Source organism: Zonotrichia leucophrys, chromosome 1, assembly GCF_028769735.1.
Source record: "Zonotrichia leucophrys gambelii isolate GWCS_2022_RI chromosome 1, RI_Zleu_2.0, whole genome shotgun sequence".
Lineage (NCBI taxonomy): Eukaryota > Metazoa > Chordata > Aves > Passeriformes > Passerellidae > Zonotrichia > Zonotrichia leucophrys.
In genome coordinates, this window is record NC_088169.1 from 9,679,609 (window position 1) to 10,256,324 (window position 576,716).

General features: G+C 37.5%; 2 protein-coding genes and 3 long non-coding RNA genes across 6 annotated transcripts; all 5 read left to right on the forward strand.

Annotated features, from left to right (window-relative positions):
• Positions 1 to 30,213: 30,213 nt before the first annotated feature.
• On the forward strand, positions 30,214 to 290,120 carry CFAP47 (cilia and flagella associated protein 47). The gene is made up of 65 exons (XM_064710667.1): positions 30,214 to 30,378; positions 32,944 to 33,095; positions 35,122 to 35,237; positions 37,279 to 37,417; positions 38,575 to 38,803; positions 39,319 to 39,473; positions 40,208 to 40,341; positions 40,919 to 41,154; positions 41,837 to 42,029; positions 43,994 to 44,207; positions 44,583 to 44,735; positions 45,391 to 45,580; positions 45,685 to 45,781; positions 47,009 to 47,225; positions 47,904 to 48,148; positions 49,092 to 49,222; positions 50,334 to 50,456; positions 51,834 to 51,965; positions 53,210 to 53,287; positions 53,840 to 53,984; positions 55,532 to 55,626; positions 63,101 to 63,251; positions 64,929 to 65,029; positions 66,129 to 66,288; positions 70,810 to 71,002; positions 72,351 to 72,560; positions 75,397 to 75,469; positions 75,616 to 75,702; positions 82,405 to 82,477; positions 85,639 to 85,888; positions 86,661 to 86,867; positions 87,557 to 87,650; positions 88,191 to 88,331; positions 90,818 to 91,013; positions 105,065 to 105,162; positions 105,982 to 106,098; positions 109,777 to 109,911; positions 110,397 to 110,509; positions 113,316 to 113,466; positions 114,132 to 114,220; positions 115,524 to 115,607; positions 121,268 to 121,335; positions 122,439 to 122,584; positions 127,363 to 127,465; positions 128,372 to 128,598; positions 134,737 to 134,917; positions 144,103 to 144,299; positions 147,794 to 147,937; positions 149,449 to 149,622; positions 159,033 to 159,144; positions 167,886 to 168,014; positions 186,214 to 186,311; positions 206,272 to 206,447; positions 208,789 to 208,896; positions 212,409 to 212,520; positions 219,819 to 219,923; positions 221,495 to 221,651; positions 228,493 to 228,588; positions 252,374 to 252,533; positions 253,155 to 253,246; positions 257,230 to 257,382; positions 268,817 to 268,988; positions 270,484 to 270,645; positions 280,218 to 280,386; positions 289,696 to 290,120. The coding sequence occupies exons 1-65, from the start codon at positions 30,217 to 30,219 to the stop codon at positions 289,915 to 289,917; spliced, it is 9,522 nt and encodes a 3,173-aa protein (XP_064566737.1). The 5' UTR covers positions 30,214 to 30,216; the 3' UTR covers positions 289,918 to 290,120.
• Positions 290,121 to 369,747: 79,627 nt separating this feature from the next.
• LOC135444181 (uncharacterized) lies at positions 369,748 to 373,297 on the forward strand. The gene is made up of 3 exons (XR_010439179.1): positions 369,748 to 369,879; positions 371,605 to 371,695; positions 371,975 to 373,297. It is a non-coding gene; the product is annotated as an uncharacterized LOC135444181 (long non-coding RNA).
• Positions 373,298 to 410,528: 37,231 nt separating this feature from the next.
• LOC135444213 (uncharacterized) lies at positions 410,529 to 416,895 on the forward strand. The gene is made up of 3 exons (XR_010439181.1): positions 410,529 to 410,595; positions 414,827 to 415,058; positions 416,396 to 416,895. It is a non-coding gene; the product is annotated as an uncharacterized LOC135444213 (long non-coding RNA).
• A 65,559-nt stretch (positions 416,896 to 482,454) lies between these two features.
• LOC135444250 (uncharacterized) lies at positions 482,455 to 500,163 on the forward strand. 2 transcript variants are annotated; one of them, XR_010439193.1, is made up of 3 exons: positions 482,455 to 482,724; positions 485,388 to 485,502; positions 499,244 to 500,163. It is a non-coding gene; the product is annotated as an uncharacterized LOC135444250 (long non-coding RNA). The 2 variants fall into 2 exon arrangements; XR_010439197.1 differs by lacking the exon at positions 499,244 to 500,163 and adding an exon at positions 487,375 to 487,840 and having other exon boundaries at positions 482,478 to 482,724.
• A 42,267-nt stretch (positions 500,164 to 542,430) lies between these two features.
• On the forward strand, positions 542,431 to 565,900 carry TMEM47 (transmembrane protein 47). Its single transcript, XM_064706851.1, has 3 exons — positions 542,431 to 542,933; positions 556,454 to 556,594; positions 562,363 to 565,900. Exons 1-3 carry the CDS (start codon positions 542,708 to 542,710, stop codon positions 562,539 to 562,541), a joined length of 546 nt encoding a protein of 181 aa, XP_064562921.1. The 5' UTR covers positions 542,431 to 542,707; the 3' UTR covers positions 562,542 to 565,900.
• The last annotated feature ends 10,816 nt before the right edge of the window (positions 565,901 to 576,716 follow it).

Here is a 576,716-nt window from a genome sequence, read left to right on the forward strand (position 1 = left end):
GCTCCCAGGGCAGTGCTCACAGCACCAGCCTGGTAGAGCTCAGGGGCTTTTGGGCCAATGCTCTCAGGCACATGGTGTGACTCTTGGGGCTGTTCTATGCAGGGCCAGGAGCTGGACTTGATTGTACTTGTGGGTTCCTTCCAACTCAGGATATTTTATGATTCTGTGAGGTATCCCTAATAAGACTGCTTACCTGATAGAAGAAAGGGCTCCCAGAGTGATTGAAAAAAAACCCCCAGCACTCTCTTTAATGCCACTGCATTGTGTAATGAGGTGTTCAGAGCAGGATGGGGAAAAAACAGATCTGTTATAAAGCCATGTAGTGTTTTGTCTTTAGCTGTTTTTTTTGTGCAGTCCCAATGAATTAGATACCAAATAAACTTTATGAACAGCTTCTGCTTCTGTTTTCTCTTTGGGGGCTCTGAGATTTCCTGCACAGCTTCCTGCCAAGAAATGGACTTTGTGGACCTGGAGCAATTCCACTGGCGGCATTCAAAGGGAGCAGCTGCATTTCCCAAGCCTTTGCTGTTGCACATCATTCCCCCAGTGCAACTTTGGTGGTTTACTGTAGCACTCTTCTTATCTGTTGTGGTGCCAAGGGAAACAAGTTTTTATAAACACGCAGGGACGATTTTGTCCAAACACATTTTATTTTGCTTTCCAGCCCTCCAGCAGTATGTGTGTTGTCAAATGTTACATTTCAGCTGAGGTGGCCCTTGCCAGCTCAGGGCTAGTAAAATATCAAAATTTTTTCATGAAAAGAGAAGTGTTTTCATGGTCTTAATAGTTAGTAACAGTACTTTATCAAACATATTTGATAAGTGATAACATTTCTTGTTTCTCGAAGGAAAATTGTCACAAATCTTGTACTGTTATACATTCCGTAACTCAATAGTTAATAACTAAGGAGATTTTACCAAATTCACTACATCAAAAAAAAGATCACATTTTAATCCTAATTTTTGCTAACAGAATGCTCAGAATATGTGAAAATCTAATTTGAAATAGTGAATGAACAATAAAATGCATAGCACCTTTCATATTTAGAATTTGTTTTGAAAGTCTGAAGACAGCCCAAGTAAGCAGGAATCTGAATATTTCCATAGTTGCCTTTATATCACATTATAGCCAATTTGTCAGCAATAATGCAATGCAGGGGCACAAATTCATATTTGGCTTGGAAAGAAACGGATTTGCATTGTTGTCTGAAATGGTGTATTTTGTATGTCCATTAAGCAAGCCACAATTGTAAAAAAAATTCAATTTCTTGCTTTCATATTCAATTTTCATGTTAAAAATGGTTTGTATTACTATTGTGTTGTGTTGCTTTCCATCATATGCTAATTATTAAATGAAATATTTAAAATATGCAAACAGGAAGTAATTTATTTGGCTGTTGAATACTAATTCAAAGTCAATGAATTTTTCCTTAGGTTTGACTCTTTTGAAATTCATAAGAATGTTTGTATTACCTGTTTTAGATTATATAAAACATCTTTGATTTCTTCTGGGAGCTCTTTATGAATTTATACTAGCTGCATTTGACTAATGATTTCAGTTCAAGTCATGCAAATCATGAGTGCTGAAAACTATCAGATTAAAATTCATATTGTTCAAGAAAAAGATTTATTTGTTTCAGAAGGCTTCTGAAGTTATTGTAATGGAAGATGTTAACTAAATCTCTTTCCATTATTTATCCCTATGTTCACTTTTGCCACACAATATGAATGTCAATATCTACAAAATGATCTGTTTCTTCTCAGCTGTCTTTGGGTTTTACGCACATACAGACAGAAAGTTGTTTGGTTTAATTAACTTTTGATATGCACCACCTCAGGACCTCACCCATCCTGGCAGCAGTGAATTTTTAGGGACTCACCTTGTGGAAATGAACTCTGTGCATTGGCATCAATAGGTTTAGCAGACATAGAAGTGACAAAGGATTTGGGAGTATTTTGTCTCTAATAACACAGAAATTACTTAAACTTAGAGGTTAGATGTGCTACTGACAGAAGGCACTGAGTTCTGAGAAAGCACAGAATTGTGGTTTTCTGCACATCATAGAAAATCCTCCTGCATCCCTGGTTTGTCACTTAGAGTTACACCATGGAAGCTTCAGATAAATAAATAATGCTAATCTATGTCCAGCACTGACTAATGAAATTCATTTCAGCAGAAACATTTCTACACTCCATCAGCCTTCGTGGATAGTTTTCTGTGACACAAAGACGGCAAATTCAGTACAGAATTTAATAAATGGGGAAGAGCTGTTACAAGGGTTTGTTCTCCCTGTTATAACATCCCTGGCAACTGAAGTCAGGACAAATTTGATTGCAACAAGAAACTCTTAATGAGTTTGCCAAGATGCTATCCCCAGCATGTCTTGCTAATGAGGCTGAGAGGCTGTGATTGAGGGAGGTGTTATATTTATTCTGCACACACAGAAACATTAATAACCCTTCGCAAAGATTAAGTTCCTTCCTAGCAGTACTAATGAATGCAAAATGAGGATTTTTACTTCCCAAAGAAAACAAATTAAGAAACAAACACATGAACGTTTGGCTCAAATCAGCACTATCAGTTTTTCCATCCACTTGGCATTGTTTTATTCTTTCATTATTTAAAACCTTTTTTTTTTTTTTTCTGTTAAACTGATGGTCTGATAAAACACTTTATTCAAATCAAGAAAGTTTTCCAGTGGAGACCAGTGAGATTGTGGCACCACTGGAGTAGGGACTGGCACCTTGGGACTAGGCTGAAATGGGACTTCTGAGCCATGGGTGGGGTTGAGGGAGGCCCTGAGGGTGCTGGGCAGGGCCAGGAAGGCTTTTTAATGCTTTTATTAATAGGTTTGGACTTTTCTTTGATGGTCAGTAGGCATCTTTTCACAGTTGTGTTAGCTGGGTTGAGCACAGCCCAAGATTTCATCATGGTTTTTAATATGGGAATAATTTTTACATGGGAATACTTTTTTCCTTACTTATTTTAGACTTTCAGGAAATCAGTGGCATGGCAAAACATCTGCAACTTGTAGAGTAGTTGTTTACAGATAAAGTGTTAGTTGATATTTTCTGTATTGCATTGAATACAAAATGCAAATGTGGAAGATGAGCAAAATCTCTGAAGTCACAAAGTTGGCATGAGTGAGTCTGTCATAAAGTAAGCACATTACAGACCTTGCAAGAGGGAGGAAATAACAATAGGTGATGAATTGAGAATTTGGTTTTTCAAGACTGTAGTGGATCAGCAGTAACAGATGCTGGAAAAGGGATTTTTTTGACATAGCAAAGCTCCATGAGCTGAGGTAATGCATCACTCAATTCCATTGCACTTGTAACTAAACAAAGATTAAAAAGAACAACATTATTAAGAAGAAAAAAATTGCTTTAATGGATTTTATAATCTTAAACTTTGTGACTGATCACACACAGTAGTCATTAGCAGGTAAATGTGCTCAGTAGTAAGAATGCATTACCTACACAGCAGCAGATGGGGGAACACAACTGAGATCAGTGCCAAGGGCCCAGAAGTGAGGGAAGCAGAAGTGAGTTTGACTCATACTTGTATTATAATGTTATTAAATATTTAGTTACATCACCATCCCATGCAATTTACAGAATAAGCAAGACTTATCTAAAGTGTGTTTCTTCTTGCTTTTCCATAGCTATTTACAAGTTAGGCATCTAGCCTAATTGATTTGTAGGTTATCTTTCTAGTCATTGGAGAAAAGTAGCAGTGCCCAGAGGGTATTCAGAAAGTTAAAATTTTCAGCAGTGTCTTCATACATTGAATTTTGCTGGGTTTTTTTTTGCATTTTCTTGTTTGTTTGTTTGTGTTTTTTTTGTTGGGTTTTTTTTTTTTGTTTTGTTTTGGTTTGGTTTTTTGGTAGCCTAGAACTCTAAGATTTAAATCACTAAAATTAGATGAGGTCAATTCCCTCTGAAGTGCAGAGGAGAGTTTCCTTCACTGTATTGCAGTCCCTGGCTGCACACCAAATCCAGAGGAACAGAAGGTACAAAATCTTTCTGAAATACAACCTCCCATAGATAGCATAGATGTGTGATTTGGTCAGTCTGAGGAGCTCTACAGCAATTAAGAAATGTTAGGTTCTTTATGGGCTGTAATTAGTTTTATAATGAGGCTTTACAAGTATGTGAAATCTGAGATATCTTTTTGTCCTCACTGGATAGTTGAACAGATTTTCATGAAGTTGCAAAAGACTTCTCCCTGACAAAAATATTAATCCACAAATAAAAGTTGAGCTCCTGCTCTAAAACCTGGAGAAAAACCAACATCCAATGAAAAGGATGACAGGACTGTTTTATAACTCAGGCAAATTAATGTGATTCCCTAGGTGTGTTTTCACATATGTGTGACTAATCAGTGCTGAAATTTTTGCAAATAAATAGCATTATGAAAGCACCAGAAATGGGAAAATTTCCTCATAAAAACTGAAGTTTCCATACTCTTAAAATAAAAAAACCAAAGTTTTTTAATAGCATATATAGCCCAGTCTGTAATAAAATATATTCCAGCTGCTTGTATTGTAGTGAATCCCTAAATATGCAAAGCATTATCCCAGTAATAATGGCAGACCTCCTAATTTTCATTATGTCCTAAGTACTCAAAGTGTATTGAGAAAGTTTCAGTTTTCCTGTTATCCAGAGTTTTAAACACCTGTCAGTCTTTTAGAGGCGGATGCAAACCCATTTTCATCACACTCCAAGTCAGCTGGGAGCTGTGCTGCTGTTTCAGCACGCTGTGGAGCCCAGGCTGCTGCACCCTCCCAGGTTTATGAGCTTTGCAGAGCTGCTGCTGGGACATGGCTTGTCTCCAGCCTCCCTGACCACGTCTGCCTGCAGGATCTGGGCAGAGGCACCCTTGGGAAAGAAGTTTAAGAAGTGCTGCCTGTCTTGTACTCAGGGGAGGCTGCTGAGATGGTGCTTGTAATGAGAACAGTAAACTTGCTCACAGCTGTGAGATTTGTCTTTGGCAGCTCTGAGGGAGCTGGCTGCAATCAGAAGTGCACACTGTGTGAATTCTGCTGTATTAACTCATTCTAATGGTTTCCATTTTTTTACTACCAGGCACAGTTATGCACAGTGCACAGAAAGCAGATTATCAGGAAGAGTGAAAACTCGTCATGGGACAGCTGTGTCCCTTTAAATCCGACAAACCAAACAACTTAAAATGGCTTTCAGAGCATGTATTATTTATTATCAGTCATATAGTCTTCCTCAGCTGTTATTCAGATTTGACCTGCACTGCAGAGTTTTGCCAGCAGTTATTTCAGCTGCAAGTGTGAAAATAATGGTGCTCCCTTGCTGATAGAACTGTGCTGCAGGAGAGACCATTTGTTGGCTTGATTAACGTTGCAGGGGAAAATAAAACAACAACCAAGTTGACAGATACCCCCTCTTGAAGGAATTCACACTGCATCTTCACCAGGCTGCTGTGCCAGAATAGCTGTGCTCAAACTGGGGTGTCTGTCGGATCTCAAGATCTCAGTCCTGAGATGCTGAGCCTCCGAGACCCTTGGGGGTCTCGGGACTCCTGGAATGTTCCAGAAGTGTCTAGTAGCTGGACTTTAACCCTACACAGGAGACGACAAGGATGAGGACTTCACCGGGGTGAATGGTGAAGGGATTAGCTAATTAGAGGGTGAGACACAAGGTTTAGGATTTCTGTACAGGGGGGTTTAGAGGAGTAAGATGGAGGAATTGGGGCGTGTCCTGTCCTCCTCCTTCTTCCTCCTCTCCTCCATCTTCTTTGGCCACGGTGGCACCTTTCTATTGGTTATTACTAAGAGTACACCGAGTTATAACAATAGATGGTATTGGGGAAAAATGATAAATATTGTACACGTAGCAAAGGGTATAAAGATACGTGGCTGCCCGGAGGGCAGAGACAGTGTGCCCATGGCTGACTGCTGAGCAGATCTCTGCTGGCTGAAAGAACATCTTTTAGATAAACAATTAATAAACATAAAACCAGAAAGAAGAACTGAAGCCTCTTCTCGTCCTTCGATACGCGGGCTGCCCCAAGGTCACCCAGGGCCTTTCCAGGCCCCTCAAACAGCCGAGATAAACCGGACAGGTGTCCACAGAGGTTCTGTAGGAGACCTGAGCTGTCAGAGATAAACAATCTTAAAAAGAGAGTCAAAATATAAATTAATGTAAAAGAAGGAATAATGGTTTTTCTCATTAGGCATCATAGAGAGGATTATACATTCTGTGAAACCCTGAATATGCTGAATTCAGTAGCAAAGGCCTTGTTCTTGTAGGCACAGAATTAACTGCAGAAATTTATTCTTTGGCTCAGGCAGGCCCAACAGAACTAACCTGTTTATCTCTTCCCATTACATCCTTCTTGTTTTCCAAAAGAATCCCAGTATTTAGCTTTTAATATATTGAACTGTGATAGTTATTCTTCATTTCTGTTTATTGGAATGCCAATATTCTCTCTTTCCTTATTGTTGCTTTATTAATGCATTGTTTTATCAAGACAATGGAAATCGTTAGCACAATATCCATGGAGAACTGGGAGCTTGTAGGCATTTATCATCTTCCTTATCCTCTGAGAGTTTGCTTTTAATTCAGGGAAATCTCTTAAGGTTAATGGACTGAGGGAATGGGCTGAGAGTTAGATGAAGGCAGAAGAGTAAAAACATTCCAAGAAGAACATTGCTGTGCAGAGCAAACGCAAAGAACAGAGCAGAAGTGTGGAATGCTCTGCAGAGAACTTCCCCTGAGCCCTGTCTGCAGCTCATTGCAGTGCACTGCAGTGCTCATTAAAGCTGATTTCCTGAGCTCTAGAAAGTGTGCTTGTCTCCCTGCTGGTGCAACAGGGAAAGGTTCCCTTTCTCAGTGGTTTCTGTGCACGTGTCAAGTCAGTGTTTAATGCCTTCACAAAGTCCCAGGGTACTCCTCGTGTTGCTTGAGGGCCTCAGAGCCAAACCTTTAAAGTGATTAAAAAATCAAGACCAAACTCTATTAAAGGCTGAATTTCAGTCAATTAGCTACAAAGCCAGCTGGTCTCTCAGGGTGATGCAGCTCACAAATCAGAAGATAAAGCACACAGAGCTGGGAGATTGAACCCCCTCAGGGCCACACAAAGTTTTTCTTTCTTTCTGAGGAAGCCTCTTCACCTGCCAACCCCAGTCCTCAATATTGTAGTCTAAATAATAGTGAAGAAAATACACTATTCAAAGGGTAGATACATGTACTGAAACCTGAGGGAAATTGGGTATTTCAAAACACCCATTAAGGGTCCTTATTGCTGGAAGTCTGGGTTCCAGGTAGAAGTTGGTTAGCTATGACAGTGATGTAGGGTTGGATTTTAATCCCCAAATAACTCCACATTAGTTTGGAATAATGATAATAATATTTTGCCACTTTTACTGTGTTTATATGAAGTAGGAGTGGTACAATGATAATAGCTTGTGTTTTTGTCTGTTAGATTCATAATGGTATCATACAGGTAAATACATGTAGCTCACTGGGTGAGTGATATATTTTATATTTCAGAGTGGTAGAGAATAACTAAGATTGAATACAGAAGAAGTCTCAATTTTGAACACTGGCCTTTCATGAGGAACCATAAAAGGTCATTTATTTACTTCACTATACTTTATCTGTCATCTGTCATTTGAATAATAACCATTTGAATTGTACTCTTTAAACTTTTACATACCTATTGCCAAGGATCACTGACTAGGAAAAAAAATAAACTTTTTATCTGTACAAGAGTTCATTAGAGAAAATCATTCAAAATTTAATACTTACAGCAATTTATTCCTAGAGATGCTAAAAGCCTGTTGTTTTAAGAGTGAGATACTACTATTTGGATATGAACTGAGATGTGAGAAAAACGAGGAAATGCTATTTATATACTCACACATTAGTCAAATGCAAAGGATGCCATCTAATACACCAATTCTGTACTCAAAATCAAATAATAAAAAAAATAATAAAAACTATAATTGCTTTCTGTCCAACAAATTTTTCCTGGAAACTACAGAAGCATAATTAAGCTAACCTAGCTGTACTAATCCAACTGTCTATATAAATGCATGTTCCAGCATGAGATTGGCTTTCTCTGCTCCAGCTGAATCAGTTCTAAAGGAATGAAGCCAAAACTGGGAAAAAAAGGCCTCTCATAATTAGATGAAAGTGTCCACATATGAATTTGTATTAATGCCTTGTAGCACTTTAGAATCACAGCTTACCTTTTATTACCATAATTTTCCATGTGAACAATCTGTAATCTTCTGTCAAATGCCAGTAGCATCAACACATTCTGAGTTCAGTCTTGCATGAGGGTCCTATTCCAAAATAAACTCAGCTGTGTGTCAAGCTGTTCTCTGCATTTCCATTCTTTTTTTCTGGTTCTGGGAAACTATGCTGAAAGCTGACTAGTCACATTTTTTGACTCACACTGCTGACAAGTAAGTTCTTTTAGAATTTATGGTATTTTTTTACTCTCTACTACAGAGTTTCATTCTTCCCCAAGTGAAAATGTGTATTTACACAGCTTGTCTAAAATGGTCTTGCCAATTGAGTAAATACTGCTCTGTATTTAGAAGAATCTTAAGCTGCTTAAACAAATATAAAAGGGTCTGAGTTGATCAAGGAAAAAAACATTTGTGATTCTAGTGTCATGTTGCCTCCTCTGTGTTGGTGAGGACACATACTGGTTCAAGTAAGTGAACCTGAATGTGCATTTTAGCAATGATATGACTCCATAATATCCCTGGTTTATTTCTGGGAAGACCCATAGCATGGGTGTGTCAGGTATGATTGTGGAGTAAATGTCAACCCATTCTTGCAAGAGGTACTGACACAGCTGTTGATGCAGAGGTTGTGTTCTTCACATCTCCAGGACATCAAGCAGGAGGCAGCAGTGGTGCCTCCCAAGGGACACACTCAATTCCTCCCTTCTCCACACTTCCTGAGCAGCCATGGTATTTCTGCATGTGGTGCTTCATCAGCTGTGTGCTGGTAACAGGAGGGCCATCATAGAAGAGATCTCTGCATCTTTTCTATCCCAGCAGAGTCAGTGCATGTGGATCACAGTAATGACCTCTTCACTCTTGGGAAGAAGGAGGAATTTCAGTTTCAGCCGTTTCAGCTGCTTTGTTGAGTTCCAAGCCCCTCAAGGATCTTGGGAATCCCGTTAGACTCTGGACTCTGTCACCTTAAAATAGATAGAAGATGACTTTTCCTTCATGTTCCTGACAGTTGATTTTCCTTCATGTTCCTGTAAGTTGCTTTTCCAGATGTCTGGCAGCCTTGAAGGCTGATGCAGGACCATCAGCTGCTGCACTGATGCTCTGCAGCTGCTCTGCAAAGGTGTGCACAGGAGCCTGCACTGACTCAGGGACATGACAGCAGCACACACACACCAGCAGTGAAACCACAGCAGCCCCAGCATTGCTCAGGGCCTCACAATTCCCTCTGCCAGCCTCCAGCAGGATCTCTCTGCTCTAATCAAAGGCAAATTGCCTTTGGACTGGTAGTTCCAGGTGCTTCTCTGTGCACTTCAGGGATTTGTGTACCCATCCATGCAGCTCTGCTGTGGCTGAGGATGTGATGCACAGCCTCAGGAGGGATGTGGGCACAGTCTGGCTGGGGCAGGTATTGCTGACACCACTCACGGGCTCCCTCAGCCTGCCAGGGTTGCCACCCCGTTGCACAGCAGGCTGATGTGAGAGCCCTTTAGCTCCATCCCCCAGCAGCCTCGTGCTGTGGCTCAGACCCATCTTTGTTGATGGCTTAAGGATTTGCTCTGGAGGAGTTGAAGTATGTGCACATACTGTAGTCTGCCAACCCTTCTCTGAGGAAAATAGCCTCTGGCAGAAAAGAAGAGAGTTTTGAGACATGTTATTGTAAAGTGTGTTGGCAGGACTGCCTGCAGCTCTTCTGTGAAACCCTCTGTGGTACTGATGTGGAGGAGTCCTGCAAACTTTTGTAGGAAGGAGAATAAAGTCCCATTTTATGTACAATGACAATGCATCTTTCTGATGTAGAACCCACATTCTGTGTGCTCTGGGAAAACAGTCATTGTGGACACCAGGTTTTCAGTGTTACTTCTCTCTTATTATTTCATTATTTATTATTCTGTAAATTATAAAAGCCATATTTAGGACTCTAGGAAAAAAGAGATAACCTTCCTTATTTACAAGGATGTTATTATTTATTTAAAGAATGTTTCTGTATAATGCCTCAGAGAAATGAGCATTCCTTTGGTCCTTTCATAGATTCAAATAATTTATTCTTTCTTAATTATGTAATTTGCTATAACTTATAATGAAGTGGTACAGCTAATTTTATTTTTTACTGACAGAGTGGAAGAGGCAAATGTAATTTCCAGTTACTGCAGCAAAGCAGCAGGATCTATTTAGAGAAATAAATTGATTTAGATGCCATAAAAAGTGGCAGCACAAAGTCAAAACATTACTCATACTGCTAAATAATTTAGCTAGTGACTTCTGTCTCATTTGAGTATATCTGACTTTGGGATTTATATTTGTAGGCCTTTGATCTCTCTGAGATGCCTTTTATATCCTCCCCACAAAACACAAAGGAACACCTTTGGAATGAAGGTTATGCTCAAAACACTTGTTTGTTTTTCCTGTTCACTCCAGACCCAAAGGCACACGGCCAGTGAGGAGTGGGAAGCACTTTTTCACTGACCATGGTATTATCCTGGGCAGCTTTTCTTGGTCCTGCAAGTAAGGCAGCCGCTCCTCTGGGTGAGATTTCCTTCACTTTGGGGGAAGTCTCACAGCAATTGTGGTGTCCTGCAGTCAGTCTGTCTGAGAAAGCTTCACCTGGCTGTGGTGGAAGGGGCTGATCCCCCCCTACCTGCTGCCTCTTTACAGGCAGTAACTAATTTTAGCTGTGGTCTAAGTAGTGAAATCCAGTATCTGATCCAATTTCCTCAGGGTGAGTTACCTAATTTCTTAATCACAGCTCTATTTTGAACTCTTGTTGCACTTAAAAGTAAATTAAAATCTCTGGGCTTTAAGCTGATGGTTACCTTGGGACCAGCAGGGTTATACTAATCATTGGTAGTTTTATTCTGCATTATATATTCAGTGTATATATTTATATAGGCTTCAAATAGCAAATTGATTTCCAAAGTAGAGACACTTTCTGAAATAAACTAGGTTAAGACAAAAAATAGCCCTGAAATTTGTGAAATAAACCCATTACCAGATTGATGTCACAGTCAAGTAAGAAGTTAAGTAAGTGTTTGGTAGTTAATTTTTGTTCAGGAGTTAGTGAAGGAAGAAATTAAAGAAAAATTTGAGAAAGAAATTAAAAGAAGGAAAAAAACCTTAAAATGCCAGTGTGAGTATGAATTACCAACAATAACAAAAAAAAGGAATGTCAATAAGGAGAGATAAAGATAGAACAAAAGAGACTGGAAGTTCTGAAGACAAAAATAACACCTTCTCAAGGGTATTAAGGAGAATATAAAATGTAACTGGTATCTGTTGCCACAAGGAGATGGAAATTTTTGAGGAGTAACAGGAATAACTGTTCATTCAATAAATGGTTTTGTCTTTCATTTGCAAAGAAACAGAGAAAACCAGTCATAGCACATGAGGATGGAAAAGTGCTTTCCAGTGTATTTGAGTGCAAGGAATCCCACTAACCCCAGTCTGAGTCCAGTGATCCCAGTTCTGCTGGTCAGCTGCACCTTATCCCTCCCTCAACCACCCAAAAGAAGGCTGCAGCAAGGTCGGGGTTGATCTTTTCTCCCAGGAAAACAAGTCCTAGGGAAAATTTCTTTACTGAAAGAGTGGTCAGACATGGGAATAGGCTGCCCTGGGAAGTGGTGGAGTCACCATCCCTGGAAGTGTTGAACCAGTGCATGGCTGTGGCACCTGGGGATATGGTTCAGTGGTGATTACCAGCTGGAATCGATCTTAGAGGTCTTTTCCAACCTGAAGGATCCTGTGATTCTCTTTAGTTAAGGGCAGGTAGTTCAGAGGGGAGTTTATTCCACTCTGTGTGGGGGACTGCAGCATCCAAATGACCACCAGGCTCATGAGGAACCAGGCCAGCTGTGTATGTTAAGTTACATTTTAATATTAATGACAATAAAATTCCACACACAGCTGGTAGCCCTTGATGCCATCTTTGGCAGCTCCACCCCAGCAGCTGGTCAGGGACAGCTCCAACAGGTTCTGTTCATGGCTAAATTCATGATCCTCACCCACAGGAGGAATGATTTGGCCTTGCACTGAAGGTGGCCTTTTTTTAGCAGCTGTCAAGATAAGAGTGTGTGACAGCACAACCATTGTCCATTCAGGCAGAGCTTATCATTCTTTAAAATATTCTGGCAGTTTTCCAGGTGTGGCTTTGTGGTAGCCTCAGCACTTATTCCAGGGACAGTGACGAGAACACATTCTTGTTTTAGGATTCCTGAAAACTCCCTGTGCACAACACTTTTCTCAAGAATGTAGGCATATTTTATATTTATCTATATATGCTTTGTCACCCATGTGTTATTAATATCTGTGTGCTTACAGCAAAGCTACTGGCATGTGCTCTAATTTTTTTGCTTCTCTTTGGACTACAATAATTCTCTCCTTTGTGATGACCTGTTCAAATCACAATTTCCCTAAAAGTGCAGCTGGTCAGACTCTTCAGTTCCCAGTCATATCACTGGCCTTCTGAGGAATTTGGGGGTTGCTTCATAATGTATTGGTTTTTCAGGGCTTTTTTGAAAATAACCTTGAGAAAACACATGCAATGAATTACCACTGTACCACGTAGTACCACAAACTGCACTGGGTGAAATAAGACACATAACAAACTAGATTTTTTAGGGCTGTAGAACAGCCAGTCCCACTGAGGCTTAGTAAATCTCTTAATCTCTGATGCCCATGTTGTAATTTCTTGCTGTTTATATTCAGTTTTCTCCTTGGTTTGTTGAGACACTGTCACTGGTTGGTTTACAATGGATTCATAATAAAAACTCTTTCTTCCACAACTTTTTACATTCAGCTTCTGTTTTTCCTGTTACAAGAGTACCTGTCATGCCCTGAGGAGGGGTTGTTTTCAGTCATTCTGATTGGAGAATGATGTTTGGCTGTACATCTAAAACCTGGTAAGTAATGACCACAATGTCATTGCAAAATGTGGGTTTCAATTTTAAAATAATGCAGGCTTACTCTGAAGACACCATGATAAATGATTTTAGCTTTGGGTCCTACAATTTGGACCAGATTCATTCTTTATGGCAAGTATTTCTTTCCATATCTCTACAGCAAGAATGCATCCTTAAAAATTCCTGAAACTACACAGGCAGCTTCTTCTTGGGGAATGCTGGGTTTCCAGTAGGGATGGAGTTTAGCAGTTCCAAGGGTCATCAGTTTGGATGTGGTCCTTTCGTGTGTGGTCCTTTCACAGCTCCATGGAGGAACAAAATAAAGCTACTCCTTTACAGTCTTCTAACTCATGGTTAAGATGGTGGACTTTTCTACACCTAATTAGGTCGACTTTCCTATTAATCTCTGCAGTGAGAGTATATTTTAATGTCAGTAAACCACATGGACCTGATAATATTGCAATCAGATTAATCTGCAATTATTCTAGCATTTGAAGCTAATGAGAACACAGCTTTTTCAAGGAGCAATAATCCACTCTGGTTATGTACTGAAAACTGTAGGAAGGCCTTAATTACATCATTGCACATCAGTGGTAATTTATCCCAACTGGATTCAAGGTCTACAGTATTCAGTGTTCCATTCACTACACCTAAATTTCCTAATAAAGTACTTAAAATGCTACATCTCCCTTTCACTTTCACATATTTCTCAATCCAATGCTTAAACAGGCTTTGCTCAGCATACATTCCAGTTGAATAATTAGGAAGTTTAATGGAACAGTTACTTGAGTTAATTTGAACCATATGTAACTCTATTCCATATTTAAAAGACCTTCTGACTTTCCATATTGCCTTTGGAAAGTTGAGCTTCTGGGAACTTCGATTCCAACAGTAGCTGGCATTTCCCCAACAAAAGGAAACAAGGTGAGCAGATGGAAACGGTCTGTGAGCATGGGCAGGTCCAGCAGTGGCACAGAGAAATCTGACCTGATCTTTCATGAAGAAGTTTATTCTGGGAAAGCTAAACATTAGATGGAGTTAGCACTGTGTGATGCTGGCTGATCACAGGAAGGATTCCAGGCTGTGGAGTCTCCCTCTCTGCTGACATTCCAGCCCCTCCTGGATGTGTTCCTGTGTCTCTGCTCCAGGTGACCCAGGCTTGGCAGGGAGGTTGGACTGGGTGACCCTCAGAGGTTCCTCCCAACGCTAACAAGTCTGTGATCCTGTGATTGATTCTGTGATCCTGTGATTGATTCTGTGATCCTGTGATTCTGTGATTGGTTCTGTGATCCTGTGATTGATTCTGTGATTCTGTGATGCAGAGCAGTGGCTGCACAGCTGGCTGGCAGGACAAGCTGTGAATAATCTAATACCCAAATGCAGCTGCAATGTGTGGGAGGGTTTTGGGCCAGGATACAGAACCCACAGATCTCCACAGAACCCCTGCAGATCCCCACTCTTGGGAACCAGCACTATTTAGTCGTTTTTCACCCGTTTACAAAGTGGATGGAATCTGTCACACAGTGACAGAACTGTGTGCATTTATTTAGTATGGCACTTTATTGATGAAGAATTCCCAAGGAAAGAGTGCCAAGAGCAAAAAGCAAGAATCAAGACAACAAGACAATCAAAAAACAAGAATTTGCTTATGAATCAAGCAAAAATGAATCTCACACAGCAGGACAATCTCAAAATTCTGAACAAGACAAATATTCCTGCAGGACAAGCACAGAAATTTAGAAAATTGTTAAAAGGCAGTGATAAAGATTGTGACAAAGAGCTGTCTCTTGACTCATGGTCAGAACAGCTCTTTGCAGTTTGGTTGGTATCTGTTTCTTGAGACTTTGGTTTGCAGAGAATGTGAACAGCACAACACTGTTAGCTGTAAGGAGAATGGTTTGTTGAATGGCAGTCTGAGCTGAAACCTTGAAAAATTTCAACCTAACTAACAAACTCTAAATGGTTTGTTTCCAAGTTTGAAGAACAAAATTTTACCACATAGATATACTTTTGTTTATGTGATTTCCAATCAAGGTACCCATGGAAATATCTTTAAGTTTTTGAAAGCTAAAAGAAGTGGCCTAACGGTACTAATATTAACAAAGGTATCATACAAAATCCAATTAATTTTAAATGTTAAAGGCAAGACCCAGATGGTCAATAATCATGGGTATGGACTCATTAACACCACATTAGTCTTCCTACTGAGGTCCTTAATTCCTTTGCTACTGTGGTAAACTTAGCACCATCTATTTCTGCTTTGATCATGCTTTGCACCATGTCTGTTATTACAGCTAATATATATATTTTTTTTTATATCCCTTTTTATTTCACAATCTAATCCAAACAGCACCCCGGTTCTCACAGAACTCTTGGCTTTACTCACTCCCTTTTCTGGGAAGTGTTCACTGTGTTCCATATTGTCCTTTTCCTGGAAACTCCTTAACATAACTGCTGTCCTTAATCTTTCTGTGATTCTATCACATTCCAAACTGCTCTTGGGCTTTGATCCTGGTTTCTGCTTGCTTCCTAAACAAGCAATGCCCAAACTGCTCATCCAATAAGCTCTGTGGATACCCTTTACTTGGTTCTCATTAATATCCATGCCTTCAGAAATATGTTTTGCATTTCCTAATTGTCCATGGAAAGCACTCTTTGCCTTTTGATTGGAACCCCACTGTCTGCTTTTCTTTAGCAGGCATCAAGATAATGGTCCCTAAAGGCATGAACAATGTTTTTTGGTCACAAACACATTCCCATTTTAGAGTTCCTGAAAATTCCCTTCATGTGGAACAGTATGCAAGAATATAAATGTGCATTTTAGCCTAGTGCTATTAATATCTGTGTATTTACAGCAATGTAACTGATACATGTTTAAATTTATTTGATTCTCTTCAGGATAATTGGAATCAAATGGCTGTATGGGAATCTTATTTTTCTTTCTTTATTGTGGGAATCCCAGATAACTCAGCTAATTTTACACACATTTAGGTGAGATTAATCACCCTATTAGTGGCCAATGTGGATGTTAAATGAACGTATGAGCAGAAGAATATTTCACATTGGCAATCCTGACACCAGAACTCCTAAAAGCAATGAGTTTTCAGATTGCCTCCTGAAAATGTCAGTTTTGAATAAGTATTTGCATGTGGGTGATTTTGAAGACCAAAAACATAACCATATTTTATGAGTATTCAAAGTGTTCACGGGGAAGAGAAGGTAAAAGGAGACTTGCTAGATAACATCAGTTCCTGGCAAAATCCTGGAAAAAATTATAAAGATTCTGTTGGTAAAAAGTTAGAAGAGAATGGTTTATAATTAAGCTTAGTAAATGTATGAAAAAAATGCTTTGTCAAATATATTTGATTTCTTTCTTACAATTACAGTTGATAGAAGTAAGTACATAATGGACTTCTGTAAAACATTTGATTTATTATAAATGACATGTTGATAAGAAAATTAGGACTTTGCAATATCAATAAAGTACATCTTAAATGGATTAAGAACTGGTTCACAGGACTGAAAGAGTAGCTGTCAGCAGGGAGTTATTACTGATTATGACATTTTTAGGAAAGTTCTGTAGTGATTACTCCAAATGAGCTTTATTTTCATCAGCCCTGTGTTCTTCATAATTTTCAGTCAATTGGCAGAAATAAGTGAAAAATAAAATCAGTGGTGTTAGCCTTGTGAACAGTCCAAAGTTGTGAAGGATGTGAAAAACAAGTCACCCAAACAGAGTGTTCTGGATTACAAGGGAGAAAGTTGAGCTCCATGAAGCACATTTGACTTTACCATGAACTGCTGGGAGGACACAGGGTGAGGAATAAAATCTTACTGAGGAGCACAGAGGCTGTCTCCTGGGAAACACTGAGAGGTTTAGCAGGGAGGTAGTGTAGTCTCCCTCTTTAAAGTGCTGTAATGAAGGGTTCATGGTGCATAAACCCCAGAACTGTAAGCAGGGAATATGGACGTGATTTCACCTCTCCACATAAAACTCCTCAGGTATGCAGCTGTGATAGCAACACTTTAAAAAATATGACTGAAAGAACAGAGGGGGATAGAGAAGAATGACAACAATTACTCCAAGGTTAAGGAAAATGGTTTTATGCAGCAGATATTTTTGTTGCATATTTAATGCATCAAGGCCCCTAAAACCCACTCCTTCAATAGTTCTGGCAGTTTTTTGGTACCCTCAAAAGAGCTCTCTGCATATTTATATAAACTCTTAAGATTTTATAATGGTGCCCTCAAATGAGATATATATAGACACACACACACACACACACACACACACCCCCACAAACATACACACGTATATATATTTATATATTTATGTGTATTATATATTCTTGACCTATCCAGGATGAAGGCCAGATATTTTGCTTTGCTGCTCTCACATGTTTCAGGAACATATTAACTACTGTGACACCTCTGTGTTTGCCTGGAGACAATAAGAGATTGTCTTACCTTACAGCAACACAAAGGACATGAAGAGCATGTCCAGAAGCCCTTGTGCATTAAACCACTGAGCTGAGCAGTGAATAAAGACACACAACACTTGACAGAGTTTTACAGCCTGATTGTGAACTTGTGGACAGTGTTAAATAAATGCTGTTCATCAGAAATTGCTCATCCAATAGCCCAATGCACCCTGAGACGCTGAAAAAGTTGAAATTTTTAAACTTATTAAATAGAAGGCAGATTTATAAGAAGTTATGAACACTTTTAAATGAAAAATATAATAAATAATAAAGGCTTCTCTGTGGAACCAGGCAGAACAAAAATCTGGGCTTCGTTATTAAAGCCTCAAATGTTCAAAATACATATTGACACATTTTTTATTTTGTTCCTTATCAAAAGCAAAGCTGATCAACAACAACAACAACAACAAAGTCCCAAAAGGTTGTGGTTTCCACTGCTAATATTATAAAATCAGTGGATTTTATAAAACTAAGGATATCTTGGCAATCAGGATAGAAACTGTCATTAGGAGCTACTGGCCTCTACAAAAGTGCCATGTAAAGTTTAATAGCCTGTGCTATAAGGGAAATCAGACTACAGGATCTAACACTGGCCCCAAAGGCAACATCTATGAATGAACTGTAGTAAAAGTATTACATGGGAAATTGGATTTGAAAGCACCATTCAATTATCTTGTAAATCAGACCAATGGCTGTGATCCTTTAGTGAAATTTTGGAACAGAATATTCTTTTCATTTCCTACTGCTAAGGCTTAAATATTCAAGCTTGAGTTGCCATGAAACATGTTTCAGTCTCACATATATAGTGCCATATATCATGGTGATGGAAAGCTGAACTCAGTGCTGTAGGATGGGATTGTTAGAGCTGGAAGAAAGCCTACTAAGATCAAAGAAGTTGAGTAGCGCAGAAAAAGAGGATATCTATCCTTTTTAAATGATACTTGCAATACAGAGAAACCATGCAGAGTTAATATTCTTGGTTCTAGGACCCTTGAGATTAAAGCTGAATTACTCTAAAGTCACACAGTAGTTACTCTTGCAATATTTTGAAATTAACCAGTATTTACTTAAAGGATGAAAGATAGCTCCAAAACTGAAAGTAAAAAGGATTGCTTTGCAAACTGCAGTGATATTGACTTACTAATTAATTTAAAGTGGTGATTTCATGATTACTGGTTGCCATTAAATTGCCTCCTGCAGGATCATGCAGTGTGTTTGTTTGAAACAGCTACAACAATTTTCCATATAATTGCAGGATCTAAGTGGAATGCAGTTGAAACAAAGTGCAGGAGACACATTACAAGAGTTGTATCTTCCAGATACAACAGAACAATTTGTTTTGTTGATTCCTAATTGCTGGCAAGTCAGTGGAATGAAATGTGCTTTCAGAAGCTACATTGCTGACATCTTGCTGACATCATCTCAATCAGCACAGAAACTGCCTCTATGTATTCATGCCCTTTGAAAGTTCCAGTAGCTGATGCTGAACAAACAAAAAATAGCTACAAACACAATAAAAGCACAAAGTATGGGAGACACAGGCTGAGTCATGGAGGGGAAAGAGAAGAGAAGAGAAGATTTCAAATAAATGGGAAATGAATGAATAAAAAAAGTTTCTCTGTGTAGGCTGGGATATGAAATAAATCACCAAATGAAAAAGAAAAGTGATAAAATAATGACAATCAGAAAGAATTATAATAGGTGAACACAGAACAGAAAACCAGACAAATACTAAATCTTACAACAAGAAAAAAATCTAAAAGAAGAAACAACATACAGAGTAACTTAGGGAGAAAGAAAGTCAACTTGAAAAAGGTAAATTTAGAAAGTGACTCAGAGAGATCTAAATGGAGGGAGTTGGTCAAAGAGAGATAAGAGGGTCCTACCTAACAAAGAGGGCCATGACTAACAAAGACAATTTTCAAATGGTCATGTTGAGAATAAAATAATAAATTTTGTTAGGTAACAAATAGAAAGAATCAGGACAAACAGAAGGAAGAATAATTGTTCTCTGAGCTTTCATATCTGTGAAAGCTCAGTGTGTGCTGCAGTTCCTGATTCCTGTGTAGCTAATGACAGGATGGCCTGGAAAAGTAGAGAGACTTTAAAATTTGTTTCATGTAAGTCCATGCCTTTCTGAAATTGTTTTTCTCATTTGTAGAAGAGTAAGTTGAGATATCTGAGGGTTCTTTGTTTGCCTTTTGTTTGTAACATTCCCCTTCTAAGGAGTTACAAAAGAGCCTTTTGAAGTATGGGTTGTGTTTATTCCTTCAGTTTTAAAATACAAACTCATGCTTTTAAGAAATAATGCCAATTCTAGGACTCCCTCTTAGAATCTAGATGGGAAAGATGTCACCCTGTGTTTTTTTAACTCACTGGAAAACCTTTAGTGTTACTAAATGACCATGATGGGTTAGTCAGATCTACTGATCTAACAGGATATAGCTGACATGAAAGAACTGCTGACCCCAGAGCTTGTTGTCAAATAATGTGCTTGATCTCCCCTTCTAAAAATGACTCAGAGAGAGCAAAGGCACTGAACAGCTATAGAAAATTGCCCTTATTCAGAGACTAAATGCTGTGTACAGCCCCTGCATATTTTCAACATAAAAGCAAAACTATAGTTCTAGGTTGTATTCCTCAGTCTCTTTTAGCTGAATGTGGCAGCACTTCTGCAATTTTACCCTTTTTATTGTTTTACAATTTATTTGCTTGAGTTGGGGTTCCTCTAAAATCTGTTTAGGATCTACAAGCAGAGGCTCAGCATAATACAAGATCAGTACCTGGCTGTCTATCCATGCCTTTTTGAACCCCTTTCCTTTCTCCTGCTGCCTCTCAGGTGTCCCTGGAGCAGCCAGAGCCCTGGAGCAGGATGCTCCACTGCCTCCAGCACTAACAAGCTGTGCTGTAAAGGGTTTGCTCACAAACAGCTGCGAATTGTCACTGGCCAGCAAGGTTTTGACCAGAATACACCACCATCCTTCATGTTTTCACCATTAAAAAAACACACATGATAATCTGGAAAAAACCAATTCACTAATTATTTTGTTCTAGTAATGTGCAAAATGTTTTCTAGTTGTTTCACAGTCTTAAGACTTCCTTCAGATACTTCAAGAACTATGTGCCAAAACTTATATCAAACTTCATTAATATGCTCACTTGAAACAAGCCTGAGCAGTGCTCAATTTGTGATCTTCATAGTGTGAGAGTGGGAAAAACAGTTATGCATACAGATACTCTTGCTACTCTTTTTTTTACATTCACATTTATATTCATTTATCTTTCATCCATCCATAGAATTTAAATGCTTCAGAAATAACAAAGACCTTACATTTCTATCCTTAAAGATTTTAAGATTTTTTTCCTGTTCTTCATATCTGGAATAGGTGTTTATTTTATCTATATGTTAATATACTATTTCTATGGCTCTCTAAATGGAGACTGAATATAACTAAGATGAGGCTAATCAGAGATTTCTGTAATGGCAGTAATGTATTTTAAATGCCAGAACAACAGTCTGCTATTCAAAGTGTCAATAAAACTTCTCCTGGTGTCCTTGATTACTTCTGCAGATGTGAGAGAATCTTTATTTTCAGCCACAGATGTTGGGTTTGGAGACATAGTGAGTTCATCCATAGATGATGGCTGCAGATCTATGACAGTACAGAGAATAAAGAGAAGGATAATTAGCAATTGGAACCAATCAAAGAATACAAGTACATCAGAACTGAAGATTTTTATACCAAAATATCTGAAGGATAAGTTTTAGCACAATTCCAGCTGCTGGAATTAAAAAAACCCTAACAATTAGATCTTGGTAAATCACGAGGCATTTAAATTGCTGAAAGTCTGATTAGATGATCACAGGACCTTTTTCATCTTAAATGTTATAAAAAGTCACTGACAACTATGAAAGCCCAAATTGGCCACTGCCAGGAAATGCTTCACAATCTCTAGCAAGATGTAGCAAGAGACGTATTAAATACTGTGGTCAGCTGGACCCTGAAGCTATAAAGGAGGATGGAGGAGTGCTGCCCTCATGATGTTACCAAAAAGAATCATGTCCTTGGCTAGAAACTTGGAAAACTTTGTAAGCTGGCTTAAAACTCTGTGGGGAAATTTTCCAGTGGTTGCTGAAAGCCAAATTTGAATTAAATTATGCTACTGTGAAATGTAAGCAGCTATATAAGAAATATAAGGAATTTAAAATCAGCATTAAAATGTTGTTATACTTCCTCAACAAATAATGGCCTTAGGCAGATGAATTTATTTTCAGAGTTTGGTCAAAAATATAAAAATACTGAGATAATAGAATCCTGCTGTGCTATGTCTGACCACTCTTTTGGCAACAGAGGGAAGAAGAGCACTGCCATAAATACAGTAGCTTGCCTCATGTGTGCAGCTCAGTGCACAGCTGCTCTCAGCACTGGAGACCTGCAAGGGAACACAAGTGAGAGCTAAATCATGCAGACAGATCCCCAGTGCATCACCATCCCTGTGGATGATGGGCTCAGCTGAGAGGCTCCTTCTCCACCAAACTGGCACATGGGCTCAGCCTGCTCATGTGCCTTAAAGATTTCCCTCTTGGAGAAGATCCAGTCTTCCTGGACTCCTCAGGACTTTGTCCCCAGGCACTCCACCAGGCTCCTTATGAGGGCATTGCCTGCCCTGTGGGTATCAAGGCACAGTTTTCCTGACCCCCTTCCTTCTCCATGAATAAATATGATTTTCTGATGGCTGTGCCCAAGACTGTCTCTGATCATCACATCACCCACCTGTCCCTCCCTCTCCACAAACAACAGCTCCAGTGGGTCACTCTCCTTTGCTCCCTCACCAGCTGTGTCTGGCATTTACCCTCCAGACTCTCCAGGAACCTCCCAGATTGTTTTTCTCTGCTCTATTCTATTTCCAGCAGACATCTGGTAATTCAAAGTCCCCCATGAGAACATGGGCTAATAATTGTAATTTCAGGAATGTGGATTCCTCTTCAGTTAATAGAAAGTAATAAGTACTGAAGAAATGAGATTCAGCTCTCAATAGTTTCCCAAACTAATAGCTCTTTGAGAATAGCTTTGCTAATACTGGTGACCCCTATTCCCACTGGATAATTGCTTTTATTATGCATTTCTATTTTCTGTTCTTGTCTTACAGCACTGATGGATGTAATTCAGTTGTATACTATATAGGTGCCTAACAAAATTGCCGAAAGAAAGTTCATTGCCAAGCTAAAAAAAATTACATCAGCTCTTGAGTCTCAGTAAGGGTCTTACCTTCAAACCTGCCTTTTTTTCCCCCAAGTACATTAAATATTTTTCACTACGGTTAGAAATATTAGGAAGGGCAAAAAGCATGTCATAGGTAGCCTAAATTCAGATGTGCCTCACTCTACCATAATGAACAGACATGCTGTATCTGTAGCTGATAAATTAGGCCACAGGATGGCAGGTGAAATGTAGATAAAGTGAGAGGACTGTATGATGAAAGGAGGAAATGAAGACCTGTGTTATGTTGATATGACCAGTCAGAAAGAAAAATGTGTGTCAGCGAGGAGAAATCAATTTAATTTCTGCATTATACAAAACATCAATACAGACACAACATTAAACTGCATTAGGAGATGTATCTATAGGTAGATTTACAGGTGAACTGCATAATTTGAAAATACCAGGGGACTAGAAAAGGGAAAACAGCATGGAGAAATTGTCAAGTGAAAAAAAAAATTAACACAGAACTTGGTTAAACAAGAAATATTAGAAAGGAGAAATATTAAATGGTGAATGAAATAGTGAAGGTCAATTGAATGCCCATATTTATTCCTAGTGTGGGACAAAATATTAAAATAGTAATCTGAAAAAATTAGTGCAAGTTTCACAAGAGAAAGCACATGTTGACACAATGCATCATTAACCCACCGAGTAGCATAAATTCCCCAGAGTCTGTATGTTCTATACTCTGCAAGATATGTTCTATCCTAATTACCATTTAATGCAATTCTGAAACTTCTCTATTGATCTTCAAGGCCACCACTGGATAAGGGCCCAGCTAAATTAGGTAATATCCTTTCATCTGGAACTTATGAAGACAGATGAGCTCTCCCAGTGCAATGCAAGAAGCTCTGATGGCATTCATCAGGAGCAGAGACAGTGTAGGAGGCAAAGTGGATTGATGCAGAGCTACAAGAAGACTGGAAAGAGACTTTTTGGTGGCATTAAACTGAAGAGGGTGGTGGAGAGGGTGTACTGAACTACAGCCTGAGAGCATTTAGAGTAAATAGACACATCTCTCTGGTAATGGCTTCCAAGTGTAATTGAAATCAAGGAGGTAAAAATGTCAAGCAGCTCAGAAAGATCAGTACCTAAAAAACTGAAAACCAGGGAGTGATCCAATACTCTAGATGGTCTGAATGCAAATTTAATTTGTCTTGCTAAGCACTTGGATTCTAAGGAAGTCAGATAAATTTCATTAAAACTGATATATATATATGTATATCAGATATATGTAAAATAAAACTACATATAATTCTACCACATGATGATTAGACAGTAATTTTTGGCAAAAAAATCAAGAGTAATAAATGAACATGCTTTTCAATAATCTTATCATTTCTGCCTAAAAAAAAGATTCTTGAAATTGTCTAAGTACCTAGATACTCAGAGACCCACACAAAGCCAATGTGATACATGAAACTCTATTTCAAATACCTGTGTAAGGGTACACCAATACCTGCGTAAGGGGAGGAGAATTATCATCCTCTGGAGGTATTTATCTCACTCCTAACCATAGTGAAAGCTTGGACTGGACATTGATTTTCAATCAGTGAAGTGTGGTAAGATGAATCTCACCATTAGTAACTATAGAAAATCACATCTTAGTTGTGTATAGTTGAAATTTATTATTGATTCATTGATCCCAATAGCTGTTGACATCTTGATACCTGGAAAATCTACTGTTCTAGTTCAGCATGATAAAATTGAGATTTTATGGGAGTATTTGCAAACCACAGGGAGCTGTAAAATAAGCACTAATGTATATGTGAGATTTTCAGAACCATTCTTTACCTGAATTTCCTATTATCTACATTTATGCAGTTTCTCCATAGCTGTGTTCTGTTCTGATCAGAGATGATCTGCCCAGCACAAAAAGATAGATCTTAATAATATTTCTCATTGTGGTTCAAGGGTTTTTCTTTCAACCCTGCAATTTTTGTATTTGTCTAATACATGAAATCTGTGAGTGGATATGGATGCTTTTAGAGTTGCTAAATTTTTCATATACAAGGATGTTTCCACAAATTGTGACTAAAAATGATGCCAGATGCAGAAAGCATTTCCAGTGCTGCAGACTGCAGGAAACAAAGGGCACATTTGTACTTTGGTGCTGAAATCTTTGGATTAACTGCTGTGAGCTCATAAGATCAAAACATTCAGCTCAGCACTGAGTGCTGGGAGGAGCCCTGATCCCCAGATCAGTATTGCCATGTTCCAGCTGTACTGTGGCTCACCTCCTGTTTAGCTAAACCAACTGATTTTGCTGATAAAACCACTCTGATTCTGCTCCACGACAAATACAGTAACTCAGTGTGTGGCTCAGGGGGCCCTAAGCTATATTGTCAAATAATGGTGGCAGTTTGTGTTTATGATCCAGGTTTTTCCTTCACCAATTCCTACAGAGTCACTCTAAAGAGGGAAGGCATTTGGGATTGCCTTGTCTAACTAAGAAACTCTCTGTTGCTCACTTTTTAAAAAATTTTGGTCACGCTCCTTTCAGCCTGGTCTGAGATGGAGGCACACCTCAGAGATTGGCAATTCTTACATGTTTTGTGAAGACTGATGGTTTCATTCAGCAAAAAAGACCCAATAAAATCTTCATTAGTTTTGCCTCTCACAAAATGCTTTGCTGAGTGAAGAGACCTTTAGAGAGAATTAGAGCTCTAATCTGTCATTTTGAACATCCTCGTTTTCCATTAAACAGAGCAATTTGCAAGATTAAATGAAAAGGAATATCTTATTAGTCCTCATTATTTGGACTTTATCTGTTTCTGATTCCTAAAACCTTATATAAAAGTATACACCCTTTGTTTTTTTAACCAGTAAGTGGTTGTATTTTCTTCTTCTATATTCTAAAAATATTTATTCCTCCCAAAGTAGAATAAATAGGTCAACATTCACAGTTCAAATCACAGTTCCTCTGGATTCAGATTTCAGCAAGGAAGGGCAGTATGAGTGGCAGTTTCTTCAAATTGCTTTAATTATTTCACATATCACTGTCATTTCTTCTTGCTGAATTGTCAAACAAACCATCCTTGTGATCAATTTAGCTGCCCCTTTTTATCCTTTGGAATACTTTCTGAAGGAATTTCTCTGTGTTTTTAGAGATTCCTGGATAAGTGAGAACTACTTCTGATCTAACAGAAGACTCAGATGCTCTCCAGCCATCTTTGACCTGTGTTTAGAACATGGACAGGTAGGACCAGAGTCTCAGATCTTGATTTTACAAACACATATTTTCTAATAAATCTTTCTCCTGTGCAGCTGGAGAAAACAGATTGGGGATGGCTTTCTGATTCTGCATCTTGTTTTACACTGGCCCCAGCACTGATCTGAACAAGCTAGGAGCTATTTAATGTTAAATATATTGACCTTTTTTATTAAATGGAAAAAACTAAGGATGATATTCCAGTGTTTTGCCTGAAAGCTGGGAGGATAGTCACATCAGTGGATAGTCAAGGAACCTTCAGATCTGAAAGTCCGGAAAAGTTGGAAGTGATTCTGATATTGAGATGTGGTGGGGATTTATATAAGACAGTACACTTCTCTCTGATGACTATAATACAGTAGTGAGAAGTTTGCTGTGAAGCTTTTTTATTCATCATCTGATACTGCTAAGGCAAATGCAGTGTGAATTGTACAGATTACTGTACAATTTCTGTACTGTAAAATTTCTGATTACTGTAAAATTTCTGTGGAACTAAAATCACTCTTAATGTGTTCAGATGATAAAGAGAATGACAATACATAATCTACACCCTAGAATTAGGTATAAAGGATTCTGTCATTCTTTATCATCAAAGAATTCAACAAAGTAGACCTGTTCCTTTACAATAGTCTTCACTTTGGGGATGATTATTAGTTGACCAAGAAAAAAGCTCTCATGAATCCAGACTAAGCTGATAAAAGGAAGGAGAAGAGTCCATTATCTAATGGTATTTCATAATGAGCTATCATAGTGGTGGAATAATAAGCATTAGGATAGAATAGTCTGCAGAAGAGGAAGAGAGCCTAGCCAAACTATTTCAGCAAGTTCATGATTCTTTTAATGTCGAACTTGACTCCTCTATACACAAGCTAAATCTCAGTTTAAATTTGTTTTTTAAAGATTTAGTTAAGTTGATACAAATTTTGTATGGACATATGTCAAATCAAGGGAAAACAGATCAGTGTTCTTTGATACTAATTCTCTTGTGGAGTGGTAACTTTGTCAGTGGGGGATGGAGCAAGCAGCAGAGACAGAAATCTTTAAAAATCAATTCTGCCTTGGAAGAATTAGCATCAAAGGACCAGAGAAACTATGTAGGAGTGTTCTCCACTCTGTATTGAAAAAGAAGAGAGAATTTAATTATTTGATAAGATAATATTCTCTTTTAATTTTTTACTTTTTTTTCTTTTTTGGTGTGTTTTTTCATTAAGTACAACCACATTATCATAAAATAGATAATATTCCCAAAGAAAGCCTTCCAGATGCTTTTACTCAGAGTGCTTGCAATGCCATGTTCTAGCACATTCCTTAGTGATCTACAGATGGGTAGCTATAATTTGAATCTTTTAAGAGGGACAAAAAGACCTGTGAGTATCCTTCCCCAGCAACAGAAACAAAGCTTTTCACTCTCCTTTTTCCCCTCTAGGTTTCTTGACCTATTAAAAAGAAGGGTTTTTTTTCTTTTTGTACATTGTACATCTTATCTGTGCAATCCATGTTTGCAGCTCCTCATAACTGCCTTTTAAAACATAAATAATTTCAGTCCTTATGCACTTACAAGAGAAGTAATCCAAGGCAAAGCATTTTGAGTTAATCTGAACTGATGTCTGAGGTTCTGTGCACCTGCTGTGTGTGCTGCTCTCCCTCCTTTATTCTCCTACTTTGAAGGCAAGAACTGGGTGGCTGTCCTGGTTTAGGGCAAATTTTGGGAGTGGCCCATAACACTCCAAGTCTAAGTGCTGGAATATTGTCAACCTCATTTTACCACTTAAATTAGAGCACAGGAAGGATCAGATCAGGAATACATCTTCCACCACTCAGTAAAATGTGCCATGAATTATTAGTGTGGTCGCTGGCAGCTCTCAGCAGCACTCAGCAGTGTGAGTGCCTGTGAAAAACACCAATCACTTGTTTTTAAAATTTTAAAAGTTTAATAGTAATAAAATTGTTACAAAAATAGTAATACAATTAGAGTAATAATAATTTGGACAATTTGGATTAGGACAATATGACACAATAGAAACAAAGAGTTACAGACAGTCCGGGTACCTTTTCTGGGCAGCATAAGCCTGAAAAAAAGGACACCCATTAACAGAGGATTAACCCTTAAAAACAATAACCTATTGCATATTCATACATCTCATACATGTTGAATAAATTCCAATCAAATACAGGATTTTGTCTGGTCAGTGTCAGCTTCTTCCTCTTCATCCTAATGGCATCATCCTTCCCGAGTGAGGTGGGAAGAAGTTTGTTTCTCCTGATAATGGAGCAATAAATTCTCTTTCTCTGAAAGATTTAGGTGTCCTGTGGCTGCTATCTCAGTGCAAGTCCTTTCTCTAGAAAAAAAAGTATCCTACATAGCATAGTTTCTATTTTAACATTTTGTTATAACCTAAAACTATATTTAACACACTACTTAAGAAAATTAATACAGCGTTACTAACACAACACATATAATATTCATTTTAATATTTGCAAAAAGCTAATCATAAAATATGCATTTTTCACAGTACCTGCTGTAGTTCTGTGTAGGCCCTGTCTGTGATCCACATGGAGGCCCAGAAGAGTGACCAGGCTGTTTTTATTTCAGTGCACTCCATCTTTACTTTAAGGAACCCAGGGCACCCCTGTCCGTATCACCCATCACTGTCCCAGGGTGCTGTTGGGGTGGCACCCATGGCAGGGAACACCTGGAGTGACAGAGGGGATGAGCTGGATAGCCCCCAGCCTGAGCCCCAAGGCGGGCATTGCTCAGGTGTGAAAAATGCGTGATTGGCTTTTTGCAAATATTAAAATGAATATGATATGTGTTATGTTAGAAAGTAATGCTGTATTAATTCTCTTAAGTAGTGTGGTAAATATAGTTTTAGGTTATAACATAAGGTTAAAATAAAAACTATGCTATGTTGGATACTGTTTTTAGAGAAAGGACTTGCAGCAAAATAGCAGCCACAGGACACCTAAATCTTTCAGAGAAAAAGAATTTATTGCCCTCTTATCAGAAGAAACGAACTTCTTCCTGCCTCGAAGGCGCTGTTAGGGTTCAGAAGTTGAGGATGACCAGACAGAATCCTGTATTTGAATGGAATTTATGCATCATGTATGAGATGTATGAATATGCAACAGATTATTGTTTTTAAGGGTTAATCCTCTGTTAACGTGTGTCCTTTTCCCGGCTTATGCTTCCCAGAAAAAGGTACTTGAAGTCCGTAACTCTTTGTTTCTATTGTCTCATATTGTCCTAATGCAAATTGTCCATATTATTATTACTCTAATTGTTATTACTATTTTTATAACCATTTTATTACCATTAAACTTTAATTTTTTTTTTTTTTTAAACCCAAGTGATTGATGTTTTTCACATCAGGTATCTCCTTAGTGGTAAATCCCGCCCTGGGCTGTGCTGGGAGGAGTGTGGCCAGCACATGGAGGGAGGGCATCCTCCTCTACTTGGCCCTGGTGACACATCTGTAGTGTCCAGATCTGGGCTCCTCAGAGCAGGAAAGACAAGGAGCTCTTGGAGAGGGCCCAGTGGATGCCACAAAGATCATGAGGGATCTGGAGCATCTCTTATGAGGAGAGATGGCAGGAGCTGGGCCTGGTCAGTCTGGAGAGGAGAAGACTTAGAGCAGATCTCATTTATGCACACAAATATCTCAAAGAGGGTGCCAAGAGGGCGGTCACAGACTATTCAGTGCTACACAGCGACAGAACGAGGAGCAACGGCCATAACAAACACAAAAGAAGTTCCACCTCAACATGACGGAGAACTTTATGTTGAAAGTGCCAGAGCACTGGAACTGCTGCTCAGGGAGGGCAAGAAGTCCTCCGGTCTGGAGACACTGAGACTCCACCTGAACACGCTCCTGTGTCACCGAGCCCAGCCGGGCCGGGCCGAGTCGAGCCGAGAGGAGTTGGACAGAGCCGAGCCGGGCCGGGCCGAGCCCATCCCTGCCCGGCCGGACCGAGCCGAACCCAGCCGGACAAAGCCGAGATGAGCCGAGCCGAGTCCATCCTTGCCCGGCCGAACAGAGCCGAACCCAGCCGAGTTAACCCGAGCCCTCCTGCTGCCATTGGTTGTTTTTTCCGCGTCCGTTGCTAGGCGGCCGTTGCTAAGCGGCCGGCCGGGCAGGCCATGGCGGAGCGATGGCGGGACGTGTGCGGGGTGCGCGTCGCCCCGGGCGTGCTGCGCTTCACCGACGCGGTTCCGGGGAGCTCCTACCGCGCCGCGCTCACCGTGCAGAACCTGCGGGCGGGCGCCTGCCACCTGCGGCTGCTGCCGCCACAGGAGCCCCAGGTGAGGGCCGGCCGCGAGGGAGGCGGCGGAGCGTGCCCGCGGCCGCCCCTCTGCGAGCAGCGGCCTCGCACCGCTCCAGCCTGCGGGAACAGCGGGGGCAGAACGAAGAGAACTCTGAGCTTCATGGTTCTCTGTTCTACTGAGGCTGTGAGCAGTTTAGAGAGAGCTTCCTTCTTTCTTAAATCCGTAGTTTCACTACAAATGAATAGGCTTTCCTTACTACATCAGCCATTAACAGTTGGACTTGATGATGCTGGAGGTCCTTTCCAGCCCGAGTGATTCTGTGATCAAGTCCCAAATCCGGCTTTGTGCTCTCCAGAATTCATACTGCAAGAAGCCCACGAGTTCCTTGTAATTTCAGGAACATTCTGTTAAAATTGGTCACTTTGCTGTGATGTGAACACCAAATCTGGGAAGTGACAGCTCTCTTGCTTCATTTCTAAGTTGTATACTTTTGAGGTTTTTTTTGACTGGAATAGTCCCCTTGGGGTGCTTGCTTGCTGAGAGCTTTCTCAGAAAAGAGGAGGTTTAAGCTTTCTCAGAAAAGAGGAGGTTTAAGCTTTCTCAGAAAAGAGAATATTTGCAATCTTTTCTCAAGATAGTATGATTGCTATTAATAACATCTGATAAATTCTGGAAAAGTCATTGCGTGTCCAGGCCTTTAAAAGGCAAATTCATCTCTACAATTCTAACCAGTTGAGCCCTTGTAACCCATGTGGCTCCAGCAAAAGCCTGCTGTGGTTATTGGTTTATTGTTTGTAAATTATGCCAAAAATCAGATAAAAAGATTGGGTTGAATTGGCATCAGGGGTTGAACAGAAGCTGATGTTGCCTTTTGTTCACAGCAGCTTGAACAATGAATTATTCAGGACAGTCATCAATCTGATTTTCAGACAATTGAAATACCTTGGGTAATTTCCCTATCTGAGTAGTGAGCCTTTCTTTCTGAGGGCAAGAGTGGCAGCTTGATTCTTGTTAAACTGTAGCTGAAGACTACAGTTTAATAAGAATGAGCTGGAAACTGTTGAGAGTGCTTGATTTGGTGGGGCAGTGCTTGTTCTGTTTTGTTACTTTTCATCGGCCTTAGCAATTCTTCATGTGCTCCAGAAGCAGAAAGACAGAGTCAGGTTTAGGAAAGAGAAAAGGATACTGAATCACAGTTTTGTGGTGTTTCCCTCTGATTAACTCTTGCCTTTTGCTGTGTATTTTTATGGCACTGTACATAAGATTTACCAAGATGACAGCTAGGGGACAAGATTCCACTTCCCACCCTCAGCTCCAGAAAGGTCTGTTGTGTTGCCCCTTCTCATTCCCAGAGCTCGTGTTGCTGTCTGTGATTACAGGGATCTGAAGTGTAGGACTCCTCTGAAATCCATTCTGGTGCTTTCCATGCACAGAGTGCATGCACTGAAAAATGACCTTTCTTCAGCTGTCGTAGTGCATGGCCAAGAAATAAAGCTCACAAGCCTTCCAAGGAATAAAGCTCACAAGCAGTTTTCCATAGGCTTCATTGAATGTTCCTACTACCAAATACTAATTTTGCCTTGTATAAAATGAGTATGTTTGGATGTTTAAGTCTTTGTAGAGAACAGAGATTCTACACACCTCAGAATTAATACATGGCTGCTCTTTCTATATCAAGCCCATAATCATGATGTGCATGACATAAATCTCCTTTAGCTGAGTATTTATACTGCTATGAGGATTCTAAAGGAATTGAAGGAGATGCTCGGGCAACAGAAACAGCAAGTAGTAAATTATGTTTGCATATTTAAAACATAAACTAGAACAGGAAACTTAGAGAATACTGGGAAAACTGTCTTTCAAAAATAAAACATTTTAACTCAACAGAAGCCCACTGTGCATGGGGTAATGTGAATTTTAAGTAGACTGAGCCACCAGAGAAGCTCTAGATTTACTTTGAGGCTTTCCTAAGAATGTGGGAAATGCTGGATTTCCCTCTATGTGCTAGTGGGTTACTTGTTTCTTCTGCTCAAGGAAAGATGTGGGAGGTGTTTTATTTAAACAGATGCTTGCTGACAACAAGCCCAGTATAATTTTTTTGAGAGAGGAAAGAGTGCTTTCCATCCTTCTGGATTTTTTCTCTTTCATTTGACTCCCAGCACTGGAGGTGCCTTGGGCTGTTCAAGCAGATTTTCAATGAGCAGTGAGATTTTCTGTTGATGTCAATCAGACCTAGAGGAAACCCTTACCTTCTCCTCTTTTGTTGCTGCTTTGAACTGAGACTTAAACCTCACTATTTTCTCAGGCACTAAAAATATTCTTCACTGAGTAATAGCTGATTTAATTTTGTGTTGCTTCAGAAGGCTTTTTTTCCAGCTCTCTTGGAAGGACTAGAAAATTTGGCTAATTCATTCTGTCTTTCTCTTTTCCTGTAAAAAGTCTGAACAATAAATAGGGAGGTGAAATTATAAAATCCTGTATATAAGTTCATGGCAAGTTTTAAATCAATCTTTGTGTTCTTCTGAAAATAAACTACATGCATATTCTTCTTAATCTAGAAATGTGTAACAATTAAAAACACTTTTTTTTTTTTAATTGCAGTTTAAATTGATTGTGGAAAATCCAGAAAAACTCCTTGCATCTGGACTTCAAGTTAAAGCTGTTGTGGAATATACTCCCAAGTGTGCAGAAAATCATCAGGATAAACTGACTCTTTTAATAGATGATGACATAGTTCATATCCCTGTGCTTGGGTATGATATTTAAAAGTTTATGAGCTGCTGTTAATATTTGCAGTTTAACGTTGTGAAAAGTTTCTTCTGCATGTCAGTTATGGCTTTCTAATTAGTCTGTCAATTGCATAGAAAACAGTTAATTTTCTTAGAAAAGTAAGATTTTTTTTTCAGAGCAGTCCAAGAATAAGAAATTCATTGGGGTGATATCCCTGTAAAATCATAGAGAGTCTGGATTTTTAGTTTTGCCTTCTTCTAACTTTGTTATGATAATGTTGATAATTTTGAGCCCTGTATTATTAGACATGCCAACAACTACTCTTAATGTTTTCTGTGCACACTGAATCACTGATATAGAAGACTTTATGGTAATTGTCCATAACAGTTGAAAATCTGGATTATAGGGAAACAAATCTTGCCTAATTCTAAAAATACAGGGCATGTTTTAGAGCAATGTCACTTGTTCAAGGATTTTTGAAAATTTTTATCAGGCTAGTATTGTGCAGGTAAAGCCACTTAGAATGATAATGCTACTGGTGACTCCTTTCTGGAAAGGACTTGCAATAAATTAAAACATTTCACATCTTCATGTTTAAGTGTCTTTTTCAGGGGAAACATTGACAGGCTTTTATAATTAATTTTTATGTGTTTGGAAAAACAAGTTTACTTTATGATTTTTTTAATCAGTATTTTCCAAATGTATTTTGTGTCATGCAAAAGCAGTAAATTCCAGCTTCATGGAAAAACCCCAACCAGCAAACCAAAGCAAACATATAAACCTCACACTGTATTAAAACAGTAACCCCAAACCTTTTAACTTGACTACCTCCTTTTTGCAGGTCTATTAGAAAATCTCATTGTTTTTAGAATATATCCTTATTTCTGTCCACTTGGGAAAGGAGACACTTGTATCTTGAAAGGAGAAATGCTTCTTTTTCATTCTTCCAATAAAGCTTCTTGTAAGAATGTCTGGATATTTGGAAAGTAAAATTTTTACAATTGTTTTGATTGTACTCTAGCTTTGATAGCTAATTCCTATAATTTTTTGCTATATTTTTGCCACATCCTGCTGGTCTTCACGTCTTTCAAGAATTTTACATTACAGTTAATTGACAAAGAAAATTAAAAAGTGTATTGAAACTCCTGAAAGCAAATTCTATGGTGGCATTTCTTGATTAATTTTTTTCTCTGCCCCTTCCTTCCCCCTCCCCTTCCCTTTATGCAGTAGAATGTTTGGGCAGAGTCTACATGGCTTGACCTATTATATTTATTTTTCTTCTCTCTTATTTCTTCTGTACTGTATGGGACACAGATCAGGAGATGGAATTGTTCCTGCAGGTTCCTATTTGTGGCTAAGAGGAGATAGACTGTTGTGCTGATGTAAAATTCCAATTGATTTGAAACACAGTTTATGATGAGATCACAGGTGTCATTATATTACAAATTGGAGTGTTTAAAATACAAGTTTCCTGAGGCATGGTCTTTCCATTATGGCTAAAAAGTACCCAGTACAGTGATGTCATTTGTTTAAGAACCTCACTGGCTGAGGTTCCTAAATAAATAATAGAAGTAGCTCATGGCTTGTGTCATTGCCAACTTCTGTCTGTTGTTGGAGTCACATAAAGTATGTATCAAACACAAAACTGTAAACTGGAATTACTTCTCTGCTTTTAGTTCAGGCAGCTCATAATGAATTGTGGTGAATTATTTGGTCTTGTGATGCAACTAACTCAGGATAGTTTTACTTAAAATACTGTAATGAAGTATTTAAGATGAAATAGAAACGTGTGCATTGAATTTTGACGAATCATTTATAGCTATATTGTTTTAAAGTTAGACTACTGAGTCATGAAACAGGCTGATAGATAATTACTTCTCTCTTAGATCTTCCCTGTAGAGCTGAAGTGAGTTGCCAAAACCTTGATAGGAGAACTAGAACTAGTACAAAAAGAGAACTCTCTTCCACTGGAGTGCTTAATCAAATTTCTTTTAAAATGCAAAGATATTTTCAAGTTTTGGGAAATAATATGTTGTCTTTTCTCTGCAGATTGATTCCATACTGTGATCTGGAAATACAGTCAGAGGTTAATTTTGGTGAAATGATTGCAAACAGTAAACTAGTTACTAAACAGATTAGTATTTCTAACCGTGGAACAATTGCAGGTAAATATTTAGTATGCATTAAACCATACAAATATTTTACTTTACTGAAAAAAGTAATTTTATGCAAGTCAATACTTCAGTGACCAAGTAGCAATTAACTGGGATTTTGGGTTATGCAGATTATGGGTATTGTAGCTGCAGGTGTTGTACATGGCTCACTGTTTATGTAGCCAGTACTATATATCCATTTAGGAAAGAAAAAAATACTTTAGAACTTTGAAAATTTTATGAGTTCTCTACTTTTGAGTCCCATTTGGAAGATGTAAAAGTAATAGTTGCTCATTGCCTTAGTGTGCCCAGCATAGACAGCAGCAAATCACATCTGCTCTTGCTTTGTGCTGCTGTGATCCCCAGACCTGTCTCTTGAATAAACAACTGCAAGTCCCTGAACTTTCTGAGCTGAAATCCTCTGTGATGGGAATTGAATTGTATTTGTTGCTAGAAGATAATGAGAGGCCTTTTATCTTGCTGCCACAGCTTTTGAAATCCTGCAGCTTTACAACAGGCACATCCTTAAATTTCTGTCAGCAGCTATTCCAAGGAGAGTAAGAAACATGGACAAAGGAGTTTAAGAATGCTTATATGATCCAAATAACCTGTTTGGCTGCCTTTTGCACTGGAGAGAGTTGCAGATACCTTTCTCCAGAGGCAGGGTTGCAACTTGTTGCTGAGTTTCAAACAAAAAATTTAAGGCAATTAATTACTTTTGTTCCTCATTTGTACAGCTGCTTGTTACATTAAAGACTATCTTTTTCTTTGCTTTAGGCCAAAGTTGTGGGAAAATTTCTCCCCTAGGTTTTCATATGAAATATTGTACCAAGAGAAAATACATGATTACAGAAACACAGAGTTGCAATATTAAAAGAAAAAAAAGGCAAAATAAAAAAAAAAAGCAAATTTCTGTCTAGATGAAAAAGAATCTTTTCAGAAGCAAATATTTTATTTATTTTTTTTCCATTAAGTAAATGGAGAAATCATTGTGGGTGTTTTTCCTAGCCAGTTCATCTTAAAGATGAAGTATGTTGTTTATATAATCAGGTCTTTCTCATATATGCTAACTGAATGCTTTGAGCAATTATGATAAGGTAAAGAAAATGAGATAACCTACAGTGTGCATGCATATATATATATATATATATATATATATACACCTACAACTAAGTTGTATGATAATTTTTTTTTCATATTGTGTAGGGAACTGTTTCTAGTTGTAAACTCTGTTTCATGGTACATGCAGGCTGCATGATGGAGTTTTATAGGATTGAATGAAAATTAGAAAGAAGGTGATGGTTGGTAAAGGATGTCTTGGGGACAGACAAGGGAAGAGCAGCTGAATCTGTGTTTCTGCAGGCTCTGTAAATGATAACACAGCAGGTCACAGTAACAGGCAGCACATAAACTCTGAGCAGGAGGTGCTCTGTGCTGGCCTGAGACTCAAGGATTGCATTTCACCCTTCTTTCCATGCACTGAAGGAGTCCTTTGGTCCTGCTTCTGATCTCATATCAGAGATTATCTTTTATATTAAATCAAAGAGTGAACTTTTCGTACATTTGAAACAATTTATTTTTATATGATATAATGTCAGATAATATATAACCTAGAAATATTTACTGTTCTCTTCTGCAGTAACTTGTCTTGGGTGTGGACCAAATAATAGGAACTGTTGTTACCCTGCAGTATGCACTTAACTTTTTGGCACCTGTAGCTTCTTAGAGCTTTGTGTAACTTGCAGATGTTATTTACAGCTACTTCATGATATAGTCACTTTTCTTTGGAATGTTAGTACGTTTCCTGTTACAATCACAGCTTAAAAAATGGAATTGGACATGTGGGTGTAATAATTAAAGAAATCCTGAAAATTTTGATCTACTCTTGCTTAGAAACACCTTGTAAAAAGATTAAGTCTATGTTTCCTGTTTTCATAGGAAACATGTGAACATTTGCATTATGTGTTTTGTAATTTTAAGTGTGTAATAGAAGCGTGTAAATCTACAGCTTTATATTGTATAGCATTCTGTTGATTGCTCTGGGTTTTTTTAGGTATATTTAAAATATCATATGATGGGGTGGTTCTGCTTAACATAAAACCTCTCAGAGGAGTCGTAAAGCCAAAATCTACAAGGAAAATTCGAGTGGATGTCTGCACAGATGTACCTGGAGTCATCAAAGAAATGATGAAGTGAGTGTATGACTGAAGAAATACAGCTCTGTAAATTCTGTTTTTGTCTGTTACTAATTCTAATCTTTACTGTGAATGTTTATCTAAAAAATTAAGTTCCTAAGTGTCAGTTGCTCTCTTTAGTATTTAGTTTTATTAAATTAATTTAATTGTTACAGTATCTCCACAGAAAAGTGATGATGCATAAATTGTATACCTGGCTGCGTTAATAAAATTTTTTTCATAATTTGTAATGATCTGGGATGTTTGCACATTTCTCAAAATAAAAATAACTAGGAGCTTTTGTATCTTTTACCTTTCTGCACATCCTGTGATCCTTAATTTTCTTACCTTCTGTAACTGCATGTTTTCTTTTAACTCTATGTGTTTTAGGAATCTTAGACACATTCTGGTGTTATTTGGAGTATCTTATTTTCACTGGAGGGAATGTATTTGCACCACTGGAGTAGATTACTTTTAAATGCATATCTTCTAGAATCCTAGAATCCCAGCATGGTTTGGCTTGGAAGAGACTTTAAAATCTTGTATTTCCAACCCCTCTGCCATGGGCAGGGACTTTCCTCCAGACCAGGTTGCTCAGAGCCCCATCCAGTCTGTCCCTGAACACTTCCAGGGGTGAGGAGTCCACAACCTCTCTGGGCAGTGGAGTGGTTGATTTATTGGATGTTTTGTTTTGGTGATTTTTGGATTCATCAAGATCAAGCTTCCAGTCAAGAATAACTGCAGTTATTTCCTGCTTATTCAGATGAACTTCTAGCTCCTGTTCCCTACAAGAAAATTAGGTATTATATGCTAAAATTGGAATTTAGATACAAAGACTCTGAGGGATAAGAGAAGTGTATGTTGTCTGTGGACACCTCCTGATTCTTTGTAGTTGTTACTTCTGTCATTTCAAACATTTAAAAAAAGTCAAAACCAAATAAAACCCAAAACTCCATCATGTAATGTGTGATTTTTCCTGATTGGTGATATTCTTGTTAGGGCATTGTCAAGGACATGCTCACTGGCCCTGCTCTCCCACTTAGTTTATCTATGGAAATGGATTGGGTAATTTTTTTCTTTTTGGCACAGATTGTAATACAAAACAAACTAAGCAAACTGATTATTTCTAACTCTTCTCTACATTACCTCTTGCTGCTTGCTGCTCTTGCTGGCAGAGTGGAGTTGGAAAGTCGTGGCTGCACTGAAGTATGGGTCAGAGGTGTTGTGGTTGAACAAGTTCTTAAAGTTCTTGGAGTGAATTGTGGAAAAGTACTGAAGTGCATTAACTTTGGACCTCTTTACTTTGGGACTTCAAAGACAGAACAAATATATTTATACAATGAAAGTCCTGAGTGTATGGATTGGGTAGCAGTACTGGAAGACAATGCCATTGGAGGGGAGATGGTAAGAAACTGGTTTTTATTTTAGTTGAAAACATGTTTTCATTTCTGCTTTTGCATTTTTTATTTCTCAACACGCATCTTCTAGATTGTTTGCTGTGTTATACTATTTCCTGGTCAATAGGCTTTCTGAACATCTGTCCAGCCAACACGTTTTTTATTTCAATTTAACCCTAGAACTGAAGTTTTTAGTTATTATTTACTAGGAGTTATCAAAATAAAATTTGAGTTCTAAGATACTAATAATCTGTGATTTCACTTGTTTTTCTCAGATGGTGAAATAATCTAAGAATCATATTTAAAAAAGAAAATTCAAGACATTGACATGAAATTGATTTAAAAATTGGTTAATTTAGTTACATTTAGTAACAGCCATGTGCTGTGTAACTATGTGATTGCCATTTCCTGTGTTATGTCTTTCTATTTGTTATATGTGAAAATGTATGTGTAGGAATAAAAACAAACGCAAAAAGGAAAGCAGAACAAGCTGAACTATTCAATATTTTGATTTTTTTTTAGGGGACAGATCTTCAGGGGAGTACAGATGCTGTTTTGTATGACTTAAGCCTGAAAACTAAAGATGTAGATGTTTCCACCTTGATCTTGTGTGCTCCCAATCAAGGAACCTTGGAGCCTTATGAAAAATCTTTGATTACAGTCTGCTTTAGTCCAAAGTGAGTGAGTGATACCAATTGAATGCACACACATACACAAGCTGGTTGGTCTACACTGTTCTGCAAGAACTGTGTTAGAGAAAATTTTGAATTAATATGTCTGCAGATTATTTCTGAGTGGCTTCTTATGTATTTATGTGTGTTAAAAGAAGTTTCTTGTTGTGATTCTGCAAATAAGAAAGCAAAGCCTGAAGCATTTCTATGATTTTATGTTTTATAATACCCTAAGGGTATATTTGAACCAAGAATTGGTTAAGATGGTTTTATGAGAATAAGAATTTTATTTGATTTTGCTGCATATTAAGGATCAAGAGAGTGAAACATTTCGGAGAGCTGTCATCTCATAAAAAAATCAAACCCAAAGCAAAAGTCAAAACTAAACATAAAGAAACATTTGTTTTTAGATGAGGAAAGAAAAAGCAAATGCTCTTTTGCCATTTTCCCCTACTTAAATTCAATACAGGTAATTATTATGCATGTGATATTAGTTTAGAAAACTGTTGAAGACTGGAAAAGCTATCAAATTACCAATATAATAAGCACACAAATATTGATGAGCTTAAATGTTATTTGCATTTTCTGAAAGGAAGCATAAAGTTAATTTGTTCAAGCTGTTACTCACAACAAAGAAGACAGTCTGGAAGTTCAAAAATATGGCTTGATTTTTTTGTGGGTTGGGTTTGGAGGTTTATTTTTTTTTACCATCTTTTAATTTGAGATTGTGGCTCTTCCAGGAAATTTGAAAGAGACTTTGAAGTGAATGATGCATCACCAGTTCAAGATTATGTCGTGTTTCTGAGATTTGAAACTGCTGGGAAGAGAGGTGGCTCTCTGCAGAACCTCAGTGGTGGTGCCACAGCAACCACAAGTATGTTAGAAATGGATAGTCACCATCAGAAATGTACATGAGGATGATAAAACTGTATCTTGACTTTTTAAGCTTAAAAAAAGAATCTTGGTTGTCTTAATAGTTTTATGGTAAACCTGTTTTGTTTGTTTATATCAACACAAATAAATGGATCTTGAATGCTTCAGCACTAAAAACTCTTTGAATAGTGAGTAGAGAGGAAAGATTTATGTGTGCCGTTAATAAACACCTATCACTTTACTATAAATTATAATAATTATAAATGCAAATATTTGAAGGAAATAAAATGCTCCCAGTCATTTGCAAGTCACTAACACTTTTGTAATACCAGTTTTGTGCATTTTCAAGTCCATGTTTGTTCATCCTCAACTTTCTTACTGAGGGAATGCATTATCTAACAGCTATTAGAAGTAAAAATCTCTGTTAGGTTTATAAAAACTGCATTATAAAACATACTGCTTTGTAGCATTATTTTGTTTTTGTGACTGTACAACTACAGGATGACTTTCCTGTTAGTGAGATATGGATGTGAGAGGGATTTTGTTTGTTTGCTTGTTTTTGTGTTTGTCTAATGCAGGCAGTGATTCTCGCTATGTGGACTTAGCTTTGATGGGTTCTGGCTTTCCTGTGATATTAACTTTTAAGCCAGGAACAGAAATTAATTTTGAGGACTGTTATTTGGGTGAAAAAACACAAGTTGCATGCACAATGAAAAATGAATCCGAGTTCCTTCCAGTAACGTTCAGATTCCGCAAGACTGCTCACTTCAGTGTTTCTCCTGCTGGAGGAAGTATTGAAACAAAATCTGAAAAGGTAACTCCCTTTTTCTCTTTGGCTGTGTAACTGTGCAGATTATTTTACAGTGGTTAGCAGTGGAATTTCTTGCAAGTAAACCAGAGGAATTTCATTTCAGTAGCAATAGCTTTTAATATCAGCCATAAATACATTGTTTTTATAGTCCCCTAATTTTCTTTCCCTACTCCAGGAAGCAACAAATATTGTTTTAATTTAGGAAAAAAGATTGTAGTACTAAGGCAACTTTACAGAGTTTTTTCTATCTGTAATTTTTTATTTTACTGATTTGAGAAGATTGATTTATATGCAAATATTTTTGAAGAATACTTTTAATTTGTTTCAGTAAATCACAAATACTCAAGAAAGATTTTTTTTTAATGGAAGAAACTTGGCAAACTTGGCAAACAGTAAGTCAAATATGTAAACATTTACAATTTCCCCAACCAGTAAGTCAGGGCACAAGATTTCTCTCAGAAGTGAAAAAATGAGACTTTGTTGTGTTTTATGTGTCACATTTTTATGTTTCCTTATATTGCTAATTTTAATGTGCCTCTTGGCATATTCTGCAAGCCCTGTTTTGAATACCTGCCTTAGAGGTAAGTGTGGAGAGAAGTGACTCAGAGACTCAATCATATAGAGAATTACACAAAACTTCACTCTTTATTGTTTCATATGTCTCATAATGAGTTTTCTTTTCCAGGAAGTGATGATTTCATTTTCTCCACATCAAATAGGAAAATTTGAGATGAAGCAAATTATTGATATCATTGGTACAGGAGTAGATAAAAAAAAAGTAGATGTTTTGAAGACAAAACCTTTTCATCAAATATATTTGACCTTACATGCTGTGTGCAAATCTAAACGAACAAGCATTGTATTCACAATTAATCCTGGTAAGATGCTAAAAATGTAAGTGACAAGTGATAAAATGTTTTAAAAGCACATTTGTAGCCTTTTAAAAGTGATTTTAAAATTATTTTTAGTTTGCTTGTGAAAAGTAATATCTCATTGGGACTGGAGGGAACACTCAGTTTTATGACATAGGTCCAATAAGACTGCAAAACAAAAGCTAAAATAATGGTACACCCTTCCATAATTCTATGAAAAATTGAACTATTAAAGCATAAGTTTTCATCACATGATTACCTGACATTTATAAGGTTCAGTTTTTGCAAGCAATGGCACGCCACAGTGTTAAGATGTTTCAGGAGTGAACGGAGAGATATGTAAAGCACAGGAAATACTAGGAAAAATGACAGAGTATTCTTCATTGATTCAAAGTTACTGCTGCCAGATGAACTTGCCAGTTCATACAGCCTGCTATAGCTCCTGTGTCCACTGATTCTTCCCATCCAGTGAAGCCTGTGCCAGCATGAAGAGTCTTTCAGGATATCCAATAGTTAGTCCTTGATTTGTTCTTCCTCTCCCAAATTTTTTCCACAAACAGCACTTTGCAATAGATTTGACTAAGCTGTCACTGGATTATAAACCTCTCCTGGCAAACATTATTTTTTTCTAACATCAAATGTGCTGCAGCCTCTGCAGCACCAGTGCAATCTCCCAGCTTGTGCACTGGTGCATGTGGTGGCTGTGTGTAGATCAGGAGAGGAACTTGAATTCTCTTTAGCTGCTGCCAACTTGAGATGTAGTCCCTAAGGAGAAACATTTTTTTTCCATTGTGGGGAAGTAAAAAGTGAAAGTTACTGAAAATCATGGTAAAATGCTGTTCTGCCTACAACTACTGGAAAAAAACAGTGGGCATTCCTGCTACTTTCAGGAAGGTATTTCCAATCCATGGCTGTCTACCATGGTTTGATGAGAAACTGAAGTTTGGCAATTTGTTTTAGTTTTGAAATCCAGAGCTCCTTTAGTTTTCCTGCTTCAGAAACCCAATTAGAATAAGTGGGTTTTTTTGGATCAAAGATTTAATGTAGTATTCAAGTTTTTCAGGCTTTCTACATGCTCTTATCTACCATTTGCTCTATTAATGTCTTGTTCTGGTCCCATTTGCAGGTTTATAAAAACTTACTAAAGGTATCTACGTTTTGCTTTTTGGCTTCATTGAAGTGTGGAGAAAAAATGATTTTGTTTTTAAATCCTTTTCTAGATGGTTCTATATCTTCCTGTTACCTTCTCCCAGTGTCTGTGAATGAGTATGTGTAGTTGTGTCTCTGTATTCAGGTGAAGGCAGGGGAGAGACAGGAATGAATCTTCTTGCACACTGTGCCTTTCTGGCCAGTGAAAGTTTTAATAACTCCTATGAATTAGAAGATGGAAAGTAGGTTTTGATTTTTTGTTGGTGGATTAAAGTAAGGCTAAAGTGGGTTAAAAAAAATATGTTTCATGATAATTTTTTTTTTTTACAGGTGAGGGAGGAAAGGGCAGTTGAAGTTTGACCTCATTTCTGCCATAGTTTTCTCTTTAATGTTCATTTATATGTGCTTTTTTAAAACTATATAGAAAGAAGTCTGAGCTGTCTTTTTAGTAGTTCTAGCTTGGGAGGTTTTGTCAAAATTCATGCCTCTGTTTACAGCCCTTAAGACAAGCTTTGGGACACTGTAATTGGTGTTGTGACAGGCAGCTCTGAGTGTCTGATGATGTGTCTGTGCAAGACATAGCATCACAGCTGGACACAGCTGGTTTGAGCTCTGGTTTTTGTTTCTGTGATCCAGGCCAAGGGAAGCAGTTGGCTCTTGCCATGATGTGAATGGCTTCTTTCCTCTTGTCTGAGAAAAATACTATGGGATGGGTCACTGTTGTGCTGCTGGGTAGACCATTGTAAATTAGATATATTTTCTAAGACTTTGAATTTTGTTTAGAAAATAATAGTTCAAGTTTGTTTTATTTGAATTTTAAGGCCTAACACCCCTGATTTCCAATGAAACTGGACAGTTTGTAGTTCGTGGCAGACGACAGCTCAGTGAGGCAGCACCTGTGGCAATCCTTAAATCAATTCAAACACAAATCCATACTCACCGCAAAAACAGGAATCGTGAGGATGGCGCACTTATAGCCTTTCCCAATGACCGTGCAGCCAGCCTTAGGCCTAGTGATTGGAATAAAAAGTACAGGTAAAAATTATGTGAATCTAATATTTAAACCCACACATTTATATATATCATACAGCAGATCAAGATTGGTTACTCATTTGACAGTTCACTGGGTTTTTTCAGGCTGAAAGTACTTTAAAATTCATTGCATTATTGAGTCTCTTGCTCATAAATTTATTGAGTTTTCTTATGTGAAGCTATAAATGTAGCTATTACACTTGCAATATTTCATTTTTATGGTTGCCTTTACAAAGTCAAATATTAATAATCAGCTGGGATAAAAAGAATGTTTGAAATGAAATATATATATATCAAAATCAATTATGTTTTCATTCTAGCAAGACCCAGTATCGTTATGCATGTGTAATGAAACTACAATTCTCTTGAAATATTTAGGACTATTTTCACAAAGACTGAGAGATATAATTATGTAGACCCAGAATTTGCTCTTACTGACTCTGAACGACTGTTAAAAGAAGAAAATAAGAAACACTATCTACGCTTCATTTCCCATTTGAGACAGCGTCGTTTAGAGAGGGAGGCTGCCAGGTAAGACTTGGGTTAAAGGGTAAATAAATACTTTAGGCTCATTCATACACAAAATATGTGAATATATGTGCAGATTTAACTTGATGGCACTGATCATATGCCTAAATTTGTCCTATGCCAATATGCTTATGATCTTGGGACTTTCATTTATAATTCATTCAAGACCTGTTTTTTTCAAGTATTTAGACACATAGAGATCACTTCCTGGGTGAAATGCAGGGATAGAGGCAAGGCACTTGAAATTAAGCTTAAAGTGAATGTAAATTAAAGTGTCAAGTTTTGGGAATGCTTGGTTATGGTTAATAGGAAAAAACATAACATTGATTGTTTTGGATTCCCTTTATATAATAAATATGTATTTTCAACTAGCATTTGTAGCTCACTCCAAGTGACAGATTCAATATGTGAATTATTATTTATTGTGTGCACTGAAGCAGATGGAATCCTTTAATCTGACTGGTCCTCTAGACTTATCATACAGTAAAATCAAAAATAATAGAAGTATTTTCAAGGTATTTTCTGTGCTTGAGGGTTTTTTAACTAATGAAATATTCCTACTTAAAATATTAATTGTTTTGTTTAAAATATTAAATAATTTAATGTGTAGATGATGGAATGCTCAGACTTCTAGATTCTGTTTTTTCCTACCCTGTAGGCATTTTTATTTTTATAACAATCCTGTGAGTTTAGGCATTAAACCAGCTGAAGGTCTTAAGTCACCAGACATCTCAGTCACAGATTTTCCCATGGAGAAGCCACAGCCTGAAACACTTCCTTCAGATGATAATTGCATGTTAACTAGTCGAAAACTGGCAGAAATTGTTTCTAAATCTACAAACAAAGGAGTAAGTTAAATTCTTGAGTAGTATGTGAGCATAAGGTGCTTTCCATATAAGAAATCATAAGAATTTTGATCCTGCTCTGAGGAAGTGTCTTGTGCCTTTCACAGGTTTGGAGCTGGCTTAGTCCTATGCCAACTTCTCCCCAGGAGAAGGAAGATTGTAGTCTAACTTTGACACACAAACAGCTTCATCAAATATTCATTGGTAAGATTTTTAATTTTGTTTCTAAATGCATATAGTTGTTATAAAAGCACTTATGTATAGTAACACATTTAATGATTATAGTTGTTCACCCTAAACAGAAAACAGCTTAATTTGGTTGGCAGCTTATATCCTACAGTAGTATTTCACTAAAGCTTTGCAATTCTCAGCAAATAGTGAGATATGATTAGATATCAACATGGAAAAGAAGAGTTTCCTTAGAAGCCTGCTCATATCAGAACCTCTTATAGAGAAATCACCACAGCATAGCGTGAGAGCTGCTCATCCCCTTAGGCCTTGTTAGTGGGTAGTACCTGGACCTGCATTAATATCAGCAAGATTCATGGAAGTGCTCTGAATATTTCTGGTAATTAACAGTGAAGATTGATGCACCCAAAAACTAAAACTTCAGGATTCTCCATCAAAATAATTTCAGGACAATATTCTATGATGGGGAGTAACATCATCTAAAATTTCTTAGTGACTTATTAACAACATCTGTTACTGCTACAGGTCTATTTTTAAGTCAGCTTTTCTTCACTAAAATTTTTTTGCAGCAAAAAGAATTTTCAGTACTTCCTGGCCTTTTTAAAGGTTTCAATCAAACCAGGACTTGAACAGTGTAGCTGTGTAAACTGATACACTTGGGGAAAGGAAGAACAAGATAAACATCATAATACAAAAAGTACTGAGAGTTTTGTAAGAGGTTTTATTAGTGCCATGAGCACTGAAGTTAATATACAGCCTAAAAACTGGCGATAGCAGTAAACTAGGTAGTGAAGTAATTCCATCACATGACATGAATTACCAAACCAAATGGTTGCACATCAGGGAGCAAACCAACAGGTTGCATACATAAACTTTCAGTGAATTGGTGACAATTTGTACTTTTAAATATCTGCTTAACAAAAAGAAGTATCTATGGTTATATTAATAGTCCTGCTAGTAGTGAGCACATTGATTTCCTCTTTTACCAGTTGACTAAAACAAGCACAATTAAAAAATAAATGTTACTGGCTTTTGGCTTGTACTGCTGAAAACACTCGCAGAACATGGATGATATTTACTTCCACATTTTAGTGATAATTTGTTCCACCACAGGATTTTTGTAGCTGACTAAGTTTGTAATTTGAAGAACTATAATATTTGGTCATAGTATTTAGTATTTATATTTCCTTACATAAGCTTTTACCTTTTAATGTTGAAGATCTTATTTCTTATATAATTCAGGTCCTTCTACTATAGATTTTGGTGATGTTTGTGTGTATTCTACAACAACCAAAGAGTTGCACATCATCAATAATTTGTCAGTTCATATTTGGATACAAGTTGAGATTGAAGTGGCAGAGTTGCAGGAGACATCTCCATTGTCTCAGGTGGTGCCTCCTCTTACAAAAACCCATATTCCAGTTGTGTTTGAGACAATCAATGCTGGAATGTTTAAAAAGTAAGGCTTTTTATATTTGTCTTGATTTACATTGATTTACATATTTTCTTGGCAATGGTAAATTTTTTTTTTTAAATCACCTGGCTGATTTTAAAGTGTAGTCATGATAATTCTTAGTTGTGTACACTCATCTATGGTGACGTTGCAATAATCAATGCAGTTTTATGTTGCAAAGTTTTCCTAGTACAATACTGTTTATTGTTTTTGATTTTACAGAACAAACAAAAATCTGTCCTGTGAAAAACCTTATATAGGTAGAGGTGCATCAGGGGAAAAAAGTTGGTTATTATGGTGTGTTTGCTAAGAGAAATTTTTATGAAAAATACTGTTCTATTTCCAGCCTAGAATTCCATCACTTGCCTCCATGCTCATGTCTTTTGATGCAGATCATGGGAAAATGTATAAAAAAACCTGTTCTCTAGTCTGCTGGTATGAGCTCTATGTTTTCTAAGTTTAAAATGACTGTGTGAGACTGATCATCCTTTAGGATGATCTTCACTTCTGGCATGATTTAAGTAGTATGCAAAACAGCTGCAAACTTTTCTCTTGTCAGTCTTGTGTCCACACTCAATTGCTAAGTATTTTCTTGCTAGTGGTTATATTTCAGGTAAATTTTACTCTGAATGTAACAGAGCAAATGCATAAAAATATTGAGAGATAAATATTTTTGTGTTACAGCTCTTTCAGTTACAAAATAAACAACAAACACATTGGACATGTGCTGGTAATTGCACATGCAAAGCCTATTGAACTTCAGCTGTCTAGAAGAGAAGTGATTTTGAGTCCTGTTTCTGGCTGCCTAGCAGGGACAGAGTTTAGAAGAACTGTGAGGGTATGCAATCCCAGAAACCAACCTGCTGGCTTTATTTGGAAACCTGTAGATGAAGATACAAAATCTGCATTTACCATACAGCCAGCCAGAGGTATGCTATGCAAATACAGTGTGTGTATGTATCTTATGTGTCAACAGTATTAAATAAGACTAACATTTAGCTGATGCTACAAACGATATTTTTAGATTTCTGTCAATATCAGTGTGTCCCAAAAGCAGTATCAGGTCACAGCTCAGCACCACAGCAGCATTCTCTGTGTAAACCCTGCCCTGAATGCACGCTCAGTCCAGCTCCCTGCCTCCACGCCCAGCCGGCAGTGCTTGTGTAAACATTTTTCTCAGCACAGATTGCTGACATTTCAAGAGTGGGGCAGCAGCATCATACATCTCATCAGGATAGGAAATTTTCCAAAAGCACTGAATGAAGCTGCTAAAAAGTTGATGAAGTCGGAGTAACATAAATGGCATTCAGTCTGGAATTAGTCTGTATTTACATCATGCATCCGTATCTGTTAGATGTGCGTATAGCTTTTACCTTCTTCTCTTTGAAAAATAATATTTTGCAGGGATATGTTGGAGCTCCATTATTATAGAACAAACTGCCAACTGTATTGGAATTAGTGTGCTCTGATTCTTGAGAAAAGATATTTCTGCTAATACAAATTCAGACTCAGTTGCAAGCAAAAAAGTGCATATGGTCTTTCCCCAAGTTGCTATTCTGCAAGAAAGATAGTCTGTTCTTTTATTTTTCTTTTCAGTCTTGAATATTAGAGTAATTAATGGCTAAAAATACCAGTAAACTTTGAGTGTTTTACTGCAGATTACTAATAAATAGATTATGTAATGCTAATGAGAATCCAAGACCTAATTTTACTTAATTCATCAGACTATTCAACACCTAAGAGATGCATGCTTACATTCAGTAATGGAAGGTCATTTCACTTTTATGTGCCTATTTTATTTCTAATTCTGCAATGTAATTTGACAGTTGTCCATGTGTGTGCTATAACATCTAAATTATGTAATATATTTAGGGTTTGTGGAGCCCTATAGTGAAGTGGAGTGTGAAGTTGTTTGGCATCCAGGGTTCAGCACTCCAGAAACAGGACAATTCACCTTGAGTGTGCGCAAAGGAAATTCAGTTAACTTGAAATGTTCTGTAAAGGTAACAATTCATGGGACAGCTTTAGAGAAGAAAAATGTGTGGATTTCTTTAAACAAGTAATACCTTAAAATATCTCTATTATAATCTATTTTTTATTAGACTATTTTAATTTCATATAGCTTTTACTTAACATGTTTAACTAAAGAGTATGCTCCAAAGACATGATGGAAAAGGCAAGGCAAAGACAATTTACCTTTTCTTTGCTTTTGATGATATTCTACCTTTGGCATCACAGCTTGGTGGTCCTTATAGATTATGTCTAGTTATTTTGCTTTCCTAGTATAACTAAACAAATGCTGAGAGGTGATACAGCAGTTTTTTAATATATATATTTTTTATTAGAGGAGTAAAAATCTAGGTGTGTGTAGGAAGGTATTTTTCAGAGTTTCAAGGTAACAACAGACTCCTAATTTAATTTTGTGTTGTTATTTGAAGATGATATTTGAGAAGCAATGTTCTGGGTAGTCTTCTAAACAGTGACATTCAGCTTTGGTTAGTTATTTGTTCTCTTACATTGCATACCAGGGAGTATGAAGAAGAAAGAGTTTTTCTTTTTTTTTTTCCACTCTACTACTGGCTACATATTCTAGAACTTTTACTGGGAGCCAAGAAAACTTTTCCCTTTCTTTTGATGAGCCCATTTTAGTTTTTGGTTGTTTTTCCTCAGTAGCTATTTTTCTTTTCTTCCTTTTCTTTTGACATCTTGGAAGTTTGCCATGTGTAAACCAGGATGTGTGTAAATTAGAATATTTAAAATTCTACTGCTATTAATATCTCTGAAATATCTGGTCCTGATCACACATTTGGAGTTAATGAAGTTTGTGCTGTTAAATTAAAATATTTTTATTGGTCTTGAAATTAGTCCAGAAATATCTGTAGAGTTGAGTCTGTTCAATTTGAATATATATAAGTTTAATACATTAAGTAAAACTTCTCTCACACTTAAGCTGTATTTTCCTATTTGAATACTTCCAATTTATGTGTTTGCACAACTATATTAGCTTATTATGTGATAAAAAAAATAGGCTGAATTATTTATTTGTACCTAGGAATATGTTACATGGTTTGCTTGTTTTATCTGTCTCCTTTTTTTTTTTTTTTTTTTTAACAGTTTGGTACCACTAGAGTTCAGTTTGTGGCTCAAAGTGTCTCCTTGGCTCACAGTCCAATTGGTTTCACTACTTGTAAGACTGCCACTATTCTAAACACAGGATACCAGCATGCATACTTCCAGGTGAGAAAAAATTATTTCTAGCACATTTAATTCCTTGGGTTGAGGAGCAGAAGGGAGTTAATTTTACCAGATCATGTTATGATTTTTGTGTTTTCAGTTATTGAATATGAACCTATTAAGGTTTTTGTGACATTTTCTGGAGAAACAAGATTGATGTAAATAGGAATTTTGTTCTTCTGTCAAATTTGCACTGATGGGTAGATGGGACAAAAGACAAGCAAAGTGGTGATGGCCTAAATGATTGTGGCAGTTTCCTGAGAGCCAGGGGTGAGTGCAGAGCCCCATACTGGGGTACCCTATGGAAAAGCATTTATTGGATGTTTTCCTGCGTTGAGAGACAGAGCAAACTGGCTGCTCATCCCACCCTTGCTGGCCAGTCAGGGCATGCAGGGACCCAGAGCAGCCACAGCTCATGGGGTGACTGTTAAACCAACATCCACGGGCAAGAGGGGCTCTGCAAAGAATTGAAGAAGGGATTAGATGGATGCCAGAGTGGGTAAAGACATAATACACCAATTAGTAGGAAACCTAACCTCACTTAGTTTTGCTGGTCACAGAATAATTGCTGCGTTTAGTGAAGGAAAATAATTTTCATTAAAATCCTTAGAGCTTTTGTTACTGCATTATTACAGTACTGAGAAACATGTTTAATTTATTTTGATTTGTACCAGATTTCTCTTTTATCAGCTGAGCATTAAATAACAAGTAGTACCATAGTTTTGGAGGCTGGGCCTGAAAGAATAAAATCAGCACAGCCAGTAACACAATCAAACATACCCAGCCTTTTTAGCTTCCAGAATTACTCTTAAGCCAAGACATAGCTGGTTGATCCTGGTCACTATCACTTGTGTAGCTATGCTTCAAAAATCTACCTGTTAGGAGTGTATTAGAAGAGAAGAAATTCCTTTGTGTCTTTTCTAACTGTGGGTAAACTGAGTATTTACTTCTAATATTATCACTGAGCTATACAGAATTGGGGTTCTGTGTCCTGTGAATGTCAGAAAAGAAGTGGTGAATTTATTTGTCACTGAAAAAAATATTTAGTAAAATATTTGGAAGACTTGCTAGGTAGCAAATCTTAATTTTGATAACTTAGTGAAAACAACCCAAAACTCAGAACTCCAAGTTTCCAGTTGGTGGAAAGAATTATTTTTTATAGTATAAACTGACATTTATGTTAAGAAATCTGTTACTTTGTTTGCTTGCATTTTCTCCCAAACTTCTATGTCCAAGTTAGCATTCTATGCTATGAAGGTTCTCCTTGTAAGAATATAAAAGCTTTATGATAGATACATTGGTATAAATAAAACAACAACAACCAAACCAAATGAATGCAAACACCTTTTTTGTGTATGTTTCTTGTTTGTGTTTGTGAAGGTTCTTGACTCCAACCCACTGCCTGGAATGAAAATCACACCCTCTGAAGGAGTGATTCCTGTGGGAGGCTTTGTTGATTTAAAAATCTCTTTCACTCCAAAGGCACACATGAGTTTTGATAGAAAAGTGGAGGTATTTCAAAATGGGAAGAGCTTTGGCTTTTGAGTGTTATCCTGTGTGTTCATGGGTATATGTTCATGGATCTTTTGGATTTTATTTCCAGTGTCCTAATGCTTTTTACGAATAAGGTTTTCTTGCAGCGGATCATTACTGCTGTAACTTCTTCTGGTTTTGGTTTTTTGGTTTTCTTTTTTTTCTCAGTCCTGCTCAGAAGTATCAAAGCATCCTCTCAGTTTCAGCTAATTCATATTATGCCACTGACAAGCTGTTGGAAGTAATGGGTGATTGTTCTTTATGAGATAATGTAGACATATCTGCAGTTTCTGTAATCTATATAGAGGCAGGATTGGAATACTCAAATGTTTTTAATTTCTTGACTTCTTTTTGTGGTTTTCTCAGAGATGGCTCTACTAGTGGCTTTACTTTTATTGTAGATGTGCAAAAAACATGTAACATATTTTGTTTTCTGCATGCCTTCTTCCCTAGATAAGTGGAATTGGGAAAGAAAGATGCTATCAAGGGCCGCAATTTTGCTACCATTTCTCACTGATCCTGGATTCACCATCTTCTGGGGCTGCCTATATTATGCTTGTTAAATCTAGTATTCATTTTTTTTTTTCCATTTTTACAACAGATTTAATATTCCCCAGAACAACAGTGTGTACCTTGTACCAGCACCTCTGTTAAGCAATGTGTGTTGTGATACACATTCCAATCCTCACAGCTGCTGAAGACAGATTTTTCCTGTTGAAAAAAAATACTCATTCTACTGACACAACCTCCTGTGATATTATTTTTGTCTGCAGAATTGGGGAAGACTGGTCTTTCTTAAAACTTTGGGTTGTGTTTTTTATGTTTCTTATTTTCTTTTTTTTTTTTTTTTTTTTTTGGTTCTGGATTTTTAATTAACAACTGTATCTATATAGCTATATCTTTCCTAGATGTGATATGCCACAAAGGCATGATTTGAAGCCACATGTCACTGGAATGTATATACATATATATATATATATGTTCTAGAAAATGAAGGCATTTACTCTATCATCTCTTAATATTTCTGCAGCAAAAATGCATTATATTATAAGGGCAGAGTTATTTTCAGTGCAATTTATAGTGACTCTCTCCACTCTGATCTGTGGGGTAGGGTTGGGTTGGTTTTTTTTGTTAAATTTTTTTTCATGTGATTATGAGAGGTTTGGTGAGGTTTTTATGTTAAGATGACTTTTCCACAGTCCCAGTGTTATCCCTTCACTTAGGTAGCAGTGAGGAATGCAGCAGAACTCACACTTAGGATCAGTGGATTTTCAGAGATCACTGAAATAGGCATTGATGTGGTAAGTGTGAAGAAATTGTAGCAATTGGTAAGACTGTTTAAGTATTTTGCATTATCTAGATGTCAAAGTGGCTCCTCTCTACTTCATATTTTTCATTTCTTCCTAAACTAACATCCCAAGAACATGATGAAAGAGTTGAACTTAGGAAGAGATATTAAAACCCAAATTTACATATAACAATTACACTAAATGATAGCTGACAGCTTTGGTTTTTGAATTTGGCAATCTGGAATAAGTATGTTAAAAGGGAGAGTATTTCTTAAGGTGGTTATAGCAAAAAATGCAATAAAGGGAAAAGTAAGTCACTGATCTGTTTACTGAATGAATAAAACTTCTGATGGTGTAACTGGACTTGATATTATGTTCTAAACTCTTCTAGTTTGTGTCCTGGAAAGATTTTAAAGATAAGAGTTATGTGAGACTATTGATTAACTAACACTGTTATTGTGTTATAAATTGTGAATCTTGCACAATTATATTTTTTCACATTCTATTCAGTTATAAACTTGACTTCACAGTGCTTTTACCCATTTTTCTTCTTTAAACTTACAGGGAATATTTGAATATCAAGGTGTTTATGTTGGCTCTACAAAATCAATTCCATTTTTGCTGCAGAACAAAGGACAATCTTGTACAAAAGTGCAGTTTGATTTTATTGACCATAAGGATTTTAAATTGTATGCTGAAGACAATTCAGGTATTTGCTTTTGCTATAGCAGAATTTTCATTACATATAGGAATGAATAATGCTCAGAGAAAATCTGTCAGACCATTTCTAGTAGCCAAATTTTCTGATATAAGAAAACCTAAAGCAATTATTTTAGAAGTGTTGCTTAATATAAATTAAGAGGAGACATTTTGGTTTGCCTATAAGATGAAATTTGACAAAAAAAATTTTGCAAAATGTCAGGTTGCCTGTAGATCATTTTTCTGCAATTTTTGCTCCCCAGAGTTGGTAAGGTATAATAAAAAAAATTATTTAATTAATTAATTAACTCTCACCAGTTAAAATAAAGTATTAAGAAACCCAAACAAATAAAGCCAAACAATTGTATTAATTTCCTATTCATGGAATCATACCTGCTTTTTGGACAATATTTACCCTTTGATCATTTCATCACCAGTAGAAGGGTTTTTTCTTTTTCCCAAAGGGACAGGGTGTCTGGAGGTTAATGTTAGGGCCTCTGTCCTGCATGAATGCTCAGCTCAGGAAGTTATTGGGGCAGGAGTAGAATTGAATTCTTTTTTGTTTGGTAGAACAAGTGCAGATTTTTATCCTGCACATTGTTGCTCATGGTTTTCCTACTTCAGTCATGGCATCTCCTTGGATGTTTCCATCATTATTCACAAGAGAATTTTACAGAGACAAGAGACCTTACAAGCAAAGCTGCAAACTCAGGAAGTTAAAACTCATTCTTTTGCAAGACAGTATTATAAAATTTAGTTGTGTCTTATGTTGAATGATGCATTTGTGGATGATGCAAAAAAAGATCTTCCAAAATTAGAGGTGTTTTCTTACCATGTGGTGCACTTAAAAGGGAAGAGAAGGTGAGGGCTCCTGGTCAGTCATCTTAACTTCCAAAAGAATTGTAAGGCTTTTTACAGCAGGCAAGCAGCCAGCATGGGATCAGACTCATTGCACATGATCTCTGGATCAGAGTTTGTGCTTGAAACCACTCCTGTGACATCCAGTCAGATTCAGTACTCAGATGGTGGATACTGGATGAATACTCCTGGTGTTCCATGGTGGATACTGATCTTGGAGGAATATTACCTTTGCTGGAAACCTGTGCTTCTGCCAGTGCCTTAAAATTGAACATGGAAGTCTGAAAAAGGAAGCAAGCCTTATTGGAAATGTAGATTATGCCTATAAGTAATTAGAAAAGAAAAAACCAAACCCATTTCAGCCAACTATTTCTATCCCTCTGGTATTAGTTTATTATGTAATTAAGTATTTTAGATTAACACTTGTATTCAAAGGTAAAGGCAAATGTTTTCTTTTTTTTTCCTGAAATATTGTGTTTTCCCAAATGAATAACTTCCATGAAAATTGCTGGTAATTAATACTGCCCAGAAATACTTTCAGAATCCTTATGAGAGATACTACATTCTATTGTAACTTTGTGAAAAATGCAAATATGTAGATACTTGACACTGGAAATCCCTTTGAAATCCTGCAGCTATTATAAAGTTGGTATTTCATGCAGTAACATCTGTAATTTGATTCTGAATTTTGTTTGGCAGCAATTGACCGTTCTCGTTCAAAGCCTTATCTCTATACAGTTTACTTAAAGGAAGAGTCATCTTTGCAATGCTTCCTGGCCTTCACACCAAAAAAGGTAGGTTTACAGAATGGTGGGGATTCAGTTAATTAAAATCATGCTCTGTGAAATTTCTGTGGTGGGAGAATAGAGATTTTAGATGAACATTTTAGTCTGTGCAATAGTTTTATATTAGTAATGCAATTCTTAAGAAAACAAGTTCTTAAATAACCTTTTTATAACTTTAAGTGTTTGCATACACAAAGAAAAAACACTTCCTCAGTGGATTAAAAATGGTGTAAGCTAACCCTGAAATGTCATGCCACACATTCATGAAATCATTCAACAAACTAGCAGCCACCTTCTTTAGCAGCTGTTCTTGCCTGTATTCCCAGATGACCCAAGAAACTGCAAATGTACATAAGTTTTATGTGTCATAAAGATTGGAAAAGCTGCTTTCTGGTTGAGCTATTTGAGTGTAAAAAATTGAAGATATGAGACTATAAGTTACTTTTACATCTGAAAATTAGCATTTTATTGGCAGTAACTGTCAATAGAGAGTACTCAAGTGAATTTTAAATCCAACCCCATAGAAAAATGCTTTGGAAATTGGAGGTTTGGGGTTTCCACATATTTGGAGAACGATGAACTGCAAAAACTTTTTGTATGATATCATAAACCAGCTTCAGAACAAGCAGCTGGGGATCACTTCTACAGCATATAAATCCATTGCATTATTTGCACTTTTACCTTAAAAATGAGTAACAGATATTATGCATCTTGAAAGGGTCAGGAGTATTCTTTTTCCACCACCACCCACCTCCCACTCCTGCCTTCCCAGCAGTGTAAAATGGAATTCTTTTGTTCAAAGCATCATTCAAATAATATTTGTATATTACAGGCTGTGTCTGATAATGTTTTGATTTTCTTCTGTATGCACATGGAAGCTATTGCCTTGAGTTTATGGCCCATACACTACCCTGAAATAATTTTTCCTGACAGAATATGAGTCAATAGATTTATAAAAAAATTCCTTCTGTAGTACGGCAGACCCTGAATTAAGGGAAAATAAATACTTGTCATATGTTTTTAAGTGTCAGGAAAGTATGTAATTGTTTGCAAAATGGTACCTACAGAATATCATGAGTGACCTATAATCAAACTGGAGAAACTCAGCAAAGGAAAATGCTGGTATTTTCCTTTGAGTATGAAGGGCAAGTAATGGGAATACAGGAGTAGATAATACTCTTGGGATAATCTATGTGTATGGCATTGCAGGCCATAAGCTAAACAAGAATTAAGAGCAGAGACTTACCATCCCAATAGGAATATTTTTATTAATAAAGCAAGTAAAATAGTTATTCTAATCAGGGCTGATAGCACTTCAGCTGCACACTTTTCCCTTGTGGGATGCCATGTTTAAAGAAAGAAGTGGGACAATTCCACTTGGAAAGAAAGTCCAAAAGAAATCAATGGAAAAGAGAAAAACTCTGTTTCCCATTCTGACATTTCAGCTCTATTTCCTTTCCTTGTTAAGTTGCAGGATAGAATAAAAGTAGAAGTGTTGCTACTGACACTGCTGTAAAGTAATATTTCTGAAGAATGCTGAAACAGTAAATTGCTCTCTATGTTTAATTTAGCTTGTTCCTGAGCATGATGTTCAGGATTGCTGTTCATTATTGATGAGCCATGTCCAACTGTCATTTGTCCTGGTGTACATTGGCTTAAGTGAAGATAAGGTTATGCCAGTTGGAAGTCTGCTTTAGTTGTGGTATAAATTTGGAAAAAACAATTTTTATGTTTGATGGGATCAGTTTTGTGACTGTTCTTGCTAAAAAAACCCCAACCAAACAAACAACCCCTAAAAACAGAACAAACAAAAAAAGGCTGTATATTATTGCACCTATTGATTACAGATTTTATTTTTCATTTTTCAAACTCTGGGTCTAAGTGTTTTTCAAGTCTTAAGAATAATTTTTTGGCAAACCTAAATAACTTCCATTTTTTTTGGAACAAAAGGCAAACAAAAATAACAGAAATAAGGAAATAAAAACTACAAAAAGGAAATTTTCCCTGGGCCCCTCATAGCCAACTAATAAGTGCTGCTTTAATTACATGTTTTTACTTCAGTTTCCCTTCTCCTGGTGTGCTCAGAGTCCTTGTGTCTCCCTTTGCCCTTGGTGAGCACCTCTGAGCTGCTGCAGCACCATCACAGCTGGCCCCTGAGCACTGACTGATGTAAAATGGAGTTACCCAGGGTGGCACATGACTACAGGCAGCATCTGGAAGTATATGTAGCCCCCAGGATGCTGTAGCTTTCCTTTCATTTAACTCCTGCAATGCACAATACTAATTAAAGACATAGTTCTGTTAAAAAAGCGGTTGAGGTACCAGTATCTCTTACTGTGATCAGAAACTCTCAGTGGTTACTGTTTCTTAAACCATTAGTTTCTATTTTATCCCCATTTCTTTCCTGATTTTCCACTTTTGAATAAAACCCCTAATCTCTAATCTCTGTGTGTCGAGCTCTTCTATTCAGGTTTCACAGTTGCAAGTGCTATTTCCTGCCTCTGTGCACTGCAACAGCTGTTTCTGATCTCATCTCAGTTTTTTTGATAACTGCTCTTCCCCAGCTTACCTCCCAGCTGCTGCAAACCTTCTGTATCCCATCAGGTCACATTCTTTTCTATCTGCCTTCTGGTTTTACTAGAACTTCCTGCTGTTGTGGTCATTACTGACAACACTACCCTGCAAACCAACAAACCCCCACTATACTGATGTTTTCTTTAACAAAGTGGATAATAGAGCTAAGGAATAGTTGAAATAATTCAGGAGCACTGCTAAAAACATAAAAAAACCCTTGAAATTGTTTTAATATACTTAAAAATTTATTAAAGTTACCTGAATTATTAATGTAAGGTTGCAAGTAATTTAATCTTGAATGCAGTCTTGAATTCTGCTAAAAAACCCTTCAGATCAACAAATGTAGTACATGTATAGGAACTCTGAAGAGCTGCTACAGCTCTCACTAAAATATAATATGTATTAATACATGGGACATCAAAAGGCGCTCTTAGAGATGGAGTGTCTTGGCATGCTTAAAAAATAAACCTTAAAAAATGTTGAGGCATTTCCTTCAGTGTTCCAAGTGAGAAAATGGAGTCCATGCATTATGGATAAGGCTGGGATGTTGCTCAGACACAGTGTGGCTGTGCCTTGCTGTTATTCCTGTGTCTTTGAGGGTGTTGGGGGTGACAGGGCTCTGCACCTCACTGCAGAGAGTTTAACCTTAGTATTTGGTGTTTGGTGGCTGTGGAAGTCAGAGCTGTCAATGAAAGCAGTATTGACATCATCTATATCTTTATAATCTATATCTGTATCTATATTATCTATGTCTGTCTGTCTGTCTGTGTTTGTCCCCTGCTCACAGAGGTCCTCCAGGGTCTGCTGGGGAAAGCATGCAAACCAAAGTGCAGGAGTGTAGTGATTCAAAATGAGGGTTTTTTAAATATTTTTTAAAACCTGCTGGAAAATAACCAATTCCAGCATCTTGGAAAAAGGACAAAATACACAGCTGGGTAATAATGAAGCCTTGGAGTGCCTTTGATTGAGATAAATAGAACAAGTCACACCTGTCAGAGCTTATTGCATAAGCTTGTTGTAGGGAGGTGACAGGTGTTTTGGTGGGGTTTTTGTCCAGTTAAATGACTTTTTTTTCCTTTTTCTAATGAAGGAACAGATTTGTCATGTAAGAAGTGAATTCTATGGAAAATCTGCAGCTGTGGAATTACAGGGTATTGTTGCTGCATCACCTCTGACCATAAACAAAGGAAAGATTTAATTTTATTGCAGTGCTTTGAATGATGGCTTTGAACAGCAGTTCCATTATTCATTGTGGAAGCTGCTTTTCTGTGATATAAAACAGGGGGAATTAAAGATTTCAGTATATCTTAAGGAAAAGCTCATTTAAATTTGAGGAAAGGCTGGGAGTGTCTATTGGATTCAATTGCAGGATATAAACCCTTGGCTTTGCAGTTAGGTTTAAATTTGAATCAAACTGATTTTTTTTTTAATGTACATTGCATTTTGTCTCCTTGTATCCCTGCTGAATTTGTGTATTAGAGCTACAAATAAAGAAAATTTAAGGTCAGCCTTTTCACAAATGCTTCAAGATACTTGAACAATCTGCATGGTATTATATGATAAATACAAGAGTATTATTATCTTTTACAGGTGTTTTAATGTAATCCTAAGTACTAAATTAGCTTACTGATTTATGTGAAATTCTCTTGGAAGTTGTACTGTGAAAGGAAACTCTGTAATTTTAGAGAGATGTCACATATTCTTTGTGCTAAACAAGCTATATGATTTCTAAATTAGCAAAATTTTTATTCAACCTTGAGAATACATGCTCTATTAGAATAGTAATTAGAGAAATAGATTTTATTCTTTCTAAGATGTACTATTACCTTGGAATACTTAGAAAAGATAGAGATTAAGTAACTGCTTTGAAAGTGTTTTTTGAAAATAAGAATGCTTTTTTTCTACTCTCAGATTGCCACCTGACAGCTGTGCTTCAGTTTATTTTTGATCCATGAATTTTATGTAAAATACTGTTTTATTTGTAATATTTGATGGGGTGGCTTTTCCCCCTTTTATTTCTTGTCCTATACCAGATATTTAGGGCCAAGGCAGGAAGCCATTCAGCCATGCTGGATCCCCAGTTTTGAGCTCAGAGATACTAAACTGTTCATATCAAAACTATTTCATAAATTCAAATGAGTTTTGGTAGCAGAGATTTCATAATCTCACAGATTCCTGATGACCAACAGCTTCTATTTGTTTATGAATTCTAGTGAAAAAAATAATTGGAAAGTTTTTTCAGATGCCATCTGAATAAAAGTTTCCAAGAATGTTGTTTTTATTTGAAGAGCTAACTTCTGGTGGCAGCCTGACCAGCCTCCTTCTTCTGGCATGCTTTGGAGGTGTTCCATGTGAACACACAACAAAAAGCCTCTTTTGTCTCACCTTTTTAAAGCTTTTGAAGTATTTTGATTCTAAAACTCTGACTTTGTTGATGATTCCTCCTTTCCAACCTACATGCATAATCAGTGTACATCAGGACAGGAAAAATTATTTTTATAATGATATTAACAAACAGGAATGTTTGTGAACGAACTCTCTCTAGGCTGCTTCCTTCCTGCCCTTCCCATGTTCTCTGGTGTGTGAAGTTAAATGCAGCTTCAGGAAAATATCTCAATAGATAAGTAGCTAAAAAGTATTCATAAATTATCTAAAAAGTAATGATAAGTCCAGTAATAGCCTAAACATTTATTTTTTTAAGTATTCTAATTACTTTGTAAAGTATGTAATCTTGCAAAAGAGGGAATTTTCTATTCTGGAGTTTGAAAAATGAAAAATTAATCATCAAGAGTTTTTTTAATATTTATAGAAAGAAACCTAATGATTCTACTTGCAAAGGGAAGTCCTAATAACTGAAATGAATTTTTAATTCTGTTTCAGCAATATGTGTATGTATTATAATCTGATTTCTACTTACACAGAATTTTTAAAGGCTTTTTCATTTGTAATGTAGTTTGCATAATGGGCAGTTAATTTATGAATAAAATAAAAGATCTATGATTTTTTCTCAATTATATAAATACATTTCTATGAGTTATCTTGGCCTTGAATTTGTACCATTGTACTTCATAGCAAAAGTAGTTTTCAGTGAACATCATGATCTTTGTGTAGTGAATTGAGTCTTTCACATATTTGCTTATGTTTGCCAGTTCTTAGAAAATAACCCTTTTGTTGAATAGTAAGAAGAAACCATTTTTTTCTTGTTAGTTGGGATGAAAACAGGTTTTGATTTGCTACTTTAGGAGAAAGAAAAAGGGATTCCATGTTTTGCAGTCTGGCCTAAAGATACCAGCACTGATGAAGAGCAATTGCTGTGCTAGACTGCACTCCTTTGCACAGCCTGTGCTGTGAAATCTGTAATAGGCTAAACATTTTAATCTCACCAAATTTAAACAAAATTAGCTTTGTTACAAGAACGTATTTTGAAGATGTAACTTGATGAAGTGTTTTATGTGGGTGACTTGAGATATTAAAAGTAGAAGAGTATATAATTCAAAGCAGGAGATTTTTACTCAATCTTTTTGACATATCTTGAGTTTTAGTTACTAAAAATATTAAATGTCAATTTTGAAAAGGCAGTATATTATAAAATCTAATCATGATTAGATTTGAAGTATCAATATAAACCAAGGGACTGTGGTAATCTTGCTGCAAAACTTGTCCTCATTCAACGCTTTCCTTGTGAGCTGAGCACAGAAAGACAAAACATTGCACAAGGCTCAGCACACACCTCACTGTCCAGAAGTGTGTAATTATGTGTCACAGACCCTGCTGGAACTCCACACACTCCCAGTGCTGTGTGCTTGCTTCTCAGTAAGAGTTACAGATGGATTTGTGCCTCATGCCTTGACTTAGGACACTTTTGGTTTTCTTTCCTATCATTTATATATTTTTCTTGCTATCAGAGATGTGAAAGTGAAGAATGATGCACTATTTTCTGCAGGTTTTGAAAGCTTTTAAATGATTCATAGCATCTTTATATAGCTGGTTTTACTGCTTTTTCTAAGCAGCATGAAGATTTTATAGGTTTAATTCCTTTCTAAGATTTCTGTGGCCTTCAAGGTGAAAACAGGATTTGAAGGACTATAACTGTGGTTTTAGTGCAGAAGTTTTGGGGTTTTTTCCATTACCTTTATTAAGGTTATCCATACCTTTTTTCTGGAGAACATACTATCTTAGTGTGTTGGTCCTTGAAAAGACAGAGCAAGAGGCAAGAAATCTCTTTAAATGTGCTTTCTGAAATAAATTTGGCCTTTCTGATGCCCAGTCTGTAAAAAAAGAAGATTCTGTACAAAACACACCATTTCTTATGTTTGAAATTCCACTTGGGGATGTGATAGCACAGATAAAATGAGCATCAAAAGCACTGGAATTTAGACTTCTAGAATTCAGTGGCATTTCATGACAAAAGTTTTAAGACTTTTTTTCCCCAAGGTTTCTCAGTTTTAACTGATACTTCACCTTTGATCTCAGAGCCCATTTTGTTTATGCTGGGTGTACTGTAATGGTTGACCTTTGCTCTACAGCCTTTGAGAAGGGCTTCCATAACTGATGTAGCTTTGTTTTCCCTCCTCTTTGCTCACATGAGCTTCTGCATTTGGGCCATGGCTCCAATCTTTTTCTATTCATGAGGGTGGCAGGAGTGGAACATGACACTGTGACTTATCAGAAGCCTTGTCTGTAGCTCTGCTGATAAACCTGATACTTTTGATCATAGAGCTTTTCCTTAATGGGGAAAAAAATACCTGGGCACTGCTTACTTAGAGAACTGATTCTGAGTTTGAATAAATGAAAATACTGTTAATCCAGAATTGCAATAATTCTGCCAAAACACCAAACCACTCAGATAGTTCAGGAGGTACCTATGATTTTTTTGGGAAAATGACCACGATATTTTCTTTCCCTTTAGGTGGCAGCATATGACTTCATTCTCCCAATTGCCGTTCCTCGGGCCACGTACCCAGCTCCAGCTCCTGCGGTGCCTCTGAAACGCGGGGCCCCCGCGCCCCTGCCTCCCCCGGAGAGCCCAGCCCTGCCCGTCTGCAGAGTCAGGGCCAATGGTGGGTGAGCCCGGCCTCCTTTACACACCTGCTGGATACAGAGACCTGGAGTGATGGTTTTGCTTTGCAGAGAATGGATGCTTAATTGGAATTTGTGTAATTTGTACATTTCTTGGAAACTTGCAAAATTTTCAAGTTTTGATTCGTGTTTTTAGAATATGCTCGAAGCTGAACTTTCTATACCTAATCATGATGGGGAGAAAATATTTTTTTGTATTTGTCTAATATAAAAATAGTTTACCAAAGCTCTTTTTTGTGTCTGTCAATTTATTAGTATTTCTAGACTACGTCATGCAAATCCCAGTAATTAAAACAGTTCCTCTGGGAAGTGTAGAAAGGTAGAATAGTCATACTCTTTTGTAGAATTCTCCTGTCAAAACTAGGATCTCTAACTGTATCTAAAACTCTTTCAAAATGCCTCTGAATGTCCCTCATCCCATCTGGCTTGTCAGAGGTTGTTAATAGCCAAAGATGCAGGCCATTTGCCTGCAGCAAAGAAATTGATATCTTATATAATTCTCGTCTGATTTTCTTAGAAATAATTTCTGGTTCTCTTAATCTTCTGTCTTATTCTTACTGTCATGTAGATCTATAAATTGTGAATATTTGAATACACTGGCTTTCCTAATCTCAGTTTTTAATTTATAACCACTTTTTATTTGAGATAGGAGTGAAGTACAGAGTGTCTTCCTAGAATGATGTTTGTGTAATGTTTAAATCTCTTGGGAGCACTTAAGAAGGCTTGGCCAATTAAATATGTAAAGTGGGGTAAAAGCAATTCAAATTTATTAGGATTTGTCTATATTTGATTTTTTTTCCCCTTCATTTTTCTCTTAAGTCTTTTGAAATCTTTTGAAATTTCAAAGAAATCTGAGAGACCTTCTCAGGTATTGTCTTGAAAGGAAATTCACATTAAATGCTTCTAAAATACATGTAATTGGAAAACATATAGAATGAAGGTGAGTGTACATATGTCTTTGAGATTATTAGGAAAAACATCACTAAATGAAAATATGAATTCAAGTCACAAATGTATAGTGCATGTTTATGTGCCTATGATTTAGAGAAATACAGATAATATTGTTGTTTACATAATGTGATACATGTGATTAGGAAATTCTTTGGGTTTTTTAGAGGGACAAGAGAATTGCTCACTGCTGAGAATGGAGCAGACATGCAGATTTTAATAAAAGGATTCTCTGTGCTGGCTAGGTTCATTTGGTTCATTTCCAGGGCTGTTTCCAAGAAGTAAGATGAGGCTGTGGGAACACATATCTCTGTTTTTCTAAACTCCCATTTTAAAAATTCATACATTGTGATGATTTTTTGTTGAAGCTCTATGAAATTAGGAGAAATGCTGTTTTATATAAAATCTTCCAAGTCTTGGTTACTATCAGAAATGTAAGTGCATACATCTGCAGAAGGAAGATCATATGGCTCTTGTGATATGGAAAGGTGCTATAACTCTGGTAGATATAAAATTTAAATAATTTTAATGTCACTAAATAGTCATAATAAGTTAAATCATAGTAATAATGTATATAGTATAGGAGGATCAAAAAGGGGAGAAACGTTTTCCCTAAACATGTACAGAAACAATAATTTTATAGAGGTACTTTGAGAAAATATTTGTCAAATGATGCTGTGTAAACATTTAAAATTGTTTTTCTCTAATAGGACTTCAACCACTGATGGAGTTCTCCTCAATGGAATTTAAATTTGAAGAACATTTGAGTGACATGCGTTCCAGTACTGCTGATAGGAGTGTGAGTTCTCAGGTAATGACATTGGCATTGTCATTTTGTTCAGTTTTTGATTTCGTGTTTGTCTTTTAATCACTGTAATTTTTTTCCAAAATTTAAAATTGGGCTTGTGCTAACTCTGACAATATGAAAATGTGGGCACTATGAGAAATTGAACATAAATTGTGTAAGAAATAGAATAGTATAATTAATAAAGAATATGAATAGTATAATTCTGAATATTTTCTGCATCTGCCTATACCAGTAAATGAGACAGTGATGGGGCCAGGATGCAACTGATTTGTGCCTTGTGCCAAACAGTGAAACTGCTGTCCCAGTGCTTTTATGGTAGGGACTGTGCCAACTGACACTCTCCCAAAAAATTCCTTGTCATGACTTAGGGCTTAATAGGGGCAAAAGGACACTAAATTTAATATTTGCAACACAGATAATATGTATGAATGCAAAACATATCATAACATAATTTATTGTCTTTAATACCTGAGGACTTCAGTTAGAAATTAGGAAAAAAATATTTTTGGCAATGATGAAAACACTTGAAATGCTTTTTCAAATGCATTCAGAAATCAATGATAGTACAAAGTCAAGGCATTTTTCTAGCTAGGCGTGTTTCAAAAGCTGAGAGAGTAACTCTGAAATGAAGAAATTTAATTATATTTTTTTTGTTTCCTCTGTCATCTTACTGAATTGAAAGAATGGGTTTTGAAAATCTATTCTGAAATTCTTCCATTTTCAACATCTCCACCTGTAAGTCTATATGTGAGCCATGGGTTTAGTGCTTACTGTGCTTCATTTTTATCAGGAATAAGTCCTCATTCTGTTTGTTTGAGCACTCCCGCTGTGATGCTTGATCTATTTACCTCACTTAAATGAGGTTTTTCCTTTCTGGAAAGACAGTATTCTCTTGGTGAATGTGGTGAATGTGGGAAGATGTAGTCTGTGCAGACAGACATGCTCACCTTTGCACCCCACAGATGTAATAAACTGAGTTGTTCTTGCTTTCCCTCTGGTGTGTCTGCACAAAGAATGCTTAGGAGAAAGCAATGTGAAAAGTGTCGCAGTGTTTGCTGCTTTCCCTCTCTCAATATCTGTCCTTTTCTGAAAATATTTACAGAACCTTATCCTGAAGTGTCTCGCAAGAGAGGATGTAATGTGGAAATTGAATTTTGATGATGTAGACAAAAATATAGAAGATGGTGTTTTCAGATTTAGTCAGAAGCATGGACGTGTTTGTAAAAAACAAGAAGTCAGCATTGCTGTGTCCTTCTGGCCTCGTAAGTAATGCCATTAATTCTTCTACAGATTGGCCGTTTGCACAGGGATGTTTAAGTGGGATTTTGTGATGAATCAATAGTAGTACTTATTTTGATCAACTGAAGATTTTTTTTTTTGGTTCTGAGAAAATAGGACAGCTGCAGACCTAACAAAAAGCATAGAATCACTGTCTTTGAAATTGCATTATTTGAAAAGTCTGCTTTGCACATAGAAAGCATCAGGTTTTTCGCACATAAAGCATCAAGAACTGGTATAGGTGTATCATCTTCAGTGCTGCTACTTCAGGTGCATTTAGGTTGGCTGACTTGGGTAGTAAAGCTTTTCATAGTACTTGGTATGCTTTTAAACTTTACTCTAAATAGCCATAATTTAGATAAGAATAGAAATTTCCTGCTTCATTATGATTTAAAATAATTCGTCTGTGGTATTTTTTGGAGTAGGCTGGTCAGGCAACCAGTCCCTAAATAAAATTTGTAAAATAGATTTCTAACAAAACTTGGAAGAATAAGGGAAGATGATAATCAACCACATAACTCCAGAAAAGGAATAGAAGAATTGGAAAATTAAGATTCTACTTTTTCCCTACCAAGGGTTTAAAGTAGACAGTGATATCCAAGATCTATAGGGTGTAACACTGTACTTGAGCTGTTAAATCTCACCAGCAAATGCAGCTGATACCCACAGAACCCCACCCTCCTGGCAGTTTCAGTGCAGTGCTTTTGGGGCTACAGCATTGTCAAGGGGAAGGAAAGTTGTTGTGTTAGTTAGATCTGGTGCTGAGTCAGCAAGTGAGCATCCCTGTCCTAAAGAAAGAGGTTGCTGTTATTCTTCATCATAGCGCTGAAATCTCCAACCTCAGTTAAGAACTGGAAACAATTTAATAAAAATAAAGAAAAATAGCTCTTGCCATGACTCTATGATAAATTGAGAAAAGTGCATTAAGTATGGTTCTGTAAATGTTGTGAGTATGCAAGAGCAGTGTTTAATTGCACATGTTGCTTGGAGTTGCTTGTTGTAGAATGTGAAGCAGAGAACAGCATAAAAAAAAGCCAATATTTTGAATTACTGGATAAATTGTGTAAATGCAGATGTGTATATATATATATATATATATATATATGACTGATAAATTACTGTAATTTGAAGATATCTGTATTTTTGCTGTGTTCCCATATCTTTTGTTTACAGAAAGTCATAAATAACTGTAAAGATCAATTACCCTTAATTCAATGTTCTACGTATTTTCCTATGATTTATATCCTATTTATGCTGTACCTTCAGTGCATATCATTATTCTTTTGTAAGAGAGCATTAGATACATGCAAACCCACACAGGACACCTGGTTAATGAACATGGGCTGCTAATCACTTCCAAAGGCTTGTGCTGTAAAATTGTAGTATGTGGGGGGGTGAACAAACTGTAAAATGAACTTTGAGTGTGCATTAGGGTAATTTATTTAAATATGCTGCAGCAGTTATGATAGAGTACAAAATGCTATAATAAAATGCAATGTTTCATTAAATGAAAGAGTTTAAGTTGGTGGTATAATCATGCTACCTATTAAAAACTATTCTAAAACCAGAGATTTTCAAGAATTGAAGATGTATTAATATGATCCTCTTCTGCTGTTTCATAGTATAATGCATAAACAGTCTAAAAACATTTTTCACTATGTCTAATTTTCATATGAAAAAACTTATCTGCAGCAAAGGAAGTTACATGGAATTTGTGCTCTTGGGTTCCCTTACGATGTGATAATTGTGTAATAGGAACAAATGACAACTTTGATACTTTGATTGTGTGGTATTTTGTTTTTTAAATTTTTTTCTGCAACATCAAGATATTAAATTCTGTGAAGAAGCTGTTATTTTACTTCTGAGCTTTTTTTTTTTTATTTTTTTTGTAGGATACCTGTAAGTTGTAGCTGTCTTTGGCTTTTCTGCTTTGAAGTCTGTATTTCACTGTATGCAAATTGTTCAGTGGTACCTATTAATGTTGAAGGGATATAATGCAATAGCACCTGAATTATCATAAGGTCCAACTAAACTGAAAATGTGCTTTTGGGAGACAAATGTAGGAACTGCATAACCGTATAATACAAACTTAAGAGGGGGAGAAGAGCAGAGCATGTTTTTCCTTTCTTCTCATAAACTCTGAAAATATAGAGTTAATATTCCTGGAGAAAATATTTCCCATATAATTCTACAGATTTTTTTAGCCCTTGGCAGATTTAGATTGACAAATTTTTAAGTACCATCAAAAATCCCTAAGGAAAATGTTCACATCTGCTGGACTAGAAATTAATGGTGGTATCTCAGAATGGTAGCAGCAGCCCAGGCTTTGACAGCAGTCATGAAAGGTGTGAGGAGTAGAACAAATTCTTGACTTCAGCTGTCAGTTCAGGACATAATTTTCATTAATTTATATGTAATTTATTTAACATGAAATATCCTGAAATCACTGGTCCTAGATATTCCAAACTAACGAACAAATCTTAATAAATATCAGAATTCATGGTTTTTTTTGTCTTTGTATCTGTTTAGAATGATCATGGTATTGCATTATCCTGATGTTTCTGACATAAGCAATAATCTATTGGTTTGGATACTATACTGAATTTTGGTGTTAGTAAATGTGTGGATCCACACACAGAATGATCAGTGATGCAGGATGGGCACTGTCTGTTCTGCTCTCTGGGTGAGCCAGGGTTTCTCTGGCATGGAAAGTATAGATGGAAAGTTTTTATGAGAAAAACTTAACACTACTACTGCCTAACTTTGAAACTGTGGTTAATACAAATATTTTAAAATGTGAGTTAGTGAAAAATGCACATTCTTTGGTTCCTGTACTTTTCTTCTTTCCCTGTGTTCCATCCCTATGGTATTTATTGGTTATGTCCTTTCATTTCACCTTGTCACACACGTGGATGAAGAGAGGACACCAGAAATATGGTTTAGGTACAGCTCAGCTGTGGTACATGGGAGGAGCTTGTACAGAACATCCTTTCTTACAAGCTTGTAAGAAATACCCTGTTTGGCTCTTCATCCATCTCCAGGATTTTTTTTCTGATGCTTTCTCAGCAGATTCCCCTTAGAGCTGGTTTTCAGTTTGCATTTTCATGTTTGTTGGTTTGAATGAAGGGATCCACAGGTCATGTTCTGGTGACATAACAGCATCCATGATGCTCTTCTCTTGTCATCTCCATTAGGAAATTAGCTCTTACAGGAAGGGAAAAAGACAAAGGACTTTGAAGACACTAGATTTTCTTCTTTTTGTATGTAAACATTGACAGCTCTTTCTCAGGCTGTGAAAGTAATGATCTGAGATAATCTCAGAAGACTCCATTGTGTATTTTGTTCTGTGACATGTAGATGATCATGCAGACACATAAAATACAAAATTTCTTTTTGCTATCTTTATTATTAGGTGAAAGTGTTTCCAGACTGATCTAATTGAGGGTAATCAAAGGAAAAGGTGTTTTTCTCAAAAATTTAATGAAAATTTTTGGGTTGTTTTCCAACACATTATTGCAGATTTATTTCTAAATCCAGGAGTTTTTATTAGTTTGCCCTCAAAATTGCTGATTTTGCTAGCTCTTCAGCAGGAGAGAATGACAGAGAGTTGGGTAGATGATGGCACTGCATGGTTTGGAATGTCACTTTCATAGTTTAACAGCTGTGGAAGGAAGTACTTTGTTCCCTGTATCAGTGAAAAAAAAAAAAAAGTGTTTTTCCATCCTAGAGAGAACTGCCTTGCAGCAGGGAGCGAGGTGCCTGAGAAGGGGCAGAACACAAGGAAATCTATCCCTGCTGTTGTCATGCCCAGCTGTGCTGTAGAGAGCACGTGGAGAAAAATATTTGGCCATCCCTTCCCTTTTTTTTTTTTGGTGGACTTGACAATATGAGGGTTGCAGTTGGATTTGATGACCTTTAAGATTTTCTCCAAGCTGAATGATTCTGTGAAATGGGAGATGCTCTGAGTGCAGGGTGGAACCTCCTGCTGCCTTGTGTGAGACTGCTTGGCTACTCTGTAGGTTTTGGAGGCATCTTTGAAGTGGTGTAATTGCACTCTTAAAAGGTACCAACTTTTCCTTGTCTTGGCAGATGATTCCAATAGTTACTCCTTTATAAAATATGCATTCACTGTGTTAATTAGTGTAATTCAAAGTATGACTGCAATTCTTAAAATTCTGCTGTTGTATTGGTATTATATATAATGGGATATTAATGCAATAAACTAATTTATTCAAGTTAGAAAAATTCTGGCAAGTTAAAAAAAAAGTGATTTTCTGGTTTGCTAAAGGCAAGTGTTCTGAGCTTTCTTAATAAACACTCTTCTCCTACAATATTTATGTTATGTTAAACTACATTTTGAGAAAGAAAGCAGTACTAAATTTAAAAAAAAAAAAAAGCAAACAAAAATTCCGACCCCAAATCTCTCACTATACTCCTTTATTATACATTTATACATTCCTGTTTTTGTGGTAACTTATATGTATATTTTTAAACCTTTTCAACAGCTTGTCCTGGGACATATACATCTGAAATAATCTTGCATCTAAATAATAATCCAGCACGATACATACTAACATTGTCTGGCACACTGAGGTCACCAAAAATGGATTTCCATCCCCCCTTTTTAATACTGATGCCAGTTCCTCTGGGTGTGGAAACTGAAGCAGACGTCACCATCATTCCGCAGGATTTTTTAAGGTAAAAATCTCAAAGTATATTTATTACAGAAATCATGAATAATTGTTTGTTTCATTCATTTCTGAGAAAGTGAATTATTATTTATTTGTGAATGTTAGTATTAGTTTTATGCTCAGCAGAAGAATCTGTATATTTAAGAGAAAATTAATTAATACTGTTAAATCTTCAACCAGCCCATGTTTTTTCCTCAAACATACCTGCTTTGTGAAGTGTAAATTCTGATATCTTCACTCTATGAATTTATACCAGAAATAGAATATTACTATGGATAACAAAAATATTCAAAGAAGAGACTTACCAGGATTTTTGTTGTTTTTAGCCAGATACTAAGGTTTTAAATATTATTTCTAATTTTTCACATTGTGGTAACATGAAATCTTTCTGTCATTTTATTTTTTCTACTCAACTGGTTTGAGGTTTAGTTAATTGAACAGTTGGTGGGGTTGTAGTTCTTTGTGGTTTTTTCCTTCCTTCTTTTCAGGTGAGGTTTTATTGAAAAGGACAGCAGAAATGTTTTAATCCTGCCCCTTGTTTCAATAAGAAATCCATATATTTTTTATTTGTCTGTGGATCACTCACTCCATCCTGGTACTTGAATCTAAAACAGACTTTTTGTAATTTTTATATAATGTGGTATAACTTAGCATTGCAACTATTCAAATTTCCAAGATTTAGCTTTGCTGTTTGTAATTAGTAAAGAGTGCTGATATTTGTTTGCTATGTTTTTCAATACTAGAATTACAGCAAAAATTTCCTTTTGTTATAAATTAATGAAATTACCTTCAAATTATTACTGTCTTGTCTTGTTTGAGTTGTGCTGATTTATCAAGTGATTTGTCTGTTGTCAGTAGCTCAGTGGTTGGAACTGAAGGGATTTCACATGGGTCTGGAGTGACTGCTGTTCTTATTTCAGAGCTGAAACCTGGAACTACATAACTACATAATGAAGTGTCTTCAGCATCTTCACAAATTTACCCTTAATATTTCTGTTTTATAACTTTATAACTTAATTGTGCAATAGTATAATTTAATAAACATTAGTGAAAGCTTTAAGTTTCAGAAAACTCATTATGCCTTTTGTAGTACAGTTAAGTAGAAATTTCATTGGGATGTTCAGATATTGCGGGCCAGCATAAAATGTTCAGATACATACAAAGAAAAGAAACTAGCATCTAAATGATGGAAGAATTTAATTTTTTAAATTAGTTTCATTTGATTTGCACTTGAGAACTAAAGTTGTTATTCTGTATTCAGCTGTGAAAGAGTTTTGTGAATGTGAAAATCTATGAATTAACTTGATTACTGCAATCCTGTGACCACAAGCACCTACTATTTATGTTTAACACAGGGATTCACAAATTAGAGTTAAACTTCCTGAGCTTGAACTTGCAGATGGTACCAGGACTTGCCCTTTTTTTGTGGAGTTCCCAGAGGGAGAAAATGTTGTTCTTTCATCAGATGGCACAGCTAATGAAATGACCTGCCGCATCAGCTTCAGCTCATCAAAGCCAATGTCATTCTTAGGGGAAATCTTATTTATTGACCAAGAAGATAACAGGTAAAGTGTGCAATTCAGATTCACCTGGGGGAAGGTTCCAGACTGGCCAAGCTGGATATAAAACACAGAACTCACAGGAGTTGGGTCAAGGAACACAAGAATCTATTGTTATCACTGCTTTTAATGAAGAATTGGGACCACAGTTGGGCTAAGAATGATTTATTGCTCAGGTAAACCTCAGTCTCAAAGGCTGTGAGATTTCAAAGGAGCAGCCAATCAGCCATAGCTCAAAGTAGTCACAAGTGCTTCATTCTAAGACAATATAGAACTTTCTAATCTGATGGACAGTTGCCACAAAGTTTATTTTGCTTTTCTAACCTATCACCTTTACCTAATTCTGCTGCACTGCAGATACTTTTATCCAGTGGTCTGCTATTACATGTTCACAAATATGCTTCTATTGTAACTTCTAAACTCTTAGCTTACTCTGTACAATAACACCCCTGCATTATAAACCCTTCACCATCTTATTAATACAATTTTTTACTTAAGGCATACTCTTACTTACAACTATAGAAACATAAGTTTATGATTTTTCTACTTAATGTCTGTGTACTTTATTTTTACATCAATCCAAGCTTCTTCCAAGGCTGCAGATCAAACTCTTCAGTGTCTGTGGAAGTTTCTAACTTTCCATTTTCCACAAGAATCCTGTGAAAAAAAATGAAAATGAAAGATAGACATTTATTTATTTTTTTCAACTGAATTACATTCAAGACTAAAAAATTCAGCTTAGGTCTCTTAGGTAAAATCCATCTAAGTGTCCTTCTTAAGGTCTTGTTTCAAGATCTCATTCATATCTACTGGTAACTCATCTCTTCAGCTCTGTCAGGGATGGAATTAGAGGGTGAATGCAAGATTAAGAAAGATGGGCATTGTTTGTATTAAAGTCCTGTACTTAGTTTTTTTTTGACTAAAGCAACTATTTTGAGAGATAAATAATTTCATCTGCAGCTTAAAATGGGCTTTTAAACAAATATAAAACTAAATTTTATATTATTTTGATGCAAGGGTTATGGATATTCAGGTTATTGCTGCTCTCTGGGTTAATATTTCATATTTTTCTGTATACATTGTCAGCAAAGAATCTATTTGTCATTAATTTTATTTATTTATAGGATTTAATCATTGTGTGGGATGTGGTTCATAAATGTGCTAAAGCTTGCTGTAATTACAAGAAAAGAACAATTTAAGCTTATGATCAAATCTGAAATGTAGCTTCTGAGCAGGCACAATATTTAGTTTTAATAACTTTTTATATGATGCACTAGCAGCTTCTCAGATCTTGTTATAGAGAAATAAAAATTACTCCTGTGTAATAAAATCTTTTCTATATCTGCCATTAAAAGGAAATAAAGAATATGACCCTCAATTTAAAGGCAAACTGAATGTGTTTCTTAAAAAAAGATAGCAAATAAAAGTCATCTAAATAACCTTAACAGCCATTCCTGCTCATGAGGGTGAAAAAATTCATTCTCTGGAATGCCAAATAATTTCAGAATTGTTGCTGGATTTTAAAATGTAGAACTAAAGTATCTGTTAAAGGACAGAACTCATAACAGCAGTTACTAATGTGTATGGGATTTCCTGACAGGCAGTTGAGTTGTGGGTGGCTTTAGGAGCAGGTGAAAACCTGAGCAAAACAGCATCAGAAATGAAATAATTATGGGTGTGTCTTTGGTCAGTGTGGGAATATTATTTGTATTGGCTTTCAGGTGAAATTATTTTTATTGTAACCAGAAATAATTCTTTTCTTCACTTAGAAATGTCTCAGTTACTGAGACTGACTGTTTCCTTCTTCTTCTAATAATCTCCATGATAATTCTATGATAAATCCAAATCTGGATAACACTGCTGGTACTATATGTGCTTTGATATTGCACTCTGTAATACCATGGAGCTGGAATTTCTTGTTCTCTGCATATCTTCTCCTCATTCCTGCCAGCCCCCATGGGAGCCCTGTGCAACGTGTTCAAACCTGATTCAACCAATTATCTGAGCATTTGAACAATTTGGTTCAAACCGTGTATCTAATGAATTTAAACTGCTTTGTTAATTTGAGTATTTTAGAAAGACAAGATTTCAGGGTCTTCTTGATCTTTAGTAATAAAACAATGAAACCTATAACCTTTTATAACACCTATAAAGGCAAACTGGTCTTGAAAAAGTTCCTGGACTGTTTAATAGGCCGTGAAATCTCACAGTATCAGTTGCTGAAGATGTATTAATTTTTCAGGTGTTCTCTCTTTATATTTCCATTTTCAAAGTGATAATGTGTACTTTAAAATGATTTGAACTAAACTTTTGAACTTCAACTCCTATTCTGTATTCTGGGATATTCTTATTAAAATAAGCAAGTCAAGATTTTCAGAGGTTGGTAAAATATTGTATTCTACAATATTCTTTTTCAATTTTCTCAGAAAAAAAGCCTTAACTGCTAAGCAGAACTAGTTCTAGGCATATTTCAAAGCAGGAGATAAACACTCCACAGGGGTTGACCCTGGCTGGATGTCAGGCACCCACCAAAGCCTCTCTGTCACTCCCCTCTGCCACTGGAAAGTGGAGAGAAAATATAATAAAATGTTCATGAGTTGAGATAAAAATAGAAGGGAGATCACTCATCAAATACCCTCATGGGCAAAACAGACTCAAATTAGAGATATTAAATTTATTACTAAAAAATCAAAGCAAGATAATGAGAGGTAAAATACAACTTTAAAAACACCTTCCCTTCACCCCTCTCTCCTTCCTAGCTCTACCTCTTCCCCAGCAGTGGAGGGAAATGGGGTATGGAGGTTGTGGTCAATTCATCTCACAATTCATTGCTTCTGCTTAGGGAAAGGAGTCCTTCCCTTGCTCCACCATGGGCTCCCTTCCATGGGAGACAGTTCTCCATGAACTTCTCCAATGTGAGTCCATCCCATGGGCAGCAGTCCTCCCCAGCCTGCTGTGTCCTCTGCCATGGGGTGCAGTCCTTCAAGGACAGCCTGGGTCCCCCAAGGGGTCACAAGTCCTGCCAGGAAACCTGCTCCAGGGTGGGCTTCTCTCTCCACAGGTCTGCAGGTCTCAGCCAGGAGCCTGCTCCACCACAGGCATCCCATGGGTTCACAGCCTCCTCTCAGCATCCCGGTGCCCATTTTGGGTCTCCTCCATGGGCTGAGGTGATCTCTGCACCCCTGTGCCCCATTCTGGGCTGAGGTGATCTCTGCATCCCTGTGCCCCATTCTGGGCTGAGGTGATCTCTGCACCCCTGTGCCCCATTCTGGGCTGAGGTGATCTCTGCATCCCTGTGCCCCATTCTGCGCTGAGGTGATCTCTGCACCCCTGTGCCCCATTCTGGGCTGAGGTAATCTCTGCACCCCTGTGCCCTTCCCGGGCTGCCTCACCAGGATCTCACCAAGGGCTGCAAGGGAATCCCAGCTCTGGTACCTCAAGCACCTCCTGCTCCTCCTTCTGCACTGACCTTGGTCTGCAGGGCTGACCAAGATTCTCACTGATTCTCACTCTCCTCTTCTCTGCCTGCATTATATCTGTGCCATAACTTAAAGAAAAAATCTTAAGTATGGTATCACAGAGATTTTGCCACCATTTCTACTTGGCCCAGATTTGTCCAGTGGCAAATCAGTCTTTGGGCTGGCTGCTGTTGGCTCTGATGGAGGTGGAGGAAGCCTCCAGCAGCTTCTCAAAGCCACCCCTGTAGCTCCCCTCACTACCAAAACCTGGCCATACAAACCCAATGCACTTAGGCTCTGTAGTATTTTACATTTCTAAATTCAGGTCTAAAATGTCAGTAGGATTGATTCACATAGCCCATACTTAGTCCTAAATAAGAATGAATTTTTTTGCTTTAAAACAGAGTGAACATTGGCTAGAGAATAGATAATGTTGGATTTGGCTGCTTTACGGAAAACATTTGAAAGATGACAGGCAATCATTTTTTATACTAAATCAATATTAAATGTAACTGTAAAAGAAAACTGAAGAGATATATGATTGTCATTTATGAAATAATTTACTGTGTGCACAGATTCCCTTAAATGGAACATATGAAAGTGCATTAATTTCTAATAAATGCATAAGTACATAATTCTGATATTACTTTAAATCTTTCTTTTTGCTCCCTTGAATCCAAAGCAGAAGAAATTACTCATCCTTACATAGGACTGATAGGAATTCAGAAGTAAAAGTTAACATGAAATCTAAGACTGTCTTGAGCAAGTATTTAATAAATGGGAGAAATATTTAGCTATGACACATACTTTGCAAAACAAAAAAACCCTCTGCAAACATGGCATGTTTATATATTTGTTCTCTGATTATTGTTATTATATATTTTAATTTGATGATTATACAAAGAGTTTAGCAGAAAATAAATTTTTCTGCCATCTTGATTGAAATGACTTTTAACTTACTATTTCTGAGAATAAGTAGTATAAGTAGTAAACAGGCAATCAACGAAAATGGTGCTCTGGGCAGAAAAATATACTAAAATCCCCACATGTGGTGTAAATAGGTTGGTGTGTCATTGGTGACACAAGTGTGCTGAGGTGTTTTCCTCCAATGTTCTACAGTTCTCCCTTCCCTCTTCCTCTACCACTGGGAAGCCATGGAAACTCCTGAAAATTCTGAATTTATTCACATTATTCATGGCTGGAACTTCAGGAAGAGAGAATGTCAGGGAATGTAGCCTGTAATAACAATATGATAGCAGTGAGACACAGTCACTAACCCAATTATGGATTGGTTCCAGTTGTTTTGATAGTCCATCAGATCTCAGTGTCTCACAGGGGAAAACATTCCCTTTGCTTTTGGGAAGCATGCCCAAAGCATCCAGCTCTTTAATAGGCTCTGCTGGCAAATGTCAAATCCATGGATTCTGTTGGCATGCCTGGGAGAGCAGGAGCTGTCAATTTCTTTCAATATCATTCACATTTCATGAGAAAGCAGGGAGCTAGGAAACACTGGAGTTCTTGATATTTGCATGCTGCTCTGCAGCATTCATCTGACCTAGGAATATGTTGGCATTTTACTTCAGATAGTTGGGAGTGCTTTTGAAAACCAGGATGGTCCAAGCCCATTAATCACTCTGTTCTTTTCTGTGCTTGTGCCTTTCTGCCATTGTGATGGTCCCTGACAGCTGAAGCATCTCTTATTCAGGAATTAAGTGTTAACGTCACTGCTGCTACTAGGAAAAAATGTGACTGCTTTCCCAGCTATAAGTGTCACATATAGCATGAAATTATGTGTCAGCCACTATTCACTGTTGTATTATATTGGTTGCTGGGGAAGCCTGAGCTCCTGCTACAAAGGATAAGGATCCTTCAATGTTGGGGAACTGCTTATTTGTGAATAATGGCAGAGCTGGCATGGGTCATCTTTTCCTCTTCCAGTTCCATCATCTCTGTATTTGTTCTAGGATTTTTGAGGGGAGGGAGGAGGGCAGGTCTTTATTAATATTTAAATTGCAACTTCCCAGCATCTAACATTGTGAATAAAGAACATTGTTCTTTATTCCTAAAGATCTGTAAAATGCCACTCTCTTAGGTAAGGTTTTCTTTCGTCACTAATCACTTCTGCAAGCAATTTGTTTTGTTTCCTAAACTGGTAGTGTGAGTTTTTCTTAAATATTTTTTCTTAGTTTACACAAATGAGGTTGCTACAGGAACTTTTTAGATGCTGATGGATTTGGATCTTTTTCTCATTAGAAATTTAGTGATGTTCTGCATCTCTTAATGAATACTATTGAAGAAGGGTTATTTAACTATGCCTACATATTTAGAACATTTGGGGTACTTGGATACAAAAAAATGACTTGTTTGTACTTAGGAAATACCTGAAATTCCATAGAGCAGATTGAAATAGATAAATATATTTTGATTTGGGTTCTTTTGTCTTTCCACAAACATTAAAACAAACAAATTAATGAAAAAAAAAACCAGAGTTAATTTAGAAGAAGTGAAAGCCCTTCTATATAAGCTTTGTTTTACAGGGTTGAATGGTATTTTTTTGTCATCACAGTTGGAGCTTTGCTTCTGGTGCTCAGCAGGTTTCAGATGTTGGTAAACACAATATATTTAGTGGCCATTCTTGTTTTCTGTGTTCTTTGGAAATATGCATTAGGGAATAAACACTGGAGTAGCAGTGGCAATGATGGTTCATGCAGATAACAAATTTTTTACTTGCATTAGTAAACATTATAAAACCAAATACACTGAATAATTTAATGTATTTAGTGACTTCACATTTGCTAACAGCACAAATACCTTTCATTCCAATAGAATAATATAGACTTTTCTAATATTTCATTAAACTCTGCTACAAATACAAAATAAATATGTTGTACAAGACTTCTAGTTTTGTAACATTATTTCATTAATGATGTTGTAAGTAAAGGTCAGTGGTAGAAGATGCTTTTACATGTACAGAATGCACATGTCTTTGTAATCTCTCATCTGTATTTGTATGCTGGTGTGCATGCTTCTCTGTCTGGTGCCCTCTGACTCAGTTCCTCAAAGGCATATGATAAATAGTTAGCTCCTAGCACCTTCACTTTTCTGCCATGTGTCCTTGTGAATGGAGGGGTGTTATTTGAATCTCAGATGAAAATTTTAGGTACAGACTCATTCTTGAATTTTGTTTCAAATAGCACTTCTGGGAAAATGCTGCAATAAAGTACATACTGGGTTATAAAGTACTTACTGGATAATACAGTGCTTACTGATAAGTGGACAGATGGCCAATAGGTGAGTTGAAGTTTATTATCTCATAATGCCTAAGTTTGGAAAGAACTTCCAGAGATCATCTCAGCCCCTCTTCAAGGAATCAACTCTATTGCCCAGTTGATTTTTTTAGTATCTTTAAGGATGAGACTCCATAACTTCTCTGGGCAGACTTTTCCAGTGTTTAGCCACTCTCATGGTTTTAGTGGTTTTTTTGTTTTTTTTTTCTCTTATGATGAGATAGAATTTCCTGTATTTAAATTTGTACTCTCTGTATTTTTGAGGTCTCACTAAGCATTACTGAGAAGAGTTTCCATTTCCTTACTCCCTCCCATCTGATACTTGCACATAGACAAGGTCTCCTTGAGCCTTCTTACAGCTGAACACCCCCCACAACAGCTTCTTCAGTCCCTTCTACATCCTTCAGTCCTGACCTCCACCATCTCCTGCGCACTGCAGCCACAGTCATGGAAGTTTAATCCTTATGATCAATATCAGCTGCAGAATCAGTTGTTGACTTGCAGGATCCATCTCCCTCTCCTCAATATGTGCATTGTTTGCTGTTGGCTGGGTGTGTTCGTGTCTCTTACTGTGTTACCACAGCAGCCACCAAGGCACATCCAGGAAACGGTGCAGCAGCACCATGAGCTCTGAGGGGTTTATCTGTACACAGGTGTTCTGTTGTGGGGCTGTTTTTATATTGTACATTGTGCAGTTCCTTCCTTTGCTCTGAGTAGTTTCACTCATGGAATTTGTGTGAGTGGTTCAGATGTACTGCAGTTCCCAAGCACACTTTTCTGTGTTACATTACTGTGCAAATCTGAGTACGAGTAAAGATTTCCCTGAATCCCAGCTTGGCATTTCTTGGGTCGGCTGTCTGTCTCTGCCCTGAGATGCGTGGGATGGTTCTGAGGCAGCCCGTGCTTTTGAAAAATGAGTCTGGACTCTTCACTTTTTCGGTCTTCAGGTTGTTTATTATTTCTTATCTACAAAATTTTCTTTTTACCCAGTTGAGATCTGCTCAGCAAGGCAGCCACAGGCACTCTGACCGCCCCTGAGGCGGTGTTGTGCTTTTATACTACAAACTACATATAACATATTTACTTTTAATTCCCAATACCTATCACCCATGTTAAACAGTGGCCTTCTACTCTAAACCAATCCCCAAGTGCCAACATCACAGCAGAAAATGGAGAACAAGAAGAAGAAAGAAGAAGGACTAGACACACCCTTATTCCTCCTTTTTGTCCCCATACCAAAAAATCCTAAAACCTACATTTTCACCCTGTGAACACCTTGTTTTTACACCATTTAAACCTATGTGGCTTTCACATCCCCATGCCAAGCTGGCAATTCCTTGGAAGGATCAAAATCAAGCCACCAGGTGTTCCGGGCAGCATGCCAGGGTCTCCGAGCCCCTCAATGGGGTTCTCGGCAACTCTGGAAATCAAATCCAGAGGAATGTGCTGAGTTCCCACAGGCATTTAGGATGGAAATAGCTGAGGTGCTTACCTCAAACTGAGAAGTCAGGAAGTTGACTGAGTCTGATAAGTTACATGAAAGTAACTCAGATGTCTGCATTGAGAGCTATCTCTCATTAATTTCTGTACAGCTTCCTGCCCCTCACTCTGTTGTCTGAAGTTCACCTGAGTGCCTGCAGAATACTGACAGTTGCCATTTATCACAGTAAAGTCGTGAGTTGGAAGCTGCAAACCTTTCTGTGTTGTAGTTATTGATCCTGTGTGTCTTTCAATGGCTTGGTAAAGGTAGAACGAACGAGCCCTGACACTTGTTTTGAGCATGTACAGTTGTACATTTTGTGCACACAGGTAGGTGTGGATGTGACTCTCACAGCCATCTGTCCTGCTGGTGCTCTGCTGCTGAGATTATTTGCTGAATAAAAGCTGAAAGAAAGATGTTTGCTGCAAGAAATATTATTCTGCACAGTGCAAGTAGCCAGAGTCCTTGCCTTACCTTCAGCCAAGTTCCAGTAGGATTAACATTTCCTAAGAGCAAACCAAAGCATTGCAGAGCTGGATTATCTACTTAAATGTTTGTAAGATATCAAATTGGAATCTCAATGGGAATATTTACCTGTAAGAAAGTTGGCTATGGATTTTGTTGGAACCTTGCTCTGTTTATTAAAGTTGCCTTGAAAGTGATGTCCAAGAATATTGTGTTTGGAGAGTGGAGTATGAAGGAGGAAACAAAGCTATCTTCTGATACTTTTAAAGCACTTATTTTTTCCTTGATTATCTTATTCCACAAAAAAACCCCAGTAAAATCTAATTATCTCATACTATGTATAAATTAATCTGAGAGGTCTTGTCATATCTTTTAATATCAATCTAAATTTGCAATAAATATAAATTTATTTTTGGTTGTTTCAAGGAAACAGAAAATATATTAATTTCTTCTGTGCAAGGTATATTTTCAATATGCATAATTCTCAATGTATTAAAGCAAGATGGATATCAGCATGCTGTTTGAATAATTAAAACACATTTTTCTTTTTACTTTTGGCAGTTTAGTCAAAACAATTAATTAAAATTAATGTTTTTTAATAAATAAATAAGGACTACAAACTCAGCTATTTAATAACATAGGACTAAGCTCAGTTTAATTACCTGTCATTTGCAATGAGCTAAGAACATAAATACAGATGGCTCCCAGCATTGCATTGATGGCAATAATTTGCTTGTTGACTACACACTGAGAGACTGGGGTGAAGTACAAAAAGAGGGTTAAAAGGTGGATTGCTGCACATCAATAAAGTTGCTGCAGGTAGAGCAGACACTCCAGTGAACATCAGAGCATGGACATCAATTTCTGTTATATTCCAGCAACTGCAGTCAATATCTTATTGTTTTTAAATTGAATCTATTTATTTTTAAATATTTATTTTGACATTTCTGTAAAGTCTTGCAGAATAAATGCTGCATCAAAACAGAAGTTGCTTTTCAAGAAAAATTCCTTTGTCAATAGTTGTAGGACAAATTATTTAGCAAGTTAGCAGGCTTCTTTAAGAGACTTATTAATGTCAGTTGTAATTTTAGTAGTTTTTATTTTTCATTTTAGAAATACAGAGTTATTTTATTTCATTAAATCTTTGCTGACTCTTTCAGACTGATGGTACACTCAGGCTCATAGTAAAACTAGGAAGTGGAAATACTATACCAAACTTCAGCATTTTGGCGGGTTCAGTCCCACCTGCGTAATCTGTTCAACCACTAGAGAAGAATGAAGGAGTTCTGAGATCTTCACTCTGTCTTCTGTTCTTGTGCTGAAAAATATCTTGATTACCATTGGCAAATAGAAAATGGTAACTTCTGTTTTGTTTTCAACAGGTTCTCATTTCAGGTTGCTGGAACAGCAGACAATTGTCTTCTCACCTTATACCCATTCTTGGCATTGCACTCCTCTGATCAAAAAATTATCTGGAGAAGCAGTAAGCAGTCAAAACTCTACCTCTGAAATTATATGATGTCCATTAGTATTAGAAAACCAGTGTTTTCAGGGTGATAACAAGAATATGATTATCAAGACAGCATTTTCCCTCATTTATTGCAGGGGAAAACCACAATTAAACTTTTTAATAGCTTCAGTTTTCTTGTTGAAAAGGAGGACCACTTATATAATTGATCAGATCAGAATTACTGAAAAATATTGCACAAACTGAAATCTTACAGAATGTTTGTGAAATTTTAAAAATATGAATAGGGAAAACAGCCAAAACATTAGAAAATAAGTTAATTTGAATTGATAGACAGTGATCATATGTTTTGAAGAAAGCAAAAGAGAAACCACATGATGTTATTTTAAAATGTGATCATTATTTGCCTGTTGGGAATAGTTTTCAGGGTTTTATAACTCCTGTCCTTGAAGGGATAAAGGCACAGCTAACTTTTAGGGTCTAATAAAAACCTGTGGTCAGGAGCAGAAATATTTTTATCTGCATTATGTCTCCCTGCCTGCCCCTGTCTGTAAATCTCTGCCTGTGTCCCCCCTGCTGGAGCCATCTCTGCTGCCTCAGTGATCTGTGATCTCTGTGTGTGGCTGTCATTGTATAATCCAGGCTGGGAGGGATCCCTGGGGCCATCTAGTCCTGCTTAAAGCAGGTTCAGTGTGGGGTAAATGATGACTTTTTTTTTTTTTTTTAATAGCTGTATATGTGATCTGATGTATTTTGATGAAATAGAGAAGTTTTTTAGGTAAGCAAGTTCTTAGATCTGAGACAGATTTAGCATCAAAGTCTGAATTCTAAGACTGCATCAACTTAAAGTAAGTGTGTCACTCAGAGTATTCAAGAGAAAAGAGAACTGATACTTGGGAAATTGAGAAAGGGATTAGCAAGAAGACAGGTCATGTTTTGGTTTTTTCATCCAAATGTAAGAAGATAGGTATAAGTACCACATCATTCAGGGATCATAGCACAATTAAATGACAGTAGGAAGAGGAAAAATATTATTTATTATTAATGTGTAATTTTTTGATAATTTTCTTTATTTTTTTGTGACCAATATACCATTTTTGCAAGCTTGTTTTTAAAGATGCTTTGTCGATTTCCATTAAGGATTAAGCCAAAAATGAAGTGATGGTTTTATAATAAATGATCTCCCATTAATATTGGGATATTTCTGTCCTGCACTGATTGCTTATTGGTTTGTTTACACATCAGTTTGTGTTAGTTTTGAAGCAAGCCATTACTGCTAAATGCCTTGAGTATTTTTATGTGATTTTGTATAGACTCTGTTGGTGTTGAATGCTGTTTAATGGGTGACCAAACCTTATCTATACAACACAGTGTCTGAAAGGTATCCCGGAAGGCTTTGCCTCCACTCTGACACTGTGCTTTTGTTTTACTTCCTACAGATGGTAAAAATAACAGTGCCAGCAATCAAAAGTTAAAAGATAATCATAGAGAGTTCTTGCTTCTCTTAGTGGTGTGTTTGCTTCTCTGGAAACTTCACTTGGTGCCTCTTGTTTTGAACTGACAACAGAGGATCCTTTAATCCCATCTTAGGCCAACATGAGAATATCAGAACATCTGTCACTTCAGAACTGATGGATTGATAAAGTTTACTTCTGAGTTTTGTTTGTAAAATATGTGTTGTCAAGTCTGAAAGAGCTTGATAATGATGAGAGACTCATTACACAGCTGTGAACAACAAGTCTTAAGAGTATTTTGTCATGACACAGAATTCTTGAACTAGCATTGTTCTGATAGGGACTTTTCAGCAAGCAGGAAGATGCAGCCTGTAAAATACACAGTCAATGGGGAAAAAACCCCAAAAATGCATGAATTTTTTTCTGGACCCGGTCAAATGACCAAAGTAAGATTTTTATGAGTCAAATAAGAACTGTTACTTGATTAATTGAAGCATGAAGTAGAAAAATATAGAAGTAGATATTTATAATGTGTTAGAGCACAGACAGTAAAATGTGTTTTCTCAGCTGCAACTTGAATCTTTTTTTACAGACAATAAAGATTTCAGCACTGGAGAAGTTGTTCTACAGCCATGCTTTACACCAGCATCACCTTCACATACCCATTCCACAAGTTCCTTAGGTGCAAATAGTGGCTCCAGCTGTGAAGATTCTCAATCAGGTATAGTACAGCACATAAAGTCAATGATCTTATAAAGAATTAGACTCTTCACATTGTATTGGTTTTTGTTCTTAAATCCCAGTAATATTTTTTTTTAATTCACAAGGGTATAAATTAATTTTATTTTTGCATAATTTAGTGAAACTGCAGCAGTGGTATTACAATACACCTTCAAGGATGGAGATTGACCTAAGTTAGTTGTGCTGTAAGGAAAACTATTGTTTGTTTTCTTAGTTACCTTTTTGTGCAATGACATTGTTGTTGATGTGAACAACTAATAGTTTTTAAAATATATTAGTTATGAACAGATCAGAATTTAGGAGTGAGAAAACCTAGCAGAAGGGAGAAAAGTCCAAAGGCTTATAGATGTAGCGGGAGTTATACCTGTACAATAACTGTTAAAGTGAACTTGCAGTGACTGACAGGCAAAGCTGGGTCTGTTGGAACTGTGTGTGAGACTGTTCCTTTTAAGATTCTGGCTATAGTTTTGTAAGCCATGCTTGAATTTTTTTTTTTTGTTGGTTGGGTAATGCTTTTTATGAAAGTGAAATTAAATTCCAATATATCACTTTCTTTATTCCTAAGATGTGTAAATGTAATTTAAATTGTTTTTTTCTAAAGTAAATTGATCATTTGTTGTCTGGCAGTTTTTGTTCTTTGTTAACAATTCTGTGTTGAATATTTTTGTACTAGACAAAATAGGGGAAATAGGAAATCTTCCTGGATGTTTTATTTTGTGTGTATCCTTCAGAGACTACCACTGATGAAGGTGAGAGTGATGAATATGAAAGTGAAGAGAATGAAGAAGGAAGTGAAGAGAGTAAAACTGACAGTGGAACTGATGAGAAAGGAGATAAGTGTGAATTATCATTTTTTCCTGATGAAGATGAGGAGGACTACATGTTCTTTCAAAAGACACTAAATGCTGTCCAGAGTTGGTTCACACTCTTTGGCTGGTCTAAGGGACAGAATCCCATTTCCATACCTTATTCACTGAGAAGGTAATTGATGCCTAACTCCTGTCTGTCTCATAACAGGATAACAGATCTACTCATGGGGTTTGGGTATGATCTAAGGAATAGAAACACACTCCAATGCACAGTTTTCTATCAAAATTGTAGCTTCTATATGGTGCTTATATGAAAATATCATCCAGGCGTTAGTTTTTACTTTCTAAGATACTGTGTATCATAATGCAGTGTGTGTTAAATATGCAGTTCAAACTGTATGTCATCTTCCTAACTGGAACTGATTCTCCTCTGAGACTGAAACAGTTCTAGCCTTTGTCCCTTTTTTGGTGGCATAAGCAGGTTCTTTAAAATGTCTTTTCCCCCCACATAATCTAAAGATCAAGAAACAAATGAGAAATAATATTTTATAATTGAGTCTTGCAAGCACTCTGGAAATAACATCAGTTGTGATGGCCTCACTGATTTGATTTTATCTATCTTGGTGCTAAATAGTGAAGAAGCTACTTTGCTGGGAAAGACTCACATAGACATTTATAAACATGATAAAAATCCAAATTATATTTGGCAGAAAGCATTTATTTATGAAGGTATAAATATTCCATGCAGTTCAAAATCCTTACTTTATTATGAAAGTTCTGTAAAGATGAAAAAATGCTGTACTTTTCAACCCTCCTTGCTGCTGTTTTTAATTCATGGTTCCTTAAATTAGCCTTGTGATACATGTAATTGTAGCTCATTTTGTGCATATAGAAGAATAATATCAAATTATATCAATATAATATCAAAACATTTTCTCTCCTAGTGATGTGTGTATAGTCCAGCTAACTGTTGCACAAGAAAAGAATTTTAAACGAAGGGTTGACAAAGATAAGGGTTTTTATGAAATGTTAGTGCATCTGAATGGACAATCAATACCAGGCATTGCAGCAAGCCAGTCATTGTCCACTGATCCAGTAGAAAGAATGCTCCAACTCCACTGGCAGCACACTGAATTGCTTTCCTTCCTTAAGTAAGTTCAATTATGATTAAATATTTCTGTGTGTCTCTTTTCCTTCAAATTTTTAAAATTAGCCTTCCTCAAGCCTAGTTCTAACTGGATGGTATACAGTGAATTTAGGGTTTCCTTTATCATTTTTGTAAGATAAGATGTATGTGTTATAACCTTTCATTTATTTTTACCAAGGTTATCTGTGCAGTTTGCAGTAATCAAAATGTCCTCTGGTAGGGTTATATCCAGCGCAGGAATTCCACAGGAACTCTGCTGCCTTAATTGCAAAAGATGACTTGCAGCCTTTCTTCTTAGTCAGGCTCAGTGGACAGTCAGATCAAGTTTTTCATTCATAATTTCACCATTCCACTGATGCTCTTGGTGGAACCTGATGACTCCTTTGGCTTTCATGTGGAAATGGATAGTATTTGTTTTGATGTTTCATGTTATATTAAATCCTTCCTGGAGGAGCAATGCTCAAAAAGAAGCCAATCTATCCAGAGCTGTATGTTCTTTAAGTGTGTAATTGTAGCCATAGGAATTGAACATGAGTTTCTATCCATGAAGATTATCTAAGCATTTAAAGGAGCTGGATCACTACTCCAGAGGCTATTCAGATTGAGGAGATTACACAAAGATAAAATAACTTGAAAAAATTTGATTTTTCTTAATTCTGTTTCCTATTAACTTCTCCTGCTTTGTGATTTCAGAAGGAAAGGAGCATATCTTCCTCATATTATGCCAGAATTTCTGCTTTCACCAGAAGATTATGAGTTATGGACTGAAGTGAATACTGGAGTGAGGGTAGGTAGGTTTGGTGTTTTTTCTTCTTTTAACAAAGCCCATGTGCTCAGTTTCAGTCCTTTGGATTCTAGTGGAAATTCTTGGTGGTCCATGAGTGTTCTTACTGTGGTGACTGTTTTGGATTGCATAACTCTAAGCACATGTGTGAGAGTAAGTAGGAATTTAAGCTGACTCCAAAATTTGCATTGGTCTCCCTGTTTTTTTCCAATTTCTTCTGATACTGTCAATATCTGATATTTATGTCCAACAAATATGTTTTAAAGTAGAGATCTGATTATCATACAGATTTTACCATCTTTAAGTATTTTGTGTGTTTTCCCTGTTTTCTGATTGCTGTTTTCACTCCTGTTGATTCCTTTTTATGGTGCTTATTCCTGAGACAGCAGCAAACTGCAGATGTTTGTAAATGTTGGTCACTATTGCACTATAGTAGATGTTATCACCTATTTATGTCACGGATTAATTATTGTCCTCTTGTGAATTTCCTGTCCAAACTGATGAAATGAATATTGAAAAAATATTCCCATCTTGTATCTGAAGTGTTTTGTACCTGAGGCGAAGAGGGGAACCATGAGAAGCCCAGGCAAGTTAAGTGGCAGGCGTATTTTTGTTCTGGAGAGCAGAACCTTTGAGACAATGAGCAAACGAGCTTGGACAGATGTGCTGCTGCAGATGTACAAGGTAAATTGCAGATGTATTTGCTACCAGATTCTGGGGAACTGATGGCTAAAAGCTTTATTTTGAAATAAATATAAATAAATTGAAAATTTATTTATATTTATTATAAAATAAATGATATTTGTTTTATATCCTGTGGTATACTGGAGGTTTATTTTTTTTTTGCAAACACATCTTTAAAACTAAATGCTTGTAAGTATTTTGTTTCTCTCTTTCAGAGAAAGAAAAAAGAGAGAGTGAGAATATTTTAATTGTCTTTAAAACCTTATAAGTGTGTTAATATGTTCCAACTAGGAAATATTATATTATAACAGTCTGCATTTTGTAGAATTAAATATTATAGAAATATTAGTGCAAGTAAAGAAAACTCTTTCATGCTTTTGTGTTACCTTGCTTAGAACCCTTTTTCACTGGACATAATTGCCTATATGTGTAACTGTAGCAATCATTACCTTATATTCAAATGGAATTCTTAAACAGCTAAGCATTTTTTATAATAACTATTCATTTTAAAATATGATCATCTTGGTCAGTATAGACTTCTCAGATTTTGTTCAATTTTTTTTTATTGGTGAGAAAGAAAAATCTTGGATGCCATGTTTTCCAAAGTAAAGCTTATGTGCTCTTCATGAGTGCATTTATGTGTCTAAGAGAAAAATTTATTTATTTCTATTCCAAGGGATGGAAAAGATATTAAAAATACAGCTAATATTTGGTCTTCCCAGTAAAAGTCAGACATGGATGTACTGGGGTGTGACTTCAGTGAAGGATCCACAGATGATTTAAGAGACTGGAGCATCTGTCCTTTAGGGAGAGACTGAAGGAGCTGAGACTGTTCAGCCAGAAGAGAGGGCTTGGGTGGAGGGGAGTATCTAAAATGAGTTTCATCTGAGGGGAGCTTGGTTGTAAGGAGGACAGTGCCAGACTCCTCAGTTGTGCCTCGTGACAGGGTAAGAGGCACCAGGCATGAGCTGAGGTGCAGGAAATGCCTTTGAAGTCAAAAAAGCTTTTTTCCTGTTAGAGTTACACACTAGAATGGATACCCTGAGGGGTTTGTGGAGTTACTGTCCTTGGAAATATCCAAAGCCCAGTGGGATGCAGTCCTGGAAAAGCACTCTGATTGTTCTTGGAGCAGGAAGTTTGGACCAGGCAATCTCTGGAGCCACCTTCCAACCTCAACTATTCTCTGACTATGTGATTAATGATTGGGAAAGCACAATAAAAAATAGAGATGAAACAGCATGTGTACTTGGGCTGAGACAGATGACTTAAGGACTCATGGGAACATGGGTTTAGAAAAACGCAATCATAGTTACCAGAAAGCAAGTCACTTTGCTGTTCTTTCAATTTGCTGTAGTATTCATAGGTACATGACAGACTAGCACAGAGCAAAACCCCACCAAAATTAATAGTATATGTGTGTTTTGTTGTTTGGATTTTGATTTTTTTTCCTGATGAGTTGAAATCCTGAAAAAAAGGTAGCTTGAAATGCCTTTATTCAATCAGATTTTATATTAGTCATGTTGAGGAAATCTCCAGTATCAATCCAGGACGGAGGATGAACAGATCATGAGCAGTTCTGCCAAAAAGGACTTGGAGGTGCTGGTGAATGAGAGGCTGGACATGAGCTCCCCATGTGCACCTGCAGCCCAGGAAATCAGTTCTGCCCTGAATTTTATTTTAGACCTTTAATGAGAATTTTTCAGGAGAAACAATCAGTGTAGTATGGACTTAAATAAGCAACTGGATCATGAAAGATGCAATCTGAATGTTTCTATAGATTGTGCTGGACATCAGTGTAAGTAGTTCAGCACTTAGAACTTTGGGTAGAACCTGCAGAGTTATCCATGGAATACAGGATAATTTCACAGGGTTCATCAAAACTTGATGAGTTGGAGAAAAGTTGAAAACAAAAATTATTTAGACTCAGAGAATATCTCAAATTGGAAGAGACCCATAAGGAGCATTGATTCCAACTCCCAGCTCCTCACAGGACTACCTAAGCTAAACCATATGACTAAGAGCATTCTCCAGATGCTCCCTGAACTCTGACTGAGTTGGTGCCATGACCACTTCCCAGGTCCAGTGACCAACCACCAACTGAGTGCAGAACATTTTCCTAAGATCTAAACTTGCCCTGTTGCAGCTTCATTCAATTTCCTTATGTCCATATTGCTGATCATCAGAGAGAGAAGATAAGCACCTTCATCTCCTGTCCTCCTCCTTGAGGAATTTGTAGATTGTGGTGAGGCCACTCTTCAGCCTTCTCCAAGCTGAACAAACCAAGTGATCTCAGCAGCTTCTTGTTTGTCTTGCCCTTGAGATCTTTCACCATCCTGTGTAGTGGTTATGTGGGTGCTAATGTACAATCTCCTAAATCTTCCCTAAATTAGAAAACCTTTTGAGTTTGAAGTGTTGTTTTTTTCTTTATCTGTCAGCTTGAAATTCTTTTTACAGTTCACACTTGAAAACATTTTTTTTCATTTCAGGTGTTTGTTCTTCCACGTGTTTCTTCCCGTATTGTTCCTGACCCCTCGAGCTTGGAATGCTTGCAGAACATGCCAGGAATAAAATCAGAACCTTTATGCAGTAATATATATTCTCGATATGAGCGAACCATCCTCATCTGGTTGAATAAAAATTATGAGAAAAATCGAAAAATTGTGTGGAAAGACAATGAAAGAGGTGAGATAACTCTTTCAGTGCACTCTTTCTTCTAATACTCTTTTTGTAGATTTTTGCAATTGTTAATGATAGAGATATTGTGACAACTTGCCGCTGAAAGTATTTTTTGATATGTTATTGCCTACCCATGTGTATTTCCTTTCCTTGTGTTTCAGTGTTTCAAGATCAGTGCCCTTTGATTAGCACTGTTCATGATATGATGTGTCTTACAGTTTTTAACTAGGCATAAAGGATGATGTAAGCCTTCTCACTTTCTTCTTTCCATTAATGTTGTCAGGAAGTGCTAGCAGTAATTGTTTTGTCTTCATATTCCTGTTTATAGTCAGACACAGTTGTTACTATGTGTGCTTACAGTTTGAGAGCTAGATTTTCAGGGTTTCTAGAATATTTTTTATGTCCGTTATTCAATGACATTTGGGAAAGCAGTAGAGACCAAGGTTCCAGATTACAAATCCTGTCCTGCTTGCAAGAGCAGGTTGACTCTCATGGTTGCTTGAGTAAGCCTAGATAAAATTACCCTTTCCATTTAAAACTGATCTAGGCAGATCTGGTTTTCAAATCTCATAAAACTGTTCAACCACTGTAATTATTATTTCTATTTTCTTTCATAAATTTTTACTTTTGCTTTTTGACCCTGACTTAATTTCCTTTTTCAGCAGTAATTTTGGGTGTGTGGTGAACAATAAGAAAGGCCAGTCTGATGATAAGCAGGGATGACTTCCAGAATGGCTCCTAAGCCACATGTGGAAAAAATTTTCTAGTGTCATTTTATGCCTCAAGAAATTTCTGACCTCTTGCAATTATGGATAATCTATTTGGATGTCATCTTCCATTAGCCTCATTTGGGCAGAATCTTTATTTTGCATATGCTTTGATTATCCCTTTGCTTTTCTCATTTTACTGTATAGAAGCAAATTGTAATGGCTATTCTTAAAGATGTTGAGTAATTCTGCTGGTAAGATTGAAATGTTAGTCTATACCTGCTGCATCCAACAGAAACTGGCTCTTTTTTATTGTCTGAGCCTGGTCTTATGATTAACTCAGGGAGCTCCCCAGCTAAATAACATGCCCTGGGTGTATTTGCAATATATTATTTTTTATTATCTGTGCCTGCTTTAGTGGGGCTTTCTTACAGCTGCCAGCACTGCTCTGCTGGGCTTTTCTGAGCCTCTGTGTGTAGATAACAACTTGCAGAGAGAATGGCTGTGCCTGGCCAGGCTTGTGCCTCACTATAAATGCTGCATGGATAAATTCTCTTGATTGCAAGGCTCCAGTAATACCTGGGTGTTGAGGTGTGGCTGGCCTGGTTCTGGTCTGTGGGAGAGAATCTGAGTGCCAAAATACATGTTATTTAAGATTAAACTTTTAATTGAGCTTTAGTCTCTAGGGAGTGAATTCTAAAATGCAGATCTAGTGGATATTACCAGATAAAAAAGCTGCAGATGTCCAAGTGGAATATGTACTAAGGATGCATTGGAGGAGCCAATTATTGAAAGTGTTACTTTAGTTGCCTAAGAGTAGGTAATGAATTATAATATAAAAATGAGGGACCTGTTTTTAATAAGCCATCATATAATTATCAGCAATTGTAAAGTAGAGGGTTTTTTTACAATTATTTAGTTCTAAAGGCTCCCCAAAATTGGCACCAAAGAAGAACACTTTAATTACAATATTGGTGTTCTCAGAAAATAATAATAACTTCTGCTAAATCATGCTGTCAGTACAGATAACTCATTAGGTTGATATATTAATTAGTGCAAATCTGACTGTAGCTTTGACTCTGGGTCACAGGTGAGGATGAATTCTGTGGTTACTGCCAGGAGACATTTATCTGCATTACAGTTCCCACCTACAATTTCACTTAATTACACTTTTCTGCTTTCAGAAAGGTGCAAGATTGGAATGAAAAGGCAGATTTTATATATATATATAAACTTCCCATATACTTCCTGCATATGGAAGTTACATATACTGCCTTGTTATATCAATTTCTTTATAGGTTTTTTGATTAATGAGTTCTGTATTCTCTTTTCTGTAGAGCACACAAAAATAACTTGATGTATGCACATAAGCATGCCCTTTTATTTTGCTTCTGTTTCCATTTCTCTCCCCAAATGGCCTAAATGATCATTGGGAAAGCTCTAATAATCCAAAATAAAGAGAGAAGATTCTGAAAAATCATGAAATTCATACTCTTACTGTTTTGCCTTTGCATTATGAAAGCATCTAGTTGTGCAATCTGATAGTGTTTTGTTCCAGAGATGACGTGCCTCAAAATATCTTTGAATTCTCTGTTTAACCTTCACTTTCCTCCAGTTTGTTTTGCTTTTGCTGCTTCAGAATGACTAGGTTTCTGCTGCTGTGCTGTTCTTTCTTCCAAATGAGGTAAAGAATCTGAAGGCAAAGAGCACAAAAAAGACTTGAGGGACTCAATGCCTTCTCTTTTACCTTGGTCTCTGCTGTTTAAGATTGAGCACTGAGCAATCCCAGGCCCTTGAGATGGATGGAAAAGTCTGGAACAAGGAAGATTTAGCCTTGGTGGAGCAGGATCAGACTGGGAGCCCCTGGACAAACACAAGCCCAGGGGACCCAGTGGGATTTACCAAGTGCTGAGGGGCCAATGTCATTATAGGGTCACATTCAACAGCCTTGGAAAGGTCAGGACAATCGGGGGGGGGAGGTTTGGGAGAGATGTCATTCCCACATGGAAAGAGAATCCAGGAAGCTTCAAAGCCAGTCACCCTCAGCTCGTCTCTTGGGATGCTGATGGATTAAATAATCTGTGCAAGCATTACCATGCATGCAGAGTAGAGGAACATTTTTGTGAGTAGCTGCCATGAATTTCCAAAGGGAAAATCATGCTGGATGAACCTGATTGCCTTCCATGATGACATGGCCAGCTCAGTGGATGGAGGAGAGCATGGATGTTGTTCATCTCAGCTTGGGCAAGGCTTTCAACAGCCTCCTGCGACATCCTCAAAACCAAACTGGTGAAAAACAGGCCAGTTAAGAGCCCTGTGAGGTGGACTGAAATGAGGCTGAACTGCCAGGCTCAAAGGGTTGTGGTCAGTGGCACAGTCTGGTGATCAGTAATGTCCCCCAGGGGTCATTAGTCTGAATTTCTTTCTTAAGATCATGCACTGGGGAAGAGTTTATATACTTTGGCAGATTTAATAATCTGATATACTTTTGATCCTTTAAGTTTTATGATGTTAAGATCAGTCTTTAAATTTATACTCAGATATTTTGACATTTTAATTTATGTTAGCTTTAAACTAAGCGTTTAAGCAGGCTTTTCCAGAGGAAATTAGGTGTCATAAGGAAAAATGTCAGAGTATATTAACTGTATCTCAGCTGAAAGTCTCAAATATCCTGTTTTGAATTTTGGTTGTTCTTATTTGCTAATTTTAAGAGAAGGATTAGTTGGGGTTTTGGTGTTTTTTCCCCCAAATCTTAATACAGTGCAGATCAGAGAGCACTTTTTTCTTAACATTTATGTTTCTGAATATTACCATCCAAAACTCTGCTTTGAATACCTATCCCTGACTAGCAAAATGTATTGAGCTGCTGTATTCAGCTCAAAACAGTCTGTTGGGTGATCAATTTCCATGAAATAAATGAAGATATTTCCAGGACACATTTCTCAGTCTTTCCTTTGATACCTAAGCTCCTTAAAGTGAAATGTGACAGTGAGAAAAGCCCAAGCTACTGCAGTGCAGAGAGGTTTCAAATACTCATCTTTATTACACTCTTCTGAAGCTGGAGATAACTATGCCATTCATCACAACTCTCCTCTTGCAAGAATTAAGATCTTAATAGCTTAGAGAGAACATTAGTGAGGAGATTAGTGTCTCCACATCTTCTCTCCTTACTGCTACTGAAAAATAGATGTTTTAAAAGCATCTTGGCATGTGTTTTGGAAGGGCAGGCATTGTACCACCTCTTATTGACCACAAACTGGAAAACAAGGCTGAAACTTGAGTCGAAATGCCATAAAACTGTGAAATGCAGCTATGCCTGTTATGCTGAGACTATAATTAGGCATGAAATATAAGATACAGTACCCACTTAAGGCATCATATGAACAATAATAATGATAACAGAAGAATAATTAATTCCTTTAATTATTTGAGTGTAATAATTTTTCAGTTTACCTTCTGGTGTTCCTTATCTTCATGTTTCTTTTCAACATTTTTCTCTGAAAGACTAACTGCTAATAACATGAAAAGTAACAGTCAGGAAAAACCCTTGAAGAGTTGTTAGAGTAAAGGATATTGTAATTCAAATCCTGTAGTCCCTAAATGGTAGAAAATCTTGCAGATTGGTGAATTAAATTGTCTCCTGAGGAGCTCTATGTCTCTTCCTTATTAATTATGATTTTTATCGAGGTAAAAAAGATAAATTATGTTTTTAGAAATAGGGAATTTTCTTCAGTGTGTTCCAGGAAGATTTTGAATAGAATAGATAATTCTATATTTAATATAAAATTGTTAGAGAAGATGACAACCAGTAAATATCAGCAATACCTGAAGAGTAAATCGATGTCTGAGATTAATGAGCTGTCCCCAGAGCAGATACATCTTCACTTAACTGGGAAAATCTGCTAAAGAGGGAAGAGAAATTCTAATCCATTGCCAACATAGATGAGTCTGGCAATCTTAGGCATAGGTGGCAATTTGTAAGATTCTTACTTCCAATTAGGAAAATTTTGGGTTTTATGCATTTTATTCACTTCACTGTTCATGAGCTTGTGAGTTTTGTGGTTTAAATTTTTATATTTTCTAATTTTGATATCAATTCAATATATTGAACGCATCTGAGTTAAAATGTTAGGGGAGGAAATATTTTAGTGTGTGATTACAGATCTTCAGAAAATTCTACGAGAGTTAAGTAGAATTCTTGTTTTAAAACTGATTTTGTAGAACTTTTATTTAGGGTTGTTTCTGACATAGGAATTCAGTACTATATTTTTTTTTCTTTCTTAAGTTTTAATGACTTTTTCTTTGTCCTTTGTCCTCTGTCCTCCTTTCTTTCCCCAGTTTTAGGAAGGATTTTTAGGAAGTCCATTGATTTTTTGCTTCTCAATTTAATAGTTCTCAGAGAAAAATGAGAAACTAGAGTTAAAGAATGCTTCCACCCTTAGCAGGGTGGAAAGGAAGAATCTTGTTTAATTTAATGTAATTTTTTTTTTTCATTTAGAATCACTGCAAAACAGTATGTTCCAAAATATTGACTCTTGCTTTTTACACACTTAATAAAAGGCTGAATTAAAGAAGAAGAAAAGACTATCTAATAAACTGCTATCATGATTATAAAAAGTCTGACTTAAAGAAAAAAAGAGGGCATTGTTCTTGAGTGATAAATCCTGGAAAATGTTTCCTGAAATATAAATTGCAAAGTTTTAAACCATTTTCCAGCATTATATTTCTTGATCTGCACAGCAGAACATAAGAATGAAAGATAAGATGTAAATGGGGAATTCAATAAATAGGCTTTTCAGTCCTGCTTGGCTTTTTTTGTTGATTTGAGCAGTCCATGTTTGTTTCCTATACCTGAAAAACCCACAAGATAATATCAGATTTTTATTTAACAAAAAAGAGAAAAATAACTATTTTCTGAGTTTGAAGTCCACATGCCATTGAGAAGTAAGCAGAACTTCATGTTTCATTTAACTTTTTAGATTTTTGTGAGGTATAAAATTATTTTGAACTATTTATACTGTCTGGCATTATGCAGCTTCAGGTAAATAAAAGTACGAAGAAGGGAAATCCTTGGAATTGTATATTGAAAACAGTCAAAGGGTTCATATTTCAAAACCTGTCAAAAAGATCTTAAAAAAAGAAAGTAAAGCCTAAACTCTTAGGCCTATGTATATTTTGTACTTGTTTTGTGTACATATATGCATACATGTACATACCTATGTGTGTTTGTAGACATGTATGCTTATATGAAAAAATGCATATATATATATAAATATATGCTGGTCCTCAAAACCATCACTTTCTAATGAGAAATAATCAGGCAAATGCTGAAAAAGAAATTTTACTTACTTGCAATACACTGTGAGATGCCTAAACAGCAATTCTGCTTTTAGCCAAACAGGGAACTTTGTTGTATGTTAATTGGAATAAATATGCATTTGATTATTTGTATAACTAATGCCACTTCTGCAATGCACGGGAAATATATATATTGAGTGTGGTGTAACTGAGGATTTAGTAATACAACATCAGATATTTTTTGAGGAGGAAACATATTTCAGCCTGTGAAGTTTGAGAAAGATTCTTTTAATTCATTTTAAGTATCAAATAATAAATTTCATTGAGAGCAATATTTAACTTTTGTTTTTCTAAATGACAAAACACAGATATTATAGTAATCATTGTGAAGCCAGTCTGGAAGCCAGAAAAGCTGTAAAGAATTGCTGTGATTTGTAGCATTTTAAATCTAAATGATGTCTAAGTGAAATGCCATGGTGTGAGGTGCAACCCTTAAGGAGAAAAGAGCACCCAAGATTCAGAAATACTCATGATTGAAAGGAATGAAAGAAGTCAGGGTCTGCAAAAACTCATAAAGTTTTAGTATAAATCACACAACTGTTGTGGAAGTGGATTTGTTATTCCCTGATCTACTCTGTAAGGATGTGGCAGTGGGTTTTGGATAAAGAGGTGAGATAAAAAGAGAGAAAAAAAAAGAATGAATGAGTCACCAGCCCTGATTCCAGCAGTGGTGCAGCTGTTGGGATGTTCAGGGTCCTGGGGGGTCCTTGGTGGGGCTTCCTTACCCTGGTGGGGGAAGATTTCTGTTGAAGGCCAAAGAAATGGAGACTGATAAAAATAATGCTGCTCTTACATGATACATAAAACCCTCAGAAATTCGTCAGTTGAAGATATTGTTTAGGATAAGAATCAGTGAAAATAAACCAAAACTGCATAGAAAGACTATAGGAAATTATTTTTAGGAGCAGAAAGATGAATGTGCATGCCTCAGGGTGAAAGTGTTCTGCAACAGATGGGAATAAATGAGACATATCCCCAGTGTCTCTGTTTTTCTGTTATTGCCCCATGTGGTGCTTCTTTGAACTTTTCTACTTAGAATTGTGAATTGACAGGGGTATTAATTTGATCTGTCAGTGATATTTCAAACATTCTTAGATGAATAATTATCAGTTTTGATGAGCAATAGTTGTATCCTGCATCCTGCCTGAAGTAGGAATTGTAATTTTTCTTTCATCTCTAATAAGATAAAATTAACTTGTTTGCCATGTTAAGATAAATGTAGCTACACATACTATATGTTCTGAAGGCAGAAAAGTTATCATTCTCTTAATCATTAATTTTAAGTAATAAATAATACCCTTTTCAAGAATTATTCAAAGGCATATTTCATTTTATCTTTCTTATGCTCTGGATTGTGTACTTCAGTACTATAATTTCAAAACTTGTTCTGGTTCTAATCTTAGCATGTACAGAAAAGGTTATTGCTGCATATTTCTTCTGTAAATGTTTGTATTATTCAGTGCCAGGTTTAAGCTACTGAAACAGGTCTATTGGTATTATTATAGCTATAGATGAGTTCCACCTCCGGAGATTTTCAGATTCCAGAGGAAGAATTTGCTGTATAATAATGTGAACCATTATTATTGCACTAGTTTACATTGAACGGATGTACTGTGATATATTAAAGGTCAATGTAGCTCAGTATTCTACCTTCAACAGAAGTTGCTTAGAGATGAGTAACACTGCAAATGTACAGAAATGCTTTATGCATGCTCTGAGACTTCCTGCTTTGAAATTCAGGACTCCTTCAGGTGGAGGTGACACTCCTGTAATGCTGTACTAGATTTCCATTCTGTGAATTTAATTGTATTTTCAGCCTATGCAGACTTGCAGTATCACAGTATTCTGAAGCAGTAAGTAAATGTAAAATCCCTATTCTGTGTAAAATACTTTGTTTTGGGTTTGCTGCTTAATAGTGTGACTAGGTTCTTGTTTTGCTGACAAATTTGTGTATCCCACTAAGCTATTTAACAACATCTAGTTCCTACTCTTGGTATCCCTGCCTACTTATACAGACTGCTGTCATAGCACCATTCCATTGGTACTCTTAGTAACGTAGTCTAATTTATTACTTTCTTATCAAGCCCTATTTCATGCCTTTAATCACAAAAGGCCATCAGTTTCAAGAATTTAATGAGAATTTATTTGGTTTCTTTGAAAATTTTTATATAAGAGTAGCCTAGCTCTGTGGATTTTTTCCTCTATTTTTCAGTAACTCAGAATTTGAAAATTTTGCTTGTGGCTATGTAACAAAAGATTTATCATTGGTATTTCTTGTGCCTCTTTAGATAGAAAGATTTTTCAAGTGATGGCAAGAATTTAAATTTTTTATTATTTGTGAAAACAGCAGAACAAGCGTCACAAGAAATACAGTACTTTATTTAAAGATTTATTGTATTTCTTACTTTTTTATATAAAATAGTTTTGATACTTAGTAGATTCAACAAAAATGAGATCCTTTAAGTATTTTAATACTTGATATAAAGCCAGTTTTTACACTGTGCATTGTCACAGGGGTGACACTGTTTATTCTTATCCAGATAATTCTAATACATCACATTTCTGCTTATCCAGGTGATGGATCAGTTAAAAAAAGTGAAACTTAAAAAGAACCCACAGTAAGTCCCATAAATGGAGAATGAGATCAGAAATAATCTGCTTTATTCTCATGTACAAAGACTAATCTGAATATACCTTTAGTATACTAAACAGGTATTTGCTGTTATAAAAATCTCTGAAAAAGGAGATTCCACAATCCACTTAAGGAAACATCTGCCAGAATTTCCCACTCATTTCCATATGAAAGAGCTTCCTGTTGTCTAACATGAACTCTAGCAGGGCAAATTTTGGGTTAAGTCCATTCTTCCTCTTTTAAAATCTGTAATGAATCTTTGCTTTTCTATTAACTTCATACAGTTGCAGATTGTTACCTTCTCCTTCAGTTTCTCTCTTTCCACCTTGCTGGCAAAACATTTCCATTCTTTCAAACCCTCAGCTCAGGGTTTTTTGTTGTAAACCCTTTTAGTTGCTCCTTCTCCTGAAGTTTGGTGCCATTGGTGGTTTCTGTACCAGGTGAGACTTTACTGGGAACAAACACAAGTGAAAAGATCAGTCTGTGTGCCTGAGATGCAGCTCTCCTGTAAAGGCATGCTAGCACAGTATTTGCTTTTCCTGCCACAGTATTGGATTCACTGTTTTTCTCCAGATTCTTTTCTGCAGAAGTTCTCTCTATCCAGTTTTCCATCTAGAACTTGCATAATGAATTATTCTTAATTAATTGTAGTCTGCTGGAAGCATCATTATTGGATTTCATCCCATTTGTTTCAGATCATTACTCCAGTTGTTCAAGAGCTGAAATTATAGTCCTTTCCTCATGAAGACTTGCAAACAATTTTTCTTCCCAAAGCCGATTCTTTAATCTGTTTTATATTATCTCCAGATGGGAGTAAGGTAATTTTGTGCAATTTTTAAAAATTGCATATGAAAATATTGGAAAGTACACAATCTAGGATTTTTGTTGTGGAAAGCTGATAGCAGTTAGGGTTACTGTTTTTCAGTAGAAGTTTTTGCTTCACTTTATAGGACCTTTTTCCTAGAATACATTTTCATTGCTTTTCTGTGACAAAGAATGTAATCAAAATTTTACTGAAGTTAAAATGTGTAGTATTTTTCCTTGGTCTGTTGTATCATTTACATATCAAAGAAATAAATAAAAAGACCTAGAGGAGTTTATGGTAACAGCTGCTTGGTATTCTGACAACAAATAAGCAGTTTGTTATTTTTGTGTAGAATTGCTGTAGGTATTCCCTTGAGTATCTCAGTATGGAAAATAGTTTTCAGATCCCACAAAAAATGTTGAAGCTTCAAATATAATAATGAATACAAATAAATATTTAATTTTGGTAGGTGTGGGGGTTTGTTTGGTTTGGTTTTGTTTTGTTTTGTTTTGGGTTTTTTTTGGCGAAAAATAGAATATGGGCAAAAACATTGGAAAACCTTGTAGAATTTCTATTGATTTATCAGGGTAAGAGCATGAAGTTTTAAAAAACTTAATGAATCTGGACTTTGAATGAAATTTTTAAAAAGTGGTGAATAATTAGAGTGGCATGGCAAAACTCTGCTGCTTCTATGTAGAAATGCTTCATGAGCAAGCAGTGTGTCTTCAGGAGTTCGCTCAGCCTGTCACAACAAAGATGGAGACAATGCTGTAATGCTTGGTTGCTACATGCATGTAACATGATACCAGTGCATGTTAAAAAACAGCCCCAACAAATCTATTAAAAGTAAATGCACTCAAGAGTTAAATTGGTCCCAAATGACTGAATTAACTGCATGCTATTTCCTCGAGTGCTGAGTGGAATTAAGTGAAACAGAGCCACTCTCATTTCAGGTCCTTTGCAGAGCCTTTTGCAGTATATTTTTATGTTTCTATATCCATAACAAGTGTTTGCCTGCACTCCAAGCTAACCCTGCTTAGTTATTTTCTTTTACCAAGTATTTTCACCTCTTGTCATGGGCTAGGCAGAGTACAAAACACCCTGTGGTGGGTCAGGGTCATGGGTTTGTTGCAGAACCAGCTCTTGCCCTGTTTGATAATTTCACAGAAAACAATCTGTTTTCTCTGTTCACATTCCCTCAGTGCCAGGGAGGCCACTGGAACAACAGGGAAAAGTCAATTCCTGCTGTGCTGCTGCTCAGAGACGCCAATCCCATGTCCATCCAAAGTCCCTGGACATCCACTGGCATTTGTCTCTATGCATCTCTCTGATATTCAGAATCTTCCCCATTTCCAAAATCTTTCCTCCAATTATGAATTTTTTTCACCTTCTTTCCAGTCCCCTGTTGTCTCATCAAGACCATGGATTATTTTTGGAGATGTTTCTTTTTTGCCTCTTGTTTTCATAACTCCAAGTCCTCAGTTTTCCCAATCTCATTAGTCTATATGCAGAGCACAGTTCATTATCTGCCTAATTGGGGCTTCTGTCTCACTCCTGTTCATTAATGGGAGATTTAGAATGTGCCATTTCAGTCTTGGTGTTATCAAAATTTGCAGCCAGCCCTTTTGGGATGCAGCTAGCAAGTAGCAGGAATCTCTCTCAATTCAGAAGTCAAAGTTTGGACAATTTTCTCTCCCCCTGCCCCCAGTCACACAGAGCTGTTTGCTACCCATTACCATTTATCTTTGAAACTATTTTTGGCCAGGTTTATATCATTACATTGGATGAAAATCTTTATCATAAAGCTCTACTTGTTTTTTTTTTTTTATTGCAAGAAATGCCAGTACAAATGAAATTCAATATATTTACATGCATAGAGGTGTCCTGAGTAATAATTCTGATTTCTATTGTTTATTTCTGCTAAAATTGACTAATTCTATTTAAAAACTTAATTACTGTAGAGTGGTTAGCTGGCAGATGTTCTGCTAGATTTGATGTAATTAGGAAAAATACATTATGCTTTCTGACTAATTTATTCACAAGGCTTTGAGTTAATAGGTTGATTGATAGCAGAAGGATTAACTGAAAAACAACAAAAATGCTTATAGAAGTATTTAATTAGCTAAGATGGGAAAATATTTTACTTAATTTTTTTTTTCCTTTATGCACCCATTTACACAACTATAAAGCTACAGTTCAATAAATGGTGTTTTAGAAAATAGTCCCACCATGTTTCATTTCCACTGGCACATTTATGTGGCTGCATGGCAAAACTGGATTGGGTGATCCAGATTAAACAGTAAATGAATTTTTTGCTCTTTCTTCTTAAGCCAGCTTTGTTCCCCAGCTACTTTTCTGGCACACAGACAATTCTACCAGCATGAAAGCAGGGATTAGTGAGAACACAGCAAAGTACAAAAGTGCTGTTTGTGGTGTTCCTGGCCATGGCAGGGGTTTGGAGCCTGACAATCTTTAATGTTCCTTCCAACCCAAACCATTCTGTGATTATGCTTAAGTGTGCTCAAGTAATAGTCCCACCAGAAGACTAAAACCAGCAAATAGTATATTTAAAGTAAAATATAAAGTAGGATAAAAAATTAAGTTGCTTAATTTGCTTAAAGCATAAGTTTAATGGGTTTCCATAATCACGCTCTGCAAATCAATCTAGATTACTAACCAGAAGAATAATTCAATATTGGACTTACTAAAGCAGAAATAGTTAATCTTAAAAAGTTAAAAATAAAAATTTGAAAATATTGATTTTTTAAAAAAATGCTGATATTATGTGCTGAGAGTCTGAACTCTATTAATAAAAAAAGAAGACAGTTTATTGATTTTTATAGGTCCCCACTATGATCAATAAAGTGATGAATTTATGCTAGAAAGACTAACATTTTAGGAAGAAATTATGCTTTGAAAAATGGATCTTGCTATTTTTAAAGCATTTGTTTTTGCAGTGACTACATTAAATGTTTTTTAAATAACTGCAAGCAAGTTACCAAGAAGATGGGATAAAACAAATGTCTCTTATTGTAGATATTTGTTAAATGGATGTTTGACTTGAGTTAAAATTAATACAATTTAGATATTGAGGCCTATATTACTATAATCTCTTCCTGTCATAAATAACAGGTAGATATTGTATATCCAGTCAGTTATATATCCTCCGTCTTTGGTACCTTCCAATATGGAGTTTTCAAGACTTGAAAGTTGAGTTTTCTGCTTGAAAAAGTTCTTTTAGGTAAAAAATAAGGAAAAATTGTTTTTGTCGCAGTGAGATAATTGCAAGTCTTAATTCTGTTTTGAAAACTTAAAGAAAATGAAATATTCATGCAAATACTCTTTTAAAAAATGTTGGTTGTTTTTAAAATGTATTTAATGAATATTTAGAATAGTATTACCAAAATTGATTCACAGCATGAATAGAAAAAAATAAAGGATTTTGGGCCAAGCCTAAACATCACCACACTGAAACAGTGGCAAACTAAAATCATTACTGATGTCATAGAGTTAAGCTCAGATGGATTTTAAGACTTGGTTTTTAAGTTTGTGCAGCATCTGCTCCTGTTTTTTCTTACTAAAGCTGTATTAGTATGCTGAAGCATCTGCAAGTTGATGTGAAGTGACAGATATTTAAGTTTTTTTGATGATACCTCAACTGTAGTTGATAAATGTTTGCCCACTTTCTGCATAATGACAGATTTTGCTTAGGATCTGGTACAGGGGTTTATTGTGGGTTGAACTATTTTAGGTGTAATAGTAAAATGAAACCTGTATGATTTGTCCCATATGAGAAATCTTGATCCCAGTCTATATGAAAACCTTGCCATTGGCTGAAATCCAAAATATTTCCTAAATTTGGGAGCTTGGACCTGAGACAGTAAAGCTGTGTAAATGCTGTGTTAAATATTTTAAGATATGGATGCTTCAAATAAGCAATTATAAATAAACTACATTTAATGTTTTAAAAATTAGTTTTATTTTGATAAAAAACATTAGAAATATAAAAAAAACCCCACCCTTCTGAGGCATTGGGGTTTACAACAGTTGTAGAAGTGGTGATTTGTGTTGTAACAATTGAGCTGTTAGCTCTCATTTATATTGCATTTATGCCAAATAATTCAATATGACCTTAAAGAAAATCAATAGATTTTCCTTTTTGTGTCTTAAGCATTTCAGCTTTCAAGGATTTCTGCATATTTGCATGAGGTTCAGAACAACTATTAATGTTAGGCCTATAGTAATAAAAAGTTTACATATTTAGGCTCCTAATCTGTGAGGTTAAGTTTAGATTATTAGTTTTCCATTCTGCTATGATGAATACTCTTACATGCTGCAGCAGAGTGAATAAGTTACAATATTCTAGGTGAGGTTTTTCAAGTTTTCAAGCAACAGCTCTGAAATAGAAATATGCCAGTGGAATTCTGCATGTGAATGGATTCTTCCTTCTTATGTTATTTCCTCTATTCAGTGATTTCAAATAGTTATATCTAGACAGAACAAAATAGATATCTTGGGGAGAAGAAAGTCTTATGAATCTTTGTCTTTTAATCAGGTGGAATACCGCCCATGAGATGGATAGTGAATTTTGACCAAGATCTTCTGGATGGTCTGGTGTTGGCAGCACAGATGGCAGGTTATTGTCCATATTTGGTAAGAAGGTTTTTTAATATTGTGCAAGTTTTATGCAGTTTATTGATGTCAGTTGTTTGTTTTGCAATGCTGAGGAGTGCATTGAGGGCTGGCATTGGGGTGTGGATGTGGTGGGAGCCCAAAAGAGAGAGACCTGGCACTGTCCCTTTGCCTAAGGAAGGTCTGGGGACCTGGGGCACAGCCAGGTGACCAGAGGGACACAGCAGGAGTGAGGGTCCAGCAGGAACACCCCGGACTTGGACACACTGAGGCTGAGATGTGGAAAAGCCCAGGGTGTCCTTGGTGTGGGATCCCTCCTCAGAGGCACCAGCTCGAGGTGTTCTTCTGTTTTTGCACCAAGACTAAATTTAAGGATCCAGATGGCTGAGACTCTGCTGTGGGAAACCTGGGATCAAGAGAGTGAGGAAACCCTGTCTGAGAGTGTCAGGGTGGGGTGTCAAGCAGGGCATCCATCACTCACTGCAGCCCTGCACCCATCCCACTGCCCCTGCATCCATCCTTCAGCCCCTGCTCCGGTGGCGGCCAGTGGCTCCTGGGTGCTTGGACAGGGCACTTTCCCCAACAGCAGTTCTTGGTCTGTGGGATCTTTAAAAAGAACAAACAAAACCCCACCCCAACATTCAGCAAGTCATGGGGGATTATTTCAGTATTAGGTATTAGTTTGTTTTTTTTTTTTTTGCTTTTTTTTTTACTGGTTTTATTCTTTGCATGGAATTTCAGTTCAAAATTTCAATCCTATTGATTGCTGAATGAGCAAAAGTACAAAATCAGTAATTTTGCCTAGTGGAAGGTTGAGTTTGATTTCTCTGTCTTGTCTAGATTCCCACTCACTTTGTAAAGATGTATACTAATCCAATAACTCATGAACAGTTTATGCACAATGCCTTGATAATTGTGAAGGCTCTGCATACTATCAATATGGATTTGGACATAAAGGTAGGTGATTTTATAGTAGCACCTCTTTTATATATATATTATTATTTTTATTTTGATTTTTGTACAGTAGTGTTGGACATCCAGTTAAGGTGAGATTGTAGTGAGACAGTTTTGTTTCAGGATGTGTTACTATATGATGGAATCCAGAATACTGTTTCATATTAATAGACTTAATTAGAAGTAATTTCCATAATTCCTTGCTTTGTAGAATCATGCATGCACAACTAGCTGAATGTAAATTAATTCAGTTCAGATTTTAGCATCCTAAATAACACAGTGAAAACTCAAATGGAATTCATTATTTCTATTGGAAGGCAATTTAGAAAAATATGTTTAAGAACAAACATCATGCACTTAACCATAAAAATAAATGGTGAAAAAAGCATATGAATGTCTAGTGACAGTCACATGCATCTAACCATGAAGGCCCATGAGAGTTCTGTCCCGGGTTTGGTGCATGCAGAATCAGCAGCTTTGGATGCTGGTGGGAGTAGCACTCACTTGAAACCAGCAGCTTCTGGTGACCTGTTTTTGGGGAGGAATACAATGTTGATAGTTATTGATAATTTTTTCAATCAAGGATCTGCTTGAGATCTCTTTTATTTGTTTAGTAAACATGCTTTACATCTTCATGGTTTTATTGACCTATGGCTCCAAGTTTTCTATATATATGGTGACCTTACATAGGTTAGATATTGTTCCTCTGTTCTTTTTGTTGTCCCTAACCCCAGTTTTCTCCTGTTCCCAGTCTGCATTTCTTTAACTGTCCCTTTGTGAGTTATTTACATCTCTGGGAGCACTTGGAAGAGCAGAAGGTGCAGTAGAATAGACACAGTATTTGAAAGTGTAGGAGGAAATTTCCCAAAGGAATTAATGGCATTAGGAATCAGAGGTAGAGCTTATTTGTGTGAACAAAGTAGTATAAAAATATGCTCAATTATAACCTTTTTTTTCCCCTTTCCACTTGTGTTATGATTACAGGGAAAAATTAACCCTGCTATTTCCATTTGTATCAGCTGCTGTCTTGCTGTTGTTTCCTGATACAGATTACTCTGTTAGAAATGACTTTGCCATAACAGGCTAAACAAAGAAAATCTACTGCTTCCCATACTTGTGACTGGCAGGAAGCAAAAAAGTAATGTTGATATAACCCTCAAACAAAGGTATATTCTGCCTCAGCTTTCATTAAGAAAAACAGGCAGTTCAGCACATGAAGGTAGAGGCTTGATGCCAGTATGAAAAGTGTGTTGAACACTTCAGATGTGGAAGCAGAATTCTAGAATATTCTCACTAATGTACCTGTTTAAAGACTGAATTGTCTACAATAAATCCACTTCTGTACAGACGAAAAATTTAAACAAAGGTACACAGTACCAGAAAAAAGAACAGATCTTGGATCTTCAAGGTCTGTATTTTATTTCAAAGTACATTTTTCATAGATTTATTGTAATTCATATGTACTTTTCTAAGGCTACTATGGAAACTCCTGAAGGATCTTGTTTTGCAGCAATGAAAGTCACAAAATACATGAACCCTTTTGCTGAAATCTCTTAATTCGGGAATTTTCTGGTAATATTGTCTAAAATTTAGCAGGCTAAAATGTTCCAATAGCATTGGCAAAGTTCTTGACTCCAGCAGTCACTGCTTTTGAACTCTCAGGACATTTGCATTAATTACCAGCACAAGCTGAGATGTGTTAGGTCTGGAAAAGCTGGTATTTTCAATTTAAAAATCTAAATATCTATAATAATAAAGAAGTTCAACTGTCTGCTAGTCTTCAGCTTCAGGTTTAAATACACTTTTAATGGAGTTCAAGGCTTTGAAATCCCTTTAGGGATTAAGGCGTAGATTTAAGATGGAGTACTTTGGGCAGGAAATGGTTTCCACTTTCTAATCATGATTTACAATTCAACCCTAGAGTATTAGTGTTGGCTTTCTATGTATTTTTCATTTGTGTTTGATATTTTTAAGTTTTAAAATGCTTTGATTTGAACAAGATTCAGCTGAAAGCCTAAAATCATTAGAAGATAAGATGGTGGATAGCAGCAACATGGAGGGAATGTGTGTGACAAAGAGATTAGGATAGAAGGTACAGTGACTGGGAATATCCATTAAAGGAAATTTGTGCCAGACTTGATTATTTAATATTGTTATTAATTTATAATTATTGCTATTGTTTGTTAGCATCTATTTTTAAAGCAAATAATATTTACTAACTGTGAATTTTCTGATGAATCTTGTTAAGAAATACCTTTTTTTTAAATGTGGCTCTTAGAGAAGTAGATAAATGACACAAATGGAGTTTTATGAATTCATCACAGGATAGAATTGTATTTTCTGAGGGAATAAATTCTGATCTAAGTGGAAATGGGTAGAAGGAAGTAGGTGGCAGGAGAAAGTCTTCAGCAGGTAATGTACTCTGGTGTCTTTTCTATCTTAAATGAAAATGCAGGAAGAGTGAAAATAGGGGTGTAAAACCACAACCATATTGGAATAATGGTTAACATTCAATAGCCATTAATGAGATAAATGAATGGAAAATTCAGAATACTTTTCAGAATTCAGGTTTAAAGCTTTTGGCACAGAAGAAGCTTTTTTACTTTGCATAGTGAATGCATCCTGAAGTTTGAATCTTCAACCAGTGGTGATGGAATTAAATAGAAATACGAGATGAGATGTATGATTACATCAGTGCATGAAGAGTATAGGAAATTAATATTAGGAATTACAAGGACAAACATTATCTAGGAAGCCATGGAGAGTTGCAGGGGAACTTGAGATCAGTGCCCAGTCATGAACTCACTCTCTTGAAAGGTTGGAGGAGGAGCTGTGTGAGAACTGCTGGGAGGAGGATGAGCTGCTTGGCTGGGCACAGGGCAAGAGAAAACTTACCTTGAAAACTTTAAATAAACTTTAACTTGAAAGTAAAAATTAACTTAGTTAATATGATAAATATGTCTGTACATTTCTCTTGCGACACTAAAGACAGTCCAGAAGAGTAAATATTTTTTTCTCTTTTTCATACTCTGTGGCAAATAATTTTACCACTCTCCTCAGTGACTTACCCAATTGCTGAGAACTAGTTTGACATGTTTTGATGTTGCTGCTCAAACTAATTTCTGTAAATCAAATATTTAACCTGAAAGAATAATTTCTACCTTTTATAAATCAATCTTAAAAAGTATATAGAATGCAATAGAAACAACTATATTGTTGTTATTTGGAAGGTGAAATTATCTCCTACTGGCTGTAGGAGTATTTGGATGGTATTTTACATAAAATCAAAACATTAATTTTTTTTTTACCATAGTAAAGATGTATATTTTTTCAGACAGTAAAATTTCCATGCTTTTTTTGTTATGCTGCATTTAATAAAATTAGCATTTGTTTCTGCTGAACCTTTGGGAAAAAAAGTTGAGCTTAGTTTTTACCCTAGGTTTATCACCAGAGCATGGCAGTGGTTTTCATTATTAATTATAGATTTTTTTTGTGCAGTGAGAAGATGCATATTCATATTAGCCATGAGAATAATCCAGTTATTACAGGTTAGATTAAAAATATTTGTGTAGTAAGAATCAACTTAAAATTTCTTTTTCTTCTTCTTCTTATGTTTAGACTATACAGGCAAAATTTTAACTGAACATCTGTGGTTTTTTTTTGTTTTGTTTTCAATCTTAGGCCATTGATATCTGTGATCCAAATCCTGTCATGATGCTTATTTTGTGTGTCCACCTGTATGACATTCTCCCTCACTACTTACCCAAGAACACTATAGAATTTTCAGGTGCTCTCCATGCAACTATTGTGAAGCAGGTATTGATACTATTGATGAGATTCATAGTAATGCAAGGTTAGAACAATGTTTGTATATATGTGTTTATGTTATGTATTACAAAGAAATAATAGCTTTCTTGTCATTTGGCTAGTAAATGTAGAAGATGGAAGTGTGCATTTTCTGGTTTTATTCTCTTCAGTGTTGGGATTTCACTTCTGTTTTTTCCCTATGCTTGAAAGCACGTGAAAAAATCTACAAATTTGACAAATCTGAGATGAAAGAGAGGAATGAGAGATTCACAGGCATAGGAGTGTAGTGTACACTGTGCTCTCAAAAATGAAGTTTGGATTGTCCATGGGAAATCTACACTCCTTTGGAAGGATAATTATCTACCCAGTTATTTGAAGTACTTTTTAATTTTGTGATACCCTTGCTTTGTATTTTGGAATTTACCTGCAGAGCACACCTTTTATAGTGTAAAATGAGTAAAAATAGGCTGATCTTGCTGCTTTTGTTGTGGTAGGTGCTCCTGAAGAACCCGAGCAATTACGCTTTGGCCTACAACGTGATTCTTGTGGGAAGAGATGCTCATGATTTCTCTTTACCTAAAGGAAACACTGTTACCATTCCTGATGGGTAAGTAATGAAATGTTTGTGTTATTTTTGGGAGCATTACAGAAATAGAAACTTCCTAATTTAGGAGTGGTGGAACACTGGAAATGTGTTCAACTACAAGCAGGGAAAAATTAACCGGTGTAAGGGTCAGGTTTTTCTCCTTAACCTGGAACAAATCTAGAGTAATATTTCAGTGGCACTCTTGCAGTTGGGCTCAGTAGAGCTTTAAGAGCAATATATAAGCTTTCAGATCATTATAAGAATCCTCTGTCTCCAATATATATATTTTTTCCTATATATCAAAACTTGATTCACATTTTATACATCAATGCATTGTAGAAGCATGAGCAGGTAGATTTCTTTTCTTCTGAAGTTGCAGATTTTGGCTCCTAATTTAAGCATGACTGGGAATTAAAGACACCATGACACAGGTTTGAGTAGTATTACACTGCATCTTCTTGCCCCATCTTTCCTCCCCACCAAGATGGATGTGATGTAATTACTTGTTCACCTTCCATGTCTGAGAGACACCTAGGGATTTGAGAGATTTAATTTTGGGAAAGCATTAGGTTATAATTTCTGCTAGCAGAAATACTCATGGTATATCACCATCTCATTTCACCAAGTGTTTTTTCACTAAGTACATTTTGCTCTTTCTGTGCTGTGCAGCTTTATGAATTAATACAGGAATTTCCTTAATCCCTGTTTAACTTGTGAAGACAAGAGCGATGGAATAGTGACTCTGGCCGTCAGTTAAGAGCTTTTAAGTTTATCTGCAAGATATCCATTTACAGATAAAATGGATTAGAGACTTTAAAAAGGAAAAATAAAGGTCAAGACTTGTATGAAGATAAACCATGAAAGAGAAAAAAAATTCAAATATAGATGGTCAAATTCAAGAAGACTCAACAAAAATACAGTGCCCTTTAAGGACCATCAATATGTCAGTATTAAATTACATGCCTATTATAAATATATGCAAAGGGAACCACAAATAATTCTATGTTTTCAGCAAACTGTGAGGCTGATTTGATTCCATTTTCTTTGCAATTACTTCAAATATGAGTTATCATATAAATGTAATCCTTGAAAATACCATGTGTTTCTATGAAAGGTCAATACAATGGCTGTTTTCACTTCACCTTTAAAATTAAACACCCAGAACAAACCACAAAGCAAAATCAAGACAGAAAAAAAAGTGCAAAACCTTGATGTTGAGCTGCTTGGCATTGCATATAGAAACAAATATTAGAAAAATTGCATAGAACTAAAAACCTGTGGAAATGCCAGTCATGCACAGTAACCTCTGCAAAGTTTATCATAATGTCATGATCATGAAATGAAAAATAGGTTCTTTGAAATTAACAGCTTTCTTAATATTCTGGTGCAAGTGTTTAAAAAACTCCAAGAATTGATGAGACATATGGAAGTCTTGCATGTTCTTTATGTTATATCATAATGTTGTAGGTGGGTTTGGAAATTATAGTAATGTGAATAACATTCTTAGTGAAGCTTAGTGCCTTATGTTGCATATGGCATCATTAATTCTTGATCTGAGATTCCCACTCTCCAATGTGCTACACCGGGCTGTGTAGACTTGCAGTAGATAACAGGAATAACATAAACCCCCAGTGTTATGGAACAATTCCATGAGATGAATTTGCCCTAACTTTACATTGACCACAACACGGATTAATAGAGATAAAAATGAAGCAACTTTGTGGTTTTTTCCACAGAAGGCAAAAATTCAGATTCAAATTCTCATTTGTTGCAAGAGTTAGAGGGTAAAGATCAGGCAGAAAGTGCTGTACACTGCTGTTGCTCTGTGACCAGAGCAGACTTCTTAAAACTTGATCCTTAAAGTGGCTTTGGGAGTGCATGTCTCAGGCAGTTTATTCCTCTGGGTGCCTGCACCACAGCATTATTTTTTCAGAACATTTTGAACGGTGAGGTGACCTAGGAGCCTCAGACTCTGGGAGACTGGGCAACTCTTCAGTGTCATAAATGGAATTGTCTGGGGGGCTCTGCAGCAGGAACTTGAAAGCTGTAAGAGCCATGTTTACAGAACTTCCAGGATTTCATCATCAATATTCAGAATTGACAATTGCAGACTTACTGCCTTCTTAAAACTAATCTCAAAATCAGAGAGACATTTGGAGAGCTTTAAAGTAAGACCCTCAGGCATTGAAGTTTTCTTATTCTTGCTTTATTGAAGGGCTGATGCAGATAAAGTTAAATGTGTACCTAGTCTGAACTCTCATTCTGTGTGGTCTTCTCCAGTTTTCTCATTAGAGAGAAGCTGTTGCTTGTACAAGAGGACTTTGTTTTTTCTCCCTCTTAGTTGCTCAGCTTTACTAATTGTTCTGAAGAGTTTTTAAACTAATTTCTTTCTCACTCTTCATCAATAATTTGATTAAGATCAAATTATCTATCTAGATCTGCCCTACAAAATGCATTACAGGCTGTCTGACTGCTTAACTCAGAAAAACCTATTCAGAGAGGAGAATAAATTGGATCAGTTGTTAACTTAGGTTGGTACTCTAATGAAAGAGAACTTCCTTTGTGTGATTGAAGAAAAATTAAGCTATGTGCTGATATAAAAAGCAATAAGGATTTAGTATTGTTCTTTATCTAGCTAGTTCTTTAATTGAATGTTTTAAGATATACTTAGGCAGAAGATTATACTACAACAAGTATTTCAGAGGAAACAAATTGCTTTTTTTTCTAGGACCCTTCCCTTTTCTTGGACCCTTCCCTTACAAAGACTCTGAAATGTGCTCCTGAAATTACATTTCTGAGCCCTGGTTTTGTGCTTTTTTTTCCAAAGGAGGCAAGGCTTTGTAAATGTGGAATTCACAATTCGTTTCCTGCACCCTGCTGAGGCAGTATTGCTGCTGACCTCAAATAAAGTTGATGGAATAGATGGTGCCACAATGGCATTCTCTCTGAAAGCTGAAGTTAAGAGTATTGAGCCTCTTGTAAGTTTATATGTGTATGATTAATATTGTCACAAAAAATATTGGTATCCTGCACATTATATCAAACAATAGGGGGCTGAGATAAGAATGAAAATGTGAGTAACCATTAGCATTCACCTTTGACCTGTGAATTTTCATATTTCCAACGTTAGACTATGTACATGTAGCAAAAACCCCAGGAGAATATGTAAGATTCCTAAGGACATAAATCACATTTGGATCCTGAATAAACTGTAAAAATTTGCAATGATTGCTCTGAAAATAAATCTGGAGCCCTTTCAGCCCTTTTCAGTTATTGGAAGTTCTGTTGTGGGGGTGTTGATGTGCTTCAGCCTAATGATTTCTGGTGTCATATGTAGAGGGACCACAAGCTCTTATTGGATGTTTCTGTATTTATTTGTACTTTTTAACCACAGAGACTCTGTCAGGTATGTCCCAGTCAGGGCAGGTAGGCCTGTGTTTGTAATCCACATTCATCAAGCACATCTGGAAAGACTTCTGAACCTAGATGGTGTTTATGTGATTCTCTCATTTTTTTAGTCCCCCTAAATGTGTTAGGGTAAGAGAAGGTTGGGGCAAGAGAAAAAATAGAGGATATGTGAAAATAAGAAGGAAAAAACAATGATAACTTGATCATTGGTCTTATGGTTTTTGTTCTCTTTTAGGCTATAATAAGATGCAGATCCCCATGTTATGAGCTGAAGAAATTTAACATAAATGTCACTAATCCCTTCAAAACTGATGGCTTATTCAGGTAGACAGTGATATAAAGACCATTCTTTAATGATCATCCTGTCTTATCCACTCTTTTCCATAATTTTCTTCTTCTTCTTAAAAATGTAAAACCTGGAGGTTAAATGATAGGGATTTACATTCCCAAAATTGTTACAAGCACTATGAAGTGGAAGCTATCATAATGAATAAAGAAGATAAATAAGCCTTAATTGAAATCTGTCTCAGTGTAAGCAGAAAAGCTGGAGCTTTAATCAAGCAGAGTTCATGAACCTTGCTTGTATTTTTGTGTTTGGCTGAGGTCCAGCAGAATTACAAAGAGAAACAAGCCATGTTAATTAATAGTTGGTTATTTTTCCCCAATCTGCTTTATTCTGCTGTTTAAGTTATTAAGCATGCAAAAGAAAAAAAAATGCTTTTGCCTTGGGGCTTGCATCATTATCAGTTAGTCTAATTTTTAATTTGTATTCATCATAGCTGCAACAACTGCAGAGCTATAAATGTTGCTTTCCTCAGTACAAAGGAAATAGATTGTTGTACCCATTTTAAATCTATTTATGTGATCAGACTCCATATTTTGTCTTTTGTCTTTAGAACTAAGCATTGGTTCATCTCATTCATTTATTTGGAAGAACCATCTTTCACAACATTTTTAACTTGTTTTTTTATGCAACATGAATATACATGTTGCAGAAGCTGCAAATTAAATTTTTCTTTCCTCCACAGAATGGGATTGGTGTATACAAATAGTAGTAATACAGCAACAACAACAACAATCCTGTAGCAGGACTATTTTCACTGCTCCAAGCCTTCTGTGTCGGAACCATATGACTTTAATTAGCTTCTGTCTTTTAAGTTATTGAGGTGGTCAGTAAGGCTGAATTAGTCTTAGGATTTGGATAACTCCCTTGGAAATTTTTAATGAAGTGATGAAGTAATTTAGATTTGTGTATTTTAGTTTTATATAATTCAAAAGCTACTTGACAATTACATTAAGTCATTATCAATTTGGGCAACATTTGAACCAGTAATCTAAAGTAAAAATGCTTTGTATCAGGCTTACAATGTTTAGAGCAATCTAGTGTTTCATCAGGGGGTAAGTTATTTACTTGCAAGTAACACTAGGAAATGCTAGTTTGATACCAAGGGAGGAGATCTCTTACAGAAAAACTGGGGTTAAACCACAACAAGTACATTTAAAGTATCTTTAATTGAAAATAATAAACTTCTTTATTGAGCCTGTATTTAAAAGTTAGAATAAATTGAGTTTCATTGTCATTCTGCAAGTTAAAAATGCAGTCATATGTGTGCTTGTCATACTCCAGGGTACTCTTGCTGGAATCCACACATTTAATCCACCCAGAGAAAGTGTATCAAGTCAGGCAAGTAAAGCAAGAGCAAAAGTTTAGGTAAGTTCCAGATAACAATTGCTAACTGGAGTATATTGGATCATCCATTTCTATTAGTATTACCTGTTTGTGCATGCTGTGTGCTGCCTGTTGTGAAGAATTGCAGGTCAGGCCATGGAAATGTCACAGGAGATGCCCAAGCAGTCCCTGAGCAGTGGGGCCCCCCTGGCCAGCTCTGCCTGGGTTCCATGCTGAGCCTGATGCTCTGTGATGTCCCTTTGGCCCTTCCTGATGCTCTGTGATGTCCCTTTGGCCCCTCCGATGCTCTGTGATGTCCCTTTGGCCCCTCCAGCTCCGCCACCCTGGCCATGTTCCTCACAGGCTCTTGTGACTCTGCTCCCTGGCAGAGCATGGGAAATGAAAATTCCTTGACTTGCAGTAAGCACTGCTCAGCAGCAGCTACAATATCAGTGTTATCAACATTATTCTCATCCTATTCTAAAACAGAGCACACAGAAAAGAATGAATTCTACCCAGCTGAAGCCAGGACAGTACTACAGAAAATTATAAACAGATTTTTAAAAAATATATTCTTCAGTCATTCTATAATCCTTTATTTAATAATTTAAAATATTTTCCGTAACTGGTTGTCATTTTTAAAGCTCATGCAAATATTCAAAATCCTGATACACTTATTCAAGTATTATTGGGAAATATCATAAACTACTACCTCTTAATACTGTAGGTTGAATTGTAATTATAGGGATGTTCCACAGTCATGTCATGAAATGCTGACTGTATCTCAAATTCTTTTTTAAAAAATTAAGAAAAAAGAAAAATAAAAAATTTAAAAGCAGAAAAAAATTGAGCATTTTATTATTAAGAAAAAATATACACATATTTTAAATGGAATAGTTTTCTAAGGTGTAATTCATACTACACTTTCTACTAAATTAAAAAAGTGTATAATAATTGCTGATATAGAAAAGGATTTTTTAATCATCTTGCATATTTCAGCTTAATTTATCCCCAGACAACCATTCTAAATAGTGTAATTTTCACCACACATCCAGATCTCATTCTTACAGAAATTTATTTCAGGGCATCTTAGGTCTTTAGAAATTTCCAGTACTGATTTGCTCTATGTTTAGATATTTCTGTCATCTATGATAAGTGAAGACTCTTAAATGCCTCCTTTCAGAGGATCTTTTTCTTGAATGGAACAAACTTCTGAAATTTGTGTTAAAAGATAGTGTGTGAACATTTCATGACTGATCTGTAAGGAGATTTTGTCCTCAATCTTTTTTATTCTTTTGGTAAATCCATGAAATTCTGTGTACAAATTGAGGCCAATTTCTCTAAGCTCTCTGTCAGCATAAAACTGCCATGGAGTCAGTGCTTGCCCTTTGGGTATTTGTGTCTGTGGCACTGATGGCAGTGCCAAGGCTTGCACAGGACAACTCCATCATCCCAGCACAACCAGCTGGGCTCAGAGTTCCTCCTGCATCCTCATCCTGTGCCTCCAGATCTGCCACATCCACTTGAAACCTCCCTGCAGGACGCTTTGCCTGGCAGGTGACCCTTTTACCTCCCATCTTTCCCCTCTGGCAGTGTCACAGGCATCCAAAGTGGGGTCACTGAGGCTGGAGAGGAGACCAGCCCTTCTGTCACTGTGGTGTGGGTCTGTCACAGTGTGACTGAGCAATCCCAGGCTGGAGCTGGAGCTGAGGAATTGCTATGTCCTTGCTGGGACACAGCACTAAGCCCAAAACTCCAACCGTAGTCCATATCCTTCAGTACTGCAGGCAAAACTTCTTTATTCATGCAGGACTGGATGGTGTTTGGTGAGAAGCACACTGCTTTTTTTTTTTTTTTTTTTTTTTTTTTTTTTTTTTTTTTTTTAATCCACTTGACATAGTTTTAAGTATACTGGGACAAGACTTTTCCAAGTTATCCACTTCTCTGTGCTTTTCCAAGCCCTTGACACTTCAATTATTATCCTTGGTCTGCATCTGTGTGCCAGCATGGTCTGCTCCCTGTGGGAGAAGGAAGACCAGGTGGAGAGAAGCACACCACATGGCCCAGAAATTCTGTTTGATGAAAAATTACTCATAGCTTTCAAGCATGTTGGTATTTTTAAATTATGTCCATTAGGAAAAAATGTATCAAATGACTGTAAAAGTTCAAGGTTACATTTAATAGGTAACTTTTCCTTCATAAATTTCCTACTGTAAAACTAGAAAGTAGTAAAGATATATCAATGTTTCACTAATAGTCCTATTCTAAGACCATGACTAAGCAGATTATCAGATGCAGTAGTGTCCATAAGGCTGGATCTGGATCTGTGCAAAAGCACAGATTGATTCGCAAAACATGCTGTGAATTTTGATAGATATTTTTACATTAAAAAATGTATTTAAACCAAAAAATGGAAAAAAATTAATGAGTAAATTTCAAATCAAGCTCTTCATTGTGTATAGTTTCTTACTGTTAAATTAATTACTCATTTTTTTTAAACTGGAGATGTTGTCAGGAATTCCAAACAATTTCAATTTTCTGAATTTTATTCTTACACTTTCTCTTCTGCTTCTAAGCTGTTTCATGTGCCAAGGAGAGAATTATGTTATGCAGAATACCTGTATTTACTTACTGGAAGAATAACGAAAGAGTTAGGATCTAAAAATGGTTTCCCTCTGTAATTTAAAATACAGTTTATGAATATGTTTTCAAGAGTCATTACAATTCAGGGTAATATTTGATATCAAAGAAATCCAGCTACTCTAAACCTTAGTACCTATTTTGGGCAGCTCCTGTTTTAGTTTCTATCCTACTCTTTGTTCTGAGATCACAAACTGTTCCACAGAGTGTAGAAACTGGTGAATATTTTAGATGTGAATTTTGTATTCAAATGTTTCAGTATTTTCAATGCATTTCTAAGCAGTTTGTTGTATCCCTTCTCTCTAATAAAATCTTTGCTTGCTAAACATCCTAAAGTTCATTGATTAAGATGTTGCTCTGTGAATTTAAGACTTTCTTATGGTGTCTGGCACTTCTTTTTTACCTCCTTGATAATACATAGAATCTGGAGCTATAAGCTAGTGAATTCTTCTCCAAATACATATAGGAAAGTTTGGGGTTTTTTTTTTTTTTTTTTTTGTCTGTTTGTTTGTTTGTTTCCTGAGCATTTTTTGGATGGAAAACATGTTTCCTGAGCATTTTTTGAATGGAGTTATTGCTTGTTTGGAGTCTAGCATGGAGAGTAAATCACACCATGACCAATGGATAGCTCATATGCCATGATGATGTATGCACACTCCCTGTGTTAACTGCAGAGATGATTTTCCTTTTGATCTGGGTTTTTGGCACACTGATAACATGGCAAGCCCAGTGTGGTGTTATCTTGGAACTGGTATCTGATAACTCAGGTAGCAGATACTAGACTCTTTTATTGGTGCAGAAGTATGGAAGTAGGTTGAAATTAGATGATCTTCAAGGTCCCTTCCTATCCAGTCTGTGATTTTAATCTGAACTGGTGAGAATAACCACAGCAAGAATGAATTGTAAGTATTCACACCTCAACCAGGCAACTGAAAGGTGCCCTCATTAACCCATCCTCACCTGTAACATAATCTTGAGCTTCTTTTTCATTTAATGATCAGTAAAATTGTCTTACTCTGTCATCCCCAAACCAAATGAATGTTTGAGAATGTTGGAGAAGCTACTTGGTCTCTCTCTCTTTCTTATGAGCTGCTCTTGTTTCCCCCCCAGTCGCCAGCTCCCTCTTCCCTGGCCTTAAATATTGAAAGACCACAGTGAGGTTTTCCTGGAGCCTTTTCTCCTCCAGGATATCTTCATGGGAGAAGTGCTCCAGCCCTCTGATCACTTCTGTGTCCCTCCTGTAGCACCTTCTGCCTTTTTTGTGCTGGGGACCCCAGGGCTGGGGCAGCCCTGCAGTGGGGTGTCACCAGAGCAGAGCAGAGTCCCCTCCCTGCCCTGCTGCCCTCGGGGCTCTGATGCAGCCCAGGACACCTTTGGCTCCCTGGGCTGAGAGTGGACATCACCAGCTCATCTGTAATCTTTGTTTTACCAATATGCCCAAATCCTCCTCCACAGGGCTGCTTTTGAGCCCTTCATTCCACATTCTCTGCTGATCTCAGGGATTTGCCTGACTCAGGTGCTGTGAACAGGCTGTGTAGATTTTTTTTATGGCAGCTTTAAGCTGTTCTCCCTAATCCTTTTCCTTATTTCTCTGTGTATTGAAAGAGGATGTATTGAACCAGACTTTGAACATAACCAAGCTTCTTATACCTTCTGAGCTTTATTCCTTTCAGTTTTATTATTGAGCAAGATGCTATTTCTTTTTGTTATGGAAGAATGAGACACAATGTTCATGTCTTCCACAACACAGGTTTGTTTTCTTTTCCCATCACTTACCTGCAAGTGCTTTGTTCACTGAAGTAAGAAAAAAAATTGATACTGAGAGAAGTTCAATACCGTGTTAAATCAGTCTAATGAGTTTCTCAGTTGTTAAGATTTGAAAATAGGGCTTATTCAATGTATAATTCTCACCAGTGAAAAAATGTAATGTATTTTGTTTGCTGTTACTATTTTTTCATACAGCTGTTGAGCTATTTGTTACTTTTACAGTGATTCTTCTGCTGTAGTCTCTGTTTTTGCAAGCATGACTTGGCATTCTCATTCAAAGATAAAGCATTGAGAGAAATGATGTTTTATATAAAATTAGTGTTATTAAATGTGAGATACTTTTTTGTAAAGTACAATATAAATAGTATGTTGTATGCATATACTCAGAGATCATTTTCCTTTCTGTAAAATGGTTTTAAGTACAGATATTAAAACAAATCTCCAGGGTAACATATTCTGAGAGTTTTGCACATCCATTTGTTTAAGGTTGTGATTTTTTTTTTAGCCCAGCAAGATTAACTATTTATTTTAGGAGAGACCCAACATCAAACATTGTATGTAGTAATGGTTTGCTGTATGCTGGTTCATCACATTTTACTGCTGGGGGGAATAACTTTTATGTGTGGATAATTTAAAATCAGAGTTTTGAGCTGAAACTCACAGTATTTTTTGAAACATTACAGTATTGTTTTCAGCATCTTGGAGCTCTGTGCATGTCATAAATTAAGCAGAATTTTCCTTCCATAAATGTAACTGCACAATCTTAACCCCTGTCAACAATGGTGGGAGTTACTTGTGAAGAAGAATAGAAACGTACATAGAGTCACATTAAGAAAATAAGATGGTCAGGAGCACAGTTTGCTTTGGGAGGCTGGAAGTTCAATGGAGATTTTGTTTGAAACTGTTTTTATGAGTATATCTGTTTTTTTTTTTTTTTTTAAATACACTTGAAAAGCAATATTGTTGTGAGCAGAGTTCAGGTGATTAGGTTAAGATTATCCCTTTCACCTTTCTTAGACAAAGCCTTGATTACATTAGGTTTCTTTTGAATTATTAACTGCAATGTTATTTAATATAGATCATTCCTGTAGCCACCTCAAGTGGATAGAATGATTTTTAATATTATTTGTTGGAAAATTATTCCAAAATGTAGTGGTCTATTTTGGTGGGTTTTTTTTGCGTTGATAACGTTTGCTTTTCTGCTGTTTATTCATAAAAAGGGGAACTAAGCTACCTATTGGTAATAAAAATGTCCAGCTTTAGAATATTGTTTTAATTTTTTTTTTTCCTTTTAGTTTTGAAAGTAGCATATTAAATTCAAAAAACAGTGTACTGTCTGAAGATTCAAAGAAAGAGACTTTCTGTAAGTACCTATGCAATACCTCATGCCTTACTGCAGTAAAAATTAGATTATCTACTGAAGCAAGATTTTGTCATCTAAGTATGTTCAATAAATATTATATATGGATATGCTCAGTAAATATTATTTTTAGTTTTCATAAAATGTTGGCCTCAAATTGCGCATCTCAGTCAAAAATTCAGCCTGGAGAAGAGAAGGTTCCAGGGTGATCTTATTATGGCTTTCCAGTACCTGGAGGAGTTACAAGAGAGCTGGAGAGGGACTTTTTACAAGGGAATGTAGGGACTGAACAAGAGGTGATGTCTTTAAACTGAAGGAAGGCAGGTTTAGATTAGATATGAGGAAGAAATTCTTACTGTGAGGGTGGTGAGGCCCTGGGGCAGGTTACTCAGAGAACCTGTGGGTTGTCTCATCCTTGTTCTGTCTATTTGGCCAGAGTTTGGCATTATTTTTCTATGTCATCTCACTCGTTGCTGTTTTCACTTTCACATTTATTCTCAGGTTTGCTGTCCTGCCTAGAAGGCCAGCCAGGAAAGCTTGGCAGGAAAGCAGTGTCAAATTGTGCTTAGCAGATGAAAAACACACAGTGAGAAAGTCAGAGCCTGGCAGACTCAACCCTAAGATTCTTTCCCAGCCTAATGCTTTCGTGAAAAGCAGTGAAAGAAAGCCAGTGTTGCCAGTATTTAGGTTTTGCCTATTCTAGAAGATGTCAGGCATAGTTGCTGCTCTGAGAGTGAGATTCTTTGTTCAAATAGCAATAAATTATACTTTTCCTTCTGATGAGAATAGGCTTTTTTTTGAGGCTGTGCCTCCTTAAGGAATTTTTAATGCTGAGAACTGTCTATTTTCCCCAGTTTTGTTTCAGTGCACAGAATAGGAACATAGGTAATTAGCAAAATGTATTTAAATAATACAGCATGCAATATTGCAGCACATCTACACAAGTGTAACTGTAATTACTGTTTATTAATTACAGGTGTGCCTTAAATACTGATTGCTACAGGAGGCTCTATACAGTATATATCTTTTTTTTAAACTCATGCAGCTAGTTTATTTTACAGCCTGTGCTGTTGTGTCTAAGCATCAACTTAAACTTATTTTAACAGCTGATCAATCCAGCCTCCTGCATGAGTTCTTCAGTCCAATGGAAAACCTGTTCTTGAGAGGGAAAGATTCTGCATCCTTAGATATTCACTTCCTCCCCTTTAATCAGGAGAAGCGTTACTGCACTCTTATTCTGATTAATGAAAAGGTAAGAATAAAGTGTGTGTTCTGTGTTTATCATGTCAGGTAAGAATCAGGGCTTTGGCCAATTGTGCATGAATAGGGTAAATGAGAGCAGTGCTGTGAAAAGGGACTTGGGGGTCCTGATCAAGGGCAACTATTTACTGTCCTTTTACACATAATTAGAATTATATGAAATGCTGCAGGCAACCTTTCACTTTAAAACCACTAAGTAATAAAAAGTAATACTGGAGGAAATGGTATTTTGGTGGCTTTTCTAGGCATCTGAGCTTCAGAAAAGAAAAGAAAGGAAATTTAAATAATTTGTCTTGACGTGGGTGCAAGAACAATGCACAGGCAGGGAATGGATAAAGACTTTACTGTTCTGTACTTCTCCATGTATTCATCCCTGTATTTAGGGTATGCTGTCAAAGTAGAATAATAATTTTCCTTGCTGTCTCTTTTTAAATTTTTCACTCAATCAGAGTTCCATTCAGAAAAGACTATACATGAATACTGACTCCAACAACCTTTCAGTCTCTCTTGACTCATGTAGTCTGGATTTTGCCCTATATCCTTAATTGAAATTCAGTCAAATCACCAAGATCTGATTTTGATCATATTTCAGAATTTCAAACCTTGCAGTCCAGCTTTTTGATGTTTCTGTAATCCTTTATCTCAGTGGTCACAATCTTATTTCTGTGTCTCTAGTCCATCTTTTCACCTCTTTAACCTGGCTGCTGTGTTTTGTCTCTGGCTGTCAATGTTTTTCACAACCCTGTTGTTTCTATAATCAGCTTCCCCTCTGTCCAGTTATGAGCCTCTGCCTTTCTCTCTGCCACTGTTTTGATGATTTGTAACAATGCATCTAAACCCAAATTACTTTTCCTCCTGCACATTTTCAGCTTCCATATTTTTACCTTCTATAGAACATAGAACTTCTTCTAGTGTCTGATGTTTGTGTGTTTGATGGGATTTTTTATTGCTTAAACATGACTTTGGCTATGCCACATGGCCAGCTTGATTTTTTTATCTTGTTAATAAAGGAAAATAGGGCTGATACAATGCTGCCCAATTCTGTCTTTTTGACTCCGACCAGTATTTGAAAATAGAGGCTATTTTTAAAGAAAACAAACTATATGACTGGGTGTCTTAAAAAGTGTACAGTTCTCTTGATTTTCTTGAAAACTAGCTGAGATAGAAGATGGATTTCTGTTGAATACACATTGAAATAGTGAGCTCACACCTTATTGACAGCAGGGAATCACCCACAAAGAGTCCCCATGCCAGAGGTTAGCAATCTTTGTGGATGGTTCAGTGGAAAATCAATCCAGTGCTCAGCATCATTCAATGAGAGAAAGTTTTAGGGAAGAAATACACATCAACAGCTGTGCATTCATAGAGGAATTTTAGGTCCATCAGTTTAATTCAATAAAATATCTGGATGCAGTCTCTAGACAAGGAAAATCCTGGCCTACAGCTCTCTGGGAGTAAATCTGAGAAGAATTTCCTTTTACCTGTTATTATTTAATACCCTTTAAATCTCAGCTATTGACAATTTACCTGTTTGTTGTATCTTTATTAGAAGCAGAAGTTCACACCCTGGCTGAGAAGAGTAGGCTCATGGTACACAAGGAACAGAGCCTGAAAGCTGAATAATATAGTGAAGAGAAGGGAAATTGAGACATGTTAAGGAAAGAGTGTTAATCTAAGAGATGGGGGCAGAGCTATAGGATGGTCATACCTCAGGTGGAAAGGGAAAAGTACATTTCTGACAGCCCCAGTGTTGCCTCCAGTGGTGATGTAGATGTAAATTAGATACCCAGCTACTAGTCACTGTTCTTAGCAAAGGTTTAGGTGACCTTTTCACAGCAGGAAGCATTAATGCCTCAGAGAAGCTGCTGTTAAGTCCTGTATGGTAACTTTTTCTGGATCACCTGGTCCTTCCAGCTTAGCTGAGTAGGTGTGGTGCATTTAAAGGCTCCTCAAAATGCAAAATTTTTGATATACAAAACCTCAGGTTAGAAAAATTAAGCTCCATCTACTTAATTGAATCATTTGTGAGGAATTGTATTAAATCTCTTAGGGAAAGATAAAACTGCAAGATAGCTAACATGATTTTAGGGCTGTACAGTAATGGCACAGGAAAAATTTGGCTTTCTTAAATATTTTGTATATGGCTGCAATATTTCAGCCATGCCATTATCTAACTGACAAAGTGCAGCCAGCATGTTGTGTGATGATCAAATGACTTGACACAATGAAGAGTCTTGTATCATTCAAATATGGACTTGTGCTAAATATAAAATCTAATAAATAATTTAATTTAGCATTGCTGTGATTTTTTTCCTGCCTACCTTTCCTACCCTTTTTGACAAATAGACCAAAACAGGTATCAGAGTAGGTCTGCTCCTTCATTACAATCAATGAAATATTGAGATTTAAATCACTATAATTGAATCTGATTGGGAATCCTATCCATCACTGCAGCAGCTATATAGCTGTAATAACAGCAAGAGGATACACTGATTCAAGGCTTCTGGCCTCAAGGATGTTCCTTACTTTGCAATAATATATTTATGTTAACTTTCCTAAGGTTTGAAATGGCAGCACAAGCCATTTAGCATATTTCTCAAGACTTTGTTTCAGTATTTCATTGTTCTTTAAGAAAAATTGAAACAGAAACTTTCAGTTTTTTAGCATAGATCTTTTCATAGTTGATATTGAATATTGTTAAACATAACCCTGTTGGTTTTTAAAAAATATGTCTTTGTTTCCAGGACGTAATTTAAATGTGAACAATGTGGAATTTTTGATGAAAATAATTTATTAAATCATAGTTTAAGAGTGTCAATCCAGACTTTTACAGCTAAGTAGTATGAAAGTAAATTGTTTATTGAAAGAACACTTTGCTATCTGTTGCTCTTACTGGCTTGCACAGGCAACTACAAACTCCTAGCAGCCCTCCATTCTTTTGAAACATCAGATAGCAATGGATTGGATAGAATGCTCAACAGCTCTTTTATTAGCTGTTTTCATTAACAGTAAACCTTGCACAATGCTGATGCTGTCCTGTTTGCAGCTGATGGAAAATGGAAATATAAATCATTAGAACCATGGGCATAAAAACTAAACTCTCCAAGTTCAGTGAAATTCCCATTCTGGTCCAAAGCATCAGGAAAAAAGCTCAGTGGAAAGAAAACAAGATATGCATTCTGTGGAGATCAAAACCCCAGAATTCTTTGAAGCAAAGAGGAAATTGGTGAATTTTGTTCCTTCCTATAAGCATTTTGATTTCAGCAAGGACAGGAAAAGCAGCTGATAGCAGAATGGCATCCCAGCAACCAGCACCTTCCTAAAATCAGTTGTGTGTGCTGTGAGCTTGTTAAGGGCCCTTATGGAGCCAAATCACTGTGTCAAACAGGAATAATTCCTGTTTAAATTGGTTCCCAGGAGTGGCTGTTTGTGTGTGAGAATCCAATTTTGCAGGAGGTTTTTTTAATCCTTCTCAAGGAAGATTTGTGTGAGCTCTTGAATCAAGAAGAGGAGAAAATACCATCAAAGTTGAATAGTTTTCCTTCTGCTGGGTCAGAAATATAATTGCAGTGTTTTCAGCCTTAACATAAATATCTGATGAAACTGTAAATGAAGGCAAAGGAAAAAAACAGGGTTTTCTTATGCGATTGAGCAGTATTAAAAGGAAAACATTGTGTTGGTTGGCAAATGCACTAAATTATAGAAATAAATTATTTCCTTCATGTCTGGAATGAAGAATAAAAGACAGAATACATGTTTTTAGGGCAGATTATTACAGAATATGGTTTATGGAAATAAAGAGAGACTGAATGTGCAAACTGTATCAGTTGTTGAAGAGGCATTTAATTTTTCATCTTGCAATCAGGAGAAGCTAAAATTGTCTGAAAAAAATTTGTGGTAAACACAATGAAATTATCAAAGCAATATATGCAGTATATATGTTAAATCTCCTGCCTAGTTCAGATAGGTGTATGGTACCTAGTTTAGATAGCTTTTTAGTTTTGGCCAACTTGTTTGTGGGCTTTATTCTGGAGCACTTTCAGAGAGTTTTCTTCAAAAATATTTTCTGTCTTTGATTTGTGCCTTATTTTTTTCATTCCATCTATAATTCAAACTGTTATTTTTTGGCTAGTTAAGTTATTCTTTCTTTTACGAAAACTAAATGTCTTTCTTTGTTCTAGGTCATGTTTATATTTACTTTCAAGCTTCTGTAGATTTTCCATTTCTTAATGAAATAATTAAGATTTACTAAATGTATTATTTAAAGGAGAATTTGCACATGACGCTAACCTGCCTTGACTTTAATTTTTTTTTTTTTTTCTTTCTAGAGAAATGTTTCTGGCTCAAAACTATTGTAAACATTTTTATTAAAAAACCCAAATGGTGAAGAGCCATGAAGGTTGCTCATGAGCATGTTTAATTATATGTAACTGTAGTAGATAGTTGGAATTCAATTTTTTCCTGTATTTAAGAGTACCCTTATTCAGTTAACTTATATGATGAGTTAGAAAGGATTCTGCTTTTTGAAATTTTTTGACTTTTCAGATTTAATATTAACAATAAAAGTTACTTTATTATCACAGAATGGCTTGAAATAATAACTTTCTTATATTTAGGCATAGTTTAAAAAAACCAGTTCTCCTGAGTATGTAAATTATTGCTCAGGTCAGATCTTAGATGTTACTAGGATATCTTTGCTGTTGGTTGTAATACTTTGCCTTCTGTTCTGCATGAGTTGCACTCTGAAGGATGTGTGTCCTTGTGTTTCAGATTGGAGAATTTGTCTACCTGATTGAGGGATCAGGGGATTTACCTCTGACTTCAGAATTGCCTACCTTGGATAGTCCAAATGTTTTGCATGCTACCTCAGAAGGTACAGTGAATAGAAGGGAGAAGAGTAAAATGCAGCAAATAATTTCTTAAAAATATTCTTTTATTTCTATGGATTTTTCTTAAAATTATTAAATACATGTGGTAAAAAAAAAGAAGTTGTTTATACTGAAGTGTAAAAAATACATTATAATGAATATATGCGATATTTCTTCTAATGTTTTCCAGTCCATTCTCTTCAGAGCATCAGCTGGTTGTTGGTGATCTTTAGCTTGTATTGCTTTTAACATAGTCTACATAAATACTTTTTCATAATTTTTCTTATTTTCTTCTTCTAAATATAGGTTGCTAGCCATATGAAGCAGGACAAGTCATCTTTATCTAGAATTTTTCTAGCTTTAGAACATGAGTTTTGTGTGCAGTGATGTGATATTCCAATGCTTTTGTCTTTAAACAGTGAGGGATAAACTGTCAGTCCTATTTCAGAAACAGTGTAGGACTTGAAACTTGAAATCATTAACAACTGCTACTTGAAATAATTTCTGGTGGTTTCTTTTAGGGGAGATGAAAGATCATCTAGAGGGGTGAAAGCATGGCTGTGTTGTGTAGGTAGCAGAAAGACTTTGGTGAACTGTCATAATGGTAGTAACAGTAAAGTCTGAGATTTTTTATTAGCTAAGTTATTAGCTATTTCTTAGCCCTATTAGCTAAATTTTGGGTTGCATTTCAGTTTGCTAATTTTTGCTTCACTATTATGTTGAAAAATAAAGTATTACAGGTAATAAATGTCATGTACTAGCTAATAGCATGGAACTAAACTTTGAAGGAATTTTGTATTCTTATTTTCTTTAGAGATTAGTAATTTTAAATACTCTCTGCAGTTCCACCAGCTGATAAACGTGGTGTGTGGTTTTGTTTTGCTCTTTCATTTCTTTGGGTTTTCTAACAGATGAATGCACAGCACATCCAGTTTTATATTTGAAATGTGTGCTTGGTCAGACTCTGGAGGAGAATCTGAAGATCCCATTGATCAATGAGCCAAGGGAGAGGGCCCTGGCTCTGGCTGCTCAGCAGCAGATGTCAGCTGTGGAGTATGAGAGGAGATTGATGACTGGGACTCTGCAGAGCAGCAGCGTTCGAGTTGCAACAGCATTGTTGGGGCTGTCCGGAGTAGAGGTGAGAAACACAATCATCTGGTGCTGCAATTGAATTTAGTTGTCCTTGATTTGTAGGACTGAATTGTTTTCATGTTTCAGGTAATAGTGTGAAGTTATATTTTTTCACACATCTGTAATCTGACAGTTACTGATCCCAATTCCCCCTCAGCCACTGCAATATTTTACATGTTCATTCTGAAGCCACTTTGTCACCCCATTGCTATTATAGTGTCCTTCCTTTAAAAAACTTGACTGCAGTTGAGAAAAGTACTAACAATTTACTTTTGAAAAATACCCGTTGATTAAAAAAGCTTTCATATTCCATGTAAAATGTACCTGTATTAGTAAACTTCATTATGCCTATTTTTGTAAAAAATGGATTTTTTTCCCAAAACAATAAACCTTGAGAATAAATTAAGGAGACTTCTTTTTGTCTTGCAATCAATGAAAAATAGTTCTGAAAAGCCACAAGATTTTGTAATAAGATGTAGCTCCCCTCGTATAGATCATTCCAACCTATACATATTTTCCTAAGATTTCAACATCTAGAAACAAAAGTTTCTCCCAAGGTCCATTAAACAATCAGTTATTACTTGTGAATAAATTTATAATAATGATATTGCCAAATAAACAAGGCTTTTCCTCATGAAGAATTGCAGTATAGCCTTCTGAGGATGACAGGCTCACTCTGGGTTTTAATTTCCCTTGTGCCCTAATGGTGCTTGGCCTCAGACCAATTGCTGGGCAGCCATGTTATTCCAGCTTTCCAGTTAGACAGTTCCTCAAGTAAGAGGAAAAGAATTTTTCCTTGTGATTTGATGTCCCTCAATTTATGCCTTTTGTTTGAAAAGTAATAGAAAGCAAACAAAATCAGGGAAAATGACATTGTAACTTTAATCTGTTGTGTATTTGGAGTAGGACAACAATTGTAATTGTGTCATCTAGAGTCAAATAGTCTCCTTTGGGATTATGGTTAATCCACTGTTCTGCTAACATTTTATTGAGTTTTCGTAATTCAAGTCCCTTAATATCACAGTAACTTAGCAAATACTTGATGAAAAGTCAAACTGCTCTGATGTTGTGGATACGATCACAACTGAACATGACAGGAACACTCCTTGGACCACTCGGCATGCTAAAATGCAATATGAGTTCTAAAACCACATGCATTGTGTAAGACTGGAGGATAATTAGCTTAATTACCTCATAAAACACATAATGGTGGATATTGGCACTGAATGAATTATCATGTGAAAAATGCAACAACGTGCAGAAAGAAGTATTTTGTTCCATATATACAAAGTCTTATACTTGCTTATGACAAACACAGGGGAGAAGTTCTGCTACTGGCATTGAAAAGAGTTTATACATTAAAAAAATCTCAGTATCTACTATGCAGGCTAAAATATGAAACATATTCTTAAAAACTTTTTGTAATAAATTCTTGCCAATTATCTGTTTAATGGTGATAACATAGAAATTCTGGTTGCAGTAACTGGAGAAAACCTTTTTGGGAGGGCTTGGTGTTCTGCAGTGAAAATTGGAGTTGAATTATGGTTTTAGGTGCTCTAAATTTTCCCCTTTCCCCACCAAGAAGAAAAAACAAACACCAAAAAGGCAAAAAAGAAAAAAAGCCAATCCACAGCACCCACGGTTCAATAAATTATTTAGGCTTATGAGATCCTTTGAGGCAGGTGTTGTAGGTTAGAGATAAATCCAGAATCTTTGGAAATCTGTTGTTTTCTTTTGGATTTCTGTTCCACCTTTCTACCTGCTTCCTACAGGTAGAATCATGTTAGGCAACAGATGGACAGAAGGGAAAATACCCTACCCTTAGTACTACTTGGTCCATTTTTTACCTGTCAAGTTAAAGGATAAATAACGAAATAATTGCATGATTTCCAGTCTGTCTGAACTGTAGATTTTAGTCGTGTTTACTTAAGTCACATAGAAAACAGTAGTAAAGATGGGCTGTGTTTTTGGAGTCAAACTGGATATCCATGATCAGTAACTAGAGGTATAATTTTTTATTTGACCCATCTATACACAGCAAAAGTCCTAGCTACTTCTTTACTATGTTTTTACTTTTTTTGTTGCCATAAGGAACAAATGTCTATTTTGATTGTTTGAATTATTAGAATTATTAACAAATAATGATTTTAAATTTTTTCCCCATAAAATTGTGTTACATTCTTACCTCCTGAGTGTTTCTTTACTTTAATTCCTCCTAAAATAATTTTGGGTAGTAGTAAAGATGGTATAGGATAATATAGGAGCTCTCAGACACTAAAGCTGGATTTGGCATTATAGTGAATAATTAGCAAAGGCTGTTTTGTGAATAATTAGTAATGATGAATAAGAGGAAGCTGAAAGGGGGATGTTTAGGTGAATATAAATAACAAGGGAAGGAAGAGGGTATTGGAAAAAAGATAAGAGACTATGGGAGAAGAACATGTTTAGACTGAAGTTGCTAAATGTAATAAATAGAGGAAAGTGAATTAAAAAGAAGTAATAATATGAGAATTCATTTATTTGGGACTGTGAAGGAGAGGATGCTGCAGTCAGTGAAGTGAGACACAAAATGACATGCCTAGTTTTAGACCCAATTGCTGGATACAGGACTTTTTCTTCAAAGATGCCAATAATCTCCTTGTATAACCAGACATTATGATAGGAAAAGTCCCGTTGGAAAAGAATCCCAGAGCTAAAGCTTTAACTTTCTGCTGTGTCCAGTGTGCCCTCATTGTTAAACTGGAAAAAGTATTTACTTAGGCCCTGTTCTGCTTCCTTTTGAACATGTCCCATCTGAGTGTGGACACCACATTTGCCATATTCCAGATATTAGGATATTGTGTATTTCCTTTCTATCCTGCTGTCCATGGGACTGAGCAACATGGAATATTTTTATCTTGGTACACATGGAGTGTTTTTATCTTAGCACACCATAGCAGTGTTGGTGAGTTTGAGTTTTGATCAAGGAAAAATGAATGGAGACCTTGTGCACTTGGGGCTGTGGCTGCTGCTCTTCAGCTGACGTTGCAAAGTCTCTTCTCCACCTGTCCAGCTTGGATATTCAGAGTTTGTGCTCTTCATGGGCACCCAGAGATCAAGAAGGATTTTTTGTGTTCTCCTGTATGATTGTGGAAATTTGTAAGCTCAGTGTAAAGAATCTGCTTCTTTTTAAAACTGGTGTGGGTTTTTTTTTTGAAGGAAGAATCATGGTGTCCTTGAGAAGGAACTGGAAATAAAAAATTGCATTAGACACATTTGAGTGGGGATGAACTTTTCAGAAAAGGACCTGTGGTCAGATTTCAATTTGCTGAATTTACAAGTGAGACCAATATCTTCTATATTACATCACTTATCTTTTGATATGGGATTAAGGGAGGTGGCAAACATGATTTATCACAGGGGTTCTGAGAGACCAAGATAATAAATTTCTTTATTAATGAGAAACAGTTTTAGAAGTTAATCTCTGGAAGGAAGAAATGGTGCTAAATTAGGAATTGAAGAACAGTAATATGCAAGGAAGGAGAGAGGTGCCTCAGAACCCTGTAACAGAATCTGCCACCCTTCACACACAGAAAGTGCAGGTGGCACATCCGAGAAAATACCTTGGAAAATAAAAAAAGTTCTTGAAACTTTCAAGATCAAGTTTAATTCTGATGCTTTATATACCCTCCAATCATTTTTCAAAAAATTATTCTAAGTAAATAAATAATCCTGGGAAACGAATGGAAATACTATTAGTTGGTAATAAGACTTCCACACTTGGAATATCATGAACCATCAGGTTGATGAAGTAAAAGTACTTAAAATCTGTCTTTTTTTTGCAGTAGAGAGGCCTTAGATCTGCACTGATCATGAGAGTTAAAAAATATTAAATTCTATTTAACTCTCACTGCCCACAAAGATGTTAAAAATTGGAGCAGTTGCAACATTCATCTGAATTGTGTTGACATTTTCTCTTGGAAATGTTAGCCTGTGAGGCAGCAAAGTTTAGTCTTGTGTATGGTTGCAGAATTTTCTTTTTCCACTAAGCCTCTCATTAAAAATGTTTTCATTCTTTAATTGTTTACAAGGTGCCAGGAAATATTTGAAATGTTCATAGATTATGTAATACTAACCAACTGGGTTTTTTCCTAACCAATATTTAAAAATGAGATAACATGAACAAGTACCTTTAAAAAAAGTCTTTCAGTGAGTTTTTAAATAATAGGACATTTCTTCAAGGTAATTATAATTCAAATGTGTTCAGTGCTCCAGGAAAGGTCATCTTACAATTATATTGTCAATTAAAATTTAACAAAACTGTGTATTCATGTTGGATTTTCATTTCAGTGTTGGAAAATAATCTAGTTATGAAAATCATTTGTAGGTATAAATTTATATTTGATTATGCAGAAGATCAAGTCAAATTTAAACTGGTAAATGTATATAGTTCTTGTGGTTAGGAACCTCCCATTACAAGTTAGAATGATTTTTTTTTCCACTGCAAAGTGTTCTGGCATTTCATTCCTATCAGAGAGAAGTGGAACTTGCAATTAATATGGCAATTGAATTATTTGTACTTATTGATTTTTTAATCAATTTTGTGTGCATTTGAGGGGGAGTAATGTCAGAGTGCAGTCCTGTATGATAGGAATGAGTGAATAGTGAGCTCAGATTCTCAACTCACATAACAATTTTTCCTGCTCCTTCTGTAAATTATGTTTGCACAAGATTGTGCAAATACAGCAGTACAAAACTATCCTAAGAATTTGGTTTGATGTGAAATTTTTAGTCGAATACATCTGTCCAGTTTCTCTTCATATAGCAAGAATTTTGAAGAATTATCTGTTTCTATATTTATTGCGCCAAGAAACCTGTATTAAAGATAATCTTAACAGATTCCCAGAGTCCATATGTACTTTTTGTTTAACACTGTATTGACACTATGGAAGGGTAGATTAATGACCAAAACAAAGCAATGTCAGAGTGTGGATCTGCTTTCTAAAACCAGCAAGAGAATGTGAGATTTGTATTAAAACAGAGGGAAAAAAGACAAACCAAAAAACCCTCACTACCAACCCAATGCAGAACCCAAGTCTAGTTGATTTAAACAGTAATTTGACTATCTTACACCTAATGGCTGTCTTTAAGAACAATTGTTTTTCCTTTTAAATTGAGTTTTTGAATTTCCTCAATGGATTTGCATTCCTTGGCCTACTGAAATATATCCTCTGATACCTGCAGTCCTGGCAGGGTTTTACAGCAAAAGACTTTGAAAAGAAACCAGTTTTCTTACCAAAAGATGAATATTTCCATATTTATATCTGCCCTAGATTTGCTTCAAGATAATTCACAGCAGTCATTAATTCAAAGCCTTGTCTGTAAAAAAGAAATTACTCAGTTTAAAATTTGTTCAGCTTACACTTACTCTTGAGCATTGCAATTGTAGTGTGTTATTGGATTGAAAATTACAATTTTGAGCAAGTAGTGTATTAAATCATTGCAATATTTTTGTAATGTTATCCTACAGGAGTCAAATTAAGTTCATTAAGAGGTTCAGATGCCTGTATTGAGCTTGCCTTAATATACTGTGCTAATCCTTTACTAATATGTTTCATGCTGTTGATTAGCAATGCTTTTTACCAAGAGGAGCTAACTTATCTCTGGAATTGATTCTAAATGCCCATATTTCTAAAATACATTTTCAACATTAAAATATAATTTAGCTAATAGTTATCCCTTGCCAAAAAGCAAAATAACTTTTCTCTTTCATGCTTCTTATTACTCAGAAAACTTTATGAAGTAGGAGAAAAAGCACCTTGCTACCACTGATACAAAATATTTTTCATGGGTTTTTTTTCTCCTTTTCTTGGTTATCCTGCATATGCATGAAGGCTAGCAGAGATTATTTCTGGGTAGGCTATGGTTTTACTGTAAATTTCAAAATGCATTAATTTTAAGCAAATGTTTCAGATACATCATGTCTAAAAATACCTTACAAGTCAGTTTTTATTTGGAAGGATCACTCAAAATTGCTATGTAAGTTTCTTAATTCCCAATTTAATTTTAGAACTAAGCTAAATTCTTAAAAAATTAGAAAATGTGGCATTTCTCAACCTGAAAATGTGTGATTGCTCAGCTGTGTACATTATTGCTTCACTTGCAGAGACGTGCCCTTCTGAAGCCTCGCCGGCACCCCTCCGAGATGAAGCACGTGGATTACAGTGTAGAACTGAGCATCAAACACGTCTTTGAGGTTCCTAAAAAGTTCTCTATTCCAGTGTTATCTTCAGCCAGAGTTATTTTGGACCCTTCATCAGCCAAATACCCTACATCTCAGAAAACAGGTAAGAGTCTTAAAGGTGATGAATTTGACTGTATTCTTTTGCAAATATAATTTTTTTTTTAAGGTTTTCCTGAGTGGATCCAGAAAATTATCTTTCTTTCCTTTCTACTATTGATCAAATTTGCCTTTCTTGTCACTACCCAGGTTCTAAATATTAGCTCAAACCAGTGCTTTCCACTTGCCATTGGTTTATTGGTTTTCTCAAAAGCACACAAGCACAGGAGACTTGCTCTAAAGGACAAATTAATTAGGTCTGTTTATCTGTCAGATCCTGAATCTGTGCTCCCTTCCCATTTCTTCCTTCCACATCTCATCCAGCACTGATCTATGTTCAGATTGTGCCACTCATATCACATCTCTTTTCTTGTTTGCCCTGCTCAATCAGCCAGAGCGAGATTTCAGCTAATGGTGAATGAACAGGTCTGCATTACCTTTCAGAGTGATCTTGCCATCTTTGGTCAGTCTGTTGTCTCTAATTTTTCTAGTGTCTTAAATTTTATAGAGAAATATTGTTGATTTTTAAAAAATGCTTCATTTAAACATATAAAGCACTCTAGGTTGCATTTCTTAAAACTCACAAACAACCTGAGCCATTGAGAGAGCTGGAGTCTGGAGAGTCTCAGGAGGGAACTTCATGCAAATTTGTAGAAACTTGAATTATATACAGTCCATATCTAGTTTTGTTTCACCAGTTCTTAATCAGTGGAGTCCTTCTGCATATTTTTGCAGTTCACTTTTCCAAGTGTCACTGGAATCAGTTCTGTGTTCATTGTTTTTGTTTTGACACTCAATGTGTACCTTGGGTTTTTTTTTTCTATTCTGGAATAATAAAAAGAATCTCTATTTTTTTCTGAGGAGTCTTTACTACAGATATTTTAATTGAAATAGAATTTACCTCCTATAAAAAATTAGGGTGTGTTTTTTGGAAGATGGCAGCAATAGTTACGGCAGTATTGGAAGCAGGATTGGTGAGGGACTATAGGGTGAGCAGTCAGAAATTGTAGAATTGATGTGACGCTGGAGGCTGGAACATGTCATGTGTGGCAAGATATTTAAATCCTAGTAGAAACTCTTTCATTGTCAAGTTAATAACAACGTGTTTGTGTCATAATTACTGTAGAAGTGAACTAAAAATAGTTAATGGCTTTGTTGAGTGTTTTAGGAGATTCTTTGTATTACACTGTAGAAGAGCAGAATCACAGCTGGGGGAAAGAGAGCCAGCTCTGTACACTCAGATGTGGTGTCCTGACTGGATCTCCATCATGGTCTCACAACAAAGGTTCTTAACTGTCCAGTTGAGAGATCACTGCTCCTTAGCAACAGCTCAAGTTATTTTAAAAGTTGAAATGTGAATGAATATACCTGAAAAATTTAGACTATTAATTGCATTGTATTCACTAAAAAATGTAGTGAATAAATGACATCATAGTAAAGAATGTAGTAAATTGATGATTACTATAATATAGTGTATAATAAATTATATACTATAATAAATTATAGTAAGGAAGTAGTTGTTTTACTCTTAGTTCATGCTGCTTCTTTATTCATCAAAGGATATTAAAGAAATGTTTGAAAGAGGAGAGTAATCAATGTAAAGTCAGAAATTAGATAATACTGCAGTGTACATAATCTTTTTGAGATGTATTTTTTCTTTCTTGGATGGGTAATAGTTACATGAGGAAGTAGAAATGTCAAGATGATGCAGAAATAAATGGGGCTTTTGTAGTGAATTCAGAGAGGTGATGAGGTAAAGAACATCCACAAAGGGAAGCTGAGATAACCAGCTGAATAGCATGAAAACAAATATGTGTTGAGTAGGAAGACAGAGCCAACTGATTCAGTGTATTTATTTCACTAGTGAGGAGACAGGATGATTTACAGGCTCTCAGAAAACCTAATACTGTGACAGAAGTCCTCAACTGGTGGTCCTGGTTAAACCATTGGTCTCATCTGAAAATTTTGACGTCATTGTCTGAGAAAGCAGGAATATTTTAGCCATGGTGGTGGCTTTCCTCAGGGTGGGAGTTGCTGGTTCTCTGAAGAAATGACAGTGCTTATATTTGTGAAGATAAACAAAGGTGGAAGCAAGCTGACTAAAATCAATCTTGGGATCAGAATTTCTTAGATTGCAGTAGCAGGAAGTGTGCACCAGTGTTTTAAGAACTCTGCCAACAGGGAATTAGAAGGTAAAAAAAATCAATGCCACTCAAAACATTTTCTTGTAAAATAGATCTTGTTAAATGACCTTATTACATTTTGGCACTGTTTACAGATCAAATAGATAAAAAGAGTACAATATGCTTACCTTACTTAAAGTGTGATCTCTTGATCAAAACTAATACTGCATACTTGCATAGATCTAAAATAATACATTTCCAAGATTAAAAACCTTTAGCAAATATTAATTCTTCATTGGAGACTCATCAGAAAGGGAGTCCTTAGGAACCAGTAGTTATTGCACAATGTTAGCTACATTTCACTAATTGGGAAGATAATACAAAGACTTTGTTGAGTGAGGAATGACACAGATTTTGTGAAAGAAGTTAGTTGGAGCTCTTACATAGTTATAAGCTATGAATTTTAGTGCAAGCAAATATGTAATTATATATTTGGAAAAGAGTCTGCATGCTAAATCATTTGGTATGATTTAACCACACCATGGTTGTTGCTCACCTTTGTCTCAAATGGAATCTTTAGGAGCTTTAGTTTCCCTCTAGAATCAGAAATAACCTGGGAAATAATTCAGTTCCCATATATAGCTCAGAAGAATGGTAATTAATTGACAGTAAAACTGCAATGCTTTACAGACTTAAGAATGGTAGATTGAACATTCAGAAATAATGTTAGACATAATTGAAATATGTTGCAACATGGAAATATGTTGCCTTTTTCTTAGAGGGATGCTGTGAAAGAATAAAAAGGACAAAATGTCAAGAGGAATTAAAATAATCAGTCCAAATTTTAGCAACAGAGAATTAGCATCCAAAACCAGCTCCATGTTTCACCAAACTAACAATTTCCTTCTAAAGGTGAAAGCACAAGAAACTTTGGATAGAGTGGTTTTATAGCTCAGAGTTGTAACTTGAGTTGTAGCTTTACTTGCCAGTGTCACTGATTTTTAATGCATATATATGTTTATAATCTCTATAATTCTTTAAGATTTCCTGCCATGCAGTCTTATTTCACAAAACTGTGCCTGTGTAAGCGAGCATGCTCTTCCTGCAGGTAAGGACCATGTTTGCTAAGTCAGAGCTGTTATATTATCTCTGAATATATTTTGTAAGTGTTTTTTCTGCTGAATATTTGCTGGTCCTGCCCAGCAGCAAAACACTCACTGTGGTTATGAAAGAAGGAAATATCTGTGGATTTTCAAGCAGAACTGTGAAAACCAGTGGAAAAGTCAGTGCTATTTGTCTTTTCAGCAAACAATCAGCTCAAAATCAGCTTCAACTAAGTTTTAACTAAGCAGAACAACTTCTTAGGCATTTGAGTTTCTTTGAAAAACATGGTTTTTATGCTAAATAATGTTACTTATCAAAGACGAAATAACATAGGTAGAAAGGAGAGGATGGGCTTTGTTTTGCAGTCTTGCAAAACATTTTGATGTCTCCCAAAATGTTTGAGAAATCTGCAAAGCAGCAGAGTACCTATCTCACAGTGTGAACCAAAGCTGTCAGCCTTGCTTCCCACTCAGTTTTTCTGACATCAGCTCCATTGTTCTTTCATCAAAGGATTTCTTGTAAAATTTTGAAAAACAAGGGTCCTTGAATGCATAACTTAAAAAATAGAGTGCAGGTATAGAAAAGTGCTGTTATTGTATTATGAAGGAGAACATAATACTGGAACAGCACATCCAGTTCTTGTTCCATACTTTAGACAGAAGGTTGCAAATGAGGAAGGGCTCAGCCAAGTTTAATGTAATTTTTAAGGTCTTGAAAGATTGAATACCTTGATGACTCCATGATCTCTGAGGGAAAGAGGTTCCTTTCAGGTTACCTGTAATTATTTAAAAAGGGAAAATATGTCTGATTGTGAAGACTGTTAAGTGCTCTATGCAGAAAGTACAGCACTTTCTACCTAAGATAAAGATTTGTAATAAAACAATTTATGATTCCTGTAAAATTATGTGAATGAGAGGTTTATCAAATATGAACAAACTCAAGAGAAACAAAAATCTTTCTACCACTCAATCTTTTAAAAAAGAAAGTGGAATCTTTCCTAAGATGCACACTTTTGCTCCAATTGTCAGATTAGGGCTTAATATAAGAATTAGTTGGTGAAATTCTAATGCTAAGAGGAACGTCCAATAATATGTGATTTGGTATTAAATAAGGATTTATCCCAGAATCAGGAAAATTTGGAATTTTCTGGAATACACTATGCCTTTACACATTGTAACATGACACTGACAATTGCTTTGAGTAATGGAAACATAAAAGTTCCTGAGACAGAGCAGCTCACAAAGCTGCCTGTGACAGTTCATCAATACTGAACCATCCAAGTACTTTATAAGAAGGGCTTCCTGTTAATTTGATTTTCTTTTTTTTCAGACTTTTTTTTTTGTTTGCAATCTTCTGCCTTGAAATTACTTTACATTGCCACTTGTGCTATTAGCAGAGAACCTGATAGCAATGCCCTTGGACTAGACAATTTTTAAAGGAATGAAAATATATGGGAGTGAATGGTTGATGGCAATTGCTGTTCTAAACATTGCAGCAGCACATGTCAGTACCTGCATATCAATGCCTTATTTTATTCCTTTTAATAATAACCAAATTCCAACATGGCATGATAAATACACAAATATATTCCATCAGTAATGATAGATTTGTGCAGTTCTATGAGGTAATGGTAGATTTTAATTTTCAAATGGATATGCACCCAAGCCAGTGTGCCCTGATAAGCAATTTCTGTATTTTACATGTGCCTTATTGAACTTTTCTAAGGCAAGCATGCACTGGGAATTCTTTTTGTCATTCCATATGGTTTAGGGTTTTTCCTATGTTTATAAAAGTAAATATGGAAAACCTAGGTATGAATATAAAACCAAAACCTTTTTCTGATGGATGAGTTGTACTATTTCACATCAAAATTGCCCATATGAATAAATAAAGCTTACAATTAATTTTAAATGAAAAAAGTGTTGTTCCACCTTGCTATCTAATTTAGATTCAGTATCACAAGCTAATATTAGAGTTCTGTTGCCTCTTCCTACAGGATTTGACAGTGTTGGCTCCCTGCTGTTACACTTAAAAAGAATATCCAAGATGTGTTCTCTTGTTTTTCTTTTTTCCCCCTTTCTACCCAGTGAATGATGAAAAATCTTTCTCTACAGAACTATCAGGAATTGTTAGGTATTTTCTACTTTCTCAATAATTTTTCCTATAGTTAATTTATTCAGATTGTTCTGACTTCTTTGTGGCTTCTGGTAAAGCTACTAGTGACTTGATTTTCTCTCTTTAAAAAAAAAAAAGAAAATATTTCTTCAGAGAAATCTAGATTGCAAAAAGAAAGGAACTGCACCATAGAAGTCTCTAGCTAGCCCTTATTATATCTTTTCACTATAAACCTTCATTACTAATTGTGCCTTAACTTACCATTTTGCAGTAAGTGATATAAAAGACTTGGTTTTGACCCTCTCTCCTTGTAAAATTTCCTTATGCATTCAGTGCAGTCTTTGTAAAGTTCTGAGCCCTCTTCCTTGTTTGTAGGAAAATTTGTTTAGTCTTCCAGTCACAAAAAATCAGTTTTGAATTTTTTTTTGTAAATTTTGCGTGTGTGTTTTAGAGAGAACTTATCTCTTTGTTGTGCTTTTAGATCAAGAGTTTTTGAATTATTACTCTATTTTATTAGTGTAATTCCTTATAATTTGGCTGATCCCTTTCAGCAGGAGCTCTTCATCAAATGGCTCAAGAAAACACCTTCATGTCATGGTTCTTAAAGCTATATTAAGTAAACTTGGCAGCATTGCTCACTGGAGTAGTGACTGCTTGTTTCTAGAGTGCCTGTGAGTATTTTTCATAAATATTAGGCTCAATGATTATTAAAAAACAGCTCCCTACAACTGCTTTATGTAGTGCCACACAGCTCCTCACTGGCTCCTGAATGATACATAAACACTGATGATGAATATTCGTAACAAGACATTGGAAAAAGCATTTTTATTTTTAGGTCAATTAAGGGAAAACTTCTTTCATTCTTTTTTCCCCAGTTGATCTTCATTTTCTGATTAAGTGTATTTAACTTTTTGTTTAGGTATCTGATGGTATACTGTATGCTATCTAAGCAGAAAAAGGAAAAAAAGTAACCAGTTAGTAGGTTTTTTAGAAACCTTTCTACAAATCTGTTTGATTAAGATAAAGTCAAAGGAAATCATAAATAAACATACACAGTGGTAGCAAAAAATTTCATAACTTTTAAGCACTCAATAAGGGATATGAAAAAGTAGTTGCTTTTTCAAGACTACCAAGTTGAGAGATGCTCTAATTCAGATGAGCTCATGTGAAGACCTAATATATAAGCAGAAGTCAGAAGAGTCTGGATTCTTAATTATGGTTGCTTATTTATCCTTCTAGGACTCCATACCTGCAAATTCAGTGTTGAAGTTAAGTTAATTTAACCAGTTGTTTGTGACACATGCACAGTGTCAGAGACTGAGATAAATTCAGTGAGAAACTTAGCTTTGAAATTCTGAATAGATAGAATCACCATTGCTGAACAAAAGCTAATCTAATGTGCAATTATTTGATGAACTATTGAAGGCCCATACTTTCCTTCCTTCACAAATTATGACAACAGGTTGTGGTGTGGAAGAGCAGCATTTCTATTTTTACTCATTTCATCCTCCCACAATATGTTATAATCCTAAACAATGATTACTAAGGGCCACTATTACTACCTTACAGAATATGTTTTTTTCTTACATTTAATGTCAAAACAACTGGCATTACTTTTCCTTGAAAGGTACTGTTTGTACGCTAATGCAGCTAGAGGACTTAATTTCAATTCAGGCAGATCTAAAATGATGAGTTTTAAGATTTTTAAGAATCAGAGGACACGAACTTTGGTGTTTTTTTTAGTTTTGGTGATCAGATTGAGTTATGCATTAAATAAATGGCACAAAAGTCCAGGCAGTTGTCTGGGGACATGGCCAGTGCCTGTGTGCTGTGATTTAGTTCTCCAAAAATGCATGTTGAAATTGCACACTGCAACTTTAGTTTTTGCAAATACCCCTGTTTTGGCAACTGTCTCACAACAAAACCCGATATGATCAAGTAAATGTTTCCTGTAGGCATTTGTCAGACATAAATCTGGAAAATAAAACTGTCAGCTTATTTCACATGGAATGCTTCCCTGTGAAACAATAAAAATCCTGAGTAGGATGGAAGCTGGAACAAACCCCTGTATTGCTCTGCCTGGCTTTTCACTGTTAAAGAAATGTTGCAGCCTCATTCTTTTTGATGGATGCAGGCTCTGCTTCCTGCTACATGAGAATCAAATAGATGATGCCCATGGCTTACTGTTGACACTTTTCTCAGAAATTGTTGGGTAAGCCAGTTGTGGCCCCATGGATTATATTAATTAAATCTTTGAATATATCCCTAAATTAATCTTCATTCAATGTCTTATGAGACTGAGAGAACAAAACATGTTAAGCTGAGACATTTTTAAGCTCAGTTTATTTTACTGAATTTAAAAAAGATTTTGAAGGGAAACAAGTCAATCTTCACTTATAATTTGAAGACAAATGATTTCTGTAGTTACTTTGATTTGGAGGAACAATGTATTACTGCAGAAGATACTTACCCTGTTGAATAAATAGAACCAATTTACTTGTTTTCCTTTTGATTCATTGTAATTGAGCATAATATTTAAGTTGTTCAACTGATTTATTCTAAAATATATTTTCCAAATGCACAAGAATCAATTTTTTTTTGCTAAAGTAATACCTTACTAAATATTTATAATTATGGAATGTACTTTTTACGGTTTTTCTTTTTAAAATTTTCTATAGGAAGCATTTCTGTTTGAAACTGTGCCTTTAAATATGGGTCCAACTCAGGCAAAAATAACCCTAGTTGTTAGTCATTAAAATTTCCATTTAGTGCAAGAAAGTAAAATTCATGCAGAAATATATTGGATCTTTCAGTACACTGTACTATCTTACTTCAACCTTGTCTCTGACTTTCCTTACCTTCTTTTTCCAGCTTTAGGCATGGGTTTCTAACCTTGGAAAGCTGAAGAAAATCAGTGTTTGTTACATGTAAAACTACAGATTTTACACCTGCAGTCCTCATGTGGTTTTTCAGGTTTCTTGGAGACTCTGGGACTGGGGAACCCTTTGTGGCCATCACTGGAGTTCCTCATGTACCTTCTTTTCTCCTTTGGAATGTGTCCTAAAGGGCTGCTTAAAATCCTGTGCAGGAGTCTGATCTTTTCTGTGAGCAAGCACAGAGGAGGAAATCTTTGCATCAGACTTGTTAGACCTGGCTCTGTGCAGAGATGGCAGTTTTTCATTTGTTTTGCTTCTTCCTTGCTCTGGAGATTACAGTGGGGAGTTTTCCTCTGTGCTGCAGATTGGGAAAGTGGGACTTTGCATGATTCTGTTTCAGCTTGGAAACCCCTGTCAATTTTGGAAACTCAGAATTTCAATACAAAATGAGACATAGGAACAGGTCTAATGAGTTGTCATGAGAGCTACTACATTAAACAGAATTTCAGTAATTGTTGGGGATACTCAGCCAAATATTCTGTACTATCACTGATATCTCTGATGGCAGCGGTTGACAAAAGTGTAGTAGCTTGTATAGTTTTAAAAATATTTACATAAATTCATATATGTTAAATTCTTCTACTAGATTTAAGAGATATTTTAAAATATCTTTATCCTCACTAAATATCTTAAAATATCTTTATGTGCACTGCTAAAATAAGTAGAAAATATTGTTTGCATGTTTCAATATACCATTTTTAGGAAACTAAATTACAGGGTAACACTCCTAAAATTCTGTTGCTTCTTGGAAATTTTTGCATGTACTGCTGGGAAGACACTCCTACTGTTTATTGGAAACCTCTTCAGATTCTGCTTGTGAATTCAGTGTTCCTGAAAAGCTTTCCAACACTTTTTTTTGTTTTGTTTTGTTTTGTTTTGTTAGGATTTTTTGTTTTTTCTTTTATTTTTTTTAGGTGGAATTGATGCAGTTGAGTTTCCTATAAAATTCACTCCTAAGAAACCTGGTTGCTACCACTGTCAGATTATTCTGAAGTCATCCTATGATATTCGTGTCTATGAGATTGAGTGTGTGGTGAATGCAGACCAGGCTGATGCACAGCTTGAATTTCTAATTCCAGCTTACCAGACAGTGACTCAGGAAATTCCAATTGTAAGTTCACTCCTCTACTGCTAACTAAACTAAGATTCAGGATTTTAAAAAAGTGGATTTCAGATCAATACTATAAAAATTTCCAGTCCTGAAATGCAGAAATGCATAATGACTTGAGGATTATTTCTCAAAGTCCATGTTGTAGATAATGTAAAACCTGTTGGGAAAAATAATTTACTTCAAGTTAATTATTAGTTTGATGGACTAAATTTTGATGTTTTTCTTCTCAAAATTTTTAGTCTGTTATTTACTAATGTTATCACAATGAAAGTGAATAAAGTAGTTATTTAATCTAGGGAATAAATATACTATTTCTGAAGGAAAAAAATGAGACATGCTGAAGGATAAAATAGAAGAAGTAGATTATATACAGTTAAAAAAACATGGTAAGCATAGCCAGTATATTGTGTATAGTTTTCTCATATCTACTTTGTGTATGAAACCCTTGGCACATGAGAAGTAAGATCAGAGAGAGATGGATGAAATATCATCTCTCTCAGAAAATTATTAGTCAAATTTTAGAGAACTTTAAAAAAAACAAAAAAACCCCACAAAAAATAGAGGGAAGGAACTTAAGCTGTGAGAAAAGGAATAAAGATTCTATAACAGATAGAAGCAGTAAAAGATTTCCTGAGATCTGAACTAGAGTTTGGTTTATGTCCTTTTGATAGTAGAGCCACTAAGAAATAGTAGTGAGCTAATGTATAGAGAAATTATTTTGAGATTTTGTAGTCAAAAGGGTGGGGGAAGATTCAAGCAAGAAGACTGAATATCTGGGGAAAGACCATACTGAATGCTCTGTCAAATATTGAGAGTATACAAGGAACTAGTACATCAGAAAGGAAAAATGAAAATTAAAGGAAACCATATTATTCTATCTCTTCTTTCAAGAGTTTTAAGATATTAATAATTTATGTATTAAACACTGATTTTTTGAATGCTACATTAGCCTAAAAACAACTGATACATAACACAGAAAGGTAAAAGGATTTTCTACTTTGTTTAAACAGACGCTTTCTAAACAGATTTGCATTATTGTTCTGATGATTTATTTTTCACTTCAGAGTGTTCACTTTTTAGGAGTTAGATTCTTTACATTTCTATATACACTCCTATTTGGAGCTTCTCCATCTACCAGAACGTTTCCCGTATATTTATATTTTCATTAGCAGTATTGTATTTGTCATTTAAATTTTATTAAATATTTAGTGGAAAAAGATATGCTCATTGTGGAACTGAAGATGGAGTTATTCAATCTGCTAAAATTAGTTTCTTCAACCAATTATTTAGTGCTCAAAGCACTTTTTACAGACACAATCAAACTAACAGTCATGTGTGTTTGGTGGAACACTTGGTAAATGGAGCAGATTAAATGATCAGCTGGTCAGCTTAAAGCCCCACAGTGAATTAGAGACAGAAACAGAATAAGAACCCAGCTGAATCTCAGATCTGTGATTAGTTTCTTTTGGAGTTTCCATGATTTTCTCAAGCATGAGATGAATGTAACTCTTCCATCTCTGCCTTTCAGCCTCTCCAGGTACAGGTCCAATACAATTATTGGGTACCTTGGGTTGAACCACCTTCAATCCTGTGAGGAGATTCTGATTCCCTTACCATTAATTGTGTTTAAATGAATTCACTTGACAAGCTTTGGATGAGATTTTACATTAAGCAGAGATCCTGTAGGAATTAGATGATTAATTAATTAAAGCCATTAATGAACAAGTATAAGGGAATAGAAGTTAACAAATATTTTCCTTTCATTTTCTAATATTTATTGTTATCCTTAATATCTTTAGAAGACACTTCCAGACAATTTCCTGCTGTGTTAGAAGGATTTGTTACAGAAGAATTTCCCAGTGACCATGTTTGTCAACTACATTTCTCCAGATGACAAGATTTTGTGTTACAGATTAAGAAGAAATATTTGTGTTACATATTGATGTAATCATCACTACTGTGGATAAAGGAAACATCTGATACCAATTGTACTAGAAATAACTGAAAATAAAACAATTTAAGCGCCCAAAATTTCATGGCCCTCCTCTAGAACCTAGACCAATCCAGATGATGTTTTTCCTCAATCCCAAATTTTAAAATGTTAGATTAGCAGAGAGTGATGACCTGCCAATTATACACCTGGACAGCTGGTTTTCAAAGGGATAAAGCTTTTCCTGATATTGTGGAGATAAAAAAAGCATGATGGGAAAATAAAAAAAACCTTTTGTTGTCTTTTTTTCCTTTTTATTTTATCCTTGGCACAAGGGCATGATACTTTTTTCTTTTGTACTTTCTACCAGAGATGATGTCATTGTTATTACAGAATTGGAGACATGGTGATGCAAGTTTTTGGTACAACTGAGACACTGCACCAACCTCAACATTCCATGCAGGCATATGTGCTCAGCTACTGGGAAATTGGACACCTAACACTGAAGCATTAATCATACATATTGATGAAACCTTAGATATATTGCAGATGTGGGTGGCTCTGGGTTAGCTCTGATGAGCACAGGTTCTTTGTTCCTGAGACTTTCATAGGCAGAAACAAAAGCTAAAATATCATCTCTATTCCCTGAAGTCCATTCTTTATTACTGATGTTTGTATACAATTTTCCATGGATGAAAACCATTATCGGTCAAAAGATTACCTCCTTTTTTTCATAGATCAGATGAGATTAATCCTCTCTATTTGACAAGGCATGAGTTAGCTCATGAGTGACAGTTTATTTTATCTTTCAGATGAGTGTGATTTTTTTTTTTTCTTCAGACTGGATGTTTGGTTCTTTCGAATAGTAGGAGGCTGAATAACTTTATTTTAGTTTTACTGCTTTTAGGCAGCCTCTAAGCATGTATTGTGAAATATCCCACTTTTTACCATAACCAACATAACATAAAAATGTTTCTTAAATAGGCTCATATTGCTCAGGGTAGGCATTCTTTAAAGTAGTTTACTCTTGAAAGACCAGAATCTGAGAACACAGGACTGTAAATTCTCCTTTGGAGATGGAATTTTCAATTCATAAGACTGATCCTGTAGCATTGTAAGTGGCCAAATCAGGCAATATATGGCAGCACACCACATCAGCACTTAAAAGGGGTACACCAAGATTTTTTACAGATGACATAGGAACAGAATTTTGCCAAGCATTAACCAACATCATAAAGATACTTGTAAATGTTTATAATGATACTTACAAATTCCATCTTGACCATTTGCTAGATCATGCTCATGTTTTCTAATGAATATTCCTGCTGACAGTATTGCTCCTGAAAGTAGGGGTTCTGTACCTCTGGCTGCCAGGAATAACAGATTTATTATTAGCTTATTTAATTTTTAAAATACACTGCTTTAATTTTTCCCAAAGGCACTCTGAGCCAGTACTTGGAGCAAATGAGTATTGATGCAGTGGTAGCTGCAAGTGAAAGCTGAAATGCACATTAAAAAATTTAAATGCATAATCTAATTTACAACTTTGATTTACATCTTTCAGAGTAACTTATCCAGTGAGGACTGGAGGTTTGAAGCAATTTTGGAAGGACAGGGTTTTCATGGCCCTCCTGCAATAAATGTGCCTGTAGGTGGAACAGTTCCATATCCACTCACATTCAAGCCCATTGCTGAGAATGTAATAATGGTAAGAGAAATCAGTTTCAACATTTGAAAAGGATGCTCTCACCAATACTGCTTATCACCAGTATCCAAATTATGAAAGTGTTTAGACAGTTGCTAATATTAAAGCCTCTGCTTGAGAGAAGGAAAGGATAAGATTTACTGTTATGTGAAGTAAAAACACAAATGAACCAACTTTATAAAGGTTAAGATTAGGTATGAAAGATTTCCCCAATGCATATTTTCACACCTTCTTTATTTAATTTTCCATTATATTCTTCCATTAGTTTCTATGAAATCCTTTAGTCCTACAGTTATTCCATAAAAATTCAGAACTTAACACAAAAATATATGTTGTTATTCTGAATTCAAATAATAATATTAAATTGTATTTCATTACCTAAATAGTTAGGTATTATTTCTCATTGCATGCCTACATCACAAAATAATTTATGTGATGAGTACTTTATTTACAAGTTAAGCCACCATTTCACAGCTGCTTTTGCCATCCAAGCAATCACTATTCCAAATGCTAAAATGACAAGCAGAGCAAAGCCTATCACACCTTTAGCAAGAAGATATATTTGTGGCTTTGTCTGTGTCCCAGTTGAGAGATTTTGACTGCAAGTTGCTGTTGAAATATGTGAAATGCCAAAGATGAAAAAAAATGTTCTTTGAAGCATGACTAACCCTTCTACATGTGTTACCAACCAAATATAATGCAGTTTAGGCGCCCAGTATTGTAAAATTATTAAAAGCCAAAAGCCCTGAATCCTTTGATGACAAATGATTATGGAGAACATTTTAAGTGAAGCACAAAATCATCCAGGTTGGAAAAGACCTCTAGTCCAGCTGTCAGCCCAACACCCCCATGGTTACCCCTAAACCATGTCCCAAGTGCCACATCCAGATGCCTCTTGGGATGGTGACTCCACCACTTTCCCTGGGAATTTATTTCAATGCCTAACCACACTTTCAGTAAAAATCTCTTTCTAATGTCTAATCTGAAGCTCCCCAGGCACAAATGAAGGTCATTTCCTTTCAACCTTTCACTTGAGACATAAAGAAGAGACCCATCCCCACCTCACTACAGGCTCCTTTTAGGTGTTTGTAGAGAGCAATGCAGTTCCCTTGGGTCTCCCTTTCTCCAGGCTCAACCCTGTGCTCATAGGACAGGTGGAAATAATCAATGATCAAAGTTATAATATTATATGAGAGACAAAGAGGCATGAGATCATTTTTTCTTGGAGATGTTTGTTTTTCAAGAAGAAGCCAAGAAGTAGAAAACCTAGAAATGTGAAAACTTTATGTTGTTGAATTTCATGGTTTAGAAAAAAATAAAAGATTTTGTTTCTCTGGTTTACTTTTCTGTTTAGCAATAGTTTTATTAAAGAACTAGGAAAGTCAATAGGAACCCTTTCTTGTTAGCACTCTGAGTCACCTAGATTTGAGATAAATAAATTAAAGTACAAGGGAAGCCAAAGGGGACTTGTACAGTAATGAAAAAACTTCTTTTTTCTCCTTTCTTTGTCACAGGGAAGGCTTATTCTGAGAAATGTTACAGCTGGAACTCAGAACATCTTCAGTCTTAAGGGAATAGGGAAGAAACCTCTGCCTCAGGACTGCATTGTGATAGAGTGCCAAGTGGGAAAGGTGGCTCATAAAATCCTATGGGTGCACAATTATACCAAGAAGATGCTAAAATACAAGGTAATTGTTTTGCAATAATATGAAAATATTTTTCTGAATAGGACTGATACATTATGTACTACAGTAGCAACAATTACTACAATTGCAGATCCGCTAATAAAATTCATGTGTCCGTGAGAAAATTTTCTATAGTTCATAGTATATGGATTTGCTTATAGTCAGAAAATCTATGAGATAATGTATGATTTTACTGTGTGCTTGATGGGGAAAAAAAGATTTCTTCATGTTTCAGTCTGAGGGAACAACACTTCTACAGTTGTTCTCTGTTCATTTGCTAATTTTTCCTTCTCCAACAATTTGAAACCTGTGGCCAAGTCCATCAGTTTTGAAATCAGACAAGGGGCCTGAGAATTACTGGGTTCCTAAAATCTTCATAAAATATTGAATATTACATGAAAAGGACAAAAATTATTGTCCTCCTAAGGGAAGGATTGCAGCATGAGCTCACTATACATGAATTTCTCATGGCCCAGTGGCCTGGCCCAGTTGCTGTCTATTGCCCAGCTGTTGTTTCAGGAATGCTGGAGGAAGTTGGGAATGCTTTGTGTCTTTGCTGATAAAAGAGAAAATTCAGTGGTAATCAGTGGAGTTGTTGAAAGGCAATGGTTACTGAGGAGGTTGATAAAAATTCTTAAGAAATAGAGTTTTATTGATTTCCTTGCTCAAGAACATACTTTTATTAATTAATATAATAATTATTTTTCATGCTTTCCATTAGCTATATTTTATAACTCTGTTTAGACAAACACACTTTCCTATTTAAAAGCACTGTTTTAGTACTGAAATAGCATAATTTTTCTAATATTTTTCTTGTCTGTATGTTTAATATGGAAGTGATAAAACTATTTCTGTAGCATTCCTCACCTTCTGCACCAACGTATTGGACACTATGACCTATGCCAGCAGAGGCAGAAGATAAATTAGGGCAACAAAGATGAAATTCTGCTTTTCCTCTCAGCTGCAGAGAAATTCCTGAGCAGGAACATCTTGGATCTTGCTCATGAAAATCCATATTTGTGACTCTATCATGGCATTTAAATCTAAAGTAGATAGCATCCAGATATTATGGCCATACAGTGTTTGCCAGGATGGCTTCATCTATTGAAGCAATGCAGGGGAGTGCCAGCTAACAATTGTCAGCATCTGCAAATATATATATTTAGTTTTTCTTCTGTGAAAGGGTTGAGAATGGGACAATTACATGCCGAAGATAAAATCTGACTAGCTTTGTAACAAAATGAGTCATTTTGTTCTCTGTCTTGGTGCCAGTAGGTCCAAATGCTGCTTTATTCAAATTGAAAGGTAATGATTTGAACATAAGATATAAAGAGAGATCATGTATATACCAGCAGCAGTGTTCTATAAAGTAATGATAATTCATGCCAATGTGAAAATCCTTCCTTGGATGTCTTTTTGCTGGTCTCCAGTTTTCCAGGTTTCCACTTTTACAGGTCAATCTACATTTAGTAAACTTTGTACATCACAGAAAGGTCCAGGTTCATATTCCTATTTTTTGACTCATTATCATCCCCAAAACAAAGTAAGAAATGAATTTTTTGGCCATAACCAGCTTTGACATTTTTATTTTCAACAGTTTAGTTTTTCAGATGTGAATGCATTTGCATTTCTGATATATTTGTACTTTTATCTCTGGAAGAAGTGAATGTTTTTGGCAACAGAACTGTTTTTTCTGCTTTCCTCTTTTGTGTGAACTCAATTTTTTTTTGTGCCAACGTAAGTGAAAGGTACAGAAATAACCAACTTCAAAATGAATACATTAAAATTATTAATTGTATGTATTTTTCAGAAATATTGCATTAAATGAATTTATGATAGTTGTAACTACTCCAAGGTGAGCTCTGTGTGACTGGACTTTGATCTCCTTGAGGGTGTCCTCTGGGCCCTGAAATTTGGTTTTGTAATGTGGAGGGGTTTTGTGCTTTTTTCATCTCTGTGAAATACTGCTTGACAATCCAACTGTGTGTGCTCTTTTAGCTCTGGGACCTTTAGGAGAGAAACAGTAAGGTCAGCTGTTTCATGCATGTGTGCATATAATAAATTACTCAGTGTGAATAATGCATTTCTCTATGTAAGGTTCTTAGCCAGGAGCAGTTGCAGAACACTTGGAGCAGGGTGGGCTGGAATTGCTGGAGAAGACATGGGGTTACAAAGCCTGCTGGAGTCTGGAAGCTGTCCCCTCCACAAAGCAAACAATATTAATCACTTCCAGCACTCTCCAGCAGATGTCATGTAGTGTCTTGTGCTATTGGAGTGAGCAAAGTTCATTTGCTTGCTTTTATTTCCAAAACAGTCTGCCTGTAAATTAGGATTTAATCACTAAATCCAGAACATGATCACAGGTATCTGTAGTTATTAGAGGACCTCCTCTAAGAGGGAACTGTGACCCACAGCCTTGTTGGAAATGCCAAATAAGCTTTATTTACTCAGATGTATGTAGCACAAAGGGCAACAGGAAAATGAAGTTATTCTAATTTTGTTGCTGTTGTTCATTCCATGCTGCCTGGTTACTGTAATGTCTGGGTAGTCTGTGGTGAAGCAGAGCACTGGTTTTGCTTTGTTTGTGTTTCCCCTGGCAGCCCAATAACTCCTCCTGTTTAATCCAGCATCTTTGACAGTTTTCTGTGTTGTGCTGTAGCTAAGTTGGTGATTAGGTAGAGGACATATTGTCAGTCTTGGCAGACAGTGCAAAGATAATACAAGAAGTAATCATTTTGGATGTTTTTTTCATGGGATCTTTTGTAATTTTGTTGGCTAATGAATATCTTCATTATTGGATTGGTTGGTTGATGTGCCCCATACACCCGGCATTGCTGGAGTATCTCCACCATATGGAGTAATTTCTCAGAGATTAACTGGGATGCACATGATATTAAAAAAAAAAAAACTACAACAATTTCATTTACTGAAGTAATAAATCTCAACCTTTATCAAGAATGGTATGAGATGTGCCAGTAGCTGACAAACATAATAATTTACAGGCATGTCCATAAACAATTTACTGCATGATGATACTTAGCAACAAGTAATTTAGCTGAACTAATACTTGGTTAATTTTGCCTTGGAGGTCTAAATTTAGCTCCACTATTTCATTTTAATAACTGAATATATTAAACTGTAAGCTTAACAAAAAACCTCATTTCATTAAAAAAATAATGTTGTATATATGCTACTCTGTTTGTCATATTTGCTGTGTTTTTCTAATAGCCTGAGCCAAAATGAGGCTACTACTGCAAAAGTGACTATTTAAAATGAAATTTAAGTCTGGAAGGAAGAAGGAAATAATCCTTGCCTTTATTGCAGAAAAACAGTCCTCTTCCAGCTGAATAATTTTTTTTCCTTTTTAATCATATACAGTGGGTTTGTGTCTGGGGCAGCAATAATTTTTATATCTGTGGTTTGATTGTCTGTGTAACCATTAGTGTGGCTCTAGAGCTGGGGAGGGAAGAAGTGCCTTTGCAGTTCAGGGGAGGTCATGTGCATGGCTCCATCAGTCTACATTTAAAACTTCTAAGCAAAACACTTTGAGTGCTCACAAAGCTTTCCGTGATTAAAAAGACAATTTCCATAAATTCCCTTGAAAGATATGAATGGTTTTATGAATTCTTTTCTACTGATTGATGTGTAGTTCCTTAGGGAAGTGCTGCCACTGTGCTCTTCGTGGTTGGTTCTAGGGGATCTTACAACAAATAATCTTCCTTATGATTAACTTACTCCTGCATATGGAAAAAAAAAATCACAACAGAATTCATAAAGAATTTGTGCATATATAACATCAGCCAGAGAGCACATCTTTCTCTGATGATGAATTAATAGAAGGTAAGTGACTGCAGTGTAAATGGATTTTTGAGTCTGTAAAATTACATTTAAATCCTTCGAGAAGAGGAGGAAGTGTAAAGCATTTTTATGAAAATCCAATCTCTCAGTCTCATGACAAAATCTTAAATGCAATTTTCTTGTTTATTTATATAAATCTTTGTCAACTGGATATAAATAATTGTCTGATGTGTTGGTGGCTCCTTCTAATGATACGTTTGATAGAAACTTTAGCTATAAATTCTTTAAAAACTTTAAAAAAATTTATAGCTTTTAAAAGCTATGAATTCTGATAAAAACTTTAGCTATAAAGATGCCTAATTCTTTCAAGGCATGGTTTTGCAATAAAAATACAAAACTGTGCAACCGTTTTTCTCATTGCTATTCAAAATAATGTTATTAAAGTAAACTCTCCAGAGGAATCTCAGGATCCAGTTAAATTACCTTTCAGGCATTAGGTTATACAAACTACTTATATTTTACAAAATTGTAGAATAAGTACATAATGAAAAAAATTAAGTCCACAGCTTTTCAGTCTGTTTATGTCTATTCTCTATGTATCCATTTTGGGTTTTTACAATGTGACCAATACAATGTTATGAAGGTTAGGTATTTGTGAAAAATGCTTCACATTAATAAAATTATGTACCATAAACCTTTAATGAGGGGCTTCCCTGTTCAGCCTAACTCTTGTTTGGTAATGTATCTGAGATTTTCTGAGAATAAATTCTGTGCAAGTGCAGTAACCTGGTTGTTCAAGGTTAAGTTTATATTCTTTAACAACAAGTGGATCTGTGTATTCCATAATGCTTCAATTTTTATCTGTCCTTTCAATTTCAATTCCTTTGGCTTCCACTGTATCTACTAGAATTTCTGCAACAGGATTCTTTTCACTAAAGAAAAGGCAATCTTCTTAACAATAATGAATGGTTCAAAGGCCTACAGAATTTAAGAATAACTGTAGTTGTTGCCAGGTGTTCTTTGATAGCTTGTTGTGAAATTTCTAGATCAATTGTGAGGTCTTATGTCAAATTTGTTTCTTGAAATTGAGTTAGTGGTCTTGACAGGTGGCCTGGTTTAGGAACAAGTCTGGATTATGTAGCATTTTTCATTATGTAGAACTCCAGATTGCTGCTCAACAGGCAGGAATTATTTGGGGAATATCCTCAGTGCAATGCAAAGATGTTTCACTTCAGTGTGATAACATGCTGGTGGCAAAATAAGAGTGATTGCAAGAATTAAATGAGTTCCTAGTGACTCAGAAATTTGGAAAGTTTGCACTGAAAGGTGGATGAGGGAAAGCAATGGGGACTTGTTTTGGAAAACTGCCATTCTTGAGAGTTTTGTGAAGAGTCTGGTTGTCAGATTGATCAGAGACTCCTACAGATTGGGTTCTGGCCTAGGGTCAAAGAGCATTAACTTTTTGCTAAGTAGAGCCTCTCAATATTGTTGAACAGACCTGAGGAACAATTTTCAAATGGAAACCTTGAATATATTACTGTCTAACTTTGTTACACTAAGACAAAATGGAGTTTAAATATATTTAATTATGGTCTTACATCCATTCATCACTTTGCCTTGAAGTTTTTGGAGCTATACTTCTTTGGTTATTCAGCTCTGGAAAAAGTTAGTGTAATTATGAAGTTTGGTTTTCCATTTCTGTTTATGTTAAATAGCCATATTACAGTTCTGCAGAATGAGTTTTCAAACCAGTGGCTGATAAATTAGTTTTAAATTGCAGCATTTTATACATTTATACTTTCATGCTGTGCGTAAATAATGACTTGATATATAAGAAAATGGAGAATACTATAATTTAAAAAGCAAATCCTTGGGTGTGGATTGATTTGAGCAAATCTTGTGCAGGGTCACAATGATTACTTTAATAATAATTTACATTTTGGCTCCATTGAGTTATTTGCACTTCTAGTTTCCTGAGTGATAATGATGTAACATATTTTAAGAAACTATTTATTATTTATGCAATTATTTATGCCTGATAAATTTTGTGTGTTCCTCAGTGTTTATCTGCAGATGTGCCCGTTTCTGTCAGTACAGATACTGTGTGTAAGTACATATCTCTGCAGCCCCACCCTTGGTGTGGGTTCTGGTTAATCTGCCTGTAATTGTTCATCGTTCTCTGGTTGCACATCAGGGCAGAAACTGACAAACTGCCTCTCCCACTAATTGGAAGAAGTAATTCCATATCTTGACTAATTTTAAATAGCTTGTACATCAATATTATTTATGTTGTTGATAAAAGCACCCCAATTTATGCCCCATTTTCTTCTTCCAAAATGTATTTGCCTAACAGTAGTGATCCATAGAAGATTTTGTTAGGCATATTAAGGTACCTTCAGGAACACAGTGTTGTAGATTATTATAGGATATAAGGTTATTTAATGCTACATCTGTGACTAAAACTGTGTCCTGTTCTTGCATATAATCCTCATAAAAATGTATTTTAATAAGAAATAGCTCTCTCTCTCTGATATTCAGAATGAAGTTAAATTAAAGCTTATTCTCTATAAATTCTTCCATTGCTTCACTCAAAGCTTCCCTCTAAACTTAGAAAATCTCTGCATCTACTTATTGTTCTAGAAATCTGCTATTTCTGGACTTTCCCCTAATTGTACTTTTAAATTCTCCAACTTTTTCACTTTCTGAGTATTCCTGGATGTATTGTTATTCTGTAATAAACCTGCAGTTAGCAGAGACATGTTATGCAACATTCTGCCATATTAGAATCCCAAATGTCTGTGAACAAATGAGAATGAGTCTCGGTATGAATTCTGATATTAGGATAAATTGCCTGTGTGCATGGGCAAGCTTGGGCATGCACTTTTAGTATCCATTTGTCATTTGAAGTTGATAATTTAATAAGTGTCAGTAACAGAGCTGATAAATCACGTGGCCATTGGAGCAAGACAAAGCTCTGTTTATGGAACACATGAGAGGTACCTGGTGAGTGAGGTACGGTTTGTGACAACCATAAACCTTCTCAGGAGGTTGGAAGCAGGAGACTGAATTGCTGTGACCACTGCTTGGAGATTGGCTGAGGTGTGAGTAACTTAAATAACGGAGACAAATAGGGTTGGTAAATGAATGGGGGTGATTCCTCAATCAGATGGTGAATATTTGTGTTATAGCTCTGGAATAGTGAGCAGCTTGAGGAATATGAGTTTAATGACTGCAGCTGGAAAGGTGACAGCAGACTGAGGTCAGCATCAGTTATGTACAAGTTTTAGTGAGCATCTGATTCTAAAAGGTTTAATCTGATGCAGGACAGGGAAGGGAGAATTTTTTCATTTCTCTTGGTACAGAATCTGGATTCAAGCACTGAAACAGAGGCCATGTGTGTACTGACATAATTTCATTGCTTATACACAACCTTTTCCTATTTGGTTATACAGTTGCTTTCTTAAGATTAAAAATTTCATTTTAAAATTAGCTTCTGTTAGTTCACTACTCTGAAAAAGTGTCCAGAATTTCTCATGAATGACTGAAAATCAAACTTCTGGTCCATATTTACTAATCAGCAATCCAGAGGCATTTCATGTTTATTATAGTCAGCCATACCAGTAGTGTTCCTTTTACTTTGAAATCTTTTGGTAGAAACTTATTTGGTATGTCCAGTCTTTGATAAAAACTGAATTACTCTACCCTTCTGCTTTTTATCCAATTTAAATGAATCACATTTATCCTACTTCTGTTTCTGTCTCCATGTTGCTTTTTCCTTAAATAGAAATCTCATTTTAACTAATCTTATTTCTATCCCTAGTAATTTGCTGTCATTATTATTATCCTAGTTGTATTTTTAGGTACTTATCCTCCACTCTTGTGTACATTCATTGTAAACTGAAATGGAAAAGTCCATAAATGTAGAAGTGTGACTAATTTATTGTTTATATGTTAATAAATAAATCTTCCCCCTCTTCAGTGTGTAACAGCCCCACCTCTTCTGTGTTTGCTCTTTGTTGACAACTTAAAGATTTTTTTTCCAGTTATTTTTCTCCAAGTGCCAATTCAACAAGTCTTTTCATCTGTCTGTTTTTTAGCCTTTTTTTTCCTCTTGCCAAGTAGTCTCTTCCTATTCTTTCTGGTTGCTGGACTTTTATTATCCAGTTTGAAATGTAAATTTATTGGGGAAGAGGAAGGCTGTTGCTTTACAGGCTTTTTTAATCTGTTACTTGGAATAGAAATTCTGGATTTAGAAGAACCAGCACCTGATAAAAGAATTACAGTAACATAAATACCACAGAGAGGGAATGTGTTTTAGGCAATGATTGTCTGTATCAGAAGAAAAGATGATTTAGGAATATGCTTCTTTTCTACAGAAAATAATAAGAAAAAATATTTACTTTAAGAATGAATGTGCATCTAATGCTATTAGTGGTGCAAAAGAAATCTTTGCAGAATTCAGGTTTCCACTTGGATGCTGGCAGGCCAGCTCTGCCCAGGGATGCCTCAGACCTGAACACCTTTTTCATTGTTGCCTTTTCCTGGCTTACCTAAAAACAGAGGCCAGGCAGGATTAAGAGAATAAAAGCAGATATGTTTAATGAAGGGCCTTCAGGTGCATTAAGGGCAGACAAAGCCTCCCCAAGGGGCTACACCCAAAATGAGCCATGGTCATGAGCTCCTCAGACAGATACAAGTTTGGTCCATTTACACACCAGGGGTTAACCCTCCCATTACAGCCTCAGGTAATCAATCATATTCCCCCAGTTTGTCCCCCTCCAATTCCCTTTTTTTCTACTTTTCAAGGCCTGAGGGAGTAGGGGGTCCTTGATTTTCAGGCCTAGAAGGATTGTTTTGTCTGACCAAAAGTGAAGACAGTTAACTAACACTATATAGAGTTTAGAGTCATATACTAATGCAGTACAGGATTTGAAAAATATAAAAGCTAAAATCCTAAGGCATCACCATGAGCAGCTGCTCAGAGAATTCCTCTGTAGCAACTCTGTACAAGAGAGAAGGAAATGAGATGCAATTAAAAAATACTCACCCTATATTCTCCCAATGAGCTTTACAGTTTGCAAAATCAAAATTTCTGCATGTGAAAATTCTATTGGTCTCTCCATTGCCCTGAGAGTTACCATGCATGCCATGTGTATTTGTCATTTACAAAATGTGACATATCAAAAAGCACAGTTCAATATCACTTGAGGTCTAGCAAATGATGTTAGAATGACACTTCAGATTTTCCTTTGTTCTGTCTATTTAGATGGATCAGTACTGCTGAATCTCTTTGTTATTTTTCAAACAAAAATGTATGTAAAATATTAAGGGCCTAACTGTGCAAATCTCTGCATATGTAAGCAGTTCTGTGGTCTAAGCAATATATTTTTGATCATGTTGAGCAATGACTTCAAAATCTGTGCTTGATATCATCTGGATACACCAACATTTCTCTTATAGTGTTATTCTTTCATTTGCATAAAATTTAGGACTTCTGATACCACATTTTCTATTCTACTCTCCAAAGCAGGTAGAATGGATATTGTCTCTATGGTGTTCTTGCAATAGTTCCTTGCTTTTGATGAGTTTTCCTCTCTGTGATTTGTCCTCCCCAGGTGTATTCCAATCTCTCAATGCTGAGTGGTGCCCCTGATGTGGCTGTCAACCCAGAGGACACTGCTGCTTACACCTTGAGTATATCTCCCTGCAGACGAGGAGTCTTTCAAGGTACTATTTAGAGCTTAAATATATAAAATATCCCTATAAATTACCAGGTTAAATCTCCTTACACCTAATGCTTGCATCTTTTCTGCATAACCTGTCTTCTGGAAGTAAGGTTGTCATTACTGGTGATTCAGGTTTTTAAGCTGGCTCATATTTTTATTTTTAAAGGTATCTTACTGCTAAATGTGTGGTCAGGTTCTTCAAAAATGCCAGCATATGAACAACTTTATGTATTTAATTGGTCTCATGAAAATTGACTAAATAGGAAGTAATGGTTTTTGAATTATCACCAGGTTCGTAAATCTAAATTTAATTTTCCAAAACCTGTTTAATCCCTTTAGATATTTCAGCACTACTACAACCAAAGATGTAAAGGCAGAGACCAGAATTTGATTTTTCCCTTAATTAATGTTCAGTCTGTTGACCACAAGGCAAGAGCACATAAATAGAATTCAGTGAACTTGGTTCTCTCTTTGACATATGTGGAGGCTAGGGAGATCTAAAATTAATTGTTCATAATTTGCATCCATCCATGTTTATAACGGTATTTTTATGATACAATAGCAAAACTCTGGATATTTTTAACCAATGTCAGCATCCCATCATTAATGTTTTTCCCGATTTTCTTTTTTAATAACAATTCAGATTTCATAATTTTTATATGTTTGGTAATGGTTCTAAAATTCCATGGTGCTCATTATTTAGCTCATAATGTGAAAAGCATGGATTTGAGAATGAAACTGTACAATCAATCTTTGCCTTCCCTGTAGGGTAACTACTGTAGTAACTCTCAGCAGAGAAAAGTACAAAGGTGTTTGGGAGGGAATTATGGAAACAGAGGAGACCATCCTGAAGGAACTGAGTAGCACTCAGGGAAAGATTTGAACTTCCCAATAATGGATAAATCTCTCAATAGAAAATGCTTAGTGTGTGTGGTTTCAAATTTGTGGGTTCCTAACTCCAAGCACTTGATTCTGCTCCATTCTTGGACAATTGAGATTAATGACAGCTGTTTTCTTAGCATTAAAAGGCTATTAAATCTTGTCTCTGAGGATGTCAAACTACTTTGCTCCTTTGCCCATTTTGTTTGCAGTACCTGATATGTAAAACCTAACTAATAATGCCATCTCAATTCACAAGTGACTTGTGCAAAGAAATTAATACCTGTAAAAAGGCTTGGTCTAGTGCCATAGGAAGATTTCAGTGCCCTGATCTGTAGGCCTGTAAAAAAATCATGCTTCATGAAAAGGAATCAGCTTTCAATGAAATTGTAACCATCAAAAATGTGCACCAGGAAATATTGAGGATGTACTATATTTAAACATGGCTTTTTTTAAAGCATTAAAGATTTAGGAATAGTCTCTTCTTCTGACTTAGAAAATCCCCAGTTCTTTTATATATAATGAAAGTTTTAGTAGAAGAGGCTCCAAGGGATCTATCAGAGAGCAAATTAATACCAGGTGATAAAAGCCATGCCTTCAAAGGGACATAGATGGCATGTTCAGATCTACATCTCCAATGTTCTCTCCTTCCCTTGACTTCTATCACAGTGGTTTCCATTATGTTTTGAAGTATTATATGTTCACTGAATGAAAAAAGAGAGAACAGTCAGTTTCTCTAACCCAACAAAAAGTTGCTGGTTCAAATGCTGGGAAGCCACATCTGCCCTTCTTATCAGAAAATTTCATTTATTTTACACTTTAAAATAACTTGATAGAAGGGTAAAGTTATCCTTTGAAAAGGACAGGGCCCAGTTATCTGCAATCCACCCCCTGGCTCAGGGCTTGCTTTAATCACCACCTCAGGAAATCATGTTCATTCTTCCCCTGGAACAGAGACAGGTTTGGCTCTCTCACAGAAATCCGTGCTCACTCTCTAATCATTCAGCTGCTGTAGCAGGAGAGGGGTGGAGGGAAGAGAGGCCCTGTCACAGGTGTGAAAAGCAGCAGCTGATTTTGTGTCTGATGTTAGGTTTGATGTAAACCTCACTACCAAGTGTCCTACCTAAGGTAACGTGTTAGAAGTGCTTTTTTGTGCTTCAAGGAGAATGGGAGTCTCTCTGCATCAGACTCTGCAAGGCTGGCAAGTCATATTTGTTCTCCAGAGCAGAGTTTCCAGGCCCTGAGAAACTTCAATTTCAAAGATTTAAAAAAATAATATGTATATGTATATGTATATGTATATGTATATGTATATGTATATGTATATGTATGTATATGTATATGTATATGTATATGTATATGTATATGTATATGTGTGTGTATAAATATATATGTGTAATATATATATATATATATATATATATATATATATATAAAATATATATGAATGCATTTTTGGATTTTTGGCTTTCAGGATATTTCAACAGCCAGCCTGAATCTTGAGAGTCACATATTAGATGTAGGTGATTCAAGTAGGAATTAGGCAATACTCAGGAATCTTAATCCTTTCCAGGTTCAAGACACTACAAGAAAAGTATAATTTAAACACTTCTCCATGCCCCACCTCCCCCCTTATAAAAAGGTATTCTTTATTCAGTCTGGTGAATTTGTTTAGAAGGAGGAAAATAATCCATGGGGTGAACAGTTGGAATAACAAAATAAAAAGCAGTGCTCCAAAGCTATCTGCAGAGGGAGTCAATTTTATCCTGCAAGGAAAAAAGAACAACTATTTTGATGCCTAGCTGAGGACTCTGTCCTAGATGAATAATTTCAAGTCCAGAACTTCCTTACTTGTGATTGTAAAACTTTGTAATCTTGATGTTCCAATACTGTTTTTTCATATTAAAATAAATTCTAATGAAAGAACTTTTGCCATGTAAGTTGTACTGAGCAAATGGTTTGCATTTTTCATTTACTTTTAAAGTCCTTTTATTTCCAAAATTATATAGCTGCAAAATTATGCTGCTTTTGCTTTCTGTCTTGCTGTTTTATGGTTGCTAAGCTAAAAATGGGCCCAGTTATTTTCTAAAGCCCATTTGGAAGCATTCCAATAGAGTGCTAATATTACATGCTTCAGCTAGTTTTTAGGTGTGTGACAGCTTTAACACAGAAATAATAGCAAATAAACACCTCAAACAAGATTCTGTCACTACATAAAATTCTTCAGCAGTCTGTTTTCTGAGTAATTGAGCAATTTTCTTCAGGTTTGAGAAAGCATCTTCTACAGATTGCTTTATATTTTATCAAATTTTTATTTCTGCTTTCCACAGAATAGACCAGAATTTTTCCAGAATACAGGAAAACTCATAATACTTGAATATTTCTTGTGCAAAAAACCCACAAACCTTTCATAGTCAGCGCCCTTTTATTCATAAAACCTCCTAGCATTTGGAAAGGAGCTTTCTAACTTCATGTCTCACCTTTCACCAATTTTTTAACTGAATCTATGTGTAGTAGGCAGTGCTTTTCCATACTGCTTAGAAACTTAAATTGAGGAAAAACAGGCAGCATGTTCCAGGCCTTTAAATAATATTATTTTTAATAATTAATATTTAATATTATTTCCAGGCCTGTCAGATGCAGCTGTAGGACAGTTTTGAGGTGGTGAAGGTGATGCCAATACATTCTGGCCTGTAAATGAGTTGATTGAATTTGTTTATCATTATTATCTCTTTGACACTGGCATTAAGAAAAAAAAAGAATTCTTTTCTGGAATTCTGCATATTGATGTACTGATCACTATAATTTCAATGGAATCATAAACACCCATGAGGGAGAAAGATGATCTTTGTAGTTTCTTGTAGCCTAAGCTGTATTTCCAGCATCTGCCTGTTCACCTTGAGCACTTCCTCTTCACCCACATCACCCTGACAAACTGAGTTTAATTCAGTGGGGGCAAAGACAAAGCTTGGAGCTCTTCTGGTTGCTTGATTATTGTGAATGGCTCTGCTGGATCACAATATTTTTTCCATCCATCCATCCATCCATCCATCCATCCATCCATCCATCCATCCATCCATCCATCCATCCATCCATCCACCCACCCACCCATCCAGTAGGAGCTGCAGGCTCCTGTGCCCTTCCATATTCTGGATTTATTGTCACATCAAGAAAAGGCAGTGAGCATTATAAACAAAACAATTCACCTCTTTATTAAATGCTACAAAGCAAAATATCATTGATAGTTGATAGCAGGATTTGCCACTTGCTCATTTCTCCTTGGTATGAGTCTTAAAGCTTATTCTCATTTTTTGTTGTAGGGAGAAATTCATTTAATCATAATATACCAACAAGTAGGATTTACAGAAACTCCTTAGGATTTATATGTCTTATCACAGAAATTTCCCTAGGAAAATAAAGATTATAAAGTTTTGTACTAATCTACAGTAAATATCCTTTTTTTTTTTTTTTTGTCAATAGAAAAACTACAAGAACAAAAAATTGGCCAAATAGCTACATAAATTACACTCATCTTATTAATTTATCTTATCTCTTTTGTGGAACTTTTCTGTGGAAGCAACTGTACATAGATTTCATCGGCCAGAAAAAAAACTAGGAAAAATAAAAACCCCTCTTCCCACTCCCGAGACCTTATTAAGTTCATGTTGGTATATTTAAACCACAAGCCAAATGTTTCTATATCTTTTCAGATTTGTGTGATGAATTCTGTGGCCATATAGCCTTCTGGGGTGTTTTTCCAGTTAAAATATTGGGATATTGTGGAGTTTTATCTCTTTGCAGCAGAAAGTAATCATGCACACTATGTATCTTTCAAATATCCTATTTAAGTTATACAGAGGAAAGCATTGAGCACTTCTTGCTTTCATAATTGTATTCATGGATACAAGGGGTGTGTAGAATATAGCCAATGAGTCAGTCTAACATTGGGTGTTGTAATCACAATTTCATTGAGAAATAAAACAGCCTGCCTCCTTTTAAAGGGATGCATCTTCTCTGAAGCAATAGAAAGCAAGCCTTTGGTATTAATATTTGGACTGTAGTTGTATAAAATGTTCCAACATTGGCTAGTAAACCTAGAAAATGTGCAATGATGTTTTGACCAAGAAAGCTTTTAAATCAGTGATGTGTCAGCAAAAATATAACACTCAATTTGTGTAAATTTTAATTCTTAATTTTCAGTAGAATTACAGAAATACTTGTATCATTGCTTTTACAATTTTAGGATCATATATGCAAATTTAGTATCTTATATATATGCAAAAGGACAGCTAAGGAGTCTTGTTTTCTAAACCAGATGATGATAGCAGAATTCTGTGGCCAGTTGAATTGGTGGGAATTGTATCTGGGAAGGAGGTGAAATCTGGTTTGGTCTTGAATGTATGCTTTAAAAACTGTCAGCCATGATATTTTGGCAAGTTACACTGTTGTGTAATGTGTGACAGAGAAGTCAGAACTGAGCAATTGGATATAAAAAAAACTCCAAAACAAAAAAATCCAAACATTGAGGACTGTTGTGCATGAAAAGATTATAATTTATCAGTTGTTTTGTAGCACCAATATTGAAAAGTGAGATGCACTGATAAGTAAAAGTTCTGTAAGATGACTCTGCATTCACAGGCAGAAGGCCAGAACTTTCTGTGTCAAAGCTCTTTAAAAGCAGAGGAGCCAAGCTCAGCAGAACCACATGAAAAATGTAAAATTGCTTTTTGTATTTATTTGAAATCTGTCATTTTTAAAGCAGCATTTTTGCACATTTCCAATGTATTATTTATGACTTCATAGAGCACAAAGTACTTTTTATTACTCTTCATTGTATAAAATTCTTTTCCCTATCCTGCAAAATATCTCTTGACAGGAATATTTTTGTAGCCCATAATTTAAATAAATTAATATATTTATGTATCATCTGCTATCTTAGGATCCAATAAGGGTCAGTGGATTGCACCATTTACTCCCAAACCAGGAGAGCATTCTAATTAGAAATTCTTCCTAGGAAAATGTTCTGCCTTAATTTATAGGCACAAGTCATGCAGATCATACTTTTTACTGTCTTCACTGATAAGGATTCTGCATTTTAGATTTGACATGAAATTAATACACTTTTTTCTGTTGTTATTTGCAGTTCTTTCCAGCAATGATTTCTTTTTATTTTCCCCTAATTAATAAATAAAATATTCAAATAGCTTTGAGCCCGTAGTAGATACTTTGGTGCCTGTGAAAATTACAAAAGACAATTTATGAATATTTTAAGATTAAGCAGATAAACTGAGTTACAAATTGTATACCATCTGCAGTAAAACTCATTATTTTTTCTGGAAATACTTTGACAGATTTAATTGAGAGCCTTGCAGAGATCTGTATTCACCACATTAATTCACCTTTATTGATCGAGATTATAACCTCATTGTTATAAACTCTGTTTGTTTGAGCTCTGGTTTTCATGAAGTAGGAAAATGGAGTATCAGCACTTATTCTGCAATTCTCCACTGATTTTTTGATCACGCAATTGGTGGATTATCAGCACAGTGGTTTAGCAATTCAAGTGGTTTTCAGTTACCATAGTTCCTCTCATAGCTCTTGAAATATTCTTGAGTAATTTATTCTTTTGGAACTTTTCAAGCATTCCAATATTTGCTGCAAACAAAAATTAATTATTGAAGTGCTTAAGCAAATTATTTTGATGCTTTTGAGGCCACATTTTGTGCAGAGAACAAAACCCAGTCTTTGTTTTACAATCTCATTACTTAAATTGCTCCTGTTCTGTCCCTCTTTCTCCCACGCTCACATATGGATAATTTGTGATTCTGAAATACAGAAAATTGGTAAAGAAAATCCTGCATGGTCACTGGAAGGAATGGCTATAAGGAAAAATTACTAAAATTTTAAAATTAAGTGTAAGAAAATATTCTTTACTGTAAGAATTTGATAGAATTTATGAATGTATTGATTAGCATTTAGCCAAGACTTTTTGATCAACTTCAAAGGTATAATTTTGCATATTTTTATGAATTTTATTCTAATTGTTGATAACTTTTAAGCATATTGATGGCAAGGATTGGTATTTAAAATTAATGAATTCTCTCTCACACTTTGCTTCTCCCTAATATTGTGATTCAATAGACCAAAATAATACTAGGATTTTATATTGATACATAAAATCAGATTAATTAGTCAGAATTCTATGTTCATTAATCATTAATTAGTCATTTATTCTATGATCCATTACCATTAGTGCCATTCCATGTGTTCCCTTACATCAAAATTTATATAGCTTGAGCATTTTCTTCTGTCTTCTTTATCCTTTTCATAATGGTTTTATTTTTTTATTCTTCTTGCACATCTATCTTGTCTTTAAGATTAAAAAAAAAACAAAAAAAGGGTAATTTCCTGAAATTGCAGTCACTCCTCTTCCTCTTTGGAGCCAAATTCTGACTTAATTACTGTGAGTAATTTTAGTAGTTTTTAAAAATTTTTAATTTGAAATTATTTAGGTTTGTTTTAATTTAGTTGAGTTTATTTGTATTTAAGTAGAGTTTTCTTAATGAAAGAAAATTTGGGATTCTAATTTTTTTTTTTTTAAGTTTGAAGTTATATATTGTATTTTTCCTCTGGATTGAAACCTATTTCCATTTTGTTTATTTTGTTTTTAACTTCACTGTTTTATACCTGTGCTTCTCAGTTGCTGTCTCTCAAAGAAAAAGACATTCTTCCTTATAATTGTTTAAAATAATCCTTCTTAGTAGGGATAGTTTGTCAGTGTTTTTCATGTCACACCTCTACCTCACTCAAAGCTGCAGAAACAAAGGATTCCATTAGATGTAGGTATTTTCAAAGCAAGTTGTCTTGGATTCTCATAAGAATTCCCCATTTCAAATTTTACAAGTTCCATTAATAATAGTTTTCTCAAGTCCTTGGTAAGACACAATGAACAAAATCACCTTTGGATATGTGTCACAAAAATTCTAATAATCACAAATGAGAACTTCTCTTACTATATAATAGCATAAAATGTCACCTCCTCAGATTTTATATGGAGCAACAATTAAACATGTAAAATGTATTTATTTTGGCTTAGAAACTCTCCACAATGTATTCAAATATTGAAGGAAAATAATTTAGATGCAGGTAGAATGCTATTTGGTATTTCCAAAAGTTTTTGTAGATCTAAAATTCTTAGACAGAGGCAAGAAATGGAAGAAATGAAAATATGCTAATGGAAGCCAGTATATAAAATCTTCCAGAATAACATTAATGTTATTTAAAGGCACTCTGTACATACTAGATTTTATGTTATTAAATAGAGATCTGGCAACTTATAAATACAGGGTTTATAGTCTCTGTATTTTATCTTCTTGTCATGTTTGATTACAATTTAACATGCAATACAAAAATGTATCACAGGAATAATTTAACTATTATTCTCTTATGTCACTAGAATGAGACACTGCGATTTAAAAAGAAATAACAGAAACAATCAAGATTGTGCACAGAAAATTGAGCTGGGAAAAAGATACAATTAGTGATCACCAGATTTTGTAACTTTAATGAAGTCCTTGTTTGTATTGTGTTTCCTACTACTGATCTTTTTCAGGTGCCCATTATGGATCTCTTCAGGCAAGTAGAAGAGCTCTTTGGGGACAAAAATTGGTTAATTTCCTTGCACTTACTCAAGAGATATTTTTTAATATCATAAATTCTAATTGGATGGCTGACACCTGGAATGGAAGCTTTACTTCATTTTGTATTTGTTTTGAACAGAGGAAATACTTGTGCATGTCTGGCAGTCTGTTTTTGTGAAACTAATTCCTGGCTAATACAACACCTGGTACCTATTTGTTTTAGGTGTAATTTCATTTGTTGCTGAAGATGAGGACCAGCAGCAGCCTCAAGGCAGCAGCTCAGCACAGAGGACAGATGGCAAAGGGGCCCTTCAGAAGCTGCCAGCCAGGACTCCTGATGCAGATGACGTTGGTATGTTTGTTATTATGGAGGCATTTGTTGTCAATTTTCATAAAATTACGTCATAATGTGGTTTAAAATTAAATGAATACTTAGTATGCACAGCCTACAAAAAGTGTGTGAAATCCTTTTGTGCTTTCTGAAATATTTTAATGAATTGTTAAGCTCAGTTTTTTCTTTTCCTTCCCCCCCCCTCTTTTTACAACATCAGTGACTGTTGTTTGTTGTTGGAGAAGGACAGAATGTTTTTAATGGTTTCTTTGTAACTCTCCAATAATGCTGTTAGTGCTGATGTCAGAGCAGGCCTTTTCTGAAATTCATATTGCTTCACTTCTTTCCACTGTGGAAAAAACTTTCTTATAACAGTCAGACATAGATACTCCTTTGATACAATAAAATTGAAAAGAAAAGATTCCAGAACACCTATTTACTTTCATATTGTCACCACCTGCTTTATTCTAAGCAGTATCTGCATTACTTTTGAGATTGCAAGTGTTCCACAAGAACACTTTTGTGGATACACCAAATAGACAAAGCCAGGGTTTTTGTTTGTTTTGAGATTAATTTCTCCACTTTCCTATTTATATTTGCAAGCATAATTTGGCCTATAGAACCATGTTCTTTATGCTTTTAACATCTAATTTGGTATATATTTAAATTATCAAGCATTTTTTAAATTGATTAAAGAGTATTTCTTGCAAGGAAAGCTATCAAGGAAAGTTTTAAACTAAAAAAGTTGATTTAGTCAATATTGAGTTTTTAGGAAATTAAGAAGGGCTTGCAGATTGGAGATCTCTGTCTTTATAACTGTATTTTCTAGACAAATTAAAACTGGAATTTATCAAGCTCTAAAAAGAATTAGAAGCTAATTTTGTCAATAAATTAGAAATAACTTGAGTGAAGTCAATGTGAATATCAGAAAGTCTGTTCTTTTATAGTCTATTAATAATCTGTACAGCAACAAGGAAGTTGGTTGACATTAAAACTCATGCAACACCTCATTGGAACTTTACAGAAGAAGAATTTTAAGAAGGATCAAATTAAGATGATATATGCAGATAACATACTAGAGACAAGAATTATAAATTTTCCAGATATTAAGTGGAATTAATAATAAAAACAATATAAAGGGTGATGCCAGGTAAATGGGAGATAATATTCAAATCTCTACTCAAAGCCTGAGAATATTAATGAATTTTGTTAAGCTTTAATTTCCCAAATGAAACATTTTTCTTATGAGATATTTGCAAATTGAGGAATTATCACTCCAAAGCTAGTAAAGGCTGTAACTTAAAGTAACTAAACATAGAAGGTTAAGCAAGAAAATAGTTTAGGAGAATGGATGTCTCAGTACTGACCCTGTCACTGATATGAATGGAGGGTGTTGTTCTTAGGTAGAAAATCCAATGTAACTTCATGGTTTGCTATTATCATTACTGTAACAGTTTTGCTAAATGTGATTCCCTAGTGGCTGTGTGAGACTGATTGGTCTATTTATGCATTTAAATTTTCAAACATGTTTGACACATTAAAAGACAATAAATAATACCGTAAAATATCAGTCTAATAACTTGCTGAGAGGAGCCAGGCAATCAGCCCCGAATCAGCTCTTTTGTTGCCACTAATTTACATGGAAATAATCATTCCCACACAGAAAATCCCATTGGTCATTGGAGCAGTCTGCACACCTTTTTTTCTGTATGGCTGCCTCAAGTTACTTCATCTTCTCTTTCAGTTGCCATTTTTTGCTATTTCTGTGCAACTCTAGTGTTTTATCTTTGTCTTATTGCGACCTACATGTTTCTAGTAAACTACTGACTCAAGCTGCAGGAGTGCTGGCAATGTTTAGGGCATCATTAGGATTATCCCCCTCTCCTCTTCAGCATCCCTCCCACTCTGTCCAGCAGCAGGACTCAGCACAGAGCTGGCACTTCAGCCCCAGCTCTCAGTGTCCTGCCAGCAGTGATGTCCCTCAGTGTTTGTTTGTACAAGACTGGGGAATTTTGCATGGGCTGTTGTCCTGTGGTGGCTGCCCTAAGCATTGCCTTTATCTAAAGATTTTACTTCCCACTTTGTTTGCCTTATGTAATGCATTTAGGTTTTTATGTCATTGCCAAGTTTTTGAATTTCCTTGTACTTGAAAGGCTAAACATCAGAAAGACACTGCTTGTAAATAGGCCATGATGAAAAGGGGGAGCCAAGTCAGACATTAATTTTGGCAAAGCCTGGTTTAATTGTCTTCTTAAAGCTAATTTATGCTCCAACCAGGCTTTCAATGGCAGGCAATTTTTTCTAGCCTAAGTTGTCATTGTAGTTCTTATGAAATGTCTCTGAATTGAGTGTCTTCCCTGTTGAGTTTAAAAACTGCTTCTGAATGATTCTTCGAGCACCTGATGCCTTTGGAAGGTAAAGGTGCTTGCACATGTGATTCTCCTGGACTTCCAGGCTTGAAATCAATCCCTTGAGGGCTGAACATCTATAGGAACACTATGGGGTATTCATATAGGAAGATGTCTTTATATGAGGATAATATCTTTGTTCTAGGAACTGTTGAAGTGATTAAGAGGTAAACAACACTCAGGATGTCAAAAATATAAAAAAGGTTAGCATTTGTTCATTATAATTCTTTTAAAAGATCATAAGACCTGTGGATGCAATGGTAAATGATAGGATTTATTCAGTATTAATGCAATAAGATGTTTCACATACCTTTAATATATTAAAATATAATTGATACATCTCTCATGCATATTTATTTCTGGAATTAATGTCTTTTTAAGAGGACTGTTTTATAAAATCAATTTAAGTTACCAGCCCATAAATTTTGATTGGGTACTTAAGCTATTTTTCAGTCCAATCTACATTCTGTATGTTCATACATGGTGTGCTCCAGTTTCAGATTAGTTCAAGTTTCCCTCTTCAGGGAAGAAATGAAGACCTATGCAGAGAAAATAATCCTATGTAAATTGCATGCACATTTGCAAATTTAAAATACTAACCACAACTTGGTTTGTTTGTGAGTTGTTTTGTTTGTTTTATTTTTGTTTTGGTTTTTTGTTTGTTTGTTTTTCTATGATTTTTTAATAGCATTTTCACATTTGCAGCTATACTTATGCCAAGGCATACAAGCTCTGGGGAATGGTATAACATATGTAGAACATTAAGTATTAGACTGTTTTATGCCTTCTTCCTTTGTCAAAAACATTGTTCAATTACTGCTAGCTTTCTCAGTAGGTGCCCCTTCTGCAGTACTGCAGTCTGCTGGATGTTATGAATTTTCCTGTGCCCTTCTGAGACTCAGAACAGCTTGATCCTCCCAGTAAAATAACATGTTGTTTTGAAACAATTCAGAAATAGAAATGCTTAAAGGACCTCTGGCCCACATGGAATTTTGTGGGGCATGGTACTGTGTGCAATTAAAAATCTGTGCAAACAATGCATGGTAGCCCATTTAAAATTAATAAAGAGAGCAATCTGTAATTGCTCACAGAGTGAGGCTGCTGATGAGCTTCAGGTTGCATCACCCTCCTGCAGGAGGTGTTGGAATATTGTTGTGCTGAGAAGGCAGGTAATGCTGCATCTGCACTAACCACAAATTAGTCACTCCTCTTGTCAACCTGTACATCTGCATATTTTTGGATATCATAGCATGTAGGATTGCATCTGCATATAAAGAGATTAAATTTTATTACCCAATTTAAGTGTCTGTGATGTGCATTATGCTTGTTTTGAAATTCTGTATAGGCTGCAAACTGCATTTCTGAGAAATATATCATTCTGTTATGTCTGGCAGACCTCAAATGTCTATGTATGGAATTTTGTCAATTATTAGCCCATTTAATAGAAAAAAATGTTCTGAAATACAAAATCCTTAGCAGAAATAATGAGTGGGGCTCACATGACAGGTCCAGGTGTAAGCCCTTACTTGTTGTCTGTGACAGAAAACATTCAGAGTGATATAAAAAAAAAAAAAAAGACATTTTTGAAACTTAAGAGGAAATGAGCAACAGAGCAGCAGTCTCCCTGCAGCCAGTGCCCTTGTTGTTATGCTGGAGTGTTTGACATGCTCTTTCTAGGTCATCATTTTGCCTTTCCTACCTTGTCATGCTTACAAACAATTATTATTTTACCCTTTAGCAAGTAATGAATTATAAACACACAGAGTACATAATGGTAATGAAAAGGAGCACTAATATTTACCAGCTCCTCACAGTCCTGTAAGCATGGCTGGGGCTGGAGATAATGAGGTGAGGAGAGAATAGAGGGAAGGTCCCCATCAGTCTCCTCTATCATCCTGTTTCAATGGCTGTGACCTGTGAAAGTGTTCACTGAGCCAGAAAACAGGAAAAAGTCAAACTTTATGGCCTAATAGATGGGGCAGTTCATAGGAAGTGGAGTTCAAATCAAATATGGGATTTTTAAAAAAAGTCTTAGAGTGTGGAGTTTTTCTAGCTGAATAATGGCTTGAATATTTTACATTAATCTAAATGTTATGAAACATTCAAATTAATCTTTCACAAAAAAATATGAAATTCTCCCCAAGATATTTGACATTCAAATTAATGCAACATCAACAGTATTGTCTAAGGGTGAGAACAGCTTCCTCCAAGGTTTATGTTCAGTCCCTCAAGCAGAGGAAATAATTGAGTAAACATTCTCAGGGCCTGTTTGGAAAATCCAACAGTTAAGCTAATTTATAAAAAGATTTACAAATCCAGAGTAAAGTTTATATATATATTAATAATAATATACGTATTTATTTCTTTCAAGTTTCTGAAAAATATGCAATTCAGAAATATCAATTAAAGCATTAGATTGAGTCCAAATTATGTTTTTAAGATGTCAGGGAGTATAATTTCCAACAGGAGAAGAAAAGAAAGCACATTTCTCCTTCCAATCTAATTTTTTCTTCTTTTTCCTATTGCTGTTATTATTAATATTATTAGACATAGTGCTGGACTTTGGTAACTAGACGAGCTTGCACCATGTACTGCTGTCACTGCCTCTGAAGCTAGAAATAGGTTATTCCTAAAGAATGTTTGTGGTTAGGGCATTATAATTGTGCAAGTAATTATTTTGTTAGTAAAAAAGTTTCAGTTAATGTTTTCTCATGGATTTGTTTCATGTCCATCTCCTGTCCCCTCAGTAGCCTGCTGCTGGCATTTGCTGAGGATTTTTATTTCTGTAGCATCTGCAAAATAAATTTCCCATTCAGAATTCTGGCTTTTAGTTTATCCAGACACTGGGCACTCCTGCATTCTCACACATTCAGTTATGGGGTAGCTTTGCTGAACTAACCAGCAAAGGACCACTCTTATTTTTACAGAGCAGGCAATAGATATTTTTTGTCCAGTGCAGTGCTTTGTTTGTTATGGTCTGGATTGTCTCTCTCAAAATGTTTCTTTTGCTTTCTCTGTGGGTAGAGTCCTAATAGTTCTTGGCACAACTATGAAATTTTAAGTATTAGGGAACTACAGTTTCCCAGTGTGTCAAAAGACAGGTAATATTTTATACACTATCATCAGAGAGTGAGTGTATGTGTGTGCAAGAAGTTTTGTGAAATTTAGAATTAATTGTAAAAATGTGATTAGTATTTCTGGTAATATACAAAAGTTTATTTGTGATATTTAGGAAGAATTTATCTTTCATAATGTGATATATACATTTACTATTATTGAATGTTTGAAAGAATTTCAGGATTGCTTTCACTAACTTCTCTGGATTCATTGCTTGTCTCCACCTTATTTGCCCAGCAATATATTGAGAAATTAGTAAGAACAACCTTATAAAGTTCATCTACTGTAAATATGGCAGACAATATCCATTAAATTAATGAAGTGTTGATTTTATTAACATGGAATTACATAAGCATAAAGATCTTCTGCTTGAAAATTAATGGAATTTTACTTCATAGTTTCTTTTTATTATTGAAGACATAAATTGCTCACACAACTCCACAATATGTTTTCTGCAATCTAATGAAAATCTGCCCACTTCATCATTGTGCTCAGGATGCTATTTCATAGAAGTGGTTTTGTACTTTATGGATGTATAGAGAAATAAATGTCATTTTCCTAAAATGGCCTGGTTGCTCAGCAGAAATCCTTAATACCTCTTTCAGGGAAGACATATTTTTTATTCCAGAAAAAATGTTGCCTTTTCTGTGTGCGATGTTGCTTTGTGTTGCCTTTTTGCCTTTCCTTAGGGGAATAAGATGAAATGCCTGCTCTGTGACAGAGTTTAGAATGGAAAGTTACCCAAATCCCAATGAACTTGAAAGGTTCATTTTAAAGTAAAAGGGTTATACTGAAAAATAGACATTTGTCAGTTTTAATGCCTTTGCCTAGCTATGTTTCCCATGAAACACCACAGTAAGACTGTATTAGAGTTAATAAAATGCTTTTGGTCACTTTGATATTTTTAGCAAACCCCCAGTACTTTGAAAAAAAATAATTTTGATCTGTAAATACAGAATAATTTTTTTCCTAATAATGGCGGTTAGGAATCACTCATTGGGGTATAAAATTCGTAATTCTGGGCTATCTTCATGTAGCAAATAGGCATTCTTAGCTTCAATATTTAGCATGTTTTTAAGAGGAAACTGCCTACACTGAGCCTGCCTGAGTATGGTAGAGAATTTAAAAGTGAACCCTGTTGGGAAGTGAGCTGGCTTCTCACTGAAGTCTCATGTAGGTTCATATCATAAAATCAAATTTAATTCACATTAAAGGATCAGTTAAAAATTCATGTATATTCAAGGAAATGTTTTCAATTTAGTTTCCTGGTAGTTAGTAGGGGTAAAATCTTTGAATACTAATTACATTCTGTAATAGAAATGAAGATATGTTGTACTCAGCATTTCTGGGGTCCTCTTGGTGTTTTTATTTTCTGTTTTGAAAATGCTGAATTGCAAGCTGGGGATATAAAACTTCTAGGGAAATAGTGCAATTGATCTTACAGTTGCAAGGGAGATTCTATAATTCAGTCGATTGAATGGTATTTGGCTGTCAGGTGAAAGGCTTGTGCTCCTTGTATGTGCTGCAACTCATAACAACAGTTATTTGCTTTTGTGACACAGCACTAGCAAAAACTGAGTTCACTTTGTCCTCAGTGAGCTTTTTTTTAATTTGTTGTATTGTCAAAAATAAAATAAAACTTGGAATTTCACAATAAAGACAATGAAGTATATTTCACCACAGCATGATACACCTGGAGGATTGTTAAGGACCTTTAACAGGTCTTTGCTGCTAAGACTTAAAATTAAAAAGCCTTTGCAGTAACTAAGTGCCATATTTTGAGCAGACTTCTGCAACTGGAGAATTTCTGCTGCTTTTCTGCTGTCTTTTTGTATTTTTTTAATTGCTAGCTTTGTCACAGGTCATTGTGTTTAACTAATTTACTCTTAATGTAATCTATGTTTCATCAATGTAAAATCATATTTAATTCAATAACTTGTGTACAACTGAAACAACAGTTGAAAACAAGAATTAATTACACATTGTTATGGTTATTTTTTTCAGTAGAAGACTTTTACCAGTTCTAAAGTCATATTAATTTAATATTTGGTTTTAACTGGTTACAGTTTTTTGATGTCAAATGTTCTATTTTAAAGAGTTCTTGACAGCCAAAAAGTTAAGTTTATGAAGGTATTTTATGTAGTAAAACACCATGTATTAAAAAAAAAAAAGAAATAACCCAAAAAAAAAAGAAAAAACCCCAAACAAAATTATGTTTTCTCTGAAGAAATAAAATATTAAATGCATACATTTATGAGCTCTTTTGCATATTTTGTTTTCATTCTGACATGAACAGGAAAACACTTTGGTATCATTTTAAGGAATTTCCTGACTGAAAATCATCTGAATATAACTTGACCTACTGTGCCAAGAGTATATCAGCTGTGACTGTGTGTACATGACTTCTGAGCTGGCTTTTGCCTTTTCAGACATGTTGAAATATTTGTGTGACACAGCTGCCCAAGCTTTTCACCTGGCAAGTGAATTCCTCACATAAGTCACAGTTTACACGCTCTTAAAATGTTCAGCTCTATGCAAAACCTGGCCAGTGAATGCTGTTTCTGCCAAGAGGCAGATAAAAAGTTCTAGGTTATTTTACCATATACTTTTTAAATTTTTCTCAAGCAATTGGTATTGGTGGCTCTTCTGACACAAGGTGTCTTTCCCTTCTGTTCTCTTTCTCGTTATTTTCCTCGTTACATGTTTTATATTGGGTTTGTGCCCATCCTTCAATATTACTGATGATTTTCCTAACCTTCCAGAGAGCCTACAGGGAACTTTAAGATCCCTTTGTCCATGATCACCCTTAGCTTTATATGCCAGCATAACAGGAATGAGCAATATTTTTTCTGTTTCTTATCTGAGACCTTAAAATTTGATAACCAGGAACAAGGTTACCTTTGTATCTTTTTGTTACCTTTAGATTTTTCCTAAGTTAAGACATAGGTAGACAAAGATAGAAAAATGGTGTCAGTAGAAATAAAGACATATATGGCAAATGGAGAAAAAACAGTAGTCCTTTGGGAGAAAGCAGTAGTCCTTTGGGAAAAATAACCTCTTAATTTAATTAATTTAAAAGTTGTATGAAGTAAGAGGAAGCAGAGAGGGTTAGTACATAATTTGGGGTCATTAGTTTAACACAGTCCTGACTCTGTGTTTCTTAACAAATTTTCACAATTCAATTTATGTGAGCTAAAGATTATGCCTGGGAATGAGGGTGTTTTGAGACATTTTGTGGAATAAGAGAGTATGTTAGTTAGGTAAAACTTAGTAGAAGTAACATGTTTCTTGTGCATTTTGACAACCATTCCTGTAGGATATTCTACAAAGTTATTTACTAATAAAAACTGCATGGCCTAGGTAATCTGTCCTGGTTCTTCTCCACCCTCACCACTGCAAAGTTCCACTGATACATTTTCTAAAGTCCACTGCATTTTCTAAAGTCCATCATTTGTTACTCTCTCCATCAGAGAGGTCACTCCTAGTAGCAATCTTTTGTGCATATGAAAATTGTAAGCATTATCTTTCCTCAAAAATCTTCTCTAAGGAAAATAAAATAATTTATTAAACAATAGTTGCTTTCTGAACTTCAAATTCTTATTGGTTGTACAAGTTTTTCTGTGGTTTTGTGTCTTTCCATAGTTGCCTAACAATCAGCTACTTTGTGGATTTTTTTTACTTTACTTCTTGAGTTATTCTTGTCTCTTTGCCCTTTGGAATTATTTCCTTATTCAATTCTTAGACTAGATTATTCTAAGTATCTTCTCCACTTAACCTCAGCTTCTTTCTTTGCCCGATCTTTGAATGAAGGTAATTATAATAACCAAATAACTGTGAGTCTTAAAGCAAATACCACTTATCTTCACATTAGAAGTTAAACAGTACTTTAAAAGTGTTAGTATTCTAAACAATCACTTCACTATATAATCTCCAATTATAGAAATTTATGCTGAGTGAAAAGTTCTAGTTCTTCTTCCTTGCTATTCAAACTTCTAAAACCATAGTGCAGTAGCTGAAATGGTATCATCTTCCTGTAAATTACCATGCAGATTCTGCCTGTGATGGCAATCTGATTTTGAGGTACCTACATGAGACATATTAATCATCTCTAAGAATAGAGAGAATTAGTAGAGCCAGGCAATAAAAGACAAAAGAATGCCTTAAAGGGAGAGTTTTGAGAACTCAATGTGACATAATAGGTATGAGGTACAGGTTGTTCCTGACACACAGACCATTGCGCTTGAAACCTACCAACTTTATTTTCAATGGTGTATTCATGGCAGATTCCTTATGTAGCATATTGTTAAATGTCCCTGCCATTCCACCTCTTCAGTGAGTATTCAGTTATGAAAGTCTGGAGTTCTTCTTAGTGTGGTCTTAGAAATGTAATTGACACGCTGGACCTACATTGGTAAGGTTTGTGACAATCCTTTGAATTCATTTCCCCAGAATTTATTCCTCAAACTCTTACTAAGGCAGAATATTTCCTTCCCTGTCTCCCTACCCTACTTCCCCCCACTTCCTCCCAAAACCACCAAAACTGAAGTTTTGACTCTTTTATTGCTAAAATTTGCTGGATTTCTTTTCAGTATTTGAAATTTTCTTACTCTTTGCATACTTTGTGTTTGCATATGTCATACTGTCTGCAGAGCTCAAAAAGGTGAGGGGAAATGAATTCTAATGAGAAATATATTGCCTGTGTTCTTGTTGATTTTTTATCTCATATTTTAGATCTGTATTTACTAATGTCACAAGTGCATGGATGACATACTGTCATGTGCCCTGGATTTCTTCCCATGCCACAATTTAATCAGAGAGAATTTAACATGTTTATAACATCAGATCCTGATTTCTGTCTCAGTGAGCACCAGCAGATAGATATTCTGTCACCAGTAGACAGGCTAGGCTAAATGTCATGTAGGATACATATCCTGGATAAGTGTAGGACAAAACCCAAATGGAGAGTTAAGAAAGAGCCTATACAAGGTGAATAACCATATTTGCCATATTTACATTTTCATCACTCATCTGCAAGGGAGAAGGGAGAGCTGTGACATCATCATTTAAAGTACTGAGAGTTTATGAAGGACATCAAGAATATTCTGAGGTAACGAGATATTTTCCATCTTCCACATCCCACAGACATAGCAGATCTGCTGGGTAATTTTTTTGAAGTTGTTACCTGGGAGATGGAGATGAGAAAGTGTCTATGGAGTAAAGGTGTCTAACTGAAAAATGGTGTTAGAACATCCTGCTGTGGTGGTATTAATAGCATGGAAGACTGAGCTTCAAAAATGGAAGACACCAACAGTGTTAGTCATCCATTTTCTTGAAATAAGCTGTCTAGTGTTAAAATTCTCTCTTCTTGTCACAGTTTGGAAGAAGTTTAGGGAAAAGGAATGTCTTTCATGGGCTAGTGGTATCTCAATTTCCACCATAAGGTGGTGATGTTCATTTGAAAAGATGGATTTGAAGCCAGAATTTAAAAAAGAGAGATTCTGGATTCCTGCCTTTTAATAGGTCACACACTTTTTCAGGGCTTTGTATTTTATTATTCACAGATAATTCCAAAACAAGGTTTAGATTTTTCATTAAAAAAAAAAAAAGTTCTAATTTCCATTTCCAAATTTTCCTGAGTGGAAAAGGCTCTGAAGATACAGTCCTTGCCTGGTTTGGGACAAGTCCTGAAGAAAAGGAACCTTAATCTACCTTGCAGATTTTCCTTTTGCAGAATGCCCCTCTTCACCAGGCCTGCCTATAGGTACTATATTAACTTGAAAATTCTGAATTAATTTAATATTAAGTACATATTGACATGTGAAAGTATCATAATTTAATTTTAAATTGCAGCATTTCAAAGGGATCTCTTTCATCCATCAGTTCCAATTTACATGTGCCAACTAATGCAATCTTCCATTCTCAGTAACTTTAAGGACTGTCCCTCTGCGTGACTTAGGCAGGGTACAGAATGTAAGGCACACTCTTAATTTATGGAAGTTGCTCTTGGAGAATTACAGCATCATATCCTTTAAGAACAAGATTAATGATTGATGAATATTAAAATATTTTTCCAAGTAGTGTTATACGGAATACATGACATGAATATTCATTTAAATGTTCAGGTTTCTTAGATACGTTCATGTACGTAAAATGGCAGTTGAGAAAAAAGTTTATCTTGCCATGTTATGCAAAAACATTTTAAAAGCTGTACAAATTGATTACTTTTGTTGAAAAAGTATAACCCTTAGGTGAGAAAACCCATGAGCTCAAGCCTAAAGGTGAAATCCCTAAACTAATAACTTCCCTGGAAGAGGAAAGTGTAGAAGTGTTGCCTTTTCAAGGATAAGTTAATTCTTATGTAGTAAAAGTCAATATAAATGTCTGACTTTTTGCATTATTTTGAACTCTTAATTTAATAGGGTTGCAATATTTTATTAATGAGTTAATGTTTTACAGCTTTCCCCCCTAAATCAAGTGCAGATTTTGTATACTTGGAAACTAAAAGTGAAGAGAGGTATCTAGAGCCAGTTAAAACAAGATTTAACTTCTTTTTCAGTGGAGTAATGGGTCTACCTATATAGAAAAAATTGCAGGTTTGTCCTTCAGCATGTGAACCAATCAGATTTATCGAGTGATACTGTCAAAAAAATCCAAATCCTTTTTCTAAAACATTTACATGTTTTAGGACTGATTAATGCAATTAGATTTGTATCTGGAATGAATTTGGAGGTTTATGGTGAGTCTGAAGTAATTCCCTAAAACTTTGTAATTTTTTTTTCTTTTAATGTAGCATGGTAGGGATACTAAAATTATCACTAAAAGTTAGCAAAAGAAAGGTCAGGTCTTTTAATATTAATTCTTAGATGATTAAGGTAAGTCCAGTTAGAAAAATAAGGAATGTAAATAATCATGGGTTTTACAGCTAGTCTGTTTCACATAATTTATATGAAAATGATTTATTCTAAATCAAAAAGGTTTAAATTTTGTTTTTTTTTCCTGCATGAGCTCTTTACATATTAAAAGCAGTTACATTTTTATATATTGTAGGAAACTAGGCAAAATGCAATTTTTAATTTATGTCTTACATTCTGTAAATGAGGACAACATTAGGGATGCTCACTCAGTGAGAATGTTCATAACTTCCAGCCTAGGAAGTTTTCTTGAGAATTAAGATATCATGCTGTGTTATTTCTCTGCCCACTATTACAAAATAAACCCAAACCCTTAAGCATCCTTATCTAAGAGTGTTTTGTTTGAAAATGGAATTGAATGTACTTTATTAATTTTTATTACTATATAAACTCTGAAAACATTAGGTAAAAATGCTGTAGAAAGAACTCAATTAAATTTGAAAATATCACTTAAATTCAGCTTTTTCCTTAAATAATCATATTTCTGATGCAAATATAAAATGTGAGTAAAAATTGGATATAGTATTTGAAATAAATCAATGTATTTAGCAGTACAATTCAAGTTTCCCCATTGTGTCCATATCACACATACACCCTCCTCCCAAAGAACCTGGGATTTTACACAAGGCCAATCTTCCTTCATCATCAGTGATGTGTCATTCAGAGCTGATGGACAGCTCTGTCTCCATCAGGAGAGAAGGATCTTTTCTTTTTATAACTGACAGCACATTTAATGGCTGGTGTTGCAGACAGAGGATGGATGAAAAGTAAATTTAAGGAAAGGGGACAGAGAGATGAGAAATTTCAGCTTGTGGCTGATATGGTAATAAGGGATTCTCATGCCAGTGATAGAGAGGAGCATCTTGAGAGCAGAAGGAAGAGGATTTAAGAATTGATGACTCTTCAGGATGTGATACAAAATAGAAGATTAAATGTGTAGGGCTTAAAACACTGATATGCTAGGGAAGATTTTATGACATTTTTTAAAATTGCACAATCAATGAAGAGATCAGGCCAAGAAGAAACAGTTTATTTGTATCACTGAAGAGAAGTAGGACAAGGCACCAGACTGATTTGATTATAAAAGGATATTCAGCTCAGTAAGAAAAACCAATAGTTTTGTTATATCATACAAGCTGGAATGAGGTTTAGAAGGGAAGTTTGAGATTTTAATCTGAAATGTTTGTTGAAGGTTCAAGTTTAATTTTCATGTAAATTGTAATTTTGTAATCCTGTGTTTTAAATACAGAACTGTCTGTTCACAAATGCCATTACTGTGGATAAATACTAGTTGAAGAAATTGACTTGTTATTAAGGAATGGATACAGAAATAATTCCAAAAATTTTCGATTTTGTTGTTCCCCCAGCTCAGGGTAACTACATGAAACAGGAATTACACACCTTTCTATGTTTCCAATGATTCCATAATAAAATCAAAAACTACAAAAAAAAAATGGGGAAAGTTCTAAAACCTTAAAATTAGGGACCTATTTTACAGTGGTGCTAACTGAATATGCAGCAGCTGACACATGGAGGTGCTGGTTTGCACTAACCATTAGTGACAGATGCTTGACCCTGGCTAGGCAGGGTGAAAGCCTGCTGACCAAAGGAGACACTAAAAGAGAAGGTGGTGGAGATTAAATATTGAAGTAGCTGCATTTTTATCTTCAGAAGATTTGTGCTCGCTCCTCTCTAGAGGTGATTTCCATCTGACTGCAATTTGTTTTGTTTATTCCATGAGATCTGACAAGATCATGACCTGGTGGTTGCATAAAGCAGGCTGAGGATTTTTATTTGTCATCGAGGGCCCGGAGTGAGGAGATAAGAGACCAAGCCTAAAGTCAAATGAAGTTTATCTCACAAGAAATCAAAGTGCAGTGCTCAGGCCCTAAGAAAAGACTTAAAATGCATTAAAAATGTCAATGGAGGTTTAGAAAAGTAGAGGGAAAAGGAAGAGTGCATACTTTTTTTTTTTTTACCTGCTTTTGAAATGTGTGCAGAAAACAGAAACAGAAATATAACCTTGTTCTGTGTCTTGAGAGGGAGCTATCTATGAGTTTCAGCCTGAGTATATTGAGTTTATCTCCATTGCCCCTGATCATTGAGCCTTTCCCAGCAGCTACTCTCTGGCAAAGTAAAACTCTTTGAAAAACTCTAACAAAAAATAATGAAAAAAATCCCCAAACTCCTGACCTTATGGTCTGTACTTTGAAAAATGAATTTCTAATACTACACTTCAGCCATGTAAGTTGTTTTTTTAGGTTTGAATGCTGAGATAGAACTAAAGGAAATTCTAAAAGCATTTGCTGTTATTCTGTTATTTTGATCTGTTTATAGTATTTTTTTTCCAGGGAGCTTAAGCTTTATAGCTTTGGAAGTGACTTCTAAGTATTCTTGAGAGGAAGAACTAGTTTCTGACTTTTGGGTTGCCTTAGGAAGAGAATAAATTTGGAGCAAAATTAGTCTATAATTACTTGGGGATGAGGAGATACTTGCAATAAATTGGCCTTGATGTAGCCTGTTCAAATAGATTACATGGATAAGGACATGAGCAGGGACTCACCTTTAAAGTCACTATTTGATACCAGATTTTCAGCTAAGTGAGGATAAATCCCTGTGTTTTATGTTTTTAACAGTGCAAGAAGGCAGCAAACAACGATTCAGCTTTGTTTTCACTGAGTAAAAGTTGACAGAACATCAAAGTTTGTACAACTTCAAGGCTTAATACTGAGCAAAAATTGCCGAAACTTTCAGTCAAGGGTTCAGCTGCAAAAACAAAAATATGCTTCTTCAGCAGAGAATTGCCAGGGTCATACCATGCATTAAGAAAACAGTTTCCATGAAAGTATTTTAAAATATTTAGGGACATATCAAGTGTTATGCAAATAATATTATCATTGAAAATATCTAACTACATGTTAGATATTTTCAATGATAATAACATTTTTTTTGTATGTATTTTTCAATGATAACTACATATCATTGAAAACTATATACAAGGTATTCCCTCCCAAACATGATAGCTGTTTTCCAGAAAGGAATTCTGTAAGTACTGAAGTTTATTTAGGGTCTCCAGAAAAAAGATTTGATTTTTCAAAATGGACAAAAATTTAACGAGAAATGAATCTAAACATTCAAATGCATAAAAAATAGAAAAAAGAAATCAAGAATTTCTAACATAGAAAATATTTTAATAGCTCAAAACTAATAAGAAAGTAACTTGACCTGAAAGCTTTGCTTTTGAGAAAGATCAGAAATTTTAGAGTAGTTTTTAAACAAAGTGAACAGAATAAATGACTTTGTATATTAAAGGGAGAAGAGAGAAGGGAAGTAGACAATAAGTTTTATATTACTGCAGTTATGAAGAACAGAAATGTTATTCAGGAAAGTTATGAATACTGAGGAGAAATGTGTGGTCAGAGAGAAAATGAAAGCTCTAAGTGTATATGGAAAAGTAACTTGGTTGCAGGATATATGAATTGCTGGAAGGTCTAATATTGTGACAAGTATGCAGGGTACTGTGTAAACCACATTTCCCTTATTCACACAGCTGCTGATTTTGTCAAAGAATTCAAATAGTTTTGTATGTTGTGGCTTCCCTCCCTTATTGTGATGCTTAATGATTTTCTTTGGAATATATAAACAAACTTCTGTAATTTCAGAATTTATGCAGGAGACCTGTCTAAAAATTGGCAACACATTCTCTGCCTTTTCATTTCTTCATATCCCAAGCTGATTTAAGCAAGGAGTCACATGCTGGTTTGCACCACCACAATTTAATACATGAGATCCTTTGGAATTCACAGACTTGCAGAATCCTAGAGTGGTTTGGGTTAGAAGGGACCTTAAAGGTTGTCCACAACTCCCCTGCCATGGATAGGGACACTTTTCATTTTAAACCACAATTTTTGGGCAGACATTCTCTTGCAAAGGTGATATGTTACTTTCTCTTTTATCAGTCTGCTCAGAAACCTTTTCTGCTGAAGCCTCAATTTGGAAGAGTCTCCCTGACCATTCCCCTCAAAACAAGTTCTGGAGTTTAGAAAGTCCCCGAACTCCACTGTAATGAGCACTCCTGCAAAGAGTTAATTTAGATTTTCTGCTGCAGCTTTATCTGCCTTGAGCATTCCTTTTCCCTCCTGATCATCTCTCAGCCCTTCTGTGTTTGTCAAGGTACCAGCTTCAGATGAGTTTGAAAAGGTTGTGATACTGCTTTTTTAAATCATTAGCAAGTTGTCATTTGAGGGTGGAACATTTTTGGTATGAGTGTTCTTGGAGGTTTGAGGAGAGGGTGGCAGCATTGTTAATTTTTTGTTTAAATAGCAGCTTATGCTCTTTTCTGTTTTCCTTAACCTTACTTTCATTCGTGAATGTGTTGCTGTACTTTAATGAATCCCTTTGTCCTGCAGTTTAATCACATATCCTTGCTAAATGGAACGTTGCTGTTCATGCTTTCCTCTTTTGTTTCCTACCTGAATTTCACAGCTTTTCTTACAGTTTGACTGCATTCTTGAAGAATGTGATGTCCTAAGCCATGAGTACTCTTTAATTTTCTTTCAGTCTTTTAATTAAGAACTTTTATTTCAGTTTCCAAGGCTGTATGTTCTGTTTTGGTGTTCTGTAAGATGATCCTCCCTTTTTGCACAAGTTACCTCTCTTCTCTGTATTGTTTTTTTACCTTTTGTAATTGATGAAACTCAGGGTCCTGTACATGCCACAATCCTTTAATGGACATTCAGAAGATCTTTTTAGCTCAATGATGCTAATTTTTATAGATTGTAAGACACTGAGGCTATTCCAGACAGGTTAAGCCTGGAATTTTGGTATTAAACCCCTGTAAATTGTATGCATATCAAATTCGCCCAAAGAAAATGGGTAAGTTAGTACAGAATGTACATGGTGGAATTTGTAAGAAAATAATGCAAATAAATCCTGTCAGAAAGAGTTTTATTGGAAACAGTGTTTGGAAATAAAGTCATATATGTGAATAAGGAACTGTAATAAGGACAGTGGTGACTGTGATGAGCTGGGGTCACAGCACAAGAGAAATCCAGTAGGAGCTCCCAAGGCTAATGCTGTGGTGGAACAGGAGTGCTGATGGAGATCCCTAGTGTATAATTCAGGAAAGTGTGAGTAGGAAGATCAAGGCTATTTTCCTCTCATACAATACACTGACAAACAGGAATAGTGCAAGTAGTTCTTGGGTTGGCATTATTAAAATTTTTTCATATTTATATATGAAAAAATCCTACCACATGAAATATTTGCGCTGTGAAAATCAGGCCTTATGGTAGAGATTTCAGGCTTAGTTTGTTTCATCTACCTGAATGAGATTGATGAGATAATTTTATTAACATTCACAACTATGTTCTAAAACCAGGAAAATGCTAGATACAAAAACAATTGTGTGAGAGGAACTAATTTTGATTTCCTGATATAAAATTGCAAAAGTACTGTCAGTTTGCTCTGAAGTTTTAGTTACAAATCAGTGATATTTAAAACTCGGAGACAATGTGGTAGTCTAGGAAGCTAATTTGCCAAAGTGCTATTTCCATTCCATTTTTTGTATATATTAATTTTGTTACTACTTTGAATCCTGACAAGAAGGGATTAGAAAATAGAGTGTGTTGACACTGATTAAATCAGTTCAGGATTTGCTTTGTCTCATTATGAACAGTGACTGGCATTCCTGCTAAAAGTTCAAAGTTCTCATTGATTTGAAGGCTGCTAGGATTGATCAGCTCATTGGGTAAGTTTTAAGGCATTTTGGTTTTTCTAACACAGGAGGAAGTTCTACAAACTGCAAAGTGTGGTTCTCCTTGAAGATTTTCAGTGCACCTGCAGCAGCAGAAAGGACAATAGATGTGGACTGCAAAGCTCTGGTAAGATTACTCTAAATGTCTAATTTTGTCCTACTGCATTAGAAGAAAAATTTAATTTTTATTGTTGTTCTGGCTGCTATCACAGAGGATTAATCAATTTTATTAAGTGACCACACAATCATTTTTTGAGTAAAAAACTCAATACTTATTAAGATCTCATTTAAACTCAGTGATATGAACTAAAATAAATGCTTGAATAAAAGTATCTTCTTTATCCTGTTGGAAAAATTGCACTTTTATTCTTTGGATCTCAACTAAGCCTGAAGTCTAAAAAAAAATTCAGTGTATCTGTTGTCCACAACAGAATTTGTCTCTTTTGGTACTTTATTCATTCATGCATGCCAAATTATTATTGCCATTTAAATTTCTTTAATAATTGAGATATATTTAATTGTTTATATTACTAAATGAATACATACTGTCACTCTTAAAAAATAAATTATATTAGTCATACTACAAGAACAATTGCATCATATTAAACAAGTATGCTTTAAGTCTCTTAACTATGTAAAGATACAATAATTTTTAGTATGTTTGCTTAATAAATAGTGTTTTTGTTTCCCACTGATTTGTAATTTCATTTGTCTTTGAATTATCATTTGTAAGGTGTTTGTTTTCAGAGCTAATATTTTTCCTATCTTCTGTAAATGGATTTTTGCTTTATTGTCTATACTGCTTTCTACAGGCATTGTAATACCAGGTGCTGGTAACAGGTTTTATGAGTAGAAATTATCGGTAGGGTTTTTTCCTGCAGGAGCATTTTTGCAAATAAAAATATGTGATTGAGGTGCTAGGGGAATATCTCTTCCAGTCACAGATTGTGGGGAAGGGAAAAGAGTCTCCTCAGTTGATTTTAGATGTGTTCAAATGGGGGGTAAAAATCCAAACCAGTAAACACATCTTAAAATATTTAAATTTCATTGTCCATATATGACTTCACATTTGCTCCTTTCCTTGAAATTCAGCGTCCTGGCTGTGAACTTGTGTAGGGAAGAGAAACAGATACTGATCTTTTCAAAGCCTTGGTGTTGGATGAGTATGCTGGGAGGTGTTGCTGCTAGTGAGGAGCATTAAAGCTGAACTAAAAGAGTTTGTGATTTGAGACCTTGAAAAGAGCAGTGCAGATTTTTGTCCCACAGGATCATGCATTGCCTTGTATCATTTTCTGATCTGAAAATTCTCTGAAGTGGTAAAAGGGAAAGCTAGATTTGAAGTACACTATTGACTCCTATTGTATGAGAAATTCTCAAGGTGCATTTGAACTATTCCTATAAATTTTAATCAAATTCAATGTGAAAGCTTGAGAAAAACAATATTAAAGTACAAAATACTTCTGCAGTGTTCAGGGCACTGAAATGACTGGCCTTAAAATTTGGATAATTCCTTTAAAGGAAGATGAAGGAGGGAAAGAAGTAGCTATGTCTCTTCTTCAGATCTCTATGGAAAATGTAATAAATTTTTTCTTATTGATGAGTTTGGAAGATGACATGAATATTTCTGACTAGCAAATAAAAACACATGGTTGCTGTTATGGAATTGTGATTGCTGAATTTACTGGTTACATGCCAGGCACTCAATTTTGGAGTGTGGGAGCTTTCTGTCTCTAATGTAAGGCAATGGGATTATCCTATTAATTTCTCAGTAGAACTGTCAGTGTGACACCAGGAAAGAGAACCAGTGCAGTCCTTGACTGCTGCAGAATGGTCAGACATGAACAGAAAGCAAATCATGCTGCTGGTACTGCTATTAGAATGTGCACATGTCTGGTTCTTGAAGGTTAAAAATGATTTTGAAATACTGGAAGAAAATCAAAGAAATCTCCTAGAAGCATGGGGGACTGGAACAGCAAGTCTTGTCATATGAATGTTAAATAGCTCTATCAACTTGGTTTGGCAAAGAAAAAATGGAGAAGAAATGTGATCATTTGCTAAAGAATATTTAGTGGTGATGTCTCAGTTTTGCTGACCAACATGCATCAAGAACAAATGGCCAAAAATTTACATCTGAGATTTATTTAATCTTGCGTGGATTGTCCCAGTAATGAAAACAATAAAACATTGGAAGATCTTACTAGTGAAAACCATAGACAGAGTCTTGTGAAGGTGAGAACTTGAAATTGCTTCAAAATCTGATAAATATTTAAAAAGCGTAGACACCTGGTACATCTGCTACATCAGTGAGTCAGATTTAATGAATACATTGATCTCTTTTTGACCTTAGAGTCTTCTTCCTTCCTGGCCCTTGGAATGAAGAGGATTAGCAACATTTAATGTGAAATATTAATAACGCTGCTTTTGTATGGTAGTTATAGCTGAATCTCATCATCAAATGCAATACACATTTATCCTGAGCATGTCAAAAGTCCTGTTCTGTCTTACACAAGTGATCAGACTTCTGAAACATCCAAAATTGGCTGCAGCAGAGGTAAAGCTGGCAGGATGGAGGTGTTAAATGAGCCAGGTGTAGCAATGAGGCAGGTGTAGCATCCTGCTCTTCTTGATGGTGACCACAGTGACACCAGCCTGCAGTGAGGGAGGGCCCAGGGAGCTGAGGGCTGTGGGTAAACTGGGAACTGTGGACAGTGTAAGGTCATCTTGGCACGTGTCATATGATAGTTGATCAATATATTTGCTTGCAGATTCCAGTTTTGTGTCAGAGGTTTGGAAATTCTTTAGGTTAACTCAGCCTTTTGCACTTCATACATGGGCGTCTGTCTGAAGTGCAGTGCCTGTGGCAGGGTGACAGCTCCCACCACATAGAAAGGGGAGGTGAGAGGTGTCAGGATTCAGGCCAAATTTCTGACTGTGCAAGTTCTGACCCTGATGGATGGCCTGAGGGACTGGCCATCACCTGATGCTGCTCCTCTGTTGAAGAGGGCAGAGAACTCTGAAGAAACAAGAAGTTGTATGGCAGCACCCTGCAGTTGTCTGTAGCTCGCGTCTTGGTGTCAGCACAGAGTTGTTCTCTTCTGTTTTCAGTGCATAAAATGAGCTAAAAAGAAATACCTGCCTAAATGTTAGGTCTGTACTGCCCCCACCCCAAACTCATGCATTGTGTCCCCATCCTCGTTTAATTTGCTCAGAATTTTCTGTGGTAAGTATTATTGCATGTGCTTCCACCTATCTTTTGCATAATGCTTAATTCTGATTAGATCAATGATCTTGAATTGAAACAACACAGGATTTTCCAGTTACATTTACCTTTAGTTTGCTTTGTTGTTTCCATGTCTTGACATCCTTAAGGTGAAAAATTTCAATATCAAAGCCTACCTGCAGATATGTATCTGAAAGACTTAGAGATAATTTGGTTTAACTCAAGTTTTTAATAAAATATTTTAAGTTTGCATTTCTACATTGTTGAGACCCATCTCACTACATATTGTTTCTGGATGTGTTTTGTCTCTCAACCTAAAATTCAACGTGAGATTGATTACTTAATTGAATCAAGCCAAGTTTTATACTGCCCAAGTTTTCTTAAAATTCTTTTGGCCTGTTATAGCTGAAATCATTTAAGCTTGTACTTTGATATTAACCAGATTATGATTAAAGTGTTTATGGAAATAAAAATATTGAGTAAGTCAATATTTAAAGCCATTAGCCATATTGAAAAAGTCATTCATTTTAAGCTCTAGTCCAATTTCAATTATTTTAATCACTGTATATCAGTAAAAGAAATACCCTTGTTTGAGTAGAAGAAGTTATCTAACTGGAGATTTGGAGTAAAATCCTATTGTAGTCCTTACTCCTGAGTAGACAGTGTGGGTTTCTGGTTGGGCACTGGAACAGCTCCCCAGGGCAGTGCTCACAGCACCAGCCTGGCAGAGCTCAGGAAGTGTTGGGACAATGCTTTCAGGGACATGGGGTGACCCCTGGGGTGTCCTGTGCAGGGCCAGGAGTTAAACTCTATGTTCCCTTCCAACTCAGCATATCCTGTGATCCAATGAAATGGATTTTAAATTAAAATGTAATAGTTTCTTCCTAATTTTTACATAGAAGCACAGTAGTTCCCCCAGTTTGAGACACATCTGTCTCTAAATTGAATAAGATTTAATTGTTTTGGTCCATGTGGTCAATAGAATGCCCACCACAAGTTGTTTGGTATAATACAATGCTTTAAAGGTCAATACAGTGCTTGAAAGAGAAAAATATTGTAATATCATTTTCTGTGTGTAGAAAAGAGATTACACATATACTGTGTGTATAGTAAAAAAGGAAAAAATGCCACAAACTTAGCTTTTAATGGTGCTAGTACTGTTTAATATTTTTATGTTTAAAAGGTTTAGGATAGAGACCTGGTCATTAGTACTCATGGTGTCTCCTGTGTTGGATAAATGCTTGGTGCCATTACATTGCAAATAGTTGAATAAAATATTGATTTTAACTCTCTTAATGATAATTCCCCATGCTTCTATTTCCAAGTAAGGAATGGATGACAGTCTGTTTCTCAGTGTTCAGTTAAACTTCTTGAAGATAGATTTATTTCTTATTTTGTTCCCCAGGTTTTGGGGTTTGTGTTTTTGTCTTGTTTTTGTTGTTGTGGTTTGTTTGGTGCTGGTGGTTTGTTTTTTTGGATTAAAGAGGGTAAGGCTGGGTGTTCTCATATTTGGCTGAGTGGTTTTTTTTCCAACCTGGACAGATTGGTAGATGATTTCTGACTTTCATTTAAAATTAATGATTTTTTTAAAGCCTATAGCCTGCTGATCCAGATATTTTTTTCTAATCCAAGCCCTGAATGCTCTGAAATCTACTGCTCAACCATTGCAGAAATCAGAATAACCCTACTGAAATGGAGGAGAGTATCCAGCTGCAGATTTTCTTTCTAGGTTCTATGTATATTAAGAGAAAAGAGATAATTAGTGAAGCCTGGAAAGGTTGTAAGGATGCATTCCATCTGTGAAGGATTGCTAAAGCTTAGTAAACAGGGGCACCCTTACAAGTGTGACAAGGATAAACCTGTATTTCAGAGGAGGGATATTATCAAGTGTTGGTAATACTGAAATAACCCAGTCAGTCCTAGTGCTGCTCATAATGAACACCTCCAACTTTACCTTACAAATTCATCAGTCACTGCCCAGATTCGACCTCCTTTTTTTTTGCCAGCTGTCATAATGAAAGAAATCAATCTAAATTCTAAGAATTTTTGTCTTTTTTTCGTGCCCTCTGTCTTTCAGTCTACCTGGATAACCATTTTGGGCAGTTGGAACTGCTGGCCTGTAGAGAACATTTCTCCACAGTCATTAAATACTCCATTAGTTTTGCTACAAGTAGAAACATTTCCATAGCACTGTCCTGGAATTAATTCCAGTAAAGAAATTTCAGATTTGTGAGCTGTCATTTCTATTCTATCATCTTAGAAAATCATTCTGTTTTGAACTGCATGATGTAAGGGAGAGTGATGTTGGAGACTTCTCAGCTTTGGCTTTCTTTCCACCAATGCAAATTTCAGGTTTCATTTCACCCTGACAAAGATCATCAACTCTATTAGAAGAAATCAGCTGAAAAGTAGTTCAGGGAAAAAGGGAGAAAGTATGCTCTGTGATAACAGTCTGCTCAGGAATTTATTAATTTTTCTCTTATGAAAGTATTAACATATTTTTATTTAATTTTGTCTTGTCTAGACCAGCCTGTGGCAGTTTAATAAATCTCAAAAGCAAAGGAAGAAACTTGTGAGAGTGCAGGTGGTATAGGATGCAGAAGTGTATTTTCAAATGTATATTTTACTTTTAAAAAATCCTGAAGTATATTTGAGTTGTTCTCGGGGTTTTACTCTGTTAGTGACATCTAGATAGCACAAGCTAGATCAGACTGTTGTTCATTAGTAGCTGACAGCTTTTCAAATTCATGATGAATTCTAAGAATTGCCTGCACAGACCTCATTAAGTTCAAAAGGCCAAGAGCAAGGCCCTGCATTCAGGGCACTGCCAAGCACAAATACAGGTTGGGCAGATCATGGATTGAGAGCAGTTCTGGGGAGAAGACTCGGGGGTGTTGATGCATCAGACCCAGTAGTGAGCATTTGAGCATTTGCGGCCCACAAAGCCAAGCCTGTCCTGGGGTGCATCAAGAGCAGCATGGGCAGCAGGTGAGGGAGGGGATTCAGCTCCTCTACTCTGGTGAGGCCCCACCTGCAGGGCTGGGTCCAGCTCCGGGGTCCCAAAATAGGAAGGATATGAACCTGTTGGAAAGAGGCCACAGAAGGCCATGAAGATCATCCAAGGCTGGGGCACCTCCTCTGTGAGGACAGAGAGAGCTGGGGCAGCTTTCCAGTACCTAAAGGAGATACCAGAGAGCTGGAGAGGGACTTGTGACAAGGGCATGTAGTGGTTAGTCAAGGGGTAATGACTGCAAACTGGGAGAGATTTGGTTTAGATCAGATGTAAGGAAAAAATTCTTTCCTGTGAAGGTGGTGAGGCCCTGGCACACGTTGCCCAGAGAAGCTGTGGCTGCCCCATCCTAGGAATTGTCCAAGGCCAGGCTGGATGGGATTTTGAGCAACCTGGCCTGGTGGAAGGTGTCCTTGCCCATGGCAGGGAGGTTGGAATGAGATGGTCTTTAATACTTTGTCCAACCCAAACAATTCTGTGATACTCCTCAAATTCTTCTCATACAGAAATAATTTTGCCTTCTAATGGATTTGTAAGTTGTAGATCAGAAGCATCACCCTTGCCAAGTCGGTGATTCTTCTCATAGGATTTATTGCTCAAGGAATAGTTCCCCACAAAAGCTTTGGAAGATCTTTAGAACCTGGGAATCATGCTCTGGGGCCTGCAGAAGTAAACTCCATCAGTGGGAGATGGCATTCTGTTTTAAACCTATAGTTGTTTTACAGAGAAGCACAACAGTAAGAAATCTCAGAAAATATGTGTAATTTTCCCCAGCCTGTGCCTCTTTCCAGCATATTTTCTTTTTCTGTTTAGTTACTTGAAGGAAACTCACAAGAAATATGCATTGGTGTTAAACTCTCACTACACAGAAATAATGTGGTTTTAGGCTGTCTCCTGATTGCCCCCACTTACCACTCCTTCATTTGTATCACACAGCAGTCCTGGAATGGATGAAATCCACCTATTTTGGGTGTAATTTAACTGGGGAATATCTTCCACATGCTCATTTAATGTTCTTCAACCACTGACGGAAGTTTAACTTCATGGGAGTGCAACAACCACTGATAACCAAAACACTGATGGCATTACAGAGCGTGGAGGTTGAGCCCTCACCCTGCTCTGCTCTGTCTCCTCCTTCTGTGTCTCACTGCCAGCTGATATAGACAGATCACAGAACCAATCTTTGTAACCCATCCTGTCAAAAAACACTGCAGTGTGGTTGTTGTAGCAGGAGTTTGTATTTGGTGGTAAATGTATTATGTCAATTCACAGGTATAATGCAGAGATGTTGTTACAAGTGTCACTGGTGTCAGAGCAAAACCAACTTAGAATCTAAATTATGTGTCAGTGTCTCCCTTGTTAAATTTTTCATTATTTATTTAAAAGAAAAAACCACATAATTAAGATTGTTTTGTAATTATGTAACTTGGCAGTTGAAGACAGTAACACGCTGTTTTCATAACTGTGGTACATTAATTTTTCATAAATCCTAAGCAAAACTGTAGTCTGAATATTGTCATATATGGCTGAACCTTGGATCACATTCTCAGAAACTGAGTAAGCTGAAGTTAGAATCATGCCTCAAGATTTTTTAATTTCTATCATATGCTTTCATGACAGTTGGTAGTATAAAAAGAACCATGGCAACAGGGTTGGTGGAAGGGAAAACAAATTTGAGAAGGTAGTAATTATTAATCACTCTAACTAAAAGCAGTTAGGTAAATAACTCAGACCAGAGCATATTTGTGTAGCTCATAAAAAATAAATAAAAAAACAAAGGATAGTTATTAGAAGTATAAAAATGTGAGTGATTTTTTTGATAAATAGCAGGTGCCAACCCCCTCCTCTTGTCCCTACAGATGAATAATCAGTTCTCTGATATAAGAGCAGGGAGCTAATGTAGATCACAAAATGACATCTGAGCTGTCACTAACTGCCATGGAACAAAAATGTGGGGTTAGATCTAAACCAAATAATTAGAGGGGATGTTTCATCTGGACAAGTGGTCATATCTATGAAAAATAACTGTTATGTGAAGGAAGAGAATGGCCCTGAGTAAGGAAACTAGCAATTCCCTTAGTCCACACCTGCTGCTGCTCCCCTGGGGCTTAGCAATCAAAACAAAAGTGTTTTTTCTCAACCATTACACACAGCAAGTCCATGGAAAAAGTTCTTTTTAAGAAAAATTTGCTCACTGATGGCCTGGAGTGCAGATTGAACTAGGTAGTAAAGTAACATTATTGAAAGGAAAATGTAATATTTGAACTCTGTTCCCTGTCATTCTGTCAAGGCTAGGAACTTATGCTAGGTTTTTGGCTCAAGACAAAACATGGTTGTATGTACACTCTTAGAGCTGGGTGTGGTTTTATTTTTTATATTTCTGTTTGAGTTTACTTTTTGATGGTTTTTTTTTGGTGTTTTTTTTTTTTTTTTTTAATAAATAAAAGTGAGAGAAACATGAAAGAGAACAGTGGGGATTCGTCTAAAATATATCATTAAGTGTAAGTTTTCCAGCTATGCTTGGAGGCTCTTAAAAGTGACCTTCTGTGATTTTTTCTGCAGAAGTCTGACCTTTAAACCTGTCCTGCCATTTTTCAGAGCTGCTAAGAAAATTGGTGCTACTGCACTGTTTCCCCCCCTCAGTGATTAATGTGACTTGATGAGAAATCTCTGTTTTCCTTGTGTAAGATGAAGGAAGAGGAGGAAGAGATCTTTATTATTTGTTCAATTCCTATGAAGGTTGTCCATCTGTATAACAGAAAGCTCTATGCTTAAGTGTGTTTTGGCAGGGGTACTACTGCTCCCAAAAAATGTACAAATGTCCCTGCTTCTCTAAAATAGTATTGCTGTGTTCCCATGATCAGAATACCATTTAAAAATTCTTTAGTGAAAGTCAAATAAAATTTTATAATAGCAAATATATAAAATATTTTTTAATTCAAATCAAATAACATTTTTTCAAATAAATTTTTTCTGCATTTCTAGAACATGGGTAAAGCAGCTAGTTGTTCTTTTGTGCTGGATTTCTATGGAGAGCATGCCCAGCTTCTGAAACAGCCAGTGATAATTAAATTAGATCATTGCAATGAGCAACAAGTTAATGCACACATACAAATATTCATAACATCTGAATCAGAAACTTCAAGTCGGTACATAGAGCTAGTTGAGTAAGGATTTGATTTGTAAACAGGTGCTGTGTTGAAGTTTGAAAAATGCCATTAACTCAGGAATTACTTGATTTTAGCTATGAAGTTTTACTGGATGTTTTGACTTTAGGCTATAGCTCTCCCTGTTTTAGATGGTTTGGCCTACTGAAAAAGTAATTGAGGTTTTTCCTCTTCAATTTAAATCAGCATAAGGAGTGACTGTTTAAATGTGACAATCTCTGACACTTGCTCAAATCATCACCCTCAGTAGGATGGAGGGCCCAGTGTCTGTTACTGTCTGAAGACTTTTCTCCAGCCTTGTAAAAATGAATTTGCTGCTTGATTTGAATTCCTGGTAAAGGGAGATGAAAATCATTCTAACTGAAATCTTAGAAGAATAAAGAAAAGCTAAAGTCTCAGTGATCATGGAGATTACCTCAGTTGAATCTGAAGACCTATTTGTATAAAATTAACTAACCTGAAGGCTATAAAATTGATTCCCTGCAGCAAATATTTCTACTAAAAAAATCCCAGCTAAAGGTGTTTGAGAGAAATGGGGAGTAAAAATTAACACTACTCATTTTACATGGAAGGAGGTAGTGAGTATTTACTCAGTAATAATTTATATATTTCTCTGGGATTTAGAAAGGATAATTTATAAAGAATTTTAACTGTTCAAAGAAACCATCTGTGAAGCAGGAAGTTTTGAGTCAAATTAAAATTATTTCATGTTCATTATTCATTAATTAAATAACAGTTTCAGTTATTATGATTCATTTGTACATTGGCACATATTTTTAGTCCTAAATGCAGAGAAAACAATCATATTTATAATTTTAATTTTATAAATTTTATAAATTTATAATTATTTGTATCATCAACCATTTAAAAATTTTACCAATTTACAATTAAAACTTTTTTTACTGTATTTTACTTTGCTGTTTACTTTTATTTCCTAAATTGTAACAGTATTACGGAGGTGTAACTTAGGTTGATAAATTTAGGTCCATTATCTCAAATTGTTTAGAAAATGAACTGCAATAGTTACTTTGCCTTGCAAATATTCTAATGGATTTATTCAGCTTGAATGTAGAGATCAAGACAGAAGGTGATTCTTAAATTCTGATGTAAAGAGTCTAAAAGGCTGTTATTGCTTTAAGCACTTACTCATTAGCAGTTGTCTATTTCATGGAGAAAATTCTAAGTCTACCTCTCTGGTTCACTATGTCAAGAGACTTTTTAATCCATTCATGTACTTGAAAAGTAGTATTTTCTGTCTGGAGAGGAAATATCTAATAAGTGAGCTCCAAGCAGGATCTGTACAGCGGAAGGTAAGCCAGAGGGGAAGGTCTGTTTCGAACAGTCAATTATTAGTTTCTGCTTTAATAAAACCAAAGCCTGCATGGGATTGAGTTTGGTTTCCTCATAAGTGTGGAGACAATAGTTTTGTCTTTGCCAAATCTGTTTTTTTTTCTCTCTCTCAAGTTCTTTAGAACCACGAATACCCCAAATTTGGTAATGTATCTCTGAATGATGTTGCCCACCCACACTTCCACAAGAATTGTTTTTGTGAGTTGAAACTTGTGCTGCTGTTGCTGTTTGTGAAGGCTCCCAGACCACTCACGCACTGCTTCTGAGCCCTTTGTGGTGCTCTTTAAAAGTCACTGGCACAGTGTTGCTGTTTATATGCAGATCTAAGCAGAGACAGGGTATTCCCATTACTGGTTTCAACCTCCAAAACTTCTTGGTTATGACAGTGTAGAAAAATGAATGCAGCAGATCTGTTCTGTGTGAGCCCTACACAGCAGAATGCGACTTTAGGATGAATAGAAAGATTGAAAAGCACTTCATTCATACTTTCATGTTTTGAAGCTGCAGCCTCAGGAGATAGTTTTTACTGTAGAAAAGTTAAAGGATGAAATAATGCCTCATGTCCAAATATGTGGATATGCCAAAAAAAAAAAAAAAAAAAAGCCAGGTGATTGTAGCAGCAATTCTTTCCCTCACAAACTGATCTACCAGGTGGTCAAAACTGAGCAGACAGAAATTTGGTGAAATCTGTATTTCAAGGGCTTTATAGTCTCACTCCATGATTCATGGATTCACAATTATCTAATAAACACTTTCAACATCTTCCCCATAGAGAGGAAGAGGCTTTTTCTGATTGACAGCAGAAATAAACTGCACAGATCCAGGGAAATTCAAGTGTAGGCCTTGTTTCAGACTGCTCTAATTTTTGCTTTTTAAGAGGTTCTAGTAAAAGATGTGATGGTGTTCACAGAGGTCTCAGGTTGAGGGAAGAGACGAGAATTTGACTCCATGTTTCAGAAGGCTTGATTTATTATTTTATCATATATATTGCATTAAAACTAGACTAAAAGAATAGAAGAAAGGATTTCCTCAGAAGGCTAGCTAAGAATAGAATAAGAAAGAATGATAACAAAGGTTTGTGGCTCGGACTCTGTCTGAGCCAGCTGGACTGTGATTGGCCATTAATTAGAAACAACCACATGAGATCAATCACAGATGCACCTGTTGCATTCCACAGCAGCAGATAACCATTGTTCACATTTTGTTCCTGAGGTCTCTCAGCTTCTCAGGAGGAAAAATCCTAAGGAAAGGATTTTTCATAAAAGATGTCTGTGACAAACAGATACCATCAATAAGAAAATAGATATAGATGTTAATGTTATTAATAAGCATTGCTTGTGATATACTGAGTTTGCATTACTTTAGTAGAGTGACTGCTAAGGGAATGTGTGGGACAGACTGCAAATACCTTTAGCATTGAAGTAAATATTTATATGCAGCATTTATTGTTTCATGTGAGACAGTAATCTATGAGCAAATCTCAAGGGTTTAAAAGTTAACTTTTCCTGGAGCAACAACTAGCAATGAGGCTGTTCTCAAAGTTTATCTGATCTTACGGGTCATAGTAAGGAACAGAAAAAGAGATAACTCTTATGGATATTGTTCCCTTTGATTTATATATAATTCTTTTTTCAGAAAAACTATGAACATTTAAGAAGTTCTCTTCCTATTATAACACATTCTGGCTCCTGAGACTGCAGAGATATGCCAAAAATAAAAGTAGGATTTAAAAAAAACAAGTGGCTAGAATCTAGGAGAGAAAGATTTTTATCAGAGCAATTTTACTTCTAGAAAATTCAGGAGAAAATGTTTTTCTCAGCAGAAACCATGACAATTTCAGCTTTCTGTTAAAATTATCTGTACATGTTTTGTCCAAGTGATAATTATGGTATCAGTCTTTTAAATTGTGAAGAAATGCTTCCTTAAAAATCTGTCTTTAGACCTACAGAATGAGAGAGTCACAGTAGGTGCAAGATCTAAGACAGTCAAATTAATTAACATTTACCTCCACTGATTGATTAACTTGATGGTAGGTGGTGTAGCTGAGATGTAAATTACCTCATTAGTATGGTGATAAAAATTCAGTAAAATTAGATATTATTGGAGTTAGTTACTACTTTTAAGGTAAAGAATTACTTTTAGTTAGCTCATAACAGCATGAGCTGTGAGTAGAGGCACACAGTAGAATATTTTCTTCCACATTTTGCAGGAGTCTTTAAAGTTGGTGGAAATAGTGCAATAGTTCTTCTACTATTCTAGCTTTGGGTTCTGATAAGTTTGTAAGTTTATTTTTACCAAGTGTTTCTGTAGGTCTTTGAAGCACTGGAACATGGGCAATGCTGGTTATTGCCTTTTCCTGGTCAGTTCTGAGTGAGCTGATATTCAGCATTTCACTGGTACAGACTTTGTTGTGTTTGTATTTGCATGTCAGAGATTTCCAGCTTCATCACATCAAATTTTTCATCACATGAATTTAGATCCAGGACAGCTGGATCTAAATATTAATCCAGTATTAAACTAATAGACTAATTAAATTAGAGTAAATTCCTGGAAGCAATTCTGTGGTTTCAGTTACTGACTTCTTTATAAATATGCAGAAATCATCAGCACTCACCATGCCTTCCGAAGTATGTTCTAGTCTATTGGATTTGTGAATTTATGGCATTATTGTGACTTTATGTGGCCCTTGAAAACAAATCAGTGAGACCAGCAGAAAATAATTACAGCTAGGTGTTGTAGCATTATATGGGCAGGTACAATTAGTTCAGGAACTAAACCTTGAAGTGCTGTACACAGCAGAGTCCAGGGATGATAGTGCAGTTCTGTGGTAAATAAGGGACACAGATTTACTTAAACATTTAACCTGAATTACACTGAAAGATCTCTGAGAGTAAGATTTAGTCTAGATCTAAGAGAAATGATTGAAAAAGACAGGTTTTGGAAACTGTCTACCTGATATATCCAAAGCTATTTGGAAATTGAAAGTACCCTAAATTTTGCATCTCCTTAACTTCTCTGAAAGGAAGAGTCACAAATGCTGATTTTCACCATTTTGAGGCTGATTTTGGGCAGGTATCTCAGTGTGATGGCATGCTTGCAAAAGATTTTGCATATTACAACTCCATGAGACATTACTCACTTTGAAAATGCACTAGTCACTGATATCTCTCTTGACTTCATTCTCTAAGAACAGTACATTTCTCACTTGCAAATGTTGCACTTTTCAGTGATTTTTATTGAATGATACTGACCTTAATTATTTTGTTCTGCTGTTGTGGATATGACAGTCTCTGAAGAAGAAAGAATTATCTGAAAAAAAAGAGAAATGTCTGTTTTTGAGAAATGCAGCCTGGATTTACATCACACAAAATATTTCTATCACCCAAGAGGTGTAAATACATCTATTGATTTGATTCAAACTGTTTTCTATCATTGGCACCTCATATATTGTGTGCATGCATCTGCACAGCAAAGTGACCCATAAAAATGATGAATAGGAGCTGTATGGAAATCTGTCACTTGCTGAGTCACGCTTTCCAAAAATGTTGATGACAAAGTAGGTGTAAATGATTTTCCTGTAAAATCCTCTGAAGATTAATTTGGTCCTTTGTTACATTAATTCAGTGTCAGATATCAGAAGCAGCCCATCTTTCTGCAGTCAAACTCAGTCAATTTCAGAATGCCAAATGTGTTCTTGGATGCATCAGCAGCAGCGTGGGCAGCAGGTGAGGGAGGGGATTCTGTTCCTCTGCTCTGCTCTGCTCTGGTGAGACCCCACCTGCAGAGCTGAGTCCAGCTCGGGGGTTCCCAGCACAGGAAGGACAGGGACCTCTGGGAAAAAGCCAGGAAAAGGTCAGGGACTTCTGGAAAAAAAGCCCAGAAGAGGCTACCAGGATGATTAGAGGGAGCATCTCTCCTATGAGGAAAAGGAGAGAATTGAGATTGTTCAGCCTGGAGAAGAGCAGGTTGCAGGGTGACCTAATTGTGGCCTTCCAATGCCTGAAAGGAGCCTCCAGGGAAGACAGAGAGAAACTTTCTACAAGAACATGCAGTGCTCAAACTGACAGAGAGTAGATTTAGATTGGAAATTAGGGGAAGTTTCTTATTGTGGGGGTGGTGAGGCCCTGGCACAGGTTCCCTGGAGAAGTTGTGGATGCCCCATCCCTGGAAGTGCTCAAGGCCAGGATGAATGGAGCTCTGAGCAACCTGCTTCAGTGGAAGGTGTCTCTGCCCATGGAATGAGATGATCTTTAAGGTCTCTTCCAACCCAAACAGTTCTATGATTCTGTGATCTCCTTCTCCATTGATTCTGCTAATGGAAAAGATTGACTTTACATTTTTATTAGGGCTGTCAAACCCAACTGAGCTTTGATGAGCCAGCTTACTGTATGAGATGATTTAGGCAACTGAGCTGATCACTGGAAGTGCCCATCTTCAGTATAGACATTGGGAAAAAATAGCTGTAATTGGTAATTTCTTCTAACACTGCTGAATCTGAGAAGGAAATCTTTTCCTCAGGATGGAGAGTTATTGAGCTTCGGTCTCCATGGATGCAGAGGTGCCCTTGATTTCAAATTCAAAAAGTATTCATTAAAATGTGAGCATAGTTATTACTTTCTCAGTTGTGGGAATTTGGGATGTTAATTTTACTTTGACTCAGTCTGTATCCCCCTGTCAGGTATATTTCTTTTAATTATCTTAAAATAGCGTTTTGCTTAGTATTCCACTCATCTTTGATGAGTTTTGAAAACTCAGCTTTTTCTATCTATATTTACATGTAAATCCAAATATGTGCATATTATTTAGTTCATTAGTTTTCCTTTATGTATGTATAAATTATTGCAATGTATAAATTATTGCAGTATCAGTTTGGTATGGGTTGTGGCATCTCTTGGTGGAGCTAAGGACAACATAGATTGATTCAGTCATTAAATGTAATGCTTTTTCAGTCTATTGCTTTCCTTCCATTTCAGAAAAATAATTTTTGTAATCACCTCTTGCAAAACATTGTTTTCCCAGTTTGTTTGCTTGGTGCAATATGTAGGCCCCATTAAGAGGTTAAGACTGTTGTAATTTTTAGTCAGGGAACTTAGAATTATTGTAATAACTTATGAGCTAATTGTTGCTGTATTCTGTTTCAGGGCATTATTACTTAGACACTAATGCATATTTCAGCTAAAAGAAATTCAATTCGGTGTGATTTTCCTATGTAAATTTATATGTAAATTTAAACCTGAAACTTACTGCCCTTTTAGCTTCTGATATTAAATGTTCTGTGCAAATTTTTCCCTTCTAGTTAATTTCCTGTACTGCAATAAGAATGGATTCCTTGCTAAGCAGGTTTTACAAATATATAATTTGCTTAAGGTGTTTAGTCCTAAATTTCAAGCAGTTCAATCTGCTGTTCTGATAGACTTCACTGCTGATGAACAGTTGGTGCCTTTTTGAGAGCTGATGTTTTATAAGGCAAAATATGCCAAGTAAAATGGAAAAAAAACAGTATCAAGAGAATAGCAATGCTGTGGTTTTCTAGCCTCATAACCCTGTGTGGAAAGGAGAGGATTATCTTGGAAATTCATTTACATCTCAGAAAAAAAAAAAGCAAAAAAAAGGAGCTTAGGTAGCTTGTACAGTGAGGGGGATGGTTCACTCCACAAAGATCTTCTCCATTTACTTAGGAGTGAATAGGGAGCCTGAAGGACACAGTGCCCCAGGACAGGGGAGTTCCATGTGTGAATGATGAGTGCCAGAAAGGCCCAGCTGAGTGTGGGCATGGGTGTCTGCGTTGGGGTGTGTGGGGAAAAGGATGGTGAGCTGTGACCTGGGGACACTTTGCATCAAGCACTTCAAGAGCCAGAACTGATTTCTAGAAGTAGTTTGACCAAACTGGGCTGAGCTGTATTGAATGTGGCCCTCTTCTCAAACTGTTCTCAACTGCTGCTGCTGAACTCAGTGGAGCCTCTTTTGTTCCAAGAAACAGAAATGAGTTAATAATGAGACTACAGCAGGAGACTCTAACTCCTGCTACTGACATGTAGACACTGATGGGGATGTTGAAAGGTTTGGTCATTTTGAGCCTATGGAACAGAGAAGCCAGGATCTGTTTTTTCAACAAATATTGAAAAATATTGTTGCCACCATTCCAGGTTCAGTCCTTGTGTGAGCAACATTCCTGCTTGTCAGGTGCAGCGCAGAGAAAGAAGGCACTTGTTACTTGTCCATCTTGAGGAACCATGATTTGGACAAGAACTCACAAAGGGAAGATTTTCTGCTGCATTATCTCACTAGGCACATAAAAATAACTTTCCTGCTGCTTACTCAACTTAAAAATTTGCTTCTGTAGCCACAGCCTGGCAAACTCGGGAGCAAATCCAAATGCTTTCACCTCAAGGTCCATGGATTAAAAAAGCTTCAAACAATGTGTAATGAATGCATTCTCCTTAATGAAATTGGATTTTAATTTAAAACAGTTCTTCTAAAGAATAAGAATTGTAGTCAGTCTCTTAGACACCTTGGCCAGGCAGGGTTTTTATTGACACATGCTGGTGAGAACAGGGTTATTATTGAAGATGGAACACAGAGAATTGTTATGCACAGTAACTGTAGAATGTGTCCATCTTCCTGCAAATTACCTTGTTGAACTTAGAAGAGGATTAGTTGATAGTTCAGTGCAGTGTATACATTAATAAAAGTAAAATTGTGTATTATGGACTTAAATAAATTAGATCCAATTGCTCAAAGAAGGAAATAGAGAAAGGAATGATCAGAAAGTCTTTGGGAAAAAATATGTCAGGAAAATATTTCAGCGCACAAGTATAATATCACAAATGATCAATTGAGGATGGTGAGCATCTTTTGAAACAAGAGTGTGGTTTACAAAGTATCAAACCTATGCATAGACAGGCTATTAATGAAGGATTGAGTGTTAGAAGTCCATTGTTTTTTTCAATTTCCACAGAGAATAAATGTTATCTCATATTTACATTTTGTTTTATTTAATTTTAACTCTGGTGAGATTATTGTAAATAACCTGAACTGTACAAGAATTGGGTAATTGAAAGTTCTGAAGGAATAATAGCATGACATATTGCACAAAAGGGGCTCTATTTTGGTGACTGGCAGCCTTGATATAAGAAATGTTTGAGGAAAGAGATTAATTTCCTTCTTTTTTCAACTTTTACATTTCTCCTCTATCAAAATGTTTATAAAATACTCAGCACTGAAATGTGGAACTAAATTAATGACTATAAATGTGTTAGGAAATTGCCTGTGATGTTCTTCTTTTACATTCAGTCTGATAAAATGGCACTTTCAAGAAAAATAAGAAAAATAGAACTCTTAGCAATTGCATGGGCATTTTATGGGCATTTTGTTATTTATCCTAGTTCTATGCCTCCATAACAATCCAATAAGACCTAGAAACACAAAAAAAGTTACATATATATATAGAAAGAGAGAGAGGGAGAGAGAGAGATAGTATGTATATATATTTTTTTTTTTGCTGATAAATATACATCTGCTCTTATTACCATCTATGAATTAGCAGATCATTGAAATGTGTATGGCAATTCCAGGCAATTTTCCTGGGAAATTCCAGGGAAATACATCACCTTAAGCATTCATTTTATACTGGCAAGAGAAAATTGTTTTATGATAATACTGGCAATGTAAAATTTCCTTTGTGTACAAGATTAAAAAGATTTCTTTCATAGTTGTTGCTTTTTTCCAAATCAGCTGTCCCATATTTCCTTTTTACTGTAAAAGTATTTTTTTAACACAGCATGTAGATGCTTTACAATAAAATTGTTATGAAGCCTTTGGCAATAAAATGGTAGATAGATTTAGAAACTTGTTTACACCAGTAAAAACTATTAATCTGAGCTTTAAAATATTTTATGGCAAATTTAAATGCCATTTTACTGATGCAAGGCACTTAAATGATTTAAATTGTTGGTGTAATCTTGCCATCTGTAGAACATTAAATGTGTTTTATGTATATTCCAGTAGTCATTGTCTATAAATGGAAATATATAGAAATTTACCAAATCATAGGCAGGCTGAAATCAGTGGGAGGCAGCTCTGTGTGGGGTCATAAAAGTATTTCATATTCATTTTTAGTGTGTTATTAATTTTAATAGGCATTTTATATTTTTCTCCTTTCATATTGTAACTTGAATTATTTACTTTAAAAAAAACAACTATGTGGAATAATTTTGCTGTGAGAAGCAAATCACTACATGTTAAAAAAAGCCAAACCAACGTGGATTTTGAAATAAACTGCTTGGTTAGAGCAAAGAAAAGAGAACAAAAAAGAATAGACACAAATATAGGTACAGAGAAATAAATACATATTCTTATTTTTTGATTTTGTGTATTTTCTATGGATAAATATATATAAATAGAACATATATATTTTAAACTGCAGATGTGCCTCCTGGATTATCACAGTGTGCTGCCTTTATTAGTAAATTCCTTCTAGTCTATTCAAAGTGCTTTATTTCATGAATTGTATTGACATTGATGCACACAGGGCACACAGGATGGATTTACACCATTTCTAACTTACAGCAAAAGGAACTATGCTGAAATGTAGCAGCTGTGCAGAGTGAGCTCTCTCTGCCCAATTCCTGCTCATCCTAAAGGTGTAAAATATGCAGATTTATCTAATGAGACCATATTTTGGCTCTGTTTTATTACAGTAACTGGAGTTTTTTATGCACTTTTAACTGTACCAATGTTTTCCAGGTGGTCAAGGAAAGATGGTCCTTCCCCTGGACTTTAAACAAAGATACAGAGATTACTAGTGAGGGAAATGGCCTAAAGGAGTAAGAGAGGGAACATTTATTGTGGTGGTGTTGTTTTAATGTCAAGTATTATGTTGTAACTTATAAATTAAGGGACCAGATCCAGCAGAATTCAGCCTAATCATTTGCCAGTTTGCAAAGCAGTTATTTGTGGAATTTTCCAATTGCTTGGCTGTTGGGAGACAGTTTGGAGATTTTACCTGCTTGGCATTACAGCAGATGGGCTTAGGAGGTGTATTTTGGCAAGCCTTGGTCATATCTTGGAAGGTGAAGTGAGCTGTTTAAATGCAGACCAACCATGAAGATTTGAACTTTTCTGTATTTATGGAATTAAAAAGTGTTTACAATTTGAAGGTTATCTGAAATGTTTCTAGCTGTAATTTGGCTTTTTATGGGTAGTTCACACATCAAACAAAGGTGCAGCCTCAGTTTGCATAAGTGTAAATAATGAGTAAGTACCTTACACTTTTTTGAGAAATGTCTTTTAAGTGTAATTGCTCATAATTAATTTTGTGATTTTGGATTTTTTTTTCTAGGATACTGTTGGAATTAATATTCCCATCACTAATCCTACCAATAAAGTTCTCAAGATGAGTGTGCTGCTGGACCATCCATCCCTATTTGGGGAAAACTCTTTCATTCTCAAGCCCAAACAAACATTTTCATATCACCTGACGTTTTCTGCAGCTGCTGTTGGTGCTTTTGCTGGAAGGTATGGGGTAGAGTTTTGGTACTTGTAATTGTGGCTGTTTTACTAATAAATTGACTACTTTCATTGAAACCTAAGTTCCTTGATGAAAATATTGCCCTAAAAACTACCACAGAAGTTATTAAATGGAATTAAGAAAATTTCCAGCTTTAAAAGTATTGTGTCCCTAACAGTAGCTTTCCTCTCAGGGAAAAAGCATTATTGACAGGCAATAGAATAACTCCTACAATAGAATAATTGCAGTGAACTCTAGTTCATTACAATTTAGGGAACAATGTTTTTAGAAACTTACTTAATGTTAGAAGCCCCCCTTGAAAACTTCTGAACAGTTGTTTTATTTTAATTTTTAAGTTCTGTAAAGGGAATAGCACAATTTCATTTTCTTCTGGGAAGAAATGAAATTGTAAAAAACAAACTAAAACATGTGGAGAACCCTTTAACTCTCTTCACTTAAATCCATTTACCTTCATGATCTTCTGTTACTTAACCATGATCCACTACATGAATATGGGGAGGTTTTAAATTAAATTTTTTTCATTACATTGGAAATCCCAGTGAAAACCTGCAGATATCTTAATTAGCAATAAAAAGACAGATGACCTCTTGGTCTTAGTTTCAACTAAAACAGTTCAGCAAGTAATTGAACAGTGTAGAATTGCAAAGCTTACTTTCTGGAATTTGGTTACCAAAGCATTATTTAGTCTAAAGGCTAATTGAAAAACAATTCTCTGTTTTTCAGTTATCTCAACTGACTGGCAAAAATATGGGGATGGGGTGGAGGCTGGGGTGGGCATTTAAGAGGAGGGCAGAGACATCTGACCAGTTTTGAAAGAATATTTTCAAAGTCAAAATCCATTCAGAGATTTATTCAATTTGCTTGTATTGATTTTTCCAAAGACCAGAATAATGTCATATACCATTGAGTGATACAGATTCAAATAATACTGTTTTATAAAAATGAGTACTTTCATAACTCTAGTAAGTATCTTTATTTTGTAGAAATTATGCTATCTTAAACTGAAGATGAGCATAGAGCTCATCTTTTGTTTTTCGTACCAGATAATATTTCTGGTATTAAAATATTTTTCAATATTTTTCAAGTGCAGAATTTCCAAATAAAAGATAAATGTTTATTTTAACAGGAAAAAATTTTGGGCTCAGCTTTGGTGGGCTGGGGCTTAGGGGATATATGCAGAGGTGAAGTAAAGCACATGTGGACATTCTCCAAATGGTTTTGCAGTTTTGCTTCAGAAGTGGGCAATAGCTCTTTTAAATTGCAGTAGCTCCCACAGGCTGCAGTTACAGCTGGGCAGAGGTACTTGCACATTACATCCACACTATTAACTTCTTTTTCTGAAACCATGCTCTGTTTCCTTTGCTATGTTAGCAGCTGGGAAGAGCTGTTGGAAAAAGGGAATGTGGCAGGTGTACCTTTTCAAATGGTTGATTCTTTCCTAGAGCTGTTTTATGCTCACTTTAAAAGCTCTGTTGGCACAGGGCATGGTCTGGAACCATAAAGTCATGGAATAGACATAGTTATCTATAATTTAGAAAAAGAACTCATCCTTAGAGGGTCATGGGTTTGTACAGTGCATTTCTTCTGAGTTTTTATATGCTTCCAGTGCTTTGGTTTAATATTATTATGACTCAGCTACTCAAAAATCCTCAAGAAATAGAAAAGAAATTCTGCAATAGGAAAGGACTGTATTAGAGTGTCTGTAACTGAAATATATTTCTGTACATATCTCACCCAGCAGGACGCAATTTTCAGTCATGACAATCCTTGATTGTATATCAATGCAATATATTGAATATTCCTTGAGGTGTATCTCTTTGCCATGCTTATAGGGATGTGTCTATATCTATTTCTCACTTTACCACTAGATTTGAAAAAAATTTCCTTTTTAAAATTATTGTATAGTATTTCTGTTACTTTGCCCTTCAAAATGACTAAAAAGAAAATACTGTGATAGTGAAATGAAATTAAAGCTTTCTCTTATAAGCTGAAATATGTTTGGGTTGTATTTTTGATAAAAGCAACCAGCTTTAGCTAACAAAAAAAAAATTGAATTTTATTTTTAATGAATTATTTTTATAATGAATTTTATTGGTTGAGTTTAAGAAAGATGAAGAAGAGATTTTGTTGCATCGGGAATTCTAAATATTATTACACTTGGTGGCTGAATTCAAATACCAGTGAAAACTGTTAGAAGAAAAATATGATCTAATTAAAGAAATCACTGTGCTGAAATCATTAGGTTTCTCCTCAATTTTAATCTGTTTGGGTTTTTTTTTAAATATCTGAAAAAAAGCTGTCATGTTAAGCTTCTGCATCTGTTTTTAGTGTCATGTTCCGGTCAGATGTGGTTGGAGAGTTTTGGTATGCCCTGAAGTTCAATGTGGAGAAGCCATCACCAGCTGCCCTGCCTGATATAGGATGTGAGCTTGGAAAGTGAGTAGTTCATGGTGCTGGACTGGGTCTCTGCTTTTAGGTATCATGGAAAACATATGAAGAGTTTAAACTCAGAATAGTGCTCTATGTCTGCTGTAGTAGATTGCAGAATATTTTTTTAGATATATTTGCAGGTAGGTGAAATATTCCTTACAGAAAAATAATTGAAATGAAATTTTAGCCTCTATGTAAACTTCCTCTGAATCATTTTTGTAGAAATAATTTTAACAGTACTGCAGAATGTAAGTACCCAGATCCATTGTACAGAGCTCTGTAGATTTGCTTTATTTTCTGTTTCTTTCCTTCTCTCTGAACTAGGAATTTACTGAAAATCCTGCTTTTTAAATGCTTGTATACCAGTAAGGAGTATCTTTTTACCTCTCAAGATATAAAATAGTGCAACTTCTGTCCTGCTGGTCCTGGGGACAGACATGGTGGAAACACTGCAAATGTTAAGAAAATGGACACCTTAGAGAAATTAACCCAATTATTACCATCCTTCAACAAAATTTCAATGTGCATTTTAACAGCATAATGTTGAGTTCAGTTCTGACTTTCAAGACATAAACTAAAAATTTGAGGATAAGACTTTGAAGAATGTCAAAACTTCAGCAGTGCTTTTCCACATATTACCTCCACTTCCTAATAGTTTCTGTGGACACACTGCTCTTCTGCATGCTAAATTCCCCCTCATTGTATCTTTGGCTAAATCTGTAGTTAACAGGCATTACAGACTGAGCAGAAATGTTGTTAGAGAGCACAACATGAAATTTTACCTGATTAAATTTTTGTGAGTGAATATATTCTGCTGCTCAAATATGATGCACAGACTGAAGATAACTGACAATGCCTTTCTTATTATGTTCTAAAGAAAAAAAGTTGTGCTATTTCCTGGCTTTTACTTTAAAATTCTGGGCTGACTGGAGTAAAAAACCATAATTTTTCTCTACTATGTAGACTCTTGCTAGGAATTAGGAATTACTTAAAACCTTTCTATTCTGGCACTCATAATTTTCTCTGACATACACTGCCTGAAAACTACATGCACAAATGGTCTAGTGGAAAATGGCAAGTCATCCTTTCCTACTGCAAGTAAAATGGATGTGGGAAAAGATTAGCTCCATTAACTGCAACTCTTCCTGTTAAAACTCTTATCTAAAACTCCTCAAAGCCTATGCTTTATTTTCTTCAAATGAGATTTCTTTTCCCTTTACAAGTACATGCATGCTGTATTTCCTATGCATTTGTAAATATGTGGAGGAACACTGTGTCCAGTTCTGGGCTCCGTGGTACAAGAAAGTCAAGGAGCTACTGGAGAGGGTCCAGCAGAGGCCACAGGAATGAGGAGGGGTCTGGAGCATCTCTCTTGTGAGGAGAGTCTGTGAGAGCTGTTCCTCTTTAGTCTGGGGAGGAGAAGGCTGGGAGGGCATCTCATCAATACATATAAATAGCACAAAGTGGGTGCCAAGAGAATGGTGCCAGGCTCTTGTTGGTGGTGCCCAGCAGTGCCAGCATAATGTCATCAGCACTCTTGTTGAAGTGCAAAGTGTTGGACAATGGCAGTCAATGATGCCATTGAGGTTACTGGGGATTTCTCTGCCTCATGAAAAGAGGAGGCAGTCCAAATAAATTGGCTGCATTAATGTATGTTGAATATATAAAGGCAGTGCAGGTAGACATCTGTGTATTGTCTAAAAAAGATATCAGTTTGGGAATTTTTTGAATGGATGTAATTCTTTGCTATGTATCCAGAGATGTGAACTGTAAACATCATCAAATGTTTGAAGCATTTCTGGTTGGTGAAGATTTGTAATTTTTAACAGATTTACTTTCATTCTACTCCCTTTTCCCTGAATGCAGAAGACACATTAGCATATGAATATAAGAATAATGTTTTTCATTGTGTCCTCACTATATTCTTTTTTCTATTGATCTGAAAAAATTGGGTATTTGTGTCCTTAAAACATTACCTAGAATTGGATTAGGGCCAAGATCCCACTGATAACTTAGAATCAATTAAATAATTATTGAAAGAGGAAAAAAAAAACGCAGTTTAGTCCTTCTTCATATTCCCTGAAGTTCTGGGGCTATCACAGTCAGATTTGCTTTTTGTTTGTGCCAAGGTAGATTTAACACATCCCTTAGCATATGTCTCTAGGGAGGGAAACCTTCTCCTTGATATTTTTCATCTTTCCTTATACATCCTGTTATGGGCTCCACAGTGGAGTCATTGAAGATGAGTCAGTTGAATGATGCTCACAGTGATCTGGAATTTACTGCCACATGCAACAATTTGTCCAGCATAACCATCATAGTCAATCTGTGTGGGGTGGCAGGATTTTGATGACTTGAAGAACCTCTAACAGTCGAGTAATTCCTGAAATTTCAGATATTCCAACTTAGTTTTCTCTTTGACAAAGTATTACATATGAAGGAGACCAGGCCAAAAAAAAAAAAAAAAATAGTAGAGAGGATAAATGTGAAAAATGAGAATTATCAAGTGAGTCTGAAGTTCATGTGTGAAAGTTTCCTAATATTTCTTTACTCTCAGGTTTTGAGACTCAATGATACAATGCTCTGACAGTGTTAGTCAGAATCAATTCTGGTGCTCACTGCTGGGGATTTTTGCCACTGCATGGGTAGGAAGGAATCCACCTGTTAACAGGTTTTAGGGTCTGAAGTTACAGTCATAAAGCTGGACTGAAATATCTACTGAATGTTGCTTTTTATATTTTCTTTTTCCTTACTGATTTAGCTATGATTAACGGACTAATTTTTTCCAGATGATAAATATGTGCAGCAATCTGGCAGTTGACCTGCCACAGCTTTGACTACAGGGAATATCCATTAGGAGATAAATTACAGCAAAACCAATATATGTATCTCATTTTTCAAACTTTTCTTATTTACTGTTTTCACTTATTCACCTTGAACCTCTTCTCTGTGTCCCTTGGTATTACAACAAGAATGTGATTTATGGCCATATAACTTCACTGAAAACAAAAAATGTGATATTTTGACTAGAATAGAGGAAATTTTGGGAGTCTTATGAATTATTTTTAAAATTTTCTCCATATTGAAATTATCTCATGAATATTCTTTAATAAATAAAGAAGGAAAGTCTGTAAAATAGAGGGCCAACTGATTTAAGCAATCAGCATACTCCTATCTTTGTTCTGGGAGGGTCACTATTCTCATTAGAAAATATAATCTACATATGGAACATAATGATTCTATGATTATGCTGTAACAAAAAACTCAACAAATGAACAAAATGAAACATTGAATGAATTCAGAATTTATTATTATTAATAATGATTATTAATAATAATTTAAGTTACTAAATAAGTTTCCACACTAGTGGGGAAATGCCAATGCAATAAAACTTATTTATTATGTTGAAAATAAAAAAAAATCCAGAACTTTTCAGGAAATAATGTCATTATGCATAATGACATATAATGGAAGGAGCTTTGTAATAAATCATCGTTGTGTATATGATTTTTTTCCAGATGGACTCTTACACACCTACCTCTTACTAATCCTACTAATGACACTCTGGTGCTACAAGTGGTTAACAGCGACCCCTGCCATTTTGCAGTTGAGACTGACCCAACACAACTTGTAAGTAAGATTTCTGTGTTTTCACAAAAAGGAGAGAAGATAGCCTTCTTTTAAAAACAAATTGAATTATGTATTGTACTGTGTGTTCAGAATATACACTCTTTTAGACATTTTAAGTACATATTTTAGAGGTTTTATAGCCTGAGGAAGAAAACAATTAAACTTGAAAAGCAACTCAAGCTGAAGTTCAGATGTTTTTTTCTTTCCTGGAATGGTTTTGAGCAGGACTGCAGTGTAGGTTGTAAATAATTCAGGAGATATTAGAAGGAGAAGTTGTAAACAAAGCAGCTGGGTAGAAGATTTATAAGTATCTAATAATCAACAGAATAACTAGGTAAATATTTAGGTTAGTAGATAAACTATTAATGGAAGAATACAAGAATATCTAATATTATAAGCAACTTGCAAGGAATATGAATAATAATTGATCAGTGTAGTTGCAAAGAAGCTTCAAGCAAATACCTAGAATCATTTTATTCTGCAAATTCAGTTACCTTGAGAGTGATTTCTCTTAACCCTCTTATTGTCATGTACTCAACTTTTTCCTCCTCCATCACAGAAGCCCTTCCATCTTGCTGCCTAACATTTATGTCCTTTCTAGGAATAACAATGGTGTAGGTTGGCTCAGCTTTTGTATGTTCATTGAGAGTTCCTAGAGTTCTAGGCGGTCAGGGTTCAGAAAAATATTTCTTTTTGACCACTGAATACTAGTTAATAATACAGGCCCCATGAGCAATTCTTTGGGTATTATTAAGGTGATTCTATGAAATATGTGACCTTTTCATGATGGGGAGATGAGAAAAGGGGAAGGAAGATGCATAGATGCATGTAAACTCTGCGTCTGAATGAGTGGCATTGAGCGCCTCCATCACAGCCTCTCAGGATATGAATTCAGAACCTTTACCACCAAAAAAAAAACCAACAACAACAAAACCAACACCAACAAAACACAAAAACAAACAAACAAAAAATAAACCAAACAAACAAAGAAACAAAAAAAAAAAAAAAAGAAGAAATAAATGTGTGCTGGACAACAAAGAAATAGTGAAATGGTGCCTTTTCTAGATATGAATAAGGTAATCCAGGGAAGATACCAAAGTTGGTTGGTCCCTTCCAAAGCAAACTATTCCACAATTTTATGATTCTATTCCTGCAAAATGTTTTAAAAGTCAGGGAGAGAAATATTGTAATAAAATAGAAGATACAAAGGACCATATGGGGAAAATAGAGGAATGATACATAGTCATTATCGGTTCAGTTTTCAGAAACTGAACAGTTTTCAGCCTTAAATGTAGCAGTACAGCCAGACCAAATGTTCCGAAATGTGGTTCTGATGGTAACAGCTAAAGGAGATCAAACTTATTTACTCAGCTTCCCTAAATATTGCTATGTAGGATTCCATTAAATTAAAAGTATAAAACATTAAGTTTTTTCTAGTCTGTCTTTTCTGTCATGCACAATAACACGTCTTTATACACTAGGGTAAACCCTAACAAGTGCTATTACTAATTATTTAATGAATTGGTATTTGATTAGGGGCTTAGAAACAAAATGGATGCAAACTATATTAATTGTCTGGGATCATTATAAATGTATTATGTTTGGGTCATTGCCACAGAAGTGGGTTAGATTTAACTATAGTGGCTTTTGGCTGCTGCAGATTGCATATTACCTTGTGCAGGAAATTAACAAGAAAAAAAATATCTCTGCTCCCATAATTTATCATCAGAGATTCACACATCAACAATAGCTACATTACTTTGTGTTGGAAAAGACACGTTCAACACTAAATGCAGTAATTTTCTCTCTCCTTTTTATTATAATCCTCAGTCCTGTATATCATTATGGATTGAATTCTGAAATGTTCCTAGTTAATTGTAGTAGTTCTTCCAGTTACAGGATGGCTTTGCTTGCTAAATGCAAGTACTTAATATTTACTTCATGTAGCTGTCCCTTTTTCAACCTGTTTCTTTCATTACAGACCCGTGTTTGGAGAGGTTATGTAAATTCCTTCAGTTTTGGTGAGAAAGTCAGAGGGTGGCATTTATCACAGAATGACAATGATTGGGGTGGAGATCATCTAATCCAACACCCTTGGTGAAGCAGGTTCAGCCAGAGGAGGTTGCACAGTATCACCTCCAGGCAGGTTTTGAATATTTCCAGAGATGAAGATTCCACAGCTTCTCTGGGCAGCCTGCTCAGTCACCCTCACATGAAAGAAGTTTTTATACATATTGAGGTGGAACTTCCTGTCACTGGGCAACACTGGAAGGAGTTTGGCATTGTTTTATCATTTACTAGGAACTAATATTTAAATCCTATTTTATGCATTAATTTTCTTTTATCTTGACATTTTTAATTTTTTTTATTAAATAATTAAACCATATATCCCTACATCATCCAAATCACTTATCATCAATACATTTTCAATTAACCTTCCTCTATATTTCCTAGTATCAAAAACAATAACCAACAGTCATCATCATTTCATGACCACCCCAAAACAAACACAGAACCAACCCCAGAACTAATCCCCCGCAAAAAACCAAACAAAACTACAAACCATGATCATAAATCATCAACCAATCACCCACCAAATTTTACATTCTTCTTCTTCAATATACACATTGACGAGGTCCCCTCTCAGTTGTCTCTTCTCCAGACTGAACAGGCCCAGCTCCTGCTGTCTCTCCTCATTAGAGATGCTCCAGACCTCCAGTCACTTTTGTGGGCTCTGCTGGACCCTCTCCAGTAATTCCTTGTCTTTCTTGGACTGGGGAGCCCAGAACTGGACACAGCACTCCACATGTTCTTACTTCTCCTGAATATTTTGCATCCTAGGCTTAGTACCTCCACACAACACTGCATTCAAATTCCAGAAGATTACTGCTTATAAACCATGCTCAGTGCTTCAGGTATTGGTTTATATTAATACCCATTTCAAAGCCTTTGCTGTGTGTGAAAAAGGTTCCCATCTTAATCATTCAAGTTTCTGTTCTCTTTAAAGCAAATAATACTTTCTTGTTAGCAGAAAGATTACGATTTGTGCAACCCTCAGATAAAAGAGAAAATTATTTTAACAATAGATCGAAGATGGGATTGGGCAATGAAAATACATTATATTTGAAGACAGTTAGTAAAGTCAGATCAATAACTTTGATATTTCATGTAAATTTCCATATTTGTTTTTATGTCATCTAAGATGTAGGACTTTTGAATGTACTGGGCTGTTGATCAGAAAATATCTCAAATTGATTTCTTCAGTCCCTGAGTTATGTTAGATAAATCAGATTAAACAGTGGCATCAAAGAAATTTTTTTCTTCTCTTAAGATATTTTCCTAAAATTAATAACGAAATTTTTGACTAATATTTCAGAGTTTAAAAAAAATTCAATATTATTATCATACTTCCATGTGAGTGGAAGTTTGTTTTTCCAGTTTCAGTTTGAAACAAAGGGCATTACTGAAATATCACAAAGGATTATTTTCTATAGAGCTGATTCAACTTCAAGTATGGACATCATTAATAACATGCTTTCCTGAGGTCCAGTTGGATTAGGCTCAAGTATTCCTGAACTTCAGTGTGCATAATGAAGTCTAAATGAAATTCAAAGGCTTTAAATCCTTTGTCAGCTTCATGTCAATTAGAAGCAGCTCTGTTACCCTTTGTAAACTGATAAAAATGAGAAAAGACTGCATATCTTACTGGTGGCTTTGCAATTGTAGCCTAAATCAGTTTAAATGGAATATAACATCTTGGATTTCTTTCAAAAATTTGATAAAAGATTTCAAGGATACCCTTTAAAGGGGTTTGGAATTTTTTTTTTTTTAACAAGCTAGGTTTAATTTTTGTTTCCCTTCTTGTAAACCTTTAACTAACTTAATAACTTTAGAAATGCTGCCAAATTATCTAAAAGCCAGAATGAAAGTGAATTTTCATAAGTTTACTGTAAAATTCCTTCTTGTTTTTCATTAGTATATTGGGTATTAGGGGTGTCTGGGAAAAAAGTCATTGGGATGTTGAGTTTGGTGTTTCTGTCCTGACTGCAGCTTTCTTTGTCTTTAGCAGAAAGGGATTCAGGTTCAGCATTTAACAGCTGAAAATTTTCAATCATCAATAATGTGTCCCCCAGTTTACTGTTTTTTCTTTATATAAATACATTGATATATTTCACATATTTGTGTATTATATTGACATACACATATATTTACTATGTACAAAAAAGTCTTACAAACAGGATCATCTCCATGGCCTAAAAGAAACATGCTTTCACTGTAACTCTTCAATTTGCTCTTCTCCTGGTTTAAAGTAGCCTGAACCTTTTCCATTAAGCTGAGTTCTTTCCTGATTGGCTTTGAAACCCAACTTTTATTTAGGACAAATAACTTAATAGGAAAGGGCTGGCAGAGAGGAGTGCAATCTCTGTGTGCAAGCTTTAAGGATTTTCTTAATGACCATGGGTATTGTTTTGTACAGAGTAGAGAACAAGCTTTTAGATTTAATAAAATTTCTTCTCCTTTCTTCATTTTGTAACAGAAATAATGTATTTATAGTTAACTCCAGACTCAATTTCTATACTGGAACTGTTATATCTGAGATCTTATGGAGAGCAATGATAACAGTTCCTTTTCACATGACTATTGTGGAAGGCATTTTTTTATGTTAACAAAATGAAAGGCAGGAGATGTGTTAGCGTCAGCATATTTAATTCAATGATTCCATTACCTTCTTAAAATATATTTTTTGCATTATTTTCAATTCTAGTTTTAGAACAATTTATGTTTTTTGGATTTCAGTAGAAGGTACATAAGGTTTTTTTGCTTAGCTTATCTCAAAACAAATTACCTTTTGGATTCACAGAACAACAAACTGTAAAATTAAAAATGAAATTTTAAAACCAAATCTATAGTGTAAAAATTAAAAATCCTTTCTGCTTTCAGAGCAGGCAGTCTGCTGGATTATCATAGCTCCATGTTGATTATTTTGATTCATTGTGGCAGTGGATTTTCTGAGTAATGATAATATGTCAAGTAATACTTATTGGAAATCAAACTCCTGTCTGTTTGCATCTCTGTGGAAGAGTTATTATTCTAAGTAATGTGAATGTCTTACACTGAAATTACTCAATATTTAAAAATCTTAGTGTTAATTTAATGATGTAGTCATAGTCTCTGCCATCCTGTTTTTACCTAGTTTTTCATTTTAATAAAGAGTATTTTGGGAGGGGATGTTTTCTGATGAGGTTCTTTCTCCATTTGTAGGTCTTCATTTGATAAATGGGTCTGACTAGTAGGTGGGAACTGGACTGCAAATGAAAGTTTAATTAACTGTTATGGCAGTAGCCTGATGAATTACTTAAAAACTTTCTCTCCCAAAAAAGAAAATAACATTTTAAGTTTGGTGTGTTACTTAAACACACCTGAGCTCTGTCCTCTCTTCTGCATAACTTACCTCCCACTGCCATCAGTAGGAATATCTGTGGTTCAAGGCACACCAACATCCCTGTCCCTCATTGAGCTGGTACTGCTGACTAAAGATTTTTAGCTTTTTATATATTTTCCTATATTTGTGGCTTTGGAGACTGCTAATACATGCTTGTTGCTTCTAGTACTTTTTCTATCCTTTTATCCCTACATTTTAGAACAATAAACTAACCTTCTAACACATTCCTGAAATACTCTTCAAGAAGAGAACCTACAACAAGGACGTTTTGTTTTCCAACCAGAAAGACTTGTGTCTCTCTTGTGTCTGAGAAGACACAAGAAATGGGTCAAAGAAGCCCCTGGACTAATTCCAATGGGGCAGTACCTGGGGTAAAATTACCTAAGCAATTGCTCTTCTAATTGGACAATATTTGATAGCTATACTAATCAAATAACCTTATAAAATTGTAGAACTACTGTATTATATGTGCATATTTCCATATGGTGCAACCTGAAGGCCTTTCCATTAAGGATTTGCTTTTATATGTTATCATTTTAACAGTGTTTGGAAGGATGGGTGTTTTATTCCAGGAAACTCTCTATAAATACACCCAGGGGATGACTGGCAGGACCAGGAACAGTATGGCTCCTGCCTGGGCCCAGCTCTGGGATGACAGCAAAAGCCCAGGGCAGTGAGAAAGAGCAGCAAAGGCTTGGATGATGGATGGGATTCATCCATTCCAACAGAGACTGGATGAGATCAATGTCCCAGGACAGTGTCCCTATGAGGGGGCTGGGGATGGGCCAGGCCTTGCTTAGTGGGGCTACAGTGACCCCAGACCCCCCAGCCTGGCTGAGCTGTCAATCAATCAATCAATCAATCAATCACACACTGGTGTGGTGCTCACCCAGCCTCTGACTGGCAGTTATCCATCAATCACACACTGGGATGGTGCTAATTGGATCCTGATTGGCCAAGTGACTGGAAGGCCCACCTGGGGGCGGGCCAGTGAAAGCCATGGAGCTTAAAAGATGTGCTTTTTGCTGGAGTTTCTAGAGTTGGTAGTTTTATTTGTGTTTTGTCAGTTCCAGCTGTTGTAGGGTGTTGCCTTGACTTTCATTTGTTGCAAATTATATTCATTTTATGAAACACAGGTTAACTGCTCATGATATCAATCACCTTTTTATCTCTTCTTACGCGCAAGTGTTATTTATACATATATAATAAAAAACTAATACCTGGTTTTTTTTAAAGAAATAGTCGTAGTGATTGTGTATTCAGTGATTCTGGCTGATCACACTCTAAAAGCATTGGCATTTTTCTTTTTCATAATTCAATTCATTTCCTACTTATCTGCTTCTTGAAAACAGATGTTAATCCGTTGGTAGTCAGCTCCTCTGCTTTTGCCTATGCAATTGAGTCTTAAGTAGAATACTTGAGGTGAAGAGAAAACCTGCAACATTATTTAGTGTTGGTTTTGCTAAAGGTAAGCAGAAGAGAGACAAAGCACTGGTTTATTGAAACCTGGCATGTATTTCCTTTCTGAGGCAGTTTGCGTCCGTGGGGGTCACTGTGATAACCCTTCAGTGCCATCACACCACAGTGCTGTTGGAATGGCGTTTGAGAGCTGCTGCCTGTGTCCTTGGAGCAGTTGTAGCCCCAGCCCTGGAGCTGCAGGGCAGTGGATGTGCAGGGACTGCCCCTGGCATTGTTTGCTGCAGTAACTCACTGGCTGAGAGGGGGGAATGTGTGGAACACATTAATCACATACGCATCAGCACTGTTGGTACAAAGCACAAAACAGAGACTCAAAAAAATTGATTTCCTCTCCCTTACCCCTCCTTTCTTTTGCTTCTTTCTTGTGTTTGTACAGCTGGCTATCCCTCCTCATTCCACCAGTCAGCTGCCTGTGAGATTCTGTCCCTCTGCCCTTGGAAGGCGCAACCACAAGGCAACAATAACCTTAAAATGCCCACAGGTATGATAATGTGCTTGTCCCACAACACTTGGGATTCAGATAAGGTGCTATTTGTGATAGGCAAGAAAGTAAAAGACTCATCCTGTAGGTCAAGATGAGGTTTAGTGACTGGATGCATAATGAAAGAGCAAACGTGAAGATGGTAAAAACTTATAATTTGTTTTATCCTTAGTTTTACACAGAAATTGTTCTGTTTACAGTATTAAAATGTGGCATAATGGCCTAAGAGCTAGAACAGGTAATGAATAATTTCAGTTTGCTCAGTAGTGAGTTCTGCTAGTTTTAACACTTGAAGACTGGCACTTCTTAGGAATGTCACCTCTAAAATTAAATTTCTTGGTGTTTTTCCCAACCTCGCCAAAATTAAATTGTTTCATTTTTTTATCCAATCTGAATTTTAGAAAATCACATACTTGATAAAGTGAATTCTTCCTTTCATTTTATCTGAAAATGTTTTTTACTTTGAACACCCTAGAATTGTTGACTTCTTTTTTTTCTGTGAATTTTCCTGAAGTTGAATGAGAAACTAGTAAATACAGAGACATGAGTCATCAACATGACCTACTAAGTGTTATTAAACTACAGCTGGAATAAAAAAGAAAAACTGATACTATAATGTAAATGGTAATATTTTATCATGCAAGATGTGGTTAAATGAAGCCTTTGCTTTCTGTGCAATTTCCTCTCTGTATTTTTTTTTTGAGTTTCAGATATCCTAAAACACTGCTGACCTGTGAATTATTCCAGTTGAGTGCTACCAGCAGTTTTCAGTAGTGTTTTAAGCAATACTAAAAAGCAAATATTCTTTTATATGTAGAGAACAAATACTGAAGGAAGTCATGTGGCAATTTTTTGTCTTGAAAGAGTATGTTGAAAAGACAGGTTATTTGCAGGTGGTGTTGGCACAGCATTTATTTTCAGAATCTCTCTTAAATATTTAGTAAGGATTAAAAACAAGGAGACAGCAATTCTAATATGAATAGTATATATCCAAGGTCAGTTCAAGAGGACACAATGTCCTTCTCTGAAACTTGATGGTCCACAGAAATTTTAGATCTACTGTTTCTTTCCAATATCCTTGATTTTTTGTGTCTAAAGGTTAATGTTCATTATTGTCCTTGGAGTAACATTTTTAGCTTGTTGTGTGATTCTACTGCTGTCCCATCAAAGAATTATTTTCTTTCTTCCTTTGTCTTCTGGAGAGAACTTCTCACTTTGTCTGCTTTCAGGTTTTAATATATGTGCTTTGCATTCTGCTTTTGCAGCTACCTACATCTTTCCGTTCCCTAGACTGAAAGCTCTGAGCAGCTGGATGGAAGTTAAATATGTGTGCTTGAAGTAGTACAGAAATTAAACACAAAAAGGAGATATGAACATATCCCAGAATGAAAGTATTGATTTCCAGATAGCAATACTTAGAGTAACAACAGCTTGAAGAAAGAAAAATAAAAGCAAAAATTTACGTTCACTTATAGCAGAGACACAGAACAGTGGAAAGAAGTAGGCAAAATACTTTAAAACATCCAGCTCTGATTCATCAAATAATAAACAATGGCACGTTCCATTCACAGTTTGGAGAGAGGATATTTCACCTGACGGGGTCTGGAGTTCCTCCTGAGCGCATGGAAACCACCACCACCAGTGCCTGCATTGGAGAGTACTCCTCTGCCATCATATCCTTCAGAAATCCCACAGCTGAGAATGTGGTGGTAGATATCGTGCTGGCAGGTACAGGGATTTGGAATCTTTTTTTTTAATTTTATTATTTTTTGAGATAAGAAATTTAAACTCCTTGGGTTCGTGAAAGGGATGTGATTAAATTTTACTAATTTTATTTTTTAGCAATAGACTTCTTGTGTATTGTCCACACCCACCCTGAAAACTCTGTAGAGTGTGCTGTGGGAGATAGGGAAGGACACAAACCTGTAACAGCTGTGCACAAAAGACTTCTTAGGTCATGCAGCCTCATGTGGATGTGCAGCTGCTGGCTGGGTGTTCTGCACTGCAGCACTTTGGCAACAGGAAATTCTGGGATGTGTTTTGGTAGCTGTGCCTAAGCCACATAACTAATGCTTGGCTTTTGTTCCTCAATTAACTTTAAATATTTTATATTACTTGATCAGATTCTGCATAACTGAAGGAGTTAGTAAGATAACAAGGGCAAAACATTTTTAAGGTTTTCTTTGGTATTTTTTGTGTTTTTTTCCTGATGATCTTCCAAGCATGTTTCATCAATATTTTCAAACCTGCTTTAAATTATAATATGAGATCCAGAATTATCAGAGATTGACAAGTAACTGTCCATACTGGGATTTCACAAATGCTGTAGGAACTCAGGCTCTAAATCCCACATTCTCACTGATGAGTAAAATTTACTCAGTCAAAGAGGAAAATTCACTTCAAGTGCATCAGAAGGCTTTAAAAGGTTCTCTGAATCTCTGCCTACTCGAACGTAACATGTAGGTACCATCAGAAAACAGGTGCCAAAGCATGTCTTGACATCTACAAATAACAAAAATTGAAGATAAACCTTCCAGTTTTATTTTCATAAATAAATAAATGTAAGACAAATAGCAACCAAACCATAAGAGAATAGTAAAATCAAGCCTGTTCAAAGGTAAGTTTTAAGCCATGGTTACACACTCAAGCTGGGATTTAGGGTTTGAGACACATAGAATAAGTGAAGAAATGTGAGTTTAAAAAACTGTGGATTTATGTTTCTGGTTGGATTAAACTCACACTTTTTAATCCTACTTTCTGAGTATGAATTAGAAATAAAGAAATACAGCTTTGTCCACATACACAGTTTATATATGGGGGATCTTGGAAATATGTTTACCTAAGAGGTCAGGAGCATCTTGGTCTCATGACTGAACACTCTGTACTTTTGCTGACCAGGATTTTTTGTCAAACCTCAGTGCAGTTTCTTCTGTTTAACTGCTGAAATATTTCCATTTATGACTGGCACAAAAGAGAGGACCATTTGTAAGTGACCAGATCTCTTGTGAATTTGAGTTGAAGTTCTCTTCTGGAAAACATTGAAACAAGCAGCAGCATGCAAAATATTCAGTGCTTACAGGCCAAGTGAATCATGGCCAGGATCTTGGGGACTTTACCAGAGTTCAGGTGCTGAGCAGGATAGCTGGCAGAGAAGTGGGGTGCCTGGAATTGAGAGACAGAATCTTGTCCAGATTCCTACTTATCTGGCATCTGGGTGTCCTTAAGTGACAGGGAGCACCGCACACTGGCTCTGCACACGGAGACAGGGCAGCTGCTGCAGAAGGTGGCATTCAGTGCATGTACACAAGGCTCCAAAGTGCTTCTCAGAGTCAGAAAGGGTAAATTTTGACTGCACACCACAGGAGCTGCTTTTGGGCACTCATTCTGATTGTGCAGCCATTGCTTGTGTAATCCAGATGGAAGCTGGGAGGGTGGAAGCTGCAGCTCTGGTCTGAGGCAGTCAGGAGTTGCAGGGGCATCTCCCTGGCACTGCAGTGTGAATGGCAGGAATCTCACCAGGTGGATGAATGCTGTGGTGATGAGCTTCCTGTTTGGAGAGGGAAATGGGCAGCCTGTAGCGAGTGACAGGCTGTGGACTTAGAGCAGCTGGAGGTATTCAGATCCACAAATACAGGTGAAATTCACAATGTAATAAAACATTTGGCCAATATGATTGTGAGACTGTTGTTTTTTATGAAAGTTCATGTTGATCAGGAGATTTTTCTGTTGACTGGGAAAAGGCTTTGTTGTTTCTTCCTTTGAAAAGGAAGACTGGAGGAGCAGTAGGATGATCAGCCTCACCTGAGCCCCTGGTTGGGTCATTGGACACTACTTTTGCAGTGTAGCCCATGATTTGCACATTTCTCTTACAGTCCATGTGCAAGCCCATGAAGGTCGAGAAGGTAATCAGGAGTAGTCAAATGGATTTCTTAAGTGCAAATCATGATTGACAAATGTGATTGCCTTCTGTATGGAAATGAGTGATTATGCAAATAAAGGAGGAGCAGTGAATGTAATATACTATGATTTAGTAAGACTTTGTCATTGTGTCCTGTAACGTACCTGTTTGGAAGCAGAGGAAGTCTAGGCCTGATTAACAGACTGCTGAGTAGATTGGAAGCTTGGCTGAACTGTTGGTCTCAGATGATGGTGATCAACATCTTGGCATTCAGCTGCTGGCTGTTAGTGATCATTGCACCCCAGGGGTCAGCCTTGGGGCCCATTTATTCAAGACCTTTATTAAAGACGTGGATGATGATAGAGATTGCAATGTAAATTAGGGATGGGAACTGACATGATGGATGATAGAGCTTCAGTGCAGAGGTACCTTGATAAATTGTTGGTGTACCTCAGTTTTGAATTGCTTTGTTCATCAGCACATCATTCCTGGAACAGCTGAAGACAAAGTGAACTTTTGCATTATTAGTAATGCAATTTTCATGCTAAAATGTTAACCCTCTGTAGTTTTCCCTCACTCCATCTACCCTGTGTGCTTATCTTAGCCCACACTGAGTGAAATACAAGTGCTGTGAATTATTAGCTGTGTAATCCACCCTATTTGACCAGGAAATAACTGATTATATGAACTTTTGAAGTGTAGGAGTGTATTTAATCTGTGGTATAAAGATTCCTATTGCATCTCATAATTGCAGGATGCTTTATTCTAGTGGAAAGTGCAAGCTGGGATTCTGATTTGTAGAACAACAAGAGCAATTCAGAGATGCAAACTGCTTGTCTTATTGAGAATAAATCTAGTGCCAGACAGCTCAGTTAAGTATTCCATTACTTTGAGGTATAATTTGTAAGAATACTAATCCAGTGTGCTGTTCACAAAATAGTGGAGAAGAATAATAAACTTACCTGTGATGCAACTTAATCAGAAAAAATATTTACAGAGCTTAAATATTGTAACTAAAGTGTAGTAGATTGTGAAATTCTGAGAAGCAAGAGAAACTGCATTGTTTAATTGTTTTAGTGATAACAGTAATCCCTCTAGCTGTTGAGCATGAACTTGTCCCAGGAAGTTGTTCAGAAATAGTGACAGAGACAGAAGTATCTGGCTTAGACAGCGAAGGACTAGTGTTTATTTTTATGCATCAGAAGTTTTCAGTCTTCATTCTTCTTTACCCATCAGTAAACCTGACATCATGATGATCTGATGTTTCTGTGATCTTTGGAATTACAAAAGGTTGTCTTTGAAAAAATAAATTATATACTGCAGTCTTTATGAAAGGATAATTATACCTGTCCTTTAAAGTCTGTCCTGAATTTTTTAATCAGATTATTGTAATGTTAATTTTCTAATTCAGTTGTTCTTGGTGACCTGTACGTAAAGTTTGCTTTGTTTTAATTACAACAATATAGTTGATTTATGCACTCAAGATGTATTTAGATATTGTTCATTCTATGATTTGCTTTGTATAGGAATACTTAACCAGAATTCTTATTTCCTTCTTTCCAGAGGAAGAGAAATCTAGTCTTATAAGCAAACTTTTGGATGCACAAGTTCAGTTTAGCATTCCTGGCCTTTACATATCCTGAGAACTGTGTCAGGGTAACTGCTGGTGTTAGTGGAGGTCAGAAAGAGGGTGGAATGGGGAAATCAACAGAAGGCAGCAACTCAGAAATCAGAGTGACATTCCTGACTGGTTGTGATCTTTAGAAATTGTCTTTTAGACCATGTGCCCCTTTTTATGAGAATTCAGCATGTCAACATTGAAAATAGGGCATCTTGATTAAGGTGTAACAGCAATAGGCATCAACATTTATAGATTTACTTCACGCTTTAAAGAAAATTACACAAGTTATCACTCTTATTTTCAAGTAACATTCCACAGGCAGTTTCTGCCCTATATAGATGTGAAATTATGTTTAGAACTGCAGAGTTCAGGAATTAAAATAGACGTTAATTGGGAATTGTCCTATCTGGACCATTTCTGAAGCTTTCATTTGCATTTCTGAGGCTTTGTCAAACCCAAGAGCATTATTCCTCAGAAATGTTTCTTTCTGTGGATTTTGACTGCTGTTGTAGCACAAACAGTCCTCTAGTTGGGATAATTATAGAGCAAGTAAAACTACTAATACTGCCACCCTGGACCTCTTTAAACTAGGTATTTTCTTACTGAATTTAATACCAATAAGTTTTCTTCCCAGGATTTAGACCCTTCAGTGCTTAAATGTGCAGCTCTATTTCACATTGGCATTCACAGCTACATTAAGAGTAGTCATGTAAGTAATGTTTATGTAACAGCAGGTGATTTTCCCCAAAATGAGCCTGTGACCAGAACTACAGAGTATGCAAACTCTTCTCTCAGATGGTTTAGCAACCTGCACTAGTTCAGCTCTTTCAGGTTGAATGATATTGTTTTTCTCTAAATACCACTGTATAGTTTTTCTACTAAGAGGTTTTTTGGAAGCAACAAAACCAATATAAATAATTGAAATTACTAAAATCTCCAGTGTAAACCAAAGCCCATGGAGTTAACCTGTATAAGAATTATCCTTAAGTATTTGTTAATACCTTAATGCTTTATTTCAGTCAGTGTGGACAATTTATTTCATATTTTCCATGGTCACAATGTATAGTTCAAGAAAAAAATTGCAACAGATTTTATAGAGGATATTCATTTCAGAGTTTGAAGGGCTCAAAGAAAAGATTAAAGCTACAGCACTAATTAGGAATTGGATAAGGGAGGTGAATTGGTTCCTCTGGAATCTAGTGCTACCTGCTGTAGTAAAACTGATATCTGTGGCAGTGTATAAGATTGCTTATTAAAACTTTTCCTATGTCCAAGATAAGGCTGCATTCACAGTGAGTTGGCTGTGTCATTTCCCATTTAAAGATTTCCAAACTGGAATTGCAACTTTTTAAATGTATTTGCAAAATATTTTCAGACTACTTTCTGGGACTTGATGCAATTGAACTAAATCAAAGACAAGTCGGCTACTTGGTCATTTTTCCTTCAGACAAAATATATTAGACTAAGTATTACTGCATATATATATATATATATATATGGTGGAGTGAAATACTAAAGGTGTGAAGAAATAATATTTTTAGTCATCTAGTCAATTTAGAATACAAGTGCTAACATCACTTTGTGCTGATTCTGACATAATTCAAATCATTATTTTAGCTGCCAATTAAAAAAGATAGCGTGCAATGTATAAACGCAGCTCTGAACTGATAAATGCAATTTTGAAGCATTATGAAGAATAACCTAGTGCTTTTAATTTCATACAGTAAAACTATATATTTGAGATAAAAAAAAGATCTTGAGATTAGTTAGCTAATTGTGTGAAAATTACTTTTTAGCTGAATGTGTAGGAGGATATAAAATAAAAAAAACCCCCGTATCTTTTAAAGCTTGCAAAAATCTTCTAGTAGGGGAAATTTAGAGTATTCAGCTTATTAACATCCTGTAAAAAAGGATAGAAAATGATTCTTACAGAATAATAAGCATTAGAGAGGAAGATTTCACTATAGCCATGTTTTTGCCACTGCAGTATCTCAGGTCAGGAAAGAAGATGATACAGTTGTTTTATTAATATGCTGAAATTAGTGTGTTGGCTTTTCTTATGCACCCATCATTTAATATTTGGCAAGCGCCTTTCAATTCTTTTTTTTTTATTTCCTCACAGTTTGCAAATCTTACTTTGAACCTCTAAGCTGGTTTCTGAAACCTGAAACCTTGTTCTTGAGATGAAATAATTTTGGGGTTGTTCCTCTTCTTCCAAGAGCCAAGAATGATAGTCCCAAGAGAGCTATTCTCTGCCTTCCTGAATGTCTTTGATTGTTATTCTGCTTCTTAAAGCTATTTTAACTTTGTTCCATAACCCCAACAGTGTTCCTTGGCTGTTGGATGAGTCCTGTGTATCCCATTTTCCTTTCAGAAGTTCATAATTTAGTTTTACCACACTTTAATATGACATGTTATACAGATATGGTCAATCTGTTGGTCTGAGGTTTTTGGAGTTAGCTGCTGGACATGTTTCCTGCAAGGAATTGCCTTTGATTCCAATACCTGTTTATAAAATTGGACTTCAAACTAGTTTTTCTTATCTCATTTTATCTCAGCATTGTCATGGATCAGAGAAACCATCTAAATAGCCTAAATCCTGTGTCTTTATGAAGGAATCCAGTAACTTGTCATCAAGAAAGTAATTCTTATCTGCAGCTGTATCTGCACTGCTGGTCCTGAACTTGTGTCTCTTATATTTCGTGTCACCATTGCCTTCCATTTCTACTTCATTTTTTAATTTAGAAAACAGTTTATTTTGTAATCTCTAATTGTTATTTAACTGAAAACATTTTAAACTTTGTGTTTGTTGATGCTGTTTTATTTAATTTTAATTTTATTTAAAAAGATATCCATATTGTATCTATACATCACAATGAGGAAAATACTGAGAGAAACTTTAAGCAGAGCAGGAAAAAAGGGGTCATATGCTCCCATTCAAGGATGTATTTTATAAAACCTATAGGTGAAGCTGTTTTACTGGGGAAATTGTTCCATCAATTTTGAATTCTGAATGGGTTTCCACAAATAATCTTTTAATTTTCTTTTAGATCAGGGGTTGTTGAATGAGCATCTGAGTGCATCTGTCCTGTCTCAGGCCACCTGTGAAGAATCTGTTTTTCATCTTCTGGTTAAACAACCACAAGGTATGGAGCTTCTTAACCCTTAATATATATTTAAACTATTATTTTTTCTTATTTTATCAACTTGACCTGCAACAAGTCACAGTTTCATAGAACATGAAGTACCAGAGTGGAAAAACATGTAATTTCTAAGAAAATTATTTTGAAAATAAAATTTTTGTAGTTTGAAGCATCGGTTAAGAAAAAGAAGAGGAAATAAAATCCAAAAATCAGAGTTGGATGATTGTAACTGCTTTTAATGTTTACCAAATAAACAGAAAGCAAAAAATAAAATTATTTAATTCTAAATGCACTTACGTTTCTCTTCAGCCTTTTCAGTCCCTTTAACTCATTTGTGTTTTGTTCAGGGGAATTGTGTATTGATTTTTGGTTTTTTTTGTTTGTTATTTTCTGAGAGTTTTTTAAGATAATTCTGGTCTATAGTTTCTGGGAAAATTTTCATGGGAAAAACAGTACTTTTCAATTAAAAAGCTATCTGGAAAGAATAAAATTCTTTGTTCATTATCATGAATGAAATTTTAAGTGTCACTTCTGGTCATATAGGATCTGAGATATGAAAGAAACAAATTGCCTTTAGTGCTGTAATGGTACCAAAATTTATTTTTGACTTGTGTATGATAATTGATTTATTTGATTTATCTGATGTTATTATAAGGCTTGGTTTATAACAGAAATTGCATACTGCAATGATTTAAAATTATTCATTGCTGAAGTGCAGAAGATAAGTAGATTTCTGTAGCTATTTTAAATATCTTTCCTAGTAATTATTTCTATTCATTACTTATCACATATGCTTTCTAATTTCAGAACACACAGGTAAATTATTCATATCTTCAATTGTTTACAAAAAAAAAATTCTCATATCCCCCACAAATGTGTGAGCATCTGTTTTATGTTAATATAGATATCAGAAAAAGCCATACCATTTCTTGAAGAAAAAGTGTCTATCTCACATTAAAGACCTTGTTTAGAAATATGAAATGAGGATCACTTGTTTACAATTTCATTCAAAAAAATTTGCCATATGCTATGATTTTCCTGTAGATGTACTTGACAGATCTTTATTTTGTAAAGGATATTGCAGACATTACTTTTCCCAGCAAAGAACTATTTTTGTTTTCCCTTCTGGAAGCTTGCTATGCCTCAAAACATTTCTAGGGATTATAGAAAGAAGGATTTGGAAGAACAAGAGGTGTAAGAATTGATCTGCATGTCATATCATTTTTATATATATACATTGCTTGTTGTTTCAGCAGCCAAGCCCCAGGCAGCCACTCACTCACTCACTCCCCCACCAGAAGGATCAGGGAGAGAACTGGAAGGGTAAAAGGTGGAAAACTCGTGGGCTGAGATAAAAACAGTTTGATATGGAAATTAAAAGCCGCACAAGCAAAGCAAAGGAAACCAAGGAATTAATTCACTGCTTCCCAAGGGCAGGCAGGGGTTCTGCCACCTCCAGGACCCCATCACAGCTAACAGTGACTTGGGCAGACAAACCCCATCACTCCAAACATCCCCCCTTGCTCCTCCTTTCAGTGACTTCACACTCTGATCCATGATGTCCCAGGGTTTGAATATCCCTTTGGTCACTTTGGGTCACCTGTCCTGGCTGTGTCTCCTCCCAGCCTCCCATGCACACCAGGCTCCTCACAAGTGTGGCAGCAGGAAAAGCAGAAAGGCCATGGATCTGTGTAAACCCTGCTCAGCAGTAACAAAAACATCCCTATATTATCATCACTGTGTTCAGCACAAATCCAAAACACTGCCCCATACCAGTCACTCTGAGAAGAAAATTAACCCTATCCCAGCCAGAACCAGCACATTTTACACAGACAAATAAAAAAGATGTAACTTTTGCCATGTTCTTACATATATTTTTCTCCACAGAAGCAGTGAGGAACTGTCCAAAACAATCTAGTTCATGTACACAGTAAAACTGGAAGTGTAATCCCTTCACAAATATAAGAAATATAAGAGCAGTGAAGCAATCTTTAAAAGTTGTACTTTTTCCTCATCCTCATTTCCTTTATGTCTGAAATATCTTAATGATGTGATCAGTAGATGAAGATCAGATTAGGTGCAGGTGTTACTGCTTACCATTATTTCCTATAAAAAAGAAACAATACTTTGAAAATGTGTTGTTGAAAATATTCTTAATGGATTTGCTGGAATATGACTGCTAGATCATTTTATGAGCAAAATTCATGCTTATGGAAAAACTGTGCTTGTTACTAATTAATTACTTGTTTTTCCCTCGCTCCCTCTAAAAGCTGGGTGTAGAAATTCAGAGATACTGAGATAGTCTGAGATCTAGGAGACATTTTTTCATCCAGAAATTTCACAAGAAATCCAAAATGCTAGCCCTGCTTTAAAATTGGTACTCAGAGCAGAGTATCCTTTTTCCCTGCCCTGCCTTCCCAGTGACACAAACTCTGTCACTTCACCCAGAGTGAAGGTTTGATCTCATTTTGCATTCAACCTCCAGTCATCACATTTTGTGGCTTGGCTGCTGCTCTTGGTGATCAATAAGCTTCTCTGTTGTAACCACTTGGTGCAGCACCAAACAGGAGCAGTGAACAGGACAATTGGCTGAACATGGTTTTTACATATCTCTCTCCATATTTCAGCACAAATTCTGTATTTAAAACTTCTATAATTTAAGCTGCCATGTCACCTGTATCATGTTAATCTCTTTCGCCATGGAGAACTCCTTCATTTTTTCTTCTAACTTTGGTTTTGTGTAAAATATATGTATTTGTTAACTTTGCCAACCACTTAGGAAGGAAAGATGAAATATATTTGATAAATGTATTTAATGTGAGACATTTTCCAAAAAGCTGCCTGCAGAGTAAAACCAGTTGATGGCAATCAAATTTGAGATACTAAAATTCTGTGTATGCTCTTTGGAAGCATGTTACTATTACAGTTTCATATTTTATTCAATAGTCTTTGAGAAAACATTTTAGCATACTTTTAATGTCATGTACAGTCCACTGTCATTACAGATAATTTGGCTTTTAAACTACTTTCACCTAAGAAATGGCATAAATTTTGTTCAGGTCCTCAGGCCATTTCTCTAAAAATACTAGATTTCAAGATTTTCTTCTTGAATCCTATACTTATTTGCATCTGCTTTTTCCTTCCAGTGATTTTGCATGCACAGTCTGTTTTTTCTTATTATTGCTTTCAAAGACTGAAAAAACAACAAAACTAACATACTTGGTTGTCCTGGTTGTCCTTAGTTCCTCTCTGTTTCTTTTATAATGCCTTCATTATCTCAAAATGACTTGAAGAGCCAGAGAAAATGAAAAAAAGATAAAGAGCTGTGAGAAATATTTCTTCATTCTACCAGACTATTTTGAAAACACGTTGAGAAATACAGTTTGCTTTCCTCTTCTATATTTTAACTGCATTTTGTGACCAAGGTTTGGTCCCTCACCACAAGCAGAAGTAATTTTACACTTTATAAGTTCCATCACAGGTTCTGTTGAAGGCCACCATCAGTGGCTCCATCTGATGGTGTTCCTCCACCTGTGGGTATATTCAGTTCTGAGGACTGCAGATCATCTTTTCTTTCTAATCTACTGTCTGTAATTTTTGGAAAAGTTCATAGTTTGCTAGATCAGGCTGCCATTAACATCTCAATTTTTTCTCATACCTTACTAGTACTTTTCAAAATGCTGCTGCCTTGGTGGTGTCAGGGCTGGTTTTGTGGGAGGCTCCAGGATTAACTCCAGGGTCAATTCTGTGCACAAAGTCAGGCTTAACTTCAGTTCTATTATTTTACTGAGTATTGAACAGAGGCTGGCTGGTTGCAGACTGCATCTAGATGGGGAATCACTGGCTGTTGGATTAGTATAAAATTTATGGTCCGTGTGTCCTCAGTCTGTCAGAAAAAGGTTTACTGACAGGCTGTATCCTGTTTTGGATTGGTGATTGTCCCTCCCTGGTGGTTGGACGTGCCATGGAATTGGTGGTCACTTAACCAGGAGTTTCCTGAGAATATTTTAATGCTGTCTTCACTGGATTTGTCCTCTGAGTGAGATACCTACCTGTCCTCTTCCTTAGAGTATGAGATTCCTTCCTCCTGGGATCACTTTTGGTGTGAACATCTTTTGCAAGCAGGATTTGTGTTATTTCAGAATATACAGGTTTGTTTTATGGTGTGCTACATGCAGTAGACAACCAGGACTGACACACTGCTAGGGTAGGTATTACCATGGTCAATATTCCCAGTGAGACATGGGATGTATCTTTGCTGCCCAGGTTGTCATTAGTCAGTTGAGGCCAGGTCAGCCTTTGTCTTGCAGTGGGTTCATCCATGATGTTGCTGGGTTGCCATCTTCTGATTCTTTGGGTTTTTTACCGTAGATTTTTTATAGCTTTTCACTTCAGAACTTTTTTACTGAATCCTTGAGTTATTTCTTAGCTATTTTCTCACACCTTATGTCTTTTCTCAGTAGAATCAATCCAAAGTAGTGGTGCTCTGCTGTACTCAGTTAGACTCTGTGTCACTGACAGCTGAACTGCTACTCAGACTATTGCATGTGCTTTTGAAGAAATTGCTGTTTATGCTCCCCACAAAATAGCTTTCTTGAAGCTATTTTATTGTGTCTGTGCAAGACACAATGATTTCCCTTCCTGGCCCCATTTGGGTGTCTGTCTGAATGTCTGTTCCTTGTTTAAACCTCCAGCTGGCATTTTCCCTCGTTCATTTTTCTCTGATGTACTATCATGGTACCTGGAAGCTTCTACAGATGTAGATTTGCTTTGTGAAGTTTCCAGCAGAAAGGAAGGTGTGAGATCCCTGCCTAATCCATGCACATGAATTTTCCTGATTGCTGAATCAGCCTGGCTTGCCTCTCCCCTGTGAAACCATTCTGAAAGAGCAGTGTCCCATGTTACAGCTGACAGAGAAACAGGGTGTCATTCCTCAGTCCTGGGATGTGACAGCACAAATGATGTGGTCCAAGCCACATTATCTCTAGAGAGATGTGTGATAAAATCAATGAGGTGAAGCTGGTGGTGTTCCTGAGTGCTGATTGTCTCTGCTGTGAGCAAGGAAAACCTTAGAGAGCTCTCTAAAGCCACAGCACACCTGAGGCTGTCCTCACATAGGGAAAATTAGTAAGGAAATGTTTGTGCCATGTTTTAAGGCACTCATGCCTTCTAGTATAAAGAAGGACAAAGCTTAAAGATTTTTCTTTGTACTTCTCTGCAATCTCTTCAGGCCATACATACTTTATACGTATTTTTTTGGCCTTTTATATGCCCTCTTTTTACCTTTGAATTTCACTTTCTTTATGGATTATATGCTGTAGACAAATCTTTATATTTGTTTGCCAGGAATCCATTCTAGTGAAATAAGTTAAGGAAGTGAAAGGCAGCATAGTAACAATAAGTAAAAATTCTCAGTTACTGTTCTCTTAAAAACAATCCTGTGAGTTGAAGGAGTAGAACAACACATTCCCTTGACTGGGTAAGGAAATGATTTCTCTATTTCAGCATGCTCTTCTGATGTTGCAAAAGAAGAGAAAAAAGATATTCAGGATACAAATAAAAGAAGGGAAGACTTCAGAAAGCCAGATTTTGCATAGTCTCACGTAGATGCATGGAAGACTTCCCATGTGGATTTATCATGAAAAACAGATTTTCAGGCTATAATTGCCTCACAGATTTTAGCTAGGCCATGCAGTAGTTTTCCTTCAGAATATCATGATTTGTTACTGAACATCCAGAGTACAGTACTTCAGAGCATTTAAACTATGCAAATCACCCCAGGGGAGGCTGTTATTTCACATTATCTTGGCCTATTTCTCTATTTAAAAATATCTGCTCTGTTGTATAACTTGATAAGAAGTTATCTTCTTCAATTTCAATAGAACTAGAAAATGAAAAGATGATTAATTTTGACTTTGAATAGCATATTGCTGGTAATCTATTTGATAACAGCTGTTGATGGACAAGATGGAGTCAGGGTGTGCCCTTGAATAAGACAGAACTGCTTAATTCCTCCCCTCTTCCTGATTCTTGATTCTAGCCTTCACCTGTTTAGGTCATAAACCCTGGGAAAACTCCAGAGATACAGATTTGTTTCAATCTGTAAATTACTCAGTAAATCTATGTCTAGCTCTAAATTTGCTATAAAAAATTATCTGCACCAATCTTTTGTTTCCAGCAGCACATGCACAGTGGGGAAGTTACCAGCAGTATCGATCAGTTGTTTCTTGAGGGAATTAAGAGTTTGATTTTCTGGAAATCTGTTTTATTTCCATTTTCCCAATTCTCCTCTGCTCTGGGAACAATGACATCTCTGTCTCTCATTAATTCATCTGTGCAAGATGCTTTCACATCCATGCTGGACCCCAAACATTCAGTGAGGAGCAGGTTTCCCTCCTGCCCTAAACCATCTATTTTGCTGACTGAGACCTAAAATTGTTGATTTTTCTGTAGCTTTTCTTCATTTCTTCATTTGTGTTTCTAAGTTGACTTTGCTTGTTTATCCAGCTGTTGAGTTCTGAGAAATGTTGAAGGTATGTTGGAAATGCTTGTCTAACCTTGCTGAGAGAGGATAAAAGACTAAAAATGAAAGAAACAACAAAAAAACTCACCCCATCCTACTGGCATTGGTACTAATAGAAAAAATGTATGGAAATTTTGAAAATTACAGATTTTTTTTTCTTATAGAGGTTGAGAACAATTACAGAATTCTTGAAGATACTCCCTTAACATTTTAAAATGAGGAGGTGGGGTATCTGTGGGAAAGAAATTGAACCTTTTCTGTAAGAACATTTGGAGATGGAAGATCATGATAAAATTTTAAGTTTCTCAAAAGTAGGTCTGAGGGTTTGAGAGAAAGAAGAGCTACTTGGCTTTTTTATCTGTTTGTTTAATTACTGTACACTTTCCATGAGAGAAGCCAATTTAAACTTACCTTATTAAGTAACTGTCCAAGGCACAGGTTTTATTTTAAAACATAAATGCTAGAAGGCATTATTGACATTGACCTTTCAACTTTGAAGTTTTATGCCTTAAAAGTGTTTTGTAATTACACTGTTGAACTAATGTTCTTTTTTCATATACTGTTTTTCTAGAACATTTTTTGTCAAATGTTTTCATTGATTATTTTTTTCTTTTGATCAGTGAAGAATGGGTGTCAAGTATAAGACAGAAGCTAAGAGAAAGTAAAATTATATATATTACATATATATATATATGTAGTATGCATTCAGTAGTTAAGCAACAATTTTTTATCCACAGTGGTAAGAAAATTCTCAATATAGTGACACACACTTTAAAGTCACGAAACCATTAAGGTTTTTCTTAATCAGAATTTGGTTTGCAGAACATTGTGTACTTCAGCTTGATTTTAAAGGTCTTATTTCCCAAGTGTTAAGCTTTTTACATATCTATGATAGTCCCTGTCCTGACCCTCTTTTTCTCATTCCAAGTAGCTGGAGATGCTTTTAGATATCCAGGCTCCAGTGCAGTGTGAGGAGTCACTGGGCACAGGTATTTGGAACATGTTTTTGCAAACCCTTGGTACTCTCTCTAAGTCCTGTGAACAACAGGATGTGCTTGGAATCTCTTTTGGAATTCTGTGCAATGAAGCATAGACTCAAGTGTGTTACACAAGAGTGTCTCTTTTTTTATCTCATATTTCTGTAAAACCCAGTCACACAAGTCAAATTTATACAATCAGGTCATTCCATAATTGTCCTGCCAAACAATTAACTTGCTTCTACACATTTTCCACAGCTCTATAAATTGTTGTGTCTTCCTTCTTTACTCAGAGTTCTACAACTCTTCAATAGATACATATTTCTGTTGCTGTCTGAAGATGTTTTGAGTTATAATTATGTGAAATCTCAATCTGAATTGCAGTCAGGAACAAACTGAAAAGAAAGAAGAAGGTGGTTTTTTTAACATTATTTTTATTCATAATTTTAGTCTCAAAGTTGTCAGGACTACTTGACTTACTTAGGAAAGCTGTCAGAGTGTTCTAGGCATGCAGATGTGCATTTTCTCCTTCTTGGTGAAGTCAGTGTTGTCTGAGCTTTAGTTTTGCACTGTATTTGATAGCCAGATCCAACATTTTTTACAAGCAGCAGAAAAGGTCCTGTTGAATAATGAGATTGAACATTTAACAGGGTCTGTGTTCTCTTCCCTAACATCCCATAATAAATTTTATACACTTTTAAAAAAATATGTTTGGTTTTGTGGTAGGGTCTGTGATTAATTGAAATAAGAGCTGCTAGCAGTTGGATTCACAAGTCAGATTATTCATTATAAGGAAAGATGCATTTGGGTTGTTCAGTCTCAGCTCAGTGGCATATTTGAATCTGATGAATTTCAGGTAGGTAAGACAATCCCCAGACAGCAAAGAATTTAAATTTAAACATCTGCCTCACTTGCACTGTAATTACAGGGAATGTAAATGTGTATTTCAGGCATCTATTCTAACTGCTCTGTTGTGAATAGCGGTAGGATTATTTGTGTGGCTAATTGTTTTGATAAATAATTTGGTATGCCCATAATCTGTATGTTCACCTCAAAATTATATATTTCTCCTTGCTTATAAGATATAACCAGGATCAATAATGCTGTGGCTCATTTTCTTGCCAAATGGGGTCTTTAAAGCTGTTCTCTGAAGGGGAGGAATAATTTAATTAAAATGAACATCATATTCTTTGTACTTTGCTGCTTTCATTCTTCCCTAGATATTTTGCCATACTATTACTAAGATTAACAAATTATTCAAAATATTTTTTATGGGAAAGATAATAAATTATTCACAATCTCATTAAAATTGATATCTTTCAGTTACCAGGGGGAATTTGGATTCCCTGATTTACTTTTCTGTCACAAAGCCTGAATGATTAGGCAGGGCCTGTTTTGTTATGATAAAGCATATTGAGTGTATTTGCAAAAAGAATGCATCTCACTAGTACCACTTCTCTCTTCATATAAGTCTCAGCAAAAATTTATATTTCTCTTTCCTGCCTTTTATGATGCATGCAGGATTCAACTTTCAGCTTTTACATTATTTATGTGAAATCCTTCTTGTTTACCTGAAGATCAGGTTGATACCTTCAGTCATCAACATTACTAACAATCTTGCATCTTACAATAATATTTAGGTTTAAACAATATTTATTTCTTTAAATGCATTGCTGATACCAAGTTCAAAAACTCATGCAAGCCTCAAACAAGCAAGGGAAAAAGGAAATTTGGGCACTTGTGCTGTGTTTGGTGTGTGTGAAAGGCCCGGGTGGGCTGTAACTCTAACTCAGACTTGGCCTTTATTTCAATGTGATGCTTTTTCTGCCCGTAAGCCATAGTAAGTCAGTCTACAGAGGGGATTTTGGTATTAAGTACTGAACATCATTTGTGTGTTTTTGGAGAAATACAGAATCAAGACTTACATTGCAAATAGCTGAAAAGTGTTTGAATTGTGACCTTTACTGTATGAAGGAGTAATACCTCACAACCACTGAAGCATGCAGCACAAAATTCTTCATTGAACATCAAAGTTTATCTTTACTATGTACATAAGTGTAATACTTTATTACACTCATAGTCTAGTATCACATATTTGGTCTAGAATCATCTGTTGAGTGGAGGGAAATTAAGCTAACTTCTTTGCACAGTAATCCAAAGGGTCATGAGAGCATTGAAAGAGGGTTTTATTTTCTCAAACTCCCCTTGCTAGAACATTGTTTTTACCATGCAGTAGTTTATGTTCAAGGATTTTACTCTTTTTACTGTTAATATACTACATTAGGTAAAATCTGTGTTTGCAAAAATATTCAAAATCTCTGAAATTTATATGGGTAATGAATGAAAGTGGACTGAACCTTAAGTACTTTCTGCATTCACATCTTGTTACGGTACTTAATTTTATTTTCACGGATCTTCTTTTACTTCAGCAAAGGAATCTAGAATTTTACTCATTTTAAACCAGGGAAACAGTGCTATAGGTATAATAAAGGTTTTCCCCTACTAAAGCTGTAGTTATTTCAAAATAAAATCCAGAGCCTTGAAATGTAAGAAGAATCTCTTTCTCATAATCATTTGGTGAAGCATTGGGAAAACAAATTTTCATACAAAGTCCAAAATGAGACATAGAATTGAAAATTATCCCATATAACTATCAAGAGGTCTGTGAAACTTTATGATGTGACTGTTTCTTTTATCTCTAAATTTGAGCTATTAACTGCCTCTTTAAGGTACTAAATTCAATGTAGTTAACTTGAGAGATTTTTTTGTAATAGATGAACTTAAAGAATGCAGATCATGTTTTTTGATTGCCTTCTTTGCCTGCTTGTGTTATAAGAATGTTTTTACACTGAGGGGAAAACTATAGCATTGCACCAATTTCTGGTGTTGAATTGTCTTTTATCTGATTTCTTCACAAGCACTGAAAATCCCTTATAAATTAAGTAATTTTCTCCTTCAGAAAGATACTAAGATAAAACAAAGATTATATGCCCATAAAGATTGATATCTATTAATTACAGGTAGCATTGCCTTTTTCACAATAGGTGCCAGTAATTTCAGCTAATCCCTGAGGTTTGTAACCCTTTTTATTACCTCTGCTACATACTACCAGCAGAACCCAAAACTTGAATTGCATGCTGTCCTCTTAGGGGCTGTTCCAATTTCTTTTTTTCTAGCCATGTATACAATTTTCTCTTTTCCATTAAATAGGAAAATAAGAATTTGATTGCTGAAAAGAACTGGTTTTCAGACCTGTGTCAACAATGTGTTTTCTACATGCACAAACAAGCAAATCAGCTTTATCACACATAATAGCACATGACACTAGACAGTATAATAGCTTGTCAGTAGCTGTTGAGGAAATTTTGGATAATCCTTATCTCTCCAGCTTACTTTACATCCTTTCAAATGAAAAATCACAAGCTGTATCCTGTTAATCTTTTCTTCTTACTGATTTATCCCTTTTCCAAATCAAGAATTAATTTTTGTGTTATTTTACTTTCTTTGATCTATAGATTTACCCAATTCTCCCAACTCTGAATTAAGTGGAAATGCCTTTTTTTTCTGCTTTCTCCTACCTCTGCTTTTTAATGCCAATCTCATTGATTGAAGAAATGCAGGGATTTTCCAACTTCTTGAAGCCTATTTACTTCTAGGAACCCTCTATTTGATATACAATGTTAATTAGCCTGGGTTGCCTTTTGCAGTTGTTGTTTGTTCATCTTTGCAATAAAAGCATGTTTAAATGATTCAAGATAAGAGGGAGAGATTCAGTGGTCCCTAATTACTTAACTGACCAAAGAGAATTTTGGCGGCCAATTTGTTTGTCCTGTCTCTCTAAAAAGCAGAATGTTGGTGATGAAGCATTCAGTGTCACAGACAAAAGCAGGGACTGAAAACAAGTGTGTGTTATTCAGTAGACAAATTAAAAGTGAAACCTGTTTTTAACAATGAACTTAATTAACTCTCAGCACAATTCTCAATGAAACGTGGAGGATTCACTATTGCTGACAAGTTCTAAATCAAGTGACTGTGGTTTTTTCCTAATTAAATTCACTTGTTCAAGAAGAGTTATTGAGACTGAACCTTGATTTTTTCAAATGAGTTCTTTCTATGTATTGAACTCAAGTTAGGTGATTGTAATGACTGAAGTGTTTAGCTGTGAAGAAACAAAAAAAGATCTCTCCAGACTTCTGCATAATCAAATATGCTTTAAACATGCTTTAATAATACAATCCAAAAAGGGAGAAAGGTTCTTTGAAGTTTCTGAATTAAAATTTTCAGCATTTCCATTATATTATTTTCTATTTGTTTACTACATCAGGATGAAAACAGGGTCAAGAAGTCAAGCACCGTCAATAGATACAAACTGTACAAGCTTTCTTTTCTTTGCTATTGTAACCTATTGCCTCTAAAGAATCAGCATTGTAAGTGTTTTGGTCATTAGTCTATATAGAAAAGGAATATATCTAAAAATTAAATTAAATTTTGAGACCCAATATATTCAACCAGAAAAAGCTATGGATTGTAGGAAAATGAACTGCTGTTTTTCTAACTCTTTTTTCTACTCTTCTCCAACTCCTTGCTGCCATGTATCAGAAAATAAACTTTTTTTTTCCTTTAGATTGGTACCAAATGACAGCTTGTAAAGATCTGTTCCTTGTCGTCTTTACACACAGGGTTTTTTTCCTCTGCCTTTTCTTCACTTCACACCTATGACAAACAGCTGTTGGGAAACGCATTTGTCCCTACATTTGTTCAGTGTTTGGCTGCAAATCACTTGTGCCTTGAGCTGCTTTAGAGACTAAACCATATGGAGAGAAAAAATGGCTTAGATTTGAAGGCTGACAGCTTCTTGTTTTGACAGATTTAAAATGTGTTATCTCGATTAAGTTCCTTGCATGAAAATTTTCATTCCCAGTTATCTCGCCACAAGTTGTTGTCAGAGGAGGTTACAGCTACTGACCTAAAATGTCTCCTTTCTATTCCAGAAAAGTATTGTAGTACTCTGGCTATATTTTAACTAAGTTATAGAAAAGAATCAGAAATTATCAGTTTTCTTCCTTCCTGCATCAAAAGAAAACTGGTCTCTTACTGGGAACTCAAACAGTTAGTGGAAAAAAAAATAGTAAAAGCTAAATTTTAGATTTTGTTTTGTATTTTGTGTGAAAATGAAGTAGTAATCTTGCCTTCTGAATTGTGGCTGATAGTGTATCATTTGGTTTCCATGGGAAATCAAATGGTTTCCATTTCTGGATTCACAGAGAGGTTCAGGATCTGCAGCAGCTGCCCCTCCTCAGAAACACTGCAGCTCCCATTGAGTCATCCAAAGCCTGTCTTCTCTATGATTCACAATCATCCTGACACTGTCACCTAATTTTAGTCCTTGATCCCTTCCAGAATATCTTAATATTAATTCCCACTTTTAGGCTTAATTTTATTTGCTTTTTTAATCTAGTTCATTTCCTACATGCTCGCTTCTAAACATTTTTTTCTTTTTCATGAGGCACTCAAGTATATCCCTTTATATTAATCTCTGAATTTCAGGGGTCAGCACCTCATATATTTATTGGATATTTGATTACTATTTGCTCTAAATTACAACTGCAGGGGTGATTTTAACCTTGTTCACACAACAGGAATCGATGCACATTCCCCAGCCATGAACTGCTAATTGTCCTTATGGCTGGAAACTCATACAGCATTTCAACTGCCCCTCAGGGGACCAGAAGAATTGTAATAATTATCATATTAACCACAGAAATTCAAGGGATAAACTATTTTGTTACTTGAATGAAGACTTAATGAAATTTAAATATGATCTGTAGCTATACCTGAATCTGACAAGTGAGCAGCCATGTGTCATATTCACTGATCCAGCATCTCCCAGATCTTTGTAGCAGGGTTAAAATATTTCTGGATATTTCTAAACTGATGTGTCCTAACATGGTGTAATGACTGAGTAGCAGGAATGTACATAACCAGCATGTGAGATTGCACTGACAATAAAAGATGATATTGTGTAGACATGAGAATTTTCAGAGTTTGGAACAATGGATTTTGTCAGAAATCATTACTTGTTAAAAAAAGAACAAGTCAATGTGAGTTACTAGTTTGTCCATAAAAATCAAAAATATCACTGAAGTAGAAAGGCACTTGACAGCTCAACAGACTTTCTTGCTAGAGAATATTGCTAATGGTTTTTTTCTGTACTTTCTCTAGGGACAAATTATTGTTCTGTGATGGTCTTGATAAACTCTGGAGCAGGTTTTGCATGTCAATGAGAGCAGTCAGAACATAAGATGTTGTCTATAAATTGTCATCCTAGAGGTATGATTGCTGGCCTCTGTATGAGGCCACTGCAGTCAAGTCAGTACTCATTCCTAAAAATAAGATAAAATCCAACAGCAGTGACATCCCAGGCTATTTTTTGACTGCATTTTCTCCTGACCGAGGAAGTAATCAAAATGACACCCTAGTAAATAGAAAAAAAAAAAAAAAATGAAGGGTTTTCTTCTGTTCTCAGGCATTTTCTATTCCTACACAAAGTTGTATGAATTGAGTCCTGCAACCTTGTTTTCAGAGCCCATGATTTTTATCTTTTCCTTTTCACTTCCATAGAGCACAAGAAACGTCTCTTGAGGATGTAACTGGCATTAGGAAGAGAAGAATGCTTGATTTAAGTACCAGGTTGTCTGTGGCTGTTGTTAGTGACTTAGGCTCTTTTTGGGTGAAGTTCACATTCTCTGAAGACATCAGCTCCTAGCTAAACCCTAAATGCTTCAGTTACATTGAAGCAATATCCTGGCTGACCTTTGAATATTTTTCCTGTAAGGACAAGGACAAAGAACTCTAGCTGAAAAACTGTGAATAGGAGAAATGTTTCATTTAAGGGGCCATCTTTTAGAATAGTTGAAGACTAAAGCTGAAGCTCTAAAACTGGTGCTCTGCCTAGAGATTTTTAATGAAATAAAATAATTTTCATTTGTATTTTATTTGCCCTTTTTCTTTGTAAATAAGAACTTGGTATATATTCTCATTTAAGGCAAATTTATTTTCAGATTGAATAATAAATGTAAATAATTTCTTCAGAATTTTGGAATCTGGAGATTACCTGCTGACCAGTGGCATGGTTTAGCATTGAGTCTGGCATTGCCACATGTTTGATTTTAGCATGTTGCACATGAAGTAGAGTGGGTCAAAAGGATACAAAAGTAGAGCAATAAAAATATTTGTCTAATTTGATAGGCTAAGAAGAAGTTACTGTTAGTCCACTTACAACAATACTGCTGTTCATAGCTATGAAATACGTGTACCATATTGTGGGCTCTGTCATTCACTCAGCTACTGTTTTAAGACACAAGTCAAATTAATGGGAAAACATTACTTTTAAAGAGGGATTCCTCTTACCATCTTAATCTATTTTCTTGAGTGTGAAAAGACCAAAAAAAGGCAGAAATCAATTTTGCCTTACTACAGAGACCTGTAAAACCTCAAATGATGAAGAGCGTACTTACCAGAATTATGAAAAGGAGTAACAAAATAGTAACACTATCTCTCTCATATATATATATGACTCACAGTCACACTGTTTCCAGTTACTGTCTGCCGTATGAAGTGTGATAAATCTTCTGAATACTTGTATCAAGCAGTACAATTTTTGGTTTTGGTTGCATGTAAGAAGTAGAAGGATGTAACAGCAGTTGGTGTCATTAGGGATTTCACAACACTTTGCAGATTTTGATTAAAATCTGCCATAGCTTCAGAATTTGACTGTGCTTTCAGAGATCAGATTAAGACACATATATCCATGAAGTTTAAAGTGAAAGTAAAAACACATCTGTCAAAAGTAATCAGATATTTGACATATGTCAGAAATTCAATTACATCTGAACTGAAGCAATTACAGTTTCCTTTCAGGCATGAACTCAAGACACTTTTGTGTACGTTTCAATCTAGAAAAAGATTAAGAAATAGCAAAGTTGTCATAGTCCTAATTTACTTGCTAGTACTTTATCTTAGGGCAACATGAACTTTTCTTAAGGGAGAAAGGACAAGGTTTGGTGGTGTTTTTAGTGGCTGGGCACTAAATTGAAAGTCACACTTTTTTAAGAAGCATATGCCATTGCTTGTGTGGCTCTTGCATTTTCAAAATATTAATGTGGTGATTGTCTACTTTGAGATTGTAGGCAGGTTGTGCTTGTAGAGTGTTTTTTTGTACACAGAACACAGCTAACACAATAGCAGAGGGGCAAGAGAGGTTGAGTAGATTTTCTGTTAATGAAGTAGAGAATATAAGATCCTATTGTTATTGGCCATCTTACCTCTCCACTCAGCTCAGCACTCTCCATCCACACTGAGTTTATGGTCTTTCTTCTATATAGCTACTTATCAATTAATCTCTCCTGAGAATGTCAGGTATATTTACCTGTGTGCAGAACTAAAATGAATATTTAGCTTAGGAAAGGAAAATTGACCTAACATAACTGAGTTTTTACTTTTCTGTTGTTTAGTCTGTCACAAATAGAATCACTCAGAGAAGAGGTATAGTATTGCATCTTTTACAGTGCTGATTTGGAAGAGGTTTTGCATCTTTTTCTTCAACTTTGAAGTTTGTCTCCTGCTTTCAGTGACTCTGGATCTAAGACATTACTATGTTGCAGACATTTAGATCTTGGATGCCAGAAGGATCTACAGAGTTTTATCAATGTAAAATTGTCATCAGGAAAACGAGGATGATAAACTATTTTTAAATAGATGAACTGGTCAAAGGAGGACAGGGTAGATCTACCAACTCTCAGATTATTGGAGGAATAAAATAGATTTGTAAGGAGAAAGCAAGAGAAACACTCATTACACCATGAAGTTTTAAAACAAGTATTGGACTTGTTCCAATACTTCTTTTATCCATAGGATAAAAAGAAAAGTTACTACTTTCATTCTTGATTATTCTTCACTCCTTACTCTTATCTCTTTGGCATTGCCTCTGCCAAAAAACTTTAATATAATAGTCTGGCCTTCTCCACACATTCTGCTCTGTGTTTGCTGTGGCTTCATTTTGCAAGTTACTGTCTATGCCTGTTGCCCTTTTGCTGATTCCTCCTGTGCTTTGTTTGTTCATTTTTCCATCCCTGCTGCTGAACTATTCCTTGGCTTTTCAATGATTTTCCTTCTCTGACATTTGCCTTGTGTTGCTCTGTACTGCTCAGTTCAGCCTTGCTTCCTTACCCCTCTCATGTCCTTCATTTGGATGTGGCTTTCCTGATGTGCTGCCCAACTGGATTTCTGTCAAATGAACCCCAAGCCCATCATCCCAGCATCCCTGAAGGAAAATTGCAAGGATACCCCATGGTGTCAAGACAAGGGCATAAATTAACAGCAGAGATGTAAAATATAAAGAAATGTGGCACCTATATGAATGTGGGTCCATTTTCTGCTTGATTTTTAGACAGGTCTGTAATAACTACCCAGAGTCAGAGCTTCAGGTATCAGAGTTCAGAGATAAGAGGGGTGATCTATGATAAATCAGTTTAGGTTTTTACATGATTTGTGTATTAATGCAGAAGGTTATTACATCAAAATTTACATTCAGATGTGACTGGGAAGTGATGGAGACTTTGTTGTGAAATGTATTAAGTGACAATTTTATATTGGGGTTTAAAAAACTTTTAAATGTAGTCCCATAATAAGAGAATGTGACTTTCATGATCTCTGTTACATGTATTTTTTTAAGTTTTCTTGGAATTAAAGATCTTAAGAATTATTTTGCTTGTTTTGGTTGTCAGCAGAGAAGTTAATTACTCTACTTGGCAACATTTTTTTCCTCAGTGTATTTAACCATTGAAAGCATAGTTGTTACTGCACTTCAACAATAAATAAATATAATAGGTCAAATATAATATTTGTCAAAATAATTGTTTTGATCTTTACTGAAACTGCAATATAAGCTATTAGTTAGAGAAGGAGAATTTTATAAATGGAAGGAAAACTTTATACTTGGCCTTTCAGACATGCTTCATTTAAAAACAAAATAAATTGCATTAAATGAAACAACATATTTAATTACTGAGCCCTATTCTCAAACCATTTATTTTAATCTAAAGAGCAAGTGTTTAACTTGAATCTATTATTTTGTACCAGAAAGAAATTATTCTAAATGAAAAATCTTAATTAAATAATTCAGAAAATCTCTGGCAGAAGTATGCAAAATTGTATTAATACAAGATCCATAAAATGGTGAACAAATCTTATAAACATGCTCTAATACATTTTACTGTGTGCTTATGGTAGTGGTGTTGTGAAGCCTTTATTTGTGCCATGTCTTTCTTAAAGCAACTTATAAAGTTTTAACCAGTCATTTGTGAAATTGTTTATTAGCATCTGAGCTGCATATTCATGACTTAAATTTTACAACTAAGTAATTCATCAGCTCAGAGGGATTTTATTATTCTGTATAAGTACCAGAAGGGAGGGTGCAAAAAGGATTGAAAAAGGAATTTTTCAGTGGTGCCCAATGACAGGCAACAAGAAATTCTTATCTAAGCAAAGGGAATGCTTTTTAGTGTGAGGAAGATTGAGCGCTGGAATGGTTGCCCAAAAGAAATTATGGAGTTTCCATCCATGGAGACGTCCAAAGCCTTTTTGGATGTGGTCCAGGTAGACTCTGCTGGGAGAGAGGCATTGGACCATTTGTCTGTCAGAGGTCCACTCCAGCTCCAGGTATTTGGGATTTTGTGAAACCGCCAGAGGAAAGGGAAAACACAACTCTGCCTCTTGGTGTAAGTATCCATAATTCATGAAGCAGAGAGTCTCCCAGAAAGACAATCATTGTGGACTATCTGTGAAAGAAACCTCTCTTGAACTCCGCTTACCTAACTTACTGAACTTTACTGAAGGAAGGAAGGAAAATGATAATGTAAATGTTAAAATGTGGGATGCAGCAAATTTAATTTTTGGCATTTTGCATGGTTATTTTATTAGATCTTTTACTTACCTATTTGTAAGGGACTTGAAATACCTTGAAGTGCATTGTGTTCCATTTTTGTTGACCCAGAGAAGATGCAATTTGAAGTATCCTGCTTCTTTGCCTTTAATTGCACCCAAATCTAATTGTTATGTAAGGGTGATCTCTTGTTCTTGCCTTTGTGCTTTCCCTTTGTAGGGTGCACTGTTTTTCATATCACCTGCAATTCACTGAGAAAAGTATCTGTGTCTGGTTTTGCAAACAAGGATGCATTTTATGTGAATTCTTAAAAACAGAAACAAGACAAAGCCTGTTGATCTGTCATGACCTCAGAATTCCAGAAGCACAGAACTGTTTAGGTGGTAAAGAACCTGTTGAGATCCTCTTGTTCATCCAAACCCTCTGTGGCTCAGGCAGGGTCATCTCCATCAGGTGGTCCAGGACCATGTCCAGTCAAATTTTGAATATCTACACAGATGGAGGCTGTTGGCTCTTGTATGATGACTGTCAATTCAGAAAATTTTATTTATATTTACTCATTGAGACTGAATAATTATAATACTGATGTAGCAAAACTAACAGGCTGCTACTCTCACAGTTTTTTAATTAGAATCCATAACAAGGGATTGTGATTGTGTTTTAATGAGAGGGAATAAAAAATTCAAACAGCTTCATTGGAAGTACTAAAAAAAAAGAAGATGCAAACAAAAATGGACCCACCCTTAATAAGAGTCAAGGTGGAAATGCTGTCCGTTCTTTATTAGACTCTTGGGATTTAGCAATGAAACTCTTCTGGGAGAGGTGCTATAAAATATCTTAGTTTTCATATGTAAACCAGGATTTTATCTCTTCCAGCAGATGAAAAGAAATTAATGCCTAGGTCTGACTTTTTCAATGCATTTTGGATACTAGTATGCTGGCAATAGCTCACTCTTTGCTATCTGATATCAATTCTTTTCTGGATGAGCTCCTTGAGAAGAAATTAGCAATAATTCCCCAGCAGCAGCTGCTGTGTATGAATATTTTGGAGGTTGCCCTTTCCAGATTCTGAGGATAATAGGAGAAAACAGACCTAATTATAGTGAGTTGACATTTACATGGCCAGTGCTAATTTTAGCAAAGCTGTCTGTGGGTTTAATCAAAATGCTGCTATAGTAATTTTAATGGAGAAACTATCAAGAAAACAAACAAATAAAAGTACCCTCTCCTAAATTATTTTCCATGAGACTTCAGCAAGATATTCTGAGCTCTGTCTCATGTCTCAGTTAAAGGAGGCTGAACTGAGTGCTCTTCTTCTGGGTAAAATCAATGGGAGGCACTCAGATGCTACAGAATTAGGAGGAGTGAATCAGGGAGATGCACTTCAATATCTAGAAAATCTACCTGCAAAGCACCTTACTAATATGAAAAATACATGGCTTTAGGTTAACGTTAAATGGGAGGATGACTTATTGCAAAATATTTTGTTCCTTGCCATCACTGTTTTATTACCATGATGCTGCCTGGTATGCCTGCTCTTAACATTTTTCCTAATCTACTCTAGAGGCAAAAAATGCATTTTTACCCATCTGTATTCCTTCCTAATAACATCCCAGCTATTGGCATCCACTGCTGCTTGAATTTTAGCACTCACAGTGCTTTGCTTTCTAGGGCTGACACAAAAGTTACACAGAACCCAACCACAGCTCAGTGTCCCAAAGAATTGTAGCCAGGAATTTGAAATATACTAATTTTGATTTATTATCTAATCCAGTTCTGAATTCTAGGCTCAGTGCCTGAGGAGTCTTTTACAGAATCAGTGTTTTCCAGCAGCCTCTGGGGAGGCTAGAGGCAAGGCTTAACAAAAGGTTACCTAAAAATGAAATGAGGGATCATGCAGAGCTCCACACACTCCTTTGTAAGGCAGTTGACTCAAATTGCAGCCCTTGGTTTGAGTCAGATGCCTTCAGTCTTTAATGGGTCAGTGAGCTTACTCTGCTAAATTTAACTCTTTCCTAATGGGCTATAGGACAGTGAAAGAGGAGTGAGGTATTATCAAAATCTGGCCCAAAGCTTTTTATCAAATGTCCTGTACCTGTGTTCAGAAAAGGGACTTGCTGTGGTTTTCTTACACAGAATTTGTGGATATTCATTGCAGTAAAATAATTACATGAAGGCAAGGGATCAGCCATTGGTATCAGATTTTTGGCAGATTACTTGAGGTCCCCAGACAAGTAGGAGCAGGTAAAACTGATTTTTATTAAAGCTGTACACAGAGCTTTTTTTGTGTGCTAGCCTGCATTCTCTAAATGGGAAAGAAGAAATAAAAGCAAATTATATTTGCCATTCTGCCTATTTTATCTATCTTATTAACTAGCCAAAATCATAATGAAATAAATCTGTATTAGCAGTTAATGATCAGTTGGTTAGTTGACAGCTGCAGGCAAGCCTGGTGATGTAAAAATTACCTTTATTATTAGCATCTTCTAATAGGAAGATTTTTTTATTAAAAATGTGAATACAATCTGTTTCAATAGCAATATTGTAAAATTTGTCTTTTCATGGTCTTTAATAACCAATTTTCTGCCAGAATGACCCAGAATGCTATCATATGGATTCTGCATTAAAATCTATTTTTAAAAAACGAAGGGGCTCTGTCCTGTAAGCTACATCATTAAGCTACAATTCAAAATATGTAATGTGATGTATATAACTGGTTATGAGTTTACAGTCTGTTCTATTTGCCATCTGTTAAAAGCTTTGCAAATGAACCTTAAGGATGCACTGTAATGGTGTTACAAAGTGTTTACATTATTTTGGTATCCATGTATGTGTGGATTCAAGGCAATCCAATTGCAAATATATCCTGAAGTGTACCCTTCTGTTTCAAAGCTATCACATGCCTTTGTCTTAACTGGACCAGAGTGAGCCCAAAGTGGGCAAATCCCAGCAGAGAGCTGACTCTTCTCTCACTGAGGGAGAACAGCGTGTCAGTGCTGTGATGGGTTTCTGATCCAGAGGGGTGCATCCCAGTTCAGATGTCTTCAGGACTGTTGTAATTATGCCTGATATAAAAATATTTATTTCAGATATTGGATGAAAAATGAGTTGCTAATTGTAAAAAATTTTCACTTTGACCATGTAGTTGCCAACAACACATGTATATGTAGTATATCTTTTAAATTTGGGTATGGGCTTGATAGATAATGCCTCAAAGATCCAAAGAAAAATCTTTAATTTTTATCAAAATTGGAAAAAATATATCATTTTTTTCATTTAGATATTAACATTTTAATGGATTTTTAATTAGGATATTTTCAAGCTTTCATGATACAAAACTTTTCAAGTAATTATTTCCAAGGCAAATTGCTCTTGCCATGATGAACTCCTACAAATACACAAGATTTAAGCAATCACAAATGCAAAGCAGCTGGTTAATTTTCATAATTAGTATATGATAAAACTCTTACACACAGAAATTCAGATATGTTTAGGTAAGACCTTCCTATGGCTTTTCTCATTCATAATAAAGTGAGGCAGTGTCGCAGTCGAGGCGGTCACGACATAAAGCAGAGACCACAAGTAGTCTCAGTTGGTAACACTTGGCAACAGTTTATTAATGAAAATGGCTGATCTTTTATACACTTTCCAGTTGTTTACCCTTCTTCTACCTTAGCTATTGGCCACAATAATTCAATATCATGCCATTGGTGAAAAGTTACTCTGACTCCACCTAACTTTCTAAAATCGCTTCGTCCAGCTGCAGAATGCTCTTATCTTCCTTCTCTCGATCTCCTTGGTTACGGCCTTGGAGAAAGCTCCTTATCAGCTTCTTCTTCTTCTTACTTCTTGCTCCTTTAGCTAACAGGCCCGCTGCTAGCCCCTTCCACAAGGCAGTGGTCTGTATTTGATGTCCTGAGGTCTTTTTAACTGGGAGAGGTAGAAAACCTGCAGAGCTGTGTGGTTTTAAATATTCAAAACTTGCCTAATTTAAAATTGATTTTCCCATCTTAATTTGGTTAGTTAGTTAATTTATTTTAATTTAAGAGTGTTTCTAGCCAAAAGCTTATCACCAATAGAATTTATCATTAAATGCTGATAGGAAGTTAGTGCAGATGAGGAGTCCAGACTGGTGTTCTGTGTTTTGGAGAGCTGTTTTTCAAACCCTTCTCTCCTTCCCTGATGTGACTTGAATTTTTTTTGTCTTTCTGGCCATTCCTGTATTCCTGACATCATTTTACTTCGTCTCCCAGCACTTCCACCTTCATTCCCAAACTTCTGTGCATACTCCTTTTTTTCCCAAGACTGCATTACAATTTCCCTACCACCCACTCTTCTACAACTCCCAACCCTGAGGTCTTCACCTTGAGGAATTTTGGCTGGAGGAAGGTGACCATTTGGAGCACCAGGTGAAGTTTCCCTGCTGGCAGTTTTTGAGCATGAAACCACCTGTGGTGATCAAAGAAGTGATCTCCAGGAGGATGCTGCATGTCCAGTCATGCTCAGGGAGTGGTACCCACATGCCTGTATCAGCTTCTGTTCATTGTAGAAAGTGTGAAATATTATCACAAAAACTGATTCAAAGCCTAATGTAGAAGCAGCTACTCATAACTAAGAGGATTTTCTGCAGATAGAATTAAAGCTGAAACCCTAACCCTGAGGTGTCATTTCCTGCAAATTCCAGGAACACTTTTCAAACAAAGAGCTTTGTAGTTAAAACACTGATTTACCTGTTCTACTCTGTGTAATCTTTCGATTATTTCTGAAATAGCTGAAGTAGAGGTTCTGAAATGTGGCAGACTGACAAGTCATTGGAAAAAGGCCCTTAAAGATTGAAAATACCAGGCTACCTTCATTACAGATAACATAAGTTTAGTTTGTTTTGTTTTTGGTTTTTTTTTAAACAGCAAAATCAATCAGAAAAAAAGTCATATGGAAAAAGCATGGTTTGTATAATAACAGTAATGAAGGTTCTTTTAAAGATATTATAGTTGTCTTGAATGTGAGCATTTGTTTTTGAATTGATCTTTTTAATGCAGTGTTACTCATAGATGTAACCATAGCTGAAAAAAAATTACTTAGAACCTACAAAATCATGGGATTCACACGTATATGCTACACATGATCTCTGAATATTAAATGTAGGACATTCATTTAATTGTGGTTTTGTTTTGGGTTTTTTTGTAGCAAAAATGGGGTAAAATGGAATTTTTTACAGGGACAGCCACATAATATGATAAAAGGTTAAACAGTGATTAAAAAAGAAAAAGGGAAAGATATGAGTAAAATTATAGAAAATATTTTGAAAACTTCCAAAATACCACAACAATCTGTTTCATCTTGCAGGAATCCGATTAGCTCCAAAAGAAAAACTGGAAATCCCTGTATTATTCATGCCAGCTGAAATGAAAATTTATAAAGCAGTGGTGGTAATTCATGTAAAGAGGGAAAACGGTGAGAACTGGCCTTATGAGGTTACTGGTGAATCAAATACAGACTTAAACAGGTAATTTATTCTAATAGGAAAGGAAAAAGTGGTTCAGATGCTCAGTCCTATCACCATTTATCCCATTGACTATTCATATGTAGCTCCCAAGGGCAGTCCAGTGTCTGATTTTGAGGGCAGTGGATATCCATCAAAAGCTTTTAATGTACTCTGCAAAGTATGCAGATTCAGGGGGAGATATCTGTCTGTTTTAATACCTATCCTTGCTTTAAATGAAGAAAATGTAAAGTACTGGCTGCTGGTGCAGTTATGAATATTGGGCAAATGAAAGCTCTGTTTGTTTCAATATATTTGGGATAATAATCATTTACATCCTGATATTTTTATGTCATTCATAAACTGCAAAAATCTTATCTCAATGTAAACATAACCTGACAAAATGCAGATCAGACCAAATGTTTGCAGATCTATAATGTTTGAATACACTAAGTGGATCTAAGTTGTAGCTGATATAATTTATAGCTGATATATTTAGCTGGATTTTATTTCATATTTTTCTTAGATATGGTTAGCATTACAGCATACAATAGGATAGAGTCTAACCTTTCCAACAACTCTTAAGTCTAGATTACTTTGGAAACGGAATTTTTAGCAGTCTAATTGATACTTGTATTTTTCTAGAAATGTTATTGTAGCAGAGAACGGCGAAACTCAGGGAATACTCTGGATCTATCCCATTAATGGAACACCTGAAGCACCACAGCAGAAATCAGGTAGATAATGCTTGAAAAAAGCTTGAGCAATATATCTAAGAATATGTAAGAAAATCAAATAGTCACTTATATTCTCACCTGCTTGATCACAAGAATTTGCAGCAGTACCTTAAAAAAAGATAACATCACATATTAAAAATAAAATCTTCTCCCACTTCCAAAGCAAATCTAGATCATGACTTTATTCTTATTGTGGATAAAAGGAATTAGAGGCAGTTGTAAATCTTAAGGGCTGTGCCCTTCAGTATCCCAATTAATCCTGAGTGTGAGAACTGAAGGTAAGCTGAGCAAAGGACTGGTTCAAGGGTAGACTTCTTGCATATCCAGTAAGTTCTCCCCTTGCTCTTTAGAAGTAAACTTGCATTAAAAGATGAGTGACATTCTTGGAGGTTTCTTGCTTATTTGAGCATAGTAAATGCTTATATATTTGACCATCTGTAGTTTTAAGGTGTGATATAATTCCAGAGCTATGAAACAGAAAGTTGTGAACAGCTTTTTAAATCTATAACCCTGAAACAACAGCTCAATGTGTAAATGTGGGACCAATTCTATACCAGCTTGTCCTTTCAGCTCACTTTTTGTGGATTGAATCAGTGAATATAATACCTTTCTACATTAAATGTATTAAGATACAGGGACAATTTCTGAAAAAACATAGATATTTGTACTGCCATTAATTTATATTGCTTAAGAACTCTTTACTTGTAGACAAATGCCAATGATGTGGTATTAATTAGAGCTTTCATCTCATTAATTTGTACTTTAATACCTTAAGGAATGAAGCAGAATATTATCATGTAATCAACTGTTGCCCAAAATGATGGCTTTAATGAGTCTCATTAGCATTAGAACCATGTATATTAATGTGGGTGTTTGTTGTGTAATTCAGTGGCACTCCTCAAGATAAATCTCCCTTTTATTGGGCTGTTGCTTTCATTGAAATCACAGAATCATTAAGGTTGAAAAGACCTCTAAGATCATTGAGTCCAACCATTAACTCTGTGTAACCACTAAATCGTGTCCCTAACTATCACATCTCTGTGGTTTCTGAATATTTTTAGGTGTGATGATCCCCCCAGTTCTCTGGGCACCTTGTTCCATCACCTGGCCACCCTTTTCACGAAGAAATTTTTCTCAATATCCAATTTAAACCTCCCTTGGCACAACTTGAGGCCATTTCCTCTTGTCTGTCACTTGTACTTGGGAGGAGAGATTAACTCCCACCTGGCTACACCTTCCTTCCAGATGGTTCTGGAGATGGAGGTGGTCTCTCCTGAACCTTTTTTTCTCCAAGCTAGACACCCCAGCTCCCCCAGTCACCCTCCTAATCTAGAGACTCTTCCCCAGCTCCACTGTCCTTCTCTGGGCTCCCTCCAGCCCCTCAATGTCTCTCCTGAACTGAGGGGCCCAGAACTGGACACAGCTCTCAAGGTGTGGCCTCACCAGTGCCCAGTACAGGGGGACAGTCACTGTCCTGGTCCTGCTGGCTGCACTGTTACCTGTTCCTGATCCAGGCCAGGCTCCTGTTCCTGATCCAGGCCAGGCTCCTGTTCCTGATCCAGGCCAGGTCCCTGTTCTGATCCAGGCCAGGCTCCATTGGCCTTCTTGGTTACCTTGGCACATCTGAGCTCATGTTCAGCCTATTTTTCATCAACATCCCCAGATCCTCCCCTGGGCAGCTTTCCAGCCATTCTTGCCCAAGCCTGGGGCATTGCCTGGGGTGGTTGTGCCCCAAGTGCAGGACCCAATGCTTTCTGTATAAGTTATGAATTAAAATGTTTAGCATTCATGAATTGCTTAGGTGACATCACTTCTGTGTATGATCAGAAGCTCACATACTATCAACCCTTAGGTAATTTCAAATTCCTAAATGCTTTTTTAAAACAACAGAACCAAATTGTAGCATATTTATACCTGTTATCCATTAGTTTATGTTCAATAAATGTTTGTAATACATAAAAATGCATTGCATTAATTTAGTTCTTTGGCCATCAGTATGTTATGTTGGGCTAATATTTTTTCCCAAGGAAAATTTAGGTCTTTGAAGAATGTCCCAGAAAACAGAAATAGGTGGTTTTAAGTGTGTTTATGTAATTTTCCATTCCACCTTGATTCTGAAAGCCTATGGTTTTCAGTTATAATTGGGCATTTAGAAAACTTGCATTGAAATATATAAATCCAAAGCAGATAATAAAAAGAAATATACTTAAAAAAAAAAAAAAAGATAATGATCAAGAGTATTGTCCTCTCTCTAAATGCAGACATTTGTTAGAATTGCCTGGAGGCTACAAGTTTCTGTGTCAAAAACCCAAGCTGCTTTGCTGGTGTATTAAGAGTTCATCTTTGGGTCATTCTTATTTGCATCTTAATATACTTAAATTTCTAGAAGTCACTTGGCTTTCTATCTCATGAGACCAATTAAAATGATCAGTGGTCACAACCCATGTAGTACATGTTAAGTAGGTGATATTCTGGCTATCTTATAGAATTGATTACAAATGGAGGGTCATCCAGAATATTCTTTTAATTCTTGTAGAGTGTAGAGTCAAAGAAGCATACAGCAATTTTAATTGGAGGGGCCCACTGGGGCTCCTCTAATCCAAGCACCTGCTCAAGGGCAGCTTGCTCAGGGACTTGTCCAGTCAAATCTTAGATATCTATGAATTTTATTCATAAATATTATTCAGCCATTTTGGAAAAAAGAAAATGTAAAATCAATTTTTGTAGTAAGATGAACTGTAGAACAGAAAATGGCACAATGTGCGCACAGTAATCTGAAACATTTGGTAAACTAGTGGAATACAGGGAATGTAATCTATTTTTAAATATAGATTTAAAACTATATTTATATAAGGTCATACATTTAAACAAAAAGATCTGTGTTTAACCTATTTCAGTAACTCTCCCTCATGGAAATTCTAAGAGATCTCTAGAAATTACTTACACTCTGTTAAACAGGGAAAGACCAAGAGAGAAAGGAAATTACCTGAACTTATGTAGTTATCTATTTTGCAGAGTAAACAAAGTGCCAGAACTGAAAGTTGAAGCTAAATAAAAATGATATAAAAAAGGGGTTTCGTTCTTCTTTTTTTAAACACTGCATATTTATTCACCACAATATGGTTCCAAATTATTGATCATTAATTCCTTATGTTAACTTCAGAGTTAATTTTTGAAGAAACATTGGGTCAAACTCTGATGAAAATGACTTAGAGATCTTGAAACTAAAAAGTATGGGGTCAGCTGTTCTTTTTCATGTTGATTCCCAGAGCTCTAGGAAGTTCTAGGTCTTTGGGAAAACATTTTTTTTTCAGCACTGTTATGTAATTTCCTTCTTTTTCTGTGCTATTAAATAAGAAAAGGCAAAAAAGAACAAAAAAACCCCTATTGAAAAAAACTTTATAAAAACTAGTGTAAAAGCTAAAACCTAACAACTTTGTAATGAAAAAGACATACTTTGGAAGCAGTAAATTAAAATTACTTACTGAACTGAAAGAAGTTCTATGATTCTTCAAACAGAAACTCATGCAAGAATGCTTTTTGTTCTGGAATATTTCTATTAAAGTTGAAGTTTTAACAACAGTATTCTTAAACTAAGAAAGCAAAGAGTAACTTAATAGTATTTCATTTAACCATAAAATCTTTATTTTTTGGTTTTGTTTCAGTCTTCCTTTCTTACTGACATATTTCAAACTATGCCATAATTCCTATTAGCAGTTGAACTAAAATGAAGATAAATTTAATGATTAAAGATAAGAGAGAAATTTGCAAGTTCTGTTGGGATTTTTGTTTGCTTAGCAATATTTTCTACTACTTCACCACAATAGAACAATAGAAAGTGGAGGTTGGGAGAAGCTTTTAGTTGTCTTGCTCCTTACTGGAATTCTGTCTTTATCTGAGCACATTTAGCTTCTATGTTTAATTTCTTTGCTAAAATCCAGATGCCAGCTCTTTGCAAATAAGATGTTTTTGCTTTTGTGTAGTTGTGATCCGCTGCCAGGCCAGGCAGAGGCTGGAGCAGAGGGTGGAGCTGCTGCTGATTGGGGTCATGCCTGGTGCCACTGACCTGCCTGATGCGGGGAGCTCTGCCTTGGTGGACACAGAAGAGTTGTCCAGCACCCCAGAAGTCACTGATGGTGAGAGTAGTTTTGATGTTATGCTGTTTTATAAAAATTTCAAATAACTGCTTCACCAGATGTGCAGCTCTGCCATGACAATGAGTGAGGTTTAGGCAAATGGTCCCTGTTCATATTTCTATCATTTGTTTAACTTTTTGTCTACAGCTATGGGCACTTATAAACCTGAACCTTCCATTTTTTAAAATTTGTCCTGGCTGTGAGGCTTGCATGCACACAATCTTTCCTTTAAAAGAGAGCTTGCACAAAGTCTTCAGTTAGAAAAAATACATCTGTGTAAGCATTGCCAGGAGACATTTATCTGCAGGTTTATAAGATGCATTCCCATCAGCAGGTCAATATTGGTATCAGAATGGATTGAAGAAGGAGGACTTTTTGAAAGAAGTGATAAAGCTTTGTAAAAGGATAGCTTCCACTTACTGTTAATCTGCTGAGAACACAGTGAAAATCAATTTATTCAGATACTGCAGCTGTTCAAAATATACCTCTCCTTCAAACAGAATGGCACAAGAAATAAGTAGTAAGAAAAGAGTACTTCCTACTGCTGTATCATCAGTATTTCTGTTATCAGTCATAGTCACAAAAATTTTTAAAATTGTGCACCTTGGAAACTTAACATTCCATTTTGGGTTCAAAGTCATCATCCTTTATAAGGAAAATGTTATTTAAAAATTATGATGCATAACATGAGACAGACTAATGTGTGTTTAACTTAGCTGTAGATGAGGGAAGGGACTTCACCTGCACTCTGACTCTGTTCAAAGTGGTAAAAGATGAGTTTACAGATGTTGCTGAATTGCAGTCTATCAGGTAATCAGTTGGAAGGGCAGGCAAACTTGGCTTTTGTGTCCCTTTTCTGCCATTTACAGTCTGTTCCAACAGAGGCTGTGCAGGAATACCATGTTACAGAAAATGTCCCGCCAAATAACAGAAAAAGTGAATAGCTGTAAAAGGTAAATCAAGATGCATTACATCCTTCCTATGAGGCCAATTTTCATGCAAACATGCACATTGATCAATGTAATCTCCTATCAACAATTACTGTCTTTAAATAGATTTTATTTCTGAAAGCTTTTAAAATAGAAGATCTGAAGTTGAACTGTTTAATAGAGTTTGCAGAGCATATGCTTACTGATTGGCTGATATTCATAATTGCTTTTCTAAATTTTTTATTTACTCATATTGCAGTGTCAAAGATAAATTATTTCCTGGGCATATTATCATCTTACATACCCATATTACACAGTGATAGTGATAAATCCAGTAAAGCAAAAATATGTGAAGTTGTCAGTGTACATTCTTTCATCTTTGGAGAACTGTAAATGCTATTATGAAAATGTATTCAGCCTTTTGAGGACAGCTGTCCATCAAGATAAAAAAGCACTTTTTTAAAACTTATTTTTATCATAGAGTAACAGATTTAGCTCATTATTGGCTGGTCATGTATGAGTGGGCTGTCTTAAACACACCTGGGCTATTTCCCTCCAAATGTTGGCCTGTGAATTGACAAGAAAAACATGCAGTGAGCAAGCTGAGGCAGCATTTTGAAAGTCTTGCAGATTCATGATGTCTAGTTCTTGTTTTATTCATAGGAATAATTTATTCACACTGGCTGCTGCACATGGTGTACAAGACATTGATTTGGGGCGTTGCATCTTTTTAAGTAAGAAGTCTGATAATGAAATGCTTTGCACCCTCGGTAGTAAAATCATTTTTAACACAGTGCTTTTCATCCTTTTCAATGACATTTTAATGCCATTATTGATAGATGAATTTGAGGCCTGTTGGGAAGCAAATTAAATGGTACTATCTGAGCTTTTCTGCAGTCTACCAGTAATAACATAAATAAAAGCCTAAACCTTTAAGATAACAGTCTGGCACACTGTTCTTCATTTTTTTCTCTTCTGAAAGAGTGATTCATCAGAGTGCCTGTGTGAAGAGTAGTAAGCAGTTTTTACACCCAAGGATAAATGATGATAATTACTGGCAGATCAGATTTAAACAGCTAATACTGTGCTTCAGTATTTAAATTATTTGGACAAGTATAAATTCTTTTGAAGTGAAAAATCTTCAAACAGGTCTTTTACATAAAAAATTCAATTTCATCCAATATGGAGGAGTGCACTTGACACAGAAAGCTACTACAATTTCTTAAGAAAGAGGGTGCAATCTAAAAGTTTTCTAGCTCCAATGACATAATTTCTTGTTCAGAAGCCAGCAAAGTTTCAGGGATCAAATAATGAAAGCTTAATATTTTAGACATAACAAGTAGCAAATAGTGCATGGTCCTTTTTAAAAATAATTTTCAGTGACATGACGTGCATATTTTCACCCTAAATGTATTTTTCAGCTGTATTCTTACATATGGCTCTAAAGATGTCTTTTTCACTAAAGGAAATTTAAGAGCTGAGATTCATCCAAACAAGGGTAGTTTGCTGTTTTTTAGGTTAAGTATTCAGTGGGGAATACAAACACATTTAATTTTCCACAGTCTTCTGAAAAAAGAAAATCAAACATTCACGAATCAGTTCTGGAAGTTTGACTGACATTTAACATTCAGAACATTGTGTGTTTGTAGTGGTCCTTTGTAACCTTTCCCTTTCAATTGCTTCAGTTTATCTCATAAGCCAGCCATGAGGGCTGAGTGTTTCTCATTAACTTCTCTCATCTTTATTAATTCATTGCTCTCCTCACAGCCCAGCAGCTGGTCTTAGCTCCTTGCTCTGAATTCTTATTTCTGGGAAGGTTTCATGACATTTTCCTTGAGGGGAACAGTGCTGCCCAGCTTCTGTAGGGTAGCACAGGTACAAGGTTGGTTTATGTTGTGACCAGGGTTTAGAGCCATTCTGAACTCAGACAAAACAGATGGAGAGTTCAACTGCACCTGAGAGGGAAATAACATTTTCCAGATGTGCTAATCCATAATGTACATTGGCATCATTATACAAAGTGTATCTGTACCCTTTGTTTGACTGTTAATAATAACTTTATAGCAACTACCTAATATTCCTGAAACTCATCAGAATATTCAAAAGGCTCTATTTTCTTTCATTTCTTTAAAGCAGCTCTTTGAAACCAGCAAAGAATAAAAACATATTCAAACACACATTAAAAAGCTATTTTCCATCCCCAGCAGGATTTTCTGTTAGCCAGTGCTATGGATTACACTAAATTCCCATTTAATGTGATGGATCTGGATCAGGAGGCTCACCTTTAAGATATAAGGTCAATAAGATTGGGTATGACCAAAGAAATCTTTGGAGACAAATAGACTTGATCACTCATCCAGAGGTGTTAATATGATTGCTGATAAAGTGTAGCAGATTAATATTGGAAGCAGTATGAAGAGGGTAATAATGATGAAGATGGCCCTATATCCTACTTAAGCCATTTCTGTATTGTCAGAATTACTGTGGCTTTATTTTTGAAATTATCCTTGAGGATGAAAAAATTATACCTATATAAATTAGATTTTCTTCCTATGCAATAAAAGAAAGGATAACAAAGTGTTTGTTTTGGATTAAGAGTTGATGAAAGCAGTGATCAATGACAAAATGAACTTGTTAACAAGGGGGTGAACCAAGAATTGAGACACTTTGTTATGGGTTATTGGTTTTTTTTGTTAGGGGGTGAGAGCTCCTGGTGGAAGAGACTAGTAGAAGTCAAAGTATAAAGCATCAGAGGAGAACTGAAAGTCTTAAATGGATTATTTTGTCATCTGCATAATTTTTGTTTACATCTGCCTGTTTGTTTTTTTATTTATGAGTGAAGCATGGGAGAGATTTGATGTATTGTTTATTTCCATTATTGAGCTGAAATAATGCCAGGCATTTTAATGAAGAAGGTCAAATATTCGTGTTGATATACAAGGATATGACTGGGTCCATTAAAAAAGAGAAAAAATACAGTACAATTTTTATCTCATAAATAAACTCTCCTACTGCCATTTCTTAATATAATTAGGACAGTAACAGAAAATTCTGGCAAAAAAAAAGAAGAATTTGTGAATTGTGAGCAGGCAGTTGGGAACTGCTTTTATTTCTGTTTACGGTCATCACTCAATTCTGTTTCCTTGCCATTTTATAAAATGTTAAAATCTGTAAGCCTTAGGAATGAGAATCATCATTATGTTAATTAAAATGACATTCTGATACTTATGCAAAATCATGCTCACTTTAAATATTCAGCACTTAAAGGGAACCAGATCTATTATAAACTAATCTGAAGTTATTTTTTCAGCTTCATAAAATTGCAAAAACAATAAATAATACAAAACCAGAAATAATTAAATTCTTCCAGGTGCTACTCTTCAGTATGATATAGAACCAGGAAACATGAGAGGTCCAAAAGAACTGATTGACTAACTCAAATAATGTCTGAAACAGGAACACACAAATAGATTTCCCTTAAAATTATTTGAGCTAGTGGATAAGAAAAACATAGGCAATATAATTAGCTGGAGGAGTGTATTAATGACTTTAATTGCTCTATTTTTGTGATTGCTGTTTCTCCCCTTTCTTGCACACAGAATTTCCTGTAATCTCTTTGGTTGGATGGTAAGGAAGTATTGCTTCCAATAGAAACAGAACCACTGCACTCTTGTTTTGTAAAGATATTTTGGGGAAGCTTCTGTAAATCAGAGCCGTGGCCAACACAGCTCTATATAACCTTAATTGTTCTTGTGGAATATCATAATACCTAACAATGATCTGTCTGCATTAATTTCCTCTTTTTTTCTGAATTTTTTGCTCATTATTTATGGGACACCAACAAAGCATTGCTGATCAAACCCCTTAAGATGCAAACTTTGGTTTTTCTGAGACAGTGGCCCTTTGTCTCTCAGCAGTGTTTGAATGCTATTTGTCATAGAAAAGCAGAGGATTTATGCACCTAAATTTGCCTCAGAAAATTTATCAGACAATCACTGTAGTAAAATACTACATGCATGCAACAAGCCTATCCCAAATGCTCTTCCATTTCCAGGTTATTACATCCTATTTTCAATTCTGTGATAAAATTCTTTATCCTTGTGTTCTGCTTCTGAAGTTACATTGTTCAAGTTTTGTTGTTCTTACAGAAAATGAAGTTATTATCTCTAGATCTCCTTCATCTCTCTCACACTACATGTTGTATCAAGTTTCAAGGAGAACTTGATACAAAAATTCCCCAACAAACTTCCCCTGTTGTTTTGTAGAATGTATAAAACTTTGTTTTATAAATTACTGCATCAGGCCTGTTGTTTTGACAGTTTAAGAACAATTTCATCTGAAGCTTTGGAGATACAGGAAGATATTAAAACTATAAGACAAATAAATAGAAGTTACACAGAATCACCACAGAACTTTGAATGAAGTGATAACCTTGAACCATCCCTTTTCTTCAAGCCAGCTGAGGAAGACAAGAGTGAAACCTCAGAAATTTACTACACAAAAATGTTATTAATTCTGAAACCTGATTTGTATCCAAAAAATAACACAAGTTGATACCTCCCATGAGATGAAATGTCTTATAGTAGAGAATTTACACTAGCCTGTGTGATAGATGTTCTGTCTTATGTGTAACTGAATGCAGTCTGTTGGGTAAGGAAAAGGAAGCAAATGAGTGTGACCCTGGTGATCAGGGGCTGTGTTCCACTCTCTGTGACTCAGTTTTCTATATTAAAAAAGCCAGAAGATAAAATGTGTATGCTTTTGTAATAGACCATAGTATAGTGTAAAATTGTCAAGAACCATTGAAAAAATGGTGATGTGGGTTTCCAATTTAGCCTCTGTTGTGTTCCAGTTCAAACAGAACGGTCAGGTTAAAAGTCAACTTGAGTTGTTACTGATTTCTGTGAGCAACATTGAAAGTGAGGCAAATGACTCTGGATGCCATGGAAAAAATAATGTCTGTGTGAATTAGGACTAAATCATGAGATATGTTCCTGAAGAAGCTGCTTTGATGTTTCTATGCCAAGGTACAAATGTGATCTTTATCTGCCAGAGGTTCTGGCTAAATGAAGACACGGCTGAATAAAAGCAGGAACTTGTTGAAAAAGGATTATAATGGTTATGAAGAAATAAATTTTAATTGTTTCCTTTATAGCAGGAATTTACAGGGTAACATAGAAATCTGAGTAGAATGCCAGATCAAAGGCAAATAATGTGAGATCATTTGGGCTGAAGAGAATCCTTTTGATTTTTCTGAGGTTTTTGTTTCAACTCTCTAATATGAGAGTAAAGAAAGCATTGAAAGGGATGTATGGAGGCAGAGTAAGAAGATAATTAGTGAAAAAGGGATTCAGGGAGAGAGAATATATGGAAACAAGCTGCAAGGAACAATACTAGATGCACACCATGTGTTTCATATACATAAAATGGATTCACAAGCTTCTATTTCATTTATTTCATTCACTAAACTGTGCAGTGTTTTGAAGAAACACATTCTCAAAACAAAAAAAAAAAAGGTGGGGGCAATGCTTTTTGCCTTTTGCTGCTTCTTTACAGCAGAAACTTGATTTAGAAGTAGATACCTCTTTCAAACAAATGTTTTGAAAGAGAAAAATTGAAAGTAAGGGAAAATTTAAGAAAGAAGCATTCCAATTAGTTGCTAAGGAAATAGGCAGTGGGATGCAGGGTAAAAGATGTGGATAAGAGTGGAATTTTGTAGGGCCTTGAAGATATGGATGAAAGTTTTTGGCTGGATATGGAAAGAGAAAAATTTGCAGAGAAGAGATACAAAGATATTTATGCAGAACTATATTGAGTCCTTGAATTCCTATAAGGATCAATATTTTATTATGAACAGAAGAAGATCAGTTTTTATATCCATTATTTTCTGTGATTTTAGGGTTTTAGTTATGTTGTCTTTGCTTATATTTCTAATGCTCCACATACAGCTCTTTTGTACATGTATGAAGAAATCTGGTGAAAGGCACATTTAACTACAGCCAGGTCTTTGGGGGTTTTATACAATTTGCTTATTCTGCTGTTATTGTCCCATAGTTGTGACATTCTACAATGAGAAACAGATACATAATTTTCAGATGAGATTTCATGTCTTACTACCCACATGATGTCTACTTAAGTGTTAGGATGTTCTTGACCACTAAAGTTCTTTTTTTTTTTTTCTTTTATTACTCTTGCAATTCACTTTTTGTTGTTTATTTGAATATGTGCCTGAAAACAGTATTATAATTATTTGATCTGCTGTGCAGTAATGTGTTCTGCCTGCCTCTACTTTTGCTGGAAAGGCAGAGCTGCATATTTAGTGTTCATTCCCCACTGCCTGCTGAGTTCCTGCAGTGTCTGTGGAAAACTCTTGGAAGACAATGGAGAAGCAGGAAAAGGACAGCTGTCAGATGAGACCTGAAAGGGACTATGTAGGGAGATATTTCAAAATATTTGGAAGGTGAAGATTAGATGCCAGATACCTGGTAGAAATGAGTAGTTAACATCTGGTTTTGTAGTTTCTGTGTTAGCAGTTTGGGGACTATTAGATCAAGAGGGGAAGAAATCTTTGTTAAGTGTCAGGGCCACAGTGGACACAGCCTTGGAAAATTGTCAGAACCAGTGGAAAAAATCAGTGTGAGTGCACTGTGTTTCATTCAGCACCAAGTGAAAATAATTAATCTGGTTTATGCAAAGCATGAAACCGCAAATTTATGAATGCCTTGGCTTTAATTACATGTTTATATTTGGTGATTTTGCTTCCCTCCTTTATGAAATGACTACAAATAAGAGCAGCTAAGTGAATTCACTTGCATCTCTGTTTTACTGCATCCATCCAAGGAAAAGCCTCTGAAATGAGCACAAGCACTTTTGCAGTCTGAACATGTTTCCATCACAGTTTTAATTTCCATCTGTCTCACTGGAAATGGGAAAGAGTGTGAAAGTAAAGGGGGTCCCTTAGGGAGGTGCTCCCCTTTGCCACATTTTGTCACCCAGTGTGCCACAGTTAAAGTGATGTTTTTGGAGGGCTCAGACAGCCACATCTCCCCTGGGTGTCCACAGGGCACTGCAGCCTCCTGGGTCAGTGGCCATGAGATTTTTATCATCAGGAAATGCAGAGGATAATGAGCAGGTCCTCAGTGAAATCAAACACTCACTTTTCAGAAACAGGGGGGAGGTGCAAATGCTTCTCTCCTGACACTGTGAAACTCTGAGGTCAGGAATATCCAATGGGCCTTTCACTGCCTTCTGTAGGCAATAGGCCTTTCTACAAATGTCTTTGTTAATAATTCTTTTGAACCTTGAATACAGGTTCTTTTCCACTAAAATATTATTTAAATGTCTAAGAGTACTATTTTGTGAATCTGTTGGAATAGTTCTTTAAATTTTAGATGCATTAATTTTAGATGCATTTATCTATTAATTAGCTTTACAGTAAATCTAGCAGTCACAAAAATTCACATTTCTCCAATTTGTATGCCCAGACTGTAAAATCCTTGGAGTTTTAATGCTGTAAGTCTTATGAGTCATAAAATATTTTTTTAAGTGATCTATATCCTTTCATCTTCTTCGAGGCTATTTAAACAAACCCCAACACTTTTATTCCAGTGTCCTTCCTACCATTTCTAAATGACAGCCAAATCATAGTACTGTATAGCTGAAAAGCCTGGTTGGTTTTTCAACATAGGTGCTTCAGCAGCTCTGTATACACAAGTGTTGTTTAAATGCATCCTATCTTTTTAGAAATCTTTATTTACACAAATGAAAATGCTTGATGACTAAGATTAATTGCCTTTCAAAAGAAGAAATGTTTAATGATTAAAAAAATTGTTTTGGAATAATTACCTCAGAATATATTTTCTCTTCTTAAATAAGGCAAAATATTATTCAGAAAATAGGAAGAAGCAATAATTTTTATAATCAGAATTTCTGTTCCCTAGATTTAACTAGCTGTATATAAATAGCATGCTTATATCTTCCCAGTGTTTAGATTGATAAATATCTCTATATTGAGTCAGATGTGGCTAAAGCTCTCCCTGCTGCTCTCTATTTACAGAACGAGTGGATTAATTGGGGTATGCTTTTGCATTTGCATGTGTATTTTATGTCTTGCATTAGACAGAAGAAGAATTTTACCTGGATTAAAACTGGTCATTTAGAAAACTGAACTGAAATGAAGATAAAACTGAATGAAAGCATACAAATAGCATGGTCTAAAGGGTCAAGGCCTATTTGAACAGCATGTTCTATTGTATTTGACTTTGCTTTAAAGAAAGTGTTGGTGCTATCTCCATTTTAATTGAAACTAGGAATTCTAAGAGTCAAGGGAACTTTGAATATTTGACAAATTGGACAATTTCCTAGCTGATTCATAACTTTTTTCTTCTAGGTTCTGCCAGTTTGTTTAGGCAGTGTGTTACAGGATTGCTAGAATCAAATATTAACATTCCACAGAGAATTCCCACAGCATGATAATATAGGAGTCTTCAGGGCAGCTGTGATGAAAAATATAACTGTTTTACATTTTTTAGTAGTGCTAAACTAGATCAGCAGTCTAAATCAAAATGTGCTGAAGGGACCAGTATAGCAAGGTTCCAAATATTGGCATTCATAAATGCATCATTTTTTTCCTTAAGTGTTGGGAGTATAAAATATTTTTACTAATTACTTAATATAAGCATAGAACAGGCTGCAAAACAGCCTGGAACAGAAAAAAAATATATTTAATTGCTTCTGACTGAAAAGTAGTACATATATATATATATATGTATATATATGTATATCAAACCAAACCCAAATGTTTGGATATTAAAATCCAGCATGCAGTTCCCAACATTGTCTTCCTAGCACCTGAACTATAAAATAAGCTTTTCCTGAGTAGCATTGTGTGATATAACTGCTGAAAGAGGCATCTGCTCAACAGCTGCAATTTTTTTTCACTGTGAAATGCTCCAGATTGTCTCATCCTTTAACTGCCAATCCTTTCTCTCCTATTGATTGTCAGCATCTGATGATTGTCAGCATCTGAATCTTCATGTTCTAGCATTTGTCAAGGGTGACTCCTAAAAGCCTTGGGCTGTGTTAGAATATGAATGCATGACATAAACATTACATTTTTCAAATGTAATGGATGAAAAAACGTAGGATGGTCCTAAGTTTTATAAACTGTAGGAAAAAAAAATTCATGTTGGTTTTCATTTTGAAAAATTACATTTATTGTAATGAAGTCCCTGCCTATATGGATCAATACATGGAAATCCTGTATTTTGATACTCAGTGTGTATCTTTGATTGATAACCCCTGGTCATGATACTTTGTTTACATCTGTGTGACTCTCATCTGGTATATATTGTACAGAGGTCTGTGAACAGTCTATTTTAAAGAATTACAAATGGTTGAGTATAAGCTGCTACATTTCTTAATCTTTGTGTTATAAAAATGAAGAAACAAAAGGTCACACCTCCTGTGAGCTGCTGAGGTGGGAAGAGGAAATTGTGCATTTTAGAGAAGGACAAAGGACTAAAAAGTGTGGGAAGGCATTTCCATACTCACTTAAATTTGGGTGGTTTTACAGATTGGCAGTACCAAAGTAAGCTTTTCTCCAACATTGTCACTTGGACTTTTTATCTAAACAAATCTGTCATCTATATTTTAGAATTCTGAGTCAGAAGGCCTTGGGAATTAACTCTGCAGCTGCCTGACACTATGCAGCCAGGATAAGTGTACAGGGATGCACACACAGCAGTTCTGTACATTCGTACCCAGCTGTGCAAATTCAAAATGTGCCCTGTGATAGGTGGTCATAGTACAATGAAATCTCCTGTAGGAGTTAGTGGTTGTGTTAAAACATGTCTCATCCAGAAAATGTGTAAAACTTTTTAATGGATTAACAGCTTGAGATTCTTTTCCTCATGGAAATGTTCCCTTCTGTGCACAAATTGCTATTGTATACTGAATATTTCAGTTTCCTTTATTACAGCTGGAGGAGACATTTGATTCAAGAAGCTCAGCTGTTTATTTTTATGTCATTACTACTTGGCCTTTTCATAGCTGCTTCAGGGGATGAGAGAAGAGGCTGCTGGTGACATCTTCACTATTTCTCTGTATTCTGTGTATTGGGCTTGCAGCCATCAATGGCATTGATGTCCTTAATGATGTTTTTTTTTTCAATTGTCCCAATGGCATTACTCAAAAAGAGTATTATGAGATTTTCATTTGGCAGATGAACTAGAAATATTCCACCAGGCAGAGCAATATTGCTATTACCATTCACATATCCCGAGTAAGTTTTCCAGCTTCTATTTTGCTAGAAACTATATAGCCTGTCATATGAAATGGGAAGATTTTGTTATGCAGTCAGAAGGAAATCACTTAAGTTTTAGATAATTGCTAGTTTTACTCATTTGTCATTTTTAGTAATAAAGGGAAGAATTGTAACTCTGAGCCAACCAACTGTGTGAAATTATAGTGCACGCAGGCTGATATTTTTCTTTTGTATCATTTAGGTTCCTCTGCAACACTGGAGTTTCTGTATGAATTGCAATATCAATCAGATGAAATTAGATATCAGCTTGAATCTTTGGTTGGAATGGAGCTGGTTGAAAAAGAATGGGATACAGAATCCAGAATTGTAACACTGATCTTTAATGTAGTGTTTGCACCTAGCAAACCAATGAGGTAAGGTCCTGTTCCAATACTATCAAAAAAACATGTAATGAAATCCATGTAATGGTCATTCTTACTTAGATAATCATTTCCCTGCATTCTTTTCCTCATTTTGTTTTCACCTCTGAGATCTATTGGTTTAGATTTTCTCCCTTGCTGCTTCTCAGTATGCTATCTTTGGTGTTAAAACTGACAGTGTTTCTTTTTAGTGCCTGTGAGATGATTCTTTTGAATTACTTCCATAGTCTGTGTGCACATCGTTTTACTTCTAAACACTGGAGTATTGAAAGACTTCCAATGAAAATTATTTGTTCTCATAATTCTTAAAAAAATACAAACAAGATGTTCTCTCAGTCTTGGAAATCTTTTCCTAGACAAGCATGTGTACATATTCTTTGACTGGGTGGGATAGCAGAATTTGAAATTAGTTTCTACTGCACCAGTAACAATGATCAATGATCAGGAAATTATTCTCCTTTTTTATAATTGTGATGTGACAAATTATCTATATGCTTTGATTTACAAAAGAGCATCTCCCTTCTTTAAAAAGAAACTGTTGAAGGGAGATCCTGTTGGAGATAGGGAAGTTGTCCCTTCCTTTGGGTACAGTCAGATGTGGGTAAGGAGGAGGCTGAAATGAAGCTTTTGGGACCTGCAGGCACAAAGTAAATCAGAGTCCCAACTTTACAAGGAGTGTTAGGGAACAGTCACTGCTGAGTATCATGGGTTGCATGAAAAGAGTTATCTTTAGGAGGCAGGGGGTTGCTCTTTATTTGCAGTAGTCCAGAAGATTAATGAAATAAACAAAGAGCAAACCTTTAGGAAGAATGATCCACCCACCTGATTCAGTGTCATTGTGTCAGAGGGAGGTGAATTTACAAAGCCTTTTCATTTCTACTCTCTCATTTTTATTCTGTTATTTTTTAATTTGGTTTGGATTTTTAATCTTCGTGTACTTTAGGCTTCCTGCAGAGGACTCAATGACAGCAATTAATTAGTTTTGTTATCTTCAGAATCTACAGCACCAACTCTCTTAGACAATCTGAAGGCATCAGAATCTGGCATTTTCCTTAAGTACATAGACCTTTGTCAGATCTATTTGATCTTACTATGAACTGCTAATATGTTCTAGACAAAATTCTCCTCTAACATCACAGTAAATATAGAATAATGAGTAAAATAAATTTAGTGTTTTTTTAATTTAAAAAAGAGCAAGCAGAAGAAGAATAACATCTCATGGCTGTGCCAGGAATGTTACTTCCATATTAAGTTCTTTCTTGTAATTTGCTGTAAATATCTAGCATTATTTAATCTACATTCCAGTCAAGTTTAGCTGATAAATACTATACCATGCAAAATTAGGGATGTATTCCAGTTTAAAGTAATTTGTATTTTCATTTTACTGCAGTTTACTTCTACACACTCAAAGATTTTTTTTTGTATATTAATCAGTTCATGTTTTATAATGTTTTTCTATGTATTGACTGTTGTTATCTGAAATTTTAAGGAGTGAGGCAACTCTTGTAATTCAGTGTACTGCAGGAGGCCTTTGGAAGTTTCCATTGGTGTTCATTGCCACAGAGCCAGAAGTGGATGATGTGATCAACATTGAAGCAGTTGGCCTTAATAAGGAATCCATAGTTGGCTTTAAGCTCACAAGCCAGACAAGGTAAAAACACTTTCATTCAAGAATTTATGCACTTTTCTGAGGGTACAACTCCTACTCAAACACATTGGTTAGAATAAATTTGGGCAACACACACATAACTGGGATGCAACTATTTCATCCTTATTTTCAAGAGCTGCATTGTTTAAGTAACAAGTGTGATTTTGAAGCTTTGTTATAGAAAACAGAAACATTCTACCTTTAGGCTTTGGCTTGAGAGAAAATCTGTGGAATAGATCCACATGTTTATGTTATGATTTTTTTTTTCGTCCTAAAAGGTTTAGGAAGATGTTAAAATGTGTAATACAATGTTAAGGAATGATAATAATTTTCTGCTATTAAAGGCTCACTAGTAAGACTTTAAAAACTAGTGCTTTTACTAATAGATTTTTTCAATGTACTTTATGCTTACACCAAGTTAAAAACATTCCCTCACCTTGTGCTTTAAAGAATTTTAAATTTGCCATTCTTTTTAAAGTACTCTCATTGTATTATATGTGTGCTATGAATTCATCTCTGCTTCCACTTGCTAAAATAATGGTGTAATTCTTCAGTATTTTGTTACTCTCCTTTTTTAAAAGCCCTGCAGAAACCCCTGTTAATATATAATTTTTGCATATTTCAGTTATTTCCCCAGAGTTTTACAATGTTACAGTAAACTTACAATGCCATTTGTATACAGCAGGTAGTCAAGGAATAAATTGTGTGTGTGATAATGATAGATATGTTTAAAATATTAAACAGGGAATCTGAATGAATCACAATGTTTTCAATCTATGTACCTTATAGAAGTTTTAAATTTTCTTTTATTTTCTTTTAAATTAAAAATTTTTACTATATTTCTAGAAGGTGTACCAGATATGCAGATTGACACTTTCATGGTGGATACATCCTTTGGTTTCATCCTCATCAGGAAATGTATTTGGTTACAACTGATATTTTTTTAGGCTTATTTCCAAAAGCTGTGTCTCTGAGAGGGACAGTTGTTCCAGGTTGTAGATGTCTGTCAGTGATGTTAATTGAGGACTCTGACAAAGGCTTCTATCACAGTGTTCAAGTTAACAGCTTCAATAGAATGGCTGTTTCAGGAACAAAAGCAAAGCAAGTGCTCTGGCAATACTGTAATCTCCTGGTAGGTGTTTGATAGCAGTGAAGATACCTGATGTTCTCCAGAAAGGTGTTATAAAACCTGACTCATTATAGTTATATGGAGAAAGAGCAGTGATGGAAGATAGATTCTCTTTTGCCCTTAAACAAATTTCAACTTTATTTTATATAGCAAGTGTTCCTCCCATACATTTCAAATGCAAAATGTAATGCTTGCATGTATTAAAAAAGCTCTGTGTTATAAACAGTACCAGGAACTCTGCTCATGAGGGTGCCTTGGGAAGAGCACTGCCAGGGAGGGGATCCTGCTCCTCAGCCCTGTGAGGATCACCTGGAGTGCTGCGTCCTGTTCTGGGCTCCTCAGGACAGGACAGACATGGAAATCCTGGAGCTGATCCAGTGGAGGGTGACAAAGATGATGGAGGGACTGGAGCATCTCACTGAGGACAGGCTGAGGGAGCTGGGCCTGTCCAGCCCCGAGAAGAGAGGGCAGAGGGGCCCTGATCCCTGTCAGTGTCTGCAGGGAGGCTCAGGGCATGGACCAGGCTCTGCTCCCTGGTTCCAGCAATGGGACAGGAGGAACAAACAGAAACTGATGCACAGAAGTTCCACCTGAACATTAGGAATAATTTCTTTCCTTTTTAAAACCCAAATACTGGATCAGATTGTCCAGAGAGGGTGTAGAGTCTCTCAGTGGAGATATCCAAGAACTGGCTGGACACAGTCCTGTGCTGGGGGCACTGGGATGGCCCCACCTGGGCAGGGAGGCTGGAACTGGTGACCCACTGTGATCCCTTCCAGCCTGACCCACTCTGTGATTCTGTGAACTGCTCGATAAGTTATATATTGCTTTATCTTACCTGTGATTTGCTTAGGAGATATTTATGGTGGAGGTATTGTATAGAAATAGAACACTCAGCCAACCAACACATAGTATAGAGGACCTGCAGATTAAAAGCAATTACATAAGAAAAGCATATATTACAGGTGTAATTTAATGCTTGAATAACTCAAATTATTTAGATTAAAAATAAAATAATGACATAATAATACAGGGTTTAAAATTTTTGGATAGGATACAAAGTGCCATCCTATAGATCTTCCCTGAAAAAACAGATGATCAGCCCTTTGGAATTTTCTTGGTTATCAATTAGCAGGACAATCCATAGAGAAGCAGTTCTGTGACTTTAAGAGAGATGAGGTATTTTTCTCCTTGCCTGTATAGATACTTGATGTCTTCTTTTTTTATGCTGGACAGTAGCTCATGGCACTGCTGCTTGGGGAGAACTGTGGGGGAAACAGGTGTATTTATGAGTAACCTGCTAGGGAAGGACTCTGCAGATGTGTCTTTTTCTCCTGCTACTGCCAGGAAAGAGGGGTTGCACAGCATCACTGAGGACACCTCTGCATCTTTTTGAGCTACCGGGGTGCATAGTGGTGCAACAAAGAGTATATGAGAGCCACAGGCCCTAAAAAAGGCTCAGGATCTTACTAAGAACAGATTAGGATTTATATATATAGGAATATATATATATATAGAGGAATATATATATATATATATATATATACACACACACACACACCACATTGAATGAGGATTTTTCAGTGCTCCACAATAAATCTATGAGATCAATAGATTTAGCTTTCTTTTTCTTTACAGCTAGTGCAACTCAAATGTGGCCTTCCTCCTTAAATTTCACATTCCTCCCCTCCCTCCCCCAAAATCCTGTGTGTGTACAGGATATCTCAGAATGAATTAATGATTTTGGAAGGATGATCAGTTAAAAATGGGAGGTCATTGCTACACTCTTCACAATGATCTGCAGTTCATGAAAATATGTAATGCACCCTTTCAATACATTTAAATTTCAACAATGAGAAATAGCCCAATATATGCTCCAGGAAATAATGAAAGATACTGAAAATGCAGCTAAACAGTTTTATTGCATGAAGAAAACAGATGTATTTTTAAAAACTATATGCACCTCTGTCAATTGGAATAGAGTAGACCAATATTTTACTTTCAGCTTTAAAAATTCCTAAGAGACATGTTGTTGAAGGGTTTTTTGTATTGGCATTAAGCTTGATTAGAGTCAAATAAGCAGATTTCACTTCCTAAATAAGAAAAATCTACCACTTAGCATTCATGGATGACCTTTTTTGGGTTTTATCATAAATGCAGGAGTAATTCAACACTAACTGAAATCATTGGCAGCATTTCCACTGGAGTAATTTGTTTTAGTATAAACCTCTAATGTTTGAGATAATATTAGTGCTTGTTTTAATACCAAATGCATTATTGAATGCCAATGGTTTACAGAATGACAGCAGTTTAAACCAAAAAGGATAGGATATTATCCTTGGAAAAAAAACTTACAGAAATTTATTTGATTGATATCTATCTTAAATTATTGGTCTATTATTTTATGTTGAAATCTGCAACTGAACATAAAATAAAAACTCTCAAAGTGATACTTTGCTTAAGAAAACTAGCCATTTCTATATTTGACACACTGAAGATAGATTAATGTATTTTTAATCAACTAAGTTTGGGATCAGGACATTTGCATTAATACAGATGTGGGCTTTGGAGCTTATTTACTGCTCTATCTTCCTGTACAGAGTTATTTTGATGGTTGGACTTATTTCTTCACATTAAGATACTGATGTCCACCTACAGCAGAATGTTACCTTATGTTTTCCAGGGCAAATACTTCAGTAGCCAACGTGAGATGTGTGGGATAGATAGATAGATAGATAGATAGATAGATAGATAGATAGATAGATAGATAGATAGATAGACAGACAGATAGATAGATATTTGTTAACACTATATTCACTTGGAAATCTTCTGTAAACTACACTACATTTGAAGGTTTAGTCAAGCTGGGGGATAATTCTCCCCTGTTCTGTCTGCTTTTTTCTCATGCAGAGTTTCCTTTCACCAATTTAGTTCTGCCTTCCCACGTATCTGTTAGTGATTGTTACAATCATGTATGGCTTCCCATATGCAGTAGAATTTTTCCATCTTTCCATCCTGCCCTGTCACTCCAATCCTGTGTTTATCACAAGCAGGATATTTGTTACATTAAGGAAACTTCTTGGATAAACTCAAACTGCCCCTCTGAAAAACATGGCACCTGTTATCACAGCCTCAAAAAAAAGCAAACAGCCTCATGTTGATGTGATCTCCCCAGAGGGCAATCTGCAAAATCCAGGGCTCCACCTGATTTTGGACACAGAGCTAGAATAAGAAGGAAGAAAAGCCCCAAACTGGTGGACTGGGGAGATGAGAATAAAGATGAAATTAGGCTTTAAAATGACTGCACATGCAGATTTATTTCTCTTAACCTACTTTTCATTGGAGATTTTCCTTATTTCTTCTATGTACATTTCCTACTGCATAGAATAAATCTTCAATTAAGAACATTGCTTGGTCACACAAAATTAATTTTAATTCTGAGGAATTAGTGGGCAACCCATTTTGTTTCTGTACCCACCCTTATTTTGAAGGGAAAACAACAAAAAATGTTTACAATTACAATTTTAAGAATCATTTCTATCTTACTCTGATTACTGCTACGTTTCATTAGAAATACCATGAGCCAGGATTAAGTGTGCTGCAAGAAAATGCATTTTTTACATTCTCAGTTCATCCATCCTCTCCTTCACTCTCTCACACATTGTTGTGTATGATACAGGCCTGGATTCCTCTGCCAATCTCTTTGTTAACAGTTCTGCAAAATTCTACCACCAATCTAAGGATGTAATTAGAATACTTCCTCTTAGTACTTCCCACACAGCAGCAGCTGCAAAACACAAATGTTGAATGGGCTCCATTTTTTGGAGCCTGAATGGAGACTAGGGGAAAATATTGATGATGGTAACATTCAGCAGACCTTTTACAAAGTTGTGATCACCCTTGCTAACAATGCAATCCTTGACATGTCGCACATTTAGCCAGGACCTGTTTGCAGTCATCACTCAATCTGCAAACAGCACCCCTGGGTAAAACAGGAATGAGACAGAAATGAGCTTGTGCAGATAGAACCTCTAACTCCTGCTCTGGTTTTACAGCATGCACACACAAAAAAAGGCATCTCAGGGTTGATAAAGCATTCCCTGACAGGCATTTGTCATGCAGCGCTTGCTCATATTTTTTGAAAGTCCTTTAATTCTACAGCAGCCTTTCCAAAGAAGTGATAGCCGGAGTTTTAAAGCTTTTCTGATGTTCAGAGTTCAGGATTTAGAGTGGTCAATTAAACCAGAGTTAGTTTGGGTATGAAACATAACCAATTTTTTATAAATAATGATGAGTTTCTAATTTGTTTTTCCATTGCATTTTTTTTGTTGATAAGACATTATCTAAATCATACCAAGTATCACTAATGATTCTATAGAATTTGACAACAGCATACAATTAATATGTTTTAAAGACTTGACTGTGTAATAACTGAAATTTCTTGTGTCATCCAACAGATGTTAACTACAAATTAAAATAAAAACGTTTAGTTATGATTAACTATTTTTTGAACTACTTGAACTATTGTAACATTTTAATATCCCTTATTTATTGAAGCAGTTATCTACTTTACAGACTAAGACATTTTGTTACTCTTCTTTTATTAGCAAAAAATACCCAAGTATTTGGCCAAAAAGACTAGGTGGTGGTATTTTTATGCATGGCTTTTCAAAATGCTGAGTTTTGTAAAGGAATACATTTCTACAGGAATAATTTACTGCTTTAGTAGTTTTGGGAAGAGAAACATTAAACCTATTTTGAGCCATAATTTAATAAAATTTAATAAATAGTTTCAGTTTTATGAGTGTTTTATAAGATTTGGTGTGTGATCTCTACAGGATTATAAATTTTAAGTTCTTCTTTCATTGAAGATTTATTGTTGCTGCTTTTGTTTTTTAGTTTAATAATTTGAAAATTGTGTAGCATGAGAACATTGATAAGCAGAGACTTCTATATAAGGACAAGGTTGAAAGATTAATTATAAAAATGTCCATGTAAGACAAGAAAACCTCTTTTCCAGGCTGTCATGATTTGATTGTACAATTGTTATTTAAATTCAAGTTAGTGTTTACTCTTGTTCATTATTTGAGTGAGGACAGAGTTTGTGTTGTCTGATGGCATTATCAAACCATTATGAGAGGAATTAAGGAAAGACAGATGGGAAAACACATTTATTGTCTTTGTTTTATAAGGCTTCTGCCCTTACACTTTCTAATTCATTTGTGCTTGGTTTATATGTGTTTTCAAAACTCTACACATGATTAAGCTTTATAAAGTGTGTTCATATCTGCCACCCTTCTTGAAAAAGTGCAGACTGCCTCACAACTGACCTTCATGGCTGAGAAATGACAAGCCAAACATTCATTCCAGAGCTGTTTCACCTGAAGGATTAATCAAAAAGGAGGAATTAAATTTTAATAAGTTTAAGAAACAGAATTATTAATTTTTAATTATACACTAAATATACAGACACAGAAAATGATAATGTCTGAAATTCAGGTGCTATTCTGGGAATTTCATCTCCAGATTTCCCTTTATTATAAAAGATAAGAAAGTTAAAGCAATTTACTTGTGCTAGTGAGGTCCCCAACATTCCAGTTCATCTCCCTAATGTGAACAGCAGTGAAAGCCCTGCTTGTTTTGTCTCAGGGAGAATTTTTAGATTTATTTTTAAAACAATGCAAGATTTATCAGTGAAAGGTTTCTGTTTCAGATTTTGTATAATTTTTTTCATTGCTGGTTTTTGTACCATCTTCATCACAATCCCTGCTTGCCTATCATTTTATGGCTAAACATTTAACTTGTCAGGATTTCTATTTTCCTTACATGGACATAGTTTCTACTCTAAGAAACATTTATAGTTTCTACTCTGAGAAACATTTTGCATCCAGTAGACACCCTGACTTTTTTGTTTAAACTGACAGGCTTTGGGAACAAGAATGTTTTAGCTGTGATTATATGTGTTCATGCAAGTTCATATGCCTTTATGTATTTTACTCAAAAATTATAGCTGCCTCTAGTAGCTTGTTATAATGCTGTCAAGAAGCATGCAGATTTTATTTAAAGCTTTTTTTTTTTTTTCTTTCCATTTTTAAAATCTGACAAGGGTGATGTAATAACATTATTTTTCTCTGACTTGGTAAATATCTTGTGCATAATTATAGGTGAGTTTTTTGACAGTTTCACTTTAAACTGTCTGATCCCCTTGTCTGGACAAAAACTGTGTTTTTTTCTGCTCTGTGTTTTCTGGCTGTTTTGATGGCTCTTAAAAATTCTGAAGCAAGCTACTGTTGCATATCTCCCTGCTAAGAGGCAATATCTGCAGGAATGAAATCTGTATTTTCCTGTGTCTGCTGTGTAAGCAGCCTGTCCCCTGCCTCATCTCCCCCAGCACTTCATCATCACATCTGTGGTCCAAGTCATGCTCTTGGATGTCTTACAAAAACACCAAGCACTTACTGGGAGTTCTCATCCCTAACTATTCACTGGAAAACAGACTGAGCATGGGAGACACTGAAAATGCTGCCTTGAAATGTTCCTGAAGCCAGTCAATAGAGCAGTGATGCTGGAAATGAAAACCTGTGTCCAGGTCTGTTTTGAGCATGAAAATATTTATTTCAGGCATTTTTGATGAGTGCTCTGCTCGGCTGCTTAGTCAAGATCTGTCACTTATTTTTGATCCCATTGCTGCTGTCTGTGTGTAGTAGGTGTGCTCTAGGCATTCGCAGCTGAGCACTTCTTTTGGGAAACAAAGCTGTGAAAATTCCAGGCTTATCTGGCACATGGATGGGAGCTCAGGCCCAGCAGGATTATAGCCCAGCAGGGCTATAAACTCAGTGGCACAACTTTAGGCACCACAAAAAGAGGTTGTTAGCATAAGTTTGATGTCAAGACTAGAAGTCTGGAAATGTAATTTCAGACATTCAGGACTTTTGCCCACCTTGCTGCCACTTAAAGGAAAAGCCAGGCTAAATCTGCTGATGCATCCAAAAGCAATGCTTAGTGTCAGTTAATTTTTTGCAGGCAACAGAAGCTTTTTGGTTTCTGTTTTCTGCACTCTCACTGTTTGTTTCTATAAACTGGCAGTGTGACCTTTTTTTCAGGAGAGCATTTTGAATATAGAGCAACCTTTCATGAGAACAGATTCCAAGAGAGGGCTATTTTTAAACAAAATTACAGAGGCCCAGCGTGCCACCCACAGCATAGCGCTTGCCCAGGAAATGTGGAACATTTCCACAGAGATATGACTTGCCATAAAATATTAAATTTCATTCCTTTGTGGGTATTTTCTTTGAAAAGTGTTATTTCTGGTGTGACAGTCCATAAATAAACAGATTTCAACAGCTTTTCTTTGAGATGCTGTTAGCTTTCCATTCTTCAGGTTTTATCAATACAGGAAAATGTATTCCCTCTAAGTGTGCACCATACTTGCCCTGCTGTACAGTGCCAGGCTGTTGTGGATTAATTTTTGACCATCCCATTGTATTTCTACTTTCAATTTCCTGTGTTCTCCTTCTGTTCAGAGAGTGATAGACTTGTCCTCAGCAACACACATAAAGACTAAAAGGAGAATGCCTCACCAGAAAATACAAAAATGTACATTCTTTTCATGCTGAGAATGTTTATGGCAGGGAGTCCCTGAGGTATTGTGATGGACCGGCTTTAGTTTGGGATTGGCTTAAGATTGTTTTATAGTGCTCAGTCACTGTCTTCACCAGTACTAGGGGTTTTCTTTGGGTCCAACAGCACTGCTGTGAACCAAGGCATTGGACAAGATCTGCAGTACCTGTGACAGAAATTCTTTGAGATAAGAGATACACAGTATTATCAATTCAGGAACTTAATTATGTTAGTGTAAAAATCTTAAAATGTTCAGTCTATGGGATATGAAAAATGTGAAAACAGTGATAAAAATTATTACTTTCCATATCTCCATTTCAAGGCTTTAAGAACTCCCTCCTAGTCTAGTAACACTCTGCCAGAATGCAAATTCAGTTCTAGTCATAAACCCTAATAAAATGGGCGGCTTGTCAGTTTTATTTGATTAGAGATTGGAAAAGGGAGTACTTTTAATAGGAAAAATGGATTGTCACTCTGATATGGAATTTACTTCTATCACTGTTATGATATTTTTACAAGTCAAATGATTCTTTTTTTTTTTTTCCTAGTGGCAAATGCTATCATTATTCCATAGTTAATATAATATTTATAATAGCATGTAAATGTGTTTGAAATTGAATATCAGTATGCAGGTCCCTGTGTATAAATAAAGAACCACTACAAAATAATTACTCTGTAAGAAAGAATGCTGTTAATATTCCATATTCATTCCATGCCATGTTTCCCGAGTCATGCCACATGGTGGCCTAAGTGTTAGATTGCAGATAAATCCTGTGAAGGTGCTGTAAAAGGCACAAGAGTGTCCTGTTTTTGTGCTTTTCTGCAGGTACCCAGAGCCATTCACTGCACACTTCCTGGCAGGCAGTGATCCCGATTTCCTTGTGATGCCACAAGCTGGAGAGCTTCTCCCAGAGGGCACTGGGGGAACCCATATAACAGTGGGGTACAAGCCAAGGATGTACGGCAGGAAGCACACAGCAACCCTGGTCATTGAGGTAAGCCTTCCAATCACAAATCCTCCTGCAGGAGTGCAGCAGGAAGAGAATCCTGCACCAAGGAGCAGCACTGGAACACACCCAGTGCATGCGCTGGGATGGCTTTGCTGCTCCTCACAATGGACAAGAATAAAACTAAATTTGGAGAATTGACTGATGAAACTGGAAAAATATACTGTATTTTAGACTTTATTATAATTTCTACATTATCCTTTTTCCATCAGCACCAGAGGCAGATGCTTCATCTTGATACGTTTGCCCCAACTCCACAGACAACATGATTTTCACAGAGAAATCAATATAATCCTGTAAAGAACTGGTGGAGAATATAAAAGTAGTTGAATATGTGAAGCCCAAGTTATTGATTTTAATTGTAATATACATCTTATATGATCAAAGGCTCCAAGAAGGCAGGTGCCCAACTGCAGAGGAGAGAATTTCAGAGCACAAAGCCAGGAATAGCTCTTTTGAAGCAAGATGCAAAATAAACAAAAATTATTTGCAACCAAGTAGCCTGTGTAAGTGTGAAGGTCAGGAAACATTTGAAGACGTGTATTCCTTCAACTGTTAAAATGCTCTCAGAAACCAATTTTCATGTTTTAAGTTATTCTTTAGAAGGAATGTATTGAAAACAAACAGCAGGGGAAAAACCCCACATTCTCTATAAATCATGGTTTGTACTTTCACTCTATTCACTGCATGCTGGTAGTGTTCTCAGCCTACTATATTAAGTGGAACAGCAATATTGATTTCAGAAATAAGATGGTCAGAATAAAGTTGATAAAAAGATGCATGGCAACTCACTGTAGTGTTTTATGTCTAGAAGTGACAACTAGTATGACAGTGAATAAGAAATTCAAATCCTGGAAAAAACAAGGTCCTTCAACCCCTCCTAGTTGTTTTCTTTTACTGTATTAGATGTCTGATTCATGCAATCTCTTTACATAAACAGCAAAGATGCTTATCTCTCTTCCATTTGAAAAATAAGATGGCTTACTGAATATATTTTGTCCCATTTTGTGTTTAAAAAGTAGTGTAGGACACAGCTATAGAGCTCAGACACTTGAAGTTTTGGAGCTGAACTGCTGTTTTTTGGCATGGCACATACAAATGCAGTACCTGTGCTTGTCCTTGGCTTAGCTTTCATCACTAACAAGGAGATTTTACCATAAATCTGTCTGGAATGGGACAAACACAATGATCAAAGGCTATTATTAGCTCTTTAAAAACTCAGGCAGTAATTCAGAATTTCCTTTTAGGAATTTATCAGTATAGATGGCCTGTGTCTAATTGGATTTTTAAGCTACATGCACTCACACCTCAGTCTGTGGTTATGATCTAGGCAGACAGCTTTTCTCATCTCCACCTTTGGTACTGTGTGTGGCTGCAGTAAGTCAGTCATTCATACATATTACATATATGTATATATATCTATATATGTATATATGTCAGATCATATCTTTTTGTATCTATTCCTAGATATTTAAAAATGCATCAAGGATTCTTGATTCTCACAAGCACAACTCCATCACAGTCTGTTAGAGCTGTTTCTAACATTCTCACTCAAATTGCAGAATTAAGTGGTTTCAGTAATGTTTTTTGATGAGGCCTTTGTTCTCTTTTTTTGGTAGCCCTTTTCTGTACTCCAGACTTCTCCCTTTGTGCTCCCCACAAGCTTTAATTCCTGCAGTTGTGATGGAACGTAGAGCATCTGTGGCTGTGTGTGATTCAGCTGCTGTGCTCTCAGCCCTGACCTGCTGTAAGATTTTATGAGATGTTCAGAATACCTGATACTTATTTCTGCCTTTTGTGTTTGTTGAAATAATTTCCATTAATAAACTGAGGGAGACAGACTTAGTAAGATATATTAAATAAAAGCTGTATTAAATCATTCTTATTTGGGGAATAACAGTGGAGGTGGTGAAATGCAATTAGTGTTTGACCTAACACTGAAGAACCTTTCTTGCTTGTATCCTCTCTAGCCAATATATTGGCTGAGGCTCTGGGCTATTTTTAGAAATGTTGAAGAAGCTTCTTTTCTTTTGCAGTGCCTCTCTTCTGCTGCTGCTGTAATAAAGGATTACAGTGCTCTTGCTTTAAAATGTCTTTTGCATTTTCAAGGGTAAACTCATACTCCAAACACTAACGTATTTTTATTATTAAATTCTTTGAGTATCAGATTTGTAATTTTTGTGTGTTTCAATGAACAGTGATAATTAAGCTGTAAAGTAGCAGAGATAGCAGAGTGAGTTCTTTTGTTTATGTTCATCATTACAATTGTGTTGTAAAGGAAAATGGGAGGTTAGGATTATGGAGGAAGATCCTACAGTCATCTTTTCCTCATTTGTTTTTAAATTTTAAACACAAATATTGTATATACAATTTTTTGTTTTATTATCCTGCTGAAAACCCAATGCTGAGAAGCTAATTAGCATTAACATATATGTAACAGTCTGTCTCTACCAGAACTTAGTGTGTACATTTTACTAACTGAATGCATATATATATATATATGCATATTGAAATACTGTTGTCTAGTTTATATTTCTGCACACAAATCAAGTTCTTTGTGAGATATAGTATGAATTCTTTGAGAATTCAATTAATTCTTTAATATTCATGAATACTTACAATGGATTTTATTAATGGCAGGAAACCTTAATTACTTTGCTGAACCAGTTAAAGCTCTTTAACCATCATTAAAACTTCTGTTCTCAGTCAACTACATCTCAAAACAATTGAAGTTAGATAATAATTTAAATAGCTGCTAGGATCTTTAATTTTGCAGAAGTGACATAGAAAATTACTTTAAAATTTTATGTAGATCAAAGAATTACAAAAAGGCAGTAAGTAAAATAATCATCCTTGTTTCTTTGAAAAAGCTTGTAGCTTTGAATGAGGACATCAAATCTTAATTGAGCTACAGGTGAGAAACAGTGAAACTGTGCCTAAACAGCATTTTTAAATAGCTATTTTTCTATAATCAAACTTCTAAATTTAGAATTGCCTTCATAAACAGCGCAGTTCTGAATGGAAAAAAATAAAAATATTATCGCTAATGATAAGTAAGTGAAGAGAGCACACCAGCACTCTACTTAGATGGGCTGTAAAGTGCTGTGAGGACAAAGGGACTTCCTGAGCCCCAGTGACATCCCAGAGCTGTGTGTGCCAGTGAGGCTGAACAGAACTGACAGAGCTGAGGGATGTCCAGGTGCAGCTGGGGCTGGAATCACTGCCAGGCACAAGGTGGGGCAGCCAGGAGGATGGGACTCCTAGCTAAGGGAATGTTCTTGTAGGCTTGCAGTTAATTTCCTTTCACCGTGCTGAATTCAGCTGGAGACCAGAGCAATTGCTTTGTAATTCATGTGTGAGACTTCTGAGATATTCTAAAGCAGGAGGCACACACAATAAGTCTTAAATGATCAAATAGGTGTCAGAGTGAACCAGATTGCAGGTAACATTATCAAGCCCTCCAGAAGTCAGGCTTGTGCACCTTTATTACTGAATAATCACTAACTTAGCCTATGGAAGATAGCATATCAAAACCATTTGTCATGCTGTTCTGCAAATAAATGATGCAGTGTGCCAGGCACAGTACCCAGGTGTGGCTTCTCTAAACCTGTCTATGCAAACTTGCATATCTTAACAGCAAACAGTTCTGTTACATATTCAGCAGCTTGCTGAAGCTGCCTTGTTCCTGGTGGATTTCTTAATTACCATAGTTCAATGTTATTTTAAGTTTTATCTCTTGAAAAGAATGAGCAAGGAAAAATGTAACTAACTTACTAGAATAATTGAAGTAGTTTCCCATTAAATAAGATACATGTTGGTGCTGGCTTGAGTTGTAACGTTAGAAACAGAGTGCAGAATCAGAACTCAACATTTTGGATTCACAAGCATGAGGAAAGGTTACTTTGCTTATTGAGACTTACAGTTCTGATAATGGAAAAAGGTGATAATAATGTGGGAACCATTGCTGTAAAAGAACACTGTCAGTTTTGGAGGATTTTGATTATATAATGTCTGAGCAATGTTGAGAAACAACTAATATTTGAAGTGCAGAAACCAATTACATAAATTTTAATTATATCTGGAAGTATTCTTTAAGCTAAGAAAATTTTTCTTATTCATCTTCTTTATTAGAAATTGATCAGAGCCTGAATGGGCATTTGTCGGCTTGTGGGAGGTGGTTTTTACTGCTTTGGGTTTTTTCCCCTTCTTTCCTTCACTTATCGAGCTATCATTGTCTTGATCCATGGATTTTCTTGCCTTGGCTCTTCCCTTACAAAGTTCACATAAAGGTTTGCTTTAATTTCATTCTGTATACACTGATGGTAATTGGTAATTTTTTTTTTTGTTTGTATAACAAAACCTTGCAGTATAAATCAATGGCCAGGAAACATTTGGTGTGATACCTGTAATTTCCTCTGGTTTTACTTTTTTATGAAGGCTTGTGAATTGTGTTTAGATTTTTTTGAGTTAACAGTATTTGGAAGCTAGCAGGAATACAATATTCCTTGAAATTCCTGATCCTTGCTCCCAGTCCACTTTCCTAACAGGTTGCTTTGGCAATTATTTACCATGTACTTCAATAGCACTTCCAGCCTACAGGGAACACCCATGGATAATATGTGGTTTGCAAATTATCCCTATGAATCATGATCCATCAGTAAAAATGGGTTGGATACCAAACAAATAGACTTTTATATAAATTATTTGGTGACTGTTACCAGTATTGGCTGAATAATTTGCTTCATGAACATTACTCAGTCAGCCATCAAGATGATTGAATGACTTAACTTGAATAACTTACATTATGTGATAGGAAGTGGCAGTTTATGTCTCATTTTTAATTGTTAAAAACATTTTTCAGAGAGATTTAGCTCAGTACATGGCCATTACTCCAGTCAGGTGAGCCAAATTGTTATTCTCTTCACATTTTGATTCAGGAATACTGAGGTTTTGAAAAAAGAAAGTCATTCATTTCAACAAGAAATCCTCCCTCAGATTGTCAAGGACATTCAGAATATGCTCTGGTCTTTCTTCTTAAATTGTGTGTGAAATAGGCCTAGATATGCATCACAGGGAGCCTGGATTCTTAACTACTTATGTTTATATCAGATATATCTTCTTAACAGAGATTCTCTTCTAATTTTGTTCTAGTCAGTACAGATTGCAGTGGATTTGATACTTTCATCTTTAGACTTTGTTACTACCAGAGCTAGAGTTGGAATTATTCCAAATTTGATATAATAAACTGCATTGCCTTAAAAATAGGAAGAAGTGTTCCTCTGATTTGGGAAATTTTGGCCTGCTTTTGAGGCAAGTAAATGCTGCTTGTAAATCAAATATTCCATCATAATTCTACTGTCATATGTGGATGGCCTTTGAAAGTCTCTCTTCTTCCTCTCCACCATTCCAGGAAAGTCTGAAGCTGTGATCTGTGTTTTCCTTTGCTGTGATGTGTCTGGCCTGGAAACCCAAAGCAGCGGCTTTGAGGCACTTGCATGAATTTTGAAGATAGATTTGCTCTTGCTGCAGTTTTCATATTGGTTAGAATAATTACTTGAGTTAAGCTTTACAGATTATCCCCCCAAAAAATTACTTACAGCTTGAGCAACTAATATTGTACTCTTGAAAATTAAGTATTGTAGTAAAAGAGACATTTATGGTTGCCTAAAGTTTACTGAAAAATACTTAAATCTAGGTTGCCTTGAAAATGACTAAATTCTGGGTGGTTCTAATGCTAAACAAAGAACCCCAAATTATGCTGACAATTACAGTAACTTTTCCATGTGTGTGACACTTGTTTTCCTTTAGCAGAAAATGCTGAGCTTACCTTACACAACATTAGTTTTTTCATTTAATGTGTAGATAAATTTTTCCTCAATGTTTGTTTCTAGTAGTCTTAGATGATGGCACATGATTTACAATAGGTGAATTGCCATAGTTCAAGATGAGATATTAGGGTGGAGTTGCAATGTCTTTTACTATATAACACCTGACATAGCAACAGAATAGGCGGCTTTTTTCAACAAGTCAAGCCATAACCCCCTTTTTTTTTTCCCACTGGACACACAATCCAGGATATTTCTATGGCAAACAGGAAATTAACATAAGGTTATTACTACCAGGAAGTCTGTATCTATTGTTTGATGCTGATGATAAGTGAAGTTGAGAGATAGAATAGTCCACCATTTTTGTTTAAATCACGCTAATTCTATGGACTAATTCTAATTACTAATTCCATGGACAGTCAAGTCACAATATGTGGGGATTTAATGAACAAAAATAGTTTTTAGTAACTTGCTACTAGGTTTAAATCATTGGCTGAAACACCTTTCGTATCTTTTTCTCTGACCTTGAAATAATCCATGAGACTTTCACACGGTGAGTATGACACTGAGGTTAAATTACCTTTAAACTAAATTGTTCATCTACTTTATTAAAGAAAGATAAACTGTTTAATTTTTTACTGAAGTTAATGAATGAATGAGCTCATTTTGGAGAGCCACTTCTCTTAAATGACAGCTTTACCTTTGGACATGAAGCTGGTTCATGTCACACCTGCTTTTGCTGGCTGTTACCTTTACAAACAGTAGAGTTACTAGTTCATTTCACACTATTATATAAGGTTGAGAATAAAGATGAGGTGGTCTTCCTGTTTTATGCAGAATAATATTCAATTTAAATTTAAATTTTGCTTTTAGTAGGATAGTAGTAAAAATCTAAGCACGCATGGTGAAATATCTACTGAGTTCTCATTTACTAATCTTACTGGAATAAGGCAAGTCATTCAGCAGACAGCATGTAAAATCAGTACTGCCCATTTTCAAGTAGAGGTTTCTTTAAAAATACACAGCAAAAAACCCCATAGTTATTATTTCAACATTGGTGCAGAAAAGTATAATTCAGTACCCAGAATGCTGGTTAAAACTACAATTAGAGATTGATATGATGATGGCATTTGGGACCTGTAAGTGTATGCACTATTTCTGTGAAATAATGTAAATGCTCTATAAGTGCACAGCAGAGAGCAAAGCCTGAGCCAAAGAGTTTATGGTTTAATGTTCTGAAACTTTTTGTTGTTGAGTATCTGTATTATAAATTCAAAACTGCTTGCAATGATACTCCTTAAATATAATATAAATTATCACTGAACAGGGTAGCAATAGGAATGGTAGGAAGAAGCATATGAAACATAACAAAGATAAGCATAATAGATTCAGACTTTTTCAGTGGCAAGTACAAAACTGATGTAACAAAACTTAGTAAAGTCAAGAAAAAATTTATCATGTTATTTTTTCCTCTTCTGTACGTTGTTGTAAATCTGGGATGCCTCCACAAAAGGTTGGAGGTAGAGAAGATTCACTGCTCATCTCTGTAGCTTTTGTAGTGCTTTACCTAGACCATAATTAAATGACAAAATGCAAAGAATAACAAGACAAATATACACACTGTGCTTTGGAGATGGTTGATAGCATTTATGGTGTGTGAAAATCAGTCACAATTTCTGTGGGTATTGTGGCACCTCTCTACAGGCCAGATCTGGCTGGGGTACTGCCATGCCCAGCAGCAGAGCAGGAACACAGAGCTCACACTGGAATGAACAAATTGGTCACAAATCCAGCCATGTGGGAAGGTGGACTGCCAGCTGAGGGAAAGACTCATGAGCTTTGAGGGTTGACTGTAGAACTGTTTTCTAGAGCAATTTGAAACAATATTAGCCTTTCTGATCTTTTGTTTCCTTAGAGGAAGAATGACACTGTTAGGTGTAATGTTTCTATCTACAATGGATTGTCCTAAGGATTAAGTTTTAAATGGGTGATGACTTCCATGAAGTACAACTCCTCCTGTAATGATAAAACTGGAAGCAACAGAGAAAAGTGACCCTATGAGCTGTGCCCCTGTTGTTCAGCACAGCAGAGAGCACCAAAAACCTGCTCTGGAACCACAGCCAGCACAGCTGTGTGACTGCACTGCTGTGTCTTGGGAAAGGCAGACCTTGGGAATTTGGAAATACCACTCATTTCATGTGACTTCCCTGCCCTGAGACTGCAAAGTCAGAGTCTGCTATGTTCTGTGTAAATGCCAAATTTCACTTGTATGAATATATTTTCATAGACTTATAAATGCCATATTTTTACTCAGTCTTCCTCTATTGGTTTTATCTCAGAAGGAGAAAGAAAAGCCCCAAATGTAAAACCTGAGATTTTCAGTCACTAGGTGTGAGGGAATTGATGACAGTCCATGCCTAAAGTGGGCATGCAATGATTTGTGCTTTTGCACAGTACAAAGCTGGGCATAATGACACATAATTTGAGATTCTATACTATCTTTCAGGTTTGTAATATTTCTGTTGTTAGTTTGTAGTTTTGGAATTTGTTTTAAAGAAAAGGATAATAGAAAACTAAAACCCAGGAATATACCTTTTTCCAGATGTAAAAACAGGAAGGTACTAGAAATTTAGAATAAAGACCTGCTTTCAAAATTAAAGTGATCTGTTATGAAAGGAAAAGTATTGGAAGATCTGCAAAAATTACACATGAGTTTCTAACAATCAAATTTTAGTTTCAGGACAGTAATGAAGCATGGGAGGTAGACAGCAGTATACCCTAATATTCATAGAAATAAAAGTTCTTAAGCATGGATAGATGGGATTTGTAGTAAGAATAAGGACCATGTACTCAGGAAGAATCAAGTATTCAAGCATTACAAGACTTGACATGGAAACATATGTTCCATTCCTAGAGACGAGTTATAAACACAGAACAAATGAAGAGTGTCATTTTCAATCCACAGAAATATGCCTCAAACCAGAGATTCCAACATGAAGCTTCAATTCTCTTGTGCATACTCTGAATCCTTTTGTCTTAGTTTTGTTCATTGCTTTAATGTGAAAATCCCACAATTTGATATTACCAATTGTTACAGATAGCAGAGCTGCAAGTGAATCCTGTGGTACAAACTTGATGCATTTATGTTGTAGTAAGGAACAGTCACCTTTGAAAAGCATACAGAGCTCTTTGAAAAACATATAGACTTCTGGGATTTTTAAATAAAAAAGGAATTTTAGATCAGCCAGGGAAGGTAAATTTCTCATCTTTGTTGTGCCTGTTCCTGAATAAAGCTGAATGTGATTTCAGTTCTTTGTTCCAGGAGTGCAATTCTCATTCTGTGTTATTCCAGTGCATTACATAGGAAAGGACAAATATCTTTTGAAATCTGTGTTGCATCTAAAATCACTGATGAATTTACAAGGTATTTGACAATTGATTTTTTTTTTTTTGGTCTGTTCATTATTTTCAGACACAATCAATGCAGTGGACATACATAATCAATGGACTTCCTCCACAGACTGAACCACCCACAGTGGCAGCAAAAGTGGTTTGCACCAGCAGCTACAGAGGATCGTTCACAGTCCGGCAGCGCAACTTTGTACGTGAAAACCTGAAACTTATAACCACTGGGGCATCCTCACCTATCAAAGGAGCCCCTTTGGTCCTTAGGAATAGACTGAAAAAGTTATAATCTGTTAATTTTTGGTAAGAGAACAAATAAATTCTGCAGATAAAAAAACCATGCAGTTTGTTAATTTTTTTTAAACAGATGTGGAATGCATTGATTGTATGTTCTGTATGGAAGATTCAGAGCACTGGAGCCCTAGTAATAGTCCTGTTTTTCTATAAGGGATTTTGGATGCCTAACAATTTATTTATGTCATGCAGATGTCATCAAGTTCAGAGGAAAAGCTTTAAGTTTAAAAAAATTATATCCGAAGATTGGGCAACTCAAACTAATGCTTTGCTTTCTGAAGGATGTTGGTTTAATAAGACTGTAATAGGAAGTTTCAGTGAACATTCTGTGTGATGTTCAGCACATCACATCCATGCAAACCAAGCAAGAAAAAAAAATCTCTGTTCTCCTCCACAAGAAAATTCTTACCTTTTCTTGGTTTGGAAAAGTTAAATAATTAGGATATCTTTGCTGTGTATAAAATAACAATCTTGTTTTATTCATCCCATAACATTTCAAATCTTTGATCATTAAAGATAGCACAGAAATGAAATAAAATGTCCTGCTGCAATAATTTTATGTCAGGTATATTTTATAGAGTGCTTTAGAATATTAACATATAGAAGGCTATGAGAATTCAGTGAAGAATGAAGACAGATTTTCCATTTTTTCCTAGAATAATCAAATCAGAGGTGCCATTCCTAGTGTCTTTCTATTTCCATTCTTTAGATGGGAGTTCAGGCTTTCTCTGCTCATGATATAATGTGGAAAATTAGATCTATGCAGACATGCTTTGTAAGACCATTGGATGGATAACTCCTTACTCCTTTCTTCATTGATATAATTTTTCCTGATTTTACTAACAGAACATAAATTGTATTTTGTGCCTTTATTTTGATGGCAAAATATGCTTTGACAAAAAGATGGCTTGGCACAGACTAAGTAAGTGCCTTCTTGGCTCCAATACAGAACGAGCATCAGTGCTCAGGAATGGGGAGCCTGAGAACAGCCTATGTAGGTCAGTGCAGATGAGCACCCATAAAACCCTTTTACCGCAATGTGCTTGAGGATTTTGTTTATGCCACACGTTTTTAGGGAAGTTGTTACAGAAAATGTTGGGAGCACATAAAACAGCAATGGTGCTGTTTAATACCTTTTTTAAATGCAGGGTGCCCCATTTTGGTCAGAAACCAGGTAATCTGAAGTGAGAATAAAATCAGCTTTATAAATTCAGTGGACAGCACTGGAAAGATGCTGTCCATACTGATATCTCTAGAAGACATTGAGAAAGAAGCTGTTGTAATATTTATCTTAAATGCTGTTGAGACCACAAATGCAGCTGGGTTTCATAGAAAGGCTCTACTGCATATATAAATGAAGTAAGTGTTTATCTGACCGTAAGAAATCAGAATTCATGGACCAGCAATGGTTTCACATCTAATGATTCGTGTTCAGGGAATATTTCATTGACTGCATGTTTTTGTAAAAGCGTTTTGATCCTTGTTTCACTCATTTAAAGTTATGCTTTCCTATTTCAAATGGCACTTTTTTGCAAGATGTGCAAAATTTTCTAATTCTCCCAGAAATGGATTAGCAGGTGGTGTAGAGGTGAATCACTTAAAAATTACATGGTGCTCACTCCAGAAATGTTATGCCTGATTTACTTGCCTGCACTTGCTGCTATATGTATTAGATTTCAAATTCTGTCATACATCTAAACATTTTAAACATCCATGGGAAAATGTGCAATAAAATAGTACCAGAGGGGTGTTTTCAAAGGAACCATTTATATTATCTATTTTAAAAGGGATGAATGCATAATCTGTGCTTGCAGGACAAAATTATGGGGTTTTATTCAATGTGTACAAAGTCACTTCTGAGCTATGCAAGATATGCCATTGTCAATTGAATTTGGACCTAATAGTAAAAATGTATTTTTCTAATTTTTTACAGTTTAAACAGAACTAAGGATATTTCTTACGATATGAATACACTTGCAAAGATGATTTAAAGAAAGACCATTTTTAGTTGTGTGGTTGTAACATACAAGGTGTTTTACATACTATCTGCATGCATTTATGGTTTACAGTGACTATATAAACTGTTAAAAATAAATTCATTTTTGCTACTTAGCTTGATAATTTGCACTTCCATTGCTGAGGTGACTGTATTATTTGTAAAGCAAGGACTAATTCCAAGTATATCTCTTAAAAACAGTTTCTAAGCAGCAGCACTGGAAGATTTCCAGAATGATAACTTCCATTCATTACTTGCTTCCTCTTTTTTAATAGAATTACTGAGCCATTTTTAAAATATTAGTGTTTCAACTCCTGGAAGGAAAGGTCTCACATGGGAAAAGATTACAAAATGCTGGGTTTTCTTTGTTTTTACTTACAGATTTCACTTCAAAGCTTTTGGACTCACCATTAAATGTGGGCTTCAGAAGAGCTGGGCAAGCTCACCATCCCTCTACACCCTAAAAATGTAATCTGCAGAGGAATTCAGCTCTTGTAGATAGAGCTAAACACAATTGCTGCAGTCAGGGCTGGAATTGTTGGAAAAAAGCAGCCCAAATCGTTTAGCTTTGAATTAATTCTAAATTACTATTCATTATCATAATCTTAAAGGGCAGTGGGAGAGAATGAACACAGCCTCAAGTTGTGGCTTTTGAAGATGCTCTCACAATGATTTCTGTTCCCTCATGCCGCATCAGAACAGCCACTATCAGAAACTGGTAGGAAAAAAACCCTAAACTTTGTTTCTCCACACTAGAATACCCATCAGGATCCTTTTGAAAAGGATGAAAACAGGAGTTATTCCCTTCACATTAATCTGTGTAGGCACAGCAGAATCTCAGGGAAATGAGGAGGTACTGCTTATTACTGTAATTAATAGCTAATTTCTCAATTGAAAATTACTTCTACTGACCCCATTTATATGTTTTGATTTATAGAAATGCCTAATTCATAAAGCACAATAAGTTTTTCAAAGTCAATATGGCATTTACGGCCAAATATTTTAATCATAGTCTTACATGCCACACATGAGTCAGCTGTGCATCTCTTGTGTGGCTTGGCAGAAATGCTGATTGTCCAACCAGTGTAGTCACCATGTGTTATTTATATTTCTTCCTCCCTTCTCTCTCTATGCCTCACTATAATGATCCATCTATCAGAGTAATTAAAACAAGGACTAAAACCTTACGAGGCAACATCATTGTGTAGCATAGAACTTGTTACTTTGGGAATGAGGTCTACATTTAAATTGGTTAAAATGCAGTGGAGCTTTTGCAGCTGTTGAGCTTCTGGTTTTATGTGACATGTCCAGTAGTGGGGACAATCTGTCCTGGGGGGTTGCAGGATTGTACAGTCAGAGCAATGGCTTCAAAGCAGTACAGAGCAATCGACCTTCTAATTGTTTGATGTTTGGCTGAGCTTTATTTGGCACATTGCACACAGGAGAATGACACCAGGGTAATGTGGAGATGTGTTTAGGATGGCTGCCATTAGCAGCTCAGCTTGGAGAGGGTTTAGCACGCATTTCAGTAATGCTTGTTCTACTCATGTCTGGCTCACCATGGTATCAATGACACTCCAGGGCTGCTTTATACCTGATCTCTCTCACAAAAGAGAAAAAGGTTTGGGAGTATCAAAACTGCCCATCAAAAATAATAGGAGCCAAACATTAATTTCTGTGCCAGAGCAGGTTTTGTGTGAGTCAGGAGGGTGGGGAGATAAAGGCTGCTTTGAGCACAGGGGTAATGATGATCAGATAAAGAGCCCATGGGGGCACAGTGCCCTCCTATCCATTCCTGCTGCAAGGAAAGGGATTCGTTCCATGCAGCTCTTTGGGAATGAAGCCAGGTTGGCAGAGGACAAAATGCTGACCCAACAATGCTCTTTGGTGAAATACCCATGGCAGCAGCCAAATCTGAGCAAGCACTTTTTCCTCTATGATCACAAACTCAAACTAGCAGAAGATATAGAAAGTTCTGACTCACCCTGCACATAGCAAACGCTGGGAAAAGAATTGCTGTATATTAATAGATATTCCTAGGAAGAAGGCTTAATATTTAGAATAAGAGAGAAAATCCCTGGCTTTGCCTTACTATTTATTTGCTTGTGAAGCGTTTCATAATTTTATTTCTCCCTGCAGTGACTGCTCATTCTAAAATAAATGACTGAACAGTGCTTTACTGCTGACACAGATCACAGTTTGTTGCTAATGGAATGTTAACTGCTTTTTAAGTAACTCTGAATAAACCTACTGATCCATAGAAGATTCATCTGAAAAGGAATCCAATTCATCTACCAGCTTTTCTGCTGCCACTGTCATGAAACATATTTTTCTACGGTTTACTTTACGGCAGTTATTGTACTATTGGTAGTGTCAGATTTCCTGTAGAAGAATATTTTACATTTTGAGACTATGGCATGATGCCAGCGTGGTGAAGTCATGGCAGGAATTGATGCCAAGGTCACTGCACAGAAATGTGTCTAAAAATCACTGCTTGGTGGCTGGGGAACTAAAGACATGGGGCAAGGACATTCTTTGACCTTTTATTTCCCTCATTATTCAATTATTAACTTCCTTTCTGCAAAGTGCCCAGCTTCTCCTGGTAAAAAATTAAATAAAGCTTTCAGTGGAAAGCCTGGCAACTCACTGCTCATCCCACCATAGTAGGCCACAGCAGATGCCGACAAACCAGTCTGGCGCAAGTCTTAAGTGACAAAATAAAATCAGAGGTATCAAGAAGGGTGAGGCAACAAAGCAAAATCCTTCCACTTATTAAATGGATAGTGCTGATACTCATCAGATGAGATCCAGTTTACCAATCTATACAAGAATTGAAGGCCCAGTTTTCCCTTTCACTGGAACAGATATCCAGGGGACCTTTGCTGTAGCCCCCATTGGCCTGATATTGGCAGTGTGAGATGGGAAGGATGGCCGTCTCCTTCAGTCTTCAGTGTTTTCATCTATATAATACTGAAGTGCAAAATATACATTGCAAATCAATAAAACCTGCAATTGTAATTACAAATAAAAAGGAAAAAAAACCCCAACAAAAACCAAAACAAACAAAGCATAAGAAACAATTTCCTCCACCCACACGATTCTCTAAAAGAAGCATCTCAGACAACAGGTTATAAATTTGAAGAAACTAGACTATGAAAAGAAAGATTCCTGATCATCTACTCCTGACAAACAGACTTCAGGGTAAGGTGTGAAACTTCCACATTTTTTGATGAGTATAGAATGCATGTTTCTAATATTGTTTAGGTTTAATTATCACAGAATCACAGAACAGTTTGGGTTGGAAGGGACATTTAAAGGTCATCTGATCCCCTTTGATGAACAGGGACATCTTCAACCAGATCACTTTGCTCACAGCCCCATTTAACCTGGCCTTGAATGTTTCCAGATACAGACATCTGCCACCCCTCTGGACAGCCTGTTCTGGTGTTTCAGCACCCTTTTTGTAAAAGATTTCTTCCCTTTATCTAGTCTAAATCTCTTTTAGTTCAAAACCATTACCCTTTGTCCTACTGCAACAGGTCCTATTAAAACGTCTGTCTCCATCTTTCATCTAAGTGCCCTTAAGTACTGGAAGGCTTCAGTAAGGTCTCCCTAGAGCTTTTTCCATGTGGAACAACCCCAGATCCTCAGCCTTTCTGTACCTGAGAAATGTTTCATTCCTCTGATCATTTCTGTGCCCTTCTCCAGACTCACACTGCAGGGCTGTCTCTCCTGAGAACTCCAGAGCTGGACAATTGATCTATTCCCCCATAAATATCCTGACCGATGCCAGGATACAGCATTTAGTGTACTGGGGACTCCTGTCAGCAATCTGCAACATTTTTGACTGTTAAACATCCATGGAGAAAACAAATCCAAATCCATCATGTTAACAAATTTCACTGCCAGCACATTAACTCCATTTAGGAATAGCTCTCTGCAGTGTGTGGTGTATTACAGAGTTAACAAATATACATATAAAGAACAAAATAGTGATTATTTTTATTCCTTGATATGTAAAATAAATGTGTATTTGAGTAACTGCACTTGGAAAGTCAACCTGAATGTGCAGGCAGTCAGGTGTGTGCTTCTGAGTTCAGAGCATACCTGTGAGTATTGGGTTAAATACACGGTAAATATGTGAACAGCACTGACTCAGCAGCCTTGCATTGCTCCTGGCATGAAGTGTTGCATTTAAATGTAAAACTTTTGACTTTAAAATGCTTTTCTGAGCCATGCAGCCACGTGGCTAGCATTAATTGGTACTTTCATTCCATTTATTGTTGCCTTATTTCTGCCTTAATATTTGCTATTTAAAAAATAAGTAAACAAACAATAATAAAAGGAAAAAAAAGAAAGGCAACATCAAACCAAAACAAGGCTACCCTGCCTAGGTGTGAGCTCTCTTGTGCTCAGCTACCAGTTATTCATTTTGAAGCTGCTCCTATTGAACCTGAATTTAAATTACACAGAGGCGATAGTGTGAAGGGGATACAGAAAGAAGCAAGCTCACAGCTACAAAATTAAATCCTCATGGTAAAGAAATGTTATTGTATAGAAATATTTCCTGAGGAATTTCCTTTCCTTTAGAGAACCATATCTAGACAGAGGGGCTGTGATCACTGCCATATGAGGAATTAATTGCTAGATTACATGTCCCTGTACTGAAACACAAATCAGCTGCAGAAACATTGGATTAGTTCATTAAAAAATGTCATTAATTAGAGGTTCAACATCTGTGAGAGCTCTTTGGTCATTTGCAGGTCACAGAAGTCAAAGTGCCTGAGTTCTGTGGTGGGTGGTGGCTGGAATTGGGATCCCTCCATGCTCCTCCCTTGAACCATGGAGGACAAAAAGATGCTCTGGAGCTGCCTGCAGTTCCCTCCCCCTTGTGCTGTGAGGATTCAGCTGCCGAGATCAGTGTTGAAGCCAGAGCTCTGCTGCTGAAAATGAGAGGGAACAGCTGGGGGATATTGCCACTGGGGTCCCATGGCTTTAAATATAATCAGTTCATGGTCTGATATAATCCTTATCTTAACTTTCAGAGCAGGCTGCAAATTATCTCTGCACCTTTCCCCAGGTTTGTATTAAAAGGAATAAATTACAAAGAGGAAATTTGCATTTAGCTTACTTAGCTTGCTCATGATAGCTGATAGTGAATTGTGATGTTGCTCTTGGAAGATTTTACCCATCATCTGATGCATTGAGAATGATGGTTGGGTGCAGTTCCTATCACTTTTCAAAATGTAAAAGAAAATAAATTACTTGATTATTAACAGAGGATAAACAACTGAATCAGATAGGTAGATTATCAGTGTCTGAATTAATGAATTAAAAGCAGCGTGAAGAAGAAAAAGCATGAATGCAAGGGCCTCACTAGAATTATTTGGGAAGAAAAGAAGATTGTAAATGAGGAATAGTTCCACCTTAAAGAAAGTAGGACAAGTCAACTGGCACAGAAAGCAGATGAGGTTATGGGGGATTATTTAAATCAGAAACAGGAGGAAAAAATTCAGCAGGTATTGAGGAACACTTGAGCCAGTCACAGACATCTGCCAGGACTGTCAACCCTATGACAAGTGTCTCTGCAACAATGTGAGAAATATGAAAAATTATGGTAAAACTAGGGAAAGAAACAGTGTCCCAGCAGTCCATCAATGAAAATCAGCCAAAGAAATCGTCCAACAATAAAAAGAAATAAATACCAAACATTTCAAATAGAACTGATAGAAACAGAATAAAAACTGTATCACCAAGGAACAGTACCTTGAGAGGAGCGTTGTACTCCTGGCTGTAAAGCAGAGAATACAGAATATTCCTTAACTGCAGTGCAATGCCATGGCAGTTCCATAAAAATAGATTGAGAGAGTGTTTGGTGGGGAGGACAGCCAGGAAGGATGAAGGGGCAAGAACCAATGGCTCCCAAGAGGGAAAGCTCATTAACAGTGTCACACCACCAGCTGCTGGCCCGAAAGAAACCACACTGCATTCACAGTGTTGAAGAGATGCAATTAAAAGAACAAATGCTCTCCTCCCCATTAAATCAAACACACCTGTATCTGATAAACTTCTATCAATGTCTTTGATGGACTGTTGACAGTCAGGGTGTTAATAAGAAATCAGTTCCTCAGCAAAATTCCACTACATTTGGTTAATTTGCAGTAAGTATACAACATAATTAAAGCCCATATCACCATAAATTTAGCAGGCCATATCTAGCACACAATATAACTATGTCTATGAAAAGTAGTTCAAGATGAGTGAAAATGTGCCATTCTTGATATAGTCTGAAGTAACATTAAAAAAAAAAAAACAAACCTGGTGTTGAACTCATGAGCAGATAATGATCATCATTTAAATAAGTGAAAAAACAGAAATCTCCATTCTGCAATGTTCAGTAGAACCTGAAGAAGCCACAGAGCTTTCTCCCCAGAAAGCCATCACAGCACTGACACAAATACCTCCTTCCATCCCTCCCTGTTCTCCTTTATAAATATCACATGGATCTAAATATTAGCATTTAAATACACCAACTCTGACATATTGCTTTGCTTCTTCCCAAGGCAGAAACATCTCTTTGAGGAAGAAGCACAAGGAAATGGAAGGTTAACCAATAGTTTCCAATCTCACCCAAGTCCAACCAGCAGTGATGGTGTGGGGCTGGTGAGGTGATACAGCCCCAGCCTTGGGCTGGAAGAACACAAGGAGCTGCTCTGACTGGATGATGAAGAGTTTGGCCTTCCCTGGGAAAAACATTCAGGGTTATAAATTTGGGAACCCAGTAGCTGTTGCAATCCAAAATGAAACAACTCAAAAACATCTGGCATTGATTATGTGGCTTCCAGTTAATTACTCCAGTAACTAATTAATGTGCCCAGTGGAGATGATCATCAGCTGTGGGTGCTGGAGATGTCAGCATGCCTGGAGTTATCTTGTAGTAGTTTCTGCTTGGGGGAAGTGTGCAGATCACAGGTATGGTTTCACACTAGAGGAAAGAAATGAAACCACCCTGGAGTTTGTCAGAATTCAGTACCCCAATTTCTGTAGGATTTGATGAGTGATTCACTTTTCAGTGTCACGTAAGAATAAATAACACCATATCCTCAGATAATTTAATTAAAAAATAAATTTTCCTGAATAGCAGGTAGAGAACTACTGACACTAAGATTAGAGACACCCCTTTTGCAAGTGGTTTCATCTTCTCTTACCAACAGGTGCTTAATATTTTGACTGTTATCTCCAAATAATGCAATGTTTACTAACACATTTATTCTCATTAGAAGGTCAAACGATGCCAAAGAAGCATTTCAGCTTTGGAAAAGTGATAATTACATTTTGCTTGTTGGTAAAACCTTTGGTGACACAGCCTATTGTGTTTTAAGAAGGGACCTGAGCAACACCTGCTTTTTGCTGCTGGGGAAAGCATTGGGTCACATGTAGAGCCATGATGATCAGCTCTTCTGGCATACTAGATATGTTTCCAAGCATCTAAAATACAATTGTTCAGCTTGAAAATGAACCAGCAACACAGAAAAAAGACAGGTCTGAGCTGGGAGACTTAACAGGTATCTGCCCACTTTCCCCCTCACAATCCCTGAACGATTTCCATTTTGCAAGGACTGAAACTTTCAATTAAGAAAGCAAACCCAAACTAGGCTTCTGAAAAAAGTGTGAAAAAAAGTGAAGAGTTTTGAGAATAGGGAGGCAGAAAAGGGTTGTTCATATGTGGTTCCCTCCTACAAAACCCCAGTGAGGCAATATAGGCTCCTGTGGAGTAATTTAGTTATGTACAAGCTGGGCTGAAACTGCTGAGCTCAAATGACTGGCCAACCCCTGACTGCAAATGTGAAACCTGTTAAACCTGGAGCTCAGGGGACAGGAAGAACCAGTATCCTTAACTCATGAAGTAACTGTAAAAAATCTTTATTTTATGCAGTGTCATCATTACTCTATGTAGAGGGGTTTCACACTAAAGGCTGAGAAGAGCCCATAAACCATGGAGAATTACAGAAGGATTTAGGTTGGAATCATTAACCCAACACTGCCAAGTCCATCACTAAACCTTGTCTGTGAGTACCACACCCACAGGTCTCTGAAACACCTCTGGGCCGGGTAAATCAACTGCCCAGGGGCAGCCTGCTGGGATAATTTATTATCCTTTTTGGTGAAGAAATTTTCCCAGATATCTAATCTGAGCCTTCCTTGACACAACTCAGGAAGTGAAAAGCGTGACATGGCAAATGCTGAAATGAGAGTTTGGTTGGCTGGGCAATGTGGAGTGAGTCCTTGGGGGTGGGAGTTTTGCTGAAACAGGGAGTGAGTACCTGATATCCTCTCTCCTGTTGTCTTCAGGAAAATTGGATTTCCTGTCACAGATGCCCTTTTCATCATCAATTTCTCCTTATCAGAAAAAAACCTGCAAGCCCCTGTGTTTCAGTTAACTGCCTGATTGTGAAGGAGATAAATTGGGTAGAGCTGGAAGCTCTTCCTCTTCAGTCCCTGTTAAGTGGCACCTACAAGTGAAGCAGAGGAGGAATTGCTGTGAGGATCCCTTTGGGTGTCAAGGCAGACATGTGGGAAGCTGGTAAAAATGACACAGCTCTTATGACTTAACAACATGTCTGACTTATGGCCCCACACTTGTTTATTGCCTACAGACTGAGAGTCCTGGGCAGCGCAAGATCAGTCTTGTTTTTTCTCCAAGAAGTGGCCTGACAGCTACAGGCTGAGATTAGGCTCTGGAGGAACCAACATGTAAACACTGGGAAATTAATGATCAATGAATTATGGCCATATGGACAGGACAGATTTTTTTTTTTTTTTTGTGATTGAAATCCTGTGGACATGTGTGAGAGGAAGCAGCCACCAAGAGTTTGTCACTTTGCACCATGCAGCTGCATTTCAGTGGCAGATGGGGCAATCTGCACTGGTAATTTACCACCAGCTGAGACCCTCATCTTTCTGGCACATCTTTGCATGAGTCTTTATTCAGAGTTGAACAAGGATCATGGACACTGTGGCTTTGAAAGTTCAAGGCAAAGATGTGCTCTGAAATGCACCCAAAACTCCTAGATTTGAAGCCATGGTGGCCACACCAATTTTAATAGCTGAGCAGCCCCTCCATACATACCCTAGGTGTAACAGGTAATGTTATAGATAAGTGTTCATGGGGGCAGCTGATCCTAATACGTTGGTGATGAGAGATTTCTAACAGGCCAAGTGTGTCACTGAGATAATTGGGTGTCTGGGACCATTCCCTTCCCAGGGAAGCCACAAGGAGTCATCTCTAAGCTCTGAGCAAGGCATCTTTTCTCTGCATTTGGTACTTCTCCTACTTAATAAGAAAGAGAAATAGCTCAAGTTTCACCTTATAGGTCTTCCATGAGGACGACTGAGAGACAGGAAGAACTCTTTTTTGAGATTATTGCAACAAATCAGTGAATAAAATTGTGATTTATGCTTAGTTATTGAAATGCTTAACACTTAAATCTCTCTAGTTTTTGTACACAGGCCATGAATACACAAATGTAGTGAGCACTCCCTGCAGTGCTGCAAGGATTTTGGGTGTCAGGGCTCAATGTTTTGGGATAAATTGGCCACTGGCTGCTGTCTGCTGCAGGCTGTTCCCTACCAAGCACAGAAGACACCCCATCAGTAGATGAGCTCTCCTGAGAAGGCAGCTGGGCACAGCCAGGAAGGGAGAGATTTTGGTGCTTCACTCTGACAGCCAACCTAAGGCAAGCTCTCCACACCTCTGGACTGGATCCCTGAACAGCAAAGGCATCTGCATTCAAATAATGGCCACTTGGCCCAGCTCTTAAATAGCCATGGAATGCAATTATGAGGAGAAGTGAGTGCTGCTTTGATCTCTGGACTAGAGAAATGTGCTCCCCTGCTCTGTGCTGTGAGGTTTCTGAAGGGTGGAGGCCGTTGCCTTGCCAGCCTCTTGCTTGGCCACAGTGTCTCAGGTGTTTTGGGTGAGATGGATTTTGTTATTACAGATATCTCTGAAAAGCTGCCCATCTTCACAGCCCAGCAATGGTCTGCTTTTGCTTCTGCCTTTTAAACAGAGGAAATTAACCCATCTCCCAAAGGAGGAGGATAGATGGGTTTGAGTGGATGGAGGAGATCCCTGCTAAGCCTGTCCCCACCTCCTGGCTGGCAGAACTCCTGGGCAGAGCAGAGCTGCTGCCAGAGCTGTGGTACCAGGGGAGCTGTCCCAAGCCAGGAGCAGAGCTGTGCTCATGGAGCTGAGCATGCCCTGCCTGCAGGCTGAGCTGTGATACTGGGGATGGTGCTGCTGTCCTTGTGAGCCCAGCCCTCAGCACTGTGCAGGATTGTGGTGGTGTTCACAGGGGCCCGAGGATGAGAGAAGAGATGAGGATCTGACTCCATGTTTCAGAAGGCTTGATTTATTATTTTATGATATATATTATATTAAAACTTTACTAAAAGAATAGAAGACAAGATTTCATCAGAAGGCTGGCTAAGAATAGAATAAGAAAGAATGATAACAAAGGCTTGTGGCTCAGACTCTCTGTCTGAGCCAGCTGGCTGTGACTGGCCATTAATTAGAAACAACCAACATGGGCCAATCACAGATGCACCTGTTGCATTCCACAGCAGCAGATAACCATTGTTTACATTTTGTTCCTGAGGCCTCTCATCTTCTCAGGAGGAAAAATCCTAAGGAAAGGATTTTTCAGAAAATATCATGGCTACACAGGCTATCTGTCAGCACTAGGACAGTTGTTTTCCTGGGATTCACAGTGTCAGGCCCACCCTGCCCAATAGGTCAGGGCCTCTTTTCTGAGCCATTTCTGCCTGCAGAGCAGGGGATTGCCATGCCCAGCTCTCACCTGTGCATGCTGTGCTGTGGTGGGTACCCACATTCCCAACCCCAAAGCCAGCGTTGGTGCCAGGCTGGCTCTGCTCCAGAGGGATGGGAGGGGATGGGGCTTTAGAGAAGCTGGTGCAGAGCCAGTGTGCCCAAACTGCTGCACAGTGAATTAGCAGAGCTGAGCCTCAAAGGCAGTGCCTGTGCAGAGCTGCAGGCTTAGGATGTGACCTGCCCACTCCATCCCTGCATCCTGATCTGAAATTACAAACCTGAGCTCCACAACAACCACAGCTGTACCTTTCTCTCTGAACAGGCACAGGCTGACTTTTTCACCTCAGGCAGTTCAAGAACAGTGAAAGTGAAAAGATATAGATAAAATACTATTAAAAATACAGAATAGCTGCTCCTGGCATTTTTATAGCACTTTTTATCCAAGAATGTATGCAGCACAATTAAGATCACAGGTTCAAACACCCCAGTTCACAGCAGCTGCAATTGGAGTCAATCACAGATGACACCCTAGTTGCTAATACCAAGCTTTTTCTGCTGAGCCTGGCTACTGTCTCTGCTGAAGGCTGGTTTGAGCCACACTTCAAGATATTTATGTTATTCTTACTGTGTAAATAAACAGCTTGAGACTCGCTGCAAAACCCTTCACTAGCATTGGCATTCATGAAAGAACAAACAAAACACAGACACAGCTCCATCCTTGGCCCATCAGCATGCTGAGCAGGCCATCCATCAGGTGTGCCTGTGCACTGCAGTCATTACTCAAGGAGCAAAAGCATTTACAGAAAAATCCATGGCACCCACCCTATGGCACTGACAGTACCCCAGGGGGTTTAGCACCTCCCGTGCTGCACCTCTCATTTGGAAGTGATGAGTTTCAGTGGCTGTGGCAGGGCAGTGGAGGGTGACATCCCTGCTCCTTGGGGTGGACAGGCTGTGCTCCTGAGGGCACTTCAGAAACCTGCAAGTGTCCCTTCTAAGGAAGTGCATAAAATAACTGTGGCTGTCTCAGTGATAAAAGGGTCCCATTCACAGAAATATTCAGTTTGAAGTTGTGATACTCCAGAATTGTATCTGAGTGTAGAATTCCAGCCCCAGCCTGCTCCACTCCTGCTCACAGCAGAGCTGCCTCCCCTTCCCCACACAGCATTCCTGACTCGGCTTCTCCGAAAGCCTCCTGCTGTTTTCCCACTCATGCCCAACACTGGCAGATTAATTGACAGCCTGCTGCTATTTTTACCCTGTAGCTTCTTTACTCAGCTGTCTCAATCAGCTGCTCCTTAGATTTTCCTCTCTCTATCTGCAGACCAGCAGGCTGGAGCCTTTCACCTCTTGCTCCTGTTCCCCCTCTTCTTCAAGACTAAGATCCACATTAAATTCAGTCTCTTCTTTCTCCATTGTCGCAGACATCTTTCCATGAAAATCCTTTCTTTAGGATTTTTTTCTCCTGAGAAGCCTCAGGAACAAAATATAAACAATGGTTATCTGCAGCTGTGGAATGCAACAGGTTTTTCATTGGCCCATCTTGAATGTTTATAATCAATGGCCAATCACAGCCCAGCTGGCTCGGACAGCGACTGAGACAGCTGCCTTTTGTTATCATTCTTTCTTTTTTATCCTTAGCTTAGCTAGCCTTCTGAGGAGAACCTTTCTTCTATTCTTTTAGTACAGTTTTAATGTAATATATATAATAAAATAATAAATCAAGCCTTCTGAATATGGTGTCAACTTTCTCGTCTCTTCCCTCACCTGAAAACCCTGTGAACACTGTCACACTCCATCCCAAACTTCCAGCAACCAAGGCTTGACACCTTTGTCTTCTTCTATCTCTCTTCCATTCTGCCTGTGACAGAAAATGCCAGTTTGTAATCCCCGCTCACACCCCAAGCCAAGACACAGAGAGGAGCAAGCTCTCCTTTCTGAAGATGCCAGCTAAGAACCTTAAATATCCAAGGGAAGGGAATGATTCAGCAGTCACAGCAGGTCTCAGTAACAGATGGCAGAGCAGACAAGCTCTCTCATGTTTACTTGCACAGCAAGGCCTTTTGTGGCAGTCCTTGGAGGGGCTGCTTCTCCTGAACAGTGATTTTATGGCTGGCAGGACAACACTGCAACAAGAGCAGGTCCTTTGTGCGTAGATCTTTACAACACCCACAGCTGCCTGCAAGTGGTTTTCACACTTCTAGCTTATTTTGAGTGGGTAAACATGCTTTTGATGAAAATTCTTCCTGTCAAGAAAATGTAATTTAGTTGTTCCCACCATTGTGCTCCATAATATTTAATTGCTAAGGCTCTTTTCTCAGGCCACACTTAAAATCAAGCTGTTTCAAAACAAAATGTTTGTTTGCAGATACGTATTTTAAACAATGGTTTAATGTCCTCCGTCAGACAAGCCATTAATGGAACTGAGAAGTCAGCGGTGTCTCCTTTTCTTCTTTAAAGAAACAAAAGAAACAGAAAATTAGTTTGCAGAGGCTCTAGGCAACAATAAAAATAGCTTTTGGAAGCAGAGCAATGACACACAAGTTGTGTGACTGGGAGTAAGGTGTAGGATTAGTGGTTTTCTTGTAAGGTTGTGACTGCTAGATTACCATAGATCCCCATTGTATCACCTAGACTAGTAAGCAAGAATTAAATACTTCAGTACCTCTGAAAATAATGGTTTCTTTCAGGCACACAGCTGGTGCTAACTCTGACCTTTGTCCTGCCCAAAGATCTCTGTTCCAGTTTCACTCCTTCCCCCCTGTGCAAACACCACTGCCCTTAATTCTGCAGCACTGACAGCACACAAGGTGACCTTGTACATATAAAACTCCTTACAGACTCTCATTGCAAATCTCATCCTCCACCAGTGTCTAAAAATGAAAGTTCCTTTAATAACTGATATCTCACCCACAGGATAATGTTCCAGGCTTCCCCTTCCACATGCCATTGCAGTGATGCTGCAGGCATATCCACAGGCTAAACACTTCCAACCTGAAACCAGGCAGGTCATTTTCTTCTAATCTGGGATGCTAAAGGTTGTTTCTGTCTCATTGTGGTTACACACCTGCTGCTACAATCTTGTGAAAGATTTGATAAATGCCAGACTGCTCTGTAACGTGGAATTCCTCTTGGGCCATGTTACAGAAAGAGAGGTTTGAGTTGCTCCAGCTCCATGTTGCAGAGCTCTAATCTTCCTGACTTGTTCTAATGATATTTTTTGCCCATATTGATCTATGTTAGCTGAATTTTTAAGAACAAATATTCTCAGGCAAATTTGAATTTATGGTTCCTATTTAAAATTATACATGGCTTTCTTCTATGCATAAGGAATGTACATTTTCTAAGTGACACAACTTCGCTGCTTTACTAACAAGCATTTTTTTAGGATTGTCTGAAGGGCTTACTGGTCAATGACCCATGAATATAAAGGAAAGGTCAGTTTGAAATGTCTGGCCACTTTTAAAAATACCCTAGCTTTGGAGGCAAGGAAAAAAAACAGATCAGAAGATGATATTAGGAAGTCCTTGAAGACTTTATTAATCATCTGATGTACAGTTTTAGGGAGAAGGATTCATTGAAATACATTGATTATAAATATCTAACTTTGATAGGTTGACTTTGTCAACAAAACATAAGCCACTCTTTACATCTGTGTAGAGCAGAACAAATTCAGTTTGTAAGAGTGACAGATGCCTCTTTTGGAGGACAGAGGAGCAATGAGACCACGTGTTAGCGTTAGGTTTTAGGGCTGAGATGAAAAGGACATGACCCTTGCCACATTGCCTTGACCCAGCCCTGCATGCATCCCACTCAAGGTAGGATTTGGATGACATTCCAAGATACAGAAAGGCATAATTTTAGTGGTGAACACTTTCACCTTTCTAATTTCCCTTGAAATGAGCAGTTCACCACTGTGAACGTCTTAGGGCAGTACACAGGAGTCACAGGCAGAGTTTTGTGCAAGCAATTATGTGTGTAAACACTTGGATCAGTTTACATGCACAAAAGAGTGTTGTAACCTTCCCTAGGGTCTTTTCCTTGGGAAAAATATCTTAATGGGGTGCTGTTCTGTTCCAGACACTCACTCCTGTGTGCATAGACCAAACATGGAAAATCTGACTACTAAAACGAGTCTGTGCCAGAAAATTAGGAGTCTGTGAAAACAGGGAGCTGCAATTCTCAGTAGTTTGCAGTGTTTACTACAGCAATTGCAGTGGATGACAGCTGCAATGTTTAAGAAATACAACCTGACAAAAATTACTGCATTTTCCAGGGGTGACATGAGACATAAAACTGATAAATAATCCTGTAGGAATCTACTGCCTGTAGTGTTTTACTGCTACTATGAAACAATATTATTCAATAAAATTAAAAGACAGGGCTATTAATTTAGAAGGTAGTGAGTTGATATAGCTTACATTGATAATAATCAACCCAAAAATCTGTGTTCAAAACCATTTGAATGAACCTTTGTAATTAGTCACTTACCATGACTATCTCTCACCTGGGTGCTGCTAGGTTAACCAATGTATTTAGGTGACCTCTTCTATTAAAAGCTTTCCAACAAAGCAATAGACTTTCAGAGGCAACCAAAGAGTTTAGAAGCAAAGACAATTCTTTCACAACACAAGAATTGTTCATATTAGTGCATGAAATCAAAATTGGAAAAAAAAAACTTTGCATAGCCATGAACATAAAAGAATAATAAATCTCTATTTGAACAGCCACCAGAGGCTGCTAGAGACCTAACCTTACACCCATTGCCCTCCCCTTTAATTTGAGTCTTTGGTCTCCCTTGCAGTGTTACTTGTCTTCACCAGCCAGCAGGTTTGTAGTGTCCCTTTTTCCTATGTGACAACTGGATTCAGAGTTAACTAGCCACGCCTTCCTGCAATAGCCCTTAAACTTTCCCAGAAATGAATGTGAAATGTGGATTAAATTCTGCTTTGAACAATGCCAGTTAAAACTTAGCAGGTCTAAGTGTGTGCAGCAAAGAAGACCCTGAAGTCCTTTGGCTATATCATTATTTTTAAATCATATGTTAAAGTGTGCATGATATTTTACCAAGGAGATAAAATTTCTACCCCAAAGACCTTGCAGTCTGACAAGATCTAAAAGGACAGAGGTACAGTGGCTACAGGCTAAAGGACTTATTTGTTGAAGGTGCATGATAATGCTAGAAAATGTAACATATTATTAAATTTTCTCCAGTCCTCTGCTGTGACTCTGAAACCCTCTGGCATTTGAGGCTGTGGAGCTACAAATGCTTTTCTGACTGGGAGGGGTATTGGGGATTATGGCTATAGCAGGGTTGCCTTTTGTCCTCTTTCCCTCTATTCTTGCTCACATTCCTAAATCCCATATTCAAATGGATGAAGCATCCTCTCAGGTTAATGTGAAGACACCCATATTTCAGATAAAAAGGTCTGAGACCTTGGTCTGTCATGGCAGCAGCACAAACAAGCTCTTCTTGGTTTGGGCAAGATTTACTGTAGCTTTAGGGCTTCCAAGAAAACTAATCTGAGGAATGCAAGCAAAGGGTGGATGGCCTCTGTGCTCTTGCTGTGATGTAGAAAGAGCAATAGAGAGGAGGCTGAATGGGGGATTCTCAAACCAGAAATGCTACTTTTGAGCTTAGATTGGTATTAGCGATGCAGGGAGGTGCTGGTTTCTGAGAATTATCACTTTGAGCCATATGCTGCTGACTGTTGTTTATCTAAGAAATTATATAGCTGCTAGATTTTAAGCTTCTGGTAACCATCTCCATTTTTTATTCCTCTGGATACAAGTAGATATATGCAATGATACCTCAGAGCAGTATTTTTAATGGTACTTTAGAGCTTTCTTCTAAGCTTTCGAATAATTTCTGCATGTGTGTTACAGTAAAATAATGTAACTAAATAACAGCATTGAAAGTGGCATAGTCTAGGAAAGGTTGTTAGCATAGCTTTTAAGTTCTTCACTGTTGCTGTAAATGTCATGTTTTTCTTCTGAACAGTTTTCTTCCAGATCAATGCAGAATTACTAAATTTGATTTTAATCAAACAGTGGCAGCACTTCCTGTTAGTGTAAACAATAAATGACAATAACAACAGTAAAGCATTGTCTGGCAGGATGTGGTACAGGTTATGTTCATATACCACCAATGACTGTGCATCAGCATAAAACTGTCTGCTCTCCTGCTCCACTTCATAAAAGCTTAAGAAGAATTAAGTCTACCAAGTGGATTTTTATTAGCTTGGCTATTGAAGTCAGAAAGCAATAAGTGTTATTTATCTTAAGAACGGAAGAACCCAAAGAACTTGATTTAAGCAGTTGAATAAATATGAGTCAGGAAAAGGAGAGACACAAAAAGAGCTAATGCAGAGTTTTAACGAGTAAAATCCTGTCTGGAGAGACTCATCCTGAATAAAAGCAATGGCAAGTTGCAATGTTGGCATCTCCTGCTCTGTTGCCCATCCCTGCGCAGAGCAGGGGCTCCAGGCAGGGAGCACAGAGCAGGTTTATCCCCAGGAAGGGCCAGGTGGGATCAGAGGTTGTTAGCAGTCCCTCTGGGCCTGCCCAAAGCCACAGACCCTCCTGCTGCCCAAGGAAAATCAGCAATGCCTCTGTTGCTCCTGGCAGGATGCTGTCCCCCCAATGCTTTAAAGGAGTTTCCACAACTTTCTCAAGCAACTGGTGCCAACTTTCACCCTTAGAAACCTTCCTGGGTGCTGCCTGGACCATATCCTCTTTCACTTAGGAACACATCCTCATGCCCTTTAAGCTCATTGCTTTACCTTCCCTGTCTGACTATGGAGGTGATTCCCCGCTCCTCTGAAGTTGCCTTTTACACTATAAAGGCTTCTGTCCTTTGTGTGATTTTTCTTCTTTCCTCAGAGCAAACCTTCTTTAACTCTCTGGTTAATCTCTGCTGTAATCTTGGATAAGTGCTCAGAAATGTGGAGCTGAAAACCTGAAATACCTGAGCTGTGGCTGTCACAGTACCAGGAGACTCATTTCACTGGACATGCCAGCTTGACATTTTCCTCTGCATCCCAGTCAGCTATTGCACCAACCTGAGATTGCATATCAGACAGAATTTGAGTCAAAAATCACCAAATCCTACCATTTTGCAATTCACTTATGTGTATTTATGTATCTATTTTCTCAAAATGTAAGACCCTGAATCATATTTTTTCATATAAGAATCTCAAGAATGTTTTAATCTCTAAATCTTGCATCCAGGAGAGTGGCTGGTCCCCATTTAGTCCCATTAATCCCTTATTTTTGGTATTGTCTGCAAATTTAATTTGAATACCCTGTCGAGACATCTAGAACAGTAAAGAAAATATTAAGTATTTCCAGACTCCAAAGAGTCTGCTCGAGACACTTTCCTTTTGGCAATGGCTCATGAATAACTGTGGTTTGATTACACTCCTCCAGCTATCTTTGCTCTCAGCCTCTGGTGGCTCCCAGCTGGATGATGAACATGTCATTCCAAACTCTGCTAGAAGCCAAGATCTGACATCTTTGCTTCCCTTCCACCAATGAGTTTCCATGTCACATGAGGCAATTAGGATTGGCAAAAGAAAGACTTCTCAGACTAATCCATGTTTCCTTTAGATTTTTTCTTTCCCCCTCTCTAATTCTGGGTGCCTAAAAATAGTTGGCTTACTGTTTTCTTAACCTATGATTTTTCTGAAATTGAAACTAAGCTGACACCTTTGCAACCCTCTCTTTCCCCTTCCTTTCTGAAGTATGGGCGCTGCATTTTCCTTCTTTAAGGGCCTGGCATTCATCCATATTTTGCAAATTCAACATGATAATTACTGATGACTTGTGAGGTTCCTACCAGCCAGCTTTGGAAGCAAACCAAGGGTGAAGTTCATCATAATAAGCAGAGATTAAATATAATTCTTATCCAACCATGTCACCTGAGGGCTGAAATCCTGCCTCTTTTTCCAGCCATATCCAATACTCATATTAGAGTCAGTTTGGGAATCAAAGGTTTTTTTCCCCAGTCCATGATATTGATTTTAAATGTATTTACAAAGAAAGAATAGGCAAAAAGAATCACGTCTTGTGTTTTATAATGATGAAGGAGAACTAAATGAGATGGCTGCTGCATTGTCACCTCAAAACAGAGGAGAAATTGTAATGGCAGTCACTCTTTTGTCTTTCATTGTGCATCCTGTTCAGTGCACAGGGGTCAGGCTCACTCCATTAGAAGAGAAGGAGGCACCACTGAATGAGCCAATCTCTTCTCTCACAGTGAGCTGCTCACACCCTTACTGTGCAGTGAAGCTGGTTGGTTGTCAGCCTCACTAAAGCTGCCTTTATTTAATGAGTATTGTTAAAATTTCATCTATCCCTTCTCATTGTTAATCATTCAAAACCTGATTTTAAGCCTTCTCCCTGTTTCAGCTGTGACAATTTCTCACTGGAAAGCCCAAGTATCTTTCTGCATGGGGTTTATCTCCCTGAAAAATTTCTCTTTGTATATATAGTTACTGGAGAATTTTTCAGAAAAAATGGTTTCTAAGAAGGAATGTATTAAAAAAAGATGTTACTCATGCACAAACCCCATATACAAACACACACACACACATATATATATGAAAAAAAAGCCCTCTATGAAACAGTTTCATCCTGAAAGGATGCTGCAAAGAATGAAACAGACACTGTTAAAAGGGCAACTTCAGCTCTGGCAACAGCATTTATTCAAATACATCATAACACTTCAAATTCCCTTTCAGCCCTGAGGACCCAAAGACCTAAACAAATGCTCATTTTAACAGTGTCCTTGCTCCAAAGATTTCCTTTAATAGTTTAATAACTGCAGAGAAGAATGCTGGAGGAATGCAGATACATAGGAAAACCTCCCCCAAGCTTGCTGGCTGTTCCAAGTGCTTCACTCTATTGTTTATTCCTCTTTTTTCCACACACACCTTGGGATATAGTTGGTCTAGATCCAGCAGAGTTCTAAAAAATATCTGAAAACACTTTCAGAATATTATTTTTCTCCTGCATTGAGCATGGGTGGTGTCTAGGTTCACATTGTCCTTGATGTGAGCACAAACAGACCCAGAATTGCCCACTGAAATGTGGGTGTAGCATGCAGTGTCCATGCAATAACCCTCACCATGTCTGAGGTGGGCTCCCACCAGTTAAAAAAGTGTTAGAAACACTCCTGCATGCAGCCACAGGCTATCCTGAAAAGCTTACACTGCTTTCTAAAAAAACAACGTTGAAAAATTTAAAAACTGGAACACCCTTCGCCTCTCCAAATGGTGAGATTAGCACTGAAGTGGTGACCAGCAGTCTCAGCAGGGGCTGGTGGCCATTGTGTGAAATTCTACATGTGTGTGTGCAAATTTAAACACATACTTGCATACATACACACAAATGTGTGTATATATATATATATATATATATATATATATATATGTGACCATGTTCACAGGGGTCTGAGGATGAGGGAAGAGACAAGGATCTGACTCCATGTTTCAGAAGGCTTGATTTATTATTTTATTATATATATTATATTAAAACTATACTAAAAGAATAGAAGAAAGGATTTCACCAGAAAGCTAGCTAAGAATAGCATCAGAAAGAATGATAACAAAGGTTTGTGTCTTGGACAGAGAGTCTGAGCCAGCTGACTGTGATTGGCCATTCATTGGAAACAATTACTTGAGACCAATCACAGATGCACCTGTTGCATTCCACAGCAGCAGATAATCATTGTTTACATTTTGTTCCTGAGGCCTCTCAGCTTCTCAGGAGAAAAAATCCTAAGGAAAGGATTTTTCAGAAAATATCATGGCTACACATATATATGCACAGTTATCTCAGCTCTTACAGTGAATGGCACAGAAAGGCAAACAGCAGAAGGGGGCACACAGAGCTGAGCTCTGCCTGTGAGAGCTGACCAGGTGGGTACCAGAAATAGAAATATAACTGCATTTTTACATCATAGTGTGTTGCTCCAGTTTTAATGTGTCTCCTCTCCTGTGCCTGCAGAGGAGAAGTTTGCCACATCTCTCCATATTGTCATTTGATAAAAGGTAAAGTGTTAGGTGGGAAAAGATGGGAATGTAAGGAGGACAGGTGTAGACCTCTCCCCACACCTTGGCTTGACTAGAGAGACACACAAACCAGTAAGACAGTAAGCCCTCCCAAGACCAGCAATTTTCCTTCCAATCTTTCCTTTCCCAGAGTTTTCCTCATCTTTACAGAATCCATCCCACTTGGTGCTGGAAGATTTCCCAGTGTTGCTGTCCAGGTTAATGTTCCAGGATATATCAGACAGAGAAAGCAGGAAATTTCTCAGATCTGATTGTGCTCTAAATGTGTCTGCAAATGCAGCATTACTGAGACATTGCTGGGACCTTCCCACTGCCAACTCTGCCATTCCCAGAAACACAAGCACCATTCAGGAGTGAATGTGTGAGCTATGTGTGCTCAAAATCTCAGCAATTAAAAAAGTTTGTTAAAGCTGGATTTGGTTAACTGGGTACCCTTATCCCTCCTGCCACTATAAATCAGTTTTGTATGAAATCAGGAAAAAATAAAGCATTTGCAGTTAATACTGAGAGATAACTTGGTCCAGAACTTCATCAGCTGTGAAAGTAACCATCCCATTTTCTATGAAAGCAACCTTGGTGCTGTGCTATGAGGTGCAAGAATAGTGTGTGTTTTTCAGGGACAGCAAAAGAGGAGCCAAGAAAGGCCCAGCACTAAAGGAAAGCACATTTGTACATAATATGGTGGAGACATTCAGGAGCAGCTCAGGATGATATAGTGGCAGGTCCTGTCGTGTTGCCAAGGACAGAGTAAGTTGTTTTTCTCTTAGGCTGGGGCTGACATAGACCAGTATTTCTCACAAGTAAATAACTTTATTTTGTAGCATAGGAAAAAAAACCACAACAGCATAAAGCCACCGCTAGATGTGGGCTAGACATTGCCATTTTGTAAGTCTTCTAAACAAGATGGGGAGCTAAAAAATAGGCCTTTAATTTATGTTTCTCTTACATGCATTTTTCTCTGCTCATCATGAGGTCGTTTCAGTCTGCTGGAAGGAGCCTTTAGAAAGTTGCCTTTTCTGGCTTCCACAGAGTGCTAATAGGCAATGTTATAAAAACAGAACTAATAAATCTCTACTGCTTTTAGTTCAAAGACTGTAATAAAATATATAGCTGCACAGGAGTGGGGAAACTAGCTCAAAATAAAGTATATTCAAAGTTCCACAACAATTTCTGTGCAGAACTTTATGTTACATGGAAACTTACATCTGCTGCTGTATTTTAAAGGTATTTAAGCTGTTTCAGAACCACTAGATTGATATGTCAGCTAAATATGGGTGAATGGGGTGCTCATTTTTAAAAGCTGTTCAAAATTTAGTGGCATTTTTTCAGCCAAATCTTATTTATTAACAAATATACCTCTGTATACAGCTCTCATGTCTGGTTCACATAGTCAGAGAAATTAAAATATTTGGCCTAATTAAATATCTACAATCTTCAATCATTGTATGAGTAATACAATGAACACCATTAAAAAAAAAAATCACAAGATTGAGAAATGAACCTCATCTATACAGATGCAAATTTGGGGCAATGACTTTGGAATCACAAGTAATGTCACTTGTGAGTATCACCCTTTTTTATTTGCTATTTTTGGATGGTATTAAGATGAATGTTTTAGCTTTCCACTCAGTTTCATTACTGAACAATCCTGCCTTATATTACTTCCCTAAATCATGGGAGAAAGAAGCACCACAGCACTTTTCTCCAGAACAGAGATAATGTGGCTATAGACCTCCAGATTTTAAGACCGGAGTGAAACTCTAACCTGAGCCTGTGTGATCAGCCTCTGTAGGGCACTTTCAGAATAAGCAGAGTTATTTATGTCTTGCTAAAGAAACAAGGGAATAGTAGAAGATACAGTAAAATTGCTGTGAAACAACTTATTGACTCCTGAGAAAATAACAGGAAGTAAGAAAGGTGAGAAGATATGAGATTATGGAGGGAGGGAACAGGAGGTGGACATAATTTTAAGTTATGTACGCAATAGTTTCCTGGACTGTGTAATTGTCTGGAGGGAGAGAGAATTGCACTGGACCTGATTCATGCCTAGTAGCCTTTTTTGTGCTTTAGACTTGGCCTAAACAGTGATTTGAACACAAAAATATTAAGGTGGCTTAAAAAAATATTAATGTCTCTTGAGCATTTACAAGTAGCATGGTTTTGGCAAAATACAGGAGCTGCCTTCAGTCCAGCACAACTAGAGATGTATGTTGCATTTATGGTTTGAAGCTCTGGCGTGAGGATTTTTTACATTGCGGCAGCATCAGTTCCTGTGTAAGCTCATTTGACTTAAATACCTGGAGGCAGAATCCAGCTAGTTGCCTTTGTGGTGATTATAGAATTATCTTTCTGAAAAATTGCTGGTGGATGGATTGATTTGCTTGAAAATTAAATAAAATACTCATCTTTTTAATTAATTCAGCACCTACTGTCAGTTGCCTTGTTCACTTGAACTATGTAGACAATTAAAAGGAGGTATGGATGGTTCCAAATTACTTAGAGATTAGCCCCACATATTTTTGTGGCTGCTACTACACCTGAGTGCACTTTTGTCCTTATTCTGTAAACATGAGACTCTTGACTTAAAGGTAGGTACCATTTCTCTGTGTGGATTTGCAGTTGCACTCAGAACGGCTGCTGTAGGCTTTTGCTCTGAGTAAATAATGGGATTTTGGTGTTTGCTTTTTTGAGCCAGTAGGATCCTTGATAAGAGTGCCAAGGAAGAAAAGTAGCCCTAAGAATGGGTGTTTTGGCCAAAAGCAGGGAATGCAAAACCATCTTTTGCTTTTGGGGAGGTAGGATGGGAGCCTGCAGATGGAAAAGATGAAGGAAAAGGAGGATGGCATTGGGAAGGCTGTGCAGACCCTGCACCCACAGTGGGTGGCCAAGACCCTGCCAAAACCTGCTTTGATACCACCTGGAAGATTTTAGATGCATTAACAAAGGCCATGTAGAAATGGAAAGCTTTGGCACATGGTTTTTGAGTTGGAGTGGATTTGGCCAGCAAGAGTCAGTTTTGGGTTCTCTGCCTTTTCTTGAGAGAATATCAGTTCCCTTATCTTTTGTCCACTGCATTCCCTCATTCCCTGGTTCTCTGGCTCTGCTTGAGAAATCAGTTCCTCAGGAGTTTACAACAAAACCAGCAATTTTGCTTGCGCATTTAAGAGAGTTTTTCAAGTTTTCCTGCTATGCTTTCTCTCCTTGATGAGTAAAATTGTTTGGTATTTGGGGAGCAGAAATATGGTGACAAATTCATATGAAGAACTGCTTTCATCATCACCCTAGGAAATGGGTTGGTTAATGGAGAGAAGAAGGAGATTTTTGAGTTCTGTAATGAGACAATGCTCTGTTTTTGCAGCAGATTGATAGAATATATTTTTTTTTTTTTACACTGCAATGGGTTGGAATTGTGATTGAAAATAGTTCATTATGCTGAAATGGACAAAATGAATGAAAGGCTCTGCTGTAGAGAATGGAGAAAGGAAATGCTGTATTTTGCTGCTAGTCTTTGCTTTGTCTCTGTGCAATCCAGTTATCACATCAAGTTATTCACATCAGTCAAGTTATTCACATTTGTGCAATTCTGTAGTCCACTCGACTTGTTTGTCAGAAGTCACCAAGCTATCCATCACCATTTATTTTGGGGAAATTTTAGCTAGAAATCTGATGTCCCATGCCTAGGCCAGATTTCCTTAACAGTACTGTTTTCCTGTCCCCTAAGATAATTTGGGCAGCAGGTATGTAAATTCTGTTTAAATATTTTTATCTCTGAAAAATCTTTCAGGAGAAAGATAAGTTATTATTTTACAATAGTTCCTTTGTCAGAGATAATTATTTCAATATTCATATGATCAGGATGTGGTCATATCATGATCAGTAGCTGATCATACATCAGTTTCCTGATCAGTACATGCTGATGTGTATGTACTGATCAGGAAATTCACATGGAACATATATTTTTAGAGAAATTCCAACCAGCTTTTTCATAGCAAGCAGGAACTACTTTTAGTTAAAAATCACTGTATTTGCATTTTAAAAACTACTTAATTGCAATACAGAAGAAGGACTAAAATACATGAGTGGAGTTTCTTTCTTGATGTTTAAATTTTCCTTTCTTGATTTTTTTTCCTATTTCATTTCTTAATGGAATTGACTTGCCACTGCTGTGTTCCACAAGGAGCCTTGGTCAGTTCCTCAGGCTGTGCACAAAGGCATTAACACAGCAGGCAAAAGTTTAAGTAGTGCTAAGCATTTGAAGGTTTGCAATCAGTAAAATCAAAGTCAGTCAATGAGTCCAGAAATAGCAGATTGCTTTGAAGTACAGTAATTAATTCTGTTCAATCTCACTTTTTCCATTTCTATCAAAGCTTAAGAAGTGTCTGTGTCTTCTCAGGAGTGTGTTATCTTCTGCTGAAAGTGTGGACTGAGAATTGGATCTTGATTTACTCTCCTGATAAGACTTTCACTCTCTAAAGATGAAATGCACAAAATTGTGAGTGTAAACTGACTCAAGCTGAAATGATCTGCCAATATAATTCCAATGATATTCCACATTATATTTTTTAAGGAAAAAAATCATAAATTTGGCACAGCTTCTCTTGTGGTCCCTTTGTAAGCAGAAGAAATATAAGCATTCTTATTCTGAGTCCAAGGTGAGCAGTGAGGAAACACCTTTATCAGGGAAAGATATGGAATGTATTTATGATAAATGTAAAGATCAATAAACAGCCCAAGGCAGGTATTCTAAGTTATCACATTTTAGATAATTACATTATCACATAAAATATTTGGACATTGTAATATAGAAACTTCAGCCTTATTCTTTATAATTTTAAAGTAATTTAGGGTAGAAAAGACATTTTACATCATCAGGTCCAACAGTTTGCTTAATAATGCCTAGCTCATCACCAATCTGTGTCCCTAAGTACCACAAGTACACATCTTTGAAATACTTTGGGGATGGTGACTCAACCACTTCCCTGGGCAGCCTGTGCACGCTTGACAACACTTTTCTTGAAAGAAATTTTTAGTAATATCTGATCTAAACTTCCCTTGGTGCAATTTGAGGCCATTTCCCCTTGTCAGTGTTGATTGAGAAAGTAGGCCAATCCCCACCCTGCTACACCCTAATTTCAGGGAGTTGTGGAGAGCAGTGAGGTCTCCCCTGAGTCTGTCTCCAGAATAAACTCAGTCACTCAGAATAACCCTCAGCTCCCTCAGTCACTGCTCACAGAGCAGCTGAGCCCTGGGAACACCCTTGGTGTCCACCCCCAGCTGGATGTGTCTCCATTCCCCACCCTCTCTGGGCCTGGACATGCAGACAGTTCTTCACTCAGTAAACCACACCTGTCCGAGCCATGAACAGTTGGATTCTCCAGAAGAATGCTGTGGGAAATGGTGTCAGAGGCTTTATTAAGATCTCTGTATATGACATCTACAGCCTTTTCCTTTTCCAGCAACCAGTTCAGGCTGGCTAAGCAGGACCTGCCCTTCCCAAATCCACACTGGCTGGGCCTGATCCCCTGGTTTCCCATACTTGTTTGATGCTGTCATCTTATTTCAAAAGGTCCCATACCTCCTCAGTGATTTCTCACAGGCAGCTCCTCACAGCACTGACTACTTCACCTTCTTTATAGCACAGCCAACAAACCCCAACTCTTCACAGCACAAGCAGGAAACTCCAACTCTTTTATAGCGCTCATCCTTACTAGTCACAGCTGTGGCCTATTGAGGGCAGGCCTGTTCCTAATCTTTGGTAGTTAGTACAGCTGCAGCTCCTCAGGGGCGAGATTACCTTCTGCACTATATTTTCCTACATTTTATCCCCCTACAGTTTGAGATGACACTCAAGATTATCTGCTCCACAACCTTCACAGGCACCAAGGTCAGACAGACAGGGCTTCATTCCCTGGATCTTCCTTCCAACCTTTGTTGATGGGCATCCTGTTGAATTCCTGTCACCTGGGGCCTCCCTGGCCAGCCAGGACTGCTGATAAATGATGGGAAGTGGCTCAGTGAGCTCTCCTGCCACATCCCTTTGGGAGGATCCCATCTGGCCCCACAGACTTGTGTGTGTCTAAGTAGTTGCTAAAAGGTAACAGCAGGTTGCTGACCACTTCCCCTGGGTTATGGAGGCTTCATTCCACTCCCCATCCCTGTCTTGCAGGTCGGAGTGGCTGGGCACCCAGAGAACAAGTGCTTTTACTGTTGAATAGTGAGGGAAAGACATTAAGTACCTCATCCTCACCTTTTATCACTATGTTTTCTACCTCATCCAGTAAAGGATGGAGATTTATAATGATGATGACCTTTCTCTTACATGAATCAGGGATTTGTATCTTTGCTCTGTGGCAAAAGATTTTGTTTATCTTCATGTGCCAGTATGAATGGAATGGTTTCTGTTGATTCTCTAATAGAAATTTTTCTCATTTGTAATGACATTCTAACAGTCTTCCATGTTAGGTTTGGTAGACTGACATGTGTCATCATTTATCAGGGTCTGACTAAAGGCAACTTTGCATTTAAAAAGTATTGATGCATGAAAATCTTTATGCTGCAGTATATTTAAATACCCTGTATGTATATATCAGACAACACAGAAACTTAAATTCAGTTGACATTACTCACTGCCAGAAGTAGAACATTAACTTATAAGGAAGATAAATACTGTGCTGCATTTTCACTTGTTGTTGTGTCTCTATAGCTTCCTGCCACAGGCTAATTTCCATGTCTTCCAGCTGAGCCATTCAGTTTCAGAACTGTGATAGCAGAAATTAAAAATCAGCTTCCACTGCCTTTTTTGTTTACTTAGACCAACAGGCAAAACATTAAAACAAAAAGCGATTTTCCTCTTCCCAGCAAAGCACTTGAGTGCAAGCTTGCTTTACATTGACCTCAATGAGACAGAAATTCTTAAGAGCTTTGATGTGGGGCCTCTCTTCCTAATCCTTGTTGAATGCAAATTTCTTATTGACTGAAGTAGGGTAGGAGACAACTCCTAATCGCTTATGAAAATATTACAGAAATAGCTTGAAACACTGCAGAAAGCTACTCTGTGCTTATGCAGCTATATAATCTTGGGCCATTCTTTTAAAATATGACAACATTTTGTTTTTATAGTGGAAGCTACAGAAGCAGCTCGGCCTGTTACTCATATAAATGGAAAATAGTTGTGAGCAGTATTGTGTCTTTGTTCTGCTGCTTCCCTGGATTATTACCTCTACTTTCAGGCTAAAAACCTTGAGAACTATTCCAAATTAACATACTTCTTGATAATTCTCTTTTCTTTGTTAACCTGATCTTTTGCATAAATACTTTTTAAAACGTATTTCAGATATTGCTGCAACACTATAACCATGACTTTGTCATGCCTAGATCAAAAATCCAATGCTGTCAATGAAAACCTCCTCTAACAGAGAGAATACACACGTCCTAGGATCTTACTGAATGTAGGAACATATTATGGCATGAACCTGCAGGATCTGAAGCGTGCGTCATCAGCACTAGTGCAGAATTACGAGCAGAGGCATTATTCAATTCTTAAACCTGGAACATATTCAGGCAGATGTCATGCTAGGCAGATGAACACCTCACTGAATCCACATTTTCCTTTGAAGTGGCATTTCAGTTTCAAGTCAAGTTCCTTGACTATCCCACATTCCTGCCTTGCCCTCTTGGTGTCTGGGAATGAGCCTCTTCAGAGGAAACTAAATAAATCCTGTCTCATGTGTGCATCCCACTGCACTTCTAGTTCTCTTTTAGATGTAAAGGTTCCAACCACTGCTACTTTGGACTGCTTGACTGGTGCATGGGGAAAAGACATTCAGTCCTGATGGCCAAACTAGGCCTAGTTTGAAGTAAACCTTGAAGATTGTGTATAGTGATGATGTAATATTCTCAACACCAACATCTTCTGTTTGCTAATCCATTCCTATGAGGTCGATGACTTCCTAATATCAGCATAGCCATGATAAGGCTTTAGTTTTATTAAAAATGTTTCTTTTGCGAGTCTTAACCAAATATCTGTACACTTTGTAAAAAAATGAAGAAAAAAATGACCTGAAATGAAGCAGTAGATACCTGAAGTGAACAACTTCATTGACAAAACAAATTAAATGGAACACAGTGAGGAAGTAACAGAATATAAGTTTCTAATGGATATGTTCATGGCATTTGCCATTGTCATGTTCTTCTGTTCAAAAAATCCCAAATCAGGCCTTGTACTAAACACATTACAATGCTCAGCAAGTCACTGAAAGTAATTACAGATAATGAATGAATATGGCATCTCAGTTTGCATCTTGACCTAGTTCCTAATATAAAAGCAGTCTCTTGCAGTGTTGTTCTCTGAGAAGAGAGGTCTGTGGGCCTTTGGCATGTCTTATCCCACTTATGAAGAGATTCAGAAAATAGAATAATAAAATGTATTCTGTATAATCAACAGATCTGAATTTCTTAAAGGAACTTATAAATCTCCTTTACAATAACTTAGAAATATGCAGATTAAATGAATTGGAAGCTTAGCTTCTGATATAGATAATACCATTTCTTAAGTTTGATAATTTCCTCATATTCTCTTTGCATTGAAATATACGATAATATGAATCAAAATTTAAGTGTGAAGTTTTTTGAAGTAAGTGATATGGGAGTTGTCTGCTCTGGCTTGGATGACAAGCACTGCAGGCTTTATGCAATCCTTCCCTCTGGCTTTGCATATGCTTCCAGTTCTCCCTGCTATTTTGTGCTCTCACCCTCTTGGATGCATTTTGTTGAAATAGCAATTAAAAGAGGAGTTAAGCCCAGATTCTCAAACACATTCAGGGCCTAAATCACTGGAAGTTAATCCCTTAAGTAGTTGCAAGTCTGGTGACATTGCCTGCATTCCTGTTGTTTCACATTGACTTTTTTCCCCTAGAAAACATGGTGAATATAAAGTGATCAAATGGCCCAGATTCAGAGACAATCTATTTTCATTGTGATGTCTTCACATCCCAGAGAATTCATCAAGACATCATTTATATGCCTCTTTTGTTATGATCTTGAATACAAACAGCCCAAACTCGGCTCTAAAAAATCATTTTCATCAATCTGCCTGCTAATAAAGCTTGCAAGTTACTGTATTTATAAAATCAATATCTAATGATGATGTGCAATAGGACATTAAATATGGCACAGCTTTGACTGTACAGCACAATATAAATACACTGTTGCTGTCTTGTGTAATACCTTGTTTAATCTCTGGTGTCATTAGGAATGCCCTAAGGGTTGTGCAGTTCCACAAACTGAATCTCAGAAATGTGCAGCTGTGTTAGAAATTGTGCAGGTGTATGGAACATATGTAAGCATCATTGAAATCTAATGGACAGTGCACTGGAACCTAAACTAGCAATGCTAATAAACCAATTATTGCTCTTTGCCTTGTTTTCCCCTTCCCAGCTTCTGCACAAAGGGCTCCCTCTTCCTGTGTGAGTGTCAGGGCTCAGCTGGAGAATTTGGGCTTTATATGAGCATTGGTACTATGTACATCTTCCAGTATGCAGAGAAGAAAAAGCCTTTAAGTACAAGAAAAAGGAGCACATTAGATAAGCTGAGAAATGTTAGATAAATCAGTGGTGCAGTCTTTGTTCATGCATTCGCTGCTGCTTTTCCACCTGGAAAATAATATAGCAGAATTGGAGTACATTTGTGCATGTCAAAGAAAATGAAAAATGAGTCAATGAAAACAGCCAGAGAGGAGTTTTAGATTAGGATTGATTACTTGGAAAAAAACCCAATAACAAGCCTGAAAAAATACATATAAAATGACAAATGACATGGTGAAAGGAAAGCAGGGGCTTTGCTTCTTCTGCTTTTGCTATGCAAAGAAAAGGTGAAAGACTGTTAGATGAGAAGCAGGAAATTTCAGCATGATAAAGCAAACTCATCTCCATACAGTATGCAACCAGAGTAGGGAACCATTACCACAGGAAATTAAGGCCACAGGCTCTCCTGAAGCAATCAGTAAAGGTATATAGGTATCAAGGGTATGATGATAGCATTTTGAAAAAGGATATTAATCCTCTTCTATCAGGACATAAGACACTAGAGTGGTACCTAATAAGATTCCCACACCATTTCTGCTGCATATTTCTTCTAATTCCTTACTCAGAGTGAACCCTAGAGAATCTAAAGCCCCCTCTTTGGTGGTGTGACAGAAAGTCAGACTTCTGCAATGTGTGCATTTTATTATTCTATCATTTGGGATTTATTGCTCATGCAAATGCCTCTCATTGCAGAGGTGCAGCACAGACAGCTGCCTTTCATGTTGGGGTTGATTCAGCAGCACTTTGCTGAGAAGTTGTGCTGCTCCTGTTTAACCTGCATGCTGCAAACTGGAGAAGCCTTGCAAGATGTGACTCTGCTGCTCAAAACTCATTTCAGCTGATTGTATTGAAGCCATATGCCCAAGGCTGTACATAAATGTGAATTCAGGATTTGTTCTGAGCATCCAAAAAAATAATCACCTGTGTTTAAATTTCTTCTTGCTTGTTCCTGCCTGTATTTTGTACATTTTTCAGAAGATGGTGGCTTGCATTCTGTGCACTATGCCCTGAAAGTAGTGAGGAAGAGAATGCACAAGATTTTGGTGTTAATGACTTTGTAGTTTCTACAAGCAGAAAAATATTATTTACCCAACAGAAAAGAATATGCTCCCTTTGCTATGTGAGGGTCATAAGCTTGACTCCATAACTGAAGAGTTATTCACAATTTTTCTGAAGTCTGTCACTGATTTAAATTTTGTGCAGTTTAACTATTTAGTATTTAAATTTAGTATTTTGTATTTAGTATTATACAAAACTGAATTATTACATGAAGGGCACATGCAAATTCCTTCAGAAGAAAATTGTATTTTTCCTTTGTTTCATTCTGCTATCTGTGAGCTGCTGCTTTACTGTCTTGGTCTGATGCCTGTATAGACAATTTGAAATTTATATAAATAAAGTAAGTAAATTTCAGTGCACTTTGTCCCAATTTTTCTCTTAAATATAAGGTTTAGTTGAAAAATTATTTAGGATCTGAGTTTGTTGCATGCAAGCAGAATGGGGAAAAATTACTGTCCTTGGTGGCACAGTAAGGTCAACAACACCTGGTATAATAGAAAGGGTTGTTTCTAGCAAACTGTGCAAGTTTCCTAGAATATCACAGAAATGCTATTTATTATTAAAAATTACTGCAGTAATGTGTATTTGCATTCTGCAAACTTCCTGTGGGTAATCTTCTGATATTCTCTGTCCCTTCAATGTTCTTATCCCTCATTGCGCATAACCTGAAAAGTCTGCTGCAGGAGAAGAATAACATAACCATCAAGCAGGAGAAAAATAACATAACCATCAAGCTCCCACTTCCCAATGAGCATTGCTGGTGTATTGTGCAGTTCTGTCACTACTTCTGGTTGCTGAGGCTTTCTCTAATTTCAGTTATAGCAGAAATATCAGGGTCTGGGTTTTTCTCCAAAGATTGATTGCCAAGAAGAACTCTCAATGGCTGCACAGCATACCAGCTGACAGGTATTGCAATGCAAAAGAAGCACACACAATGGCACCAGAGCTGTGGAGTGGTGGCAATAACCTGGCCATAACAACATATTGGACAGATTTTTATTTGTAAGACTTCTGCCAGTGCAAGGTCAGAAACAAAATACCAACAAGAAGCCCATAGGAAAGATGGCTACAGCTTAAAAAATTTCTGATGAAGTGGAGTGCAATTCAATATGTGATCTGTACAATGCAGCCAATTGTTCTCCAGCAGGCTCTTTTGCTATAAGTGGAGCAGAAAATATTAGATAGAATAAGGCCATAAAAAACTTAAAAAACCATACCTATGTAGTAACAATTTAAGATGACAATGAAAAATAATGTTTCCCAGTGTAAAAAAACCTCCTTGTCATACACAAAAAGTAAAATGCTATATTGTAATAGATAAAGTCAAAGGGCAGAAATATAGACATTGGCAGGTTATCTGGTGTCCACTTTTGTTGTTCTTTCTTTTTCAATTGGTCCTGACATGATTTTTTTTTTTCAGATATTTCAGTGGTAAGAAAACTTTCTGGAATTGGAAAAACAGATGAAATAGAAAAAACCTTGTGCTGAAAAAGCAGAGTATAAAGAATAGCTTAGAAGCCAAGCTTTTAAAACAGACTCGTTGTAAATAAATGTATTTTTCAGCATTTTCTGACAATTACAAAACAGAGAGGTGAAGTCAAATTCTTCATCTGGAAAACAAAGGAATGGCTCTTTTTACCTCAGAATGTACGTGATGTTCTTATTTTCTTATCAACTGTGAGGAACAATCATCTTCAGTGTCCCTTAAAAAATTCACATCTAGTTGAGTGCATATCTAGCACTTTTGTTCCTGTAGTAAGAGCGCTGATCTGGAAACAAGCTGCTGATCTCATCCTTCTAATAATATCCTTCAAATACTAAATTATGTATCATTTCCCTCTGATTATGAATTTGAAAGCATATGTTGTATTTGTGCTTATTGTGTTACATTCCCCTGGGTACTTTGCAAGCAAGATATAAAGTCAACTATTAATTATTAGTATTGCAATTAGAGTAATCACAATGAAACTGAATATTATGGAGAGTGTAATGAGTATCAAAAAAGCTGATAGTGAGTATAGACCCAAGTTCTTATAGAGGTATGTGTTCCTAAGCTGCCTGAAAATGTGTTTTCTGAAAAACAACTTCTTTTTGGTGACTGGCTGCCACTTTCAATGATTCTTGCAAATCAAGGGAGTTTATAAATCAGAATGAGGGCAGTTTGGTTGTTAAAGAATAAGCAGAACACATAATGTTTTTTCTATCCCAATATTTTGCTCTTCTAATCTCTCCTGCTCCCATCTCCTCTCATAAATGTGCAACTGACAATGTCTGTAATATGTTCAGGATCAAAGGTTTCAATTGCTGCATCCATATAATGTTTGGGTTTTGTCTCAGTCCTTGCCTTCCTATGCTAAACTAAAATAATTCCTCGTTCTGTATGCTGTAAGATGGGAAGAGTCTTCTCTTTCAGAACATAACATAACTGGAAAGGGGCACATGTTAATTTTACAAATGCCAAAGCTACAGTTGCTGTAAAGCACACTGCTTTCAGAGGATAAAGTTATTAAATATTAAAAAAAAAAAAAGAAATTGCAAAAACAAACAACCAAATAGCACAAGTTACTCTGGAAAATCCCAAACTCATCTAAAATTACCAAAGAAAATACTTTTTAGTTTGTGTCTGGTAGTCAAGTCTCTATGTATTGTCTTAGTATCTTGCCTTACAAAGCTTTTTGAGATCTTTGCAGAACAGTCTGGAATTCTTTGGTATTCTGGGGGAATATTTGTCTAAATATTTTATTATTTGAAAATTAAAATACAATTCCAAATTAAGTACTTTCAGAAGGCAAATATAGCCTATGAGTGCTTACTTATTTTATTAATAGCTTTCCATTAAAAATAAAAAAGGCTGATTTGACATTCCAAAAGCAGTACCTTTGGCATGTATGTTCCTGCCTTCTCAAAGGTTCAACTTAGTACCTCTTTCTTGCAATGCAGTGACTTCTGGATCATTTTGTAGCTCAGAACTCAGAGGAAAATGTGAGTTTATGCCAAAGGCAAGATACTGCTGAGTGTGGCACCTGCCTCTGGGGTCACACATGCTAACCCTGGGAGTAGAAAGTGAGGGACATTGAAGGGGATGGGTATATAGGGGTGTGTGAAGGAAAGGAGTTGAGCCCTGGATTAATGGTAAGCACAATTTCCTACAACCAAGAAAATGCTTTTGTTGTGTCTGTAATTTCTGAAGCACCTGAAATCTAGCAGCTGAGAAGCTGTGCTTGAGAATGCTGAGTGTGGATTCCCCGCAATGCAGGGAGAGATCTGTGTCTGACCAGGTGTGACAGCCTCGGGTGCTTGCCCCAGAAAAGGAGCATTTTCTGCGTCCCTCGCTTCTGCCACTGAAAATTTTGTCCTGAGGAGGACAATTTTCAACTTTTTTTTCCTTGTTCATTCTATGCCTGTGCTGCATCCCTGTGGGATGTGTGGAGAGCCCCTGTGGGAGCACTGGGGACACAGCCCCGAGTAGGGACCGGTGCTGGGGGGCAGACACTGTGTGGCTTCTGAAGGGGACAGAGGAGGAATGACGAGGTCTGTGGTGTCAAGCTGACCCCGAGGTGTTTGAAAGTCTGTTTTTCCCAGCCCTGAGACTGAAGAAGAAGATGAGATTCCTTGGCTCTCATTCTCAAGGTTGTTTATTTTGTTATCTATAATATTCTTTCTCTGACCTGCAGAGGTCTGTCTGGCACGTCGGTTCACGACACACTGACCACCTTGGGGTGGTGTTATCTTTTTATACTAAAAACTATGTGTACTTAATTTACAATAATTTTCCAATACCTATCACCTATGTTAGACAATCTGTCTCTACCCTAAACCAATCCAAAAGTGTCACCATCTCAGCAGAAGATGGAGGCTAAGAAGAAGAAGAAGGAAAATAACTGGACATACCCAGATTCCTCCATCTTGGCCTCTTGAACCCCCATTCTAAATCCCCAAAATTCTACATTTTCACCCTTTGATAAATTCACTATCATTCTATTTGAACTCTTGTGGCTTGTAAATATTTGCACAAAGTTGGTAATTGTTTCCATGGATTAAAATCAAAGGCAGGGGTGTTTTTGACTCTGTGCCAAGGTCTCTGAGCCCCCTGCCAGGGTCTTGAGCCCTCCAGGGCAGCCAGAGCAATGTCCGGGGCTCTAACAGAAGAACATCACTGAGTATGGGGGAGAAGGATCCCAAAGCTTTGTACTCTGAGGTGCCAAAGTGTTTGGGAGCTTCAAGACCTGTTTGAAGTGGTTCCAGTGTGGAGAAAGAATCAATATAGTGTAGGAGCAACCATTTCTGTATGTTTGTGAGGGCAGCAATAGAAGTGTGATTATGTCTGAATTTCATATATGTATTATTATTCATAATTTCTATTGACAAGGCAAGTAAGGAACCATGGCAACCAAGGGCAGCTTATTGAAAGCTATTTTTGCCTGTGTTGTGATTTCCCCATCTCTTCCTTTTATTTTATTCCTCAATACATACATAACCTTTTCCAGCAAAATTGATTCCTCTGAATCAATGATTCCTCCTCATATCTGACAGTGCTTTGGTAACCTGATCAGCCAAGAGAAACTTTTCCTGCATTTTCTGCATCATAACTTGTCAGTGCTCCTAGATCATCTTCTGTGAGACACAAAAGATGAAACAAATATGAAAGGATGTTAATCTTCTGAAGATTTTTGTACAGAAAAAGTGTTTTCATAGTTGCATAATACGGTTGTCTATGCTTGTGGAGTTATTTATGAGCAGCCTGGAGAGTTTTACTTCGATGTGTGAGAGTATTTCGGCCTGTGAAATCTTCTGAAGTGGAGTGGACACGAGAGTGTTAATGAAATAACTTACATTAGGAAGGAAACATGAATGTGGAATGTGATCTAGTTTGCTTCTTAACTCTGTGTAAGTGATGAGAAGAAATGTCCATGCTACCTTGAGCCTGATAAGAAATGGAGTGATAAGTGTCAGCTGGGCTCCAGCTCAGTGGGTTTGAGCAGAGAGGGGAAAGAGGGAGGCACAGATGAGGACAGTCCAGCAAATAAAACCTTTCAGAGATCTTTGCTTACAAACACAACAGTCCAGGTAAGGAGGAGGCAATAACACATTTCCTTGACTTTGGCCCTGATTAAAATGTTCTGCCAGAATGTAAGGTTTAGATTAAACTGGAGAAGAGGCACGTGTGCAGCTGTGCAGAGCTGCACGAGTGCCTGTGCCTGAGCAATCCCTCTTCCTGCAGACACCCACCTGGACAGGGCACTGCCCAGGGCTCGGGCTGTGTGCTCTGCCCATGTGTGAGCTGCAGATCTGCTCCAGAGTGCTTGAGAACCCCTCTGGGTGGTGAGCACAAGATAAATTGTATTTCTATTGATGTTTTCTTCCCCTAAGCCAAAGGAGTGCTTATAAGGTACTGTCTAGGCTGGATATGAAAAGTTTCAAGTTTCCACATTATCAGTCAATAGACAAAATCTTTGCTCAGTAAGAAAAGCTAAACCAGGGCTGAAATTGTATTTGAAGGACAAGATAGTACAGAAAGAAGTTTCCATCAAGCAAAACAGCTTAATTTTGTCTATTTGGCCTCTCTGCTTTTGAAATGGGGTATTTCTATTATTTTTCACAGATTTTAATGCATAAATATTATCTGATGATGGGGAAAGGAAATTGCTTTTGGTAGAGCAAGTGGATGGAAAGGGGTAGAGGACTACCAACAATATAGAGGCAAAGAGGCTTTGCTGTGAACATGCAGGAAGAAATTCTCCTCCAAAAGAAACAGAAGAGATCTATCTACAGGCTCCTGTGCCACTGGAACAGGGCACACAAAATGAGGCTGCTGGGACAAACTGGACCTGTGTTCAGCCAGAAAATACTGGTGAAAGCAGCATTCAGACAATACATGCTGCTGCATTTCAGAATATATCAAAGGGTCAAAAGTTGTATAGGCATGCTGCATGGATTCAGTGGAAAGGTCAGATGAAAGATCAATTCTTAGAAATTCTAAAAAATGAGAAATAAAAATTATATGAGGCTGGGACTGGAAAGTGATGGAAAATGAGTTCAAAAATAAAGGGAGACTGGGAGCAGACATAAAAGCTGTGTTGTGAGTAACGAACTGGGAGAGAAGAAAGCACACAAATCAAAGTTTATATTTGGGCATATGTAACAATGCTACTATTTCCATGAGGTACTTAGAGGTCCAGGATGCAAACAATTGGCATTCAGTAATCAGTAAAGTAAACCAAAAATTAAAACCTGCGGTACTTCAGTCACTGCTGGCCTCCTTATCCTGTTTTGATTTGCATATGTTGGACCACCAGGGCACAGAATGTGACTCCCTGTGCTGATCAGGTATCACACACAGCATTGTTTTTGCTGCTGGCCATCATGCTATAGGCCATTCCATCCCTGTGGGCCCCAGTGCCAGAGAACATTCCATGGTACTTTCACATGAATATAGGCACAGTGCCAATGGTGCAGACAGCTTAAAGCACAGTAATTTTTTTGTTGTTTTTGGTGATGCTCACTTAGCTGTTACATTAAGACAGTTTATTTAGCTTGCTGCAAATTACTTCCATAAGAGTGCTGGGAAAGGCAGAAAAGTTTACTGCTTTGTTGATGCTGTGAAGGTTAAGAAATATTGACTTAAAATACAACAGAGGGTTAGAGTAACTATGAAGAAAATATTTCTCAAGGTAAGCAGATCAAGTAGATCATATTAGAAATGTCTCAGGAGAGCCCTTCACCAGGGATTTTTTGAATACATTGGATATCTATCTGTCAAGGATAGCTAATCCTGCCCTTAAATAGAGACAGATGACTTCCAGATGTCTATTCCACTCTGTGGACAGCAAGTCCATACCTGAATATTAAATAGGAAAGGCAAGGATGTGTCCCCACCTATCCCCATTGCACCAAGCAATGGGGGAGGATGAAGGGAAGGGGGCTGGAGGGTGACCAGGCTCACAGCTTTCCTTCTGCTGCTTTTCTTCTGCTGCTTTTCTCACCAGCTCTCAGTGTGCCCAAGGCTTGGCGTGACTCACTGCTCCTCTGACCCAGGAGAGTTCTTTTTTGTGCATTCTATCATTATGTTGAAAAAGCATACTTGGCTTCTGGAGAAGGTATGGATAAAGTGGAAGAGAAAAACATTGTGTGATCATATGAATAAATGCCATTTAATCATTTACAAGCTGGATATACGAGGTATCATCTGAATGCTTGACTTAGCCATAGGATTGTTTTTGAGCCTGTACTTTAAAATTATTTCCTAAACTTATCCATTATTTCACCTCACACAAGAAATCCTTCAAATTCTGTAAATTCTGTTGTCTTATCCAGCTGTGATAATTAGTTTAATGATACAAAGTTGTTAATTTACAATATAATCTAAGTGGATTTTGTGGACTCATCATAATCACCACTGGAGGCATGCAGAGTTAGCCTTTGGGCTCCATGCCTGCTTGCTGAGCATGGCAAGAGAAAGACCTGGAACTCAGTTTGTAACTGTGATTTAAAGCCATTCAGTGTTTACACATTACTGTGCTTCTGCTGAGATCCTGTCTTGCATCTGGTTGCTGCTTTTCTTCTCTTGTCCATCTTCTTAGCTCTGACTTACTAAGTTCTCATTATTTCAGCTCCCTCTGCCTCCTTGTTTTGTCTTTCTCTCATTATATCACTGCTACATTGTTTTCTTATTAATTCTTATTCCCCATGTGATTTTTCCTGCTCCCTTTACCACTTATGCTCTTTTACCCTTTGAATTTCCACTTTGTTCATGTGGGGGATATCTGCAAAGCCTGTTTTCCTCCTCTTTGTCCATTCATGGGCAAAATGTGTTTTTGTGGCCCTTCCTAGGACTGCTGGTATGATCTACATAAAGAGGTTTGTGTATCAGCTGGTACTTTGCAAGCAGCTGAAAATGGGATACTGGGTTGGCTGCTTTGTATATGGAAATATCATTCTTCTAGACCAAAACTTGATATAGTACTAGAGAAAGTACTCTAGCTAAAGTCTAGAATCTCCAAACTGGTGTTCAACAGCAGAACAGACATCTTCCACCAATGTGAGCTACTGTCAGTCTAATCCAGGAATTGATTTATTGTCTAAGAAAGGATGGGTCAAAAGGGCAAAGCCCTCTACAATGGCAGTGTTAATATCAGATGTCTTTATGATCATGGAGTTGTAGCTGTGCACTTCCCTCACAATTCTATCAAGAATAACTTTCATTTGCCTCAGGTTTGGATGAATATTTTCCTTCAAAAGACTACAGACAAAGCATGTCACTTGTGATCACAGTGTGCATCAGGCCTCTAGTCTGGAAAGGGGATGAAGGCACCCCTAAAAGCAGGCAAGTGAGCAGAGGGATCAGACTCTATGGCAAAAGTTAGCTGATGCTCATCAAAGCAGCTCGCTGGGTTGAGCCAGCACCTCATTTCACAAGTGTCAGGGAATGAGCATCAGTTTTGTAGAGAAACTTGAGCCCTGATTCTGTGTGATGTTTCAAAAAGTGACTCAGAGATGAGTTCTTCTCTGCCTCATTAATGGTCTTGGTCCTGGGAGGAATCTTTCATTTTTTCTTGCGTTCTGTCATAGCACAAAGGCAACACTTGAAGGGAATCCTTGGGGGAAGCAGTCTACTCTTATTTCTTGAAGATTTGTGCATTCAAACAGAAGGTGGAAAACAAGCACAAGCAATTTTAGTCTGTCATTTTAGATATTATGTCAAATGTTTATGGTCACATTTCTCAAACGCCTTAATATCATAAGGAAACAGAGTTGAGCCAGACTCTGAGAGACAGACTAAGCTCACCTGACAGCTATCATCTGGCCTCTAACTCTGCCTTTTGCCATCTAATGCAACATAGTAAAAGAATGTACGCTGCAATTCTAAAAGAGCTTTCACCAGCAACAAAGTTTTAAAGAAAAATACACCTATTTGTAAGCTAAACTTATTTCTCCCCCATGTTTTTCATCTTATTGGGGCCTGGTCCCCTTCTCCTATGAAACTTTGTCCACCACACCTTACAGTTTTTAAAATACGAGTGCTCATCTTTGAACATCTGGACTGTGGAAAAAAAATACCTTTCCTCTCTTTTGAAATGGTTAACAGAACTAAAAATAATTAGCTAGACTTCTTCCTTCAAAAGAAACTAGCAATTTCTTGGAAAAGTCAACCTTTGGGTTTTTTAAAATGCAATTCAAGGAAATTTTGTTGTAAAACTTTCTGATGATGGAATTCTGCTCTGTCCGGATTTCTTTATCAATGTCCTTTGCAGATTACCTGTGAAGATTGTCCCTTCATAAGAAACAATGCAAAAATTAAGCTTTCTGATTCAGATGTAGCTTGTCCCTGATTGCAGTGACATAGATCATCCTTTTTCATTGATTGTTTATTTGACTCATTGGACTTGCCAAGCTAGCATTGATTAGAGAGACTGGACTTGACTTTTTTCTTACATGTCATTGCCAATATTATTTATGCAGTTCAGTGAGCTCATTCAGGTAAGACTGTAGAGGTGTAACAGCATAGTCTAGTATCAAGAAAACAACTGTGATTATATTTCAGACTTGAGAGTGCTTTATCACTATCTGGGGAAAGAAAAAGCATAAGCAAATATTTGAGACCCAAACTGAAAGTTGTGGTTGAAATTTCTCTCCTTCCACCACCTCCTGCATATATGGAAATCTTTGTAACAGTGGGGGAGCATGTGAAATGCTATAATTATATTGGTAATGAAAATAGAAACATAAATGTTGAGAAAAGGTGTTGTCAAACAAGTGCAGGTTCTCAAACTTCTCTGCATTATTTACAATTTGTGTTTTTCTTCTCTAAGTGAGGACTTTGTGTGCAGAGGTCTCCTACATATCTGTCCACATCTTGAATAGTGAACATAGAGCTTAAGAGGTATTTTAATGTGGGGTCTTCTAAGTAGTGGAACAATGGAGGAAGGGCAAATGACTTAGAAACAGCCTCAGGTATCCTATAAACAAAGATGTGTTTAGAATGGGATTTTTTTTGCTATTGTCTTATATCAGACCTCTTCAAAATAATTCATGCAGTCTCTTAAGCTGTTACCAGTCTCAAAAGCAGTTTGAAGAGACCAAACAATCCATGCCTTAAATCTGGCTAGCACTGTTGAAGAGCAGTTCACTGTGATTACAGCATTTGAAATGTGTTAGGAAAGTCACATTGTGCTTTTATCCAGAGAACCCAATGTTAATGCAAATAACAGCATTAATGGCCAATAAATTAATTATGCTCAGTAGTGAATTAATAATGTAATGAAGAATTAATTCCATTTTTTAGTGAAGAACATCTTAAATGTTTCATTCCTCCTCTCATTTTGTTTCAGTATTCCCCACTGTGATCAAGACTTCATTTGCAGGCACCTGAATGACTAGACAGCTCCATACCCTGAGCACAGGTTTGAAGATTTAGATAAGATCTTAATCTAAGAAAATGTTAGCTCTTCTTTCTTAAGCGTATTCCACATTGCAAGGCTCATAAAAGAGATTTGTATTGTACATTTTAATGATATCTGGTGGGAATACTTCACAGTAGACAAGTTTTCCCTCAGGTTTTCCATCCATGTTTAGTCTACGTTTTCCCTGATATGTTGCTTATTTTGTTGTGTGCAGCACATTGGTCTATTCTATCTGCAGAGCAAAGACAAACTGCTTGTGAATTACCCAAAAGGAAAACAAACAGAAAAAAAAATCCCTTTATGTAATGAAAAAAGGAATTTAAAACCAAGGCGAGACCAAGGCATGAAATCTGAGAGGAAATACTCTCCTCTCCAGTTTGGCTGTTAATTCCTAGCCTTTGGTAGTTTATGAAGCTTCTTGTGTGAATCTCTGCACCTCAGTAATGCTCCCCTGCATCCCTTCGACTTGGGATTCTTGTAAAGGCTGAAAAAACAAAAGAATCAACAACATTTGAGCATAATAAAGACCTTCTGAATTGCAGAAACAGATGTCTAATGTCTTGCTTTTGAAGTTCCAGCCTACTAAATCAGGTTTATTTGAACCCCAAGGCTCAGGTTACGGTAGCATTTGTAAACAGAGAAGAAAATGCAATTCTTGCCATCAGTAGAAAGCCTGACTTATAAATTACCAGGATGGACAGGTAATTCTGAAAGTGGCTTCCATTTATGTGTGGCTAGATGGACTTCTTTTCAGAGACATCAGTGCTCTCACAATGACTGTGTTGTTAGGAATGCCAGTCCCATCCATTACCCCCTGCACTCAGTGGCAAGATGTCACACTGCTAACGTGTCATTACCTTATGGGACAAGTTATAGATGCTTTTTCTTCCTTCAAAGACCAAAAGAACCCTGAAGTATTCAAAATTTCTGAATTACTTGACTTCCATGACAGCTGCTGGAATTGTAAACGTTAATAGCCAATGCTAAGTAATCAATCTGTCACCTTTTGGTGAAGTAAATTACAGGAAATCAGAAGTCAGCGGCCACTATAACGTGTTTTTCCAGAGGAGCAAGATTCTAACATTGTGGATAAGTTGCTGGTTGTCACCCATAAACAAGGAGAGCTGCTTTGTTCCTTCAGCAGCAGCAGTGCACCTCCTTCATCATCTCAAACCCACAGCACACAGGCAGGATGCTCTGTTGTTTATGGCAAACAGCATGTGCCCCTGAAGGCAGAGTCCATCATCCCTCTCCAATTCCCCTGGGGGAAAAAAGTAGAATTCTGCCTTACACTCCTTTTAGATTCTTGACATAGTCAAGCACCTCACCCCACTGCAAATGTTTGACAAATTCTGTCTGCTGAAGAAAAACAGATAATCTATGGAAAATAATGGTGTGAGCCTGTACTAAACCTTAATAGCCTGCCCTTAAATAGTAATTTTTAAAAGTCTTATCCTTTGTGTCATTTTGATTTTATGTTTGATTTGCTGAATGAAAAATTTGGCCCTGCAGGCCAAATGTTTTAGAGAAAATAATAATTTTTTAGCAGATAGTTGTGAGAGAAATAAGAATGGATGGCTTTTTGAACTTCTTTCTCTTGTCTAATTCAGCCTGTTAGATGTAAAAGTCTTGTACCTTACAAATCTTCATATCTTCTTCATAGAAACCTTCTCAGCTGCATTTTTGTGACTCACCTCTCTTGCTGTCAGCAGCACTAATCTTCATTTCCTGACACCCTGTGTGTTTGGGAACTCAATCTCCTCACCTCTACCTTTCCTGATAATATTGCAATAGCACATTTATATAGGGTAAAAACCCTGGGGAAAGCTATTTAAGTATTTAATAATTGCTCAGTTCTTTTAAAATTTCTTTCTAAACCATCATTCTGGGTGTTGGTGCTATCCATAACCCTCTCCTGCCAGGAAGGTGGAGAGAAGCTCCCTTTCCTTCAGGACAGGTTCAAACTCTCATGGTGTTCCCAATGGCACTTCAGTGGATGGCCTTGAGGAGAAACCTCTGCATTGGTGAGCTGCCAGCTTCCCTCTTGGAGTAAACCAACTCTTATGTGATTGCACTCCATCTTCACAAAGAATGGGGCCAAAGCCCCTACCAAAATGCATTTTCCTTCTGATTCACTGCCATTCATTCTGTAGATAGGGTAAATCATTGTGGCTGGTGTCACCAGCTTGACAGGAGCCAATTCAGACACAAGGAGTTACTCCAGGTGTGCGTGCAGCCCTTGTCTTCTCACAGCAGGAAGGGATCATTTTGCAGGGGATCATCTACAGGGTTAATTTTGCACAGAATTAATTTAGGCAGTTCAGCTAAAGCATTTTCCACCTGTCAGCTGAGCCAGCCTTGCCCTCAACTTCCCCCAGCTGGTGTCAATGCTCAATATCTCTGCATGCAGAATTCAGCCTTTCTTACTTCTTTGACATGAGGATGTGTGTCTCTGTGCCTCAGTGAAAAGAGAACAGCTGAAATGAAAGAAAGCAAGGAATATCCACTTGGAAAAGAAGATAACAATGATTTAATGTAACCTGTGTCCTTTGCTCAAGGATCCTCTCATTATCCCTGTCTCTTTAGCGTTGGTGTTGGAGACAGAGCACTGTGTTTAATTATTTACTGGTTGCTATAGTGTTGTTAAATGAACCTTTGAGACTGCCATGTGCTGGGTAGAGCTGTCCCTTCACAAATATTAAAGCAGATCTGCAGCAATGTAAATTCCCGTAGATTGAAGAAACTCCTTATTCCCATTTCCAGAAAGCAGAAAAGAAGGAAAAAAATAGAAATCAAACTCTGAAGTCTGCATTTAACGATTCAAGAAGCTCTCAGAACTTCATTTCTTTCTCTTAGAACTGTGACCCATTGTTCTTTTTCTGCTCGTTGCCATTTCCCATTACTTCAGTGTATAAAAATGAGTTTGCAGGCTTTCAGATGCTGAGGCTGTTAACTTACCAAAACTCTCCATATTCAGACAAGTTCAATCTGTATAAAGAACACAATGATGCATAAACCAGATACATTGCATTATGCAGCAGTCTAATTTATTTCATGAAATATATAACAAATGAGCAAATATATTTTGATGCCACAGCCATGAACATTGTAGGCTTACAGCAATTCAGCATGACCAATGGACCTGAAAACCATTATTCATGAAGTGTGAGTTGATGAGTTAGAAAAGTAAGACATTTTGGGCGTCCAGATGAGTATTTTTATGGAATAATGCAAAAATTATTGAAGGAGAAAATAGATGACCAAAACAAAAGAATGAAAACATGTATGCAAAACTGAAATATTCTGTGGGGAAAAGCCAAGACTGGTTTCCACCTAAGTTTGTAGAATGTGTCAAGAAGCAACAAATGGATTTAATTTAGTATTTCATTGTCATTCATAAAACTTGCCACTCTGCATAGCTTATACAAAAGTAGTTCAATAAAACATTTGCTTACAACACTTTTTCTAAGTATTGCCATGTGCTATCTGAAGAACTTGTCTAGATAAAAAAAATATCAAGAATCTGGACTCACTTTCCATCCCTTTCGGAGAATATTGTTACTTTTGTGGGAGGGGGGGAATAAGAAAACCAAAAATATAAAAGATCCATAGATGTGAGACTAAAAATATGGTACTCATTCAAAAATATTGCTTGACAGTCAGTTGTGGAGGCAACAAGGAGACATGGCTGTTTACTGAAAACAGCAGAGAGATTTTCCTAGGAGATGCACTTTTACTATTCCATTCTGAGTGTTATAAGTTCCAATTACATCTGTGCAAGTTTTGTAAAAGCAAAATAGGATCTTTGTGACTGAAGATGAAGATAGAATAATCATAAAGGATGTAATTAAAGAGTGACAAGTTGACAGGCACAATCCAGAGACAGATGTACAGGCAAGCAGTGAAGCAGGTCTACACCAGGATACAGCACTTGGGCACTGGGGACCTGTCCCAGATCCACTGCAGCTATTAAATGCAGGGCTGGGAAGATGGGGAGAGCCCAGTGCTACTGACCTAAGGAAAAATGCATTCATGTTCTGAAATATTTTCCCTTGACAAAAATTTTCATATATGCTGTGGAGAAAAAAAAAAATTCCAGCAGCTTGTCCAGTCGCTGGAGTGCTGATTTTATTTATGAGTGCCCTAATAGGTCTTATTTGCTTCTGCTTCAGTGAATAAAGCTCTATAGGAGCAAGCAATTGGAAGAGAAGCAGTGGCTAGGTATTTCCAAATAGCTGATGGGCAGCACCTGACATTTCCCACTCAGTTTTTGTGCAGATCTTGATGTGCTGTGCTGGTAACATGAGCACGCAAAAAACCCCCTGAGTCAAAATCCATGCTGCATAACATGCTCAGTGCAATTACAGCAGTGAATTATTGAATAAACAATATCCTTAACTCACCCTGTTGGGATGAGCTGGAGCTTCTGTAGAATGGGGCATGGTTTGCATTTCTTCAGCATCCAGAGGGTTTGCCTGTGTCAGCAGCCTTGCATATCACAGGATGAATCAACTCATTACTTCTGTTGGGACCTTCATCTTGTAGATCAACAAATATGAAAACCTGAAATTTACTGGAATGAACCTAATGATAGTTTTAAAGAAATTTAAATCAGTTTTTCATAGGAAAACTTCAAAGGCTTTAATAACTGTGAGCTCAGGCAAATGGAAACAAAAAGAAAAACTATTAAAGAAATGTCTGAAATTTTTCTGCTTCCAAAGTCTCAACGTTGTCTCTGTGTGTAAACTACACGAATTACAATAATGAATTCTGCTTTAGGAAACAATTTAATTACTTTTCACAGGTTACAAAAGCAACTTATACTTTTTCTGCAAATATAAAATTTCTCACATTATGTAAGCATAGATTTTTTAAATATGTGGGCTTCCTTTCAAGTAAAACATATAACTATCAGAAAGGAATGAATATTGAGTCAATTACAGATTTATGGTATATAAATTTCTTCTACATTCACAGATTTAAAATCCCTTAGGAGACATTTCACAATCTAACTGATGACATTTGTGGTCATGTCTCAGAATCAGCTAAATCATTTCAGCACCATTCCTTTATCCAGCAGTGACCTTATATTTTCAAAATACAGAATATGCTGAATAACTCTTGTAAATGATCTGTGGATAGAAGGGACCGTCTTGCTTCCCTAAAATTTTTGCAATATATTTGGCTCATTAAAGAAACTGTAAGGAACACCAAAATATTGTATGTCTTATTTCAGTTTCAATGATAGTGAGACAATTTAAAAATTATAGAAGCCCAAAATAGTATAAAGTAATTTAGAAACAAACAATGTTTTGGTACAAAATCTAAAGTTTATATCAAACTTTCTTACATCTGCAGGAAATTAAAAAAAAAATTTGCAAGAGAAATCTTTTACTATGCTTTTTTTCCCTTGACTTGTTTCTCTTAGAGTCAGGTTACTTTAAATTTCATTTATTGTATTGTTGCAAATAATCAATAGATTTGATTAAGACAGTCAAGCTGGCTTTCTACAAAGAGCAGAGGCTCTCTCAAGGAGAGTGGATTGCAGCACTGGAGCCTCCTCAGGAGAACAAATGTGTAAGCAATCTAATCACTGTCATCATTTATCAGGCACCACTGCATTAGCTGGTATTTTTGCATTACAGGTGAGTAAAGCAAGACTTTTGAATGAAGGATTAGACTCTGTATGGCATAGGAAAATCAAGCTTTTTTCAGCACAAATCCCCCAAATGCAGCTCTTCTCAAAGACATATTTACGGGGATTGACTCACCAGCCTCCTGTGGATCCCTTTTCCCCGGGCAGAATTGCAAGTGTAAAACGCTGCTGCTCCTCTCTGCTCACAGCTTGAGCAGAGGGAGCCTCCAGCCCTGGTCTCTGGCCCCTTGAGCAGCACACTGAGGATAATGAATTGCTCCTTGTATCACATTAGTGGAGGTGTCCTCATATTGAACACTTTATGGTGAAGCTGTTATTGCTGTCATATTCTGCCAACACACCCACAGATTCCTGGAGAGCAGAGAAGTTTTGGACATGGCTAACAGTGCCCAATGTCACTTTGGTGCTCTGGGACTGTGGCACTGCTCACCCTAAATATTGTTTGGCTGGATCCAGCTGTTGTGCTGGGGCAAAAAAAAAGAAGACAAGTGTTTATAAAAACTGCCAAAAAAGAGTAACTTCCCTAATTTCCCAATATTGGCCCCTGCAGTGATGCTGTGGTCGTGTGGCAGGGTCCTGGACGGGTGGCTGTGCTGTCATGGCTGTTCAGATAGTCAGAGCAGGGTGAGTGGGGACACACGGGCAGGGTCAGGGCTGTGAGATGTCCTTGTGTGGTTTGATGCACTGGTGTGGTGGCAGGAATGCACTTCACCACATCCCAGGGACTTGCAGTGATTTCACTGAGAGGCAAAACCACCTGAGCTAGGGCCAGGCTGGCAGACACCTCCAGCTGCCTTGGGAATACCACTAAAAGAACTCAAAGTGCAGACTTTGAGCATTAGCTCAAAAATTAACAGGCAGGCTCCCGTCCTCCCTTGCTGTGATGTAGTATGGCTCTTGCGGAATGACAAGATTGGGTTTTGGGCAACTTTTCTTTGTTATTTCTGAAATAGAGGAAGGTTGTGCCCTCAGAAGTCTTTCAAGGAGAAAAGCCAGTTAAGAGAGGGATTGTACAGTCTGTCTTAAATAATTTAATTTATAGTTTGACTTCTTTCATAAGTATTCACTCACGGTTCCTTATTTTCTTACTTTATTTTTTATGGCTGATCTGGGTCCAAACTTAAGTGCATCCATGGTGTGCAAATATGGATATATTTCCCTTTGAAAGCACAGAAAGATAACAAATGCCACCATACCCAGAGCTTTCTTGATATATCCCTTAGTGAAGTGCTAGGATTTCTCTGGCTGGTAAATTACTTCATGAATGAGAAGCCTGCTTTTTCCAAAATGTGGGGTTTTTTGCTTAGTCTAAACAATGTCAGCATTCTTAGGGTGATGAAATGATGAAACCACATGTCCTCCCCTCACAGCAGCCAGAAGTTTCAGCAGGGCAATATCCTGACAATTGCCACTGACAATGTCCATTGCCACAACCTCAGTGCTGTGACAGAGTTCCTGTGTTTGTTTGAGTTCTGTGGGGTCCTAATGAGTTCATACAAAAGACTTTGCTTTCTTTTGCTGTTTTGTGCACTGAGGCAGGGCAGAGATATTGGTGTGGCTGTCCTGCCACAGATGAGAGGAACAACTCCAAGGGGTAGAGGAGGGCAAAACTATGGGTTCTTCTTCTCTGTATGGCTCAGAGAAGAAAGAAAACTCAGTGGAGTTACAGAGAAAGTAGTGTGTCCTTTCAAAAGCTACTGGAAGCGATTTAATTTCTGTTTTGGAGGCATAAAGTCTCCTCCATTTTTTATAGCTGGCCTGTTTCTTTAGCTTGCACAGCATGAGGAGGTAGCAGCCTCCACACTGTTTGCTCTCTTTGAGTACAGTAGAAAAGCACCTGCCTTTGGAAGTCCATTGGCTTTAACATAACACACCTATCAGTGAAGTTTCCCAAAAGCAAAATATTGAGGAGGATGGAGAAATTTCTCAGTCTTCAAGTTCTGCAGAAAATTGTATTTCTTCAGACTTTAGTTTTGTTTTGCTTGTTTATTTTGGTTGGTGATGAGGACTTCTTACTTTTTTTATTTTTAATATAAAGGAAATACAACAATGATTTCACTGGGAATGATTCTTTTCCCCAGGACTACATGATAACTTTTCATGTATTTACTGTGTTCTAAGATGAAGATATTTCTTCCAAAGTCAAGAAAATTAGACTTTGGATTTTGGAATGATTTGACATTTTAGATTCACCTGTTTCCCTTTTAGTATCCTCATTATAAGCACTGTGGGGCCAAGAGGTTTCTAGAAGTAGCCTTTTGTGAAAGTGCTCATAACAGAAATGACTTCTAACCACAGATGTTGTGAAAAGACCTGCACCTAATAGATAATAATTAATAGATACATCTATGCATCTTTTCCTGAAAGTTCTTTTTGCAGGCTAGGTACTGTAGTCTTCCCTGCTCTGGATAAAGCAGAAGTAGAGATTTATTCAGTCAGAGCACTGGGCTGTGAGACTGTAAATCTAAGGTCTATTCCCAGCTCTGCCTCAGAGCCTGACTTTGATACCTAAGGCAAGTCATAGAGACACTGTTCCCCAATGCTAACATGAAAAATGGCAGTGATGACTTGTGCAATTTTCCACAGCCATGCTGAGGTTAAATTATACGAGATTTTAGGATAAATTTTAGATTTTTCATTAATGGGTGGGTAAATGGAATTAACAGGGATATCACTTTTAATATATACAAACATGGGGAAAGTCCTTTATGCATCTCCAGTGAATATACAAAGTAAAAATATTATAAATGGTTTCCCTCTCTGGTGTATGAATAGACCCACATGAGATACTTGCGAATTTATTTTAACTGCTTTTGAGTAAAAATTAGTGAAAATACATAGATGCTGGTGAATACATGACTATAGGAGTGAGTTGTTGAAATGATCATGTTATAATAAGTACTACCCAATTCACATGTAAAATATGTTGAAAAGATGTTATTAAGGGGAAACAGGAGCAGGATAAATCTTGTCCTAACATCAGCTAAAATGATAAGTTAACAAGAGCAAAATGGTACAGTTGCTACAGGCAGAATAAGGCCACTGTACTGACCATTCAAGTGTATGGTAAAGTGATTTAATTTGGCTGTGTTCAGCCTGCCAGTGCTCTTATTCTGCATCATGCAGGCAGGTTTAGAAGAGACTTGTTTGCTAATTAGTGTTATGATTTCAGATGCACAGCTGTAATGAAGCATGAAATGGCAGCCACCAGTGATATTCCTGCAGCCCTGGTACGTCAGCCTGATGAGATGGCTGCACATTGTCAATACCAGCAGGCAGAAAGTCCCAGAAGAAAAATACCAGCTCAAGTGAGAAGGGGTTATTTAGTGGAGGGCAATTAAAGAGACTGATAGTCCTAATTACACATGCAAGTGAAGAAACTAGGTAGGCTTTTAGTGCAGTGGTGACGAGTTACAGTCTATTAGGTTCTGACTCTTAAGGATGCTGCAGAGGAAATGTGTTAATTCAGAGCATCAAAGAGCATTAGAGAAACCCCACCAGATAACAGACCAGTGGTGAGAGCCTCCCCAATCAGATCTGCTACTGTTTGGTGAACTACTGTGTGGAAAGGACTGGTGTGAGCTCATGAAAAACTGGGAGGCCACAGCTTCATGAACACAACAAAGTGACATACAGCACACAGGTAGTTTGGGGCATCAATGAGGCATCCAAGACAGCTGGCTGTTGTATGGGTATTTTGTCATCATATTCTATTTCAGATATGAAATTTCAAGGAATTTTGGGAATAAGATTGGACAGGATATATTCTGTTTGTGAAAGTGTAAAAAATTCCAGAGAGTACAAACAAGTAATTTCCACTGTGTGCATAAAACAGCCAAAGAGTGCTCTGTGATGCTCTTACTGCTGTCCCTGTGTAGTGAGAGTCCTATGTATTGGATAAGTGGGTCCTAGTTACTCTAAATGAGCTACAGCTGCAAAGTCCTTAGTTGGGCAGCAGCTGTGGCTCGTGAAGATAACTGGAATAAAAAGAGGTGGGTCGAGAACTCAGGAGGAGTTTCTGTGAAGCCATGAAGAACTGCATAACAGGAAAGAGCAGCTTGGTAGAAAACCAGCTGGAAGGTATGGACTTTAAGAATATAATAACAACAGTATGGGACTCTAGAAATATGATAATAACAATAAGAATGCAACATCCTTGGCCACCTCATACCTTCATATCAGGCAAGACTTGGCACATACTGGCTCCTCTGCACTCTGTTCCACTCATGTTTCCGTGCTAAGGGAACAGGATGTGTTCCACATGAGAGCCCACTCTGCCCATGTGCTGGTTTTGATGGACAAGAGTACAAAATCTGGGGACATTTTATCACAATAATTGGGAGATTTAGTGAAAAACTTTATTTCAGTGCTGCTTCCTTTAGAGAGAGTACAGCAAAACAGCATGAAAGGCAGCCTGTGGTCAGGTTACCTTGAAATGTGTCTACATCTGTACATTTCCATTGCTTCATAGAAGTGTGTTTTGAAATCAGTCTTGCTCATCAAACATATTTAACTGCTTTGATGGAAAGAATCTCTAAATTTTCTACCATTACTTTATGCATACATGTCATAAGAAGTGCAAGATCCTGGCAATCTGAGCCATGAGGAAGGTCATGCTGTGCAGTGAAATTATTGTTTCTGACTTAGACTTCATGTTCCTTTAAAATTATTCTAAAATACTCCCCCTTTTCATGTCTTTCTCCAGCTTTTGGGATGCCTTTATCAATTCTGATCTCTGACATACCAGTTATTCCTCCTGCCTTTCATTTTATCCAATTTTGCCTGATATTATCACTGATAAACTTGCCCACCCTGAGACCCACCTGCAGCTGAAAGCTATGTCAGAACAGTTTATTCAGTTCATTAAAAGCCATCCCTGTTTTTTTCCTTTCTCCATTCCTTCAGTAATGGATGATTTTACAGTCCCTTTCAAAGATAGTGTTTCGTTAGTACATTTTATCATATAAGGGGTTCTGTTAAACTTGCTGTAATCACACATGATACATGGCATGTTTGACTTTCTGTATGTGATCTGCATCTGGAAATAACAGGAGAAATATCACTGTGTTCATATTTTGTTAAAAATCAGTAGGGTGGCATCGATCAAAAGATACCTAAACGTTTTACATATCAGGAAAACATTTTAAAATTATTGATTAAAATTTACCAATTACCATTGGAAATCACTACAGTGGTTTAGGGGGTATTCTTGCCCTCACCATGTCCCTTCTACTGATCCTGAACTTGTTGGACTGCTTCTGTCCAGGGCAAATTGCAGTACCCAGCTATATTTTAATCACAGTATATTATAACATATGTTTCTTACATCCTATCTTTTATTTTGCTTAAAATACCTGAGATCAAAAAAAATCAAACTATTACTTTCATGTTTTTCTAATGCAGTTCTTAAATCTGTGCAAATTCAAACTTAATTCTATTTTTTTTATTGTTTACTTTTAAATTATGTATGGAGCACTTGATTTTTGATCGTAACTACAAAGAAGAAAAGGATGCAAGACTTGGCAATTCCCTATGCTCAGCTTTGTGAGATCTGTGCTGGCCCATGTTTTCTGCCTGTGAGAGGGTTTTTCTATGGCAGGACACTCATGTGCTCTGTCAAGCACCCTGCCCGATTTTGTGCTGTCTGAAGAACTACTGAGGGTGAATGCTGCCCTACCAGAGAATCATAGAATCACATGAAAGGGAAAAATAGATTGGGATATTGACAAGGAAAGATGCCATAATGTAGATCCAAACTTCAGTGGAAGTTTGGATCTACTTTATGGCCTTGGCAGAAATTTTTCCAAGGCTCTTTGTGTAGACTTCAGCTGTTTCCATTACTGAGCTGGCTCAAAGCTGTGGTGCTGCTTAGAAATTAAAACCTTTTTGTCATAGCATCCTTGGTTTCCACCAAGATTTTTATGGTTTTTATGCCAGAAGTCAGTTCATTTTGGAAGAAAATCAACAGCAGCTCTTTTCAAAAGGTCCCCAATGCTGAGAGAGGAACTTTGGACCCAAACCATGGATGGGGTTTTTGCTCTGATTTAGGCCTCTGGTGTGGGCCACTGCTTCTTTCTTTCAGTTTTCCATCACAAACTGTTTCCCTTGGAGGAAGAAATCCAATTGGAAATAAACTGCCAGTGCCCCAGTAGTGGGAGAGAGTGCTCAGCACGTACTGCTTTGATCTATTGATCCACACATTTGCACCAAATTGCTGAATTCAGCCTACCTGTTGTGGAAATTATAAACAAATCACAGTAATATAAGGAAGCCAGAGACTTAGGCTGGGACTTAATAGAGATGAAATGAAGCCTGGGGAAGATGTGCTCTATTCCAATGCTCAGCTCAAGACCAAGAAATAATGAAGGAACTTGCAAAAATTTAAGGGAGATTTATCAGTTTGCCAGCCTTTGATTGATGTTTTGCAGAATTTTTAGAAACAAGTTGATAAAAGCCACCAGCCTCATTCCATTTTCCCAGTCAAAATAGAGAAATATTTTATTTAAAGATATGTATCTTTGATTTGTGTGAAATAAGAGAAATTATAGTCAATATAAATAATAGCAGAACTGGGGATAATGCCTGGAAATCAAAACTGTATTTATAGACTTTCTAGTTTACTTTTTTTTTGTTCTAGATATACAGCATGGAGGGTTTGTACACTATTCTTTGTGTAGTAAAGGTGGAATTCGGTGATGCATCACTGGTGGCCAAAATCCAATAATGAATAAAGTTTTATGCATGGAAATTATTCACAAATCCAAACATTGATCTATAATCATCTGGAGAAGCAAGAAGACTGAGGGGGAGTGCCAGTGGAGCTGCAAGTCATGGAGATTGACTCCCTGTGACATTAGAAATGTTTTTCTTCCTATATACTCATTCCTTCTACTATAAAAAATCTATGAAATACTAATCTTTGGAGAAAAAGAAAATTATTAAATTTTATTTCAATAGTTTAAAAATAGACTATATTACCTTAACATGTAATTCCACACATTTGATACCAAGCATGCTTTCTCAATAACCTTCATTCTAACATGAGTATGTAAAATATATATTAATTGCTTTTGATATTGGTAGTGACAATATTATTACTACATATAGCTCAAATAAATGGTTTGAAAGATTTAAAAAACCCATAAATATAAAATAGAAGTGATCATTGAGTTGCCTAGGTGAGAAGATCCTGCAACCAAGCCCATTCAGGAATGTTTCCTCAACCCTTACTCAGTAGTTTAATTTCTCTAGCATTAAGAGTCATTCCATCCTGCTCTGCATTCTATGCTGCTGTTCTTTCTAGATGGAATTCTGCCCAAACCCCTAATTTCCTTAGAAAATTAGAAACTACAATTTTCAAGCCTATCCATTTCAATATCTTCATGCAGGATAATAAGACTCTTATGATAGTTAATATGTACCTGATAAAACTTCTTGAGATGTAATGGCATTTTGCACTATTTTTATATGTGCTGCAAAGTCAGTGATACTAAAAAGTGTCTCTTTATTTCTCTATTTACTATAATTTTAATTTTCTTTTTTGGTGTACCATATTACACTATACTTTCTAATTTGAAGCAACAATGGATGTAACTTCTGTATAATTTTCTGCCCAAACCATTGACATAATGCTGGGTTTTTTTGTTGAAATTATTTTTGTTCATATTACTAAAGGCAGAAAAATGTGTGAAATTTTTTTAAATTATCAATTAATTTTGTTTCCTGAAAAAAATAAAACAAACCCAACAATATTGAAATTATTTGATCCCATATACAAAAACAGTAGTCCCAGTGTCTTAGGGCAGAATCTCAGTTACCATTGCTAATTATACCACCCTGCATTTTTTCCTTTCCTGAATGCTATCAAATGAACTTTTTCAACATCAACACAGCTGTCTTACATTATTTCCACTCCAATATTTTTCAAACCTATCATCCTCAATCTCACTTGTACCTTGTTGCTGGCACCATCCTATGTTCTATATGGCCTTTGCAGAGTGATTGCATGTTTTGAATTGTTTTATCCCCTCTCCCTTAACTAAAATACATCTGAAAAGTCATTTATTTAATGACAGTTAAGGAAATCAGTTAAATTTATTGTCAATTTAATTTAAAATATAAATGAAAGATGGGATAAAAACAGGGAAGACTTTAAAAGTGAACATGGAAATTGCTACAGGAAAAAGAGGGATATATAAGAAACAGCTTAATATACAGAAACCTATGTGAGGAACAGAAGTGAATTTAATGCATTGCAGATGTTGATATTTGCATCAGTGTGTGTTGGTAATTAAGAACAAAGATTCAGGGAGCATCTGTGGGTGCCAGAACAGGATTCCTACCCTGGGACAGGCAAAGGTATTGTCCTGTCTTGCCAAAACATCAGTAACCATGAGGTGGGAGATACAAGTAGTGTTAATTTGCATTTCACCTTGCAGTCACTCTAGATAGCTGATTGTGAAATGGGCTGTGGGTTTGGAATGTTAATCACTCTTATTTTCCCTGTCCATATACCTGTGAAAATCTTCCTGCCTTCTCCCTCTGCCTTCAAATCTCATAGATTACCCTTTTTCACTCTTGTTATTTTGCTCAAGTTCTGGCTCATTTTATTTTCAATTAGAAATTGAAACTAAAGAAGTAGAATAAAGGAAAGAACTGGAGGATTTTGAGGGGTTTTTTGGTTTTTTTTTTTTTTTGTTTTGTTTTGTTTTTTTAATCAGTTTGGTTTCATATTTTATTCAGTTTTTCTCTTTTTAAAGGCCCCCATTCCTAGGAGCAGAGATGCTGCTCTTCACACCCATCACTGATTTCAGGTTACACCACAAAATGGAGGTGTTCTGCCTGTAACTCTCTTAGCAGTTTCCCTTCTGCCTTAGTTTTCTATTCTAAAATATCATTTCAAAGTGTTTCAGTTCTGTTAAAAAGCTGTTATGCTCTATTACACAAGTGCCTGTGTTTGTGACTAAGGGATCCATACATATATGTGTATATGAGCATGTGTATGTGTAAATCCATAGTGCACAAGTATAGAAATCATATAAAATGCATTTATTACTTTGCATAAAGATACAGGAGGGTTTTACCTGTTTGTGTTTGGGGTGTTTTTAGCAAAGGTTGAACAAAATGCACTTGCAGAGAAATGAACTTCCCAATTGTAATTCTCACTTCCAGCAGCACTAAGTACATATTTAATATCTTTCCTCCCCAGGCTGATTCGGCATTCCCAGGGAGGGTTGAAAGATGAGAGTAATGTGCAGAGCAGTGGAGAAATGCCGTGGGAGTGGATAAATCTGCCTGACCCTGGACACATTCCAGCTACCACCCTGTGATGTGCTCCAGCAGCTGCTGGCAAAGCTGAATCCTCTGCTCCCTGAAAGTCACCCACCGTAATCCTGATTCCACAGCAGCCCTTCGTGCAGGCAGTTGCTGGAGTGCTGGGCATTCAGACAGGACATTCCCAGTCCAAGCTGTGCATTCCCATGGCTGTTTGCACGGCAGAAAAGAAACATGTGTGATTCCCCAGCCAGGAAGCAGAAAACTTGGAGCAAGGATTGTAAAGTTCAGAGCAGAAAGGATAAAAATTAAGTAGGGTAGTTTTTAAAAAGCAAACAAAAAAAATTTAAAAAAAAAGAAAAATAACTGTAAAACGTATCAGCAACTAAGCCAATAGGTCAGACACAGAAAAAACAGAAATAGACAAACAGTGAAAATAAAGGAAGCTGCAATTCTCTCAGCAATGGAGATCTGTAGGTCAGCTAACTTTGTAGGACCCTCAAGTGAAGAAACATTACAGCAAGTTTATTTTTTTGACCCTTCTTATAGGACACTGTTCATTAATTTAAATCAAACCTCCCAAAGTAAGTGCCATCTCCTGGTCTATTGCCAGTTTGTCTCACATTAATTGGCAGTGTGGCCTGAGCACTGTCTTTCAGGCTTTCTACTCGTAATATTACTCGTCAATTAGTCCCTCTCCAGATTCTAATGCAATGGGGTGAATACCTCCCAAAAAACCTGAAAGCCTCCCTGTTACAGATTGTGTGCAAATCTAGTAACATGATTCATTTTGAGATCCATTTAAACATTAGGCACAACAAAGCCAGCTGGTGGGGCTTGCTCCACACATCACACTTGGGATTTTCCCCTTGCTTCCAGTAATTGTGAATGTTTTAACTTAGAAGATGAAGAATAAAAGAAAGGCATTTCATCGTCTGGCATTTAAAAACATCCATGACTTATGGAAATGAACAACAGTTATCTTTTAAATTATATTTTCAGTGTGTTTTGGAGGGATGTGTGCTTTGATTTGGTTTGGTTTTTAGCTTTTTTTTTTTTTTTTTTAAACTGTCCAACACTACCTTTATTGCCAGTAAGTAAGGAAAGGAAGATGGACAGGGTTGCCAAGCTACTGACTGGAAGAAACTTGAGACTCCTGAAGAGAGCAGGGAAGTGACCTTGAAGTGCAAAACCATTGCTTCTGCTGAATGGAGTTTAACAGGCAGAAAATTCTTGTGCTGTAGCAGAATATTTATCTGTCTCTCAAGGTTTTTTTCTTGAAAAGTACTCTGTTTGATAATTTACTTGTTTCTTTTTCTGATAGTTCACAAAAATACGGTGAAACTAATGGATATTGCAGTAGAAAAGTAAATTTAAAAAGCTGCAAAGATAGATGATTCCCAATATTTGTGTGGCAGTTTAGTAAGCTTTTCCTTTCTTAGATGGTATTTAATGAGATTGTGGATATTTGAAGAACTTGTAGGATTTGAGCTTATACTATAACATGAAAGAAATGATAAAGATTACAAAAAATAATAAAATTTTATGCTTTGAAGTATGAACTTATCTGCTCAGCTGTCATTCTTTTCATTTTGTACATCAATCAGCCAAATTTTTTAAAATTAATTCTTATCTCCTTTTTCAGTATTGTTATCAACCTGCTGTTATCTCTGGACAAAGAACACCTTGTTGAGAGAAACACATTGAGAAATACCTTGATCACTCCTTAGCAGAAGCAGTTATGCCACAGTAAGTGGAACAAATATGGAGAGCTGTAAGCTTAAGGTTTTGGAAACAGAAAGCATAAATGATTTGGTTCTTTGCTTTTGTCACAATACTCAGAAAAGCAGAGGAAATATATCTTTAAGTTCCACAGAAATACAGTCTATGTCCAGGGAGTGAAGAATTGCAAAAGAAGTTTTGAAGTAGTTGCATTTAATTTATGTGACAACAGGGATTCTGCAACAGCTGGACACAATTTTTCAGCAAATCTTTTAAAGGCAACACTTTAAGGAGTTTGGAAAAGTAGGCTAAACTGGTTTTGTCTTAAATTGGTACAAAGTTCTCTTGGAAACTCTAGGGTCTGATCTTCAACAATGGATAAAACTTGGTAATTTATTTAGCAGATTGAATAATTTAAAATGGGTTTTAAAATCTCTTCTATCAGTAAAACATATTTGGTTTTATTATATTTTTTTCTTGTATCATCTTAATTTATCACAGACAAACAAGAAATTACAAAAAAGATAGAAAACTGCAAGTGCAGATTAATGTCTTTTTTTCTGTTTGCTGAGGTCTGATTCATAGCAGCTTTGTTTGACAGACATGCTGTCCTTGTGGAGTGTGATGCCTTTAGGAAACACGAGGAGCTCCACAAACTCATTTATCACATTGGTCCAAAATGCTCACGTTACAAAGAACATTTTTTATGTTCTGCCTTTTCTTAGTTTTCTTAGCCAAAGACCAGCATTGTATTATGTCATCCTGCTGGCCATATTTCTTAAATGCCTGTTTTCATGCTGTCCTAAATAATCCTCTCAAAGAGAAGAAATTATTTCCAAATGTTACTCTGGAAATTTTCCTTTTCAAGCTTTGAATGGCTTTCCACTGGTATCTAGCTAACCCTTGCACTGAATATCCAAGCATAAGGAATCGTCCAGGTAGAGAAGATGCTTGTAGGAACCATAAGTGAAAACTGTCCCTAGTAAATCTGAAAAAATAAAGGGCTCTCAAATACTTTCTTTTTTGTCAGAATAAAGATTACCATTGTACTATAGACCCTAAGCTGATACTTTTCATTTTTTTTCAGAAATGGGATGGATGAAAGAACCAGTAATGCTGTATTAATATGTTGATTTTATTGCTATCAAATTATTTGAGAATATTTTTGTCCTCTTTTGTTTTATTTAAGGTGATCATTTTACACCCATTGTTTCATTCTTCAAGCACTTATATTTCTTTACAACTTTTCATCAATGCTGCATTTTCCCTGCAGACTTAATTCACAGGATTAAGACTGAATCATTCTTTTACACTACCACTTGCCAGTGAAACAACAGTGGAAAACATGAAGCAATTGTGTGAATGTCATATTCTGGATTCCATTTGGGTTTTTAATATTCTACAATATTCAAGAGGTCACACTGGATGAGCACACAAGTTCTGGTCACCTTCCCATAAACATCCATTGTTGAGAGGTTTTGCTTCAGTGAGCACCATTTTATTTTTATTATTTCTCCTGTCAGAAAGTCATGGTTGTCACAGCTGGTAAAGTGCCAACCACTCCTAAGCTAACTAGGTCCAGAAAACTCACATTTTAAGTACTTTAAATTATCTATTCTTTGTTAGTTATGCTTTTTGAAGGGAAGGCAAAGGAACTTTGCAGATAGATAGGGCAAAACATTAAATAAAAGCTGGCAAGAAACCCAGAAAACAATGTTTTTGCAATCATGCCCTTTGCTGTTATTGGTCTAAGAAAGGCCAAGTTTGATAACATTTTTTCCTTCCTCTATTCCCTGGGGAAAAGAAACACTGTTAGGTTAGCCCTGCTCTCATAAGGGGACCTTTTACTCAGCAAGCAGCAAATGATTCACTCCTCTAAACTGGACCTAAGTTCATGACATGTTTTCCCTGAGAGGCTCTGTCTAAACTTTTCCCCACCAAGAGCAGAAGGCAGGGATTCTCTTTCAGAAACTCTGCATGGTGACAGCTCCCCAGACAGTGCCCTCTTTCCCATGCACCACCCCGGCCTCATGAGTATTCAGTTTCAGCTGCTGTTTCAGCACCCTGTTCAGCATTTCTGCCAGTTATTATTCAGTTCAGTTGAGTTCAGCATTTGTCCTTGGCTCACAACTCAGTCTCTTAGGTAGTCTCATAGGATGTCTTTAGGTAAGTGATTTATTGAGTTACTTTATGATAAAGTAGGTGTATGTGCATAGATAAAAAGATAAATATATAGATAGATAGATGTGGATATTAATAGATATGCACCAGCTTGCCTTGTACAATTCTATAAATACTTAGGGGAAATAGGAGATAATTAAATATACCATCATGTCATGTCTGATATTCCAGGAAAATATTTCAGCCAGGAGCAATCTTCCTAGATCTCTTATTCAAATAAAAATCAACAAATTACAGCAAGCACACTGTCAGAAAAGCTCTTTCCTCTGATATTTTAAGGTGATTCCACATGATGGTAGTCAGGACAATTCCATTAGTGGAGCAAAATATGTTTATGTGTTTAATATATTTTGGGATGTCTGTTCTAGTTGCAATGGGAAAGGCTTGATACCCCATCCAACAGCTGCTAAAAATGCGTTATGAACTCCAGCCTTGAACTTTGGTTGATTTTATGTCCCATGCTACTGTCAATGTCTGTCCCCTCTTCACTGAGGAAGCAATCTCAGCTCAGATCCCCAGCTCCTGGTTGGATAATTGTGTGAAATTACTGCTCAGGAAGGTGGTGGAGAGGCAATATCTCTAAAATGTCATTCTGTCTGAGAACTGCTTGGCCTGAAGCTGGAACTGAAAAGAGAACAGTTCTAAAAGGGAGGTCTCATCTTTTTCATGGGATGCCTGAATGCAGTGTTTGACAGCACAGAGAAAGGGAGCGAGGCTGGGTTGGCAGAACAAGTTGTGTTGTTATTTAGGGGGAAGCTGCAGCACTCATTATTCACTTAGGAACAAACTATTTCAAATACTCTGGGAAAAACTGCAGGTTTTCTTCCATTCTTTGTCTGTATAAAACAGGCCAAACACAAACACACTAAAGGGAATAGAGTCTGCACTCTTCAGTTAAAACACTGAATGCTTTTTGGTGTTTTATTTCAACAAGTTTTATCCATTATTAGTGAATTTCTTTCAATTCTTCATTAGCTTCTTTCTGTTGACTTGCAGAACAATTCTTCATAGTTAAATTGCACAAAGAGAACCTGTTCCACTGCTTTTAGGGTCAGGATGAAATAATCTGAACAGCAGGAGCAGTGGCAGTTCAATTAGCAACACTGGCAGCTTCTGTGGGATGGAAACACTGCTGGAGCCAAAGAACTCGCTGGCACTGAAATGTCTCGTGAGGGGGAAGTGAAGAGTCCTTGGTACAGTTCTGCAGATTAGTGTGACAGACAACAAAATGAGTGACCAAGTGGGGAAGCTGTAAACACAGTACAAAGCTTTTCCAGGCCATGGTTCTGTGCTGAAAGAATCTTTCTCAACAGGAACAGCCAGAGTTTGTTAAGCAGTGTAGGTACCATTTGCTGCTTTCAGTACATTCGTTAAAGAAACTCTGCCTTTTTGTTAGCTTTTCAGATTAGTTTTTCTTTTAAAACTGTGTTCCTGTAGATGTGCCCATATTATTTTGCTTTGTTTTATTTTCCTTTTCAAGAGTTGCAGAATTTCTTGGTTTGTTTTGTTCTATTGTTGTTCCCCTCATTGGTGTAAGAATGAACCAAATTTCTGGGGCACCTTCTCGGTAGCACATCTTCAGAGATTTTACTTGAGGAGTAAATTAATTTTCAAAATATCTTTTCATTTTGAGGAAATGCAGTTATGAACACTGGTCTCATGAAATAGAATTTATGTGCAGTAGTCTGCATAAATACTCCCAAACTGTATCTATTCCATAATTAATATGTTGACATTTTAGGAGGAAGGGAGGACTATCTGTAAAGTCACAGTCAGTGAAAACAATTGAAGTTCTATTCCTAGCTCCTACTCCTGATTCTTATTGTGATCTTAATCTTTTTGCCTCTAATTTTCAAGTGAATGATTAAATATTTTTTTAATTCTCTATTGTTGGATGTTAATGGTCCTATTTTTTTGTTGTTGTTGTCTACTCAGTGTAGCTCTCAGTGACAATGAAGAGTTTTAAAATATTATTGTTCCTCTGGAAAGGATGAATTCACATTAAAAATAATTTCCTTCAGGTCCTCTTCTGAATTCTGTGCTCAGTTCTGAAACAAAGATGTAAGTGTGGGCTGCAGCAGTATGATTTTGAATAGGAATTCCATCTTTGAATAGACATTCAAAGGTTGTGTCCTTTGCTTCCATAGGAAGGAGCTGTTGGTAGGAAACAGGAATGCACAAAGTGGTTGCTGCTGGAACAGTAAGGAGTGTTAATTGTTGGCAAGCTGAGACCTTAAAAGCATTCAGTAAAACTTTTTTACAAATTCTAATTAGTCTTCTTTGCTTTAGTTGACTAATTTCACCTTTCAGCAGTAGATCCAAATCTGCCAGATAAGTTACCAAATAAGTCATGATGTTCATCTATTTGTTAAAATATTATCTAAGACAATGAAAATATATTTGAGAGAGAGCAGTGGGCTTTTTTTTTTTTTTAGTAAGACTACTAAATGGGATAGGAGCTAGGTAGAAAATGGATATCTAGAGATAATATTTACTGTAGAAATTCAGTTGTACAAGTAAAAGTGTATTTCCTTCTGAAAATTACTTACAGAGAATATTTTTTTATACCTCACTGTGAGCTGGAACACAGAATACAGTATAAAGTACAGAATTGTATTATGATTGATTTTTTCCATACAGGATACCACTTAACAATTTTTCAGTTCAGAGATGCTGGAATAAAATATCTACATTTAGCAAAAAGAAACTTCAGCTAAGTAAATGTCCAGAAGTATTTTCAAAAATTATTGAAGTATTGAAGTTCCTCAGGGAAATATATTTTGTAATTGTGGATATTGCTCATCCTTCTGTTGATGTCTGCTTTACTATATTTGATGGACTTTTGGGCTGTTATGAGTTTTCAGAAAATCTAGAAGAAAATGAAGATTCCTTTCCCCTGCAAGAGGTTTTGTTTGTTCTTTGTAATCACAGGACTAAAGCACCTGGAGTTTTTGAGATGATCAATACTTTGAAAACTCTGTGCTGTTTTATCACCTGTGCTGAGACTCATGAAAAATTAACACTTTTTATCAGCACCTGAACAAAATCAATAGTTAAGGTAATTAATCCTTGCTACTTGACACATCATTTTATTGCACAGGTAAAATTTGGGGACTACATGGGGTTATAAGGACTTATTCTTGGTGAGCTGAGAATTGCAGCTGCAAAAACAGGGCTTGTGTGGAAAGGATTGAGATTGCACTTGTGCTCCAGGATGGATTGAATTGGGAAGTCCAGAGGGTTCCATATGATTTAATTCACTGTGAGAGAGCACAGCTATCCCAAACATATCCTATTTGTGATATATAAAAAAATATTTTTACAGATGAATATTTATCAAGGAAACAATACTCCATCCATTAAAATAATGTGGTTAGGAGAAATTTTTGTAGCTAAACATTTGGTCCTATAGGCAGGAATTTTGAGGTTGGGCCCTTCTTTTAGACTTGATGTTTTATTTCTTCCTCTAGAGAATGGTGATATGAAAACTTGTCACACATTTCAGTAACAGATCAGAGCTCTGCTCAGCACTTAGTACTGTAAGGCTTTCATCTGTGTTAGGTCTTACAGGCATTATTAACATAATACTTGGCTTTAGCTGTCTTTCTTACCCTTGAAGGAGATCAAATGGTTTGCTATGTGCCTATCACTTACAAAGAGCTATTTTGAAAGTAAACTTGAGTGTGGGAAATTCTGCCTCATGTTCTGAAGAGCACATCCCAGCAACTTTGGTCAAGAGATGTTGGAACCCAGGACATTGCTCTGACTGCCCTGGAGGACTCGAGACCCTGGCAGGGGTCTCAGAGACCTTGGCATGGAGTCAAAGACACCCCTGCCTTCAATTTTAACCCATGGAAACAATTACCAACTTTGCATGAGGAGTTACAAGCCATAAGGGTTTGAGTAGAATGGTAGTGAATTTAACACAGGGTGAAAATGTAGAATTTAGGGGTTTTAGAATGGGGGTTCAAGAGGTGGGATGGAGGAATCTGGGTGTGTCCTGTCTTTCTTCTTCTTGTCCTCCATTTTCTGCTGTGATGGTGGCACTTTTGGATTGGTTCAGAGACAAAACTGTCTAACATAGGTGATAGGTATTGAAAATTTTTGTAAATAAAGTACATGTAGGTTTTAGTATAAAAAGATAACGCCACACTGAAGGCAGTCTGTGTGCCTCAACCCAACCTTCTGGACAGATCTCAGCAGGTCAGAGAAAGAATGTATTAAATAAGAGAAAATAAACAACCTTGAAAAGCAGAACCAACGAATCTTGACTTCTTCTTCGGTCATGGAACTACAAAAAAAGACTCTTTAATACCTTGGAAGCCATTCCAGCAACACAAAACCCGAGAAAGAGACACCCTTAAAGTCCTCAAAATGAAGGGCAGATATTCCCACAGTACTGGGGAATCCTACATACAAACACAACATAGCCAGATACCTACATCATATTACCATTACATACACTGTCTCCAGTCTGCAGTAGGAGTTCAGTGGTGTTTATTTTAATTGTTGTCTTTCTTTTGTTTTATTTAGTCTTTTAGGACCAGAGAAAGGGATGTAGTGACAGCACTGTCCTTGTACAAAACTATGAATTTATATGTGATCTGAAGCAATGATCATGATAGTGATGGTAAAAAAAATCCTTATGTGCTAAAAATTGGTGACAGAGGCAAGAAAGGACTTTTTGTGTCAAGAATCAGTGAAGAGAAAAAAGATGCAAGAAATAGCAAACCAAATGGCAAAGCTGAGGTTTTAATACACCAATGAGATCTCTGACTTGACTTAAAAGCTCAAGAGCAAGCACAGAGCCAGTGGTTGCTTAATTCTAAGACGGCTTTTAAGGTAAAGGCAAGAGGGAATTACATTAACAGACTCATTCCTTTTAAATGCATGAGCAGAGGATGTTATGGTGAGGCGCACATATCGTGCATATCTAAGCAGTCTGTAGTCTTTTAGGATAGTTCTCCTAATTTTAAAATACTTTGCCTAGCTTCCACTTAAGAATTTTCTTGTGTGGACAAAGAAAACCTCTTTTCTTCACTGATAAAGATAAATCACTTTCATCATGCAAGGATACTGCAATTTGTTTTTAATATATAAATGCCCCTTAAGTTTAATTTCTCTGCACACAAGGAACATTCCTAGTCATTCAGGGCAGCATGGGATGTGTTACAGTAGACTTGGGATCTATTCTAAGTACTGCCAGAGGCTTGTTAAATGACTTTAGGGAAATCACCTTGCAGTCATTCTTCTTATGTTTAAAGCTGTGACTGGGACATTCTGTGTGATGCAAGTAATGTCACATTAACACACACCCTTGTCCAATCAGGGTGAAAAAATTCAGTTTTGAATATATTTTATAAGCATGTTTTCTGTCTTAAAAGGCAATTTTAATACTGTCAGAGCAAAAAGTTAAGACTTTCCAAGAAAAAGGACTGAACATGACATCTCATGATACATTAACAAATAAGTACCTTCATTACTTTATTATTAATATAGGGGAAAAGTTGTTTTTATGATGCAATGCTTAATATGTTTTGCAGGTCTTGCATTTTGAAAATACTAAAAAAAATTAATTATGCCAAATTAAAAATTGAGTAATTGGTAATGACCACAAAGATGAAGAATTGTATTCTTCAAAGGAAACCTTCAGTAGCTGCTTTATTTTAATTGTTTTATAAGCAATGGAATGTATTTCGAGAGAAAAAAGATGCTGACTATAACCAATATGTACAGAAAAAAAATATATAATATATAAAAGTAAAGTATAAAAAAATCTTCATTTTAGCAAGCAGTAAACTTCAATCCAGATTTAGAAATTATCGGAAGGTCACAGTGAAAGTGAAAATGAGAGGATTGGGCTGTGTTAACTCTCAAAGGTATTTTTTATAGGTGAACATTATTATTTCTTATTGATGCTTCCATTATTTTTCATTGCTGTATAATTTCTTCCTGAAATTTCTATTTCCCCTAATGATTACAAAGGTGTTTGTGTTTCAGTTCCATGGAGCAGACTCCCTGTTTCTCACACTTAGAGAAGGACACTCACACTTAGTCAGGGACACCTATTTGTGTCAGCAGGGCTCAGGTACTTTTTGTGCTAAAGAAGGTACTGAAAGTAAATCCCACAGTGATCCCTAATGGTAGTCTAATAATTATTAAAGAGTTGCACTAGGAAATCAAGTAATTATTGACTTGTTTTGTCAAAAGTATGGAAAAGATGGCAGTGATGTCAAGTGGATGCAAAAGAAAATACTCTATTGACAGATTTTTGAGGAAGTTGCACTCAATTATGATTTTGCTGCACAAACAAAGGATTCCAAGGTTTCAGGAAAGATTTTCAAAACCAGACATGTGACTCATCATACCTTAATAAAAAAATTACTGCTAATTTTGGAATATTAGTTGCTAATACAGGTAGTGAAGAATCTTGGTTATATGAAGCCATAGATTTTTGACTCAAATCCATTTGAAAATGCCTGCACTCTATTTACAATAATCCAGTAATCTTTATTCACTTTAGTTCCTTATTCTCCTTATTTCTGGAAGGATTCCAACAGTTAAAAAAATACTACAGATGTATTTAAAACCCGTTTTCCAAAATGTGATGCAGTAATAGAAGGAATTTAATGAGGACCATCATTATGTGTTCAATTGAAAGCTTTCTCACTGATCTTGTAGCAAAAAAAGAATCTTCTCCTCATTACTGGTGTCTTTCTGACTCAGCCAGGCTTTCATGTAAAAATAACACTAAGCTCACAAACTTGTGGTGGAATGGCAGCTATATTAAACACAGTTTTATTACCACTTACCAGTTATTTTTAGAAACCACATTTCAGCTTTTAACTTGAGTGGCAGAGTAGCAAAGAGAAAAAATTGTTCATAGCTGGAATTTCTCTGAGGACGCAGAGAAGTACCAACACTTAGGGGAGATGGAAACAAAGGCTTCAAATGACAGCTAGTATTAACCAAGGAGTATATAACACATCTCTATTGATTTTTTGGCTGAATCTTGTAAATTTGGCATTATTTTATTTTTTTAAGTACTGATCAAGAAATTTCTTGATGTAAAAAGTTGCAAAAACTCTGTCAATTACTGAGGATCATGACAGCTCAGAACAGTGATAGATGTGCTTGCCACTGCACACTCCTGAGTATGTGTTTGGTTTTTTTTTAAATACGTATTTTTAAATGAAAATTTTTAATCTTGCTTCATCCAAAATGCTATGGTATTGTACACAGAGACTTTATTATGCCCGGTCAGACACAGCAAAAATCAAAGGAATCCTATGTTAAGCAATCCTATGGAAGCACTTCTATTACTTTCTAATCCTAAGAGCTTTTCAGGATGCCATCAAGTTAACTCCCTGAGAAAAAGAAAAGTCAAGAAAGGAAGACTCTAAATATTTACATGTATCTAATGGAGAAGTATACTTGTTGCTGTTATGAGGAAAAATAGAAGAGGGTGCTTTGTCTGTCAGGGATGAAAATACTGCAAGTACTACTAAGGAGAAATAAAGTAAAACCATACTTAAATAAAAATAAAAATATTAGAGGTTCTCTAGATTGCAGAGAAAGAACCTTGTGAATCTTCCATCAGTCAGTACAGTTGGTGATATAAAACAAATCAGCATAATCTAAACCAGAATACTGGAGACTGAATTAAATAATAAACTCTATTCTTTGTAGTATTCATGGTTTACTCAATATAAGGCTGTTTGAAAATTTAACTTCTAATTTTTTCTCTCTCTGTTAAAAAAAGGTATGACTTTTTCTGTAATGGGATTATTTTAAATTTCCTAACTTGTATATCTAGAATTCATTTGAGTTTTTTGTGCTTAATGTTTTGTTCCTAACTTGGATTTTAATTTAGAATACAGGCTGTCAATCCAAAGTTTTTCTGAGCTCCTACAAATGTTAGCAACATAGTTTGAATATTTTCTGAAGAAAATGTTGCTGTTAGTGTGGTGCTTAACGATGGACTTGAGGACCTGAACATAGGCAAGATTGTTAAATTATCTCAAAGAAATAAACTAATTTGAATGTTGCACTAATCATCATGTTGTTATACTAGCAATCAGGAACTAAAAAATAAACCCAGACACACTCATTCTTGAGAAAATTACTATAAGGATGAAAAAATAGTAGCTACTGTGCAGCAATAATTCTGGTTAATCAATAGGAATTTAATTATAGTACTGTAAGTTAAGAATCTGACTGACTCAAATGTTGCCATTAAAAAAAAAAATAGATTAAAAAACAGCACAGAAATTGTCCATTGCTGTCAGCTATTGTTGATGTAAATTTGGATTGAGTTTAGGATGATATATTGGCTGGTTAAGGGAGTTTAATAGAGCAAACAAATATTAACCCCTGCCTCTCTTCCATTTTGCTTCTTAGAGATTAAATATTGTATAATGTAAAGACAAGTTTTAATGCCCAAATGTCCCAGTGCAATGCTGTCACAATGGCAGGGATGACTCTCACAGTTATCTTTTTGTGAACAACCCCAAAAAGCCCCCAATGAACTTCTCCTTCCTCTTATTTTTCCTAGACTTGATTTTCCTATTTTAGTGTAACCCAATACAGCTCTCAAACATTTCAGACATCTTCTGTCATTCTCACCCTCAGCTGTTTAGACAAGACTTCTTATCAAATTTCCTTCCTGACACAGATCCTTATCTTAATTGATAGCGTGTTTTCTCATACACCACATCCCCACGGGCTGTGATTACTTTTCTTGGCTGACAGGTATGTCAAAAAGGAGCTGAGTCTGGAGTGTGAAAGAGACAGATGTGTTTAGAGCAGCACAGGAAGAAGAAGTAAAACAGGTGACATTCTGTAGACAGGAGACACTCGTGGAATAGGGAGTTGAAGTGAAGGAGAAGCTGAATGGAATAAAAAGAGGTGCTGTCATCTGAGAGCACATGAAGATGGAAGAGGGCAGCCTGACTTGGTTTCCTGTTGATGCCAGTTACAGCAGCAAGCAACTTAACAGCTGACTTTCTTCATTTGTCTAAATGCAAAATTCAGAATTACATTCCTCACACAAAGTTCACTGGGATGTACTTCAGAACAGTTGGACATCTGCATCAAAAACCCCTTTACCAAGAGTGAAACTTTTGTAGTTGGGCTGATGAAGAAGAATTAGACATCAGAGATCAGTTTGAAGGTTCCTTGCTGCCGTTAAACTGGGGAATATCAAACCCCAGTTTATGTTGGTTTAACATGAAGGTCATGTTAAGAAAAAAATGCAAAATGGGGAACTCAGTTTTCCAGAGCATGTGTGAGCTTTTATGGGAGTTATGAGCATGTAGAAAAGAAAACCTTGATGCCTCTAGATCCAATGTCAAAAGTTTCTAGCTTAGACACTTTTATTCATCCTTAGGAACCTACTCTAAATGAGACTGCTAGGACTAAGGACTCAGATTTGTTGGATTTTTTAAAACTTAAATCTCTTTAAGACCCTATATACTCATCTAAAAATGTCAACAATATTTCATGTAAGTATTGACTCGAAAACTGAATTGACTTCTCACATGGAACAGAGAGAGCCTTTGTGTAAGAGATCAGCTGAACTTGATTTTGTGATGTCCTGGTGACTGATGATGTCTGGGCAGCCCTTCTTGAGCACATGGGTTGGGCTGGATGACCCCTCAAGGCCCAACCTCAGCCATTTGTGATTCAGAGATACATTAGAAAGGATTTAAACCATGGTGGCAAGGAGAGGTGTCCATTCCCTGTTTGTGCCAGTGTTTAGGCCCTGTTGTTGCAGACATCCCAGGAAGATCACTGAATTCAGCACTTGTCTCCCTGGGAAAAAAGGAATTCTCAGAAATTGTTCTTGGCCTGAGCTTAACATGTTGAGGCCAAAAATTGTGAACTAGGAAATTGCTTAATTTCTGTTAAGTAAGTTCTTGGGAATTCTTGCAGATATATTCAAAGTTATATAAAAAAAATAGGCATGTAAACCATATGTCTCAATGTTATTTTTTTCTACTAAGTAGACAATGCTGGGATGTAATTATGGTTACCAAGTAGCTGAAGATAAGCAGGAAGGAAAATATATACTTTTTTTCCTCTCATAAGGGAAAATGACAGAACACAAACATTTCACAAAACTTCTCATTCCTGGTTACGTAAGTTGCCTGAAATTTAAAAGGCTCAGGAACTAATTCATTTTCTGTACTTCTGCACTTTTTAAATTGGAAATCTCTGTGCTAATATAAGCAGTTTTGAAACTGTATAAGAGCAGTAATTCAAGAGTAGCTAAAAGATCTATTACAGTGAGACTGTAATTAAAATTTACCAAAAAAAAGCCTCCCCTAAAAAAATTTTCATTATTTTGCATCAGAACTAACAGAGTGACCTGAAATTCCATTTCAAGCTCACCATGTTATATTTCAAGAGCAGTCTTAAAATCTGCCAAAACTTTCATAAAATGAGACCCTTTGATCAGAGTGCTTGCACATTTTCTGCACATTTCATAAGTTAAACTATATATATATTTATTATATGTAAAAACCATATGACAAGTAATGCTAAATACCACTCTTACTATGGGTTTTTTGTAGCAGGAGAGTTTTAATAAATAAAAGGGTTACATTTAAATGTGTTAGGCCGGACCCAGCAACCTACAGAGTACGTAGGATTCATAGCACCACAATGTATGGGCCAGTGATTTCTCTGCTATTGATTTTCCCAGGATTTATTGAATAAAAATCACCAACTTGTTGTGTGCTGAGAGCCTGCTCATGAAGTCTCTGAGTTTCTCAAACCACCTGCTGAATCCATGTTTGTAGGGGTGGCTATAGGAAATGATCAGCCTGGCAAAACAGAGAGGAGAAATAAGGAGGCATAGAAAAACCTGTAGAAAAGAGACACATTTTGTGGAAAAGAAGAATATTGAAATTATGTCCAGGAGCTTACAGGCTGTGCAAGTTAGAATAATAAGGCAAACCAGACCCTGCTCCTGTGATATGAAGATAAAATATTTCTAACTTCTCCTAGTTGTTCCCCTCAAATGCTGTCCTCTAATAGATGATATTTTGTTCTTGAGAAATGCAATGAAAAGAAATTGTATGTAATTAGTATCAGAAACCATTTAATCCTAATAAAAATCTAGACTAATCCTTGAAATTCTTCACTCTTTTGCTTTTTAGGAAGCCTTTTTCCACCTGCATCAAACATCAATGTAGATGTTGACATTATCAGGTACAAAATATTCATTCAATTCATTTTCCTGAATAGTCTTGCCATGACTGCCATTGTTCCTGTTGCAGAAAGAGTCTGGTTGAGGAAGGTTCTTTTTGTGACGTATCACAGAATGCCAGGCAACTTCAACAGGCATCAACACTGTAGGGGATTAAATTAGTGGAGATATGTTCATGTAGTTTGAGGATCTGTGGTAGTGTCAGGCCTCCCTTTGACATCAGTGTCAGAGCAAACCTGACCTTAGAGGACAAAAAACGATTGTTCTGAGGCTCAGTGTTAGCAATAATGCCACCTCTCTCCATCAGAACAGCCTGCACCACTGCATAATGAGTTCATAAAGACACAGCAGCCTGGTTAATCACAGCCAGTGTCAGTGCTGGCATTTGACTTGATCATGTAGATCCCCAAAAGATTAGTGCCTGTTTTGTTCATGGCAGGGTTTCAAAGCACAGACAGCTCTATAAATATTCCCACAGAGATGAACTGTCTTAACAGGCTGCTGTGCAATTTCAGGTGGTGCAGGATGAAGTCACAGCGCTTGAAACAAGCTACCAAAAGCAGGAATTGTGAGGGAGGAATAAGGGAAATTATTTCAAGAAAAATCCAAGACCTGCAATTTTAAAAGCAGCAGTAAACCCGAAGGGGCAGGAAAGATGCTCTTTGCAAAAGGATGGATTGAACCAACCCATTGGAATTACATGGGGAGAGCAAGTTGTGACCCATTCTTCTACTCAGACCCAAGCCTAAAATCCTTACACCTTTTTATTTTCCTTTCCAAATGCCTTCCTCAAAGATTTTGAGTTCTTCAACAGGTAGACATAGAGAGCAGATAGTTGTTTTCTCTTTCTGTATGAAGCAGCATTGTTTTATTGGGATACAAACAAATAATTTCAGTATGAGTACGTGCTAGAACACACAGACATCTATTCACCCAGTGACCTTTTAATACCGATCTTTCAGTGCTATATCAATTGTTTGTCAGCATTTTAAAAGTGTCAGAAGTCTGCATAACCAGTAATGAAAATTGTAAATGTAGGAATGTGAACTCTTCAAACATTTGATTGACTTTCTTAGAAGGGAAAAGATGAATAGTAAAAAAAAAAAAAAAAATCTTGTCTTCGGTGGACTTCTTGCATTTTCAAAGTTTTTATTTCCTCTAAATTTTTCACTGTTTTCCTGGATACATTTCTACTTCAAAGTAATTTATAGAACTAGTGTTTATATGTATTTTTTTCGTATAGGAACTACAAAACAAAAGAAGACACATATAAACACAGATAAGTGTGATCGCCAATACATATTTAGGTCAGCAATTACTATTCTTTTGAAGTCCATTTTTATATATTTTGTGAACATCACAGACTACTAAATTGCCACAGTAATAGTTGCAAAATTTTCATCCACATCATCCTTTTTTTTGTTTTCTCATGTGTAGTTTCCAAAATAAAATAATTTCAGAATCAAGATATACAATATAATAAAATTAAAAATTGAACAAACACAAATAGAATATCTTTGAGATTCAATAAACTTCCTAATTAACATTTTCTACTTATAATATAGATTTTTTTTTTCAAAATGTTGGTTTTGATAATGTGGTCCAGAATTGAATGAAAAGAAAGTATAAAAAATACATTTATTTGAAGATATCAATGAAGAGCATCTGCACCATGTAGTTACATTGGAGCTCTATTCTCAGTCTACAGACTGCTGTAGTAGGGGAAGTAGTCTAGTGACATTTTTTGCATCCTACTTTGATAATTTTATTATTTTGTACATACAAATGTTTTGCACATGCCAGTGTTAATTTTTCTTTAGTTATTTGCATTTTATTCCTTTGAAATTACATAAATCCTGAGTTTGATGCTGACCACTTTCTTCAAGAAGGAAACATCTAAAATGCAAAGACAGTATCATAGAGCCCAGTGAAAGTAGAAATTTATGTAAGCACTACATGCTTTCTAACACACTCTTGGGAGGATTTTTTTTATCTGGATAAACACAATAAATATCAGTATGAACATTTGCTGAGAGACCTCCTCAAATCCCAGAACTCTTTGTCTTCTGCTTTCTAGTGTTCTTTCCTGGCCTTTATGGCCAGAATATATTGATATTTCTGTCTAGACGGGAGGCAGTCACAGAACCACTACAGGGAACAGAGCTCAAACATGTCTCTCACGGGTACAAGAAAAAGGAAAAACCCAAAACTCTAGTGACTGAATAAAACACAAAAACTTACCAAGTCCTCTCCAACCTCTGTATATAACTATTACTTATTGAAATTTAAGACACAGAAAGCAGTGAGAAACATCATTGTGAGAAACTTCAAAAGCACAGCAAATCCATGGACACTTTATGCCTAATTAACTCATTACTCATAAAATTATGAAACAGTTTTGTTTGGAAAGGACCTTAAAGGTCATCTAGCTCCAACAGTCCCTGTCTTGTACATGTTAGGGACACCTCCCACTAGATCAGGTTGCTCAGAGCTCCATCCAGCCTGGCTTTGGACATTTCCAGGGATGGGACATCCACAACTCCTCTGGGCAATCTGTTCCAGTAGTTCAACATCCTCTCAGTAAAGAATTTCTTTCTCATGTCTCGTCAGTTCAAAGCAATTCCCTCTTATCTACCCACTACATGCCCTTGTCAAAATTCCCACTCTTCTTTCCAGTGTGGCCCCTTTCAGTACTGGAATGCTGCTCTAAGGTCTCTCCAGAGCCTTCTCTTCTCCAGGCTGAACCAACCCATCTCTCTCAGCCTGTCCTTACAGGGGAGCTGCTCTGGTCCTCTGATCGTCCTTGTGGCCTCCTATGGACTCATCCCAAAAGATCCACAACATTTTTTTGTATTGGGGGCCCCAGGGATGGGTGCCACACTCCAGGTGGGATCTCACAAGGGCAGAGCAGAAGGGGAAAATCACCTTCCTCAAGCAGTTTACAGTGTCATGTGGAAGCCTTAAGTGGAAAATGTGAATGTCCCCATTGACTTTTTGCTTTCTGAGAGAAGCCAAATGACTTCATAATGCATCTTATAAATTAAATGTGTTTAATTTTCTTGGTTTGGGTCAAGTGAGAAATAAAACTTTTAAATCTGCTAGCAGTTGAAATTAAGATATTTTCTTAGACTGTTACAAGGAAGAAATACAGTACACATTCGCAGGATTCTCCCCAGAAAGATTTCAGCTAATTTGCTCTTCATTCTGTTGAACAAAGAGAAAAAACCACAACTAATATTGCAGCTCATGTGAGTTTAATACCAATATGCAGTGATTTCAAAGTGTTTATGCTCAAGTGGCTATGATATGAATTGGACTAACATGAACATTCTGAGTTCTGCTTATTTTAATGATAATGAGAAGATTTTCCTTTATCCAAAAGAAGCAATGTAGTTTGTAGTCATGATATTTTCTCAAAAATCCTTTCCTTAGGATTTTTTCTCCCGAGAAGCTGAGGGATCTCTGGAACAAAATGTAAACATTGATTATCTGCTGCTGTGGAATGCAACAGGTGGATCTTTGGTAGGTCCATGTTGGTTTGTTTGTAATTAATGGCCAATCACAGTGAGCTGGCTTGGACTGTCTCAGTCAGTCACAAGCCTTTGTTATTATTCATTTTCTATTCTTAGCTAGCCTTCTGATGAAATCCTTTCTTCTATTCTGTTAGTAGAGTTTTAATGTAATATATATCATAAAATAATAAATCAAGCCTTCTGAAACATGGAGCCAGATCCTCGTCTCTTCCCTCATCCTAAGACCCCTGCGAGCACAACCGCAGTACTTCAATGGTTCATGTGCCTTGGTTTTGATCTTCACAATCTTGATGCTGTCATTGGTGGTGGCAGCAGGAGCTCAGCCGTGGCCCAGAATTCTCCCTTTCTGCATCCCAGTCTCCCAGAGCAGCAGAAACCCAAATCCCCCCTGGCATGTCAGCCACTTGATTTGTCAGACAGCAGAGTGCTCTTGTTCTGGACATGAAGGGCAGAACTTTCCCTTATGCCCTGTCCCTAATTTGAGTGCTTCTGGAATGGCAGTTGGAATGTAACTGAGTGGTTTTGCAAAACAGAAATCCATCACAAAATTTTAGTGAAGGCCAAGCACAGAAGACTCAGTTCCTGCACTTATGGTTAGTTGTTTTACTGTCCTGTAAAGAATTGTGTCAGATATCTACTACTATAATCAGATTATTGTAATAAGAAGAAAAGAAATAAAAAAAGGGCAGATTTCTCTTCATTTTTCAGGAAAGTGATTTGCTTTGTTCCCATTTGCACTGCTGACCCCATTCAGATTTACGATACCAGACTATTTTTTCTCCTCCCCTCATATTGCTTTACACAGGAGGGTTTCTATAGCTGGAAACTGTACATTGCAATTTGGCGTATGATTTTCTACCTTCATTCCACCCACCTACTCAACACAAACACACAGGTTTCCTAAAAACACTTAGAAATCTCAAGCTCTTTGTATAACTTGTGGCTATTGAGTGCACTGATGAGTATAAATGTATATTTCTTTGAAACTGTGGCTGTATTTGGCATGCTATATGTATAAGCACACATTTTCACTGATTTTTGAAGTAAATATGCCATCTTAGTCCAATGAGAAGTCCAGGCTGCCCACTGAACAGATTGCTGAAAACACGGAGTGTGATGGAGACAGGATTGCCACAACCATGCTTTTATTATTTTATGTCTTCTCTATCAATCCACTAGCACCCATTATTTCACCTCTTTTCCCTCTGCTTTGGAATAGAAAACTATCACTGTGACCCCTCAGTGGCCACCCGTGGAGCTGTGGATCACTAGTGAAGCCAGCATTCCACTGATTTATAGGAAGATCCTGCTGCTTGTCAGGGGGAAAGGATATAAGGAGGAATATTAAACTTGAGTGGGAAAAAATTGTTCATCTGTATGGAGAACCAACCTGTGTGGTGTTTGTGAGGGTCCCCAGGATGAGGTGAGAGATGAGAATTTGACTCCATGTTCTCAGAAGGCTGATTTATTGTTCTATTCTATTCTATTCTATTCTATTCTATTCTATTCTATTCTATTCTATTCTATTCTATTCTATTCTGCTGTACTAAAGCCATTATAAAGAAAGAGAAAGGATACATCAGAAGGCCTAACAAGAATGAATAATAAAAACCCATGACTGACTCAGAGAGTCCAACACAGCTGGACCATAATTCATCAATAATTAAAAACAATTCACATATTTGGATAAACAATCTCCAGAGCAGCACAACATGGAGAAGCTGAGGTTTCTCATCTTCCCAGAAGAATAAATTCTGGCAAAGGGATTTTTCAGAAAATATCACAGTGACAAACCTGGTCTAGGCTTTTGAGTACCCTGATCTAGTGGAGGATGTGGGGAAGCAGTGGCGAGGGAGATAATTTATTTCCTTCTTTTCCTTATCCTTTAACCTGATCTGGTTCAAGGCAGGGAAATGGTAGAAAGAAAGCTCCAGGAGTAGAGTCTACTGTGAATCTGCCTCTTCCAACCAGCTTGGCTTTATCAATGCAGGATAGCCCCCAGCCAGGGAATAGTGTGCTCTGACTCCATGATTTCAAAAGGCTGAACAATTGCTTTATTAAGCAGTGTTATATTACACTAATACTGTACTATATAAAAGAGATACCCTACTTAAGAGATACTAAAGAAAAACCCGCAACTGTCTCAGACAGTCATGACACAGCTTTGACCCAATTGGTCAATTGGTCCAAACAACAATCAGCCGAGTCCAATTAACAAATCCCTTTTGATAAACAATCTCCATAACATATTCCACACGTGCCAAACAACAGGAGCAGCAAGTAGAGATAAGAATTGTTCATCTTCTTTCTCTGAGCTTTCTCATTGCCTTCTCAAAGAAAAATCCTAGGAGAGAGAATTATATCTCTCTCTGATCAGAGAATGTGAATATCACAGGGCTTCTCTGCCTGATTGCCAGAGCTGCCACCCTGACCTGCACAGGTAAGCCTGCTTTTTGTCTTCTGTCTCACAGGCACAGGACACTATGAAGCTGATACTAAAAAAAAGTGTTTCTACAAATTATTATAATTTATTTTGCAACAACAATCAGGTTGCACAAACTTTGCTTATTCAGTATTTAAAAACACAGCAGTAAGGACAAACTGTCAATCAGAATAATTTTTTTGCTACTCTGGTGGATTCTTCAGGATTTGATAATCTCAATGGTCTCAAATGAGCAGAAGACTTAGAAAGATAAAAAATGCATGTTTATATGTAAAAATTATACCTCATTCAGCCTGTGGATTGAAATGAGGATAAGGAACTTGAGCAAATGAGGCTTCCTCAGTGACATCATTAAGCTCAAACACATCAGTGCCTGACTAGGGAATTAAGTCTCTTCATTATATTTCTTCCACATACTTTTAGAAGCTCAAGACTGTGAGTGGAAGGAAGCAAAAATACCCAGTAAAATGTTCTTGCATGTTCCAGGATTCTGCAAGAGTTTATGCGAAGTTGTTTTTTTTATCTGCTAGACTGATTATGAAAAATCTCTACTATTGAAGAGTACTTAACACTAAGGTTATTCAACTCACAGACTTCCCCACTTGTGCAAATCAGTCTGAGATAAAAAACAAAACAAAACAAGCAAAAAACCCAAACAAACAAAAAACTCCAACCAGTTGGATCAATTTTCTGGAAATAAAATAAAAGTTTCAAGTTTCATGGAACAGACACCTTATGTGACAGCTGAATCTTGTCTCTTGGTCCTGGCCAGAAAGGTCACTGCAAACACTGACCTTTTCTGAGCTTTGGCAGTTTGGTTTCTGCCAGATCCACAAAAAATACAGAGCAGCCAATGGGAGGGAACTCACAGGCTGCTAGAGGAAGATGAGACAAAAAGATCCAGTTTGATGCCTGAGTCTGACATGAGTGACCAGGTATTTGTCCAAAGAAAAAGAACATAAGTATTTTAGTACAAGCCTGATTCCATCCAAGCCCACAGGCTTTACCTCTATAAAAATTTCACACATATTGGTGAGGGATGTATGTGTTACAAATTGGTGGTACAGGAACATACCTTCTTGTTCAAACCCCCATATTCAGCATTTCTGGTATCCACATTCCCATAGATCTTAACTTCAGTAGCAGCATAGTTATTCTCTAGAAAAAAAACAAAATTTTCTTCCCCTTCTTTTACTGTAAAATATTTAATGGATTTTTCTTTAATGGAAGGTAATATTAAATATTTTCTCCCCATAGAAATTCTGCAGTTCCTAGGACTAACTGCATTAAAAAAAAATTCACCCCTTCCTTCATGTATTCTCAAGACTTCAAGTACAAGAGGCTGCTATTTTACTTTGAAAGACTTTTACAGAGAATGTTGTTCTGCTGTTAGTCTGCAGTGTGCTCCACCCTTTTGATCTTGGCTCACTCAGCCTGACTGCTTGTATTCTACAGAAGATGCTAAAGAATTATGGATCCATTTTGGGCAGCAGATGTTACATGTTGGTCTTCTGATGTGAATTATAGGTGCAATACTGATGCTACTTTTGCTTTATGGCTCCTAGAAGTGATTCCCAGATCTTGAATCTGAAAACATGCTCTGGTCATATAATTGTTCTCTGTGAGGACAAGGCAAAGATTTGCAGCAGCTTTCCTTCCACAAATCTTATTTTGTACATAAAACCAGTGCTCAAGAGGAATGCCATTATGTGCACTAAACAGGTACTGATCTGGATGATTATAAGGAACTTGGCTGCTTAGAAGCAAGGACAGTGCTGTGCACATCAAAAAAGAAAGCCTTCACCTGAGTTAGGTAGATAAATTTTTTTTTGTCGCTTTCTGTAGTGCTAATCTTGAATTTTAAAGTTTAGCAGTCTCCTAACTCTGTTAACTGAGTTCAGTATGTGAGGATCCATGAACCACTGAACAAGAAATTGTAATATGAGGCTAAGAGAAAATCCGGATTTAATAGAACACACTGAATACTTACTTCTAGGAAGCTTAGAAATTTCTAATAATTTGTATGAATGGAAAATCCCTCTGAATTTCTCATTGCACCTAGACTCTGAAGACCTATTTGTTCCTTCAACAGGAACCCCTGCTTGACACTTCTTTTAGGAGACAAAAAAAAAGCAAGAAAGCAAATTGGAGCACTGCTAATACCTGCCAGTTTATTGCAGCACTTCTGGAAGTGGCTTTGTCCTAATGCCAGCTGAAGAAGGTGGATTGATCTTGTGTATTCATGTTTGGAAATATCAAAAAACTTGTGTTCAGCTCATGTAAACAACATGAAAGAGACATTTGGAACACTGCTTTATCAATTTCCTGGTGTAATGGGAGAATATAACTCAGGGAAGGCTGAGAATTGCACGTTGATTTCTACTGAAAGGCAGGCATTATGATGAATGTGAATTTTGCCTTCTTTTATAAGTTACTGCTCCACTGATGCAGTTTTTCTCAGTGTCACTGGCTCATCTGGAGGTCAAATGCTGTGTGACTTTCAGACTCACTTGAGAGTCTGGAGTCTTGAAAGGGATGAGCACGAGCAGCACAAATGGGCTGCAGCAAGTGCACAAGAGCACACAGCTCCTCCTGGGACGTTAATCTGCCTCTTGCCTCACAGAGAAGGACTTCCTTTCCCCAACTATTTTCCAGTCATTAGGACACAGGAACAAGCCTTTGTGGTGCCTTCTGAGCAAGTGAAGAGAATTAGGCTGCAGCACACAAAGCACAAAAGCATGGGAGGGACGAAGGATCCTTGCGGGCACAGAGCGACAGAGCATGAGATCAGTGCTCAGGAGATAAAAGGAACTGATGGAAACACTGCAGAGCCCTGATGTATCACAGATACCAGGCAGATGTTTGCAGCACTTGCTCCTCTGCCAGACCCTTCTGTTGTTTCTGGGCAATCATCCATTTACTCTGTTGCCTCAGCTACAAGGTTTTTCTTTCCTGCCTGACAGCTGCTGATATCCGTGCTGGCAACAACACTTCTGCTTCACTTGCTCAGTCTTCCCTGTTCAAAGAGAAACTTGGTTTCTTTACATATAAATTCAAAATGTCTGTCACTGATTAGTGTCCTCCTTGGAAAATCTTTTTCCTGTCTAAAAATTCCAAATGTGGGACATGGCAAAATTACGAGAAAAGGTAAAGAGAAAGAGTATCCAAAAAGAATCGGAACAGAAGGAATTCTCTTACTTTTCAGAGACTCCTTAAATGATGTCTAATGGCCATTAATATACTATATCCTTGATCAGTATCTAGCTATTTGGAAATGCATTTCAGTTTCTACATGTACATGAGAGTTTAGTAACAAAAAATAATGCAGTCATAGACTCAAAATCATTCTTTGTAGAATGAAGAAAACTCCACACTCTTTATTAACTGAACATAAACCAATGAGAATGGTAAGGACAAAAACAGAGTAATCAACAAATAAACTCAACTTGATACTGAAACATTTGTTTCTTTCCTAAAACTGTTGAATAAAAATAATTAATGCAAAGCAGAAAAGCTCCTATTCTTTCTCTCTGCCCTCAGAGAAGTCACTGTGCTTGTAAAAGCAGCAGCACAACCTTGAAAATGAATTTACTGAACTTGAACCTGTTACAACTGGTTTGCACACAGGATTGCAACAGTAATTTTTGTTGTAAAAATGGCAGTTTCTCATAATTCAATAGAAGGAAAAAGCATGAGGAACCTTTTCTGTTAATTTGTCATTTGGTAAAGTATATTGCAGTTATGACAAATGTAATCATATTTCATTGTTCTCTGCTAAAGAACTCTTGATGCTGCCTGAAATACATATCAGTAATGCAGGATGTGAAAAACATCCTTAAAATGTAATTCATGCAATGCTTGCAACGCTGAACATGTTGCATATCGATATCCCCTCTGTAACTGGTATCTGTGGGTTCCTGCTGATAACAGTGCTAAAATGTGAGTGAGGAATCTCTTATTTTCATCCTAATCTCTTTACTTAACTCAGTCAATGTCAGGGGAAGACTCAGTCTGTATTATTTTCTGCTATGGTCTTTGTCATGAAAATGAAGCACCAGGATGTTCATTTCCATCAGAAGAGAGCTAGAAAAGTAGAAGCAGGAGTTGAACACTGCAGATCATTTTCAGAACCGTAGAAGAAACATTGCTGATATTTTCATGAATGACAATTACTGAAATGTAAGTTAAAAAATATATTTTTAGGAAGAAAATATGTAAAAAAAATTCTTAGCTAAAATAGTATATTATTTCCATGCATAGATTTTACAAAATCCAAAATTATTTAGGAATACAAATTCCTTTATTTGAAACAGCACTTCAGTTTCAAAAGCAAAGAAAAACTTTTAAATATTTGAGCGGATGTCTTATTGCATACTAGGGAATAATTACTGTTCAATTATGCAATCTTCCTCTCCTAACAATGTGGGAGTGGTTCACACCTGACAGTTCAGATCATCAGAATTCCCAGAACGAATCACACAGTGCAAAGGGCTTGTGGTGCTGCATTAATGGTGCTGCTCTGTGATGTGTGTGCCATGAGCATTTTGATATCTTGTTTACATAATGAGGGCACTAACAACCTTTGGGTACAAGCTCAGTATGAATCTTCACTTTACAGCCACAGGGATGAGCAAGAGCACAAACAGCATGGGGTTTTTTCACTACAGGAAAGCTCTGTGATTCATTCAAAGTCTGAAAAATGAGGGACATTTCCCCAAAAAATGCCAGACACAGAAACACTGAGTTCTGTTTTTAAAACAGAATGTTGAGACCACCAGCTTCTCTCATGGAGTTACCACCTGGCACTTCATGGGAACTGAAACTGCCTTCTTTTTGCTCTATCCCTCTTTCTGTGTCTCAGTATCATGGTGCTGCACACAGAGTTGTAGTAAAACATCCATTTGACTGCTTCTGGAAGAATTACATGAATGTTTTGTGCTGCCCTGCTTGAAAGCCCTGTGGCTCCATTATTTGATCCCCCTTCACCTTCCTTTTCCCTAAGCATCCAGCCTGATAAACATGATGCAGCCGTCCTAGCCCCATCAATGACCACTAGGAAAATCCTATTTTACAGGGTTCATTCCCACCTCTGATCTTCAGGGAACCCTCCGAAGTCCTCTCTTTTCCAGCTCCTGTAGAAGGGAATATTCTCTTTGAAATTTCCTTTGAAATAAAGCATGCATTTCCAATGGCAAACAGTAAGTTGGGTGGCAATGATTCAAAACTCAGTAATTCATAATATTTCCAATTCACTCAATAAATAGGAATGGTTGTAGTAAAATATTATCACTTCATATTAAAAAAAGTATCCTGAAATCTGGAAAGGTATGTAATGTCAGTATAAAAGAAAAATGATAATTTTTCTTGGCTACTCTTTTAGCAATATAAATGATTTAACACATTTAGTTCTCTCAATTCAACCTCCCTGCTTTTTCTTCTTTTAATCATGCACAGTTGGAAAGGACTTTTACTGGATTTGAATATAATAATGTGAGAGGCTGGGGAAAATCAGTGATTGTTGAGACAGTTTTTGCTCATAGGAGAGAGAGAACTAAAAAACCTGGAGTCAGGACCCTGACACATCAAGCAAACACTCCCCCTTCTCTGGTGCTGAGGAAAATATCTCCCAGAGATATGTCAAATAATTGCAACTTACTCCATAGTTTGGAGCTATAGATCTAAACCAGGGAACCCTACTGTGCATGCTGTAACCTATATTTTACTGTTCAAAGTGAGCTTTGATTTCATAAGGCTGGCATGGTCTGCTCGCATAGTAATGCAAGTTTTTGTGTTTTAAGAGAAATATTCCTAGAATTTCTTAGGGAAAACACTTCTTACAAAGATGCAGCTTTTCCTTAAAAATCATATGCATTCTTGCCAAGTATTTCAGTTAAATTGAATGTGGTTATAAATAGAGGAGCCTTCAAAAGCATGTAAGGCTTCAATTCACTTCACCCCTTTCGCCCGGCACTCCTCCTTCCAGCCCTTCCAAACACTTCTTATTTGTATAAGGAGTCTGTTTATTCTGCTTGGTCTATTAGCAAGATATGTTCCATAAGCAGAGTAAAAAGTGAACTCTTGCCTCCAGCTGGCACAGCTCACTCCCATTCAGATAGGAAACCACTCTGTGTGTTTTATTGCAGCTCACCTCCCCTAGTCTCTTAATTTCTTGGACAAAACCAAGGGAAAAACAAATTCCTTCCACAGCTCTTTAAAGAGCTGTTCCTTGGAATATTTTATTTTTAACACTAACATTTGTTCATCTTTATACCCATTCCATGACTGTTTCCAGAGCAGCTCTCCCCACAGCATGGCAGAGTGTTCCTGCTCCCATTTTCTTTCTCTAACAGCTGAACCTGGGCAAAGCACACTTTCACTTCACCTTTCCTTTGAAATTCTGTGTATGCAGCCAATTAAAATCAAGCAGCCAATGTAAATAATTGATCTAATTGTTGTGTTTGAGGAGAAGGAAGTTGCAGGAGGAAGAACTAGAGAGGCCAGCAGGAAAGGCTTATAGATTAGATGTGGTTTAGGCTTTAGTCGTGGAGTGAGGATTTGATGGGCAGAAAAGTGACATCCTTGACAATCAACACGGCAGAGCTGGCCATTAAAACTTCCTATGCCCTTACAACAGGTGTCAAAGTTGCATTGGTAGCTCCTTTATCCCCTACTTATTTCTGCTTTTTGACAAGATGCTTTTTCATAACATTTTATTTTGTGTTGATAAGCAGATTTTTTTTTCATGTGGTTAGGAAGTCCCATAGGACCAAAGAATGCTCCCTTTATAGTGACTAAATCCAGAGCCAAGGAAGTCATCATACATCCTAAGGTGGGTTTACAAGGAGGTCAAACAGATAGTCAGGCTGCATAATTAGAAAATGAGTTTAGCAAGGCAGAGAATAAAGCCACCTGGATATTTACCTACAAATCCACAAAGATCAGGAAAATGAGGGAAAAAAATCATATTATCAGGAGTATTTCAAGAACAAATGGGAGGGGTGCTGGTGGGATTATTGTGTTTAATTAGCGGTGGTAAGAAATTTGTCTTGGGACAGGCACGGAATAAGGTCAAACACATAATCTTCATAAGCTTGTCTTTCAGAGGATGGAAAATACAAGGACACATAAAGACAAGAATATTCTATTCATGTTGAATTTAAAGAATTTTCATCCCTAATATTTTCTACTAAAGTAACTGTGCACACTCCACTGCATGGTAGCTTACTCCAGGCTGCCTCTGAAATATGTACAATGCCAGGAAGGTTTGAGTCACTTTGCAGATGAGTGTCCTGACTGGCAGTGAAAAAAATTCTGGTGTGACACTTAACAAAAACATGTCAAGAACCAGGCTTTGCAAATTTCAGGTATCCAAGTGAAGGTTTAGTAGTGACAATAATAAACAACAATAATAGGTTTTTTTAGTTTTAGTTTGAAGCTGAGAAGCAACTGCTACAGCTCAGTGCTAGATTCACCTGCAGGTAGGTGACAGCAAATAAACGACAGCTGTGTTTGCTGTGGCTTTCATTTTATTTTGAATTATTTATAAATAGCACTAGGAGCAATTTAGGCATTACCACATAATATGCCCTTTAAATTATTAGTTGCTTTTTTCTCTTGAATTTACTGAGAAGGTAGGAGCCAGATGGAAGATAATGTCAGTGAGGAGCAGAGCACAGTTCTTTTCAGACCTGTGACTCCTGTGGTCACTTCAGCAATAATGAAGTTTTGAGTGAGCTTTCAGAAAGAAAATTCAGCTAGTACTTTAATATAAGAATGTGCTGCAAAGTACTCGACCACACAATTACTCCTCAAACAGCACCATCTGTCCATATCACAATGCTGAGAGAAAAGTAACCTAAAAATGGAGTGAGGTGAAGCAAGACCTATTATTCTGTTCTTGTCCTCCTGCAGAACACACTGGTGTTCTGTTGTACCATCTCCAGATAACAATAAATGTTAATACCATGTCAATCTCCCATTTGATGTCCCATTCAAAGAGACATCACCTAATTTCCATTGTGCTTTTGGTGTTCTTCTGTCACTGTGCCTGGAATAGGCGCAGCTCAGCCTGGGCCCTTTTGCTTTGGCAGTCATTTACCTGTTGTCTCTCCTTTGCTCCTCCAAGCTGACACTTCATGTCAGCTAATACCTGAATATCAATGCTGGTTGGGTTTTTCCCCTATTCAATTTCTCAAACTCAGGAGATATTTATAACAAATATCTTCAAAGATCTGTGTGCAATATATTCTTTTAAAATTTACATTTCCAAGTATGTTAAACATTTTACAAAGACAGCTGTCGTGTCATACTGCCCAAGCTTGTCTTGTTCTTACCTTGTCCTCCCCTGCCTGTCTGAAAGCATCTGTTGTCCCATCTCTGCTTTGGCAGAATGTTGAAGAACTTATTTTAACTGTTTGCCCATCACTGTCAATTGGCCTACCTATTAGACAGGGAGAAAAGAACTTTCTACCTGAATGATAGACTGAGTCTGATACAATAGTTCTTTAAAAATAATACCTGAACTGTGAATGATTGTTGAGAATCTAAAATCATAACCTCCTTGTGACCAGTGTTCTCTCCTTTTCCATGCAGAGATACAGGAGAGCTGTGTATACTGAGAAATGTTTTCAGCAAGAAAACACCAAGAACAGATTTCCTGACCTAGACCTTTCTGTCTGCTGCACGGACTGACCCGTCAGCTGCGGAGCCAGCCTTCCAACACAGCAGAGCAGAGCTGCCTTCTGCAGGGAGGTGGTTCAGGAACTGAGATCTCTGACACACAGATAGGGACCTGCAGTTGGTGAGCTGGTTGTGCATCCAGCTGGTGCATTCTCTGATCCTTCCTGTGCCAATTCTGCTCCACAAGGCAGTGTGGGCTTGGAACAGGGCAGGGATGGCACAGAACCTTTATATTTGAAGGCAAAGATTATGTTTTTCTCTCTTCTGCTTGCTTACTCAGTAAGGAAAGGAAACTGCAACTGATATTTTTCAATAATAGCCCTCTACAAAAGCAACATGTGATATTTTCATATAATTACAGGCCAGGAGTCACTGCCCACAGTCCTTCCATTGCAAAAAATTACTTTGGATCCAGAAGCAACTGAGGTGGTTTATTATTCATTTCCAGAGGACTTGTGGAAAGAATCATAAGAGAGGGAGGAGAACAAGAGGAAGAAAGATGAAGTGCACCATTAAGTATACCCAGGGAACACAATAATACACTTCATAGTCCAAAAAAAATTTACTTATGCACTATCATGGACAAAAAAGTTTCAAGTCCAGGAAGCCCAGTTTGTAGCCAGTCCAAATAAAACTTCTGATCACTAATTTACATAGTGAGGAAAGAAGTTCACAATTACACATCAATTCACTCCACACCAATCCTCAAAACCCATAGAGAAAACAGACAGTGAATAGGCTGAGGTTGCTGTGTGTGTGATGCTTTTTCCACTCTTTCCTTCTCACTTATCTCCCTCCCACACAGCTCCTCAGTGTCCCTGCCCTGGTTTAACCCCAGCTGGCAGCTCACCTCACATGGCTGCTCACTTTCTTTGTGTTGGAGTGCAAGACTGAATATGAAGGGTAAAAGTGAAAAAAACACATGGGTTGAGATAAAGACAGTTTAACAGATAAAGCAAAAACTCTGCTCACAAGCAAAGCAAACAAGGAATTAATGCACTATTGTATTTGCAGGGAATGTCCCAACGAAGGCAGGAATGATGCATCTGACTCCTTGTTCTCAGAAGGCTAATTTATTACTTCATAATACTATATTATATTAAAGAATACTATACTCTACTAAAGAATACAGAAAGGATACTTAATGTTAAAAAGATAATAATGAAAACTCCTGACTCTTTCCAGAGTCCTGACACAGTTTGGCCCTGAGTGGCCAAAGAGTGAAAACACTCAGAACAGAATCCAATGGAACAATCACCTGTGGGTAAACAATCTCCAAACACATTCTAAAGGAGCACAACGCAGGAGAAGCAAATGAAATAAAAATTGTTTTCCTTTTCTCTGAGGCTTCTCATCTTCCCAGGAGAAAAATCCTGGGAAGGGATTTTTTCAGAGAATGTGAATGCCACAATGAACCACTTCCCATGGGCAAGCAGATGTTCAGCCACCTCCAGGACAGCAGTGTTCCATCAAAAGTAATGGTGATTTGTGAAGAAAAATGCCATAAATCAGAAAATTACCCCCTTTCCTCCTCCTTCCCCCAGCTCTGTGTGCTGAGCATGGTTCCATGTGCTCTGGGATATCCCTGTGAGCAGCTGGGGTCAGCTCTCCTGGCTGCCAGTTTCTTGTGTACCCCCAGCCTGCTTGACCAAGGCCTGGCTCTGTGTAAGTCCTGCTCAGCTCATCCCTGTGATAACATCACAGTTTTTCAGCACAAATCTAAAACACAGCTCCATACAATCTGCTATGAAAAAATTACCTCAATCCCAGTTAAAATCAGCACTATTGCCCACAGCTGTGGTCCCTTAGGGGAATCCCAGTCCCTCTTGGCTCCATATGTCTCCCTCCAGCCTCTTCCCTTCAGATTACCGTTTTTTCCTAAATATGCTTGTGTAGGAGCACCATATGCTCCTCCAACAGGCTCCCCCAATTAGGCAGTGGTTTGTCTCAGCCTCTGAGCTGGCTACAACCAGCTTCAACCATCTCAGGGAAGGTGACCTCCTGCCCAGGGCAGCACTGATGCTCCCAGCTGCATCACCCTGGGACTTGTGCCCCTTAAAACAGGGGCTCATCTTTCACTGCTGGGCTCTGCATGAGAAACAAAGCTCAGCAAAAGGTAAAAAAATGGCTCAGGAGGGAATGGGAGAAGTGCTAAATGGGGGAATTTATAGAAGGAAAAAGGAAAAGTCCTTGTCTGGAATACGTGGGGAGCTGCTGTGACCTTACTTGCATGTGACTTTTCCCATTGTGGGCACATCAAGCAGATGCCTGGAGCTCAGAGAGACCTCATCCAGCACCAGGTGTCCCTGTCCCTGGCAGGGGGGTTGGAGCTGGATAATCTCTAAGGTCCCTTCCAACCCAGAAGATGATTTTTAAGGTCCCTTCCAACCATTCTATGGCTAGGATATTCCTTTTGCTCCAGCTGTACTTCATCACTGCATACCTGCAGCCTTGTGGACACACACGTCTGCTGCCATCCTCTGTGCCCCTGCTCTGTCTGCCCAAAAAGATTTCTCCCCACCTCTTTTGGCTTTGTCAGCTCACAGGCCCGAGAGAAAAGGAGAGGGGAGAAATCAGCTTGCCTTCCTCACAGCTCTTGCTTCACATTCCTCTGCACATTACTCCTGAGGCAGAAATGAGCACACACAGAGCGCTGTTCCTCTCTTACCTTTGCTGGAGGATTTTGGGGTGTAATTGGCACTTTCAGAGATGTTGTAGTACCATGAACAGCCCATGCCAATGGGTGAAGTGCAGGTGGTGAGTGCTCCTGCCTGAAGGTGCCCATGCCAGCAGCAGGCTGGCTCCCTGGGCATGGATGGAGCCTGGCTCTGGCAGAGGAGGGGCTTTCACCCCAACAGCCTTCCTGCAGTGGGGTTACATCGGAAACATCTTGCTTCAATCAACACTGAGCAAAGCACCAACTCTTAACCCTGCCTCTGCATTTCCATCCCTTCACCCTAATAAATATTAATTTATTTTCCAGATTTGCTGGAAGGCAGTGTTTCCTCAGCACAGGCTTTGTAGAGATCAATCCCTTTGCAGCCTTTCAGGTTTGATGTACAAATTTGTGTTTCACAGTAATGTAGAATGGAAAGCATGACAAGGTGGTCAGGGTAATTTCTGGTGCATAAGATCTCATACAGTGTTGTGATAAGCTTTGCAATCACTGCATCATTACACTAATTGTTTGTCACTGTGCACATGTGCATAAAATCAGCGGCCTTGAACAGAATACATTACATTACACTTGTGTCAGACATGGTGTGTCTCAATCCATCAAGAGGAAATGGGTAGAAATGAATGTAGGAAAGTGTTTAAGGCAGAAGCAGAGATTCTAATTATTTCACACCAAGAACTTCACATACTTGCTAAACTGAGTTGTCATGCTGTTACTGATTATAATTGTCTTCTGCCATTGACAGGTGATTGTTTTGTGATTTCTGTGTCTAAAGAAAATTCATTTTAAATAGGAAATTATTTTTGTACTGTTATGGTTTCACTTAGAGAATTTTTGGAAAGTGTCTCTTATTCTACTTTTACCTCATAACATAATCTTGAAACTATTTTGTCTGCTTAATAAACTTAATTGAGAAAATTTAAATGGGTGCATTTAGTTTTTTCAGTGTGACTCACAGTACTGACACTTAGAAGATGTCTCTGCAGTAATAATGGAGATGATAAGTGGAAAATAAAAAGAATAATTTGCTTTTATCTACTTTCCTGTTATTGCAAACAGATAGGAAGTTAATTGAAGTTATGTCCCTTTTTGGCATCTGTGTGATACAATCCATCAGTGAGAACCAAGTTATGAAACTCAGTGATATCTGCCTGACTGAAAGAGCCTTCTAGACTTAGATTAATATAAAACAAAAGCCGGCCTTTAAAAATTGCACTAAGATGGTTAAATGTGTCTCCTAATTCCGTTGTTTAACTCAGTGGTGGGTGGTGGTCTCATCTCTCCTCTTCCCGCTCTCCAGGCTCAGGAAATGACTGAAGCCTTAACATGAGACTGGAGAAGAGGAAGCCCTGGAGCAAGCCTGAGGGAATGACAAATCCTGGTTTCCCTGTCAGAGTGGATGCAGCAAAGAGGAAGAGTCCCCTTCATTCATTTGGTCCAAAACTGAATCTTAACTCTTGAGCAAAATTTCTGCATAGCAGTGTGGAGTTCTACTGTAGCAGTGTTGAGTGGAGGGGAGAAAGGGGAGAAAGATGGAGAAATTTCTCTTCCTGATGGAGAGCTTCCAATAAAGCAGTCTTGTTTTGGGGAATGAACTGAAAGGAGTTACATTCTGTCTTGTAACCTTCTCACATACATGTACACAAACTCTGTGGCTGCAAGTCTGGGCATTGGACAGAAAATAAGATGTAAAGAACTGGTTTGATTATGCAGGAAAATGGATCAGTGGTGACTGCAAAAGCCAAACCCATACTGTGAAAAAGCACACAGACTTTTGCAAAGATATAATTACCATTGTGTCCTCTTTGAGCATGTCTCATCATAGAAGGGACTGTGACGGTGTTCACAGGGGATTTCAGGTAAGGGAAGAGATGAGAATGTTGACTCCATGGTCAGAAGGCTTTATTTATTATTTTATGATACATATTACATTAAAACTATAAAAAAAGAATAGAAGGAAAAGTTTCATCTCAGAAGGCTAGCTAAGCTAAGAATAGAAAAGAAAAGAATGATAACAAAAGCAGCTGCCTCAGACTCTCTGTCCGAGTCAGCTGTGTTGTGATTGCTTGTTAATTACAAACAAGCAGACGAGACCAATCACAGATCCACCTGTTGCATTCCACAGCAGCAGACAACCACTGTTTACATTTTGTTCCTGAAACCTCTCAGCTTCTCAGGAAGAAAAAATCTCAAGAAAAGGATTTTCATAAAAAGATGTCTGCGACAAGGGACTCCAATACCTGAGGCCAACAACAAGCGTGATGCATTTGTTAGTGCATGGTGTACATGCCTGGGGAGCAGGCAGCTGAACTTCAACAAGAGAAATGATGTTGAGTTACTAATAAAACACTATTCCTAAAGCTGAAGCATGTTCATTTGTTTCTGCAACAAGTTTCATGATTAAGCCATTAGATTTACCATAATGTACCATTTTACCTATAAATAGCATCATAAACCAGGTAATATATATAAAATTCTTAAGAAAATGCTATGATTTTAAACTTTTGAAGTAATTTGCAGCTCAGCTCTAAGAATATTACATGCATTTTATTAACATACTCAAAATTTAATTTTAAAATTAATTAATCCTCCTACTAGTTTAATCTAGAGCATATAGGAAAAACTCAGAAAACATGAAGAAAAATGACTGACATAAAGTCAGGAATAAAAATAATTCAATTTATTATTTTTATGGAACACTGTTCTGGACTGCAATATAATTTATTTTCTGCAGTCTCCAATTTGTCTTCAGATATCTTAAGCCTTTGATAGGTTATTAATATAGGACATGATATCTACTTTCAGTCAAGTTGAGCAATCTGCAGCTGCTATATGTGGAACATCTGTATATTTTTCCTTGTAACAGAAAATATTAAGCTCTGTTAAGCCATGCTTTCACTCTAGCATTCATTTGGTGGACTCTCAAAAACACCTCACTAGGCTGCACATCCTGATCAGCTTTTTGTGAGTACCTTTGGCTGCACAGAAGGAGCCCAAGGGAGCCCTGCCTAGGTGGTTTGTCAAAAATGGAAAACCAAGTGAAGGCTTACTGAAAAGCTGATTGCACTAGTGCTGTGGTCCACCTTTTCAGATAGTCAGTCCTTGAAATTTTAATTCTACTCACCTCCCACGCTATTATTTACTTTGCTAGATAAACTACAAAGCATGCTGACAGAGAATTATTCTCACACTGCATTTCTTTCCTATAGGCAATGAAAAAATACTTAGAAATAAATTGCCATACTATAAGTACCATTTCTCAGAATTTCATGAGCTGTAGTCTTTGATGCTAACAGAGTTAATGTACAATAAGCTTTTTAATGTAAATACTAAATATACATGAAATCACTAAAGGAAATGCAAATACCCCAGAAGCTCAGCAATAGATTATGCCTCTCAGATGGCCATTTTACAGTAAGGATTTCCTTATATTTTCCCTCCTGAAAGAGTAATTGAGAAAATGTCCCAGAAACAAGGAGTGGTATGATTATCACATTTGAGGAAAGGTTGCCATCAAGAGGGACCTTGACAGAGTTGGGGGTTCCCAGCATAAATCATGGACCTGTTAGAGCAGGGCCAGAGGAGTGCCAAAAAAATGGTCAGAGACCTGGAGCACCTCTCACAAATTAAAACTGAGTTGGGGTTATTCAGCCTGAGGAAGAGATGACCTTGTTGCAGATTTGCTATATTTTAAAGAAGAATTATAAGAAAGATGGAGAGAGAGTTTTTGCCAAAGCCTGTAAACAGGCAGTGACAGGACCAGGGACAATGTGTTTAAACAAAAAGAGAGTAGATTTGGACTGACAACTAGGAAGACTTTTTTAAGGTGAGAGTGTTCAAACTAGAACAGCTTGGCCAGAGAAGTTGTGGATGACTCATCCCTGGAAGTGTTTAAGGTCAGGCTGGATGGAGCTTTCAGCAACTCAATCTAGTGAAGGGTGTCCCTGCCCATGGGAAGAATACTCTTGGGCTGGATACTCTTTGAAAGTCTGTTCCAAGCCAAACCCCTCTGTGACTCTATTAAACCTCATTTCTCTGAAGAGAATATTGTACAAATATTTGTAAAATAATTCCTTGCTATGACATCTGTAAAGGTATCAGGGAGTCTGCACAGAAATCAGAGACAATTAGCACTTTGTTTTTTCAATTCTCATGTTCCCTGCTTAACCTCCAGATGAGTGTTCCTTTTTGTCCCTTCTTTCCAAAACATGTGAGTTTACAGATGATATAGCTGAATATTGATCCTGGAGTGATTCAGCACAAAATTCAGGGTTCCACTCACAGGGTTCACAGGTCCATACAGACATAAAATTAGGGCTGAGTGACTTTTTTGAATCAGGTAGGGGGTTGAGGGGTTGAATTTTGAGGGGTTGAATTTTAATGTTATTTAGGATTTGGTGAATGCTTCACCATTTCAATCCACACCTCAGCTTGTTGCAACTTAGCATTTTTAACATAAGGCTGTATAGTTTCTCTATGGATATTAACCATAAAATGAGGATAATATTTTGAGGACATTCAATGAAGTCACTGAAACATATTTTCAAGCTTTACTTTATGTTATACACAAACTATTATATTAAAAGTCATTAAGGTTTCAAAGACAAGCACTCTAAAGCAATATTCACTCTGTACTTTCTTCCCTTCTGAAATCTTTTGAGCAGAGACACCTTTTAGTATCTATCCATCAAAAACCAAGCCCATTTTGGACATATCCAAATAAATAATACTAATAATAGATGCTGTAGTAAAGAAATGCCATCACAACATTTTGGATTTAATCTGGATGACATAAGGAGTTAATTTTCCTTTTGCAATTTGAGTGCACTTTTTGCAGACCCTATCTCTCTTCTCTTCTTCCTACCTTATACAATAAATATTTTATCCCACAGACCTGATTGGCAAACTTGGAATGTTTTCCAGGTCATTCAGTTGATTCCCATTTCATTATATCCTAGAGCAGAATTCTTCACTACTGCTGCCCACAGATCATAAAAGAACCAGAGCACAGCAGGCAATGCCCCATTAATGGCCCAGTTGAGCATCGCTGTACAAAAATGCCAAACCCCCTGTCATGGTTTGAGCCTGGCACAGAGCCAGTGCCCCCATGAAAATGCCTCACCCTGGTGTCTGCTGTGAGATGTGACCAGGAATAAGCAAAACAGGCTCCAACTTAAACATAAAGAACACTTTATTACCTAAAACTACAGGAAAAATAGGGAAAGACTATAAGGAAAAAGAAAGAAAATTGAAAACCTTACAAAAACCACTTTTCCTCCTCCCCACTCCCTGACTTTCCCAATCCAATACATTCTCTCAAAAACACCAACTGCCCAGCCCGGCACGACACTTTAGTATACTCAAACTGCAGTTCATGAAGAGGAAAGGAGTCCTTCTTGTTCCATAGGCTTCTGGAAACACACTGAAACCTCGGATGCTTCCTTGTCACTTCGGCACCGCCCGGGGGAAAAAAAAAAGTCCTTTTGCCGCTTGTGACATGTTCCTTCCATGCCCAGTGCTCTCACCACCGAGACATGGCCAGATCTGCTTTTAGGGTGGTCTTTCAAGGATGCCTTGTCTCACTCCAAAAAGGCACAGTCTCTGCTTTTGGGACAACTGTCCCCCCCATATTTTTCCAACCCCCTGGGGCCGGGGGGTCCTCACGAATGAACCCTCCTGGTTTTGAGGCACTGCCTCCCCCTAAATGCAGTCTGTGTCACAGGAACAACTGAGTCCATGGCTACAAGAAAAAGTCCAGCCAAAAGGCCACTCCAAATCATCTCTCCCCATCCAATCATCTCCACCATCTCCGGGCCAAAGTCCTTATCTCATCTCATCTCTCATCTCCCTTCTTATTCAGCTTCGAGGAGGATTAGCATTTTTTGCAAGGCCCCAGTCATGCAAGAAAGGGTTAAAAGTTTTCAGTCTCTGTCTGTCCTGGGACGAGATGATACTCCCACACGTGCTGCTGCTGCGGCCGGCCGGGCTCTCTCTCCCTCCCCCTTCTCCTCCTGGCTGGCTGCCATCACATTCGGTGCCGCCGGCTCTCTCTCTCCGGGGGGGGGGGGGGGCTGGCTGCCCGATGTCTCGATGTCTCTTGGGGCTCCGCCACCCTTCCATCCTTGAAAGCCCCCTCAACCCCCACCTCTGTCCAGGCCCCAGGCCTACCGCATGGCGGCCCCTCCCCCGCCCAGCAGCAGCGGGCCGGGCGGGGGAAGAGATCTGACCTCTTCGCCCGACGATGTCCAAAAGAGGAAGTGCCAGGGCAGTGCCTTGCTTTTAACCCCTGTGTATTCTCGGAGGTGTGTCCAAACCCCACTGGCTACACCAGGTGTCAGTATGAAACCCAAAACCTTCATTGGTTTGACCACAGCTTCCCAGAATTCCCACTCCTTCCTGGTCAAACCATGACACCCCCACCATCCATCACCTCTGCACCCCACCCACACTCACATTCAGGTGTTTGGAGGAATACATCTAGATGTGAACCTGCTCGACTATGAGGAAATTATTAGGTTTTATTTCACTATGCTCAAATTGCATTAATGCAATTTAAAAAGTAAAATTTAAAACAAATAAGAAAAGAAAAATGAAAAGAGAAAAGGAAAGGAAAGGAAAGGAAAGGAAAGGAAAGGAAAGGAAAGGAAAGGAAAGGAAAGGAAAGGAAAGGAAAGGAAAGGAAAGGAAAGGAAAGGAAAGGAAAGGAAAGGAAAGGAAAGGAAAGGAAAGGAAAGGAAAGGAAAGGAAAGGAAAGAAAAGAAAAGAAAAGAAAAGAAAAGAAAAGAAAAGAAAAGAAAAGAAAAGAAAAGAAAAGAAAAGAAAAGAAAAGAAAAGAAAAGAAAAGAAAAAAGAAAACATGAACTAAATTTTCAGCTCACTCCAGCTCCTTCTGGTTGAGGATGGCAAACTTGCAACATCCTTCAGTGTCTGCTTATTTCTGTTTGTCAGTCAGCATTTCTTTAAGTAATTGCTTTAAACATGCACATATTCAGACTTCCAGGACAAATTAGTAATTAGGCAAGACTAGTACCAGAGCAGACAACATGCTATGCCAGTTGATAAGCTGTATGTCCATCAATGGATTCTAGGAAAGTATCTTAAAGAAATGTTTTAGGGATGATTTTTTTATATATGAGCCATAAATACTCCTTTATTACACAACTACTCCTCTCATAAGTCTACTTGCTCTACTTCTTAGCCCAAAATCCCATTGTCTGCGTCACAGTGGAGACCAAATCACTTATTTAGTGAGCAGGCAGAGGAAAGAGAGATTACTTGAAAACATGAAAGACAAGTATCCTTCCCTAACACTAATATTATAGTAGGCATGTTGGTAAATTTTATAGATTGACCAATAGTTTTAATTTCTAAGTTTTTACTGCATCAGGTGACACAGTCAGACAAACTCCTGGTAGCCTCCATAGGCTGCCCAGTAACTCCATGGCTGCAATTAGCTTTTACTCATTTATTAATTGATTTGACTTCAGAGCAATTTTTTCCCCAGTCAGTGATCTGGAGGGAAATTGGGATATGACCATCAGATGTTCCAGTGCTGTTAAGTCATTGCTAGAAGTATTTCCCCCTTTTTTTTCTGTACTTATGCATTATTTCTTCCTTAGTAGGAAGCACCATCCTGAATATCAAAATATTTTATTACATTGCAAGGTGAGGAGACACAGATAATCTTAATTTTTTTTTTTTTTTAGAATGAAGCTCTAAATTTCACCCACTGATTTTTTTTTAATCTCCATTTTTGGGATACTGCCTTTTTTCATGTTATTGACAGATAGCGGAGGAAGGAGGAAAAACAATGAAAGCTAGAATCATTGACATATTTAAATTTTCTGGTTACTGTTTGTTAAAAGAAAATCCCTCAAAAATAATTAAAAAAATAGCAATCAAAATATATATTTCTGATAGCTCTGTTATTATACTTCTTCCAGCACTAGGAAATATCTGCTGCATGAAAAACAGCGAATAGAGTATTTTTCAGTTTTCTACATTCTGCACAAGGTCATTCTATGAACTAAATACAAGAAATCATAATGGTTTCAGAGTCAAAGTATGCCTCACATTTTTATGTGTAGAGGTCTCAAAATACCACACTGAATACAGTATTTGAGAAAAATATATTTCTTTGGAACAAATCAGAAGAGTTTTCTTCATATTCTGTCATGCCTATTCATAATTTCAAGTTGTTAGCCTTAAAATAACACTTCCAGTATCAGTCTTCTCCCATATTTCAGTAAGAAAGACAACTCTAAAAATGTTGAAGGTCACTGAGACAGCTTGCCTGACATCTCCTGGGTTTTAGATTTATGGCAATTTTCAACAAGCCCAAGAAAAAAAATTGAACAAAGGCAAGACTACTGTATTAAGACTAAAGAAAAGTCTGCAAGCATTTAGTGGGAAGAATCTATTAACACCTCTCACACTTCATATTAGTCTAAAATAAATAATAGGATAGCAACAGCAAGTATGGACACAATTCTGTTGCCTCAAGTAGCTACTGTTTTAGTAAACTGTAAATAGCAATTTACTGGTAGTAAATCAAAACCTGGAAATGGTGAGAATTATTTATTTATTTGCAAATTTTTTCACAAGGAAAAAATGAAATTGAATAATATAAGTTATTCTCTCTTTATTAATAGGTATTAACTCAAAATCCTTGAGTTCAGATTTTTATAGTCTTTTCATATCACAGCTAAAAGGAAAGTAGAACTAAAATTAAAAAGCAGGAGCTGAAAAGTCTGGAATTCAAGGTGAAAGGTCTTGGCTGTTCCTTGCCACTGATGCCTGACAGAGATGCTGTTTCTATGCAGGCTGCTTGGGAACAGAGCATGTGACTGGACAGGGAGAAAGGTTTTAATCATTTCCTTGCCCTTTTCCTTTAGCCAGTGGAGATGAACCCATGCATGAAGGTCCAGGAGGCAAAGTGGAGAACAGGGAGAAGGAGTGGTTGTAATTTGCAGCTCACATTGGCTAACCCAGCACAAAAAGAGATGGGAACCTTTTCTGGTGCAGAGCTGTAATCCATACCTGCCATAGCTCCCAGAATGTCATGTAATGCACGGGGTGTTGGAGCTCATTCCACTTGTTTACCAGGAATTATTTTTTCCTCCATCCCATTGCCTCCTAGATTTTGTATGTTTTTAATGCCAAAAAAGGAATATGAAAAAATATATTAAGAAAATCACAGACAAGATTCTAATTATGTTTTTTTTTCTGTGTTCTTTCCCCTCTTTCCCTTGTCATCTTCATTTGCTTGCCCTCCTGGGTTTAGCTCACATTACAGCTCCCTGGGAGATGCTGCTTGTAGGGGACAGCTGAGTGCTGTGCTGTTTCAGTAGGGAGAGAGGTGCTAAACTGTGCTCTCTCCAGCCATTCAGGCAATGCCTCAACTACAAAGGGGAAAAAAACCCCACAATTTAGAAATGGCAGTGCAGAGAAGCCTGAGTTTAAAAATGGAAAATGCTTTATGCTATATGCCATCTCTTTACATCCATGTAGAATCTAAAGACTGCAGGATGAGATTCAGAACTAATGCTCATTTAGATGTATGAAAAGCAGAGCAATATTTTTCTTCTAGCAAAGCCACACTCAGCTCTACTTTGCAAGTATTTTATTTGCATCCTTATCACTGTCTTTATTTTAGTGCCATCTCTGAAAAACAGATCCTTCACTTTCATACCAGTCCTGTGTACTCGAGTTGCATGGATACCAGATCAATATTAATGCTCTTTCCCTGCCAAACATGAAATCACAGCTTCTGCTGTCACTAAGAGCTGTACATTTAAGTGAACCTGGGACAGAACTGCAGCGCCAGCTCACCATCTGATCACAGCCTTGTGGAGTGGGCTTCAAGAATTACTGAGCCAGCTGCCAGGGGTAGCCCACAGTAACACAACTCTATTGATAGCATTCCTACAACTTGTCATCTTGTGTGGGATCTGAAATCCTGACACACTGTCAGTGCATGCATGGTGTGTCTAGAAGCCATAAAATAAATGTGATGCCATGTGGCAATTAACATCACTGGTGCTTCAAAACACAGAGCTGGTGGGGAGACTTGCCTGTGGGTTTTGTGGGAGCACACTATACATGATGCAAAGGAAGTTCAAAGGAAGAGATGGATAGGGTTTTGTTTAGCCAGAAAGCACAAACTGAAATTACTGACAACTAAATCTCTATATTAATGGCACTCTTATTTCTTGACATGGAGATGATTTGCCTCAAGCCTTTAGATCCAGAGTGACAGCAAGCTGCTATGAAACCAACAATGCTTTGCTTCAGCCTTTAGCAGCTGTTGAATTTTTTTTGTGCAGTGGAAAGCATGATGTCTGATCCTGTGCCCCCTTGTCAGGTGTTATGAAATAAACCTCCCTTCTAAGGTTTTACTGGTGTAATTTTACTCTGCAGGTTCTGAGGAAGGAAGAAGTAGCTGAAGGCTGTTGTAAGGCCAGTGATGCCTCCAGCTCTGCAGAAGCAGCCCTGCCTGTTTCATTCAATGGAACTTTCTGTTTCATTCAATGGAACCTAATTAGAGGGCCCTGAAATAGACCTTTCACACTTATTCTTGAAAATATTCAGATTGACAGCTAATAAGTAGTGTCCACCTGCTGATAAGACTGTTCCAAATAGCAGAAGATCATCTCAGAGAGACCCAGTAATGAGGGAGTTCCCTCAGATGGAGCTCTGTGCAAATCTGCTCTAATAGGGAAGGACACATTGTAAGGGGAAAGTTTAATCTATTCTGAAAAACTCCAAACTGTATTCAATACATATTATCCTGTGAGCTTGATCTTGGCTCTCTAGGGCTCTAGTTATTTGGGTTTTACAAGGTATTGAGTCTACATCTTCACAGTAGGCTCAAGTAAACCTGGATATTTTATTTTTTACATTAAAATATTATACTTTTCACTTGGACAATAGATTGTATTGACCACCACTTCGGCTACATTCAGAGCTACTTACTCAGATAGAAATAATGAATCATACTTTTTCAGTGTCCTACTATGACTTAAAATTACAAAATAAAAAACTAGAAGCTGGTGCAGGGCTCCAAGAGAGTGACAATGATAAAGGAGTAACTTTAAAGATCTATTTTTCCTCTCAGTTTTATTTATAGCTGCTGCAGGGGTCCAACCCCTTTCTTTCAAACTGCATACTCAGAGGGGCTGCTCACATGAACAGTTTTATGAGCAGAGCTTGTGCCAGTCAGACACAAGACCCAGGAGATGCAACCCTGCCCATTCTGCTCTTTCCCACTGCATGGAATAGCTGTTGCATCTGTTTCTATGTGGGATTTTTGGTTTTGGTAAAGAGAAAAGAATTTGAACAGGCCACCTGCAGATAAGAGATGAGTTACTGTTTTCTTGGTCTGTTTGCAGCCTGAGGGCAGAGGGCAGGCACAGAATTCTGCTGTGGCAGATTGAATACAAGCATGACTTTAATTAAATGAGACAAAATACCATGCTAACATGAAAACTGTAGTCTATTTATATGCACAAGTCTTTTTTGATATCTTCCTCCATACATTTGATAGAATAATGGGGAAATATTGTTTGTGACTGGATTTTTTATCATTTGATAAAGAACTGTTGTATGTGTCAGAGCAGTTGCAATCTGATTTTCATGGGTGTGGAGAGTCAAGCTCAGTCTTTCCCTCTGCCATGTTGGTACTGATCACTGCTGGGCCAGAGAGGAACAAATGATTAGCAAGATATCAGATATGGTGATAAATGGGAAATGGCTGATGTTAGTTCATCCCTTAATGAGATAATTAATAGATGATTGGTCATATTTTTTTTCCTATGAAAATATGAAGCATAAAGGACCCAGTTAGCATAGCAAGCAGATGTGCTACCTTGGAGACAGTCTGTAAAAAATCCAAAAATACTTAAAATACTGTTTTCTTTTATATATATATTTTCTTTTGTGTATATATTTATATATATATAAACTGAAAAAATATTCTAAAACTAAATGAAGACTCAATTGAAAACTTCCTGAAACTATCTGAAGTTGAGGAATAGGAGTGATGTAATTTACAGTAATGCTTAAAACTGATATGTGTGGAATCATTAGCTGGATGGGATAAATGTAGTTCAGTCTCCCTGTTTTTGGTTTCCCCTGCCATTTTCTCTGCCCCTCCATAGAAACATAGAACATACAAATGTATGTTCACATTTTCTGGGATGTATGATTTGTTGTTCCTAGTTCTCAATCACTGTAGCTCAGACATGTGATCTATAGGTTAAGGGAGGTGATTTCTACCCCTGCTCTGCTCCTGTGAGGTGCCCACCCAGAGTTCTGGCTCCAGCTCTGGTGTCCCCATGCAGAGCAAGACATGGAAATGTTAGAGAGAGTCCAGAGGAAGGCAAAAAGGTCAGAGGGATGGAACATCTCTCCTATGAAGAGAAGCTTAAGGAGATGGGGTTATTCAGCTTGGGGAGAGAAGGCTTTAGAGATACCTTATAGCAGCCTTTCAATACCTAAAGAGGGTTACAATAAAGACGGAGAAATAATTTTGCCAAAGTCTGTAGTGACAGGACAAGGGATTATGTTTTTGACCTGAAAGATGCTATATATAGATTGGACTGAAGGAAGAAATTGTTAAGGTGAGGGTGTCGGGACACTGGAATGGGTTGCCCAGAGAAGTTGTAGATGGAAGTGTTCAAGGCCAGATTGGAAGGGGCTCTGAAAAATCTGACCTAGTGAGAGATGTTCCTGCCCATGTTGGGTAGATAATCTTTAAAAGACCCTTCATACCCAAACTACTCTGTGATTCTATGATTCCATATTTGGGTAATGCTGCAGATGCTGAAGCTCAGCATGGTTCATTTCAGGAAATGGATGACAAAAAGTCTCTTTCAGTCTAAATCAGGGTGAAGTGGGTGTCTCAAGCAGATGTTTTGCTCTTTAATCACCCCAATCTACCACCTGACACAATCAAGTGCCTTACAGCCAAAACATGAAAATAAAATCAGTGCAATGTACTGCCTTCAGCTGCCATGGTTTTCTATACATTAATACTGATATTGAGGGCATCAGATTGCAACAAAAGTCACCAGAAGAAAATAAGACCCCACCTCTTCTATGAGTAAAGAGTCTATGGATAACTCCAACTCCAGTACCTAGCCCTGTTTGTATAATGACTGCATACAGACATGCATGATTTTCATGTGATACATGGTGCTTGGAATGCTGGAATTCTAAAACTGTGGACATTTCAGTATTGAATCTTTTTTTTTTTCCCATCTGTAGCTTTTGGTGAAGTATAATGGAAAGATTTATTTCTTCCTAGTTTGAAAACAAGCCAACTGTAAACTGTGAGACAGAAAACAATCCACTCTGTTGTGTAAACTGAGAAAGATAGAAAGTACAAACCATGAGTATCTCCAGTCAATCCACCCCCATGCTGAGGATCTAACATGAACAGGGAATGGCATGAACTTAACCTGTCCTCTTTGCAACTTTCCACTGGTAATTTTATAGTTTTATTAAGGTGCTGTAATAATTGTGATACACTGTGCTGTCTCCAGGAGAGGGTTATTTCAAGCATAGTATGCTGTATTTTTAACTGAAACTGTAATTTAATTTCTGTGTTCAATGTTACTTTTAGATTCTCCTACATCCTACACAAATGTCATCGATAACATTAGTTTATGTTTATTCCCCACCTCCACCTTTTTTTTTTTAATTAAGCCTTTGAATTCTGCAAGTCATTTGAAGAGGAAAGGATGACTACTTCTCTGGGTGCTCCTGCTCCAGTACTGCATGGCAAGATCAATTTGGGCATTAAGCTTTAGCTTTTACCCTCTTGCAAGCCTGCCAAGCAGTAAGTAGTATTTTGCCAGGAACTTTCAGCTTCATTAAAACTTCAGCATGTTATCAGAAATTCATCCATTAGGCAGACACATTGAAGGAATCCATATTCCTTACTTGGAGAAAAAATTATTTTTTTTCATGAAGTTAGTTGTATACATTCTTCAATAAGTTTATGGTAAAAATCTGTTTAATTGCCTCAAAATATGTAAACATGCACTTTTAAAAATTAAAAAAGTCAACTCAACTCTCAACTGCAATTTGGTCTAAAATTCAATAACATAATATTGATTATACTTTAATATCAAGTTATCTTTGTAGGTAAGTATCTTTGATTCACTTTAAATTCAGTAGATAATGTTTACAATGGAGAGACATAATTTTCCTCCAGTTTATCCCTTTATTTGAATCTGAACAGTTTTCTAATTGGATATGGTTTAACACTGAATTAATTATTTTCATTTTTTTCCTCCCCATCAAGTAGACAGGTTACACAGTACCTGCTTAAGCTGTCACCTGCTTCTGGAGAAAAATTCAGATGACAGGAATGAATCCATTAAGTGCAAAAGAGCTGACCAGACTTAGAGCAACCTCCAAGGAAAGGTTCACTTCGGGTTCACTGTGCAAGCTAAAAGAAAAATTGCTGCTGCTAACATTTAAAATAAACATACTGAACAATTTTACTCTTGCACTTAAATATTTTTTCTGAAGATTCTGTCATTTTGCTTTAAAGGTACAAGAACCCTTTGGGGGTTTGTTTGGGTTTTTTTGTGTTTGGTTTTTTTTTTTTTTTTTTTTTTGTGTGTTTTTTTTTTTTTCTGAAACTGAGTGTCCATCATGTGTAGATGAAGATTCTTACTGATAAATAAGTGCTGATGTAGAAAGCACACAAAGATGTATGAGGTTGTGGCCTGAGGGAATTCTCTCATCTTGAAGCAGCAACAGTGTTGGTGAAGAGAACCATGGGAGAAAATTCCCTCAGAACTTAAGGCTCTGGTGACATTCATCCCAGGGATTTGAATAGAATATATTATGCATTCAAACTGAAGCTCTTTTCCCTTCTGACCAAAGCCAGAAATCACTTTGGCATTCTGAATGGAGAGGTCAGCTCACCTGGCCAAGCTGCTGTGACTGATAACGTGAAATGCTGATAATGAGAACAAAACACTGGACAGCACTGGCAAAACTGTGAACTTTCCCTTGTGTTCTTAGCACTGGTTGGGTCAGAACAGCCCCAAGGTAGAATGTGATTTCCATCTTTGGTATGTTTATCCCTTTTCCTCTGTTAGCAACCACTTTATGAACTGACCATGCACCCACACAAGAAGCACTGAGCAACAAGCCTCAGTAGGAACAGAAATGCCAAACCATCATGGGCTGCTTTGGATGGAGGCTCTGCAGCTCTTTCACATCCTCAGACTGTTTTAACATAGCCCATATGATGTTATGTAGCTGGGAACATGCCCAGAACACAATCATTCTGTGCTGAGCATGGGTTTATAGGGTCTCTACAGGGAGATGTGCAGCTACATGAGTATTTTAGTTTGGTTCCTTACTCTTCTGAAGTTAGTGTCCTGACTGCCCCTGCTTACCTTCATGTGATTTGTACTATTGAGTGGTTTCAGAGTACTTGCATGACATTTAGTTGGATAAAATAATGTGAGAAAAGCTACTCTGGGAAAGCACCAAATGAGTGCTAACTGCAAATGGGAACTGAGCCCGCAGGATCAAACTGGAGCCAGTCTAAAGGAGGCATGTATGGCTCTCGCTTGCCTTTGATCCTCCATGCCAGCAGTTTCATTCTACACATCTACTCCCTTCATTCTTTCACCAGTTTGTGCACAGAACAGAAAACAGAATAAGGCAACAGCCTATTCTCCCCTCATTGTTCACTTTAAAAGCCAGAAATTTCTGAGAAAGGATCAAAAAAGTACTTTATACTTAGCTACTGACACAGAGACCAAAGAAACATAGACAATAATTCTGGTTGAACTTTTTCTCAGAGACCAGAAAAGCTAATAGTTTTAAAAGTAAATATTTCAATGGATGCCTTCTTTCAGAGATATGCAGAGTCGACAGAATGTAATTATGTGCAACTGTTGCTTTTTTGTTCAAGGAACAGTATAAATCACAGTAATTTGTTTTTGATTTTTAAAGAACATACTGTAGATTTGGGCATGAATCAAGGAGAATGCACTGGCTGAACTCTTTAGCTCTTATTCATTTGTTTGCATTGATTTTTCCATGATTGTGAGTGTTTTTCTATTGTACAGAGAAAACAATATGGGAGACATCTGGTGGCCATTAATTAACTGAAACTCTCTAATTTATTGTAATAGTTGGTTGATCTACTACTAAGCTTATAAATGAGCAACTACAATTTTAAAATTCAGGGTAATGTATCACAAATCCACCCCTAATTTATTTGCTACTTAGTTTTAATTATTTATGCCTATTCATAGTGTATTGGTCAAGGGCAAAGAACTGCTGTAACTGCAAATGCATCAGATTTACATTACCAAAAAACAATTTCTTAACTTTGGAGGACATTAGAGGCAAATTAGGACCTTGACCAGACAACTCAGTACTATCTCTACTTATCTACTCTCTACATATATTCTAATTATTATAAAATTCTTTATTTTACCTAAAATTATTTATTCATTTATACTTTTTGTTTTGTTTATATGTGTGATTAATAGGAAGAGGTGACATAAAGGAATATAAAGGAATTAGCTGACATTTATATCATCATTTATATCATAATTTATATTATTGTTTGAATTACTAAAATAAGCAGTTATAATAGATAAAAACAATTTTCTAACTGTTCTCTAGCTTGGCATCTTCATATCTTTTTGTGTGCATGTGAGTGTGTAATGATATATTTATTCATTTTTGCTTTTGCTCACATATTACAGCATCTCACTTCATTTTCTAACAAGGAAGGTAGGATGTTAAAATGACTAACTCTTCAGGAAGGAACTTTTCCTCTTCAAAACACAAAAGTACTGTCCTTTTCTCACCCCATTTCTTGGGAAAATACTAAATAATAGATGCTACCACAGTCAGAAAAAACTGATGTGTCCATGACAGGCAAAGAAAGAAGTGCAGTTCATTCTCTAACATCTAGAAGGGTTTTTAACATCTAACATCCTAGTCAGGGTTTTTACCAGAGGTGCTGCAGTACTGCCCTGACTGCCCCTTGCTTAAGGCAGCGTGGCTCAAAATCTGCATCCAGAACTTTGCCTCCAACGTCAGAGTGTGACCTCAGGAGAAGGAATGGGAGCTGCACCTTTGCTTTTGAGGATCTCAATAATATGGGAGGGGAATAGAAGGAGAGAGAGAGAAATCAAATATTTCTAGGAAAACCTTCTAGCTCTCTCTCTCAATTGCCATAACTTGTTCAGCTTCACCCAAAGCCACACTGTGTTGGTGGCATCCACTCAATGTCCCTGGAAGACAAAGTCTGACTTGAGAGTATGGTCCTGGATTTCCATGGGAAATCTGGGCGTGCCCCTGGAAGTGCCCCTGCCTGGCTGGAGCTGCGCTGTGCCGGTGGCCTGGCCTGTACAGCCGAACTGTCACTTTCACATTTTCTGAGAAATCCCTTCACCCAGGATTTTTCTCCTGGGAAACTGAGAAATCTCAGAGAAAAAGGAAAACAATTTTATCTTATTTTCTTCCCCTGTGTCTTGCTCATGTGGAATGTGTTTGGAGATTGTTTATCCAACAGGTGATTGTTTCATTGGTTTCTGCTGTGGGTTGTTTTGACTCATTGGCCAATTATGGCCAAGCTGTGTTGGGGCTCTGGAAAGAGTCATTATTATCTTTTTAGCCTCCTGTAAGTATCTTTTCTGTATTCTTTAGTATACTTAATTTAGCATTCTATAATATAATATGATATGATATGATATGATTTGATATCATAAAATAATAAATTAGCCTTCTGAGAACATGGACTTGGATTCATCATTCCTTCCTGCCAGGGGGCACCCCAAAAATACAATACCAGGCAGAGCAGCTCACTCAGGAGTTCTGCCAGAAATCCTTGTCCAGAAACAGAGATGGGTAATGTGTCACTCCTTTTGGCTACTGAAGGAGAAATATCAGCATTCCACAGGGCTTGCAAATAACACTGAGATTTGACATCATTCCAAGGTGAACGCTTAACAGGAAGTAAGGTGCAGTCATAATTTTAATTATCAGGTAGATTAGGGACTACTTGTATTTAAAAGTTTTCTTTACAAGACAGATTAGACCTAAACAAACATATCTATGCCTTCCTACCTATGGAAATTAAGGCCACAAATTTGAAATGTTTAGCTTTTATTATTTGTTTTCCAAAAAGAAATATCAGAACTGCAATAAAAAGAATGTTTCTTTTATACAGGATGATTCTGAGAGTGGAAAGGAAAATTTATATCTGTGTGTATGATGTTTCCTGATTTTAAGGGAACTTTTTTGATAAGGAATTTTAGGCAAAAAAAAAATTGATTCTGGAGGCCCAAGTGTATATTGAAAATTCAGCTATTGACCTAAAAAAAGAAATTAACATGATTTTATTTTGTTTAGTGTCATCTGTACACCAGGTAAATTGTTTATTTCCCCATAGATAGTAAGCTTTAATTTCTGCTAATGTTTTAATTTTTGCTGAGGTCTAGTATGTCAAGCTGTTGTGCCTGGTAATCCAATATATCGGTTTCACAAATGTTAATGTATTCATAATCATGTTTTCTTGTGCCCAGATCTACCAGTCAACCTACCAGTCTATTCCCAATCTAATGTAATCTCAAATAACATGGCACAAATTTTATAAAAAAGCAAGACTACATCAAGCATTTTGCATTGATTTTTACAAAGACTGTCAAAACATGTCATGATGTTATTGATGTCAGCATTTCTCTGAGGCTTTGAGTGTTTAATATGCATATTAAGAAATCCTTCTTCTTTGTAATACTGGAGATGTCTGCCCAGTCAGTCCATTCCCTGTTGTCTCCATTTTAAATATTTTTGACAAAATTTTGCAGGTGAAATTTTGATTGGATATTGAGAAACATATTTTTGTGGACGGGACTTTCAAACATGTTCGTGTTCATGTTCATGTTTGACTATGAACAGGCTGCCCTGGGAAGTGGTTGAGTCACCCACTTTGGAGGTATTTAAGAGATGTATAGATGTGATACTTGGGGACCTGGTTTAGAGGTGAACTTGGCAGTGCTGGGCTAACAATTGGACCTGAAGACCTTAACAGCTTTTTTTCAACTTAAATGACTCTGTGATTCTATGACTTGGAAAATATAAGAGTATCAAAAATTGGGCCCTGGATTTTAGCTGAACTCAAAATTATATAAATAACTAAGTGCAGGTGTTCTCTATTTAATTTCTAATTAATCTGTTCTGGTCCAGCTCCCTGTTCAGCATGTGGAAATATGCTGTGTCAGATTCTCTTTTCACCTTGCAGAGGTTATGAATTCCAGAATAGATTATTTGCGATATTTTTTGAAAACCTCTCATAAAGTGTAAAAAGCACTCTCCTATTCTCCACTAATCACCCACAGTTCTCAGAGCTTCAGCATTGATGCTCTGTCACAGATTTCAATATTTCAAAGCACAAACCAATAAAAATCCTATAGAATTTAAACTGTTATCACTATTACTCAGGTTACTGCTTCCAGCACACAGAGTCCTTCAAATGTCCTTGGGGGCTACTGAGCACCTTGCTAAGCCAACACAGAATGGAACATTCTATCACAGCATCTCATTCCATGTGAAGGAGCCATTGACAAAAAAAGGTGTTGAGGACATTTCTACAGGAGGAAGAGGAAGCTGTCCCACTTGGTGGCAAGGTGACACATCAGCCTTGTCCTGTCTCTGGAGAGCCATGGAGCTGTATCTGCACATGGAATTTGGCCCAGGGATGGATGGGAAGGTCAGAACCTTGGGGTCAGCACACCTTGGTCCAACTGTGCAATGTCTCCCTTAAACCTATGCAAAGATTTATCTCACTGCCATGTTCCCCAAACCTCTGAAGCAGCAAGTTCAAATTCCCTATGGTGCTGCTTGCAATTCTCCGTGCTGTTGCCTCCCTTCTCTACATTTTCTCTATGGTTTACTCTATGCAAAGGTATAAATGGATGATAGTCTAACTAAATAGGAAAGTATTGGAGGTGAAGAGGCTTGTGGAAGGACAGGACTATGTCAAGACTGAGAAAAAAAATCTGTAAAGATTGATTAGATAATTTTTAAAATTTACTTGACTGATCTTTAGCTCCCATTTTGACAGCTCTGTTTAGAAAGTAGGATTTAGATGATGAATTTATATACCTAAAGGTCATCAGCTGATGAAATTCGTGGATCACAGGAAACTAATTTATATTGCTTAAAAACTTGCTGAGTACCTTTCCAGATATACTTTTAGATGTGTTAATCATCAAATAACAGAAATACCAAATCACTGGAAATTCAGGTTTTTAATTAATCCAAGAAAGAAAAATGATTATTTTAAATAATTTTTTGGCATGTCACATAGATATAAATTTCACCAAGGTAAATGTAAACTGTTTTACATGTATAGCATTCACAGAAGACATGAGACCCCTCCCTATTGGAGAAAGGGCAAGGAGGATTAAATTGTATTTCATGACAACTTTTATTTTTGCATGTTTTGGAAACAAAGGAAGTTCCCCATGTGAGACTAGCTTTTTGCGTCAGAAGAATATCATGAACACTGATCGGAATGCAGGGAAAACCAAGCATTAATAAAAGTTTTTACTGACATAAAAAGTTTTACTGGCATTAATAAAAGTCAGTAAAAAATCTGATTTTAAAAAAATGCTACATTCTTCTCATGTGTGGGGTTTTATTTTTGTCTTTGATGCTCATTTACTTCACGTCCTCAGGGTTGCTTCATCTCTTCATGTTTCCACCACAAGGGATGGAAATCTGCTTTTTTTAATCTTCGTGATTGAAAAATGAGCTTCTTGAGTGAGATCACAATCATAGCACCTGAAGCTGTAAGAAAACTGCTGAAAATTAAAACTTCTAATCATTTACCGAGAAAAAATTGCAGAAGTAACACACACCTGGGGAGCATACACTGTGAATTTAAATGTGCATGCATGCACACCCACGTGCAGACACACACAAATAGATGAATGTATTTATGTGAATACAAGGATGGATAAATATATGTGTGTATGTATGTGCACACACCCCCTGGGTGAATAAATATGAGTGGTACAAGACAGGAAGTATTTATAGCAAGTAGCAAGAATATCTGGAAACAAGCTTCAGTGGTTTGTAAAATACACACTCCAGTTTGGAGGCAGTAATTATTGACAGATGGCCAATATCCTCCCTATCCACCCAGATTTGGGTATTCATGTGTTTCTGTTAATTGTGTAATTATTAATGCAGAAAAAGGAGCAAACCTGTGATACAGCTATATGACCTTTTATAAAAGCACATATAACTGGACCAAGGAGAAAAAAACCAGTATTGTTTAACTAGTATTTTTGTCTTTCAGTATTTTTTAATTTTCTTCTATGAAATCCTAAATAATCAAAGCACCATAAACTGTTTGTGAAGGAGGTGGTGGTAGAAAATTTTAAAAGTTAAAGGAGCAAAAAGCACTGAGTAATCAGAAGGCACTTGATGTTTTTTTCTCCTGACAGTAAAGTGAGAATGCCCTCTCTGAGCTGGCAGAGGTTTTCCAGTCATCACACTCAAAATAACTATAGCAATATAAGCAGCTTTTAGCATTCACCATGAGGCTTCACCTGTTATTTGCTCATCCTGTCTGCAATACAAGACACCTGTTTGTTAAAAATTTGGATACGGGCATAATTCAGTGGGCTGAAGCCAAGATCCCTGAGTATTTTTTAGAGAATAGTAGCTGATAAAAATAGCCAGGCACAGGTCCAATAAACAATAACAGTTCTTTTCTCATGAAATACTGGGCAGCATTCAGCACTATGCTAACTAGAAAGATATTGATCAATTAGAGAGAATTTAGTGAAGAACAACAAATTAATTTACAGGAGAGAATGAGGATTTAGGAGATGGATTAATGGCACTAAATTAGGTCTGTGATGATTAAGGAAAGCAAGAAATTGCGTTGAGATAAATCTCCCAGATTTGCTCAGGTTCAGTGCCTGAGGTGGTGCTATGTGGGTCATGTAAAAGAGGATGTGTCCCTTTGCCCTGGGACACCCCTGTCACCTGCTTAGAGCTTTCTGTGCTTCTGATGCTGCATCACAGTAAGAGCTCAGCTAAGGGAGAATGTGAAATGAGGGACCAAGATGAGTCCTACAGTGAGTTTGCTAGACTTGATGGATGAGAAAAGTGAAAAGATTGTTAGCTGCGTGCAAAGAGAAGTATTTAATGCTTTTATGGGAAGATACAGGGACGAATAAAATAAAGAAATTAAAATTTAGTCTGCCAAAAAACAAACCAAAACCACAGAAGTGTGTTCTGCTGAAGAATTGCCTCCTGAGATAACCTGGGGGATGATTCACCACTGGTATTTTTAACATTATGCTGCATGAAACTCTAGAAAATGTGCTTTTGGGACTAAACAGAGAAATGGGCTTCATGATCAATGAATCTCTAATTTTAATGACTGCAATTTTCTGAGAGTATTTCTAAACAGTGTTCATATTTCTGCCCTGGAAAGTGCTGTTGCAGAGTGAGAAGAATCTGTGCACTATTCCCATGAAAACAGTGGGATGCAATGAGAAAAAGCTGGTGAGTAATAATGAGAGCTATTAGCTAATAGACTAATAATATTTTTCTCATTATGTGGGGTGGGGTGGAGGAGGAAGAAGGCAGGCAAGGCAGGCCTCGTGCCAGAATCTCTGAGTCACAATTAAAAGTTATGCAGCAATCTTGCAGAATTTCCCTTTTATGGTGCCTGCCAGTTGTGTCCCCAGTAGGGACACGTGAATGCTGCCATTCCTTCCATGTGGCACTGTATCCCCACCCCAGTGGCACTGTATCCCATTCCTTCCATGTGGCACTGCATGATGGGTGTTCACAGGGGTTTTTGGTTAAGGGAAGAGATGAGGATTTGACTCCATGTTTCAGAAGGCTTCATTTATTATTTTATGATATATATTACATTAAAACTATACTAAAAGAATAGAATAAAGGATTTCCTCAGAAGGATAGCTAAGGATAGAATAGCAAAGAATGATAACAAAGGCTTGGTCTCAGACTCTCTCTGCAAACCATCTGGGCTGTGATTGGCCATTAATTAGAAACATCCAACATGGGCCAATCACAGATGCACCTGTTGCATTTCACAGCAACAGATAATCATTGTTTACATTTTGTTCCTGAGGCCTCTCAGCTTCTCAGGAGAAAAAATCCTAAGGAAAGGATTTTTTATAAAAGATGTCTGCAACAGCACTGTATCCCCATCCCAGTGGCACTGAGCCTCCTCTCTCATGGGCATGGACAGAGCAGCCACAATGCCTCATTACTTCAAATCTCAGTTGTTAACCCTTGTGTTTTTTCTTTCTTCCTTTCTTACAGAAGTCACAGAACTTCCTCCTCTCACAAGAACTCCCTTCCTCCTCAAGGGAATAAGGCTATAATCTGTGATTTGTGTCTTGTTTCTCACTTGCAAAAGCCTCCAACTACTGAATTCTCTGCAGGTCCCTTTTGGGCCTGGCTCACAACTCCTGCATGGATGCTGGTTCTTCAGGGTGAGTGAAATCCCCACCTTGGGCTTTTCACGTGAGTCCTTTGCTCTCTGCACTCACACACAGCCCAGGAGCAGTCTGGCTCTAGAAGAATTGCCTGCTTAGTTGCTGTCCAAGCCTGCTGCAGGCAATTTTTTTTTTCTCAAGCTTCTCTGTATGTTTTCAGTTGTTTGCCGTCACATTTTCCATTTTTTGCTGTTCCTCATCCTCTACAAAAGACCACATCGATTTTCACACATGGTGCATACATATGGATGTGTATCCTTCAAAGAAGGATGGGATGTTACAAACATGCAGTCCTAGTGAAGGTGGTCATGGCACTGAGGAAGCAATAAATTATACCCAATTCCTATGATCAGCAGACAACCAGGGAATGATGAGTCTTGTTTGCTGTAACAACTCAAGCTAGCACTGAAATTAGATCTGCACCACTGACAGGGCATTACTGGTGCTATTGCATGTACAACTCTCCATCTCTTTTGCATGTTTTTTGGATTTCTCCATGATCTAATTTCTAAACCACACTGACAGAATAAAATAAAGAGGGGGAACTTGGTTTTTTAGTTTGCAATATGGTAAGTCCTGAAACATTTATCTTGCTTATTAAACTCTTGAAGTGTTTATCCAGCCCTTGTTATAAACCCTGTGCTGAGCAGTGATGACCTGAAGCAGGAAAGATTGATGTTTTGTGGAGCAAGTGGTGCGGCATGAAAGAGCTCCTGATGGCCCCCAGGATCCGTCTAGATACTAATAACAAAACAGAACAAAACAAAGCAAAACACCCCCACAAAATAAACCAAACAACAACAACCAACCCAGCAAACACCCAACCAAAAAAAAAACACAAAATAAACCTAACAAAAACTGAACACCCCAAACCCTTCACTAAATTTGAATAAATTATTTTTCTCTCAGTTTGAATGGTAGGTGATGCATAGCTAATCATAATTGTGCCAGCAATACTGTCAGCTCTGTTTTACCTAGAAAGTACTGCCTTGTGCTAATAAAGGTTAAACTGTCTCTCTGCCTTCCTAAAATCTCTGTTCTCTACTACTGTGCTAGAAGTTAAAATCCAGATGCCTGTGTGATTTAACAGTTTAATAGATATGAATATATATATATATTTAATTTATTTTTCCTTCTGGAGCTTGGAAACTGAAATAGCCTAAGAGATTTATATTTGAGATTCTAGGATTTCTGTAGTATTTCTGTGTTGGTTTTCATTCCATGCCTCAAAACTTTGTCACAAAAACTCAGTAGGTTTTAAAGTTGAGATTAAGGCCCAAGAGATAGAGATAGCATTAGGAGTTGCACAGTTTCATGTAATTGTCCTGTTATAACAAAGAAACCCAGTCCCAATTGAATTTAACATCTTTTCTATAAAAATAATTCCCTACTTGCCAAGAACTTCAATAGTGTGACACTGCCCAAACAATATGGGTTGGTACATAATCTATTTTTCATTAGTAAAACTTATAGGGTCATTAATTGGCTAAGCAAAAGGAGACATGTTTTAAATATATATATATATATCTATATAGCAGCATTTTCCCCATGTAGCCAATACAACAAAACTTGGTTTATTTTACTGTTCCTATTTCTTTTCATATGCAGGGGTCTTTAATTTAGATAGGGATATTATTTAGACCATAAATTCAATTTAGACAGCTGAATTAAGTTCATTACATAAAACTGAGCAGCAAATAACTTTTAATGTGCTTTCTGTACTTTTCATCAGTAATACCAGCTTATGGTGTTTCCTTATCAGAAATTAATTATGAAGTCTTTTTTCCAGTCAAGATATAGGAGTTAAAATCATGAATGAGGACTTGGGAAAAGTAATCATGGCAAAAAAGTTTTCCTAACCTAGGCAAAGTATTAGCAAGATATACCCCCCACAAACCTCTTGAAGATAAAGAAAAGTTCAGTTTGAGAAGCATTTATTTTGAAATTAATTTTTTCTCGTGTAATTAATGCCAGCATTATTCTGCTATGTCGGGCATGGTTCTTCATCAACTCTTAATGTTATCATGTTATTAATGTGCCATATAAAAAGAAAGTGGCCTAAATCTTTTGCATGTAGAATGTGCAATGCAATTTTAATCCTAATTTTGATTGTGTCAGGGACACATTTGCTTTAGCCTTGTGTACCTAGGAGCTTTACAGTCATGGAGTAGCAGTGCAAAGGGTTCAATAAATGGGAAAAATAAAGGCACATACTGATATTAGATGCTTTGAGCTATAGCAAAATTGGAAGACACTAAGATCCCATCAATACTTCTTTTAGCTATTTGTCTCAATAGTCTTTTGTCCTAATTCACAAACATGATCCCTGCACTCATTTTTTTAAGCACATAAAATCATCTGGTCTTCCAAAATGGACTGGGAGACTGTATTCTTTTCTCCCTTGTTTTTCCTAACACAGTTACAGTCATTATTAGATCTCCCCTGCCAAGTTTCTATTATATTCAACAACTGGACTTGGATTCATTTTCCCCACAAGGCAGTCTGCTGTGCTAATGGCCAAGCAACCAGGTCACCTTTTGAAACTACCAGGACAGTGTTTGATTGGCAGACATGTATATTAAAAATAATGTTCTCCTTATGGCTTTTATTTTCTGCTGTGCTCTAGTGCCTGTCTTCTCTTGATAGTTTATTAACTGTGTGAGTGTATGTACATGAAAGCAATAGTGCCCCTGATCCTTGCCCTACTTGTAATATTCCTCTCTCAGCTCTCTTTTTCAGGGCTGGTTATATGCTGAACCTTAAACGATGCCTTTCCAGCTCTTTTCAGCTGTACAAAGCTGCTCTGTTCCCCTTCCAGCTGGGTTTGGAGCTCTCGTGCCTGTGAGCCAGGGCTGTGTCAGCTCAGTTCCCATCCTCAGCCTCGCAGTGACATGGCAGAGCAGCAGCAGGCTGGATCTGCCTCTCCTGGCCTCTCCCCCAGTGACAGAGAGCTGCATCCCTGGCTGGCACCCTGCCCCAGGCTGGGGAAGCACAGGAGTTTGTCTGCATTTCATCATGAGGTCTGCTGAACAGGAAAAACCAGGCTTCTGAAATGGCTCTGCAGGTGCATTCCTGCAGGGGATACATATATTTATATATATTCTGCTCAGGACTTAGGGCTGAGTGCCTCTAAACTATACTAAAGTGCCTAGAATAGTGCTGGGATAGACTCTGATACAGATAAATGCACAGGGTAATCTATAGAGGAACATTGGGGCCATAGGGATTATGGTCCCATCATTTCTTCTGAGCTTCATGTATTTGAAAGTGGAGTAGGACACAGCCCAGGTCAGCTTGTTCTGCTCCTGGTTATAGTCAGCTCTCAGACACTCCAGTGCAACACTCTCAGGACGGTGAGAATCCTGTGAGGGATTATTCCTACACATGAAATCGCTCCTAAATATGAAATATAAGCATGAGTTTTTTGGCTGGGATCATCGAATTATTAAAATAAGTGTGAGGAGAATGGTGCAGGAAATTGGATGCTTCTCCTTTTTGCCAGTGGGTCCTCAAATGAACAAGCAGCCAAGATTCCTTCTCAGCTATAAACGGAATTTCCTTTTTTTTTTAAGGTTTTGATATCTGCTTCCTATTCTAGTTCTGGAATCTTCCCTCTCTATGCAATATACTGGATTTTCCTTTCCTCGGACCTTCTGCATGTCTCTTTGGGTTGGTTGATACTGTACTTTAGCACTGATATCCTAGGATAGCTTCAGTGCATGTCAGCACACACCCTCAGTAGTTGCCATTTAGTTGTTTACTACATGGCAATCAACTGAAGAACAAGTAACATTTAGTTTGGAAGAAAAGGTTAAGAAGGCACTTTATTTTTGCAGAGGTTTTTTTTTTTTAAATTTCATTCTTTAAATGCTTTTAATGTCAGCATCTGAAATAGGTAATTAGTGTTCATTTTTTAGTAAGATTTTCATTGCAGTGACATAGAGCTGAGCCAGAGAACCTTCTGCCCTGTGTCTAGTTCGACAAAATAGGATTCAAAATAAAACTCTCAATTCTATATGCTCATTAAATTGTTCTTATCTTAACAATCCAGATAAAGGGTAGAGAAATTATTGCTTAGTTCTTTCCCCTACACTTGCAAGGAAGATCTAAAGAAGGGTCTTTGTCATGTCAATGAAAAAATCATCTCCCAATTTTCTTTAAAGCTTTAATTTTCTCATTATCAGAATCTTCTTCCTGTTATCAAGGCTTCAGGTGGCAGACCAGCAGCAATTTAAAATCACCCTTTCACTATGGTACGTACCCACAGAGATGCAGGTATAAGCTTCTCACACTACTTTTTGTTCTGACTCATCTAATGCACCTTGAAAAATGTGTTTCTCTTTATTCAGCTGGAGAATGCATTATTTTCCTATCTTTAGCATTCTTGGAAATGGTATATTTTTCAGAAATCAGGATATTTTGCATTAAATGAGTATCAATTAAGTCAGAAAAAAAACCCCAATAACTGGTGTTTCAATTTATTTCTATAGCCAATAAAATTTATTTCTATGGTCAGTAAAATAAGACATACTAATGACAGAACCAGTAGCAAACTTATATATTTTACTCATTTACTCCTTCCAATACAGGCAGTTCCTTTCTGCATGGGACTTTCAGATCTCAGTTTTATCAGAGACATCTCAGTTTTATCTAACAGAAACATCTCAGTGTACCACAGGGTTAGTCCCTACAAACAAAATTTGACATTTATAAATGTCTTCAAACCAAAAGGGAATAGCAAACAACTCTTTCAGTATGATTCAGGCTTCAATGTGAATAATGTCTTGCCTAGTTAGAGGAGGGTTCCTCAGACCTTTTGTGGGGTCCTGGGTCTGGCTGGGCTGGAGTGAACTTTGCCCATGGCAGCCCATGGGTGCTGGGCTTTGGCCAGAGCAGGGCTGGTACCCCAGAAAGGCTTTGGCTGCTGTCAGAACTGTGCTGGCACAGCATCAAGGCTCTGTCCCTGTCTCTGCCCTGCTCTCCTTGTGCACATCCACTGCACAGGCTGGGGCTGGGTGAGGGGTTTGGAGGGGACACAGCTAGAGCACTCAACCCAAATTGACAAAGGGATGTTCCATACCACATGATGTCATGCTCTACAAGAAAAACTCAGTGAAAAGGTTGAAGAAAAAAGTTTTTCTTCTTCCCTATTGGATGTGCTGAAGCTGAACTTTCCAGCAAGTGGATAAACATCTTCCTGCCAATGGGAAACATTGAATTATTTCAATTTCTTTGCTTGTGCATGCAGCTTTTGCTTTCCCTGTTAAACTGTCATTAGCTTGGTGTACATATCTTCTCAATTTCCTTCTGCTTTCTTCACATCACACCAGAGAGATTGAGCAGGTTGGTGAACCTTGGTTAGCCAGGGCCAGCCCACCACAGCCAGTGTTACTGCCAGAATCAGTTTCAGAAATTTATGGACGTACATATTCAAGAAACAACTCTCCAATCTGGTTTTGTTGGTTTGTTTTGTTTGTTTGGTTTTTTTTTTTCCCCCAGCATGCATAGAGGTTCTGTAATTCAGTGACCAACCCCATACCTGCTGTTGTCACTCTGGTCAGTTTTTAGATGCACATAAATGTAGGGGGATACAGGATGGGTAAATGAAGGTGGTAGAGAATGTAATCTTATCCCCCAAAAAGTTACAGCTGGACTAATTACAAAAGTTTAGGAGCAGGCCTGATCTTAACAAGCCACACCTGTAGCCAATACAGGTGGTATAAAAGAGTGGATTTGTGGGGACTAGAGTTAGATAGCTGCTGCAAGGACTAGGAACAGTCTGTGCTTAGAGGATCTGCTATGAGAAACATTGAGGAGGTACCAAACTCTGGCAATATGGAATCCTTGCACTATAATAATAATAGAACTTTTGATATATAAGACAACATGTAAGAAGTTCCTGGATAAATGGAATCCAGATATAATAGAATTCTGGAACAGTATCTCCAGCAATCTTTTTAAGGTTCAGTCATATGTTTTGCTGATGAATAGAAAGTGCCGAAGAACAGCTGCTGGATCACTTTGAGCTAGCTGGAGTGCTTGGTATTTCTGGCTAAAGAGGAGATTAATTACCCTGGAAGCAGCAACAATTTGTAATAATAAGAAGGATAAATTTTAAGTTATGCTTATGTGATTGTGACTCCTAGGTCCTTCTCAGAGACTGAGATTTAACTTTAGCTCTCCAATTCACTAGCCAAAAATACATTTAGGGTTCTTGGTAACTTACACTCTTTCAAAAATACACTTTGCAAAACTTATGTTCAGACTATTTGCAAATGTATCTGGGTCCCTTGCAGAGGTAATTTCTTAGAGAGTCAAGCTGTGTGGGAAATCTGGGTATTTATGGACATTTTCTACTGAATTAATTTATTAGATACTTGATCCAATACTGTGGTAGCACAATATTGGATCAAATATCTAATAAATTAATTCCTTGGGTACCTGTTCCCAAAAACTTTACCAACATGTGGAAAAGGGGATGAGCTATAAGGAAGGTTTAATAAAACAGTATATATTGGGGACGTTGGTCAGCAGCCACAGCTCTCTCACCTTCAGCGCAAATAGAAGATGCAAAAAAGTTATGGAAATGTGTTAGTACACCCCACTTGGCAACATGTCAGAAAAATGTGGGGCTTTGCAGTTGGTGTGCTCTTGGTAAACAGTGATTCCTACAATTTATCTTCTCCATAACTTTTCCAACACTCCTGCACCCTCTGCTGTGCCTGATTGACACATTTGTGAGTCACAACAGCAGCTATTAACCAGAACTGTGAACACTGCCTTGGTGGCTGCACATGCAGGGGACAGCAGGACAGGATCCCAGCAGCGCTGCTGATGTCTCCATGCAGGGACATTCAGGGTTTGTATTTCCAGCAGGAGCGGAGAACTGGAGAGGGTTTTCATCCTCATCTTGGAGCCATCAGATTGAGTGATAAATGACCAGCACCAGAACACACAAAGTGTTGGTGGCAGAGCACAGAATTATGCTCTAATGTCTTCTGAACCAGATTAATGCCTTTTTTAGTGGATTGCCCTTCTTTTAATCAACTGAGACACCTCAGCATCAGGTCAAAATGGAATGAGAAACAAGCAAATGCACCAAGTGCTTTTTATTTAGCAACAGTGGTGAATAATTAATTGAAGAAATGACAAAAAGGCATCACACATTTTCTAAAAAATTAATTATAGCTAGTAGATATTTTAAGCTGTTCTATTGAGTGCCTAAGACAAGTACATGACCTGCACTGTTGTGACAGCAAGGAAAAAAGGACAAAGTAACAACTCAAGTAAAAGAATTTAAGAATTCTAAATAAGGAAAACGACTAGAAAAATAATGCTGTTTTACTAATAATCTTAATTCCTATACCCATAAGCAGATTTTTTAATTAACTATTCTTAAGAAGCAAGCAAAAAACATTCTGAAATTTTGTGCAAAGACATCAATTTTGATGAAAATCCAAAGCATGGACAATAGTTTGGAAGCCTTCAGTTAAATTATTTGCTTAATTTCTTCCATAACTGTTTCAGGTCATTGGGTAACTTGTATCAGAAAAGACCAAAATTCTGAAATCTAAGTTATGATTGGTGTTATAAGAAGGAATTAAATGTTGAAGTGCTGAAAGGGCTGTCTGAAGGGCGGCCTTTAACAGGGCAGTTCCAGAGTTCAGCTGCTGGCTTGGCCTAGGCGTGCTGTAAAAATGGAAGTTTTGGAAATTACATTATTTATTGTGGTGCGTTAGTGTCAGAGTCACTCCTTTCTTTGAGAATAAACATTTCAACCATTGCAGGGTTTTCCAGGCTGATGTTTGTCAGGACCCAGGACATTCCTCTGGCCGCTCTGGATAATTTGAGACCCTGGCAGGGGGCTCAGAGACCTTGGCACGGAGTCAAAAACACCTGTGCCTTCGATTTTAGTCCATGGAAACAATTACCAACTTTGTATGAAGATTTACAAGCCACAAGAGTTTGAGTAGAAGGATAGTTAATTTGTCACAGGGTGAAAAAGTAGAATTTTGGGGTTTTAGAATTGGGGTTCAGGAAGCAAGATGGAGGAATCTGGATGTGTCCTGTCTTTCTCCTTCTTCTTCTTGTCCTCCATCTTCTGCTGTGATGGTGGCACTTCTGGATTGGTTTAGGGTAGAGACAAACTGTCTAATATAGGTGATAGGTATTGGGAAATTATTGTAAATAAAGTACACATAGTTCTTCACGCAGTTCAGTATGCGAGGAAATGTGTATATCTGTGCTAGACCAGACAGACAGGTTGCATGTTTAGTGATTCCTGCCCCCTCAGTGCTACAAATTTCTCTAAAGACCTGAGAACAGAGTCTCTTCATAGCTGTCTCCATTCCCATTAAGTATTGTTCCAATAAAGTGATATTAAATTCATTGCTGACAAATTAATTAACTGGGTTAGGCCATTGGATCAAGAAAGCACATTAGATCTCTCCTACAGACCTTGGATAGGAAATTCCTGTATCAAAGGATGAATAAACTGAGGGCTGTCAACACAGGAGACATCCTGGGAAAAGACAGATACTGCAAACAATTATCTTAATTTAATTATCTCAGGGGACCTATACATTACATTACAACAGTGGGGTAACTTCTTTACAGTCCTTAATTATTGTTTTTAACAATTACTGAGAAGATATAGTAAAACTGAGCAGATTTATATTGCTTAGCTAGAAACAGAAATTGTATTTTTTTCTTGTATATATGTGGGGACTAATTTAATCAAATTCCAGGCTAGAAAGTTTGCTGATCTTCTTAGTGAGTACACAGCTGTAATACCACAGAGTGCCTTAGCAAGAAATTTGTGGAGCTTTCATATTTTTCTGTCACTTCTGTAATCCAGAGGAGCTGCCCATCCAGGCTGCTCAAGATTAATTGTGCCTGAAAGCAATAGAAAATGGATCTTTAGCTTTGCATATTACTGCTTATCAAATACAAAATACTCAGAAGCTTTTCTCTATCTCCAAAGAGTGAGCAGTTGGTAGTGACTTTTTCCTGGTTACATTTCATATTTTTCAGTGTTGGTAAATAAAAACCTTCTACTTTATATTGCATATGTAAGTGGCCATACACTCATTTATACATTAATTCATATAAGGAAATACAATTAAAATATCTAAAATTTGGAAATGACAGAACATCTCCATTGACATTGTACCCCCAGCCCTTATGTAAATCTGTCACCCCATGTCAGAATAATACAAAAAAAATTTAACCAAAGATCAGTTAATATTTCCTCTACAGGACTTTGGCCTCAGCTAACACACAGATGCCTCAATAATGAAGTGAAAGAATGGGGTTTTTTTTATAAATCCCTTTTCCTTGCTCATTTCAGAGGTGACAGATGGATAGTGGCTGAGGCAGGGAGCTGTAGGAACAGAGATGTGACTTTTTCCTGAGAAAATTAGTTCTACACCTGTCCCTTCTGAGAACTCAGTATGCAATGATTTGAGACTCTGATATGTTCTTCATCTTTGACTGCCTGGTCTGTACCTGCCGGTCTGCTCTGCAAAATGTTGAAAGGTTCAGTTTGCAAAGTCCATGAGAACTGTCTATCAATATGTAAGATCTTCTGTAATGCTAAAGTACCATTTTAATAGTCTGAAGTATTTCACAGTGGACACCCAATATCTGTGGGTTGCCTATATCTCAGCTCTCTATTCCCTAAATGGAGATAATGCTTTCAAATTTCACTTGGTTTTTACAATGATGGATTAATTGTCTGCAAAGCACTCAGATTCTGGGGTGATGAGCATCATAGAAAAGCCCCAGAGGAAATTAATAATTTTGTTTTCAGAGCAGGGCTTGAGCAGTGTTTTTTTTAAATTACACCCAGGGCAACATATTGAACAGTGAGGCCAAGGAAAATATTGAACAGCTGCTAATTAAGTCCTTTTGATGCACTAAGTAGGAGTATTCTTGAGAGAACTGAATGTGTGATCCTGTAATTAAAAACTACATTCCATATGAAAAAGGTGGCCAAATTAAGGTCATACTGCTAACCTGGATCCCGTCCATTTCTAATTTTTGGCAGCCTCATAGTCATGATAATATTCTTCTGAGAGAAAATGGTGTGTGACTGGAGTAGAAGCAAAACCAAATCAATGGTGTGGTCTTGTCACCTACCTCATGCACAAACAGAACCAAGACCTTAAGTGTTTGCTTCTCTTCTCCATGAATTAACTAAGTAAAGGACAGCAGCAGCGGGATGTTCCTCCTGGACCAACACCAAAATGGGATGAGATTCATGTTTCCTTAGACAGCAGGTATGAGTTTTGGGAATCAAAGATTTTATTTCGGTCTGAGTAAAAACGTTGCACAATCTTTCACATAACCTCCAAACACCTCTTACCTTTTATCTACCTCCTCCCTCCAGTATGCCTTGTCTTTTCTGATTATTTTCTCTGTTTTCTTGCCAAACCTGTCCTTGTTCTCTATTCAGTTCATCTTCTATGTCTCTCACATCCGCTGCCAGTCCCACCCTCTGTCTCAGGGAAAAAATCCCAGTTCACATAGTTGAAAACAAATTATGATCAAAGTGATTTATTGATTTGTTAATGACAGGTCAGGAACTATGCATTCAGAATCAAGTTCAATAGTTCTCGACATATACAAATGTTGATGTACACCTGCACATTTCAAAATACTTTTCCAGAGCTGTCATCTAAAAGTCACAACCACACACGTGTGTGTGCTCACACACATTGGCACCATCCCCTCCATCAGGAGAAGCTGCTGGCCAGCACGTTACTTGGCTACTATTTAATCTGACTGTGATTGTTTTCCTTTTAACAGGATTTTTTTGGGACTAAATGTGCTTTTAGGCAGTTTGGAATGTTGATTTACACACATTCTCACACTCATGTTCTTGTCTTGACAATCACTGTTATTCAGAGTGTGTCAGCCAGGTTGACCTATGTGAGCAGCTTCTTATCACAGCTTCTTTTTGCCTCCTGGAGACCTTCCCTGAGCCTCCTTGTACCTAGTGTCAGTTTTGTAACAGCCCCACTGATTCCCATCACTTCCATCATTTTTCCTGACCACGCTTTTCTTCTTTATCCAGGCAGATCTTCTGCTGAAAGCCATGATAAAAACTGCCTTTGGGAGTGGGGAAATACTCCAGTTTGGTGAAAAAAAAAACCCTTCTGTACATCAAACGGTGAATGTCCTTCCACCTGATGATAGTGGAGAAGCAGAGCAGAGTTAATATAAGCATTTTTTAAGGGAATTGATAAATTGAAGCAGAATCCAAACCTAGGTGTGGGCTTTGCCTGCTGATGGCTCAATGGTATCATAATGATGCCATAAACTCGATTTAACTGCCTGCAATTACAACATGTGACTGCAGAAGAATTTCTCCAAAGGCACAGTCACAGAAATCCCCCCGCCCCTTGTTTTTGTGCACTGCTCCAGCAGAACAGAAAACAGCAAAAGGACCTTCCAGGGAGCCCACAGGGAAAAGATGTACAGCCAGTAGGACTGTGTGCTCTCTGTCCTGTTTCCAGACCACTCATTTTTGTGGTCACCCATGATAAACACCAGCAGCTTGACAGCTGATTTTATAGTGGTATTTTTTTTTTTTTTTTTTTTTTTTTTTTTTCAGGAGCCCTTCACTGTGTAGAACTGCTGGAGGAAATAAGGTCATTTCAACGTTTTTTTCAGCCTCTGCAAGTGACTTCCTGCAAGAGAATTCAGCAGCGTTTTGTGGGCCAGCACCACTCCTGTTTGAAATGGGCTAATCCTAAATCACTGATTTAAGCAGCGCTAAACCAAAGAAGTCTGCATTGAAATTGTAGTGGAAGAAACTCAATTTTTAAAAATCTGATAATTAATTTTTTTTTCAGGAGCTCAAGCAGAATGAAAAAAGAATAATAATAATCCCCAAGACCTCACCTATCCCCACAACAGAGTAGAGACAAGACCTGGGATAGCCCTTTCTATAAAGACCTGGGACCAGTTGGGCAACTTTTGGAGATTCAGTTTCTGGCCATCTCCCAGTCACTTTGCAAACTACCCCTTCCAATTAGTGTCTTCTATTTCTCTTTCCCTTTTTATTTTTTTTCTTTCATTTTTTAAAATAAAGGTGTGATACATTAAAGAGTCTTTATGGCTCTTATAAAAAATAATTGTGCATTACACCATACACCAGAAGATCAAGATACTTACTAAACAGAGAAAGGCAGAAAACAATAAAAGAACAACAATTTCTTAACTGTTCTGCCACTCTCCAGACAGCAAGATATCTTTTTTAAGCCAAAAACTTAGGAAGATGAAGACTTACTTCACAGTAAATAAATCTTTATACTCTCTGTGGATTTTTTTTTTTTTTTTTCCTCAGAGTGATTTCTATACAAGTGAGATTTAACAGTCTGTGTTTGGAATACATGGAGAACATTCAGGAGTCCCTCCAGCTCCCACATTCCTTGGAGAAAGAGAGACATTGTGTTAAGAGTGACTAATCAAGTCATTGAACTTCATTATTGTGAAGACTTATATTTTCCATTTTAATTTGGTTGGTATATTAAAAAAATGTACACTGGACTAATATTTGACAAATAAAATCAGGTTACTGGCAGCAAAGGGGCAAATCCAAAGACTGTATATGTATGGAATAAGTATGTGGATGACATTTTAAAAGCTGCAGCTTCTTAAATCCTTTAGCCAGGTCTCACTGCATACCTGGGGATTAAAATTACTTACATGCGGGTTTATTATGCAAATTTAAGAATATGAGTTCTGTGATGTCCCAGTTCTCACCAGCCTCCTAAAATGCAGTGTAAAAAGCTAGAAACTGAAATCTCAAAAAAATAGAAAGCATGAATGTGGTGCTGTCATTATATCCTGGAAAAAATATGATTTTTTTTCCTGTAGACCTCAGATAAGTTTGCAGACAACAAAGGACTGGCTGATGAACAAGCAGCTGAGTTATGGGTAATAAAGCTGAATGGTTTGAAAGATGTTGTTGTGTACTGCCTGACCTACATCTGAGCAACTTGCAGCCTGGGAAGGGGTAGATGATTATACTCAGCGTTCAATAGTTTCTAAAGCAAATCATATCTGGTACTCTTTGTTCTCAGCGCAAACAATGTGTAAGAAAATCTTACACAAGAATCCTGTCTTTCTAGGGAAAATAGTGACAGTAGGCAAAGAATTTCTTCAAATTATTTTCTATTCTTTATGGTACCAGTGACAGTTAGACAAACTTTTAATAGCTGTTAGTCTTTGTGGCTCTGCTTGCTCTTTGCTAATGCTGTCCTGCAGGAAGCTAAATTAAAAGGTAGACAGGGTGCAGGAGCAAGCATGACTCGCATCTGCTTTACAGAGTAAGACTGTGAAAAGTCAGTGCAAGATATCCTGAGAAAAAGTTTCAGATAAAAATGAAAATTACTGTTGGGTTAGTAACCAAATAAATAAAAAATACCTAAAGTAAATGATGAAATTCAGAGAGATCACTAAAACTGTTAACAGGTAGAAATAGATTGCAGAAGACATCTAATGGAGTGAGGCTGTATGATTCTGTATGTTTATATTCAAATAATAACAATTTCAACTCAGCTGAGATTGCAATGTGAGCTGAATCTTGTGTTTTCCACACATAAATATTCAGTGATACCTGACTGCTATGGTAGACTTAACAGAGTTGGGCATGGTTAGAAGATATCATTGCAAAAGCAGGTTTCATGCAATTCAATGGAAGCAATGTATAAACTTCACAGGTCATTGTGCACATCAGGATTTCAATGAAAATGAAAATAATTACACATATCTGTACATAGTGGGGTCAGTCCAGTGATCTGCATTTAGTTCACCAAAGTCTAATTCCATAGATGTTTTGTCTTTAATTGAGAGGGAGATATTGAATCTAGTTGAGTGACTCTGTGTTATGGGAGTCGAATGCTGCAGACCCAATATTTCACAAAAGAAATATCATGAAATCTCACCCCCTTTGCAAGCAAAGTCTCCTTGAGGCAGCATATCAACCACAATCTTTGGTCCCATTCATGGAACAGACATAAAGGTTGAAGTTCAGAAATCCTGTTAGGAATTGTCCTGGTGAGTATTGTAGAGCCTACAATTAAAGATATGGTTTAATCAACACCTGTTCACAGTCACATATTGAGGAATTTACATATGTAGGTAGGCATATACCTGCACAGACTGGGGAGAATTATGTTCCTTAGCCTGACTTCCTAACAGGTAGCCTGAGTCCTACAGAAATGCCAGGAAGTTAAATACCTTGTATAAAATTACAACTTGGACTAGAGAATATTTTTCAATTTATCCTTTTTGCCAGATAGGACTGGATCAATCTTTTCATTTCTTTAATTCCAAAGAATACAAAATCCCTGAAACTGGACAGAAATTGCATTGTGTATCAGTGACCATGATTGAACTAGCACTGCTCCCTTCTTTGGTAAGCTCCTTAAAAGACTGAGCAGCTCTGGAAAGGAAAGGAACCTGAAATAATCTCTTCTTTTGAATAGAAATAACTGTGGCTCCTGTGCTTTGGTGTGACCTTCATGCTGTCAGGATGTATTAGGTGTACTGTGAAGTTTACCAGACCAGAACTCAGGGGACTTTGGTTGAGGGATGCTTAAGCTGTGAATTCCTGACAGCCTTAGGCACTGAATCATGCAGCTCAGCCAACTTGGTGGCCTATCTCAGCATGCACAGTAGCAAAACTTAAAAAAGTACCTACTTAAGTTTGTGTTGAAAATTTTGGTGCCTGTGCATGCTCAAGTACTCTTAACAGAAAAGCAGCTTTTTTTTTTTTTTTTTTTTTTTGTGAATCCCTTCATATTTAAGTACATGAATGAAGCCTAAAATGAAATTGAAGTGCCACAATTCCTTTGTGAGGCTCTGCATAAGGTCTCTGGAACAAAACTTGCCTCTTTCATTAGGAATGTCTGTCAGCATGAAGAAGATTTAAAGGTCGTCAGTTTGCAAAGAGTTATGAGCAGAATCTCAAGGCTGGTAGAGCAAGTCTTGCTGAGGAGGCTGAAAGGAAAGGATGAAACATCTGAATTCTCCCTGCAGGGTCCCTCAGCTCCTCCAGTGCTGCTCTGTTTTGGGCTGTGCAGGACTTCTGTGATGGATCTGATGAACTTTGCACTGTGTGGCTTTTGAGAAGGAGCACACACCAAGGACCACTGCAATGCACACAGCTCACACCTCACTGCAAAGATAAGGGCAATCTGGGCACTGTGAGTTTCTGTGGATTATACAGAGCAAAAATTAATGGCAACTTCATTGTTGATAGCAAAAAAAAAAAAAAAAATGTAAGACACATATGTTTTGTAGAGATACATATCCCACTGAATTTCAGTGTCAGTGCCTTCTGCACTTTAGGAAATCATTACTCTTTTGAGAGGCTTTAAAATGTGAAGAAAGCACATAAACAATGTGCATAAATATTGTGTATAAATACTACTTTTGTCTAAATAGCAAACTTCATAACTTCAATTCAGATACCATAATACAATATGATATCAGCTTTGTGAACACACGAATATAATAGAAAAAAAAGGAAGTCCTTAGGAAGAAAGAATACAACTAGAAATATGGAAAACTGAAGCTGAAGAAAAGCATGATTAAGAAGGATTTTGCCCTCTTTATCTTTCAAACATGGATTGGGTCTAAATTCTTCAGCTGTTGTTGTTATAGTACAATTATTAAATTATTTACTTTTGTAGATCACAGTTTATAATGTTATTATCCAAAATCAGAGTTATGCAAATGGGCCATGAATAGACTTTTTTTCAGCTTTTAACGTCAGTATAAAGAATAAATGAGTATGAGTCATGTTCCCTGTTGTACTGAGAGATCAATTAATATGAAGATTATCATTCCAAAGTATAACTCCCTACAAGGTCTCTGAAGTGAGGTCTATTTTATGTTAAGAAAATCTACTTGTAGAACTGTCAGCACTCAAAGATGTGGCCTTTAAGGCCTGGTATTTATGTACTTCTAGGCTCAAAAAGAAAAATAAAATTGCAATGTCTCCCAAACTGTGTAAATTTTCCAAAGGGATATACATCTATCTTCATTCTGAAATTATAAATGAGCTACCTTGACATTAGGCTGGCTTCATTGTTGTTTTTATCCACTTTTTTCCTGTCCTTCTCTCAGCCTTCTCTACAAGGAATTTTCTTGCTTTAGAGAAGGCAGAGCTGCTGAATCCAGTGGGAATTTATTCTTGCATTGTTGTCATGGGGAAGAGGTATCAAAATGGACTTTGGGTGTAAAGAAGATACATTATTTATTATTGCTGTGGAAGGAATTATTAATGCTCCGTTTGATTGTTCCTACTGGTTTAAAACCAGTGGAAGAGGCAAATATTTGTTGAATTGTCTTAGTTTTTCGACTATTTGTTTATATTTTATATTAGCATAATGGTAATATAAATATAGTTTACAATTCAGTTCAATGGTTCATTTTTCCACATTCTTGTTTGAAAAGGAACCATTTAACCAGAATTATTGGCATGATTATCACAACAGCACCTGAAGAACAAAATCACAATTCCTCATATAATCAAAGGATACAAAATTCAGAGACATCAATTTGGCTTTCCCAGCTGAGCCATCTCAGTGCTTAAAAATGTGTTTGTATCTGCTGGGGTGATGCAAAAATCTGTAATGAAGCAAGCTGGCTTCCTCTAAAGATAATAGGATGTCTTAAAAGTTTCCAAAGATTATTTTGCAGCAATGGTAAGAAACAGGCATTTCTGAAATTATAGAGGATTTAGGAGTCTGCCTACAGTCTGTAAAAGAAGGCTGAGAATGTAAGGAGAGGGAGCTGACTTCAAAGGCTGCATCTGTGCCCAGTCATAATCCACTCCTCTTTGCTGTGAAAGAAACTTAGACAGGAAGCAGGGGAGATAAGGATCTGCTGATGGCAGATAAAAAAACAGGTCACAGATTTATCTAGGTAGCTTACCCTTCTCCCTGATGAATCCCCTTCAAAATCTTGGTGGGTGTATGGACCCATGAAGGGATAAACCTTGGATTCGGAGCTTCAGCAAAGGGGCAGAGCTCAGCACGCTCTCTTGCTGTTCCTGTGGTTTTTCAGTAACTTGCTCAGTGTATTATTACTCTGTTATCCTTTTGAGGCATGAAACTCTCAGCAGTCCCTGTGCATTATCCTTGGGAAGCCTTTAGAGCTCAGAGCCATTAGTAGTGCTTAGAGCAAAGATGCCTGACTCACTCTTTGAATGATCTTGCTGGGGCCAGACCCTTAATTTTTGGGCAGCCCAATATCCAAAATCTTTCAATTGTGCCTTTAGGCTTAGTCAGGAGTCACTGAAATTGAGAACAAATATGAGGCCTTGTACTTAAATAATTGTGGGGAATTTTATTGCTAAAATAACCTTCAGTGAGGTGGGTTTTTCTTAAAAATGTTTTATCACAGTGCATTGCTTTCAATGTTCACCAAGTGTAAGGACAGTCTACTTCTAAATACAAAAGGATTTTGCAATCAAACATAATATCAGGTCGCATGTGAAAGACAGATGTCACCATGACAGGAACAAAACTAATAATGTTTTCAGTGCAAAAGGTCTAAGATCTTTATGAAATTTGTAAGAAGCTGTCTTCCACTGCATGAGGCACCATCAGAAAACAGCAAAGGAAGGAAACTGGAAAGAAGTTCTTGAGGCTAAGAGAGGCAACAGGCACTGGAATGAATAATGCCTTTGGAGCAGCTCCTGGTCATAAAATCAAAACAGGCTCTGCAAGCTGAAGACCAAGGTTGGCCTGCAGATACTAGAAAAGGAGAAAAGGGTTCTTGGCAAATAGCTCTGTTGAGATTAAATAACAAAGAATGGTTGTAGGATGGGGTTGGGATTTTCTTTTCTAGTGTAAATTCTTGGATTTCAAGCAGAGGAGGAGACGGAAATTCCATGTGCTAATCATGGCTTAGGATAGGAAAGGCTGTACAGCATCAGCTCTTATTGCAACATTGAGGGGGAGGTAGAGTTTGGCATTTAAACTGCAAGAACTTTTAAGCCAAATCTGCTAAAAAATGAAAGCTCAGGTCTCCAGCAATTCCTAAAATTTAGCTAAAATTATATAAAAAAGAGAAAATCTGAAAGGGACTTGTGGCTGTTATTCTGTCTTTCCTTTTGACCATGGCTGCTCCCTGCCTAATTTCATTTGTATGACACCCATTCAGCAAAGGGTGTCAACAGGTGCTCAGGTTCAAACATGTAATTTGGATTATTCATTCTCTTGAATCCTGGGTAATATCAATTGTTATACTCACAGCAAAACTAATGGAGTTAGTTTAGGGCTAATGGAACTGCACAGCTGTGATGAGGAGCAGAAAAGCATATGGCTGCATAGTTCAGTCCCTATCCCGTGTCAATCCTTACCAATTCTTCCTGATAAGGCTGGATGCAGCAATGCCTGACAGATCTCACATTTAACAACTCTGTAATGCCCATTTTGAGCACGGGTGTGGAAGAGCCACCCTGAATTCTCTGTCAGAGCCGGCAGAATGCTGTCAGTGACCAGAGCCCCTGACCACTGCTGATGATCAGCACAGTGAGTTGAGCTCATTCCTGGTGCTGTGCCCTCTGACACCATCCCTGAGGCCAGGGATTGCTGTGGCCACTTCCTCCTGCATCACTTCATCAGTTCCCTGACTCATCACTCTGTGAACTTTCCTCTTTTGTTTGTTTATGTTGGGGCTTTTTTGTTTTGGTTTATTTGTTTTTTTTTTTTTTCCTGCTCATTGCTGAGTGCCCTTCAGAGTTAAAACCTGCAAAAGGAATGCTATTATGAGATGCTATTTTCTGTGTGCATGTGGTTGCAGGGTTCCAGGATTAACAGTTTCTGAAGCCTGAAGAATCCCTTCACAAGGCAGCCCAAGTAATTTTGTCTAAAAGCTCTTTTGTCAAGCCAAATACCTCGCAGCTGAAGTAGAGGATATCTTTTTATAAACACACATTTAATAAAACCAATGGAATATTTTTTTCTTTGGTCTTTGTCAATGATTCCAATGGTTAATGCTCTGCTATCAAAGGTTATACCTTCATTTCAGCCTGAATTTCTCCAGCCTTAACTGCCAGTCAGTGACTCTTACTGTGCTGTGTTTATTTTTTTAAGGTAAATGCTGCTTTTCTTTTGTCAAGCCTACATATAGACTGCTTCAAAATTGCATATCATCCTTCTCCATAGGAAACAGTTTCATTCCAAGATATATTTCTGCAATAATCTTTTTGAGTCATTTCTGAGGCTGCTAAACTTGCAGTGTTGACTTTGAAGCACGTCAGAGCTACACACAACTCACCAGTGGAACCTCTTCAGCCCTGTCTGTGGAGACTGTGCCCATTCCCTCCTTCCTGATAACATTCCTGTTCCTCATTCTAGGAGTGCCAGAGTCCTGCTTGTCTCAGCTTAGAGCTACAAAAACCCCTCAACTCCCTGCACCTTTCCAGAATTGCTGTTATTCAGGATAAAGTCCTTGTTCAGGATAGCATCCTTTAGCTCTGTTCTGTGTCAATAATGCACTTAGCTTAACTTCAGGCAAGTTTTGTAAGGAGAAATATCTCTTTTGAGATCAGCATATATACTGAGAAAAGGGGAAAAAAAGAAAGAGAAGCCTTGGGCACGTGAGCTCTCTTCATTTCTGTCTGGAAACTGATCAAAATCAGACAGATATGGGCCTGAATATTGAAAAGCCCAGACACTGAGGCACTCATATATTTCAGACCAGGAAGGGATGCATCTCTCATGTCCCCGGTGACATATCTAATTATTGGGGGATATTGTCTGCTCTGTGGCAGCTTTTCTGTCTCATTTCCAGCTTGCTCTTTTTTAACATTCTCTTACTAAGAGCTGTCCTTCAGCTAAAGAAGGCTTTGTGCATGATATTTGTGGTTGGAGTGCTTTTCCAGTTAAATCCACTGATCCAATATAAAAACAGTGCCTCTTCTTAGAAACCTTGCCTCCATTTTATACAACAAAGCCACAGCAGCTGCAATAACATTACTACTTTTAGCTGTATCAAATGCTTGTTTATTTGGAGTCAATTTACCAAATGATCTAAATAGGCATCTTTGGATCAGCTTTGTCAACTGCAAGCTTTATCCAGAATTCTTTAAGGATTTCTTCAGAATTATGTTTAATAACATCTTACTGTTATTAAATATTTCAATCTCTCTCAAATTATTTGTTTCTCATTTCATCAAGTAGAAAATAAAGATTGAGAGCAGATAATCTTTTTCCAAATCTCAAGCAATATATGATTTCTGCACAGGTTATTTTAATTTCCCTGATAGAAGTAATTCAAAAATGAATCTTGTTAAAGAAATTGCTCTGGTTTTGCAGCTCCCTAATGTGTATTTCGACATGCTGGAGAGAAAAAGTCTTGTTTAAATGTCTTTCATCTTGTCTCTTTCACCAATCTGAAACTATTCCTCTTCCTACAGACAAGCAGAGGAATTTTCTTTCCTCCTTCTTGAACTTACCACCTCTAATTCCAGAGTTCCTAGTCCTTCAGCAGCTTAGCTAATAGCTTAGGACATCACATAATTCAATATTCTTTCAGCATTTGATGAAGTCAGGTACCTGATGAGTCCAGTGACTTTGGGCTGACATGCCTTGATGGACCAGGCATGTTGGACACTACAGAACATGTTTTATTCCAGTGTTTCTCATGGATTTAACTCAGTCTCATGGGCAAGTCAGTCCTTCCATCTGAGTGTAAGGTTAGGCTGAACTTGTGTCAGCTGCTCAAAACAAATCCAACATTATGAACAGATACTGTAAGGAACAGAGAAAAAAAACTTAATTTTTGTGAGCATCAGAGGGCATCATCAAAATCCAACAGCAACCAGGCCTGTCCCTTCCTTATTTCTGTACTGGAATTATTGAGGAAAACTCCAGACAAATAATGTTTATATAAAGATGAATTCACAATTAAGAAACCAACTTTTTATTTTCTTCCAGTGAAATCATGCAAAGTATTTGTGACAGCAGTGTTTTCTCTACTCTTTCTTTTGATCAAATCCTGCATTGTCTCATGCAAAGATTTAACTACATTTTATTACAACGAACCTACTCATCAGTCAAGAATAAACAAAAAATGCAGATTATTAATATCTCAAATTCACATTTTACATAGTTATAAGCTGTATTAAAGAGGAAGCAGTTTGGATTTTATAAGTCTATTCTCATGATACAAAATCATTAAAAAACTGGTGTAATTCTATTTAGGAACTCACTTAAAACATAACTAGCTGGTGGACACGAATATTGCTGATAACACAACAGGAAAAATTCTGACCTAAAGAGAAAATAAGTAGGTGCGATCATTAAAATATGTACACTTTGTAATAATAAGCCATTCTGGTCAATTCCTTTTATTTAAGGGTATAGTGTGCCAATGCCAAGACTATTAGTGTAAGTGGTCCCAGTAATGCTGCTATCATTTAGTAGTGTTTATATTACCACTGAAAGAGACTAAAAGCATAAATTATAAAAGAACAAACCAAAATATTTGCATTTGAATGGATGGGTGTTGTAGGATCAAGCTGAGGAAGGTGGCTACTTGTGCTTGTGAGGATTTTCTCATTGTTTATGCACCTATCTCTATCCTGGTAACTCAATAACCAGTCAAATATTATGCAAAGCAATACCTTTAACAATCCATCAGGAGAAAAAATGAACACTTCAACACTGAAATCCTGATTCTGCATTACCAAAATCTATTTGAGTTTTTCTGTTGACCTCAGTGAGCATTAACATGCAGTTTTATATTTCAGCAGCAGTTCAGTTTCCATATAATCAAGACTGCAATGATCAAATGCTTCTCTTTCCCCTAAAAATTTGTCATAAATAATGACTATGTCACAAACCTTTAGTAGAATGGCAATAAAGTCATCACATTCCAAAACATTGTCATAGATTGATATTTCTTGCCTTAATATCAAGTGTTTTGCCTTTACTTCATCATTTATTCCATAAGGTAAGATGGAAAAGGGTCTTGGATTTTTTGAAAAAGCAGATTGCTATGCTGTGAAAAGGTCCATGTCATTAAAAGAATTATTTTGTGATAGGGTCAAATGTGGCTTTTAAAAGGCAGAGTGGGATTTCCTTTGTGTAGTTCAAATCTGAGGCCACAGAACTTGTATATTTGATCTGCCTGCAAATAGGTCCTTTGTGAAATCCCGTATTAACAATAAATGCATCGTGGAGATGAATTCATTCAAAAGCAAACTTCCCTCCACTCTTTCATATAAAGCAAACAAAACACTAAAAAATTCCTTGTGGAGCTTATCTAGTCACCAGGGTATAGATTATAAGCATCACTAGGACTTTATAGAGAAAATACAGATTCTCACTGTCAAAGGTGAACATTCCATGGAGGATGACTGTGCATGTTGTACCTGCAAGTGACTGGGACTGACATGAGACAACTTCATAGAACCTTCACAATGTTCCACCTCACACTGAGAGACAGCTCTGTTTTTATAATTTCTAATACCAAACCCAAATCTTTATTGCACCTCCACATGTGGAGAATTTAGAAAAGAGTAAGTGAGGTCTGGAAATAAGATTTTTTGTTGTTGCTGTTGTTTTTGTACCCACCCAACCTTCCTTCCACAATTATCTCCCTTGTATGACTGGGCTGTGTTCCTGAAAGGCTTCAACTTGTGAAAGATTCTGAAACACCAAAGGGGTTTGGAAATATTTTCCTCCTTCTTTAATCCCATGGGTATGGGGTAAGTCCTCTGTCCTTTCTCCTTCCCATGGAACAGCCTCTCCACTAATCATTCGTGTGCTGCAGCATTCCTGGGAAGAGAGGGAGGAAAGCAGAGTGCTGAAAAGGGTCTGGGAGCTCAGCCTTGGCTCTGCAGATGAGAAAGAGCAGCTCTGGCAGAAGCACAGGAGAGCTGTACACCAGAGAAATGGACCAGAAATAATTGTGCAGGCTCTGACAGGAAAGGACACAAAGCAAGTGTTGCAGTGTTGGCTGCAACACAGTGTGAGCACGTAATAATTTTGGTGTTGTTTGGTATTACATACATTTAGATTGTAATAAAGACACAGAAACTATCTGTCACTTATCATCACGGTCAATGACTCCACGTGCCCTGCCAGGTGACAAAATTTGTCATAGAAGTTTACTTCTGGTTCTGACAGGAAATGTAGCCATGGAAAAGAAGGGCATCTGCAGGTCTAGGATGATTTGTGACCTGCACCCCCTTCTGTGACTATGTCCCAGCTGCTTCTGTGGAAATCAGCAGAAGTAAAAGTGTGGCTGTGGTGGTTGCTCTGATGGGATGGTTTTGTCTTAAAAACTGTAAAAAGGCTGTTGACAAAAGGTTAGGTGAAAAAAAAAAGTGTAAAAATTGTGAATAATTATGACATGTTAATATATGTCTTTATATTCTAACTCAAATGTTAACAAAATACCTGCTTGAATAATTCCTCTTCCCGTTCAGATTTTTCTTTATTTCCATGTGAAATTACTACATCTACAGAATACCTCAATTTATGCTACCATGGTTTCATGGCTGTAATAAAAATTGTACAAAGGAATCCCAGAATGATTATGTTCCATGCTGTTATGGAATCCATTTCATGGTCATATTCTGTCCTTGCCATTGCTTTTCTCTGCAGAGCAGTGACCCTGAGCACCCAGAGGCAGTGTGTGGAAGGGTATAGTGCCATTCTAAACACTTTGTATTGCCTTTTATAACACAGAAATCTTCAGGGTAGGCCTTAGTTTCTCCAGAACATCATACAGCAGCAAGGAGACAAAGCAATTCCTCATTGAAAGAACAGAATTCCTACTTGTATTCCAAAGAAACTTCACCATTTTTTTTTCTCAAAAAGAAAAAGTTATCACAACTCTTTTGGTAGTATTATAGCATCTTGGTATCAGTTTATGTAAGATTCAGATTTGAACCACTGCTTCAGACTTGCATTGTCATAAATCAGGGAAGAACTTGGTCCTATATCTTTATTCCATAGATCTCAGGGAGTATGAGCTAACTGAAAGTTCTGGGTTTCTTTCTTTTTGTCTTGCAGAGATCTCCTTTCATGCATTGCAAGGTTCATTAAGGGGCAAAATCCTGTTCTTCTTGCTCATGCCACATGCTGAAAACTCCTTTTTTGATCTCTCTAGCTCATCAAATCTGCAGTTCATTTCAACTTTAAGTCAAAACATCTCCATTTTCACACTTGTACTGTTACAATTTTCTTGAATTTTGAAAAACTACTTCACTTTAGGGGAAGTTTTAGGCTCTGTCTGAAAGAGATACAAATCCAAAGTTCAAATCACATCCCTTGTGGACGGATATGCTTTAGAAACTTCAGATTCAAGCCTGAATTCCTATCATCAAGAACTTACACAAGTTAAACTCAAAATCTGGTGTCTTTTTCATCTATGTTGTGTCTGGAGTTGTTACTCAATAAAAGACCTGAAGCTCAACTATTGCTCCTCCTTTCCTTACAGAGAATATCAGCCTGTGGTGTCGTTTCTGAAAAAGAGAGGTTTTGTTAAGGGGCACATGACCTACTCTTCACCTTGTCAAGGCACTTTATATAGGGAAGAGTTTAGGGATCATGCAGAAAAGGTTACCAGCCCTCACAACTCAAAGATTTGAGATGTATTGGGTAATTGAAAGCAAACTCTGAATAAACCTTTGAACATTTATCTGTTTACTCAAATTGAATCTGAATGTTGAGCCTTCTGAAGTTCACTTGTCCCTGTTTATTTGAAAAATGGATTAGGATAAATTACTGAGCCATCACGAAGGGACAAGAGTTCAGCGTGAGGCAAGCCAGCAAATCTCCACTGGAAATTCAGTATAAATTACTGACCTCTAAAACTGTCACTTTAATATCAGCTGACAATGTCATTTTTATCAGAAGATCTGCTTTTTTGCCCTCTCTCTTTGCTGCCAGATGTAAAACTTTCTGACACGTGTGTATTTCCAGTAGGATTTGCCAGCCTGTGTCTCCAGCAATGGGCAGGATTTGCACTGCACCTGGCTGGCCAATTTCTCTTTGGCTGTCAGATCAGCAGGGATCTCTCCTGTCTGGTTGGAGTCACTGTGAAAAGAAATGTTTGATTTGATGGAACTGTGAGGGAGTCGTTGAAGTGTTTTTCAAGGGAAGGGAAGGTGCAAACTCCATAGAATTCTCACAGGTCCTGTGGCAGGAAATAAGGCAGTTCAAACTGGAGAAGCAAATTCAATATATGTAATCAACTGTGATTTCTCCCTGATTATCCCTGGACTAATTAGGGAGTGTTTTTTACAGCTAATCAGAGGTATCTGGAAAGAAGTAATTTGCATAACTTCAACTCAAATTATGTCATGAGGACAGCTGAGCTAATGTAAACTGGCATTTACTGTAAAATGAGTATGTATTGCATTGAAAAAGGAAACAAAGGAGCACTGGAAACCTGCAGACTGGAAAGCAGGAGGAGCAGCAGTGATGGGGTGCAGAAGCTGTGCTACATGAGGCATATCAATGCACCAGGCACAAGGAATGTAAATATGCAAAGGCCAAAACATTTGCAGAAGGGGACTCATTTGACAAAATTGTAAATACCATGGATTCTGCTGTCTGTCTAACTGTCACTCTGTAGCTGCATTTTGTCATGGTTGGTGGTTTAGTATTCCAGGGGAATGAAATCCCTGCTTTCTCATTTACCAGGGACTGTTTTTTACTTAAAGTAAACACAGTCTAAAATTAGCTTCTAATCTAGTATTAGAGCAAGTCTGGAAAAGACAACCATACAAGCTTTTGTTTCTCCTTCAAACACATGGAACACTCTGGAATTTCTGTTCACCTATTTCTTCAGGACTGATTTTGAAGCCTATTTGTACCTCTGGGGATGTAAGGGAGGTTTTGGCTGCCTCACTTCAGGCTGCCTGACTTTTCTACCTGTCTCAAGCTGTAAACCTGACAGGTTTCCTGTCTGGGAGACCTGATCTGAGAATGAGCTCCCACAAAGTGAAGCACTGGAACATGTGATTTTTCATACGGGAGCAAGGGCTCAAACATATGTGTCAACCTCTGCTTCCCTCAATAGGAAGAGGATATTCTTGTGAGTTCTGACATTCATCCACAACCCATTTTATGCAGAGTTATGGCCAAAAGTTAGGATTTCTTAAAAGATTGAGGATTGTACAGTCTAACTGTAACTATTTGAGTCTAACTGAACTAAACCCATAAGACAAATGGTCTCTTGGGGGAACTTAGAATGCTAATATCCATTATCAACCCTACAGAAAAACAGGAGCTCTAGGAATAAATTAAACTGGAGATTGATGAGAGCAGTTAGGAAGGATCAGCTGGTGACTAATTAATCCTTGAAGTTAAGACAGTGTCCCTTCACAGGGTGTATTTTTTCACAGGTCCAGGTCTGTGTAACATTTTTCCTAACAAGGGTCACCCAGCTCATAAAGATTTAGTGCTTGGCATCTGGTATCAGTTTTGCTGCAGATGGTATTTGGAAGATGCAGATTATCTGTCCAGTCTTATATAGAGATGAAACACTCTCAGTTGTGAGATTCTGGATCTCTGAAATGGATTTTCACCTTCAGTGAAATTCATTCACAAGCATTTGGGAGACCACTTGGCTCCCATGTATACTTGTTCACCAAAATGGCCATTTTGTAATAATTTCTAGATTCTTTTGACATAAAAAATCACTTAGAACTTTTAATTTTAAAATATAGATTATTTTTTAGATTTAAAAACATTATATTTATGATCAAATGCAATTTTTCATATTGATCACTTATACAAGGAGGATATAATTTTATTGCTTACTTCAATATGCATTTCATTCTGTGAGTCCATGTATAGATTTTGGTTTGAAACTTTTTTTGAGGAGAACTAAGTTAATTAAGAAAGAAAATAACTGTATTCAAACCTTGACTAAATGTTTTAACCCCAGCTATGGTCAGATGCAGAAATTGTATTTCTGTTGTCTTTAATGTTTTCTGTCCCCAAAAAAACACATTCTCTTGGTGTGTGCTTGCATATTAATATTTATCTTTTTTCCTTTCCCCTCAGCAGCTTTCTTATAAGCACATAACCATGTGTACCGACTACCACTAGGCCTAAATTCTTTGGCATGAAATTTGCTTTCTCACAGCATTTTTAAGAAAGTATCAAGAAAGTCTAAAAGGGAAAAGACTGTCCTTATTTTGATGTTTATTCAATGAGTTATTTCCTTCTGTTGAAAAGATCTCAGTTTATACAAATAGCCACTTCTACTTAATGAGCTACCCCAAATTATTAGTTCAAATTTCTGCTTAAAACCAATTTCTTAAATTACATTCTGTTTCAGTTTTCACTAGAACAAAAATAAGAAAAGTTAAGATGTTCCAATTTCCATTCTGTTGTAGTGCTTAGATCTTTTCAGATCTTGGATATCAAGGAAAATGAACAATTTATGTAGGACCAGGGGGCCTTAAGTTACTGAAAGCTAGAAGACTGTGCTTGGGACCAGATAATTCTATATTTTCCTGTTTTGCTGCTGGCCACTGTCAGAGAACAGCCACTGATCTCTCTCTCATCCAATCCAACAGAGTTTGTGCTGTTAGAACTCAGCCTAGTGCCTAGCAAGGCTTACCACTTCCCAGGATAAGGCATCCACAACCTCTCCCAGTTGGGTAATTAAAGATTTTTCTGTCTCTGTTCCAGAGAAACTACACTTTCTACAGAGTGCGTGGTGTGTAGGAAATGGATTTGTAGAGAGTGCTCAGGGCCTGACAGAAGGCCCATATCTGTATGCAAACTTTGAGATAAGAAATACTGAATTAGAAATGCCATTGGAATAGGACAGACATTGTTGAGAGAGAAATGGAGCTAGAAAAAAGTTTCAAAGGATGGCCTTGCAAATAAGATTAGATACTTTAGAGAAATAAAACTATGAAAGATGTATTGTAGTAGGACCCACGAGGGGTAGTTTTAGATGATTGGCTTTAAGGCATTTACAACATAGTGTGCCAAAAAGCTGATAGGACAAGAAATGCTTATTGAGTATTATGATTAGGAGATAGTTGGCTTCTGATTGTGATGGCATAAATTATAACATCTGTATTGTCTCACCCTTCTCATGAGACTGAAAATGGAATAAAAGCTTTTAAAACAGCTCTCAGTTGCCCCATCTCTGGGTCAGGAAAAGAGTATTATCCAACAATGGTTCATACAGCCTTTTTCAACAGCCTGGAGTTCTTCCAGGCTGTGTTACACAGGAATATGCAGAAAACCTTCAGATCTTATTAAGACACATTATCTGGTTTGCTATTTCCCTATTTTTACCTTCCTTCTGGCTTCATTCATTCCCTCCTCTTTCAGCCAGAGCCCAGTACTTTCACTCCATCTGTGAGGGTGGCAACTCCAGCTGCCTCTGCAGCTGCTGTCTTCACTTTTTCTTGGCCAGCCATCAGGGAATGACTCTTCCTTCCTTAAAGACATTGTACATTGCAGCCAGCTTCCACTTGAAAAGCAAAGGAAGCCATTTAAATACTGCATAAAGGCAGTTTCCCACCTCTGAATGTATAGGACAAAATACCTCAAGCAGAGAGCTACTCACGTGTGCTTTGAAGACTGGTCAATTTATTTATTTACTATTTTGAAGTTTCAAGTCTTGAGCTTGTGATTTTTTTTTATTTTTTCTATTTTTTCACTTTCAGATCTGTTCAGAATGTCCGTGCAGGCCTTATCCAGAGGGCAGATCCTGGGAGAGCTCTTCAGGTTCCAGACCTGGGTTCCTGCCACGACTGCAGCCTGGCAGCATGGCACAGGTCCCCCCACATCTCTGCTGTCTGCCCTGCATGGAATGCAAACCCCTGCATGTAGGCTGGCAGCAACCAGGGAGAGAGCAGCTGAGCACAATTAGTCTGCATTGTGGACACAACAGAAAATTCAGCAAAACACAGCCACTTCTAAACAAGAGTGAGCATTAATATTAATGCAACAGAAAATGGATAAGATTTTTCATCTTGATGGGAGCCAGCAGAAAGTGTGTGACCAAGTTCTGGCCACAGCTGGCAAGACAATGCTAAATTATCTAGCCCCTGGTAGGTTTGCCATTCTTAATTGCTTGTACCCAACACAGTAGTAAATGAGAGATAAGAACTGAATTCTAAATGTCTCATGGAAGAAAAATTATTCACCCATTATTTAAAAGACACAGGTAGCTTGAATTACTGCTTTAAAATGCATGTACAATGTAGAAGGGACCTGTGGGCTTTCCAGGCTGGGATGATGCTGTAGTTTGGGTTTTTTATAAGATGGCGAAGAAGATTCCACAGGCACTAAAGATGTTTTACCATTATTTCTTTGATAAACTTAGTAAAACATTTTAATGATGCAATAACACCAATACTCTATTGCTGAAATAAGCAGGGAACATTAGCTTAATGTTATTTTCATCATGAACTTAATAGTTCTCCGAATTTAGAAGCTTCTTATACCAGCTTTTTTGCTGAGAAAAATAAAACAACATCATTAAAGTAGAGCATAAGTAAGGCACAGTTAGTGCCAACAGTTATGAAGCTCATACTGATATTTCTTTTTCCCATTTCCTGCTAATTTGCCAGAACAGCTTTTGGCCTATCCATAAATAGGTCCATGATAAACCAGACATTAAATTGGAACGAATTCCATAATTAGAGCAGTTTCATATGTTTACAAGACAGTCTCAGTTAGCAACAAAAAATAAAGAAAATAAAAGCATCTGTAGGGAGCTTGGGAAAGCAAGCATTCAGTAATCTAATATTTATAAAGCTATACGTTAGAAAATAAAAATCTAGAAAGCATTGTCGTGATAGAGCAAGCCTATTGCCCCTGGGCTTAGTTCACAACCTGTTAAAATTTGTGTGCTGGTCAAGCTGCCCAAATGGAGCAGCCACGGGAAAGGCACAGCAAGCCTGGCTGCACCAGCAGCTCTCTGCTTCCCCTGTGTGCTGCAGGACATGAAGAAAACATCCAGGCAAGGCTCTGCAGTTACGTCTGCAGCTCCCACAGACACTGGGCTCCACTTCCAAGCTCCTGCATTTGGCAGAGCTAAAAAAGTTGAAAAAAATCTATAATGGAGGAAACCAAACGTACAAGATGTTCTAAAGATATGGGATATTCCTTCCTGACCCCCTGGACGGAAGCTGTGAAATGAGAGATTTTATTGCAGATACCAAATTCTCGTTTCCTTAAGAGATTTCATCAGTTACCAAAACACTCTCCAGCCTTTCTCTAAAATCCAGCAAGAGGATCTAACCTCAACTCATGCTTGTGACTTGTGGCAAAAATTATGTGGAAGTTTTATTTATGGTGTTATGTACCTATTGCTCGGCATCCAAGTGTCTCCTTTGTGTATAGTTAAATGTTAAGATTCAAAAAATGGTGCTTCATTTTCATCTTTGTGATCCCTAAATTAAGCCTGCACTCCTGAAAAGAGATGTATGCAAATAAAATTTTGTGCTTATGCAGAGTGCCACTGTCTGAGGGGCTTCCCATGAGGGACATAATGCTGGGTCAGGTCAAACTTAAAAAGCCTGAAGCAGCTGTTTTCTGCAAAGGCATGAGGAACATTCATGCTGAAGTCTAAAACACTTTTGCAGTGCTGTAGCTTGAAACTCATCCTGCAACAGTTTAAATTTCTGCAAATCATTCTTACCTACTCCAGATGATGCCTCAGCCCTGGCAGTGCTCAGGGCCAGGTTGGATGGGGCTCTGAGCAGCCTGGTCCAGCAGATCCTGATCAGGGGAAGAATACTACTGCTCTTAATATACCATCTGAAATTCACATTTTCCATTGTGTTTCATGGAAACCACATGGTTAACTATTGTTTCAGGGACTTTAGCTGCTTTATATTCCTGTCTTCAGACCAAAGAAGTGGAAATCTCATTTCAAAGCTGGACAGAAAGGTTTGCAAATGTCTAAGCTTTCAGCATTTTGTTTTGGGCTTTTTTTCAAGATGCAGTGGAAAAGTGCCAAGTTACTGTTCTTTTATCTGATGTTCAGATATGTGCCCTGGAATTTAGGGGCCATGCTGAATTAAGCTAAGCATGGTCTGTTTTTCCATCTAAGGAAGGGTAAAGAGAAACTAAGGAAGCAAAATAACAGATTTTTTTAAATAGAAGTTGTATTTTCAAGGAGAAAACCCAACAATGGCAGACCAGATGTGGCAAATTGCACAAGGTACACATAAGTGTTGCACATATTGTAATCAACACAAACTAACAACACCTGAAAATGTTACTGAGTTTGTAAGGTAAGAAACTAAGAAGTGTTATAATTGAGGTTAACAGTGCAAGCTTAACTCTTTTTCATGACTGGATGCTGATCAAGTTTTAATTGCATACTCTTTTTCCTACTTGTTCCCTGAACCACACAGGGCAAGAAATAACTAAGCAATCCTTTTTTTCTTTTTTTCTTTTTAATACCTTCATTTCTCCATATATCTCTATATCCCATTACTTCAAATCAGTCAAACTGCACTGAAAGTGAAATTCTGTAGGGTTTATCACCACATCATCTAACTGCAGGAAAAACCAATCCCTATATTTGCACAAAATATGCATGAGATTATTTGAATTTTTCTATTACATAGAGGCATTGGACTAAGAATTTATACACTTCTTTTAGATGAGTCTCTCTGTAGAAATTGATATTGCAGAGTATTTCATGTTGTATTTCAGCTTTCGCTCAAAGCTCAGCACCCAGAGGCTTCAATTGCATCTGGGAAGGTTAAGCATTTCTGCGCATTACACCCATATAAAATCAAGCATAATGACAAGTCTGGTTGGTTTAGTGACTTGATTAGCAGCAGAGAAGAGCTGTGGGGATCAGGCAGGGCTAAAAGCCAGCTCTTCCACTCAACATTTGACTGCCTTGAGAATGTCCTTGCTTCTCCTGAAATTTCCTGCTCGTTTCTTTCAATACAATTTTACAAGAAATAAAGGAGAAATCCCACAACATTTATTTGTCCCCTTCATGGCTGCAGAATAGGAATGTTGTTTTAACAAGTATGGAAGAGTACACCTCAAATGTGGTTTTCCTTAACTCTTGAGTGCCTGCATTTCCACAGTCTAAATGTGCTTTACAAAGAAATCTCAGGGGGAAGCTCTCACTCGGTACCTATGGAGATCCCCCTGATGACCAGGAACACTCAGTGCTTTGGCACCAGCACCCCAGGTGGGCACAGAGGGGCAGCAGAAGGGTTTCCTCCTCAGCCTGTGCACAGGCAAAGACCTACAGCCATTCTCTGATAGTTCCTGCAGGCATCTCCAGGCAGGGAAAGGCGTGGTGGGACAGCTGCACTGTCCAGTGCTCCAGACCTGGAAAGTCTTGTGCCATCTGCTCTGGTCACTCCAGACACAATATCCTCTGCCTTGTGCCCTCCACCTTAACACTCACCTTCCTTCTGTTCTTCCACCCTCTCTTTTTCTGAAGCTTTTTCTCCTTACACAACCATTCCCATCCTCCTCTTCCATTCTCAGTCTATTGACCTTACTTCCCAGATGATGGAGATGGAAGTGTTGTCAACCAATCTGCTCTGATGCCTTCTCCAGTCTTCCTTGACTGAATCATTCCCTGATTGTCCATTTAATGCTAAGATCTGACTGTATCACTGAATGATCTTTTAAGATTTAAAATCTGTGGAGTGATGAACTCTCCTGTTTCCTTTCTACTTGGACTTAACTCCTTGTATTCACCACATATACAAACTTCTCCACTCTGTTCAATTTTCAACCTGACAAGGTCAAGTATCAGTCTCTGCTCCTCACTCACACCTCCCTCATCCATTTTATTGTCATTGCTCCCCATCAATTCCAGCTGCTCTCTCTCCCCTTTGCAACTCCTTCTTTTCCCTCCTCTGACACTGGAGCTGTGTCTGGCACTGGGGCTGCCAGTGATCCCCTCATCATGCTGTTAGTACAGAACAGGGTTTGAATCCAGAGTATGCCAAAGATCCCAAAGATTTCCCTCCTGTGAATGGCAGGAAATAGGCTCTGCTACACATTTTTGCATCTGTTTCATGTCAGACCATGGCTGAGGAATGCATTGAGACCCAGGGAGTGATCACAGGTCCTGCAGTTTTTACTGATTTGAAGGAATGGAGGAGGGCAGTCATCCTCTGCTCAGTTCTGCTGCCCACAGGCAGCAGCCTGGACCCAAAATTGCAGAGAAAGTCCCAATTCAATACCTCAAAGCTTAAGCCTGGAGAACCTTTGTCTAGGAAAATGGTCAACAATTTTAGCCTTCAAGTCTCCTTAAAGTCTAGGGCACCTGATAACCTGGCACCTTTGGAGATCTCTCATTCATAGTACAGAACCAGTCCTTCCCTGCCCTCTTTGTGATCCAACTTCAGCACAGGGGAGACACCCAGTCCTTCCAAAGTTCAGAATAAAATTTTTCCCAGCCTCATTTTTAGGAATAACTAAGTTAATGCCAGCTGAGACCTCCCAAAAAAGGGAAATGAAGTGTGAGACAGAATGACATGGGAAATTTCAGTCTAAAATGGCCAAGCAAAATCTTGCAGATTTAAATTAAAAGTAAAACAATATACTGGTATAAAGGGCTAAAAGGCAGCACTAGGCAGCCTTTTAATGAACCTTAGGGACTGAGTGGGGTTTGTATGTTATTGTAGCTACTATTATTAGTGGCATTAGTAAAGTTAGATTAGTACATGCAGCTGTTTAAACACTGCAATATAAATTAAATATTCTTGTCTTGCCTTGGTAAGAGTACTTCAGACATATTCAGCACAGCTCAATCTGTATCTGGTGGTGGGCTTAGCTTTTTGAAAGCTGTCAGAGTTGCTGTGCTGCTCTCAAAGCCAGCCTCTCTCCTGCCTGGCTGCTTGTCTAATCCAGAAGATTTTTGTAAAGTGTCTGTTCAGTGCTGCTCTTGCCTCTTAACAACATCACATCACTTCTCAGCATTTACCCTGAAAAAAATGTGCATACCTGGATGCTGAGCATGGGAAATCCTGCTTCCCCTCTGCATCTGGTCCTGTCCTGTTCTCAGATTTACCTAAGGCAGTGATGCTGGGCTTAAAACTTTGAGATGATTGGACATGATTGGCCTCATGGAAAATTATATTAAGATGGAACATACAAATTAAAAAAAGGTTTTCTTGTATTGACAAGCTGTCCCTTCTCTGCTGAGTGGCATGAACCAGATCCTGAGCAAGTGCCTTTCCTTCAGGCAATAGGGTTGCACCCGTTTGCAGCCACTGAAAAACTGACCCATTGTATGCAGAGCATCTTCAGATATATTGAAACACACTGTGGGGTAAGAGTCCTCCTTGGTAGTTCTAAAGACTTATATTGAAACAGTACCAAGATTATAAAAGTGATTTTGCATTAGCTTTCTTTTCAGAGCAAAAAATTGTATCAAGCTGGAAATTATAGAACTATTTTCAAACTTTTAATTGTAACGTCATTGAAGGTTTTAATAACTATTCTAATTGAAGTGAGTACTAAATTATTAACTAAAATATTCTTGCTTTAAAAAAAAGCCTTTTCAAAATTAAAGCAGTGATAAGTTATGAAAGGAAGTAAAAAGAAATTTCTTATTTTCATCCAGCTCTAACAGAGAAATGTGCATTTTAATTACATTTCAGATTCAAACTAGAAGTGTGAATTTTAGACCTTTAAGTGAAGAGGGAATTTTTTTAGACATATCAAAAAATCATTTGCAAGTAGAGGGAAGAGAATAATGATGTTGCATCTTGTACAGATATTTTTACTACAAAGTAATAAAAATGCTCTAAAATTATTCATGAAACTTGTCAATAGCTCATGTCTTGTCTTTGAGATACTTAGTATCCTAATATAACCCCTTGGAACTGTTTTACTTTTATATCGCTGTGCTGGGATTCCAGCACACATTGGAGAGTTATGCAGAATGTAAATGTAGTGTCAAAGATTGCAGAAAACCACAGGGGAAATTAAGAGTTGTTTCTTATATGTTGTTATAGGCCCTAAGCTATTTTTTTATGGGCATCTTGTCATTATTGTTTTGTATTTAAGTCTTTGGTGGTGGTAAGTGAATACATTCTGAAGGTAAGAATCACTCCTGTGAAATTCCAGAGGGATTATATTTAAAAGATTATCTTTTCTGAGACAGTTCTCTTGAAGATCTGTGGAATTACAGACAAAATTATGCAAGAGTTCTCAGTATCTTACATTTCCATGTAACTACATTACATTACAGGGATTTGTGAAACTCAGTTTGTTTCAGTGGTAAAATTTCTGTTAACTTCAGTGAGCACAGTTTGTTAGCTTGCAGTTCATCCACACCTTTATGCAAACTCATGGTCACTGCAGGTCACAGTTTGCCAGACATGCTGTTTCTGGAAAAAACTATGGCTTGGAAGGTTTGCTTGCAAATATTTTGTTTGTTTGCTTTTATTTTTCCCTAAACTAGAAATACCTATAAATATTTACACATATCACAACATTTTCTTCGTTGTTTTTGTACTGTGTTTGTCTCTTTTCTTGCATCTTTGCTTGATGCAAGTGAACTTGCATTTCTTATTCTCTGTGAAACTATGAACAAGAACATTTCATGTTTCCAGTGGAAATAGGAAAATAAAATTTAAGGGGACCATTTCTTTATCCTTCAGCCACTTAAAAACAAATTTTAGCTTAAAGATTGCTGCTATATAAATTCAATGACTGTCAGAGGACATGAGACCTACATGAATTTAGTACTCATGTTTTCCATTCAAGGTGGATGATTACCTTTTTGATCATCACTTGTTACCAAACTTAGCATCCTGAATACGTTCACAATTATAATGAGCAGCAATGACTAATGCTTATTTATGTGTGAAAGATATTTAAATGAATCTTGGGAATACCACCTGCATTCACAGAATTGCTGTGTTACAGAGTTTATCAGGGTTCTAATAGTCAGCTGCCTGCAGCTGGGGTCATGGGCTGCCACTTCCAGGCTAGTGAAAGGTGTAAATCTTCCTTGTTCACATGGCACAAAGGGTTAGCAGTGCTGAGATAGCACACCTAGGGATAGCACAGCTGAGGGGGGTGTCAATGTATCATTTACCAAAAAAACAGAATGAGGAGGTCAGTACATACATTGGAACTGAAAAACTAGGGAGCTTGCCTGTTGCAGTGTTATTGTGGGTCCCAGGATGAGGTGAGAATGAGAATTGACTCCAAGCTCTCAAAACGCTGATTATTATCATATATTATCATATATTATATTATATTATATTATATTATATTATATTATATTATATTATATTATATTATATTATATTATATTATATTATATTATATTATATTATATTATATACTAAAACTATACTAAAGAAAGAGAAAGGATACATCAGAAGGCTAGACAAGAATTATAATAAAAACCTATGACTGACCAGGGAGTCTGACACAGCTGGACTGGGATTGGTCATTAAGTAAAAACAATTCACATGGAACCAATCAAAGATGCACCTGTTGGTAGGCAACCTCCAAACTACATTCCAAGCAATCAGGTAATTATTGTTTACATTTCTTTTCTGAGGCTTCTCAGCTTCTCAGGAGAAAAATCCTGGTGAAGGGATTTTTCAGAAAATATCACAGTGACACTTGCCTTCACAGAAATAAAAGAAATACAAATGTGGAGAATATCAGTGCTGTGCTTTCATAACAAAGGAATGTAGCTCAATTCTGGATGTAGTGCGTAGGAAATAAATGGTCTGCATACCATAAATGAGGTACAGAGTAGAGCAGGGAGACTTTCGGTTTCACAGATAGAGAGAAAAACTCCTGATCTGATAAGATGATGCAAAAATCACCGGATGATAAAGAAAGAAAATTCAAATGAATGCCAGTGTTTACTTATTTTGTCTTTTTTCTTTGCTGCTTCTGGTAGAAAATATAAATAACTCTTGGTATTTTAGACCATTATTGAATGGTTGTGCACCTATTCACTTGCAGTACTAAGCATCCCTGAAGACTTCAAGGCTCATTTTTCAAGTGAGGCTTGGCATGACATGGGACATGGAGGCTGGTTCACAGACTGGTCACATCTTCCATGTGAGGGCCTTTCAAATTAGGAACACACACTGTGTGCAAGCACACCTCTTATTTGGTGGAATTTGGGGCACATGGCAAACTTCAGTGCCCAGCCTGAAGTGAGCAGCCATGTGAACAGTGAACAGCCATGCTGAGACAGCTGATTTTGTGCTATTTTTCACATTCTTGTGAAAGTGAACAAGGTACTGTGTCTTCTACACAATTGTGTGGAAACTGTAGCTCAATACTTGCTTTAATGGTCATTATTTTCTATCCTTCTTCATCTGGCTTCCAAAGGAAGTTGGCTTCTCGCACCACTTAAGCAGAAATAGTTTGTTAATTTGCTTCCCAAGTACTTTGTGATTGCTCTTTATAATAGGTGCTGCTGATGTAAATTGCTGTTATTATCATCAGTGACTCATTAATCCATTGGTTATTGATCTGCTCAAACTTTTTCATTTTAAATTAGAGGAATAAAGATTGTGCTGCAACCTGCATTTCAAGACCTCCATTGAGAGTTTAATTAAATGTATATGATTTTGCAAGGAAAACAAGATGAATGAGGTGAATGCACTACATGTTTGGATTTTACCTCCGTGTTTTTCAAACCACCCTATTTAGATGTTCATGATTTCTTTTGATCTTGACTACTTTGACCACCAGTGGAAGAAGAAGCTGCAAGACTAAAAGATTATTAATTTCTTTTCCACTAAGGGTGGAGGGATTGCACACGAGTAACATAGCTGACTCACACGTGCCAAAAATTAAGCAAGATTAATTTAATTCTAAATACTTGACTTTGAAAATTATACTCAGGTCAATTCCCAAGTCAGCTTTTCTTACAAACTTATTAAACACTGCAGTGAAATAAAAAAACCAAACTCTCATTAATAGGGAAAAGTAGCAAAATATTAGCCCAGAAGAAACCTTCAAACATTCTTATATTGCCACCTGTGAAAACAGCCTGGAACAGGAATGTTGACAGAAAATAACACTGGCAGAAGAGGTGAGAGAGGCTGGGACCAAGCTGCAGAGAAACTGTGAACAGTGCAGGAAACCTGCTGAGAAGGTCACAATTTCAGTCAGAGAGGTGCCCTGGCCTGGAGCAGAGCCCAGTGGGGCACACGTGGGGCCAGCAGAGCCAGGTTCTGCTGGAGACCCACCCTGCCATCAAACACCAGGTACACAAAGGCTCGTTGGGATGAGGGCATAATGCTCTTAGGAGTTGGTAGGAAAAATGGCTGGATAAGCACAGCTTATATGGAATATCTATTGTTTGCTGCAAATGTGCTTTAATAACAGGGTAATTGGTTTCTTCCACTGAATTTGCCAACTGACGGCAGAAACAGTTCTGTAAAAGTCATCCAAGCAAAATAACGAATGGGAACAATTATTCTTCCTGAGCTGATTTTCTAAATTAAGACTCCCAGAAAAAAGGCTGAGATTGCTTGCTTTAGCTAATGCTTTTTTCTTGTTTTCTTTTAATTTGTAGAGAACATGCTGGTTTGCTGTGCCACAGCTGCTAAATTGTGTATTCCTAGTTGGCTTTAATTTCTTGATCTCTCCCCATACAGAGTCAGATATAGACTGGCAGATTTATTGATTGATTACATGGTTTGTGAAAGTAAAAGTTAGGAAAGATCATTGCTACTTTCTTTTAAATCAACATTTGCATGAATATAGACATACAGATATATTTATATAAATATATATTATATATATGTGTGTATATTTATATAAATATATCTCTTCAGCTTCATTAATCAAGGACAGTGTGTTACTCCTGCAAGGTATTGTCTTTTCACAAACTGCTAAGGCCAAAGATACTTTCAAATAAATTAGAGTTTGCCTGACACAACTTATTGTGTACTGAACAGGGCACCTGGGAAAAACTGGCAAGAAGCTGATGGTAATGAGCCTTTGATTTTTACACATGCTTTCTTTACTATAAATCAGCAGCACTAACACACTTACAGCATTTCTTAAGTCATTTGTTGTGCTGGTCAGCTTTACATAGACAGCTTTGAAAATATAATTCTTAGAGTAGAAGTTGCATGCCCAGTAAATTTAATTCTGGAAGACTTCTAAGTCAGGAATCTCCATAGAGTCCTGGTATTAGTTTTATGTACAGAGCACACAAAACTTCAGTTACAGCTGAGCACCTAACTCACTTAAGTGTTTTCAAGTATCTGTATAAATATATATGTTATTTATCTATGAACTGAAGTACAAAATAATTGTTTTAATAGGTTTGGCCATGGTGAGGTAACCTGACCAAATAACTGCACATGCAACAAATGAGGCAAACAAAGAGTACTTAAAAATACTTTGTCATCCCAAAGGAAAGCTCAAAAGGAGATGGTGACACTGTATGTTGACTATCATCCTGTTGTCAAAATTTAGTTTAACAAGATGTATTTCACTTTTCAAAGATGATTTCACCGGACATATTAATATGAAAAATGCTTCAGAGCTTTTCTGAGTGAGCACTCTGAACCTTGCAGAATTCAGTATCCCTCTCTGATTCAATCTTCCACCAGCAGCACCAATGTCCCAGGGAAAGGCAAACAGGCATTTTCAACAAAACCTACCAGGGGATAGAGTGCTGGAGCATCCCCATAGGTTTTGATTTCTTAGCCTCACTATTCAGACTACAAGGAACATGTCCACACTGGTACTCAGGAATGGCCACTAAGGTTTCCTTGTCCTGCCTGACAAACGAATGCCAGAGCACAAGACTTTCAGGGACTTTTGAGGCTGCCTCATTTGAACTTGTTCTACATAGCAGAAAAATACGAGTATTAATCCTCTGAGAAGCTTATTTGTAAGGAGGCATTTAAAATCACAGTGGGAATAGAAATGTGTGTCGGGGTGTGTGGTACTGCTGTGTGATAACGAGCTGTACTCGCAGCACTTGACACAGCTTTGGGGATATCTGCTGCCCCTGCCATCCCTGCAGGACCCCTGGATAGATGGGAAATGGGTTTACACAGGAAGCACTAGTTTCATTGTCTAGGTAGTGGTGTCTTGGGCAGGGCACAGGGAATATTTCCCTGCCTGTCCTGGCAAGTCCTGATTCCCAGGAGAACACTGCTTCTAACCTTCATCCATGGAGAAAGCTTCCAAGAGTTTGGGATGAATTAGAATCTAAAAGTGTGTGAAATACATAGTAGTGTAGTTGTAGTGCAGTTTATCACAGGGTGAAAAATTTAGAGTTTGGGTTTTAAGTACGGAGGTGGATAGGAGAAAAGATGGAGGATTTTCAGCATTGCCTGATCTTCTCTCTTCTTCTTCTTCTTCTTCTTCTTCTTCTTTCTTCTTTCTTCTTTCTTCTTCTTTCTTCTTTCTTCTTCTTTCTTCTTCTTCATCTATTCCATTTCCTGCTGTGTTGGTGGCACAGGGTGATTGGTTGGGGAGAGTAACAATGCAGATGGTGCGTGGTAGACAAATGGATAGGTATTGGTAGGTAAGTAGAAACAAACTACATTTTAGGAATTAATTGGATGAAATGGCTTTAAAAGACCTTGAAACTGTACATCTTGTGATCTTTTTGCTGTCTTCTCCTTGTGCACTAATTCTGGTGTAGACAGTGCACAGAACTTTTGATGAGATAAAAAACAGCAGCAACTTGAAAACTGAAAGAAGTCCTGCTCACGTCTCACTCCTGGCACAAAGAACTTTATTAGGGATCTCCCATGCTGGGGGCCCCAAAGGGGTTTCACCCAGTGTCTCATTGTCACAGCATAGCACAGTTTCAGATGTCACCTTGTATGAAGAAATCTTGCTCTAAACCCGATTTTGTGTAGGATGACCAGAGAAACTCTGCCTGAATTTTATATTGAATGGACAACAAAGGCTGCTTCTTAGGAATGTCAAAGTAAATAAATGCTTTTCTGCACAAATCCTTTCATTTCACAAAGCTCCTAGAACTCCCCTTCTGCAAGAATAGTTGACATACCAGTGGTGAGACATGATTGGAGCAAAACTGTCATTTTTTTTTCCCTTTTCTTAAGTTGTGTGTTGATTTTGTAGTTGGTAACATCATCTGGAAAAGACTTCATGGGTACAAAGAATTGTAATTTCTTCCCCAGAAAGCTAACAATACCAAAAAAGGAAAGGATATATTTTTGGTGAACAAGTAATGAGGAACATTAGAGACAGATCATAAAATAAAGAAGAGAAAGTGATGATAGATATGGCCTTTAAAATGTGTGTCTTCTTTAGTTGTGTTTGTTTTATTATGTAATTTCTTAGCTGTTGCTGATTTTGGCACAATTGTTGTAACTAGTCTGTAAATTTTTGTATACTTAGCTCATGACCCTTTGAATATTGGTTTGTGTTTTTCTCAAGCATTGATTTCAGCTAAGAATGCATTCAAGCTTCCTCGTCCCATTCTCTTTCTTGTTGATTTTTCTAAGTGCAATGGGATTATTTATGGATCACTGGATAAATTCAGATAGTGTTTGAGTTTTAAAAATGGTTCCTAGTCTAAATTACTTCAGCTTTGCAGTGAAAGGTTTTTTTTTTTTAAATAGGATTGCCTTTAATATGTGAGTTCCCATCACTTGCAGAGATATCCTGCAAGTAAAACCCGGAATTTCTGAGAACTGAAGTTCTTGGTCCCCTACCAAGCTGTCTAGCTTGGAAAATGTTTCATAATGTTTGGCACCTAAAGCTATTTCCTGCAAGAGAGGGAAATGTCTAATCAGACTCTAATTTATCTACACAAAAATTGTTATGATGTAGTTAGAAATAAAAGGCACACCAAATAACAATAATTCAGAAATGAAGCTAAAATATACTTATTATACTTGCATTCCTCTTTGAACATAAATTAAGTAACTCAACAGTGCAATAGGACCCATACATTTAATGTCTTCAACAACTGTTTACCTGGGCTTTTGCTTTGTTTGTTTTATATTGCTTGCTTCAGAAACAGATTCACTTGCTAGTTTTTTTATTCTTGCTTACTGATTACATTCATGGCTTTCAATACCTTAGCAATCAGTAAAAAAACTCAGCTGAATAAAAATTAAACCAGTTTCTTCCAGTTCAATTTGAAGTTGTGCCTTTCAGCTAGCTTTTTGATTCATTCAATACTAAATCCTAATTTTCTGTATATATTTTTCTCTAAATGTAGGCTGGCTTTGGTTTATGATAAGCATTACTACATGACATTTTTATATGAGTCTTGTCATATATGAAATATGAATTTTGTAGATGTTGACACCAAGACCTGAAATGTCTCACAAGGAAGAATAGAAAAATCCTCCCTGCCAGGTTTTTCCTTGAGTGAATACAGTGTTTAAAAAGATGCTGGGCTGATAGTGCAGAATGGAGTTTATTTTTCTGGGAGACCTGCCCAGCACCACCACAACCAGCACCAGCTTCTTCCTCATTTCTATGCTGATGCTCTTGACTCTGAAGTGAAGTGCCCTCATCTAATGAGGCAGCTCATTAGTCACTCTGGACATGGCTTTCTAAAGTTATTGCTAGAAAAGGTTCTGAAGTGTTCCCATATGGATGTTTGACCACAGTGAAATTTACCCGGATCAAAAGTACATTTTGCAAAGTAAATAAAAAACCACTGGGTTGTGGTAAGTTGCATTAGCAATAGTGATGTGGGGAAAGAGGATTTTGCATATCAGAAGCATTTTTATGATCTGTCAGGCAAATTAACTCTCTATAGAGCTAAGCCTGACAAACTTTGCTAAAGTTGTGAATTATTACACCTTGTAAAACAGCAGTGGAAAGCTCTCAGTCCATGAGGTATCTCTGGAACAATGCAGATATTCAAAGTTCCCACATTTAGCCTGAGTTTATAAAAAGATTTGAGTGACAGCTCATTTTAGGTATGTACTTGACTTCATCCCTGTTCACCTAAGCATCTCTCATTTGCTTTAATCCCATAAAAATCAAAGGTAATGTTCACATATTTAGGTGCAAATGGAAGTACGTTGGTAGCTCTTAGTGGTGTGTGTGGCTCCTGAGTGGAACACACCACATAACAACCCACCATTTGAAACTGTAAACCTGAAAGAGAAAACTTAAATTTGCTTTGTAAATTTAACAGCTTGAAGGTCACATCCTGGATAAAAAAATTATCGCCTATTCAGTGGTCTGGGTGATTTGGGTTTTTTATCATTGGTGAGGCACTGGAGTGTTAAATGAAAAACCCACTGCTGGAGGCAAGAGGGAGAAGCTCTTGGCTGGAGGGGAGGAGGAGATACAAACTCTTTATCTGACAATGTCAGTTAGGTCATAGGTTGGACTTGATTATCTCAAAGGTTTTTTCCAACATAGTTGATTCTGTGATTCTGTAATTGTACCAGAAATGTCTCCCAAGGAAGGACTGGCCAAAGGGCTGTACTCTGCAGCACTCTGAACTTGTCTGACAAGGTAACAATTCAAAAACTGACTCACTTCTTTATCACCACTACTATTGATTGTTGATAAAGTCTAGACACCCTGTGGCCATCTATAATAAGACAGTCTGAGACCGTGTTTTTTCAACTCTTTCCACTCATTTCATAAATACTGTACTATTCTTCACAGAAAATTGGGTGGGTAACTTCTGAAATTGCCATAAGATGTTCTCCACCCGTTCCCTTCCTCTCACATCCATATGCAGATCATAAGAGCTTCTGTGACTTCAGGGTCTCTCATTTCTAAAATTAAAAGAGGGATATACATATGTCTGTGTATCTGTATCTAAATGCATATGTGTAGTGTGTGTGTATTTGTATTTGACCATACAATGCGTAGATACTTTGTGTGTGTGTATTCTTGTTATTGCTGGAAAGATGCAGATTGGTCAGGAAACTCCTTGTCAGGAGCTGAGTGACAGCTCTCCTCACAGACAGAGCTTTGTTCCTCTGAGGCCACTGTCACCAGCTCTGTGTAATTGGTTTGCATTCCTGCCGTGGCACAGGGAACCTTCTGCCTGAATGTCTTGAGGGAGCAGGACAAATCCAACACTGAGAAGCTCCCAAGGACAGAGTGCCCACAAGGATCCATGGCTGAATCTTTCCTGCATCTTTCCCAGGCAATCCTTCCTGGGTGTCCTGGGTTGACTATATGATGCTTTTATCCCCAATCGTCTCATTCTGTTTATGTTGAATAATAATAAGTTTTGTACCTTTAAGAGTGTTACAGAGAGTGAAGGGGGAGAGAGAAGAAGCGCGCAGTTTGTTTTCAGACACTGCACTCACTCCTCCACATTCCTGCTCCTGACTGTGTTGTCTGCGGACAGACAGCGGGACAGAGAGCTCTTCTTTTGCTTTTTAGTTAGTGTTAGCTAGCTGAGGCAAAGAAGTTCCCTGGACTGTTTTTTTTCCCTTTTCTTTGGACCTCTTGGAACTGCTCTGGACTGAACACCCAGGAGAGCACCGGCAGCTGCAGCTGTGGCCCACTGGGCCGGCCCTGGCCTGCGACAATTCCAGCACTGAGAGACTGATCAGAGACTGAGTGAGCTGCTGCTTGAACCCGGGGTTTTCTCAGTTTGTCATCTCTTTTAGAGTGGCAAGGGGTCTCATTGTTTTGATACTGTTTTGGTCTTATTGTTTATTAAACAGGGTTTTTTTTTTTTTCCACCTTTCTCCAAGGAGGTATTTTTCTTTCCTCCCGGACCAGCTGGGGGGAGGGGCCGATTGGATCTGCTTTTTCCCACCGGAGCTCCTTTGGGGGGATTCTTCCCCAAATTTGCTCTAAACCTGGACACTGGGGAACACCAGCATGGGAAGCAAACACCCTGCCAGGATGTATATGAGCTTTAACGCTGTGCTGTTTTACAGCTCACTGCTCCTAGACTGAACACTGTCATTAGTTTTGATCTAGTGAATGAACAGAGGACAGAATGTACCTAGATTACTTATGGCTTTTAGAATTGTGCTTTTTTGTTTTATTATTTAAAGTTGGTTTTACTTTCACACAGTTGATTTTAATTAAATAGTTATTAGTTCAAACTGAAAAGAATAATTTCGAGATGGTTGTATGGATACTTGGTTTCACTTTATTTCCAGCAGTAAAAAACCACAAAGTTTCAGGTACATGATCTTCCAATAAAAAGGAGTGGATGAGGTTATAATGGTATCCTTTCTACCCACCTTCATGTTTATCTCTTATCACTGATGGGAATAATAGTGCTTATTAATGGAATTGATTCTATTTTGGTTATGTTGAGAATATTTTATGGGATAAAGACACCTAGTGTAAACACTGATGGTATTTTATTGGATACTCATGCAATTGATTATAAAATATAACTTCCAGAGCTTGGGATATGAATTACACACTTATTAAGTGACAGAGAGAATGCAGCCTACACTGGCACTTTGGTATTCAACTCCTATGTAAAACCAAATCTGATTCAAGCTGATGGGTAAATGACACACATAGGGCAGCTATATGAAGTCAGCATGTTCAGTCATTTCTAGGAAGCCCTGGATCACAAAATGATTCCACCTGTATGGCTTAGAGTATTCACTGCACTGTAATGTTACATCTGCTCTTAAAGAGTACAGAGATTTGCTCATAAAATTTACCTTATTAATGTTCAACAACTAATTGCGTATCCTCCCTTTGCTATACAGAAGGTGATGATGGCAGTATAAACCCAGCTTTCATATTTCAGCCTAGACATTGAAGCTTTTTCCAGGAAAGCAGACTTACATTTTCCTGAGCATGACATTATCAATATAAGTAGCCTGTCTTCCCAAGACAGCAAACTAGTAACAAGGCTGAAATAATCAGGCCCTCTCTGTTTGCCATTGCTGGGAAATTTCTGAACCCTAAGGATAAACAAGCTTGAAGGATGCTCCAGTTTAACCCCAGTAGGCAGCTAAGTCCCCCACAGCCACTCAGCAGAGAAGAGATTCTGAAAGGCAAAAGTGAGAAATTAGAAGGTTGAGATAAAGACAGTTTAATTGGTAAAGCAAAGCTGCACACATAAGCAAAGCAAAATAAGGAATTAATTCACTGCTTTCAATTGGCAGCCAGAAAAGCTGGCAGAAAAGTAGGACTCCCTTGTGCATAACAGTGACTTGGGAAGACAAACACATTAACTTCAGATATCCACATTCCTCCTTCTTCATTGTGACCGTGTTTGCAGGGGTCTTAGGATGAGGGAAGAGATGAGAATGTTGACTCCATGTTTCAGAAGGCTTGATTTAATATTTTATGATATATATTATATTAAAACTATACTAAAAGAATAGAAGAAAGGATTTCATCAGAAGGCTAGCTTAAGAATGGAAAAAGAATGTAATGATTACACAAGCTTGTGTCTCGGACAGAGAGTCTGAGCCAGCTGACTGTGATTGGCCATTAATTAGAAACAACCACACGAGACCAATCACAGATGCACCTGTTGCATTCCACAGCAGCAGATAACCATTGTTTACATTTTGTTCCTGAGGCCTCTCAGCTTCTCAGGAGAAAAAATTCTAAGGAAAGGATTTTTCATAAAATGTGTCTGTGACACTTCCTGACAGCTTTTACTTCTGAGCAAAAGGTTATGCAGCATAGGATATCCCTTTGGCCAGCTGGGGTCAGCTGTTCTCTCTATGTCCTCTCCCAATTTCTTGCGCACTCCCAGCTCACTGTCAGGGCAGCCTTAGAAGCAGAAAATGCCTTGATCCTGTGCAAATGCTGGTCAGCAACAGCTAAAACACCAGTTTGTTTACAACACTACTTTGGTCACAAATAAAAAATATAAAACCATACCAGAGAATGTAAAGGAATTAATTTTATCTCCATTGAAACCATGACAAAAGAACAGGAGTCCCCAGCCTAGAGATGACAACAGAGACTGTGGAAGGGTCAAGCTTTATCTTACGCTTCCTTGGACTGTTCGTGCATGAAGAAGGTGCTGGATGAAGGATATGAGAATTTCTCAAGGAGGGATCAGCACTCAGCCACTCAATCTTCTTTCTTCCTCCTGGCATCATAACTTCTATTTTGTCATCTTCATAACGGCCCAGATTCAGAGGTGTCTGCCCTGCACTCAATAAAATGAATGTATGCCTTAAAATTCAGACTTTTATTTAATAGGGGTTAAATTCTGACATGCCTCAGGATCCTGGGATAATAGCTGAGCTGCCTTGAGTTGTGCTCAACAATTGCAGTGAACAATTCATACAAATCTGTTGGATAAGTACTTGGTTAAATCAATATTCTTCCCTTTTTCATTTACAGTCTTTATGCTTATGATTTGCAGCCCGTTTAGCAGAGTCACATTTAACTTTTCTGGTTTTGGGTAGTTGTGAAACTTGAAAAGAATATTCACATGCAATTCAAATTTCCTTATATGTGTTAGCATTAAAGATGGACATACTGTTTTTCCAAAGCAGTTCTAGTAATGTCAAGTAGAATGAGTAACCTTGCTTAAAACAGAAATTTTCTCCTCTGAAGACACTCTCCCTTATGAGAATTTGTCAGAATGTGTCCATCAAACCTCCTGGTGCTAAACAGAATTTCTGATGCAGGAATGTTTTCTGCCCAAAATGACAACATTTCATGGGAAACTTCTTTCATTCCCTTTGGTTCTCAGCCAGAATACTTTAGTTTCTAAAATTATTTGTGATGAACAGTGACAGTCAAACAGTGGGTGTTTCTCAGAAGCCTTCTACAGGAGGATAGGGCCTGGTTGGAGATAGACAGTTTCTGGGGCTAAGAGTGAAAGGAACTTGAGGTCTCTGAAGGGCTGGAGAGAGAAATCTCTAAAGAAAAAGAGAGGAGAGTACAGACTTTGCTGCAAGCCAGTGAATTGGCTGAAATCAAACCAGAGAGCAAAGACCTCAGAATCAGAAAGCTGTTTATAAAATTTTTGGGTTTGGTTTCCTCTAGACAGACCCATCTGACTGTTCTGGCTGACAGAGGTCCCATTGCACAACATTTTGTCTGTTCTAAAAGTGAGTTTTAAAATACTCCTGAGAGTGGGAAAGATCTTTACATCAGACACTGGTGTTAATGGTTCTAACAACTTCTGCTTGTTAAGCAGAAATGTTTTGTTCTTCCCTTTTACCTGGCAATTCATGCTCCCATAGCTACAGCAGCTGTATGGCATTCGGAGCTAAACCAATGCAGTGGAACCACCTCGTGCTGCATTCGTGTCACTGACTGCCCCACATCAGTGTGGACAGGCTGGTGCAAAAGTCAGAACTGTAAACAGTTGTTGCTCTGTTGTCTTACAGATACTGTGGACAATCCTTTGTAATCTATGAATAACATGGTTGTGTATTTTCTCTTCTTTTAAAAATGCTTATTTCTTATCAGTCCATAATTCATTTTGACTCCAGACATAAAACACATTTGGTTTCTGTTATCTCTAAGCTAGCAGTGAATATGCTATGCAAATGTACAAGCAGTGTGAGCTCAGACACTCAAAATTCTCCTAGGCCTTTTTTTTAGACTGTCAAGCACCAGGATTTTAATCTAGACTTTACTACATGAAATGCAAAGGTGTTTCCTCTTCAGCTTGAACAGTCTCTTTTTCACTTTTTCTGTCTCCAAACCCCATTTCAAAAGAGGAGGTCTTAGAAGACATTAAGAGTTTGAAGATCCTGGCCATCTGAATAGCTGGTGGTGATGGTGACAGCACAGACACAGTGGAAGGAATGCAGTGAGTAAGTTCCTGTGCTTCTGCAAAGATAAAAGGTCTATACTTTACAGCCAGACTGAAGGGACTACTATTACAACTATTACTCCCCAGGATAATTTTTCTCATATGTTTATTTTGTATGCAGTCACACAAAAAATTGTACTTTTCTAATATAATTTTTTTTTTCAGCTTCATTGTGTTTGTTCTACATGTTCTCAATGAGAAATTGGGTAGTGGGCACATGTTTTTTCTTATAAATGGGCTGCAATCAGCAGTGGTCTCCTTATTTGCTTTGTTGCTGTTGAAGCTATGTGAAGTGCAAGTTGCTTTGGAGGAGTGTTGCTGTTAATTCAAGTGGATAAGCACAACATTATAATTCACAGCAGTACAGCTGTGTCTTGTCTATTTTGGGCTTACAAACTTGTGGAAGAAATGTTTAAAATATATTGCTTACTATTTGCAGGAAAAGTTTTACATTGGAGTGGGCATTAGGGAAAGTCCCATGTAGTTTCTTGAAATTGTCAGTACTCGAAATTTCTTCCACCTATCTCCACCTAGTCTGTTCTTTGGGGGGTGTGTTTGCTTTTCTTTCCTATAAGAAAGCACCAAACACATTAGCCAACCAGCAGACGCAAAATTGCCTCAAAATTGCCTCTTTAGTAGTGGTGGGCCTGATAATTCCACATTCTCTTAAGCGTCGTATTTCCTTCCTTCTTTCTGAATTGAAAAAGGCCTCTCAGCATCATTGTATTTCTTTTACAGATTATTGAGAGCTTTCATAAAATCCTCCCATTTGCAGTTAGGATACAGAGCATTTTGTACCCTGCTTCCCTTCTCCCCTCTCCAGTGATTTGCAGTGGCAGCAGGGCCATGGTCCATTTGAGGCTCTTGGCCTCCCAATGGAACACCAATCTCACTTTCCTGAGACCCAGAGCTCCACAGACTGCCTGCTCCATGCCCCACATGGGTGCTGAGACAATCACAGGTGTTTGAATGTGTAGATTCACCTGTCTGTGTGTGTTCTCCTCCTGATCACAGCATCCAGGCAGGCACGAGCAGCCACAGCGCCGAGTGTCCCACGTCCCGACCAGGACACTGCTCTGTAGCTTTCCTCTGAGCATCCAGAGATTTAAATGTTTACTTCTCTACAGTGACAGCATCATAACTCTGTGTTTTAGCATCTGCAGCTTCCAAATTTTTTATCATCAAGGAGTAAGTTGGATAAATTAATCCCTGCTGAGCGAGACGATGACACATTGGTGCCTTCCCTGACGGTGAACGCTCTTTTCACTTCATTTTCTTCTAATGCAGGCAGCATTGCTGCAAGAGAGGAAGAGGATCCTTTTCTTGCAAAAGAGTATTTTTTCAGACCTTTGTCTTTAGACAGAGTTAAAATTCTTGACTGCCTGCTAGTATATTTATTTTCTTCAACTCAGCTGAAGATTTTACCCTTACTGGTTTTTTTTTCCCAAGGCTTAGATTGCATCTGGCTGGTAAAGGCATGTTTTTATGGATGATATGTGAGATTTAGAATTTTAATTCACTCATTTTTTTGATACATAAGTTCAGTAGCATCTTTCTTTTCCTGTGAGGAAAGTCTCTCCCACCTAGATTTCATGTACATTGCTAAAGGCCAGACCTTCCATTCACTTCTTCCTCTTCATAGTTACCTTGAGGAATGTCAGATGGTTAATTTTGCTTCCTGTAATGTCTCATGTGTAGAAATAGCCCCTGGTGAGCTGCTCTCAGAGCCACAGAGCCGAGGGTGCAGCTTTGTAACAAATGTTTCAGTTTTGCTTTCAGTCCATTTCAGCATTACAGTTGTAATCCTTGACCTGCCTTTCCCTGGCGAACCTTCCATGCAGAAGTGCCGTGTGGTGACTCATATGCTTTTTATTTTTAACACACATATGTGTTATTTTTAACACACATGGAAATATGTATGACTGGGCAGTGTATGAAAAATACATCTGGAGAGAAAAAGAGTTGTTTGGGTTTTTTTAAGCTTTCAGTAGTTTCTTTTTTTACACACAAGGCATTATTTTCTGCAGATTTCTGCATAAAATTGAGTTGCGAGTCTGGCAGTGAGGATGCTGTGGTGAGAGGAAGGTTCATGAACACATAACCTCCACAAACATAATGAAAAATATTGGCAATAAAAATGAGGAGAGCAATATTCAAGGCATCTAGGGTTAAACCTGTGATCTTTTATTTCCTCTTTTTTTATGACTGGAAGAACTGAACTCCTCCACCTTCTTAAATAAGAAGGACACAGTAATCTTTATTAAATGTATTTTTCAAGTAATCCCTTTAGCACAGAGACTGCCCAACTCTGTATTTGTGCAGTGGCTAGTAAAATCAAGAATCCTAATTTTTAAATTGGTCTTCTGTATTCAATAAAAGAAGTACCCATTAATCCTTTGTGCACTGTGGAGCCAAATAAAGCTCCAAAAACAGTGAGCTCTTGTCTAAGAACAAAGCACACACAGGGTGCCCAGGTGTCTCCACTTGGTATCTTGGAATCATACCCCAAACCTACTTCCTTCTTCTTCCACACCTGTATCCCCATTCAGAGCATCACTGCACCTACTACTGATACACTCGTTGTTTTTGATACTCCAAGGACAAGATAGATAACACTTGCAGCTAAATAAAACCATGCTCTGCTCATAAGGTAGGTGAAGATTAAAAATAAGCTGTGATTACTTACAATTTTTATTTCTTTGTGAAAAAAAATGCTTTTCTGGGTGGTCACTTCTCCATCTACAATTACCCATTTGACTTACCTACAATCATGTATTTTGCATAAGAATTTACTTTGGGCGCTTGCTTGAACATCTGACTAGCTGCAAGATTACTTCTCATAGTTAATGTTCAGTAAAAGTAATCAGAGTGGTGGTGATCACCTTTACAGTAAATCTCCAGACCTTCAAGCCTCACAAAACCAATTTATTTTCAGCAAAATTGATGTGAAGAGACTGTTCATAATTCACATGACAAAAGAGTGTTATCTGAGGGGATGTTAATTTCATTAATTGGGTATATAAGTGCTTCATGGTGTTATCAATTTTCTCACCTTGTCTGTCATGAAATCTAATCAGCTCCTTTTCTTTAGTGTTTATATTTTTTTCCTATAAATGGAAAGTTCTCATTGATGGGAACCCACTTTATTTTTCTGAGTTGTTGAAATGCACAGCAGTCTGGTCTTACTTTAACATCTTCATTGCTTGGTTTGCGCAGGTGTCGCTGTCATATTTTCTGGAAAAATCCCTTCACCGGGATTTCTGCTCCTGGGAAGCTGAGAAGCCTCAGCTTCTCCTGTGTTTGCTGCTCTGGAATGTGGTCTGGAGATTGTTTATCAAATATGTGAATTGTTTTAACTTAATGGCCAATCATGGCCAGCTGTGTCGAGACTCTGAGGAGTCATGAGTTTTATTATTCATTCTTGTTAAGCCTTCTGTCTGTATCCTTTCTTTAGTATAGTTTTAGTATAGCATTATTTAATATATTGTAATGTCATAAAATAATAAATCAGCCTTCTGAGAACATGGAGTCAGATTCATTCATCTCTCACCTCATCTTTGGGACCCTAAAATACTAAACACACAGGGAGCTTATCTAGAGCATTAGCAGAAGAACAGATCCTATTGACCAAAGGCAGAATGTCTGGGGAGGAAAAAAAGCCTTCAAGGATGCCTCAGAATATAGTTATCCATTTTTATTAGCAACTAGTACAATCAACCAGTACAATCACCATTTTTGCACAATGGAAGGTGATTTATCCAAGCAGTCATGCAGATCTGTTATCTTCACTCACACACTTCCCTGCTTGTAAACCCTAGGCCTGTTTGTTATCTCCTGCTCTGGCTCTGTGCAGGCAGTTTCCCTGACAAACTTCCTTGAGCTTCTGAGAGTCTTTCTCATGACCAAGATTTCACATCAGCTACAGTTTAAAAATGCCCTTCCAGCTGGAAGCACTGCTCTGATCACTGGAATGTGTCAGTCTGGAGCAAGGGAGCTGATGCAAAGTTCCACATTCATCCCTGGACTTCTGTAAGGGGTGGATGATGGTGATTTCAGGACACAATGACAAAGAAATAACATTTCCTAGTTTATTTTGGGTGTGTATTTTTATTTTTTTTCCTGATCTGTATTAAAAATTCTTTGGGGGCAAGAAAAGGGCAACAGCAGACATGCATCAGCAAGGAATTCAATGAGATGTTGTAGCAAATTAGTTCATTACACATGATTGAATCATTAAAATGGTAAAATAGCAAGCTTGGCTGTAGAACATGGAATTTAATCTGAATATATATGCAAGCCTGAGGTATTGGGTTCATTATCTTTTAGGTTTAAGTGTTGTTCATGTGAATTTTAGAGACAGCATAGTGAAATATTTGCACATATCTGAATGATTGTGATATTTTTGTTGTTTTCTATGGGAAAAATTACAATGTTATCAGTTCTGTCACATCTATATGGCCTTGAATAATGATTTTTTCCTTTTTTTTTTTTTGCTACTGACATGATGTCTTTCAAGCTTATGTTATTTTTATATGTCATGGATCATGTAGAAATGGCCTGCTGAAGAAGTAAGTTTGTGCTTCAACAGACAGGCACAATCAGTGCTAAAATTCAAAATGTACTCACCTGTCTCTTTTTTAACATTTGCAAAAAATATACCATGACAGAAATAGTTCAAGCTTCCCATTAAATATCATTATGCTTGCTCCAAATGAATGAATTATTCTGATCTGATGAAATGTGAGAAAGATTTATTCTCATTGAGGAGTAAAGTTAATGGAAGAAGTGTTTGTTGAGACTATGTGATGAAAATGTACTGCATTCAGAGTTCATGTTGGCAGCTATTCAGATTCTTCCTTTCTTCCTGCAGGAGAGTCCTGGCAGTTGTAATATTTTGCATATCAAAAGTAAATTCTATTACATTAAACAATGTGGACTGAATGTTGCAGTCCATTAGGCCAAAGAAAGAATGTGTAATTTTATTTCCATATAATTCCACTGGATTTATACTAGCATTAATTAGATAGGATTTAGTCACTTGGGATACAGCCCAAATTTTGTTATGCATTAGCATTTTTTCCAAACCGCCAGTTTTACTCTTATTTAACTAGTTAAAAAATAGAATCAAACCCTTAATTTATTAAAATATAGCCAAAAACTCTTATCCTAGTATATCTGGGGATCCTGCTTGTTTGCTTAAAACCAAAACAAGTTCTGTCAATACACCTACAGACAACTAAAAGTTCATTTTCACTGCATAATTGTAAGAAAACAAGGGGAAGTGTTCTTTCATAGCCTCCTTTGCTGAGCAGGATTTCTGATGGCACTGGATTATGCTGTGGGATTCTAAGAAAGCATCTCCTCAGCACTCAGGATAACTTTTAAACTTATTCAAGAGAGTCAGTGGGGTTCATTTTGGATCAGGCTCTGAAGTTTGGATCAGGCTCTGAGCAACTTGGTCTAGTGGAAGGTGTCCCTGCCCTTTGGAACAAGATGACATTTAAGGTCCTGTCCAACACCAATCACTTTATGATCTTTTGTTTCAGTTGCCTCCAACCATTACAAATGTAAATGATAAGAGATTTCTTTATTTGAATTACAGGAAGAATCCTTTAAGTGGATTACATATTTATGAATATCTCTTCATTCTTGGAGTAGCTTGGAGTAGGTTAATACATCTAAGCATTCAAATAAAAGTTGTTCATCATAAATATTTGAGCTTTCAGTCTGTGTTACCAGACTCAGTGACTTGGTTAAATTCTGTCTCCCTGCAAGAGGCTGGATATCTGTCTGAGGATGGAAATCACTATCCTTAGACATACAATTAAGGACTTCACCATGAAGGAGGATGAAATTCTTTTCCTGTACCACAAGAATAAATGTTGTACATGCTAACCAAACACAGTCCTAGGTCATGGAGCTACCAAAGCAAGTATTTAACAGCAGAGATGATTGTATTTAAGCTTAGCTCTGCTTTGAGATGATGGCAGTTGTGTCCATGTTTCAATGATCACAGAAACCAGCCTGACCTTCTGCAGCATTCGCGGGTTATAGGTTTTTAGTAAAAAGATTTATTCAAAATCCATTGAAATATTGTAAAGACAATTCAGGAATACAAACAAAGAATTCAGGAATGCAAACAAAGAGCAAAAAGAAGAGTTCTGTGGAGTCCCCTTAGTGTAGATGCTAACCTTCCCAAAGACTTTCCAAAACTAAACGAGACTCTGAAAGGCTTGTGAAAGAGACCCTGACAAACTTTGTCCCAGTTTTTGTATACTGCAAGCTAGAATGTCCAATTCTGCTACAAATTCCTCCTGCATCTCCTTTGAATATGGTGCAAAATCTTTTGCTACACATCATGGAAAGTTGTGTTGTTCTGAATGTTGAATCCTTTATGATATTTTTGATATGATAGAAACCCTGTTGCTGATAATTTTATAATTGAACGGTCTCTACATGGAAAAAGAAAAGGAAAATTTATTACATCTTAATCCAGAATAAGTATAAATAAATAAGAATAAATACACAAGTGAAAATTTCTAATGAAAAATTACGCTGCAACAATATGCAATGTATAAAATTAAATGTTTTTTCTTAATTCTCAGCCATTTATAGTTACCCTTATAAAGTAAGCCATAACAGTAGTTAAGATTTAACAAGTAGATCACGTCCTCCTCCTTTATTTTGTCTTTTTAGGAAATCAGATGGCCAGAACTGTCACTGCAAGAACTCAAAAAATTCCTCCCCACACCTTTTTTTATAGCTTTATATCTTGAACAATACCAGTCTCCATTCAGTCTTTATTTTTCCTTTTCATGTCTTCTCAAATCCTTGTTCTTCTATTCCATTGCAATTTTTTGTCTCATCTCATAATCAGCTCTCCCTGTTCAGCTACTCTTCCCAAGTCCCTTCATGTTTTATCTTTTTCTGATCTGTCCTGCTGTTCTGCTCCTTTGTGGTGTCTAATGGAACGGGCTGCAGAACACCCTTTGTCAGGTTTTAATTTGATTCTTATCTAATTATGGATTTTATTTTTATACTTTACATAGAAACATGTTTGGTAGGCTTTCCTTTATGAACTGAGATAAATAAATTCACTTTGCAGCGTGCTGTGTGAGCAGAACAAAGGAACAGTTGCAAAGATAAATGTACCAAAGGCTCCTCATAAGCGCCGCTTTAAAAGCCAGTTTCTCTGGTGGCCCAACAGGATGTCCAAACTCAATCAAAACATGTGTCAGGCTGCACAGCTGACATTTCAACACTAGAAAGAGCTTGCTCTGCTGCTAACACACAGAAAATGGATTATGTCATGTCACCGGTGGAACGTGCAGCTGAGTGAGAGTTTGATTACATCCTGTAATAAATCTGCTTGTGAACTGACTTTCAAAGTCAATGCTGATGTGCAAATTACTAATTCTCAGCTGAAGGCATGGGGGCTGCTGCTATACAGAGTTTCTTAACTAATATTCCTTTCTTATACAAAAGAATGTTAGAAATAAGATGACTCCATTAGCTGAATTTCCCTTGTTTTCTGTGGAAAGCAGTAAATGCTACCTTGTGAGTAAATCATGGGCTTATAACAATCCATCACATTGCAGGGAGGAGCGGAGAAGCTCTTCTGGGTGGAAGCAGTTTGAAATGGGAATTCTGTTGAGCCTTTAACTGTAAAAGTTTTACAATGCTGTATCCTGGTTTTATCCCCTCCCTGCTTTCTCCTCCATCTTCCCCTCTGTGTGCACACACACATCAGCACTGGCAGTGACATAAACACACAGCTGTTACAGGGCAGGGGATGTTTAAAACAGCTGTTAACAAGGGATCAAGTCACAAATCAGGAAATAAAAGCAGAGAGAAGAGATAAATTCTTGTTCTGGAAAACAAGGAACCCAAGCAAACAAAATTCTCCTCCAGGTAGACTCTTACCTATGCAGGTTTCAAGTGCCTGTCTGGAAGGTCACCTTATAAATGTGAAGTGCCTTTAGAATACAACATGTGAGCTGTTGTGACTCAGGAAAAGTGTGGTCTTTGTCTAAATAAAATATTTGGAAAGTATAAAGCCCTTTAAAGCCTGAATGTTCAAGATAACCTTTGGATTCCATTCAGGTTTGAATGAAAGATAAAGCCACCAGCACTTCTCTCAGTGCAGAATTAAAAAAGAAATCCCAGCACTGCATTGGAAGGCTCACTTAGAAAAAAAGTGGGTTTTTTTTTTTAATATCAATGCTTGTTTATGATTAGTCAAGCTGTGATTTATATTTACTTCAGTGACAGCTATTTGAATCATCCTATTATCCTGAAAAGAGGTTTAAAATGTTCTAATACAATATTTTGGAATTGTTTAAATGGTGTTTTATAGATGGTGATTTCTGAGGGAATATCGTCAATGCACCTCCATTAACATTTAGATTTAAAATGTGCAGGATGCAAGATTTTATGCCATTTTTAGGAATATAAAACAAGATGATTATTGAGCCTATACAATTCTTTTTCCTTTTACAACCAGACATGAATTTGATCTTTCTACAAAGCATAAATTGCAAAAATTTTAATTTTTGAGCAGCAGAGCAGTAAGCAGAGTTCTTTTGGAGCTCCTTTGTGATGAGAAAGGACATCTCTAGTGCTTCACATGGTCACAAAAACTTACTTCCTGTATATAATTTCGAAGAATATATTTTTGGGTAGTACATGTGGGAAATTTAGAACCAGCTCTAATTCTCATGTGTCCAAATCTGTGTCCCCTTGTAGACATTTGTGTTTGGACACTTCTTGCTTGAGATTAGAAAAACCAAAAAGTATTAATTGATTCTATATATCTTAGTTATTTTTTTATATTTGATCTGAATGTTCTGGAGTTTCTTCTAGTCACTGACCTCTCCACTTTTGAATAAAACCCAGGAAAAAAATGGTTCATACGTACAGAGCTCCATCTGATACAATATACATCATATATATTTAATAATTAGTGCCTGCTTTGACACAGATATCCTTGGAACTCATGTTTTCAATAAGATTTTTTTAAAATTTAAATGAGTTGAAATGCCCTCCCACACCATAATATTTTTCCATCATTTTAACTGTCTCTTTAGGTGTTGCATATGATGAAGAGGGAGAAGAGAGTAATTGGTATGGGCAATCCTTGACACCTGACTGGTGTTTGTGTCACTCTCTGTGTGAGGACTCTGTTTTCACTGATATAATGAAATCAGCACTTCTGAACTGCTCTCATCTGTCTACAGAGAGCAAAAAGGTATGTACTGTAGGCCTGGCTCATAATTCAGTACAAAATTATTTTGTCCTGGTACAGGTCAACATGGTTGCTCAGTGTGGTTGAAATAACTCAGTCTTGTTTGTTTTTTGGACTCTGGAGGGAAGAATAAGAAGACTGCATTTTGGCTCTTCACTGTGCCAAAGTCATCCAACAAGCTCTAGACAAAAACAGATATTTTTTTTCCAAATAAATAATTTCTGAAGTGGATATGCATTTTCATTCTTTTAATAATATTAGCAATGCTATTAATATTTAACATATAATAATGAACTAGATTACTTTTAGAATAATACAAGAACAGTGAATACAAATATCTGGGGTCTTGGAGAATATTAATAACTATTATCATGCAGCATAGGGCACAACAAAGAATTAATATTGATAGAGTCAACCACATCAAACATGGGACATCTTAGTGGGCTCCCCTCTGGATGCAGTGGAGAAGTGCATAGGAATCAGGGACACTGGGACATACACAAAGGACCACAGAACAGAAATCCGAGCCTCTGCACGGAGCTGTGCTTAACTGCAAACAAATATAAATGAAATTTCTCTATCACTTGCTACATGAGCTCACCTGTCTCAGGAGAAACCTGAGAAAACTTTTATGTCACTTGGAGTGTATTTATCCATACTAATTCAGAGAAAGAAGGCATAAGCATCTCCATAAGTTTCATACCAGTAACTCCCTAACCTATTCAAACTAAATAAAGTATTTCCTGGAGGTACATGAGAAATATGTTGGGAATTTAATGATTACCTGCAGAAGAAATAATGAAGAACTGAATTCCAGTTTTAATTTAAAGCCTTTTGACTTATTTTAAAGTAAAAGCACTTTCCATTTCAATTTTTTATTTTCTGTTTACAATTTCAGTAATGTACTCTTTTCTGACACCGCAACATTTTGAAGTAGGCAAAAGTAATTCAGACACTTCTATGTAAACCTGAGGTCAGTTACATGCTTGATAGAAATGCTTTGTTTCCAAGAGAGAACTTAGCAACAGCACTTCCCAGCATCTCCCTTCTTCATTTCACTGCGGGGCAGCAAAGAAGTGATCTCTTCATCATATTCACAGGAAGAGCCAGGATCCCTGTGATATCTGCTTTCCTTCCTCAGTATGTTCAAGTCTTTATAGAAAATGCTTCCAGGGATCCATGGTCCCCTATTTTATCCCTATCCATTTTTTTTTTACTAATTTTCCCCACAATAATATTTGCTTCTGTCTCTGGGGAATTTAATTGTTGGGGTTTTTTTCCCCTTTCATAATCTGAGAAGTTCTTTTAATATTAGGATTTGAAACCTCTTTTTTTTCCAAAGGAAAACTGGAAGAAAAGGCATTCTGTGTAGACATCATCCACAGTTTAATTTTGTCTGGAGCATATTAAGATTTGATGACTATAGCCTTACAATTAACTGAAGTCAGGAATTAAGTGGACTAGAAACACTGTAGGCATCCTAAATATTCAGTGAACAGAAAGAAGGGAAATAGATGAGCATGATTTTCCCCTGTGGTGGGAGGATTAAGAATGGGGCTACTCTTCTCTCTTCGGTGCTTCTTCAGTGCTTCATAGAAATTGCTAGAATCAGGTGTATTTAATCTGGTCCATTTAATCTGCTCCAATACTGCCAGAAACATTCTTGTATTACTACCATGGATAACTGGTTTCACTGCTAGAAAATTATGAATTCTCTCTGCATTAAGCAGTCTGTTTCTATGAGAACTTATGATTTGCTGTGCTAGGCAAAATGGATGCTCTTTTCTTTTAAACTGAATATATTATGGGTAATTAAACCACTGAATGTTAATTTGCTATAATGTGAAGTGAACTTGATAATAAAAGAACCCATTTATTTCAAAGTCTGTGATTCTAAAGAAGGGATGAAATATGCTTTTAATATTAAAAAATATTTCAATTAACATGCTCAAATGCTGTAGGTATGCACCTCTTAAAAATTCTAAGCATTTTAGTATGAATTATGTTTGTAGCCAATTTTTTTTCCTCCTGTGTGGTCTTTTCTCACTCTTTTAGCCTCACTGGTGCCTTTTCCTGGTTTCTGATGTTCACAATGTCCATACCATGAATTGTGAATGAGTTTGGCTGACAAATGCCCCATGGCCTCCCAGCAGAGCAGAATCCACTGCAGCAGGGGATGAGGAGGAATGGGGGGTCCTGGTCTTGCCAGCACAGTGGGATCAGCATTGCCAACCCATCCAGAGGATCCAGGATGTGCAGGAGCAGAAATGGATGTAGGGACAGTCCAAAAGGTTTGTGCTGGGTTTGGATGTTACCATCTTATGACCAGGTATGAATTTGAGCAAAAGGCGTTAAATTAGCTTATAACCACTCTGTATTAAAGAGAAGGCTGAAAAGCATTTAAGTAGAGGGCACATGAGTACAGGGTCACAGTGCTGAAATATTTTCTCCCTATTTTACCTGTCAGTATTCCCAATTAAGTAGCAAATTTTGTTCCAGGACTATTAAATAATTGTTTCTAACAAAAATGTTTTTTGCGTGGTAATTATTTTTGAACTGTTGTAGGTGTAACTGTTAATGAAATTCAGTCTTTTGTCTCTGCAGCCACCTTCTCCTTGCCTCCCCAAGAGTTTGCTATTTAAGAGCTTGCCAACTCAAACAAATTTAATTGCAGTGCCTTTTTCTTTCTTATTTCATGCTAAGCTTGGGCTCACAAGACAATACAAAGATGTAAGACAAGAATTCCTCTCTCTGTTTCCCTCGGTGACTCAAGAGAAATGCAACAAACCCTGAGTTCAACTTTGCACCCAGGCAATGACAACCTGCCCCACCTGCCCACCTTTCAGTGTTTTAATGTGAAGCAATTAGGTGTTGACAGCTTTTGTTAGTTTAGAAAATTTGGGATTAATTCTATCCCCTGTACACTTCTTGATGCTCTCTCCCCTTTGCAGGCACTCCAAGAACAGAGAGTACACGTAAGAGCAGCTCTCCAAATCCTACTTGTTTTATTAATAACTACAACTACACCTCTTGGTTTTGCTAAAAGAAAGGAAATTGCAACTGCTTGGGCTTGAACTTTTTTTTATTGTCTCCTTGTAATTTTAAATATGGCTCCTGAGAGAATCAGAAGGCGTTTGAAATACACAGATTATAAGAATCCGAAATGCCCACGGTGAGCATTCCGAACCAAGAAGGGGAACAGGTATTTTCATGGATTCTTTTTCACTGGCATTGGGGAGCACTGTCAAATCTGCAGCCTCAGGAATCTTGTACTCTGGAGCAATGGGAGCTTCACCACTTGCATCTTCTGACCTTATGTCCTCAGTTGCAGTGGTGCTTTGGTGCAGATTTGCCATTGTAATGCAGCTTTGTCAGCCTTTTCACTCATTCAGTCTGCAGTGAACAAACATGTCTGTGCTGCAATAGGAGCACAAGCCCTCCCAAAATTTGTGCATTGTAACGTTTTTTTCTCTTTGTACTGCTGTTCCATACACAGTGCTGTGGCAGCAGCCAGCACACAGTCTGTGTGTCCTGTGCCTTTGTTAGTTCAGACAGAAAAAACTGCTTTGGTCTCATTTTCTGCTGCTGTATGAATTGGCTGCTTCTAAAATATAATGGGACTGGTTTATGTTTCGTATCATTTAATGTACTGGAATTACTACCAGAAATAACTGTGTTAAATAACTTCAAATTATTAATTCTTCCCTCTGTGGAAAAAAGGCACCACTATGAAGTCACACAAGAGTTTAATTACTGGGTTTATGGCCACTGAATGTATCAAGTGCACAAAAAATTTGATTCCTAGCTACTCTCAGAGTAGGACTGAAGGCTTTGAACATGAATGTGCTCTGAGTATTGGGGCACCTGCTACCTGAGTGTTTGGAGCTGTGATGAAACACAAAACTCCCTATATGCTGTAACATTATACCCTTGGAAACCCTAAAGAAAATAAAATCTAATAATCCTATATCAACAAAACTTACATTCTACTCATCCAATTATACACATCATGGATAGCTCACAAAATGCCAAGAGATTCTCAGATTTCCTGATCAGCAATACAGAGTTAGAATTGAGCTAATAGAATAATCCATTCAATTAAAGCAATAAGGAAAATAAGATAAAATTCTACCCATCTGATTTTTTTCAGAAACTGCTGTTGAGTCTCCTGCAAACAGATTTCTGTGCTGCTCACATCCATCTCTAGCAGTTCCCAAAGCTTTCAAGCTGTGTTTCACCTGTTGTGGAATGATTCAGTTTGCCCTCACAGGCTTACTCTCATGCCACAGACTGGCTGTAGAAATGGCTGTGTTGCAGATCTGGTTCAGCACACCACAGCAGCCACCTGGGCGCACACACAGCAATCCCATTCCTTCCAGAATTTTCCATATTCTGCAGCTTCTGCTTTTCCCCTCAAATCCCACACACACTGAACAGCTCAAACCGTGGGGCTGCTCATTGAAAGTACTGCTTGCTCTGCCTGACTGAATGAGAATTACAGCAAAAGCAAACCTCCCTACCAAAATAGCAAACAACCATTTTTATCTAAAAGCATCACCATGTCACTCTCAAATCAATTAGTTTCTCTGATTTTTTTCTTGAGTAATGGCTAAAATATTACCATTTTAGATAGTTTGGATGCATCCACCTTACAGCAGCATCATGGCTCTTAAAGGGGGCCTACAATAAAGCTGGAGAGAGACTTTTGACAGGGGCATGTGGGGATAGCACTTTAAACTGAAAAAGGGTAGATTTAGCTTAGCTATCAGGAATAAATTCTTTATTGTTAGGGTGTTGAGGCATGGGAATACATTTTTCAGAGATGCTGTGGATGCCCCATCCCTGAAAGCTGGAAGTTGGTCTGGTGGGAAGTGTCCCTGCCCATGTCAGAGGGGTTGGAACTGGATGATCTTTAAGGCCCCTTGCAACCCAAGCCATTCTGTGATTCCTGGTTCTGTAATCATCTCTTTTGAAAAATACTTTATTTAGAGCATCCAAAAACCTTCCACTGAGTTCCTTGAAAGAGTTGCAACAGGAAATCAACAGAAAATTAAAACAAAATTTAAGGATAAGAACCCCTCCATCAAAGTATATAATTATTTCTATATTAATTTCTCTATTTAAAGTATGCACTAATTTGGAAGAAGGGAATCAGATAGAACATTATGCACCTGATAAAATTATTCAGGTTGGCAAATAATTATGCTCAAGACATTTTATTGGTCTGCCCTTAAGAACCACCAGGTGAGAATTTACTTTTCTTTCTTGCCTGCATGAAAGAGACATGAATATTAAACTCTGACATTTTGAACTGTCCTTTAGGCAACTGAATTTTCTTTAAGCAGATGGGACAAATACCTGCCTTTGTTCTTCAGCCTCTGAGGGAAACTTCAGCATTCCATGGGTAAAACTTAAGAGCTGATGAATGCAAGATGATATGTAGATGACTAAACCAGGAATTAATAAAATTATCATAGGAAAGTAAGTTATACTGAGCCTTAATAAAAGGAATCAAGTACCATTAAATACAGGTTAAGATTTTCTAAGTTATAGACACATAACTAATGAAATTAAGCATAGAATGGGAATATAAAAATGCACATATGGATGCTCATAATGCCTCTGAATTCAGACTAACACAGGCACCAAAGCAGGTGAGGAAGATAACCGGGGCTATGGAAAACTCTTCCTAAAAAGAGATTCAAAGTGTGAGCTTCTTAACTATGAAAAGGTGGCAAGATAGATATCTGAAAAGCTCCCTGTGAATTAGTGAGGAAAACCAAAGAAAGCAAAATTCCTGAGAATCTGGATTTTCCTGTACCACAGTCTAAGGAGAAGACTTTCTACACAGGAAAATGTTGGAAAACATTCCAATAAAGAAACAAACATTTTTCCACATAGCAAAAAACTTGGTGGAATACTGAGTTTGGGCCTGAATACTCAATATTCCCACCTGATTCCTTCATGGGAATACTGAGTAGGTACTAAGTTATCCAGATCTTTATTTGCAGTTCTGTTAAGTAGAAACAGGAGAAATAGATACAAAAGTGCGAATTGCACCCATACCAGTTTCTGTTCCTGGTGTTCTTAAAGCCTTTTCTGGAAAATACAGAATTACAGGGGGCTTGGTTCTGACTCCCAAATGCAGTTTTCAGCTCCTGGTTAAGGAGGCAGAAAGCCAGGCTGTGAACATGGGGAACAGAACCTGTTCTCCTCAGTGTTCACCATTTTTGGGGACTTTTGGGAGAGGTCCCACTGCAGAAGGACAGTATCACAGACATCTTTTCATGGAAATCCTTTCTTTGGGATTTTTCCCCCTTCTGGGAAGCTGAGGCCCCAGAAGAAGAATGTAAACAATGATTATCTGCTGCTGTGGAATGCAACAGGTGCACCTGTGATTGGTCCCAGTTCCATGTTTACAATTAAGGGCCAATCAAAGACCAAGCTCTCTCTGGGACAGAATCAGAGAGAGCTCCTTTGTTTATTCATTCTTTTTCTATTCTTAGCTTAGCAAGCTTCTGAAGTTCTCTCTCTATTCCTATTAGCATAGTCATAATGTAATATATATCATAAAATAATAAATCCAGCCTTCTGAACATGGAGTCAACATTCTCGTCTCTCTCTCACCCTGAAAAACCCTTGCAAGCCCAGCAACAGGACAGAAGGACACTGCTGCAGGAGGCCTAAAGCATTAACTCGTTCATTACCAATCAGTTTATTTTCCATTGCTTTGGTATGGAGTGCATTTGAGGGTTGTGTCAAGAAGAACAAGAGGCAAAGCAAATCTCTGTTACGGCACCCTCTTGGCAAACCTGCTGCCTCCAGCCTTCCAAATTGCTTCAACAAATCCAGTGGGTTAATCAGCCCTCCTTGGGAGATGATTTAAACCCATCTATCCATTCCACTGTACAGTCTTAACTAGATCAATTACAGAAACAACCACAATAACCATGACAATTTGCCTGCATTTTTGCAAGGGAAATCACAAGAGGGTGATTCATTTGCTTTGAAATGCTTGAAGATAATTGCTAGCTGCTTATAACGATATTGTTTGCTTAAATTCTTGGCTATTTCTTTCTGAGCCTATGATTTTACATGAATACTGTTCTGTCAGCTGATCTTAGCAACACTGGCTGGCAGATCAGGCTGCTCTCCTGTTGAGCACAGGTATGCCTGTGAGGAATTTCACAATTAATGATCTCTGTGGAGAGAGAAATCCTCAGAATAATGAGGTCTGGACTGGACTAATTCAATTTAGATGTGTAATTTTGTTCTTGCAGTGAATCAACACATCAAAGTTTTTTTCATGATTTCAAGAACATTACACTGGCTTCTTAGCAAGTCATAGGTTTTCCTATAAAAAAATATAATTTGAAGTGTCTTAATTTTTTAAATATTAAAATAAGTATGCTCACTAAGTAGATGTATAACTATATCCTGGTTTGCAAAAAGGAGCTATATTCAGTTCATGTATTACTGGCACAACTTTTAAACTGCTGTAAGATGGCATTAGCCACCTGGATCAGACAGTTGAGATCTGTCATGGTAATTTGAGTTCTGTCAGCTATTTATGCTGTATTAAAAGTATCTAAACTTCTCTTGCCATGTCAAAAAGTAAGAGGCTTCCTGCTTCTCTAGCTACTTTTAAGGTGTTATTTAGATCATGTCACTCACAGAAATAAAGAATTATCCATGGTAATTCTTCTGCATTGGCACAGATTTATTTTTTCTCTAGCAGGAAGCAGAAAAAATTATATTGAAAATACAGTGGCAGTAATAGGAAACACATGCTAGAGAATGACCAGCCACAATTATATTTCCCAAGATAACTCATCTTGACCTGCAAGACTTAGAGACTCAGGGTTCAGCTGAATATCTGAGTTTGTCTCCTCCTTTTAAGCTCAGGTGTATGTTTTCATTTGAGCAAGTTGTATCACTGGGTTATTTTTCCAACTGATAATAAATTTCACATTTCAGGTAGAAATGCAAACAGATGGACCAGCCCCATGGCCTGTCAGTGGTGTATCCTGTACCCAAGTTCTCCTCTCAGGGTGAAATTCATTCTTGTGCAGAGGGACCAGGCTGGCCAGGTAGCCTGGAGCTTCCAGCTCAGCCAGGGAAGGACAGGAGCCTTTTTCTGACTGTGCAGCAAACTACGTGTTACCTGGCTTCACCTCCTTCTCCCAAACTAACTTGCATTTAAAAGCATGTTATCCTGAGGAGTGCCATCAAGGGCAGAGCATCAGACAGATGGCAGCCTGGCCCTCAGAGACTAGGGTATAGGTGGAGAGAGAAAAAGCGAACAAATGAAGACAAAAATGCTACAGGGAGGAACTGACTGTTAAAAAACTGTGTGGCACCTTGCATAATGGCCCCTTGATCCTTTCTCCAGTATGTATATTATAGGCATGTAACAATTTTCTAACACTCTGCACAAATTCTTCTGATGTAGTTATTTTTGTTGTCAAAAGCATTGTTTCTTTCTTTAACCTTATTCCTACCTTGTACTTAATTCCTTTCTGTTTTGTGTCCCTTTTTATGTGCAAGTTTTGAAGAACACCTTGAGCTCTAACTGAAGTTCATTTCAGATCTCTAGGGTTTGTCCACACTCTTAATGAAATAAAATTGCTATTGGTAGAACATGTGAAATGAATTGGAATAATTTAGTCTCCCCAGTGCCTGAGTGTATGTTTCAGCAGACATTTAAATTGTCCCCAAAAGGCAGAGTAGATGTTTATCCCAATGGGTTGCACTGGGAGTTATGCACCCCATGCTCTGCTAGCAACTGCCTTTTGATGAACACATAATTCACATAAACTGTATTCCTGTTTTCTGAGCAAATCTGATGTACTAGACAATAAAGCCCTGTTGTTTAGACAGCCTGTTTAACCTTGGCTCTTGGTTTCATGGGCTGTTGGGTTCCTGGGTAATGATTGCAATTCTTCATCTACTGGAGCTCGTGATGTTGTAAATACAGTTGAGTTAATGAGTCACAATTTCCCCCTTTTTTCACTCCGTCCTAAATGCCAGGTAGAGACAAGAGTAATGGCTCTTTGCTGGGTCTCTGTGTAGCATTGTGTCATATCTCTCTTGCCTGTACCTTTAGCACAGCACATGAGTAGAGGGGCATTGGAAGGGCCATTAACAGTGTTTAATTGATGACTGATATAATCGGAAAGTTTAATTATTTTAAAATAATGATAGAAGAAACAAAAACTGTAAAAATGGATTTAAAAAAACTTGACCTTACTGTGTGGCAAATTTATTTTCAGTACAAGTATGTGAAAGCTGCTTTACCTTTCTGATAGGGAATCCTGAGATAAAACTGAAATGAAGCACTGATATTTTGGAAGAAGGCAGAAATTTTGTTTGAGGCACAGGTCTGGGATTTGGAAAGTCCACTTTCAATTATCAGTTTTGCCATAGTCTTTTGACTGAACAATTTATCTGCCTTTAGCTCTTCTTGTGCCAGACATGACGAACATTTCTTCTGCCCAATATTTTTCTTATTACTTAGATCCTGACCATCCTGCAGTGAAATACTGCATGTGGTTAGAGAAATGGGAATTAGCTCTTTACCAGAGACTTTATGAACTGTAGTTTTAATAGCTTGGAAAGGTGAATAAATTATTATTTAAAAAATCATTAATGATTAGGAAGACATGACCATTTCTGCAATGAGATATGTTGGCCTTTTAAATTGAGTAAGAGAGGTTCTTGAGGGTATATTAACCCCAGATCATTCATGCTCTGGAGAGAGCCTTAAAAAATGCTAAGTCCAAGGAAGCTGTGCTACAGAAAAAAGTGCAATTAAATAAATCCATATTGCTTGAAACTGAGACAAAAACATTATAGAGGGGCAAGGCAATGCCTGACAGAAAAGAGTGTTGAGGCAGCTAAGACTTGTAGCTTATCCCAGGTGAAGCACACTGCTGAAAGAACATAGGCACCATATACCTTATATTTCCCTGTGCTAGAGGAATTCAAGCATGTTTATATGCTTGAATTTATATTTCTAAAAAAAAAATTTGCAATCTCCATTTGACAAGCTGAAAATCTAGGAGGTTTTCTTTTTATTTTGGCCCCCAGAATAACATTTTTCAGGCTTTTGATTTATACTGTAATTATGTTCTGAGGTGAGTTCACTATTCCTATAGGAGAAGCTTGGGCTTGCACTGCTCTGTTTGCTTCAGCTACAAAGAATATTCAGATTCTTGCTTTTCCATCAATGGTCTAAATGCATGTAGTTTCACTATACTTAGCACCATCTCACCTGTCACCATTGATAATTACACACTGTAGAGAAAATTTAATCTATTGTTTGCATATTTATCTTTTAAAAGTAATAATAACTTCTATCAGCCTAATGTGTCCCAGTTACTGACAGCCCTGATACAGCTTTGTTTAGTTAAGACAGGTGAAATGATAATATACTAGAATTATTATCATCTCCTCTTTTGTCATGAGCCCCTTCTAAGAACAGCCACTTTATTTAGATATCTAAATATCAGCCCTGAAACAAGCTGTTCAAACAGCTTGCTTGGTAATTCCTGTGTCTAAGAAATGGAGCCCTGTGAGAATGTAGAGTTGACAGCAGGCACTTGTGCCTCTAGAAAAAGATACAAAATGTACCTGAGACAGGGAGCAGCCTTTTTGCATGCTCCTGTGGTCTCATCTCTGTTTTTGTCCAAACCATTGCATAATCTGAAATTTCAGCACAGCATGTCTGCCAAAAGGTAAAACTTGCTCGTGTGCTAAGAAATCTGGGCAATAATGTGAAACAGAGACAGTGAGCAGCTCTTTCTGCACTAGATTAAAATGCACTTATCAGGTATAAATTCCTGGGCTTCCATTCTCATCAGTCTGACAAATAGGAACTACAAGACATGAAGTTATACTTCATGCAACCTTTTGAAAGGAAAACTCTGGTGCACACTAGGGCTTCTTGCAGTGAGATATTGCTTAAGCAATAGTCTTTTAAAAGCCCATATAATCAGATACTTGTTCATGTTAAGTGCCTTGAAGTGAGGCCAAAGGCACTCCATGTCTAAACAAGGTCAATTTTGGATAATATTCCCCATTAACCATCCAAGAGAGCTGCATAATGGCTCTGCCCATTATCTGCCAGCACAGCAAACACCCACCTGCCCCTGTGCCTGCAGCCCAAGGGAACAGCAGACCGGCAAGGATGGGAAATGGTGAGATGGGTGTACCACTACTCATATAAAATAGCCTTCTTGTGGAACTCCTATAATAAATATACATTTGCACTTACAGAATGTTTTCTCCTGGTTGAACAAAGGGATTTAGCTCACAACAGGATGAGATGAAAGAAAATGACTCTCTTTTATCTAAGGAAATTTAGATACTGAGGAATGCTTTTGTGCAGAGCATCAATGTTATAGATAGAGGGGAGAATAAACAGCAGGACAAGTTGTCTCCTATTGTTCATATTATTTACATTTAGAGCTAAAAGAAAGATGAAAGGGCTTTTCTGTCTTACAAGCTCACTGGGACTTACATAGTTACCTCTGTGTAGTGGCTTCCAACTCTACATCTGTGCCTACACTTTTCCTCCCCACTTTGGGATTTTTCACATTGCCATATATATGGATATATGCCCATATACATGGACACATAAAAGTATACATGTAAATACATACACATATATGAAAGAGATTTTAATTTTGTCCCCTGCTGCCACAATCAGTCAAAATAAAGAGGTGTTTCAGTACCATTATAGAACAAAAACAGTGAAACTGAGTGAATATAAAGAAGTGCTCATAGAGTAAATGAAGCAGGATCTCACCCTAAAGCAATGTCTTTCATGGTTCTTGAAAAAATATGCTTTTTGTTTGAAGAGAGGCAAGGGATACAATAAATTTTTTATTGTTCAGCTTGGACATCATGGTAAACTTCTGTACACATCCACATTTTATCAACATGGGATAAATTATTCTCAAGAATGAGCCATCCTAGAATTGATCCTGTAACAAACACTTGTTCCTTTCCTTCAAAGCAAACCTGAAATATGGTCATGTTGATATGGAGTGCTATGCATGTGAATACTGAATTATTAGTTGTAACAATGAGTAAGTGTTGATTGCATTTTTTGAGTGTTTTCTCATGAAAGCAGTTGGTGATTTAACATATTGAGGATTTCAGCTATAAGTTATTAAAAACAGCTGCAGCCTATTACCCTGGGATGACAGCCACAGCCAACAAGTGGCAGGATACTTGTGACAGATGTACCACAAAGGAAAGATTTAACGTCTTTAGTAATAAAAACAACTCACTGAGTCAAAAAAAGAAAAAAAAAAGCAACCCAAAACCCCCAAAACATGCTTCTCTGAGATTTTTTTTTTTCCATGGGATTTAGGAATTACAAAAAATCATGAACTAGATCTGTGAAAGGTCACATTTAATTTGCTTTCACTGTTATGCAAAGGTATGACCTTGTTGTGTTTTCAGAGCAGTTCATCAATCTCCAGAGAGAGATTAAATAAAGAGGAAACTTACCTCTAGCAGCTAAATCAAGCAGTTTAGATTTTAGACCATCAGCTCCAGCACACTTAACAAGATTAATATGCAGGGGCTCCTCCCATGTCTATTCAGAGAGAAGGAAGAAAAGGGCAAACAAGGGAGGGAATTAAAATCATTAGGGCCTGCAAGAATGAAAGGCAAGCATTCCAAGTAAGCAAGTACTTATTAGCACATGAGGCCAGTTTTAGAACTCGTGAAATGATGCATTCATCAGCAATGCCAGAAATATTTTTGGAAAGACCACTTTCTGCGTGCTGGTGTGCCATCCACCAGACCATCTTCAGCTCCTGGCCTTCACATTTCCCTGTCAAGCATTTGGGGACTCTGCCTCTCCCAGCAGCTGGAAATTATCTTGTATCTCAGTACATCTTACAACATATTTACTTTGATCTGAGGACAATCAATAATAAGAGAATATGATTCACAAAAGCCCTGTCTTTCCATGCCTGGTCCCAGATGATGTTTTACAAACAACTTAGCAAGTTTCTGCAGCAACCACTATATATTGATTTTTAAAGTACTTTCTGAGTAAATCAGTGGATTTGAGAAGCATGGACATCAGACAGGACAAAGAGTAGGAATTTATAAAAAAAAAGGAAAAAGGAATCTTTTTAAAACTAACTGAAGATGAGAACAGAATTCACAGTACAAAGGCTAAGTGGATGGGAAACACAGTCCCTTTCAGACTGCAGTAGAGCTGTAGCCTGAATATTGTGCATGAGATAAAAAACAAAAAATCCAGCTTACAGTGAAATTCTTGGGCTGAAGTTTAGCAAAGAAAGTGAGATAGTCTTGCTGTATTCAGAGCTAATACAGGCTTTCATTCTGAAAATTTTTGGGGTAAAGGATCATAAGTCCAAAGTTCATGATGTTTGTGCTTGTATGGAGAATGGAACTGGTGAAAGTAAACATGTTCTATAAAAACAGGAAAAATGCCTTTCAGAGTCAGATCAACAGTCCACTTAACCCAGGAATTTATCTCCAAAAAATAGCAAGACAAGGCTTTTTTGTTCCATCATTCTCTTCTAGCATCCATAATGGTTATACTTGGGATATTTGAGAATGCAATGATGTCTTTTTCATGTCTTTTTTCATGTCTTTTTGCAGACCTAATGTCCATAAATTTGTCTAATCTTTCCCTGAATCTTTGATAAAAATATCTCTATCTGCAACCCCCTGTGGCAGTATAGTCCAGGAAATGCCTATTTTCTCTGCAAAATGAAAGTACTTAATTTAATGGTTTAAACCAATCTTTTATTACTTCCAAGTTACCTCAAAACCACCTTAGTTGAGGTATTGAAGGCTTCAGTAAGCAAGAGCTCCATATTCACTTCCAAGCCTAAAGCTGGGAATTGACTTTTTATGGCAAAAAGAACAAAATCCCCTCTTCAACTTCATCATAGGTTATTAAGACAGCTGAGAAGATGACTGTGGGCATTCACAAGGAGTTAATAAGAGAAACACTTTCAGGGTGCTCCAGGATTTGTAACTAAAAAGTACCTGATGCAGCTGCAAAAATGATTGTCAAGATAATAGGAAAGTAAAACTTCTTGTCCCTTCTTGTCAGTTTGGGAGGCAAGCTAGACTGAACGTGGATCATGAGCCTTTGGTAAAGTACAGCCACAGCAAAAGGAGGCTAAGGAGAGCCAGATTTGGGTTTTCAGTTTGAAAAAGCAGCAAATACTGAAACCGCACAGAGGTCTGAGACCTTTTAATACTGCAATGCAAAAAAAAAAAAGAAAAAACCTAAACCCTTGTAATACCTGAAGACACAGTAGATGTATTGGGCCCAAATAACCACCATTGCTGTGTTGGAGTGTTGCAGTGTCCTGAGATACATGTGAGAGGACAGACCTACCCTGAAGAAAAAAGCTGGGCACTTTGACACATGCTGTGCCATAATACCTGTGATGTAATAATTTTAGTTGTGCTTAATGCAGGATTACATCACTCTCTGATCTCATTTTGAATAGATCTCAAAACTTTTGAGCTTTGGTGACTTTTGGTGGCTTTCAGAAGGCTGGACTAGACTGGACTTCTGCTCAGCAGTACCAACTGATGTGATGAACATCCTCCCATGTCTGCAGATAAGGCAGCAAACCCTCTCCTAACAAAAGGATTTAAACTAAATCCTGCCCCAGTTTTTACCTGTGAGATCAGAGAGTGGTGCAGATTGAATTCTGCGGGTGATCAGCACCTGTTGCCAAGGGAGAGCCAGAAGGATGGAGTAGATGAAATGAAGCAGGGTATCAGTTTTCAATTCAGTCATACAAAGTAGATCCCATCCCAGAGACACAAAATGGGTGTTTATTTCATTACAGCAAGCTCAACTCAGCACTAAGGCTCCTCCTGATGCATTTTGTACCCTGACTTTCTGAGGAAAGTGTTGATTCTCCCTCTTAAATTTGCTGCAAGGGCAAAGCATTGCCTTCCAGTGTGAGAGAATGCCAGATAGAGTAGCACTACTTCATATCTTTTGGGTTTGTTGAACTTTTTAATGAATCTAAAACAGGTCAGTGTGTGATTAAGTAAGAGGCAATATATTTATGATTCTGTCATCAGGAAAGTTTAAACATAATCATATCTGGGTTGTTGAGGCTTTTTTTTGTTGTTGGCAGGTTGTTTTTTTTGTTTGGTTTTGTTTTATTTTTTTAAAAGTGATTAATTTCTTAAAAATATTCCCAGTCCAGTTATGTAATTCCCTACAAACAGTGTTTTGTAACCATGGGTCTGATTCACCACTGCATCACTCCACTTTTATACCGGCGCCGGTCTGGCTGATTGATTTTCAGAAGGGTTAGATCAGCATAAAACTGTAGCAATGGAGTTGTGAATCAGACTGAAACAGGGACAGCTACTCCAGGCAGAAAAATCCTTTGAAGAAACCTCAGAGTCAGAAACCCTGGCAAGGCCAGAGCACACAGAGTTGGTTTTCTGTCATCTCTGGCTGAGTGAAAGCACTCCCTGGGTCCTGCAGCTTCACAGGTCCACTGAAGCTACAGCTGCAATTCCCAGCACATGAGATCCTCCCACCCACTTCTCCTCCAGCTTGGCTCATTTTTAGCCTTTTGCCAGAGGGGGCTGAAAGAATGAATCTTAATAAGTATTTTTTAAAAGGTTGTATATATGCAGAATAACCATGCTAAGTGGCGAGGGTCTGGCCTTTCCTAAAGATTTTTAGAAATTCAGTGTCCAAATCAGAATCATTTTGCTGGCTGCTACTTGGAACTGGCATCTTTTTGATCCATATCTCATATATAGAGCTTGTGTGGGATATTGGAGTTCAGTTATTATTTCTGGGTGTGCTGTGGTCCTTGGGGGACAGGACTCTCCTTCCTGCTGAGCCTGTGGGGCTGAGAGAGACCCTCAACCTGTGGAATGCTGAGTTCTCCTCTTTCCCCCCAGCCTGGCTGCTTTGTGGGATGTGCTTGGAGAACATGAGATCATGTGTGAGATGAAAATCCCTCTCCTTCTGCTGCAAATCTCTGCTGTGGGGAGATGGATTTTAAATGTGTCAGTGTGATCAATCTGATGCTTTTTAATGAGTTCAAGACTACAAGAAGAGGCAGAGGCAAGGAATCACTTATCTCTCAGGAATCAAACAGTGATTATAATTACATGTGGGGCTTTTTCTGTGTACCAGATTTGTTGATAAATTTGCTTCACTTTTTTCTGTTTCTAACATGAAGGATTAGGGGAGGATTTCCACTCATAAAAAAGGCAAAAAAAGCAAAAGAAAAGACCCCCAAAAAACCACCACTACCAAACCCCCCCTTCTTTCTGGATTCTAAAACTTATAACACAAACAAAAATATTGGCCTCTCAGTCCATTTTTGCAATGTTCTTATCTATTTCTTCACAAGAAATAATCCTGTGTTTCTAAATTTTCGGAGAGATTTCAGCAGCTGAACATGTCAAGAGTAAACATTCTCTCCACCTTCACTCCAGTTTTGCCAACCAAGAGTTGATCCAGCAAATTACATGTTAGCAGAGCACAGCAATCAGTATTAGTCACTTGAAGGGCAAGATACCTACTAAATATTTTTCACTGTGAAAATATTTTTCTGCTTTTGATTTGCTCACAGTACACAGTTCAAGCTTCCTACTTAGTTATGGTTTGTTTCTCTGTAAATTCTTTTGTGGTTTAAAGGGTTCACTGAAAGGTTTCCTTTCCTATTTAGGCTCCTCCAGCTACTCTGCTTGTCTTTGTCCACATAAAGAATGTATTCTTCAGTGAGCTCTGAATTTCCAAGCTGGATTACCCTCTGTAGTTGATGATCTTCAGGAAAAGATTTCATTTCATCATCACCATTTCTCAGCCACTCAACAAGAACTGCAGGTGTGCAGAGACCACCATCCACCCTGCAGTGCCCCATGTGTCCATCTCATTCTGCTGTACCTTGTCCCATACATGGTTTACAAGGTCTTTGCAGGGCTCCCATATTTCTTCTTTCTGATTATGACCAAGAAAGACACAGCCTGGTGTGGTGCAGGGTTTGTAAATTGGGGCTGCTGGTCCAGGCCCCTTGGGTCAGTGCTGGGGTTAATCTGGACCTGATGAATGTGGAAAGGATCAGCTTTAAACCCTCTGGGCTTTATCTTTGTGGGTTCTGTTGTTCTAGGCAGGGAATTCCAGTCTCTAAGAATCCATTAAGGTTCTCTTGTAGCACTCAAAAAAGGCTTTCTGGAAGAAGTTCTAATTTCATCCAGAGAGGCTTAATCTAACCCAGGGAAATAGATAGAAAACAATAAAATTAAATTAAAACTAGACTAAACTAAATTAAAATAGATTATTTACCACTTATTTCAACATGGCCTCAGAGAAAGAAATACCTGATTAACAGAGATCTGTTTTTCCTCAGTGATGTCTGAAACAGAAGCTGACAAAATTTAAAACTAACAAGTAGACTTTGTTTACATTTTTAGAGTAATAGGCACTGCAGACTATGATATATTTCTGAAAGACTCCCCTGATATTATGTTTGAGAAAATTTTCCATTGGGAAGGCCCATATATTTATTTTATGCAATGAAGGAGGAAAAAAGGAATATGAAAAAAATTTTGGACACTCTGCCCTCAGTGATGATATATAACATTTTTAGAGAAATGTCACTGTATAAAACTCACTTTTTATGTTGATTCATAAAAACTATTTATTTTGATAAGTAAATATAAGAATTCTGATGTATTACATTTATGCTCTCCCACATTCTCTGTAATCTCTTTGCACGTCTGCTCTAAAATTTTTCAGGGTTATAATTTCCAGTACCTTGAAGCTTCACAGATTCACACCATTGCTCTTTGAACCTCTGCAGAGGGATGAGAAGGAAAGATGGAGGAGCACAGAGGAATTCACTAACTCAGAAGATGAGCAAACCCACCTAAGAAAAATGTCTGACAGTCAGAAAGGGACCTGAAAGGACTTGTGCACCTTATGTGACACTTTTGGACAAAGGGGTTTAATTGCCTGTAAAAAGAAACTGTGAAACCATCCCAGCTGCCCCTCAATTAAGTCCTTCTTTGGTGTTAACTGAAGAGAATCCAATTTGGTTTTCCCTGAGGGCTCTCCATGAGTTGAAGTAAAGCTCAGTAAGTGGAGACAATACAGAGATTCAGCTCAATAAACTGCTGTGTAGAGTCGCCCTTAGTCCAGATGGGATCAGAAAAATCATAAATTCCTGGAGGGAACTAAATTAAAATTTAATTCTCAAAGCTTGCCTGAAAGATTCCAACCAAGTCTGGCTTGCAGGAACTGCAGTTACAGCCATTAATTCTTCAAGAGGGGCACAGTTGTGACAATTCCCCACTCCCACTTCATAACCCAGCAGTTTTGCCCTTGGCTCTCTCTCCCCCAGTGCTCAGTTCCCATCTTCTGAAGGAACTGAATCCCTGCCTCTCCCCACACCTGTCCCAAGTGCAAGGCTCACCTCATTTTTGCCTTATTCCATTTAGGATGTTGTTATGATGCTCTCAGGCCTGAAATGGGAATGGGCTCAGCTGACCCCATGATTCTCTAGACAGCCATCCTGGCTGTGCCCTGGCCAGCAAGGGAGGGCATCCACCACATCCCCTGGTCCACCAGGCCATGGAAGCATCCCTGACACCTGTGGTGTGGTAAGGACACAGCAGGTTTGTTGTCCTGCTCTGTTTGCAGTGAGGAAGAAGGGGTACCTGGCAGGTACCTTTGGATAACAACAATGGCACCTTTTAAATGTCTTGTTATCTCATTTTCCACCTCTTGTTGTTTTCTTTCATCATCATTACCCCTCTCCCTCTCTTCCCCAGTCCTCCCCAGTTAAACAACGCAGCCTCATTTACTTTTTTATTATTAGTTCTATTGTTACTACATCCATAGCCCTGTTAGTATTCCTGACCCCATTAGTAGCACAGTTGATCTCATGTGGCTGATGAGGGCATCAAGCTGCTCTTGGTCTTGCCCAAGGTCCCAAAGCTCCTTTTCAGGGAGGTTTGTCCATCCCTCACATCACTCCCCCTGAACCACCTGTAAAACTCAGCCATTCTTCATGGTGCTGCAGTAGCTCCTGCCAGCTCCTGTCATTGTTATCTGTCACATCCAGCAATTTCTCATATCCCAGTTTCCCACATTAGTTCAGTCAGCTGGAGCTGAGGCCAGGGCCAGCCCTGGCTGCTTTCACTGTTTGGGGAGATTTACCAGCTCCCATCTCAGACTGCAAGGCTTTAACCTTTGGCTGAAGGTTCACATAATGCTCATCAGACTGAAACAGGAACTCCTAAAACCATAATCACTGTACATCTAATTAGAAATCTGAATACATTGGACTCTGGACTGAACGAGCTTAGGTGACCAGGGAGAAATAGAACAAACATTGCTTTTTCCATGTCCATATATAACGGAGGATCATTTGGTATTATCATTATAAGCATCTTTAGCATAACCCAAATACTCCAACAACATAAAATCCAACAAAACACCTGAGGTAAGGAGCTGTTCTTCTGCCTTGAGACTCCTTTGCTCCTGCTGCCAGTGGTGACATCTCCAGCAGGAACTCACTGGCCACTGGGCTCAGACTGAAGTGCAAACTGGAGCCATGCCTCAGAGAAGGAGATGGAAAAGCTCTGGCTGTGCTCATGGTTCCTTATCAGTCAGCTGGAACTCATTGCAAAATCATGACACAACTCAGCCACAGCTGGTCTGACCTCATTCCTCCTAGGCCTTGTCATCTCACAAGCAGCCAAAACATTGAGATTGGAACAACAGCTTCTTCTGGGGGCAGCTTGAAATCCTCTATACAAGGGTCATTCCCCGGCTGTGACTCATTTCAGCAAGGAGAGTGTGAGCTGCCTTGCTGCCAGATATGAAGGCATGAGAGAGGAGAAACATTGAAGCCATCACACACTTTTCATCTTCCACTGGGGCTGGCTGCCTTGCAGGATTGCTGATGTCAGAGAGCATCATTCAGCACTTCCAAACTTCTCACCTGCCATGAGTGCTCCATCAGCCAGGGATTTGCTTAGCACAGGTAAAGTAATCATGGGGATAACATGGTTTATTCCAGGACTCATTCATCCAACAAAAACTGAATCCAAAACACTTCCTCAAACAATTTTCCCCATATCTTTTACTGAAGTGACAACTTGAAATGTTATACACTAAAGGGGTAAAATTCATTACATGACTGAATTAATAGCCAAAAATGTTGCCAAAGTTCTGTACCTTTTAGCTACCATCTGTATGTTTGGAAACTGAAGAGGAGGCCTTCACAAGGTGAGGATATCACACAGTGGAGGAAGCATATCCAGATCCATGGAGAACAGATCACTGATGCAGTAAAACTATTTTAAGTGCCATATCCTGACAAGTACTTAAAAGACAGAGGCAGAAAAACAGCTACAGCCAAAAATTTCCACAAGTCTAATTTCAGCTTGGATTGAGGGGTGATTAATGCAACCTTTGTTATTTTCTGTAACCACACAGCTCCATGCACACACATCCACAGCAAAACCACTTAGTAGCTGGGCTAAGAGAGAAGGGACCTTAAATGCCTTTATGTTTATTTTTTATCTTTTCAGAGTTTTCACATTAGAGCAGCTAGAGGTTGTGGTTGCTGTCAGTTTCCTTAAATGCTTCTGGGTCAAGAGCCAGTATTAGAAATTATTTGAAAAGTCATTATTTTTAAGCAAGAAGACACTCACTGCAGCTGTGATACAAGAAAATCTGTCTTAGAGCAGCTTACTGTGCAAATGCAGTTCTATCACAATGATTGCAATAAGACCATACTGTATTGTCCATAATTACATCCATATTAGGAGGAAAAAAATTAGCTAAGCTGTTCAGTTACATGCCAAAACTATTTCCTGAGGGATATTTTTTTTTTACTAATGTTAGGGGGAAAAAAAGGAAACCAATCTGGCCTGGTTTAAAGAACTTGATTTTTCTTTATGTTTGATGGAGAGAAATGAAGAAAGTGAACAATTTCTGAAAAGCCACTGCTAGGTTTTAGTGTGGGAAGAGTTTATAGGGTGACAAGAGTTCCTCCCTCTTGGCAAAGAGAAGGAATTCATAAATGCACAATGAGGCAAGGTTACTGCTCTCAGGGAGAGGCATTTTTTCCCTATCTACCACAGCACTTTTCTGCAGTTTGACACAATGCCAGCCTTCATTGGGACAAAATCCTATCTCCTGAAGTACCAACTGCTATTTGGCTCTGGGTACTTAGAAATATGCTCTTGTTGCTACAGTGATCTCAATATAAATCTGGTTTCTTGCCTACTTTCTATTTCTTTAGTTGCTGTTGTTCTTAACAGCAGACTAAAATAACAGATCATATCACTCCTAAATTAGATAAGTCATAGCTAGCTAGATATTCTTTGGGTAAAGGCACAGGGCTGCTACAAACTGTTGGCTGACTATAATACTGGCTTTTCTTTAAACCTGTATCACCAGATTTTACTGTGAAATAGAGGGAGAGGTTTATGTAAACTTAAGAGTGCCAGTAAGAATCATTGGTTGGCAGACTGCAGATTCAGTTTCCCTGCAAGTTTTACTTGCTCTGAGGGTTTCCACCCTGAAATACTGCTTTCTAAATCCAAAACAAATGAAAAAAAATCTGTCAGACCATTGTGAACTCTGGTTCTGTAAGCTATCACTGCACAATGGTTGTGTATTTGGGAATTCTCCATCAAGTAGTTTAAAACTGTAAAACACTAGGATGGTTTGGGAGAAGAGAATTGAGAATTTGGTAGCATGAAGAGTAGAGACTGATCAAAATTTAGGAAGCATATTTCATTAAAAACAAGGCATTTGTATCCCCTTTCAATAAACAGCTACTGAAAAGTCTACATTCAAATTATTTGTCTCTTACATTCTGGTAATGAAGTCCTCCCTCACTACAACATATCTCACTATAAGTACCACTTCTTTAATCAAAATGCAGCAGCATCATGGTCCTTCCCTTCTTTCATTAACCCCCTCTGGCAAACAACTTGAACAGGTGTCAGACTAAGGGAGCCTCTTCCTTTGCAGGTTGAAACTGTTTTTTTTTCATAAGAGTTCATTCAGAGTAAGGTGCATCACCCTATTTGTAGTAGCTATATAGCAGGTGTAGACAATAATTCAGTATCTCCAAAACACCTGATTTGATGCCTGAAGGTCTGACCCTTCATTCAGACTGGAGACTTTGCCCCAGCAAAAATTGAGTGCAATAGTGGGGTCAGTCCTAGGGGATAGTTCATGGACTGACCAATAAAGCATCCTGTGCCTACAGGCTTCTCCATGGATGAAATCCAGTTACATGGAAAAGCAGGAATCTGCCTGTGTTTTCCCCACAAGAACAGCACAACAAAGGAAGGGGTATTGCTGTTTGAAGCAGAGAAATCATTTGGGAAGAATAAAATCTTGATGATGGTGAGAGGGGAAAGCTCTAGCTTTGAAGAATTTGGAAAAGCCTTGGTGGTTTTCCAGACTTTGATGTTTCATTTGAGCCAGATCCTGAAGAGGATCCCATCAGCAATTGCTTTGATTCAGCCTTTTGGGAGGGAAGAGTTCAGAGTCAAGGATGTGAGCCCATTTTCACAGGAATAAGGGAAGTCTACTGGAAGGGCAATTATGGGACTAGCAGAAGGCAGGCTCAGCCCTGGGCACAGCCTGTGACAAGGGCTCACTGCTGTCCCTTTCACACTGCAGGAGCTCTGCAGAATGTCACTGCACCTGGGCCAGTGATTCCTGTTGGACAGAGTTGTTACACTGTCTGCCAAATCCACATCTCCCCCACTGGCTCCAACACCTGTGAAGGAGCAAGGTAAGTTCAGAAAATTTTCACTGTAGGTGTTTCAGAAAATGTTCAGAAATTTTCAGTCTAGGTGTTTGTTTGGTTTAGGGATGTGCAGACATTAACAAAACAATCTTCTAGAAATGTGTGTCTTTGAGATTCAGTGGAGTGTGTAACGCTGTGCCTGCTGTCCCCAAGCTGATGTGCTCCCCCCACAGCTGATTTTTTTCTTAAGAGCATTACTTGAAACCCAGGAGACTGGGCCAGTTTCCAGCTCTGTCACAGGTGTCCTGTGTGACCCAAAACAAGCTGCTAGGTCCCACTGTGTGTTCCTTTGGAGACTGAGGGTGATGCCCCCCTATCCCAAGGGACATTGTCAGTACACATTCATCACTCTAGTGCAAAGTTGTTCATGGGTACTGGAACAGGGGGTGAGAGTGAACATCTCTGTTTCATTTCTCATGGCATGATTCCAGGGGAAATTTTGCATTTTGATTGTTCTTTCAGGCCAGACTTCCTTACCACATATTAAGGCAGGTGATGCTATAAGATAGCTTCTCTTTGCTCACCTTTTTTCCTTCTTTTTCCTTCTTGATATTTTTTTTGTTTTCTTGTCTTGTCATTCCTGTTTCTTTTATTATCTATCTGTCTATCTATCTTTAAGCACTACTTTTCATTACTCAGCTATTTTCCCCCTCTGCCATTCATTCCTTTCCAATCTTTCTTTCTTCCTAATGGAGATGTGCATTGGACTAGGAAATAAGGAGTTTTGCTCACCCCTTGGGCTCTCTTGTGTGCCTGCAGAATAAATAGAAATACATGTTGAAGTACATTTCCAATGTCCTGTTTAATGCACACTCACATTATTATGCACACTCAAATAATTAGTTTGATACCAATTTTGCTGTGTTTCAGGGAGCTATTACCTGATGGTTGTACAACAGTAGTCTGTTTGTTTGGGTGACATTGTGGTGATGTGATTCAGAGCTATGGTGTGCATATATGCTGAAATGCTGGGTTTGGGTAAATGGTCAGTTCCATTGTTGGAAGACAACTGTGTGAGAAAGAATATGTGTTTATGTTGGAAATTTGTCATGCTGAAATTCTTGTCTTGGCAAAAAGCCTAACAGAAATCTTCATCAATACCTTCAGCACTCCTATCAAGGGGATTTTGCCTCTCTGTCATGTGGGGTATAAGGGGGCTGAGAGGATTAATTCCATTATTTTAATGTCTGTGTTTTCTTAAGTGAAAATGAAACATGTCTTTAGCTACTTCAGCTGTTCTTTTCTTGGTTAGTGCATGTTTCAGGAGGTGTCAGTGTGAAACAGCCTGCCCAGATGGAATTCCACCTTCTCAATGCTTGACTGGTTGTTTAAAGGCACTGCTGAGTCTGCAGAGCTGTGCAGGGATGGTGGTGTGTCTGCAAAGCACAGAGTGAGAGCAAAAACAGCAAAAGATGAGCACATAACTGTGATCTACCCTTGCCTAGTGATATCTTGAATAGAAATAGGGAAAAATATTTAATAATTAGTAACTTACAATAGCATAGACAGGGCTGTCTAGTTGACTATCATTGCTTGCTATAAGAATAAATGCAGAGACTCTCTAATGCAGTGTTCAAAGGTACATCAAAATGAAAGATGGTCCTTCCCAAAAGGGACTTGCTTTCCCTGTCTAATCTGAAGCATACCTTACTGGGACCAAAAGAAAAAAAAAAATCCAGCTGCTATTTATTCAGTAACTGCAGGGATTCTGCCACTAGTGTTACAGGCTACATGTATGTGTAAAAATCACACTGGAAATTTGAAATTTTATTCCAGACCTTCACACCCTATTGGCAGCACTCTCGATTCAGTAGATTTTGTTTGTTCATTCTGCTCTGACTCTGCTTTCTGCTTCAGGTAATTTATCTCAAGGCATGGGCCATGAACATGAAGATGCTGTTCCTGAAAATAATCTCAAACTCTCACTTCTCAGATACTGTATTTGACTCTCTTCCGCCTGGAAAATTTGCCTGGAATAGCAAAATTTGCAAGTTTATGCTACCCACATTGTGTCAGAATCAGTTAAGTAACACAGTGCCCCAATTCCTATTGAAAAACAGGAGGAGAAAAGCAAGACAACCAAAAGGAAAAGTATTCCTATTTTTCATCATAGCTTCTTATCTTCTGCAAAATTACAGTGCAAATTTCCTGTCCTCTGGCACCCTAAAGTCACAGATGTGACTTGTAGCTGCTCTGAACATGATAGTGTCCAATACTTTGTGTAATGGCTGGAAAGCCTCCAGTTTGTAAACATTTTAAATCAAAACAACATTCCTGAAAAATCTGTTTATAAAAGATTAAAGTGCCAGGTTTGATTTTGAATTTTTTTAATACAACAGGCTCCAAGCAGAAATCTTAAATCCCAAATCACAGACATTATGTGCATATTAGTAATATCTACTGGATTTTTTCAAATAAACTATTAGTGTGTGTTATCAAGAATAGGACTTATGGGTCCAGTGTCCTGAGAGTTTCAAGGCTTCAAAATTTGCATCCTGGCTTTGTTGCTTAGCTAATGTCTTGTTTACAATGCTGCCAAGATCTGTGTGAGCTGTTTGACTCGCAGGATAAATGTAGTCAAATCAAAGCCATATCTTTATTCCAGCAGTAATTTTCCTCAAATGTCTTGTCTGTAGCATCCACAGAAACATTATGGAAGCTTAATATTTGTAGGCGATTGAGACAAGGGAGGCAGGGGGAGATTTGCCTTTCTCTATAAATTTTATCCAGCTTCAGCTTACAAATCGCATTCATGTTGACACTGAGATGCCACAGAAGGCAAATCTTATGGAAAGGGTCTTACCTACTGAACATGTCTGAATCATCTGTCCAGAAAAGGCAACAGCAAAAAGCATTCAAATGGGGTTTTTTTCTATTGATTTTTGAAGGGAACAAATACCTGAGTTTCCTGAGCCATTTATGTTTCTTTAAAAAGAAAATTAGGAGAGGGGAGGGAAAAAAAAAGAAGCATTAGCTGGTGGGCTGGTGGTGGCCTTGAATATTTTTGTCATCCCAAGAGCTGGCCTTAGAGAGCTGCCACAAAGCTGTAATTGGGTCTGTGGGTTTCCAAGGAAACAGAACTAATTAGAGTGTGACTGTGGCTGGGAAATCTGGTCTAGCAGGTAGGGCTGTGACCAAGGAGTCATCCCACCTGAGGGGTGCCATCCCCAGCTCTCCCCTGTCAGGGCTGTGACTTTGGAAGGTCACTTACACCTCTGGAGATGCAGGGTTTGCACAGAAACCCTTCAGAGCCAGCAGCACTGGCACCACAAACACATCTCCCTGTTCTGGCTCGAGCCTCTGGGTGCTGTTGGGCTCTCTTCAGCACACAAATGCTGTCTGGATCATTCCTCTGACATGTTTTTATATCCTTTTGCCAGGGATTTACAGCCTAAGTCACCCAGTGGCCTTTAAAGCTGTGACTCTCTGGCTGGAGATCCCACTAGGATTTTGCTGCTTCTCTCTTACAGTACAACTTTGGAAGACTTCTCAAGCTTCAGATCCCCTCTTCCTGGAGATTATGGTTGTCTCACTCTCATACCAGCAGGGTCTCCTACCCAGCCTTACAATCTCTGCAGCCAGAGACAGGGAGCTGGATACCTCTGCCTTTCCTTCTGCATTCTTGCAGCCTCCAGACATTTTTTTCCTTGCTCATACTTGAGAAAAGTAGAGTGAGGCAGAAATGCAGGCAGCTCTCCCAAAAAGTCCTCAGCCTGTGGTAGATGGTGTGTATCTCCACCCCACTGGTGTCTGCCTGCACTGATAACCAGGCTGGCTAATGGGAGTTTCAGCAACAACAGTGAAATTCTGATTTTCCTCCCAGTGTGACCTCCACTGACTTGTGCTGGCACGGTGGCTGCAGCTGTCACTTGCATCACTGCAATCTGTCCCTGCAGGATCACCACAGCCATGGCAGCTGCCTGTCTGAGTTCCAGCTAAAGGGATCCCCCCTCCCAGCAGCTTCAACTCCTCTGCGATCAATGGAGAGAAAAATGAGAAATATCACAGCCCTGATCTTTCTCAGGCTTGCCAAGGTGGCAGATTATCAAAACCAAGAAAGATTGTGGCTACTTGTGGCAAGACAGTGATGAAGGGGATAATTGGATGAAGAAAAATGAGCTACCAGAGAAGCGGTGGAGAATAAAGGGAATTAATAGCCAGGATAGAAACAAGATACTTCTTGGCCACAGGAGAAAGTGGAGGAGATAAATGGAGAAATGGTTAAGTACAAAGAATGAGAGAGGTCAGAGGTAGTAAGGTCAGTGGTGAGGAATGGGAAGTTAATATCCCTTGGCAGAGGATCAGGGACTCCTGACAGGAGACTGCAACAGGCACCATGCTAAAGTGGAGCCCTCTCCTTTGTACATTGATTCCTACCCTATTTTATATGCACCTCATAATTTATTTTCCACTGATTAATACATATCAGTAAGTAGTGTTTTGAATTGTTTGGCTTAGAATTTCTCATGCTTCACCCAGTTGCTCACTAATTACAGTTACTCACTGCTAACAGTTCACAATGATTTACCTGGGAATTAATTGGATTTTGTTTTCAAGTCTTTGTCATCTGCAGTGAGATGACAGCTGTCCAGGCCTGAGTAGAAGAACATGGGTGGAAACAGGCTCTGCTTTTGTAGGTGTAAGTACAAAACTAAACTGCAAAGTCACTGTAGAGTTGACAACAAAGAGAAGGAAACTTTACCAATGGTAAAAACATAAAAAAGGAGATAGGTTTCTTAAACCGACACATAGGCTTGTAGTTCATGTCTCAGGGAGGGAATTTTTTAGCCTCTGGGCAAATAAGACTTTATTGAACTACACTCTCTCAGCACTACAGTTACATGCTACAATATGAACCTAAAAATTTCTGAATGGTTTGACATGAGATTCAAGCCTTTTCTGAATAACAGGTTAATAATTTCTCCAAGCACTCTGTTTCTCCTTTAGCAAAAGTAAAACAAATGCAAAAATTGTTCTTTATCAGATTTAATCTCAGTGTAATAGAGATCCTATTTTAATAAATATTTTACCTATAGGTGCTGCTTTACAGCTGATGTTCTCTGAAAATAAGCTTTTCTATGCTTTTTCAGGGTATAAAGATGCTGTATGAAAATACAATGTCCTACAGATTCAAAATGCCATCTCACTCTCCTACTCCAGATAATTTATTATAATGCTATGATATAACAACATTTTAATGGAACTTTTGCATCAATACATATGACAGTGACATCACGAGTCCATTATGATCTGTGTTGTTATGATAAATATGAAATAATTTCACTAGGCTAAGATACTCTCTAAATATTTGTTAAATTACTGCTTAGCTGCAGTAGAAGTCTCATGAGATTGTCCATGACATCCACAAGGATACAACACAAATTAGCAGTGGTTAGTTCAGAGCCTGATTTCAGATGAATTTGAGATAAGGCTCTTGAACTGTTACTGCAGTGCATTGCAAGTCATTACTACTTTGTTGCAGAAGCATTTATCATAGTCAGTTTTTCATTCTGAACTAATGCTTTGGTCCACAGGAATTCTTTCAGGATGATACAAAGCCCTTTGAGGAACCTGTGAAATAATGATTTGATAAATTTCTGCCAGGAAAACAGGACAAACACAGGTGCTTCCAGAGGTGATCAGAAACACCTGTCCCTGAGATAAATCTGTTCCTAAACTCCATGAGAGTGTCTGTTGAGATCCCATTCAGAGCCACCTGCTTCTGCTGGTCCCTGACATAGCTTGGGAATGGTTCAGTCCTTAGATTGCTGTCAGGATGCTTCACCACGTTGTAAAAATGATACTGTGAGGTCTCATTGCTTTTGCTCCTTCTGGTACTCCACAGTGTTTGTGTCCTCATGTGTCATGGCAATACATCTTTCAGCAGAGCTGCATGAATCCAAAATAAGTATCAAATAAAAACTACCTGCTACTCAGGCTTGTTTAGAAAAACTTAAAGCTGACATAATTTTTCCCCTTTAGTACTAGGATTTATCTGCACGAATAAAAACAGTGATGGAAATATGGCATGAGAGTCTGTATCAGCTTTCCTGCAAAATAGGAACTAGTACCTACAGTGGGTCAGAAAGACAGGATAAGATGTTGCTGATGGACTTAAGATACAAGAGATGTACCTTTTCCTTTTTCCCTTAATTTAGATTCAAATTCCCAAGAATGTGTGCTCCTTCCAAGGCCTCTATATGGCAGAACTTGTGGATAGTTTGAGAAATAAATCCATGTTCCCTTTATATTATTTATTTTTCCTCTAAGTTTCTTTTGCTTTGTTTGCCATCACATTGTAACTAAAACTAGTGACACTGAAAAAGTAGTGTATCCACCATGGATATACAGGACTTTAGATCAATCACTTTTAAACCCTCATTTTAATGTTGCTTGAAAGCATTCAGAGGTTGTAGCAAAAATATTCCTCATGATCTTAAATAGGCAGTGGGAAAAGCATGGTGTGGAAAAACTGATCATATCGGCTCTTCACTGTCTCATCAGTTTTGTATTAATGATTAGAAAAACCCTGCACTCCAGTGGCACAAGCATTGACTGTAAATATAAGTTGACACCAGCACTTTCTAAAGGATTTGTAGGATTCAGTGCAGTGAGTGTTTATGAAAATTGCTATGAATATCCCAGCTTTATACAGGAGCATAGAGCAGTTTGCAGGAATATTAGCCTGGAGAAGATAAATAGGCCAATTCCCATTTTGGCTAAACAGGTATAAAACTGGAATAACATGATTGCACCGAGAGGAACTTGATTATATCAATGGGAGCAATATTTGTTTATTGCAGTAGAATTTCCTAGGTCATCTTCTGTAATGTGGAAATTTGGATGCTTCTCTTTAACATGTTTCTTCTGTACTGTGGAAACACACTTTAAAAATAGCAGCATATATTTGACAGCAATGTGCTTAGAGAAGGCTGATCTCAACTGAGATTGTTAGTCCTACAAGATATGCTACAGCACATTTCCTTCATAGTCTTACATTGTGTAAATTGTCTGATAGCATTACATTGTGTAAATTGCTTAAACTCAACTCCCCTGTCAAGATAACTGGGAAAAAAGTAATCTGAGTGGGTTCATTAAAAGGTTCTATTGATGCTTTTTGGGTATTAGCTTTAAATAATTTATTAGTAGGCTCCAGTCATTGGTGCAGAGCAAGAAGACCCTATTGAAGTATAAACTTCTATAAACTCTTCTGCAGTACAGTGAATGAAACTCTCACAAGGCCAGCATTTTCTTTCATTTCAACTATGATAGTTTTTCCTCTAAATGGATTGGGAATTGAAAGCAACTCACAAATATCCATAATTATTTATGCCAGAATAACAAATGATGGTAGACAGTTCTACATATTCTGTCAGAGAAAAAATCTGGCAAGTACTTGCTGCAAGGCTGTATTAATATTTGTCAATATGATAGATTTAAATTTACAGCTGGATTTGCTTAGTAGCTTGCTCATCCCCTAAATGAAGAAGAATCTGGTAAATGACAAGCACCTGCTTTCTGACCAAGGCTCCTTCCCCACAAAGCTGTGCAGCCACAGGAAGTTGCAGGAACATTCTGTATCCATTGTCTTCAGTGTCAACACTCATTAAGGACAGCATTCTGTGCCTGATCTTTGAAAATCCTTAAGTGACATAAATGATACCTTAAAACCTACGTGTAAAAGGGAAACTTTTTCAAGTGAACAGGACCAGGTGGTTTAGGGGAAGGATTTCTGACTTAGATGAGTTCTTGTTTAAAGGTCTTTGCAGAAGCACATTTTTTTCTCCACTTTTTTAGATATTACTGCCTGAAACAATTCTTGCTAAAGGGCATTAGTTTCTAGTCAGGGAACATCTGGTTTCACACTTACAGGTCCTGGCAAAAAGAGAATCTATTGAGCCAAGAATAGTATCAGGAAACAGGGAGCTCAGATCTCATCTACCTCTCATCAAATACAGTGTGAATTCAGGCAAAAGAGGTAAGCCTTGAATGGTATTGAAGATACTAGTTGGTTTTCTAAAGCTGAACAGCAAAATCTGCATTTAAAGTGCATTTGATTGATAGTGACCAGATTGTTTCTGAGAATTATTCTATAGAATAACAAAGACAGCAGAGGAGTGTTCAGCAAGCAGCAGCAGGAGCTTGGGTGACAGATATGCAGCTTGCAGGATGGACTTTTGGGCTTAGCTTGAATTCACAAAAGGGTTGAGTTCAGAATGTCACTGTTGCTTACTTCTTGAAAATATATAACCAAGTGTAGAGTTCAAAATCAGACTCCAGAATATCAGACAGAGTTAGGATGGCTGCAGGGAAGGAAATAGGGAAGAGGGGCAGGGAAGGCAAGGATGAGGAAGCCTGGAATGAGCAGAGAAGAGTGTAAGTCAGAGAGCTGCTGAGATGCAGTAGGAGCTGGCGTGGAGACCTCTTAAATGAACATTTTCCTTGAGGAAAATGAGTGTCTGTCAGTCTGCCAAGGGGCAGAAAAAGGCACAAAGCCCTTCCTGAGAGGCAAAGCAGGTGTTGATGTGTAAGAGGAGGCGGCAGCAGCAACTCCACACATCTGAGAGAGCAGGAGAGCTGCTGCAAACTTCCAGGGAAAGGTTCTGACCTGAAGGTGCCTAGTGGGATGCAGGAGAGGAATGCACATTGTCTGTGGCTCGAGCTAAGCCTACAGAGAGAAAGGTCCTTGTCTATTCCAGCATTTTAGAGCTATGGAAAGGAGAAACAAGATCTCTGATGGCATAGGAACTTTTCTGGTGAGAAATACCTTATGATAAACTCTTGTAATGAATCCCAGTATGTTCCTTTATAGCATTTTAAGGCCCAAGAGCAGCTTTGTACTCTTCACTAATTAAAAGAGGAGGAAGAGGAAGAGCTATGACAGTTTTCTCCTTTGGAATTTATTTATATGGCTACAGAAAAAGTGGAATATTATTTCTGGCCTGAGAGTTTTTTTTCTTGGTTTCCATTTCAGTTTGTGATAGCAATTTTATTTGCTACATTTGAGCCTCTGTTTGGCCTTTACTCATTTTGAAAGAAAAAGATTGAGTCTTGTAATTTTTAAAATTTCCAGTGGAACTGAATTAGGGCTACAGAATTGTATTGTCTTGTAGTTCTTGTGGAAGACCTTATTAAGTTCTTGTGGCATAATTTTTCATAATCAAAGCTGGAAACAGTCATCTTTAATTTCAAATTTCAGATTTAATTTTCAGAATTAATTTAGGAAGATAGAAGGCAAATATTCTTTTGCTTTCAAACTATGAAACTTTGATCCATTATGGAAATATGTAAGGAGCCCTACAGCCCTACCTGCTGCAAGTGTCTGTTCTTAAAATGATACCCTTTGCTCTTTCTTTCTGACTAAGTGAATATTATTATCACAGCATTTGCCAAGAGCTCAGGAAATATTGCTGCTCAGTATAAGGAATACTATACTAATGTGTAAAGACATGTGAGATTATTTAGCTACACTAAATTTCCATGGTGACCAACAACTGTACTTTAAGATAGTCACACAAGTCTAGTGAGCATTATCAGTATTGTCTGTGCAACCAATGAAAACCCAGAATGTGAATCCTTTTTCCTGAGGTATGTAAATTACAGCTGGTGTGATATGAATAATACATCCTGTGCACATTAGCACGGTTTTTCAAATGCAAAAGAGATTCTATATGCACTGATAAAAAATGGGCTTCTCTGAATGTTATATCAGTGGAAAATCTCATTTAGGCAGTGGAAAGAAAATGTGGAACCATCAATATGAGTTAAATAGATGTAGAGATCTGAAAGTCCTAAAAGAAGAAAAAATCAATTTCAGATATCTGAAACTAGTTTTTTATTTGGGACACCATCCTGAGAATCCTGTTCTCTGAGGTTTTTCATGCTTTTACATCTATCAGAGTAAGGCCCCTATACAGGTAGAGAAACCCTTATTACAGCAATTGCTAATATTGTGGCTGCAGAAAGCATATGTCAATGTAATAGAACAATTGTTCTTCCTTCTCCCTCTTCTGTTTTCTCCTTTATTTGTTCTTTTGATGCACTTTCAACCTAATCAATATGCATGCATTTATGTAAAATGAGAAAAAAATAACATCCTTCCTATTTTACATTTTCAAACCTAGGAAAGAATAAGAATGTTGCAAGTCATTACTTTTAGATGGAAACGCATAAATTGCAAGAGATCTTCCCATCCCGGAAAAGAAGACAAAGGAAACAAAATGTGGCAGGTGCTGGTGGTACTTAGTGTTCATTGGAGTGCTTTCAAATGGCAAGTGAGGGTGTGCAGTGGGTTTAGGGACAGAGGAGGAACAGAGGGAAGGATGAGAATGTAGGAGAACCCAGCAGAAGGAACCTGTGAGAGACTGAAAACAGTGTATTTAAATTTGTATATTTTACCTCAATATGTTTAAACCTGTAGGTCTTCAGCCAGTACCTTGGGAAACTATTCTGACTATTGTTTCTGGCAATTTTTCCCCCCTTGTAATTTTCCACATTTCATCCAATTTCTGCTACTTATAGAGCTGTTTTACAGCTCTTTCTTCTTGGGCTCAACCCTCCCCTTCCATTCTTAGACTGGGCCTAGTAGTCCATGCAGTAACCTGGAGGGTTACCAGACAACTGTGTTAGACCTGGAGATAATTTGACCACTCCTTTGTGTTTCCCAGAGATTTGTCTCTCACCACCTCTGTCATCAGAGCTGTGTGTTTTCATCAGGGCACATATTCAGGATCTAGTTATTGAGCAGGTAGAGGGAACAGAGAAAATAGCCCTCACAATTACTCACCATCCTTTTGTTAACTGTTCATAGAATCATAGAATCTCTTAAATTAGAAGGGACCCAGAAGGATTATCCAGTCCAACTCCTTGCCCTGCAGAGGATTTTAACTGAGTTTTGTAACCCCTGATCCCTGTGTCAAAAATCATTCTGACAACATTCAAAACTTCCTCCAGTTCTAAAATTCCTGTGTACACACACACTGCTTTGTAATGCAATCCATCACCACTGGTTCTGCTACGTGAAGCCATTTTTTAAAGCAGTGTTAAGGGACTCATAATTTCTTTTTGCTAGTTCATCAATAATATTGTCTAAGACAATAGATTGTCAAAGTGTTGTTTAAGACAGTCAGATTTACATCTGACTGTTTCTTAGGTCAGAGGCAGGATCTGACTTTGCAGTAGGATGAGAAATCTTGCAGTAAGGGCTAGGACCAGAGTCCTTAAGAAAACTCCACGTCCATGGCTTCATTCTGGAAGGGAATATTCAAGGAAGGACAAGGCAGAATGTGACAGCAGAGATCCACATTGACCTGAAAGGACAGGAATGTGAGCAGAGAGCTGAAATTAGCAGCTTCCAGAGAAGAATGGGAAGATGGAGCCCAGCAGTAACACAGGAGAGGCTGTCGGGAAGCTCTGAGTTAATTTATGCTCAAATGCTATGTGAATCTGGCTTGTGAAACATACAGGAGGCTGTGAACACCAGATAGAAAAGATGAAAGAGCAGATGAATGGAACCTATTTCTTGGTGCACACCTATAGTGAGCTGCACTCATTTATCAAAGCAATATTTTAAAGACTAAAAATACTTCATGGAATTATTCATTAAATAGTCATTTCAGTTTTGACATACTACTCCTGCAGAGATCATAGAGAGAACTCTTCTGCCTTTGCTTTAGTTCTTGATATCTTCTCCCCAAATGCAGCTCTGCATGTTCTATTGCTATTTAAAATATACGAATCAAGGGTAAACTATCATTACAAGCAAAGAACTTTCAATAAATATATAGGAAAGTCCAGGGTTATGTTCTCTTTAAAGTACAAATATTATCTTTTATCTTTTAGGAAAAAGAAGTTATTAGAAATCACACTTTTGTAACCAAATACTGTTATTCTAAAGGTAACTATATTTTCTTGTTGGCATACAGCTACAGTGTAGAATCTTAAAACATGTTGATAATCTCTCAGATTTAAGGTTTGTAGATTTGCACAATCTAGGCATAAGGCACCTGGTTGTTCTTCAGCAATTCTAAATCATGTCAATACAGGAATAAATACCCAAGGCAACAAACCATCAGAAAAGACACTGTGACTATCTGTGCAATCATACCATCCAACAAAAAACCAAAAGAGAAGGCCGAGATTTGGTTTGGATCTCATTGAATCTTCCAAATTACTTATATTTTAAAGCTGACACTTTCATGTGGGAAATAATTATTTTTCTTTTTTTTTTTGGGGGGGGGGGGGCAGCACAACAGAAAATAATTGTTCTCCTAAAGACAGAATTTCTGCAATACCTTAGAAATATATATTACTAGTTACATGTATGAAGGTTAATTGTATACTGGATTTTGAGGCCTCTGCCTTCTACAATTAGAATGAGAATATACCCAATTTTAAAAGTGCAAGGTTTATATAAATTTTCCCATACTTTTAATATCTCAAACAAGTCAAAAACACAGAAACCAATATTGAAATTGATTGCAAAGAAGCCACATGAGAAATTTTCAAGGTAAGAAACACACAAGTAGAGTTAATCCACATAGAGGGATTCCTGAAAAATTAATAGTAATCCTGAATAAACCACTTGCATACATAATTTTATTATTCTAGTGTACTTTTTTAATGTAAAATTGCACATTCATGTTCTGATTTTAAAGCTGCCCCAAAATTTAAGGTCATCACAATGTTCAGATCATGTCTGCCAAAAATAGGGCTTTTTTATCTCTGCAGCATGAGGTGTGAAAATGATTGTGCAGGGTGTATATGGGTTGGGAGCAGCCTCCTATTGTCATAGCAAAGTCAGGCTCTTTCCATGCAGGGGTTTGGTTAATGAGATTTTAGAAGCAATTTAAATCCACAAACTAAAGGAACAATCTAAATGTGGTTTGTGGAATTGATTTCACTGCAACAAGATTAGATTTAGATGTGGTGCATGCTCCTTTTTTTTCTTTTGTTACAGTAGAAATAGATATTTTTTTTCTTTTTTACCTGAAAAATAAAATTAAAAGATGTTTTTAAAGTTATTTTTATGGAGTCACTGTTTTTTACTGAAAAAAAAAAAGATTGAGAAGGATCAGTAACTATTAGAGCTTATGTATATTTAACAAGTATGTTTATTCTAAAAAATACAGCTCACTTCAACATAATATATGGAAAGTAAAATATAAAAATTAATAAGATTTGTTCACAGTTTCTTGTGAAACAAATATCTCCAGGCAATAATGTCAACTCTTCAGATACATTCAGTCTCTATGAAAAAAAAAAAGATAATCTCTTCACCCTTCCCTTCATAAGTAACAATTATGAGGAGTATTGTGCTGCAATATAGATTCCAGCACAGATTTTGGCTGGTGTCTGTGGTGCTAGGTCAGAAATTTCCTTGCTGTAACCAACACCCAGGAAGAGGTGAGCTCCTGAGCCCAAGAGCTGAGGCCAGCCAGGGATGGATATTGCTGCAAACGAGGCTTGGGTTGGGTCAGCTGCTCTCACAAACTCTGCACACCTTGTGTAGAGCACTATACCTGTGGTTAGCTCACCATAACTCTGAGAAATTATTTTCATCCTCTTCCTTTACCTTCCAAGTCTCCTCCCTTCCCACCATACCTCCAGGGAAAATGAAAATTAATTAAACTCCTAGTTTTTATTTTCTCACAAACTAGATTTGTTTCCACAGAAAGTGGGTACTTACTGTACAAACTTTAGTCTGTTTTTATGCTTTTAACTACAGGTGTCAAAGTTAGTTTGGAGCACCAGTTAAATGGTCAATGAAGGGATGTCAGTGCCTGCATAACATAATGAAGAGATCTAAGCTGAGCAACCGTTTTTTCTCACAGATTTACAATTTGTAACAACATCTGTGGCCTTGCTATCAAAGAAACCACAAATGTTTAAATGAAGTCAAGGACTCTAGACAACTCCTCCAACCTTCCTGAGCATCTGGAATCCACATCTGAATTTAAAAAAATGCAAACCACCTTTGATTTGAAAACTGTTTGAAAAGGTCAGGCTACAATGGGGAAGTAGCAAAATATGCTTTTATTCTCTCCCAGAAATCAGCATGTATATTGTTGGAAACAGAGCCAGGTGTGACCTCGGGTCTGATCCAGGGCAGATCTTCTTCTGCATGACCCAGTACTATCAGCATTCTCTCACTGGAGATTTGCTAAAGCTGCAGAGAAAAAAAATAAGGTCATGTGAATTCTGCTTCTCCTTAGATTTTCACGGTTTCTATGTAGTTAAGGTGTCATGAAATCCTACAGTTCTCCATGGTCTAGAGATTTCTCCAGTCACCATTTGGAGCAGCTCCCTCAGAAGAGCTGTAATTGACTCTGCAACTCACCAGGCAAGTATGTGTTAATCCTGCTTTGCCCAAATCCTCAATTATAGCCCAGAATGTTTGATTACGTCTTTCAGCTTTACTTGTTAGTGCTGTGCAATACTTGTGTTCTGCTTTGTTAGAGGAACACTAATCTCATGAAATGGTTTAAGATATTATTATTTGTAGCATTTGTTTGCCATCTGTATTAACCTAAAACTATTTGTGTAACCATATCTGAAAATGAGGGATATTAGAATCTTTTTTACATGCAATTTACTGTCAGGAAAAGACTCCAGGACTCAGGGAAATAAAATTTTGATCAACCAGTCAAAATAATTTGATGATTTTCCCTTATTTTACATTCAAAGCACAAAGAATCAGTGGCTTAGGGCTAAAGGAGAATTGATAGTTTCAGTAACAAAAACAATACATGAAAAAGAGAAAGCTCTTAAGTACCTTGAAGCTGGAAAATACATGGGTTGGGCTCTGTTCTGCTTTACCTTCAAAGAATTAAAAGCGAGTCCTTTCCTACAATTATGAGACTGGAATTGAAAATGCACGTATGTCACAAGCCCTGCTGTTATGTTCTACAGCCCAGCAGAGTGCTTTGAAGGAAGCTTAGCCTGCTCCTGCCTCTGAAGTGCAGAGTTCCTTGAATAGATACTCCTCTTGAACAAAACATCCCCAGGAATTAATACGAGTCACACTCTGTAAGTTGGCTTAGGAAGAGCTTTCAGAGCATTTCCTCAAAAGGACCTCAGTGTGTGCTGCCACGATAAGCTCCACTCCTCTGGGATCTGGCTCTTCCTTTAAGAATACTAAAAACTGAGCCACCTTTTTGTCATTTTATAGGCAAGCAAGCTGGCAGACATGATTAACTTTGGGATACGTTCCCTCTCCCACAAATATCCAGCTAGCTAATGGGAATGGATGTTTGAGGATCAATAACCTGGGCAAGTCCTCACTGCCTGATCTGCTGGGAGTGAGAGCATGGCAAGTGCTGTGTGAGGCAGGTTCTCAGACCACACCTGAGACAAAGGAAGAAAAAGGGGTGATTTTTTTTTGGTTGATTTCTTAAACCCTTGTAACTGCTGCAAAGGCTTAATTCTTCCAGCACTGGATGTTGTCTTTTATTAGTGCATTATTAGAACATTAGGAAGCATATTCAGAGAGACTCTCTGCAGCCTTCAAGTGCCTACAGGCAGCAGAGAGGGAGATTACTGCAGGGGGCTGGATTCAACATCCCTAAAGTTAGTCTCTTGCTTCAAATCATCCTGTGGAGAAGCCTTCATTACTTCAGGCCTTAAAGGGAATAGAGCAGACTTTCTTCCCAAGGCTAATGTTAACCTTTATGAATATCTTCCTTTGCTTCCCCAGAGAGACATCATTTTAGATCACTGTTTTAAATGGAAGCTGACTTTCTTTGTCTGTGAATGCAATGAATGAAAAAACAAAGCACCTTAGTGCAGGTTGGATTTTTTTCTCTCCATGCAGTGTAAATATTTGCTTCCAAGCTGTAGGTCTGTCAGTCAGATTTTAGTCTGAAGAAAATATTTGCAACCAAGATAGCAACGGCAAACATAAATAAGATGTATAAAGGAAATAATAGTCCTTACTCTAACATTATGATCACGTACCTACATAGAAAGGTGCAGCCCTCCTGTTGTATAATCTACTATTGGTCCTGTTATGTGACCTAATTAAAACTCTACCTCGAGAATGTCCTTGTCATGCCTGCCAAAATATTAGGGTAATTTAGGAGTTCCCCAAGGAGGGACCTGTGAAACTGCAGACAGCAATCAAATGCCAGCTTTCACACAAGAGGGCTTACTTAGATGTTGTGAGAAGCTGCTTTTCACAGTGCAGTAGGAATTACTCCTTTTTCCATCATGGAAATCAGCTCAGATGCTCTGTCAAGGTTTAATGCCGTCCAGCAGCTGAGTCCCACAGAGCCACCCATTGACAGGATGGGTGAGAGAATTGGAAGGGTGAATGAGATAAAGACAATTTAATAGGTAAAACAAAGGTCCTGTGTGCCAGCAAAGAAAAACAGGTGGTTCAGTCATCACTTCCCATGGGCAGGGAGATGTTCAGCCATCCCAAGGAGAGCAGGGCTCTGTCCCCTGTGACAGTGACTTGGAAAGGCAAATACCAATGCTCCAAGCATTTCCTTTTTCTGCCCCCAGCTCTCTATGCTGAATGCAATGCCATTTGGTGTGGAATATCCCTTTGGACAGCCAGGTTCTGTTGTCCCAGCTGTGTCCCCTCCCAGCTTCTTGGCCACGCTTCCACACTGTGCAAGGGCTGATCAGCAGTCACAGAAATGTCCCTGTGTTATTAGTGCTGGTTCCAGCACACCCTAAACACAGCCCCATACAGACTGCCAGTATGGGGAAGAAAATTAACTCTACCCCAGCCCAAACCAGCCCGTGCCCCTACAAGGAATTTTTGTTAGCAATTGATTTATATAATGGAGTTTGCCATAGAGTCTGTAATGACTGGAATCCAGGAACCTGGGCTCACACTTCCCAAAATGAAACAGGAGCTGATTTTGCTCATGGTATCTCTGTGCCAGTGAACAGAGGCAGGGGCTAGAAGGGAGAGATGATAATGCATCCTGGGGATGCATCAGAAGTGAGAGGGAAAGAGTCAGGGATAGAGAGAGGCAGCAAGTGAGAAGAGGAGGACAGAGAAAACCAGAGGAGGTTGGGGACCAAAGTAGGAAAACAAGAAAAAAGTGACAGCATCCTCAACTCATGCAAGTTAAGTGCCATATAAATTCCATAATGATGCAAACCACCCACTGCTGCACTCTGAAGGACCAGAGTCCTCTGTTTTCCTCAGGTAATCCTCTGAGAAAGCAGGGGAAGCAATGTGTAAATACAAACTTCAGTATGTAACTAGTGTTTTAAAATTTGTCAGACGAGAATTTCTGTGCTAGCAATAACTTCATCCTGTTCTCAAAACATGTTTTATTGGCTAGCCAGTTGAAGCTGCTACCTCACAAATCAAATAAATAATAATCAGAGGGTACCAGGAGATATGCAGGTCCATGGCCCTGTGCTAATCAGCTGTGTGCATGCAGTGGCTCAGATGAAGTATGCAGTACCTGGAAACTAGCCAGCTGTCAACCCTATAATCACTCAAACATCAGGGATGGTGATTTGTGAGTGGGCCCCTAACCCTTTAGTGAGAAAATCAAATTATAATTGCATGCATTCTACAAAAAATTACTGTACTGAGCAGCTGAAGAGCCTCCCACTTTCTGAAATATATTTGCAGAAGGTATTTATTGACTCACCTTCAATCCCAATTGAGTTCAGAAATCTGAAGTTTGAAGCACAAGTAGTTAATAAAAATGATCAGTGGTAAATATTCTGGCTTGTTTTAAAATGTAGTCATTTCTCTTCCTTCGAAAATCTGGAGAGGTGGAAAAAACAAGTTTGTTGTGGGGAACCAGTGAATGGCATGATGTCCTCAGTGCTTAGTACAGAAAAGGTCAGACTACAGTGAGGACTTCTAGGGGAAAGAATTTCAGATTTCGCAGAGCTCAGTTGCTGCTTCTTTTTGCCAAAAGGAGTTTAAAATCAGTTTCACACTCCCCCAGCATTCTTTCAGGGAAGAGTAATGTAAAAATTAGGGTGACAAAAGCAGCTGCACCTTCACTTTGGGAAAAAAGAATCAAATTATTTGGCTTCCAATTCTTAAAAAAATACCATGGGAATTCCAAATCCTTCAGCTGCTGCTGCCTCATCCTCAAAAGGTGACTGAGTCAATAATTTTGGGAACTTTTTTTTGCATATTTACACTGGTAACACTATTGAAGTGCAAAATAGTGGTCAAGAAACCTTATCTGTGCAAATCAAGACACCAAATTCTCATCTCTGCCAGCTACACTCTGGGATTGCAGCCTGCTGGGTTTCAGTGTGGGTTTTGTTCTTCATTATTTTGATGTGGCATTGCTAATGAGTTGTGAAATGTCTTGTGCTGAGCATTCAGAGCCTTGAGCACATTCCTGCCTTTGGCAGCTGTGGGAGTGGGTTATGGCAGAACTGCATTTTGCCATCTGGATGGTTTCTTTTCCAGAGGCCCTGCAGGGACAGGGAGAGTGTAAATCTTTACTTGGCGCTTTCAAAGGGTTAACAAAGGAATTAAAAAGCTTCATTAGCATCGGAGGAGGATGGCAGTCGGCTGCTGCGCTTACACACGCTGCAGTTGGAGACAATTTTGGCACTAAGGAGTTGAGAGGCTGAGGACAAGTAAAATGTAGCAGGTTTTGCAGGAAAAGACAGTTACCTTAATGAGTACATGGGCAGTGCTGAAGAATTGGAGCACAGTACAAGATTCTTGATAAAGCCATCTGGACACAGGGGCAGTGAGGATAGATCAGGAGGAAGGAACCAGTTTATAACCTTGTGCAGCAGTATTAGAAAGTTGCTAACAATGAATTTTGCAGCTCTGATCAGTTTTTGGATTTGAATCCCATAGTTTTTGAAGTCATAGATATTCATTGAAATCCCAATCTTATTTTGGATACTTAAAATTCCATGCTCAAGAGTCAGAGAAATTTAAACCATTACTGTGCACACAAACAACATTAAAGGGATGATATTAAGCTGGTGGAGATGAATAATGTTCTTTAATGCATTTCTGTGCACGTGTGCAATTTGCTTGGTGTTTTGTTTCTCAAAACTATTTTCATCTCAGGGATTTATATTGATATTTGCATAGGTCAGCAGTAGACTGGGAATCATTAGAGCAGCAGAATGTGTCACTTTAGGCTAATGAAGTATTTACCACTGCCAGCAGCAATATTGGTGTGAGCCCACAACAGCTTTGCCAGTGTTTCATAAGCATTTACTGAACAGCAAAGAAAAGCTGAGACTTGGGCCTCTGAGCTTCTGGTTCTGTCTCAACAAGGGTTGATACATTCCAGGGGACAGAAACTTCCCTCAGTGCTCCTTTCCCAATCCACACTTTCTAAGCTGCTGTGGTTGATTTTTCCCAGGTCTTAGTGCTGAACCATCTCCTTGGTAGTCCATACACGTGGGGTTCATCTCACTCAATGACATTATATTGGGGTTTTGTGGCCAGTTTTTTGTAAAGGGGAGGGGGAGGAAATGCAATGCAAATGTCTATGTCTTACCTGGTTTTCTAAGAGCCTCTTATAATCAAGTACAGGACAGCACATGTTTCACCTATTTAAAACATCTATTTTGGGCAGAGAAGTGTTGTGCTTTGCTAGTGTCTTAAATGACCTACATGGTTTAATTGATATAACTACCAGCTACCCCAATTCCAGAACAAGTGTGCTTCTTCTTCTCTCTTCCTACTGCACCTTCTCCATCAGCAGCTCTTCAATATTCTCCTTGATTCAGTTTCTTCTCAGTGATAGCCTGGGATTCAACAAAATCATTTGATTGGTACCTGACCTTCCTCGTCTTCCTGCCTTTCTTTCCCTGCCCTCATGGGGTTTTCTTTGCACAAGGATGTTAATGACCCTTGAGGAGGAGTAGCCCTGTGAGGAGGGGCTGGGGGTGCTTGGTCTGTTCAGCCTGGAGGAGACTGAGGGGAGACCTCAGTGCAGTCACAGCTTCTTGTGAGGGGAACAGGAGGGGCAGGCACTGATCTCTGCTCTGTGGGGACAGTGACAGGACCCGAGGGAATGGCCTGAAGCTGTGTCAGGGCAGGTTTAGGTTGGATATCAGGAAAAGGTTCTTCCCTCAGAGGGTGGCTGAGAACTGAACAGGCTCCCAGGGCAGTGGTCACAGCACTGCACAACACATCTTGACTTTGCCTACACTGCTGAGGAAAAGAGGAGCAGGGACTGATTTCTGGTTCCCAAGGTCCAAGCAGCATGGACAGGTTTGTGGCCACAACACCAGGTCCCACTAGAGCAGATAGTTTGAGTCTTTGACCTGTCCTGAGGCCCCACACCTTGTCTGAAACTCATGTGGTCCTAAATCAAAGGGATTATTTTGTGTGGGGCTCTTTGCAGGCCAAAGGCTTGCAAGGAATTAATCTCCACTGCAGCTTTTTGGAGAGTTCTGTTTATAACATGTAAAGAAGGGTGTGAATTGCATGCTGTAGGCCATGACAAAAGGATATATAGGTGTATTTAAGGACACAAAGCCTGGAGACATGTTAGAAGACTTTTTTAGTTGAACAAGACCAAACAGGGTAATCATCTGCTCAACAGTATATTTTTGTACCAGTTCTGGGAATGAACAGTCTATCAAATTTTATATCATGTTTTGGGTGGTCAATTTGGAGGATTGGAATGCAGTACGTAGCCTTCCTCCTCTTGTTTAATTTAGAAATATAGACATACCCACAGAAACCTCAAATTCTTTCTACATGTGCTAGTTCATGCATAAGAAACTGTGTAGTTATTTAAGCATAAAACTGGGAACTTACTAATTTGTTCTACTACTTTGAATCAACATTAGCTTTCCAATCATGGAGTAGAAAAGCTGTAAGAGTCTCCATTAGTCATGCATGGGGAGTTATAATTTTATATAGTTACATCTATATTAATATTTGCATAAAAATTTTTTATCTAGGCACATACCAGATGCACAAAACAGCACCATCCATCCTCTGCCAAGTGTGAAAACCAAAAGCATAGAAACACTGGATCTTATAAGAGTCAGAATTTTCAGAAAAAAAACTAAATGCAGACCAGCATTTTTCTGTAACTTCAATTAAAGGAATAATTAAAATAAAACTGCTTAGAAAGTGGCTCTGCTGAGCTAATCCCTGCCCAGTTCTCTCCAGCACTGCCCAGGGTTCCTAGAGCAGCAAGTGCCTTTGGCAGAAAACAGTAGCTCAGTGCTCAGTAGGTGAGAGCCAGGCACTGATAAACTTAAATCTGCACCAGGTGTCTGGGGAAAAACACACAACTCTTGCTAAGTCAAAAAATACTTTGGTTGTTATTCTCCCAAAGAAAGAAAACACTGGAGGTGCTGGTATATTGAAACCAAACTGTGATCCAGTTCCCTAAATTGAGGTTAGTAGCCTCTAATTGTCTCAGTTCAGTCAGATCCAGCACTGGAATGTCATTGTTCGTAACAATGGAGTTATATGTCTGTCTCTAGCAGTTACCAGTGCTTTGAAATGCAGAGTCTTTTTATGCAAAAAGAATTAAAGAGAAAAATTTTGCTGGAAAACTCAATATCTTCCTTAAGTTTTGAACAAAACTGTGGAAAAAAGTCTACTCTGTGCTCCCAAGGATTATTTTTCAGTCAGAACTTTTTTTGTTTTTACATTTTTTTCAGAGCTTTTGAAATTTATGTTTTAAAGTTTAGCACATTGCATTAATAAATCAGAACCTTGTGAAAACAAATTATGAGGCTTAGTTATACGTCAAAAATATAAATCAGAACTTAATAACCAGGATAGAAGATATTTTCTAATCAGTCAGCTAGAGAACTAATTAATGCTATAATTTGTAAATCAACCAAAGAAATACATCCATGTTCTTAGCTGGAATGCATAAATCTTATGGCAAACTTAACACTTATAATTTGGATCATTTTGTTTAATGTTTATAAATCAGTCTGTTAAATAAGATTTGAGCAAGATCTATAAATTAACACACTAAATTAAAAGTGTGTGGTTTCTGATGATAAATAAGGATTTACAAGTGTTGGAGGTAACCAAACAAATTTACATTCCTCAATTAGATGGTAGTTAACCATTATAAATCAAAGCTGTAAATAATGTTTATCTCCTCAGATGTTCATGTTTCAGAAAGCCCATCCTAAAGAAAAAGAGAAAAGCGTTGAATTTAAATTGTTTCCTCTTTAGCATACAAATGGAGTACACACTAAAGACTGAGAGAAGCATGACTAGATTCTCCTATTTAAATGGCCACAATACCAGCTTTTGTTCTGCTTTTTCTGCAAGCTTTGCAGCAAGAGATATACTGGAATATAACTTGCTATAAGACTGTGGTTCATATTATTAAGCATATCTGCAAGTAGGAGAATGTTTTTCTCCAAAAAAATGAACATGACCTGACAAGACAGAAGAGTATCAGACTTCCCTCTGTGGATTTTCATCCTTCCCCTCCCCTGCTCTGAGTGTCTGTGCAAACAATGGAAAGCTGAATACGTCTCATGCCAGAAGGCAGCAGGTTACTAAAATACCCATGACATATTTATGCAAGAAACATGCTGTAGAACATATGGGCCTTGGGAGCCTTTCCCACCTTCTGTCTCTGTGTATTTTTTTCAGCTGTGAGAAGGCCTGATGAAGAGATTCATTTAATTGGGAAAATGAATTTTAGGCCAGAATGAGAAAACAAAGCAATCAAAACAGGGTACTGTAGACATGAGCCTGAACTTCAAAGCACTTCTAGTAAAATAAATTTTGCAAACTCCAAGTCAAATTCCTAAATATAATCCTGGGTTAACAGGTGGAGAAACCTCAGACTTAAGGAGGCTGAAAACAAATTATCCATCAGGAGACACCAATTTTGAGTGCTTGACTGGACAAATACATGCTGGGCTCCAAGCTGAAAACAGGAACATTACAGCAACATAAATCAATGGTTTCTTTTGAAAATGAGGCCATGGACTGGGGAAGGCTGGAAACACAGCTGTGTCAGCACTAGAGCTCACTCCTGTCTTGCTGCTGAAACCACACTCCTTTCTGAAGACCTTGTCTCAAAACCTCCACTTAGCATGAGAGCTTTAAGAGTGTAAAGAATCATAGAATGGGCCAGGTTGGAAGGGACCACAAGGGGATGAAGGGATGAAGGCCCCTCTCAGATATCTCAAGATTGAACAGGCCCAGCTCCCTCAGCCTGTCCTCAGTGAGATGCTCCAGTCCCTCCATCCTCTTTGTCACCCTCCACTGGACCCACTCCAGGAGCTCCACCTCTCTCCTGTACTTATGAGCCCCAAACTGGACACAGCACTCCAGGTGATCCTCACAGGGCTGAGCAGAGGGGCAGCATCACCTCCCTGACCTGCTGGCAGTGCCCTTCCTAATGCACCCCAGGGTCCCATTGACCCTCTGTGCCGCAGGGACACGGTGCTGGCTCGGGGACAGCTCATTGTCCACCAGCACCCCCAGGTCCTTCTCCCCAGAGCAGCTTCCCAGCAGGTCAGTCCCAGCCTGTCCTGGTGCCTGGGGTTGTTCTTCCCCAGGGCAGGACCCTGCATTTGCCCTTGCTGGGTTCCAGGAGGTTCTCTGCCCATCTCTCCATGCTGTCGAGGTCCTTCCCAAGGGCTGCAGGGCCCTCTGGGGTACTGGCCCCTCCTGCCAGCCTTGTGTCACCAGAGAACTCCCTGAGGAGGCATCGACCCTCGTTGATGAATAAGTTAAAATAAGGAATAAGAACGAATAAGAGAAATAATGAATGAGATAAATAAGTTGAATAGTGCTGGGCCCAGTACGACATATTGGGGGACACCACTGGTGTCAGGCCTCCAACTGGACCTTGTGTCACTGGCTACAAGCCTCTGGGATCTGCAGTGCAGTATTTTCACACTTCATAGTCCACACAATGAGGAAGAATTTTTCTGCATATTATTCACCCTATACAATTTTAGAAGCATCCACTTATATACCCAGCCTGGGATCAGTTGCTATTGAAATTAATTGCTGAGAACCTAATTCCAAGAGGTGAATATCTGAGCAGTTAGTAAGAAAAGCAAGTGGCAAAAAGAAAGCTTCAATTTCTTGCACATTTTTGCTTCTTTTACTCCTTTGCTGTATCCTAATCATCTCCAGGGTCTCCATCTCCTAAACTAGGATTTGCTATTTGTCTTTAATAGGGTAGAATATAAAATGCCAACCCTGATTATTAACCAGGTTTCCTAGATGTCAGTCCTACAACATCATTCTCATGTATCAGTCAGCTCATTTGAGGTTTGGATGAGCACAGTTAGCATAAGACAAATTGCCCTAATCATTGAAAGTAGTTTCAGTAAGTAATTTTGAACACAAACTCTAACAGTTTGTTGGGCTCTTGGGAACAGAGCCTTGGGGAAAAAAAAAGTACTGCACATATACAGAGAATTATCCACTAGAAACAGAAAACAGTTGAATATATTTAATTTTTAAGAATGCTATTTATTTTTATTTTATTATATATGTTAATATTTTATATTGTTATTATTATTTAAATTGTGGTAAATAAAATAAGATTATACATAGATGGATGTTTTTTCTTTCCACTTTGAAGTTGATTATGTTACTATCAGTTTCTGTATTTCAGCTATGAAAAACTGGATAGTACCCTTAATTTAAAGATTCCTGGGCAGCCATGGGTGGGGAAGCACACAGGAATAGTTACCATGTACATTTATGTAATCAGCACACATGGATAAGTGTCCCTGTTCAGGCAGCAAGAGATGTGCTGTCTACAAGCACGCTGGCCTCACTTCACTTGGGAGAGCCATGCATCCCTAATTTAGCTAATTAGGGAGTAAAAAGATGGGAGCTTTATATTTCCTACCTCTCTCCATGAGGGAGGCAGCCAAGGTGACTGCTGGTGTATATTGGTGCTGTTAAGTCTGTAGTGATCTGTGAGCATCTGAAAACTTCCCCAATTTTGGTAATCCGAGTGAAAGGAGAGCTTTTTTGCAGAAATATGTGATCTCTTTTTTTCTGGGTCTCCTGTGGAAGGGTCAAAAATGAAAAGGGAAGTGGAGAAAATTAACCACCCCATAGCTGTCACTGCATAATTCAACATTTCAAGCAAAATATATTTTAAAAAAAGAAGAAAAAGAAAAAAATAAAGCACGACGATTACAGAGAAGAGGATAGAGAATTTTATTTCTAGCAATTGCAAATTGTTGTCAGATTTATATTTGGGCAAATGTTATCTGACAAAACAGGCTATTTGATGCACCTGGGATGGAGATCTAGTTTAGCCCTTCTCCAGCAGAAATTAGTAAAATACCCTGATGGGTACTATTCAAAAATGGGAGCTAATACTACAATAGCAGCACAACTCAAATCCCTGGAGTCAGACCATGAATCTTAGAACATCACATGCAAATTGCTGAAACAGTAATCACGACAGTTTCGATGCAAGTAAGGTGCTGCTGCATTCAAGGTAGAACCTTCAGCTTCCTCTATAGGGTCACAGTATTGCTGCTTCAGTGAGCAGAGAAATGTTGTGCCCAGCATGTTTTGGTACAAAAGTGATGTAGTGATTTCCCTTTGTTCTCTGGTTTCTGCTGTGGAGGAGATGATGTGGGCAAGTTCGCAAGGAGCAAATATCCATCACCAGCTTGAGGTATTACCATGGATTTCCATCAGGATAATATGACATGAGCAGAGATACCTGCCTAAAATCCATGTCACATTTGAGGCACAATGCCTCCAGACCCAGGGGCTCAAATGGCCCCAGGTGTGGCTGAGAGTCACTGCCACTCCCTCCTCAGCTCCCAAGGCCAGGAACAGTGCTGGTCTACACTGTGTCACATCCCATTAAGTCATTTCACATATGATGTGATGCAACCTGACACAAGATGTTTGGAGGGCTGAGAGAACGTTATCTCTGTGTCCACAGGCACTGAGCACCAGCTCCTAAGCCTGAGCACGCAGGCAGCGATTCGGGGGATCAGTGAATAGGGCTTTTCTTTTCTTTTGGGGGATTACATTGAGGCATAGTCATGAATCATTTTTTACTTACTTTACATAAGTCATACTAGGAGTCCTAAAATTCAGGTTTTATGCCTTTTGATATATATTTTTGCACCTCATAAGAATCAGCAATCATGCAGAGAACTTGAGCAAACCCCAGGATTCCAATGCCGGTACAGATGTCTGGGTTTATAAAAATACTCCTTTCAGCACTAGATTTATGAAATCTGGAGGTGGTGGATTTCTAATTTGTATTTTTTATTTATGTTAGAAACTCGTTTATGTTTATTTAGTAGAGACCCATGAACAGGCATAGACCTATTTGTACAATGAGTGAGGAGGATGCAAAGAGCTGAGTGGGGACCTATCAAAATTAATAAATGTAGATTCTGTTTCCATCTTTACCTATCCCTGAGAATACAATACTATCACCTGATTTTTCTCTCTGGGCTACAAATAGTGAAACAATATCATAAAATCAGTAGATGTCTACTATTTTTAAATATAAGGATCTCTCAGACATATTTTCTCTGCTTTGATTTAATTCTCACTAGAAATAAACTTAAAAATAAAAGATAATTTTATTTTCAATTAATCCAACTTTTTTCTTTTCTGAAAATGACAAATCAATGTATTTTGACAGCTCTGACATTCTTACCAAATGTAAATGTGATTAAAACAATTCTGTCAACTGATGTATTCTGATCAAAAAGGCATGACAACCAAAAGCAAAGTTCCTGGTCAAGTTAACCTGATAAATAATTGGTGATTACTTATTTTTCTCCAATGAAGGCAGTTAGTGTTATTGACTGCTGAACATGTGCTGCACTTGAAATTTAGTTGCTTTAAATACATTTGCACTGAAACCCTACACGGAGACTGGAATAGGAGTATCTGCATCACCTTCCCATCCTTATCCTCCCAAATGTTTTCCCCTGGTAGGCAGGTCTTGGGTTTTGTGTTGCTGGAATGGTTCCCAACCCTGCAACCAAAGAAGAAGTTGAGATTCCTCAGCTCTGGTTTTCAAGGTTGTTTATTTTCTCTTATCTAATACATTCTTTCTATGACCTGCCAAGGTCTGTCTAGAATCTTGGTTTGAGGCACACTGACCACATTTGGGGCAGTGTTATCTTTTTATACTAAAACCTACATGTACTTTATTTACAATAATTTTCCAATACCTGTCACCTATGTTAGACAGTTTGTCTCTACTCTAAACCAATCCAAAAGTGCCACCATCACAGCGGAAGATGGAGGAGAAGGAGAAGGAGAAGGACAAGGACAAGGACAAGGAGAAGAAGAAGAAGAAAGAAGAAGAAAGAAGAAGAAAGAAGAAGAAGAAAGAAGAAGAAGAAGAAAAACAGGACACGCCCAGATTCCTCCATCTTGCCTCTTGAACCCCCATTCTAAATCCCCAAAATTCTACTTTTCCACCCTGTGACAAATTCACTACCATTCTATTCAAGCTCTTGTGGTTTATAACTCCTCGCACAAGCTGGTAATTGTTTCCATGGGTTAAAATTGAAGGCACAGGTGTCTTTGACTCCGTGCCAAGGTCTCTGAGCCCCTTGCCAAGGTCTTGAGTCCTCCAGGGCAGCCAGAGCAATGTTCTGGGTTCCGACAGGCAGGCACATAAAGAGCATTTCCAGCGTGGCAATCCCAATGTCTAATCCTGTTTGGGGTGGCTCTGTCTCTGGTCCAGCCAAATCCCACATGGGACACAGGTGTCAGCTGGAGCTGGGGGCAGCACTGTCTGGGTATCTCTACCTGGAGCTCCTCCAGGAACGCAGGCAGGACAGGGAGATGGGGGATAGGGGCTGGATGGGGCTCAGCCACCCTCATGTCCAGTGTGTCCCATGGTGCTCAATGGCATCACACAGCTGTTAGTGGGGATGTCCCCCTCACTCTGCTCACCCTGCACTGCCTGGGCCATCTGCCTCAGCTCTGGTCACAGAACCCTAAGTCCTGCTGTAACCTCTCTTTGCAATAGGTCTAGAGGTTTCCAAATCCCCTGCAGACAAGCTGTGCAGGGTGAGGAGGGAGCAGGCAGCCTCCAAGCCAGGGGTGCCGGGTGGGAACTGATCCCTTCCTTACCTTGGGAGAGCAGAGCCGTGGTTCAGTGCTGTGAAACCACAGCATGCAACCAGCACCACCCCAGCCTCCCAAACACCTGCTGCTTGTGAAGCTGCTCACTCAGGTGTGAATTAGAGGTTGTGAGAGCCAGGCAGAATCCCTGTTTGATTCCCATCTCTCCCTCCCTGTGTGGTACCCACGTCTCTTCTACTCCCAGCGGTTTGTACGTGCTGAGAGCATCCCTGACTGGGAGGGAGATGTCTCAGTCTGGAGCATCCAGAACTCTCAGTGTGTTCTGTTTGCTATTTGCCATTACATGATGCCTGCCCCTTTGATCAGTCCCTGTCACAGGTTCCCATGTGAATCTTCTTGAATGAGCAAGTGAGTGAATGTGCCTCAGAGACAGCAGGTTTTAGGGGAAGGTTGCAATTCCAGCTGACTCAGACCAATTTTACTGTCACCTTTTATCAAAGGCAGAAATCAAAACTTATGAAGGAAACATGAGTAAGCTATACTGTGCTGGAAGTGCTCTTTTCAAATATATAGGCACATTTACTAAATGTAGAAATACAGACATACCTACAGACCTGCTTATCAAAACATATATGCAGGTAATATCTTATTTTTCTAAATAGTCAGTTCAATTCACGATTTACAGATGCTTATGTATTCATTAGGCCATTAATTTAACAGGTTAACTGGAAGAGAATAATTGTTCTCTTTATAATTATAAAAATTCATCTAATCGTGAATACCTCCTGGTTAGTCATCTAGTGACAGGAAAGGAAGTGCATTATTTTCTTTTAAAGATGAGGGATTCAATGTTCTCTGACAAAGCATGGCTTGTATTGTCACACTGAAACCATCATTACTAGATGTTCTTCGAGCCTGCATTTCCACAACTGACAGCTCTGAGACAACTGTGTAAACAGCATCATAAATAATACCCCCAGTAAGGGCATATACACTGTGCTGTCACTGCCCCTCATTAGTGGAGTATTTACATTTTACGAATAAGTAGAAAAAAATAATTTTAACTGTTGACTGATGTCTTGGCCTAATTTTTAGAAGGGCCAAGAATTTATCATGTCTGTAAGAGCCAGCTGCATGTGCTTTGCACTTCTCTAATGCCTCTTCTGTTTTCTGAATTGTTTAAAAGACAGAGGGAAGAAACAAATTTCCCTGTACTGAGCTTCCCACATCTGCCTGGCTGAAAAACTACACTGATAGATGGTGAAATACAGTTCTCATAATTTTTTTAACACGGAAGGCAGGAGATGCAATAGCTTTTAGACTACACTTTAACCTAAATTAGAGGCAAAATGCTTCAGCACACAACTGAACAAGTACAAGGGAAGAAAATGCAAATCCCACACCCCCCTGGATAATTAGTAACCTACACAGCCCTGCACACTTTCTAAATGTTGCATTAAATAAGTACATGGAGTTCTGATTAACCATTAGATTGCTGACAACTTTTTTCTCACTTTGATGGGCATTGGACAGATTTTTCTCTTGGGAAAAAAATGCTTCACATAGATTTTTGTAATTTGTCTCTGCTATTGTAATTTTCTGCTATTGTAATTTTCTGCAATTATTCTAAAGCCCATTACTTCAAACTGATTTTGCTACCTGAAAGAATATGACCTCACAGTGTGTCTAATGGTATTTTGATAGCAGGAAACCATAAAAATTAGAAATACAAGTAGTTAACTTTACACTGTAAAGGAAGTTAAACAAATCCCACCTTTTGTGTCTGGGAAAACAATCAATTTGCCGTGGGAGCTGCTCCAGACATATCACTGTTGGTTTTGGTTTGTTGTTTTTTTGACAATGTTTTAATATGTTATTGATTTTTTGAACAGCTGAGTATGGTTTATAATAGCAATAATTTGCATGAAGCCAGCCATCACACAGGATAACACCAAATGTATAGAAGATTAACTTTTGCCTTTAGTAGTTAACTGAGAAATTAGCATGAAAGGTGGGGGTTAGTTTTTGTTCATTTTGTTGTTAGCAATGAGTGACATTAGGGTGAACATCACTTGCATATTTCCAGGTGCTTTTGGAGTGAAGGGAAAATATAAATGATCAGCTATCACTTTATGGTTTTCTAAGGCATTAGCTGGCCAGTAGTTTTGCAACTGGATCACATAAAGGCTGCATTTCATCAACTTATTTAAGTATGTGTTTACTTCCTACTGGAGTTGCATGGACTGAAAGTTAAACATGAATTTAAGGGTTTTGGCTGAATTGGTTTGTTTAAAAGAGCTTTGTTTCCTAAATGAGATGTGGCAAGGGCTTATTTGCATGTATCCTAACTCCAAATGTTGGAACCTGGTCTTCATGTTTTGCCCTAAAGCAAGTAGAATACTAGCCAATTTATCATGTGCATTAGATGTGAAGGATCCTGGGTTGTGTTCAATTCTGGTATTATTAAGAAGCCTTAAGACAAGAATATTAAAACTATGAAACACACAAATTATTACAAAAGCATATTTCAAGTGTACCTCACTGCAGGGTGTAGCTGTCATCTTCTCATGCTCTGCTATCTGCCCTGCAGCACTTTTTACTGGCTCCATCTCTCTTTTGCTGCTTTTTATGTTTTTACCTTTTTTTAATAAGCATATTGTTTTCTAACACACTTAGCCTGCAAGTTTAGTGAGAAGATCATGTTAGTTATTGTTGATTGTAGCTAATTTATTATTATTCATCTTGTTGTGGAGACTGAAAGTCAAGAGTTTTTAATCCTTTAACCACAAAACTATTTATGCCATGGTGTCATCACTTGTACTGTGTTCTAGTTCATTTCTACAGAGGTTTGAAGTGCTCCAGAATAATTTTGTTGGGTTATCTCCCAACTGGTTGTTTCATTTTTGTATATATGTACTAGAGTTAAAATTTTTGAGAAAAAAAAAATCCAGTCATTATTATATAAAACATAGCAAAATCTCATGTTCTTTTTTTTTTGTTTAAAATACGTTCAAGTTGGCAGCGAGTTACCTACAGGTACAGACTGTGAAAATGTCCAGGCTAGGATATGCTCTGATCCATAAATATGAAATACTACAATAGTAATAAAGATAATTTGCAATGGTTTGATTCTGCTCTTCAGTCTGAGGTGCTTGGTTCAGGCCTCTAAGCTCATTTGTCTTTAATCAGCACCTGTAAAACCTACAGTTTTAAGGGAGTCATTATTCATAGAGAAAGCTTTTCTTTCTTGTAGAAGCCTGAAAATTGAAACAGCAGCCATGCAGCTCTCAGCATGTACAGCACTGAAATATATTTTGTGTTTCTTTCTGAAGTACTGGGTTTGGGGGGCCTTTCTTGGTTTTTGTTTTCACATGAATGCATGATATGCACAAAAGGTACCACTCTTGAAGGATATATTGCTAAAAGAACTCTGAAAGCCAAGGGGCAGTAAGCATTTAGGCTCTGTCTATCAACTTTTGGCACTATTTTTGGTAATTTTTTAGAATTAATTCAGTGGATTTTGCATTGAAATAACAACTTGAAGGTAGGTAAAATCTAAGCTCTAAAGGATTGCATATTGGTTGTTAAATAGTTTATTATGACACCTCAAAAGCTGTGTTTGGATGAACTTGGCGGAGCTATTAATTACTTTCTGTACTTATTACTATTAATATCATTTCTATAAGCCTTGGAATTAAAAATGTAAATAAGATATTAAGCTGGCTGAGTATTTAAAAGGTTTAAGGGAAAAAAGGCTTATTAGGCTGTTTAGTGTTTAAGTGACCTCCAAAGGACAGATAACAGAGTAGACCAGCAAATTCAGATATTCACTGCAAAATAAATTAACTTGTTATTATCACATATTAACACATTATATATACCTCATTCTGCCAAATTGTGATTACAGGTCTGGAAGCTGTAAAAACGTAATTAATTTCTCCATATTTTTATTAGAATGCAAATACATCTACACAGAAGCAGGGTGATTTGTGGGTGGGTGGATACCTTGATTTTTTTTAGTCTGCACAGTAAAAGCACAATGAGAAAGACAGGAGAGACAGCACAGCAGAAGCTGTGGATTTGGAAAGAGCAGAATGCACTAAGAAAAGACAGCTAAATCTAGAAAGGCAAGTTTTGGTTAGGTCCACATTACATTAGATTTTGTTGCCAGCTTAGTACATTTTCTATAAAAAATATATTTTTAAATTAGTATTTTTATTCATAAATTTAGAGCTGTCAGCTTCCATACAAACTGAAGCCATTCCTCTTTCAATGGCTGCGCTTCAGAACCACCCCATCCCAAAACTGGAGGGAAGCATTGCACAGCCCAGCTAGGTTAAAGCAGATTAACAGGCGTGTTTATCAAAAAACATTTGGAAATAAATTTCAGGGTAATTCAGTAACAGGAATCCCTGGATGAAAGGCCATTTATGAAATTCCAGCTAATGGTGTGACAGTGACCATGCAGTGAGGATGCTCCTCTCAGGAATGTGCCACCTGTGGGCTGGGACCTTGTCTGTCCTCAGCACCTCTCTGCAAAGGCACCACACAGCTCCCTTGGCACGAACCTGATGTGGGATTTGGGCTTTTCACCCATCATGTGGAGCAATGGTCATGTTGAGAGGGTATTGTGCAAAATCTCACAGCTCTGCAGGGACTAGAATTCCTTGTCAGATAGCCAGTACTTTCCATTTCAGAGGCACTGGAATCTGTCTACAGAAGTTGTTAAAGCTCACTCAGCATGCTTTGCTTTTAACTAGTATTTTTTAATTCTAGTAAGCCACTGATTTTGAAAACCTCCTGCCTTTGCTTTTAAGCAGAAAGATGAGAGTCTAGCTTTGGATTCTTAATTTGAATGGAACAGATCTTAATCTGTTTTCTGATTATCTGATTTCAGATTTATCTAAAATCAGATAATCAGAAAAGACAAATTTATTTATCTGATTAAAGATAAATTTATTTATCTGATTTCAGATATTACTCAGCTTTTCAGTTTGCAAATCTATTCTTATTCTATATGTTCAAATTTACAATTGTAGTATAAGTTTTTAAATTGTGATTTTTAAATAGCTCTGGAATGTTTAGTAATTGCCACTTGCAGCATATGAATTATTTTCATCTGTCAGTATATTAAGAGACAAGGAAACATTCAGAGGGAAAATGGAAATATTTTTCTGGGAATTATGTGAATTGTGTTGAGAAAACAGAATGAAATCTTAAAAAAGAGAAGACCAGAGCTGAAGTAAATTCCCTGACAAAGACCTAAAGAAGTCAGAGGCAATATGGTTATCTTTCATAAAGCAAAATATAGCCTCTTATTGAATCTGATGCATGGTATAAAACCTGGCAGATTCCTCTAGTGCCTGGATGATTGCTGTTCTCAGCAGCCATAAGAGAGACAGGTCTTTGTCTCTTGATCTTGTTAAGGACACTCCAGGCTTTGCTCAGCCCTTGAGAAAGGAAATGTTTTAGACTGCCCTGCAATGATTGTGTTATTGCCTGCAAGGAAAGTTGTTTACCTGGGATTATATTTTATGCAATCATATAAGGACGTGGCACAAGATACAAAAAATTTTGGCGAATTGGAGTTAAAATCTGATCATGCAAATAAATTGAGGCATGTGGAGAATTATGTGGAGAATATTTCACATTTGGAAGACCCAGGGTCAGCTGTGAATTTCTTTCATCTCTGGTTTGTTGGGTTTTTTTTTTGACAAACAGGCTTTTAAAACTCTTTTCATGTACTTCTTTGATGCATAAATAACAACAACAAGTCAACATCAACCATCTGTTGCACATTAAGACTTTTCATTTTAAAGCATCCACTGGTGCCCTGTTTAATGGTCTTTTGACTTAGTTGCCAATATCAGCAGGATGAGCTTGATAATTGACAAGGGCATGTAATTGATTGTCACAGGTGGAAATGCACCGCTTATTACTGTGTACACTGAGAACAGAGTCTCCAGAGATGGTGGGGTTTGATCTCTAAAAATGTAAATCATTTTGGCTTTGAGGGATGAAATTTGGACTTTGAGGCACAGACAAAGGCTAGCTGAAGGAAGGATAAAGGGGTCCATTGAAGAAAATGGAATCTGAGCTGCAATCTTGCTATAAATTTCTGGCAAAATACTTTTTCTGCAGACCCAGTTTTCAGCAGCAGCTTTGACAAAGGACCGTGAGCAGCAGTGGAAACTCAAGAGCAGAGCGGGTGCTTCCAAGAAAGTGTCAGTGCTGTCATCCAAAAGCAGTAACCAGGATCTTGTGTCTGATGACAGGTGAAAAAGCAGTATTGGGAAAAAAAGTCTTGTCAGCACTGGAATTGCTTTTAAACACGATGTTTGGCTTGTTCCACAAGGACAAAGGGGAAATATGCATCATTGCTCATATCCCAAGCTGAACAGAAATGAGAAATTCTGCTACTTTTTGAAGGGAAAATGCAGGCTTTCAAGTCCAGTACAGAAAAACAAAAGAATAACTGTGGGTTTTTTTTCTCACCTTCACAAATGGAAGCTAGAAAGAGCAATAAAGTAGTTTTCTTAGAAATAAACTAGCACAATTTTTTGGCCCCACCTATTTAAAATAGCTCTTTAATCTAAGAGTCAGACACGTGCTAAGCTCTTTTATGTCAAATGCACTTCAAAATTTTCACCGCAGATGGTTCACCTGTGGAAAATATTTCTCATCACTACTTGAAATTTCCCCTCACACAGCAAGGTAGTATCTTCACAGTGGAATTGAGGAGCTACAAATTACAAGGGGAGACAGGAAATGTCCAAAGATGCCAAGGCAGCATTTGTTCTGAAGCTGGGAATAAGATATATGACCTTCCTGTCATCTCCAGGAATGATAGATAAGTGAAGTGGGCTAATGGAGCAACACAAGAGTGCAGTGTGAGCTGTTCATCCAGAAAAATGTTATCTGCATTTTAATGTTAGGGGTGGTAGCCACCTTTGAAGCTGGTTTAAGAAAATAAGTTTTGGAAGTTTTGCTACTTCACTGTAATGGATGACTATGCAATAAAATCAGACCTGTTACAACATCAAAAGAGTACCACTACTACAAAAGAGCAGTGACACTTCCATGAATTTGAGCCAACACAGCTTGCAGGTTTCTCTGAGCTTTTGCTTTTCCTAGAGTTTTTGTGACATTCTCTGGATAATTATATATGCACAATACGTTCCTTACTGGTAGCCTGCTTCCCTCTTTTGCAGGTTTTGCTTTTGGTAAACATGCCATTTTTACTCTTTTTCATCCCCCATTAGGTTAACAATGGGGGAAAATCCCCTCACTGATTTATTTATATATACTTATTAATCTTAATCTGCATAATAATTTTAGAAAAAGTGTTTTCTTCCTACTGGAAGTGGTCTCCAACAATTACTTTCATCTAAGAATTTTGTGAAGAGTGGAGAAAGGAAAAATTCTTCCTTTTAAAATGTAAAATGCCAGAAGTGGACTCATTTTCATAAAAGCTATAAAAGTTTTGTGAATCATGAAGAAATTAGTAGACTGCAACCTGTTTGTAGATGTCTTGTGTGGTCTTGTGTCGTTTTAATGGCCAATTTTACCACTGTTAGCTCAATCAACACAAGAATTATATTTCTGAAAGCTAAGACAACTTGGACACATTTTCCAAATCTCTTTCCAACATGTTGGAAGCAAAGCAAACTACTGTGTTTACTGAAGAGGATAGCTTTCCTGTGCAAGTTTATTTTTATTCCTCTTCTTTCTCAGTTACAGGGAAAGATCCTATAATTATCGACTATCTTTTAGTGGTGATTTACTTGGCGAAGATTGATTAGCACAATCAGTCACTCCAAAGCAATTTTCATCACCAAATATTAGATGGTTTCTTTTCCTGCTTGATTAGCAGTCCTGCTGCAGGTTACACTGTAGATGTAATTCTATAAACATGGTTTGCAAAGTGTTGTTATATGAAAAATCCTCATCTAAATATAGAAATTCTTAAATATTTATGGGTACTAATTGTGTGCATGCACATATGTGCACATGACTGTGTCTCTGTATATATGCATATGAAGAAAATCTGAAAATGTTGATTCTATTCCAAATATGGAGCTAAAGATTTGTATTCAGAGATTAATCTTCCATATGTGTATATGAATAGAATTGTTGTTTGATGTTATCATCCTGCCCCAGCATAATCTGGGTAAAAGAAATAAAAAAATCCTTACATGTGCTTAGCAGAAAATAATTCAGATTTGCCCTTACAAACACCACTAGCTTAATACATTTTGACTCAGGGAGTGTGTTGTGCTGCTTTTGGTTGGAGTAAAGTTCTCCACCCCTTATTCTGCACCGTTTTTGTCATGCTCACATCCTACACTATCCAACAATCTAAAGGCATGTCCAATACAATCTCCACCCCTGATCATTTTGAACCAGGCTATAAGTTTTAACATCACAATTAACTCCTCCCCTCACTCCTAGGCTTCCTGCTATAGCAATTTCATAACACTCCACTCAAACAATGAATTATTTTCATACAAGTTTCATGTAAAACCAGTCAAAACCAGCCCATATTTCTCAGACTGATTTGGTTTCTTGTGGTTTTTGATTTTGCTTTTTATTTGAATGTTTGCTTGTTGAGCTATTCCGTTTTAAGCTTTCTGCTTTAAAGGCTCCACAGTCTGTGCCTGTTTTCTAGGGCTGACTTGGGTGAACTGCTATTCCAGCTGAAGAAATCATGTGTAATTCCTATCCTAAAATCTTCCTCAGACTGATAAGAAAGCAGAAGAAACTGTGATCAACCACAGATTCAGCATAGCTACTAAAGTGTCTGCAATCCCATGTATTGCAAGGCAATGTACATGGTATAGATCAAATAATGACTCTCAGAGCCATGTAAATAATACATTTGCCTATAAAAATGTTATGTGTGCATTAACAAGCCACATTTTATGAGCAACTGAACAAGACTGATTTGGTGTTTTGCGGCAGTTTCCTCTGCTGTGCAAACAGAAGGATGAGTGAACTGCAGGTGCCACACAGGGGCCACAGAATATCTGTCTGATGGGGGCTTCCTTACCTTGAGCAACTTCTTAACCTGGGGTGATCTAGAAAAAGGAAAGAGACTTTTATTGCCAGACCATGCCTGGTGCAGCAGCCTTCCCTCAGCAAGGAGCTGTGCTGAGAAAGGAGAGGCTGAATGGGAAGCCACTGTAGGGGATGCAAGACTTGGGAGAGGGACGAGTTCCAGGGACTGCAGCAGAGCCCTGTCTCCCACCTGTGTGGCAGCCAGCATCAGGAGGCTCCAAGTCTCCTTCAGTTCCTGAGATCAAATTATTTCCTGATTTCCCCAGAATTGATTTTCCTGCCGAGTTAATTCAGTTTTTCGCTTTGTCTTGACTTTTCTTTCAGTGCCTTGACTTTCTGTTCACTTCAGTTGGAACTGGCTGCTCAGCTCCAGCAGTGGACACAGGATTTAAGACCAAAATTTTTTATGAAACAGAAATGAAAGTTTTTTGGAGCTTCAGTGCACTTTCTCAATTTTCAAATGGGACAAGTCTTCCAGTCCATAGTTAAGCAGAAGTGAAAATATCTGTATCTATATCCATCTCTATATATATTCTACTCTCCTATAATTCACAAAGGAAGATAAACCCAGGAAGACAATTTTTCCAAACTTGAAGAAGGCTGCTGTTTTTCCCTTGAATTGCTAAATTTATAGCCCTGTTTACAGTGAAAACTTAGCTCTATTTATATCTGTTACTTTTCTGTATACTCATGTTGTATCTAATATAAGAGTTAATGGAGTTGTAGCTTACCACATACAATAAGTGAACATTAGAAAATTAGGTTTTTATGCAAAATCACACAATTGGTATCTTATAAAATACTGAAAAAAATCATATTTTTGCACATATATCTAGATTTATATAAAAACCCAGTGCTAGAGGAAAATGAGTAAAAATTATTCCCTCTGATCTGAGGACAAAAACTGTGTGTTCCCATAGGAGTCCAAGCTTGAATTCTTGCTTTCCAAGTAGCAAAAAATAATAAGCAAGCAGGCTATACACACAATTCATTTTTCTAAGCACCATACCTGGCTGTAAAATTTTAAATACAAAAGATGGAGGAAAGAAAAGCAGATATGTAACATTTTAGAAATGTATCTCTGTTGTATTACTGTAACACAAAAAAAAACCCCAGTGACAGAATTATCACAAAGAAATGTTATTATTCTGTTTAATTCCATCACTCTTCCTGACAGACAGGCTTTAAGTCACTAGTGCACAACACAAGTTAACAAAAAGATCAGAACTTCTTGAGTCTCCAATACTTCATTTTTTCAACTTCTAGATGCACAGGATATTTGGAAATATCACATTTATAATGTACTTTTTACAATGTAGGAGACGTCAGTAACAGAAATTGTCAGCTGTCATGGTTTAAGCCCTGCTGAAAACTAAGCTACACTCAGCCACTTGCTCAGTCCTTGAGCCCACTGGAATGGGGAGAGGAATCAAAGTAAAACTTTTCCCTTGAGATAAGAAGAGTTTAATAATCAGAAACGAAGTAAAACTCTGTAACAATGGTAAATTATAATAAGAATGATGGAAAAAGTGAGAATAAGTGATAACTTGTCCTGGTTTAGGTCAAATTTGGGAGAGAATCTCCAAAGGGGGCCCCTCCAGAAAGCAAACCCACACGGCCCCTCACCCCAACGGGTTCAGGAAAGATTCCTCAGAGAGAAGCGGAACGAACCTGTTTATTTAACAGGCACAGCACCCCCCAGCACACAAAATGAACAATAATGGTTGACACCACTCTGTCACTACTCTGAAAAAGATGACAAATTCAGAAAGTCTCTCTTGGGGGTGGTTGCTCTGTTCTCAGTCCCTCTGGCGCTGGGGCAGCTGCTGCCCAGAGTAGGCCCCGCTAGGCCACAGGGTGCAAACTCTCGGTGTTCCCAGGCCCCAGCCTGGAGCAGGTTCAAGTTGGTACAAAAAAAGTAAAGGAGAAATAGTCCAGGCAGAAATTTGGACTGTTTAGCAAAACTAGCTAATGAGCAGAAGCAAAAGCAAGCAGAAGAAAAGCAGAAGCAAGAGCAAGAGAGCACAGCGAAAAGCAAAAGCAGCACCATGTACTGCCCCATCTCTGTGTTCCGCCAGGCTGATAAGAAAACCCAAACAAAACTTTCACTCTTCAGAGCCAGTCTTGAAGGCACAGAACATAATATCCAGCATAAACAGAACACACCAATGGGGATGCAAGCATCATAACGTCACCCTAGGACACAACTGCTCACCACTCACTGCCGAGTGCCAGACTCCCCCTCTGAACACAGATCAGGTCCCCTTTTTACACCGAGCTTGATGTCGCGCTGTCTGGAATATCCCTTTGGTCAGCTGGGTCACCTGTCCCAGCTGGGACTCCTCCCAAATTCCCACTCACCCCCAACTTCCTCACCAGTGGGACAGTGTGAAAAGCCTCAAAGGCCTTGGCTCTGTGTAAGCCCTGCTCAGCAATAACAAAAATATCTCTACACTGTCAACACTGTGTTCAGCACAAATCAAAACCACTGCCCTGTGTCAGCCACTGGGAAGAAAATTCACTTCACCCCAGCCAAAATCAGCACACTAGCATATTAGTTTCCAGCTGTAACATTTTGCAGGTTTTTTTGGGTTTTTTTTTGCAAACTCTCACCATTAGAAGCAGTGATGGCAGCAGGCAGTATGCAGTGTGATGAGGGTTTTTCATGTCAGGCCTTATTCCATTTCTGAATATGCTAATCACCTTAGTACCACTAGTACTATAAACATACCACAGGTTATGACCCCTAAATTTACACCAGGAATTCAGGTGAAAGCAGTGAATGCATATAGAAGGACTGCAAAAGTTCTTAACTAGCCAAATGACAAATGCTGAGATTATTTCAAGTATTATTTGTGGCAAATCACTATATTCCACTCAAAAAAAAATGAAGAAAACTCACTGATCTGTAATGATTCCTGTTTCTTGCAGAAGCTTTGATTATTGAGCTGGAGAAGATCTCTCAGATCACGCAGTACCACCTCCTGTGTGGAGCACAATGTTCCTGCACAGAAAGCCAACAAGAAATGTACCTAACTTATTTCTGAACACCATTAGTGAAAGTGACTCAGGTTCATCAGTAGAAAGCATTTTTCCATCATCTAATTGCTTGTCTGCTAAGAAATGTTTCCTTTCATCTAATTCTGACCTTTTATTTTTAAACAGTTAATTCTGATTTGATTTCTAAAAAGAAAGCAAGCTTTCCTTTAGCTTTCTCTTCAGATGTAAGGAACTGGTAAATAGCTTCAAAGACTATTAAGTAATGCCAACTTAGTGCTCCAGTTCCATGATATATGATAATCACCTTTGCCATGGCTGAGATTTAATTGAGACCAAAAAAAAAAAAAAAAAAGAAAAAAAACCCAATCTGGATAGGTATTGGATTTTAAAAAAATCCTCCAAGTAGTCAAAATGAAAGTATTAGACATAGGAATCAAATCCAACCTTTTATAAATAATGCATTTTCTGCTGAAGTGAGGGATACATGTAGTTTTTGTTAGATATGTGTGGGTACTTTCAAAATACTCAGGCTGACCAAATATTGGAAATCTCAATTATGTATTTGCACTGAAGAACATACTACTAAATTAGATTTATTAGCACAAAATCCTGTGATAAGCTGTCAAGTTCATTTGAATTCTCCCTGTAACTATTAGAATTTACAAAAGCAGGAATTAGAAAATGCATAACGAACATCTAATTCAAGTCCTGAGCTGTGTCTTTGAACTGTGTGTTGTAAGTTGCAAATTAAAGACGATATCAAATCAGGAAATAATAAGTATCTTTTATGACTGGTTTTCATTGTGATACAAATTTTGCAGGAAACCTTTTAAATGATAGGCAGGAAATTAAGGTTTTTTCTGCTGTAAAACACTATAAATTCCCATTTCAGTGAGTGATTACAAGCATTGCCTGATGTCAACTGCCAGTGTGGTTGTTTATACCCTGCTCAGCTCTCATTTTAGATCCTAGGCTTATATCACAGTATTTTCTCTAAATTCATAATAGTTAGAATAATGTGCCTATAAGTCACAACATTTTCCTAGAGACCATCTGGTGTCCAAAGCCATGGGAATGTTGGCTGCTCTGCCTGACCCAAGAGGACATTAATCTTAAATGTATTACTCTTCATTTAGTGGAGAAGAAAATGAAGTCAAAAATTTCTCCTTTGGTTTCAAAGAAGAAAAGTTAAAAAAAAAAAGGAAGCATTTGAAATAGATGTCAGAAAACTTAGTGATAATATCTACTCCTGTGGAGCTGAGGTTGAGAGCTTAAGAAGCTTGTTTCTAATTTTCAGATGAAGGATAATTATTACACAGCAAAAAAGATAAAAACCCCACAGTAAATGCTGCAACATGAGAACTGAGACAAAAGACAAGTGATTACAGAGAAACAGCCCTTTTGTTTTGGTCACAGCTGGATTTATAAAACAGATCTTCCTTTCCAAGGAGTGAAAGTCCTGCCTGCTGCTGTGAGGGGTTCAATCCTGCACCCCATGAGCTGCTGGATGCATCCCCAGGAGCTTCCTTCCTGGAGGTGGGCGTGTTTGCCTGAGAGCCTTGGGCTGGAGATTGTACCTGGGGATGCCTCTCTGAGGAGATGTGCTGCTGGATTCCTGCTGGGGCAGAATGCTCTGTCCCTCCAACAGAGAGCTGTCACCAGGAAAAGTGGATTTCTGCTTCCTTCCCACCTGTGAGCCTCAGCAGGGGCTGCAGCCACAGCCACCAGCTCCACATCAGCACCTGCATCTCCTCCTCTCTGCATGGCTGCCTGGGGGTATCTTCACCCAGCATCATTTTTGGGCCAGTTTTCCCCTTTCCTATCAACACAAACCTAACCCATAATTTTAAAGCTGCCCAGGGTTGGTTGAGAATTGTTTCTTGCACTCTCTAAGGAGAATTCCAATGTGTAGATGATGCTCAGAGCAAATGCTTTTTATCCTCTTTCTATGGGGAACTAAATAAAGCACTTGCCTGCCAGTGTTAGTATTCACATAATCAGACATGGTTACTTTCTTTGTATTTATTTTATACAGTGAAAAATACTCCATTCTTTTTCCAGAAGAGATTAATTTTATTTTAGTTTTTTGTTGTTCAACTTTTGGGTTTTTTTGAGAGAAAGTATCATATCTCAAATTGGAAGATGTACACTTAAAGACATTATAACACTGGAGATAATACAGCAACCACTAATCCAGCAAGAAGTCTGGGCATTGTCCTTAAAGACAAATAATAAACCCCTGATTTGCTGGTGATGATGCCAGCTCTAGACAGACAGTGACAGCTGAGCATCAGTGATGGATGAAGCAATTTCTGTGTGTGTATACATAAACTCTAGTAAAGCCACCAGGACTTGGTATTCTTTCCAATTATTTTAATTGGGTTTTGTCATGAAAATTAGCAGACTTAGACCCTAATCATCATGAGTCTGATTCTAAACATCTACAAGAAAGCATTTAAATAAATAATATTCTTAAGCCTCTCCAACTGTATAAATATCTGACACCCAAACAAATGTTTTTAAAATGAGATACACAGAGACCTTCCAAGCCTCTGCTATGTGGTTGATTTTAATTAACTAAAGGATGTGTGAAGCTACAAAAAGATTTAGAACATAAAAATCTTGAAAAGAGATGCATTAATGAGCCTACCATTGGTTGTATTTACCACCATCACCAGTAAATAAGAATATATGTATTTTCTCTTACCTGCACAGAACTACTGACATTAAAAAAAAAAAGAAAAGTCCAGATGCACCAATGTTGTGACCCTCTTTACCTGTGCTGAAAGTACTTTTTGTTATTTCTCTGGCATACTGGATTCTAGCATGGGGAAAAACACTTAGAAAGGACTCTGATCTGAGAGGAACAACTGTTTTAGAGACTGACACTTAGCAGAAATTATGATTAATTTTTGCCACACCAAGTATCATGGCTGAGCACTGCAATCTATTTCTTCATTGTAACCATTTGATAGCAATCTATGCACAATGTTCAGATCTAAAATTAATAGTTCAACTATTGTAAAAGAACTTTGGCTGACAGACAAAGTCTGATAGAAGATAACAATACCAGGATCCCTGCTAATCGTTGTACTTCCTGTGGCTAAACTTATCTGAGTGGGACTAGAGTACCAAGGTGGTCACAAGGAGATATATTAATAATTAATTTAAGGGACTGAAATTCCTCTCAGTTTGTCCCATGGGATGTGCTTTCCATCCCTCACTTTTAAAATACACAGGGATGGTAACTACTCAATGATAATCCCACTATCAAGAAAACTAAAGTTTACTTTCATTCCAACTGAGCTCTTTTACAAGATGTCTGATCTTGTTTTTGGAGTTCCATAAAAATGCACAAAGTTACAAAATTAATAGTCAATTGTGAAAATGTCTGTCATTTATATACAGGCTCATATATCTTGATTTGTTTATTTTTAATTGTTTATCTTGTTTATAAAGATTAATAGAATTATAGTAAGTCTCATTGCCTATGAATATAATTACCAAAAAATTGACAGGTAGTTAAACAGGAACCTTTAGCAGGTCCTGCTGCTGGGTACATGTTGCTCCATTACAACCTCCCTGCTGAAGTGCAGACATTCATTTTTACCAGTGCTTAAATGAAATGTTGGATTCTGAACCACAATGAAGTAAATGGAAAGGAATATTGGGCATCAATGCTATTTAAATTATTTCTACACTTTGCATTCATATGGGGCTTTAACTAAGATAGAAGAACATGAATTTCTGACTCTTTTCTTCCTCCACTGAAAATGTGTGGTATACACATATATCTACACAGTTTATAAGCATATTACATTTATATTTTCTTTTATATGCATGTGCATACATACATTTTAAAAAAAAGGGTAAAACTATAAAATATTAAATTTTCCATTTATTTACACCGTTTTCCACAACAATAAGTATGTGAAAAGGTGATTTAAAATCCCCCTGTAATTTAAAATAAATTATAAGGCAGTTCCGACATCTAAACGAATGCCTGTTTCTGGAAAGAAATAGATTGCCTTTTTAAGACGATGAAGGCACCTTCTGCTGTGACTAATCTTATCCAACCATCTGAGAAAGGCATAGCAGGAAGGAATTTATTGAGTGTAATTATTCAGTATGCAGGTAGCAGTAAATAGCAAACAGAAGCTTCTTAGGGCATAGAGTCAATAGAAGAAATACTTATTTACTGAGGGCTTTTGCAAGTCTGTTTTCAGAGTAGAATCAACATTTAGGTCTTAGGAAGGACACATCATTATCTGCTGTGGAAAGACTTTGGACTAACAAATTAGCATTGGTTTTTGTCCCTGTATTATCACTCTTAAATATAGCAAAATATGGATAATACAGAGGTCTCATTTTATGAAATATAAGAAACCATAGTTCTTTAAACAAGCTGTTAATGCAATAAAACCAATTCTAATTAAAATCTCCTGCTGCATTATCCTCTTCTCTGGCTGTATAGGATATATATAATTTCAATTACAATATTTTGAAATCTATCAATTCATCATCTTCTTGATGGCCATTGTCAGAAGCTTTATGATCTAGAGATATAGATGACTAAAAATGTCATTTAGACTTCATAGTCCCTTTGAAAGGAAATCAAGTATTCATTACATTGATATCTTCACCATATAGAAAGGGAGCCTAAATGTGCTTTCCAGAAATTTGGCATATGCAGCTAATAGTAATTTTCCTCTCCTCCTACTGTTCTGCTCCTTTTTAGCCTTCTTTGGCTGCTTCAAACAGAGAGGTGAGTCTTCTAGTAAGAGGTTAGTCCTTATTTCTTGGCCTCATTCTGATAAGATAAGAAGTTACTGGAAATAGTCTGTAGCTCTTGTTCCCCTGAGAAAGAAACTTCCTATTTTTGTAAAAGGTTCCTTCCTGTCCCTCACTCTATCTATGTCTATCAATCCTAAATTATCTTCCAAGGACTTGAAGACCCTTTAGTTTTATAATTTCATTTTAATTCTACAAACGTTTTTACCTTTTATTTTAGCTCCTCGGTTAGGCAAATGGAATAAAATAATTTTCAATTTTTAATAGGTTATTTTAAAGGATATTTTATTTATTAGTATTAAAATGTTATTCTAAGCATCTTTATTATAGAAATCAAGAAAACTTAAAGAAAAGACAGTGCTGATAGTATCACCTTTCTTTTTCCACTTCTTTCAAACCTGTGAAAGATTTGCACATACATCACTTGGATATTTCACTTTATACTGTCTTGTAAATTCTTAAGGGAATATGTGAAGAATTTATATGTGTGGTAATCTTATAGACAATTGCCACATTGCCTAGTATTCTGAAAGCTTGACAAAAAATTAATTTGTTAATGGCTTAGTGAATAGTCACACTGGGGTTTTGCATATTTTTTCCTTGTGTGCTGGTATTTTTGATAGTGCTTAACAGCTGTTCAGATTGCAATTTTATATTTTAAATCAAATTTAATCACCTTTACCTAAATGCAGACTCATTTTTTGTCATTCTTCTTTGTTGCTGGTAACACATAAAGAAATATGGAATCATCCCCCAGTAACAGCATTTAATTCACAGCAGCTCCATGGGTTTCTGGGTGACCCGGATGTGTTATTGCACAATATTTCATCTCCTTCACTCTGCCTCTTTTGCATGACATATCTATTATTTAAAATATAGGATGGTGTCATCCCATATCTTTTTCAGTCTTCAATGTCTTTCCTCCCATAAATATTCTTTGCCCTCCCACTTTATGGCTTTTCATTGCCATGATATGAGCTTAGTCCCATTGCTTCTCTCAGTTCTGTCATTTCATATTTACAGCCTCGCTGTTATCAGGTGAGGTATCTCCTCTGATGGTCCCATTTACAATCCTGTGCTGCATTTTTATGTTGTTTTGGTTTATTTTATACTTTCAATTGAATTACAGCTTTCACTAGCATTAGACTTTGACAACTTAGGATGACTTTCATCTATTATCTGTCCTAGCCCATGTCATTCTTAAAGCCTTATACTCACAGTTTGATCTCACTGTGAACTGTATAAAAAAAAAAAGTCCACTTTATTTTGCTCATTCCATTCTCATTTGAACATTACGTTTCTAATATGATATACCTATTAAATGTGTACTAATTTTTGTGTCTTTATGAGTAATCCATACTTTCCATGTCAGTGATAGAGAGCATACAGACTACCAGGTGTCCAAGCCTTGGAATTCAGTGACATCTGTGGGTATCTGAGTTTCCACAACTGACTACTCTTACCATTGCGATGGGGATTACAAATCCCATTGTACTGCAGTGACATTTCAGCAGTTTCATGTTAGCACTTCAACCTTGCTGCCACTTCTTGCACAGTCTGAATACCTCCTTGAACATAATAATTCTTTTCATCACTTTGAAGGTATTTCTGGCGTTCTATTTTTTTTCATTTTTACAATTTCTGCCAGTATTCTTGACATTTAGTCCCCACCCATCTTCACCTTCCACTCCAACCTTCTTAACTTTTCATTGCATTTCTCCCTATTACCTCCCCAACATTTCTTCATCTTTCCTCACAGCTAACAGTGCAAAGGTATTTGGAAGGCTGGTATATTTTCTTTTAATTTCTCTGTAGACTCTTTCCAAAGAAAAAACACATAGTTCTGAAGCATGGAAAAAAGGCAGAGTTCCCAGACACCTGAGTAGGAAAGCTCAGCCTGATCCAGGAACTTCCATAAAATCTTATTAAACTCCTGCTACACATTAGGTTGTTTTTTAAAGTTCCCAAATGCAAATATAACAGCTACCAAAAGCAAGAACAAATCCATATGGCTCATTAGTACAAGAAATAAACCAATGCATAGAGTTAGAGTCATCATTTCAAAGGGATGTGAGATAGGAAGGCTCTTGAATATTGGACAGAAATTATTGTCTCCAAATAGCATATCTATTTCTAATTTTCACAACAGTCCTTTGTGTCTTCCTCAGACTGGGAAGTAATTTTCTAGCCATAGAATTTACCCATTTTAATTAAGTAATCAATTTGTAAAAAACCAACACATTTTGCTACTACATTTTGAAATTCACATTCTTCTTGCTTCTTTCTTGGAGTGGGAAGAAGAGAAAAATTCACTATGACAAACCCAAATTTGCATATTTTTGAAGCTAGGGACATGGAGTCACTCCAAGTCATTATGGAGGTGCTAGTTTATCATGTCCACATGCACTTGTTCATACACAGCACCATCTGATGCTTTTGTGTGAAACAGAAATATTGGCGTCGAGTTAAAGTTGACACAAAATTCAAATAGTTTTGAAAATAATTATGGCACAGACAGTTTGGATCTGATCCCAGCCTTCAAGGATGTCACAGAATTTCCATAAAGCTGAAACTTATTAAAAAAGGAAAAAAAAAAGCCAGAAAAAACAACCCCATAAATTTAAAACCTTGTGTGGTCATACACAACAAAACAGTGTAGCTCACTTAAAATAGCAAGGAATGGAGATTTATGGGAAAATACTTTGAAATTCATTTCTGTTTTCTTTGGTAACAGTGAGGCCTAAATTTGCAGCATTTAAAAGTTTCTGCTCTCTGCTAGCTTTTTTTCTGGCAGCTTGTGAGACTGGTTCCAGCCCTGTTCTCCTGGCAGATGGAGCACAAGGAGGGAAACATCTGCCTCTGTCTGCCAGGGCACTGAAGGCACATCTAACCTAAAGTATGGGAGGACTGCTTCCAGAGTGGGAATTGGTGCTATAAAGCACAGAAAGAGGCTAGACAGTATTTTCTTCTGTACCAAAACAAAGTGAATTGTTTCAATGAGAAACTGATGTAAAATCATTGGCATTCCCACAGAGAATTCCCTGCAAGGCACGCTGTTTCAGTGGGGAGGCAAGGCAGTGGGATAGGTGTGATGTAGGCTGAAAAGAAGAAATAGCTCTTGCAACCTACCCCCATCTCACACTTGTGGCATTCACATTCTCTGAAAAAATCCCTTCACCCAGGATTTTTCTCCTGGGAAGCTGAGAAGCCTCAGAGAAAATGAAAACAATTCTTATTTGCTTCTCCTGTGTTGTGCTCACATGTGGAATGTGTTTGGAGATTGTTTACCCACAGGTGACTGTTTAATTGGATTCTGGTGTGAGTAATTTTCATTCATTGGCCAATTACAGCCAAGCTGTGTCGGGACTCTGGAGAGAGTCACGAGTTTTCATTATTATCTTTTTAGCATTCAGTAAGTATCCTTTCTGTATTCTCTAGTATAGTATAGTACAGTATTCTTTAATATAATATAGTATTATAAAGTAATAAAATAGCCTTCTGAGAACATGGAGTCAGATGCATCATTCATGTCTTTGTTGGGGCATCCTGGCAAATACAATACACACCCTTACTTCACAGTGGTGGGAATCAATTTGCTTTCAGTATCATGTCACTGTTTCTAGGCAGTTTTTGGTCCCAAATGCCATTTTTTGAGAGCCAGACATGCAATGTAACAGGACCATGGAACCTTTTCCTCTCAGCGCCAGACCTGCAGCTGCCTTCAGGCAGAGGCAAGCCCTCAGCACTTGGCTCCCTGGCTTCCGAATGCTCCTTGTGCATTCAGGCTGCATCTGCTCGTGAATCAGACCCTTCATTCTTCGCACCAATGGGGCTCTTCAGACAGATGAATCCCACTCAAAACAGAGAGGCAATTTCCAACCCACATTTTGGATGAGCAGTGCGAAAGGTCTATAATGGTTCATCTCCAAAGAGCAGCATGCCACAGACATCCGTTCTGTGTGTGCCTGTGCAGGCACTGCTCACAGCCAAGGGCAACACCAGCCAGACTGCTGCCAGCAGCTGGCTGCCATCCCACTGTGGTCCCACATGGACAGAAAGCTGTGGGGATTATATAAAGTTTCTGTAAGTGATAAATGAATAGGGAAAATCTTGCTGCAACCCTGTACTCCTGAAACTGAAAAGGAAGTTGAATTTTTAAAAATTTATTGATTTATGTAATCAACACCAAAACACAAATGTTTGCCCCTGTGACAGGATAAGAGGGGAGAAAGGAATGAACTGAAAGGAACAAACCCATACCCCAGAAGGGTATGGGTTATTTATTACCAGCGCTCATTCCCAACTAGTGTGCATTCCTAATGCATTCATCTACTCAACTGAGTAAGAGATTGGGGTATGCAAAGAATCTGGGACTGGGTTTAATTTTCATGCTAGTCAAAGTGATTTTTCTTCAATCTATCATATACTGTATTTGACATATAGCTTTTCCCTTAATCAGTAATTGACTGGTACATGCTTTGTGCTCCAGTGAAGGTAGATTTAATACACTGAACATCACAATGAGTTATTTTTTTCTTTTGAATGACAAATTTAATTTTTGTACGATGCATTGTACTATTTTTTCTACTAATTTCACATTCTTCACCAGCTCTTTGGTCCATCATTTCATAAGTAATGTTTTCCTTCAAGTGAACAAGGATACTGAAAACATCAAAGGTGCCTTGACATCTCTCAATAGACCATGACAGCCTCTTTCATTCTCCATAATTCTTAATGTGGAGACATCCAGAAAACGAAGAAACACAGGACTGTGGTAAACAGACTTAGGAAAATGAACCACTGTTTTTTCAGTGATTTTAAGAGTGGAATTTCAGATGATTTAAGAGTGGAATGTCCAGATTATGTGGACTAGGAGATTGAGCAATTTACCTGGCCAACTAGTGGAGAGACACACATGTTAAAGGAAAATTTAAGTCACCTTCCATGAGAGAGTCATAATTTAGTTTCTTTGTCTAAAACTGATTTTTAAAGTCAAAATAATTTTTCTGGTTTCATTCTGAATCTTGGTTTTTTGATTTTGGGGTTTTTTCCCTTTTGAAAACAAAGAATTTTGGTGGGAAAAAAACCCACTTAAAATAGATCTAGGGAAAAGTCTTAGTAAATATCCATTAATTTCTCAATTGTCTAAAAAATTATCATCTTATTTGCTTTGCATTCAATTCTGTTAAGAAATGAAGTTCTGAGACTTCTCAATGCAAAACTTTTTTGGCTGTATTTCTGATTGCAAGCTTCCCTTCCCTTTTATTTTCACTACTTCTTGTATGACTGACAGAAGCCAAATGAAACTCTTTTACTGGCAGTCTTAATATGAATAACAAAGCAACTGGAGCTGTGAAGCACCACTTCTTGGCTAAAAACAAGTGGTGAGTGTACAGTGTGGAGGAGGGAGAAAGAGGAAAGGGAACTGCTAGGTCTCAATTTTCTTTTTTTTAAATGTCAAACATGCATGAAGTTTGTCTGACAGAAGAGGAGATTACAAAAAATGGGTGTAAAACACTTTATAGATTCTCAGGCTATCAAAAAAAATGCCAGACAGGGTTTTAAAAAAAACCCCAGCTGGATGGCTGTCCTTTCCCTCATTTAGGAGAAAGATCTGAACAATTTGCTTTGAAGGCAGCACAAAGACTATGACTGAAATTCTGACATATTATTATAATAAAATAGCCTTGCTAGATTAGTAATAGGATTGCCCTCAACAATCAGCCCTCCCGTTCCTCATCTGCATTTCTTCTAAGGGCAATACAGAGAGAGAGGACATGCAAGGGGACAGAAGGGCTGGAGTTTAGGGAGAGGGAACTGCAGGAATGCTGCTGGAGGACAAGCCTGGTGCCTTTGTCAAATGCCAGATGGATCACAGGAAGGGTAAAAAAAAAGCTTGAGGGAGCACAGCACTGGGATGGTCACACCTGGAACAGCAGCAAAACTTCCAGGCCTGGCTGTCCTTCCCAGTAGCAGGAGACCTAGAACCACAGGGGGATAGGTTTTCTAGGTGACCTTCATGTTAACCAAAATAATCAAAGAGCACAGCAATATATCCCTTTTTTCAAATGCTGAGTTTTTTCATTAATTTAAATTATATTAGCTCTAACGTTACAGTTAGAAGCATTCTCTTAATACAGCAGAGTAGAGTGAACCAGCTTGCTCTCTTTAAATACTTTGTCATTTAAAGTAGAGTACTAGGAGAAAAAAACCAAAACAAAACACAAAACAAAACAAAAACGAATGTCACATTACAAATGCAATGAAGAAACAGCAACATCAATTCAGCCAATGAAAAATACATTTCTGTTGATGCTCGAGGGCATATGAAAAGTGTTAAAATATATGAGTGAGGAAATGCACTCAGTCAGATGTACAAATGACAACGATTTGGGGAAAGATTCAAAACATTGTGAAAGAAATTCCAACAGGCATCCACAAGCAGAACAAATATACTTTCCCAGATATGATGTCTGGGAAGTTGCACAGTAGCTCATTCGGCCGTATGAGGTGACAATATATCAGGAGATAATGTTCCTACAATCCCAGCCTCTGCAGAAAAGGAAAAAAAAAAGAAAAGAAATGAAAAGGATATTAAAATTTGCAGCAATGATGCTCCTCTTCTTAGTTTTGGATGAATCAGTCACATTGAATTTTCTGTTTGTCACTAGCTTAACCATATATTTCCCCTTGGTATGAGCGTACCACCTGGTGCAAAGAGTAGCTTCTACTCACCTTTTTTATTTTCTTTGATATGTCATATTCTGTTTCATCACAGTTTTCAAAACACATTTTGTTTTCTTGCATGGACATAACACTATTTTCCATTCCTACTAAGATAAACTTTTCACATGCTTTTTCAGTATCTGGCTCATTTTTTTCATAGTGACTGTGCATTTTGTGTCACAGCCAATACTAAACCACCCAAGGTTTTCTCCTGCCACATAGTGACAGGTTCACTGTGGATAAGGGAAATGCAGCAGCTCTTAGGTGGTGTTGTATTTCCCAGTTTGGGTGCTATTTGGCTTTGGAGTCTATTTTAAAACCAAGCATGTTAGCAGCAGTGACCTCAGCCCATGCATAATTCAGACTCTACCCCACTCCAGAGAAAAAGAACTGAGCTGCTGCCTCAGTGCTCCTGATATTATCACAGGGTCTGGTGCTAAGATGCTATGCAGAATAGAAGTCCCACAGAAACCAACATCCTGCTTGCTTGGATCCTTGTTTAAAGGTTTCAAGGCTGGAACCATCTCAGGGGACCTCTGTCACACAGCTTTTCCTGTTGAGTCTGCAAAAACCTGATCATAGAGGCAGCTGTGGGACCAGGCTTTGACTGCTTGCTACTGCTCTCCTGAAAGAGCTGTGTTCGTGACAGAAGAGGGAAAAGCATGAATCCCTCACTTTTCCTTATGCATCGTCCATCATATTCAGGCCAATTCCTTCAGCTCTTTGACTTGGAAGGACCCTTGAGAAGGTGTGTGACCTTAGGATGGTGTGAAGAGCAACTCTCCACAAATCTGCAGGTGGCACTGAGCCAGAGGAGGAACAGCCAATGCACTGGGATTCTGAATGAGTTGCTCAGGCTGCAGTAATGGTCTGGCAGGAACCTCACAAAGGTCAAGGATGCAAATCCAAACCTTGGACCTTAGAGAGGATTATACCACACACCAGTAAGGCTGGGGTATGAACAGCTGGGATGAGCTCTGAATGAAAATGACCTGGTGATCAAGACGGGCAGTGAGGTGAACAAGCATCACCAATGTCATTAATTTTAGGGCTCTTGCCCTTGTAACAAAGAAAGCCAACAGCATCCTGGCTTGACTTGGTAAAAATGCAGCCTGCAGGTCCAGGAAGGGGATTCACCACTTCTATTCAGGATTTGTAAGACCATTTCTGGAGAACTCTGTACAAAATTTTGGCTGTCCAGTGCAGGAAAGGTACAGTCATGCTGAATGAGTCCTGCTGATGGCAATGAGGACGGTCAGAGCACTCTATATAAAACAGCTGAGAGAGGTGGGATTGTTCAGCCTGGAGAAGTAAAGGCTTAAGAAGATCTCACTATTTCCTGACCTGAAGACACAAAAATGGTGTTGCCAGACACATGAACTAGTACAACAGTAATAGTAGTAGCAGCTCACTTTCTTAACATTTTTATGTATCTTGGAAAAATAGTACTCATTGGAAATGCTTTAAATTAGAATTGTTCCATTTCAAGTTGTATGCAGAATAATACATTGCACTTTGAAAGATATTGTTGCTCCAAAGTGTGGCACTTAGAAGTAGAGGGAATGACAAGATTTAGATGGATTTAATTCAGCTGTTTCTACATGTGCTCTGACTAATGTAAATGGTGGCATGCTAATTAATACATGAGCATGAGCTATGTTTCCCAAGGATCCCTGCCTCTCCAAGGAAATGAAGCAGGCAGTAGGGCTTAAAACCTTTACTATTAAGTCATTGAATTTTTATGTCTATACTGACTTTTTATTGAATACAATGGTATTAATTCTCTTGAAATACTTTGATGGTATTTGTGACTTTAGCATATGGCTTCTCATAAACAGTAATTGTCACTGTCATATTTTCTGGAAAAATCCCTTCTCCAGGATTTCTTCTCCTGGGAAGCTAAGAAGCCTCAGAGAAAAATTAAAAAAATAATTATCTGATTTGCTTCTCCTGTGTTTTGCTGCTTTGGAATGTAGTTTGGACATTGTTTACCAACTGGTCAGTGTTTCATTGGTTTCATGTGAATTGTTTTAACTTAATGACCTAATCACTTAATGACTTAATCACTGTCAAGCTGTTTCAGACTCTGAGAGAGTCACAAATTTTCATTATCATTCTTTGTAGCCTTCTCTTATATCTTTTCTCTATTCTTTAGTATAGCATTCTTTTATATAATATAATATAGTATCATAAAATAATAAATTAGCCTTCTAAGAACATGGAGTCAGATTCATCATTTCCTCCTCCAACAGGGGACCCAGAAAATCCACACAGTAATGAACATCTCTGTTAGGTTTAGAGATGGTGTGTATTTTTCCCTATTTCCTGAGAGAGATTCCATGTACAGACTTACTGAGATTCATTGGAACTGCCCACTGATGGTAAGAAGGGGCAGTGCTTTGCACCTGGTATTTGGAAACATTCAACAAGCTTTTAATATCTTACATGTTAGAAACATCCTTGTAATTGAGTTGGTTTTCCAGTTTGAGCTCTGGAAATGAAACCAGGTAAGTCATTCAGACATTTCAAAAAATAACTTATTTTTACAGATGAGAGGCACTCTGTGTGAAATTGCACTGAACCACAACTTATGTCATCAGCAAAGGTCAGGTCCTCCTGGGGACACAGAAGAGATCCTTATCACTTGAACTAACAGCTTCAGTGGCTGCTCCTTCTCTGGACTGACCACCCAGGTGGGCAGGGCTGACTTTTGCAGTTGATTTCACATCCATTGACCATAGGAAAAGAGATAGTCACAGTACTTAAGTCAAATTTCTGAAGCAATGGTGCTTGTTACTTTGTTATGAACTCTGCTACTTTGGCTTTCTCGCTTCTTTTCCCATTTTGCCTCTATTCACTTAACCTTCCTTGTACATTTATACTGCCTCTGCCTTCTTTCCAGCCCTCCTTGCCCTTTGTGATGCCCAGGCTTTCCTAACCCTTGAACCCCCAGTGCTGGAAGGTGCCTTAGGACAAGTGGTCTCACCATGTGGGCTGTTTTTAATAAGATCTGTGAGTGTCTTTGAGGTGAGCTAAAGTGTCCCTGTTCCCTTTCACTCCCAGAGTGGCCCCAGCACTCTCTGAGGTACTTTGGGAACAGTGGGAGGCCAGAAGGTGGAGGCTGGAGCCTGCCCAAGTGAACATTTGCTGATACATCATTTATTCAGACAGAGAAGCTGTAAATGGATTCCACACACTCACCTCAGATGAATTCTTTGGAGACTGTGAGATACCAAAGCATCTCTCCAGAGCACAGCACACTGTACTGAGGTGTGCAGGCTGTGCTTGGGTTTGTTTTTGGGGCAGACTGTACGTCAGCCTTCTGCTTCTCACTGAGTAAAGTGCTGAAGTCTTTGGGATTTTTTTTTTTTTTTGGTAGATGGCGAAAATGTCTATTTTTTAGACTACATATGACTGAATTTTAGCTGTAACTCTTAAACAAGAAAATCAGCCTGAGGCAGGTATCTTGTATAGGCAACTCCAGCACAAACAGCAAAGGTTTAATTAAAATAAAAATATTTTTATAAAAAATAAAAAACTGAGTTTTTACTGCCAGAAAGTACCGGCAACATTAACTATAGGTGCAAGTGTTATTTCTGTATATAATGTCACAAGTTTTCACATATTCTAGCAAGACATTTACTTTTTCTCTCCCTTTTATTTGAAATACTAGATCAGAACCATGATTCTGCACTTCATGTGGTTTTGAAGTCTTTAGCTTGGCACGTCTATGTTCTTTATCAATTATTGTTTAACTCCTTTCTCTTTTTTTTTTTTTTAATTATTTTTGCTACGTTCTTCCAATACTCAACACTTTATGTTTGGGATGTAATAGAAACATGACTCCAACAAAGAAATTGTTTAACATATGTGTCTGGTACATACCTAGTGACGTAAGACCACACTTTAAACAAATCCAAAAACCAACAAAGTCCACAAAATTCCACCTCCAAATTTCTAATTTATTTCCACGTTCTAGCAGCAACAGCTCAAGGAAATTAGGTTTTTTTTTTTTTCAGGATTAATGACAGACTGGTGGTAGCTGAATTCACAGATACCTATGGCCAAGAGCCCATTAGAAATAAACCAAACTTCTGCTAACATTCGGAGTATTATACACACTGTGATACACCTGCTATGGAATCAGGGTACTGAGCTTTGGTGGTTGTGCTTCTAGCAGAGAAGACATCTAAATGAAAAGGAGAAATTGTTGCAATATGCTGTAAGTGTTCTCTAACATAACACCACTGAGAAACCAGGACTAGACCTCATATGCTAACTCCTACGAGCAGCTGTAAGAGCAAAGCTGTTGGTGCTCCGAGAAGTTTGTCACGTAAATAAATTTTTTTCTTTCTGTTTCAGCCTTAAACTGTGAACAGAATGAAATTAAACTTGGAAGAAAGCTGTGCAAACCACTAAGTTTTAATCCTGCACCTTTTGAGATTAATGTGAACATCCCTATAGTTGGAAGGTAAAAAAACCCTCTAAGTACTATTAATAGGGATGCGATAATTAGCACTCATGGACAAGATTTTCCCGTTTCCTCACTAGATAATGGCTTTTCTGCTTAACTTTTATCTTCCTCTCTCTAGTTCTCCCTCAAATGTAAGTAGCAGCATTCACTTTAAAATCCGCAGGTTGACTCTTCCTGCTCTTCTTTTTTCAATAATCCTTTATGGACATTACACTCCACCTTCGTGCCTGTGTGTGTTTGTATCTCGAGGAAGAGCTGCTTCAGACAGTGAATTATACTAGTACTTCGTTTAATAACTAACCCAAACATTTGCCCTTGACATTCTCAGCACCTCAGTGCTAATTAAACAAAATAAACAGAGACTAAATGGAAACCGGGCAAAGTACTTATCCTTCCTCAAAGATTTAATTTGGGATCAGCAACGCCGCTGACGGGAGACGGAAGCGCGAATCGCAGGTAAGCCCACACACGAATAATGAAACGCTGAATTATTTTTTTAAACCCTCCACTAATATCTTGTGATTTAAAGGTCACTCCAGAAGAAGAATCAAGGTCAGGCACGGCTAATCCTACATCCGAGGCGGCCTTTCCTTTCGCCCGGTTCCTCGCTGCAGCGGTGCCGCGGCGGGGCCGGGGGTGCGGGCCCAGGACCCCCTCAGTGCCGGCCACACCCGGGGGCTGTGGGGCCGCCGGGGCACAGCCGGCGCCTCTCCCGCTCCCAGCGCGCCCGAGGCCCCCAGTGAAGCGGGAATCGACGCGAGGCACGACAAGCAGCTCCGAGCGCCGCCTGCGGCCGCTGAAAGTTCCCCAAAGTCGGCCCCGGCGGGGCGGAGCGGGGCCGGCAGGGGCCGCGCCCCCGCCCCTTACCCGCGGAGCATGGCCCGGCCTCCCCCGGCAGGGGCGGGCTCGGGGCGGAGCGCTCCGCGCCGGGCCGGGCCGGGCGGCGCCGGAGGGCCGGGGGAGCTGCTGCACCTGATACACCGGGGCGGGAGCGCGGCGGAGGAGGGCGGGAGGGAGCGGCGCTGCCGCCGCCTGCGAACGCCTCTCGCCGCCGTTAGACAGCGCTGGTCTCGCCGCTTCTCCCTCCGCCCGCCCCTTCTGCGCGGAGCTGGGCGCTCGCTCCTGTTCCCCTCGGGGCCGGCGGCAGCGCGTCCTCCTGGTCTCCCCTGGGCCCCATGGCTTCGGCCGGCAGCGGCATGGAGGAGGTGCGCGTCTCGGTGCTGACCCCGCTGAAGCTGGTGGGGCTGGTGTGCATCTTTCTGGCGCTGTGCCTGGACCTGGGAGCTGTGCTGAGCCCCGCCTGGGTGACGGCGGACCACCAGTACTACCTGTCCCTCTGGGAGTCCTGCCGCAAGCCCGGCAACTTGGACAGCTGGCTCTGCGAGTCGACGCTGAACAGCGGTGAGATTCGGCTGCCCCCGCTGCCCCGCTCCCCTCCGCCGCCAGCCCTTGCTGCTTTCCCCCTCCTCGTCCGCCTCCCGTTTCCTTGGCCGCACCCCGGGCACTGAAAATTCCTTCCCCTCCCCATGCCCTGGCTGACCCACCAGCATCCCTCGAGCTGCCTCTCCTTCACCCTAGTCTCCTTTCGGGAGTGTATGCCAGCCCTTCCTGGGGCCAGTCCCCCCAGACCGAAGCAGTGCCCGGGCCGTGCCCCGCTGTCCCCTCCGGTTCCTCGCCTCGCCCTTTGCCGCCCCGGTCCCCGCCCGGCTCCCAGCGCAGGCAGGAGCCCCCTGCTTGCACCTTTGTCCGCCCGCCCTCCCTTCCCTTCCGAGCTTCTTCACCCGTCCCCATCCTCCTCCTTCTCCCCGTCCTCCCCCAGCCTCCCCGACCCGCATCTCGCCGGCGCTCGGGCTGGGGCGGAGGCGGCGGCGCTGCCGGCGAGCGGCGTGTGCGGGAGGGGCAGCGCCGAGCTCGGATCGTGCGGGAGGTGCGAGGGTTCAGCGAGCGAAACGAGTCACATATGGTGCTGACTGGTTCCCTATGTGCCGTGGTACTGTCACAAAAGATCCCGAGTTTGAACTAGTTTTGATTATTTTTTCCGTGGAGAAACTGTTTGGGATCGAGTATCTTATACTGTCCCTCCGCCCCCATGTGAGACGTCTCCGGTTCTGGAAAGTTGGGGCTTCCTAAACCCAAACCGGTCGCTACTTTGTCCAGAGTGGGGACGCCTGGGCTTGGACTCTCTCCATCACGCCGGGTGTGCTTGTGTGTGTGTGTCTTTCTCTATCACGTACTGATCTCCCCATCGTCTTTCACGCTCCTTTGCCTTCATGCCACACTCCCCGTTGTGATTTCTTGATGCTCATTCGTACTTCACCTTTTAGGTCTTTGATCACAGATTGTTGTTTTTCTTAACGTCATTTCACTATTGCTTGGAGTACTTCAAAAACGGGTTGTGAATGATAAAAACAAGCTGCCTGTTGAATATTTTTCAGTAAATTCTTTTGTAGTGTGGTAATTGTTTTGGTTTTCATGGGTGGTTTTATTTACTTTATGCCTGATAGCAACTTCTGGAGCCCCAAGAGAAACACTGGCAAATGCAGCCAGCCTCCCCCCACATCGTTTTTATCCCCATTCCTGTCCACACACACACACACTTGCATTGATAAATCATCTGTTTGGATTGCTGTGCTCTTTGGGTAAATCGTGCAGGGACAAGATGTGTGTTTTGGGAGGGAAAGCAAAGGACTGACTATATTCTTGGTGTGTTTTGTTTTCCTGTGTTCTCTGAAGTCCTTGTATAGGTTCTGGGAAATAACTGATCTCAGTTTGAGTTGGAATTACACAGGTTCCTTCGCTGCTGTGCTTGTTTTGTTTTTTGTCGTGTGCAGTAATATTTGAGAGTTTAAATGTTGTTTGAGATTTTGTTTTAAGTAATATAAAATGAATTGTAAAGAAATGCCGGTTTCAGTCAGTTACCAGGGTGTCTGCACAAAGTTTGGAGTGCTTTCTTTTCTTTCCCTGGTATAAATGGAAATTTATGTAGGAATGTCAGCTTCTACGTGTCTCCTTAGCAACGTGAATCCTTTGCCCCTTCTCCCTGTCTCCTGAAATAGTATCCCCTTGATTACAGAAAGACTTTTCAGATGGCTTGAGTGAGAACCGGCTTCCAATGCCCCCCAGCCCCACACGCTGTGCTGGGCTCCCCCCTCCATCCATCTCCCGTCACGCATGCGTGTGTACAGACACACACAGACACAAAAGTGGGACGGGGAGAGGAGCAGGACAGCTTATGGAACAGCATAAAGGGACACTAATCTCTCTTGTTCCTCTCTTGGTCACCTGTCTGTCTGTGGGGATGTGGAAGATGAATGGGTGAGGATGGATAGGAATGAGATGTAGTTTTCATTGCATGCTGTATGTTGAAAAGCTGGTCTGTCCTCTGCTGGTGCCTTCTTCTATCGTGCACAAATTCCTGCCTATCCAGTTTTATTCAAGTTCCTTGAATGAGCTTTACCCATTTTCCTCAAATACTTTCCAGTCTTGTAGAGCCAAATTTCAGAAGCCACTGTGGAAGAAGTGAATGGTTGTTTTACTTGAGGTGACTGGGATAAACCCTTCACTTTTCTCATGCTCAGCACAGAGTACTGCATTCTGACTAGACCTGAAATATGAGAAACTGCACTGTTTTCCTCTTGCCTTTTGCTACTGTGGTACAGTTGCCATTAAAGCCAATAGGAGGGCTCCCACTAAGTTCACCAAGTTGGATTGGGTTCATATTTGAGACTGTTTTGTGTGCTGGCATTAATATTTTAAGTGCACTTTCCGCCTACATTGTGAATCCAGCAAGCAGGATTTTGCAGATAGTGGAGAGCTCCCACAGGGAAAGCTCTTTTAGCTTGATACCAGTGCAGGCAGCTTTGCAGCTAGCTGTGAGAAGCAGCAGCACACACAGGAAAAAAGGCATCTTCACCCATGGTTTTAAGAGATTTACTTCATCATCCCTTGAAGGAGAGCACCTCAAGTGGCACCATCAAGGGCATGCTAACACTAGAAGCTGTTAAAGCATATTTGAGGTTTAATCTGTTGTAATTAGATGTAGGACCCCTGACTGCTGTCAGAAGGGCAACTTGGTAGTGGAGAGCAGAAGGAAATGCACAGAGCATGGTGGCATTGGCTGCTGTAGCAGGGAATAATCTCATTTTTCCTGGAGCATTGCTAGTGCTTGGAGCATGTGTTCACGTTTGTTCTTTTGCTGTTCCAGTGGCTTTTTTGTAACTTGCAAGTGTTGTGTGCTCACATACTACTTTTAAACTTGTGGAAGTACTTCACAATAATTATGGTTCAAGTATGTAAAATAGTGAGTCAAATTAATTTTTTGACATCTGAAAATTATAAAATATCTCATCTTAATTTGCCTTTTTTTTGTTTTTGGAGTCTTTAGGATCTGAGTAAATCTCCCACTAGCAGCAACTTCAGGAGATGAATAACAAAGTTGCCAGTGTGGAAAGCTTCATTACAAAATATTGAAATTCAGAATTGCAGTTGTAAAGCTCTGAAGTTTCACCACCTGTCTTGGCATATAGCTGTTTTCTGTGATCAAAGCTTACCTTGGCTAATGCAGAAGTTGTCTTTAGACCCACTGTATTTTAAACTTGTGTGTCTTTAAACAAATTTATTTTTTTAGACCTTATTTGAAATGCACTATAGCTAGTTTGTGATGGTTTATTTACAGATTTATCAAGAGTGATATATGAATATTTATTCCTGTCACAGCATTAAAATTAAATGCATCCCATACAAAACTGCCTGATATATCTATACCATCACAGGTACTTTTCTTCTTCCTGCAGATTAATAACAGTAAATTTGAATTTTTGCAACAGACTGCAGCCACTATGGCTCTTTAAATCAAAGATACGCAAATGTAATGTAGAAGAAATAAAGGGCTCCACAGAATCTGACCTGCAGGTAAACATTGTCTATTTTGACTTAAATATGTGTATACGCTATTCATAGAAAACAATGGCTCCTTTGCAGCCTTTCAGTTTATTGTGAAAACAGCACATACAAAAATACATTTGAATGGTTTTGATTAACTGTATTCATTTTGGTGAATGTGGGGTATATGGCTTTGTTACTTTACAACCTGTGGATTTCTTTATGCAACATTCAGATTTCTTCAAGAATATTATGCCCTTTTACAATTGCCCATGAATACTTGAAAAACAAAACATCTCCAGGAAATACATGCAACAGAGTCTCTGAATGTGTATTAAACTTTGTGATGAGCAAACAATGAAGGTAAGCTTAGCCTGTAGCACAGTGCAGTAAACAACTTGAGTCTAGTTTTATGCTTGTAATTTTGTTCTAATTTGTTCTTAAAATAAAAGCAGCATCAGAGGCTGTTCATTCGGTAGCACTTCAAGGGGCTTAACCTTAATTACACATTAGATGCAGATATCAGAATTGACATGCCAGAATAGTCTTGGATGGTATGTCCTTGTTCAGAATCTAAGGAGCTGTTCCAAGGGGAAATTGCTAGCTCAAAAGCAGCTTCCTCATTAGAAAATCTGGATCATTGCTCAGATTTGATGTTGACATGTATTTGCAAAAAGCTCAGCAAGGCTGGTAGTTTGCTATAAAATAACAGAAGAATGAATGTGATTTTACTTACCTGAAAAAAGAGGCTCATACAATCTAAGGAGAAATTAATAAAGCATTCCTTCTGGTTTTGAATACTGTAGTCTTTCATTTTGTGTATTAACTCTAATAATCATCCCCAGCACTGTATCTGAAGATGGATATATAATCAAAAGCCATACTACTTCACACTCAGTGTCTAAGGCTCTGAGCAGGCTGATCTAATTTTGAAGTTGAGTCTGACTTGAAGGTTGGCCCTGTTTTCCATGGGGAGCTGAACTAGGTGACTTTCAGACACCCTTCCTAACCTAAATTAACCTTGGTGATTCTGTGATGACTGACACTCTGTTCATGCCTGATGTCTATCTGGCTTTTTCAAACTGTGCAGAATGCCTTGAATTGGCTTAACTAACTTAACTTAACTCTCAGCAGCCCCAGAAAGAATATTTCAAGGAGTGCTCCCTCTCTTACAAATGGACCCAAGGCCATGGGAGCAGCAGATCCTGTTCAGTCTGGACCTTTCAGTATGGTGCAAGCTGCCATTGCAGGCACCCTTCTCCAAGCAGTAAGAGACATGGTTAGAGCTCATCTGTGATGTTTGTGTGAGCACCTCACACATTATCAGTGATAATACTCTTAAAAAATAAGTACTTGTAGCTATAGTGGGTTATTGCTACTGCTGTTGTTCATTGCAATTTTAAAATCAGTAATGTATTCTATTGCTTTAAGTTTTGTTTATTAAATATGATGTCCCTGGAGTTAGGGATAATGCAAGAAGTTTTAATATTTGATGAGATTTTTATATTTAGAATTGCATAGAGAGTGGCCTTGCCTCTGCTACTGATTTGTGGCCCAAGATGACCACATAAGATTCAGAGTAACAGGAGAAGTGGTAAAGTCCAGCCAGCTCTATTGCTTTATGTATTTCACTTGTTCCACTTAAAGTCATTGTTCTGATGCAAAGTACACCTCAAACTCTTTAAAATGCTAATTGTTTTTCTCAAGGAGCAATGGAATGTGTTTTGAAAGTTGCAGAAGATTGCCATTCTTCCAGAAGAACATTGATAACTGTGGAAAATAGTTACTTCCAGTTCCAATGCAAAGCATAGTATTTCACATTGCTAAAAAGTAGTAGCTTTTATAGAAGAGGTCAGAAATACTGAGCTTACTGTGAAAAGCTTGTATAACACATCTCCCACACTTCTTTCCTAATGGTAGGGTTCTAAGAGTTCCAGGTTTTTGTGAAGTTCTCAAAGTTGTGGGTGTGTGCAGTTGTTTGAGGGTTTTTTATTATTTTTATTGAATGAATGAATGAATGAATATACAATAATTAAAATGACATAGTAACAAGCAAATCTCAGAAGAATGCTGTGTATCCAATAGAGGAAATGCCTGAGTACATGCTGTACTATTCTGTGAATGAATTATAGATTACATGATTTTCTGTAATGCTGTGCTTGTCTTGAAGTCCTCTGTTGGCAAAAGCAGTGTGCAATGTGTGTTGCTAATAAATGGTAAAATAAAGATCTATACAATGGCACCATTTAATTTTTTATTTGCAGTTGTGCTGTGTTTAAAGAACTTGGTGATTTTAGAAATGAAAGTGGACCACAGAGCAGACATACAACATTCCTCACCCCAACCCACACCTCTGCAAAGGGTATATATTTCATATAAATAAGGAATGCAAGCTTGATTCTTCACGAGAGGTGTGTGTCCATGGGCAGGTAAGCAAGCACCTGCTGTGGTTCAGGTTGCTCATGCATCTGCACCCCTCCAGGCATTTAGACCATTTTGTTGTCTTGCTGTCTCTTTCACACACCAGTAGAGTTGCTTACCATATTTTTACAGATATAACCCAATTGTCCCCTGCTCTCCCAATGGCATCTTTGGGTGGAAGGTGAGGGACACTGTCGTAGACATCTTTTCATGAAAAATCCTTTCCTTAGGATTTTTCCTCCTGAGAAGCTGAGAGGCCTCAGGAACAAAATGTAAACAATGATTATCTGCTGCTGTGGAATGCAACAGGTGCATCTGGGATTGGTCTCATAGAGTTGTTTCTAACTAATGGCCAATCACAGTCAACTGTCCAAGACAGAAGCCTTTGTTAACATTCTTTTCTATTCTTAGCTAGCCTTCTGATGAAACCTTTTCTTCTATTCTTTTAGTATAGTTTTAATATAATATATATAATAAAATAATAAACCAGCCTTCTGAAACATGGAGTCAGATCCTTCATCTCTTCCCTTCTCCAAGAACCCCTGTGAACACTGTCACAGGACAGTGCTTTCCATGGCGAGGTGGGCAGTCTGCATAGTGGCTGTAGTGGCTGCCTAGTTCTTCCCCCAGACTATCAAGAACATCCTTTCCAGGCTGAGGAGGGTAGTTGGGAGGAAAGCATCTCCTGCCTGGAGCATCCTGCCAGTGGGCTGTTTGTTATCTTGACTGCAATAGTCAACTTCTTCCTCTCTCATCTCAGTTACTGTCACCCTGATTTTTTAAGATTTTCTAAGCCTTCTGATGTTTGCATTCTTGTAACAAACTTTCTCACACACTTTCTGTAAATAACTCATTGTTTTGCATTCTTTTATGGAGGATGAGAAATTTAATAGACTGTTGGTTTGTCCAGTGTCATTGGAGAGGTGGCACTTTCACCCTCCAATCCACTGTCACTTTTGGAAATCTATAAATGTTGGAGTCAGAAAATAAAAATTCCCTTTTTACCTTGAGAACAGCGGTGTGTCCACGTCATGTTGTTTCGTGTCTTATAGTGACAAGCTACCTTACTCTTGAGAAGAGGAAAGCCACAGGAGGAGCCCAGGTGAGAGGGTTGCAGCTCTGTAGGGAGCTGCTAAGGCCTTTTTCCTTCAAAGGTGGGAGAGCCCTGAGTCTGGGCCACCATCCAGTGATGGTCAGCATTCCTGTGCATCAGGGGAAAGGTGCACCAACAGCAACAGAGTGTTGGAAGGGACCAGTTAAATAAGAGGCTCTCTGGAGCAAGACTCAGATCTGGATTTCCTTGTACCTGTTTGTTCATGGACCTCATAAATATTTTTGTGCCTTGGGTCTAGCAGACAGAGGAGGGCAGTTACAGCCTGCCCTAGCAATCAGGAAATCCCACTGGGAAAAGGGAGCAGAGGTGTGAGATTAGAGTCTGGAGCAAGGGCTGGGAAGCAAGCCTTGCAGCTTCTGGAAAGCTCTCTAGCCCCAGGGTATGGCAGCTAAGGAGTTAACTGCCTTCCTCCTTCACTGGTTGCCTGCCCTCATTATCCATTAGCATTCTGCACCTCTGTAAGACACAGGGTCTGCACCAGAAAGCTGTTTTCTGGATATCTCTCTGCTTGTTCTCTTTTTCTTTGATTGATTTTAAGTGACTCTTCACTTGGCATCAGGAACACTAAACCATCCTACAAGCCTCTTGTACAGTAAATGCAAAATGACTGATGCCTTATGTGGAGCCTCTGAATTATCCGTAGGAGGCACTTAAGGATTTTGGCACCCAGCATAAAATGCTTAAATTTCTCTTTGGGTGTTGTCAGTGTCCTGGTGAATTGGAGCTATGGGAAAGTCTTCCTGTTGGTCCCACGGGTGTTGTGCAGCACTTGGGTTATCCAGGGCTTGTCCCACGTGCTGCTGTGTGTGGATAAAGACAGATTTCTTAGGGAAAATGTCATGTTCTTCTTTTTAACATATCTGTGACTTAATGTAGCTCTTTCATTTGTTTAAATTTATGGCTTTTAAAAGAAAGCTTTGGTGTAAAGTGAGTTCTCTCAAGGAAATTGTGCTTTTAGCCAGAGCTGGCTGGTTTCTGCAGCTCTGGTAACGCTAATGCTTTTCAAGTGTCTGAGTGACTTGAGCCACGTGCACAAGTAATTTTCCTACGTCAGAAAAATCTTATTCTCAATCCATAAAATAAAAAGAAAAATATAAAAGCCAGAGTATGTCTGTGCAGCAGCCAGCACTAGTAAGCATACTATATTAATCAGTGAACAGAAAATACTTATTTATTGTCATTTTTGTACAAGGCTCCACTGTGAAAAGCTGTGGCTAGAGCAATTTATGAAGGTTTGGTGTGGATCTTGCCAGGGAGCACTTGTGCCTGCAGTGAGCAGAAGTGTCCATTGTGGGATCCCAGAGGACTGCTCTTGCAGGCTGGCTCTACAGGAACAGAGTGTGGACCCAGGAACTCACAGGTACTTCCCAGCTTCAGCCAGCATCCCCTTCACCCAGGGCAGAATTCTTCTGAGCAGCTCTTTGAACATCATCATTCTGCCTCAGGCTGAGGCTCCAGAGGTGACCTCTGTGGAGTAATTTGATGTGAGACCTTAATGGCCCCTGCTGCTCCTCAGCTTTCCCACAGAACTCAGTGGACCTTCACCTTGTGCAGAAGCCTCTGCTCATGATCCTGGTGAGAAAGAAGAAATCTCATTGATCATGCAACCAAAGCACTTCTAGGAACTAGAGTTTGCCTTTTATGTTTTTATATATGCACTACACTTCTCAAACTGTTGTTGGCTATTTGATATCTAAGTTTGAATATGAAGCAATTAGGAATATCTCTAGCTATCCTATTTAAGTTGATTTTTATGATACTCACTGGGTTACATTTAATTTCTTATGTGTGGGTGCCTCAAGTTTCTCTGCTTCACACATTGTTTCAAAATCATTATTCTTGATTTTAAATGCTATATTGCAATTTCTTAGAGTATTTATTGTCTGAGGTCAGGTACTTGATAAATAGAAGCATTGCAATGAATCAGAAAAACTTACTTGAGTGTTGTGGTTTTGTTTCTTACCAAGATTTTGTTTTGTTTAGAAGGTCAGACATTGCCTTCATCATGTGTGAAGCTGCATGCATTTTGGTACTTCCGCCTTTATGAGAAGACTTGGTGAAGAGCTGTTGAATGGAAGAAAGGAATATTTGACTGTTTCTTGAGAAATTAATTCACTTCACATGCACTGTCTGGAATAGCCCTATACACAAATGCTTCACATATTCCACAGTATGTTTCTATGCCCACCACTTCTTCTACTTCTTTTACTTGGTAGAATACCATGTTGAAAAAAATGTTTAATTTTAGGGTACCTTACTGAAAACATGACATCTATACTAGCCTTTTGCATTGATCTTCCTTGTATTAAAAAAAGGACCTAGTTATTAAAATAGACATTTCAGGACTTTGATGTGATTTCTTCTTCTTTAATGGCTTTCCCTGATATTTTCCTAGTAGTGAAGTATTATTTTGTCCAAGAAATTGAGAAAATAGCACTGCTCTTAATTAAAAATCACAGCTCAAAGCCTTGGGTCATTTCTTTTGGGGAAAGAAGCGAGGACAGTTAGAAATGTCAGTGTACAGTTGACACTGTGCCTCTGGGTCACTAAGAAACAGGCAGAATTTCCAAATAGGAAGGAGACCAAGCTGTCCCCCAGAAAGGCACTGACTGTTGTTTGAGGAACTAACTGAAAATAAACTCTATCATCATGGTTTGGTGGCTTTTTATTTTTTTTTTTAACTGAAGATGGTAATTTTAATAATTTTTTTTCACCAAATATTGAAAATAGATCTCAAGTGCCAAGGTTCATATTGATGTATATTTCCAAATACTGAAGCCCACATCCCCAAACTTATGGGCAGATTGTTACAGTCAAAAATATGCAAACACTGTAATCGCTGTCAGAACTGCAGTATATCTTTCTCATGGTTATAGACATTGGGATGCTTCTTGGGGAATTTCAGACCTAAAAATAGGATACATTAAGTGAGCCTTTTCTTAAGAAATCTCTTGAGTTACCTAATAATTGTCAAAAATGTCTTAATTCTATTTTGTATGGGATAGGTGGCACTACTGGTGTAGTTCTTAATGTATTGCTAAAATGTTGGAACATTTGAAAAATCTAGTTTATCTAAACCAATACAGGAAATCTTACTTGGGCATGATATTAGGTCACAGTGCTTTTTCAAGTCTAAAATTTTATTAACATTTCTGTGAGTTTTACTAGTTTTTTCACTAGTTCCTAGTACTTTTCTTAGATAATAGATGTGTAGTTTAAAAACCTGTAGTGGTGTACAGTGAAAAAGACTGATGTGTACTCTTCAAGTGTAACCAATTGTGTTTTGAATGCAGATGAGTAATAATTGTCATCTATAAAGCCCATTTTACTTCTGTTTTTTCATATTTCTGTCTCTGTGAGAACAAGCAGTCTTACTGAACTGCTGAGGCTCCTGAACTTACAGTTCTTATTAGTAACTTCTTTGCAAGATTGGTGCATGCCTAGAAGAGATACAAGCATATTTTGGCTGCTCTAAAGTAGGTTTATGATGTTTATGTTCTGTGTACCAGTAGCACTGTGTAACACAACGATCTCCTGATCCCATTCTGTTACTGTGTCCTGTAAATCACTCTTGCGTAGTCTGAGAAACACTACAGATCTTTTTGTAGAAAAATTCTGTTTCCTCTATGTGTTTATATTATAGATATTTGATTTGCAGTGTGCTCTGCCTTCAGAGGTAGTGGTTCTTTGGATCTTTTACTTTGTGTGAAGACCAATGGCCTGGATTAAAAAAAAAATGAAAGATAAAAAATTGCTGTTAAGTAGAAGACCCATGCAGAAGATTTGCTTTCTTAGTCCACCATAAGCTTTATTTTGTCACCAGATCAAATGGCTTTTCAAATTGAAAGTTAACATTTTTTCCAAGATGACAAGGAGATTTAAACATCTAGTTACTATAGCAGCCACTATAGGAAAGTTTATTCTTGTATTCTTCATGCACTAATGTCTGACCTTCACAATGTTCTTCAGCCAAAGTCCCTGCAGCTCCAGGCAAAGGCTGGTAGCGCTGTGTGCTCCTGTGAAAGGGACTAAAATAAGCAGGCAATTCCAGATGTGCCCAGAGCACAGCATTCAGTGCCTGGTCCCCAGCTGGTAGTGAGGAGCAGTGAGAGCCTTGGTTTTGTCCTGCTGTCAGCATCTCTGAGTAGGCTGTCTTACTCAATAAATTAATTTTGTTTATTCAAGGCAGTTCTTTTTTAGTTAGGAGTGTAGGTGTCTCCCAACACTCATTTGTCCTTTTACCTCCCACATCAGTGCTATAGTAAGGTAGTTTGTTTATTTTTTAACCTTTCTAAAATCTATATATTTGTCCTGGAAGTTAAACTTTATTCTAACCCTGCACTTATATCATCTTTGCCCAATTTGTTATCAGTTTTTTGGTGATTTTTCCAGTGCTGCTTTGGAAAGCCATAGGATGCTTAACCTTTTTTTCCATTTAGCTGCTACTCCAGTGTCATACATATCCCTTTGCATTAGAGTTTGGCACCTGATCAAATGCAAAGATAACATTTAATATTTAATTATTTATGGTGACTTTCAAAACATTTTAGTTTCTCAGTTTTCCTGTCTGGCCCTTTAATTTATTTCATCAATTTTATGTGTCTTTTAACTTTGGTGTGATATGGATTTATATGGCTGGTCTTTGTATCTGTGCAGTTTTCCAGTGCGAGGATTCCTTTCATATTGTTCCAAAGTGATCCATTCTGTTTATTTATGTCTGTTTTTTATATCTGTAATGCAGTTTGCTATTGGAAAAATCCTTTCTAAATCATCAGTACATTAACCTCTTGGTGTTTCTGAAGGCTCATGTTAATATTAAAAACCACTCACTGAAACATCTCTGTCCAGTCCTAAAATCATATTTCCATCCCAATAGTGATAGTGTAGCAGTGGGACACACAACGAACTCGCATTAGAGATTTAGAAATTGCATGTTGATGATAGAATGAAAGATTGTTCCCAGCCTTGGGGTTTAGTCCAGTAAGAAAAAAAGGAGTAAAATATCTTGGAAGGTTGAGTACTTAGTAATCAAATTATTAGTAAAGGACATGCCTGGATTTCTGAAAAGAATGAAAATAAATGTGTGTACTTGCACAAACACACCTTTAAAATCACTTTATTTTCAAGCAATGCTTTTATAGCTCTTCTACCCACTTTCTTCTTCTAATCTCCTTCATTTTATTTCATGTAATATGTGAGGGCTTTTTGGTGGTAATAGCTGCCAGCATTCCATTCCCAAACTCCACAGCTGCACTGTCTGTATCTTCAGCAGATTAGATTCCTCTTGAAACTGGATCCAATGTTTATTTAAAACAGGGCTTTTTACTCATTCCTAAAAGACAGTGTTCATTGTTGTTGTTGTTTTAGTAACCTTAAGATACCTAAATTTATTTTGGAAATAATAATCTTATTTTCTGTGAACTTGGGCATTTTATTCTGAGTATCACGTGACTGGTGGCATTTTCAAAGTAGTGAGATGCAAAGGATCCATAGGTGCTTTTCCCATGAGCTGAATTTATATCATCTTCTTGAACTAGTAAATAGTAGTGATGAGCAGTAAATAGTGATCTGATTCTTTTTCTTTGTGCCTGCTACTGGACAGAGTAATATTCTTTTGGGAAAAGAGACAACCCAATGCCTGTGCCTTTCTAAAGTCCCACAGAAGCTCTTAAGTTAGATTTTGGATGTTGTACACATGCATCATGGCCATCAGCTTACAAATGGATTCTGATTTATGTGGTTTAAGACTCCAAATATGTTGTTTATAACTGCATCCATTATATATCAGAATAACTAGAAAATAGTCTGGGACAAGTGCAGAGGTTGTTTTTGGGGGAAGAAAAACTTACTCTTGAGGATAACTGACATTTTAAAATGGGCTTGAGATTTGACTGGATCTGCAGCTAATGAATGTTACTGCCTTTAGAAATTCTTTACTTACAGCTATCTTTTAGTGTTGAAAAATAATTTTTTTTTTTTTAACCTTTGAGCATCTCCTCTGTTTTGTTACTCATACTGTGGCCTTGGTATTTCCCAAGGGACAGGTGTGTATGATGGGGCTTTGTGCATTTCCCTTGCTGTGTCATCCTGATCAGCTCATGCAGAGGTTTGAGTTTCACTCTCTTTTGTGAGAAAGTTACAGCAGACAGAGGGCAGCTAACCCTACACCAGCTAATTCTGAGCCAGCCTCAATTTCTCATTCTAACTTGGGTAAAAACCAGGGGACCAAATTACTCAGTTTTACTTGAGACAAAATCCCAACGAAGCCAACTAAGGCTTGAGTAAGCGTGGGAGGTTGTGGCACTTTTCTTCTGAGTTACATCTGTTTTATGAAGGTGATTCACTAATTAGGGGAAAAAGAAATTCAAGGCACAGCTCTTTATTTACTCAAGCCTCAATGCAGCCTGTGTGTTCCTCATATTCTCTAGTTTCTGCCAGGCCTGTGGGCTTGTTTTACTGAAATTATATAATTATTTTTTCCCCTCTTTGTGTTTTTTCCCCCTAGACTGGCAGATAGCTACTCTGGCTCTGCTGCTGGGTGGTGCTGCCATTATTCTCATAGCTTTCCTGGTTGGGCTGATCTCCATCTGCGTGGGATCTCGGAGGCGCTTCTACAGACCAGTTGCAGTCATGCTCTTTGCTGCAGGTAAGCACTGGCATCATTAAAAACGTTTCCTGAGAGCAGCTGAACCTTCATGGAGGGAGATATGCCTCGTTCTGCATACTAATTCAGAGGTGTTTGGTTACTTCTGTCTTAACTCCAGTGAGGTTTCTCAGGCTGTAAGTTCTGCACAGCATTAATCATTTTTGCAGTTGCACTATTATTAGTTCATAAACAATTATTTATTTGCATTATATTTATTATTTTATGAAGTTCATGCAGCAGGAGAAACTACAGAGGATAAATCTTAAAATACCATTTTTAATCTGTGACTTTGTGCTGCTTGATGTCCCCATTTTTATTCTTTGTGCATAGCCATTTTTATTTTAATGTTCTCTCTTTTGCAATTTTAAAGCAGGGAAATGAATACCCAAAGGTGAGCCCTGGAAGCTCTACATGTGAAAATAAATAGGATTATCTTTCAAGGTGTTTATATATGCCCCTGTGCCATAAGGAATTAATTTTGTTGTGTCATCTTGCTTGGTTATTAATTTAACAAGCTGTCACAGTGCAGTCCCTGTTTGGTTTTAAAAACACAAAAATGGAACAGTTTATATAAACTATCACAAAATCTTAAGGGAGACCTAAGAATCTGAATTGTCTGTAAGACTGGTCCAGTGAGGTACAATTACAATATCAAATCATCTCCTTTTATATATATTCTGGTGCTTTGGGGCTTTGTCAGCATGGATGTTCCAGATTCTCCTGAGACTCACCGACCATGGTTTGCCTTCATCCTGTCACTCACATCTGCATTGGAGCCAGCAGCTTAAGCCCCTTCTGATAGCCCATAATGAAGAGGATGACAGAACCTTTGGGATGTGTTAAAAAAAGCCACTTAGAGGGAGATGAGAGGATGAGAATGTGGAATTGGAGGAGTTTGGGATGAAGCAGAGCTCTGGGAAGGCTCCTGCTGCCCCCTGCTGATAACATTGCCTTGATGGAACCAAGCCCTTCAAGATGCACTTTTATGTGCTCTGGACATATTCCTAGACTGCATTTCATTTGCTTTTGGGAAATTAAAGCAACCTAGGATCAGATTCGCTGAGTGGAAATCATCTGGTTTTGTTCTGTGTGTTGCATTGCTTGCTTAGGTAAATGAATAAAGGTACTGGTTAAATGAATAAAGGTACTAGTACTTAAATTTAGTGTTAATTCTGAGGTTTATAAGGTATGCTGGGCAGTTAACTTTGAAGGAAATGGGGTTATATAATTTTTGTAGTGGTTATTTGTTTGGCCTTTGGCTTCATTTCTCATAACATTGTATAGTAACTTGGTAATTATTCAGCCATACATGCCTGTCTTGCTGTGTTGCTCATTTAGTAGTTAAGTTTGTACTAAAAAAAGAAATGGCTTTCCACAAGAAAATATTTCCTCAAATCCTACTGTTTCTCTTCATGTGCATTCCTCTGCGTAAAGTTGCTTCTAGTCTTTACTACAAAAGGTTGATGGTGAAGGCTTTTAATGCTTACTTGAATCTAAGAGGAAATTAAATTGGTTCTTTAGCTTTTGATGGTGTTCACATCTTCCCTTTGCCTCTGTGTGTGTGCATGTGCATTTTGAGCAGCCATAACCTGAAGCATATTGGAGGAGAGATGATGAGCCCAAGACAACCTGCCCCATTCTTCTTCATTATCTAGCAAATCTGAGGAGAATCCTTTCAGGATTTGACACTTACATTGTTAGAAGACATTTCCTGCAGATTTTATCTTTGATGTCAGCAATTGTAGAGATGAATATGGATGATGTATCTTGAAGGAATTATGGAAAGAATCCCCCACTGAAGAGGGGAAGGTTAAATTGTAGCAGTTTGTGCCTTATGCAGCTTTCCATGGATTCAAGCCTTCATCTGTGGATTTCACAAATCTTTCAGGATAAACACCACTCTGACCTGTGAATGTGCTGGCAAGACCAAATATTCTGTGTAACTCTGGTTGGGAGTCTATGAGCTGCCTCTGGAAAAAGGGCACGGTATGAATTTCCCAGAGACATTTAATGATGTGTGGGTGTTGGGTAGGAAAGGTCTCTTTGTGGAAGAAAGGACAAAATGGAAAAGTTATTTCCAGGTGCTTTATAAGAGTCTAAACAGTTCGCTCCAGGCTATTTTTTTTCCTTCAAGTTTTGATTATTTTTTTTCCCCTCAGCTTCAGCTTTCAGTTAGCAACTCTGTAGGTGAGGGAGAAGATTGACTGAGTAGGACTGGAAGAGATGACAAAGAAAGGGACCAAAAAACCAAAATTCAACCTAGATGCTGAAAATAAGCCAGCAAGTAATGAAAAGATGTGAATGTGTCTTCCTAGAGCTGACAAGTATGTATTTTATTGTTGAGAGGCAGAGAAACACCTCAGCTGGTAGAAAAATGTGGAGCAGACAGGGAGGCAGTAGCAGGAAATCTTGCAGGGAGCCACCTTGGCTCATGTGCCTCTGTGCTCTAGTGGAGTCTCCAGCTCATGGACCTGCTGGGTGTCTTAGAGCTCATGAATCAAACTGGCCCTCAAAGTGCAGGCTCACAAACCTGTCAGTGCAGGAGTTTCATGGTACACTTACTGTTTAACTAAGTGCTAACCAAGTCTAATTTAGGGGCAGAAATAGGAAGTGTGCTTGCTGAAAGTCCATAGAAGAAACAAAAGAAATAGTAAAGATGCTTGTCTTTTGGTACTGTTTTAACAATTGTGACAGTGTTTGGAAGACTATCCTGGTAATATTAGCAAGCTTTTAATGCATTTCACAAGGTGCTTTTCCATGCAAGATAGGGAAAACAGTGGCTAAGTGAAAATATTACAGGTAAGAGAGAAATATAAAATGGTGGCAGATAATAACTGAAGAATACTTAAGGAAATATCTTTTAATTCTGATAGAGCACAGTTAAATTTCATCCTTAGTTCTGTGCTATCACCTATTTTCATAATGATGTCGAAGATAGATGTGAAAGATTAGTTGACAAATTTTACAGTGGAACTGGAAAAAATTGTGGAAACATTGAAAACCAGAATTTGATTTCGTGAAGTTGATGGAATGGTCTGAAAAAGTAGGACTGACTTCAGTAGAATGTAGTTCAGGTTGCTACAGGGCAGCAAAAAGAGTCATAATATCAAAGAAATACTGTTGGGGAGAATACTCTTTAGGTTATGTGCTCAATCTCCTTTTTGAGGCAGCATGGTCTCTAACAGTGACAGCTTTGTCTGGCCCAGTTTTGAAAAAATTCAGGCATGAAGATGTCACAGCCTTTCCAAGCATGTTGTCCTGGGCCCTTACTGCCCTCCTTAGGATACTTTTTTCCTTGTTGATGTCCATCCTGAATCTCTGAGATTAATGTCCTCTCTCATTACTGCCAGCTTGCCTGGCACTGCAAAGAGGAATTTTTCTTTCCTATCATTGTTGCAGCTACTTTTTCAGGTAATCTTTGAAACACCCAGCACTGATTAATGAAGTGCTTTACTCATCTGAAATGAGCAGGAGGTAGAGAACAGGAGTACAGAACTTACTAGACAGCACCAGCATTTTCATAATTACAGATAAATTAGAAAGCCACATCATAAGTGGGTTTTTTGATGTCAAAATTTACAGTCAAGCATTTGTACAAAGAAAAAAAAGGATGACTGAAATTATATTTTCCCACTTTTAAAGCATTTCTTATGATTTCTGCATGCTTAATATGATGAGTATGTATAATCGCTTATATTTCATGTGAATGGAATAAAACCGGTATTCCTGTTCCTATATTGCAAACATCATAGTGCTTTATAAAAACGTGTCTACATTTGGAGTGAACAATCAAGTTTGAAATGATTAGTCTTCTCTGAACAGCATTTGATAGCAGATTTTTAAAGATTTCCTTTGCAGCCTGGTTTTTCTACAGGAAAAGAATTGTGCTTCTGAAGAAGGATAGTACACACTTCCCTTAGCAGGTCAGCATAGCATGGAGTTCCTTTAAATTCATTAGAAACAGATCAGAAGTTGCAGGCATTGCTTTCAACATCTTTTGGGGTCATGCTGGTCATTTCTCATAACTTTGCTGACTGCTGTCTCTAGCTTGCTCAGCTCCCTTCCTGCTCTACAGGGAAAAACAATGACAGAAGGCAAAACCAGTGCAAAGTGATGACAGTGCTATGGAGGGTGGCTGCTCCCACCAGCCACTTGCTGCCAGCACTTGCTCTGAGTTCTACAACAGCAAATCTGGATCAATAGTAGGGAAAGCTGGAACCCTCACTATGGAAATGTCAAAAAACCCTCTTGTGTGTGTTGCTGTTTTAGCAACATGTTCCTCTTCCAAGAGAATCACTTTTTTTTGGTTGTGTTTTGACAAGTCCAATCTGTAGATTGAAATTAAGCATACTTCATATGTTGCAGTGTGGAAGGTGGAGACTTCCTTGGTTTGCACTTGACAGAGACACACATGGAGCAGCTTCTGCACTGACTCAGCAGAGATGCTGAATCCCCAGTGCAGGAAGGCACTAAAGAAAAACTCATATTTCCATACATTTTCAGAAATCCTTTCTGACCTTCAATGGTCTTAAAGATGTGTCTGAAAGCTGAGCATATGTTGAGGTGCTTTTGGATGTAAAGATGCTCTCATTATACAGAACTAGAATGCATAATCTTTTCATAAGAATAGGTGCTTTTCCCAGTGTAGCCTGCCAGAGTTTCTCAAATGTTGCACAGTATTTTGTGAGCTGACAGACAAAAAATTATATTCAAATGGAATAATATTAAGTAACACTTCAATAAGTGTAGAATTAAATAAAAGTCCTGAGGATTTTGATATCCACATCAGAAAATCCACTGTGCAAACATTATTCAGATTGCCAGTCTCAAGTAAGGGTCCAAAAACTACTCTGTAGGCTAAGGTAGATGAGCTGAAATTTCCAGTGAGTGTCTTATAGAGTTTTATCACTGAGGTTCTGATGAACATGGGGTATGATTTCCCCACACCAGCCCTGTCCTCAGGACAGGTGAGCATTTGTCTCCAGGGCTAATGAAAAGTGCCAGTTGGGCAAGGGTGTGTGTGAGTGAAATAGCCAATGTGTGTCTGTGGATCTCAGAGACAGTGCTGTAAGAAGTATTGATTTTGAAGCTTTTAATGTCTTGGATTTGACCTGTTTTATTATCTTCCTTCATCACACAGTATTTCTGATCCACCCCCTAAATTCATAATAGTTTGCTGGCTTGAAGTTTAGTGACTGATCAAATTTTATAGTTTCCTTGGTATTCTGTGCAAGAATGTCATTAATTCTGCTTACAGAACACAGTAATGAATATGAAATATGTGATTCACTGAGTCTCTGCTGAGCACAAGTATATATCACCTATGACAATGAATTATTTCTAGGCTAAGTAAATTATTTGATTCTCAGCAACATTTCTTAATATGTATTCTCGCTTCTTGTTTTGACTTATTTATAATGGCAATAGAACAAGTTTTGCTGTTATGGAAGGAGTAGTGACTGCAAACTGAAATACAAAGGAGAAACAGAAAAGAATTTGGGAAATGCCACTCTCACTGTTTATTTTGTGGACATTTGAAGGATCATCATTATATCACAGCCATAATATTTGTTGATCAGCAAGGGAGTATGGAAGAGCTGCTCTGTTGTCTGTGAATGAAATTAAGGTGATTTAAAAAGGGCAGCACTTAGAAGCTAAGAATCTCCAAAAGCATTCTAAATGTGAATTTTAGTTATTTGATATTTTCTTTGTTTTAGGGAAGCAAAATAAGGCTTCTTCTGACATTTGTATTTTTTTTTCTCTTTCAGTTGTTCTCCAGGTCTGCAGCTTAGTCCTTTACCCAATCAAGTTCATTGAAACGGTCAGCTTGAAAATATACCATGAATTCAACTGGGGCTATGGCCTGGCATGGGGTGCAACTATATTTTCATTTGGGGGTGCCATTCTTTATTGTCTGAACCCTAAGAACTATGAAGACTATTACTAGAATCATTTAATGAAAAGAAAAATTAAAAAAAGGATTACCCCATCTTTTCTAGCTCACAGTTTTTTTAGAACACTTGTGGAGCACCAAACAGTCTGCTCTGTTGATAAAATAGCCTTTGCCTTTTGGGTGTGAACACTGTAACCAGCTTTTACAACCATTTAGAAGAACTGCAAACACTAGGATTGCTGATCTTTCATAGGCAGATGCTGCAAGCTGCTGATACATAAACTTCATTTTTCCTGACAACAAGCAAAAGGATCTACGTGACAGCGATCATTGTGAGAAAACTAGTTGGAATGAGAATGCTATGCCAGCATCTGCTATTGCCTTCAGGGAAGCAGCTGGTATGGGCTCCATTTAGAAGTTTCCCTGTATCATAGAGGATTCAGATGTCTGATAAGCAGGCAATGGCATCGTGTACAATAGGCTGAGTTGGCCCCTTGTTACTTGCTCAAAAGCGCTCTTAAGGAATTAGATGCAAGGGACTGTGTGGAGGGCAGTGAATGTAACTGGTTAATGACTTGTCTAATATCTGCATTCAACAGTCTGCTGGTAGAATAATTAAAAAAAAAAGAAAAACCCAAACAAGCCACCAACCCACACAGGATTTCATGAATTAGTAATCGACATCACCGTGCCAGCTGTAGCAGATTGTTGAAGGAAGTCCAAACCCAGAGACATGTGCTTCTGACTGTGTAGTTGGAAGTTGTCTCAGCTCTCAATGTTTTGCTGGAGGGGTGAAGATAAAGGGGAATAGAAAAAGACCTGTTCTGTCCCTGGGACATCTAAAATGTATGAATGAATTGCAGTTGTCCTGAGTAACCATTTAACTTGCAAACATTGTCATGAAAAGAATGCATATGGATCAAGTTCAGTTATATTTTTGAAAGGTATTTGTTAGTATAAATGAATATATATAATGCAAATATATATGCAGAGGGAGAGAAATGATTCATCCTAAAATTGTAATATGAGCTGTGATGCAGTGGTTAAAATACTAACTTTGTACACATTCTTGAAAGTCTTGGATTGGTACCCCCAATTTTGATTGATGTTACAAAATAAACACACAATGGTTTGTCTTCTGTATATGCCCTTGTACAGACTCTGTGTTATGGGAAATGCTTAAAAGTTCACATCGAGTTAAGGTAGAACTGGACAAAAATAACTTCTTGCTATTCCATGTGTAATATAATACTTGCTGAAAATTCTTTTCTAAGGGTGTTGCAAATTTAAAAACTGCCATTTTTTAAAAATCTGGTTAGGTTGTGAGTGTCCCTGATCATCAAGAATACAGCTGAGACCCCATCATGTCCACATTAAAACATTAGCACTTCAGGAGGTAATCTCTTGTTTTTAAAAACTGTGTTTCTAATGGACTTTTTGGTGATTATCTACATCTGATTACTCCTTGCCTAGTATGTTTCCCATTTAAAACATCCAGAGACTGTACTCATGAAATTAAACCCAAGATAAAATAGGGAGAACCTTCACATGAATTTAATCCGCATCACTTTTATTTTTGTTTACAATTTGCTTATTTGGATATTTTCAATTAATTATAAGCATATTTTTATACAATTGTAATCTTTAAAAATAACTATTTTTTTTAATGGAGAAATTTAAAATATATTCTCTGTGGACCTCTACACAAGCAGATATGCTGGGGTTGCACATCCACCTCTACACAAACGTTTTTGCTGGTTCATGGAAAAGGCTCCTGAATTACTGGGTGTTAAGATGGCATCTCTTGTGTTTGATGTGTGGGCCACCATCTCCAGGGTGCTGAGAGTCTGCAATGACCACAGGGCTGCCTTTAGGAGGTCACTGTGCAAGTATTGCTGGCTTGTGGAGATGGTTTATAAAACTCTGGCACATTCTGGAGTTCAGTCTTTACTACTGCGGCAGAATACTCAGAATCAGCAGTGGTGATTAATTAGATTAGATGGAGCAAAATGACAGCTTGATATGGAAGGGACTGCATGGCAATGCCTGGAGAACAAAAAGGATGGGAGGAAAACTTGGCTCCAGTTATTTCACAGGCACCAAGAGAGCATTTGTAACTCTGCTTTATTTCCTGAGACTGACTTAAGGCCGTTATTCAGTATATAGTTCACTCAGTATCTTTCTGAACAGCTGTGTAATTCTGCTTTTATTTAGCAGCATGGAGAACATTGTAGTTTGGCATGGGAATTAGATTAGTGCAGAGAAGCCCACTGTGAGAAGATGTCTGTACCTTTCTAAGGAGATGGTGTTTTGGGGCCAGCATTGTGGCACTTGTCTGTGCTGACAAGAAGGTGCAATGCTGAACCCACATCGTAGCCACTAATTTATCAAATTGTTTTTCTTTATGTAGAGTTTGAGAGAAAGCAGCTGCCAGGCCTAAGGCAGATGCAGATGAATGGTGTGTGCTGTGCAAGCCACTGGCTGTTAATGTGAAAGGTGTTCAGGCACAGCAATTTACAAATGTGAATGCCTGAAGACAAGGTTCTTGATTCACAGTTGAGTCAAAGATCTGATTTTCAGTCCCAATGTCTGCTTTTCCTCTTGAAGGTGATGCAGTCTACTAGGACCCACCTCAGACTCCTCAGGACCTTTGTGTTTGGGCATTCAGTATGTGGATTTAGGTACCTGCCTTTAGCTTAGGTTGCTAGTGCAGTGTCTTTTTTTTCCTCTTTACCATTGCAAATTTTGGCAAGCATTCTGTTTCTCAGAACAGAACTAAAGGTAAATGCAACTCTGTGCTGATTCTTGGGGTTTTTTTAGCCACGAAAAAGATGCAAGTCTGTGTCCTAAGTGTACGTACGACAAATTAATAATTTTGTATGTTGTGCTTGTGTCATGTCACCATTATTTCAGTTGTTTGACTTTATCTCACTGGCAGAATGATTCTCTCCCACAACAAATCCATTTTTTTCTTCCAAATATATATGAATAAATATATATATATAGCAAACTTGCAAGCAGGGCTAGTTATTTGTATTTTTTAAGCTTAAAGTATACCGTCCGGTGCTGACAAATACCCAGCACCTCTTCTGGATTTCTTGCACAACTTCGTTTAGCTTTTGTAAATTTTAAAAACAAATATAGAGAGACCTATGTGTTTGAAATATAAATGATATATATGGATTAGCATGTAACTGTATATTATTAAACATGCAATGAACTGATTGGTAAGTGAAGTCTAATCTTATGGCTAGCAATGTAATTTATTCAGACTGTATTTTTGTACAGCGCAGTGCACACTAACCTATTGCCTCTGTGTCCTCTATAATGCCTAAAACTGTGCCTAGAAATTTCATTTATGTCTTTCAAAGAAAAGAAAAGAGATGATTAAATGCTTCATGTTGTTGATAGTATTGGTTTTTCTGATGTTGTTCTTTATTTATTTTTGAGAAGTGTATGGTATGTTTATTAAATGAATCCATCAAAATATGGTTCGTTTTAAATGGTCATTGTTAGCAGGGAAAGACTGATTTTTTTTTTAATCTAAACTTTTAAGTTTGCAGTTTTAATACCATTTCTGCATTTCACGATTTTTGTAGCTTACATAAAGTTTTATGTGAAAAAGTAACTGAAATAAAAAAAAAAAATTGTTACACTAAGAAAATGTGCCTGTTTTGCTCTGAGTAGAAGATGCATGCAGCTCAGGTGGTGTGGTTTCCTGAGGAGGAACAGGCTCCTTAGGCTAATGAATATTCCTGGTGTTCAGTTATTTACATGCTGAAGGAATCTTATCAAAATACACAGAGGGAGAGAGGGAGAGAGGGAGAGAGGGAGAGATGGAGGGGTGTCATTGGCAGGTTCCTGTATCTCACCTGGCCATAAAGCAATAGCACAAGGTGAGTTTCTGGGTGTCACAGAGTCCACACTGCCTTTATAAGGATGCAAGTATTGTAACATCAGAAAACCAAATGCTTGTAAATAACAAAGTCATGTGTTGAAATAGGAATCTGTACTGAGCACCTTGTTCCAGTGGGGGAATTTGTTCATTATATACAGGTTTTGTTCTTGAATTTCCAATAAGTAATACTTTTTGTCTATTTTGATTCTGAAAGCTGTGTTACTCTTCATTGTGAAAAGACACAGATGCTTTGAACCTGAAAGGTTGTGTTGCAAAAAAGGAAAACCACGTTTAAAGCACTAAGGACATGATACCGTGTTTTCTACTTCTGGGTAATGTATCCACTGCATCACTGAATAGTGGGGGTCAGCAACCTGAGGCTGCCAGCAGAAACCAAGGGGAGAATGGGAGGCCAAAGCCTTGCTTGGCTTCAGCAGATGAGTGCTGAGTGAGTGCAGGCACAGGGATGGGTGCCCAGAGTGGAAATCAACACATAGGAAAGGACCTTGGAGCAGGGAACAACCATGATGGGGGTGAACAAGGATGGGAGGTGTCTGAAGCTTTGTTTTCCTTTGAAATGCATTGAGAGAGGATGTTCATAGGGAACTATGAATCCACTGGGATTGAGGGAGCAAGTCAGGGGCAATGAAAGGCATATTTCTTGAAATCTGCATTAAAATTCTGGTAGTTGTGCCTTTTGGGGGTACATTACCCAAGGGTTTGACCTTGTTTTAATGCCTAAATTTTAGGTAATTTGTTTTCCTAAGTGTTGGCACAAAGTCTTGCAGCCTCCTCCCTCTCTCCAATGAGATGGAAGGTAATAATTCAGCACTTCTCTGTCAAAGCTGCTGAATAGTGGTGCAACTTAAAAAACCTGGAGTTGGGAGTATTGGGACAGGCAGCTGAACTGTTTTGGGTACCTGATTGTGGTTATTTGAGGTACCATGTATGTTATGTTACACTAAAGCATCTGTAAAAGAGGACAGCAGGGGAAGAACTTGTCTTTTTACCCTCTGCACTCTGTGAGGGATCTAATCCTCTGCTGAAAGGAGACTGCCCTTCCCTGCAGGCAGCCAGGTGTGGGTAAGGATTTGGAGTTGGGGTACAATAAACAACGGGAGCACAAGTGAGCATTAAACAGGGAGCCCTCTGGCTCAGGTCAAAGTGACAGACACCTGAGAGAAGTAAGTGACCTTCCTGCCTGTGGAGCTGAGCCTCAAGGGTCACAAAGACACACAAAAGGTCTTAGTTTCAATCCCCTGAGAGGAACTGGACAGCAAAGCAGCTTTAGAGGCTTTTGTGAGCTGAAACCTTGATGCATTCCCACTGAATGTGAGTTTCCTGTGGTGCTTTTGCCCTTGTGGGTGCCTTTGGTCATTGTGGACCTTGTGAGAGCTCTCTGCACTGCTCTGTGCACCACTGATAGAGCCCTGTCTCACTGTGCTGGGACACTGCAGCTGGGCAGGACATGGAGGGCTCTGGGATGCTCCTCAGCCCTGCCACAGATCAGGATCCCACAGATGAAGATTAGATGCAGGCAGCTGGGACTCCTGGTGAATGTGAAACCACCTGGAACTGAGATAAATGGTAACGGTACCAAGACGTACAAAAGATTTTCTGCAGCGAGAGAAGCCATGGTATATAACAATGATGAATGGATTCATAAATGCCCTCCTCAATATGAGGAGTGCTTTCTGACTCAGAGCTGCTGTGGGCTTAAAATACCTTTGTCTTCATGTTGGTGTCACAGGAGGCAGAATCAGAGCCATTTTCTTAAAGTTTTTTCATTGAGAGCAAGTCAAGTTTTCTCAGGAAATTTAATAATATTGGAATTATTTAAAATACTTAAATGTATTCAGGTTGTGAAACTTCATCTCTTCTAAAATAATTTCTTGGCTGGTACATCTGTTTTAGGTTTTGGTTTCTTATTTCCCTTTCTACTGCTTATCTATTTTTCACATCAATCAGAAAAAGAAAGCTGAAACATTTGAGCCACTTGGCAGTTGAGAGAATAGGAGGGCAAGGCTGAACAGTACACTTATCTTGGAATAACAGGAGTGTGGGGGGGCTAATTTCAGCTGTATCAGCAGATAGCTCTGTAATAAAAATGTCTGAAAAAAAAGGTGAAATGAATAGCAGCTGAGAAAAAATGGCCTCTCTTTCCTAAACACACACACTTTGTTTCTATCTGTTCCCATTTCTTCCCTTGATGCTACAAGAAAAGAAGAATTTATTTCAGGATTTGTCCTGGTTATCTTTTGAAGTAAGTGTGCTAGCTGCAAAGCTGTATAACAAAGTAGCTGTTAAACTAATATCAAGAATTTCTAATGGAAATGTTTAGAATACCTAATTTCTGAGGCCTAATTGGAAACAACTTAAATTATTACATCAATAAAATTTGCTTGAGGGAAAGCCAAAAGGGAATCATGTAATGAAACAGAAAGTTCTAGCTGGAGAAAATTATTTTCACCGTGGAACATCTGAAAAGCTTTGCAGATGTTGGATTAAAAGAAACACTGCTGAATTTTTCTGAATCTTTTCACACATGGGCATTTTAACATAAAATATCATGCAGCTCACAAAGGGAACAGGCAAAGATATTCTGAGAAGCGTAAGAGTGAACAGACTGTGTTCCATTTGTTTGAAAACAGCCCTTACCTGATGGAAGTGCAGTGCTATTATACTCCCTTCCAAACATCTTGCAATTCCAGCACAGCTTATTTTTATGGCTGTTTTTAAAGCTGTAAGAATGTGACAACATGGATGTTTCAGCCTCAGGTTTTAGAATCCCATTTCTCTTGGGAACTGAAGACAAATCCAAACTTCCCTCAGCTCCTGCCTTCATCCTGGCAAAGTAGATTTTGTGCGAAACAACTGCTCACTTTGAAAATTTAAAATGGTTTATTAAACCTTGACAAAAATACAACAAAAGATGTATATAAGGAAAAATTCCCAGTACTAGGAACTACCTCATGCATACCACATGGCCAGTTCATCTTCAAGATGGATGCTCAGTCTTTTATACCCCTGGGCATTGCATCAGCCAGCCCTGGCCCCTCCCAAAGTCTGTCAGTCAGCTCTTCTTTGCCATTTATCAGTGCAAACTGCTTTCTTGTCACTGGATTGGAGGTCAGGTGTTGCCATGCCTCACCCCCTAAGCACCCCCAAGCTTTTCCATTCACACCTGCCCCATGCAAGGGACACCTGTGCAGCTTCTTTGTACCTGTCCTGGACAGCCCAGGCTGTCTGATGGCAACAATACAGGGGGGAAAGGGAGCTGTGGGGAGAACAGAGGGCATCTAAACCACAATAACATAACTGTACATCACTAAAGCTTTTCTTAATATTCACACAATAGTCATCCCTTAATTGTGAGAGCCAGTCATCTCATTATCCATCTTTAACAGTTTGATGCTCTTTGCAGCTTCTGGTTCTTGAGCCTCATGGACTAAAGCTAAACCCCCAAGAGTTTGGCTGTTGTGTGTCTGTACAGAAGCAGTAATTGCAGCAGATGTAGGAGAGGGATTGGGAGCGAACCATTCCAATCTTCTCACTGTGACAGATGAGTAATATGATGATTGACTCTCACAATTAAAAGGCAAATATCATGTATATATGTTAAGAAAAGTTTTACAGATTTATAGATATGTTTTATTGCATTGTTATTGGGGGCAGCCTGGGTTTGGGACATTTGGGAGGGTCAGCTTGTCACTATGGCAACATCTGACCTCCAATCAGGAATTGAGGAAGTGAACTCCACCACTGGACAGCGAAGAAGGAGTTGATGGACAGAACTTTGGGAGGAGCAAAAGGGTTAAAAGGCAAAACCTCCATGCTGTGGCTGAGCGCATGGCGGGGAAAATGTTGTGCTCTTGGCCCTGTGTTATTTTCTGTATCCAGTCTTCTGTTGTATTTTTGATAAGGTTCTAATAAACTTTTCTAAATTTTGGAAGTGAGTAGCATTTCTCACATCACAAATTCCCACTGTGTCCCTGCAGTGATTTGCAGAGCTGTGAATGTCTGTGGATGTGGCTCTCCAAGGGGGATGTGATCCAGCACTGCTGCTCCTGGCGAGCTTTGGCCAGCAGCTCTCACAGATGGGCAGATTTTGTCCTGCTTGGCTCCATGAGGATTTGTGCACATTAACTGTGAATTGGTAAAGGTGTAACCTGCTCTTCTGGTGGTGACTGACCAAGTCCAAACCCTGTCAAAAATGATGAAATTGTTACTTGGCAATTCTCAGGGGCACGTGTATCTGTAAGAAATGACCTACACTCACACACTTCAGCTGATGAAGCTTTATACACATGAAAAATCTTCTGAGGAAATAAAATATTTTATTATGTTGGCAGAGAAGGATATGCAACTGTCACGTCTTAGACTTATTCTACATACAGACTACTGGAGTAGCACTGAACACATTTACATGCTTTCAAATGTATAAACTTAAAAAAATCAGAATATATATCATTGGGGAGTACAGAAATGCCAATATAGAATGTTGTTCCCACTATTAGTTTTTAGCAGAGCTTAACAGAACATAAAGTGGGTGATCATCTTAATGAGAAATTAGCAACAGGAAGACAAAAAATGAGAACTTCACAAACAACAAGTGTAAAAGTTTCACTGTTTACAGGCTACACACCTTTTCAGACAAAGCTGGAGAAGAATGTTTTCTCAGATTTGGGCTTTAATGAGGAATTTTACTTGCTCTTTGGGCAAAGATTAAAACAAATGCTGCCTTGCAAACCTTATTTTCTGAGAAATCTAAATAGATACAGGTTAATTATTTGCTTACAGTAAAGTTTTTCACGCCTCTGGTTCAGTTTGGTGGGTCTCATGCAGCTGAAGCTCCTGAGAACAGTTACACTAGTTCTTTAAAAGAGCTCATTTTTAGCGCTGCAGCAAAAGTTTACAAAAAGTCAGATCAGCAGCCTCTGCCTCCCAACACAGTCGCATATCTGGGGAATTCAGAGCAGGGCTCTCTGGAAGCTGCTAATTGCCTGTCAGTCATCTGGTGCACCAGCAGCTCACACGTTTGTGCTATCGACCTAGCAGATTAATAGTATAACCCAAACAAAGGAACAAAGGCTAAACTGTTCAGCTGGGAAGGGTACTGTGTGGTCTTTTCAGGCCAAGATTAGCAGAGAAACAGAGAAATGGTGTTCTTTGTAAAACTAAAGCTGCAGTGACCTTAACTCTGGCAAACAGACTGAATGAGTTCAGCACTATTTGCCAGCAAAACCTGAAACAGCAGTGCTTTAAAAAAAGAGAAAACAACAACAACAAAAGAACAAAACAAAAAGAAAACCCCAAACCCTGTGTTAAAAAATCTTTCCAAGCACAATGAAGTGAAATTAAAATTAAATTGGTTTCAATTTTAGGAGTCAGCTGCATAGCTAAAAGGATTCACAGAGCAGTGCTAGAAACTGTTGACCATTATGCTGAATGTATTTATAGCATCTGTAAGAGTCTATTTTCAGGACAAAAAACAGCACTGTTTAAAAAAAGAGTGTTTAAATTTTCCTCTGGTATCTTTGGGACTTGTATTCTTGGATTGAGGTCAATCAGAATAAGGGTACTATTATTACTGAAATTAATATTTTTTTTAGTTACTGGTAAATTCATCATAGCTAGGCATTCCATCTGAGACTAAGGCTCTGTTGTGCTAGAACTGAACCAACACCAGAGGAGAGCCCCTGAAAATTTCCAGTCCCTCTATACTGTGGAGTTTCCAGTCAAATTCATAATTAAGATGGCAGTGAGATTTTTTCTCTAAGTAGGGCAGTGCTGGTCGAAGAGAAAAGGGTGACTTGTGTGAGGAATAGCTGCGCCAAAAAGTGTTTTAGCCACCTTTACTGACATTTACTTGGGATTAATTAGTTACCATCTGGAGGCAAAAATTCCTTTCAAGCTAAAAGAGAGGATATAGAAAAATGTCCTCTGCTCTTTCCTGATTTCTTGCAGCAGATTTTGTTTTCAAGGCTGTAATGCCATATTTTCCTTTGGCTTCTTGTTCCTGCCCACCATACCATGCCCACAACCTCTGATGTTCTAATACAATATTTTTCCATGATTGCATGGTAAATGTGAATAATTTCAGTGATCCACTGCACAGTGAAGTGGTTGGGAAGTGAGTGTCCTCAGCTCTGACCATTGCAGCAGCACACCAGGAGAGGTGGGCAGGGGAGAACTGGCCCCAGCTGCACTGCTGTATCAATACAGGGAGCTCCTGATGTGGGGAATAATGTGCTCTGACTCCATGGTTCAGAATGCTGAACAATTGCTTTATTAAATCTATACTGTATTACACTAATGCTATATTATAACTATACCAAGGAGATAATTCACTGTACTAAAGAAAAACCCATGACTGTCTGAGACAGCCAGGACACAGCTCTGAGTGATTGGCTAATCCCTCAAAATAACTTTCACCCATATCCAATTAACCAAACCACTCTGGGTAAACAATCTCCATAACACATTCCACATGTGCAAAAACAGGAGCAGTGAATAGAGATATGAATCGTTTCCTCTTCTTCTCTCTGTGCTTCTCACTGCCTTCCCAGGAAAAATCCTTGGGAATTTGTGCCTGCTGCTGTCTTTGAAGGGAGCTGTGGCTGCATTGCTGGGCAGGTGCCCTGTCCTTGTCACACCCCAGCCTCTGCTATGACACTCAGGACAACAGCTATTCCTTCACTGCTGCTGCAGCAAGTCCCAGATTGTATCTGTTTCCCAGGGCAAATGAAACAGAAGCTCTGGAAAATGTTAAAATAACAAAAATCAGAGGGTCTGAAACAAGAATCAGATATTCTGATACAACCTGACCCAACAGGCCATTAGATATTCTCCCCGAAGGCTCAATTTGTATGGAAACGTGTCATTTTTCTTACTGATATGTTATTGCATCAGTGGCCTCAACAATCTGTACAGTGGATGAAAATGTGAAAACTAGTGTATATTTCAAAATAGTTAGTTAATAATTCTTGCAGGTTTTGGTCTGAAAAACACAAGTCAGATGGCCATCCTGGATGTTTGGCTTTGGAATTTTAAGGTAATTTAAATTATCAATGTGACTCATAATGCCACCATTTTTGTTCCCTGATTCAATGCATAAGATTAATAAAAAAAGGACTTCTCAATTTCAACCCTGTGGGTGGATTCAATTTTTTGTTTTCTGTGAATATTCTATAATAGTAATTGGAATTTTTTTCAGTAGAAATATTCTGTTCAGTAAGCTCACTCATTTGCCTATAAAATGTTGATGAGTGACAAGGTATCCACTCTTTAGTGAAGGATGCAATTAGTAATATTTCATCTTGTAGTCATAAAAAAATAGGGAACTTTCAGCCTGGAATCAGAGCCAGGAGACTTGCAACTGCAGTCAAAAAAACTAAAGCAAGGGCATATATTAAATGCAGGTAGAAGAATATCTCAGACCTTAGAAAATCAATTGAGAAGTAATGATCATTGATGAACATATAAAACTTGCAGAAAGTCTCATTTATTCATTGTGAGCTTCAATAAAGGACATCTCATTTGTCTGCTACAGAGCTGGAACAGGATGGATTACACGACATAGTGAATATTTTGCTCTGTGTTTTATTGATCTGAGTGGGAAATACAGATTGCACTGTAGAGTATGAACTGGATACAAAACCACTGAAGTCAATGAAAAGATTTCTTTATGTTTTAGGGGCTTTAGTGCAGCAAACATCTGTGAAGTGTAAATTGCCCAGTCCATGTAAACTTTTTACACAGTCCTGGAACAAAGTGAAGAATATTCTCTCTCTCTGTCCCAAATGAGCTGCAGCAATTTCCTACCCTTTTCTTCTGTGAACCTCATCACATAGAACAAAACTACAGTCTTTAATTCCAGAGATGCATGCATGTATTCTCCAGCCTTGACTTCCATGGCTGCCTGTAGAATGTGGGCTTAAAAAAATAAATCTGTGGCAGAAAGAGATGCTAGAGGAAAATTTTGTCCACCACCTTAGAATGAGACTTCCCAGATATTGGTGTAACCCTAAAATTAACCTTAAATGCTAATCTGAATTATACCAAATGGGTTGTGCCTGGACTAACAGCACTCAGAATATAGTTGAAGAAAAAATCATATTTGTGAGACCAATCACTGGATGCTGGAAGGGAAATGAGGGCCATCAGAAGGGGTATCCTTTGCCCCTGTGATTGAGTCTGGTTAGAACATCTCCCACAGGCAGGAATTTATTTTCTCAGCCATCTTCCTCAGTATTTGAGAGTCTGAAGGTAAGCCTAACACTGAGGAAAATAGAGACTTCCGAAGCCAAAGTGCAGACAGTGGGGAACGGATGCTGTCTGCAGAGACATTGATTTTAAATATATGTGTTCTGTTACTTTTTTATTGCACTGATATCTTGAGGTAGATGTTTTTTTCCAGAGCAAATGCACATTAAGTAATATTTGGAAGAGCTACTGAACTTCACTCCTGGTTGCATCTGATTCTAACAGCAACTTGAATTAAAATTGAATATTCTTCTTTGCCATACCTACACAAAGACCATGAGATAGCTCTTTTCCTCTTCCACCTGGTTTTCTTTGTTTTTTTTCATTTTTATTTCAGGGTATTGGAAAATTCTTTGTACCCCAGAGCAGCAGGACAAAGACAAACTTGTCTTGATACTTGAAGGGGCACAAAGAATGTGGAATTCAGCTCCTATATGGTACAATAATGTGCCCTGAAATACCAGCAATACAAGATAGATATGATATTCTAGATATGATATTCTGTGTGCAAGAGACAAATTCATCACTAAACAATAAAAATCACAAAGATGCTTTTGTTCTCTGATTTTGACAGCTGCAGTTTGTCTTTAGATACTCATGATGAAATGTTCTAGCTAAAGGTACCCATATGCATATTTTTAAAAAGCCCTTTAAACAGGCATTAGAAATCTCTCACCATGCTGTTTAGTCTTTGCTGAGAATTGATAAGTCCTGCTGAGCTTTGCTTCAGTTTTGATAGAAGTCATAAGTGATGTGTAATTTGTTTTAGAAACTGATGAGCTCTCAGATGCGTGCTGGTTTTGGAGGGAGTGTAAATTAAGATGTCTGATGAACATGTGGCTACTTGTACCTCTTCTGCTGTACAAGTCAGTAGCAGAAATGCTCTTCTGGCAACAATAGAAAGTGCTGAATGGGTTTGTAATATTTGCTTAATGACAAGGGGAGAGAGAAGGAAGGTTTGGACTCCTGTGGGGAAGAGGACGCTTTTGGCAAGAGGAGTGATTGCATTTCAGAGCTGGTTTTCAGCAGGACTGTGGGTGGCACAGGCAAATCTTTTCACAGTAGACTGGGCAATATCCTCTATTCAGACTCTGATGCTGCTCCCCTTGCCAGGGCTGCTAAGGAATTGGAGATATGGTCAGATTTATGCAGTCTGTCAGAGAATCACATTTTATCTCTTTTTGTCTCCACACAAAAGCCCTTTGTCTCTGCTGGTTTGTCCCTTTCTTCCAGTGCTCTGCCATCAGTCCTGAGTGGGAGGAGTGAGCTCTGGGTGTGCTGGATGCTGGGCAGCCTCACCAGGCAAGAGGAGAGTCAATGGAAGCTCCTCACCTCAGGACTTCGTTTGGGTTTCAAACATGAGCACTTGCAAACGATATAAAATCAATCACCTTAATTCCAGTGTAAGCTACAGTCTGACCCTACATTTCCTTTCTCTTTGATGTATCTTCAGCAATGACAGAGAATAGACCAAACCTTTAATTCCCTTTTTTGCTTTTCCATATTTCTTGGGTATTTCAATGTGCCATAGGCTGCATCTTTTGATCTCTATCTACTTTTAAAATTTCCTTCTACTATGGCATGCAATGAATTTCTTGCACTTCAAATCTTGAAACAAGTCAAATCCTGCTTCTGCTTAGCATGTTCTATAAGTGCCAGATAAGAAGGCAGCTATTATGACTCAACCCCTTTTTAGTTATGGATCAAATAGAAACAGTCAAGAGAAGTGAGAAAGGTTACATTTGACCCCAAATGTTGTGAATATCTATAGTAAGTTCAAATACCAAGATAATAGCAGCTTCTCAGAGTATCTATTCCTGGTCTAGTCTGCACATTAATTTTCTGGGAAAGGTAAAGAAAATTGTTTACTCCACAGGTTTTTCTGGTGCTAGAGTGATTTATTCACTTTTCTTTCAAGAGGCTGGAATTCTGTGAGGGTGGTCTTGAACCATCCTCAAAAGATCACTAATGAACAATGTGAGCAATGGAGAACAAGGAAAAGAATGAACAAGGAAAGAAGATAAAACAAAGGAAATAATAATAATAATAATAATTATTATTATTAT

Coding starts and splice junctions, on each gene's coding strand:
- TMEM47 (XM_064706851.1), top strand. CDS start 542,708: ATGGCTTCGGCCGGCAGCGGCATGGAGGAGGTGCGCGTCTCGGTGCTG. Junction 542,934..556,453: donor CGAGTCGACGCTGAACAGCG/GTGAGATTCGGC, acceptor TTTTCCCCCTAG/ACTGGCAGATAGCTACTCTG. Junction 556,595..562,362: donor AGTCATGCTCTTTGCTGCAG/GTAAGCACTGGC, acceptor TTTCTCTTTCAG/TTGTTCTCCAGGTCTGCAGC.
- CFAP47 (XM_064710667.1), top strand. CDS start 30,217: ATGGCGGAGCGATGGCGGGACGTGTGCGGGGTGCGCGTCGCCCCGGGC. Junction 40,342..40,918: donor TGGTGCCACAGCAACCACAA/GTATGTTAGAAA, acceptor TGTCTAATGCAG/GCAGTGATTCTCGCTATGTG. Junction 66,289..70,809: donor TGCTGTGTCCTTCTGGCCTC/GTAAGTAATGCC, acceptor CCTTTTCAACAG/CTTGTCCTGGGACATATACA.